General features: G+C 38.5%; 1 non-coding gene and 2 pseudogenes across 1 annotated transcript; 2 read left to right on the forward strand and 1 right to left on the reverse strand.

Annotated features, from left to right (window-relative positions):
- Positions 1-83,163: 83,163 nt before the first annotated feature.
- Positions 83,164-83,827, forward strand: LOC127135277 (NADH dehydrogenase [ubiquinone] iron-sulfur protein 3-like; annotated as a pseudogene).
- Positions 83,828-102,004: 18,177 nt separating this feature from the next.
- Positions 102,005-102,856, reverse strand: LOC127135278 (ATP synthase subunit a-like; annotated as a pseudogene).
- Positions 102,857-468,225: 365,369 nt separating this feature from the next.
- LOC127077527 (small nucleolar RNA R71) lies at positions 468,226-468,332 on the forward strand. Its single transcript, XR_007787325.1, has one exon. It is a non-coding gene; the product is annotated as a small nucleolar RNA R71 (small nucleolar RNA).
- The last annotated feature ends 108,384 nt before the right edge of the window (positions 468,333-576,716 follow it).

Below are 576,716 nucleotides of genomic sequence, written 5' to 3' on the forward strand. Positions count from 1 at the left end.
TTAAAAGTATCCCCGTTTGCTGGATTTTCGAGCTTAATTTCTCCATGCGGGAATACTTTGTGAATCACAAAAGGTCCAGACCATCTTGACCTCAGCTTTCCAAGGAACAACTTCAACCTGGAATTAAATAATAACACCAATTGTCCCTCCCAAAATTCTTTTTTTCTGAATTCTTTGGTCATGCCATTTTTTTGTTTTCTCTTTGTGTATTTTAAATTTTTCATAAGCCTGATTTCTAAACTCTTCTAGCTCATGTAGTTGAAGAATATGGGATTCCTCGGCTTTTGAAAGGTCACAATTCAGGAATTTGGAGGCCCAAAATGCCTTGTGCTCTAGTTCGAGCGGTAAATGACATGTTTTATCGTAAACCAATTGAAAAGGGGACATACCTATTGGGGTCTTAAACATTATTCTGTACATCCACAATGCATCATCCAACATTATTGACCAATTATTTCGAGAAATATTGACAACTTTTTCCAGAATCTGCTTTATCTGTCGGTTAGATACTTCAACCTGCCTACTCGTCTAAGGATGATACGGTATGGCAACCTTGTGCTTACATTGTATTTCCTCAACGGATTCTCCATCAACTTGTTTAGAAAAGTATTACCTTCTTCACTGATTAATGCTCTTGGCACCCCAAACCTAGAGAAAATGTAGTTTTTGAGGAAATTGACCACCACTTTAGCATCATTTGTGGGTAATGCTACAACTTCTACCAACTTTTACACATAATCAACAATGACCAAAATGTAATGCTTTCCAAATGAAGGTGGAAATGGTCCCATGAAGTCTATTCCCCATATATCGAACAACTCTACCTCCAACATGACATTTTGAGGCATCTGATTTATCTTCGAAATATTACCCGTCATCTGACATCTATCACATTCCTTCACTATACTTTGAGCATCCTTGAACAATGTAGGCCAGTACAACCCAGACTAGAGGATTTTTGCCAATGTTCTATTGCCACTAAAGTGTCCTCCATATTCTGAGTCATGACATGCTTTGAGGATCTCCCTTTGTTCTTCCTCTGGAACACACCTTCGAACCAACCCATCTATTCCTTTTTTTTACAAGAACGGATTGTCCCATAAATAAAACCTGCAATCATGCAAAAACCTTTTCTTTTTGTTAGAATCAAGATCGTCAAGTATTATTCCAACCACTAAATAATTCGCATAATCTGCGAACCATGGAACACCAGTAACAACTAGGATCCGTTCATCGACGAACTCATCTTTGATTCGGTGTTTCTCCTCTATTTATTATATTGGGGACATCCAGGATAAGTGACCGGCAATACTATTTTCACAACCCTTTTTGTCTCTAATTTCTAGATCAAGTTGTTGCAGAAGTAGAATCCATCTCAGCATCCTTGGTTTAGATTCCTGTTTGGAAAAAAGATATTTTAAAGCAACATGGTCAGTATAAACAATTACCTTCGATCCTAATAAGTAAGACCTGAATTTGTCAAAAGCATATACAACCGCGATCAACTCTTTATTTGTGGTTGCATAATTCATTTGGGCGGGATTCAACACGTGACTTGCATAATAACTCACATGCAAGAGATTTTCCTTTCTTTGTCCTAATACTGCCCCTACTGCAGTATCACTTACATCACACATGATCTCAAAAGGGAGAGACCAATCAGGGGCAATCACGATAAGAGCAGACACCAACTCCCTCTTCAAGATTTCAAAAGCTTAACTGCATTTTTTGTCAAAAAGAAAAGGTGTCTTTCACAAGCAAGCTTGTCAACGGTTTGGCGATCTTTGAAAAGCATCTGATGAACCTGCGGTAAAAAGCCGCATTCCCCCAAGAAGCTTCTTATACCTTTTTCATTCATCGGTGGTGGTAAATTAGTTATTACCTCCAAATTTGCTTTGTCTACTTCCATATATCTGTTGGAAATTTTGTGTCCAAGCATTATACCTTCCCGTATCATAAAATGGCACTTCTCCCAATTTAGGATCAAATTCGTTTGTTGACATCTTTCTAGCACAAGAGACAAGTTAGTCAAACAATTATCAAAAGACGAACCAAAAACAAAAAAGTCATCCATAAACACTTCCATATGTTTTTCAAGCATGTCAGTGAATATGGATGTCATACACCTCTGAAATGTGGTTGGTGCGTTACATAACCCAAATGGAATTCTCTTGTATGCGAAAATACCATAAGGACATGTGAAAGCAGTCTTCTCTTGATCTTCAGGGGCCACTACAATCTGATTTTACCATGAGTATCCATCAAGGAAACAATAGTAATCATGATCGGCCAACCTTTCCAACATTTGATCGATGAATGACAAAGGGAAGTGGTCCTTTCTTGTTGTAATATTCAACCTTCTATAATCAATTCACACTCTCCAACCTGTAACAGTTCTCGTTGGAATCAACTCATTTTTCTTATTTTTGATCACAGTAGTTCCCCCATTTTTCGATACCACATGTATTGGACTAACTCATGAGCTATCGGATATGGGGTAAATCAGCCCCGCATCCAATAACTTCACCACCTCTTTGTGCACCACTTCTTTCATAGCTGGATTTAGTCTTCGTTGTGGTTGCACCACCGACTTATGATCATCTCCCATTAGAATCTTGTGCATGCAAAATGTCGCGTTAATACCTTTCAATTCCTTAATTGCCCATCCAATAGAGCTCTTGTATTTCTTGAGTACTAGGATAAGTTCTTCTTCTTCTTGAAAACTTTTTAGACCGGAATTGATGATGGAAAGGTACTTCTTTTCAACATCAAGAAACACATACTTCAAATTCTTAGGAAGTTGTTTCAAATTTGTCCTATTTTTAGGCTCTTGGGTTTTTTCTGATGATTGGGGTGGTCTTAAATATTCATATCGGCGTGGTATAGGTATGATCCACTGAGGTTATGCTTCCATCATAGCTAGCACTTTTGACTCTTTCTCATCTTCATCACTTTCAAAAATGGACAAAATCAAAACACGTTCTAAAGGTAACTGAGGTGTTTTCATTTCAATTCCTTGAGCAATCACTTGATCTATTACCTCTATAGTGTGACTCGTACCAACATCATCTTTGTATTACATGGTGTTCCGAACATCGATTTTAAATTCTTTATCATAGACTTTGAGGGCCATTGTTCCTTCCTCTATGTCTATCATACAGTGTCCTGTTTCTAAAAAGGGTCTGCCCAATATGAGAGGGATCTCCTCATCTTCAGGCATCTCAAGAATGACAAAGTCAAATGGAAACATAAATTTATCTATCTTTACCAGAACATCTTCCACAATTCCATAAGGTCGCCTAACTGAGCGATCAGCAAACTGAGGAGTCATCCTAGTGTCTTGAACGGTGCAAGGCCCAATTTTTTATAAATGGACAGCGGCATCAAACTCACACTAGCTCCCAAATCAATTAAAGCCTTCTTGAATTTTCGATCACCAATAGTGCAAGGAATAGTAACTGAACCTCTATCTTTTTTTTTCACAGGAATTTTCATACTTAGAGAATAGCATTGCAGGTTTCAGTGAGGATGATTGGGTCTACATTTGTAGAGAAATTTTTGGAGATGATGCCTTTCATGAATTTGGAATATATTGGCATCTACTCCAAAGAATTCGGAAAATGGAATATTTATCTCAAGTTTCTTAAACATGTCCAAAAACTTCTCAAAAATATTTTCATGTTGGTCTTTATTCTTTTGTCTTGGAGGATAAGGAAGTTTGATGATTGGCTTGACAACTTTTTCTTTCTCCTTTATAGGCATTATCGCAACATCCTCCTCCATTTTCTTCGTTTCTTTGATTTCTAAATCGACTTCCAACAACCCATCTTCTTCTGCAATGTTTTCTTCCGGTTTCTCAGTAAACTTACCACTTCTGGTCACCACAGTGTTAACATTATTATGCTCATTGTCACTATACCACTAGGCAAGGTACTTGGGCTTGAGAATTTGAGGCTAACTGCTGTGCTATCTGACCCATCTGAACTTCAAGATTTTTTATAGAGGCAGTGGTGTTTTTCTGATTGTTTCTAGTCTCCTCTTGGAACTGAATATTGTGAGCGACCATTTTTTAAATGGCAATCTTCCAATCTTCTTTCTTTGGATCTTGTTGTGGTTGTTCTTGTTGATATTAAGTCTGATATTGACTTTGACCCTGTTGTGGAACATTCCCTCTCCGATCTTTCCAGGAGAAGTTTGGATGATTCTTCCACCCTGGATTGTAAGTGTTAGAGTAGGGATTATTCTGCTTCAAAAATTGTATCTCTTCAATTTGTTGATGGGTTGCAAAGAAGTACACCGTATGGTGAGGTCCATTACAAATTTCACAAGTGATGGTCTGAGCAGGTTGAACTTGAGCTACCTATTGAGTACCTATACTCATAAATTTCAACTTCTTTTCTACTTCAGTAGCTATTGTATCTTCCAAACGGATTTTATTAGTTTCCAGCTTCAGATCAATAACTCCCTCAGGTTTGCTTGTACACCTATCATACAATTCCAGATGCTCATTTGAAGTTATTGCTTCAATTGTCTTTTTAATATCGGTGGCTGTTGAGAAATTTGTTGAGCCACCGGCTACTGTATTTATCAAGTGTTTTGTCTTTATTTCGAGCTCATTGACAAACATATGCATTTGTTCAGTTTGATACATATTATGAGTTAGGCAAGCTACCAGGACCCTTTTGAATATTTTGTAGGCATCGCCCAAAGAGCCACCCTCCTTCTGTTTGAAGTTTAAGATTTCACACCTTTTTCTCAGAAATATCGATGCTGGAAAATACTCATTTAATAAAGTTGTTTCCATCTCTTCCCATGATGTAAAACTGCCAGCTGGGAGAGAGTAGAACCACTCTTCCGCCTCTTTAGATAAAGTGAACGGGAACATTCTTAACTTCTTTGCTTCATCAGTATGACCATCAATTTTTAAAGTAGTACTCATGGTCAAAAATCTCTGCAAGTGATTGTTTGTATCTTCATTTACCTTTCCGGTGAAAGGTTTTCTTTCAAGTTGATTGATTATGCTAGAATGCAATTAAAAATTAGTCACACTCACCAGTTGGTTGACAATTGTTAATCTACCACCCGATGCATTTGCACCTCCATAATCACCAAGGAGTCTCTCCGGAGATGGAGGTGGAATTGGAGGAACTTCTGCCATAGTTTCTGTTTCTGAATCTGAGTGAACCGAGCGAACTTCTTCTTTGGAATTCAATCTAGCATTTTTGAGTCACTGGTGAAGGGTTCTCTCGATTTCTGCATCAAAAAGAAATTCAATTGAGGGATCTCCTTGCATAAATAGATTAGACAGATTAGTGAATGAAATTATATAAATGACAGAAAAATAATTTATTGTAGAGCAACAAAATTTTAATTGAACTAAAATTAAACTCTATATTTTGGAAGTCCCTGACAATGACACCAAAAACATGATCGGAAAAATAGCAAGTGTACTATTTTGCCTTTTGTAGTAATAAAGGGGAAATTCCCTGAATGTCGATCTCAAGGACTACATGTTAATATCGAATTCAAATAATTATTCAATTAAACAAAAACTAGTGTTGGGGTTTTAGATTCAATCTTATAAAAATAAGGGAAACTAAAATAAATAATACTGTAAAAATAAGGGTTTCAAGGAAAAAGGAACATGCCAAGGAAGGTGTATAATTTGTCCCTGTAACAACTCTAAGTCACTATTGCATCAACAAATATCAATTAACTACTACCAACTTTCAAGGGTATTTTATCCCAAGGCCTTGGTGAGAAAACCTTTAATCATTCAACCCTAATCTCTATGTCCATAGAACATTACCGGTGAAATTAAGCCTTATTATATCAAGAATTATCTGGTTCATACATGGTATCCCTGGTCCTAGGTGATATCTACTGCAGAGTAATCTTATGAAAACCTTGTCAATGGCGATCAAGCCTAATCGATAATCATACATCAATCTCAATTGTTTCGAAAGCGAAAGCATTACACACATCAAAAGATTACCGTAATTATCAAAAATAATAGTGTCAATGCAATCGCAAACTCAAAGTCATTACAGATATAAATTAGGGTCACACCTAGCATTGGGGGGTTTAGCTACTCATGTTGTTCAAAATAGATTCAAGATAAAAATTATACATTACAATTAATTGGATGACTTGGATCTTCAATTGCTTCCGCTCATGAAAATCTTCCGCTCTCCGAACTCCTTGATCTCTCCAATTCTCGATCGTATGATAATTCTTCGTGCTCTGTTTTCTCCTCGCCAAAAAGTGTCCTTCTTATCTCGTAGAAACTCTTCTAAAATACTGAAAATCCCTTAGCATTAGTTGGAAATCCCTAGAACGCCCTTGCTGCTCAAGTCTGGATAAAAGCCCAAAAAATTAGATAATTAGCGCCTGGGCTGACACGGCCCGTGTCAGCTGACATGGGTGGCCCTGTCACGCCAATGCCTTGGCCTTTATCTTCTACTTCATCTCAGGTGGGCTGACACGACCTGCGTCAACTAAAACGGGTGGCTGTGTCAAGCCCCTGTCTTCCTTCCCTTGCAGCTTGGTTAGGTCCTCATCCTGACACGACACATGTCAGGTGGCATGGGTGGTTGTGTCAGGCTTCCTGAAACTTCATAATTTCTTTCCTCAAACGCCAGAATTCTCGACTTTCTTGCACTGAGTCAGTTGGGTCTTCTACTTGGACCTGGAGAGAATAAAAATAGACTACCAAAGCATAAAATCCAACAAACACGAAATAAAAAAAATGATAAAACGTTCAATTAAGGAAAAGAATTAAAAATTGCCTTGAAAGGTAACATAATACGAAAAAAGCATTTCAGAATCCTTGGCTTCTTATCGAATAAGTGATGAAAATATAGTAAAAATGGTGACCGATCACAAGTCATCTTTACAAGTAACCCCAGTATGATGAAGTATGTAACAAGTATTGGTTTGGAGGAAAATTCTAGTCATAAGTGTGTGGTAATGTTAAGGTTCATCTTAAGTGCATCTTGTTTGAGTTGCAAGAGTATGAATAAGTTGTTGGAAATCCGGTTGTTATTTATCTTCCCGAGTAGTGTTTGGTTAGTTGATCACGGAGTATGACATTCACACCTTGTTGGAACTGAGGGTATCCTAAATCCAATTCGTCTACCATTGTGGATGTGCGGGGATGAGAATAGTGTTGGAAGTTGTGGCAAGCCAAGTTGATAATTTTGGAATTGTAATTTTTGGAAAGTGTAATTATGTAGTCGATCATCTGTAGAGATATCATAGACATAAGATGTTTTAGAAATAAACCTAGTGAACCATACTCGGTGTGAGTAAGCCTTAGGTGTACCACTATTATGAATAATGAGAACCATAAGGAGTGAAGTTGGAAGATACTTACTAAGTGAGGATCTGTAAGAGATTAGTTTGGTATCTTGTATGTGTTAGTAAGGTCTAAAGTGGTTGGTCATAGTGTGGCATTGGTTAATTCTCTTGGATTCATGGCCTTAGATGTAGACTCCATGAGAGTGTTAATGGAGGTGTACAATGATACTCTACCATGTTGATAAGATTCGTGAGTTATAGTTCCGGGAAGGAACGTGAATTAGGTATTACTGAAGTTTAACATGTCACTCAGACTGTATATTAGTAAGAGCATGAGCTAAGATTATGGAAGATGGATCAGGACGATCGAGATGAAGGGTTTTAGATAGGAAGTTCAATATGGACTCCAGATGTGTGTGAAGTGTTGTATGACTCTGTGAGTAGTATGGAAACTCACAGTTACGTTTTAAATTGATTAAGTCTCCTTGGGAGTAGTGCCTTATTGACGACTTAAAGTTCCTTGGTGGTGTTATTTTCTTATTGGTCAAGATCTTGTGTCAGCAAAAACCTCAAATGAATCAGAACCCTATAAGAGGATTTGATATGAGATGTAGTAATAAGAATCAACTATTGTCAAACTAACTTAGATGAGTTGCTTCGAGCATAGAGAACAATCTGAATGTTGTACATTTTTTTTTGTAGTCGTGTGACTCCTGCATATATATATCTATTGGAAGGTGTTGGTCTTATCCTAAACTTTTGGGTATAAGCAAGAAAGTTATTCTATTAATGGATGTCAGTAAGGTTCTAGTATTGTTTTAGATGTTGGGAACTGAAGGGTAGGCGTGATCTTTTATGCAGACTGTTAGCTAACCACTAGTGCCTAGGAATCCCAGGTGTTCCACTATTGAAATCAGAGTAGCACAATGGAAGGATATGGATGGAAGAGCTCGATCAAGTTTATGGGGATCTGAGAGATAGTTACTCATAAGAATGGAAATAAGATAATACCGTGCTAAGGGTGTTATCTTATTGGAGTAGTACGAGATAAGTGAAGCAATAGATATAGAAGCTTGTAGTATATAGCATCATATCAAGTGGAGTTGATAAGGATACCAATAGAGGGATTATAATTTTTTCCTTAATTGCCAGAGGAATTGTGAGAGAAGAGTCCCTAGTGTTGTATGTGGTCACAAAATCATTAAATTATCTCATGAAGACTTGAGGAGGGTTAGTTATCCAAATCAAGATAAGATGACGTGATTATGCTTCGTGTAACTTAGTGCATGGAAGGGAAGTCGTGGTTTCTGGAAGGAAAGTGACCAAATGATTTAGAGCGTTATATCGGATGAATTAAGTGGAAGCAAAGTTAAACGTTAATCCAATATTGGAATGAAAAGATGGTTAAGACCATGAAGTATTGAGATTTAACACAAGAAAGAAGTTTGCCAAGGAAGATAAGTTGGAAGGATGAATATGTTAGAGGTTTAAAATTGAAGAGAAGTCAAGTGTTGGTCTAAGACATTGATGCAAGAAGTGTTTATTTGTTGAGTGGAGGAAATTCAAGGGCGAATTTCAATTTAAAGGGAAGAATAATGTAATATCTTAAATTCCCTTAAATTCTCAATTAGATGTCAGTTGAGACCAACTGAAATCCTATGTACTCTATCTCTTGTCAGTTGGAACAATTAGAACTCCTATATGCTCTAACTGTTGTCATTTGGGACCAATAGAGTAACCAGTGAACTATGAAGACATTAGTTATTAATAAAAAAGACATACCAATATTAATACTTACAAGAGAGAACATTTTGGTAACATTAATAATTTGTCAATTAGTACTAGAAGACAAAATATCAATTGAGATATTTTGTATTACTACCTTATATTATATATATAATATATATAATATATATATATATATATATATATATATATATATATAATATATATTATATATATTATATATATATATATATATATATATATATATATATATATATATATATAATCATTTGGTAGAAAGAAAAGGAAAAGAAAGTGTGGATAAGAAGAAAGAGAGAATAGAGATATCAGAAAGAAATAAATGAAAGAAAGAAGAGAAATGAAGGAAAAGAGAAAGGGAGACAAAGAAGAAGAGGAAGAAAGCTCAAGGAAGAGCAAGGTCAAGGAACTATCATCATCTTCATTAATATCACCATCTCATCATCTCCATCTTCATTCCAAGGAGATTCCCAAAGTGAGAATCAATTATGGATGAGTATTGGAAAGAATTGAAGAAGTTGTGCAAAATTCGGATTCTTGACATGTCTTCATTCAGAAGGTAATAAATTTCGCTCTATAACTCACAATTGAATGATTCTTGAATTTTCAGAAACTAGACAAACTTCCCTTCATTTTAGACAATAATTTTTATGCATGGGGTATATGATGAGGTACGAAATGTCTTTGAAGTTACAGGTCTGATGCAGAATTCTACAGGAAATTGCCTACGGGTTCGACGGATTTCGAGCGGCCCGAGAGCACGGGAAGTAGAACCGGAGCATAAATTCAGGTTCTTTGATCCAAGATGAGTTCCATAGATAGAATTAGCTTTGGGTGAGAGAATTTAATGAAGGGATAATATGGTTTTGTGATGTTGTTGTTGTTGAGTATAACATGGTGATATTACTTCCATGTTGCCCTTGAGGTCTTGTGATGAATTAGGGTTGTGTGTTATGTTAATATTGTTAATATTATGATAAAACCATGAGCTATGTTATTATGTTGAAATCATGTCATGTGTGTTTGGAATTATGTTGTTATTCTTTGAGGCATGATGTTCTTTTTGTCCTTTATGTACATTTGTGTGATCCATGTCTTATTAATGCTTGGGGTGTAAGAATGATGAAACTCATGGTATGAGATGATTGGCATGGTAGGAGGTATTTATACATGGCTTAAATTGGATAAAAGATGGAATAATAGAGTTTTATAAGTGTTAAAATTGGTTTTCTCGCTATGCCCAACCTGAGGGCGTTACATGTAACCTCAACCACTTCATTGGGAGGCTAGCGCACTACTAGCGTAGGGTCTCTGTTTTCCTAGAGGATAACCCTCTTTTTGGCGCAGAGCGCAACTGACAGATTCAGGTTTTTCCCTTTGCACTGTTTGTGGCGTAACTTGAGTTTCGTAACTTTGTTTGACATACGATCGGAAGCGTTGGAAAGCTATTTCAGTGATCTATTAGATGGTGAAATGAAGATTCAGATATGATTTTATATAAATTATTTATAGGATAGTGAAGATGAACTATTATGAATTGTTGATTGAATACCATGGTTCTTGTTTCCATCATAATTCAAGAATCGTGTATCTGATTGCTATGAGACTTGAAGCTTTGGAAATATAATCCAATGGGATATTTCATAGTGATGAGATACCATGAAATAACCAAGGATGTTTAAAAGAGGATAGTAATGATTATGTTTGACTTATTTGTGCATAACAACTTGAATAACCTAAGATAATGTTGATTGAGTTGTGAGATGGATTTACCTAGGGTTTATTGTGACATGATATGCTACTATGTGTGTTTCATGTATGAAATTTTGTTATGCTAATGTGTATTCTATGAATTGGTTGGATATTTGATTATGAATAAATATGATTAAAAACCTTATAAAGACGAGTGAGGAAACCTATGAGAATAACTTGATTAATAACTTAGAAAGATAATCTAGGTTATGGAAATGGGTATACGGTGATGCTTGGACGCAACGGTACCTAGGTGTGTATCACATACAAGTATTCTCCTGATAAACGAATCAATATGATTTGTATGGAACATGTGGATTAATATGTGAATGGGTGGATATGAACACCTAGTATTTAATGAATACCATGAGAATTCAGTTGATATTTGATGAGGAACCTTTGTTCCAAAAGTCCTATTTGGTGATGAGCTTTGCTCTGAAAGTCCTATTTTATTGTTGAGACTTAATCACGTATTCAAATGTGATGTTGCACATACCGCTTAAAAGGCTTAGGTAAAGTGGTAAGTGGGTATGAGGCACCAATGTTTCGTGCCTCAATTGGGTTTAAGTCCCAACCATGGCGGACATGGGGGAAAGGTGGACACCTAAGTGGGTCAGATTCCCATACGGTGAAAGATACCCTAAGTTGGTTAGAGTTCCATACGGGTGACGGTCGCTTGAACTGAGCTGAGTCTCATAGAGGACCCAATATCCACCGCGAAAGTATAATTATACGAGCATGCATGAACCGAGCATGGCTTAAACGTAAGTCCTTTCGGGGATTGATGTTTTGTGAATCCGAATAGTGATTGTTTGAGTTATGATAAATCATGTGACATTTTTCCATACATTGTGAATATCCCTTATGAAGGTAGAGAAAAATAAGAAAGAGGGGTGGGGGGGGGGGGTTGAATTGTTTTCCCAGGTAATAAAAACTTTTGCAAATAAAACACACACGAAATATAAAGCAATCAACATAGAAGTTTTTTCTGGTTCGCTTGAAATTCAAAGCTACTCCAATCCACTCGGCCAAGGCGATTTCTTCTTCAACAAGGACTTAATCAAATAATCTAGAAAGATTACAACAAAAGCGTCTAAGAGAGTAAAGATCTCTTAGCCCTCTAAAGGTTACAGACTTCACAAGTCACTTGAGGAAATATTCAACAACTATTTTGGAATTACAGTGAAGTGTTTAGTGCTTCTAGGTAAGCAAGATTAACACAATAAGAACTGTAGGATTTCACACTTAGAGCAACAACTCGTGTGAACAGATTTTGAACAAGAATGAATGAGAGTATGGAATTGAGTTTTTCAGTATTCTTGTGTGAGTGCTTCGTTCCTGGTAGGATGATGATACTTCATTTATATAGTGTTTTGAACATGAGATCATTAGTTGAGGCAATAATGATTATCTTGGCAATGATGGACTTTAATTGGCATTAAGTTCGTTGTCCTTTCCACAGCCATTTCGGAGAGTGTTTATTCTTTTTCAAATAAGGATTCATACCAATAGTGGAATACTTCGTAGCTAAGCCTTGTGGTTGATCTTGAGTTAGAGTGCATGGAATCCAGATCTTCTTGTTCAACATGTATTCTTCAGATAGTTACTGAGAGTAAATTTTCTTTAGAAGTTCTTGATATGTTTTTCTGTAGAGCCTTCTTCAAAGTACAAATCATCAGAGTAGCTGTGTAGAAATCTTCAGATTTAGAGTGTTTGGGTCTTCTACCATCAGACTCTATGAGCTTCCTTTTCTTCAGAGTCATAGCAATTTCTTTAATTGATTTTAAGTTATCTATTCTGGACTTGCATGATGTCAGATGTTGTCTATCTGATATATTTTCTGTTAGAGTCCTGCATACTTAGATAAATTTGTTAGGGTACCAACTTGTTTCATCCTTTGTTATCATCAAAACTTTAGAGGTGAACTATAGACACAAAATCTTGTTCTAACAATCTCCCCCTCTCCGATGATGATAAAACCTTCAGACTGATGATGAAACAATGATACTTCATAGAAATTTAAAGGAGTTATCTCAGAGTCAGATGTATGACAACTCCCCCTGAGATAAGCAATCTCCCCTTAGCTTATATGCTTAAGAAGTTTTAGATGTTCTTACTAGATCTCCCTACGTTGTAGCTTGTTTCTCATATGTTTAACTTAGATACTTCTTGTAGAGCTTAAGACTTCATAATAATAGTTTTAAATGTGTGCAGCATATTATGAGGCTTAGATAATATTTCATCAAAGGCTGTTAAGTTTATTCTCCCTTTTTTTGCAGACTCGAAAAGACTTAGCAAAGTAAATGAGGCAAAGCATAATTCATTGATGAGAGAGAAGTACTGGTACAAAAAGGCATAAAAGAACAGAGGGAAAAACACTTAGAGGAAAACATAGAAGATAAGCACTTAGAGAAAATAGTAAGAAAATCCTAAGTGTGTCTAAGGGTTCGGAGGAGGCGGCATCCTCTGAAGCAATTGAGTAAGTAGGTTCTGAATGTTGGAGTTGACGGAGTCCTGTTGATCCAATCTTGCTCTCACAATCTGTTTCTCTTTCTGTAGTTCTTCTAGAGTCTTCAACACTAGAGGAACGAAATCAGAGTGAGATTGCTCCCCCTGAGTCATAGCAACGTCCCTAGCCTTGGCATCTTCTTCCGCAGCAATGCGTGCTGCTTCTTCAGCGTCAGCAACAATAGCAGCCTCAACGGCGACCTTATCTGCAACTTCTCTTGATCTCTCTTCTTCTTCCAAACGAGCCTTTTCCCCAACTTCTCTATGAGCTTTTTCTTCTGCCTCTCTGGCCAGACGGTCCTATAACCTTTCTCCAACTTCTCTGATGAAGTTGTTTTGGACTTGTTCAGAGAGGCCTTTCAGCTTGAAAGCCTCATATGTCATCCATCTGATCACTCTATTCTAGTGAATCCTCACTGTAAAAGGATTATCACTGATTCTAGAGTTTTCAGATAGCGGTCTGATTATTTCCACTAAAGACTCGACAAATAAGGCTACTGCCTCTTCCAGTGTGGGAAAGGTGGGTTCAGGTTCATAGGTGGGAGGTGGGAGGTATAGGTGTTGGTGGTGTGGGGATGGTTTCAATGGGAGGTTCATATTGTTGGGTAATGGGTTTTTCAGAGGGAGTTTCTATGTGAGGTTTAGAGGGTGGTGTTGGTGGTTGTTCAAATGGTGAAGGAATGTTGGTTTCTGACTCAGATGGGTTTTGAACAGAGAGGGCGCGAGCATGGAGTTAAGAAAGAGTAGAGGATTAAGGGTCAGATTAGTCAGAGTCAGAAGAGATATTGTAGTAAGGTGGAGATGAGGGAGTGGAAGTGGGTGGTGATATGGGTCCATTGAATAGTTGGGCTTCAGATATTGGTAGGGTTGTGGTGGTTAGATTGAATTTTTGAAGGGGAGGTGATGGTGGGTTAGATATGGGAGTTTCAGAAGGATTTGTGGTGGAGGTTGTAGGTTTAGAGTGTGTGTAAATAGGGGAAGATTGAGGTAGGGAAGAAGAAAATTGCCTTAAATGTAAAGTAGGAGAGTCAGAGGGTTGAGACTTACTTGGAGAGGAGGAGGAGACCATAGGCACAAGTGGTCTGGATACAGAAGTTTCCCCCAGCTTCTGAGATTTCTTCTTTGACTTTCTTTCAGATGGCTCTCGCATCCTCTTCATGAAATTGGGTGGATGTTCATGTATCCAACCCGCCGAAAAATCAGAGATGTCCACCCCTTGATTTTCCAGGTCCTAAAGATAGTAGGCGATAACTTCTGGGGGGTTTATCTTAGAGAACAGGTAGAGACTGTTGGGTATCTTCCTCTGATCCTTTAGAGCTTCCCGGGAGGTGTCCAGAGAAGGCTTGACCAGAACTTTCTTAATGATTTCCATGCTCTTCAGATTCCTTGAGTTCAGAGGCCTATCGGTGTCTACCATCACATCCTCCATCAAATAGTGGCGAATCAGATGATCCACCAACCTGCTTTCTATTAGAACGTCTGGGACATATATTTTGCCATAGGGTTGATGTTGTAGACCCTTCTTCCCCCTGTCTTCTCCATATTCAGAAGTTTGGTTATGGACTTCTTAGTGATAATAATCTTCACCCCCAGGATGTGTGAAATGATGCAGTGATCATCTGAATCTGCAAATCTCCAGAATTCCTTCATCAGAAAACTGTAGATGGGACCATAGAGACGCTGTAAGTAGTTTTTTCAGCCTTGTTTTCTTAATTCCTCCGTGAGGTCCACACCATTTATTTTCATATTATCAAAATCTACCAAGGATTCGCAAAGAACTTCCAATTTGTCGAATGGAGTTGCAAGATGAATGTGAGGTGGACGATCCCAAATGTGAGGTTCCTTGTGGATAGGAGTAGATATGGCAACAGTACAATGGTGGTTTGCTGGGAGGATGCTGAATGTTGTTTCGTTGATTCCATTTGTTGGGAAAAGTTGTATACTTGCTGTTGTTGAGAATCCATGTAGAAGATGAAGAATGCTTGAAGAACACTTAAAAGACTGAGAGAAAGTTGAGAGCGAGGGTTTATGTTGGATATGAGTGAAAAGTGTGAAAGTGAGAGTTATGGCAAGTATATGTACATAAAGTTAGCATGCAAAATGACATCATTTCATGGTAATATTAAACAGCAGTTAATTAATAGCGCAGAAATTGAGTTGACACGCTAGAGGGAAAACTAATTATAGCTTATGATGGATGTCTAATCCCAAAAATCTGCACACTACTCGAGGAGATCTCAATAGTCTGTCTCTTGAGTTCTGTGCTAGACAGTTGTCTAGAAGATCCAAGGTCAAACGCAAGAGAGGTCACATGTTGATATATCTGATCTTCAGGAATACCAAGAGATTGGGTCCTGAGGATTTTTTATTCAGATAACTTCTAACTGGTAGAAATATGAGAGTCAGATTCAAATGCCAAAAGTTTTAAGTTAGAGCCTATTTTTCCATTTCAGAGAAGCATATATCTGACTAATTATGGGAAACTTTCCATGTTTAAATGTTTCAGAATGAGTGAGAATCTATCTTCAACAAGGGTTTTATGAAGATATCGTCCCATTGGTGGTTTGTATCTATGAATTTTAATGAAATTACCCCTTTCTGAACATATCTCTGATAAAATGATGTTTTATTTCAATGTGCTTTGCTCTGGAATGCAGAATAGGGTTCTTAATTAAGCATATGGAAACAGTATTCTCACAAAAGATAGGAACGTTACTCTCATATGTCTGAAGATCTTCTAGTTGATTCTTCATCCAGAGCATCTGAGTAATGCATAGTGAAGCTGAGATATATTGTGCTTCTACAGTAGAGAGTGCTATGGTTGACTGTCTTTTGCTAGCCCAAGACATACGATTGCTTCCCAAAAATTGACAGTTTCCAAATGAGCTTTTTCGTTCCAATCTGTCTCCGGCATAATCTGCATCATAATATCCAGAGAGCCTATACTCTAATGTTTTCTCATACATCAGGCCAAGGTCAGGTGTTCCTTTCAGATACCTTAGGATTCTTTTAACAGTTGTTAGATGAGATTCCCTTAGATCTGATTAAAATCTGGCACAAAGACAAACGCTGAAGAGAATAACTGGCCGTGTAGCCGTTAGATAGAGAAGAGGTCATATCATACCACGATAGAGCTTCTAACAAACCTTTTGACTTACTTCTTCTTTTTCCATAATGTTTATGTACACCCATTTTTTTCCAATAACGTGGGTACCTTTTGGCCTTGGTACAAGATCCCAGACATCGTTCTTTGCAAATTGATCAAGTTCTTCTTCCATGGCTAGAGTCCATTATTTGTCTTGAAGTGCCTCATCACAAGATGTCGGTTTTATCAGAGACATTAATCCCAGAGGGGTTTCCTCGGATACTTTGAATGTAAACCTTGTTCTGACAGGTTTATCCTTGTTTCCCATAATCAATTCTTCGGAGACATTTAGTTGATTTCTTGATCTTTTCTGTATAGTTGAGATTTCAGTTGTTTCTGGGTTTTTCCTTTCAGCTTCCTCAGATCCTTTAGTATTTTCGTCAGAACCTGCAAGTGTTATCTCTAGATCAATTGTTTTGGAGCCTCTGATTCTTCCTTTCTAATTTCCTCAGAAATCTACGAAGCCAACATCTTTAAGTTCCAGGCTTTGGAACATATGCTTTCTTCCTGTCATGTGTCGCGGGCATCCAGAGTCCAGGTACCATGATTGATGTCTTAACTCTACTGCATAGGATACCTGCAACATAGACTATTTTATCCTTTGGTACCCAGAATCTGTTGGGTCCTTTGTGATTAGTTCTCCCAGAGTTTCTGGAAACTTTTGGTTTTCTGGCATTAGTAAAGTTTTGTGTTTTTGCATGTGTGTAGTGATAAGAAAAAGGAGATTTAGGTTTATCATCTGCAGAAGGTATTTGCTCGTCTTCATCAGAGTCATATCATATTCCTCTTTTCTTATTCTGACTAACTACATAAACCATAGAAGCCATTATGCTTCTTTCTAGCCCATTTTTCAGAAATTTTTGAAATGCTTTTTCATATTTGTATATGATTGTGTTATAATTTTATGGGGCTTGAGATATAGCTTCTTCAAGTTTTAAACATTTTTTAGTTGAAAATTCCTTTTCACTTTCCAAAACAAAAATGTTACCTTTTAATTCAGAAACTTCCATCTAAAGCTTATCACATTCTTCAACAGTTCCTTCAAGGACTTTCTTTAAAGCCTTGAATTTTAGTTAAAGCTTCTTATATGACCTTAGAGATTCAGATAAGAAAGATCAGAAAATACCTCTTCAGGATCAAATTCTCTTTCTGATGTGGTAGCCATGAATGCCACATTTTCCTGTTCTTCTTCAGAGTCTGATCCTGAGGCATCAGATTTAGAGTCATCCCAGGTGGCCAAAAGTCAACATACAATTCGAGTCGCCACCGGACTTTTATTTGTCCAAAGGAAAGGCTAAAAAGCGAACAAAAGCCAAGTAAGAAGTTTTTCAAATCAAAAACTAATAAAAATGTCAGAGATCTGGGTAAGGGGGTTGGTTATGAAATGGGAAGGTTTTATGCACCCAAAACATCCTTAGTACTCTAAGGGTACCTTTTTTGAAAATATGTGTTGTAGGTTGGTATTTGTGAAAAGATTTATGCAAAAAGATTGGAGGGATGAGAAGAGAATAAATTATATTTACAAATTTTGTTGTTTGAATGGATGAACCCATTGCCTACGTACCATCACAAAGGAGGATCAAAACCTCATAGTTCGGGGTAAAAAATCTTAAAGATTGGTGAATTGATTTGATCAAAAGCCTTAAGGTCTTTTGTTATCAAAGGGAGAAAACTCAACCTAAACCAACAATCCACCATGTGAGGAAGGCTTCAACATGCTAGTGAGGGGTTAACCCTATAATAAGCATGGAAGACTTATAATCCAACCACTAAGGATGAGGTGAGATTTACATCAACCACTATGATAACTCAAACCTATGACTAACGTTTTTGAAAAGATTTTAACAAAGTGGCCATTGGAACCACAAAACAACTTGAAATGAGTTATATTTACAAGTTAGACTTATTTACAAAATGAAGTCAAAGTTGGATTAAAGTTTATTCACAATGAGTATTGATGAAAAGAGTTTTTGAAAAGTTAAAGGCTTAAGGCCTATGTTTCTAATTTGAAACAAAGTAAAAGTTTTGAAAATGATTTTTGGCTTGGGTAGAGTGGGGAGAAGAAGAGAAGGGCTAGTCCTAAAAGCATACAAAGATAATAGGGGAAAGATAAACCCTTGGAGTTCCTTTTTCTTGAAGTCATAGAGATGACTCAAGATGCTCCCTTCCTTTGGACTTAGCACACAAACAAGCAATCAAACAATTGAATTCAAGCTCCTAGGATCTCCATTTGGTTTGTCTCTTAACTTGGCCACTCATGACAATGGTCCTCTTTTCAAAATCTCATGGTGGGATCCCTATCACACAAGAGCAAACATCAAAAAGTTCACAACACAATAAAGGGAATGGACAAAGAATAAGTTTGATGGAGAAGTCCTTTTGAGATCAACTTTGAATTTTAGCATTCTAAAGGCATGAGGCCTAGTTGCTCTTCAACAAGTTTTTCATTCTAAAGGCATGAGGCCTAGTTGCTCTTGAACTCCTTTAAGCATATGTAAATCCTAATTCTAAGTCCTTTCTCCTTTTGCAATTGGTTCACACAAAACAAACACAAAGCAAACACAAGATATCAATATATTTATATACAATAATAGGCTCAAATGAGTAAAAGGAAAATAACATAAACATAAAATATGTGCTCAAGTGAGCAAAGTGAAAATCAATATGAATAATGAGCAAGAAATAAATGACATTAAAAGTAAATTGGAAGAAATTAAATGCTCAAATTAAAGTTAGTAGTTAGTAAAGTTATCTTAGTTTGTCATGAGACAATATGGCGATATGTTAAGCAATCGTAAGTGGACTAATGTAGTAGTCACACCTATCTGAGGCCGGTCAATAAAAATATAGGTAGAGAACACAAGTTAGAGATCATGACTAGTAAGCCAAGATCCATAAACTTGCCATGCCAAAACAAAAGGGGAATGGCCTTGTATTGACTATAGGTTATTTGCTTGACCAAGAAGCAACCTATCTTGGACACAAAACGACTCACTTGATCATGGATCAAGTTGAGGTTGGTTTGGATCAAAAAAGGTTAAACTTCTCATTTGTCAAAACCAACCATAAGACTTTAACTCATTGGCCATAGATGGAAAGAACCTCAAATTCAATTCAAGTCAACTTCAACAAGTCCAATTAAATTCTCATAGGTTCAACATGGTCAAACAAGCTTTGAATAATTTTCTCAAAAAAATTTGAAACCAGAAAGTAATTAAAAACAATTAAAAATAGCATAATATGAATTAAAATCTCAAATAATCTCAAATCAAATAAGAAATTGATGAGACCATTTTTCATTGATTTATCATGATCCATAAATACTATGAAAATATTTTTGGATTTTTCAAAAGTTAGAAAGTATTTAAAAATGAATTAAAACTATTAAAAATCAAATAATCCATGAAAAATATCAAATGAAGTCACAAAAATAATTAAAAAATCAAAATATGAAACTAAATTTTTCAAGAAATTTTTTGGAATTGGTCTCATATTTTTATGACTTCAAATTAATTTTTTATGAATTTTTGAAAATCAAATGAGTTAACTGAAAATAAAAGAAAATAGAATAAATGGAAAAAACCACAGCCACGTGATGGAGCTCATTAACTGACGTGGCAAGGATGAATGGTCCAGATCATAAGGAACACGGTATGTACAGGTCAAGCGCGCCACAACGTGTATTAAAATAAGTAAACACAATGAATGATTAGGATTAAAATGTGAAAACCAAATCCAAGGGCCAGGAAGATGCACACGTGGTGGTGGTGGTGGAAACCACCATCTTCTCCGGCTAAACAACCAATTCCGGCCACTAGTTGCAGGAAAATGAAACTTAATAAAAATTAAAAACAAGGCCATGGAAATGAAGCTCGTGTGATGGAGATCAACAATATACCAATGGATCTTCCTCACTCTTCCTATATTTAGAGAAATGTGAAGTGGAAGATCATGGTGTTCTAACTGTAAGTTTATGAAATGATGAATTGAAAGCACCAATGGCTTGCCTCAAGTGTGACGACTTCAGAAAACCACACAAACACAATAGTGCTACATTGAATTGAGAGTTCTAGATCCAAAAAGTTTGAATGTATACCTCTGAATTGAAGCACTTCAGGCCACGAATTCTTCAAGATCCTTTCTCCTCTTTGATCTATGGATGTAGGGGAAATGAAAGGCTAAGGAATTAGGCTTTGAAGATCAGCTAATGATGCTGAATTTCAAGCTCGAAAGTAAGAACAAAATTTGAACAATTCCTTTGGTATGTCTATGGTTTCAATGCTGTAACAATTCAGATCTCCAAAAGGTTCCCAAATGAGTGAGAGGGAACCTCTATTTATAGCTAAATGTGGCTGATCACACACTTCTCTCGTGTGCATGAAATTTGAGCTTTGATGTGCATGGGCCTGTACAAGCGTGTGGAAGGCCCAATGATGGATGCAAAAGCTTGCTGAGTTCACATGGAAAGGATTTGGACGTGCATTTTGGAGGGAACTAGCTTGCACATTTAAGTTTCATCATGAAATACCAAAATGCACATAAATGGAAAGGTCTTTGAAACTCACCAATGGTAAGTCTAAAAGAGTAATGTGAGTAATGGTTGGAAAGCCCTTGAAATAAGGAACAAAAGTTATGTTGGGAAAAATTCATTTTGCATTTGGAAATTGATGAAAACTGGATGTGAAAATCCAAGTACAAAACATGTTTAAGTGATTTTGAAAAATTTCCCCAAAAACAAGCTTAATCAAACCCCTCTGTTTTCATGATGCATGCTTCAAATGGAAAAGCCTCCGACATCAAAGTTGTATATCATTTCAAGATGATCAATTTAGACTCAAAGTTTGCATCATTTGGATTTTCTATGACAAAGTTATATGCATTTGAAGTTGGGTACTTTTTCAAATTCAATGAATTAGGTCCAATATGACCTATAATGCTTTGTATTATCACATGTATTTATTTTAGGATTATGAAATTTTTTCCAACATAACATTTGAGTTACATGTAACACCCTTCTAAAATACCCCAAATTTTAATTAAAACAACAAATATATATCAGAGTAGATATGCAATTAAGGGTGTCACACAATCACTTCACACCATTCGCCAAAATAACTGTCATGCTCTTTTATTAATTCAAAACATAAGCATTTGCATAATACGCAGCGGATAGAAATCTCATCAATCATTGTAAAACATGTAACACATTACATGTAAAATGGTTCAACAACCAACAATAAAACAATTAAAACATCCCATCCCGATGTTACATCTATCAGAGCATGACCCACTAAGGAACTACACTAGACTCCAAGCACTAGCTCCTACTCAATCATTGCTCGTTACCTGAAACATAGTTGTAAGGGTGAGTTCCTCAATCGATGTAATAAGCATTATAAAATATCATGTAATGCTAAGTAATTTAACACATATCATCACCCTAATCAGATCACACATATTCAGCAACGGCAATATCAACTCATAATCATCATCATCATCATACTCAAACTCAACACAACCATAAAACACACGTATAATATTGGAATACATCCATTCATATTATACGCCATACATACATACATTATGCAATGAGACTCCATGCATGCGGTACCGACTATTCGTGAACATATAGTTCAACCTCACCGACCAAATCCAGGTACGGCTACCAAGCTCACTAGTCCCACTCATTTGAGACCTAGTGACTCACTCACTAATTCCTCACCATGGGAATTAGCTACCACCCCAAGGGCTATGATATGCACGCTAATTCACCTAGCATGCAAATATCAACAACAGTCCATAATGACTAACTCACTAATTCCTCACCATGGGAATTAGCTACCACCATAAAGGCCACAATATGCAAGCTAAATCACTTAGTCATGCAAACATCAACAATCATCCACAATGGACATATGCTCACACTCTAAGCCATAAATAGTCCATTCATAATTTCATACACAATAGATACATTCACAACATTATGCATACCATCATAATCAATCACAGCATTAGCACACTCTACTAATACCTATACTACTCAAAACAACGGGAAATGATCCCTACTCTATCATACGTCAGCTAATTTACATTACTCAGCTGAACAACCAAAAACTGCACAACAACAGCACAGAAAAATCACAATCCTGCCCATACGCGTATTGCCTAGTCCCATACGCGTATGGCCCAATTCTCAGCCAATCCCATACGCGTACCACCTATCTTATACGCGTATGCTACGCGTACCACTTCCCCATACGCGTACCAACAGAGACCAAACCACGTTCAAAACATCATCTTCCTCATCCATACGCGTAATGCCTAGTGCCATACGCGTACCAGACCATCTCATACGCGTATTGCCTAGTGCCATACGCGTATGACCAGAAACCAGATTTCCAGATCTGCTATGGTTTTCTCTGCTACGAGATCTCCCAATTCCAACCTCCCACAATCCAATTTTTCACATTAATTGTTCATATCATCTAACACGAATCATACCTTATTCGATTTCACAATTACTAACATTATTACATCTAATTCCTACGAATTTCTCCAATTAAACCCATATTTCGTTCATCCAATATTTTCACAAATTTTCGGCATACATCATTCTAATCGGAGTCAAAATCAATGGTTTATCACTACCCACTACATGTTATCCCATAATACCCATTAAACGACGATAAACCCCCCTTACCTGAGTTAATCGGGCAAATCCTGCAGCTTCAAGCTCTTCCTCTCTCCAACCCTTGTTCTCTGGTTCTCTTTGCCCTTTTTCCACTTTTCTGCCCTTTTTTTCCTTTTCACGTGAAAAAATAAACCTTTTTACTAAATGGGACCTTTTCTAAATTCCAACTTTTATTCCAATAAAATAATAACCCAATAATAATAATTCCAATAATAATATTCCAATTATTTAATTAAATTAATAAATATATTATTAACTTAAATTAAATAATTATCTTATTTTATCGGGGTGTTACAACTCTCCCCCACTAAAAGAGTTTTCGTCCTCGAAAACATACCTCAAGCGAATAACTCAGGATAAGACTCCTTCATCTGACTCTCAAGTTCCCAAGTTACATTGCCACCTGCTGGTCCTCCCCAAGCTACCTTTACCAAAGCAATCTCTTTACCCCGCAACTGCTTCAACTCTCGATCCTCAATCCTCATAGGTGATGTTTCAACAGTCAGGTTATCTCTCACCTGGACATCATCTACTTGGACCACATGCGACGGATCATGAATGTATCTCCTCAACTGAGACACATGAAAAACTTCATGCAAATTCGCAAGTGACGGCGGTAAAGCGATACGATAGGCTACCTCCCCTATCCTCTCCAAAATCTGATAAGGACCAAAAAATCGAGGTGTCAACTTCTTCGACTTTAAAGCTCGACCAACCCCAGTTATCGGAGTAACACGAAGAAACACATGATCTCCCTCTTGAAACTCAAGTGACTTCCTCCTCTTGTCGTGATAACTCTTCTGACGACTCTGAGCAATCCTCATCTTCTCCTGAATCATCTTAATCTTTTCCGTAGTTTGTTGAACAATCTCCGGTCCAATCACAGCACTCTCACCGGACTCATACCAACATAAAGGTGTCCGACATCTCCTACCATACAAAGCTTCAAACGGTGCCATACCAATGCTCGAATGAAAACTATTATTGTAGGTAAACTCAATCAAAGGTAAATAACAATCCCAAGCACCTCCCTTTTCCAAAACACAAGCCCTCAAAAGATCCTCTAGTGACTGAATCGTCCTCTCAGTCTGACCATCAGTCTGCGGATGATATGCAGAACTCAATCTCAGCTTAGTTCCCAAAGCCCTCTGCAAACCTTCCCAGAACTTCGATGTAAATCTAGGATCTCTGTCCGAAACAATACTCGACGGAATACCATGCAAACTTACAATCTTCTCAATATACAACTCGGCTAATCTCTCTAACAGATAATCCATTCTGATCGGAATGAAATGAGCCGATTTCGTCAATCTGTCGACAATCACCCAAATAGCTTCAAAATTCTTAATTGTCCTCGGTAAACCAGAAACAAAATCCATACTGATACTATCCCACTTCCACTCTGGAATAGCCAACGGTTGCATTAGCCCTGACGGCTTCTGATGCTCAATCTTTGACTTCTGACAAGTCAAACAAGAATAAACAAAACTCGCAATTTCTCTTTTCATTCCCGGCCACTAAAATAACTTTTTCAAATCATGATACATCTTCGTAGCCCCAGGATGAATACTCAGGCCACTACGATGTCCTTCCTCGAGAATACTCTTCTTAAGTTCGGTAACATCCGGAATACACACCCGATTACCAAATTTCAAAACACCATTCTCATCAACTCTGAATTCACCACCTTGACCTTGGTTCACTAGAGTCAACTTATCAACCAAAAGCACATCGAATTTCTGACCCTCTCTAATATCATCCAGAATACCACTCGTTAACTTCAACATTCCCAATTTAACACTATTGTGAGTATTCTCACACACCAAACTCAAGTCTCTAAACTGCTCAATTAAATCCAATTCCTTAACCATTAACATAGACATATGCAATGATTTCCGACTCAATGCATCAACCACTACGTTTGCTTTACCCGGATGGTAATTCAAACCAAAGTCATAATCCTTCAGAAACTCTAACCATCTCCTCTGTCTCATATTCAGCTCTTTCTGATCAAACAAATACTTTAAACTTTTATGGTCACTGAAAACCTCAAATCTTGACCCGTACAAGTAATGCCTCCATAGCTTCAGAACAAATACCACAGCTGCCAACTCTAAATCGTGTGTCGGATAGTTCCTCTCATGAACCCTCAGTTGTCTCGAAGCATAAGCTACAACCTGCTTATTCTGCATCAAAACACCACCCAAACCCAACAATGAAGCATCACAGTAGACCTCAAATGGTCCCGACGAACTCGGTAATATCAGAATAGGAGCAATAGTCAACCTTCTCTTTAACTCTTGGAAACCTTCTTCACATTTTGAGTCCCAAACAAACGCTTGCCCCTTTCTAGTCAACATCGTCAACGGTAACGCCAACTTAGAAAATCCCTTAATGAATTTCCTATAATAACCTGCAAGTCCAAGAAAACTCCTTATCTCAGAAACTGACTTCGGAGCTTCCCACTTAGATACCGCTTCTATCTTAGAAGGATCAACAGCAACACCACCTCTTGAAATCACATGACCAAGAAGACTAACCTCTTCTAACCAAAATTCACACTTAGACAGTTTAGCAAATAACTTCTTTTCTCATAGAACTCTTAAAACCATTCTCAAATGCTCAGTATGCTCTTCTTCCGAGTTCGAATACACCAAAATATCGTCAATAAACACCACAACAAACTGGTCTAGATACGGATGGAAAATCCTATTCATATACTCCATAAATACTCCAGGCGCATTAGTCACACCAAAAGGCATTACAGAATACTCATAATGTCCATACCTTGTTCTGAAAGCAGTCTTCTGAATATCCTCAGTTTTCACACGTATCTGATGATACCCCGATCTCAAATCTATTTTGCTGAACACACTCGCACCAACCAACTGATCCATCAAATCATCAATCCTCGGCAAAGGATACCGATTCTTGATCGTCACTTTATTCAGTTGCCTGTAGTCCACACACAACCTCATAGTACCTTCTTTCTTCTTAACCAATAACACTGGTGCACCCCACGGTGACACACTCGGACGAATAAATTTCTTATCCAACAGATCTTCCAGCTGACTCTTCAATTCAGTTAACTCAACAGCAGACATACGGTACGGAGCCATCGATATCGGCCTAGTACCAGGTACCAAATCAATCGAGAACTCAACTTCACGTTCTGGCGGTAATTCATTCACTTCTTCAGGAAACACATCAGGAAAATCACACACCACGGCTAGATCGCAAATCACCAGTTTATCTTTAGCCTCCAAAGTCGCTAGCAGCATAAACAACTCTGCCCCACCTGCTACCGCCTCATTCACCTGCCTCGCCGATAGAAACAAACTCTTTCCTTCCTCAATCTCAGGAAAAATCACAGTCTTATCAAAACAATTGATATAGACTCGGTTAAACACCAACCAGTTCATACCCAGGATAACATCAACCTGCACTAGTGGAAGACACACTAGGTCCATCCCAAAGTCCCTACCAAAAATACTCAAAGGACAATTTAAACAAACTGAAGTAGTAGTCACTGAACCCTTCGCAGGAGTATCAATCACCATACTTCCATGCATCTCTGATATCTCTAAATTAAGTTTCACAGCACAATCCAAAGATATAAAGGAATGAGTCGCACCGGTGTCAATAATAGCTACAAGAGGAAAGCCATTAATATAACACGTACCTCGGATCAAACGATCATCTGCAGAAGTCTCAGAACCCGATAAAGCAAAGACCTTGCCTCCCGACTGATTCTCTCTCTTCGGCTTAGGACACTGTGGACTGATATGACCCACTTCTCCACAGTTGAAACAAGTCACAGTCTTCAACCGGCACTCTGCAGCCAAGTGACCACCTTTTCCACACTTGAAACACTTCTTCTCATTACTGGTACACTCATGGATACGATGTCCAGCCTGACCACATCTGAAACATTTAGCAGGGGCACTGGAGTCTCCCCCACTAGGCCTCTTCATCCCACTCTGTCGCTGGAAACCTTTGCCAGCTGCATACGGTTTCCCACGATCATTCTGATTCTTGCCTTTCCTATCAACCCTTTGCTGATAGCTCTCTGCTCTAGCCTTGGTATCCTGTTCAAAAATCCTGCAACAGTCAACCAAATCGGAAAACACTCTAATCCGCTGATACCCAATAGCCTGCTTGATCTCGGGACGTAACCCGTTCTCAAACTTCACACACTTTGAAAATTCCCCAGTAGCCTCGTTATAGGGAGTGTAATACTTCGACAGCTCTGTGAACTTAGCAGCATACTCAGTAACAGACCGGTTGCCCTGCTTCAATTCCAAGAACTCTATCTCTTTCTTTCCTCTGACATCCTCTGGAAAGTACTTCCTCAGGAATCTCTCTCTGAACTCCGCCCAAGTGATCTAAGTATTCCCAGCAGATTCCAACTCAGTGCGGGTAGCAACCCACCAATCATCTGCTTCCTCTGACAGCATATGCGTAAGGAATTAGGCTTTGAAGATCAGCTAATGATGTTGAATTTCAAGCTCGAAAGTAAGAACAAAATTTGAAGAATTTCTTTGGTATGTCTATGGTTTCAATGCTGTAACAATTCAGATCTCCAAAAGGTTCCCAAATGAGTGAGAGGGAACCTCTATTTATAGCTAAATGTGGCTGATCACACACTTCTCTCATGTGCATGAAATTTGAGCTTTGATGTGCATGGGCCTGTACAAGCGTGTGGAAGGCCCAATGATGGATGCAAAAGCTTGCTGAGTTCACATGGAAAGGATTTGGACGTGCATTTTGGAGGGAACTAGCTTGCACATTTAAGTTTCATCATGAAATACCAAAATGCACATAAATGGAAGGTCTTTGAAACTCACCAATGGTAAGTCTAAAAGAGTAATGTGAGTAATGGTTGGAAAGCCCTTGAAATAAGGAACAAAAGTTATGTTGGGAAAAAATTCATTTTGCATTTGGAAATTGATGAAAACTGGATGTGAAAATCCAAGTACAAAACATGTTTAAGTGATTTTGAAAAATTTCCCCAAAACAAGCTTAATCAAACCCCTCTGTTTTCATGATGCATGCTTCAAATGGAAAAGCCTCCGACATCAAAGTTGTATATCATTTCAAGATGATCAATTTAGACTCAAAGTTTGCATCATTTGGATTTTCTATGACAAAGTTATATGCATTTGAAGTTGGGTACTTTTTCAAATTCAATGAATTAGGTCCAATATGACCTATAATGCTTTGTATTATCACATGTATTTATTTTAGGATTATGAAATTTTTTCCAACATAACATTTGAGTTACATGTAACACCCTTCTAAAATACCCCAAATATTTAATTAAAACAACAAATATATATCAGAGTAGATATGCAATTAAGGGTGTCACACAATCACTTCACACCATTCGCCAAAATAACTGTCATGCTCTTTTATTAATTCAAAACATAAGCATTTGCATAATACGCAGCGGATAGAAATCTCATCAATCATTGTAAAACATGTAACACATTACATGTAAAATGGTTCAACAACCAACAATAAAACAATTAAAACATCCCATCCCGATGTTACATCTATCAGAGCATGACCCACTAAGGAACTACACTAGACTCCAAGCACTAGCTCCTACTCAATCATTGCTCGTTACCTGAAACATAGTTGTAAGGGTGAGTTCCTCAATCGATGTAATAAGCATTATAAAATATCATGTAATGCTAAGTAATTTAACACATATCATCACCCTAATCAGATCACACATATTCAGCAACGGCAATATCAACTCATAATCATCATCATCATCATACTCAAACTCAACACAACCATAAAACACACGTATAATATTGGAATACATCCATTCATATTATACGCCATACATACATACATTATGCAATGAGACTCCATGCATGCGGTACCGACTATTCGTGAACATATAGTTCAACCTCACCGACCAAATCCAGGTACGGCTACCAAGCTCACTAGTCCCACTCATTTGAGACCTAGTGACTCACTCACTAATTCCTCACCATGGGAATTAGCTACCACCCCAAGGGCTATGATATGCACGCTAATTCACCTAGCATGCAAATCAACAACAGTCCATAATGACTAACTCACTAATTCCTCACCATGGGAATTAGCTACCACCATAAAGGCCACAATATGCAAGCTAAATCACTTAGTCATGCAAACATCAACAATCATCCACAATGGACATATGCTCACACTCTAAGCCATAAACAGTCCATTCATAATTTCATACACAATAGATACATTCACAACATTATGCATACCATCATAATCAATCACAGCATTAGCACACTCTACTAATACCTATACTACTCAAAACAACAGGAAATGATCCCTACTCTATCATACGTCAGCTAATTTACATTACTCAGCTGAACAACCAAAAACTGCACAACAACAGCACAGAAAAATCACAATCCTGCCCATACGCGTATTGCCTAGTCCCATACGCGTATGGCCCAATTCTCAGCCAATCCCATACGCGTACCACCTATCTTATACGCGTATGCTACGCGTACCACTTCCCCATACGCGTACCAACAGAGACCAAACCACGTTCAAAACATCATCTTCCTCATCCATACGCGTAATGCCTAGTGCCATACGCGTACCAGACCATCTCATACGCGTATTGCCTAGTGCCATACGCGTATGACCAGAAACCAGATTTCCAGATCTGCTATGGTTTTCTCTGCTACGAGATCTCCCAATTCCAACCTCCCACAATCCAATTTTTCACATTAATTGTTCATATCATCTAACACGAATCATACCTTATTCGATTTCACAATTACTAACATTATTACATCTAATTCCTACGAATTTCTCCAATTAAACCCATATTTCGTTCATCCAATATTTTCACAAATTTTCGGCATACATCATTCTAATCGGAGTCAAAATCAATGGTTTATCACTACCCACTACATGTTATCCCATAATACCCATTAAACGACGATAAACCCCCCTTACCTGAGTTAATCGGGCAAATCCTGCAGCTTCAAGCTCTTCCTCTCTCCAACCCTTGTTCTCTGGTTCTCTTTGCCCTTTTTCACTTTTCTACCCTTTTTTTTCCTTTTCACGTGAAAAATAAACCTTTTTACTAAATGGGACCTTTTCTAAATTCCAACTTTTATTCCAATAAAATAATAACCCAATAATAATAATTCCAATAATAATATTCCAATTATTTAATTAAATTAATAAATATATTATTAACTTAAATTAAATAATTATCTTATTTTATCGGGGTGTTACAACTCTCCCCCACTAAAAGAGTTTTCGTCCTCGAAAACATACCTCAAGCGAATAACTCAGGATAAGACTCCTTCATCTGACTCTCAAGTTCCCAAGTTACATTGCCACCTGCTGGTCCTCCCCAAGCTACCTTTACCAAAGCAATCTCTTTACCCCGCAACTGCTTCAACTCTCGATCCTCAATCCTCATAGGTGATGTTTCAACAGTCAGGTTATCTCTCACCTGGACATCATCTACTTGGACCACATGCGACGGATCATGAATGTATCTCCTCAACTGAGACACATGAAAAACTTCATGCAAATTCGCAAGTGACGGCGGTAAAGCGATACGATAGGCTACCTCCCCTATCCTCTCCAAAATCTGATAAGGACCAAAAAATCGAGGTGTCAACTTCTTCGACTTTAAAGCTCGACCAACCCCAGTTATCGGAGTAACACGAAGAAACACATGATCTCCCTCTTGAAACTCAAGTGACTTCCTCCTCTTGTCGTGATAACTCTTCTGACGACTCTGAGCAATCCTCATCTTCTCCTGAATCATCTTAATCTTTTCCGTAGTTTGTTGAACAATCTCCGGTCCAATCACAGCACTCTCACCGGACTCATACCAACATAAAGGTGTCCGACATCTCCTACCATACAAAGCTTCAAACGGTGCCATACCAATGCTCGAATGAAAACTATTATTGTAGGTAAACTCAATCAAAGGTAAATAACAATCCCAAGCACCTCCCTTTTCCAAAACACAAGCCCTCAAAAGATCCTCTAGTGACTGAATCGTCCTCTCAGTCTGACCATCAGTCTGCGGATGATATGCAGAACTCAATCTCAGCTTAGTTCCCAAAGCCCTCTGCAAACCTTCCCAGAACTTCGATGTAAATCTAGGATCTCTGTCCGAAACAATACTCGACGGAATACCATGCAAACTTACAATCTTCTCAATATACAACTCGGCTAATCTCTCTAACAGATAATCCATTCTGATCGGAATGAAATGAGCCGATTTCGTCAATCTGTCGACAATCACCCAAATAGCTTCAAAATTCTTAATTGTCCTCGGTAAACCAGAAACAAAATCCATACTGATACTATCCCACTTCCACTCTGGAATAGCCAACGGTTGCATTAGCCCTGACGGCTTCTGATGCTCAATCTTTGACTTCTGACAAGTCAAACAAGAATAAACAAAACTCGCAATTTCTCTTTTCATTCCCGGCCACTAAAATAACTTTTTCAAATCATGATACATCTTCGTAGCCCCAGGATGAATACTCAGGCCACTACGATGTCCTTCCTCGAGAATACTCTTCTTAAGTTCGGTAACATCCGGAATACACACCCGATTACCAAATTTCAAAACACCATTCTCATCAACTCTGAATTCACCACCTTGACCTTGGTTCACTAGAGTCAACTTATCAACCAAAAGCACATCGAATTTCTGACCCTCTCTAATATCATCCAGAATACCACTCGTTAACTTCAACATTCCCAATTTAACACTATTGTGAGTATTCTCACACACCAAACTCAAGTCTCTAAACTGCTCAATTAAATCCAATTCCTTAACCATTAACATAGACATATGCAATGATTTCCGACTCAATGCATCAACCACTACGTTTGCTTTACCCGGATGGTAATTCAAACCAAAGTCATAATCCTTCAGAAACTCTAACCATCTCCTCTGTCTCATATTCAGCTCTTTCTGATCAAACAAATACTTTAAACTTTTATGGTCACTGAAAACCTCAAATCTTGACCCGTACAAGTAATGCCTCCATAAGCTTCAGAACAAATACCACAGCTGCCAACTCTAAATCGTGTGTCGGATAGTTCCTCTCATGAACCCTCAGTTGTCTCGAAGCATAAGCTACAACCTGCTTATTCTGCATCAAAACACCACCCAAACCCAACAATGAAGCATCACAGTAGACCTCAAATGGTCCCGACGAACTCGGTAATATCAGAATAGGAGCAATAGTCAACCTTCTCTTTAACTCTTGGAAACCTTCTTCACATTTTGAGTCCCAAACAAACGCTTGCCCCTTTCTAGTCAACATCGTCAACGGTAACGCCAACTTAGAAAATCCCTTAATGAATTTCCTATAATAACCTGCAAGTCCAAGAAAACTCCTTATCTCAGAAACTGACTTCGGAGCTTCCCACTTAGATACCGCTTCTATCTTAGAAGGATCAACAGCAACACCACCTCTTGAAATCACATGACCAAGAAAACTAACCTCTTCTAACCAAAATTCACACTTAGACAGTTTAGCAAATAACTTCTTTTCTCATAGAACTCTTAAAACCATTCTCAAATGCTCAGTATGCTCTTCTTCCGAGTTCGAATACACCAAAATATCGTCAATAAACACCACAACAAACTGGTCTAGATACGGATGGAAAATCCTATTCATATACTCCATAAATACTCCAGGCGCATTAGTCACACCAAAAGGCATTACAGAATACTCATAATGTCCATACCTTGTTCTGAAAGCAGTCTTCTGAATATCCTCAGTTTTCACACGTATCTGATGATACCCCGATCTCAAATCTATTTTGCTGAACACACTCGCACCAACCAACTGATCCATCAAATCATCAATCCTCGGCAAAGGATACCGATTCTTGATCGTCACTTTATTCAGTTGCCTGTAGTCCACACACAACCTCATAGTACCTTCTTTCTTCTTAACCAATAACACTGGTGCACCCCACGGTGACACACTCGGACGAATAAATTTCTTATCCAACAGATCTTCCAGCTGACTCTTCAATTCAGTTAACTCAACAGCAGACATACGGTACGGAGCCATCGATATCGGCCTAGTACCAGGTACCAAATCAATCGAGAACTCAACTTCACGTTCTGGCGGTAATTCATTCACTTCTTCAGGAAACACATCAGGAAAATCACACACCACGGCTAGATCGCAAATCACCAGTTTATCTTTAGCCTCCAAAGTCGCTAGCAGCATAAACAACTCTGCCCCACCTGCTACCGCCTGCCTCATTCACCTGCCTCGCCGATAGAAACAAACTCTTTCCTTCCTCAATCTCAGGAAAAATCACAGTCTTATCAAAACAATTGATATAGACTCGGTTAAACACCAACCAGTTCATACCCAGGATAACATCAACCTGCACTAGTGGAAGACACACTAGGTCCATCCCAAAGTCCCTACCAAAAATACTCAAAGGACAATTTAAACAAACTGAAGTAGTAGTCACTGAACCCTTCGCAGGAGTATCAATCACCATACTTCCATGCATCTCTGATATCTCTAAATTAAGTTTCACAGCACAATCCAAAGATATAAAGGAATGAGTCGCACCGGTGTCAATAATAGCTACAAGAGGAAAGCCATTAATATAACACGTACCTCGGATCAAACGATCATCTGCAGAAGTCTCAGAACCCGATAAAGCAAAGACCTTGCCTCCCGACTGATTCTCTCTCTTCGGCTTAGGACACTGTGGACTGATATGACCCACTTCTCCACAGTTGAAACAAGTCACAGTCTTCAACCGGCACTCTGCAGCCAAGTGACCACCTTTTCCACACTTGAAACACTTCTTCTCATTACTGGTACACTCATGGATACGATGTCCAGCCTGACCACATCTGAAACATTTAGCAGGGGCACTGGAGTCTCCCCCACTAGGCCTCTTCATCCCACTCTGTCGCTGGAAACCTTTGCCAGCTGCATACGGTTTCCCACGATCATTCTGATTCTTGCCTTTCCTATCAACCCTTTGCTGATAGCTCTCTGGCTCTAGCCTTGGTATCCTGTTCAAAAATCCTAACAGTCAACCAAATCGGAAAACACTCTAATCCGCTGATACCCAATAGCCTGCTTGATCTCGGGACGTAACCCGTTCTCAAACTTCACACACTTTGAAAATTCCCCAGTAGCCTCGTTATAGGGAGTGTAATACTTCGACAGCTCTGTGAACTTAGCAGCATACTCAGTAACAGACCGGTTGCCCTGCTTCAATTCCAAGAACTCTATCTCTTTCTTTCCTCTGACATCCTCTAGAAAGTACTTCCTCAGGAATCTCTCTCTGAACTCCGCCCAAGTGATCTAAGTATTCCCAGCAGATTCCAACTCAGTGCGGGTAGCAACCCACCAATCATCTGCTTCCTCTGACAGCATATGCGTAAGGAATTAGGCTTTGAAGATCAGCTAATGATGCTGAATTTCAAGCTCGAAAGTAAGAACAAAATTTGAAGAATTTCTTTGGTATGTCTATGGTTTCAATGCTGTAACAATTCAGATCTCCAAAAGGTTCCCAAATGAGTGAGAGGGAACCTCTATTTATAGCTAAATGTGGCTGATCACACACTTCTCTCGTGTGCATGAAATTTGAGCTTTGATGTGCATGGGCCTGTACAAGCGTGTGGAAGGCCCAATGATGGATGCAAAAGCTTGCTGAGTTCACATGGAAAGGATTTGGACGTGCATTTTGGAGGGAACTAGCTTGCACATTTAAGTTTCATCATGAAATACCAAAATGCACATAAATGGAAAGGTCTTTGAAACTCACCAATGGTAAGTCTAAAAGAGTAATGTGAGTAATGGTTGGAAAGCCCTTGAAATAAGGAACAAAAGTTATGTTGGGAAAAAATTCATTTTGCATTTGGAAATTGATGAAAACTGGATGTGAAAATCCAAGTACAAAACATGTTTAAGTGATTTTGAAAAATTTCCCCAAAAACAAGCTTAATCAAACCCCTCTGTTTTCATGATGCATGCTTCAAATGGAAAAGCCTCCGACATCAAAGTTGTATATCATTTCAAGATGATCAATTTAGACTCAAAGTTTGCATCATTTGGATTTTCTATGACAAAGTTATATGCATTTGAAGTTGGGTACTTTTTCAAATTCAATGAATTAGGTCCAATATGACCTATAATGCTTTGTATTATCACATGTATTTATTTTAGGATTATGAAATTTTTTCCAACATAACATTTGAGTTACATGTAACACCCTTCTAAAATACCCCAAATATTTAATTAAAACAACAAATATATATCAGAGTAGATATGCAATTAAGGGTGTCACACAATCACTTCACACCATTCGCCAAAATAACTGTCATGCTCTTTTATTAATTCAAAACATAAGCATTTGCATAATACGCAGCGGATAGAAATCTCATCAATCATTGTAAAACATGTAACACATTACATGTAAAATGGTTCAACAACCAACAATAAAACAATTAAAACATCCCATCCCGATGTTACATCTATCAGAGCATGACCCACTAAGGAACTACACTAGACTCCAAGCACTAGCTCCTACTCAATCATTGCTCGTTACCTGAAACATAGTTGTAAGGGTGAGTTCCTCAATCGATGTAATAAGCATTATAAAATATCATGTAATGCTAAGTAATTTAACACATATCATCACCCTAATCAGATCACACATATTCAGCAACGGCAATATCAACTCATAATCATCATCATCATCATCATACTCAAACTCAACACAACCATAAAACACACGTATAATATTGGAATACATCCATTCATATTATACGCCATACATACATACATTATGCAATGAGACTCCATGCATGCGGTACCGACTATTCGTGAACATATAGTTCAACCTCACCGACCCAATCCAGGTACGGCTACCAAGCTCACTAGTCCCACTCATTTGAGACCTAGTGACTCACTCACTAATTCCTCACCATGGGAATTAGCTACCACCCCAAGGGCTATGATATGCACGCTAATTCACCTAGCATGCAAACATCAACAACAGTCCATAATGACTAACTCACTAATTCCTCACCATGGGAATTAGCTACCACCATAAAGGCCACAATATGCAAGCTAAATCACTTAGTCATGCAAACATCAACAATCATCCACAATGGACATATGCTCACACTCTAAGCCATAAACAGTCCATTCATAATTTCATACACAATAGATACATTCACAACATTATGCATACCATCATAATCAATCACAGCATTAGCACACTCTACTAATACCTATACTACTCAAAACAACGGGAAATGATCCCTACTCTATCATACGTCAGCTAATTTACATTACTCAGCTGAACAACCAAAAACTGCACAACAACAGCACAGAAAAATCACAATCCTGCCCATACGCGTATTGCCTAGTCCCATACGCGTATGGCCCAATTCTCAGCCAATCCCATACGCGTACCACCTATCTTATACGCGTATGCTACGCGTACCACTTCCCCATACGCGTACCAACAGAGACCAAACCACGTTCAAAACATCATCTTCCTCATCCATACGCGTAATGCCTAGTGCCATACGCGTACCAGACCATCTCATACGCGTATTGCCTAGTGCCATACGCGTATGACCAGAAACCAGATTTCCAGATCTGCTATGGTTTTCTCTGCTACGAGATCTCCCAATTCCAACCTCCCACAATCCAATTTTTCACATTAATTGTTCATATCATCTAACACGAATCATACCTTATTCGATTTCACAATTACTAACATTATTACATCTAATTCCTACGAATTTCTCCAATTAAACCCATATTTCGTTCATCCAATATTTTCACAAATTTTCGGCATACATCATTCTAATCGGAGTCAAAATCAATGGTTTATCACTACCCACTACATGTTATCCCATAATACCCATTAAACGACGATAAACCCCCCTTACCTGAGTTAATCCGGCAAATCCTGCAGCTTCAAGCTCTTCCTCTCTCCAACCCTTGTTCTCTGGTTCTCTTTGCCCTTTTTCCACTTTTCTGCCCTTTTTTTCCTTTTCACGTGAAAAAATAAACCTTTTTACTAAATGGGACCTTTTCTAAATTCCAACTTTTATTCCAATAAAATAATAACCCAATAATAATAATTCCAATAATAATATTCCAATTATTTAATTAAATTAATAAATATATTATTAACTTAAATTAAATAATTATCTTATTTTATCGGGGTGTTACATTACACATCTCAATATTTCCAATGCATTTGGTCTCACCTAAAAATCGTAATAATTAAGGAAGTTATGTCCTTGGTAAGTTGTCCCAAAATTAGGGTTTCAGTCAAAATGACCTATAATGTTTTGAAATGAATGATGACCTTCCAAGTTTAAAATGTCTTTGTGATGAACATTAAAGTTGTTAATATGGTTGTTAAGAAAAATTTTGTTCTTGGGGTCATCTCCATTTTACAAACACATCAAAAGTTGTATCTTAATGGACCTCAGTTTAGTTAGATGACTTAACTGGTCAACTCTTCAAGGCCAAACTTCCAATCTTGATGAATAAATGATTGAGGGGCCTCAAATAGGCTCATATATGCATAAAATGATGAATGAAAGAACTTCCCTTGATTGAATTTCATCAGAGGTTGAGATTGCTTCATGGGCAAGGCACAATCAAAGCACAGTTGAATTAGGGTTTCCTTGGGAAACAATCCTCAAGCCCTTTGGGTTATCTTGATCAAATTGGAAAATTGAGATACTTGGGAAACATATATGATTATTAGGAACTTTGTGGACCATTTTCATGCTTTTTCTCATCTTCACCTAGCCATTGCATTGGGCTTAGGAGCCTCCTATTGGAGCACATGATCACTTGAGCTTCAAAACAAAAAGAGTTAGTGACATATTTTTGTGCTTTTGGTTAGTAATCAAATAAGAAAAGTAATAATATACATTACAAGCATGCTTGGTGGTCTCAAAACACTCAAACAAGTCCCAACCCTAGGGTTAAGGAGCCAAACATGCTCTGATCCTTGAGGCAATGCACTTGTGCAATAACATGATGCCATGAGGGATCTTAGGGTCAAAATTAGGGTCATACAGATGCCCCTATTTAAGATTATTCTAGCCAGAGATATGAAGGTTAAAATGTTCGTCTCGACGAGATAGAATGAGCTTAAATAAAAACAAAGAATCGAATTTTGGTCCCTAAGAGATCTCATGATGCAAATGTATGCATGCAAAATAAAATCTTCATGGTGAATAATTGCCACAAAGGAAAAGAAATCTGGATAAACTAAAAATCCATAGGAGTAACACACTCACTAGGGAGATAGAGACTCTGGGGGAAAATAAGGTAAAAATGCGTGAGCAGGTCACGACTTGAAAACTTGCTGGGAGACACAAAGGGATTCCACGAAAATAAATCGATAGAAAGACTCGAGTTGACGCAAAGATGCATGTATTAGGGAGTATGCCAATATAGCAAAACTATCCACAAAGAACACATCGCATAAAAAAATCCGAACTCAGGCAGGGATGTACGCAAAGGACCTAGCCGAGGAAGAAACAACGAGATATTACCGATTACTGGGTAATAAACTCAAAGTGAGACATGTTATCAAAACACCGGTTACTGGGTGAGAGAACAACACGCTCAGGGAGAAAGAATATCTAAGACCGGTATAAGGGTGAGAGATATCAATCATTCGAACATCTGAGGAGGACCCAAAAGGTACATCTCAACTCAGGAAAATCTGACTCCACAGGGGACAAAAAGTCATAATAGGGAGCAGAAGGAAGGAACACCAAGGATACCGGTTACTGGGCATATAATTGGTGGCCAACCAAGCGTGAATTAGGAACAAATCCAAGACACTCATCATCCGAAAAGAGGGATGAACAAGCAAACTCGACTTACAAGATGGACATTCAATTTCACAAGGAAATACGAATCTTACTCGACCGGGGAAGAAGAAAGACTTCGACTGAAGAGCGCATGAGATATATTATCAATTACCGTCATAACGTAGATAACATACTCGCATGGAAGATTATCCACAACCGGTTATTGGGTTAATGAAGGATAAATCGATCGAAAAGAAAGGAGATCGGAATACCGGTTACTGTGTATAAAATGATGACCAATCAGAAGGAGAAACAATCATTACCAAACAAGGGTAAATAAGATATGACTCGCAAGGGATAAATTGCCTGACAAAAGAAATTATCCAAGAGATATATCACCGGTTACTGGATGGTATACTAAAAAACAAAGGAATATCAAAACCGGTTACTGGGTAATGATAACCAACAAAGAGGGGATTACATCTACCGGTTACTGGGTAAAAAATCACAGAAATAGGACTTACAACTACCAGTTACTGGGTAGAAGTCCGCAAGGTCCGCTGGGGAAAGGATAAACAATTACTGGTTACTGAGCAATTGAGCAACTAAACCACAGGGAACTGCAGGGGATAACAAGAAAGGAAAGTCAATCCAGGAACAAACTAGAAATACACAATTAAATAAGACTCAATCCAATGAGGATATAACTCAGGGGAGTAATTCCGTCCCGATATGCAACTGGGGAGGAAACTGAAACAATAATCATCCACGAGGACATAACTCAGTGGGGAAGAAAGAAGAAACGATAGACACTTTCTTCCTATGGTGCTGACTCTATATGGAGAGATCAGACTCAAACATCTGCTTGGGGAAGAACATTTCACCAATAGCAGCGGATAACAAGCAAAGATATATGGAAAAGAATGCAATCATGAATATCTAAATGCTATTATTATGCATGTATATGCATGATTTGTGTATGATTAATGCTGACAAACAGACATATCTAACACAAACAAGTCCAAGAATCACAAACAGACACTCGGCAAACAATCGTGATATAAGGAAGATGCAAAAGAACCTGCCGGGGAGTTTCCATCAATTCTCTCGGGGACAGGTGGTTAATAACCATAAGATCTGCCGGAGAAGACACTCTACTGGGGAAGCTTAACAAGGAACGATGTGAAACTCTGTGGGGAACAACCATAAACCATATGCACATCAATCAAAACACTCCCTTCTATCTGCTGGAGAGAAAACTCTGCTAAGGGGAGAAATAGCATTTTGCTCCACTGGGGAAGGAAATAAACATCTTCAACACCAGCTCTCGATGCTAGAAGAAATCTTCATACCCGGAGAAAATACCAACATCAAACTTGGCTCAAGCAACCCTACTAGGGACAAGTTGCAAATGTTCTCGACGGAACTACCCTGGCTGAGGAAATCGGAAATAAATCCTTCGTCCATAAGCGACACGCTAGGGATGAAAAATGAAACAAGCCCTTCATCAATTGCTCTAGGCAATTTCCTGCTGAGGAGACAATTATCTGGAAAGATAGCTCTGCAGGGAACACATGCTTACTCCGCTGGGAACCTCTACTCGTGCTGGAGAAAGAAAAACTTCCTCGTGAGTAGATATCATATCAACTTTTATCAATCTATAAGGGATTTTAGGTCAGTCCACACAAGGGATGACAACCATATAATTGATAAAAAAAACATGCTAGTGCCTGATATAGAGGGATACACGTCTCTAAAAGATCAAGGTAAGAAATGGAATAGAAGGGATCATCTACAGATCAACCATCTAACCGATCACGGATTGCTACAACTCCGTGGGGGGAAACGATCAAGTATGCACAAACAAACTATCCGAGAATGCGTTGGATGAACATCCACAAATTCTGCTAGGGGAAAGCAATTCAATAAGATAGATCAATCCACTGTCATCAAAGAGAACTTCTCATACCAGACCCTTTGGGAAGCTGATGATGTACTATTCTTTCTGCGCTCGCTAGGGAGACAACTAAAAGGTGATGAAGAGGATATAAGAATGCCAAAATATGAACAAATGTCTTACCCTTTTGGTAATCATACTATCCTTGGGAAATCACCGAGGACATTCCACTTATCCTTTTATTCATTGTGAATGTTCATTTTGTTTAAAAAAATTTATAAAAACTTTATTTGTTTAAAACAATGATATTCATCAATTAAAAACATGCAAACATTTGTTAAACAGAAGCAAATAAGAGTGCAAAGAATTGGATAAAGGCTCAAATTTATTTAATAGAATGGTAGTCCGCAAATAGCGAGACTCCATAGATTTTTACAAATTTGAAATTGGTGATATACATAGAAAAAAGGGATACATTGAACATAATGATAATTTCTCCACCAACTCTGAATCCACTGTATTCGAAACTTCGGTTGATGATGACTGAGCGAGAATCTTTGACAGATGACAGTTGTAGAACAAAGTCTTGTTTGGATAGAGTTACTTGCCAAATCCCTAATTTTTTTTCCTAGATTTCCCCAGGGTGAGGTACTCAATCTAGTAGGATATATTCATTTCTTTGATGTCTCTAACTTTTTCTTGGACCGTCCTTTCGGGTTTTCAATCCACCGAGATGCTCATTTTTGCCTAAGTCGCCCTTTCGGGTTTCCAACTTAGCGAGCTATTCTGTTTTTATTTATTTTTTAGAAGAAGTATTTCTTGACTGCATCTGAATTCACAGGACGAGTGAAATCCTCCCCATCCATAGTTGTAAGCAACAAAGCACCGCCTGAAAAAGCTCTCTTAACAATGTCTGGACCTTCATAGTTTGGAGTCCACTTGCTCCTGGAATCGGGCGCGAAAGACAAGACTTTCTTTAGCACGAGGTCACCTTCTCTAAACACGCAAGGCTTGACCTTCTTATCAAAAGTTTTCTTCATCCTCTGCTGGTACAACTGACCATGGCACATGGCAGTTAATCTCTTCTCTTCAATCAAATTCAGTTGGTCAAAACAACTCTGAACATATTCAGCCTCAGTCAACTTGGCCTCCATCAAGACTCTCATTGATGGGATCTCGACTTCTACGGGGAGTACAACCTCCATGCCATATACAAGCGAGAAAGGGGTTGCCCCTGTTAAAGTGCGGACGGATGTACGATAGTCATGCAAAGAAAATGGTAGTATCTCATGCCAATCTTTGTATGTAACAACCATCTTCTGAATAATCTTCTTGATGTTCGTGTTAGCAGCTTCAACAACCCCATTCATCTTGGGTATATAGGGAGAAGAATTATGATGTGCAATCTTGAACTCGCTACACAATTCTTTCATCATCTTATTGTTCAAGTTAGATCGATTATTAATAATGATCTTCTTTGGCACACCATATCCGCATATGAGTTGGTTCTTGATAAACCTCACAACCACCTGCCTGGTCACATTTGCATACGATGCCGCTTCAACCCACTTAGTAAAGTAATCAATGGCTACGAGAATAAAGCGGTGGTCGTTCAACGCCTTAGGTTCAATCATGCCAATCATGTCAATTCCCCACATGGAGAAAGGCCATGGTGAGGAAATAACATTCAGAAGCGTCTGGGGAACATGAATCTTATCCACATAAATCTGACACTTATGGCATTTCTTCACGTATTTGCAACAGTCAGACTCAATTGTCAGCCAATAGTAGCATGCTCTCAACATCTTCTTAGCCATAACATATCCATTGGAATGAGTACCAAATCAACCCTCATGGGCTTCAGTCATCAACAGGTCTACTTTGTGTCTATCCATGCATCTGAGCAGAACCAAATCAAAATTCCTCTTGTAAAGCACATCACTATTAAGGTAGAAACTGCCAAATAATCTCCTCAAAGTCTTTTTATCTTTAACAGATGCCCCAGGCGGGTAAGTCTGGCTTTGAAGAAAACACTTGATATCATAATACCACGACTTATCATCTTTCACCTCCTCAACTGCAAACACGTGAGCTGGTCTATCCAAGCGCATCACAGTAATATTTGGGACTTCATTCCAATAATTGATAGCAATCATTGAAGCAAGCGTATAGAGAGCATCCGCCATCCGATTCTCATCTCGAGGAATATGATGAAATTCAACCTTAGTAAAGAAAGTTGAAATCCTCCTCACATAATCTCTATATGGGATGAGGCCAGGCTGATTCGTCTCCCATTCACCCTTAATCTGATTAACAACAAAGGCCGAATCGCCATAAACATTAAGATGTTTGATCCTAAGATCAATACATTCTTCCAAACCCATAATACATGCCTCATACTCCGCCATATCATTCGTGCAGTTAAAAGTTAGCCTTGCTGTAAAAGGAAAATGTGTGTCTTTAGGAGTAATAATCACTACCCCAATACCATTTCCATACTAATTGACAACGCCATCAAACACCATACCCCGTCGGGAACCAGGCTCTGGCCCTTCATCGAGCGTAGGCTCATCAAAATCTTTCATTTTCAAATACAGAATCTCTTCATCAGGGAAGTCATATTGCACAGACTGATAATCTTCAATTGGATGATGCGCCAAATGGTCAGCCAAGATACTACCTTTAATAGCTTTTTGAGCTCGATACTCAATATCATACTCGGACAACAACATCTGCCAACGGGCAATCCTCCCAGTTAAAGAAGGCTTCTCAAAGATATAATTGATTGGATCCATTTTGGATATCAACCAAGTTATATGATTCAACATATACTAGCGTAAGTGCTTAGCAGCCCAAGCCAAAGCACAATATATGTTGAATCATACAACTTGGTTGATATCCAAAATGGATCCAATCAAGTATATCTTTGAGAAGCCTGCTTTAACTGGGAGGATTTCCCGTTGGCAGATGTTGTTGTCCGAGTATGATATTGAGTATCGAGCTCAAAAAGCTATTAAAGGTAGTATCTTGGCCGACCATTTGGCGCATCAACCAATTGAAGGGCAACACTCGATAACAGAATGTTCCCCAAGGTGTGAGAAAATGGATGAGTTATTTAGGCCACAAGAGTGCTACATTGAATTGAGAGTTCTAGATCCAAAAAGTTTGAATGTATACCTCTGAATTGAAGCACTTCAGGCCACGAATTCTTCAAGATCCTTGCTCCTCTTTGATCTATGGATGTAGGGGAAATGAAAGGCTAAGGAATTAGGCTTTGAAGATCAGCTAATGATGCTGAATTTCAAGCTCGAAAGTAAGAATAAAATTTGAACAATTCCTTTGGTATGGCTATGGTTTCAATGCTGCGGCAATTCAGATCTCCAAAAGGTTACCAAATGAGTGAGAGGGAACCTCTATTTATAGCTAAATGTGGCTGATCACACACTTATCTCGTGTTCATGAAATATGAGCTTTGATGTGCATGGGCCTGTACAGGCGTGTGGAAGGCCCAATGATGGATGAAAAAGCTTGCTGAGTTCACATGGAAAGGATTTGGATGTGCATTTTGGAGGGAACTAGCTTGCACATTCAAGTTTCATCATGAAATACCAAAATGCACATAAATGGAAAGGTATTCGAAACTCACCAATGGTAAGTCCAAAAGAGTAATGTGAGTAATGGTTGGAAATCCCTTGAAATAAGGAACAAAAGTTATGTTGGGCAAAAATTCATTTGGCATTTGGAAATTGATGAAAACTGGCTGTGAAAATCCAAGTACAAAACATGTTTAAGTCATTTTGAAAAATTTCCCCAAAAGCAAGCTTAATCAAACCCCACTCTTTCCATGATGCATGCTTCAAATGGAAAGACCTCCAACATCAAAGTTGTATATATTTTCAAGATGTTTAATTTAGACTCAAAGTTTGCATCATTTGGATTTTCTATTGCAAAGTTATAGGAATTTGAAGTTGGGTACATTTTCAAATTCAATGAATTAGGTCCAGTATGACCTATAATGTTTTGTATTATCACATGTATTTATTTTAGGATTATGAAATTTTTTCCAACATAACATTTTAAGTAGACATCTCAAAATTTCCAATGAATTTGGTATCACATCAAAATCATAAAAATTAAGGAAGTTATGTCCTTGGTAATTTGTCCCAAAATTAGGGTTTCAATCAAAATGATCTATAATGTTTTGAAATGAATGATGACCTTACAAGTTTCAAATTGATTTTTTATTAACATGAAAGTTGTTCATTTGTTTATTAAGAACATTGTTGTTCTTGGGGTCATCTCCCTTTGACAAACACATCAAAAGTTGTATCTTAATGGACCTCAGTTTAGTCAGATGACTTGACTGGTCAACTCTTCAAGGCCAAACTTCAAATCTTGATGAATAAATGATTGAGGGGCCTCAAATAGGCTCATATATGCATAAAATGATGAATGAAAGAACATCCCTTGATTGGATTTGATCATAGGTTGAGATTGCTTCATGGACAAGGCACAGTCAAAGCATAGTTGAATTAGGGTTTCCTTGGGAAACAATCCTCAAGCCCTTTGGGTTATCTTGATCAAATTGGAAAATTGAGATACTTGGGAAACATATATGATGATTAGGAACTTTGTGGACCATTGTCATGCTTTTTCTCATCTTCACCTAGCCATTGCATTGGGCTTAGGAGCCTCCTAGGAGCATTAGAGCACATGATCACTTGAGCTTCAAAACAAAAAGAGTTAGTGACATATTTTTGTGCTTTTAGTTAGTAATAAAATAAGAAAAGAAATAATATACAATACAAGCATGCTTGGTGGTCTTAAAACACTCAAACAAGTCCCAACCCTAGGGTTAAGGAGCCAAACATGCTATGATCCTTGAGGCAATGCACTTGTGCAATAACATGATGCCATGAGGGATCTTAGGGTCAAAATTAGGGTCTTACAGCCATGCGTCCATTTTTAGTTTTAAAGGAATTTTTCTTGAATGCTTCTTTTCTGGAACTGTATTTCCTGAGCTTTGGGCATTCGTTTCTATAGTGTCCTGGTTCTTTACATTCATAGCATGTTACCTCTTTGTTTGGTTTGCTTCTGGAAGTTGATTCTGAGCGATCTCCCTTATGTCTTGGTCTTATGAAGTTATTATTTATTTTTCTCAAAAGTTATTTGACTCTTCTCGTTAAGAGGGATAACTTTTCTTCATCATCAAAATCATCCTTTTCAGAGTCATCATTGACTTTTTCTTCAGCTTGGAAAGCTTTGTTCCTTTCTGGTTTGCGTCTCTCAGATATAGACTTTAGAGCCCCAAATTTGCTTAACTTTGGGGGTTCGTCTTCCTCTACTTCTATCTCATGACTCCTGAGGGAGCTGGCGAGTTCTTCCAGGCTTATGTTGTTCAGATCTTTTGATAGTTTTAAGGCAGTGACCATAGGTCTCCACTTCTTTGGCAAGCTTCTGACAATCTTTTTGACATGATCTACAATTGTGTAGCCCTTGTCCAGAACCTTGAGTCTTACAATTAAAGTTTGAAATCTAGAAAACATTACCTCTACAACTTCATCGTCCTCCATCTTGAATGCTTCATATTTTTGATTTAGAGCCAGAGCCTTTGTCTCTTTGACTTGAGAGTTGCCTTCGTGGGTCATATTTAGGGAGTCAAGTATTTCTTTATTTGTTTCCCTATTGGTGATCTTTTCATATTCATTGTAGGATATGACATTCAACAGTATTGTTCTTTCTTTGTGGTGATTTTTGAAATCACGCTTCTGATCATCAGTCATTTTGTTTCTGGCAATAGCAATACCAACATCAGATACAGGTGATACATAGCCAATTGTAATTATGTCCCATAGGTCAGCATCATAACCTAGGAAGAAACTTTCGATTCTATCTTTCCAATAATCAAACTTTTCTCCATCAAACATTAGAAGTTTGGCATTATAGTTGTCCCTTTCATTGGTGTTAGCTATAGTGTTTTTCTCACACTAGATCTCTCTACACTATTAAGTGTTTGATTTTAAAATCAATAACAGATTCGAAGCTCTGATACCAATTGAAGGTAGAGAAAAACAATAAAGGGGGGTTTGAATTGTTTTCCCAGGTAATAAAAACTTTTACAAATAAAATACACACAAAAGATAAAGCAATCAACACAGAAGTTTATCCTGGTTCGCTTGAAATTCAAAGCTACTCCAGTCCACCCGGCCAAGGTGATTTCTCCTTCAACAGGGACTTAATTCAATAATCTAGAAAGATTACAACAAAATTGTCTAAGAGAGTAAATATCTGTTAGCCCTCTCAAGTTTACAGACTTCACAAGTCACTTGAGGAAATATTCAACAACTATTTTGAAATTACAATGAAGTGTTTAGTGCTTCTAGCTAAGCAAGATTAACACAATAAGAACTGTAGGATTTCACACTTAGAGAAACAACTCGTGTGAACGGATTTAGAACAAGAATGAATGAGAGTATGGAATTGAGTTTTTTAGTATTCTTGTGTGAGTGCTTCGTGCCTGGTATGATGATGATCCTGCCTTTATATAGTGTTTTGAACATGAGACCGTTAGCTGAGGCAATAATGAATATCTTGGAAATGATGGACTTTAATTGGCATTAAGCTCGTTGTCCATTCCATATCCATTTTGGAGAGTGTTTATTCTTTTCCAAATAAGGATTCATACCAAAAGTGGAATACTTTGTAGCTAAGCCTTGTGGTTGATCTATAGTCAGAGTGCGCGGAATCCAGATCTTCTTGTTCAACAGGTATTCTTCAGATAATTGTTGAGAGTAAATGTTCTTTAGAAGTTATTGATATGTTTTTCTGTATAGCTTTCTTCAGAGTACAAATCATCAGAGTAGTTGTGTAGAAATCTTCAGATTAAGAGAGTCTGAGTCTTTTACCATCAGACTTTGTGAGCTTCCTTTTCTTCAGAGTTAAAGCGTCTACTTCAATTGATTTTAAGTTATCTATTCTGGACTTGCGTGATGTCAGATGTTGTCTATCTGATCCATTTTCTGTTAGAATCTTGCATACTTAGAAAAATTTGTTAGGGTACTGTCGCATCCGCGAAAAACAACCGGCGGGGAAAACAAAACAAACAGAGCCGCCACCGTGTGTTATTTATCCCAAAGAGGGAAAGGAAATGCTCGAAGTAAACCTGGAAAAGACATGGTCTCGCGACCAAAGAGAGATGGGATCGGGAGCCGGTTATGCGAAGGGAAGGTATTAGCACCCCTACGCATTCGTCGTACTAGACGGGATCCACGCTCAAAAAGATAGAAGAAAGGTTGCTAAACACTACTCACAAACTACACACACACACTAGAAGGAAACTCAGATGGAATAAGAGGGGAAAGGGCTCGCTAGGATATCGCATCCTATGCCTACGTATCTCATATGGAATGAGAATCTGAGCTACCGTAGTTCGGCTAACGCACGCCAAACAAAACACAAATAGGAAACCGACTGCCAATCGCTGGACTGACGTCAGACTCCACACAAACAGGCAAACATGGAAACCGAATGCCAATCGCTGGACTTACATCAGACTCCGAACCAACAAACACACACATAGGAAACCGACTGCCAATCGTTGGACTTACGTCAGACTCCAACAAACAAACCCACACAGGAAACCGGCTGCCAATCGCTGGACTTACGTCAGACTCCAACAAACAAAGGGGCTGCAAAAGAAAAAGGGCGCCCGGAGAGATCTGCTCATCTCCTGCCTACGTACCTCATCTGGTATGAGGATCAGGGCGATGTAGTTCCCCTAAACAGGGAAAGAACTTCTAACCTAACCAGAGATTGGGAAATGACAAACTAGAAGGGAGCCTGACTCGAGCCTAATAGTTATCATGCAATCCACAATGGTCCTAGGTTGAGGTTTCTATCTAACTTGCACAGGGAGCAAGCTATCCTAAACAGCACAGGCAAACAAACACAAGCATAATAAACAAGCACACACACTATATGCAAACAGTTGGGCTCATACAAGGCTAGGCTGCATAAGCAAGCCAACTGGAATGGGGTGTGGTTAGCTCTTAACCCTAACATTGAGAGTTAGGGTGAAGAAAATGAAATGGGAAGTGAGGATAAGACCTCACAACTCTTATCCCTGGCCTGGGAGAGCTTGACTCAAAATAGAATGTGTGGGAGTTCAGAATGTAGGAACTCTTCTCCACAAGTGACTGACACAACATGATCTTGGGTTATTATCCACAATGCATCAACACAAGGTGTGTGAGCAAAGTGAATGACACACTGAGTAGCAGGAGATGGATTACACATCTCCCTTATCTACCAATTGCCTCATAAGAGGACTTTTCCTGCTTGGCACAAATTTAAACATTCACAAGCATTGCCTCTTAAGGAGGGCTTCAGACAGGTGCCTGCCCACATAACAGGACAGGTCTTCCAGACTACATGAAGTCAAAGTAGTTATACCTCAATGGTTAAGCAACCAAGCAAAGCAAAGTTCACAATGAACTTAAAGCAACTTAAGTACCTGTGGAAACATCAGACAAATCAGTACAAGATTCAGACAATCAAACAACCGTCAATAAGCAACCAACAATCCCAATGTACAAAATGTGTAAGCCAAAGGTCAAACTCAAATGAGTTGACATCAGCCTACAAAACACACAAAGATTAGCAATCAAAGGCAAACATCAATGCTCAAATGATGAAGCATCAACAACTATGGAACTTGGATGTTCAACCTGAAATCAAAGCTCAAATGTGAGAGGCAAACCACTAGGTCAAAGCCTAGGGTCAAAGATGAAGAAAAAATTCAAATCAGAAGCTGAAAATTAACATGAATCAACTTTAAACACATCTGGAAACAATCCAAAAGGTCTCACATCAATATCATATACCGAAAGCATTTCATGACCAAATGAAGTTCAAGGCAATTTTAAAGCTCAAATGTGATCAACCAGAATGAAAAATCTCAATTAAATCAGAAATGATTCAAATAATTCCAAGAAAATTCATGATCAATCTCAACATCCATAACATGCATCACACAAAATATCAGGACAATTGGAGATCATTTGGCATGGCAAACACATCATTCAAGTTGGACAAGCAAAGGTGTGACACAAATTGTCACATCAACTTAGCACAAGCATAAAACAGAGATGACAATTGATAAAAATACCAAATCAACACCAAAATGTCAAGCAAAGTGTCTAGTTTCATCATGCAAATTTTCAGAATCATTGGATCAACGACCGGCATTTCACAAATGTATAAGCATGGCAAGGTACAAAATGGACACATGATCAAATACCCTAGCACAAAACAAAATCCAGCCAAGCACAATTTTGGAAAAAATGATAAAAAAATAGTAGACAGAGCAAGGAGCAAGTAGGAAAAAATTGGGATCAAATTGATGCATTTTTCTATTTTTTATGATTTTATGAAGTTGGAGAAAAAATAAAAAAACATGTGAAGCAAGCATATGAAATAAGGAGGGAAAGTGGAAAATATGTGAAGCGTTTGAAAATAATGTTGCAACGGGGAATCAAAGCCAGGCGCAATTCAAATGTGGCACGCAGTGAAACGACATCGTTTCGTACTCAAACCCTAGCGCCAAAGCAAAGGCAACAGAAAAGCGTTGCCATAAGGATCCAAAAACGTAGCCTAAGCAAATCCGCAGCTAACCTAAAAAATCCGCAGCAAAAACTGCAGGCATTCTGGAAAAACTGAAGAACATTCATGCTGAAGATGAAGATCATGAAGATCTTCATCTGGATTTTCCAGAAAAATCCAAAGTGTCCATAAATTATCCACAAGCATACCAATCAATTCCTCATGCAATGCACATTCAAAATCCATAATCATTTCAACGTAAAACAACATAACAAGATCAAATCGAAAAGATTAAAAGTTCATCATCAAAACTTCAAACTATCGTATCTCACTCAAAACAGCACCAAAATTCATGATTCAAAGCTCAAATTCATCAGCATAACAAGATCTATAATATCATGGCAAGGAATATCAAAATTATGAGATGCGATTTGTAACCTCTTGAAGAGCAGATCTGGAATTCGCTTGATTCAGGCTTTGTAATGGCTTCAATACTCCTCTATGATGCTTGTACAAGTGATTGGAGAAGAAAATGAGACTTAATTGTGTACGAATCTACCAGAATTTCAGATCACCATTGTTGTTCAAAGCTTCGAGCATGCTTCCATACAACACTAATTCTCTTGATTTCACGTGCAAGCTTGCTCCACAATACCTCAGGATCAATGATCAAGCAATGGAAATGGTTCTTGTTTGAAGAATTTTCAAGAAAATTTTGAGAGAAAATTTTGAGAGTTTTTGATCTAGATCTGAAAAAATGAGAGCTAAACTGAAAAACAGTTAGGGTTATGGTTTATATATGCAATGCTAATCACTCTTTTAATCATGCTTAAGCCAATGTTAATGAGATTAGCAAAAATGAGGTGCAAGTGCAATTTGGCTTTTCACCTTATGCATGGGGTGCATGCATGAACAGTGCACGAAAATTGATTTAATTTCACTCAAAATTCTGTTTTGGAGCCAAAGAAAATGGTAAAAAGATCAAGCCATGCACCAATTATAAATTTCATGTTTTCCCTCCAAAAATCCAATGAATTAGCAAATGATCATGTGAATATAATTCATGTAATGTGATGCATGATTTGGAATTTAGAGGTAAAAAGAAGAACAATGCAAAAAGAGCCATCCAATTTGGGGCTTTGGTTGAGAAGTTATGGCCATTTGAATCTTCATACACACTTTGCCATGTTTTGATCATATCTTCTTAACCACACATGAGAAATTGATGATCTTGGACTTTTTGGAAATGGGAGATAAATATCTACAACTTTCATGTTCAACAAAATTTCATTTTAATCTTTCTTGATGATGTAATTTGAAGTTGAAGCTAGGTTAAAACCTTTCCATTTTTGGCAAATTCAAATTATAGGTCACTTTCTATTTTTGGAAAGTTTTGACCTGACTTTAAATTCTTCAATGTTGATGTTTGAAATGTCAAATGAGACTTGTTTGAACATGAGTGAAGTATTTCTAGACACTTCCCACCTCCAAATCCACAGTTGACTTGGCAGTTGACTTTTTATGGTTGACAGATGACTTGAACATTCACTGATGATCCTAAGCCTCAACCACTTGATGAAATGGCACCAAAATGAAACCCTAGCTTATACAAGCTCAATAAAATCACATGATGATCTCCATCTCATTAAAGACCTCATCTCCTTGCAAAACCCTGACTAGAAGAATGCAACTGATTAGAGTTGACCAGAGGTCAAAACCCTAATCCCCAGGAACATGATCAGGCACAATGAACCTCTTGGTGATGATAAAACCATGATGATGGTGATATACTCTGGCAAATAAGATAACACTCATCCTCCTTGAGGAACCAAAACCCTAATTGAAGCACAAACCTAAGATGATTAGTGATCCATTCATGAGGCCCTCAGGCTTGCATCTATTAACCTCTCCATCTTCTGAGAAAGACCTAGGAGGATGACTTTCTTATCTCACATGATATGCAAAGATGTAATGCCTAATGTCCTACAAAATGAAATGCAATATGCTAAGCTAGTCCCAAGAGAGGAGGGCAAATTTTGAGGTGTTACAGGTACCAATTTGTTTCATCCTTTGTTATCATCAAAACTTTAAAGGTGAATTGTAGACACAAAATCTTGTTCTAACACCTTAGACACTCGAGTCTTAGTTATCTTGTGTGAATGATACACAAGTAACGAAAGATGAAAACTTGAGTTAGGATTCGATTATAAAACCCTGTAGAGCAGAGTGAACCCATAGGATAAGGGAACTCAACGAGATTATTATCTCACCCGAATATTTTGTTATTTTTCAGGTTTTAGTTGCAGGTTTAGTATACAAGAAAGTTATGCATTGATGTTTCAAGGGATGTAGGTATTATGATTTTCCACTGTGAATATTCTACAATGATGAATATTGTACTTAAATCTTAGATTTTTATTTTTGGCACTTTCCATATCTTATATTACATGTTGTATTTTTTTGTATAATTGGTCAAGTATGTAAATGATGCCAATAGGCACTAAAGATTGTGTCAGTACCAAATAATAACACTTGCATGATATTATTCTAGATATATATTATATGGGTTATTACAAAAATAGAACCGGAACTCAGTCTCAATATGTAGGGTAGGGATCTCGAAATAAAGTAAGGTTCCATGAGCGCTTTAAGCTGGATTTTATTTGAATTCTTATTATTCTAATGTGCTACCACCTTTGTTCTTGCTTCTACTTCGGATCTTTGGCAATCTTGGATGATCTTATTAAGGGATATTGTAACGTCACTCTTAGGAACTAACACAAGTGTCGATACCTCATTTGGGGAAAGAATAAAACATATCGGCCATTTCTATTCATTTCCCACCATTGTATTTTTTTTTCTTTCACGAACGAATCCATCTTATCAAACATCATTTCCTGAGTCGGGCATGAGCTACTCCTATCTAGCCAATCTCTATTTGGGATCTTAGCATCTTACCTTATCTCTATTGGGTGTGAACACAAAGAATCTCCTTTTTTGACAACCCCATATCTTGTAAGGCCAACTTTTGTGGCTTTCCCTCATTGCAGAGAGGCTTTCTCTTAGCAACCTTTACCATAAGCGAAATCTTAATTAGTGATCTCAGTGAAATTAAGGGCATTTAAAAAATACTCTAGGATCTTATATTTTCTTGAATAGAGGATTTTATTCCTTCCCTCCCTCATCTCTCTAGTTCTCTTCCTTCGACTCTCTTTTTAGGTATTCTACTGGTGTCTATTCACCCATCTCTTAAAAAGTCTAACTCGAGGAAAGGAATAATTTATTTAAGAACAACGTTTATTTAACTCCAAAACAAGCCCTAGAAGAGGATCATATCTGCTCATGGAAGCTAGTCACGCAACTCTAAAAACTAGAACTCAAAAAAGAATGAATAACTACTCCAACTTATAAGACCCAAATTTGGACCCTAAGATCCCTCATGGCATCATAACATTGCACTTGCATTACCTCAAGGATCATAAGCATCTTGGCTCCTTACCTTTGGGGTGGGGTCTCTTGTGAGTGGTTTGAGATCACCAAGCCTGCTTGAATTGTATATTATTGCTTTTCTTATTTTATTTACTAACTAAAAGCATAAAAATATGTCACTAACATCTCTTGTTTGTAGCTTGAGCAGTCACAAGGTCTAAAGCTTCTAGGAGATCCTATGTGCATTGATATGGCCAAGAGAAGATGAAAGAAAGCATGGCAATGGTTCCCGAAGCTCTCATCCATCAAATGTGCCTCCCAAGTATCTCAATTCATCAGTTTGATCAAAGCAAAGCAAAGGTTTTGAGGTTTGTTTCCCAAGGAAACCCTAATTCATCATTTCATGCATATTTGAACTTATTTTAGTGTCCTCAATCATCAATTCATCAAGATATGAGGTTTGGACTTGAGAAGTTGATCAGTCAATTCATCTGACTATTTTGAAATACACTGAGACCTAACTTTTTATATGTTCGTCAAATGGAGATGACCCCAAGAGAAAAAATGTTCTTAAGAACCATATGAACAACTTTCATGTTCATCCAAAATTTATTTGAAGCTTGGAAGGTCATCATCCATTCCAAGACATTATAGGTCATTTTGACTGAAACCCTAATTTTGGGTCAACTTCCCAAGGACATAACTCCTTCATTTTTCATGATTTTGAGGTGAGATCAAATTCATTGGAACGCTTAAGATGCCTAATTCAAATGTTATGTTGAGAAAAATTCCAAAATATCAAAAGAAATATATGTGATAATGCAAAACATTATAGGTCACTTTGGACCAAATGCATTGAAATGTGAAAAAGTCCAACTTCAAGTGCCCATAACGTCTTCATTAAAAATCCAAATGATGCAAAATTTAGGTCCAAATTGAGTGCCTTGAAAATATATACAACTTTCATGTTGAAGCTTTTGTCATTTGGAGCTTGCATCATTGAGATAGAAGGGCTTGAACTTTGGCCAATTTTGAAAATCTCACATATGCATGTTTTGCACCCTACACTTCAATTCCAATTTTCATTAATTTCCAAGGCCCAAATGGAGTTTTGATCAACATAACAAATGATAATTATGCAGTAAGCTTTCCAACCATTACTCATGAGGTAGTGTTCCTATTTTTAGCATGGCATTTCCGAAGACTTGAACCTAATAGTGCATTTTTGGAAAATCATTTCAATTGCCTTGCATGAGCTAATATAGTCCAATCTGCACGTCCATTTTGCTTTCATCATGCATTAGCTTCCAATTCCAAGTGGAATTAGGCCCTCCATGCGCCTGTACAGGCCTATGCATGGAGGCCCTTTCCATCCATGCACATGATTTGTTCATGCAACTCAGCCTTGCTCGGCTATAAATACATTGCTCATGCTCTTCAATTCTTCAACCTTAAGGCACCCCAATTGCTGCTGAACTGAAATCCTAGCCATCACTAAAGGAACTAATCCATTTTTCTTCAAATTTTTCAGATCTGAATTTTGATTTCATTGATCAATTTTTCAGATCTCAAAGTTCGTAAACCTTCTCTCCTTGATCCATAGTGTCTACTATAAGCAAAAGCATCCAAAGATTGTGACTCAAAGCCTTGCAAATCAAAGGTTTTCTTCAACTGATAATTGCTTCGAATCAGCTTGTATAGTGCTCTATTTTCATTGTTGTTGTGTGATCTGAAGTCCTCTACATAGAGGCAACATTGCTATGCTTTCAATTTTTGAAAATCATGAAGTTCATGTGAACACCACAGAATTTCCACTTCTGATTTCTCTCAATATAGAGATCTAGAATGGAATTGAGTGGTACAGGGGTGATGTACATCACTCCAACTTTCGATTGATGCCATGATCGTGCCATTTGATTACCATTTTTATTTCTGCAACTTTGAGCATGGCCGGAAGTTGGTCGAAGAAGACGGTGGCGCTGGTCACCGTCTGGTCTCCATATTCAATCAGATCCGTCCATTGCCTTTTCCAGATTGAATCTCACGCGTCCAATGTTATGACTTTTTTAATGGCTGTGTGTATCTCATTGACCTTGGTGTTTGGTGGACGCGCACATGTGGACTGTCTGATGTGCTAGCTCAATTAATGAGCCTGGATCCAATGCTCCACGTTTTTTCCTTATTTCTATTTTCTGATTTTTATTTTTCTTTTATTATTTTAATTCCATTTCACTTCAAAAATTCATATCTCTCTCATTATTGGTCCAAAAATTATGGGACCAATTTCATTCTTCTCCTTTTAATTTCTACTTTCTAAAAATGATTTTTAATATTTTTTATTTTATCATTTGATATTTTTTAGTAATTTTCTCTTTTCTAATTATTTTTAATTCATTTAAAATAGTTTTTGATATTCAAAAAATACAAAAATATTTTTCCAACCTCTTTGAATAATGATAGATCTATGAAAAATATTCTTATCAATTTATTAATTGATTTGAGATTTATTTGAGATTTTAGTTCAATTAGGTTATTTTTATGCAATTTTAATTGATTTAAAATAGTTTCTGACTTCTAAAAATGCTGAATTTTTTTTGTCAAACTTTGTTTGTCCTTGTTGAACTTGGGATAATTCACTTGGACTTTTCAAAGTTTATTTGAAGTAAGTTTGAAGTTTGACCTTTCTTTATTATTTTAATTCAAGTTTTATTTTAATATTAAAAAATGCCAAAAATATTTTATTTGTTTCTTGACTTCTAATCTTCATTTTGCTTCTGTTTACTATTGTTTGACCTTGATCTTCTCTATCTTTGGTCAATGCTTGTTGATTAATACATACCATTTCCATTAATGCACCTTAATACTTCATCTTCTTCTTATTCTTATTCTTTTCTCTTTTTGATCAATGAGTTAAAGATTGGTGGTTAGCATTGATTCATGGAGGTTTAATATTCCTTGATTCAAATCTAATTCATCTTGATCAAGTGAATGGCTTTGCATTAAGGATAGGTTGCTTCCTAAATCATGCAAAGAACCTAAATCAATACAAGATCATTTCTCATCCTCTTTTTGGCATGGCAAGTTGTTGGAGTTTGATTCACTAAACAAGATCTCTAACTTTTGTTGTTGCCTACATTATTATTAACCGACCTCAGATGGTTGTGACTTCTACATAAGTCCAATTACGATTGCTTAACATAGCGCTAAATTTGCCTTATGACACACTAACTCTAACACTAACCATTAACCATTAACATTTAATTCTTGCTCTTTACATTTATGCAATTTACTATTCTTGTACATATTGATCATTTGCTTTTTCTCTTTGCTCACTTGAGCACATGTTTATGTTAATGCAATTTTCCCTTTGCTCACTTGAGCACATAATTGTGTATATATTTTTGTGCTTGTGTTTTATTTTGATTGTTGTGAACCAAAAGCAAAGAAATGGACAAATGGACATAGTTTCTAGGACATTCCCTATGAAAAATTGGAGTAAAAGGACCTTAATGTTGAAGATGGATTAGAAGGACCAAACCTCTAAACTTACTCTTGTGCATTCTTGATTTACTTCCTAGAACTTTTTTATGTGTGTGCTTTTGTGCTAGGGGATCCTATGTGAGCCAAATTGAAGAACCATTGCCATGTTCATCCAAAGTGAAAGATACAAGAGCCATTGAGGGATCTTCTAAGAGCTTGTTTGATAATGTTGATTGCTTGAGCTTACAATTATTTTGCTTGCCTATTCCAAAGGATGAGAGCTACTTGGATCATCAATATGATCTCAAGAGAGGAACTCCATTTGTGGTCTTGTTTCTTATCCCTCATCTCTTGTATGATTAGGACTTTAGCCATTCTTCTTCTTCCCTCCACTCTAACCCTAGCCAAAACTTTTGTGCAAACATTTAACACTTCTTTTCAAACATTAGAAACCTAAGCCTTATGCTTTTGATTTTCCAAATTCTTTTCATAACACTTATTTTGAATTGAATCTTTAAGTCAACTTTGACCATACTTTGTAAATACTTTTCATTGGTAAATACAACTCACTCAAATGCTTTTTTTGTGGTTTCAATGGCCACTCTCTTAATCAAAACTTTTTCATAACCTTTAGCTATTAGGTTTGAGTTATCCTTGAGGTAGATGTAATACTCACCTATATCCTTAGTGACAGACACTGAGTCTTCCATGCTTATTATATGGTTAACCCCTCACTAGCATGTTGAAGCTATCCTCACATGGTGGATTTGTGGTTTTAGGTTGAGTTTTTTTTCCCTTGGATAACAAACGACCTTAAGGCTTTTGGACCAATCAATTCACCAACTTGTTTTGAGATTTTTTACCCTAAACTACGAGGTTTTGATCATAATCTTTTTTTAAGATGGTACGTAGGCAATGGATTTATCCATCCAAACACAAATTGTAAATAACTTGTATATTCTCTTCTCATCTCTTCAATCATGTTTGCACAAATAAATTTTCACAAAATACCAACCTTACAACAAGTGTGAAAAGGGCTCCCTAGGAGTACCTAGAATATTTTGGATGCTTAAAACCTTCCCATGGCATAACCAACCCCCTTACCCCGATCTCTGACATTTTTACTAGTTTTTGATTCGATAAAACTTTTAGCTTTTTGTTCGCTTTCTAACCATTCCTTTGGATAAATAGAAGTGTGGTGGCGACTCGACTTGTATGGATTATTTTGGATTTAGTCAATATCTCTAATGGTAACGAATACCCCGCTACACAACTCCATAACTCACTAACCACAAAAACAGAGAGAAGCAACCCAGAATGACAAGTTTAAACTGAAAGAGTTGTTGAATTAAACAAAAAGAAGTTAAAGAGGAAGAGTAGTTTTTTAAGCATATAGACTTCTGAGCTACGTACACCTAAGTCTTCCACTAGTCTGTGCTTCCCCTAGTGAGTGGGGGTCGATAAAAATGATCATAATTCTATCGAATGAAATTAGTACGCCTAGTGAATGATGCCCGACCCATTAATATAAAAAGACAGATAATCCCCTCAATAAATTCTTTTACTTTAAAAGGAAACACACCTATGTTGGAGGCCTAAGACGAAGAAACGCAATTGCTCGATTGAAAGGTGAGGATGCATAACTTCCCTTTTGGCTTTCTTCCGCTAGGAAATTGGACTCTGACTGAGTATGAATGACCTACTTGGAATTCTCCACCGCCCTCCTTGCTACGTTGAAAGAATACAGGGAGTATAGCGGCCTGTTTGAGTACATGAGAGATTGTTTACCATAAGAGGTTGTTGAAGAAGTCCTCGAATAGGGAGATCTTGATAAACGAAAATGGTTCGTCCTCAGTTACTTGAGCAAGGAATGAAAGACTTGCTTGCTTAGCGTAGGATGGAACAATAAAGGGAAGAAAAATAGAAAGACCCATAATTCAACTAAGAGAAAAGCAAGTAGCACAATCCCCTCACCTAGGGATAAAACCCATTCTAATTCTTATACGTATACTAGATATGTCTGGATTGGATCTACTAGAAGAGTCATAACTCGAGTGATGCCTCTATTTATGCCCTTAGGCAGGAGGAACAACTAGGCTCTATCTATTCATAGCAACTGGGAGAGGGGATGGCGGAACTTTTACTAGTACTTGTCTGGCATGGCCAGTTTAAGTATTCCTTTTAGAGATAGAAGAGAGGTTAAGCTATCACGCTTATTGACATAAACAAATTAACACCCTAGGGAATAATCTTGGTCAAACCCGAAAGGAAAACTACTTTAAGATAAGAAGAAAACTGATGTGTTTCGTTTATTGAATGGTTACCAAGGAAAGCAAGATGATATGAAAGGAGGGAAACCCGATAACTATAATTTTATAGTTACCATAGCCTGGTAAACCTGACACCTATGAGGATATCTGGGGCATTCTCCTCACTTTCGGGATAAATGCATGACTTGATAGCTTATCTGCAACCCTTATCTTTCTTGGGCGATAGAAGAAAACTCCAAAGACATGCCCTCTTAGTTACATAAACAACAAAGCTCCATAGAGCAAGGAAAGTTCATCACCTCTTTCATCCTCAGAGGGGTTTCCTTCGATAGAGGATTAGGAATAGCATGACTACTATATTACTTGGCAGGTTTCATCATTCTTCCACCTTGAGGGATCGTTGTGGGAAGGGCGTTTTCCACTATATGAGCTAGGAAAACCCGTCTTTTGAATGAACTAACAAACCTTTTCCCCCCATGGAGTGAGATCATCACGGGAAGGTTTTATAAAATTGAGGATTTTCGCTTAAAGAGGGATTTATCTCCATAGACTCAAATAAAAATTGAATCGTTTTGACCTAGATTAAAAATACATTGAGGTCTCGTTCAATGAACAAAGAAGAAGCGAAGCGGGGAAGCCTTATTCAATAAATTGAAATAAGAAGAAGGACATGTTTTCACCTAGTGTAAGACCCCAATTTCGACCCTAAGACCCCTCATGCAATTTCATCATGAGCATTAGCATTGGGATCATACCTTGGCATCCTCCTTACCCCTCTTTCATTGGGTTTGTTGTGGGAGAGATCACCAAGCACTATGTGATTGTATCATAGTTGTATATTATCATTTTACTAACCAAAATACCAAAAACATGTCTTTGCATTTGCCTAACTCTTTTGTAGGTAAGGCATGATCCCATTGATTTATCAAGTTCATATCTAGGGTTTGAGACCCTCATGACAAAGAGCACAACCATGAATTGATCCAAGAATGGTTATGAGCATAATATATGAGTTCCATTGATTCCTACATGATATATTGATCCAGTGTTCTTCAAGAGTTTGGAAGTGATTTGCCTTGGAAACCCTAGTTTGACTGGGTATCTTAAGTAACTTCTCCAATAAGCTATCTCACCAATTGATCAAATTTCTCAAGGGACACTTAAAAATTCATCATATTATGCATATATGATCTACCATGAGCCTAAAAAGACAAGAGAATTGAAGGTTAGCAAGTCGGTTGATGGTGGTTGGTCAGATGATTTCATCTAATCAAAACTGGGTCTCCCTAGACCATATCTCCTACAATTTTAACCATATGAAAATTATTCCAAGATTAAAGTTAATCTAAATGACAATCCAAACAACTTTCATGTTGAGACCTAGAGCTATTTTTGCTTTGAAAAGCATTTTCTATGTTGAAACATTATAGGTCATTTTGTCTAAACCCTAATTTGAAAGTCAACTTCCCAAGGCCATAACTTGCTCAATATTTATGATATGAAATATTTCCAAGTTGCAAAATCAAATTCAAGATGTCTACTTCAACTTTGATGTTTGGAGTGAGAGATAATTCAACTTTTATGAGCATGTGATATGAGGATACATTATAGGTCATTTTTGACCTACACCATTGAACAAGTGATTTTTCCAAACTTAAAAAATGCATAACTCTATCACTAAAAATCAAAATGACATGAAATTGGTGACAATTTTGAAGGTCTTTGAAATATATACATTTGATGAAGACACTTTTCTCATTTGAAGCTCACGTAAAAAGTTAAGCAAGGTGGAATATTGAAGTATATGGCTTGACACTTAGAAAAAATTTCAACATGTTTAAATTTCCAAACTTCCACCTCAAAATTATCCATGTTCCAAGCTCCAAATGAAAAAGTGTTGAACATCAAACTTGTTCCCCTTGATCCAAGCTTTCCAAAAAACCTAAGTTCATGCATTTTGGATGAAGATTGCTAGGTCTGCGCATGGCTTTAACATGGCTGCATCATTGGAAAGAATCAAATGTACAAACTTCATTTCAACTTGCCTTGCCATTCAAGCATCATTCAGACTTCAGATTCAATCATTTTGGACCTTAATGCATTACATCATGGGCCGGTACATGCCCATGCACTCGTGCCATTCACATTGCCAATTTTGGACAGCTTTTGAAGTGTGCAAATATCATTCCCTTTGGCTATAAATAGAAGGCTTATGAGCTCATTTGAATCACACCTTGCGCGCCAGCTTTGCCCCCCAATTCAAACCCTCGCATTCTAAAGGAAAATTTGAGAAATTTCAATTTGAAATTTGAGTTTGAATCTCAACTGTTGGAGATTCAAGAACTCCATGATCCACAACCTTGCAACCTCTCCAATCACTTCCTGCTAGCTTCTCAAGTGTGATCAGATCGTGTTTGAAGCAAGCAATCTCAAGTTTTGCATAGCATTGAAGGTAATTTTCAGAAAACTTCATCTCTTCGATTCTCACTCAATTCTACTCAATTCTCTTGGATCTTTGGTTGTCTGAAGTCCTACCAATGTAGGCAAGAAGATTGAGTTTCTTAGAGGTCAAATCGAAGCAATTCAGTTGACACACCTCAAAATTCAACTCCTCATATCTTTTTATATATTTGGAATAAGTTGAAATTGAGGTCAGATTCGTGCTCTACGCCATTTTTTCTTTCAGATCATGTCCTCTTTTTTTATTTTGGTGATGGTTGAGGGTGGACCAGTCCGGTGAGGTCCACCGGAGAAGAAGACCAGAGTTACAGCTCCGGCGATGCGTTGGCACATCTCCCAGCCATAGGATCCATCCAATTTGTTTTAATCTTGAGCACTCATTGTGATTACCATCCCTGCAGCGGGCTGACTCATGTGTTTGGTGGAACACGCGTTTCAGGCCTTTTGATCTGCCACCTCAATTAATGAGGGATATCAAGTGGCTCACATTTTTTTGATATTTTCTGATTTTCTTTTATTCCTTTTATTTTCATTAATTCATATTAATTTTAATATTGATCCAAAAAATATGAGAGTTTCACCAAAAATTTTCAAATAATTTCCTCTTTCATATTTTGAATTAAAATTATTTTTTGGATCATTATTAATATTTTTCATGATTTAATTGATTGTGTTTGTTTTTAATTGTTTAAAAATACTTTTAAGTCTTTAAAAAATTCTGAAATTTTTTCTCCAAGGTCCTTTGACCTTGTTTGACCTATGATAAATCTCATGGTCATTTATTTGGTGTTTTGATGAGGTTTTAGGAATTTGACAAACCATATTTAATTTAAATGTATTATTTTAGTCTTTTTAATTTGAATAAATGCCAATTAATTGTGTTGACCTATTGTGATGACTAATTTGAGTTTGACTATTGTTGTTAGGCCTTGGTCAAGGTTGATTTGACTTTGTCAAGTTAATATCATTGGATTTAGGGGATTGATGGAATGTACATTCCATCTCCCAAAATGAATGGATGATATTAATTTGGTAAAAGTCCTCCTTTGACCAATTTGAGTTTTGATCCATTCCCCTCCCTCTTCATCTCATTCCCATTCTTTATGCATTCATCTCATTTGGCCTATGATATCTCAAAGTCCTAAGGCTAGTTGATTGAAAAATCAACATAAGTATGGATGAGATTAGGCCACCTCTTTTGCATATTCTTTTTGTGTGTGGTATGCTCATGAGCATAGTCCATTATAATATGTCTCTAACATGCATTAACACCAAAATTCTATTGCCCGACCTCAAATAGTTGTGACTTCTACATAAGTCCAATTACGATTGCTTAACATAGCGCTAAATTTGTGACACAAAAGGCATATCATTCTAGTTAGTGAGATTGTAAGTCTCCCCTCTTTCATGGTATTGTGTGGAAACTTGGCCTTGTTTCCTTCCTTTGGAAGATGTCTTGGTTCAAGGATCCATGCTTGTGATAAGTGGGTTGAGTGTTCTCCAAAGAATGACTTAAAAAATGAAAAGCAAAAGCAAAACAATACTAACTTCTAACTCATTAACAACTAACATTTAATTTCAAGCCACTTACTTTAATGCCATTTAATTTTAGTCTTTATTCATTTGCCATTACTCATACCATTCTAATTGTTTATGTTAATGCAATTTTCACTTTGTCCACTTGGACCATATTGTGTGATATGTTCCACTTTTGTGTATACTTTGTTTGTTTGTGTGGTCTTTGACCATTAATGTACATAATAACAACAAAAATCCTAAAAAACTTTTGTGTGGACTATTGACTTGATCTTGGAGAAATGGACTTAGAACTTAGGCAACATTCCTATGCTAAAGAACTTGGCCAATTCCAACTTTCTATAAAACCAAGTGCTTACAATTTGAAACTTCATCTGATACATATTTGAAGATCCCTTTGAGTTCGTCTGCAACATGATCATTGTGAAGTTGTTATTTTGAACCTGTGACTTGTGAATTCATCTGTTACATGGGCTATCTTGAAGAAGATCATGAAGTGGCTAAGCTTGGATGCGGCTATCTTTATTTGATGCCTTGCTCTTCAAGATTGATATAATTGTGCATTTGTGTGTTGCTTGATTCTAAATATCCAAGGGAATTTGGGGTTTCTATATGGAATTCTTGCCTATTGGATTGCTACTCATCGATCAGATCTTTTCAACTCTTAACTTTTAATTTTGTGCATAGGATTAGTCTCTTCATCTCCTCCCCATCTCTTTAATTTCAAGATCTCTCCCTCCTTTTAAAAAACTTCTTTGTTTGAACTTGTTATTTTCTAAATTTTGACCACTTTGCAAACTAGAAACTTTGACCTTATGCCATTGCATTTTCAAACTTCTTTTCTCAAATCAAACTTGTAAATGAACTTAACTATACTTAACCTAAAACTTTCAAAAGACAAAAAGAACTAACTCATCCAAACTATTTTTGGGCCTTTGTGTCTTTCAAACTTAATCTTTGTTAAAAGCAATGCATCCACTTTGAAATTTGTATCACGAACTACGAGGTTTTGATCCCTCATTTTTATGTTGGTACGTAGGCACAAGTCAGAAGGTCTTGTCAAACACAAAAATATAATTAATGAATTATTTTCTCATCCCCCCATTCTATTTGTTTGTAAACATTTTTGTACCAAATACATATGCACACAAAAAGGGCTCCCTAGGAGTACCTAGGATACTTTGGATGCTAACACCTTCCCTCTGTGTAACCAACCCACTTACCTGAAATCTCTGACACTTTATTAGTTTTGATTTGAAAACTTCTTACTTTTGGGTTTTGTTCGTACTTTTTTCCCTTTTCCTTTGGAAACAATAAAAGCGCGGTGGCGACTCTGGTTTTATTGATGTCTAGCTTATCCATAGCTTGATGATCATGAATTTACCGCTACACCTAGGAAAAAATCCAAAACGTCGAGGTGTCAATGAGCCTTTAATTTATATTACACAAATTGTTGTGGACATAATCAACCTCCTACTAAGAGAGGGAGACCAATCCCCGGGAAAGGGAAATCTAACTAACTCTATATTATTTTTGAATTTACTGTATAGGATAGGGCCAGGTCTCGTTCTATTGAAAGTTTTCGTAGCATTACTGGTTTAATTCCCCACTCAAATTATCGGGGGAGGGGTGTAGTGGTGTATTCGTTACCATTGGAGATATTGACTAAATCCAAGGTAAATCATACAAAGTCGAGTCGCCACTGCACTTCTATTTATCCAAAGGAAAGGTTAGAAAGCGAACAAAAACCTAAAAGTTTTACAAACAAAACTAGTAAAAGAAGGTCAGAGATCTGGGTAAGGGGGTTGGTTATGCAATGGGAAGGTGTTAGGCACCCAATGCATCCTAGGTACTCCTAGGGAGCCCTTTTCACGCTTGTTGCAAAGGTTATTGTTTATGAAAATTATTTGTGCAAACATGATTGAAGAGATGAGAAAAGAATATACAAGTTTATTTACATTTTGTGTTTGGATGGATGAACCCATTGCCTACGTACCCTCTTATGAAAAGATTAGGATCAAAACCTCGTAGTTCGGATAAAAGATTTCAAAACAAGTGAGTGGATTGATTGGTCCAAAAGCCTTAAGGTCTTTTGTTATCAAAGGGAGAAAACTTGACCTGAAAAACCACAAGTCCACCATGTGAGGATAGCTTCGACATGCTAGTGAGGGGTTAGCCCTATAATAAGCATGGAAGGCTTATAATCCAATCACTAAGGACAAAGGTGAGTATTACATCTACCACAAAGATAACTCAAACCTAATAGCAAAAGGTTATGAAAAATTTGATTAAGAAGTGATCATTGAAACCACAAAAGAAGCACATTTGAATGGGTTGCATTAACCAATTAGAAGTATGTACAAAATGGTCAAAGTTGACTTAGAGATTCAATTCACAATGAGTATTATGAAAAGAAAGTTTGAAAATCAAAAGCCTAGGGCTTAGGTTTCTAATGTTGAAAACAAGTCAAATGTTTGCACAAATGTTTTTTGGTTTGGGTTAGGATGGAGAGAAAGGTTAAGGGTGATGGTTAGGGATAAACCACACTAGGAGTTCCTTTCTCGAGATCATAGAGATGATCCAAGTAAGTTCCTTTAGAAAGAATAAGCACAAGGCAAAAGAAAATAAACGAGTCTCAAAAGAGACCACAAATGAATGGAAACAAGCTGCCAATATATGGACTTACACCCAACTCCTGAAAGAAGCAAAACGGAAACAGAATGCCAATATATGGACTTAGATCCGACTCCAAACAACAAAATGGAAACAGAATGCCAATATATGGACTTAGATCCGACTCCAAACAACAACATGGAAATAGAATGCCAATATATGGACTTAGATCCGACTCCAAACAACAAACAAATGTCAAAAGCAAACATGCAAAAGCAAGCAATGCAAACAATCATCATACACTATATACAAACAAGAGGCTTCAAACCAACGGTGGGCTTTAGTCAAGAGGGGTCATATCAACCTCGACAAACAAGCCAAACTATGCAAAGGTAGTTTGTAGCTCTTAACCACTAACATTGAGAGTTAGGGTGAAGCTGATCAAAGATGGAAATGAGGATGAGACTTCATGCTCTTAACCCTAGCCTGGGTGAGCTCATGATAAAGAAAGCGTGGGGATCCAGAAAGTGAGATCCTATTCTACTGGACAAAGATCTTGGGTTCTTGTTCAAGAGCATCAGCACGTAGTGCGAGCATAATGAACGACTCACTGAATAACGGGGGATTGATTGCTAATCCCTTCTATCCGTCAATTGCCTCTTCACTTAGGAGGACATATCAAGTAGCACATGCCTCATTTAGAGGTCTTTGGCACAAATGTAAACAATCACAAACAAAGCCTCTTAAGGAGGACTTCAGCCAAATGCCTGCCAAAAAGGTGACATGACTTCCAGACTACATGGAGTAAGAGAATAGCTACCTAAGTGGTGTATCAACCATAATCCAAAGCTCAAGCGAGAGCTAAAAGCTAGCCACTAATGTACCTGTACAAAAGCTAAACAGTTAATATCTCAATCAGAAAACAAACAGACAAACAGTCAAACTGTTACACAATTCAATGTACAATGGTCAAGCAAGCAAATGAAGCAATGAGCTCAACACATCAACTCAAATCCCTACAAAACACAAAGAAGTTAGAACACAATCCAATTTTCATCTCAAAAGGTGAGCAACTCAACCATTAATGCTAAGTGTCCAAACCTGAAACACAAGTCAAGGTTAGTTTATGTACAAAACACTAGTACAAAGACTAGGTTCAAAACCAAATCAAATGATCAAAACAGAAGTCAATTTTTCACATATTTCACATTCAAACAATTAAGAAAATGTCCTCAAAAGGACCAACATCAATTCATAAGGCAAAGGCATCATATGATCAATGTAAAGCAAAGGCAAGCAAAGGTGCACAAAGTGGACATCCAAATTAGAAAATCCAAATCAAAACAGAAAAGCATCCAAGGGCCGTGAAAGTTTTTATGTGAACTCATCATGTCATGAACAAACAATGCGCAAAATATCAAATCCAGAAGGGTCCAAATGATAGGTGAACAAAAATGCCCAAATGCAATACCAAAAATGTAACACAAATTGTCACATACATCTACATGTGTCAAAAGCAGTGATAGCATATGATAAAAAATTCAAACCAGTGCTCAAAAATTCATATCACATGTGATGATCAAGCATGCAAAAATTCAGATCAATTGGATCAATACATAGCATTTCACAAAGCATTGAATGTAACATGTCAATTTAGCACAATCTCCAATCAAAAGTTCCAAAATAAAAATCCAGAAACAAACAATTCATGAAATTAATCCTATAAAAAACTAGACATCAAAACAAGATTGTGAAAAAAAATTGGAGTCAATTTGGAGCATTTTACTATTTTTTATGATTTTTAGAAGATGAATGAAATAATATGAAATATTAAAATGAAATGGAGGGAAATAAAATTTGAATTAAACTCAGAAACAATCTCAGCCACATGATTAGGCGCGAGAAAACGATCAAACGGACCAGATTCAAACATTAAAGCACACCGTTTCATTAATCAGCGTGGCAAGCATAGTCAGCAGTCAATGACACACAAGGCACGGTCAAAGGATGGTATCCAATAGAATAAACACGCAAGCGAAACATTCAGCAATAACTCAGCATAAGTGAAACGCAGCGTTTCACTTAATGTGTTGGCACGCAACGTCAGCGAGTCAACAACACGCAAGCATAGTCAAACGCATCTAGGCCAATGAAACAGACACTAGGCGCAAACGTGGAAGCCACACCAGCAACAACTCAGCATAAACCCTAGACGAACCAGACGGCGGAGCCGGTCGTCTTCTCCGGCCGTCTCCGGCGGAGTTCATGATTTTTTTTTCCAGAATTGGACGTATCATACACCGTTTGAAAGATCTTTCCACTAGGATTCCAAATATCATACTCAAATCAACTAATTCATGCTAGGTTTTCCAGATCGAGCAAAAACGTTTTCAAGATCCAAACTGAATGTTCATCATACAAACTCATTTCTCAACCAAATTCAAAACTAATCATATCAGCATGTTCAGCAAAGCAAGATTCACACAATCATATCAAGAAATTGGCAAAAGGAGGTGATGAAATTTCAACTTACTTGAACTGCAGTGCTATGAACTCGTGTCCTCAGGCTCTCACAATCTCCAGATCTACTCCTCTATGCTTGACTAGAAGCTTTGTGCAAGAAACAACAGCTGAAACCACCTAAATTCACTTCAATTTCAGAAATCCATTGACATGTAAGTGCACTTGTTCTTCTCGAAACTGGACTGAATTCTTCAAAGTAAGGGATGGATCTTGCTCAGTGATGCTCCATGCTCCATGTAAGTGCACTTGTTATGCAAGAGTTTTGAGGAATTGTGTGAAGAATTTTGAGTTTCGAAGAGAGAGAATTTGGAAATTTTTGATCTGAATTCTGTTCTTCTCCTGCAAATGCAGTTAGGGTTTGGCTTATATACTCCCTGTTAATGACTTTGCTAATCACACTTTCCATGTATTAATCAAGATTAGGGAAATATGGATTAATTTGCAAAAATGCAAAAGTGAGGTAGCATGGCCATGTAGCACGTGAACAGTACCATGTTGAGCTTCAAATCCACTTAAAATCAACCAATAAACATGATGGAAGTGTCATTTTTCTTGCATCTTGAACCAAATTTGAATTATGCAATTTCCTTCCAAAATGCACACTTGAGGAATGATGATCATACACACTTTTTCCATGCATGGCAAGGCTTAATTTGAAATTTATTGGTAATGAAGAGCATTTTGCAAAAATAATGGACCAATTTGGAGTTTTGAATCAAAAGTTATGTCACTTTGAACTTCCATGTACACTTTGTGATCATTTGGCCATAACTTCTCAACCAATCATCAGATGGACATGATATAGGACTTTTTGGAAATGGGAGAGAAAGATCTACAACTTATATGTTCACCAAAAATCCATTTGAAGCTTCTTAGATGTTGATAAGTCAAGTTGAATGTGGACCAGAAACTTGCTATTTTTGGAAACTTGAAATTACAGGTCACTTTCGATTTTTGGAAACTTTTGCCATGACTTCAAAATCTTCAAGATAGATGATTGAGATGACAAATAGACTTTGTTTGAACATGAATGAGGTGTTTCAAATCGTTTCCCCAACCTCCAAGTCCTCAGTTAACTGCACAGTTGACCATTTGGTCTTCAGATGACTTGGAATGCCTTGATGGACGTGAGCCTCAAACCCTTGATGAACTGGCTCCAAAATGGAACCTTAGCTTATGTAAGCTCAATATGATGATCATGTGGTCCTTATACCAAGGAAAATATCTCAGCTCTTGCACCAAGGATGCTCTTGAAGTGCTTGACTTGTGCTTGCTTGATGCTACAAAACAAAAAGGTTAATGACATATTTTTGTGTTTTTGGTTAGTGAACAAAATGATAAAAGCAATGATATATAATGCAAGCAAGCTTGGTGATCTCAAACCACTCACAAGGAGGTTCCACCCAAAGGGAAAGGAAGCCAAGATGCTCAATGATCCTTGAGGTTATGCAATGCAATGCTTATGATGCCATGAGGGATCTTAGGGACAAAATTGGGGTCTTATAGATGCCCCTATTTAAGGTCATTCTAGCCGGAGAAGTGAAGGTTAAAATCTTCGTCTCGACGAGATAGAATGGGCTTAAATAATAACAAAGAGACAAATTTTGGTCCCTGAGAGACCTCATGATGCAAATGTATGTATGCAAAACAAACAAAACTCTGTGGGGATATGTGTCCACAAAGAAGAAAAGACATCGGAAAAAAGACAATCCATAGGAGTAATACACTCACTAGGAACAGAGACTCTAACGGGGACTCTCATGGGGATAAGAAAAGAAATGCGTGAGCAGGGCACGACTCAAAACTAGGGAAGTAAAGGACTGACACTACGTGAAAAGGTCACGACTCAAAACTGGGAAAAGAGTTTCCAAAGGGGATAAATCCAATGGAAAGACACAAACTGACTCAAAGATGCATGTATTGGGGAATACGCCAATACAACAAAACTATCCGTAATGGATACTTCAGATAAAAATCCGGACTCAGGCTAGGGAAAGATATGAACAAAACATCCCTGCCAGGGAAAAATGCATGTATTGGGGAAAACGCCAACACAGCAAAAGGATATCAACAACAGAAACTCCGCTAGGGAAATCTAAAAAAACTTTCTAGGGGAAGCAAAGGGATGAGGTGTTACTGGCTACTGGGTAACAAACTCGGGAAGAATGAATATCTAAGACCGGTATAAGGGTGAGAGATATCAATCAACCAAAACATCTGAGGAAGACCTAGAAACGGTATATTTCGACTCAGGAAAATCTGACTCCACAGGGGACCAAGGTCATAATAGGGAGAAGAAAGGAAGGAACACCAGGGATACCGGCTACTGGGTATATAATAGGTGACCGACCAAGGCGTGAATTGGTGTGTATGCCAAAACACTCATCATCCTGAAGAGAGCAGAAACGCAAACTTGTTTATAGGATGGACATTCGATTCCGCAAAAGGGAATACGAATCTTACTCGAATGGAGAAGGACAGAAGACTTCAACCAAAGAGCGCATGAGCTATATTATCTATTGTCGTCAAAACGTAGATAATATACTCGAAAGGAAGGAACACCAGGGATACCGACTACTGGGTATATAATAGGTGACCAACCAAAGCGTGAATTGGTGTGTGTTCCAAAACACTCATCATCCTGAAGAGAGCAGAAACGCAAACTTGTTTATAGGATGGACATTCGACTCCACAAAAGGGAATACGAATCTTACTCGAATGGAGAAGGACAGAAGGCTTCAACCGAAGAGTGCATGAGATATATTATCTATTGCCGTCAAACCGTAGATAACATACTTGAAAGGGAAGGAACACCAGGGATACCGGTTATTGGGTATATAATAGGTGACCGACTAAGGCGTGAATTGGTGTGTGTGCCAAAACACTCATCATCCTGAAGAAACCAGAAACGCAATCTTGTTTATAGGATGGACATTCGATTCCGCAAAGGAAAAACGAATCTTACTCAAATGGAGAAGGACAGAAGACTTCAACCAAAGAGCGCATGAGCTATATTATCTATTGCCGTCAAAACATAGATAATATACTCGAAAGGAAGGAACACCAGGGATACCGGCTACTGGGTATATAATAGGCGACCAACCAAAGCGTGAATTGGTGTGTGTTCTAAAACACTCATCATTCTGAAGAGAGCAGAAACGCAATCTTGTTTATAGGATGGATATTCGATTCCGCAAAAGGAATACGAATCTCACTCAAATGGGGAAAGACCACAAGGCTTCAACTGAAGAGTGCATGAGATATATTATCTATTGCCGTCAAAACGTAGATAATATACTCGAAAGGAAGGAACACCAGGGATACCGGCTACTGGGCATATAATAGGTGACCGACCAAGACATGAATTGGTGTGTGTGCCGAAACACTCATCATCCTGAAGAGAGCAGAAACGCAATCTTGTTTATAGGATGGACATTCGATTCCATAAGGAATATGAATCTTACTCGTCTGGAGAAGAACAAAAGACCTAGACCAAAAAGCGCATGAGATATATTATCTATTGCCGTCAAAACGTAGATAATATACTCGAAAGGAAGATTATCCACAACCGGGTAGTAGGTTAACAAAGGATAAATCGACTGAGGCGTGAATTGGTGTGTGTGCCAAAACACTCATCATCCTGAAGAGAACAGAAACGCAATCTTGTTTATAGGATGGACATTCGATTCCACAAGGAATACGAATCTTACTCAACTGGGGAAGAACAAAAGACTTCAACCAAAGAGTGCATGAGATATATCATCTATTGCCGTCAAAACATAGATAATATACTCGCATGGAAGATTATCCACAACCGGGTAGTAGGTTAACAAAGGATAAATCGACCAAAAAGAGAAAGGCATCGGGATACCAAACTAGGTATATAACGATGACCAATCAAGGGAGAAACATTCGTTACCAGTAACAACAGGGTAGACGAGAGATGACTCACTGGGGATAAATTGCGCAGACAAGGCAACTATCTCAGCAAATGGGGTAGAATGAATATTCGATTCCGCAAAGGAAAAACGAATCTTACTCAACTGGGGAAACACAAAAGGCTTCGACCGAAGAGTGCATGAGATATATCATCTATTGCCGTCAAAACGTAGATAATATACTCGAATGGAAGATTATCCACAACCGGGTAGTAGGTTAACAAAGGATAAATCGACCGAAAAGAGAAAGGCATCGGGATACCAAACTAGGTACATAATGATGACCAATCAACAAAGGGGAGCAACAATCGTTATCGGAAAACGGTAAATGAAAGAGGACCCGCTGGGGATAAATTTGCTTACTCAGAGCAATCATCAACAAAAAGGAAGGAATATCAATACCGAATACTGGATAATGATAACCAACAAAGAGGGGATTACATCTACCGAATACTGGGAAGAAAACCACAGAAGAGTAACCGTCATCGGTTAGGATGAACAACAAAGGTTAACTCTGCAAAGGGGAGAAATAGGATTTACAACTACCAGATACTGGGTAGAAGACCAAAGACTCAGCTGAGGATAAAGATAGGGTTTACAACTACTGGATACTGGGTAGAAAACCATAAATTCCACTGGGGATAAGATGAATGATTGTCGATTACTGAGCGGTTATTCATCTACCACAGGGAAAAAGCCAGAGACAGTCACGAAAAGGGCCGATTTAGGATCAAACCAAAAAGGCAAACTGAATCAAGACTCATTCTACTGAGGATATAACTCAATAGGGGAACCCATCCCAATGTATGTGTTGGGAGGAAACGGAAACAACCGTCGTCCACGAGGATATAACTCAGTGGGGAAATGGCATGAAAGATAACACTTTCTGCTTATGGGGCTGACTCTATATGGAGGGATCAGACACCAACCTCTGCTTGGGGAGATATACCACCAAGTAGCAGGAGATAACAAACAATAGATATATGGCAAATAATGCAACATGAATATCTGAATGTTATAAGTATGCATGTATATGCATGGTTTATGTATGATGAATGCTGACAAACAGACATATCTAACACAAACAGGTCCAGGAATCAACCACCCGGTACTACATCTCAGGAGAGAAAGCCATGATCACCGGGGAACATCCAATCTGCTGGAGATCCGAGATGCTAAGAAGAAAAAACCTTGCCAGGAAAACAGAGATATCAGGAAATCACAAAATCTCTGGGGGATGAATCATCAGTCAATCCGGCTAGGGAAGAGAGTTCACTGCACAGGAAGAAACTGCCACAAAGCAACTCTACTGGGGGAATCTAGAGATACTAGGAACGACAATATCTCTGCAGGGGATAACACCATCACAGATAAAATCCAACAACTCTACTAGGGATCTATCTGAGGAAGAAAAGATTGCTCTTCAGCTGAAGGGGAGAGTGGTGAACATCTGAACAAGCATACCACTCTTGGATAGACCACAAATCTCAGCTAGGGAGAAGAGCTTAATGCGCAAGTAGAATCTGGCACAAAAGCAATTCTAGTTGGGGAAACTGTCATCACAGATAAAATCCACCACACCAACAACCTGCTCGAGACTGAACCATCATAGATAAGATCCAACACACCAACCACTCCGTTGGGGATCTATCTGAGGAAGATAACATCATCAGGGATAAAATCCAACACACCAACAACTCCTGCTGGGGATGAACTATCCGAGGAAGTGAAGGAATAATGGGGACCAACCACCAAATACCGAACCTTCCAAAGAAAACACTTCTGCTGAGGAGGGAAGACCGCTGCTCTGCTGAAGTGAAAAGGGACAAATAAATCTTCCCAACACCCTGCTGAGGGGAAGAAGCCACAAAAGGCACTCTGCTCGGGAGAAAACCGCAAAAGGCTCCGGAGGAAGAGGATACAGTCAAATGTCAGGGATATGAACACATGTCTTACCTTGTTGGAAATCATACCACCCTTGGGAGAGCACTGAGAATTCCTTAAGTATCCTTTCATCATTGTGAATTTTCACTTTGTTCAAAAACAATTTGTGAAAAATTTGTTTGTTTAAAACAATTACATTTTATCAATTAAAACATGCAAAACATTTGTTGAATAGAAACAAATAAGAGTGCAAATAATTGGATAAAAGCTCAAATTTATTTGATGGAATGGTAGCCTGCAAATGGCAAGACTCCATAGATCTTTTACAAGTTTGAAATTGGTGATATATATTGGAAAAGGGCTACATTGAAAATAATGACCATTTCTCCACCAATTCCGAGTTCGATGTATTCGAAGCTTCAGTTGACGACGAATGAACAAGAATTTCTGACGGATGACAGAAGTAGAACACAGTCTTGTCAGGATGCAGTTACTTGCCAAATCCCTAGTTTTTGCCTAGATTGCCCCAGGATGAGGTACTCAATCTAGCGGGATGCAAATATTCGTTTTTTTCATGTCTCTAACTTTTGTCTGGATCGCCCTTTCGGGTTTTCAATCCACCGAGACGCTCATTTTTGCCTAAGCCGCCCTTTCGGGTTTTCAACTTAGCGAGCTATTCTGTTTTTATTTTAGGCGAAGTATTTCTTGACTGCATCTGAATTCACAGGACGAGTGAAATCCTCCCCATCCATAGTTGTAAGTATCAAAGCACCGCCTGAAAAGGCTCTCTTAACAACATATGGACCTTCATAGTTTGGAGTCCACTTGCCCCTGGAATCGGGCGCGAAAGACAAGACTTTCTTGAGCACAAGGTCACCTTCTTGGAACACACGAGGCTTGACCTTCTTATCAAAAGCTTTCTTCATTCTCTGTTGATATAACTGACCATGGCACATGGCAGTTAATCTCTTTTCTTCGATCAAATTCAGCTGGTCGTAACGACTCTGAACCCATTCTGCATCAGTCAACTTAGGGTCTGAGGGCGCCATTTTTTATTTTATTTTTCTCTACATTTCTTCTTCTTTTTTTGATTTTTGATTTTATTTTTCACCCCTTTTTTTAATTACATCTGTAAAACCCCCAATTTGACTGTTTCTAGGTTCTCAAGATGCGGTTGAATGATCTTCTTTTCATGCTCAAGTAGACGGGTATTCTCGTCAGGAATCTCGTCAACATCATCTTCCTCTGCCTCAAATACAGGGAACTCAAAATTGGGAGATGGCGTTGGATCATTATGTTCAATGGGTTTAGAAATCAACCTGCATAATGATTTTGGATATGAAAAGCTTTTAGAAATCAAACAAGGCAATCATTATGCAGATGAAAAGATTGCTTTTATTCTTGTTTAGGGTTTTTTGTGATCACCAATTTCACGCAAAAAGCGAAAAGGGAAAACAATTGGAAAAACAAACATTTAGCATGAATTTATTGAATGAAAATATCATTGTATTAATGTTGCCAACAATGTCATCACTTCTCCTTTTGGCATGGGAGAAGGGTTTTCAAACAAAGTGAACATTATGTTGACTTGAGGACGATTGTAGGAACATCCACAGCGACCCAATCGTTGCAGATTCCTCCAGGGATGACAAAATTGTCAGAATCCCCTGCATCCTCTTCCAAGATAGCAACAGCTTCTTCCTCCTGACCAGTGTGGATGAAACCTCCACTCTTGAACAACCCTTTCTCATTGAAGACCCCAGAAGAAAAGCCTATGCCAGCCCGGGACTTGTTGTCTTCTAGCTGAATCATTTTTCCTAGACCAGCAACTGCACCACATTCAATGGCCAATTTCGCATCTCTATAGGAAGCAAATGAAGGAGTTCTCTTTTCAACAGGCTCGGCTATAGATAAAGCTTGGAAAGGAGTTCCAACTTCATCCTCAGCATCTATGTATGAGAAGGAAGACAAGTGGCTATCAAAGCACTCAGTCTGGCGACTTCCTCCTTGAGTTCACGGTTCTCTTGCTCTAGATGATCCATCAATCTGGAAGAGTTGGCTCTGGTGTAGTAACGGTGAGTCAGCTTGTCTTCAAAATAAATGAAGAGCACAGAGTTAGACCACAGGACCAGAGGCTGAGAACAACACCTGCTTATGCAAATGATGCATGCAATGCTTGTGCATATGATTTGTTTTTATTTTAAAGGAACTCTAGGGTGTTATTTGCAAATTTTGGAAATATTAAGCATTTTATCGCATTTGGAAATATCTCATAAAATAATTCTTTGTCTTTCCATGTCTGAAAATTTTGCAGATAAACCCCTGAAGTTCCTTGAAATTTTTCTTTTTATCTGATGATATGGATGCAGATGAATGCATCAATGCATGAATGCACCAATCACACTCAAGGATCAAGCAAAGCACACCAGACAAAGGTCATGGGATGGATCATATTGTCCTTAATATCAATCATCCATTTTGGGGGATTATGGTTTTCACCTTATCGACACCCAAGTTCCATTGATATTAAGGCCATATGAACGGATCGACCATGAATCAAGGGTTTGTTGCGAGTCACGAGCATGGAGTCTCGGTTAAGAACCACCCAAAGGGAGTGTACTAGGGTTTAAACCTGCCGATCATGTTCTACCAGAGGTTCCCATAGTCATCATCCCATCTTTCGAATATTATTGGAGAAACGACTACTCGTATTCCAAAAATATTCTCAAGAGAGACTCTTATGAGTGTAGTATCACGTAACAATCATATCAAATCTTACATTTGAACGACCTCCGCACTACGTCCTAAAAATAGGCTAAGATGGGTTTGGTAAACTAAGGTCCTGGGCTTCTAAGGTCTATATTGGAAAGAGTAATGTCGAACCACAACTTACTTGTGTGACATTATTGATCCCAACATGACCTCCACCAAGTGAATGGACTCACAAGTCAACTTACTAAGGAATAACTCCACACAAGTCGACGAGACTACGCCATTCTCCTATCTTAAGTGCACTCGAGTTCGGGTATAGAACTCATCTCACAAAGATCACCAAGCACACAAGCAATTAATATATCAAGCAATTCAATCATTACAAACAATACAGTAATCCCAAATTGCACAAAAATATGTCATAAACAATATAATACAACAAGTGTGAAAAGTTGGCAAAACCCACCAGGAAATTAATATCCCCAGCAGAGTCGCCATGTTTCTGTAGCGGTGTATTCGTTACCATTGGAGATATTGACTAAATCCAAGGTAAATCATACAAAGTCGAGTCGCCACCGCACTTCTATTTATCCAAAGGAAAGGTTAGAAAGCGAACAAAAACCTAAAAGTTTTACAAACAAAACTAGTAAAAGAAGGTCAGAGATCTGGGTAAGGGGGTTGGTTATGCAATGGGAAGGTGTTAGGCACCCAATGCATCCTAGGTACTCCTAGGGAGCCCTTTTCACGCTTGTTGCAAAGGTTATTGTTTATGAAAATTATTTGTGCAAACATGATTGAAGAGATGAGAAAAGAATATACAAGTTTATTTACATTTTGTGTTTGGATGGATGAACCCATTGCCTACGTACCCTCTTATGAAAAGATTAGGATCAAAACCTCGTAGTTCGGGTAAAAGATTTCAAAACAAGTGAGTGGATTGATTGGTCCAAAAGCCTTAAGGTCTTTTGTTATCAAAGGGAGAAAACTCGACCTGAAAAACCACAAGTCCACCATGTGAGGATAACTTCGACATGCTAGTGAGAGGTTAGCCCTATAATAAGCATGGAAGGCTTACAATCCAATCACTAAGGACAAAGGTGAGTATTACATCTACCACGAAGATAACTCAAACCTAATAGCAAAAGGTTATGAAAAATTTGATTAAGAAGTGATCATTGAAACCACAAAAGAAACACATTTGAATGGGTTGCATTAACCAATTAGAAGTATGTACAAAATGGTCAAAGTTGACTTAGAGATTCAATTCACAATGAGTATTATGAAAAGAAAGTTTGAAAATCAAAAGCCTAAGGCTTAGGTTTCTAATGTTGAAAATAAGTCAAATGTTTGCACAAATGTTTTTTGGTTTGGGTTAGGATGGAGAGAAAGGTTAAGGGTGATGGTTAGGGATAAACCACACTAGGAGTTCCTTTCTCGAGATCATAGAGATGATCCAAGTAAGTTCCTTTGGAAAGAGCAAGCACAAGGCAAAAACAAATAAACAAGTCTCAAAAAAGACCACAAATGAAAGGAAACAAGCTGCCAATATATGGACTTACACCCAACTCCTGAAAAAAGCAAAACGGAAACAGAATGCCAATATATGGACTTAGATCCGACTTCAAACAACAAAACAGAAACAGAATGCCAATATATGGACTTAGATCCGACTCTAAACAACAACATGGAAACAGAATGCCAATATATGGACTTAGATCCGACTCCAAACAACAAACAAATGTCAAAAGCAAACATGCAAAAGCATGCAATGCAAACAATCATCACACACTATATACAAACAAGAGGCTTCAAACCAAGGGTGGGCTTTAGTCAAGAGGGGTCATATCAACCTCGACAAACAAGCCAAACTGTGCAAAGGTAGTTTGTAGCTCTTAACCACTAACATTGAGAGTTAGGGTGAAGGTGATCAAAGATGGAAATGAGGATGAGACCTCATGCTCTTAACCCTGGCCTGGGTGAGCTCATGATAAAAAAAGCGTGGGGATCCAGAAAGTGAGATCCTATTCCACTGGACAGACACTGGACAAAGATCTTGGGTTCTTGTTCAAGAGCATCAGCACGTAGTGCGAGCATAATGAACGACTCACTGAATAACGGGGGATTGATTGTTAATCCCTTCTATCCGTCAATTGCCTCTTCACTTAGGAGGACTTATAAAGTACCACATGCCTCATTTAGAGGTCTTTGGCACAAATGTAAACAATCACAAACAGAGCCTCTTAAGGAGGACTTCAGCCAAATGCCTGCCAAAAAGGTGACAGGACTTCCAGACTACATGGAGTAAGAGAATAGCTACCTAAGTTGTGTATCAACCATAATCCAAAGTTCAAGCGATAGCTAAAAGCTAGCCACTAATGTACCTGTACAAAAGCTAAACAGTTAATATCTCAATCAGAAAACAAACAGACAAACAGTCCAACTGTTACACAATTCAATGTACAATGGTCAAGCAAGCAAATGAAGCAATGAGCTCAACACATCAACTCAAATCCCTATAAAACACAAAGAAGTTAGAACACAATCCAATTTGCATCTCAAAAGGTGAGCAACTCAACCATTAATGCTAAGTGTCCAAACCTGAAACACAAGTCAAGGTTAGTTCATGTACAAAACACTAGTACAAAGACTAGGTTTAAAACCAAATCAAATGATCAAAACAGAAGTCAATTTTTCACATATTGCACATTCAAACAATTAAGAAAATGTCCTCAAAAGGACCAACATCAATTCATAAGGCAAAGGCATCATATGATCAATGTAAAGCAAAGGCAAGCAAAGGTGCACAAAGTGGACATCCAAATTAGAAAATCCAAATCAAAACAGAAAAGCATCCAAGGGCCATGAAATTTTTTATGTGAACTCATCATGTCATGAACAAACAATGCGGAAAATATCAAATCTAGAAGGTTCCAAATGATAGGTGAACAAAAATGCACAAATGCAATACCAAAAATGTGACACAAATTGTCACATACATCTACATGTGTCAAAAGCAGTGATAGCATGTGATAAAAAATTCAAACCAGTGCTCAAAAATTCATATCACATGTGATGATCAAGCATGCAAAAATTCAGTTCAATTGGATCAACACATAGCATTTCACAAAGCATTGAATGTAACATGTCAATTTAGCACAATGTCCAATCAAAAATTCCAAAATAAAAATCCAGAAAAAAACAATTCATGAAATTAATCCTATAAAAAACTAGACATCAAAACCAGATTGTGAAAAAAAATTGGAGTCAATTTGGAGCATTTTACTAATTTTTATGATTTTTAGAAGATGAATGAAATAATATGAAATATTAAAATGAAATGGAGGGAAATAAAATTTGAATTAAACTCAGAAACAATCTCAGCCACATGATTAGGCGCGAGAAAACGATCAAACGGACCAGATTCAAACATTAAAGCACACCGTTTCATTAATCAGCGTGGCAAGCATAGTCAGCAGTCAATTACACACAAGGCACGGTCAAAGCATGGTATCCAATAGAATAAACACGCAAGCGAAACATTCAGCAACAACTCAGCATAAGTGAAACGCAGCGTTTCACTTAATGTGTTGGCACGCAACGTCAGCGAGTCAACAACACGCAAGCATAGTCAAACGCATCTAGGCCAATGAAACAGACACTAGGCGCAAACGTGGAAGCCACACCAGCAACAACTCAGCATAAACCCTAGACGAACCAGACGGCGGAGCCGGTCGTCTTCTCCGGCCGTCTCCGGCAGAGTTCATGATTTTTTTTCCAGAATTGGACGTATCATACACCGTTCGAAAGATCTTTCCACCAGGATTCAAAATATCATACTCAAATCAACTAATTCATGCTAGGTTTTCCAGATCGAGCAAAAACGTTTTCAAGATCCAAACTGAATGTTCATCATACAAACTCATTTCTCAACCAAATTCAAAACTAATCATATCAGCATGTTCAGCAAAGCAAGATTCACACAATCATATCAAGAAATTTTCAAAAGGAGGTGATGAAATTTCAACTTACTTGAACTGCAGTGCTATGAACGCGTGTCCTCAGGCTCTCACAATCTCCAGATCTACTCCTCTATGCTTGACTAGAAGCTTTGTGCAAGAAACAACAGCTGAAACCACCTAAATTCACTTCAATTTCAGAAATTCATTGACATGTAAGTTCACTTGTTCTGCTCGAAACTGGACTGAATTCTTCAAAGTAAAGGATGGATCTTGCTCAATGATGCTCCATGATCAAGAATATGCAAGAGTTTTGAGGAATTGTGTGAAGAATTTTGAGTTTCGAAGAGAGAGAATTTGGAATTTTTTTATCTGAATTATGTTCTTCTCCTGTAAATGCAGTTAGGGTTTGGCTTATATACTCCCTGTTAATGACTTTGCTAATCACACTTTCCATGTATTAATCAAGATTAGGGAAATATGGATTAATTTGCATAAATGCAAAAGTGAGGTAGCATGGCCATGTAGCACGTGAACAGTACCATGCTGAGCTTCAAATCCACTTAAAATCAACCAATAAACATGATGGAAGTGTCATTTTTCTTGCATCTTGAACCAAATTTGAATTATGCAATTTCTTTCCAAAATTCACACTTGAGGAATGATGATCATACACACTTTTTCCATGCATGGCAAGGCTTCATTTGAAAAGTATTGGTCATGAAGAGCATTTTGCAAAAAGAATGGACCAATTTGGAGTTTTGAATCAATAGTTATGTCACTTTGAACTTCCATGTACACTTTGTGATCATTTGGCCATAACTTCTCAACCAATCATCAGATGGACATGATATAGGACTTTTTGGAAATGGGAGAGAAAGATATACAACTTTCATGTTCACGAAAAGTCCATTTGAAGCTTCTTAGATGTTGATAAGTCAAGTTGAATGTGAACTAGAAACTTGCTATTTTTGGAAACTTGAAATTACAGGTCACTTTCCATTTTTGGAAACTTTTGCCATGACTTCAAAATCTTCAAGATAGATGATTGAGATGACAAATAGACTTTGTTTGAACATGAATGAGGTGTTTCAAATCATTTCCCCAACCTCCAAGTCCTCAGTTAACTGCACAGTTGACCATTTGGTCTTCAGATGACTTGGAATGCCTTGATGGACGTGAGCCTCAAACCCTTGATGAACTGGCTCCAAAATGGAACCTTAGCTTATGTAAGCTCAATATGATGATCATGTGGTCCTTATACTAAGGAAAATATCTTAGCTCTTGCACCAAGGATGCTCTTGAAGTGCTTGACCTGTGCTTGCTTGATGCTACAAAACAAAAAGGTTAATGACACAGTTTTGTGCTTTTGGTTAGTGAAAAAAATGATAAAAGCAATGATATATAATGCAAGAAAGATTGGTGATCTCAAACCAATCAAAAGGAGGTCCCACCCAAAGGGAAAGGAAGCCAAGATGCTCAATGATCCTTGAGGCTATGCAATGCAATGCTTATGATGCCATGAGGGATCTTAGAGACAAAATTGGGGTCTTACAAGGGGAATTACACATTTGGTTTGAAACTCTCTATCTAAGAGTCTTAGGTTCTACAAAACCTTAAAGTAATATGCAAGCTTAGTTGAGTTCAGTTATGCAAAGTAATTGCATATAGAAAAGAGAAGTGGTCGTTGAAGCACTAGAAATATCATAAGAGAAAGAAGAAAGCTAGTTTTTGCCCACCGAATCCCATGTCTTTCTTAGTTAGTCAACCTAACCAGAAATTTACATTACAAGAAGTCTTTCCTAAAAGAAAGAAAAGTTGATAACTTTTACTGTGAATATATAATCATGCCAAGTTGGCGCAAGTTTTTTTTAGCAAGAAAATAATATGAACGAGGAGAAAGCATTCATTATCTTTATATGGATAGTCGATTCTTATTAAGATATTGTTTATATTCTTTACCCGAAAAATGGGTTTACTATTTTGAAAGATCGGAACATGGGAATAGATATGGTACCAAAACGGAGTACCTATTTCATTTTTTTGTGCTTTCTTAAATTGCATACCTATACAAAGGTTCAAGTTTAGATAGATATTTTTGGAGTTGATTATCCCTCTCGAAAATGAAGATTTGAAGTGGTCTATAATTTACTAAGTTCTCGGTATAACTAATGCATTCTTATACAAACCAGTGCAGACGAAGTAACACGAATATCTCTGATATTCAGCCTATTTCCATCAGCCAAATGGTGGGAGCGAGAAGTTTGGGATATGTTTGGTGTTTTCTCCATTAATCATCCAGATCTACGTTGTATATAAATAGATTATGGTTTCGAGGATCATCCATTACAGAAATACCTTCCTCTGAGTGGATATATAGAAGTATGATATGATGATCCAGAGAAACATGTGGTTTCTGAACCCATTGAGATGACCCAAGAATTTCTCTATTTCGATTTTTCTAGTCCTTGGGAACAACATATGTGATGAATAATTCAGAAAGAATCATAATAGGTCCATCTCTATAGGAAATGTTATTTGCTTTGTAAGAAGAAGAATAAACTGATATGAAATGAAAGAGTTCGCATGAAATGTCTTGATCGTCAGATATCATTTTCCAATAGTAGTGATAAGTCTTATTGAATGATTTCCTGCAATTCTTCCCAGTATGTCATGAGTAAAGAATCCATCTACAACTCTCGATCTATACAAAATGCACTAGGTATTTGTGTTTCTTTCGATTTCATTGATAGAAGAAGAGCCTCACTCTATAGGATTAAAGGAACTAGAGCTTTATTTTAAAAATTAAAATTAAAAAGTAAAGGGTCCTGAAAACATAATGTAATAGGTTGTTATTCTAGGCTCGATCTTCCCCTTAATGGAAAACTAAAGCAGTAACACGCCTTATATTATTTTTTAGTAAAGCAAAGCAACCTTTCGTGCCATGTGCTCACATTTTTTGTCGTATGGTTGGAAGCTAGCGGTAGAGCTTGCTTACGTATATACTGAATCGAGACTTTCCATGGATCTTTGAATAGCCTCACTTAAAACTAGTAGACACACTGAGCTACCACGTACCCCTCTCTCGTGTCGTATACTATGGATGGTCACATTAGCCCCTCGATGGCATGGCAGGATTTCCCATTGATTGTTCCTGAAGTGAGGTCAATCATTCTTTCTTTTGGGAGATCCTTAATTCTGGAAAGAAGGAAAGACATCAATCCATACCAGCAGCATCCGAAAATGAGTCTTAGCTTTAGGTAGTCTTTCCCCACTTAGCTTTGCTAGGCAGGCTTCCCCGGTTGTGCCATTCGTAAATTCCTTCTGTTCTCCACCAATTCTTTTTGAATTTTATTTTTCTTCCATTGTCTTGCTGAACTGCTTTTCATGTTGAAGCTTTTACGGGTGCTTTTGATCATGCTGGTTCAGAATGCTTTCTCATAAAAATATTAAATCTCTCTTTTATGTACATTCACCGAGACAAGTACAAAATATTGCTTGGAGATTAGATCTTATCTTCTTTTGCTTGGTTTCCCTAGGTGGTGCGGTTGGGGAGTAGAGACCTCGATGTCGGGTCGTTCCAAAGTGACTTGTTATTGTTGTTGCAGTGCTTCTTGTTCATAATCCATTAATTTATTTTGAATATTTGCCTTCCTTACAAGGAATTGGATTCGAACCAAGTATAAGATATTAAAAATGTCGGAGAATCTCGATATTTTATTTTTCAGCATTAACACGATTAAATCTTCTTTTTTACTAGTTGATTCTTCCTTTCCCTCTCTTCTCACTCCTCGGGTTTAGCTCCCGACGGAAGGGAAAGGAGAAATGCATTAGGGGTAGCTGCTTTTGTCTCCAGTAATGGATGGATAAGGTGGTAGTGCAAAATTTTGGAGTAGCAGTAATAGAAGAACTTCTAGCTTGGTTGTCCGGTCCTCTTCACCGATCTCCTAGCCCGATGAATCAAACATCTTTGGGCATCTGGTTTCAAAGTGATATTGGTTAGTCGCTTTCTGTTCATTCTTACCCCTGACTACCGGACCCCATTGGTTAAGTTAGGGCAAGAATAACTATCAGACTATGATCACAGGCCAAACCGACCCTCCTTTATTCTAGTCCAGTTAGAGAGGGAAAAGTCCCATCCGTTCCAGAAGTCACAGAGAAATGGAAGGCTTTAATACCAAAAAATACGGGGGCATAATCTACAAATGGGTAAGCCTGGTGGTTCAATTTGAGCCTAGACAACAACCAACATTGGCTGCTATTGACACTTGGAGCTTTTGCTTCTCCAACCATTCTAGTGAACCGATCAAGACCAACAACTATAAAAACCCTGTGCGGGTTTTGCAAAGGCAGCCTTAATAAAAATCAATAAAAATGCCCTCCTCGGGAAATAAATTCGATTAACCTCTACCTTGTTGGTTAATCCCAAAGGACGCTTCCCTGAGAGAGCGACTATAAGATAATCTTTTTTTCCAATTAGTTTAGATAGAGTAGTTTTCTTTCCGCAGTCTGATGTTCCTTTCTTCTAATGAGTCAATATAAAACCTACTTAAATGGCTCTTTAAAGAAGGGCTTGATTTACACGAAAAATTTGAGAGGGTCAACCAGTCCATTTATCATCCCAACTCTCACCCAAATAAGCTCAGGAGTTTAGGTGCTATAGATTGGTGAAGCTCAACCACAAGTAACTTCCAGAAAGGATATCTAGTTTTTGTCCTTCTCGGGTTCCAGTCCAATCTTTTGCTGCTTCCCTCGGCCTATACTTAATTTTAGACTTTTTGTTCTAGGCCTCAGGCTTACACAAGTCTAATTCTTCCGCTATCGATATTGGATCTGAGCCTTCCTTGAAAGAATCGCAAACAAAGAGTCAATTGCTTAGCTTATCAAGATCTCCCCCTCTTTCTTTCCTTTTGCACCAAAATTCCTTTCTCTTTTCTATTTAGCTTCTGTCAAACATTAGACACTGACACATGTGCTCCACCTGAGGATCACCCATACGCACGAGCACAGACTGGTGTACACTCTCTGCATATTACGGGACTTAGGCCTTTGCATTAAGCACATGTCTTCTACAGGTCTAGAGTATCACAACTAAAGCAAAACCTTCTTTTCGGTTGTACGCGCCCGGGAGAGAGAGAGACATCTCTTGTTTCTGCCTTCCTTACTACTTTGACATAGTCATCTATGTACAGGTCTGCACTCAGGGGAGATGCAGTCCCCCATGTATGACATCGTTCATCCTTCATTGATGAATGTTAAGATGAAATCACAAGAGACTACCACCCTTTCTAAACCTAAGAAGCTTGTATCTAAGATTTAGACTATCCCCCAATCTCAAACAAGTTTTGAGAATAAGAATAAACCCATGTCACAAAGTAACCCCTTTTATAAAAGAGATATAATCAAGAGTTCAACACTACAAGTCTATGACCTTCACTCATACAGGTCTATAGGTGAATTCGCAGTTTCAGCAACAATCAGTCCAACAGACTCAACTTCAACCGCAATAATTTCAAAGAGCCTTAGGTGTGAGAGCAGGTTCAACCAGTTCCGCTATAGCATTCTCAGGTGAGACCATAAAAATATCCCTTCCACTAGATCAGTCTCAACAATACCTACAACCTCCTCAACTTCAGAGGTCAGTCAATACTTGGAAAGCCCCTACTCAACCTTACCAAGATCCTCTTCTATCCAAATAATCCCGCTAGTAGCCCCTCATCCAAAGAAATTGTCTCCCCAAGACAAGAAAGCAACCTATCTTACTAATAATGATGGTTTTGGCTTGTTCTAATTCTAAACCAAATAAGAGTGCAAGAGACGTAGGTTAGAGAGTTTCTATGCGCTTTACTAATAAAAAAATAAGGGCTAAGGTGTAAGAACTTCCATCTATAGTAACCTTAACATCGACTATGTTTATGAATAGTGTGTATAGGTATCGATCATAGAATTTTAAGACCCCAATTTTGACCCTAAGATCCCTCATGCTATCTCATCATTTGCATTGACTTTGGGATCACACCTTGACATCTTCCTTACCCATCATTCATTGGGTTTGCATTGGGAGAGATCACCAAGCACATTTGATTGTATCATACTTCATTTTTATTTGTTTACTAACAAAAATACCAAAAATATGTATAAATATGTCTATGTATATGCTTTGTTTCTTTTATAGGTAATGTGTGCATCCACCAATGCCCTATCAAGCTCACAACTAGGGTTTGAGACCCTCAATTCAAGGAGATCAATAAAGAGATGGTTCACAGTGGTTCTAGACATCATATATGGATCCCCATGTTTTTCATTTATCATTTAGATCAAGAAATCATCAAGAGTTTGAAGCTTGTTTTCCTTGGAAACCCTAATTCATCTGGGTATCTTGTGTGACTTCCTCAACAAGTTTCTTCAACAAATGGTACAATATGTCAGGGGATACTTCATCATACATCATACTATGCATATATGATTCTCCATGAGCTCAAAAGATCAAGGTAACTTCAATTTTTTAAGTTGGTTCAAGGAGTTTGACCAGAGAAAGTCAATTGGTCAAAACTGGAGTTCCTTAGACCCTATCTCCTATAATTTTTGTCATATGAAAACTATTCCAAAAGAAACGTTACTCTCTTTATGACATTCAAAACAACTTTCATGTTGACATCAAGATCTAGTTTTGCTTGGAAAGTCATTTTTTATGTTGAAAGATTATAGGTCATTTTGTCTGTGCCCTAGTTAGAAGGTCAACTTCCAAGGACCATAACTTGCTCAATTTTTATGAGATGAATAACATCCAAGTTTCATGATTAATTTCAATATGTCCTCTCCAACTTTTTATCTTTAATAAATGTCAAATTTAACTTGCAAGGGCATGGTCTAAGAGGAAACATTATTGGTCATTTTGGGTCATCATCATTGAACAAACAATTTTCCTCAACTTCTAAAATGCATAATCCCTCATGCCAAATCCAAATGAGGTCAAATTTGTGACCAAATTGAATAGCATTTAAATAGATACAACTTTTATTAAGGAACCATTTTCATTTGAAACTCATAGCAAAAGTTATTCAAAGTGAAAGAAGTGGTCATTTGACTTGGTACTTAGAAAATTTTCAATTATGTTTGATTTCTCAAACTTCCACCTCAAAATTCATCATGATCCAAGATTCAAATGGAAACGTGTTCAACATAAAAGTTGTTCCCCTTGATGTCACCTTTCCAAAAAGTTCAAGATCACTTCAGTTGGACAAGATTTGAGGGACTTGCGTATGGGTCCTTTCATAAGTTTGTTTTGGCAAGATTTGAATTCAATTGTCCATTTCCTTTTGCATGCTTACATGTTAATGCTGCAGGATCCGTTGTGCACGAATTGGAGTGTGATCAATTCATGAATTGGGTCCAAATCATTGTCCATGCATCCATGCAGCAAAGTTGCTAAAATTGGCAAGATTTCAAAGTTTGTGAAAAGAAACTTGATAGGCTATATATACATGACCATTGTGATCAGAATGAGGATCCATGCTTGCCCAAGCTTTGAACCATTGCTTCCCTAACCTCCATTAAAGGATAAACTTGAAGCTTTCACTTGAAATCAAGTTTCAAATGTCCTTCTGTTTTGAGATTGAAACTCCAAGAATCCAAGCCTCTCTTTGATCCATTTCACTTCCTACAAGCTTTTAGAGTCAAGCCAAGGTAAATTAGAAGCAAGATCAAGCTGAATTGAAGCTACCCAGAGGCGATTTTTCTCAAACTTCTCTTCCTAGACTCTCCCTCATTTTTCAACTATTTTGACTGATTATTGGTTGGCTGAAGTCATTTTCCAAACCATCTAATCCTTTTAAAATGTTTTAATCTTGACCCTTGGTTCTAATTACCATGCTGTAAGACCCCAATTTTGACCCTAAGATCCCTTATGCAATTTCATCATATGCACTAGCATTGGGATCACACATTGGCATCCTCCTTACCCATCTTTCATTGGGTTTGTTTTGGGAGAGGTCACCAAGCACCATGTGATTGTATCATAATTGTATATTATCTTTTTTTTTCTAACCAAAATACCAAAAATATGTCTTTGCATTTGTCTACTCTTTTGTAGGAAGGGCATGATCCCCATTGATCTATCAAGTTCATATCCAGGGTTTAAGACCCTCATTGCTAAGAGCACAACCAAGGAATGATCCACAATGTCTCTAAGCATCATATATGAATCCCAACTATCTTTGCATGTTATTTTGATCAATATTTCTTCAAGATTTTAGAGTTGGTTTGCCTTGGAAACCCTAGTTTGTCTGAGTATCTTGAGTAACTTCTTCAACAAGCTTCTTCACCAATTGATCAAATTTCTCAATGAACGCATCAAAATTCATCATATTATGCATATATGATCTACCATGAGCCTAAAAAGTCAAGATAATTGCAAGTTAGCAAGTTGGTTGATGGTGGTTGGCCAGATGAATTCATCTGATCAAAATTGGGTCTCCCTAGACCCTATCTCCTACAATTTTCATCATATGAAAATGATTCCAAGAGAAACGTTACTTTAAATGACATTCCAAACAACTTTAATGTTGAAGTTTAGAGCTAATTTTGCTTGGAAAGCCATTTTCTATGTTGAAACATTATAGGTCATTTTGTTTAAACCCTAATTTGAAAGTCAACTTCCCAAGGACATAACTTGCTCAATTTTTATGATATGAAATATTTTCAAGTTGCACAATCAAATTCAAGATTTCCACTTCAACTTTGATGCTTGGAGTGAGAGATAAATCAACTTTTATGAGCATGTGATATGAGGATACATTATAGGTCATTTTGGACCAATACCATTGAACAAGTGATTTTCCTCAACTTCAAAAACGCATAACTCTTTCACTATAAATCCAAATTATGTCAAATTGGTGACCATTTCTAAGGTCTTTGAAATATCTACAACTTTGATGAAGGAATATTTCTTATTTGGAGCTCACATAAAAAGCTAAGTAAGGTGACACATTGAAGTATATGACTTGACACTTAGAAAAAATTTCAACATGTTGATATTTCCAAACTTCCACATCAAAATTAACCATGATCCAAGTTCCAAATGGAAAAGTGTTCAACATAATAGTTGTTCCTCTTGATCTAAGGTTTCCAAAGAGTCCTAATTCATTCATTTTGGATCAAGTTTGCTAGGGTTGCGCATGGTGTTAACAGGCCTGCATCAATTGGTAAAATCAAAACTTCAAATGATCATTTCATATTGCCTTGCCAGTCAAGCTTGATTTAGACCTCATTTCATTTGGTTTTGGACCTCAGTGCATTGCTTCATGGGCCAATACACGCCCATGCAAGCTTGAACATCACATTTCCAAATTTGGAATAAATTGCAAGTGTGTAAATAACACTTGAAGTTTCTATAAATAGAGACCCTCTGTGCTCATTTCAAAGGATCCTTGCGTGCCAGCTTTCCCCCCACTCTTTAAACCCTCATAATTTAAAGGAAAACCTCATAATTTTCACTTGAAAATTGAGTTTAAATCTCGCTGTTTAGAGATTCATAAACTCCAGTATCCAAAGCTTCTTACCATTCTTAATCTACTTCTGCAAGCTATTGGAGCAAGATCAAACAAGAATTGAAGCAAGGAGGATCAAGTTCTGTACAACATTGAAGGTATTTTTCAGATTTTTTCTTCTCTTCGATTCTCACTCAATTCTCATCAATTCTCTTGGATCTTTGGTTGTTTGAAGTCCTACCAATATAGGCAAGAAGATTGAGTTACTTTGAGGTCAAATTGAAGAAACTCAGTTGACACACCTCAAAATTCAACTCCTCATATCTTTCTATATATTTGGAGTTAGTTAAAACTGAGGCCAGATTCGTGCTCTACGCCATTTTTTCTTTCAGATCATGTCCTCCTTTTTCATTTTTGTCATGGTGATGATTGAACCAGTCTGGCGAGGTTCACCTGAGAAGGTGACCGGCCTTTGGCTTCGGCAGTGATGTGGTATGGTTCAGAGTCATTGATTTCATTTAAAATGTTTTAATCACAGGCGTTGGTTTGGATGACCAGTTGTGTGGCGCGCTGACTGAGTTCCATCATGGAACGCGCGTTTGTGTCCACTTGATCTGCCACCTCAATTAATGAGGGAGATCAAGTGGTCCACGTTTTTTTTGTATTTTTTGATTTTCATTAATTCATATTAATTTTAATATTGACCCAAAAAAGATGAGAGTTTCACCAAAAAAATTTAAATAAAATCCTCTTTCATATTCTGAATTAAATTTTTTTTTGGATCATTATTAATATTTTTCATGATTTAATTGATTTTGTGATTATTTTTAATTGTTTAAAAATACTTTTAAGTTTCCAAAAATTCTGAATTTTTTTCTCCAAGGTCCTTTGACCTTATTTGACTTATGATAAATCTCATGGCCATTTTTTTTGTGTTTTGATGAGGTTTTAGGAAATTGACCAACCATATTTAATTTAATGCATTATTTTTAGTATTTTTAAATTGAATAAATGCCAAATAATTGTGTTGAGCCATTTTGATTGGTTTTGCAAGTTTGACTTGTGTTGTTGGGCCTTGGTCAAGGTTGATTTGACTTTGTTAGATTAAGATCATTGGATTTAAGGGATTGATGGAATGTACATTCCATCTCCCAAAATGATTGAATGATCTTAATTTGGTAAAAGTCCTCCTTTGTCCAATTTGAGTTTTATTTATCTCCCCTCCCTCTTCATCTCATTACCCTTCTTTATGCATTCATGTCATGGACCTATTATATCTCTACATCCTAAGGCTAGTTGATTGCAAAATCAACATAAGTATGGATGAGATTAGACCACCACTTTGGCATATTCTTTTTTGTGTGTGGTATGTTTCATGAGTATAGTTCATCATACTATGTCTCTAATATGCATTAACACTAAAATTCTCTTACCCGGCCTCAAATAGTTGTGACTTCTATATAAGTCCAATTATGATTGCTTAACTTAGCGCTAAATTTTAACACAAAAGGCATAGCATTCTAGTTAGTGAGATTGTAAGTCTCCCCTCTTTCATGATATTGTGTGGAAACTTGGCCTTCTTTCCTTCCTTTGGAAAATGTCTTGGTTCAAGGATCTATGCTTGTGATAAGTGGGTTGAGTGTTCTCCAAAGAATGACTTAAACAAAATGCAAAAGCAATACTAACTTCTAACTCATTAACAACTAACATTTAATTTCAAGTCGTTTACTTTAATGCACTTTATTTTTTTAAACCTTATTCATTTGCTATTATTCATACCATTTTAATTCTTTATGTTAATGACATTTTTACTTTGTCCACTTGGACCATATATTGTGATATATTTTGTTTGTGTATATTGTATTTGATTGTGTGGTCTTTGACCATTAATGTACATAATAAGAAAAAAACCCTAAAAAAATATTATGTGGACTGTTGGTTTGATCTGAGACTATTGGACTTAGAATTTAGGCAACACTCCCTATTCAAAGGACTTGGCCAATGCCAAATTTCATGTAACCGAGTGCTTGCAATTTGAAACTTCGTATGATACATCATTGAAGATCCATTTGAGTTCATCTGCAACATGATCATTCTGAAGTTGTTATTTTGAACCTGTGACTTGTGGCATTGTGGAATTCATCTGCAACATGGGCAAATTTGAGAAAGATCATGAAGTTTCTAAGCTTGGATGTGGCTATCTTTATTTGATGCCTTGTTCTTCAAGTTGATATTTTGTGCATTGTTTGTTGCTTGATTCTAATGTCCAAGGGAATTTGGGTTTCTATACGACATTCTTGTCTATTGGATTACAACCCATTGGTCAGATCTTTTCAACTCTCGACTTTTAAATTTATGCTTAGGATTAGTCTCTTCATCTCCTCCCCACTTATTTAATTTCAAAATATCTTTCTCCTTTTAAAATCTTCTTTGCTTGTGTTTGTTTTCTAAACTTAGACCATTTTGCAAATTAGAAACTTTTGCCTTATGACATTGCATTTTTAAACTTCTTTTCTTAATTCAAACTTGTAAATAAACTTAACCATACTTGACTTAAAATTTCAAAAGACAAAAAGAACTAACTCATTCAAAACTTTTTTAGGCCTTTGTGCCTTTCAAACTTAAATTTTATTTAAAAGCAATACTTCTACTTTGAAATTTATACCACGAACTACGAGATTTTGATCCCTCATTTTTATGTTGGTACGTAGGCACAAGTCCGAAGGTCTTGTCAAACACAAAAATATAATTAATGAATTATTTTCTCATCCCCCCATTCTATTTGCTTGCAAACATCATTTGCACAAAATACATATGCGCACAAAAAAGGGATCCCTAGGAGTACCTATGACACTTTGGGTGCTAACACCTTCCCCCTGTGTAACCAACTCCCTTACATGTAGTCTCTGACATTTTATTACTTTTGATTTGAAAACTTCTTACTTTTGGGTTTTGTTCGTACTTTTCCCTTTTTCCTTGGAAACAATAAAAGCGCGGTGGTGACTCTTTTTATTTGATGGACAGCTTATCCATAGCTTGATGATCATGAATTTACTGCTACACACGCGTGTGATGCATTGACTCAGGTTCACCATGGAACGCGTGCGCTTGGCCATCAGATCTGCCACCTCAATTGATGAGGGAGATCTGATGGCCCATGTTTTTCTTATATTTTCTGAATTTCTATTTCATTTTTAATCCAAAAAATATGGGACTTTCACCAAAAATCTTTAAATATTTTCCTCTTCCATATTTTGAATTAAAATTATTTTTTGGATTAATTTTGATATTTTTCATGAATTAAATGTTTTTGTGTATATTTTTAATTGTTTTAAAATACTTCAGACTTTCTAAAAATTGTGAATTTTTTTGTCTAAGGTCCTTTGACCTTGTTTAACCTAGGATAAATCCCTTGACCATTTATTTGGTGTTTTAAAGGGATTTGAGGTTTTGATCAAATTAAAATGTATTTTAATTCATTTTTAATGTGATTTTTAATTGATTAAATGCTTGAAAATTATGTTGAGCCATTTTTATGGTCTTGTGATGTTTGACTTTCTGTTTGGGCCTTGACCATGGTTGATTTGACTTTTGTTTAATCAAAACCATTGGATTTAAGGGATTGATGAAATGTACATTTCATCTCCCAAAATGAATGGATGGTATTGATCAGATGAAATTCCTCTCATGATCAATTTGTGTTTCTATTTCCCCTACCCCTTCCCACTTCATCTTCATCCTTATTCTTCCCCATTCCCTTATTTGACCAATGAAATCTCTAATGTCTAAATGCTAATTGATTCATCAATGACCTTGTGTCAGATGAATCAATTCAAGTCTGACCGAGATAGCTCCCTCCCTTTTTTTCCTTTTAGTATGTGGTATATTTTAGGAGTTTGGTTCTTTGTACCAAATCTCTAACATGCATTAACACCTATATTTTTATTCCCCAGCCTCAGATAGTTGTGACTTCTACATAAGTCCAATTACGATTGCTTAACATAGAACTAAATTTTATCCTCAGAGCATAGAATTCTAGTAAGTGAGATTGTAAGTCTCCCATTCTTCATGGAATTGTGTGGAGACTTGACCTTTTTTCCTTTCATGAGAGCTAGTGGCATACTTGTTGAATTATCCAAGTTGGATCGCTTCTCATGAAAGATGTCTTAGTTTAAGGATTCATACATGTGAATGAATGGTTGAGTATTCTTCAAAGAATGACTTAATCAATTAAAATTCACCAGTAACATTTGACTAACCATTGATTAACTCTTATTCATTATGCTTTTACTTTCAAGTCATTTACTTTATGCAATTTAAACTTCAGTCATTTACCATTCATCTGCCATTTACATTTCATATAACTTGTTAATGTTTCAAGTCCTTTTCACTTTGCTCATTTGAGTCATATCTTGTGATTGTATATATTTGTTTGTGTCCTTTGATTTTCTTTGTGGTCTTAGGATCTTAAAACACATAATAACATTAAAAACCCTTAAAAAATCTTTGGTGGTCTATTGGACTTGAATTGGGCTTTTTGGACTTAGAATTAGGCAACATTTCCTGTGCTAAAGGACTTGGCCAATGCCAACATCTGAGACTGAGCTACCTCTGCTTGTGACTTTCATCAGATGCAAGACTTTGGATCTCTTTGATTCATCTGCTATTATGTCTCTATGCTTAATTGTTATTTTATTATGGTTTATGCCTGATGTTTTGTTCTGAGTTGATCAAGGAATATTTCATCTGATACATTGGAAGATACTGAAGACTACTAGCTATTGGAATGCTTGCTTGGATATGGCTATCTTTATTTGATGCCTTAATCTTCATTGATGTCTGGATATTTCTCATTGCTTATTGCTTGTTTCTTGATTAAAGTCCAAAGGAAAATAGGTTTCTATATGACATTCTTGTTTATTGGATTGCATCTCATTGGTCAAATCTTTCCAACTCCTAACTTTTACATTTTTGCTTAGGGTAGTCTCTTCAGCTCCTCCCACTTCTTAAATTTCAAATTTTCTCCCTCTTTTCAAAATTTTCTTTGCTTGTGATTTCAAACTTAGACATGTTTTAATGATTAGAAACTTTGGCCTTATGCCATTGAATTTTTAAACTTTTTTTTCTTAAATAAAATTTATAAATAAACTTAACCATATTGACTTAAATTTCAGAAAACAAAAAGAACTAACAACCCCATTCAAAACTTTGGCCTTTTGTGCCCTCTTCTTAAATTTTTGTTAAAATCAATTCACCAACTTTCTTTGAAATTTTTACCACGAATTACGAGGTTTTGATCCCTCATTTTTATGTTGGTACGAAGGCACAAGACCCAAGGTCTTGTCAAACACAAAAATATAATCAATGAATTATTTTTCCATCCCCACACTCTTTATTTTTATCAAACATCTTTTATACCAAAAACATATGCACACATAAAAAAGGGTTCCCTAGGAGTACCTAGGACACTTTGGGTGCTAACACCTTTCCTCTGTGTAACTAATCCCCTTACCGCTAATCTCTAGAATTTTATTATTTTTTATTTGAAATCATCTTACCTTTGAGTTTTGTTCGTACTTTTCCCTTTTCCTTTGGAAACAATAAAAGCGTGATGGCGACTCTGGTTTTACTACATCAAGTTTATCCATAGCTTAATGGTCATGAATTTACCGCTACAAGAATAGCTTCAAGTAGCCCCTATAGACAAAATCTTTGGGGTTCATCTGAACTATATAACAAACGTATCCTTCAATCAGTCGTCAAGTATGATCAATCAAGCCCATAATATAAAATTTATATTTTGTCCCCCTTTTTAGTTGGAGTTACAAAAGAGAGGTCAATTGGGGGCACTAGTTATTGGTTGGGTTACATTGGTCCATAGGCGTGCGAATAGGGTCCTACAAATCTATTATTTTGGTTTCCTTCATAAAGTATAAATTTGATTATGTCTAGTTCCAAGCAGTAAAGAATGGCAAAAGAAAGCATGTGGAAGTTTTTCTGGTCCCTCTGTCTGAGAAGATATGTTTGCACACACCGATCTACTACCCAATTTCTGAATGATGTATCTAGTGGAGGATGTCTATTGGCACAGTAAAGCACAATTATTACTTGGTAGTTCCACATATCTGAATTTGATATGGAATTACTTAATTTTGTCTGGGTGATGGATGAGGTAGGTTAAAGTTTTAATGTCGTCTAGTTTGTGTAGTTAGTGCACTTTAAAACAAGAAAAACCGATACATACTCCTCAAAGAGTAAGACCATCCAACAAGCATAACAATTGAAATCGTAGGGCGCAAAAAGCTCGTTTGGTTTAGTTTTTGCCCCAATCCAGCATTAATCGGGTATTTTAAACGTATTGTTGTAACAAGGCCAGGAATTCTTCATAGAGTTAATGTGCTCCTATTTTTTGTTTAAGGATAAGTGGGTATGTCTTATTAGGGTCGTTATAGTCTAAGTAAGTAATTTCCCACCTGGATGGGGGAATCCGAAAAGACAATGGCCGATTCATGTTAACAATTGAATTTGTAATAAGCCTGTAGTGACTCATGAGACTTTTTACTTTTCTAATGTCATTTTTAGATCTAGCGAACTCAACAACTTTCCATATCATGGGCACAATTTGTTCCTGATGAAGGACAAGCTCGCCTACAGCCCCTTGACCACACTCTCCCTTGTAGCCCTATTAAAGAATTATATTATCTATATAAGGAGGTGTATATGGGCTTTTTGACTCATACTCTAGCTTCCCAGTTGGTGGAGGCACTAAGTAGCCTTTGGGTATGACGAAAAGCTACAATTATGCATAGGAAGTCTCAGTTAATGGGATGTTGGGTTCGCTTTGAGTGTAGAAAAGTTCCTACTCGACTTGAATTGAGGCTTCCAATCTCCTAGCCTAGCCAAGACCTAGGCAAGAAAGTCGGTTGCTCAAGCGTATTTTCCAAGGAATTTACCCCATGGGAATGGTAAGAACTCCATTTCAAGTGAGACTAGTAGAAAGGTTCAGATAAAAGGATTTTGAAGCAGGTTGATGAATGAATGTGAAGAGCACCCTGACAAAAGGATTACGGTCTTTAATCGTTAGAGTTAGAATTCCATATAAAGATGAAGATATTAATCGATCTGCCTTTCTTTGTAAGTCAACAACTAACCCGAATTCCTGGAAGAAGAGAGTTTAGGATAGTTTTTTATCACGAAAAGCCCAGCGCTCACGCTTCTTTAGAGTAATAATAATTATAAAGGATATCTAAAATTTTATGGCATTACACTCTCTTCCTCTTTATTTTTAGGGGACATGGTTATGTTCTTTCAAAGTGGGAAAGTAGGGAGATTCTTATTCCTGTACAATTTCGTGTTCACATCCAGTCTTCTATTTCCACTAGTGCAACTTCTAGCTCTATGTTATGTATGGTAGTCGTTTGACTCAAGAATCCCTTCACCCAGCTAGCATGTTTGTGCCTGGATTAAGTATTTGGCATGGTACGCAATCCATTCCTCCTCTTTGGATACCTCTATTGAATCATGGTTTAAAGGCCCAATTGTCCTAACATCTTAAGAAAGCAAATGATTAAAATCAAGAGCTGATAAGGTTTGGGATATTATGGCCTTTGTTTGATCTCAATATGAAGTATTATAAAGGTGAGATCAAACCACCAAAAGCTCTGACTTCAATTTTTAGTTTAAGTGGGACCTGGGTCTCTAGAGGCTTTACTGGTCAAGACTTATTGGTCTTTGCATGTGGATTAAACCAACCACTGGCAAGGAGAGGTGTGATGGTACTAGGATTAATATTGGACACTACTCCTTACAACGCCATCTATCGAAGTGAATAGAAGTCCTCAATCAACATCCAGAGCAAAAGGATTAGATATTGATTCTTCACGAAAAAGAGTGAGTGTTATTGATAGTCGACCTACGATAATAGGTTTGAAGATATGGAAACAAGATGTTTATAGCATACAAAGCCTAATAGGATTCCTATTTCAATATCTTTACTCTCTCTTCATTATGGATGAAATTCCAAGTATTCACGGATGATGCGTTTGAATCCTCTCTAAAGGCCTTATAGGAAGGATAGTGATGCGGCCCTCATAGAATGCGATTCAGATGGAAAGCCAAATTCCTATGTTACTAATCCAGGGCTTTGGTTCGAATGCTGTAAAGCATGGCATTAAGTAAGAAGTTCATTCACTAATCAAGTATGTAGTACCTTGATGTTGAGACTCTTCCCAACCAACCGTAAGAACTCATACGATTTGTAGTCAAATGTTAATCAGTAAATAGTATGATGTTAGCAATTGAATGCGTACAAGTTATGATCTTTTCTTCTTTGATTGAATTAGTAAGCATTGCAAATGTGATTCAATATCAGAAACTATATGTAGGAAAGAAACCAAGTCCAGTAGCTTTTTAATTAAAAAGGATATGGGAACTTATTAGAGTGTGGCAAAGCCAAGAATCGAGTGGCAAAGTGGATGCAAAGACTATAAAGCTACTGAGTCCCCCTGGCTCCGGAGTAGGTAGACTAGTATGAAGGTACGGAAGAAGAAGATAAAGGGTAGCTGGTTCACAAAATGAAAATGAAAATATCAACTTCCTTACTTATGATATAATAAAGTAATACACCAGCTCCAGGCTTTAGAGAAGAAAGACCTAGCTTCAAGGGACTTAGCTTTGAGGAAAGAAAGATCCCAAGCTTATGCTAAATTTAGATGGATATGCCTTGGTCTTCTGGGTGTTCCAGAGATTTAGATCAAGGTAGTTCAGTTCTATGAGGCTAATTCCATTAAGTCTTATTGTGAAATAAGCTCTTGCCAACCTCTGCGGAATATAGTAAGTGTACCGCGAGTAAAGTAAGGCAGTTAAGGGCACTCAAAAAGACTACTTTTTAAAACATTTAAGATTTAGGTATAATAGAGAAAAGAACTCGCTCAAGTTCACAAAAATAAGGCTATGGGAAAGATCACATACTTGCTCGCTCCAGGAAGAAAAAATTCCTCCTCCCTCAGATTTGTCATAAGAGAATGGATGATAGTGCTTATGTTTCAAAGGAGAGTTATTTTTGGGGATCCTCTTCTCCGAGATTTTAGGTATGCTTTTGATTATAGATATGGCTTGTCTCCTAGGTCCGGGTAGGGATATGTGAGAGAAACTGCTGCTAGTGAGGGGCATCTATTCTACTATGATGCGAGGGAGGAATATGTATACGCTTTGAACAATATATGCCATTCATTGTAAGATGAATCAGAGAGTAGTATTCTATGCAAAAAGAGAAAGACATCATAAATACAACCACCCATTTCACTAAAAGATAGTCTCGTTTGTCCTAAGGTGAAAGACGCATATTGCATAGAGATTAACACGATATAACCTCCGATCCGGCCTCAACACAAAAATAGCCTTGATTTGCACAACATTATATCCCAGATTGTTAAGAATGCACAAAATATGCCTACATTCTACCAAGCCCCTTGATCCACCTACCTAGTACTAGTTCTATCACAACCGCAACCCATTGTTATTACCATTCCAAGCACATCATTTTTTGCACCAAAGGTTCTAAAAATTCTGACACTAAGACCCATCCAAAAACCGATGGTTATCACCTACCCACCCTCGAAGGGACCCATCATTATATGCCTCCTGGAACCTAATCTAACATAGGAAATCATGTTGTGCCTTGGAATTACGGCATCGAGGCTACTATCAAACAAGGGGAAAATAACCCGAGGTAGGTGGGAGAAATTGGAGGAATGACTCGTTCTGAAAGATGTTATACTCCATAAGAGTTAGAACTAAGAATGAAGGAAGGAAAGGATAAAATGGGAGATACTTAACCTGTGAAGCAACAGATGAAGCAATAAATAACAGAATTCTTGAGGATCATCAAGAACAGTGAATTTAGTGTGGTTGAACAACTCAATAAGATGCTAGGGTATCTTAGGTCTCCTGATAATATCAGAAGCTCACATGAATGCCTTACTCTACCTCAATGAACCCCCATGTCTCCTCTAATATTTCCATTATAAATCTGGTGGGACAACAAAAAGGTTATTACTTTTAGAGAAAATGAATCTTTCCTTATTAGACTTCAGTCTAAACGTCTAGAAACCTTGGTGCATCGTATATATAATAATATAGATAGGCCTCAGGGAACTACCTTTCTTCGAAGCATGGCAGGTCTACTTTTCATATTCCCATAGATAAAGAACGAGAGTTGGCTTCGTTAGATATGTGTTTCCTCAGTAAGAAGATGGGGAATATAGTAGAGCCCCAATTCTTCACTTTGAACCCATCCTTTGACTTTCCTAAGGCATATTAAGATAGGGGCATATTTCAATTTTTTTAATTAATCCCTACTATAGTCACTTAAATTGCTTATATATGTAGTTCCCATATTGCGAAGTCAAAGCGAAATTTCTTTCATTTAACTTGTGACAGTTATTCCCTTGTAGAAAAGAAGGAAAATATAATATTATTTTTGCTCGCAATAAAGTTAGCGTCCTGATGTCCCTTGTGTCTTGAAAGGAGTCTAAAGCCAGGTAAGATCATTTCGTAAGGGGCTAGTCCTTCTATCTTACTTCTTCTACATAATCAGTATGAAAAGGCATTGAAGGGTGCAATACTTCTATCTTTCTGCTACTTCGTCTTGTAACTTTCCTTTTGGGACAACCTCCCTCTTCACACCTTGAACCAAGACTAAAACCTATCCCTTCAGTTATGAATAAATCCTACTTAACCGCTAAAGGATCGTAATTGCATTTCTATAAGGAGATGGATTTAAGCTTGTTTGATAGAATAAGGGACATGTATGTTTAATTTCAGGTTCTTTAGAGCTTAGAGTTTAGAAGCATACTTGTTAGAGTCAGGAGCGGAGATACTCGATTGATAAGGAGGGGAACAAAGTAGCATGTTATTGATAGAATAAGGTATGAAGTAGCTCGACATTATAAAAGGAGAAGGGTTGGCTGGCTTCCCATCGATATGTGATACCCTAATTATAACATGTTTCCTTTCTCTGGGTATGCCTTAGGCTTCTTCCTCAAGGTCATCCCCTGAATTAAAATTATGGGACTACAAAAAGGCTAAATTCTAATTACCTATTTTTCAAGTAGCAAGGCTTGGTCTTCTGTGAGTGAAAGAACCCGAAGCTATTGGTTGAACTTAACCTAGCTCGAGAAACTTATAACCCCGCTTTTGTTCAATTATAAATAAATAACAAGCAAGTTTGATGGAGATTTGTAGCATCATTCAAGTAAATATAGATTTATATCATAGAAACATGAGCTTGTGATATAGATACACCTAATTCCGGACGTGTTAATACAAGAACTATAAATAAAGGACCAAGATATCCTATGAAATATAAAAGATCATTCATGCATAGAATAATCCAAGTGAACCCATTTAAAATCTCTACTAAACTATGTCTAACCATCATATTTGAAAATAAACATATTCCTAAGCTTAATGTGTGAAAACAATAAGAGATTAGCTCAAGGAGTACTAAAAAAAGCGCTAACGGTAATGGGACTCCTGCGGGTAATAAGAAACTTACAAAATAAAGTCCATTTATTTCAAATCCCAATATAGTAATGCCAATAAAAATAGAAAAATGAGAGACCCAAAGTAATAAGAATAAATAAGGTATCATACCTTGAAGATTACAAATGATGCCAATGATGCAAGGGAAAAACAGTTATTTCACATTTCCGGAAAGACCACCTATTTTCTTGTTTACTAGGTTCGGCACAAAATCATAAATAAGATCTACCAAGGATTCATAAGCATTGGGTATTGACCTTCCTCCTCCTCTTTTAGTAACAAAATGAATCAGCAGTAAGACCAAACTGAGAGTGAGAGTCATAAACAAAGAGGCATTTGTGAATGAGAAATACAAGTCACCTATCTTCATAGGAAGAAAAGGGATTGTCTCAAATTATTCAAGAGGGATGGATAATAGAACCACCATCCCTGACTCTAAGTATAAGTATAAGTATAAGTATAAGTTACCATTGTATAAGTATACGTATAACTGGAAGTACAAGTTCATGTTGAGTTTAGTTAAAAAAAAATCTTTACTTTAATCAATGAGAAAAAGACTTATGATGATCAATTAGATAAGAGAAGAAGCATAGCTATATGCTGAACACATGTTTGTTGTTGCTTCCCCTTTAATCCTTAAACTTCATATAACAACATAAAGAATCTCTTAGTTTAAAACAAAAGGGTTCGTAAGAGCTACTTCTCTTGCCTCAATCTCTATTAGTTAGTCGGGGACTGGTCCTTCCCTCGATATTACACTCTTTTTTTTTGCACGAGTTAATTTATCCGCCTACTAGCTATACAGGAAAATGAAGTTCTACTTATGAGAGTAACTGACTTGCTTCCAAGCCGAGTTCCTTCCTTTGGTAGAGGAAGCAAGGCTGCTAGAAGAAGATTTCACCACTATCTACGCAATTCTCTAGATTCATTCTTTTGATGATATTCCATTTATGAGTTATGCTCACACCATTACATTCACTCACTCATTCCATCAACTAGAGAAGAAAGAGGTTTAATCCATAGACGAGGTAGAGACTTCGGTATAGGGTCACTTATTCGACGCACTACTGCTTTTTGCCTCCTTTACTTTATATCATCATTTATTTGTAACTTTACTTATCAATCTGCTCTCTTTATCGATCGACCTTCAAGACTTGTTTACGATATAAGGGACTCGAAAGGCTGTCTAATTCGTGAAAGACGCAAAATGAATTCAAGTCCCAATAGATAAAGCCGAGGTAGTATATCAAATCATTTATTAATGTCCTCCACTTACTCCACTGGTTGGCTAGATCCTTGTTACAATAGTTCACACTACTGAGATCATCGTTGAATGGGAGAGAGAAATCTTTTATGGGATCCTGATCCATCAAAATTCTTGTTTTAAAAGACGTATAGGAAATTCTTTATTATGATCATATGGATTGTTTTACATTAATTTTATTTCCATAGGCATACATTGCAATCTAACCAGCTTTCTTTTTTTAGGGGACTGAGAATCCTTATTTTGATCCCCCTCAAGCCTACTATCGTCTTTAGAATTAAGCTTTCAATTTAGCTAGTTGGTGAAGAAGCTGAAGGATCAAATGACATTAGATGGGAAAGACTTTTAATTGAGAAGCTCTCAAACCTGTTCCGAAGTCAGTTTAGGATTTAGTTGGTGTTCCAACATCCCGAATCGAGCTGGCTCTAAACTCAAGTTTACCGACCTCTCTAGTTAAAGAGAGAAGATAGGGTTTCTAAATATCATTTCTTCTCGTAAGTGCTTGCTAGTTTTAGACTCCCTATCTTGGTTGGTTGTCATTTCAAGAGGAGTTGGATTGCTTTCCACTGATAGTATCTAACAAAGAGTGAAGAGAGGGAAAGTCATCTCTAACATATATTTATTTAAAGAATCCATATTTATTTTGACATCAATTAAATAGAGGCTTAGTTATGTGATGCATATCCACTAATGGATCAAGGGTGGGTTCTTAAAAGTCCTTTGAAAGGAAACTCCTACAAATCCTGGATGAAGAAAAGTGTACCCTTTAGTTAAAGCACGCCCTTGGTCCTATTGCAACTACTTATGATTCACTTTCTAACAACTCTAGTCACCTATTGACTTAGTAAACTACCACATTCGTAGTGTTAAGCCTAGCCTTCCTCTACTATTGGTTGACTAGACTAAGTCAACTTGCTCGTGGAAAGGTAAGAGTTTGGAAGCCATGAAGAACGAGCCCTTAAATTCTTCTATTCTGACTTCTTCTACCAAATGAGCATAAAAAGAAGGGTAAAATATCCTTTAGACATCAATCTATAATGAGACTTAGGTGATCTTATCTCCCTTATAGAGAGGGCAATAAAGACCTCCATTAAGCGCAAACTCCAACGTTCACACTAGAATTTACCTCTAACCTTTAACACTTTGTCGAGCAAGTCCAGAACTAGGCCCTTAATAGAACTAGGACTAACCCTTTAGAGAAAAGAGAGCAAGATCCCTTCATCGGAAGGAAAGAGGAAAGTGAGGGCAACTGACTACCACTCATGCCTTCTGGTACGAGTTTCAGTTGTCATAACTTTCATTAAATGGATTAGCCTACCATCTTCCCGAGGGTCTAAAGTTTAGATAGAAAAGACCTCTCTTTCTTTTCATAGAAAATTTATCCTCAAACTAGAGTTCAACTTCACTGTCCGATCTTAAGATGTTAGGTTCTTTTTAAATTCAAGAAAGCATAAAAAAGGAGGAAAGACAGTCATAAAACACAAGTAAGGTAGCATTTCACCAGCAAACATTGTCACTAGATATGGTATATCCTTAGCTAAGGGAGACTTCCTCTTTTCACGATGAATTGCACGACTAATCCCCTTGAGCACTTTAGCAAAGGACTTACTTTTAGAGAGGGTGTGTTATAGGGTGATGGAAGAGCTATCGATAGCTACGGTGTACTTGCTTTCTCTTATTTCTTTTTGAATGGCAGTTCATCAAAACAATTGCTAGATCGAGCATGCAACGCACATAGTCTTAAGTTCAAGAACAGGTTATCTCCTCTTCAAAATTTATACTACTTCATTGCCTCCCCTTTTTAGAGAATTCCTTGTTCTATTCCCAGATTTTCCTCTACACTTTCGTCGCCTTCTTCATCATGTTGTTCCATCCTTCAGGGATGTTCCATAGGTGTCTGGGTTTCCTAAAACATCCTTCCGGACATTGTAAGACATTGAGTTGTCTCGCTCTTGTGAACACAAATCATAAGTGGAAAAATCCACTAGAATCCTAATGGACTGTCAATAAGCTTTCCTCGCTACTGTAAAAATTGCAAATTTCTTTTTATACACTAGGGTAGATGGACCGACGCTTTTGTCTATCACCCGAATTTTTAGTAGTAGTTCCAGATCAAGCAGAGCGCGCTTTCAAGGAACCAAATCATTTGAGTACTATAGTAGGTAGAGGTAAATTTCATTCTAAAGAGGTATCTGACTCAACACAATCAGTCACTTAATAGGGCTTCTCACATTAGTCCACGACAAAGAAAGAGAAAACTAGGAAGAAACTAGATATGTTATTAAACATTGGGCGACCTCCCAGGATTTCTATTCATGTTCCATAATAAGCCTTACCTACTAATATAATTCTAGGATCAGGCTTCATGTTTATGTTCTAGAATGGGTAGCTAAATCCTTTCTTTGAATCCTACACTCATCTCTCAATCCATTTCAATTACGTTTTGATTTTTTGCTGAATTCAAAACTAAATAAAAAGACATCCTAATCGATAAATATAAACATAAATAAGCGCGAAAAAAGTATCTACAAATACTCACTAGTTAGATAGGATATGCCTAATCACTATTCAATCCTGGAAGCAAGCATTACAGCCAGTAAGACAACCAAACTATACTTCCCAAAAAGACTGTAACGTTCATATTAATTGACTCCTTCTCACTAGCATTATGACTAGCTTAAATGACTCCCAAACCATCATAGATAGAAAAAGTCATGGCACTCCCACTCGACGAATCAATCGCAAGTCCTAACCCAGAAAAAGAGGCAGAGTGAAAGGAAATGTCGGATAATGGGCTACATGTTGGAATTCCTTTAAGGAGAAAATACATTGGCATTTGATAATCGAAAAAGAAAACCAATTCAAATACAGAGATTTTGATAGAGCCCTTTATAGGAGGAGATGTTCAGGGCACGATAAAGCTCATCATGAGCCCTAGAAAGCTCATAAGTGGAAGAAATGTGTCAGGTAGTATTGATTTCTTAGTTAATAATTATGAATATCTCCCATAGATTGAGACTTATAGATTTCGAGAAAGGGAGGTTTCCCTTAAGATTGACAATTGACAGCAAGTCGGTCGCTATTAATACTAGTTCAACCTATGAGGGATTCATTTAGTAAGGGAGACGACTCTAATCCTCCTAGGGGAGAGAATAAAATTAATACCTTTGAGCACTTAAGATGCGAAGAATCCCTTATGTCATGTCTCATTCGCATTCTTTTTGAAGCACATGTCTGATCTCTTTTCAATGCAAAATGATGGCATTTATCTCAAGTTAGAGAGAGAAAACATACACATGTCTAATGTCAGTTTCGATGTACTAACATTTCACTCTTAATGATGGAACGAAAATATTTAGTTGACTGAATGACTGGTCTAGGGTGAGAATAACACGTGTTCTCTTCAAACTAGGTTTTCTTGGGATGGCTATTGAGAAGAATGAGATTCTCATATCGAATCCCAATTCAAAAAGAGGAAAAGGAACTGTTAACGAACATTATGTGGGAGTATTCTCCTTTTGGCAGGGGATTTCCTCTTATCTGATACTTATGTGGTAGGTGGGTTATTGAAGGTGGATAGGTTTTTGTAAGAATAAGCTTAAGGATCAAGATCGGTAGAAAGACCAATATCAGGAAGAGGTTCTCTTTGAAGGTGCCACTGAGGAGCTATGTTTAGGTACCCCCACCCCTTCGACTCGTAGTTGATAAGAGATTTAGTTTAGAAAAGGGATAAAAGGGTGCAATCCCTCTCAATGAGAGTCAAGGATCTCCAGAAGTAGAAGGCACATCCTGGGTATTTTAAGTCGACAAAGGTTCAACATTAAACTTCACGACCACAAAGGAGCCATCTCTCAATCGGAGTAGATAGAAAGGATCTTCTAATCAATCCAGAGAGGATTTCGATTCATTAGTAAGGAGGATTCAGAATATCACACATTGATCAATCAAAGAGAGATTCAACAACTAAAAAAGAGATTGATTCTTTGGGATCCTTCTGGGAACAAACAGAGACATAATCATACCGGTTTCTGAAATGCCTTAAAGGATATTCCTTTATGTCCCATATTTAGTAAGTATCATGTTGCTTCTTTTTTGCCCATGCTTAAGAGTGCTTGTAATGATTAACCTCTATCATCAAATTCCGACTCTATAGGCTTGTAAGCCTCCTATATCCCAACTTTATTCTTCTAACTAAGAAAGGATAGGAAAAATATCTTATTATAATAGAATTCCTTCAAAGATGCTTCTCTCATCTAGCCACATATATGCTTGACTACCACTACATTCACTATCAAGCTAAGAAGGGAAATTAGTAACACATGCTTGGTGGCAGAAGATAAGGCCAACTCAGTATTTTAGTAAATAAGCACCTATACTAATGATGACGGGGTTCCATAAGTGGACCTCGATCCAACCGAAAAACTATTGTGTGAAAAATAAACTCCTTTTGTAAAAGTTTTGTTAGGTTCTTAGTAGAAATAGGTGACCTTATACCTATCCTGATCCATTAGATTTGTTCGAAAAAGAAAAGATAGACAATAAAACATCTCAAAAATTTTGGGGTCAGTTTTGTGGATATTATTCGCGCAATGCGTGAAGTTCCCGAAAAAAGGGAGATTTTATCCCTTCTCTGTCCAACTGGGCAAGTCAGTTTGTAAGAGTCTTTGGCCGATATTCCCACTTTTTTTTTGTTAAAATGGAGTCTCCAATACCAGAAGTTTGGTTAGTTTTTCAGTCCAGAAATGGTCTGGGTGTAACAACCCAATTTTAGTAATTATTTCTTATATTATTATTACTATATTTTATTTTTTTTATTTGGAGTGTTAATTAATTAATTGGTTGTTAGGTAGTATAACAATTGATTATATTAATTAATTTGGTGTGTTAATTAATTATTTAATTGATATGAGATATAATTGAATAATTAATTATATTAATTAATTTGGTGTGTTAATTGTGTTGGTTTAATTTATTTAAATTAAATAGAGATATTATAATACTAGGTATTATTGGGCCTATTAACTAAATTAGAGGTATCATTCCTTAAGCCCAAATGTAATACTAGTATATAAGAGGTGACGAGAGTGAGAATTAGGATTCATTTGATCATTTGACAATAATAGAGAAAGAGAAGAGGAAAAGTAAGGAGAAAAGGGGAAGAACAAGAGAGAAGCTAGGGTTTCCAAAAAATTGAAGAGGTAAGGGGGAGAATCCTTATTATTATGGGTTAGTATGATCGGGTCAATAGGTAGAAGTATGTTTAGGTTAAAATCCCTAATTTTGTATGGTTGTTTGAAATTGTTAGGTTTTGATGATTATTCTTGATTTGTGGTGATTTGATTGTGTTAAAACTGCAAATTAACGTTATATACTTAGAGTATTGTATTTGTTATAATTTTCTGAACGTTTGGCTTTTTACGGAATCGAAATCGGAGGTCCGAAAGTCCTCCAACGATGAAAAACGCAGAAAATTCTGCATTCTGTTTTACGTTAACCGGTTACCCGCCGAGCGTTAACCGGTTACTTGCTTAAAAATCTGCACAAGAAGTTGATTCTGTTTTACGTTAACCGGTTACCCGCCGAGCGTTAACCGGTTACCACTGTTGAAAAAATGAAAAATTGAGATTTTAAAAAGTCGTATTCATTTGCAATGAGATTTAGTGTGCGTAGTTGATAATTAGCCTATATTTATGAATGATATATTGTTATGAATGTGTATATGTACCATTGGTGGATAATCCATAGAGTTGAATTATGGTGATATGTGGAATGTTAAGATGGTAGAGATGATCTTAATTGCATATGTGTTTGTATTTGTATATTCATTCATGGCATGGTCGGCTTCATGGTGGAAGCGGTGAAACTGTGGGTTCACATCGTATTAGACGTTGATCCTTAAATGGAAATAGGTGTAGCATAAGTTGATCCTTAATTGGAAATAGGCGTAGTAGACGTTGATCCTTGAATGGAAATAGGCGTAGCATACGTTGATCCTTAATTGGAAATAGGCGCAGTAGACGTTGATCCTTAATTGGAAATAGACGTAGTGGCTTTGATCTTGTCCGGATCGGGAGCGTGGCTTGGATTCTAGATATTGAATCGGAAAGCGGTGAAACGTTGGGTTCACTTGCAGTACCACATGCATAGAGTCACATGTCTTGCATTGAGTCACATTAGAGTTATGTGGTAATTGAATTTGATGATGTTTGGATACATAACTTGGCAAAGTATGTGATTATGTGATAATTGTAGTTATGTGTATTTTTGGGAATATAATATTGGATTTGAATATTATACTCCTTGAGTTTTTATGCGTGCTTGAAACATGTGAAATAAGTGTTGGTTAATATTATTTACATGGTTATATGAAGTGTGATGGATTCCTTTAATTGTTGATTTAATCATTGTGCTTTATTATACTTCTTCATAATGATTTGAATTCTCACCCTTCTGTTGGAATGATGCTTTACATGGCATCGTGTAGATACTCCGGAGTAGTATTGCTGAAGTAAGTGGACGGTAGCTCACTCGAGATTAGCCAGAGAGTTTCCGTATTTTAGTTGAAGGCTAGGTAATGAGTCAATGCTCTGGTCATGTAACATGGGGTAGATTAGTAGTATTGAACTCGTATCCTATTTGGATAGGTATTATATTATTTCTTGTGAACATGCTTAATTGCAATTGCTGTTTGGGAGGCCATAGTGCCAACGATTCTGAATATGGTTTTATTTTACCTTGAGGAGATTATTGAGAGATGATCATGGTATGAGACATGAATCATTTTATGAAATGCATGGATATTCATTATTTTCCGCTGCGAACGCATATTCTTGAATATTCATGATAATTGGAATGTGTTATTTTAAATGACCAGGTGTATTGTATATTAATGATGAATGATGTTTGGTTTTTGAAAGCTTTTAGTTTTTGAAAACGTCGATGTGACGCCCTTTTGTTTATATGCGTGCTTATTTACTCTGATTATATGTTAAGTATTTTGGGGTAGAAAAAGGGGTGTTACATTAGTGGTATCAGAGCAGGTCGGCCCGTTCGGCCAGGTTGTTTAATTATGTTTGTTCCCTAGTATGCGACATGTGTGTGAGAACACTGTTGATGCTTGTTTTATTTTCCATTGGTAGGTTGGGAATGAAATAAGTGGGGGAGGAGCGTCTGCTTCTCTTGGATGTTCAATTGTATCGAGCTTGGAAATTATGTGTTGCATGCAAGAGTGCAGTGTTGGCTAGTTAACCTGTTTTGAGAATGTTGTGCTTTTCCTGAAACCGAAGAGAGGTCGGATTCGAGGATGGTGTTGGTTAGAAGTCAATTGGGTGTATATCAACTGTTTTGGAGAAGACAGTTATTTTTCCTGAGGTTGGTGCTAAGGAAGATTGGTTTGTGTCTGCTAAGCAAGTTGATGAATCGGTGCAAGATGGTGCCGAGTTGTTTATGTTGTTGGCAACTTTGGATATTCGTGAGAAGAGGACGATTGAAGAATTGCCAATAGTTTGTGAGTTTGCGGAGGTATTTTCGGAAGATATAAGTGATTTACCGCCGAAACGTGAGGTTGAGATTTCGATTGATTTAGTTCCTGGAACTAGTCCTGTATCGATGGCTCCCTATCGAATGGCTGCTTCTGAGTTGAAAGAGTGGAAGAGTCAACTTGAAGACTTGCTTGAGAAGAGGTTTACCCATCCTAGTGTGTCGCCGTGGGGTGCACTTGTTCTGTTGGTCAAGAAGAAAGAAGGTTCTATGAGATTATGTGTTGATTATAGACAACTGAACAAAGTGACGATTAAGAACAAGTATCCAATTCCGAGGATTGACGATCTGATGGATCAGCTGGTTGGAGCTTGTGTGTTTAGCAAAATTGATTTGAGGTTTGGGTATCATCAAATTCGTGTAAAGGCTGGGGATATTCAAAAGACTGCCTTTCGGACAAGGTATGGTTACTACGAGTACTCCGTGATGTCTTTTGGTGTGACTAATGCACCTGGTATATTTATGGAGTATATGAATAGAATTTTTCATGATTATCTGGATAAGTTTGTTGTTATGTTCATCGACGATATATTGATTTATTCCAAGAGTAAATAGGATCATGTCGAGCATTTGAAGGTTGTGTTATCGGTGTCGAAAGGGAGGAAGTTGTTTGCTAAACTCTCTAAATGTGAATTTTGGTTGAGTGAAGTAAGTTTTCTTGGGCATGTGATTTCGAGTGGTGGTATTTCTGTGGATCCTACGAAGATTGAAGCTGTATCTCAGTGGGAAGCTCCTAAGTTTGTGGCTGAGATTAGAAGTTTTCTTGGTTTGGATGGTTATTATAGGAAGTTCATTGAAGGATTTTCTAAGTGGTCGTTACCATTAACGTAGTTGACTAGGAAAGGTCAAGCTTTAATTTGGACTTCGCAGTGTGAAGCGAATTTTCAAGAGCTTAAGAGAAGATTGACTACGGCTCCTATTTTGATTTTATCGGATCCGTTAGAAACTTTCGTTGTGTATTGTGATGCTTCCTTGTTGGGTTTAGGAGGTGTTCTAATGCAAAAAGGGCAAGTGGTAGCTTATGCTTCAAGGCAACTTAAAGTTCATGAGAGGAATTACCCGACGCATGATTTAGAGTTGGCCGCCGTTGTGGTTGTGTTGAAACTTTGGAGACATTATTTGTTTGGATCGAGATTTGATGTGTTTAGTGACCACAAGAGTTTGAAGTACTTGTTCGATCAGAAAGAATTGAATATGAGGCAAAGGAGATGGTTGAAAGATTATGATTTTGGTTTGAATTATCATCTGGGTAAGGCGAATGTTGTAGCCGATGCATTGAGTAGGAAGTCATTGCACATGTCTATGTTGATGATTCGAGAATTTGAATTGTTGGAGAAATTTAGAGATTTGAGTTTGGTTTGTGAAGCGACGTCTTCGTGTGTTAAGCTTGGTATGTTGAAGCTTATGTGTGGAATTCTTGATGAGATTAGAGAAGGTCAGAAGTCAGATTTGAAATTAGTCGATGTTATGACATTGATTAATCAAGGCAAAGGTGGTGACTTTCGGATTGATGAGAATGGTATCATGAGGTGTCGTGATCGAGTTTGTGTTCCGGATATTGCGGATTTGAGAAAGAGGATTCTTGAGGAAGGGAATAGAAGTGGTTTGAGTATTCACCCTGGTGCTACTAAAATGTATCAAGACTTGAGGAAGATGTTTTGATGGCAAGGTATGAAGAAGGATGTAGAGGAATTTGTGTACTCATTTTTGACTTGTCAAAAGTGAAAGATTGAACATCAGAAGCCGTCTGGTTTAATGCAACCGTTATCTATTCCCGAGTGGAAGTGGGATAGTATCTCTATGGATTTTGTTTCGGGTTTGTCGAGAACATCGAGTAATTGTGAGGCGATTTGGGTCGTTGTGGACAGGTTGACGAAATATGCTCATTTTATTCTGATGAGGATGGATTATTCGATGGAGAGACTTGCTAAGTTGTACATCGAGAAGATTGTGTGTTTGCATGGTATTTCGTCGAGCATTGTTTCGGATAGAGATCCGAGGTTCACTTCGAGATTTTGGGAAGGTTTGCAAAGTGCTTTGGGTACGAAGTTGCGTTTGAGTTCGGCATATCATCCGCAAACTGATGGTCAAACGGAGAGGACTATTCAGTCACTTGAAGATCTTTTAAGGTCTTGTGTTTTGGAACAAGGAGGAAATTGGGATAGTTTCTTGCCTTTGATTGAGTTTACCTATAACAACAGTTTCCATTTGAGTATTGGAATGGCACCTTTTGAGGCTCTTTATGGCAGAAGGTGTAGAACTCCTTTATATTGGTACGAATCGGGAGAGAGTGTTGTGGTTGGACCCGAGTTGATTCAAGAGACTACGGATAAGATTAAGATGATTCAAGACAAGATGAAGGCTTCTCAGAGTCGTCAAAAGAGTTATCATGATAAGAGGAGGAAAGCTCTTGAGTTTGAGAAAGATGAGCATGTGTTTCTTCGAGTTACGCCAATTACGGGTGTTGGTAGAGCTTTGAAGTCGCGTAAATTTATTCCCTGAGAAGGCTGCAAATTTATTTCTTCCCTGGGTTTGGCGATATTTTGATACCAGCCAGAGAGACACTCAAAAAAATAATAAGAAGGATTGTCATCCCCCGACCCCACTAGCATCCATCATCATCGATGTAGAAGGGAGGCTTGTAGGCATGACGCCTATAGAAATAGACAACCACTCCAACAAAAGATTTAAAGTCGTAACTTCCAATGCACAAAATAGGAACTCTATAAAGAGGAAACCAATTCCAAGGCCAACCAAATCCCAAAGGAAGACATTTGAGTATAGTGTTAATGAAAAAAGTGATAAAGCGGCTTTTGTCTCATTTTTCAGAAAGCCAATCATACTACTCCCCTTTAGTTAAGCCAATGATGAAACGGGATCTAGATTTGTCTGCAAATGATGATATCTGCACCTGGCTCGATGCGCTTAATGAAAGGGAACAAAGTCTCTAGATTAATTAATAAAGAATTTCCTTCGCCATTAAGTGGCATCTATTAAGTGAGTAGGGGTACGTCAGACCGTCGATGAATAATAGGTACCCCCACACCATAGGAAAAGTTAGTGAGTTGTGTAATAGGCGACCATTTTGCGCGGTTCGGGTGGCACTTGAGTAAACCATCTCCGCCCGACTGTGCATTGACCCTTATCTAATTTTTGGGCCAGTTCCCCCTTCGTACTGCCAAAAAATGAGATTATTTCCAAATTCGAGTTTGCTACATCAGCCATTACCAAACTTATACCTATTATGTTTAGTATATCAAGTGCTTCTGTTGTATATAATATAATTCTTGTAGCAGATCAATTCCAATGAGCCTTTCAAATAAGTACTTTTTGTAATTGACTATATAGTTTCTTCAATAAACATTGGTTCTTCAATCAAGATTTAAATGGCTTTCTTGTCATATTGTTCCCGAGTTTCAGAAGGATTGTCACCCCCGACCACACTAGCATCCATCATCATCGATGTAGAGGGGAGGTGTCTAGACCTAACATCTAAAAGACAACCACTCCAATAAAAGATTGAAGGTCGTAACTTCCAATAAACAAAATAGGAACCCTAGAGAGAGAAACACTGAAGCCAAGGCCAACCAAACCCCAAAGGAATACCCACTTGAGTATAGTGTTAATGAAAAAAGTGATAAAGCGACTTTTGTCTCATTTTCCGGAAAGCCATTCATACTACTCCACTTTAGCTAAGCTAATGATAAAACGAGATATGGATTTGTCTGCAGATGATGATGTCCAACCTTCTTCGATGCGCTTAATGAAAGGGAACAAAGTCTCTATATTAATTAATAAGAAAATCCTTTTCCATTAAGCACCATCCTTTAAGTGAGTAGGGGTGTGCCATAACGCCGATGAATAATAGGTACCCCAACACCCTAGGCAGAGTTAGTGAGTTGTGTAATAGGCGACTATTTCGTGCGATTCAGGTAGCACTTGAGTAAGTCGTCAGCGCCCGGATGTGTATTGACCCCTATCCAATTTTTGGGCCATATCCCTCTTCGTACTACCAAAAAATGAGATTCTTTCCAAATTCGAGTTTGTTGCTTCAACCATTACCAAACTTATACCCATTATGTTTAGTATATCATGTGCTTCTGTTGCGTATAATGTAAATCCTGCAGCAAATCAATTCCAACGAGCCTTTCAAATAAGTACTTTTTGTAATCGACTCTATATATTCTTCAATAAATGTTGGTTCTTCGATCAAGTTTTGAATGACTTTTTAGTCAGATCATTCCTGAGTTTTAGAAGGATTGCCACCCCTACGGCCCCACTAGCATCCATCATCATCGATGTATAGAGGAGGTAAGTAGGCCTGACACCATAAAAATAGATAACCATTCCAATAAAAGATTGAAGGTTGTAACTTCCAATGCATAAAATAGGAACCCCAGAGAGAGGAAACCCGAAGCCAAGGCTAGCCAAAGCCTAAGGGAAGACCCAATTGAGTATAGTGTTAATGAAAAAAGTGATAAAGCGGGTTTCCTCTCATTTTCTGGAAAGTCGGTCATCCTATTCCACTTTAGATTAGCTAATGATGAAACGAGATCTAGATTCATATGCAGATGATGATGTCCACTCCTGCCTCGATGCACTTAACGTAAAGGAACTAAGTATCTAGATTAATTAATAAAGAATTTTAATCGTTATTAAGCAACATCACTTAAGTGAGTAGGGGTGCACCAGACCGCCGATGAATAATAGATACCCCTACACCCCATGCAAAATTAGTGAGTCGTGTAATAGACAACCATTTCGCGTGGTTCGGGGGGAACTTGAGTAAGTTGACATCGTCTGATTGCGTCTTCACACCTATCCTACTTTTGGGCCAATTCCCCTTTCGTACTACCAAAAAATGACATTCTTGCTGAATCAGAGTCTGTTGCTTCAACCATTACCAAACTCATACCTATTTTGTTTGGTACTTCATGTGCTTTTGTTGCGTATGATATAAATCATGTAGAAGATCAATTCTAATGAGCCTTTCAAATATATATTTTTGTAATCGACTCTATAACTTCTTCAATAAACGCTATTTCTTCGAATAAGTTTAGAATGACTTTCTAATCAGATTGTTCCTGCATAACTGTAGTAGCCAGAAGGGGCCAGAGAGTAGTAAGTTTCCTTTTTTTCGCATATTTTAAAGGGCAGTTACACCTTCTCCTTGAGATTCATAAATATTGGCTAAGATCATTTCGCTGAGACATACGTTGCGTCCAGCATGAAGTTGGTTATCCAATGTGAGGAATTTCTTTGCTACTTGGAGAGCATTCGAACAAAAAACACAACGAGACAACCACAAAGTGAGAAAAGCAATATGCTTTGTGTTAGATACTTCGTCAATATCTTTATCATGGTAATAGGACATGTGTGTGGTAAAGGCAGACCTAGAGGTGTTGAAGCCAATAGTGTCTTTGGATAGAAAATCTGGATCATAGGTTTCACTAGTAGGCTTAAGCCCTGTGATGGTAGCTATGTCGAAGAGTGAAGCCGTCATCATTCCACAGGGGTGGTGAAAAGTATGGTGGGTACTATCCCAAAAATATAAAGAAGAAACTAGCATGGTCTAGTAATAACCAGGTCCTACTTTTGACAATTATATTAAGTCGAAAATGCCCATTTCATCCCAGACTTGGGATTTCTTCTCCTCTAATTTTTACAACCAACCTAAATAATCAAAAGGGTCTCGAAATAAAGGACCGGATCGAAAGACCCTGAAACCACTGTTCATATATGTTAAGTCAATGGGTTCATCGGTCAAAAGGTTTCCCTGATTATCTGGGTTAGAGTTTTCCTCGATATGGGTTTCCTTGTTAACCTTAGGTTTTTTTACACAAGCTATGGGTTTATACCTGTGGTAAGTTGGGAAAAATTCTTTGAGCTTATCATGATCAACATTTGGATTTGGTAAGGGTCCTAGCATTGCATGAGTTTTCCCAGAAATAGAAATAGGAATCAATACATGTGATTGAAAAATTATCCTCTGTTCTTCAGTGAAATATTCTGGAACATATTGTTGGTTACCCACGGTATTTTAGCCCAAAATCCTGTCAGCAAGAGGAAGACCCTGAGATTTTTTAGAATCCTTTGTGTTTTTGGTGGATTCCTTAGTAGCTTTTGTAGATGACGTCAGTGTTGCTGGAAGATGAAAGGAAGAAGTGAAATGGGATTTTTGGGTTTGAGGAAGATGAAGAGTAGGAGAAATAGTTGTTTGAGGAAGCTCAGAATATGAAAAGTTGGAAAAAAAGTGTTAAGGGTGTCTATTTATAAGTTGCGAAAGTGGAAACTGTTTTTGTTAAGCATTATGGGTGAAAAGAAAGTGGGGCACATGTCAGTTGAAATGGCCATGATAAGTGGTAGCAGTTAAATGCTAACCACGATTTTCTAGGAGCTAGGAAACATGATGATCACCTAAAGATCTTATATGAGTTTTGAGGAGACGTTTTTCTAAAGTTGTCATCATGACTGTGACGTCATAGCAGATGAATAATTTTTGAAGTCAAATTATATTTTCAAAACAAAAAATACCCTTTTTCGGTATGTCGAAAAAGACATTTTTTGGGGGCAATTTGTTAGGTAGGAATTTCGACATCAGGCTGAAGCTGATAAACTAAGAGAGAATACTTTTGAAGATATTTATGATTTCGACATAAAGAAAATATGGTATGAGAAAGTGTCGAATTTTTCCTTCTGTAAGAGAGGACTGATGTGAAACTTAGAAATATTCCCAAGTTCAGAATGTTATTTCGACAGAAGAGTTCGTTCGACATATATTTGAATTTGAATGAAAGCGGTTGTTAACCGTATTTCATTCTTATCCAATTTTGAAGAAAAGACGTGTGGAGTGTTGTCCTAAATTGCAGACATGCCGAGTGAAACGTGTCAGTGGCTAGGAGAAAAGCTGTGGGTAACGGTTATTTCGATTTAGTATTTGTAGGTGTTTTAGTGTTAGGATTAGGGGTGTTCAATCACTGAGAATGTAAGTTTGATAACACCACTTTCTTTATATCAATGAAATTTTATTTATACCTTTTGTCCATAATTTACCTTTTATTACAAGTCATTTATCAAGAACTTTTTATACACTTTCTTTACATTCTGTAATTTATCCCTTTGAAAACGCTTTAAACAAACATTCCTCATACATGAATACTGTCGAAGTGTTCATCCTTTTTCAATTACAATTTTAAACAATAACACATGTCCTAGGATCAATCTGGTCGACCCTATGAGTAACCAAAGTGTCCTTAATTTGGAAGACCAACGGTTGTTTACCAATTTTCACGGTAAACAGTTAGATAAGAAAAGAGTTTTATGGTTAGATCTTATGAATTTAAAAAAATACATTAGGATATGGTTTTTAGTGCATATGTGGGGATTTTAACACAATTAGGTTTACGAATGAAAGAAGGGGGAGGAATAAGCAAACTAAAGATAAAGACATGAATGAGTTCAATGATTTTATTGATTTCATGGAAGTAATAGATGTTCCATTAATAGGAAGCATGTTCATTTGGGAAAACAATGAAGGCAGTTCAATTAGTAGATTAAATAGGTTTCTGTTATCTGAATCTCTTGTAGATAACTGGAAAATTGTAGGGAAAATAGTAGAGGAGAAAGACATACTAGAACATGCACCCATTTGGACTAAAGCTAATAATGTTGAATGACGTCCAACATTTGTTGGTTTGAAAATAAGGACTTAAAAAAGTTTGTGGAGTAAGTTTGGCGATCTTTAAAAAAGTGTAGAATAAGGTGATTTTTGGATGGTTGGACCTAACAGTTGATGACGTAGTCAAGAAGATGAATGAACTTGATGAGATAATGATAGATAATGAGCCAAATTTTGATAGTCTAGTTGTCACAAGGAAGAAGGTATTAGATGACTTCTGGAGAAATCTTCAACTAAAGGAAAACTTACTAAGACATAAATCAAAGCAAAAAAAGTTAAGTGAAGGAGATCAAAACACAAGATACTTCCATTCAGTAAAAAGGAAAGAAGGATAAGAAATTATATTGTATTAGTTAAAATAAGTGGTGGTGTTAGAGTGGAGGATACTTAAATGGTTAAGAGAGAAATCCTCAAGGTTTTTGAAGAAAGATTCAAAGAACCCAACAAGACTAGGCCTACCACATAAGGAATAGGAATATTTTCAAAAATATCGGAAGACGAAAGATCAAGATTAAAAGTGGAATTCACTAGAGAGGAAGTCAGAGTGGTCGTGTGGGAATCAGATGGAGAGAAAAGTCTATGACCTAATGGACTTAACTTCAAGTTATTGCAAGAAGGCTGGAAATTTTTTGAAGAAGATTTGTTTAAGTTTGTGAAGGAGTTTCATAAGATTTTTATTTTACCAAAAGCAATAACAACCTCATTTATTGCCTTAATTCCAAAGTACACTAATCCATAAGGTTCTAATGAATATAGACCTATTTTTCTAGTAGGTTACTTTTATAAAATTATGTCAAAGATACTAGCATTAAGGATCAAAGGAACATTGAATGGGAGCATATCATCCAGTCAAACTGCATTTGTGCCTGTCAAACAAATTTTGGATGAGGTTTTGGTTCTAAATGAGATCATTGATTAAGATAAGAAAGGAAATAAGGAGTGCATGATGCTTAAAGTTTACTTTCAATAAGGTTATGATTGTGTCAGCTGGAGTTATTTGAGGTTTATGTTGAATAAATTAGGCTTTGGAGACAATTGGAATAGATGGATGTAGGCATGTATTTTTAATAGAACTATGTCAAATCTAGTGAACAGAAGACCAACAAAAGACTTTATAATTGAAAGGGGATTAAGACATTATGATCCATTGTGACCTTTTTTGTTTACATTTGTGGTGGAGGTTCTGGTAGACTTGCTAAATAAAGAAACTAATTTAGAAAAGTTTGAAGGGTACAAAGTAAACAGGGACATAAAGTACATACTTTTACAATTTGCTGATGAGACATTGATATTGGGTAGAGGTTGTTGGCATGATTTATGGAGTATAAAGTATGTGTTAAGGAGTTTTGAGTTGGTATCAGAACTCAGTCAATTTCTACAAAAGTAAGCTATATGGCATTCATGTAGGAGAAGAATTCTTGGAAGGAGCATCTCAATTCTTATTGTGTTGTATAAATGAGATTTCATTTAAATTCTTAGGTATACCAGTAGGATCATACCATAAGAGTGCACAACATGGAAGCCTGACATAGATAGCTTGAAGAAGAATTTATCATCATGAAAAGATAGATTGTTGTCAATAGGTGGAAGGGTGACTTTGTTACACTCAGTGTTGTCAAGTATCCTAATTTATGTCATGTCTTTTTTTTAGAGCACATGTAAAGATCATAAAGGAGATAATTCAAATTCAAAGTACATTTTTATGGTGTGGGAATGAACAGAAGCATCAGTTTGATGAAATGGAACATGTTTGTATACCAAAGGATGAGGGTGGGCTAGGTATAAGATGAAGGAGAATAGAGATCCAAAACGCAGTGGAATTTAAAATTTTCTCCTTTAGTGATCCTTACGAATGGGCATCATCAGTGATAGAAATCATTACCTCTTGTGGTGATTGAAACCTTTGATGCAGATCTAAGGAATGATCACGAACGTTGAATGGTGATAACGCCTCTACTTAGTCCACACAGACAGATTCCTTCAATCTCAGTGTTAGTTGCTACGAATGAAGACTTTGAGAGAGAGAGAGAGAGAGAGAGAGAGAGAGAGAGAGAGAGAGAGAGAGAGAAAATGAATTATTCATCTGAACAAATGCTTCTGCACAAGGGTTCTATTTATAGAACCACGTGTATGGGCTGTAAGCTAAAAAGCCCACTTTAGTGTATGTGGCCAATATCTTATGATATACCAAAATCACTTAAGCATGTGGTACCTTACCATATTTCATATACTACTTAAGTGCATCGTACCTTACGATGTTCTACAATTCACTTAAGTGCAGCGTACCTTACGGTGTTCCTTATTTACTCTATCTCTTATCAATTCGTCCTTTTGTGTGTGACCCTGTAGGTTTTCGCGGCATTAGCAATTATATTAATTCACATATTTAGCATAATGAACAATGAGCGGTATCTAGCAACACATCACTGCTACCCAAGACACGAAAATGTCATATGATCTGACAAATCCTTTTATGATAATACTTGTGTGTACAATTACCCTTTTGCCCTTATGTCTATATTGAACACAAGGCATAGACCGTGTCAACCTTGTCCAGTTTAATATTGGCCCTTAGGCATTTATCTTGTTACGCATGATGGGAAAATTCCATCTAGGTCACTCATGTCCCTCAGCATGCTTCATGGAGTACCCATCAACTGTCTTTATGGTCATCCAGTTACGGGTAATGTTTGATCAGCAATAAAGCACTCGACTCTACATCTAGGGTCCATAGTGGTTTCAGGTCGAATGGTGGTATACACCACTATCACCATGAGAATAACTTATGACACTTTGCATAATATTCTATATAGTATTCTCATAGCGGGTTAATCCAGTATAAATATTACTCCTAATATTCATACCTATGTTTAAGACTTGATAACTCCTTATCCATGATCCATGAGATGTGATCATCAGTCTATATACATAATAGTCTTAATGCTTTAATGTTATCCCACTTCGCAATAAAGCTCAACTATGAAAAATTTAAGAATAATGTCCTTATGTTTAATGAGATCTCATGATTAAGTCACACTTGATACATTAAACAGACCAGTTATTCTAGGAACTTTACTTTATTAAACAAACATAATAAAGAAAAATCCTTTTATTATTAATAAATAATTTGATACAAGTACCAAAAGTATTGACCTCTAGAGCTTACACCAATATAAGACATATAGGATCTTTCAATAATGTTTTACTTTGTAAATGGAATGGGAAAATGTTAAAAAAAGAAAGACCAATCTTGAAAGACAACCTGAAGGCTAGATATGGTGACCTGCAACAAAGTGTATTAATGGGAATATATTCAAGAAAACTTACGAAAGCCTCTACATGGTGGAAGAATTTTCACTTAGTTAGTGTGCTTAAAGCAAATAAATGTGACTGTTTTACAGACAAGGTTGCTTTCAAAGTGGGGTTAGGTGGAAATACATTATTTTGGAACAATCAATGGATAGGGAACACAACACTCAAGACTGGTTTTCCTGCCCTATATAGGGTGACCAATAATCCACTTAGGAAGATTGATGAGATGGGAAAGACGACTCATGAGACTTGGTGCTAGGACTTTTACATTGATAAAGAGGAAAGGTTAGAGGAATCAGAAGTTGCATAGCAGTTTGATGAACTGATAAAAATTATGATAAAAATTCAACTTGAGATTGGGAAATCTGATATCATCAAATGGAATCCAAATCATGAAATATTTTCAGTGTGAAAATCTGCTACAACTACTTAAGGGAGGAGGACTTAGAAGACAACAAGGAAGAAGATGGGAAAAAAGACCGGAAGAGAATTTGGAAGACCAACATCCCATCAAGGTTGAAGGTCTTTGGTTGGAGGTTAATGATAAATATAATTCTAATAAAAGATCAACTAGTTAAGAGGGGCATAATTCAAAATGCACATGACAAGGTTTGTGCTCTATGTTTTGAAGAGGAAAAAGATATTCCCATTTACTATTCAAATGCAGAATTAGTAGAAGATCATGGGAAATAATATACATTTGGATGTGAATGAGGGATTTAGGAGGATTAGAAAGCTTGAATCACTACAATCATTTCACACAAGCACTCCAAGGGAAGGTAAAGAAGAAGAAAATGAGCTTATGGTGGCTGGAAACTGTGTGGTTCATTTGGACTTTGAGAAACTATATCATGTTTAAAGGTGCTTTTAGTGTTTTAGATTATCTTGTATCGAATATCAAAGTTGTCTCTTGGTTGTGGCATGCAGTTGGTAATAAAAGTAGAATATGTGCCAATGTGTATTGGGAAAGAGTTTTGTAAAAACCAATGTGAGTGACTTCAATGCCCTTTAGATTTCTTGAACTTTGATTGATGTCTTTGTTGTATTGGAAAAGAGTGCCCATAGTACTCTAATCAATATATACTTTCTTATAAAAGAACATTTTATTTGTTTTTAAATATAAAAGTTATATACATTTCTTAGAATATTTATTATTTTTTAAAATGTAATGTTTAGTAGCGGTGTTCAAATCTAAATCGAGAATTTTTTACCCAAATAATCCAAATTTTCAAAAAAAAAATCCCAAAATAACCTATTTTTCATATTATTTCCTAAAATACCCCACTTTGAAGAGGTTGCGCCTACTCTTAAACATAGAGAGGTGGCGCCAATTGGATTGGCTAGTGCACTTAGTGCTGCCAATCCAATTGGCACCTGTGTGTTAATTCATAAAGGAGGCGCCAATTGGTTTGGCGCCTATGTGTGTTTCATAAAAAAAAATTAAAACATTTCACAATTTAGATAAAAGTAGAAATCAGACCAATTAATATTAATATTAATATGCACTTACATAAAAAGGTTAATGTCGTTGGTCGGGATTACCTAACCGACCTCCAATCCCACATCCACTAGCTACTCGATAGCGTGACCCTAACCCATGTTGATGAATCACCTCAGGTGTTTGAGTATCTGAGGGCCCAGGAACATCACCATCAACTACAGGAGATTGCCTAAGATAATCAGAAAAATATGCGTAGTATTGTGTATGCTTGAAACATTACCACCATAGTTGAGTTCATGACCCATGCCATAGTAGTTGGGCCGTGTTTGAGTTATCGGAGGGCGACCAAGATGATTGAAGGGAGACATTGGTGTGAATGAAGCATCTAGGAAAGGTTGAAATGATTGTTGTGGTGTTTGGTAGCCATATGGTTCTTGCAGGTTTTGGTTTTGTGATGTTTGAGCTTCTTGGCTATAGTAGGAGGAGGGACGGTTGGTGTTAAATGATTGTTGGATGTTTTGGCTAAGGCGGTTATGGTAGGGTGATGTGTTGGGTGCATAAAAATGTTGGGTTTCTTAATGAGGATCTACTTGTTGGTGGTGGTATGGGGTATGCTCTTGGTATTGTAGTTCGATGTTTGGCATGTTATGGTCGTAGGTTTGTATGTTTGTGGTTCATAAATTTTGATGGATAAGGGGTTATGAGTAACCGGTCTGAAAAAGTTGTTGGGGGTTAGATGTTGAACCTTCTTGTGTGTAAGTTTCCTGGCATGGTTCATATAGGTACATATCCTCAGCAATGAACTCAAATCCAACCGTTATGTACCAAGCCATATAATTGCGACTTAGTTTTTCTTTGGTTGGCATCACATCGTTAGTTAAGACATGGTCTTGGCGGTGCTTCCATTTTAGAGAACAGTCAATGTAATTTATTTTAAGACATGGTCTTGACTTGTGTCACAAATCACGTATCAAAATCCAATTTATTTCGAGAACAGTCAATGTAAATTTTACCCGCTAAAGGTACGGGACGATGAAGATGTTGAATGTATGTTTGTTAGTCACAAACATTCTGGTTGTAACTCTATTGAGTTATATATTACTCTTCAACCAAGTATACCATCTCAGCAATATCAGATAACTAATCAAGTTGAATCTAATGAATTTAATTCAGAAAACTCAGATGAAGTCGACCTAGAAGCAGAAGCAGAAGTCAATGTCATTGATGAAGAAGAAGAAGAGACCGAGACATATGTCGATTATATGTGGAACAACAACATTGAAGATGACGATCATCCAGTGCCATTACCTCCAAGTCATGTATATAATCCTCCTCAACATATGACAAACATGGATCTGCATGACATGAAACATCCAACAATGTTTTTTATAACCCGTATCCACGATCAGAGGGTGAGTTAAAAGTGAGAGACATGTTCCGCACTAAAGAAGAATATGTGTGAGCTATCAAAATATTTCACATGAATAACTCTGTTAATTTCACCGTGAAACGCGCTGATTCGAGAAGTTATGTCATTGAATGTTGTAACATCCTTTACAAGTTTCGGTTGCCTGCGTCTCATAAGAAGAGAAGCGATTCTTGGGAGATAGCTTCTATAGACCCACCTCACAGTTGCATTGCCACTAATGTTGTACAAGATCACCATAAATTAAGCGATGCATTGATATGTCAAGACATTTTTCCGCTTGTTAATAAAGACCCATAAGTGAAGGTGAGTATAATAATATCTCATATCGTCACAAAATATAATTATACTCCATCTTACAAGAAAGCATGGATTGCAAGGACAAAGGTTTTTGAACAGGTATTCGACAAATGGGAGGATTCATACAAAGAAATGTCACAGTTTTTATGGGGCCTTAAAACCTACGCACCAGGAATTGTTGTAATTATGGAGACATTGCCAGCATTTACGTCATACGGAACTTGTGTTACTAGAAATAGAATTGTTCACCGCCTCTTTTGGGCGTTGATCGAAAAAATAGCAAGTGTACTATTTTGCCTTTTGTAGTAATAATGGGGAAATTCCCCAAATGTCGATCTCAAGGACTGCATGTCAATATCGAGTTCAAATTATCATTCAATTAAACAAAAAGTATGAATTTGGTTTTTAGATGTAAAAATATAAAAATAAAGGCAAAGGCAAATAAGGATGAAAATAAGGGTTTGCAGGTAAGAGGAACAACGCCAGGGAAGGTGTATGATTTATCCCTGTAACAACTCTGAGTCACTATTGCATCAATAAATATCAATTACTACCAGTTATCAAGGGTATTTTCTCCCAAGTCCTTGGTGAGAAAACCTTTAATCAATCTACCCTAATTTCTATGTCCATAGGCAATTAGGGTGAAGTTAAGCTTTACTATATCAAGAATACTATGGTTTATACAGGGTACCCCTAGTCCTAGGTGATATCTATTGTGGAGTAACCTTATGAAAACTTTATCAATGGCGGTCTGGCCTAATTGATAACCACAAAACAATCTCGATTGGTCCGAAAGAGAAAGCATTAAACACATCAAAAGGGTACCGTAAACATAATATTATAAATGCAAATGTAAACTCAAATTCGTTACAATTCTAAATCAGGGACACCCCCTAGCATTAAAGGGTTTAGCTACTCATATTGTTCAAAACCAATGCAAGATAAAAATTACACATTATAAGTATTTGGATGAATTTGATCTTCAATCGCTTCCGCTCATGAAAACCTTCAGCTCTTCGAACTCTTTGCTCTCTATAATACTTAATTGCTTGACAATACTGTGTTTTGCCTCGTTCCAAGATGATCTTTTCTTTGGTAGAAGGTTCTCTTATATAGTGAAAATTCAAAGAAACAGGTGGACATGTCCAAAAATCTCTCTACAAGCCCGATGATCAAAATCCCGATGAAAAGGGAACATTTTGGGCTTGGGCTGACACGGGCATGCCCATGGGGCTTGACACGGTTGAGGATACGACCTGACACGGCCCGTGTCAGGCTACTATTTTTCCTTTCATGCTCCTTCTTCCTGACAAAGCCCGTGTCAAGTGACACGGGTGGCCGTGTCGGGCCTCCTGTACCGGGGTTTTTCGATTCCTTTGCTTGCTCGAATTCTGCCATGTCTTGCTCTGAGTTCCTCGGTTCTTCCACCTGGACCTGTTGGACAAAAACACAGACATCCCACGCGTAAAATTAAGAAAATATAAAGTAAAATGTGACAATGAATGGAAATGCTTAAATATTATACGAGAACTAAAATTGCCTTGAAAAGTACCAAAATGCTTGCACAGTGTCTCAAAATCCTTAGTTTCTTGTTGGATAAGCAACGAAAATATAGTGAAAATGGTGATTGATCAGGCATTTCAACCATGCATCAAAGGTTTTGTATTCTGCAAACCTATTATTCAAATTGATGGAACATGGTTATACGACAAATACAAGGGTACTTTACTTATGGTTGTTGCACAAGACGGCAACAATAATGTCTTTCTCATTGCCTTTTCTCTGGTTAAAGGTGAAACCGCTGGTGGTTGGGGTTTCTTCCTTCCACATCTTAGAACACATGTCGCTCCACAAGTCAATCTCTGTTTGATTTGAGATAGACATGCTGCCATTGAGAGTGCTTACAATAACCATGATAACGAATGGCATGATCCTTTTTCTACCCATGTTTATTACATTAGACATATCGCACAAAACTTTATGCGTGCAATCAAAGACAAGAACCTTCACAAAAAGTGGTGAATGCAGGGTATGCTCTAACTCAGTCGTCATTTCAACATTACCGTGACGAAATTAGATTGTCTAATGTAGATGCAGGAAGGTGGGTGGATAACATACCATTATAATATTGGACAAGGGCATTTGATAGAGGTTGTTGATGGGGCCACATGACAACAAACCTTGTGGAATGAATGAACGGCGTATTCAAAGGAATTAGAAATCTACCAATAACCGCATTGGTCAGAACAACCTATTTCAGGTTGGGATCTACCTTCGCAACCAGAGGTGAAAGATGGAGTGTAGTGTTAATTTCAGGTCAATTATTAGTGAATGTTGTATGAAAGTGATGAAAGAGGAAACTATTAAATCTAGCACACATGCGGTTACAATATTTGATCGTCATAGGCAAAATTTCAGTGTATAGGAAACAATGGACCACAATGAGGGGAGGCCAAATTTATCCTATGTTGTCAAACTAAACAAAAGTTGGTGTGACTGTGGAATGTTTCAGGTCTTCCATATTCCTTACTCCCATGTCATTGTGGCATGCACACATACTCGCCAAGACGCTTAGAGACATCTATCTGATGTTTACAAAGCCATTACCGTCATGAATGTCTATAACGAAATCTTCTTAGTGCTAGCAATGGAGGAACACTGGCCTCCATATGAAGGAGACATAGTTTGACACAACGATGAGATGCGAAGAAAGAAAAAAGGACGACCAAACATCACTCGTATTAGAATAGAAATTGATACTCCTAATAAAATGATAAGATTATGTAGTATATGTCGTCAACCCGGACACAATAAGAACAAATGTCCCAATCTAGGATCAACCTCTGCATCATAATTTAGTACTTCTTTCAATTTTTGTAACCTTAGATTTTTATATAACATTAACTTTTTGTTACAACAAGGTTAACAACAAACATCACTCCAACATAAGCACACTTAAAACAGAACAAGTCTAAATAAACAACACAAAAAACAAATATCGAATACAAATGAAAATACTTAACCACAATATTTAAAAATAACATTTCTAACTGAGTACAACAATCAAACTGATGTCATCTGGTGCAAACATCATTTTCCTAGCATCCTTATCAGTTTTTACTCGCACCCAACCAAATATACTATCGAGTTTCTCAATACTTCTATTTTTTCCCCTTCTGGTATTTTTCCATCTAACCAACGAACCAGCTCCCTCTTTAGTTGATCGAAACGACAAATGTTCCAGAAGAGCATCAACATCGGAGACTTGTCTCTCGAATAAATCACTTTTCCATAGCGGCGACGAACACCAAACATGTTTGCAATATGACGAAAAGAGATGTGGAAAAATGAATCACATAACACCTCTATTTATAAAAAAAATTGTATATTACACTGAGGCGCCAGACCAATTGGCGCCTCCTCTCACTTTATACACATGGGTGCCAATTGGATTGGCAACACCATGTGCTATTGCCAATTCAATTGGTGTCCCCTCTTAAAAGTCAAGGGTAGACGCCAATTGGCCTGACGCCTATGCCTTAAGATTTTTTTTTTAAACAGGGATAGATTACGAATTTATTTGAAAATTGGGTTATTTTGGGATTTTTTTTTTTTGAAAATTTGGGGTATTTGAGTAAAAAAAGCCTAAATCGATCTAAATAAAAATTACAAATAGATTTTAAAAAATTTAATATTATTATATGTATTTGGATGTAATTTTGTAAAAACCAATATAATCTAATCAAATTTTGAATTGATTTTTCAAAAATCTATCCAAATTGAACAGAACTGCATGTACATATTTTAATACTTATTTATTTTTTATGTATATGACATATTCAGTTAATTTATTGTTCATTGATATTTATTTTTAATTTGTTTTTTATTAATTAATTTATTTTTATTATTTTGTTTATTCATAATTGATAAATATGATTTTGTAATATTACTTTTAAATATGTTATATATTACATCAAACATATTACTTTTAATGTTTTTTAATATTGTTAGAAAAAATATAATTTGTAATTTGGATAATCAAAATTGAATTCAAATTAAACCGTATAAAATAAATCAGATCGGGTTTTTAATCAATTATTCAAAATTGAATTCAACTGCAAATAAATTTATCTTTAAATCATATAAACTTTTGCCTCAAAATCAATCCAAACCACGCCATGAACATTTTAACGTCTAGATTGAGGCTAAATTAAATCTCTCATAGGCGATACGTTAAATTTATACTATTCGATATAAGTTATGCTTCAAAGTTGATAAAAATGAGAGTATCTAGACATTTCCTCCCTCAATTTTACATCTTTGTATTTTCACACTAAAATTGATTCCCCCTTACCTTCATGATTTTCATCAAATCCTATTATATATGCAATCATGGCATCATGTATATTTTTATCAAATTCTACCATATTTGTAATCATGACACCATGTATAGTCAAAAACAAAATTTGTCAAAGAAATTCTGCTGAAAATGATTATATTTTCTATCAATAGCACATTATCTTTTCAATTTATTCAAACTCAATTTTCAGTTAGGAACTAGAAGTAAAATAAGAGGTGGTAGAGTTGTGTCTCATTGCGGTGGAGAAATTCTCTCAATCAACGTCCAAGTTAGTGAGAGAATTAAGAGTTGTGTCTCATTATGATGGAGCGGGTGGACCTGCAAGGTTATCAATCAACGTCCAAGTTAGTGAGAGAATTAAGAAGTAATATGCAGTGAGAATGAATTTCAATACTTGAAATGGAACACTTTTCCCTTATATATAAAGAGCGGTTGAAATTGTTCGTGCATGACGTGGTGTATTTTACGGACAAACATCTAATTGAATTAGGCGATGATTGATGTGTTGTAGACAGCCTATTTTTTCATATTTCTACTTGAATTTTCTTTTGTGAATTTCTTTATGGACCTTGCAGATGACCCATAATATATTCCACTCAAGCCCTTATTCATATTCTATAGAATGAGGACTCCTTCATGCACACCTTTAGGTTGGCTATTAACCAAAGTAAGTGAAATGATTTTGATGGGATGTCACTAACATTGAAAACTTATGCATTAAATATTTTTCTCTTGATGTGTGATGTTTCACGAGGAAGTCTTGACGTCTGTCCTTATGTCTGACAATAATGATATCCTCTATATCCTAGGATACTCAAGTACCCTGAATAGTTCACTATGAGATATCAATCGTTGGTGGTGTGGTTCATACTTTCTAATGTAATAGATCAGACGGTTAATCCCTATTGAGACATATATAAGGAGTTATAGAACTACTAGTTTCTCTTTCTTCGTAATTTGTGAATCTCTGAAGTCTTTTCAACTTTTACATACAACTTCCTCTTTTGTGACCATTATTTCTACATTGTTCTTTATATCTAACCTATTTGCATCTATCCTTTTGGTATGATCAACAACTCATGGGCCATCAACTTTGTTCATTTGAGGTAACACTCATGCCTCGTTCTTTTTTATTTTTGCTTTCTTCATTAGGGTTTTTACAGAAATGGGTTATGAGATATCTGGTCTTCTTTTTTAAGAACCACATTGTCATAGATGTTCTTTAATAGGGATGATTTATATATCATTAAATGTGCTTTGGGATGTTTCTTGTTTTTATTTCATTTTATACTTCAACGCACGATGCATCGTAAGCTTCTTATACTTTAATGCACCTCCTACCATAAAAGGAATCAAACGGTGTCATTCCAATACTAGAATGGAAACTGTTGTTGAAAGTGAACTCAACCAACATTAAGTAACTATCCAAGTCACCCCCTGCTCCAAAACACAAGCTCTCAGCAAATCCTCCAAAGACTAAATAGTCCTTTCTGTTTGACCATCTATTTGTTGATGATAAGCAGAACTCAACTTCAGCTTTGTACCTATCGCTTCCTGCAAACTTTGCCAAAACCTCGACGTAAACCTCAAATCTATATCTGAAACAATATTCAATGGAATAACATGCAAGCTAACAACTTTCTCAATATACAACTTGCCTAACTTCTGTAAAGGATAGGTGATCTTAATCAGAATTAAATGATTCGATTTAGTTAGCCTATCAATAATAACCCAGATGGAATCACATCCTTTAGTCTTCTTTGAAAAACTCATCACAAAATCCATAGAAATGCTATCTCACTTCCATTCAAAAATACTCAATGGTTGCATCTGATCTGACGACTTCTAATGTTCAATCTTCGACTTCTGGAAAGTCAAACATGCATAAATGAATTTAGTTACCTCATTTTTCTTTCCTCTAATTGTTATCATTAAATTTGCTTTAGGATGATGTTCGTATTTATTTCATCTTATACGTCAACACATGACGCGACGTAAGCTTCTTATACTTTAATGCACCTCTTACCATACAAGGACTCAAATGGTGTCATTCCAATACTAGAATGGAAATTGTTTTAGAAAGTAAACTCAACTAACGATAAGTAATTGTCCTAGATACCCCCTGCTCCAAAACACAAGCTCTCAAAAAATTGCTCCAAAGACTGAATAGACCTCTCTGTTTGACCATATGTTTGTGGATGATAAGCAAAACTCAACATCAACTTAGTACCTATAGCTTCTTGCAAACTCTACCAAAACCTCGATGTAAACCTCAGATCTTTATCTAAAACAATACTTGCTGGAATACCATGCAAGCTAACAACTCTCTCAATATACAACTCGGCTAACTTTTGCAAAGGATAACTAATCCTAATCAGAATTAAATGAGTTGATTTAGCCATCCTATCAACAATAACCCATATGGAATCACATCCTTTAGTCTTATTTGGAAAACTCATCACAAATTCCATGGAATGCTATCCCACTTCCATTCAAAAATACTCAACGGTTGCATCAGATATGACGGTTTCTGATGTTCAATCTTCGACTTCCGGCAAGTCAAACATGCATAAACAAAGTTAGCTACCTCCTTCTTCATTCTTGGCCGCCAAAACACTTTCTTTAAGTCTTGATACATTTTAGTGGGACCAGGATGAATACTCATACCACTCCTATGACATTCCTCAAGAATACTTTTCTTAAGCTCTAGCATATCAGGCACACTAACTCTATCTCAGAATATATCACACCATTCTCATTGATCCTGAAATCACCTCCTTTAGCTTGATTGATTAATACTAGTGTGTTAACCAATTCCAAGTTGACTTTCTGACCTTTTATGATCTCTTAAAGGATACCATTGCTCAATTTCAACATGTCCAACTTCACACTATTAGGAGTCTCTTCACACACCAAATTCAGATCTCTGAATTGCTCAATTAACTCCAATTCTTGAACCGTAAGCACCAGCATATGCAACGACTTTCTGCTCAAGGCATCAGCTACACACTAGCCTTACCAGGATGGTAACTCAAACCAAAATCATAATCCTTCATAAACTCGAGCCACCTCCTCTGCCTAATATTCAACTTATTCTGATCGAATAGATACTTCAAACCCTTGTGGTCATTGAACACTTCAAATCGGGAACCAAACAGATAATACCTCCACATTTTTAAAATTAACACTACGGGTTCCAAATCTAGATCATGTGTAGGGTAATTCCTCTCATGAACTTTCAATTGCCTAGAAGCATAATCCACAACCTGACCATTCTACATTAACACACCATCCAGTCTCATCTTTAAAGCATCACAGTACACAACAAATGACTCACTTGGACTTGGCAAAATCAACACTAAAGCAGACGCCAACTCTTCTTGATTTTTTGAAAACTCTTTACACACTGAACACTCCATACATAAGCTTGGCCTTTTTTATTCAACAAAGCAAAGGCAATTCCAACTTCGAAAAGCCTTTGATAAACCCTCTATAGTAACCAGCCAAACCAAGAAAAATTATGATCTCAGTAATATAAATTGGAGTTTCCCATTACAACATTGCATCTATCTTCAATGGATCCACTGTGATACCACCACTAAAAATCACATAACCAAGGAAACTCACTTCCTTCAACCAAACCTCACACTTGGATAAATTTGCATACAATTTCTTTTCTTTCAAGGTATGCAACACAACTTTCATATGCTTCACATGCTCTTCGTTATACTTAGAATATATCAAAATATCGCCGATGAACACAATTACAAACTAATCTAGATAAGGATGGAATATTCTATTTATGTACTCCAAAAAAACTCCATGTGCATTAGACATACCAAACGACACCACATACTACTCATAGTGACCATATCTCGTTCTGAACCCAGTCTTCAAAATATCGTTTGACTTCACTCGAATTTGATGATAACCAAAACACAAATCAATCTTGCTAAACACACAAACACCAACCAACCAATCCATCATATCATCCATTCTCGAAATATGATACTTGTTCTTGATAGTAACCTTGTTCAATTGTCAATAGAGAACACATAATCTCATGTTACCATCTTTCTTCTTAACCAACAGCACTGGCATCCCCCACTGAGAAACACTCGGTCGGACAAACTTCATCTTAAGTAGATCCTCTAACTATTTCTTCAACTCACTAATCTCTAAAGCAAAAATCTTATAAGGAGCCATCAACAGTATCATGTACTAAGTCTATGGCAAACTCAACTTCGTATTCCGGCGGCAAATCACTAATGTCATCTGGGAACACTTCAAGAAACTCATATATAACAGGTAAATTAGTAATCATTCTCTCGCTTCCCCTCTCTCTAGGACGCGAACACCATAAACACTTAAGCACTCTCTCTTAAGGACATGTTTACCTGGGTCGCGGTCATGCAACTTGACTTCGTATTCTCTTCGGATTCAAGAAACTTCATTTATTTATCAAAACAATTGATAAACACACGATTGAACTCCATCCAATTCATTCCCATAATAACATCAAGTTGACTTAGAGGCAAAGAAACCAAGTCAACTCCAAAATCTATACCTTAAATTGTCCAAGGATAATTCACACACACCAATAAAGTAGTCACTAAACTATTAGTTAGGGTATCAATGACCATGCTACCACATATAACAGACACATAATCAAGAGATATACACTTCAAATCTTCTTCTTCAACAAACTTAGAACAAAAGTGACTCATCCAACAACTTGTACTCTTGCAAACAGTGCCACGCTGAACCAATCCTCCAAACCTGAAATATCTCAAAGAAGCAGAAGCTTCTCCCTCACTTATTTGAATCCCGCTCCATCTGGTAAGTGGATTGAAAAACAAACAAGCACCAATAGTGTTTCACACACATGTCGCGTACTAGGGAACAATAACGTTACAAAAACCTAGTCGGACGGATCGACCTGCTATGATACCACTATGAAACACCCTACTTCCTGGCTCGAAAAATAATTAAATAAAACATGTATAATGCATAAATTCTTCAAGTAGGATGCTACTCAAACAACAACAAAAGATACATGAACCACATAATTGAAAATTAAATTGTTTGATAAGCAAAAAAAATTACAAAATACTTGGCATTAAAAGCCTCAACGACATTATTAGTTTTGAAAAGTGGTTCCTCATCAAAAATCAAAGGAAATATATGCAACATAAAATAAATAAATAAGCTAGCTTGTTCCCCTCATGTTATATATCATAGAGACTCCAACTATAAGACTTGATTGACAAACAACTAAAGAGGCACAACACTGTCCTCAACCTCAAGCTCCTACTCAGGTACCTGATTCTCTATACTCCATAGGAGCATATATGCAACAACACAAAAAGGGGGTGATAATATGTTTAAATAATAATTGGTGCACAAAACAATTAGGGTAGATTCACACATCATAAATCATACATATATTAAGCATTCACCCTGATAACACATATTTCTATTTCACCCACATCACGATCAATAATCAAACACAATGTTGTCCATTACATTCTATATTATGCAAATCCATATAAGAGTATTCAAAAACACTCAAACGTCTCATTTGTACAACCATTATATAATGCAATGCAATATCAACTCAACTCATGCTCATCACCGTCCCCACTCTGAACCAGACTCACAACTCAACTCTATATTCATATAATAATGACTCAACATTTGGTTCTTCATACGAACCGAGTCCCTTCTCTGAACCCCGAGTCCTTACTCTAAGCTCCAATCCCCCACTATGAGCTTGGGACAAGTCACTAGCCCACACTCTGAACTCGTGACTCGCCTATTTCACAACAACAATAACGTATGATGCATGGCATAAAATAATGCAATAATAATAATGCAGAATTGAATACAATCCCACTCTGACTATAAATAATCATACAACAATAACATAACAATGAATACAACCCCACTTTAACTATAATCAATCATGCAACACCAACCACATAACAATGAGTACAACCCCACTATGATTATAAAAGATCATGCATTCAATGTGTAACACCCTAAACCCCGACTCTTAATATAAAAGATAATTTTTCACAACTTAAGATGCTACTCAAAACAAAACATGCAACTTGAAGAGTATTTTTCAAAACCTTTGCAACGGAACTTAAAATATCTCAAAATATAAAATAATTATTTAAAGCAAATACTCAAAGAAATAACTCCAAACAATAACTCAAACAAAAAAATGCACCCCGTCCCCACTGTTACAAATCAGAGCATATAAACTACTAATAAGCAATAAATATAAATATAAATAAAGACAACCTCCAAGGCCATCTTCTAACTTGCCAGCAATTACTCCTGCTGAGTACCTGATTGTCTGTACTGCAGAGGAGCACAAGCGTCACAACAACAAAAAGGGGTGAGAATACACCTTACAAATGATAACGGTGAAAAATAGCAGCATCCAATAACGCAATCACAATTATATCATTCACACAAAACACAATCACAACTAAAATAGTAATGCAAATGAAAATGCTAATGCCACCAACTCCTGCTCAACATGCATGTGGTACCAAGTCATTGGGATCAGATGTATGTTACTGATTTTCCGATGTCTTCAGTTCTTCTCTGAATCGTGTCCCTCTCTAGACGTGATACCTCCATAGTTCCTCTCTAAACCAGATCATCACTGGACCAAAGTCCTAACTATCTTCAAAATAAATTAAAGCGTGGTTATGGACAATACAAACATGCAACAACATCAACATAACAGAATCACAAAAAACACAAATTACAAAAAATCCTCAAAAAGGTTCCACTATTGAACCTATAATTCGCCAATGACAGGCCATCACTATAATCCCTCTGGATTACTATACACAAATCGCCACTCTAGGTCTTCACTATAATCCCTCTCTGAATTACTATACTCAAATCGCCAATAAAGGCTTCAATGTAATCTCTTTCTGGATTACTATACTCAAAAATGTGTTTTTAAATAATTTTAATTATTTCTCCTCAAAAGAGTAAAGTTATGTTATTACCTCAAATTCTCAATTTCTGAAATTACTCAGGGAGCTCAAAATGTCTCAAAAATTTATAATTCTTAAAAACTTATAATTCTCAAAATGTCATCAATAGAGTAACACACTATTATTATTATTTATGTCAGACCATCAACATGGTAATAACCCTTAACACCAAGGCATAACAACACAAATCTAAAACATATCAAAGTTACTCAAATAGTAAATTTAGAAACACTAAGGTAACAATTCTCTCTCTTAAACTTATCAACATAACTCTAAAACTTATCTGAGTTACTCAATGGAAACCCTAAAACATATCAAACTACCAATTACACACTCACAACTCTAAATAGCTCAAGACTACTCAATAGCAACTTTAAATTCATCAAACAACCCCAAAATCATGCTTTCTACTAGTCACACTCATATTCGAAAAATTATTTAAAATATCAAACCGAGTCGAAGTCAAGCAAATGAATATGTTCCAAAAAATTTAGAGAGGCTATTTTTAGAATTTGATTTTAATTTCAGGACTTAATATACCAATCAATTTAGTTTAATCAAGCATAGAGAATGGGTACTCACAACAGGTAGAATGTTTCGCCTGACTTCAAAATGGAACCAAATTTGTATACTTATGAGAAAATTATGAAAGTTTTTGATTGAAAGTCTCATTAAACCCTATTTCTAATACAACTGACGACATCTCAAAAGTACTTATGAAACTCAAGTTATGCTTGAACCATGATGATCAATGCAAAACTTAAATTGATTATGCCTATGGTATAAAAACCAGCAAACTGTTATTGTTGTAGCACTCATAGACTCAATTTATCTACTTCAAAGGAAAGATTATCGCGTTAGCTTTCCAACTCTTTGAACCACGTCTCAATCCGAGTCAGGAAACTCAATACATGCTTGAAATAAGGCGGTCAATCCCCTTATAAGTCTACCTGCAATTTTTCTCCCTATTGAACATATTTAAAACTCTCCTATTTGAGTCCCCCCTCCCAATACTCAACAAATTCGATATCTCTAGAATGTTCAAATTTTTAAAAAGTTAGTTTTTTATGACATTTGGGAAAATTTGGAAAACATATAAAGGTTTTAGGAATTGGGAATACACATCGTAAGGTTTCTGTAAAAAATTGGTAAAATCTACCAAATAGAGTCATTCAAAATTACATAAAAAATCTTAAAACTCTAAAATATGATCAACAACAACATACACACAATTTCACAGTAATAGTATGACAATCAACAACAAGAATTGTTAAACCTACAAACAATAGCACTTTGGTGACCATAGGGATTTATCCCAAATCCCCTTTAGATTTTAGAGAAACTAGACAAAACCACAAAATTTATCTCAAATCCCAATTAGCCACCCACAACAACAAAACAAACCACACATGTTATTTATCGATCAAGGCCAATAAGGTTTTTCCCAAACCTTATTTGACCAAACACATTACATAAAGGAAAATAGCATAACCATTGACGTCGATGGGAGGGTAAGGACCCCTCACCACCCTGTGTTCCTATTATCACCCATCAATAAAGAAATCCCCCCTTATCTAAAATTGAAGCTTTCAAACTCTTGCCTATGGTTTCCTAGCTCTCCCTCCTTCAATTTCTTCGTTGCCTCTTTTCTCCCAATTCCTAATCACACATACTATAAACCTAGATTCCCCTTAAATTTTCATATTTATATTACCCTAAATTTTAAAATGTTTGTTATTTCACTTTTTGGCATAACTTAATCAATTTCTCACCACTTCACCTCTTATTCGCAATAATTTCTAATTTCTACCCAAATTTCTGAAATTCATATTTTTCTTTTGTTATTTTTATTAAATAAAAATTTAATAAAATTCTCTATATCTCCTCACATTATTATCAAATAACTAATTTATCTAATTATTTCTAATAATTCCAATAAGTCTCATTTTATTTTTCTGCTCTTAAATCTTATAACCCTGGAAATTCTTAAATTATGAAAATATCCCTAAGCACCAAATAACAAAAGTAATAAGAATAACACAAAAATAAACACACCAATAATTAAATAAAATATTTAATTAAAAATCAGGGTATTACACAATGCATCACCAGTAGTTCTCACCCGAAATACTCAATGCATCACCAGTAGTTCTCACCCGAAATACTTAATGCATCATCAATCGTCAACAAGTATGTACAATAAATCACCTAATTAAACTTGCATTTTACAACAGCAACACCACATCAAATATATATACACCCACAATACTCAATCATGTTAAATCATCTTAACATCTATTCATCATTAAGCATGTACACTAATTCACATAGTTGTGCATACAATTCACAATATTTATCCATATATTAAACATGCATCCACAAATAAACCAATCATGTAAATTCATCTCACAAGTAATACCATTAGGTTTCTCTACGCTTTAGCTTTCAAAGCTTCAAACAAACCTCATTTGGACTTACGGAACTAAAGTTACGATAAAAATAATTGGAAACGAAAAATCAACATTTCTGGAAAACACAACAGCTGTAACCGGTTAACCGAAACCCGTAACCAGTTACAGCCACAAAAATTTCACAAATGTTTATTAGCTTATGATGTAACAAGTTACACAAATGGGTTAACCGGTTACCACTGTATAGAAACGCAAGAAACGAGATTTTCACCATTGGAGCACTTCTAAAGTTTTGATTACAATCCCCCAAACACCCAATTGCACAGATTTCATCATACATACAGTATATCACACTGAACATGTTAATTTCACACATATTAATACCTTAATTTACCATTTAATCATAAACTCAAGGTTATGTTCATTGAGTCAAAATTCATCACTTGCAACACAAATTCATCATGCAATCAGTTAACTCATGAACATGATGCAACACAACATCAAATAGGAATTTCACATCAACTCATGGCATAAAATAGAATCACACTCATCATTTATCAGATTAATCAACAAGCAATAGAGAAATGGAAAACTTTATTGGAGGTTAAGAGAAACCTCTTTACCCTTTCATGATTAAGGCACCCTTAGATGAATAAGTTCATCTCTTACCTTGTAAATAAAGCAAAAGCAAGCTCCCAAGCAATCTTTTAGGTCCTCTCCTCCAAGCCATGGCTCTCCTCTTCTTCTCTTTTTCACGTTTTGACAAAAATCTCTCAAAAATATCTTATTTGTTCTAATTTTCTAAATATATAAGATAGCCTAATTAACTTTTCGTAATTCAACTTTTGGCCCAACTCAAACATGAGTTCTCTCCACTAACCATCCAATTTCCATTATTTGTGATTTTTAACCATCCTTTCAATGACTTTTAGGTTGAAATTCTCAATTATTTACTGATTTATCATTTGTAATTGTGTCTTTTGAGATAGGTTTATGTTAAAGTCTTTCAATATTGGTGCGAGTATAAGAAGGGAGTGTCGATTATGACTCTTTTCTTCCATTTCTTTAAAGCCCAACACAATATTTTTGATTCAGAGAGTGTGCAAAATTTCAAGTATCGGTTGTTCAGCCTAGAAAATTAGTTTGATTAGCCGGGGTATAAGATCGACGAAGCCTATTATGCACATGAGTTCTCCACAGCCGAGTTGGTGTGACAGCCGAAAACAATAAGGCTAACAAGTCAGATAGTCATATCTATAATAGGAGTTCGGTTAGGAATATTAAAATAATACGAGAACGACCTTGCTCATAAAAAGTGGGTCCAATGACAGGGCTAAAATGTCACTTGAATGGTCACAAGAGACGGTAACAAAATGATGTATTATGACATGAGAGTTACAATTAATGAAGAGGTGGATATTACATAGCGATTATAGACGACGAATGTTACTGGAAGATATATTTATGAAAAGTACAACAGAGAGAATGAGTAAAAGATAGGAACCTATAAATAGGAGACTACTTTGAGGGTAAAAGAAGGCAAGCAAACACGAGACAAGAAACACATAACAGACACTCCAACCAATCATTTTAAGCTCTCTTTGACTGAAAACAAGGAATTCAACCTTTTTGTGTTTTTTAGCAAGAACAGTTGGCGCCCATCATGGGGTCTCGGTAAAACTTGCCCAAGCCACACAAAACCATCATCAAAAGCATTAGTATTTCAGTTGGACGATGTGAGGATCATCTCCTAACCAAAGTGATATGCCTCCATGATCAGTGCATTTTTATGCACTTTCTTCTACTATTGTACTTAGGAAAATATATAGTTTATTATATTATTTTTAATATTTTAGTTTGTTTTAATATTTAAGTTTATTTTTGGCTTTATTTTATTTTCGTACTTTATTTTCAGCATAAATAGTTATTTGATACCTTATCACTATGCAGATCATAACTTGGGCTATAGGAGTCAAATTGACACGTTCTAATATGCGTTAGAAAGCTAAGAAGAAAAGCTAAAAGTTTAATTTGGAAGTCAAAAGCAGATTCGGAGTGAAGAATTATAAAATAATTCGTTGAAGTTCCAGACTTAATTAAAATAGTTAATTTATGCCGATTTTTGTAATTTTCGGATCGGATCCCATAAGGGCCCGAATTTACCTTTTATTATGTTAGGTATTTCACTGCTACATGAATCAAAATTTGAATTTTGATGAGATAATATTTCTTAGAAGATTTCATGGAGAGCTAATTCCCTAAGAGTTGATCTGTTGTATTCAAATTCCACTTTGAGGTTTTTATTAATTTCAGTTTAATTTCAATTTCTTTTCAATTCTTCCTATAAACTCGTTTGCTTAATTTGATTACTTTCGTTTGATTAATTCAATTGTTTCTTATAGGATAGAGTTGATTAAATTTGATTGTTTGTATGATCCTTAACTATAATCATGTTAGCGTAGCTTTTTGGTTATCGTGTTTGATTAAGTCGCGTTTGCTTAATTCACATTTGCTTAAATCCGTTTGCTTAATTCGGAAATTAGGAACATACATCATATAATACCAATTTGCGCTTTTCAGTGGGTATTATAATCGAATGAGATTGAATCCGCTAGGGAATTGAAATTATAAGAATCGATGATAAGTCGAAAATCGATACAATAGATTAGCTTATTTATCAATTTTGCTTTTACCTTTAATCATCTTTGATTTAAGTTTTGAACCTTGAAAAATCCCATTCTTTTCATTTGTTTGGTTATAACATTCAAGAGTCCTTGTGATACGATATTCGAGTGTCGCTTCCATTTTACTACACTTTTAAACTCGTTTTTGACCCGTGTGCGACAGCGTATCAAATTGGCGTCGTTGTCGGGGACTCCTGTAGATATTAATCATTATTATAGTCTAACCATTATTATAGATTTAGGTGTTGTGTTTTAGCATTTTTTTGCCCTAACTTTCTTGCGTTTTGGTGTTTTTGCGTTTTTGGATTAAAAAAAATCTGTTTTTTAAGAAAATTATCTCAAATTATTTCGATTCTTTTTCTATTAACTAGTGGAAGCCGTTCTAAAAATCCGAAATTCCTTATTTTTCTATTTTTTATGATTTATTTTCTGTTTTGATAGTTTCAGAAAATTCTGAAAAAATTCTCAAAATTTTTTAATTGACGTTATTAGATTAATTTTTGTTTCAATTGTTTTTACTTAATAGGGACATTGTCGGTGTTTTCCAATTTGTTGCTGCATTGCTGAATTAGTTGTGTTTTCTCATTATTTGTTGCTTTTTTTTCTTTTCTATTAAGTTTAACATGGCTGACCAAAGAACTCTGAGACAACTTGTTGATCCTGATGTTGATTATAATGCTTTGTGTATTGAATATCCTGTTGCTGCCAAATCCTTGATTGAGAACATGTCACTTAACTCCCAACAGTTCACAACAAGGGATAATTTTGCGGTCCAAGCAAAAGGCGTGAATGAGATTCAGGTTCTTTCTTCCAATAAAGTCCTAGAAACCAGAATTGATGAACTTACCTCTTTAGTGAAATAATTGCTACTACCCATTCCACCATCACCACCATCATATAACCCTCCACAAGTAACCACCTTTTCACCTTCTGAACATTCACTAGAGGAACTTGTCAAGCAAATGGTTGTAAACAATCTCCAATTTTAGCAGCGAACAAATTATAGTATTCAGACTTTGCAAACAAAAATTGGACAACTTGCCACTTCAATGAATGTCATGCAACAAGCTCGAGGATCGAACCAACTACCTGCCCAAACAATAGTTAATCCAAGAGGCTCTAATGTGAGTGTAATTTCTTTGAGATTCAAAAAAGTTACAAAACCAGCCCCAGAAAAAAATAAAAAAATTCTCAGTGTAACACCTAAAAATAAACCCGAACCTTCTATTGTTGTTGAGGTTGAAAATAAGAAGATTGACGAGGAAGAGCATTCTGTTTTTCAAATAGAGTTGTTTTCTGAAGTTGTTGATGAAGCTTATTCTAATTTGTTTTCAGCTGATTTTCCAACTTTATCTGGTTTTGATGATATTTACTCATGTGATGATTGTACTAACACTAACCTTTGTGTTGTTTGTGCTGAGATTGATGATGCCTTACAGGGTGACAGTGTAAATGAAGTTGTTTATGTAGCTGAAGCTCTTGACATGCTGGCTTCCCCAAACATATCATCCATTGAACAACCATATTCTGTAGAGCCTAATCCACTTCCTAAGGATTCATGTTATTCATCAAAGCTTCAACTTAAGCAAAAATATAAGAAGGGAATGGGATGGACCTGGGCTGACACTCGTGATCTTAGCACATCCATATGTGTGCATAGGATCTCACTTAAAGATGAAACAAAAGTAGTGAGACAACCCCATAATCATTTAATTCTTGATGTTGTGAAAAAGGAGATCACTTTCACGTGCCCATTCAACACTTTTACTTATCGAAGATACTTCTTTGATCCTGGAATACAAGGAAAATTGTAGCGGTGAATTCATGATCATCAATCTATGGATAAGCTAGACATCAAATAACAAGAATCGCCACCGCAATTTTATTGTTTCCAAGGGAAAAGGGAAAAAGTACGAACAAAACCCAAAAGTAAGAAGTTTTCAAATCAAAACTAATAAAATGTCAGAGATTACAGGTAAGAGGGTTGGTTATGTAACACCCCGGTAAAATATGATAATTATTTAATTTAAGTTTAATAGTATATTATGATGATAATATGAATGAGAGGGTATTATTTTTCAAAATAAAAGATAAATCATTCATATATATTATTATTAGTATATTTATTAATTTAATTAAATAATAGGAATATTATTGGATTATTATTATTGGAATAAAAAGTTGGAATCAGTAAAGAGTCCCATTTGGTAAAAAGGTTTTACACGTGAAAACAGAGAAGAAACTGAGAAAGGGAGAAGAAGAGGCTAGGGCTCAAGAGGAGAATTCACGATTGTTGAAGGTCAAAGAAGGACTTGCCGGATTAACTCAGGTAAGGGGGGTTTATCGTCGTTTAATGGGTATTATGGGTTAACATGTAATGGGTAGTAATAAGCCCTTGAATCGACTCTAATTAGGATGATGAATGTTGCAAATTGTGAACTTATGGATGAATGAGATCTGGATTTATAATTGCAGAAAACTCGTAGGAATTAGATGTAATAAGGTTAGAAGTTATGAAATTGAAAGGGTATGATCTGTGTTAGATAATATGAACGAATGCTGTGTAAAAATTGGACTGTGGGAGGTTGGATCTGAGAAATCTCGTAGCAGAGAAAACCCATAGCAGATCTGGAATTGGTTTCTGGTCATACGCGTATGACACTAGGCCATACGCGTATGAGATGGCCTGGTACGCGTATGGGGTGAGGCCATACGCGTATGAATGAAGAAGATGATGTTCTAAACGTAGTTTTGTCTCTGTTGGTACGCGTATGGGAGAAGAGGTACGCGTAGCATACGCGTATGAGACAGGCCATACGCGTATGGGCTTGGCTAGGAAATGTGTCATACGCGTATGCGCATGAGGCATACGCGTATGGGCAGAAGTTTGATTTTTCTGAGCTGTTGTTGTGCAGTTTTGGTCGTTTCAGCTGAATGATGTAATTTAGCTGATGTATGATATAGTAGGGATCATTTCCCGTTGTTTTGGGCAGTACAGGTATTAGTAGAGTGTGCTAATACTGTGACTTATGATTTGGCATGACATGATATGATTCTGTGATATATATACTGATGATGTATGATGGTATGCATAATGCTGTGAATATATCTATTATGTATGCGATTGTGGATGGACTGTTTATGGCTTAGAGTGTGAGCATATGTCCATTGTGGATTGTTGTTGATGTTTGCATGCTAGGTGATTTAGCGTGCATAGCATGGCCTTTATGGTGGTAGCTAATTCCCATGGTGAGGAATTAGTGAGTGAGTCACTAGGTCTCAAATGAGTGGGACTAGTGAGCTTGGTAGCTATATCTGGGTTTGATCAGTGAGGTTGAACTATGTGTTCACGAATAGTCGGTACCGCATGCATGGAGTCTCATTTCATAATGTATGTATGGCGTATAATATGAATGGATGTATTCCAATATTATACGTGTGTTTTGTGTTTGTGTTAAGTATGATTATGAGTTGATGTTGCCGTTGCTGAATGTGTGATATGATTAGGGTGATGAATGTGTTGATTTACTTAGCATTACATGATATTTTATAATGCTTATTATATCGATTGAGGAAGTCACCCTTATAACTATGTTTCAGGTAACGAGCAGTGATTGAGTAGAAGCTAGTGCTTGGAGTCTAGTGTAGTTCCTTAGTGGGTCATGCTCTGGTATATGTAACATCGGGACGGGATGTTTTACTTTGTTTTCATTTTGGTTGATTGAACAACTTTACATGTAATGTGTTACATGGTTTGCATGTTGTTAGATTTCTATCCGCTGCGAATTGTGCAATGTTTTATTTTGATTTAATAAATGAGCATGAAAAGTTATTTTGGTGAATGGTGTGAAGTGTCAAGTGTGACACCCTGAAATTGCATATCTACTCTGATTCATATTTTGTTGTTTTAATTAATTATTGGGGTATTTTAGAAGGGTGTTACATTAGTGGTATCAGAGCATAGTCGGTCGAGTCGAGTCGTAATTATTCTGTTTCCCTGTATGTGATAGGTGTTGTGTAACCCTATCAGTACTTATTGTTTTAGCTTGTTGGATTAACTCAGAATAGAGATGGCTGGAAGAGGTAGAGACGATGCTGCGATTGCTGAGGCTCTGGGTATGCTAGCTGGAGTACTTGGAGGGAATCCGAATGTTGTGGGATTAGGAGCTGCTCGTCAACTGAGTGAGTTCCAGAGGAACAATCCTCCAATGTTCAAGGGAGCATACGATCCAGATGGTGCCCAGAAGTGGTTGAAGGAGATCGAGAGGATCTTCTGAGTGACTGAGTGTGCCGATAACCAGAAGGTCAGGTTCGGTACGCATATGCTGTCAGAGGAAGCAGATGATTGGTGGGTTGCTGCCCGCACTGAGTTGGAAGCTGCTGGGAGTGCTGAGATCACTTGGGCGGTGTTCAGAGAGAGATTCCTGAGGAAGTACTTTCCAGAGGATGTCAGAGGAAAGAAAGAGATAGAGTTCTTAGAATTGAAGCAGGGCAACCGGTCTGTTACTGAGTATGCTGCTAAGTTCACAGAGCTGTCGAAGTATTACACTCCCTATGATGAGGCTACTGGGGAATTCTCAAAATGTGTGAAGTTTGAGAACGGGTTACGTCCCGAGATCAAGCAGGCTATTGGGTATCAGCGGATTAGAGTGTTTTCTGACTTGGTTGACTGTTGCAGGATTTTTGAACAGGATACCAAGGCCAGAGCGGAGAGCTATCAGCAGAGGGTTGATAGGAAAGGCAAGAATCAGAATGATCGTGGGAAACCGTATGCAGTTGGCAAAGGTTTCCAGAGACAGAGTGGGATGAAGAGACCTAGTGGGGGAGACTCCAGTGCCCCTGCTAAGTGTTACAGATGTGGTCAGGCTGGACATCGTATCCATGAGTGTACCAGTACTGAGAAGAAGTGTTTCAAGTGTGGCAAAGGTGGTCACTTGGCTGCAGAGTTCTGGTTGAAGACTATGACTTGTTTCAACTGTGGAGAGGTGGGTCATATCAGTCCACAGTGTCCTAAGACGAAGAAAGAGAACCAGTCGGGAGGCAAGGTCTTTGCTTTATCGGGTTCTGAGACTTCTGCAGATGATCGTTTGATCCGAGGTACGTGTTATATTAATGGCTTTCCTCTTGTAGCTATTATTGACACAGGTGCAACTCATTCCTTTATATCTTTGGATTGTGCTGTGAAACTTAAATTAGAGATATCTGAGATGCATGGGAGTATGGTGATTGATACTCCTGCGAAGGGTTCAGTGACTACTACTTCAGTTTGTTTAAATTGCCCTTTGAGTATTTTTGGTAGAGACTTTGGGATGGACCTCGTGTGTCTTCCACTAGTGCAGATTGATGTTATCCTGGGTATGAATTGGTTGGTGTTTAACCGAGTTTATATAAACTGTTTTGATAAGATTGTGATCTTTCCTGAGATTGAGGAAGGAAAGAGTTTGTTTCTATCAGCAAGGCAGGTGAATGAGGCAGTAGCAGATGGGGCGGAGTTGTTTATGCTGATAGCGACTTTGGAGGCTAAAGATAAACTGGTGATTTGTGATCTAGCCGTGGTGTGTGATTTTCCTGATGTGTTTCCTGAGGAAGTGAATGAATTACCGCCAGAGCGTGAAGTTGAGTTCTCGATTGATTTGGTACCTGGTACTAGGCCGATATCGATGGCTCCGTACCGTATGTCTGCTGTGGAGTTAACTGAATTGAAGAGTCAGCTGGAAGATCTGTTGGATAAGAAATTTATTCATCCGAGTGTGTCACCCTGGGGCGCACCAGTGTTGTTGGTTAAGAAGAAAGACGGTACTATGAGGTTGTGTGTGGACTACAGGCAACTGAATAAAGTGACGATCAAGAATCGGTATCCTTTACCGAGGATTGATGATTTGATGGATCAGTTGGTTGGTGCGAGTGTGTTCAGCAAAATAGATTTGAGATCGGGGTATCATCAGATACGTGTGAAAACTGAGGATATTCAGAAGACTGCTTTCAGAACAAGGTATGGTCATTATGAGTATTCTGTAATGCCTTTTGGTGTGACTAATGCGCCTGGAGTATTTATGGAGTATATGAATAGGATTTTCCATCCGTACCTAGACAAGTTTGTTGTGGTGTTTATTGACGATATTTTGGTGTATTCGAAATCTGAAGAAGAGCATGCTGAACATTTGAGAGTGGTTTTAGGAGTTCTACGAGAAAGGAAGTTATTTGCTAAACTGTCCAAGTGTGAATTTTGGTTAGAAGAGGTTAGCTTTCTTGGTCATGTGGTTTCAAGAGGTGGTATTGTTGTTGATCCTTCTAAGATAGAAGCGGTATCTAGGTGGGAAGCTCCGAAGTCAGTTCCTGAGATAAGGAGTTTTCTTGGACTTGCAGGTTATTATAGGAAATTCATTGAGGGATTTTCTAAGTTGGCGTTACCGTTGACGATGTTGACTAGAAAGGGGCAAGCGTTTGTTTGGGACTCAACATGTGAAGAAGGTTTCCAAGAGTTAAAGAGAAGGTTAACTACTGCTCCTATTCTGATATTACCAAGTCCGTCGGAACCATTTGAGGTTTACTGTGATGCTTCATTGTTGGGTTTGGGTGGTGTTTTGATGCAGAATAAGCAGGTTGTAGCTTATGCTTCGAGACAACTGAAGGTTCATGAGAGAAACTATCCGACACACGATTTAGAGTTGGCAGCTGTGGTATTTGTTCTGAAGTTATGGAGGCATTACTTGTACGGGTCAAGATTTGAGGTTTTCAGTGACCATAAAAATTTAAAGTATTTGTTTGATCAGAAAGAGCTGAATATGAGACAGAGGAGATGGTTAGAGTTTCTGAAGGATTATGACTTTGGTTTGAATTACCATCCGGGTAAAGCAAACGTAGTGGCTGATGCATTGAGTCGGAAATCATTGCATATGTCTATGTTAATGGTTAAGGAATTTGATTTAATTGAGCAGTTTAGAGACTTGAGTTTGGTGTGTGAGAGTACTCACAATAGTGTTAAATTGGGAATGTTGAAGTTAACGAGTGGTATTCTGGATGAGATTAGAGAGGGTCAGAAATCCGATGTGCTTTTGGTTGATAAGTTGACTCTAGTGAATCAAGGTCAAGGTGGTGAATTCAGAGTTGATGAGAATGGTGTTTTGAAATTTGGTAATCGGGTGTGTATTCCGGATGTTACTGAACTTAAGAAGAGTATCCTTGAGGAAGGACATCGTAGTGGCCTGAGTATTCATCCTGGGGCTACGAAGATGTATCATGATTTGAAAAAGTTATTTTGGTGGCCGGGAATGAAAAGGGAAATTGCGAGTTTTGTTTATTCTTGTTTGACTTGTCAGAAGTCAAAGATTGAGCATCAGAAGCCGTCTGGGCTAATGCAACCGTTGGCTATTCCAGAGTGGAAGTGGGATAGTATCAGTATGGATTTTGTTTCTGGTTTACCGAGGACAATTAAGAATTTTGAAGCTATTTGGGTGATTGTTGACAGATTGACAAAATCGGCTCATTTCATTCCGATCAGAATGGATTATCCGTTAGAGAGATTAGCTGAGTTGTATATTGAGAAAATTGTAAGTTTGCATGGTATTCCGTCGAGTATTGTTTCGGACAGAGATCCTAGATTTACATCGAAGTTCTGGGAAGGTTTGCAGAGGGCTTTGGGAACTAAGCTGAGATTGAGTTCTGCATATCATCCGTAGACTGATGGTCAGACTGAGAGGACGATTCAGTCACTAGAGGATCTTTTGAGGGCTTGTACTTTGGAAAAGGGAGGTGCTTGGGATTGTTATTTACCTTTGATTGAGTTTACCTACAACAATAGTTTTCATTCGAGCATTGGTATGGCACCGTTTGAAGCTTTGTATGGTAGGAGATGTCGGACACCTTTATGTTGGTATGAGTCCGGTGAGAGTGCTGTGGTTGGACCGGAGATTGTTCAACAAACTACGGAAAAGATTAAGATGATTCAGGAGAAGATGAGGATTGCTCAGAGTCGTCAGAAGAGTTATCACGACAGGAGGAGGAAGTCACTTGAGTTTCAAGAGGGAGATCATGTGTTTCTTCGTGTTACTCCGATAACTGGGGTTGGTCGAGCTTTGAAGTCGAAGAAGTTGACACCTCGATTTATTGGTCCTTATCAGATTTTGGAGAGGATAGGGGAGGTAGCCTATCGTATCGCTTTACCGCCGTCACTTGCGAATTTGCATGAGGTTTTTCATGTGTCTCAGTTGAGGAGGTACATTCCTGATCCGTCGCATGTGGTCCAAGTATATGATGTACAGGTGAGAGATAACCTGACTGTTGAAACATCACCTATGAGGATCGAGGATCGAGAGTTGAAGCAGTTGCGGGGTAAAGAGATTGCCTTGGTAAAGGTAGCTTGGGGAGGACCAGCGGGTGGCAATGTGACTTGGGAGCTTGAGAGTCAGATGAAGGAGTCTTATCCGGAGTTATTCGCTTGAGGTATGTTTTCGAGGACGAAAACTCTTTTAGTGAGGGAGAGTTGTAACACCCCGGTAAAATATGATAATTATTTAATTTAAGTTTAATAGTATATTATGATGATAATATGAATGAGAGGGTATTATTTTTCAAAATAAAAGATAAACCATTCATATATATTATTATTAGTATATTTATTAATTTAATTAAATAATAGGAATATTATTGGATTATTATTATTGGAATAAAAAGTTGGAATCAGTAAAGAGTCCCATTTGGTAAAAAGGTTTTACACGTGAAAACAGAGAAGAAACTGAGAAAGGGAGAAGAAGAGGCTAGGGCTCAAGAGGAGAATTCACGATTGTTGAAGGTCAAAGAAGGATTTTTCGGATTAACTCAGGTAAGGGGGGTTTATCGTCGTTTAATGGGTATTATGGGTTAACATGTAATGGGTAGTAATAAGCCCTTGAATCGACTCTAATTAGGATGATGAATGTTGCAAATTGTGAACTTATGGATGAATGAGATCTGGATTTATAATTGCAGAAAACCCGTAGGAATTAGATGTAATAAGGTTAGAAGTTGTGAAATTGAAAGGGTATGATCTGTGTTAGATAATATGAACGAATGCTGTGTAAAAATTGGACTGTGGGAGGTTGGATCTGAGAAATCTCGTAGCAGAGAAAACCCATAGCAGATCTGGGATTGGTTTCTGGTCATACGCGTATGACACTAGGCCATACGCGTATGAGATGGCCTGGTACGCGTATGGGGTGAGGCCATACGCGTATGAATGAAGAAGATGATGTTCTAAACGTAGTTTTGTCTCTGTTGGTACGCGTATGGGAGAAGAGGTACGCGTAACATACGCGTATGAGACAGGCCATACGCGTATGGGCTTGGCTAGGAAATGTGTCATACGCGTATGGGCATGAGGCATACGCGTATGGGCAGAAGTTTGATTTTTCTGAGCTGTTGTTGTGCAGTTTTGGTCGTTTCAGCTGAATGATGTAATTTAGCTGATGTATGATATAGTAGGGATCATTTCCCGTTGTTTTGGGGAGTACAGGTATTAGTAGAGTGTGCTAATACTGTGACTTATTATTTGGCATGACATGATATGATTCTGTGATATATATACTGATGATGTATGATGGTATGCATAATGCTGTGAATATATCTATTATGTATGCGATTGTGGATGGATTGTTTATGGCTTAGAGTGTGAGCATATGTCCATTGTGGATTGTTGTTGATGTTTGCATGCTAGGTGATTTAGCGTGCATAGCATGGCCTTTATGGTGGTAGCTAATTCCCATGGTGAGTAATTAGTGAGTGAGTCACTAGGTCTCAAATGAGTGGGACTAGTGAGCTTGGTAGCCGTATCTGGGTTTGATCGGTGAGGTTGAACTATGTGTTCACGAATAGTCGGTACCGCATGCATGGAGTCTCATTTCATAATGTATGTATGGCGTATAATATGAATGGATGTATTCCAATATTATACGTGTGTTTTGTGTTTGTGTTAAGTATGATTATGAGTTGATGTTGCCGTTGCTGAATGTGTGATATGATTAGGGTGATGAATGTGTTGATTTACTTAGCATTACATGATATTTTATAATGCTTATTATATCGATTGAGGAACTCACCCTTACAACTATGTTTCAGGTAACGAGCAGTGATTGAGTAGAAGCTAGTGCTTGGAGTCTAGTGTAGTTCCTTAGTGGGTCATGCTCTGGTATATGTAACATCGGGACGGGATGTTTTACTTTGTTTTCATTTTGGTTGATTGAACAACTTTACATGTAATGTGTTACATGGTTTGCATGTTGTTAGATTTCTATCCACTGCGAATTGTGCAATGTTTTATTTTGATTTAATAAATGAGCATGAAAAGTTATTTTGGTGAATGGTGTGAAGTGTCAAGTGTGACACCCTGAAATTGCATATCTACTCTGATTCATATTTTGTTGTTTTAATTAATTATTGGGTTATTTTAGAAGGGTGTTACAGGTTACACATAGGGAAGGTGTTAGCACCCAAAGTGTCCTAGGTACTCCTAGGGAGCCCTTTTTGTGTGCATATGTATTTGGTACAAAATGATGTTTACAAACAAATAGAATGGGGGGATGAGAAAAGAATTCATTAATTATATTTTTTATGTTTGACAAGACCTTCGGACTTGTGCCTACGTACCAACATAAAAATGAGGGATCAAAACCTCGTAGTTCGTGATACAAATTTCAAAGTGGATGCGTTGCTTTTAATAAAAATTAAGTTTGAAAGGCACAAAGGCCTAAAAATGGTTTGAATGAGTTAGTTCTTTTTGGCTTTTTGAAAGTTTAAGTCAAGTATAGTTAAATTTATTTACAAGTTTGATTTAAGAAAAAGAAGTTTAAAAATACAATGGCATAAGGCCAAAGTTTCTATCTTTTTGCAAAGTGGTCAAAGTTTTAGAACAACTTAAGTTCAATCAAAGAAGATTTTGAAAAGGAAGGGAGAGATTTTGAAATTAAAGAAATGGGGAGAAGATGAAGAGACTAATCCTATGTACAAAATTAAAAGTTAAGAGTTGAAAAGATCTGACCGATGGGTAGTGTAGCGGGGTTTTCGTTACCTTTAGGTTTATTGACTAAACCAAAAGTCAACATACAATTCGAGTCACCACCGCACTTTTATTTGTCCAAAGGAAAGGCTAAAAGCGAACAAAAGCCAAGTGAGAAGTTTTTCAAATCAAAAACTAATAGAAATGTCAGAGATCTAGGTAAGGGGGTTGGTTATGAAATGGGAAGGTTTTACGCACCCAAAACATCCTTAGTACTCTAAGGGGACCCTTTTTGAAAATATGTGTTGTAGGTTGGTATTTGTGAAAAGATTTGAACAAAAGATTGAAGGGATGAGAATAGAATAGATTATATTTACAAATTTTGTTGTTTGAATGGATGAACCCATTGTCTACGTACCATCACAAAGGAGGATCAAAATCTCGTAGTTCGGGGTAAAAATTTCAAAGATGGGTGAATTGGTTTTAATCAAAGCCTTGAGGTATTTTGTTATCAAAGGGAGAAGACTCAACCTAAAGCAACAATCCATCATGTGAGGAAGGCTTCAACATGCTAGTGAGGGGTTAACCCTATAATAAGTATGGAAGACTTATAATCCAACACTAAGGATGAGGTGAGATTTACATCAACCACTATGATAACGCAAACCTATGACTAATGTTTTTGAAAAGGTTTTAACAAGTGGCCATTGGAACCACAAAATAACTTGAAATCGGTTATATTTACAAGTTAGATTTATTTACAAAATGAGGTCAAAGTTGGATTAAAATTTATTTACAATGAGTATTGATGAAAATGGTTTTGAAAAGTCATAGGCCTAAGGCCTATGTTTCTAATTTGAAATAAAGTCAAGGTTTTGAAAATGATTTTTGGCTTGGTTAGAGTGGGGAGAAGAGAGAAAGGTTATTCCTAAAGCATACAAAGATAAGAGGGGAGAGAAAACCCTTCGAGTTCCTTTTCTTGGAGTCATAGAGATGACTCAAGATGCTCATTTCCTTTGGACTTAGCACATAAAAAAGAAATCAATAAATTGAATTCAAGCTCCTAGGATCTCCATTTGGCTTGGCTCTTAACTTGGCTACTCATGACAATGGTCCTCTTTTCATAATCTTAAGATGGGATCCCTATCACACAAAAGCACACATCAAAAAGCTCATAACACAATAAAGGGAATGGACAAAGAATAAGTTTGAGAAGAAGTCCTTTGAGGTCAACTTTGAGTTTTAGCATTCTAAAGGCATAAGGCCTAGTTGCTCTTCAACAAAATTTTCATTCTAAAGGCATGAGGCCTAGATGCTCTTGAACTCCTTTAAGCATGGGAAAATCCTAGTTCTAAGTCCTTTCTCCTTTTGCATTTGGTTCACAAACACAAACAACACAAAATGGAAATATGTTTATATACAATAATGGGATCAAATGAGCAAAAGAAAAATGACATAAACATAAAATATGTGCTCAAGTGAGCAAAGACAAAAATCAAGATGAATAATGAGCAATAAATAAATGACATTAAAAGTAAATGACAAGAATTTAAAAGCTCAAATTAAAGTTAGTAGTTAGTATAGTTATGTTAGCTTGTCATAAGACAATGTAGCACTATGTTAAGAAATCGTAAGTGGACTAATGTAGTAGTCACACCTATCTGAGGCCAATCAATAAGAATATAGGCAAAGAACATAATTTAGAGGTCATGACTAGTAAGCCAAGCTCCATAAACTTGCCATGCCAAACAAAAGGAGAAGGGCCTTATATTGACTTTTGGTTATTTGCTTGACCAAGAAGTAACCTATCTTTGACACAAAATAACTTACTTGATCATGGATCAAGTTAAGTTTGGTTTGGATCAAAGAAGATTAAACTTCTATTTGTCAAGACCAACCTCAAGACTTTAACTCATTGACCATTGAGGGGAAGAAAAGGATGAAGATGAAATGGAAGGGGTAAGAAGTCAACAAATAATCCCAATTGATCAAGGGATAACTCATCCTTGATCAAATTCATTCATCTTTCTAGGTGATGATCCTTAAGGACTTTCAAACCACAAGCTTCAATGAATTTGATCAAAGTTATATCAATTCAACCTCAATCAACACCAAATAAAAGAGAAATGAATATAACAAGTCAAGAAGTCCACAATATTTTTTTGGTATTTTTTGAGTTAAAATAAAATACAAATAAAAAATAAACAAATTAGGTTGAACCTCAAATTCAATTCAAAACAACTTCAATGAGCCCAATTAAATTCTCATAGGTTCAACATAGTCAAACAAACTTTGACTAATTTTCTCACAAAATTTTGACATCATAAAGTAATTAAAAAAAAATTAAAAAACAATCAAAAATAGCATAATATGAATTAAAATCTCAAATAATCTCAAAACAAATAAGAAATTGTTGAGACTATTTTTCATTGACTTATCATGATCCATAGATGCTATGAAAATATTTTTGGATTTTTTAAAAGTCAAAAAGTATTTTAAAATGAATTAAAACCATAAAAAAACAAGTAATTCATAAAAAATATCAAATGAAGTCACAAAAATAATTAAAAATCATAATATGAAACTAGGTTTTTCAAGAAAAATTTTGGAATTGGTCTCATATTTTTCTATCTTCAAATGAATTTTTAATGAATTAATGAAAATGAAATGAATTAATAAAAAATAAAAAGAAAAATGAAATCAGCGAAAAATGCACAACCATCTGATCCTCATTCATTAATTGACGTGGCACAAGGCACGGCTTTGATCTGATGGCACACGCTACACATAAGTCAAACGCGCCACATGATGCATTAAATCAAGCAATTAAAACGGATGATCAAGATTAGATCGTGGGAGCAAGATCCAAAGGCCACAAACGTGCACACGTGGTGGTGGTGGTGGAAACCACCATCTTCTTCGGCCAGACACACAAACTCTGGCCACATTTGTAGAGGAATGAAACTTAATGAAAATGAAAAACAAAGCCATGGAAATGAAGCTCGTGTGATGTAGATCATCACTGTACCATTGGATTTTCCTCACTCTTCATATATTGAGAGAAAGATGAAGGAGAAAATCATGATGTCCACACGGATTGCTCATGAAATGATAAATTGAATGCATCACAAGCTTGCCTCAAGTATGAGGACTTCAGAGAACCACAGAAACACAAGCAAACTACATTGAATTAGGAGTTTCATATCCAAAAATTTTGAATGGATACCTTCAAATTGATGAACTTCTGGCCACGAATTCTCCAAGATCTTTGCTCCTCTTTGATCCTTGAGTGTAGTGGAAGTGATTGGCTAAGGAATCTGGCTTTAAAACTCAGCTAATGATGCTGAATTTCAAGCTCGAATGTGTGAAAAATTATGAGTGATTCCTTTAGTGAGGGCTATGGTTTCAGTTCGGCAACACTTGAGATCTCCAAAAGGTTTTGAAATGAGACTCATGAAGTGTTTATTTATAGCTGAATGTGGTTGATCACACACTTTGTTCATGTGCATGGAATTTGAATTTTGGATTGCATGGGCCTTTATGGACGTGTGGAAGGCCCATGGATGGCTGAAGCAACATGCTGAATTCACATAGAAGGCATTTGGACGTGCACATGAAGTGGGAAATGCTTGCATACCAAGTTTCAACATAAAATAATCAAAATGCACTTAAATGAAAATAAATTCGAAACTCACAAATGGTAGACCCTAATGACTATTGTGAGTAATGGTTGGAGAGGTTTTGAAATAAATAACAAAAGTCATGTTGGGCAAAAAATCATTTGGCATGTGCAAATTGATCAAAACTAGCTGGGAAAAATCAGGTATAAAACATGTTCAAGTCATTTTGAAAAATTAACCCAAAAGCAAGCTTGATCAAACCCCTCTGTCTTCATGGTAAAAGTTTCAAATGAAAATATCTCCAACATAAAAGTTGTATATATTTTCAAGTTAGTCAATTTAGACTTAAAGTTTGCATAATTTGGATTTTCTATGACAAAGTTATGGGCATTTGAAGTTGGGTACCTTTTCAAATTCAATGAATTAGGTCCAAGATGACCTATAATGTTTTGCATTATCACATGTATTTATTTTAGGATTATGAAGGTTTGTCCAACATAACATTTTAAGTAGACATCTCAAGATTTCCAATGCCTTTTGTCTCACCTAAAAATCATAAAAATTAAGGAAGTTATGCCCTTGGTAAGTTGACCCAAAATTAGGGTTTCAGTCAAAATGACCAATAATGTTTTGAAATGAATGATGACCTTCCAAGCTTCAAATAGATTTTTGATGAACATTAAAATTGTTCATATGGTTCTTAGGAACATTTTTTATTTTAGGGTCATCTTCATTTGACAAACACATCAAATATTATATCTCATTGATCCTCAGCTTAGTCAGATGACTTGACTGGTCAACTTTTCAAGGCCAAACTTCCAATTTGATGAATAAATGACTAAGGGGCCTCAAATAGGATCATATATGCATAAAATGATATATTAAATAACTTCCCTTGATTAAATTTGATCAGGGGTTGAGATTGCTTCATGGGCAAGGCACAATCAAAGCATAGTGAAATTAGGGTTTCCTTGGGAAACAATCTTCAAGCCCTTTGGGTTATCTTGATAAAATTGGAAAATTTAGATACTTGGTAGATATATATGATGATTAGGAACTTTGTGGACCATTGTCATGCTTTTTCTCATCTTTATCTAGCCACTGCATTGGGCTTAGGAGCCTCCTAGGAGCATTGGGGAGCACATGATCACTTGAGCTTCAAAACAAAAAGAGTGAGTGACATATTTTTGTGATTTTGGTTAGTAATCAAATAAGAAAAGAAATAATATACAATACAATCATGTTTGGTGATCTCAAAACACTCAAACAAGTCCCAACCCTAGGTTTAAGGAGCCAAACATGCTAGGATCATTGAGGTAATGCACTTGTGCAATAACATGATGCCATGAGAGATCTTAGGGTAAAAATTAGGGTCTTATAGATGCCCCTATTTAAGTTCGTTCTATCTGGAGATATGAAGGTTAAAATCTTCGTCACGACGAGATAGAATGAGCTTAAATAATAACAAATAGATGAATTTTGGTCCTTAAGAGACCTCATGATGCAAATGTATATATGCAAAAATAAAATATTCATGGTGAATAATTACCACAAAGGAAAAGAAATCGGGAGAAACTGGAAATCCATAGGAGTAACACACTTACTAAGGAGACAGAGACTCTGGGGGAAATAAGGTAAAAATGCGTGAGCATGTCACGACTTGAAAACTGGCTGGAAGACACGAAGGGATTCCACGAAAATAAATCGATGGAAAGACTCGAGCTGACGCAAAGATGCATGTATTGGGGAATACGCTAATACAGCAAAACTATCCACAAAGGATACATCGGATAAAAATCCAGACTCATACAAGGATGTCCATAAAGAACTCAATTGAGGAAGAAACAACGAGATATTACCGGTTACTGGGTAATAAACTAAAAGCGGGACATGTTATTAAAACACCGGTTATCGGGTGAGAGAACAACACGCTCTGGGAGAAAGAATATCTAAGACAGGTATAAGGGTGAAAGATATCAATCGTCCGAAACATCTGAGGAGGACCTAAAAGGCACATCTCAACTCAGGAAAATCTGACTCCATAGGGGACAAAAAGTCATAATAGGGAGCAGAAGGAAGGAACACCAGGAATACCGGTTAATGGGTATATAATAGGTGACCAACCAGGCGTGAATTGGGAACATATCCAAGACACTCATCATCCGAAAGGAGGGCTAAAAAAGCAAACTCGACTTACAGGATGGACATTCGATTCCACAAATAAATATGAATCTTAGTCGACTGGAGAAGAAAAAACTTCGACTGAAGAGCGCATGAGATATATTATCTACTATCGTTATATGGGTAAAAAACGTAGATAACATACTCACATGAAAGATTATCCACAACCGGTTACTGGGTTAATAAAGGATAAATCGACCGAAAAGAAAGGACATCGAGATACCGGTTATTGGGTATAAAATAATGACCAATCAGAAGGAGAAACAATCATTACCAAACAAGGGTAAATGAAAGATGACTCGCTAGGGATAAATTGCATGACAAAAGCAATTATCCAAGAGATATATCATCGGTTACTAGGTGGTATACTCAAAAACGAAGGAATATGAATACTGATTACTGGGTAAAGATAACCAACAAGGAGGGGATTACATCTATCGGTTACTGGGTAGAAAACCACAGAAATAGGACTTACAACTACCGGTTACTGGGTAGAAGGCCATAAAATCTGCTGGGGAAAGGATGAACATTTACTGGTTACTGAGCAATTGAACAACTAAACCACGGGGAACTGCAGGGGATAACAAGAAATGAAAGTCAACCTAGGAACAAACTAGAAAGACACAATCAAACAAGACTCAATCCGACGAGTATATAACTCAGGGGAGTAATTCCATCCCGATACACAGTTGGGGAGGAAACTGAAAGACACAATCATCCATGAGGACATAACTCAGTGGGGATGAAAGAAGGAAAGATAAACACTTTCTGCCTATGGGGCTGACTCTATGAGGAGAGATCAAACACAAACATCTGCTTGGGGAGAAATATTTCACCAATAGCAGGAGATAACAAGCAAAGATATATGGAAAATAATGCATCATGAATATTTGATTGCTATGATTATGCATGGATATGCATGATTTGTGTATGATTAATGCTGATAAATAGACATATCTAACACAAACAAGTCCAAGAATCACGAACAGACACTCGACACAACATCTCGACAAACAGGGCGAAGCCTACTGGATAACTCAGCTTGGAAATAACCCGAGAAGGATGAAAATAAATCATCGGGGATATCAAACCCTATCCCAAAGCTACACTCGCTGAGGATACAAAGAAGATATATTTAGGAGCAGCGAAAGATGATAATCAAACAGAGAACTCAATTCTGACGGGGATCATCTCTGGAATAATAGAAAACTTTAACCATAGCTTGGAATAGGCAAAGTCAAGGCTTCCAACTGCAGGAGATAACACTCTGCACAGGAGAAGTCTTCCAGGAGCAAACAATCCTGACATAAGGAAGATGCAGGAAATCTATCGGGGAGTTTTCATCAACTCTCTTGGGGATAAATGGTAAATAGCAATAAGATCCACCGGGGAAGAAACTCTACTGGGGAAGCTTATCAAGGAAAGATATAAGACTCTGTGGGGAACAACCAACAATCAGATGTACATCAATCAAAACACTCCCTTCTATCTGCCGGAGAGGAAACTCTGCAAAAGGGGAATAATAGCATTTGCTCCGCTGGGGAAGGAGATAAACATCTTCACCACCAGCTCTCAGTGCTAGAAGAAATCTTTAGACTCGGAGGAGATACAAACATCATCTTCAACCTTAAGCATTCAAAATGCATGAGGCCTAGTTGCTCTTTGACATTTATAGCACTCTAAAGGCATGAGGCCTAGTTGCTCTTTGACTCCATTTTGCATAGGGAATGTCCTAAAGTCTAAGTCCTTTTGTCCATTTGCATTTGGTTCACAACAATTAAAACAAAACACAAGCACAATAGTATATACACAATAATGTGCTCAAGTGAGCAAAAGGCAAATTGCATTAACATAAACATGAGCTCAAGTGAGCAAAGGGTAAAAGCAAATTAAATAATGTACAAGAATATTAAATTACATTAATGTAAAGTGCAAGAATTAAAAAGTTAGTGGTCAATAGTTAGAGTTAGTGTGCCATAAGGCAATTTAGCGCTATGTTAAGCAATCGTAAGTGGACTAATGTAGTAGTCACACCTATCTGAGGCCGGTCAATAAAAATATAGGTAACAAACACAAGTTAGAGACCTTGACAAGCTCCTACAACTTGCTATGCCAAAAGAAAAGAAGAATGATCTTGTGTTGATTTAGGTTTTTGCTTGATCAAGAAGCAACCTATCCTTAATGCAAAGCCATTCACTTGATCTTTGATCAAGATGAGTTAGATTTGAATCAAGGAAGGTTAAACCTCCCATATATCAAGGCTAACCACCAATCTTTAACTCATTGATCAAAAAAGAAAAAGATGAAGAAGAAGAATATGAATAAGAATATACATGAATTGAACTTCAAATGAAATAAGCTAAGTACATTGACCAAAGATGAATGGAATCAAGGTCAAACACTAGTAAACAGAAGCAAAATGAAACTTAAAAGTCAAGAAACAAATAAAATATTTTTGGCATTTTTGAAAATTAAAATAATACTTGAATTAAAATAAACAATTAAAGGTCAAACTTCAAATCCATTTCAAATCAACTTTTAAAAGTCCAAATGGATCATCCTAAGTTCAACAAGGTCAAACAAAGTTTGACAAAAAAATTCAGCATTTTTAGAAACCATAAACTATTTTTAATATATTAAAAATGAATAAAAAATAACCTAATTGAACTAAAATCTCAAATAAATCTCAAATAAATTAGTAAATTGATGAGAATATTTTTCATAGATTCATCATCATTCAAAGAGGTTAAGAAAATATTTTTGTATTTTTTGAATATTAGAACCTAATTAAAATGAATTAAAAATAACCAAAAAATAGAAAATTCACAAAAAATAGAAAATGACAAAATAAAAAATATTAAAAATCATTTTCAGAAACTAGAATTAAAAAGGGAAATAATGCAATTGGTCCCATATTTTTTGGAATTAAAATGAAACAGATATGGTTTTTTGAAATAAAAGGGAATAAACAAAATAAAAGTGGAAAATCAGAAATAACAAAAATCCTGGCGCGTTGGATTTGTTTCATTAAATGACCTGGCAGATATGATGGCAATGGTATGCGCGCGCACGATGGTCTTCAGTCAACCAAGCAACACAAAGAATTAAATAGAGTCATAAGATCTAATGGCTAGGATTTAAATTGAAAACACAATCCAACGATCTGAAATCAAACTGGCAAAGGGACGGTGGTGTACACCACTGTCTTCTCCGGCGAGCCCAAGGATTCCGGTGACATTTGCAGATATGGAAAAGTTAACCAAATGAAGCGATCCTCATATCATTGGAAAGCTGGGGTGATGTACATCACCCTTGTACCATTGGTTTCTCCTCTAGACTCTCATAGAAAGAGAAATCAGAGAGAGAAAATCATGGTGTTCAATCTGAACTTCATGGATTTTCAAAATTAAGAACACAATTCAAATGCCTCTTGTGAAAGGACTTCAGCCAAGCCAATAAACACAAGAAACAAGCAAGAATCAGTGAGTTCGATTGAAAAAAGTTTGAGCATCAACCTTGGAAATGTAGATCTGTGAAGCACAATTCCTTTCAACTCTTGATTGCAGTGTGTTCTTGAAATGGAGATGGAGCAAGGCTAAGGAATTTAAGTCCAATAATCAACCAAGGAAGTTGAAAATTGGATCTGAAAAATGAAAGTGAAATTGCACATTCCTTTAGAGTGAAGTTTGGATTAATTTCTGCAGCATATGAGGCGCCTTAAGGTTGTTTTCTGATGAAAGTATGCAAATCTATTTATAACAAAAGGCAATGGAAGCATGGGAATTTCATGTGCATGAATGATGAGGGCCTCCATGCATGGGCCTGTATAGGCGCATGGAGGGCCCAAATCCAATTGGAAATGCAAGCTTAAGTCATATTAATCTGAAATGGACGTGCAGATATGATTGCAAATGAATGTGCATGGAGTTTTCAAATGGTTTCTAAAAATGCACATGAATCTTCTCCCCTTTGAAACTACCTCTTACCAAAATGAAACATGGCCTTGTGGATAATGGTTGGAAAGGTCTTGACATGAGGAATAATTGTTATGTTGAACAAAACTCCATTTGGAGTTGGGAAATTAGTGAAAATTGGTCATAAAGTTCAAGGTGCAAAACATGTGCATGTGAAATTTTCCAAAATGGACCAACTTCAAGCCTTTCTGTTTCAATGATGCAGGCCTAAAATTACAAAACCTTAAACATCAAAGTTGTATATCTTTTCAAGACAGCCAATTTGGACTTAAATTTTGCATCATTTTGATTTTTGATGAGAAAGTTATGGGCACTTGAAGTTGGACTTTTTCGCATTTCAATGACTTTGATCCAAAGTGACCTATACTGTTTTGTATTATCACATGTATTTCTTTTAGGATTATGAAAATTTGTTCAACATAAAAAATTAATTAGACATCTTAAAATTTCCAATGCATTTGATCCCACCTCAAAATCATGAAAAATGAGTGAGTTAGGTCCTTGGGAAGTTTACCCAAAATTAGGGTTTCAGTCAAAATGACCTATAATGTTTTAAAATGGATGATGACTTTCCAAGCTTCAAATAAATTTTTGATGAACATGAAATTTGTTAATATGGTTCTTAAGAACATTTTTTAACTTGGGGTCATCTGCATTTGACAAACACATCAAAAGTTAGGTCCAGTGGATTTCAAAATAGTTAGATGAATTGACTGATCAACTTCTCAAGTCCAAACTTCAAATCTTGATGAATGGATGATTGAGGACACTCAAATAAGCTCAAATATGAATGAAATGATGAATGAAAGAACTTCCCTTGATTACATTTCATCATGGGTTGAGGTTGCTTCATGAGCAAGGCACAGTTGATGCATAGATGAATTAGGGTTTCCTTGGGAAACACTCCTACAGCCCCTTGGTTTATCTTGATCAAATTGACAAATTGAGAACTTTGGGAGGCATATATGATGAATGAGAGCTTTGGGAACCATTGTCATGCTTGCTTTCACCTTCACCTGGCCATATCAATGAGCATAGGGTCTCATAGGAGCCTTGGATCTTATGATTGCTCAAGCTACAAAACAAAAGATGTTAATGACATATTTTTGTGCTTTTGGTTAGTAAACAAAATAAGAAAAGCAATAATGTACAATTCAAATATGCTTGGTGGTCTCAAACCAACTCACAAGTCCCAACCTAGGGTTAAGGAGCCAAGATGCTATGATCCTTGAGGCAAATGCAATGTGCAATGATATGATGCCATGAGGGATCTTAGGGTCAAAATTAGGGTCTTACAGATGCCCCTATTTAAGGTCATTCTAGCCGGAGATATGAAGGTTAAAATCTTCATCTCGACGAGGTAGAATGGGCTTAAATAATAACAAAGAGACGAATTTTGGTCCCTAAGAGACCTCATGATGCAAATGTATGTATGCCAAAGTTAATACTCTGTGGGGATAAATGTCCACAAAGGAAAAAGAAATCAGGAGAAACTGAAAATCCATACGAGTAATACACTCATAAATGGGACAACGACTCTGGGGACTTTACTGGGAAGTAAAGGGGATAAAATGCGTGAGCAGGTCACGACTTGAGACTTGCTGAGAGACACAAAGGATTCCATGAAAATAAATCAATGGAAGGACTCGAGCTGACACGAAATGCGTGTATTGGGGAATATGCCAATACAGCAAAACTATCCACAAAGGATACTTCGGATAAAAATCCGGACACGGATTGGGAAAACCCACCAAGGGACTCGGGCTGGGAAAATCCACAAAGGACTCAGCTGAGGAAGAGACAAATGAGGTATCACCGGTTACTGGGTAATAAGCTCAAAGAGACATGTGATCAAAACAACGGTATAAGGGTGAGAGAACAACATGCTCGGGGAGAATGAATATCTAAGACCGGTATAAGGGTGAGAGATATCAATCATCCAAAACATTTGAGGAAGACCTAAAAAAGGTATATTTCAACTCAGGAAAATCTGACTCCAGAGGAGACAAAAGTCATAATAGGGAGCAGAAAGGAAGGAACACTAGGGATACCGGTTACTGGGTATATAATAGGTGACCAACCAGGTGTGAATTGGGGAATATTTCCAAGACACTCATCATCTGAAAGGAGGGATAAAAAGAAAACTCGAGTTTAGGATGGACATTCGGTTTCATAAGGTGTAACACCCCAAAATTTGCCCTTCTCATTCATGCATTCATTTAGCATTTCATATTGCATTTCATCATGTCAATCAGAATTAGATCCAAAAAAAAAATAAAAAAAATAAAAAAAAAAAAGAAAAGAAAATATTTTTTTACAAAAAAAAAAATATAAAAAATATAAATTTTTTTAATTAATTAATTAAATAATTAAATAATTAAATAAATAAAATATAATAAAAAATTTTGGACTTGGGTCTCTCTCATTTGAGCCCACAAAACCATGAAATTCAGTCTATAAATACCAAGGCTTCACTTGAGAGAACACAGAACAAAGGGGGATTTTGAAGAGAAGCAAAATACTCTGAGGTTTCCTTGGAACAAAACCCTGAGGAAAAAGATAGTGAGAGAAGACCTAACGGAGTTCAGAGCAGCCTCCAAACCCCGAAGGAAACTCAACTACACAGAATCACATCTGCCTCACATAAACCCTGAAGATTGTTTTGTAAACCTCACGGGTGCAACTCAATTTCAATCAAGTTCTCCAATCAGGTTTGCCATTATTCCCATTACCTTTGCCCATGGGTTTAATATGTATATGAATGTATAAACAATGCCTTGAATGTTTAACCGTTTAATTTCTGAAATGTATGCCACAGGGTTTGAGTTTTTTTGAAACCATACTGTTGATCATGAAAAAAATGCTTATGGTGTTTCACTAACCCTTTTGTTGAATTTTTGTGAGGGCTCACATGACTTTTGCAGGGATAACTTGCGTGGTTTCCCACTTTATTTGTGGGATAACCCCTGGAGGTTCATTCCGATTACCTGTACTGACTCACTTTTCTTTGATGGCATTAGCTTGGAAGGATCTCAGGGTTTCTTACTCCTCTAATTGCTGTTACTTCAGATCTTTATCCGCGTGGTACTTTTACATTTTTCCCGCATTTTACTGCTTTCCTACCTGGAAGACCTCGATATGAGGCAACGTTTGAGCCCCTTCGTGGCATTTTACTTTGAGATACATGTTTTGTGTTTTGTATTCATATCCCTGCAGGTAGCGCGGTTCCTTCGTCAAGGACTGCCTTTTTCCCCTTGAGCATCCCAAACCCTAACCCTTCATTGATTTTTCTTCTCCATAACACACGTTTACTCCTTCTACTACAGGCGAGTAAGTCTCCAAAGGTCGAGCATCCGGTAGATTGCGTAGTGACGTCGTTCGTCCAAAACCCAATCCATAACCCCGTAGTTAGCCGAACTACGTTTTGCTCTGATTCTCAGGCCAGATGAGATACGTAGGCATAAGACGCGATGTCTTAGCGAGCACACATCCCCCCAACTGTTAGATGCCCAAAAGTGTTTATTTGAGCTATCATATGTGGGCATCTTTCACTCTTTTTCCTTGCTAAAATTGTCAAAACCACATTTGTTTTACATGGAATGCATTACATTGATAAACAAGCTTGGTGCCTTTGATTTGTGTGTTATTGTGCAGGAAAAAGGCATGAACTAATTGAAAATGAAGACACAAGAAAATTGGCAAAGGAACCAAAGAATACAAGCATTTCATCAGCCTGCTCGCTAGGCGAGGCTGTGGCGAAGCACTGCTTCGCTAGGCGAGCTCCAGGCCAAAAGCCCCAGTAAATTGACAAATTAATTCGCCAGGCGAGCTGAAGGCGAAGGTGGTAGCGAGTTCATTCTGTTTTGGTGAAAAACGCAGCCAGCACTCACTCGCTAGGCGAAGCTCTAGCGAGTCCCCAGCGAGCATTCCAGTAGCAAAACCTCTCAACCTCGCTGGGGCGAAGGTTGAAGCGTGTCCTTCGCTAGGCGAACATGACAGTTCAGCAGACCCTGTTTTCTCTGGGCGCAGGGGCCTTATGTGCCCATATTAGACCCTCGCTAGGCGAGCCATTCTGCTTGCCTAGCGAACATGACAGCCCAGCAGTGGTCTATAAGTAGCAGGTGCCACTTTTGAGCACCATACCTTAGTTTTACCTCATTTTTCCACTTTTGTACTTTCTTCTAGATATTTTTGCAGCATTGTTCTTGGGAGCTTTTATGCCCTAATTTTCATTTCTCTTCATCTTAGAACCATCTTCTACAAAAAGAAGGTGGATTCCCATCCAACTTCGATTATCCGACTTGGATGTTGATCAACCTTCTTTCCTTACTTGCCGACCAAGCTACCATGAAAATGAGTAGCTAAGTCATCCATTTGTCAAGGTTAGATGTAGGTGATTACTAGCTTTGTGTGTAAATGTAAGGATCCTCATATGTAAACTCTTTAATGGTGAATATATGATGAAAACTTTGTTTCTATTTAAAACTCTTTGTGTTGGTTTATGCTCGAGAGATGTTTACCGACTCTTGACCTAGGTTTTCATCCAAACTTGTTTGTTAGCTAGAGATAGTAATGAATGATTTTGTTCACCATAAGGTTGAACCAAAAAGTTGTCATTTTGATAGATTGTGTTCGAGAGAAACAATGGATCAAAATGGTAAAACTCACAATGTGTGTTTGAGAGAAACATATTGAGAGGACTTTGTGAAATTATTTATCATCTAAAGGAGTTTATAAGATTGTTGACCAAGCAAATACATGCAAAGTGATCATTGAAACCTAACTTTGACAATATTTCTCATTTCATCAAACCATAACTTTTACCGCAATTTATTACTTTTTATGCAAGATAACTTGATTAAAACCAAAACCCTATTGTTACATTGAGCTAAGATTAATACAACCATCGAACGGCGGTGATATCTTACAATCCCTGTGGATATGATCACTTTGCATGTATTTGCTCGGTCAACAATCTTATAAACTCCTTTAGATGATAAATAATTTCACAAAGTCCTCTCAATATGTTTCTCTCGAACACACATTGTGAGTTTTGCCATTTTGATCCATTGTTTCTCTCGAACACAATCTATCAAAATGACAACTTTTTGGTTCAACCTTATGGTGAACAAAATCATTCATTACTATCTCTAGCTAACAAACAAGTTTGGATGAAAACCTAGGTCAAGAGTCGGTAAACATCTCTCGATCATAAACCAACACAAAGAGTTTTAAATAGAATCAAAGTTTTCATCATATATTCACCATTAAAGAGTTTACATATGAGGATCCTTACATTTACACACAAAGCTAGTAAACACCTACATCTAACCTTGACAAATGGATGACTTAGCTACTCATTTTCATGGTAGCTTGGTCGGCAAGTAAGGAAAGAAGGTTGATCAACATCCAAGTCGGATAATCGAAGTTGGATGGGAATCCACCTTCTTTTTGTAGAAGATGGTTCTAAGATGAAGAGAAATGAAAATTAGGGCATAAAAGCTCCCTAGAACAATGCTGCAAAAATATCTAGAAGAAGGTACAAAAGTGGAAAAATGAGGTATCATATGTGGGCATCTTTCACTCTTTTTCCTTGCTAAAATTGTCAAAACCACATTTGTTTTACATGGAATGCATTACATTGATAAACAAGCTTGGTGCCTTTGATTTGTGTGTTATTGTGCAGGAAAAAGGCATGAACTAATTGAAAATGAAGACACAAGAAAATTGGCAAAGGAACCAAAGAATACAAGCATTTCATCAGCCTACTCGCTAGGCGAGGCTGTGGCGAAGCACTGCTTCGCTAGGCGAGCTCCAGGCGAAAAGCCCCAGTAAATTTACAAATTAATTCGCCAGGCGAGCTGAAGGCGAAGGTGGTAGCGAGTTCATTCTGTTTTGGTGAAAAACGCAGCCAGCACTCACTCGCTAGGCGAAGCTCTAGCGAGTCCCCAGCGAGCATTCCAGTAGCAAAACCTCTCAACCTCGCTGGGGCGAAGGTTGAAGCGTGTCCTTCGCTAGGCGAAGGTATGTTCGCTAGGCGAACATGACAGTTCAGCAGACCCTGTTTTCTCTGGGCGCAGGGGCCTTATGTGCCCATATTAGACCCTCGCTAGGCGAGCCATTCTGCTCGCCTAGCGAACATGACAGCCCAGCAGTGGTCTATAAGTAGCAGGTGCCACTTTTGAGCACCATACCTTAGTTTTACCTCATTTTTCCACTTTTGTACTTTCTTCTAGATATTTTTGCAGCATTGTTCTTGGGAGCTTTTATGCCCTAATTTTCATTTCTCTTCATCTTAGAACCATCTTCTACAAAAAGAAGGTGGATTCCCATCCAACTTCGATTATCCGACTTGGATGTTGATCAACCTTCTTTCCTTACTTGCCGACCAAGCTACCATGAAAATGAGTAGCTAAGTCATCCATTTGTCAAGGTTAGATGTAGGTGATTACTAGCTTTGTGTGTAAATGTAAGGATCCTCATATGTAAACTCTTTAATGGTGAATATATGATGAAAACTTTGTTTCTATTTAAAACTCTTTGTGTTGGTTTATGATCGAGAGATGTTTACCGACTCTTGACCTAGGTTTTCATCCAAACTTGTTTGTTAGCTAGAGATAGTAATGAATGATTTTGTTCACCATAAGGTTGAACCAAAAAGTTGTCATTTTGATAGATTGTGTTCGAGAGAAACAATGGATCAAAATGGCAAAACTCACAATGTGTGTTCGAGAGAAACATATTGAGAGGACTTTGTGAAATTATTTATCATCTAAAGGAGTTTATAAGATTGTTGACCAAGCAAATACATGCAAAGTGATCATTGAAACCTAACTTTGACAATATTTCTCATTTCATAAAACCATAACTTTTACCGCAATTTATTACTTTTTATGCAAGATAACTTGATTAAAACCAAAACCCTATTGTTACATTGAGCTAAGATTAATACAACCATCGAACGGCGGTGATATCTTACAATCCCTGTGGATACGATAACAAAAACCCGACACAAAATATACTTTCAACAAAATGGCGCCGTTGCCGGGGATTGTAAATTGATATTGCGAGCATCGCAATGGTTGTTTAAGTTTTAGCTTGTGAATTTTTGACTTGTGCTTGTAATTTGTTTGGTTTAGTGTGCAGCTTACGTTTTATGCGAGGGCAAATCCCTGTGGACGAACTTCTTTTTGATCCTGAGATCGAGAGAACCGCAAGGAGGCTCAATAGCAAAACGAGACGTAGGAGGCAACAGGCTAGACAACGCCAAGAGCAAGGAGAAAGTTCTTCAACCACAAATCCACCACCATTCATACCAAACATGGAGCCACAACCACCACCACCTATTTCTACTCCATGCATCAATAGTCCAAGGAACACCGCTCAGTTTGCCAACCACACCGGAAGGCAAGCTGAGATGAAAACGGGAACTCTGAATTTATTATATGGGAGTCCATTCACCGGAATGGACCATGAAGACCCATTTGCTTTTCTCACAAAATTTTATGAGATAACATTGGCTGCCGGAGTGGATCAGGCTCAGGAGCTTCCGTTGTTCAGACGATTTTTTCCCCACGCTTTGCTCGGTAAAGCAAAGGATTGGTACCTAGATCAAACACCAGCCGTAATGACAGACTGGAACGTGTTAGAAGAGAAATTCATTGAAATATTTTTCTCCCATAACCGATTCATGGAATCAAAGACGGCCATCTCGGTGTTTTCTCAAGGAACCAGTGAATCTTTGAATGAAGCGTGGGAAAGATTCAAGTCCATGCTTCGGAAATGTAAAGGGCATGGATTTGATGAAATGACTCAAATCCATATCTTCAGAAATGGACTTCAACCAAACTGCAAAACGTTGTTGGATGCTACCTCGGGTGGCTCTTTATTGTTAAAAAGTGCCGAAGAAGCCACGAACATTATAAATCGAATGGCTTTGAATGATCTTCAGAGTCAAAGTCGAGGAAATTCTTTGAAGAAGGCGGGAGTACTTGAGCTAGGGACGAATGATGCCATCCTTGCCCAAAACAAGCTCATCTCACAACAAGTGGAACTCTTAACGCAACAAATCAAAGAGTTAAGAGAACCGTCAAAAGCTAAACAAATAGCTTGTTGTGAACTTTGTAAAGGTGAACATGACACCGGATTTTGTCCACCTCCCGGTTTTGACGAAGTAAACTACATGGCCAATCAACGGGACTATCAACCGAGACAACAACAACAACAATAACAACAACAACCTTATCAACCGCACCCTCAAAATCAACAACAACAATTCCAAGGGAACCAAGGGTTCCAACCTAGAAGCAACTATTATCATAACCAAGGTTATGGAGGTGGTTCTTCTAGCCGTCAAAACCCTCCCCAAAATCCTTATCAACCTCAACCTCAACAACCGCCGGTCGTAACTTCTAAATTGGAAGAGACATTGACGCAATTCATGCAAATGTCAATGGCTAACCAAAAGAGCAATGACGCGGCCATAAAAAATCTCGAGACTCAAGTTGGGCAACTTGCTAAGCAACTCGCGGAACAACAAACGGTCCTTCCTTTTCGGCAAACACGCAAACAAATCCTAATGCACATTGTAAGGCGATTATGACGAGAAGTGGGAGGGAGTTGGGTAGTGAGAATGAAAAAAGAGTTGAGAGTGAACAAAGAGAGAAAGAAATTGAGGAGGAAATAGTGGAGGAAAATGTTGATGGTGAAGTAGGAGTGTGGAGTGATGGTGAAGAAGTTGAAAAGAATCAAAATAATGGTGAAGTTGAAAAAGAAAAAGGTGTGGAGATGGGGAAAAACACAAGTGATGAGGTAATAAGGGAGGTAGTGAAAAAGCCTAGATGGAAGAGTTCTAGAATTGCAAAGGGAAAGGAGGTAGTGAGCGCTACTCCTATCCAAAACCTTCCTTATCCTCATGCTCCTTCCAAAAGGGAGAATGAACGGCATTACGCCCGGTTCATGGATATTTTTAAACAGTTGCAAATCAACATTCCGTTTGCTGAAGCCTTGGAACAAATGCCAAAGTATGCCAAATTCATGAAGGACATACTAACCAAAAAGCAGAGGTATACGGAACCGGAGACCATCGTCCTTGATGCGAGCTGTAGTGCCATTATTCAAAGGACGCTTCCTAAGAAAGAGGTTGATCCGGGAAGAGTTACATTGCCGGTTAAAATTGGTGACGTGTATGTCGGGAAGGGACTTATTGACTTGGGGTCGAGCATTAATCTTATACCTTTGTCAATTATTAAGAGGCTTGGCAACATTGAGATTAAGTCCATCCGAATGACGTTGCAATTGGCGGATAAATCAACAACCCATCCTCATGGCGTAGCCCAAGATGTTTTGGTGAAGGTCGACAAATTCTTTTTCCGGTCGATTTTATTGTTATTGATATGGAGGAAGATGATGATGCTCCGCTCATCTTGGGCCGACCATTCATGAAGACCGCGAGAATGATGATAGATGTTGATGACGGTTTAATGAAGGTGCGAGTTCAAAATGAGGAAGTCACATTTGATCTATTCGAGGCGATGAAGCATTCAAAAGATAGAAATGATAGCTTTCGCATCGATGTGATTGAAGACGCTATTATGGAGGTTTCAAAGCATATTCATGAGATATCTCCTATGGAGTTAGCTCTTGACGACTCATTGGAGGTTTTCACTGTTGAAGAAGAGCTGGCTCTTGAGGAATGCTTAAAGGAACTCGATAGTTTAGATGACCTACAACCATGGGAAGTAGAGGAGGAAAACTTGAAAAAGGAGGTTATTGACGAAAAAAGCGCCAATTGAATTGAAAGTGTTACCCTCTACTTTGAAATATGTGTTCCTAGATGAGACCGAGGCAAAGCCGGTCATCATAAGCAACCTTTTGACAAAAGAAGAAGAAGTCCGCCTAATCATTGTGCTAAAAACCAATCAAGAAGCTATGGGTTGGACTCTTTCCGATCTAAAAGGAATAAGTCCATCCTATTGTATGCACAAGATTTTGATGGAGGAGGATTTCAAGCCGGTAGCTCAACCACAACGCCGCTTAAATCCTACCATGAAAGAGGTTGTTCGAAAGGAAGTTGTGAAGCTATTGGATGCGGGAATGATTTACCCGATCTCGGATAGTCCGTGGGTTAGTCCCGTGCACGTGGTTCCGAAGAAGGGTGGAATGACCGTAATCCGAAATGACAAAGACGAATTGATCCCGACTAAAGTTGCAACGGGGTGGAGAATGTGTATAGATTATAGACGGTTGAATACCGCGACTCGTAAGGACCATTTCCCACTCCCATTTATGGATCAAATGCTTGAAAGACTATCGGGCCAACAATACTATTTTTTTTTGGACGGCTACTCCGGGTACAACCAAATTGCGGTTGACCCGGTTGATCATGAGAAGACGGCTTTCACGTGTCCGTTTGGAGTGTTCGCATACAGAAAAATGCCCTTTGGGCTGTGCAATGCACCGGCGACCTTCCAACGATGTGTCCAAGCCATTTTTGCCGATCTGATAGAGAAAACAATGGAAGTCTTCATGGATGACTTCTCGGTATTTGGTGGGACGTTTAGTCTATGCTTGGCAAATTTGAAGACGGTGTTGGAAAGATGTGTGAAGACCAATTTGGTGCTTAATTGGGAGAAGTGTCACTTCATGGTGACCGAGGGGATCGTGCTAGGCCACAAAGTCTCTAGAAGGGGGCTTGAAGTGGATAGAGCTAAGGTTGAAGTAATTGAAAAATTACCCCCCCGGTGAATGTGAAGGGCATCCGTAGCTTTTTGGGGCACGCGGGGTTCTACCGGCGCTTTATCAAGGACTTCTCAAAGGTGGCTAAGCCTTTGAGCAATTTGCTCGCCAAGGACCAGGTATTTCTCTTCACCGAAGATTGTTTGCAAGCTTTTGAGGTTTTAAAAGAAAAATTGGTTACCGCTCCAATAATAGTCGCTCCCGATTGGAATGAAAATTTTGAACTAATGTGTGACGCGAGTGACTATGCTGTTGGAGCGGTACTTGGCCAAAGAAAAGACAAAACTTTTCATGCGATACATTATGCGAGTAAGGTTCTTAACGAGGCTCAAATAAATTATGCCACAACGGAAAAAGAACTACTTGCAATAGTGTATGCGCTAGAAAAGTTTAGGTCTTATCTTATAGGGTCTAAAGTCGTTGTGTACAGCGACCACGCGGCGATTAAATATCTGCTAACCAAGCCGGATTCGAAGCAAAGGCTCATCCGTTGGATCCTCTTGTTACAAGAATTCGATGTAGAAATCAAAGACAAGAAGGGGTCGAAAAACTTGGTAGCGGATCATTTATCCCGATTAGTGAACGTGGAGGTTACCGCGTCGGAAAAAGAAATCCGGGAAGAATTTCCTGATGAAAAATTGTTTAAGGTTCAAGTTAGGCCGTGGTTTGCAGACTTTGCAAACCACAAGGCTAGTGGTTTTGTGCCAGCCGACCTAACTTCGAACCAAAAAAGGAAGTTCCTTTCGGATGCGAAGTATTATGTTTGGGATGACCCATACTTGTTTAAGTTGGGTAGCGATAACCTGTTAAGGAGATGCGTAACTGGTGATGAAGCCCAGAGCATCCTTTGGCATTGTCACAACTCACCTTATGGCGGACATTATAATGGGGTTAGAACGGCCACTAAAATTCTTCAATCGGGATTTTATTGGCCAACTATTTTCAAAGACGCACATACCCATGCGCAAAGTTGTGACAGTTGCCAAAGAAGCGGTGGGATAGGTAAGAGAGATGAGATGCCTCTCCAAAATATCCAAGAAGTGGAAGTATTTGATTGTTGGGGCATAGATTTCGTAGGACCTTTCCCACCCTCTTATGGGAATGAGTACATGCTTGTCGCTGTCGATTATGTCTCTAAGTGGGTTGAGGCGATTGCCTCACCTCGGGCGGATGCCAAACGGTGATAAATTTTTTGAAGAAAAACATATTCTCCCGTTTCGGAACCCCCCGAGTGTTGATAAGTGACGGAGGGTCACACTTTTGTAATGCACCTTTGGAAACTATTTTAAAACATTACGGTGTATCGCATAGGGTGACAACTCCGTATCACCCTCAGGCTAACGGGCAAGCTGAGGTCTCTAATCGAGAGATTAAGAGAATCCTCGAAAAAACCGTGTCTAATTCAAAAAAGGAGTGGTCCCAAAAATTGGACGAAGCATTATGGGCCTACCGTACGGCCTTTAAAGCTCCAATTGGCCTAACTCCCTTTCAATTGGTATTTGGTAAAACTTGCCATTTGCCGGTTGAATTGGAGCACAAGGCCTTGTGGGCCCTAAAGTTTTTAAATTTTGAACATGAGTTGGCCGGTAACAAAAGGAAAGTGCAACTACTTGAGTTGGAGGAGATGCGCAATGCCGCATACCACTCAAGTTGGTTGTACAAGGAAAAGGCAAAAAAGTATCACGACAAGAAGCTCCGTAACAAAGAATTTGTGCCCGGACAATTGGTCCTATTGTTCAACTCCCGGTTGAAATTGTTTCCGGGAAGTTAAAATCAAAATGGTCCGGGCCATTTCGGGTGAAAGAGGTGAAGGAGTACGGGGCCATTGTCATTGAAGACATGGACAAGAAAGATAGTTGGACCGTGAATGGCCAACGATTGAAAGTGTATCTCGGCGGTCATGTGGATCGCGAGAGTTGTGCTCAGCCGCTCGATGCTCCTCTGTGAGCATCGCACCGTCGAGCTTAGCCGACGTTAAACAAGCGCTAGTTGGGAGGCACCCCAACATTGTAAGTATTTACTGTATTTATGTTGTGTTGTGTTTGGTTACATTGTGCTAATACCATTCAGGATGAGCTTGCAAGTGCTGCATTTGAAAAAGAATTTGCTGTCATGCTCGCTAGCAGCTCGCTAGGCGAGGCAGGAGCGAGCATGCTCGCTAGCTGCACGCTAGGCGAGGCAGCAGCGAGCGCTGCAGGACAGTTTTCTATTTAAAACTCAGCAGGGTCATTTTGCCCTAAACTTACAAAACTTTTCTGAACGGCTCTGCTGAGAAATTTGTGCTAAGCTTCTCAAACTCTCTCATTTGCATCTCTATCACCAACACTTGCTCTTTTCGGTCGATTGCAAACTCTTCTCACTTCACATTTCCGAATCCGTGTAACTAAGATGGAGTCAAGGTCTGGAGCGGGTAAGAAAAGAAAGGGAGCGACTACTTCTCGGATAGTGCCTATTCAATTCGATCAAGACAAGTTTGTCGGCCCGAAGCAGGCCGCCAGATACATCGCTCTGGAGAAGCGGAAAATACTTCCTGAGAAGCGTTTTCTGATCAACCCACAGGGCACTTACAGAAATTTTGCCGGGTTGATTGATGCGAAGAAATGGGATAGGTTGATTAGTCCCTTAGAGCATTACGACATAGCGACAGTGCGTGAATTTTATGCTAACCCACTGCCCGACGACGACGAGCCCTTTACTTGGGTATCTAAAGTGGCCGGGCGTCCAATTCCATTTGACCGGGATGCTATCAACCGAATCCTTGGGGAACCGCTCCAGCTGGGAGCTGACCAGAGAGACCAATACCACACCGACCTAAGGCTTCACCGAGATGTTCCTGCCATTACTGCCGCCCTGCTTTTACCTGGGAAATCTGTTGAGCCGAACCCATCTGGGGTTCCAGTGAGGTATCACCGGGAGGACATGACTCCCATGGCTCAACTGTTACTGCTCTTGGTATTGACCAACATCCAGCCTAAATCACACACCTCTACTGTGCCGATCCCAGTGGCACATTTGGTCCATTCCATCCTCACCAATGTCGAGATCGATATGGCGAGGATCATCGCAAATGAGCTGAAGACCGTGGTCGAGAGCGGGCTTAAGTCGGGGGCTCGTGTTAATTGTCCCCTAGCTTTCCCGTGTTTGATCATGAGTTTATGCGTTCAGGCAAGGGTGAGACTTCCGTCTCGTGGGCAGGTTAGGATCCCGGCACCTATCGATATCGATATGTGGCTAAATATTGTAGACCAAAGACTACCGGTGGCAGTGCAGCCTCAGGAAGTACTCGGGCTTCTGATGGTCCTGGTACTTCTACTCCTAGGCTTGATCCGTACCTGCGGGCTGTGTGTGACTACAGTTTTGAGTGGATGGCGGCATCCCAGAGAGCTATGATTGATATGCACAACAGTATGCAGAGGTTGGAACTGCAAGGTAATGACCCCTCCGGTGCTCGAGCATTGTTGGCGCGTGAGCAGTTTCTGCTTAACGCCAACTGGCCTGTGGACAGGCCTGTCTATGGTGAGGGGGTGGGTGCTGATGTTGCTGATGCTGATGATGATGATGTTGATGATGAGGCTACCGGTTCTGAGGCCGGTAGTGAGGAGGAGTCGTGAGCCCTTAGTGGGTTAAGTTTTTTTTGTATTTTTTTTTCTTCAGTTTTTATGTCATTTCTATTTGTATTTTCGGATTTTGTATCTTGATTTTGGGTTGTACTATTGGGGTGTTTTGTCCCCCATGAACAAATTTATATTTTCAGTTAATGTTATTTAGTTATGTTTTTAATTTTGTGTGTTTAATAAATTTTTGGTTGATTGAGTGGCAAACCCTTCTAGATTGGTTGCTCCTCAAGAAGTACCCAATGAAGGTGCATCCGAGCTTGGATGGCAATGATAAGAATAAACAAGTGAATGAAGCTAAGGTACATGGTTACCTTCGGCTAGAATTTTAGAATGCATTAGGAACTTTACTCTTTTTGGTAAATTGAATATTGTCTTTTTGCAACATAATTGAATGAATGTTTCATCTAGAACTTAAAACCACAAATTGTGAGGAAACCTCCATTGTACACTTAAATGCTGGATTCTAATAAGTTTTGTTGATTCATGTGATTCATGCTTTGTCTTTTATTATTGTGAAATTGTGGAAGCAATTAGAAATGATCAAGGCACTTGTTTTCTTTTGAGCACAACTACATCCAAAAACAACTTACCTGTGAGCAGAGAGAGTATTTGTTAACCCCTTTGAGCTAAAACAGTTGAATCTCGGCTTAAAATTAAGCGAGATCTCAAAAATCTTTTTTTTACAACCCGGAAAATCTTGATTATTGTTCTTTTGCCGTAAAAAGTTAAGAGCATTCACTTAGGGTGTGGAAGAAATAAGTTGGGGAGAACGAAAAAGAATTGGTAAGTACCACAACTCTTGTAAAAGAAAAGAAAAACCGAGCAAGCATTAAAAAAAAATGTATGTATAGAAAATATAGAAAAGAAACATCTGTTTTGTATATTTGATGTGAAAGAAAAGAACAAAAATAGAAAGAATGAAAATGAATGCTTGCGTGGAAGAAAAATAGTGAAAAATAAAAATTGAGTTGTGGAATATGTGTTGTGAAGGTTACAAATAAGAAACAAATGAAACAAAGTCGAGTAGTGTGAATAATATTGTGAATGTCTCTTTTGCATCGGCACTTTCGTTTCAATGGCCTTAGAAATGTCTCTTCTTTGTTAACCTAGCCAAGTTGCACCCTAAAAGCCCTTAGTGATCTTTATGCTTCCATAGTACCATTTATAATTGTTAGACATTGTATGAATCTATTTGTTTTCTTCATTGTTTGTTAGAGAGTGAGATTATTCCCGCGGTTGCAAACGCGTAAAATCTTCATTCCTTATTCGAAGAGGAGAGATAGGATGATTCATTCAGAATAGTATTGTTGTAGATAGATAAATATTTTGCATTGCTATTTAAGTTTTAGTTCTTATGTATTATTTTATACGAACCGTTGGAAACTTGTATTTGCTGATTTCGCTTGTGTTTGAGCCGTTTATCCAACTTCGGAGAAACCAGTTTCTTAAAGCAAATCCTCTTGTCCTGCAAGAGGCATACTTTACTTGAGGACAAGCAAGAATCTAGTTGGGGAGAGTTGTTAGATGCCCAAAAGTGCTTATTTGAGCTATCATATGTGGGCATCTTTCACTCTTTTTCCTTGCTAAAATTGTCAAAACCACATTTGTTTTACATGGAATGCATTACATTGATAAACAAGCTTGGTGCCTTTGATTTGTGTGTTATTGTGCAGGAAAAAGGCATGAACTAATTGAAAATGAAGACACAAGAAAATTGGCAAAGGAACCAAAGAATACAAGCATTTCATCAGCCTGCTCGCTAGGCGAGGCTGTGGCGAAGCACTGCTTCGCTAGGCGAGCTCTAGGCGAAAAGCCCCAGTAAATTGACAAATTAATTCGCCAGGCGAGCTGAAGGCGAAGGTGGTAGCGAGTTCATTCTGTTTTGGTGAAAAACGCAGCCAGCACTCACTCGCTAGGCGAAGCTCTAGCGAGTCCCCAGCGAGCATTCCAGTAGCAAAACCTCTCAACCTCGCTGGGGCGAAGGTTGAAGCGTGTCCTTCGCTAGGCGAAGGTATGTTCGCCAGGCGAACATGACAGTTCAGCAGACCCTGTTTTCTCTGGGCGCAGGGGCCTTATGTGCCCATATTAGACCCTCGCTAGGCGAGCCATTCTGCTCGCCTAGCGAACATGACAGCCCAGCAGTGGTCTATAAGTAGCAGGTGCCACTTTTGAGCACCAAACCTTAGTTTTACCTCATTTTTCCACTTTTTGTACTTTCTTCTAGATATTTTTGCAGCATTGTTCTTGGGAGCTTTTATGCCCTAATTTTCATTTCTCTTCATCTTAGAACCATCTTCTACAAAAAGAAGGTGGATTCCCATCCAACTTCGATTATCCGACTTGGATGTTGATCAACCTTCTTTCCTTACTTGCCGACCAAGCTACCATGAAAATGAGTAGCTAAGTCATCCATTTGTCAAGGTTAGATGTAGGTGATTACTAGCTTTGTGTGTAAATGTAAGGATCCTCATATGTAAACTCTTTAATGGTGAATATATGATGAAAACTTTGTTTCTATTTAAAACTCTTTGTGTTGGTTTATGATCGAGAGATGTTTACCGACTCTTGACCTAGGTTTTCATCCAAACTTGTTTGTTAGCTAGAGATAGTAATGAATGATTTTGTTCACCATAAGGTTGAACCAAAAAGTTGTCATTTTGATAGATTGTGTTCGAGAGAAACAATGGATCAAAATGGCAAAACTCACAATGTGTGTTCGAGAGAAACATATTGAGAGGACTTTGTGAAATTATTTATCATCTAAAGGAGTTTATAAGATTGTTGACCAAGCAAATACATGCAAAGTGATCATTGAAACCTAACTTTGACAATATTTCTCATTTCATCAAACCATAACTTTTACCGCAATTTATTACTTTTTATGCAAGATAACTTGATTAAAACCAAAACCCTATTGTTACATTGAGCTAAGATTAATACAACCATCGAACGGCGGTGATATCTTACAATCCCTGTGGATACGATAACAAAAACCCGACACGAAATATACTTTCAACACCAACCCATAGGTCAGTCGAGCTACGAAGACTCTGATTCTCATATTCAGATGAGATACGTATGCAGTGGATGCGACATCCGCGCGAGTCATTTTCATTTAACCCTTTTTTTTTGGTAAACAGCACAAGATAAACCCACACCCTTTAGACAAGAACTACAAAAGTGGATCCCGTAGAGTACTACGGATGCGTAGGGGTGCTAATACCTTCCCTTCGCATAACCGACTCCCGAACCCAAGATTTGGTTGCGAGACCCCGTCTTGTCCTTTTCTTTTTTCAGGTTTACTTCGAGCGTTTCCTTTCCCTCCTTTGGGATGAATAACGCACGGTGGCGACTCTTCTGTCTTTTTCTTTCGCCGGTTGTTTTTTTTCGCACTGTATTTTTCAGGTTGCGACAGCTGGCGACTCTGCTGGGGACTGAAAGAAGTTGACCTCTTGCTGGTCCATCTGCCCTAAGCGAGTCCCTCCTAGCTTTTGTAGTTTGTTTGTTTATTGGGTGTTCATGCTTTTGTACAGTTATTTATTTACCTGCTTTACCTTATTGCATTGTGTACATATCATTGCTGTATCTGTTGGCTGGCTATGGCTGCTTGGTGATCTTTGTGAGATGAGTTCTATACCCGAGCTCGAGTGCACTTAGGATAGGAGAATGGCATAGTCCTGTCGACTTGTGTGGAGTTATTCCTTAGCGAGTCGACTTGCAAGCCCATTCACTTGGTGGAGGTCATGTTGAGATCAATAATATCACATAAGTAAGTTGTGGTTAGACATTACTTGTTCCAATATAGACCTAAGAAGCCGAGGACCTTAGTTTACCAAACCCATCTTGGCCTATTCGTAGGACGTAGTGCGAAAGTCGTTCAAATGTAAGATTTGATACGATTGTTACGCGATACTACACTCATAAGAGTCTCTCTTGAGAATATTGTTGGAATACGAGTAGTCGTTCCTCTGATAATATCCGAAAGATGGGATTATGACTACGGGAACCTTTTGTAGAACATGTTTGGCAGGTTTAAACCTTAGTACACTCCTTTTGGGTGGTTCTTAACCTAAACTCCATGCTCGTGACTTGCAACAAACCCTTGATTCATGGTTGATCCGTTCAGGTATCCTTAATATCAATGAAACTTGGGTGTTGATAAGGTATAAACCATAATCCGCCAAAAATGGATGGTTGATATTAAGGATAACATGATCCATCCCATGACCTTTGTTTGGCGTGCTCTTAATTTCTCTCCAGACAGTGCAACCCGACAGATGTTCAAGCAGATACATCAATTCTGATTGATAGGCCTTTGCATTGCATAACATCATCTGCATATTTGCATCCAACATCTCATGCTTATTCATTTGCAGGGTATTCCCTTTCAAAACGGGGGTGCCTTAAAACTGAACAAGCAGTGCATCGCATACCATGCATATTAACCCTTGTCTGTTTTGCAGGTGTCACCGCAGTGTCTAATGTTTGTTCCCTGTATCAGGCAGTTATTGGTCCCAAGCAAGTTCACAGATACCCGACAAAGGAAAACCGTCCACGACTAGCGATGGACCAAGTACAGAAAGAGCTGGCTGATATGCGTGAAAGGATGGATCAGTTCATGACATTGATGACTGGTATGGCAGCAGGCCAAGAAAAGCTGAGGGAATTGGTTGAGCAACCAAGGCCCGATCCGGAGGTGGAGATACCAAATGCTGAGGGAAACCCTGGTAACCCTGGGAACGCTGATAACCCTGTGAACACTGGTAACGCGGGTAACGCAAGTGCTGATGGAAACCCGGGTAATGTTGGCAACACAGGGAATGTTGGAAATGGTATTGGCGGAAGGTACAATGTGAATCAAGGAATTCGGATTAACGGGCGCCCCGTTACTGAAGATTATCAGTGTGATCAATTTTCTTTGCACGACGAGGCCCTCGAGACCACTCGCCGTATGGATGAGCTTGCTGAGAAGCTCAAATCTTTGGACTCTCAAAATTCCTTAGGCTTTGATGTCACAAATCTTGGTCTAGTTCAGGTAGTAAGGATTCCTCACAAGTTCAAACCCCCTACTTTTGAGAAATACAACGGGGCTTCTTGCCCACGCACTCATCTCCAATCTTATTTGGGAAGGTTGGGAGCTCACACGGAAGATGAAAAGCTGTGGATGTACTATTTTGAAGACAGTCTAACTGGAGCTTCTCGTGAATGGTATTCTCATTTGTCTCGTACTACCATCAAGAGCTGGAAAGACTTGGCAGAGGCTTTTATCAAGTAATATCAATACAACTTGGACATGGCTCCAAATCGGACCTTGTTGCAAGGTATGTCTCAGACTGCCAAGGAAACCTTTAGAGAGTATGCTCAGCGTTGGAGACAGATTGCTGCGTCCGTCCAACCCCCTATGTCTGAAAGGGAGATGGCAGACATGTTCATGAACACTCTTCAAGGCAATTATATTGAGAGATTGGCTGCTTGCCCGTCAATCAGCTTTGCAGAGATAGTAATTGCTGGAGAAAAAATAGAGAGTTTGTTGAAGATGGGCCGAATTCAAGACAATAGTGCTTCCAACTCATCAGGTCCCAAGAGACCGTTTGCTGGTAACGGTCAACGAAGAAAAGAAGGCGAGACAAGCATTGTGTATGCCGGCAAAGGCAGGGGTAGAGGACGCCCTAATTACTATCAAGATCAAGTGGCCGTAGTCACTATTCCAACACCTGTTCCTCAACCGCAATATCATCCGCAACAACAACCCAGGTACAACAATCAACAACAAGGAGGTAATCCGGGTCAGCAGAGACACTATCAACAACGTCCAAGGCAGACGGACCGGGTCATCGAGCCAATCCCAATGCCTTATTCAGTATTACTTCCCAAGCTGATTGACATGAATCTGGTTACGCTGAGAACTCTGGCCCCACCAATCGATCCCAATAATTTGCCTAGAGGTTATGATGTCAACGTCAGATGTGCTTTTCACTCCAACGCACCTGGCCATACTACAGATAATTGCAAGGCTCTCCAGTTAAAGGTACAAGATCTGAGAGATGCCCAGGCTATCAATTTTGCTCCGGTGCCTAATGTTATCCAGAACCCGATGCCGGCTCACGGCGGGCAGAGGATTAATGCTGTTGATAGTGGGGAAACTTTGAATTTGGTTTCTGATGTGACTAAGGTGAAGACTTCGCTATCGGTGGTTAAAGACCGACTTCTGAAAGGACAGATTTTCCCGGGCTGTGGGGAAGAGTGCAGAAATTGTCAAGCTGCCGAGAACGGATGTGACAGTTTGAGAAGGGGTATTCAGCAGCTGATAGATGAAGGTTGTCTTCAGTTCGATCAGGCCCGTCCGGTGAAGAATGATGTATCGACGGTGACGTTTTATTTCACTCCTGAAGAAATATATGTTCCCGAGAGACTCGCTCCGACAATAATATATTTCCCAGAAAGTACAGAACCAGCAGCGGTGAACAACGAAAGTTCAGCACCAGTCGCAATTTACTCTGACAGCCCTCAACCGACTTTGGTTGGTCCAATCACCATCACGGTACCAGGACCTGTTCCGTATGAGAAAGACAGTGCTATCCCGTGGCACTATGGGGCTGATATCTACTGCCAGGGGCAGAAAGTTAACGAAGAAGACATTGACATCGGTAGCTCCGCTGTAGACAATGTCGGAGGAGTTGGTGGCTTCACTCGCAGTGGACGCCTATTTGCACCATCAACATTACGCGCGAATACTGAAGCCGAGGCAGCTGCCAAGGCTAAAGGGAAACAGGTATCCACCGAAGAGGTTACTACTAAGGAAGATCCTCCTAAGACCGCATTCGAGAAGGAAGTGGATGAGTTTATGAGGATTATCAAGAAAAGTGACTACAAGGTAGTCGACCAGCTAAATCAGACACCCTCAAAGATCTCCATTCTCTCACTATTGCTGTGCTCTGAGGCGCACAGAGCAGCCTTGTTGAAAGTACTGAATATGGCCTATGTTCCACCGGAGATAACTGTTAACCAGCTGGAGTCGGTAGTTTCCAATGTAAACGCTAGCCGGGGGCTAGGTTTCACCGATAATGACCTGACACCTGAGGGCAGGAATCACAACAAAGCCTTGCATATCACAATGGAGTGCAAAGGGGTGGTGCTTTCCCATGTTTTGGTTGATACAGGCTCTTCTCTGAATGTTCTTCCAAAGAAAGCCTTAATGAAGTTGGATTTCGATGGCATCATCCTGAGGCCAAGTAACTTAGTTGTGAGGGCTTTTAATGACTCTAAGAGAGCTGTCTTTGGCGAAGTTGAGTTGCCAGTTAAGATTGGACCGCAGGTGTTCAAGAGTACCTTTTATGTGATGGATATCCAGCCTGCCTACAGTTGTCTGCTAGGTCGGCCTTGGATTCATGCTACCGGTGCTGTTACTTCTACCCTCCACCAGAAGCTCAAATATGAACTAGAAGGTCAGATCGTCACTGTATATGGTGAAGAGGATATTTTTGTTAGCCACCTGTCTACATTTAAGTATGTAGAGATGGATGGCGAGATGCATGAGATGCTGTGTCAGGGCTTCGAAACTACAAACATTAATGAGGTCGCGCTCGAAGCTGTCTTTTCACCTGAGTTTGAGAAGGTCGGGACTTCTATCTCTTCATACAAGCAAGCTGTCGAAGTGGTTAAAGCTGGTAATGCCCAAGGCTGGGGCAAATTTGTGGAGCCAGTCATCAAAGAAGACAAGTTTGGATTGGGGTATGCTCCGGGATCTCAGAAGAATGAAACCGGTGCTCTCTCCAGCGGGGGTTTGGTTTCTCCCCACGTCGTCAATGCTGCAGATGAAGACAAGGCTGACATCGACTGTGACTTAGATAGCTGGATTCGCCCGTGTGTCTCGGGAGAAAAGCTCGACAATTGGTCGTCTGAAAAAACCGTTCGGGTTACTCTACTGAAAGAGTGATTTTTATAGTTTTCCTTTATTACATGCATAATAAAGTCTTACACTTTGCCCAAGGTGTAACGGCTCATTTGTAGGGCCATCCATTTAGTTACGTTTCGCAATTATTTTTATCATCAATAAAGGACGGCTTTTGCAAACAATTTTGTGTTCTCTTTCTTTCAGTTTTTTTTACTTTTTACCAAAAAAATGGCAATGTTTCTTTTTTCGTTTTTCCTTTCTTTCAAAAAAAAAATCTCTCATTCTAAGGTAAAGCATGATCCTCCATCATGCAGAGCCGACCACCCGGATCTCACTGCTAACGACACTGCTATGGCCAAGTATGACTTCGACAATCCTATCTATCAAGCCGAAGAAGGGGCTGAGGAAGATTGTGAATTGCCTGAAGGGTTAGCCAGATTGTTGAAACAGGAGGACCGAGCTATTACACCTTATCAGGAGGTGGTTGAGACCATCAACGTTGGTACCGAAGACGACAAGAAAGAGATCAAGATCGGGGCCAGGCTACAGGGCGAGAGGAAAGACCGTTGATCATGTACTTGACTGTGTTAGAAAGGTCGATGGGTTGTGTGCTCGGTCAGCATGACGAGTCAGGTCGAAAAGAGCATGCAATATACTACCTTAGCAAAAGTTTACCGACTGTGAACAAAGATACTCATTGCTCGAGAAAACTTGTCGCGCTTTGGCATGGGCTGCTCGCCGACTAAGACAATATATGTTGACTCACACGACTCTATTGATATCAAAAATGGATTCAGTCAAGTATATTTTTGAAAAGCCAGCACTTACCGGAAAAGTTACTAGGTGACAAATGATACTGACAAAGTATGATATCCAATACACTTCACAAAAAGCCATCAAGGGAAGTGTCTTGTCAGACTATCTTGCAGAGCAATCGATTGATGATTACCAACCTATGAGGTTTGACTTTCCTGATGAGGACATCATGTTTCTCAAATCGAAAGATTGAGAGGAACCACTCCCGGAGGAGGGGCCTGACCCTGAATCCAAATGGGTTATGATGTTTGATGGGGCGGTCCACATCAATGATCGCGGAGTTGGTATAGTGTTGATCACACCAGAAGGGGGTTCATATGCCATTTGGTGCCAGAATTACTTTTCCCTGCACCAGCAATGAAGCCGAATACGAAGCTTGTATCCTAAGACTTGAGGAAGCCGTCAAAATACAGATTAAATCCCTGGATGTATACGGGGACTCAGCTTTGGTCATCAATCAAACCAATAGGGAAATGGTGCTATGCTGGAACTACGTACCCTGAATTGACGTATCTCGGTCATAGACGAATGAAGAAAGCATTTGGTCAGAAAGTGCGCTCTCGGGGGTATCAAGTCGGTGAATTGGTACTCAAAAGATTTCTTCCTCCCAACACAGATCACAGGGGCAAATGGACACCGAACTAGGAGGGTCTGCACGTGGTTAAAAGGATTTTCTATGGCGGAGCTTTGACGCTAACAACCATGGAGGGCGAAGGATTCCCGTCCCCTATTAACTCAGACGCGGTTAAAAAATACTTCGCATAAAATAGACCCGCTGGACAGTAAAAAGAATAGTCCAGGCAAAAAAGGGGCATCCCGACGAACCAAAAAAAAGAATAAAGAGGTTCGGGCAAAAATTAGGGATATATAAAAAAAAGGAGTACACCCGGTGAGTCGAAAACCCAAAAGGGAGGCTCAGGCAAAAATGGGTATCCCGGTGGATTGAAAACCCGAAAAGGGGGCGATCCAGGCAAAAGTTAGGGAATAAGCGAATGACTATGATCTGAGTTCATCAGTGTTATATCACCGTTTCATTCAATCCGGCAATCTTCGAAGGTTAAAGATCGACTAATCATCCACTTCAGAAAGCAAGATGAGCAGAGCGTCTTGAGGACATACGAACCATAGCAGAGTCGAAACTCAGCGGGACCCCGTTTCCACATTTGCCATTAGGATAGTTCTCTTTTTATAACGATCACCTCTTTTCAGGGATCAGCTTCCTGATACCCTCGCCTATTCCTGGCACAAATTTTCTCCCCAGTAAGAGTCGAATAATTTAGTTAAAGAGCCTCTTTATTTTTCATTTATCAGTTTGTTTGCAAAAATGTCCGAATTTTTGATAAAACATATTGCATATGAACATAATGGTGGCTTTTGCAGATGATTTGCACAGGAAAACATTTAAAATTGCTTTGAATGTGCTTAATCCCGGACGGTGAATTCAAACCGAGTAATTCCCCCGAGGCATACGTGTATTTTTGGTTGCAGGTCACAGGAACCGGATGCTAAGTCATGAATCCTCATCCCCAAGCGGTTGACAAAGTCTCTCCTCAGCAGAGCATGTTCCCCAACAGAGTTGACAGTATCCAGACTGTCTATCCCCAGTAGAGTTGACAGTATCCAGACTGTCTATCCCCAGCGGAGTTGACGGTGTCAGACTGTATCTTCCTAGCAACAGCGGAGTGGTTGCATACCCAATGGACAAGAGGGTGGTGTTCCCAGTGTTCATCTCATCCCCAGCATTATTTCTAACAGATTTGTTCTAATCCCCAGCTTGAGGACGATTAGCAAGTTCATATCCCCAGCAAAGGTCGTTTCCTACGACATTTCCCCAGGAAGTGTTTTCCCCACATACTCTCCTCACAGAGCCTCGCCGAACCAAGTTTCCATAGTTGATACTCCCCCCGCAAGGTCGACTTTTCAAGCAGCCAATTTATTTTTGGTGGCTCATTGGTCCTGGCAGACGGATCATTCCCCACAGAGCATTCAAGGATTGATACAGCGATCTGTTCCCTACCGGAGTTTGCTTCCCCTAGCAGATTTCTTTTTTTCTTTTACACCATGCATAGCATTTGCATTCACATGCATATCATATCAAGCATACACATAAGCTGATAAACAGGTTCTTCCAAGCAGACTGAAGAATTACTTTACAACCATGGTCATGAGATCCAGCCAGAGGATCAAGCGTGAGTGATCCAGCCTGAGGGTCATTTTGAAGATTCAGCCTGAGAATCGTTTTCCCGTGATCCAGCATGAGGGTCACTTTTTGAAGATTCAGCCTGAGAATCGTTTTCCCGTGATCCAGCATGAGGGTCATTTTTGAAGATTCAGCCTGAGAATCGTTTTCCCAAGAGTCAGCCTGAGGCTCAATTTGAAGATTCCCCAGTGAAGTCGCCTACAAGCTTTATTTCCCCAGCAAGTCTAATTGAGGAGTCGTTACAACATGTTCTAGCCCGAAGAATATGTACGAAGCCCAAAAGTGGAATATTCTCGAAGCTGTATATCTAATATGAAGGTTGGGTGTAGATTTCAAAAGAGGGTCAACCAGCGCATGCCTCAGATGCGGGATCCTAATGATGGGAATTTATCATCAAAACAATCCAGATCTAGCCAGAAGATCGAAATAGATTCGGCCAGAGAATCGAAACAAAGGAGATCTAGCCAGAAGATCGAAGAAGATCTAGCCAGAAGACCGAAGTCAGGTCTAGCCCGAAGACGGGAAATAGATTCAGCCAGAGAATCGAAGCAATTCAGATCTAGCCAGAAGATCGAAGTAGATTCAGCCAGAGAATCAAAGGAAATAGATTCAGCCAGAGAATCGAAACAAAGAAGATCTAGCCAGAAGATTGAAAATCGCAACAATTCAGATCTAGCCAGAAGATCGAAATAGATTCAGCCAGAGAATCGAAACGAAGGAGATCTAGCCAGAAGATCGAAGAAGATCTAGCCAGAAGATCAAAATCGTATCCAGCCCGAGGATCAAAATTAATATCCGACCAGAGGACTAAATTGAGTATAGGTTCAGCCAGAGGATCGAAACTCCAGATTAAGCCAGAGGATCGGAAGAAAAATAAACAGCACGGTGTATTTCCGCGTTTTTGTGGTGTTCTCGGAGCGCAAATTTTCGGTCTATCTTTGGTATTCAATCACAGCTCACCCCGTTTGTCTGATAAGCTGTTCGCTGATGTTTGAATAGGGGCAGCTGTAACACCCCAAAATTTGCCCTCCTCATTCATGCATTCATTTAGCATTTCATATTGCATTTCATCATGTCAATCAGAATTAGATCAAAAAAAAAAACGAAAAAAAAATAAATATTTTTTTACAAAAAAAAAAAAAAAAAAAAAAATTATTAATTAATTAATTAATTAATTAATTAAATAAATAATTAAATAAATGAAATATAATAAAAATTTTTGGACTTGGGTCTCTCTCATTTGAGCCCACAAAACCATGAAATTCAGTCTATAAATACCAAGGCTTCACTTGAGAGAACACAAAACAAAGGGGGATTTTGAAGAGAAGCAAAATACTCTGAGGTTTCCTTGGAACAAAACCCTGAGGAAAAAGATAGTGAGAGAAGACCTAACGGAGTTCAGAGCAGCCTCCAAACCCCGAAGGAAACTCAACTACACAGAATCACCTCTGCCTCACATAAACCCTGAAGATTGTTTTGTAAACCTCACGGGTGCAACTCAATTTCAATCAAGTTCTCCAATCAGGTTTGCCATTATTCCCATTACCTTTGCCCATGGGTTTAATATGTATATGAATGTATAAACAATGCCTTGAATGTTTAACCGTTTAATTTCTGAAATGTATGCCACAGGGTTTGAGTTTTTTTGAAACCATACTGTTGATCATGAAAAAAATGCTTATGGTGTTTCACTAACCCTTTTGTTGAATTTTTGTGAGGGCTCACATGACTTTTGCAGGGATAACTTGCGTGGTTTCCCACTTTATTTGTGGGATAACCCCTGGAGGTTCATTCCGATTACCTGTACTGACTCGCTTTTCTTTGATGGCATTAACTTGGAAGGATCTCAGGGTTTCTTACTCCTCTAATTGTTGTTACTTCGGATCTTTATCCGCGTGGTACTTTTACATTTTTCCCGCATTTTACTGCTTTCCTAGCTGGAAGACCTCGATATGAGGCAACGTTTGAGCCCCTTGGTGGCATTTTACTTTGAGATACATGTTTTGTGTTTTGTATTCATATCCCTGCAGGTAGCGCGGTTCCTTCGTCAAGGACTGCCTTTTTGCCCTTGAGCATCCCAAACCCTAACCCTTCATTGATTTTTCTTCTCCATAACACACGTTTACTCCTTCTACTACAGGCGAGTAAGTCTCCAAAGGTCGAGCATCCGGTAGATTGCGTAGTGACGTCGTTCGTCCAAAACCCAATCCATAACCCCGTAGTTAGCCGAACTACGTTTTGTTCTGATTCTCAGGCCAGATGAGATACGTAGGCATAAGACGCGATGTCTTAGCGAGCACACATCCCCCCAACCCATAGGTCAGCCGAGCTACGAAGACTCTGATTCTCATATTCAGATGAGATACGTATGCAGTGGATGCGACATCCGCGCGAGTCATTTTCATTTAACCCTTTTTTTTTGGTAAACAACACAAGATAAACCCACGCCCTTTAGACAAGAACTACAAAAGTGGATCCCGTAGAGTACTACGGATGCGTAGGGGTGCTAATACCTTCCCTTCGCATAACCGACTCCCGAACCCAAGATTTGGTTGCGAGACCCCGTCTTGTCCTTTCCTTTTTTCAGGTTTACTTCGAGCGTTTCCTTTACCTCCTTTGGGATGAATAACGCACGGTGGCGACTCTTCTGTCATTTTCTTTCGCCGGTTGTTTTTTTTCGCACTGTATTTTTCAGGTTGCGACATAAGAAAATACGAATCTTACTCGACTGGGGAAGAAAAAGATTTCAACTGAAGAGCGCATGAGATATATTATCTATTACCGTCAGAATGTAGATAATATACTCGCACGGAAGATTATCCACAGCCGGTTACTTGGCTAATAAAGGATAAATCGTCCGAAAAAGAAAGGACATCGGGATACCGAATACTGGGTATAAAATGATGACCAATCAAAGAGGAGAAACGATCATTACCAATAAAGGGTAAATGAAAGATGACTCGCTGGGGATACATTGACCAGAAGCAATGATCCAGAAGATATATCACCGGTTACTGGGAGATATACTCAAACAAGTCAAGGAATATCAATACCGAATATTGGATAAAGATAACCAATAAAGAGGGGATTACATCTACCGGTTACTGGGTAGAAAACCACAGAAGAGAGTAACCGTCATCGGTTAGGATGAACAAAACTAGGTTAACTCTGCAAAGGGGACAAAAATGGGGTTTACAACTACCGGTATGAGGGTAGAAAACCACAAAGATAGGGCTTATAACTACCAGTTACTGGGTAGAAAGCCACAGACTCCGCCGGGGAAAAGATGGACAATTACTGGTTACTGAGCAATCATTCATCCAAACTATGTGGAAGTGCAGGGGAAATAACAAGAGCAATCAATCTAGGAACAAACTAGAGAGACACAATGAAACAATACTCAACCCTATGAGGATATAAATCAGGGGGGGAAATTCCATCCCAATACATGTTTTAGGAGGAAACTGAAATAACAATCATCCACGAGAATATAAGTCGTGGGGAATATGGAAAAAAGGGTAGACACTTTCTTCCTATGGGGCTAACTCTAAAATGAGAGATCAGACACAAACATCTGCTTGGGGAAGTATATACCACCAAATAGCAGGAGACAACAAACAAAGATATATGGCAAAGAAAACAACATGAATATCTGAATGTTATAATTATGCATGTATATATGCGTGATTTATGTATGATTGATGCTGAAAAACAAACATATCTAACACAAACAGGTCCAAGAACCAAATGGACAAACATCTGGTACTACATCTCAAAAGAGAAAGCTAGACCCACTGGAGAAACATCCAATCTGACGGGGGTAACAGATACCAGGAAACATCAATCTCTGTAGGGGAACAAGGCCAATGTTGAGGATCAGACAGAGCTGCTGCCGGGAGAAAGGACTACTGCTAGGGGAACAAGCAGGATCACCGGGGATCAGAGACCGTTGTTGGGAATGAGCAAGGGATCACAATCACCAAAGTTGGGGATCTTCCAATAGCAAGCAGAGGCAAGGATAAGATCAGTCAGAGAAGAAATCTACTAGGGATCTTATCAGGAAGTGATGGAGAATTCTGTGGGGAAACAACCACCAAACAGAAGCACATCTAACAATATTCACTTCTGAACACGAAAGGAAATATCTTTGCTAAGGAGAAGGAGAACTAGTCACTCCGCTAGGGAAGGAATCAACACATCTTCCTCAGAAGTTCCAACGCCAAACTGAAATCAGGCAAGGTCTTGGTTAGGGTAGCTAAGCACGGATAAGATTCGTCGTAGAAACAACTCTACAGGGGAAATTATCAAGGAGAGAAATGAAACTCTGTGGGAAATAACCACCAATCAAAAGTTCCAAAACCAACACAATTCCTCGTACTGCTGGACAAATCATCTCTGCCGAGGAGAAGAGAAACACCACTCCACTAGGGATAGAAAATAAACATTTTCATCACCCGCTCTGCTCAGGAGGAATCAACAAAAGGCTCTGATCAGACAACTCCACTGGGGAAACACTGCTGATGATTGAACCGGGAATAACCTGTCGGTGACCGTACTGGCGAGTTAAAAATGGGATCAACCCTGATGAGGATGATCAAAAGGAAAATCTGCTGGAGGTTAATGTAGAAGAGTACACAGGGGATAAGCTACAAACCAAATTGTTGGGAACTCCACTCATGCTAGGGATTTCCTGCTTACTCTGCGGGAGAATTCCAATCTGAATGAGGGAATACTAACTTCCTCGAAAAGATAGCATGTCGATTTATCAATTCATAAGGGATTTTAGGTCAACCCATACAAGGGATGACAACCATATAACTGATAACACAAATGCTAGATCCAACCTCAACTGGAGAGCTAGAGGACTGAGACCCAACTCCAGACTCTCTGGGGATTTGGTGATGCATAGTCTTCTTCTGTGCTTGCGGAGGAGGCAACCTGAAAGATACTGAAGAGGATACAAGTATTCTAGGAATATGAACAAATATCTTACCCTTTTGGAGATCATACTATCCTTGGGAGAGCACTGAAGATGTCCCAATTATCCTTTTTGTCATTATGAATGTTCACTTTGTTTAAAAACAGTTTATAAAACTTTATTTATTTAAAACAATGATATTTATCAATTAAAAACATGCAAATATTTTCTGAATAGAAACAAGTAAGAGTGCAAAGAATTGGATAAAGGCTCAAATTTATTTGATGGAATGGTAGTCTGCAAATGGCAAGACTCCATGGATCTTTACAAATTTGAACTTGGTGATAGATATTGGAAAAGGGATGCATTGAACATAATGACAATTTCTCCACCACTCTGAATCCAATGTATTTGAAGCTTCAGTTGACGATGACTGAGCAAAATTCTCTGACAGAAGACAGCTTGTAGAACAAAGTCTTGTTAGGATGCAGTTACTTGCCAAATCCCTACTTTTTGCCTAGATTGCCCCAGGGTGAGGTACTCAATCTAGCGGGATATATATTCATTTTTTATGTCTCTAACTTTTGCCTAGATCGCCCTTTCGGGTTTTCAATCCACCCAGACGCTCATTTTTGCCTAAGCCGCCCTTTCGGGTTTTCAACTTAGCGAGCTATTCTGTTTTTATTTTAGGCGAAGTATTTCTTGACCGCATCTGAATTCATAGGACGAGTGAAATCCTCCCCATCCATAGTTGTAAGTATCAAAGCACCGCCTGAAAAGGCTCTCTTGACAACATATGGACCTTCATAGTTTGGAGTCCACTTACCCCTGGAATCGGGCGCGAAAGACATGACTTTCTTGAGCACAAGGTCACCTTCTTGGAACACACGAGGCTTGACCTTCTTACCAAAGGATTTCTTCATCCTTTGCTTATATAACTAACCATGGCACATGGTAGTCAATCTCTTCTCTTCAATCAAATTCAGCTGGTCATAACGACTCTGAACCCATTCAGCCTCAGTCAACTTGGCTTCCATAAAGAGTCTCATTGATGGGATCTCAACCTCCACTGGGAGCACAACCTCCATGCCATATACAAGAGAGAAAGGGGTTGCCCCTGTTGAAGTACGGACAAATGTACGATAACCATGCAAAGCAAATGGTAGCATCTCATGCCAATCTTTGTACGTAACAACCATCTTCTAGATAATCTTCTTAATATTCTTATTAGCAGCTTCAACAACCCCATCCATCTTGGGTCTATAAGGAGACGAATTATGATGTGCAATCTTGAACTCTCTACACAACTCTTTCATCATTTTGTTGTTTAAGTTAGATCTATTATCAGTAATGATCTTATCTGGCACATCATAACGACATATGAGTTGATTCTTGATGAACTTCACGACCACCTGCCTGGTCACGTTTGCATATGATGCCGCTTCAACCCACTTGGTGAAGTAATCAATTTCTACGAGAATAAATCTGTGACCGTTGGACGCTTTTCGCTCTATCATGCCAATCAGGTCAATTCCCCACATAGAGAAAGGCCATGGTGATGAAATCACATTAAGAAGTGTCAGGGGAATATGAATCTCATCCGCATAAATCTGACACTTATGGCATTTCTTCACATATTTGCAGTAGTCAGACTCCATTGTCAGCCAATAGTAGCCTTCTCTCAACATCTTCTTTTCCATGGCATGCCCATTGGAATGAGTACCAAATGATCCCTCATGGACTTCAGTCATTAATAGGTCTGCTTCGTGTCTATCCACGCATCTGAGCAGAACCATGTTAAAATTCTTCTAGTAAGACACATCACCATTGAGGTAGAAACTGCCTGACTTTGAAGAAAACACTTGATATCATAATACCATGGCTTATCATCTTTCACTTCTTCTACTGCAAATACATGAGCTGGTCTATCCAAGCGCATTACAGGGATATTGGGGACTTCATTCCAGAATTTCACCACAATCATCGAAGCAAGTGTAGCAAGAGCATCTGCCATCCGATTCTCATCTCGAGGAATATGATGGAAGTCAACCTCAATAAAGAAAGTTGAAATCCTCCTCACATAATCTCTGTATCGGATGAGGCCAGGTTGATTCGTCTCCTATTCACCCTTAATTTGATTAACAACAAGGGCCGAATCACCATAAACATCAAGATGTTTGATCCTAAGATCAATACATTCTTCCAAACCCATGATACATGCCTCATACTCCGCCATATTATTCTTGCATTTGAATGTTAGCCCTGCTGTAAAAGGGAAATGTGTGCCCCGAGGAGTAATAATCACTGCCCCAATAGCATTTCCATATTGATTTACAGCGCCATCAAACACCATGCTCCATTGGGAACCAGGCTCCGGCCCTTCATTAAGCGTATGCTCATCACAATCTTTCATTTTCAAATACAGAATCTCCTCATCTGGGAAGTCGTACTGAACTGACTGATAATCCCCAATTGGTTGATGTGCCAAGTGGTCAACCAAGATACTACCCTTAATAACTTTCTAAGCTCGATACTGAATATCATACTCAGACAACAGCATCTGCCAACTTGCAATCCTCCCAGTTAAAGCAGGCTTCTCAAAGATATACTTGATTCGATCCATTTTGGATATCAACCAAGTCGTATGATTTAAGATATACTGACGTAAGCGCTTAGCAGCCCAAGCTAAAGCACAACATGTTTTCTCAAGCATTGAGTATCGAGACTCACAATCAGTGAATTTCTTACTCAGGTAGTAGATAGCATACTCTTTCTTCCTTGACTCATCTTGCTGACCAAGGACACAACCCATAGAGTCTTCAAGAACAGTCAGATACATAATCCAGGGTCTCCCTTCCACAGGTGGAGACCGAATCGGAGGCTCGGACAAATACTCCTTAATACTGTCAAAGGCCTTCTGGCAATCCTCGGTCCAATCATGACGCTGATCTTTCCGGAGGAGCTTGAATATTGGCGCACATGTGGCAGTCATGTGGGAAATAAATCTGGAAATATAATTCAAGCGGCCAAGAAAACCTCGGACTTGCTTCTCAGTTTTGGGCGCATGCATCTCTTGTATTGCTTTGACCTTGGCAGGATCAACTTCAATACCTCTTTCACTGACAATAAAGCCCAATAACTTTCCAGAACAGACTCCAAATGTACACTTGTTAGGATTCAGACGAAGCTCATACTGCCTAAAAAGCTGAAAAAGCTTCAACAAGTGCTCTACATGTTCAACTTCCATTCTTGACTTTGCAATCATATCTTCGACATATACCTCGATCTCCTTGTGCATCATATCATGAAACAAGGTAGTCATAACACGTTGATACGTGGCTCAGGCGTTCTTCAAACCGAAGGGCATCACTCGATAATAGAATGTTCCCCAAGGTGTGATGAATGTTGTCTTCTCCATATCCTCGGGTGCCATTTTGATCTGATTATAACCGGAAAATCCTCCATAAATGAGAATACATTGAACTTAGCTGTGTTATCTACCAATATATCAATATGTGGTAGAGGAAAATCATTTATTCAAGTCTCTAGGCACACATTCAGAATTTTCCATCTTTCTTAGGCACGGGCACAATATTGGCCACCCATTGAGGATATGTAGAAGTCACCAGAAACCCCGCATCAATTTTCTTATGAACTTCCTCTTTAATCTTCACTGCCATGTCAGGATGAGTTCTTCTGAGCTTCTACTTCACAGGCACACATTCAGGCTTCAAAGGCAGGAAATGTTGCACAATATCAGTATCCAGACCAGGCAAGTCTTCATATGACCAGGCAAAGACGTCGACGTATTCTCGTAGCAACTCAATCAACCCCTTCTTCACAGATTCTTCCAGGAGTGCCCCAATCTTCACTTCACGAACACAATATTCAGACCCCAAGTTGATTGTTTCCAGATTCTCAAGATGTGGCTGAATGATCTTGTTTTCGTGCTCAAGTAGACAGGTAATCTCGTCAGGAATCTCTTCAACATCATCTTCTTCGGCCTCAAATCCAGGGAACTCGAAGTTGGGAGATGGTGTTGGATCATTATGTTCAATGGGTTTGATCAACCTACATAATGATTTTAGATATAAAGATATTTTAGAATTCAAACAAGGCAAATCATTATGCAGATGAAAAGATTGATTTTATTCTATTTTTAGGGTTTTATGTGATCACCAATTTCATGCAAAAAGCAAAAAGTGAAAATAATTTGGAAAAAACAAACACTTAACGTGAATTTATTGAATGAAATATCATTGTATTTATGGGCCAACACTGTCATCACTTCTCCTTTTGGCATGGGAGAAGGGTTTTTAAACAAAAAGTGAACATTACGTTGACTTATGGATAAGTGTTGGAACATCAACAACGACCCAGTTATTGTAGACCCCTCCAGGGATGACAAAGTTGCCAGGATCTTTCTCTGCATCATCTTTCACTACAGTAGCAGCTTCCTCGTCTTCGACGGTGTGGATGAAACCACCACTCTGAAATAGCCCATGCTTGTTGAAAGTGCCTGAAGAATACCCTATGCCAGCCCGGGATTTATTGTCTTCCAGCTTAATCATTTGTCCTAAACCAGTCGTTGCGCCATGCTCAATGGCCAACTTCGCATCATTGTAGGACGCAAATGAAGAAGTTCCTTTCTTAGAAGGCTCATCAATAGACAAAGCTTGGGACAGAGTCCCAACTTCATCCTCAGCATCAATGTAGGAAACAGAAGACAAATGGCTAACAAAGAGAGCCTTCTCTCCCCCTACCACCACCAACTTTTTGTTCTTAACGAACTTCAACTTTTGGTGTAGGGTGGATGTCACGGCGCCTGCCTCGTGAATCCATGGTCTGCCCAACAAACATTTATATGATGGGTGGATATCCATGACCTGGAAAGTGATTTGGAAATCACTAGGTCCTATTTTAACTGGGAGTTCAACCTCACCAATCACTGTCTTGTGGGATCCATCAAAAGCTTTGATGACCACTCCACTCTACCTCATGAGGGGGCCCTGGTACGACAATCTAGCCAGAGTAGATTTCGGAAACACATTCAGTGCTGATCTAGTGTCTACCAGCACATTAGACATGGCATCATCCTTACAGTTCATGGAGATATGAAGTGCCAAATTGTGGTCTCTTCCCTCCTCAGGGAGATCAGCATCACAGAAACTAAAATTGTTACAAGCGGTAATGTTTGCAACAATACTATCAAATTATTCTATTGTGACGTCATGATCTACATACGCCACTTCCAACACCTTCTACAGAGCTTCACGGTGTGGTTCAGAGTTCATTAACAAAGATAACACAGAGATCTTTGAAGGCGTTTGTAGAAGCTGATCTACAACGTTGTACTCACTCCTCTTGATGAGCCTCAGAATCTCATCACAGTCCTCTTTCATCATGCCATTCTGGCCAGCAGGGACATGAGTTCTAACAGCGGCGACAGGTCTATTAACAACAAGTGCCAGATTTAGAGAAACAGAAGAATTCCCCAAAGGACGGACGACACTATCAGAAGTATCAACCCTTCTGGTGTCAGCTTAGGGTTTCGGAAGCGCCGAGAAAACACGACCACTACGGGTCAAACCGCTGGCATCAGCAATATTAACAACAGAAGTGGAGGGTAGGGGCGCCTCCTTCCCATATTCCAATGCCACAACATTATAACGATAGGGAACAACCTTGTCAGAAGAATATGGCACAGGGCCAACTGGCTTGATTATGAGAGTAGGAGAAGCCTTCTGCTTGCTGCCATCGTATCGGACGACGACAGGCTCAGGGATCCTGAATACTGGTGATATCACATTAACTTCATCATCCTCGTCGCGATTCTGAAGTATCTCAATTACACCTTCATCCAGCATTTCTTGGATGTCTTTTCTGACCTGACGACATCCCCTTTCGTTGACAGTGAAAACACGACATCTGTCATGGCCATGCTCATAGTGATTGTATTCGCACAATAGTCTGTGCATCTCGACCAAAGATTGTCGGATATGGCTGACATATCGGACCTTATATTTACCAGGGAAACCTTGGACCATGTTGACAACAGATTTCCCATGCTCGGGCAATGGGTTTTTCTTCACGTTAGGACCTACGTCCTTGAAAAACAAGATATCGCTTCTCACAAGGTCTTGAACCTTAGTCTTCAACGGGTAACAGTTCTCCACGTCATGTCCGGGAGCACCGGAATGATAAACACAGTGAAGCTCAGGCTTATACCACCACTGAGGGTTGGTAGGTATAACGGGTGGGTCACGTGGAGTGATCAGTTTCCTTTCTATTAAAGAAGGATATAGCTCTGCATAGGTCATGGGAATAGGATCAAAACTGACCCTCTTCCTATCATAGCTTGTACTGGTCTGATTGTTGTTTCGAGGCTGGTAGGCCTGCTGTTGAGGACGATGTTGTTGTTGTTGATAATGTTGATGTTGTTGTTGCTGGTTCTGATTGTGATGCTGATATTGCTGATTTTCTCTGAAAACAGGTGCTATATGAGCCACCTGGTGCTGGTTTCCGGCGGGACGCACGGTCTTCCTCTTCACAGAGGGTCTTCTGGATTTAATATGGGAGGTCACAACATGTGCCTCACCATATTTCTTCTTCGCAAACGCCCCATAACGTTTGGCAGAAGAGCCTTCTTCTCTAGTCAGGCGCCCTTCCCTGACTCCCTCTTCCAGACACATCCCCATATTCACCATCTCGGTGAAGTGAGAAGGAGTGCTAGCAATCATCCGCTCATAATAGAATGAACTCAAGGTCTTTAGAAAGATCTTGGTCATCTCTTTCTCTTCCAGCGGAGGCACAATCTGTGCAGCCAACTCTCGCCACCTCTGGGCGTACTCCTTAAAAGTTTCCTTGTCCTTCTGGGACATGGCCCTCAATTGATCCCTATTGGGGGCCATATCCACGTTATATTTGTACTGCTTGACAAAGGCTTCGCCAAGGTCGTTGAAGGAGCGGATGTTCGCGCTGTCCAAACCCATGTACCATCTCAGGGCGGCACCAGACAGGTTGTCCTGGAAATAATGGATCAGGAGCTGATCATTGTCGGACTGAGTCGACATTTTTCGTGCATACATAACCAAGTGTCTGAGCGGGCAAGTGTTTCCTTTGTAATTTTCAAAGTCAGGCACTTTTAACTTGACAGGAATCTTGACATTTGGAACCAGGCAAAGCTCAGCAGCAGACTTGCCAAAGAGGTCCTTCCCTCTGAGAATTTTGAGTTACTTGCGAAGCTCAAGGAATTGATCATTCATAGCATCCATCTTTTCATACACGTCTGAGCCCTCAGATGTCTCAGAGTGATAAGTGGTGTCATCTACTCTTGGCATAGTATGCACGACCGGAGGTGGCACAACAAGGACCGGGCTAAATGCTGGCAGAGAAGCAAACATTAGGGCGAGACCCTCTAGAACGAAGTTCGCGGGCATCCCCCAAGGAAACCCGACTGGCATAGCAGTAGGCGCAAAATGGGCACTGGAAGCAGGCACTGTTGAAGAGGCAATCTCAAAAATGACTGTCCTCTGGGGAGGAGTTGAAGGTGTTGGAGACGACTGGCTTTGGGCGGCCAAGAAAGACTCCATCAGGGCAGTCAATCTGGCCACTTCCTCCTTCAGCTCTCTGTTCTCTTGTTCTAGGTGATCCATCAGTCTTGAAGAGTTGGCTCTGGTGTAGTACCGCTGAGTCAGCTTGTCTTCAAAATAAATGAAGAACACAGAGTTAGACCATTGAACAAGAAGCCCTGGAACAAAACCTACTTATGCACATGATGCATGCAATGCTTGTGCATATGATTTATTTTTTAATCAAAGGAACTTTAGAGTCCTATTTGCAAATATTTGAAATATTAATCATTTATACATATATGGAAATATCATATCAATGATATCTGGAAAAAAATTTACATCAAAGAAGTACAGTCTTGGTAACCAAATAATACAATACAAGAGAGAAGGAAAATGAATATCCTATGGAACCCTAGAAACAATCGTCCGAAGCTCTCGAGACCGGAAGGTAAGCTGCACGAAGCCTCTTCACCTCTCTCTCATAGGCTGCCTCCATATCTGCCTTCTCCTTGGCGAGTCGATCGTACTTCCTCTTCCAAAACCTGGAAGACTGAGGAAGAAGAGAAGTGACCACATCATCAGGCTCGTCGATAACCTGATGCTTAAGAAACTCTATCAATGCATCCTTATCTCTAAGCTGCTGAAGTAGCTCCTCTCGCTCACGGATCCAAGCACGTGAACGGTCTTCGTCTCTCAACTCCTCTACTCCTTGGTCAGGGAGGGTTGAAGGCCCAGCCACAACCATAGGTGTAGGTCTTGGATACTCATAAGGCATAAGGTACTCAGAAGCTCTCCTCCTAACCCACGAGATATAGGGTTCAAAAGCAATACAATTCTTCGGACCGAGCTCTTCCCTTCCCTTCCTATGAATCTTGCGCCAAGCGCGGACCATCCTGCCCTTCAAGCCTTGGAGATCTTTACCCTCTTGAAAGAACACTCCTTCTAACAAAATGTTATTAGGTTTATCCTTTAAGGGGAACCCAAGCTGACGATGTGCTAAAACAGGGTTGTAGTTAATCCCACCACATGTACCAAGAAGAGGCACATTGGAGAATTCACCACAAGAGTCAATAATCTGCACACCATCACATACACGGTTGTACCAAAAGATATCATCATTAGTGAGAGACATAAGTCTCGTGGACCACCGTAGACATCCTTTGTTCTCCTTGAAGGCGACCGTCTGTGGCAAGTGCGAAATAAACCACTTGTACAACAAAGGCAAACAACACACAATGGTACCACCACCATTTGCATTTCTCATATGCAAAGAGAAATAAGTGTCACCCAACAGAGTAGGAACGAGATTAAGAGTAGAGAAAATCCTAATGGCGTTCACATCTACAAACTTGTCCATGTTGAGGAATAACACTAGCCCATAGATGAGAAGTACAAATATGGCCTCAAAGGCGTCCTCACTCATGGCCTTCCCATACAAAGTAGCTTGAGCAATGAGGAAATCAGATGGGAGACCTTGAATTCCACCTTTAGTAGTTATATGAGCACCAACCAGAGATTCGTCTATATGCAACATATCAGCAACCTCTTGAGAAGTAGGAACTCTCTCCAAGCCATTGAACGGCAACTGATCTAGGATAGTATACCCACAAGATAGGCATACTCCTCAAGCATGGGCAAAAGCTGGAAATCCAGAAATGTGAAGCAACGGTACAAGGGATCATAGAACTGTACCAACACACTCATCAGACCTTCATCCACCTGAGTAGCAAGAATAGACAGAAGCTTCCCATGATGATCCTTGAACTCCAGGGGATCTAATACATAGGATGTCAAACTCCTTAACTCTTTCAAGTCGGGTTGTCGGAAATTGTACTTCTTTGTATTCCTTCTTTGTCTATCCATGTCTGAAAATTTGCAAATAGACCTCTAAAGTTCCTTGAAAATTTTCTCATTGTTGATGATATGGATGCAATAATCACACTCAAGGATCAAGCAAAGCACACCACACAAAGGTCATGGGATGGATCAAGTCATCCTTAATATCAATCATCCATTTTGGTGGATTATGGTTTACACCTTATCAACACCCAAGTTCCATTGATATTAAGGATACACGAGAACGGATCAACCATGAATCAATGGTTTGTTGCAAGTCACGAGCATGGAGTCTTGGTTAAGAACCACCCAAAGGGAGTGTACTAGGGTTAAACATGACAATCATGTTCTACAAGAGGTTCCCATAGTCATCATCCCATCTTTAGGATATTATCGGATAAACGACTACTCATTTTCCAAAAATATTCTTAAGAGAGACTCTTATGAGTGTATTATCGCATAACAATCGTATGAAATCTTACACTTGAACGACCTTCGCACTACATCCTAAAAATAGGCCAAGATGGGCTAGGTAATCTAAGGTCCTTGGCTTCTAAGGTCTATATTGGAAAGAGTAATGCCTAACCACGACTACTCGTGTGACATTATTGATCCCAAGATAACCTCCACCAAGTGAATGGGCTTGCAAGTCAACTTGATAAGGAATAACTCCACACAAGTCAAGAAGACTATGATATTCTCCTACCATAAGTGCACTCGAGTTCGGGTATAGAACTCATCTCACAAGAGACCACCAAGCACACAAGCAATTGATATATCAAGCAATTCATACATTACAAGCAATACAGTAATCCCAAACTTGCACAAAAATATGTCACAAAATAATATACAATACAATACAACAAAAGTGAAAAGTAGGCAAAACCCACTAGGCAAATGCTTCCCCAGCAGAGTCGCCACTTTTCTGTAGCGGGGTATTCGTTACCTTTAGATTTATTGACTAAATCAAAAGTAAATCATACAATTTGAGTCGCCACCGCACTTCTATTTATCCAAAGGAAAGGTTAGAAAGCAAACAAAAATCGAGAAGTTTTATCAAATAAAAAACTAATAAAAATGTCAAAGATCTGGGTAAGGGGGTTGGTTATGAAATGGGAAGGTTTTAAGCACCCAAAACATCCTAGGTACTCTTAGGGAGCCCTTTTCAAAATTGTTGTAAGGTAGATTGGTATTTGTGAAAAATTATTTGTGCAAACATGATTGGGGAGCAGAGAGAAGAATGTACAAATTATTTTCAATTTTGTGTTTGAATGGATAAACCCATTTCCTATTTACCATCTTAAAAAAATATTAGGATCAAAACCTCGTACTTCGGGGTAAAAATCTCAAAACAAGTTGATGAATTAATTGGTTTAAAAGCCTTAAGGTCTTTTTTTTCAAAGGGAGAAAACTCAACCTAAAACCACAAATCCACCATGTGAGGAGAGCTTCAACATGCTAGTGAGGGGTTAACCCTATAATAAGCATGGAAGACTTATAGTCCATCACTAAGGATATAGGTGAGTATTATATCAACCTCAAGGATAACTCAAACCTAATAGCTAATGTTTATGAAAAGCTTTGGCAAGAAGTGGTCATTGGAACCACAAAAACAATTGAGTGAGTTGTATTTACAAATGAAAATTATTTACAAAAATAAGGTCAAAGTTGACTTAGGATTCAATTCAAAATAAGTGTTATGAAAAGAGTTTTGGAAAAAAATCAAAAGCATAGTTCTTAGGTTTCTCATTTTGAAAAGAAATGTTAATGTTTGCACAAAAGTTTGGCGTGGGTTAGAGTGGGGAGAAGAAGAAGAATGACTAAGTCCTAAACAAACAAAGATGAAGGAAGAGAAAAAAAACCACAATGGAGTTCCCTTCTTGAGATCATAGTGATGATCCAAGTAGCTCCCATCCTTTGCAATAAGCAAGCAAATAAGTAAATACTCAAGCAATCAAGCACAGAATCAAACAAGCTCCTAGGAATCTTCCAATGGCTTTTGTATCCCTCACTTTGGATGCTCATGACAATGGTTCTTCAATTTGGCTCAAGTTTGGGATCCCTAGCACAAGAACACACACATAAAAAAGTTCTATAATGTAAACAAAGAATGGACAAGAGTGAGTTTAGAGATTAGGTCCTTTCAATTCATCTCCAACATTAAGCATTCTAAAGACATGAGACCTAGTTGTTCTTTGACATTTATAGCATTCTAAAGGCATGAGACCTAGTTGCTCTTTGACTCCATTTTGCATAGGGAATGTCCTAAAGTCTAAGTCATTTTGTCCATTTGCATTTGGTCCACATCAATCAAAACAAAACACAAGCACAATAGTATATACACACTAATGTGCTCAAGTGAGCAAAAGGCAAATTGCATTAACATAAACATGAGCTCAAGTGAGCAAAGGGAAAAAGCAAATGAAATAATGTACAAGAATATTAAATTTCATTAATGTAAAGTGCAAGAATTAAAAAGTTAGTGGTCAATAGTTAGAGTTAGTGTGCCATAAGGCAATTTAGCGCTATGTTAAGCAATTATAAGTGGACTAATGTAGTAGTCACACCTATCCGAGGTCGGACAATAAAAATATAGGCAACAAACACAAGTTAGAGACCTTGACTAGTAAGCCAAGCTCCTACAACTTGCCATGCCAAAAAGAAAAGAAGAATGATCTTGTATTGATTTAGGTTTTTTGCTTGATCAAGAAGCAACCTATCCTTAATGCAAAACTATTCACTTGATCTTTGATCAAGATGAATTAGATTTGAATCAAGGAAGGTTAAACCTCCCATATATCAAGGCTAACCACCAATCTTTAACTCATTGATCAAAAAAGAAAAAGATGAAGAAGAAGATGAATAAGAATATACATGAATTGAACTTCAAATGAAATAAGCAAAGTACATTGACCAAAGTTGAATGGAATCAAGGTCAAACACTAGTAAACAGAAGCAAAATGAAACTTAGAAGTCAAGAAACAAATAAAATATTTTTGGCATTTTTGAAAATTAAAATAATACTTGAATTAAAATAAACAATTAAAGGTCAAACTTTAAATCCATTTCTAAACAACTTTGAAAAGTCCAAATGGATCATCCTAAGTTCAACAAGGTCAAACAAAGTTTGACAAAAAAATTCAGCATTTTTATATCAAAAGGCAATGGAAGCATGGGAATTTCATGTGCATGAATGATGAGGGCCTCCATGCATGGACCTGTACAGGCGTATGGAGGGCCCAAATCCAATTGGAAATGCAAGCTTAAGTCATATTAATCTGAAATGGACGTGCAAATATGATTTCAAATGAGTGTGCATGGAGTTTTCAAATGGTTTATAAAAATGCACATGAATCTTCTCTTCGAAACTACCTCTTACCAAAATGAAACATGGCCTTGTGGGTAATGGTTGGAAAGGTCTTGACATGAGGAATTATTGTTATGTTGAACAAAACTCCATTTGGAATTGGGAAATTAGTGAAAATTGGTCATAAAGTTCAAGGTGCAAAACATGTGCATGTGAAATTTTCCAAAATAGACCAACTTCAAGCCCTTCTGTTTCAATGATGCAAGCCTCAAATTAAAAAACCTTCAACATCGAAATTGTATATCTTTTCAAGACAGCCAATTTGGACTTAAATTTTTGCATCATTTGGATTTTTAATGAGAAAGTTATGGGCACTTGAAGTTGGACTTTTTCACATTTCAATGACTTTGATCCAAAGTGACCTATAATGCTTTGTATTATCACATGTATTTATTTTAGGATTATGAAAATATGTTCAACATAACAAATGAAGTATACATATTAAAATTTCCAATGCATTTGATCCCACCTCAAAATCATGAAAAATGAGTGAGTTAGATCCTTGGGAAGTTGACCCAAAATTAGGGTTTCAGTCAAAATGACCTATAATGTTTTGAAATGGATTATGACTTTCCAAGCTTCAAATAAATTATCGACGAACATGAAAGTTGTCCATATGGCTCTTAAGAACATTTTTTTGCTTGGGGTCATCTCCATTTGACAAACACATCAAAAGTTAGGTCTCAGTGGATTTCAAAATAGTCAGATGAATTGACTGATCAACTTCTCAAGTCCAAACATCAAATCTTGATGAATGGATGATTGAGGACACTCAAATAAGCTCAAATATGAATGAAATGATGAATGAAAGAACTTCCCTTGATTATATCTGATCATGGGTTGAGGTTGCTTCATGAGCAAGGCACAGTTGATGCATAGATGAATTAGGGTTTCCTTGGGAAACACTCCTCAAGCCCCTTGGCTTATCTTGATCAAATTAACAAATTGAGAAATTTGGGAGGCATATATGATGAATGAGATCTTTGGGAACCATTGTCATGCTTGATTTCACCTTCACCTGGCCATATCAATGAGCATAGGGTCTCCTAGGAGCCTTGGATCTTATGATTGCTCAAGCTACAAAACAAAAGATGTTAATGACATATTTTTGTGCTTTTGGTTAGTAAACAAAATAATAAAAGCAATAATATACAATTCAAACATGCTTGGTGGTCTCAAACCAACTCATAAGTCCCAACCTAGGGTTAAGGAGCCAAGATGCTATGATCCTTGAGGCAAATGCAATGTGCAATGATATGATGCCATGAGGGATCTTAGGGTCAAAATTAGGGTCTTACACAACCCTACTGGGGACAAGCTGCAAATTCTCTCGAGGGAACTACCCTGACTGGCGAAATTGGAAATGATTCCTTCGTCCACAAGCGACATACTGGGGATACCTCTTCTCAAAATAAATGAAACGGGAAATAAGCCCTTCAACTGCACTAGACAACTTCTTGCTGAGGAGACAAATATCTGGAAAGGCAGCTCCACAAGGAACACATGTCTACTCCGCTGGAGAAACTTACTCAGGTTGGGGAAAGACAATCTTCCTCTTGAGTAGATAGTCAGGACAAGCATATCAACTTTTATCAATCTATAAGGGATTTTAGGTCAGTCCACACAAGGGATGACAACCATACAAATGATAAAACACAAATGCTAGTTCTTGGTATAGAGGGATACATATTTCTAAAATATCGAGGCAAAAACTGGAACAGAAGGGATCATTCACAGATCAACCACACCAAATCATGAATTGCTAAAACTTCGCGGGAGAAACAAGTATGCATGCACAACAAACTACCGGGAATGCATTGGATGAACATCCAAAAATCCCTCTAGGGGCAAGCAATCCAATAAGACAGATCAATCCACTACCATCAAGGAGCAGACTTCTCATACCAAACTCTCTGGGAAGCTAATGATGTACTAGTCTTTATGTGCTCGCTGGGGAGACAACTTGAGAGCTGATGAAGAGGATAGTATGAACAAATGTCTTACCCTTTGATGATCATACGATCCTTGGGAAAGCACTGAGGACATCCCACTTATCCTTTCAGTCATTGTGAATGTTCACTTGGTTTAAAACAGTTTATTTATGAAAACTTTATTTGTTTAAAACAATGATATTCATCAATTAAAACATGCAAACGTTTTTAAACAGAAACAAATAAGAGTGCAAAGAATTGGATAAAGGCTCAAATTTATTTAAGAGAATGGTGGTCCGCAAAATTGCAAGACTCCATGGATCTTTACAAATTTGAAATTGGTGATATACATGGAAAAAGGTCTACATTGAACATAATGACCGTTTCTCCACCAACTTTGAATCCACTGTATTTGAAACTTCAGTTGATGATGACTGAACGATAATCTTTGACAAATGACAGTTGTAGAACAAAGTCTTGTCAGGATGCAGTTACTTGCCAAATCCCTATTTTTTTCCTAGATTGCCCCAGGGTGAGGTACTTAATCTAGCGGGATATATATTCATTTTTTTTATGTCTCTAAATTTTGCCTGGATCGCCCTTTCGGGTTTTCAATCCACCGAGACGCTCATTTTTGCCTAAGCCACCCTTTCGGGTTTTCAACTTAGCGAGCTATTTTGTTTTTATTTTTTTTAGGTGAAGTATTTCTTGACTGCATCTGAACTCACAGGACGAGTGAAATCCTCCCCCATCCATATTCGTGAGCAACAAAGCACCGCCTGAAAAGGCTCTCTTAATAACGTATGGACCTTCATAGTTTGGAGTCCACTTGCCCCTGGAATCGGGGGCGAAAGACAAGACTTTCTTGAGCACGAGGTCACCTTCTCGTAGTACGCGAGGCTTGACCTTCTTATCAAAGGCTTTCTTCATCCTTTGCTGATATAAATGACCATGGCACATGGCAGTTAATCTCTTCTCTTCAATCAAATTCAGTTGGTCATAATGACTCCGAACCGATTCAGCTTCAGTCAACTTGGCCTCCATTAAGACTCTCATTGATGGGATCTCGACCTCTACGGGGAGCACAACCTCCATGCCATATACAAGGGAGAAAGGGGTTGCCCATGTTGAAGTGCGGACGGATGTACGATAGCCATGCAAAGCAAATGGCAGCATCTCATGCTAATATTTGTATGTAACAACCATCTTCTGAATAATCTTCTTGATGTTCTTGTTAGCAGCTTCAACAACCCCATTCATCTTGGATCTATAGGGAGAAGAATTATGATGTGCAATCTTGAACTCGCCTCATAACTCTTTCATCATCTTATTGTTCAAGTTAGATCCATTGTCAGTAATGATCTTGTCTGGTACACCATATCGGCATAAGAGTTGGTTCTTGATAAACCTCACAACCACCTGCCTGGTCACATTTGAATACGATGCCGCTTCAACCCACTTGGTGAAGTAATCAATGGCTACGAGGATAAAATGGTGATTGTTCGACGCCTTAGGCTCAACCATGCCAATCATGTCAATTCCCCACATGGAGAAAGGCCATGGTGGGGAAATAACATTCAGAAGTGTCGGGGGAATATGAATCTTGTCTGCATAAATCTGAGACTTGTGGCATCTCTTCACAAACTTGCAGCAGTCAGACTCCATTGTCAGCCAATAGTAGCCTGCTCTCAACATCTTTCTTGCCATGGCATGTCCATTGGAATGAGTACCAAATGAACCCTCATGGACTTCAGTCATCAACAGGTCTGCTTCGTGTCTACCCATGCATCTGAGCAAAACCATGTCAAAATTCCTCTTGTAAAGCACATAACCATTAAGGTAGAAACTTCCAGATAACCTCCTCAAAGTCTTCTTATATTTAACAGATGCCCTAGGCGGGTAAGTCTGACTTTGGAGAAAGCAGTTTATATCATAATACCATGGCTTATCATCTTTCACCTCCTAAACTGCAAACACTTGAGTTGGTCTATCCAAGCGCATCACGGTAATATTTGGGACTTCATTCCAATAATTGACAGCAATCATTGAAGCAAGTTTAGCGAGAGCATCCGCCATCTGATTCTCATCTCAAGGAATATGATGGAAGTCAACTTTAGTAAAGAAAGTTGAAATCCTCCTCGCATAATCTCTATATGGGATGAGGCCAGGCTGATTCGTCTCCCGTTCACCCTTAATCTGGTTAACAACAAGGGCCGAATCACCATAAACATCAAGATGTTTAATCCTAAGATCTATACATTCTTCCAAACCCATACTACAAGCCTCATACTGCTATATTATTCGTGCATTTGAAAGTTAGACTTGCTGTAAAAGGAAAATGTGTTCCTTGAGGAGTAATAATCACTGCCCCAATACCATTTCCATACTGATTGGCAGCGCCATCGAACACCATACCCTAACGGGAACCAGACTCTGGCCCTTCATCGAGTGTAGGCTCATCACAATCTTTCATTTTCAAATACAGAATCTCCTCATCAGGGAAGTCGTATTGCACAGACTGATAATCTTCAATTGGTTGATGCGCCAAATGGTCAGCCAAGATGCTACCTTTAATAGCTTTTTGAGCTCGATACTCAATATCATACTCAGATAACAACATCTGCCAACGGGAAATTCTCCTAGTTAAAGCAAGCTTCTCAAAGATATAATTGATCGGATCCATCTTGGATATCAACCAAGTTGTATGATTCAACATATACTGGCGTAAACGCTTAGCAGCCCAAGCCAAAGCATAACACGTCTTCTCAAGAATTGAGTACCGAGACTCATACTCGATGAACTTCTTACTCAAGTAGTATATTGAATATTCTTTCTTTCTTGATTCATCTTGCTGACCAAGGACACAACCCATGGAATCATCAAGCACAGTCAAGTACATAATCAACGGTCTCCCTTCAACAGGCGGGGACAGAATCAGAGGCTCGGATAAATACTCTTTGATATTGTCAAAGGCCCTTTGGCAATCCTCGGTCCAATCATGACGTTGATCTTTCCGGAGGAGCTTGAATATAGGCGCACATGTGGCAGTCATGTGGGATATAAATCTTGAAATGTAATTCAAGCGACCAAGAAAACCTCGGACTTGCTTCTCAGTTTTGGGCGCAAACATCTCTTGTATTGCTTTGACCTTGGCAGGATCAACTTCAATACCTCTCTCGCTGACAATAAAGCCCAATAACTTGCCGGAACGGACTCCAAATGTACACTTGTTCGGATTCAAGCGGAGTTTGTACTTCCTCAAATGCTGGAAAAGCTTCAACAAGTGTTCTACATGTACAACTTCCGTGTTCGACTTTGCAATCATATCATCGACGTACACCTCGATCTCCTTGTTCATCATGTCATGAAACAAGGTAGTCATAGCACGTTGGTACGTGGCTCCGATGTTCTTCAAACCGAAGGGCATCACTCGATAACAGAATGTTTCCCAAGGTGTGATGAATGTTGTCTTCTCCATATCCTCAGGTGCCATTTTAATCTGATTATAACTGGAAAATCCGTCCATAAATGAAAAGACATTGAATTTAGCCGTATTGTCTACCAACATATCAATGTGTGGTAGAGGAAAATCATATTTTGGACTGACTTTATTCAAGTCATGGTAATCCACACACATTCAAACTTTTTCGTCTTTCTTAAGTACAGGCACAATATTGGCCACCCATTGAGGATATGTAGAAGTCACCAGAAACCCCGCATTAATTTGCTTCTGAACTTCTTCGTTAATACACACTCAGGCTTCAACGGCAAGAAATGTTGCACGATATCAGTATCTAGACCAGGCATGTCTTCATACGACCAGGCAAAGACGTCGACATATCCTCGTAGCAACTCAATCAACCCCTTCTTAACAGACTCTTCAAGGAGTGCCCCAATCTTCACTTCACGAATGCAGTCTTTAGACCCCAAGTTGATTGTTTCCAGATTCTCAAGATGTGGCTGAATGATCTTCTCCTCGTACTCAAGCAGATGGGTAATCTCATCAGGAATCTCTTCAACATCATCTTCTTCTGTCTCAAATATAGGGAACTCAACGTTGGGAGATGGTGTTGGATCATTATGTTCAATGGGTTTGATTAACCTGCATAATAATTTTGAGTATAAAAGAGATTTCAGAATTCAAACAAGGCAAATTATTATGTAGATGAAAAATTGATTTTATTCTCTTTTTTAGGGTTTTATGGTGATCACCAATTTCATGCGAAAAGAAAAAACGAAAAATAATTTGGAAAACAAACATTTAACATGTGATTATTGAATGAATATCATTGTATTAATCAATGATGCCAACAATGTCTTCACTTCTCCTTTTGGAATGGGAGAAGGGTTTTTAAACAAAATGAACATATTACGTTGACTTATGGATAACTGTTGGAACATCAACAGCAACCCAATTATTGCAGATCCCGCCAGGTATGACAAAGTTGTCGAGGTCTTCCTCTTCATCTTCTTCAATGATGGCAACAACTTCTTGATCTTCAATGGTGTGGATGAAACCTCCACTCTGAAACAGCCCAAGATCATTAGCAACACCGGAAGAATACCCTATACCATCCCGGGACTTATTATCTTCCAACTTTATCATTTTCCCCAAACCATTAGTTGCACCATGCTCGATGGCCAACTTCGCATCATTGTAGGAGACAAATGAAGAAAGTCCTTTCCTCGAAGGCTCATCAATAGATAAGGCTTGGAACAGAGTTCCAACCTCATCCTCATCATCAATGTAGGAAAAGAAAGATAAATGGTTGACAAAGAGATCCTTCTCCCCCCCCCCTATCACCACCAACTTATTGCTCTTGACGAACTTCAACTTTTGGTGTAGGGTGAATGTCACGGCACCTGCCTCGTGAATCCATGGTCTACCAAGTAAACAACTGTATGACGGATGTATGTCCATAACTTGGAAAGTGATCTGGAAATCACTAGGTCCAATCTTGATCGGGAGGTCTAATTCACCGATCACGGTCTTGCGCGATCCATCAAAAGCTTTTACTACCACTCCACTCTGCCTCATGGGAGACCCCTGGTACGTAAGTTTGGCGAGAGTGGACTTTGGCAATACATTAAGTGATGACCCTGTATCCACTAACACATTGGAAAGGGCATCAACTTTACAGTTCATAGAGATATGTAAGGCCAAATTGTGGTTTTTTCTCTCCTCGGGAAGATCGTCATCATAGAAGCTCAAATTGTTGCAGGCAGTTATATTTGCAACAATACTATCAAACTATTCAATTGTGAAATCGTGATCCACGTATGCCACGTCCAACACCCTTTGCAATGCTTCACGGTGCAGCTCTGAATTTATCAACAAAGATATGACAAATATCTTTGATGGAGTTTGAAGCCACTGCTCCACAATGTTGTACTCGCTCCTCTTGATGAGCCTCATCATCTCATCACCATCCTCTCTTAACACGCCAGACTGACCAACCAGGATAGGAGCTTTATCAAATTTGACAACAACGGGGTCAACACCCTTCACAGCAGGAATAGAATGATTTGAAAAAGAAGTCCCCACGGGACCGACAGAACTAACAACATCCTTCTTCACGACGTTTTCCTGGGATTTTGGCTGAGCCGAGAAAACACGACCACTACGGGTCACTCTACTAACGTCGGATATGCTTACAACAGAGGTTGAGGGCAACGACACCTCCTTCCCATCTCCCAGCATAACAACATTGTAACGGTACGAGACCGCCTTGTCTGACACATACGGGACAGGGCCCGCTGGCTTAATCACAAGAGTTGGCACCACATTCTTTTTGTTTCCATCATACTTGATGACAACAGGATCAGGAATATTGAATACGGCAGTGATAACATCAACTTCATCCTCATCACGATTTTGAAGTATCTCAATCACCCCTTGGTCTAGCATCTCTTGGATGTCCTTTCTTATCTTGCGTCATCCTCTTTCATTGACAGTGCACTCATGGAACTTATCATGATCGTGCTCATAGTGATTGTGCTCACACAACAGCCTATGCATTTCTACCAAGGACTGCCTTATGTCATTCACATAAAGGACTTTATATTTGCCAGGGCAACCCTAAACCATGTTGACAGCTGCCTTCCCATGCTCGGGAAATGGGTTCTTTTTAACATTCGGGACTACATCCTCAAAGAGTAGTATCCCGCTCCTCACAAGGTCTTTCACCTTGGTCTTCAACAGAAAACAGTTCTCCACATCATGTTCGGGCGCACCGGAATGATACACATAATGAAGTTCGGGCTTGTACCACCATTGAGGATTGGCTGGCACAGCAGGAGGATCTCGTGGAGTTATCAACTTCCTGTTAATTAAGGAAGGATATAATTCAACATAGGTCATAGGGATCGGGTCAAAAGTCACCCTCTTCCTCTCATAGTTGTTGGTGTTGTTGTTATTATTGTTGCGAGGCTGGTAAGCCTGTTGTTGTTGACAAGATTGTTGTTGTGGTTGTTGAGCTTCTCTGAAAGCAGGTGCTATATGAGCCACGTAGTGTTGGTTGACGACTGTTTGCACTTCCTTTCTCCTCACAGAGGGTCTTCTCTTACTATGGGAAGAGACAACATGAGTCTCCCCTTCCTTCTTCCGGGCAAATCCTCCATACTTCTTTGCCGAAGAATCATCACGGGACAACCATCCCCATATTTACCATTTCGGTAAAGTCCGAGGGAGCACTAGCAATCATGCGCTCATAGTAGAAAGAGCTCAAAGTCTTCAGCAAGATCTTTGTCATCTCCTTCTCCTCCAAGGGCGGCACTATCTGAGCTACCAATTCTCTCCACCTCTGGGCATATTCCTTGAAGGTTTCTTTATCTTTTTGGGACATTTCCCTTAATTGATCTTTGTCCGGAGCCATATCCACGTTGTATTTATATTGCTTCATAAAATCCTCTCCTAGATCATTGAAAGTGCGGGTGCTTGCACTCTCCAGCCCCGTAGCCCCATGTACCAACGGAGCACAGCACCTGTCAGACTATCCTGGAAATAGTGAATTAGTAGTTGATCATTATCTGTCTGGGTCGACATCTTGCGGGCATACATCACAAGATGACTGAGTAGACACGTGTTTCCCTTATACTTCTCAAAGTCAGGCAATTTGAATTTGACTGGGATTTTCACGTTGGGCACTAAGCACAGTTCAGCAGCACTCTTCCTAAATAGATCTTTGCCTCTCAGTGTTTTCAGTTCCTTGCGCAGCTCAAGGAATTGGTCCTTCATCTCATTCATCTTCTCATAAACGTCTAGGCCCTTAGATGGCTCGGAATGATAGATGATGTCTTCTGCTCACGGCAAAGTGTGCACAACAGGAGGTGGCACAGACATGACTGGGCTAGATGCCGGCATAGAAGCAAAAGTGGGAGCGAAACCCTTTGGCACAAAGTTGGGTGGCATTCCCCAAGGGAATCCAGCAGGCATATTAGGAGCGAAGTGGGCGATGGAAGCAGGCACTATTGAGGTAACCACTTCGGAAATGACTGTCCTCGCGGGAGGAATTGCAGGAGTTAGAGAAGCTTGACTCTAAGCAGCAAGAACTAACTCCATCATGGCAGTCAGTCGGGCAATCTCCTCTTTCAAATCACGGTTCTCTTGCTCAAGGTATTCCATGATCTTCGAGTGATTTGCTCGAGAGTTGTACCGGTGCGTCTGCTTGTCTTTAAAATAAATGAAGAGCAAAGAGTTAGACCACTGTATCAAGAGCTCGAAACCAAAACCTGCTTATGCATATGATGCATGCAATGCTCGTGCACATGATTTGTGTTTGTTTTTTTGTTTTTTATCAGAGGAACTTTATAAGGATTTATTTGCAAATATTTTGAAAATGTCGAACTTTTTAAGACATATATGAAATACTCATAACAATATAATATTTGGAAACTTTTTACACCAAAGAAGTAGTACAGTCTCGGTAACCAAATACAATACAAGAGAAAAGGAGAATAAACATCCTATGGATCCCTAGAAACAGTCGTCCAAAGCCTTCGAGATCGGAAGATACGTCGCACGAAGCCTCTTCACCTCTCTCATAAGTTGCTTCCATGTCGGCCTTCTCCTTGGCGAGCTGATCATATCTCTTCTTCGAAAACCTAGATGAGTTAGGTAGGAGAGAAGTAACCACATCATCGGACTCATAAATAACCTGATGCTCTAGAAACTCAATCATTGCATCCTTATCCTTGAGCTGCTGAAGAAGCTCCTCACGCTCACGAACCTAAGCACGCGAACAGTCTTCATCTCTCAACTCCTCTATGCCTTGATTAGGGAGGGTTGAAGGCCCAACTGTCATACCCCAAAATTTTCCCGTTGATATTACAAGGCATCTTTCAAGGCGTTCCGACTTATTCTGCAAGGCACTGATCTTAAAGAAACAAAAGCCCAGCTCACAACAGACCCAATCCAGAAGAGGCCCAAACTAGCTTGCTCGCTAGGCGAGCAACTCCTTCGCCTAGCGAAGCTCGCGATTACCAGAATGGTTGGGCTTCACTCTGAGCCCATTAGGTCATAAACTGCATGCTCGCTAGGCGAGCAAATCCTTCGCCTAGCGAACCTTCGCTACAGACTCGCCTAGCGAAGCTTGCGAATATTATAATTTTCGGGCTTCAGTCTGAGCCCATTAGGTCACCACTACCACTATAAATACCAGCTCTTCAGCCACAAAAAGGAGAGGCAAACGGAGAGACCAAAACGGACAGAGAAGGACAGAAACCCTGCTAACCCGGAGAATTCAGAGTAAGGAAACCCTGAAGGCAGCTCGTCCGCACCGAAGCTACCGCCGCCCTACTCAAGCCGACATCCAGAGTGATCAGTCCCTTTCAACATTGCAATCCAACATCGCAATTGCACACAGGTTTGCGTATCACCACTGTTTTGCGTTTCCAATCGATATTCTTTACATACATGATGCATTACGATTAAAGTTTTGATATGTAATTTGATTTCATATGTGAATCTAAATATGTCTGAATATCCTGTATAATTGTCTATGCTATGCCTGTAATCCAATGCCATGAAAGTTCAGGTTTCCAGCGATCATGCTGCCATCAAATCCAAAACCCGTGGCCACTCGCTAGCACATCGCTAAGCGAGCCTGCAACGAGCATTCGCTGAGCCTTCGCTAGGCGAGGCAGGAGCGAACGAAGCAGTGGCTGTTTTGTTTCTTTGCTGCGGTGCCTTATGTTTGTCCGATCAATATTCAAGATAATTCTGCATTATTTGGTCTGATTTAGGGACTGTTATGTTGTGGTGCAATTTCAATTGTATTTTACCTCGATACTCTAACCCGTGTGTTGAATTGTACAAAGGCTACATATTCTCGAAGAAACGGCTGGCCAGGTGTTCCACCTTATGTGTGGGATACCCTTATGGAAATTCACTCTGGATTACTCAATTAATTTTAATATAGTACTTTTAATGTATCATTGTTAATGTATTGATTTTAATGTGGAGATTTACCTAATTAACTTTAAAATATGGACTTTAAATAAATGATATCGGACCTCTCTTTTGTGACCCCACGATTACGGTATTACGGTCATGTCCCGCGAATATGGGGATACCCTTAGCAAAGACCCTTCGGTTAAATCATCATAAAATAAATCATGGTCCCTCGGACGTTGCCTTCGAAAATACGATTTTGTCCCTCGATGACCCTTCGGTGTAGCCTGCGGTTAAATGATGATAGTCCCTTCGAATGCTAAGGTATCCTCACGACTGTTGCTTTCAATGACCAATTGATGACCCCTCGATGACCCTGTAACATCCAAAGGATAAAACTACTTACTTCTCAATAGTAAGGACAGTTTTACCCTCATGAGGATGGGAAATTCCCGGAAAGACCTCGGACAGGTATAACCCTTAATTGCTCATTCATAACCTAAAAAATACTTTTCACACCTCACACATTTCAAACATCCTTTTTGGAAAATCACCACTTAGCATACATCCGTACTAGGATCATTGCCGAGTTATATTTTTCTAAACAACTTTCAAAATTAAACGAGATAACCACTTTGTATACATTCATACCAGAATCATTACAAAGTTAAATTCTCCTTTTCAAGCGTTTCCTACACCTTTCTCAGGCACTATTTTCTTTTGCAAACTAAAAAAAAAAAAACATAAATGATTGCGCAATTAAGAGCCCCTGGATAACCATGGATACAAAGGGTGCTAACACCTTCCCTTTGTATAATGTACCTCCCGAACCCAAAATCTATTGAGGTCTTTCCTGTTCTTTTCCACCTTTCCTTATTGGATAAAAGAAAAGTCGGTGGCGACTCTTGCTAACCGCGACATTGCGATTAAAAAACACAAAAAAGTCAGTTCACCGTATGACACCAACCATAACCATATGGGTAGGTCTCGGATACTCATACGGCATGCGGTACTCGAGGGCTCTCTTCCTTACCCAAGAGGTGTAAGGCTCCAAAGCAACACAATTCTTTGGACTAAGCATATTCCTCCCTTTCCTATGAACCTTGCGCCAGGCGCGGACCATCCTATCCTTTAAGTTTAGGGATCTTTACCCACTTGAAAGAATAATCCTTCAAATAAAATGTTGTTAGGTTTATCCTTTAAGGGGAACCCAAGCTGACTGTGAGCCTGTAAGACCCTAATTTTGACCCTAAGATCCCTCATGGCATCATACCATTGCTCATTGCATTGCCTCAAGGATTATAGCATCTTGGCTCCTTAACCTTTGGGTTGGGACTTGTGTGAATGGTTAGAGACCACCAAGCAAGCTTGAATTGTATATTATTTCTTTTCTTATTTTTTTTACTAACCAAAAGCACAAAAATATGTCACTAACCTTGTTTGTTTTGTAGCTTGAGCAATCATGTGATCCAAGGCTCCTAGGAGGCCCCTATGCTCATTGATGTGGCCAGATGAAGTTGAAAGCAAGCATGACAATGGTTCCCAAAGCTCTCAATCATCATATATTCCTCCCAAGTATCTCAATTTGTCAATTTGATCAAGATAAACCAAAGGCCTTGAGGATTGTTTCCCAAGGAAACCCTAATTCAACTGTGCATTGACTGTGCCTTGCTCATGAAGCAACCTCAACCCATGATCAAATAAAATCAAGGGAAATTCTTTCGTTCATCATTTTATGCATATATGAGCTTATGTGGGTGTCCTCAATCATCAATTCATTAAGATTTGAAGTTTGGACTTGAGAAGTTGATCAGTCAATTCATCTGACTATTTTGAAATCCACTGAGACCTAACTTTTGATGTGTTTGTCAAATGAATATGACCCTAAGAGAAACAATGTTCTTAAGAACCATATGAACAAATTTCATGTTCATCCAAAATCCATTTGAAACATGTAAGGTCATCATCCATTTTAAAATATTATAGGTCATTTTGACTGAAACCCTAATTTTGGGTCAACTTCCCAAGGACCTAACTCACTCTTTTTTCATGATTTTGATGTTGGATCAAATGATTTAGAAATTTTAAGATGTATAATTAAATTTTTATGTTGTACAAAATTTCATAATCCTTAAAGAAACACACGTGATAATACAAAATATTATAGGTCACTTTGGACCAAAGTCATTGAAATGTGAAAAAGTCCAACTTAAAATGCCCATAACTTTCTCATCAAAATTCCAAATGATGCGAAATTTAAGTCTAAATTGATTTTCTTGAAAAGATGTACAACTTTTATGTTGAAGGTTTTTTTATTTGAAGCTTGCATCATTGAAACAGTAGGGCTTGAAGTTGGTCCATTTTGGCAAAATTTCCATACACATGTTTTGCACCTTGAACTTCATGATCAGTTTTCATGAATTTCCCAACACTAAATGGATTTTTGTTCAACATAACATTTGTTCCTCATGTCAAGACCTTTCCAACCAATACCCACATGCCCATGTTTCAATATGGTAAATGGTATTTTCGAAGAGGTGAAGATTTGTGTTCATTTATGGAAACTATGTGAAATCTTTGTGCACAAGCTAATGCAATCAAATCTGCACGTCCAAACCATTGCACACTCATCTCAGCTTGCATTTGCAATGGATTTTGGGCCTCACATGCGCCTGTACAGGCCCATGCATGGAGGGCCCAACTTCACATGCACACGAGTTCCTTCATTGCTTGCATCATCTCTTACTATAAATACACATGCCTGACTTCATTCAAGACCAACCTCAAGGCGCCTGAACTGCTGCAGAATTGAAAACCAACTCTCCATTAAAAGGAATTTTTCTTTTCTCTTTCAATTTTTCAGTTCAATTTTCAACTTCATTGGTTGATCATTGAGCTTCAATTCCTAGACCTTGCTCCCTTGTCATCTCAAGAACACACTGCATCAAAGAATTGGAGGAGATCGTGTCTTGTAAAGCTGCACTTCAAAGGTTATTGTTCAAACTTTTTTGATTCGAAACTGCTTGGATACTGATCATTTCTTATGTTTGTTGGTACCTCTGAAGTCCTCATGTGGGAGGGAATTGATCTGTGCATTTAATTTCATGAATTGAGCAAGTTCAGTTTGAACATCATAAATTTCCATCTCAGATTTCTCTTCCTATAGTGATCTTGAGTGGAAACCAATAGCATAGGGGTGATGTACATCACCCCAGCTTTCCAATGATATAAGGATCGTGCATTTTAATGAGGTTTTGAAAACATGCAAATCTTGGCCGGAGCGGTGAGTCTCATCAGAGAAGACAGTGGTTTCCACCACCGTCCCCACGTGGATGAGCTCTGTACCATTGGATTTCATTTCCAGATTTAATCTCAGCCTTTGGATGTTATGACTTTATTAAATGCTTTGTGTTTCGCTTTGACTGGATCCACACCATGCGCGCATATCTCCCAGCCTTGCGATCAGCCACGTCAATTAATGAGTGTTGATCCAAGCGTTGAGGATTTTTGTGATTTATAATTTATGATTTTATTTTCTTTTATTTCAATTATTTTCAAAAATTCATAGCTTCTCCATTTTTAATCCAAAAAATATGGGACCTTGCATTATTTCTCTTTTTAATTCTAATTTCTGAAAATGATTTTTAATATTTTTTATGATTCCATTTAATATTTTTTATGAATTGTTTCTTTTCTGGTTATTTTTAATTCATTTAAAATAGTTTCCAATATTCAAAAATGCCAAAAATATTTTCTTAACATCTTTGAATGATGATGAATCTATGAAAAATATTCTCATCAATTTCTTAATTGATTTGAGATTTATTTGAGATTTTAGTTCAATTATGTTATATTTTCTTCATTTTTAATTGTTTAAAATTAGTTTCTGGTTTCTAAAAATGATGAAAATTTTTGTCAAACATTGTTTGACCATGTTGAACTTAGGATGATCCAATTGGACTTTTCCAAGTTGATTTGAATTGGAATTGAAGTTTGACCTTTATTTGTTTATTTTAATTCAAGTATTATTTTAATTCCAAAAAAATACCAAAAATATTTTTATTGTTTCTTGACTTTTAAGCTTCATCTCACTTCTGTTTACCATTGATTGATGTTGATTCATTTCATATTTGGTCAATGTATTTTGCTTATGTCATTTAAATTTCAATTATGTACATTTCCATTTCTTCTTCTTCATTTTTTTCTTTTTTCTTTTTGATCAATGAGTTAATGATTGGTGGTTAGCCTTGACATATGAGGGGCTTAACCTTCTTTGATTCAAATCAAATTCATCTTGATCAAAGATCAAGTGAATTGCTTTGCATTAGAGATAGGTTGCTTCTTGGTCAAGCAAAAAACGTAAATCCATACAAGATCATTCTTCTTTTCTTTTGGCATGGCAAGATGTAGGAGCTTGGCTTACTAGTCATGGTCTCTAACTTGTGTTTGTTGCCTATAGTTTTATTGACCGACCTCAGATAGGTGTGACTACTACTTTAGTCCACTTACGATTGCTTAACATAGCGCTAAATTGCCTTATGGCACACTAACACTAACTACTAATGACTAACTTTTAATTCAAGCATTTAATTCTTGCAATTTACTTTAATGCAATTTAATTTCTTGCACATTAATTCATTTGTCTTTGCCCTTTTCTCACTTGAGCTCATGTTTATGTTAAAGCAATTTGCCTTTTACTCATTTGAGCACATTATTGTGTATATACTATTGTGTTTGTTATATCTTGTTTGTGTGAACCCAATGCAAATGGAGAAAGGACTTAGATTTTAGGACCTTACCTATGCTAAATGGAGTTTGAAGAGAAACTAGGCCTCATGCCTTTAGAATGCTAAACAAAGAAGAAAATTGTCAAAGAGCAACTAGGCCTCATGCCTTTAGAATGCTTAATCTTGAAGAAGACATTGAAAGGACCCCTAATACTAAACTCAGTCTTGTCCATTCTTCCTATTGCATTGTGGAACTTTTTGATTTCTATGTTCTTGTACTAGGGATCCCAAACTTGAGCCAACTAGAAGAACCATTGTCATGAGCATCCAAAGTGAGAGATACAAAAGCCAATTGGAAGATTCCTAGGAGCTTGATTGATTATTTGCTTGATTGCTTGAGTAATTTGCTTATTGATTGCCAAATCCAAAGGAAGGAGCAACTTGGATCATCTTTATGATCTCAAGAAGGGAACTCCAATGTGGTTTTATTTCTTTTCCCTCATCTTTGCATATTTAGGACCTAGCCCTTCTCTTCTTCTCTCCACTCTAACCCAAGCCAAACTTTTGTGAAAACATTAACATTGTTTTAAAAACTTAGAAACCTATGCATTATGCCTTTGATTTTTCAAAATTCTTTTCATAACACTTATTTTGAATTGAATGCTAAGTCAACTTTGACCTTACTTTGTGAATACTTTTCATTTGTAAACACAACTCACTCAATTGTTTTTGTGGTTCCAATGGCCACTTTTGCCAAAGCTTTTCACAAACATTAGCTATTAGGTTTGAGTTATCCTAGAGGTTGATATAATACTCACCTATATCCTTAGTGATGGATTATAAGTCTTCCATGCTTATTATAGGGTTAACCCCTCACTAGCATGTTGAAGCTTTCCTCACATGGTGGACTTGTGGTTTTAGGTTGAGTTTTCTCCCTTTGATAACAAAAGACCTTAAGGCTTTTGACCAATCAATTCACCAACTTATTTTGAGATTTTTACCCCGAACTACGAGGTTTTGATCCTACCTTTTTAAGGTGTTACGTAGGCAATGGGTTTATCCATTCAAACACAAAATTGTATATAACTTGTATATTCTCTTCTCATCTCCCCAATCATGTTTGCACAAATATTTTCACAAATACCAACCTACCATACAACATTTGTAAAAAGGGCTCCCTTAGAGTACTAAGGATGTTTTGGGTGCTTAAAACCTTCCCATTGCATAACCAACCCCCTTACCCAGATCTCTGACATTTTTATTAGTTTTTGATTTGATAAAACTTCTCGGTTTTTATTCGTTTTCTAACCTTTCCTTTGGATAAATAGAAGTGCGGTGGCGACTCGAATTGTATGATTTACTTTTGATTTAGTCAATAAATCTAAAGGTAACGAATACCCCGCTACAGAAAATTGGCGACTCTGCTGGGGATTATATTTGCCTAGTGGGTTTTGGCTACTTTTTACCTTTGTTGTATTGTATGTTTATATTTGTTTGTGACATATTTTGATGCAAATTTGGGATGACTGTATTGTTTGTAATGTATAAATTGCTTGGTATATCAATTGTTTGTGTGCTTGGTGGTCTCTTGTGAGATGAGTTCTATACCCAAACTCGAGTGTACTTATGATAGGAGAATGGCATAGTCTTGTTGACTTGTGTGGAGTTATTCCTTAGCAAGTTGACTTGCAAGCCCATTCACTTGGTGGAGGTTATGTTGGAATCAATAATGTCACATAAGTAGTCATGGTTAGGCATTACTCTTTCCAATATATGCCTTAGTGTAGCACCTCAAATTTGCACCTCCCATTTGTATATGCATTTTCATTTTAGGTCATTAACATTTGCATTGTTCATTGCATTAGTCCACCAAGTCATCAGGCAAGACTGGTCAGGAAGTTCAGTTGTGCAAGCAAGCAAGAGCATTTTTCCATGAAATCAAAGCCCTAGGGTTAGTTCAATGAGTTCATGTGACCTAGGGATCATTTTGAAGAGATTTGGTCAAGCATTGGATGCTCAAGGCTCATCAGTCAATGATCAATTCATCTGAAACCCTATAAAGTCAACCAAAGTCAACTGTCAGTTCAACCATGGATTTGGAGGTGGGAGATGGTTAGAGATGCCTCATTCATGTCCATACAAGTCTCATTTGACACTTCAAACATCAACATTGAAGAATTTGAGGTCAGATCAAAACTTTCCAAAAATAGTAAGTGACCTGTAATTTGAAATTGCCAAAAATGGAAAGGTTTTCTCCTCAAGATTACATCATCAAGAAAGCTTCAAATGAAATTTTGTCCAACATGAAAGTTGAAGATCTTGTTCTCCCATTTCCAAAAAGTCCAAGATCATGAATTTCTCATGTGTGGTTGAAAAGATATGGATGAAACATGGCCAAGTGAATTTGAACTTCAAACATGCATAACTTTCAAACCAAAAGGCCAAATTGAGTGGTTCTTTTTTGTACATTCATATCTTGACATATACTATCCAAATCATGCATCACAAGCCATGCATTCTCATCACATAATTATTTGTTTTTTCACTTGATTTTTGGATGGAATTTTCAAATTTAAAAATAATGCATTGTTTACACATGGCAACACTTGCATTGGCTTCGAAACAGATTTTCAAGTGAATTCAAGCCCAAAAACGTGCACTGTTCCATTCATCTCATGCATAGGGGTGCATTATCCAATTTGCACTTACACTCTCATATTTTGCTAATCCATTTGCCATTTGCCTAAACCTGATTAAGGACATGATTAGGAGGGAGTATAAAGTACAAACGCTAAATGTTTCAGCAGGGGGGGACGACTCATTTTTCAGATCTAAAAGTTTTTCATCAAATTTTTCTTTCACTTTTTCTTGCAATTTCTTCAAACAACATCTATTTCCATTGCTTGATCTTTGTATTTGAAGTGTTCTTGAGTGAATTGGTACGTGGAATTGAATGAAACAGTGTAAGGTTGAAGCATATCAAAGCTTGAATGCATCCATGGCAAATTCAAATTCTGGAAAAATCGTGTGCAATTGAGCTGAGTTTTCTTCTTCAAACACGTGTACAAGCATCATAGAAGAGATTGGAAGCATCACAAGGCCTGTAGCTTTAAGAACAACAGTTCTGCTCATCAAGAGGTTCCAATTCGACCTCTTATTTTCTTAAAATCTTTATGCTATTATGATAGATCTTTGAATGCTGGTTAGTTTAGGCTTTGAATCACTGAATTTCGTGCAAAATTGATGAAGATATGGTTGATTAAAGTTTCATGTGTGAATATTTCTTGCTTCGATCCATGCATGTGTGAGGAGTTTTTGATGAATTATTGATGTATTATGGATGTATGATGATAGATGTACATGATGATATGTTTAATTTGAAGTTCTGGAAATATGTGTTCTTGAGTTCTTGATGATGCTCACTGTTCGTTCATGGCCGCGTGAGGGAGATGAAGTTCATAACCTTTGGGAACGGTTTTTGATTTGCATTGGCCACACAAAAGCGCTGCATTAGTGTTTGTCCTAGGGCTCGTACGCGATTGGATCATGCCATTTCCCATGCAGCTTCCTGATTGGCCCGTGCCTCCGTGTTGACTATGGTTGACCAGCCAGCACATTAATGAAACGCAGCATTTCATGTGCTGGCGCCAAATTCATTTAATTAAATAAAAATTCAATTGTAAATTCATTTCATTTTTCACCTTTATTTCATTTCATTTTCCAATTTTCCAAAAATCATATTAAATCAAATAATGGTCCAAATAATATGGGGATTTTTGCTATGGTTTTCTTTTTTCCTCTAGTTTTTTATCAGCATGATAATCAAAGTTGTGCCTGGCCTGGATTTAATTTTGCCTAGGGTTCTTATTCATGTGTCCATTTTTGTACCTTGCTAGCCATATGCTTTGTGAAATGATGAGTTTTAATCCAATGATTATGAAATTTGACATGCTTAAACTAGACGTCTTGCTGGACATTTTGGTGTTGAGTTTGCAATTTTATCATTTATGGTTGCTGAGATATGCTCATGTTAATGTAGGTGTGACAATGTGTGTTACACCTTTGCTTGCTCAATTTGATTAATTGATTTGCCATGCCAAATAAATTCCAAATGCTTTGATTTTTTGTATGATGCTTGATATGGATGTTGTGATTGATCATGATTTTTGCTGGAATTTTTGGATTCATGATTTGTTTAAGATTTTTCTTTCTGAATGGTCATTTGTGCACTTTTGAATGGTCTTGAATTTCAATCATTTGTGAAATGCTTGTGCTTTATCATATGAATGTGAAACTTTGCACTTTGTTTCTAGACATGTTAAAGGTTGTTTTGGCTTTGATTGGAGGTTTTTACCATGTTTCAATTCTGTTTTAGGTTTGTGCTAAGTTGATGTATCAAATTGTGTCCCATTTGAGCTTGTTTTGGTTGCCTTGACTTGATGAATTTGATTGCCATGCCTAATGTTGCTCAATTGCTCTAATTTTTTGTGTGAGGACCATGTTGGGTGTTCTGTTTAGCCATGATTTTTCTTGAGATTTATTGAATCATTTTTGAATTGATGTGCATTTGTTCATTCTGTTGCCTCAATGTGCTTTCAATTTGCATGCCTTGCCATGATTGGTTTGTGAAATGAATTTGGTTGATGTTATTGATGTGGAACCTTTTGGATTATGTTCTTGATTGATTGAAGTTGATTCATGTCAATTTTCATGTTCTGTTTTGAATTATTTCCCCATCTTTGACCCTAGGCCTTGTCCTAGTGGTTTGTGCTTATGTTTGAGCTTTGTTTTCAGGTTAAGAAGCACATGGCCATAAGAGGATTGATTCATTTGCTTGAGTTGGATTATTTGGTTGATGTTGACTAATCTTGACTTGTTTTATAGGTGGCTCTTAGCTCATTTGAGTTGAGCTTGTGCCTTGCACATTGTTGCTTGCTTGTTTGGCTGTGTACTGTTGACTATTGACTATTAGTTGTCTGTTTGACTTTTTGAGTTGTATACTGATTGAGTTGGATTGTTTTCAGGTACATTAGTTGCTTAAGTTCATTGTGAACTTGATTTTGCTTCGCTTGGTTGCATAAGCATTGAGGTATAACTTCTCTGACTTCATGTAGTCTGGAAGACCTGTCCTGTTACTTGGGCAGGCACCTGTCTGAAGTCCTCCTTAAGAGGCAATGCTTGTGTTTGTTTATCTTTGTGCCAAGCAGGAAAAGACCTTCGATAAGGCAATTGGCAGATAAAAGAGATGTGTAATCCATCTCCTGCTAGTCAGTGTGTCATCCACGTTGCTCACATTACATGTTGATGCATTATGGATATTAACCCAAGATCTTTGTTGAGTCAGTCACATGTGGATAGAAGAGTTCCTACTTTCTGAACTCCCACACTTTCATTTGTATGAAGCTCTCGCAGGCCAGGGATAAGAGCTGTGAAGTCTTATCTTCACTTCCCATTTCATCTGCTTCACCCTAACTCTCAATGTTAGGGTTAAGAGCTAACATCACCCGTTTCCAGTTGGCTTGTGTTTCACAGCCTAACCTTGTGTGAGCCCACTTTGTTTGTATATAGTGTGTGCTAATTGTGTGTATGCTTTGCTCGTGCTGTTTAGGATAGCTTGCTCCCTGTGCAAGTTAGATAGCAACCTTAACATAGGGATGGTATGCATGATAACTTCTAGGCTCGAGTCGTAGTCTCCCTAGTAGTTTGTGTCTCCCTTTGTATCTGGTTAGGCTAGTCCTTTGTCCCTGCGTAGGGGAACTACGTCGCCCTGATCCTCATACCAGATGAGGTACGTAGGCAGGAGATGAGCTGATCTCTCCGGGCGCCCTTTTGTTTTGTTTGTGTGAGTTGTTTCTCCTTTTCTGGTTGGAGTCCGATGTAAGTCCAGCGATTGGCATTCGGTTTCCAGTTTCCTTGTTCGAGTCTGATGTAAGTCCAGCGATTGGCAGTTGGTTTCCTGTGTGTGTTTGTTGGTTTGGAGTCTGACGTAAGTCCAGTGATTGGCAGTCGGTTTCCTGTGTGGTTTTGTTTGGCGTGCGTTAGCCGAGCTACGAGTGCTCTGATTCTTCTTTAGCCCGAGAAGATACGTATGCATAGGATGCGACATCATAGCGAGCACGTTTCCCCCTATCCCGAACTACGTTGACTCTGATGTCTGTGCCTGACAGACTACGTAGGCCTAGGATGCGTTATCCTGCCGAGTTAGTTTCTCTTGTTTTCCTGTGTCTCTTTTCAGCCAGTGTTTGATGTTTGAGCAGTTTTCAGCAACCTTTATCCTTCCTTTTGTGCGTGGATCCCGTCGAGTATGACGGATGCGTAGGGGTGCTAATACCTTTCCCTTCGCATAACCGACTCCCGATCCCATCTCTCTTTGGTCGCGAGACCATGTCTTTTCCAGGTTTACTTCGAGCGTTTCCTTTCCCTCTCTTGGGATAAATAACGCACGGTGGCGGCTCTATTGTCTTGTTCTCCCGCCGGTTTTTTGCATAATGCGACACTTAGAAGCCAAGGACCTTAGATTACCTAGCCCATCTTGGCTTATTTTTAGGACGTAGTGCGAAGGTCGTTCAAGTGTAAGATTTGATACGATTGTTACGCGATACTACACTCATAAGAGTCTCTCTTGAGAATATTTTTGGAATACGAGTAGTCGTTTATCCGATAATATCCGAAAGATGGGATGATGACTATGGGAACCTCTTATAGAACATGATCTTCAGGTTTAACCATAGTACACTCCCTTTGGGTGGTTCTTAACCAAAACTCCATGCGCGTGACTTGCAACAAACCCTTGATTCATGGTTGATCTATTCTAGTATATCCTTAATATCAATGGAACTTGGGTGTTGATAAGGTGTAAACCATAATCCACCAAAATGAATGATTGATATTAAGGATGACTTGATCCATCCCATGACCTTTGTTTGGTGTGTTTTGCTTGATCCTTGAGTGTGATTGTTGCATCCATGCATTCATGCATTCATGCACATCCATATCATCAACAATGAGAAAATTTTCAAGGAACTTAAGAGGTCTATTTGCAAATTTTCAGACATGGATAAGCAAATAAGGAATACGAAGAAGTACAATTTCAGACAACCCGACTTGAAAGAGTTAAGGAGTTTGACATCCTATGTATTAGATCCATTGGAGTTCAAGGCTCGTCATGGGAAGCTTCTGTCTATTCTTGCTACTCAGGTGGATGAAGGTCTGATGAGTGTGTTGGTGCAGTTCTATGATCCCTTGTACCGTTGCTTCACATTTCCGGATTTCCAACTTTTGCCTACGCTTGAGGAGTATGCCTATCTTGTGGGTATACCTATCCTAGATCAGTTGTCGTTCAGTGGCTTAGAGAGAGTTCCTTCTTCTCAAGAGATTGTTGATCTGTTGCATATAGATGAATCTATTGTTGGTGCTCATATGACTACCAAAGTTGGAATTCAAGGTCTCCCATCTGATTTCCTCATTGCTCAAGCTACTATGTATGGGAAGGCCATGAGTGAGGAAGCCTTTGAGGCCATATTTGTACTTCTCATCTATGGGCTAGTGTTATTCCCGAACATCGACAAGTTTGTGGATGTGAACGCCATTAGGATTTTCTCTACTCTTAATCACGTTCTTATTTTGTTGGGTGACACTTATTTCTCTTTGCATATGAGGAATGCAAAGGGTGGTGGTACCATTGTGTGTTGTTTGCCTCTGTTGTACAAGTGGTTTATTTCGCACTTGCCACAGACGCTCGCCTTCAAGGAGAACAAAGGATGTCTACGGTGGTCCACGAGACTTATGTCTCTCACTAAAGAAGATATCTTTTGGTATAACCGTGTATATGATGGTGTGCAGATTATTGACTCTTGTGGTGAATTCTACAATGTGCCTCTTCTTGGTACATGTGGTGGGATTAACTACAACCCTGTTTTGGCACGTCGTCAGCTTGGGTTCCCCTTAAAGGATAAACCTAATAACATTTTGTTAGAAGGTGTGTTCTTTCAAGAGGGTAAAGATCCCCAAAACTTGAAGGGCAGGATGGTCTGCGCTTGGCGCAAGATTCATAGGAAGGGAAGGAAAGAGCTTGGTCCGAAGAATTGTATTGCTTTGGAACCCTATACCTCATGGGTTAGGAGGAGAGCTTCTGAGTACCGCATGCCCTATGATTACCCAATACCTACACCTATGGTTATGGTTGGGCCTTCAACCCTCCCTAACCAAGGAGTAGAGGAGTTGAGAGATGAAGACCGTTCGCGTGCTTGGGTCCGTGAGCGAGAGGAGATACTTCAACAACTTAGAGATAAGGATGCATTGATAGAGTTTTTGGAGCATCAGGTTATCGATGAGCCTGATGATATGGTGACTTCTCTTCTTCCTCAGTCTTCCAGTTTTTGGAAGAGGAAGTACGATCGACTCGCCAAAGAGAACGCAGATATGGAGGCAGCCTATGAGAGAGTGGTGAAGAGGCTTCGTGCAACTTATCTTCCGGTCTCGAGAGCTTTGGATGTTTGTTTCTAGGGTTCCATAGGATGTCCATTTTCCTTCTCTCTTGTATTGTATTTGGTTACCAAGACTGTACTTCTTTGGTGTAAAACTTTTCCCAAATATTATTGATATGATATTTCCATATATGTTTAAATGATTAATATTTCCAAATATTTGCAAATAGAACTCTAAAAGTTCCTCTAATTAAAGATAAATCATATGCACAAGCATTGCATGCATCATGTGCATAAGCAGGTTTTGTTCCAGGGCTTCTTGTTCAGTGGTCTAACTCTGTTTTCTTCATTTACTTTGAAGACAAGCTCACACACCAGTACTACACCAGAGTCAACTCATCAAAGTTAATGGATCACCTCGAGCAAGAGAACAGAGAACTCAAGGAGGAAGTGGCAAGATTGACTGCCCTGATGGAGTCATTCTTGGCCGCCCAAAGTTAGTCTTCTCCAACGCCTTCAACTCCTCCCTAGAGGACGGTCATCTCAGAGGTTGCTTCTTCTACCGTGTCTGCTGTCAGTGCTCACTTTGCACCGTCTGCTATGCCAGTCGGGTTTCCTTAGGGGATGCCCGCTAATTTTGCTCCAGAGGGTCTCGCCCCTACTTTTGCTTCTCTGTCGGCATCTCGACCGGTCCTTGCTGTGCCACCTCCAGTCGTGCATACTTTGCCGAGAGTAGATGACACCATTTACCACTCTGAGCCATCTGAAGGCCCAAATGTCTATGAGAAAATGGACGCCATGAATGATCAATTCCTTGAGCTGCGCAAGGAACTTAAAACTCTCAGAGGGAAGGACCTCTTTGGCAAATTTGCTGTTGAGATATGCCTCGTACCTAATGTCAAGATTCCTGTCAAATTCAAAGTTCCTGACTTTGAAAAGTACAAAGTAAACACTTGACCGCTCAGCCATCTTGTGATGTATGCACGCAAGATGTCGACTCAGACCGACGATGATCAACTCTTGATCCACTATTTCCAGGACAACCTGTCCGGTGCCGCTTTGAGATGGTACATGGGCCTGGATAGTGCGAACATCCGCTCCTTCAACAACCTTGGCGAAGCCTTCGTCAAGCAATACAAGTATAACGTTGATATGGCTCCCGATAGGGACCAACTGAGGGTCATGTCCCAGAAGGAGAAAGAAACATTCAAGGAGTACGCCCAGAGGTGGCGTGAATTGGCTACACAGATTGTGCCCCCGCTCGAAGAGAAAGAAATGACGAATATCTTTCTCAAGACTTTAAGCTCTTTCTACTACGAGCGGATGATTGCTAGCACTCCTTCTGACTTCACCGAGATGGTGAACATGGGGATGCGTCTAGAAGAAGGAGTCAGGGAAGGGCTCCTGACCAGAGAAGAAGGCTCTTCTGCCAAACGTTATGGGGCGTTTGCTAAGAAGAAAGATGGAGAGGCACATGTTGTGACCTCCCATATTAAATCAAGAAGACTGTCTATGAAGAGGAAGACTGTGCGTTCGGCCAGTAACCAGCACCAGGTGGCTCATATAGCACATGTTTTCAGAGAGAATCAGCAACATCAACAGTATCAGCAACAACAGCACCGTCCTCAACAGCAGGCCTACCAGCCTCGAAACAACAATCAAACCAGCACTAGCTATGATAGGAAGAGGGTCACTTTTGATCCTATTCTCATGACTTATGCCGAGCTTTATCCTTCATTGATTGAAAGGAAGCTGATTACTCCACGTGACCCACCTGCTATACCTACCAACCCTTAGTGGTGGTATAAGCCCGAGCTTCACTGTGTTTATCATTCCGGTTCTCCTGGACATGATATGGAGAATTATTACCCTCTCAAGACCAAGGTTCAAGACCTTGTTAGAAGCGGTATTTTGTTTTTCGAGGACGTAGGTCCTAACGTCAAGAAGAACCCATTGCCCGAGCATGGGAAATCTGCTGTTAATATAGTTCAGGGTTGCCCTGGCAAATATAAGGTCAGATATGTCAGCCATATCGGACAATCACTGGTCGAGATGCATAGACTGTTATGTGGATACAGTCACTATGAGCATGACCACGACAGCTGCCGTGTATGCACTGTCAATGAGAGGGGATGTCGTCAAGTCAAAAAAGACATCCAAGAAATGTTGCATCAGGGTGTGATAGAGATACTTTAGAATCGTGAAGAGGATGAAGTCAATGTGATATCCCCTGTATTTAGGATACCTGAGCCTGTTGTTGTCAGATATGATGGCAATAAGTAGAAGGCTTCTCTTGCTCTCATTATTAAGCCAGCTGGCCCTGTTCCATACTCTTCCGACAAGGCTGTTCCTTATCGATATAATGCATTTGCATTAGAAGATGGGAAGGAGGTGTCGTTACCCTCCACTTCTGTTGTGAATATTGCTGATGTCAGTGGTTTGACCCGCATTGGTCGTGTATGTTCGACGTCGCCGAAACCCCAGGCTGACACCAGAAGAGATGATAATGTTGATAGTACCGCCCGTCCGGTTGGGAATTCATCTTCTTGTCCGAATCCGACACTTCCTGTTGGTAGACCTGCCGCCATTGTTAGAACTCATGTCCCTGCTGGCCAGAATGGCATGATTAGAGAGGACTGTGATGAGATGCTGAGGCTCATCAAGAGGAGTGAATACAATGTTGTAGATCAGCTGCTACAAACGCCTTCAAAGATATCAGTATTGTCTTTGTTGATGAATTCTGAGCCACACCGAGAAGCTTTGCAGGAGGTGTTGGATGTGGCGTACGTAGATCACGACGTCACCATAGAACAATTTGATAATATTGTTGCAAACATTGCTGCTTGTAATAACCTGAGTTTATGTGATGTTGATCTCCCCGAGGAGGGAAGAGACCATAATTTGGCACTTCACATCTCTATGAACTGCAAGGATGATGCCTTGTCTAATGTGGTGGCAGACACAGGATCATCGCTGAATGTGTTGCCAAAATCCACTTTGGCCAAACTATCATACCAGGGGCCTCCCATGAGGCAGAGTGGAGTGTTCGTTAAAGCTTTTGATGGATCCCAAAAGACAGTGATTGGCGAGGTTGAACTCCCAGTCAAAATAGGACCTAGTGATTTCCATATCACTTTTTAGGTCATGGATATCCACCCATCATATAGCTGTTTGTTGGGAAGACCATGGATTCACGAGGCAGGCGCCGTGACATTCACCCTACACCAGAAGTTGAAGTTCGTGAAGAACAAAAAGTTGGTGGTGGTAGGAGGAAAAAAGGCTCTCTTGGTAAGCCATATGTCTTCCTTTTCTTATATCGATGTTGAGGACGAGGTTGGGACGCCGTTCCAAGCCTTGTCTATTGTTGAGACTTCTAAGAAAGGAACTTCTTCATTTGCATCCTACAATGATGTGAAGTTGGCCATTGAGCATGGCACAACTACTGGTTTAGGACAAATGATTAAGCTGGAAGACAATAAATCTCGGGTTGGCATAGGGTATTCTTCAGGAACTTTCAACAAGCATGGTCTATTTCAGAGTGGTGGTTTCATCCACACGGTTGAAGACCAAGAGGCAGCCGCTGTAAAGGAAGATGATACAAAGGAAGATTCTGGAAACTTTGTCATCCTTGGAGGAGTCTGCAATAATTGGGTCGCTGTTGATGTTCCAACAGTTGTTCATAAGTCCACGTAATGTTCATTTTTGTTTAAAAACCCTTCTCTCATGCCAAAGGGAGAAGTGATGACATTGTTGGCACATAAATACAATGATATTCATTCAATAAATTCATGTTAAATGTTTATTTTTCCAAATTATTTTCACTTTTTGCTTTTTGCATGAAATTGGTGATCACTAAAAAACTCTAAAAATAAAATAAAATCAATCTTTTCATCTGCATAATGATTTGCCTTGTTTGAATTCTAAAATCTCTTTTATATCCAAAATCATTATGCAGGTTGATCAAACCCATTGAACATAATGATCCAACACCATCTCCCAACTTTGAGTTCCCTGTAGTTGAGGCCAAAGAAGGTGATGTTGAAGAGATTCCTGATGAGATTACCCGTCTGCTTGAGCACGAAAAGAAGATCATTCAGCCACATCTTGAGAATCTGGAAACAGACAACTTGGGGTCTGAAGATTGTGTTCGTGAGGTAAAGATTGGGGCACTCCTTGAAGAGTCTGTGAAGAAGGGGTTGATTGAGTTTCTACGAGAATATGTCTACGTCTTTTCCTGGTCATATGAAGACATTCCTGGTGTGGATACTGATATCGTGCAACATTTCCTGCCTTTGAAGCCTGAGTGTGTGCCTGTAAAGAAGAAGCTCAGAAGAACTCATCCTGATATGGCAGTGAAGATTAAAGAAGAAGTTCAGAAGCAAATTGATACGGGGTTTCTGGTGACTTCTACATATCCTCAATGGGATGCTAATATTGTGCTCGTGCCTAAGAAAGATGGAAAAGTCCGAATGTGTGTGGACTATAGAGACTTGAATAAAGCTAGTCTGAAAGATGATTTTCCTATACCATATATTGATATGTTGGTAGATAATACAGCTAAATTCAATGTCTTCTCATTTATGGACAAATTTTCCGGTTATAATCAGATCAAAATTGCACCCGTGGATATGGAAAAGACAACATTCATCACGCCTTGGGGAACATTCTATTATCGAGTGATGCCCTTCGGTTTGAAGAACGCCGGAGCCACGTATCAACGAGCTATGACTACCTTGTTTCATGATATGATGCATAAGCAGATCGAGGTATATGTTGATAATATGATTGCAAAGTCAAGAACGGAAGTTGAACATGTAGAGCACTTGTTGAAGCTTTTTCGGCGTTTGAGGAAGTACAAACTCCGTCTGAATCCGAACAAGTGTACATTCGGAGTCCGTTCCGGCAAGTTATTGGGCTTTATTGTCAGTGAAAGAGGTATTGAAGTTGATCCCGCCAAGGTCAAAGCAATACAACAGATGCTTGCGCCCAAAACTGAGAAGCAAGTCCGAGGTTTTCTTGGCCGCTTGAATTATATTTCCAGATTTATATCCCACATGACTGCCACATGTGTGCCAATATTCAAGCTCCTATGGAAAGATCAGCGTTATGATTGGACCGAGGATTGCTAGAAGGCCTTTGACAGTATCAAAGAGTATCTGTCCGAGCCTCTGATTCTGTCTCCGCCTGTTGAAGGGAGACCCTTGATTATGTATTTGACTGTTCTTGAAGACTCTATGGGTTATGTACTGGGTCAGCAAGATGAATCAGGGAAGAAAGAGTATGCCATCTACTATCTGAGTAAGAAGTTCACTGATTGTGAGTCTCGATACTCAATGCTTGAGAAAACATGTTGTGTTTTGGATTGGGCTGCTAAGCGTTTACGCCAGTATATGTTGAATCATACGACTTGGTTGATATCCAAAATGGATCCAATCAAGTATATATTTGAGAAGCCTGCTTTAACTGGGAGGATTGCCCGTTGGCAGATGCTGTTGTTTGAGTATGATATTGAGTATCGAGCTCAGAAAGCTATTAAAGGTAGTATCTTGGCTGACCACTTGGCACATCAACCAATTGAGGATTATCAGTCTGTTCAGTACGACCTCCCTGATGAGGAGATTCTGTATTTGAAGATGAAAGATTGCGATGAGCCTACGCTCGATGAAGGGCCAAAGCCTGGTTCCCGATGGAGCATGGTGTTTGATGGCGTTGTAAATCAATATGGAAATGGTATTGGGGCAGTGATTATTACTCCTCGGGGCACACATTTCCCTTTTACAGCAAGGCTAACATTCAAATGCACAAATAATATGGCGGAGAATGAGGCATGTATCATGGGTTTGGAAGAATGTATTGATCTTAGGATCAAACATCTTGATGTTTATGGTGATTTGGCCCTTGTTGTTAATCAGATTAAGGGTGAATAGGAGACGAATCAGCCTGGCCTCATCCGATACAGAGATTATGCGAGGAGGATTTCAACTTTCTTTATTGAGGTTGACTTCCATCATATTCCTCGATATGAGAATGAGATGGCAGATGCTCTTGCTACGCTTGATTCAATGATTGTGGTGAAATTCTGGAATGAAGTCCCCAATATCACTGTGATGCACTTGGATAGACCTGCTCATGTATTTTCAGTAGAAGAAGTGAAAGATGATAAGCCATGGTATTATGACATCGAGTGTTTTCTTCAGAGTCAGATTTACCCGCCTGGGGCATCTGTTAAAAATAAGAAAACTTTGAGGAGATTATCTGGCAGTTTCTACCTCAATGACGATGTGCTTTATAAGAGGAATTTTGACATGGTTCTGCTCAGATGCGTGGATAGACACGAAGCAGACCTGTTGATGACTGAAGTCCATGAGGGTTCATTTGGTACTCATTCCAATGGACATGCCATGGTAATGAAGATGTTGAGAGTAGGCTACTATTGGCTGACAATGGAGTCTGACTGCTGCAAATATGTGAAGAAATGCCACAAGTGTCAGATTTATGCGGATAAGATTCATACTCCCCCGACACTTCTGAATGTTATTTCCTCACCATGGCCTTTCTCCATGTGGGGAATCGACATGATTGGCATGATTGAACCAAAAGCGTGAAACGATCGCCGTTCTATTCTCGTAGCCATTGATTACTTCACCAAGTTGGTTGAAGCGACATCATATGCAAATGTGACCAGGCAGGTGGTTGTGAGGTTTATCAAGAATCAACTCATATGCCGTTATGGTGTGCCAGACAAGATCATTACTGATAATGGATCTAACTTGAACAACAAGATGATGAAAGAGCTTTGTAATGAGTTCAAGATTGCACATCATAATTCTTCTCCTTATAGACCCAAGATGAATGGGCCTGTTGAAGCTGCTAATAAGAACATTAAGAAGGTTATCCAGAAGATGGTTGTTACGTACAAAGATTGGCACGAGATATTGCCATTTGCTTTGCATGGGTGTCGTACATTCGTCTGCACTTCAACGGGGGAAACCCCTTTCTCTCTTGTTTATGGCATGGAGGTTGTGCTCCCCGTGGAGGTTGAGATCCCATCAATGAGAGTCTTGATGGAAGCCAAGTTGACTGAGGCTGAATGGGTTCAGAGTCGTTATGATCAACTGAACTTGATTGAAGAGAAGATTTTGACTGCCATGTGTCATGGTCAGTTATATCAGCAAAGGATGAAGAAAGCCTTTGATAAGAATGTCAAGCCTCGTGTGTTCCGATAAGGTGACCTCGTGCTCAAGAAAGTCTTGTCTTTCACGCCCGATTTCAGGGGTAAGTGGACTCCAAACTATGAAGGTCCATATGTTGTTAAGAGAGCCTTTTCAGGCGGTGCTTTGATACTTACAACTATGGATGGGGAGGATTTCACTCGTCTTGTGAATTCAGATGCAATCAAGAAATACTTTGCCTAAAATAAAAACAGAATAGCTCGCTAAGTTGAAAACCCGAAAGGGCGGCTTAGGCAAAAATGAGCGTCTCGGTGGATCGAAAACCCGAAAGGGAGGTCCAGGCAAAAGTTAGAGACATGAAAAAAATGAATATATGTATCCTGCTAGATTGAGTACCTCACCTTGGAGAAATCTAGGCAAAAATTAGGGATTTGGCAAGACTTTGTTTTTCAACCGTCTTCTGTCAAAGATTCTCGCTCAGTCATATTCAACTGAAGCTTCAAATACATCGGATTCAGAGTTGGTGGAGAAATGATAATTATGTTCAATGTAGCCTTTTTCCAATATATATCACCAATTTCAAATTTGTAAAGATCCATGGAGTCTTGCCATTTGCAGACTACCATTCCATCAAATAAATTTGAGCCTTTATCCAATTCTTTGCACTCCTATTTGTTTCTGTTCAACAAATGTTTGCATGTTTTAATTTATAGATATCATTGTTTTAAATAAATAAAGTCTTTAAAAAATTGTTTTTAATTAATAAAGTGAACATTCACAATGACTCAAAGGGATAATTGAGACATCTTCAGTGCTCTCCCAAAGATAGTATGATCTCCAAAAGGGTAAGACATTTGTTCATATTCCTAGCATATATGTTATCCTCTTCATCATCTTTCAGGTTGTCTCCTCAGTGAGCGCGCAGAAAGTGATACACCACCCAGATCCCTTGAGAGTCTGGAGTTTGCTCCTAATCTTCTAGCTCCCTAGTGAGGCCGGATCTAGCATCTGTGTTATCAATTATATGGTTGTCATCCCTTGTGTGGATTGACCTAAAATCCCTTATAGATTGATAAATTGGTATGCTATCTTTTTGAGGAAGTTGGTATTCCCTCATTCAAATTGGAAATCCCCCGCAGAGTGAGCAGGAATTCCCTTCATGAGCAGTTGGTTTGTAGCTTATCCCTTGTGGATTCGCCTACATTAATCTCCAACAGGTTTGCCTCTTGTTCATCCTCAGCAGGATTGTTCCCTTTATACTTCCCCAGTTTGGTCACCAACAGGTTATTTCCAGTTGATCGCCTACAGGTTGTTCCTAGTTCAGTCCTCAACAATTGTTCCCTAGTGGAGTTGCCTGATCGGTGTCTGATTGTTGTTGTTTCCTCTTTCTTGGATAATTTTCCTCCTAGTAGAGCGGGTGATGAAAATGTTTATTTTCCTATCCACAGTGGAGCAGTGTTTCCCTTTTCCTCGACAGAAATTTGTTTCTCCTGCAGTTTGAGGAAATGTGATGATTTTAGAACTTTTATTCGGTGGTTATTCCCCGAAGAGTTTCTTATCTTTCCTTAGCTTTTCCCCAGTAGAGTTACTTCTACAGTGGATCTTATCCTGGAGCAGTTTCCCAAGCTAAGGCATTACCTAATTTCAGTTTGGCGTTGGAACTTCTGAGGAGGATGCGTTGTTTTCTTCCCCAGCGGAGTGACTGTTTCTCCTTCTCCATAGCAGAGATATTTTCCTTCCGTGATTAGAAGTGAATGTTGTTTGATGTGCTTCTGTGTGGTGATTGTTCCCCATAGAATTTCACATCATCTCCTGATAAGATCCCAAGTAGATTTCTTCTCTGACTGATCTTATCCGTGTCTCTGCGTATTGTTGGAAGATCCCCAGCTTTGGTGGTTGTGATCCTGCTTGTTCCCCTAGCATTGGTCCTTATCCCCTGCAGAGATCGGTGTTTCCTGGTATCTGTTGCCCCCACCAGATTGGATGTTCTCCAATGGGCCCGGCTTTCTCTCTTGAGATGTAGTACCGGATGTTTGTCCATTGATTCTTGAACCTGGTTGTGTTAGATATGTCTATTTGTCAACATTCATCACACATAAATCACGCATATACATGCATAACTATAACATTCAGATATTCATGTTGCACTCTTTTCCATATATCTTTGTTTGTTATCTCCTGCTAATTGGTGATATATATTTTCCCAAGCAGATGTTTGTGTCTGATCTCTCCATATAGAGTCAGCCTCATAGGCAGAAAGTGTCTATCCTTTCTTCGACATCCCCACTGAGTTATGTCCTTGTGGATGGTTATTATTTCAGTTTCCTCCCAAAAATATGTATTGGGACGGAATGACCCCCTTGAGTTATATCCTCATTGGGTTCAGTCTTGTATCATTGTGCCTCTCTAGTTTGTTCCTAGATTGACTACTCTTGTTATTTCCCTTGCACTTCCCCGTAGTTTAGATGAATGATTACTCAGTAACCAGTAATTGTCCATCTTTTCCCGGGGGACTTTCTGTGGCCTTATACCCAGTAGCCGGTAGTTGTAAGTCCTATTTCTATGGTTTTCTACCCAGTAACCGGTAGTTGTAAACCCCATTTTATCCCTTTGCAGAGTTAACCCTTGATTTTTGTTCATCCTAACCGATGACGGTTACTCTCTTTCGTGGTTTTCTACCTAGTAGCCGGTAGATGTAATCCCCTCCTTGACGGTTATTTTTATCCAATATTCGGTATTGATATTCCTTCCTTTTGAGTATACCACCCAGTAACCGGTGATATATCTCTCGGATCATTGCTTTTGTCAATGTATCCCCAGCGAGTCATATTTCATTTACCCTTGTTTGATAATGATTGCTTCTCCCCTTTTTGATTGGTCATCATTTTATACCTAGTAGCCGGTATCCCGATGTCCTTTCTTTTCGGTCGATTTATCCTTTATTAACCCAGTAACCGGTTGTGGATAATCTTCCATGCGAGTATGTTATCTACGTTCTGATGGTAATAGATAATATATCTCATGCACCCTTATGTCGAAGTCTTTTTCTTCCCCAGTTGAGTAAGATTCGTATTTCCTTGTGGAATCGAATGTCCATCCCGTAATCGAGTTTGCTTTTTTCAGCCCTCCTTTTGGATGATGAGTGTCTTGGAAATATTCCCCAATTCACGCTTGGTTGGTCACCTATTATATGCCCAATAACCGGTATCCCTGGTGTTCCTTCCTTCTGCTCCTTATTATGACTTTTTGTCCCCTGTGGAGTCAAATTTTCCTGAGTCAAAATATACCTTTTTAGGTCTTCCTCATATGTTTTTGGATGATTGATATCTCTCACCCTCATACCGGTCTTAGATATTCATTCTCCCCGAGCGTGCTGTTCTCTCACCCTTATATCGGTGTCTTGATCGCATGTCTCTTTGAGCTTATTACCCAGTAACCGGTAATACCTTATTTGTTTCTTCCTCAGCTAAGTCCTTTATGGATATCCCCGGTTGAGTCTCTTGGCGGATTTTTCCCCATCCGAGTCCGGATTTTTATACGAAGTATCCTTTGTGGATAGTTCGCTGTATTGGCATATTCCCCAATACATGCATCTTTGCGTCATCTCTAGTCTTTCCATTGATTTATTTTCATGGAATTCCTTCGTGTCTCTCAACAAGTTTCAAGTCGTGACCTGCTCACGCATTCTTCCCCTTTACTCCCCGGTAAAATCCCCAGAGTCTCTGTCCCATTTATGAGTGTATTACTCATATGGATTTTCAGTTTCTCCTGGTTTCTTTTTCCTTTGGTGGACGTATATCCCAATAGAGCATTAACATTTGCATACATACATTTGCATCATGAGGTCTCTTAGGGACCAAAATTCGTCTCTTTGTTATTATTTAAGCCCATTCTACCTCGTCGAGACGAAGATTTTAACCTTCATATCTCCGGCTAGAATGACCTTAAATAGGGGCATCTGTAAGACCCTAATTTTGACCCTAAGATCCCTAATGGCATCATACCATTGCTCATTGCATTGCCTCAAGGATCATAGCATCTTGGCTCCTTAACCTTTGGGTTAGGACTTGTGTGAGTGGTTAGAGACCACCAAGCATGATTGAATTGTATACTATTGATTTTCTTATTTTGTTTACTAACCAAAAGCACAAAAATATGTCACTAACCTTGTTTGTTTTGTAGCTTGAGCAATCATGTGATCCAAGGCTCCTAGGAGGACCCTATGCTCATTGATGTGGCCAAATGAAGTTGAAAGCAAGCATGACAATGGTTCCCAAAGCTCTCAATCATCAATATGCCTCCCAAGTATCTCAATTTGTCAATTTGATCAAGATAAACCAAAGGGCTTGAGGATTGTTTCCCAAGGAAACCCTAATTCAACTATGCATTGATTGTGCCTTGCTCATGAAGCAACCTCAACCCATGATCAAATACAATCAAGGGAAGTTATTTCATTAATAATTTTATGCATATATGAGCTTATGTGAGTGTCCTCAATCATCAATTCATTAAGATTTGAAGTTTGGACTTGAGAAGTTGATCAGTCAATTCATCTGACTATTTTGAAATCCACTGAGACCTAACTTTTGATGTGTTTGTCAAATGAAGATGCCCCAAGATAAAAAATGTTCTTAAGAACCATATGAACAACTTTCATGTTCATCCAAAATCCATTTGAAACATGTAAGGTCATCATCCATTTCAAAATATTATAGGTCATTTTGACTGAAACCCAAATTTTGGGTCAACTTCCCAAGGACCTAACTCACTCATTTTTCATGATTTTGAGGTGGGATCAAATGCATTGGAAATTTTAAGATGTCTAATTCAATTGTTATGTTGGACAAAATTTCATAATCCTAAAATAAACACATGTGATAGTACAAAACATTATAGGTCACCTTGGACCAAAGTCATTGAAATGTGAAAAAGTACAACTTCAAATGCCCATAACTTTCTCATCAAAACTCCAAATGATGAAACATTTAAGTCCAAATTGATTATCGTAAAAAGATATACAACTTGGATGTTTAAGGTTTTGTCATTTGAGGCTTGCATCATTGAGACATAAGGGCTTGAAGTTGGTCCATTTTGGCAAAATTTCCATACACATGTTTTGCACCTTGAACTTCATGATCAGTTTTCATAAATTTCCCAACACCAAATGGATTTTTGTTCAACATAACATTTGTTCCTCATGTCAATACATTTCTAACCATTACATACATGCATATGTTTCAATTTGGTAAATGGTATTTTCGAAGAGGTGAAGATTTGTGTTCATTTATGGAAACTATGTGAAATCTTTGTGCACAAGCTAATGCAATCAAATCTGCACGTCTAAACCATTGCACACTCTTCTCAACTTGCATTTGCAGTGGATTTTGGGCCTCACATGCACCTGTATAGGCCCATGCATGGAGGCCCTAACTTCATATGCACACGAGTTCCTTCATTGTTTGCATCATCTCTTGCTATAAATACACATGCCTGGCTTCATTCAAGACCAACCTCAAGGCACCTGAACTGCTGCAGAAGTGAAAACCCAACCTCCATTAAAAGGAATTTTGCTTTTCTCTTTCAATTTTTCAGTTCAATTTTCAACTTCATTGGTTGATCATTGAGCTTCAATTCCTAGACCTTGCTCCCTTGCCATCTCAAGAACACACTGCATCAAAGAATTGGAGGAGATCGTGTCTTGTAAAGTTGCACTTCAAAGATTGTTGTTCAAACTTTTTGGATTCAAAACTGCTTGGATACTGATCATTTCTTGTGTTTGTTGGTACCTCTGAAGTCCTCATGTGGGAGGCAATTGATCTGTGCATTTAATTTCATGAATTGAGCAAGTTTAGTTTGAACATCATAAATTTCCATCTCAGATTTCTCTTCCTAGAGTGATCTTGTGTGAAAACCAATGGCACAGGGGTGATGTACATCACCCCAGCTTTCCAATGATATAAGGATCGTGCATTTTAATGAGGTTTTGAAAACCTACAAATCTTGGCCGGAGCGGTGAGTCCCACCGGAGAAGACGGTGGTTTCCACCACCGTCCCCACGTGGATGAGCTCTGGACCATTGGATTTCATTTCCAGATTTAATCTCAGCCTTTGGATGTGATGACTTTGTCGCAACCTGAAAAATACAAGGGTGCGAAAAAAACAACCGGCGAAAGAAAAAGATGACAGAAGAGTCGCCACCGTGCGTTATTTATCCCAAAGGAGGGAAAGGAAACGCTCGAAGTAAACCTGAAGAGAGGAAAGGAAAAGACAAGGTCTCGCAACCAAATCTTGGGTTCGGGAGTCGATTATGCGAAGGGAAGGTATTAGCACCCCTACGCATCCGTAGTACTCTACGGGATCCACTCTTGTTGTTCTTGTCTAAAGGGTGTGTGTTTATCTAATGTACTATTTACTAAAAGGGTCAAGAGAAAAATGACTCGCACAGATATCGCATCCATTGCATACATATCTCATCTGAATATGAGAATCAGAGTCTTCGTAGCTCGGCTACCTATGGGTGAAAGAGATGTGTGCTTGCCAAGACATCGCGTCTTATGCCTACATATCTCATCTGGAATGAGAATCAGAGCATAATGTAGTTCGGCTAACTAACGGGAACAAAAGTCTCGATTGCAACTAGGGCAAGAGAAAGGGAAGGTCTCGATCGCAACGAGGGCGAAAACAAACAAAGATTAGTTGTTAGTTGTCAGTCCAACTCGGCAAGACATCACATCTTGTGCCTACGTATCTCATCTGAACATGAGAATCAGAGTTTCCGTAGTTCGGCTACATAGGGATTGCCATCTGAACATGGACTTACAAAGGAGGACACTAGTTGTGTCAAAGGAGAGTGGACAATGTGTTCACGTCCTTGCAGTAGGTGTCGTAGCTCGCTGAATCGAGTCTTAGGCAGTTACCTCTTTGCAATAGGATGGATTGACATGCCACAAGATCGGAGACGCACGGAAGGTCTAAAAGAAATGGGGAAGTTCTGCCCTAGAGTTGTCATGCAATATGTACTTAGGTGTTAGGATTTACAAATCTACATTCGGAAAAGCGTCATTTATCTCTACTCAACAATCGTGGCCGAAACATTGTTTTGTATCTCTTAAGACAATATATCTTTCATTTTAAAAGGTTTTTGATTGGTCGCACGGCGGCGAGACAAAGAGTTTGATTGGTTGGATATGCTTTGAGTGATGGCGAGAACTAGGATTGGCGAGATATACATCTCGAATCCTAGCCTCAGGAGTGCATGGTATACACCATGTTCCATTTCCATCTTTATTTGCAAAAGTGTTTAATAAAGATTAAGTATTTTTAGGTTTGATTGAGAAAGGGTTTGAAGAAACCGCATTGACAATTTTAGACGATGGCGAGAGCTAAGATTGGCGAGATATACATCTCGAATCCTAGTCTCAGGAGTGCATGGTATACACCATGTTCCATTTCCACCTTTATTGAAAAAGTGTTAAATAAGAATTAGGTATTTTGAGTTTTGTTGTGAAAATGACTTGACCTAGATCAAGTATTGATGGACGTTTGAGAAAGATTTGAATGAGTGTTTGATAGAGCAAAGTGGATAAATTGGATGATGGCGAGAGCTAGGATTGGCGAGATATACATCTCGAATCCTAGTCTCAGGAGTGCGTGGTATACACCACGTTCCACTTCCATCTTTATTGAAAAAGTCTTGACTATGAATTAATATTTTTTGAGTTTTTATTAGAGAAAATGGCTTGACGTTGAATCAAGCATTTGATGAAAGTTTGAAAGAAAAGGAATAGAATAGGAGGGTGAAATGAATTGATTTGTTTATTGAGAAAATACTCGACGTTGGATCGAGTCATATTTTTGTATTTTTTCAGAAATGGTGGATTTTACTCTTTGGTTAGTGTCTAAAACAAATAGAGAAATAAAACAATACAACATTATATACACATTGGGGAAGTAGGGTACATTTTGTCAAATGGGGATTCAAAATTATGAAATAATTAGATCAGGCCCAAACACACAAATGATGCGAAATATGAGTGTAAGTGCAAGAGAACTGGCTCATTGTAAGAAAGCCCAAGAGTAAACTATGTGAGGTTGATGGCGATGCTTAAAAAGCAATCGACTTACAAAGGTGTGGAAAATGGGCTCGATATTAAATCGAGAAAAATATGATTTTTATAGTTTAAAAATGGTTTTGAATGAATGATGAAATTAAAAGAAAGGAGATCAACCATGAGTATAATAAAAACATAAACATAAAATAAAATGCTAAAAGAAAATAAAATGCAAATGCTGAAAGAAATAAAACGCTCAATACGGGTATCGAACCCACTACACTAAAGACCATAGAAACCACCCCTCTCCACCAGACCACTCATGACTAGTTGTTATTTACAATGCTAATTTAGATATATAAACCAAGATAAATTAAAAAAAATAATTAAAATAAAAAACTAATAAAAAAGAAATCTGTTGGACTACCAGTAATTAAACCCAGCCGCTTGGCTGTTGGGTTTACAATGGGGTATAAGTTAAAAATATAAAAAAACAATTATTAACTAATAACCTAGGAATTTTAAGCAAAAATCTTTAATGTTTTCAAAAACTTATTCTGTTTAAAATAAAATTTAAAAAAAAAAAAAAGGAAACCAAAACAGAAGACACTTCCGTCTCCGTCTCTCACAATCTCACGAATTCTCTATCAAACTCAAAGAATCTCTCTCTCTCAACTCTCATCGTCCTCAACCTTCGCTTATCAACCTCAACGAAATCTCTCTCACACCACGTAACCGCTTCCGTCTCAATCTCCCTTCCGCTCTCAGCAAACTCGCTCTCTCCACTCAACGAGTTCCTCTTTTCGGAAACCCCATCTCCATTAATCTCTCCCTTGCCGTACTCGCGCTCGATCTCTCTTCTCTCAACGCTCTCACGATATCTCCATCAACAAGCACATGAAAAGGATAAAAGGAAGAAAGATAAGTTCTCACAAAGTGTCACGGCGGTGGTGAAAGGCGTGAAGAAGCTGGCCTCCCAATCCAGGTATTCGATTTTGGGATTTTAGGGTTTCGTTTGAGATTTTCGCCTCCAAGTTTTTTTTTCCTCCTTACTGATTCGTTCCCTATTTATGCTTCACAAATTAGGGTTTCAATTGGTGTCTTTGGTGTTCCAGAAGAGTAACTCTGCAAACCACTTTGGATGTTCTCGGAATCAAATTGCCCTGTTTGATGCTAGATTTGGAACAGGTAATCTGAGCTCAAACTTTCTTCTTCATTTTTTGTCTTAATGCCTAATTGGGATATTCTGGATTTTTAACGCTTGGGAATTTTCTCTACTTTTTTACTGCAGTGAAATTGGTGAGAGTTGTTTTGATTTTGCCTTGATTTCAATGTTTTTGCCAAATCCATATTGCAATTGACCGTCTGCACGATCTCTGGTGGCTGAAATGTTGAATGTGAAAGAAGGTTTCCACCATGACTTGAATGCAACAACCAATGTTGAGCTTTTAGGTCCAACTTTTTCCTTCAGCAAGAAGTTCTTATTGGCTTGCCAGGACGCACCTATTTGAAAAGTGGAGTCTGAGATACTGTTTGCTGCTATCGCATCATCAACACTTGTTTGTAACTCAAGCCCAAAGTCAATGTAGTTTGTAATTCCCACAACAGAATTCTCTTCGAGGGGGTTCTTCACCCGTCTTTGAACAACCATATGCTGATAAAATGAGGCAACAAACTAAGAGCTTTTGACAAGCTCAAGACTGAAATTGAAAGACGGGCTCAAAGGGTTGTCGGACGGACTTGAAGCCAAAGTAACAAAAATCACGTCTTGTAGTTCACATCATGCCGACATTCATTTACGGTAGGCTTCTTCTTTGCCCATGCCATCCAATGCATCGAAACTTGGTACATTTATGCAGAAACTCGTTGTGTTTGATGTTGCAGGAGGACATACTGAGTTTGGTTTGTGAGCATAAAGGTTGGAAGCACCTGCTGGCATGTCCTTTTGCAAATTGAGTTCCACGGCCAACTTTTGATGAGAGAAGCGCAGGTTCTGTCTTTGTGGAGAATGATGATTGCATCATAATAGCTCAGAAAAGTCCGTAAATGGCACTCACATCTATTTGGACCCATCTTCTCCTGAAATGTAAGTTTCTTTTCCGACAAAACTGCACTGTATTTTGCCCATTCTCTCTGTGACCCTCTCTTTGTATCTAACAGTTTTCATTTACTTCTTTTACATCATCTTGGCTCGAATCATCGTTTATGTCATCAACAAGGGCGAAAAGGAGAAAAAGAAAACCAGTCATGGTGTGCGAGCAAAACTGCAGGAGTCTTAAAACATCAAATGGCAAAGGGTTGAGGAAGAGATACGCAGCCGATAGTTCAAAAGCCTCCTCTTACCGAGCAAGCAGAAAATAGATGCGAATCAGCCCAACATCGTAAGTCCTTGTTTGGTTCTTCATGAGAAAACTTTTAGGCTGCTTTCTAGCTATTCATGTAGCAACCGGCCAAGATGAACGATTCTGAACTCATTAAACTAAAGGTGGTTATCTTGCCTTTCTAGGTCCATTGCTCAAATATGGCAAGATAGGAGCCTCAATTTATGTCTGAAGGAATCTTGGTATAACCATACTTCTATTTTCACAGGTCTATTGCTGAAATCTAGCTCTTTCTTATTTGCCATTTTAATTATGATGCTAACACCACAAAATATCTCATCACCGTATTTTTACAGTTTCAGATGTTGATCAGTCAAGCCCATCTCCATAGTGCGAATCAGACATGATTTTCCTCCTTGGTCACTCATGGTTGTCCTTCATATTCAAGGTGAGAGCAGAGAAGGGGGAGCAGAGGTAGAGAAATACGTGAGTGCTGCAGAATTTGACGGACTTCCAACTTTTATCAACCTCTTGCTGAATCCAGAGCAATTTTACCCCTCGCCGTCCATGACAACGGTTCCCCGGCTGTACCGCGAAGATGTCGAATCAAAGTTCCTATTTTTATCTTTTTATTCCCGCTTTCTGTTGTAATAAGCTAACTGCATAATAGGCTTCAGTGAATCCTTCTTGAGCATTTTTGTTAGCCAAAATGAAGTTGACCGGTAGCATTAGCTAGTTCTTTATACCAAAACTTCTCTGATTTTTTACTTTAATGCCAATGATATTAGCAAGACTCGTAGATATATGTCGCATTACCGGAGACTTCAATGACCGCTGTTTTTTTCAGAGAGAAATTCTTGATTCTCTTGGTTCGTTTTTTTTTAGCAACATGTAGCATAGAATGCCAAAATTTTAATGGCATTCGTCCCACAACTGCTCCAAGGGACGTTCCAATGATAGTTCCACGTGATAAGCCTCTAGTGCTTATGAAGATGCACATAATTACTAGCATTCACGTCCTTCTCAGGAGTATAAACTGAACCAGTCCCTTAGCTAAAATTCACACCAGAATTACCTCTGTAATAACTTAATCATCAATTTTAGTCTTATTCAAATTCCAAAGAAATCTCAATTCTAAATTCCAAAGAAATCTCAATTCTAAAAGGATAAGTAATAATCAAACCATAATCCTTGAGAACATCACTAGTCCCACAAAACAATTAACATCAACATTAAGAGTTCCTCCAAATTAGCTTGTTGTACATCAACATGAACAGAACCATCCTCAAGAGGGACTCCTTTGAGAAAACCAACAGGTGGCTTAAATGCAACCGAATTCTTAACTTTCTGATACATAACAGTCCAACTATGTTGGTGCTCTTCTGTTGACAACTTCCTCGGTAGCAAATCTGCCCAGGCTGAATCCTCGGTTGGCGTTACATGATAGTGAGACATCACTCCTTTCTCCCATGTCTCATTCTTTGATGTCCCTAATTCGTATTTGCAATGTATGTGATTGAGTAGGACTGTTTGTGCATTCTCTTGCAGCAGCATAACCACACAACATGAAGGCGATACAAACATATAAAAGAGCCTCCATGTTTCAGAGAACCAATCAAAGTGGAGGTAAAATAAATGGAACTGAAAGGCAACCCAGAAATTTTCAACTGAATTGAACCAAATCAAAAGGGATAAACTTTGACAAAAGGATAGCATGGTGAGAAAGTTACAAACATGGTTATGTGAAGAACGACACTTTGTGAACCAGAAAACGAAAATATGATGGGAAAAATTCAGGACCAAAATCGGGGTATGACAGTTGCCCCTATTTAAGTATCTTCTACTAGAGAATATGAAGCAGGACACTCTTCATATGATCATAATGGGAGATGGTTAAATACTAAGAAGACCCGGATTTTGATCCTGAATCCCTATGACATGATGTGATATGATATGACATGATACGATATGATATGATATGATATGATATGATATGCATGGATGCGTGATTCTTTTTTTTTTTTTTTTGAAATAAAAGGAGGGCAAATTTTGAGATGTTACAGCCTCCTATTCAATCCACTGTGAACCTGTCGATATGAATAGCCTCGGCTTTCTAACGATTAGGGTGAAGAGTGATTAAATACCATGAACAGACGTACAATTTGCACTCCGCTGGGAAAATAATTAACAATGCCTGTCAGAATCGGCAAAGAAGCAATCTCAAAAGAAGAATCCGTCTGGTACGGTGAAAATCGGCCTGAGTACCGAAACAGAAAGTTGACCTGGATACCAAAATAAATGGTAACACAGGAATACCCATGGCCTGAACGCCGCACATTAGTCTGAACACTAAGCATCGAAATATGAGAGTATCAATGTTGGTCTGATCACCGGAAATCTGGTCTGAACACCACTTCGATCTGGAAATGGAAAACTGGCCTGAATGCCACAAGTACTTCGACTTGATCGTCGGAAACTTCTTCGATCTGAAAATCGGAAACTGGCCTGAATGCCACAAGTACTTCGACCTGATCATCGGAAACTTCTTCGATCTGAAAATCGGAAACTGGCCTGAATGCCACTTCGGTCTGGATACCGAAAACTGGCCTGAATGCCACAAGTTGCATCGACCTGAATGTCGGAAACTTCTTCGATCTGAAAATCAGAAAAAACTGACCTGAATGCCACAAGTACTTCGACCTGATTGTCGGAAACTTCTTCGATCTGAATATCGGAAAAACTGGCCTGAATGCCACAAGTACTTCAACCTGATTGTCGGAAACTTCTTCGATCTGAATATCGGAAAACTGGCCTGAATGCCACTTCGGTCTGGATACCGAAAAATTTTCATGCCTGTCAGCATCGGCAGAAAAAAGGAAAATGATAATTGAGGCGGCACGTGGGCCAACGATCCCTGCTGGGGATAATAAGTCATGAACAACCTTCAGTCTGAGCACTGGAAACAAACTTCTGGCTTGTCACTTGGGATACCGAGAATGTTTTATGCTTACATGCGTATGTTTGAATTTTTCAATGGTGTAATTCTCCATGAAAATGGAAATGCTACGCGATTTGGAAGGATGCAATGCAATATGATTCTACATGCAGGGATGCGAAATGCTAGGGAGAATGCTAAGCCGAAGCAGGGAATTCTATTGGGGAAATGATCATAATCTTCTGGACCCTGGCAAGGCTGTTGGAGATGCACAACGCAAGGGACTATATGGGGAAATGACCCGCCACACGGTGTTCTAGCAATGACGAAATACCGAGACTCTGACTGGGGAGAGAACGGCGCTGAAAACCTGTTGTTGGGGAAAGCGATAGTAGTTCTGGAAACCATAATCTACGAGAGGTGACTCAGCAGGGGGAGCAAACACCGATACGGTACCGAGGTTATGCTTCCAGGAAAGAGATCATCGATCTGGGAACGAAATCATCGATCTGGCATCGAGCTTTGAGGAGCAACTACTTCTGCTGGGAAGATACGGTCTGGTACTGTCAACTCCGCTGGGGAGCGTATAGTCTGACACACATGCTTAGGAAATGCCCCGAGGGTATCTGTTCTGAATAGATGATCCAAAGCACTTAAAATTCACAGCAACTTTAAATGTTTATTAAGCATATACCTGTAAAGCCCCTATATGTCATGATGCAATGTTTTATCAAAAATTCGGACGTCATTTTTGCAAACAAAACAGTAAAATAAAAATGAAAACAGAGATATACTGAATAACATGATTTTATTGATTGAATGGCCTCTGAATAGGCATTTACATCAGGAAGCAATCCCTGGAAAGAGGTAATCGCAAAACAAGAATTAATCTAATGGCAATGTGAAATGGATTTCTATTGGGTTCCAATTCTGCTATGACTTGCCCGTCTTCAAGATCTTCCAGATGATCAGCCTTCTGAAAAGGTGATTAGATTGTTTTCTTCCTTTTGAAAGTTTCCAGTCATCGACATGAGATGAGATTCAAAACTAACTCAGAACGCAGTCATTTGCTTAATCCCTAACTTTTGCCTGGATTGCCCTTTTCGGGTTTTCAATCCACCGGGATACCCATTTTTGCCTAAGTTGCCTTTTCAGGTTTTCAACTTATCGGGTGTATGATCTTTTCATTTTTAATCCCTAATTTTTGCCCGAACCTTTTCATTTTCTTGGTTCGTCGGGATGCCCATTTTTGCCTGGACTATTCTTTTTACTGTCCAGCGGGTCTATCTTATGCGAAGTATTTTTTAACTGCGTCTGAGTTCACATGGGAAGTGAAGTCTTCTCCATCCATCGTTGTGAGCATTAAGGCCCCTCCATCAAAAACCTTGGTGACAATATAAGTTCCCTCATAGTTAGGAGTCCACTTGCTCCTGTGATCCGTCTGAGGAGGAAGGATCCTTTTCAACACTAAATCTCCGACTTGGAAACAACGAGGACGCACTTTCTGATCAAAGGTTCTCTTCATCCGACTCTGATACAACTGCCCATGACAAATGGCTGCCATTCGCTTCTCTTCAATAAGACTCAACTCGTTGAACCTTGTTCGAATCCATTCAGCTTCGTCTAGCTTGACATCCAACAGGACTCTTAGAGATGGAATCTCCACTTCGACAGGAAGGACCGCTTCCATTCCATACACAAGGGAGTAAGGGGTTGCCCCGGTCGATGTACGTACTGAAGTGCGGTACCCATGTAAGGCGAAGGGTAGCATATCATGCCAATCTCTGTACGTAACGACCATCTTCTGCACAATCTTCTTTATGTTCTTATTTGCTGCCTCAACAGCACCGTTCATCTTAGGACGATAGGGGGAAGAATTGTGATGCTGAATGTTGAAGTCCTGGCACAACTCCTTCATCATTTTGTTATTGAGATTGGAACCATTATCAGTTATGATTCTCTCGAGAATCCCATAGCGACAAATGATTTCCTTCTTAATGAAACGGGAAACCACATGTCTGGTGACATTCGCGAACGATGCTGCTTCGACCCACTTGGTGAAATAGTCGATGGCAACAAGGATGAAGTGATGCCCATTGGAAGCAGTCGGCTCAATCTTTCCAATCATATCAATGCCCCATATTGCAAACAGCCACGACGAAGACATCACATTCAGAGGATTCGGCGGTACATGCACCTTATCAGCATAAATCTGGCATTTATGGCACTTCCGAGCATACTTGAAACAATCTGATTCCATGGTCATCCAGTAATAACCCGCCCTTAACAATTTCTTAGCCATTGCATGTCCGCCGGCATGAGTACCGAAGGAACCTTCATGAACTTCCTGCATTAACATGTCCGCCTCGTGTTTGTCCAAGCATCTGAGCAAAACCATGTCGAAGTTCCTCTTATACAGCACATCGTCTTTGTTCAAGAAGAAACTGCCTGCCAATCTTCTCAAAGTCTTTCTGTCATTGTTGGATGCCCCTGCAGGGTACTCTTGATTCTTCAGAAAGCACTTGATATCGTGATACCAGGGCTTGTCATCAACCATTAGTTCAGCGGCAAACACATACGCGGCCCTATCAAGGCGCATAACATCGATCCTAGGAGCATGGTTCCACCGAACCACCTTGATCATGGAGGATAGAGTAGCAAGAGCATCTGCCATCTGGTTCTCATCACGAGGTATATGATACAGATTTACTGTTGTGAAGAAAGTCAACAGTCTTCTCGTGTAATCTCTATAGGGGACCAGAGTGGGCTGGAGAGTATTCCAATCACCATTCACTTGATTGATCACTAGAGCTGAATCTCCGAAGATGTCCAGAGTCTTGATTCTCAAATCAATGGCTTGCTCAATACCCAAGATACAGGCCTCGTACTCAGCTTCATTATTGGTGCACTCGAAGGTCAGACGAGCGGTGAAAGGCATGTGGGCACCTTTCGGAGTGGTAATGACAGCACCAATTCCACTTCCTCTGGAATTGACGGCCCCATCAAACAACAAAGTCCACTTTTCGTCTGGATCAGGTCCCTCCTCAACAACTGGCTCTTCGCAGTCTTTCATCTTGAGGAACATGATGTCTTCATCTGGAAAATCAAACTTCATTGGCTCATAATCATCAATCGGTTGCCGAGCAAGATAGTCTGACAGAATACTCCCTTTGATGGCTTTCTGGGATGTATACTGGATGTCGTACTCTGTCAGTACCATTTGCCAACGAGCCACCCTTCCGGTGAGAGCTGGCTTCTCGAACATGTATTTGACTGGATCCATCTTGGAGATTAGTAAGGTTGTGTGAGACAGCATGTATTGTCTCAATCGCTTAGCAGCCCATGCAAGTGCACAACATGTCTTCTCAAGCATTGAGTATCTTGACTCGCAATCTGTGAACTTCTTACTCAAGTAGTAGATGGCATGTTCTTTCCTACCTGTCTCGTCGTGTTGACCGAGACCACAACCCATAGAATTGTCAAGTACTGTCAAGTACATAATCAGCGGTTTCCCTGGAACTGGAGGCATGAGGATAGGGGGATTCTGCAAATACTCTTTTATCTTTTCAAAAGCCCTTTGACAATCGTCATTCCACCTGATAGCCTGATCTTTCCTCACCAATTTGAAAATTGGCTCACACGTGGGTGTTAGGTGAGAGATGAACCTTGCAATGTAGTTCAACCTCCCTAAGAAACCACGGACTTGCTTCTCCGTTCTTGGCTCAGGCATTTCCTGTATTGCTTTCACTTTGTCAGGATCCACCTCAATCCCTTTTCCGCTAACAATAAAACCCAGCACTTTTCCAGATCTCACCCCAAAAGTGCACTTGTTCGGATTAAGCCTCAACTTGAATTTCCTTAACCGTTCAAACAATTTTTGCAGATTCACCAAATGTTTTTCTTCTGTCTGAGATTTGGCAATCATATCGTCCACATAAACCTCGATTTCATGATGAATCATATCATGGAACAGAGTCACCATAGCTCGTTGATATGTTGCCCCAACGTTTTTCAGACCAAACGGCATTACCTTATAGCAGAAGGTGCCCCATGGGGTTATGAAAGTTGTCTTCTCCATGTCTTCTGGTGCCATCTTGATTTGGTTATAGCCAGAAAAACCATCCATGAAGGAGAATACCGAGAACTGAGCTGTGTTATCCACCAAAACGTCGGTGTGAGGTAATGGGAAATCATCTTTAGGACTGGCTCTGTTCAGATCCCGGTAGTCGACACACATCCGTACCTTTCCATCCTTCTTAGGTACTGGAACGACATTTGTGACCCATGGAGGATAATTGGTAACCGCTAGAAACCCTGCATCCAACTGTTTTTGCACTTCTTCTTTTATCTTGACAGCCATCTCTGGTCTTGTTCTTCTGAGCTTCTGCTTGACCGGAGGACAACCCTCTTTGAGAGGTAAACGGTGTACCACAATGTCTGTGTCAAGCCCTGGCATATCCTGATAAGACCAAGCGAACACGTCAACATACTCTTGCAACAGTTCAATCAACCCCTTCTTTACATCGTCTTCCAAAGCAACCCCTATCTTGATTTCTCTCTTGGCGTCCTCGGTGTCGAGATTAATCACTTCAGTAGCCTCTTGATGTGGTTGAATGACCCTTTCCTCTTGCTTTAACAGCCTGGCAAGTTCTTCAGGGAGTTCACAGTCTTCATCACCCTCTTCTTCAGCTTGGAAGATTGGGTTTTCGAAGTCGAAGCGAGCCATAGCAGAATCGTTATCAATAGGATCCGGTGATGTGCATCTGCATGAGTGATGGTATGTGCTTATGAGTGTGAACAGTGAGTGAAAACTAAACAAAACATTGCCAAATATTTTTATTCTTTTGAAATTTTGAAAACTGCAAAAAATAGAAAGACAGTGAACAAAATATTTGAATGCAAAAGACGTCCTTCATTTATGATAAACAATGCAGGTATTCACATAGATGAGCCCTACAATGAGTCATTACGCCCTGGGCGGAACGTAAGACTTGGACATGCATGAATAAACAAAGAAAAATTACTCCTCTAGAAGAGTGACTTGGACAATTTCCTCGGAAGACCAATTGTTGATGACTTCACCAGGGATCCTCGGAAGCACCCAATTGTCGATGTCGCAATCACTATCTCCATTTTCATCGTTGATCGCAGAGATCTGGCCATATTGGATGACGCCAGCACTAGAGAAAGTAATCGGCCCCTGACGAGTCTGAAGTGCTGAAGTTGTAGAAGTCAGCGCTGGTTGATACCCAATCCCGAACTTGTCGTCTTTCATTGGTAACTCCAACAGTCGTCCCCAACCGGGAGCAATACCTGAATCCACCAAGGCTTGCGCCTGCTTGAAAGATGAGATAGGGGCTCCTGCTTTAACCCCTTCCACCGGAGCTGCATCCTTGATCTGAACTGACTCAAAGGCCTGACAGAGAGTCTCATGAATTTCACCTTCTACCTCTACGTACTTGAAGGTAGACAGGTTACTTACCAGTATGTCCTCCTCACCACAGACGGTGACAATTCTTCCATTGATTGGGAACTTGATCTTCTGATGCAGTGTTGAGGAGACTGCCCCAGCATTGTGGATCCAAGGACGACCAAGAAGGCAACTGTACGAGGGACTGATATCCATCACATAGAATACGGTGTTGAAGGTTTGTGATCCAATCTGAATTGGCAATTCTACCTCTCCAAACACCGACCTCTTAGAACCATCGAAGGCTCTCACCATGAGATCGGAAGGTTTCAAGATCAAACCTTCTACTTCTAACCTTGATAGGGCTCTCTTGGGTAGCACATTGAGAGAGGAACCTGTATCCACCAGAACATGAGATAACACGGTGTCTTTGCATTCCATTGAGATATGCAAAGCTTTGTTATGGTTGCGTCCAGTTGGTGTTAAGTCAGCATCAGTAAAACCCAACCCGTTGCTTGCATGAACATTTGCAATGATCCCTTCTAGTTGGTTTACTGAGATCTCCTGAGGCACATATGCAACATTAAGGACCTTCAGAAGTGCCTCCCTGTGTGACTCTGAACACAACAAGAGTGAGAGAATGGATATCTTAGACGGCGTCTGAATCAACTGATCGACTACTTTGTAGTCACTTTTCTTTATAATTCTTAAGAGCTCGTCCACATCATTCGAGAAAGTAGGCTCTGAGCCAGTCTGGGGTGCAGAAGTGCCCTCATTTACAACTTGTTTGCCTTTGGCCTTAACCGCGACATCAGTGCTCTCAGTTTGGGTAACTGGTGGCGAGAATAGTCTGCCACTCCTGGTGAATCGCCCGATTCCACCAACATTGTCCACTGCGGGACTTTCAACTTCGAGTTCAGACTTTTGACCCTCTTCTACCTTCAAAGGTCGTTCCACCCCATGATCGTGTGTGTATACATTCCCCCCATAATGCCAAGGAATGGCCCTATCGCTTGTGAAAGGTAAAGGACCAGGGGTTGTGATTGTCATAGCGGCCGGTCGCACTGGTGGCACTGTTTGTGCTTCTGGCACACTGATCTGATTAGTCGGGTAAAAGATGGTGATAGTAGCGACATCATAGTCATACTCAGGAATCTCATTTATTGAAACAAAAACATCTGGAACATCGGAATCAAGTTCAGTTACATCAAAATCAGACACATTGTTTGGTATATCAGCAACAACATTTGAAAAATTAAATACATCAATGGGAAATACACAGTCAGCAGGAACAACATCTGTGAATTCTTCAACAGCATCTTCAAACACCTCTTCAACTACCCCTTCAGCAAACTCTTTGACAGACAAGTCTTCAACTTGGAGGGTACCATTGTCAAGCAAGACCTGGATACCCTGCTGCAGCTTCAAGCAATCCTTACCCTGTGTAGCGCAATCCAAACAACCTTTCCCACAACCGGGGAAAACATCGGCCTTCAGCAAGCATTCCTTAATTTCCAACAACGGAGTCTTCAACTTCAACACATCCTTAACGGACTTGGCTTCTTCTTCCAGCATATTCGCGTTTGCACCACCATGCTGTGGCATGGGATTGTTGACGACATTAGGAGCCGGTGCAAGGTTGATAGCCTTTGAATCTATGAGGTCCTGAACTACGTGCTTAAAAGCTTTGCAGTTCTCAATATTGTGGTCAGGTGCCCCAGAGTGGAAACTACACCTAGCATTGGCATCGTAACCCACCGGAAGTCTACCAACCAGAGGAGCCAGAGTGCGTAGTTGTACAAGTTGTAGTTGTTGAAGACTTGTAAGCAGCTGAGCGTACGACATTGGAAGAGTGTCGAAACGCCGGTCCATCATCCTCTGCCTCTGCTGATAGGCGGGTCTGTTACCTGGCTGTTGTTGTTGTTGATACTGAGTTTGCTGATGTTGTGGTTGTTGTTGTTGTAGTGGTGCTGCAGCCGGAATAGTCACAGCTGCAACATACGGTTGCTGATGATAGTTTTGAAAATTATTCCTCCTGTTTTGATATGAAGACATAGAATTCACACCCCCTCCCTCTGCTTCTGTCCTCCCATAAATGGCTTCTTTACTCCTGATGAAGATCCACCTCCATTGTGGCTCTTATAGGTCTTCAGGTAATTCTCTACCCTCTCTCCGGTAGAGACCACATCAGCAAAGTTGGAGGCATTGCACCCCACCAGACGCTCCAGGTAAGGGCCAGGCAACGTATTCATGAACATGTTGGCCATTTCCTTTTCCAACATGGTAGGGTGAACACGGGAAGCTGTCTCCCTCCAGCGTTGAGCGTATTCCCTGAAGCACTCATTGCTTTTAAGAGACAGGTTCTGGAGTTGAGTTCTGTCCGGGGCCATGTCTGCATTATACTGGTATTGCTTCACAAAAGCTTCCACCAAATCCCTCCAGCAACGGATGTGGGCTCTATCCAACCTCATGTACCATTCCAGGGATGCCCCAGCTAGGCTGTCCTGGAAGAAGTACATAAGTAGCTTCTCGTCATCAGAGTATGCAACCATCTTTCGGAAGTAGGCTTGCACATGGGTCTTCGGGCAAGAGCTACCATTGTACTTGTCAAAGATTGGGACTTTGAACTTCGGTAGGACCCTCACTCCTGGGACCAATCCCAAGTCAGAAACATCTACCCCCAGGGGGTTTTGTCCTTCTACCGCCTTCAACCTCTCCTCTAATCTCCTGAACATGGGATCCATGCCATGGCCCAAACTAAAGTCTTCTGGCAGCAAGAACTGATCATCTTGATCATCGTGAATGGGTTGTTGATCGTGGTTGTTATGTGGGATCGGGACAGGCCCCGGTCCATTAACCTCTGCAATTGGAGGATCAGTCACGACCTCTGGTTGAGTAGTTGCAGGATTCCTTTGTATCATTTGTCCAATCTCTTGTTGTCCTTGCGCTACTCCCTGAACCACATCCATGAATTGGTTCATGCGGACCCTCATCTCAGCAAGTTCTGCTTGTAGACTTTCCATTGCTTTCTGCTGGTTTCTGCGGGTTCCGTACCGGTGAATTCCTGAATCAGCTATCCTGCTAGTGGAACACCAAATAATATGAGAACACCGCAGCGGTACCTGTTATGCAAGACATGAAAATGAATATGTAAATGCAATGACATGTTTATCAAATCCAACAGGTATTCTACCCCCTTGATTCCAGTCTCACATCAGGTGAATAGTGCAAGAAGACCGAGTCATGGATAAACTTCTGAGATCAATATGCAATAAAGGGAAACCATCATACAAACAAGTTCAAGGAAAGGGGCCTTAGCCGAAAGTACATCAAAAGAGGATCTCCATAACAAGCCTGTGGATCATCACCACACAACAACAAAGCAATAAGTAAAAGGAGGAGCAATAATCAGGACTCAGCCTCCTGTGTACAAACCATGAGGACTGTTCCTCACTTCAGCCAGCAATGCTATCGTGTCAGGATGATCTGGGAATTCTATCAAACGCCGGATAAGCAGATTCCTTTGGTGAATAACTCCATCCAACTCGTTGATGTGCTCTGTGTAGTAATTCCCATCATCTTCTCCGAATACCTCTTCAAGTCTGGATTTCTTCAAACCTGCCAACACCTTAAGTTCTTCAATCTGTCCTCGAGCCTCATTGAGTTGATCGGTGATGTAACCATTGGTAGAACGGGCGCACAGAAGCTCATTGTTCTTCTCCTTCAGCAAAGTCTTCAATTTCTCCATCTGGCCAGTCAGTTCGGTCACCATCTCCTCCTCCTTTTCCTTCCGAGAAGTTGAAAATGCATCCCATCGCTCTTGCCACCCTGCCAATTTACCATGAGCATCCATTAATTGTTTCTTGACTCGCTTCAACTCAGAACTGGATGATCCCAAGGCCTTGTCTGTCTTCCTGAAGAAGTCCACCTCCACAGCTAATTTCCTTTCTGCTTCCCCTTGCAATCTGACGGCTTCCCCCTTCTGATATTCTGCCTCATGGAATTGATGCATATAGTCTTGCAACTTCACACTTAACTCCGAGTTTTCAATTTGAAGCTCCTCCATGGCTTTCTTCAATTTGTCATACTCCTCTGGGCTCACCATTGTTGACTGCGCAGGAGTAGGTGGATACAAAGGTTCTTCTATAGGAAACGGCATACCCAACTCTTCGACTCTTCCTTGAAGCCACTCTCCATACTGAGGGTAAGTTCTACAATCTCCTTTTCTAAGCACAGTTCTTCCTCTCTTGATCACCTTGAGCTAGGCCTCAGCTGCCTTACGGGATACAGTCAAATCAGGCGAAGAATGGAAAAACAGAGATTCTTCCACATCCTTTTCCAAAGGTGGAGTTCTTAAAGCATATCCAAACTGTCTGACTGCTAGAGAAGGATTATAGTTGATTCCTCCTCTTCTTCCTACCAACGGTACATTTGGGAAGTTCCCACAACTGTGAATAATATCCGCCCGAAGCAAGCTCCGGTCAGACCACCAAGAAATATCTTCAGCTCTCAACCCCATCAATCTCTTCGACCAACTCAACGAGTCCTCGACATCAACGAACGCTCCTGATTTGGGTAGGTGAGAACTGAACCACTTATAAAACAAAGGCGCACAACAATTCAACAATCCTCCTTTTCTATTCTCATTCTTGTGGTGCACCGAATGAAAGAAATCTCCTAGCAAGGTCGGCACTGGATTTCCCAACACGAAGAGGCGTATTGCGTCCATGTCCACAAATTTGGCAACATTAGGGAACAGGACAATCCCATACACACAAAGAGCCAACACAGCATTGAAACCCCTCTGGTCACCATCTTCAAGTTTCTTCTTTGCTTCTCCCAGCAAGAAACTCAAATGAAAACCACTGACTCCTTCCTTCTGACACATATTAGCCTTCAAGACTGATTTCCCCGAATATGTGGCCGAAGCAACCATGCTGAGATCGGGAAGAAACTCAGAACTATAGAACAACAACTGTGACTTGATAGGAACTCTGAGAAAACTGGCAATCTCCTCCAAAGTAGGGACCAAAATATAATCCGGGAATGTGAAACACCTCAATGGAGGGTCATAGAACTGCAGCAGTGTGAATAGAGCATCATGTTGATCCTTGGAAAGAACCGTGACGAAACTTAGAATCAAACCGTAATCCTTTCAGAATCCTTCTAGAGAATCAGGATCCATTAACTTCATCAACTGTTGAATAGGCTCCAGACAGACCACCGGAAACTTGTAGGCGACATGTCTCTTTCTGCCAATATCCATCCCTAGAGAACCAGAAAAACCCGACCGGAATCAAGAAGAAGATGTAAACCCCCTAGAAATGGATAAACATGTGTTAAATGATATGAATGCGGAATGATGTGATGCAATGCAGTGACATGGAAATCAGGACTGCTGTATCTGCTTGAACATTTGTCGGGTTGCACTGTCTGAAAAGAAACCCACTGAGGAATGTAATACAAGATCAAAACTCTGCTCCAGAAAACCGGGTTGGTTGGAGGTTAAGGTTCCCTGAATTTAGCCTGCCCCTTACTGGTAGGTTCTAAGAACAGAAGTTTGTCAGCTTTAGCCCTTCAGTCGAGAATAATACGTTTACCACTAAAGGTTTGGCATTATTACGGGATAAAAGACCTCTGCTGACTCCCCTCAACAGGATATCCTAAAGCAAGTTCCCAGTCTCGGGCTCCTCGGATTGAGCAGCGAGAATGCGCCCACCAGAGCTAACATAAACGCGTCTCGGAGGAGAGGCCTCGACTGAGTTCTCGGGAAATGGTCATCAGAGTCGACGATTTCTAAAGGAACGTTTGTCGTTATGGAACACCCATAGTACAAAACATATCCAAAGAAACCTCATCTGGATGTGGGTCTTCATGAACGACTTAACGCAGCAACATGCCACGCAAGCCTCATGACTATCCACTCTAAAACCTATATGTACGCTCAAGCCTGGGTAGTGGGCTTATCTCTCATAAAAAATCCCACCCCAATAAACAAACAACCCACGGAACCCACAGATACAACAAACATATGTACATGAATGCAATAAGACAAAGCAAGTAAATGCGGAAAGTAAACGACTGTACAAAAGCATAAACACCCAACAAACAAGAAATCTATAAAAGCTAGGAGGGACTCGCTTAGGGAAACCGGTTCCCCAGCAGAGTCGCCAGCTGTCGCAACCTGAAAAATACAAGGGTGCGAAAAAAACAACCGGCGAAAGAAAAAGATGACAGAAGAGTCGCCACCGTGCGTTATTTATCCCAAAGGAGGGAAAGAAAATGCTCGAAGTAAACCTGAAGACAGGAAAGGAAAAGACAAGGTCTCGCAACCAAATCTTGGGTTCGGGAGTCGATTATGCGAAGGGAAGGTATTAGCACCCCTACGCATCCGTAGTACTCTACGGGATCCACTCTTGTTGTTCTTGTCTAAAGGGTGTGTGTTTATCTAATGTACTATTTACTAAAAGGGTCAAGAGAAAAATGACTCGCACAGATATCGCATCCATTGCATACGTATCTCATCTGAATATGAGAATCAGAGTCTTCGTAGCTCGGCTACCTATGGGTGAAAGAGATGTGTGCTCGCCAAGACATCGCGTCTTATGCCTACATATCTCATCTGGAATGAGAATCAGAGCATAATGTAGTTCGGCTAACTAACGGGAACAAAAGTCTCAATTGCAACTAGGGAAAGAGAAAGGGAAGGTCTCGATCGCAACGAGGGCGAAAACAAACAAAGATTCGTTGTTAGTTGTCAGTCTAACTCGGCAAGACATCGCATCTTGTGCCTACGTATATCATCTGAACATGAGAATCAGAGTTGCCGTAGTTCGGCTACATAGGGATTGCCATCTGAACATGGACTTACAAAGGAGGACACTGGTTGTGTCAAAGGAGAGTGGGCAATGTGTTCACGTCCTAGCAGTAGGTGTCGCAGCTCGCTGAATCGAGTCTTAGGCAGTTACCTCTTTGCAATAGGATGGATTGACATGCCACAAGATCGGAGACGCACGGAAGGTCTAAAAGAAATGGGGAAGTTCTGCCCTAGAGTTGTCATGCAATATGTACTTAGGTGTTAGGATTTACAAATCTACATTCGGAAAAGCGTCATTTATCTCTACTCAACAATCGTGGCCGAAACATTGTTTTGTATCTCTTAAGATAATATATCTTTCATTTTAAAAGGTTTTTGATTGGTCGCACAGCGGCGAGAAAAAGAGTTTGATTGGTTGGATGTGCTTTGAGTGATGGCGAGAACTAGGATTGGCGAGATATACATCTCGAATCCTAGCCTCAGGAGTGCATGGTATACACCATGTTCCATTTCCATCTTTATTTGCAAAAGTGTTTAATAGAGATTAAGTATTTTTAGGTTTGATTGAGAAAGGGTTTGAAGAAACCGCATTGACAATTTTAGACGATGGCGAGAGCTAAGATTGGCGAGATATACATCTCGAATCCTAGTCTCAGGAGTGCATGGTATACACCATGTTCCATTTCCACCTTTATTGAAAAAGTGTTAAATAAGAATTAGGTATTTTGAGTTTTGTTGTGAAAATGACTTGACCTAGATCAAGTATTGATGGACGTTTGAGAAAGATTTGAATGAGTGTTTGATAGAGCAAAGTGGATAAATTGGATGATGGCGAGAGCTAGGATTGGCGAGATATACATCTCGAATCCTAGTCTCAGGAGTGCGTGGTATACACCACGTTCCACTTTCATCTTTATTGAAAAAGTCTTGACTATGAATTAATATTTTTTGAGTTTTTATTAGAGAAAATGGCTTGACGTTGAATCAAGCATTTGATGAAAGTTTGAAAGAAAAGGAATAGAATAGGAGGGCGAAATGAATTGATTTGTTTATTGAGAAAATACTCGACGTTGGATCAAGTCATATTTTTGTATTTTTTCAGAAATGGTGGATTTTACTCTTTGGTTAGTGTCTAAAACAAATAGAGAAATAAAACAATACAACATTATATACACATTGGGGAAGTGGGGTACATTTTGTCAAATGGGAATTCAAAATCATGAAATAATTAGATCAGGCCCAAACAACAAATGAAGCGAAATATGAGCGTAAGTGCAAGAGAACCGGCTCATTGTAAGAAAGCCCAAGAGTAAGCTATGTGAGGTTGATGGCGATGCTTAAAAAGCAATCGACTTACAAAGGTGTGGAAAATGGGCTCGATATTAAATCGAGAAAAATATGATTTTTATAGTTTAAAAATGGTTTTGAATGAATGATGAAATTAAAAGAAAGCAGATCAACCATGAGTATAATAAAAACATATACATAAAATAAAATAAAATGCAAATGCTGAAAGAAATAAAACGCTCAATACAGGTATCGAACCCACTACACTAAAGACCATAGAAACCACCCCTCTCCACCAGACCACTCATGACTAGTTGTTATTTACAATGCTAATTTAGATATATAAACCAATATAAAATAAAAAAAAGAATTAAAATAAAAAACTAATAAAAAAGCTATCTGTTGGACTACCAGTAATTAAACCCAGTCGCTTGGCTGTTGGGTTTACAATGGGGTATAAGTTAAAAATATTAAAAAAACAATTATTAACTAATAACCTAGGAATTTTAAGCAAAAATCTTTAATGTTTTCAAAAACTTATTCTGTTTAAAATAAAAAAAAATAAAAAAAGGAAACCAAAACAGAAGACACTTCCGTCTCCGTCTCTCACAATCTCACGAATTCTCTATCAAACTCAAAGAATCTCTCTCTCTCAACTCTCATCGTCCTCAACCTTCGCTTATCAACCTCAAAGAAATCTCTCTCACACCACATAACCGCTTCCGTCTCAATCTCCCTTCCGCTCTCAGCAAACTCGCTCTCTCCACTCAACGAGTTCCTCTTTTCGGAAACCCCATCTCCACTAGTCTCTCCCTTGCCGTACTCGCGCTCGATCTCTCTTCTCTCAATGCTCTCACGATATCTCCATCAACAAGCACATGAAAAGGATAAAAGGAAGAAAGAGAAGTTCTCACAAAGTGTCACGGCGGTGGTGAAAGGCGTGAAGAAGCTGGCCTCCCAATCCAGGTATTCGATTTTGGGATTTTAGGGTTTCGTTTGAGATTTTCGCCTCCAAGTTTTTTTTTCCTCCTTACTGATTCGTTCCCTATTTATGCTTCACAAATTAGGGTTTCAATTGGTGTCTTTGGTGTTCCAGAAGAGTAACTCTGCAAACCACTTTGGATGTTCTCGGAATCAAATTGCCCTGTTTGATGCTAGATTTGGAACAGGTAATCTGAGCTCAAACTTTCTTCTTCATTTTTTGTCTTAATGCCTAATTGGGATATTCTGGATTTTTAACGCTTGGGAATTTTCTCTACTTTTTTACTGTAGTGAAATTGGTGAGAGTTGTTTTGATTTTGCCTTGATTTCAATGTTTTTGCCAAATCCATATTGCAATTGACCGTCTGCACGATCTCTGGTGGCTGAAATGTTGAATGTGAAAGAAGGTTTCCACCACGACTTGAATGCAACAGCCAATGTTGAGCTTTTAGGTCCAACTTTTGCCTTCAGCAAGAAGTTCTTATTGGCTTGCCAGGACGCACCTATTTGAAAAGTGGAGTCTGAGATACTGTTTGCTGCTATCGCATCATCAACACTTGTTTGTAACTCAAACCCAAAGTCAATGTAGTTTGTAATTCCCACAACAGAATTCTCTTCGAGGGGGTTCTTCACCCGTCTTTGAACAACCATATGCTGATAAAATGAGGCAACAAACTGAGAGCTTTTGACAAGCTCAAGACTGAAATTGAAAGTCGGGCTCAAAGGGCTGTCGGACGGACTTGAAGCCAACGTAACAAAAATCACGTCTTGTAGTTCACATCATGCCGACATTCATTTACGGTAGGCTTCTTCTTTGCCCATGCCATCCAATGCATCGAAACTTGGTACATTTATGCAGAAACTCGTTGTGTTTGATGTTGCAGGAGGACATACTGAGTTTGGTTTGTGAGCATAAAGGTTGGAAGCACCTGCTGGCATGTCCTTTTGCAAATTGAGTTCCACGGCCAACTTTTGATGAGAGAAGCGCAGGTTCTGTCTTTGTGGAGAATGATGATTGCATCATAATAGCTCAAAAAAGTCCGTAAATGGCACTCACATCTATTTGGACCCATCTTCTCCTGAAATGTAAGTTTCTTTTCCGACAAAACTGCACTGTATTTTGCCCATTCTCTCTGTGACCCTCTCTTTGTATCTAACAGTTTTCATTTACTTCTTTTACATCATCTTGGCTTGAATCATCGTTTATGTCATCAACAAGGGAGAAAAGGAGAAAAAGAAAACCAGTCATGGTGTGCGAGCAAAACTGCAGGAGTCTTAAAACATCAAATGGCAAAGGGTTGAGGAAGAGATACGCAGCCGATAGTTCAAAAGCCTCCTCTTACCGAGCAAGCAGAAAATAGATGCGAATCAGCCCAACATCGTAAGTCCTTGTTTGGTTCTTCATGAGAAAACTTTTAGGTTGCTTTCTAGCTATTCATGTAGCAACCGGCCAGGATGAACGATTCTGAACTCATTAAACTAAAGGTGGTTATCTTGCCTTTCTAGGTCCATTGCTCAAATATGGCAAGATAGGAGCCTCAATTTATGTCTGAAGGAATCTTGGTATAACCATACTTCTATTTTCACAGGTCTATTGCTGAAATCTAGCTCTTTCTTATTTGCCATTTTCATTATGATGCTAACACCACAAAATATCTCATCACCGTATTTTTACAGTTTCAGATGTTGATCAGTCAAGCCCATCTCCATAGTGCGAATCAGACATGATTTTCCTCCTTGGTCACTCATGGTTGTCCTTCATATTCAAGGTGAGAGCAGAGAAGGGGGAGCAGAGGTAGAGAAATACGTGAGTGCTGCAGAATTTGACGGACTTCCAACTTTTATCAACCTCTTGCTGAATCCAGAGCAATTTTACCCCTCGCCGTCCATGACAACGGTTCCCCGGCTGTACCGCGAAGATGTCGAATCAAAGTTCCTATTTTTATCTTTTTATTCCCGCTTTCTGTTGTAATAAGCTAACTGCATAATAGGCTTCAGTGAAACCTTCTTGAGCATTTTTGTTAGCCAAAATGAAGTTGACCGGTAGCATTAGCTAGTTCTTTATACCAAAACTTCTCTGATTTTTTACTTTAATGCCAATGATATTAGCAAGACTCGTAGATATATGTCGCATTACCGGAGACTTCAATGACCGCTGTTTTTTTCAGAGAGAAATTCTTGATTCTCTTGGTTCGTTTTTTTTTTTTAGCAACATGTAGCATAGAATGCCAAAATTTTAATGGCATTCGTCCCACAACTGCTCCAAGGGACGTTCCAATGATAGTTCCACGTGATAAGCCTCTAGTGCTTATGAAGATGCACGTAATTACTAGCATTCACATCCTTCTCAGGAGTATAAACCGAACCAGTCCCTTAGCTAAAATTCACACCAGAATTACCTCTGTAATAACTTAATCATCAATTTTAGTCTTATTCAAATTCCAAAGAAATCTCAATTCTAAAAGGATAAGTAATAATCAAACCATAATCCTTGAGAACATCACTAGTCCCACAAAACAATTAACATCAACATTAAGAGTTCCTCCAAATTAGCTTGCTGTACATCAACATGAACAGAACCATCCTCAAGAGGGACTCCTTTGAGAAAACCAACAGGTGGCTTAAATGCAACCGAACTCTTAACTTTCTGATACATAACAGTCCAACTATGTTGGTGCTCTTCTGTTGACAACTTCCTCGGTAGCAAATTTGCCCAGGCTGAATCCTCGGTTGGCGTTACATGATAGTGAGACATCACTCCTTTCTCCCATGTCTCATTCTTTGATGTCCCTAATTCGTAATTGCAATGTATGTGATTGAGTAGGACTGTTTGTGCATTCTCTTGCAGCAGCATAACCACACAACATGAAGGCGATACAAACATATAAAAGAGCCTCCATGTTTCAGAGAACCAATCAAAGTGGAGGTAAAATAAATGGAACTGAAAGGCAGCCCAGAAATTTGCAACTGAATTGAACCAAATTAAAAGGGATGAACTTTGACAAAAGGATAGCATGGTGAGAAAGTTACAAACATGGTTATGTGAAGAACGACTCTTTGTGAACCAGAAAACGAAAATATGATGGGAAAAATTCAGGACCAAAATCGGGGTATGACAGACTTTATTAAAGGCTTTGTGTTTCGCTTTGATTGGATCCACACCATGTGTGTGCATCTTCCAGCCTTGTGATCAGCCACGTCAATTAATGAGTGCTGAAACAAGCGCTGAGGATTTTTGTCATTTATAATTTTTGATTTTATTTTCTTTTATTTCAATTATTTTCAAAAATTCATAGCTTCTTCATTTTTAATCCAAAAAATATGGGATCAATTGCATTATTTCCCTTTTTAATTCTAGTTTCTGAAAATGATTTTTAATATTTTTTATGATTCTATTTAATATTTTTTACGAATTTTCTCTTTTCTGGTTATTTTTAATTCATTTAAAATAGTTTCCAATATTCAAAAATGCCAAAAATATTTTCTTAACATCTTTGAATGATGATGAATCTATGAAAAATATTCTCATCAATTTCTTAATTAATTTGAGATTTATTTGAGATTTTAGTTCAATTATGTTATATTTTTTCATTTTTAATTCTTTAGAATTAGTTTCTGGTTACTAAAAATGATGAAATTTTTTGTCAAACCTTGTTGACCATATTGAACTTAGGATGATCCAATTGGACTTTTCCAAGTTGATTTGAATTGGATTTGAAGTTTGACCTTTATTTGTTTATTTTAATTCAAGTATTATTTTAATTCCAAAAAAATACCAAAAATATTTCTATTGTTTCTTGACTTCTAAGCTTCATCTCACTTCTGTTTACCATTGATTGATTTTGATTCATTTCATATTTGGTCAATTTATTTTGCTTATGTCATTTAAATTTCAATTATGTACATTTACATTTCTTCTTCTTCTTCTTCTTCTTTTTTCTTTTTGATCAATGAGTTAATGATTGGTGGTTAGCCTTGACATATGAGGGACTTAACCTTCTTTGATTCAAATCAAATTCATCTTGATCAAAGATCAAGTTAATTGCTTTGCATTAGAGATATGTTGCTTCTTGGTCAAGCAAAAAACGTAAATTCATACAAGATCATTCTTCTTTTCTTTTGGCATGGCAAGATGTAGGAGCTTGGCTTACTAGTCATGGTCTCTAACTTGTGTGTGTTGTCTATAGTTTTATTGACCGGCCTCAGATAGGTGTGACTACTATATTAGTCCACTTACGATTGCTTAACATAGCGCTAAATTGCCTTATGACACACTAACACTAACTACTAATGACTAAGTTTTAATTCAAGCATTTAGTTCTTGCAATTTACTTTAATGCAATTTAATTTCTTGCATATTGATTCATTTGTCTTTTCCCTTTGCTAACATGAGCTTATGTTTATGTTAATGCAATTTGCCTTTTGCTCACTTGAGCACATTATTGTGTATATACTATTGTGTTTGTTTTGTCTTGTTTGTGTGAATCCAATGCAAATGGAGAAAGGACTTAGATTTTAGGACCTTACCTATGCTAAATGGAGTTTGAAGATCAACTAGGCCTCATGCCTTTAGAATGCTAAACAAAGAAGAAAATTTTCAAAGAGCAACTAGGCCTCATGCCTATATAATGCTTAATCTTGAAGAAGACATTGAAAGGACCCCTAATTCTAAACTCAGTCTTGTCCATTCTTCCTATTGCATTGTGGAACTTTTTGATTTCTATGTTCTTGTACTAGGGATCCCAAACTTGAGCCAACTAGAAGAACCATTGTCATGAGCATCCAAAGTGAGAGATACAAAAGCCAATTGGACTAGGAGCTTGATTGATTATTTGCTTTATTGCTTGAGTTATTTGCTTATTGATTGTCAAATCCAAAGGAAGGAGCAACTTGGATCATCTTTATGATATCAAGAAGGGAACTCCAATGTGGTTTTATTTCTTTTCCCTCATCTTTGCATGTTTAGGACCTATCCCTTCTCTTCTTCTCTCCACTCTAACCCAAGCCAAACGTTTGTGCAAACATTAACATTGTTTTCAAAAATTGGAAACCTAGGCATTATGCCTTTGATTTTTCAAAATTCTTTTCATAACACTTATTTTGAATTGAATCCTAAGTCAACTTTGACCTTACTTTGTGAATACTTTTCATTTGTAAATACAACTCACTCAATTGTTTTTGTGGTTCCAATGGCCACTTTTGCCAAAGCTTTTCACAAACATTAGCTATTAGGTTTGAGTTATCCTAGAGGTTGATATAATACTCACCTATATCCTTAGTGATGGACTATAAGTCTTCCATGCTTATTATAGGGTTAACCCCTCACTAGCATGTTGAAGCTCTCCTCACATGGTGGATTTGTGGTTTTAGGTTGAGTTTTCTCCCTTTGATAACAAAAGACCTTAAGGCTTTTGACCAATCAATTCACCAACTTCTTTTGATATTTTTATCCCGAACTATGAGGTTTTGATCCTACCTTTTTAAGGTGGTACGTAGGCAATGGGTTTATCCATTCAAAGACAAAATTGTATATAACTTGTATATTCTCTTCTCATCTCCCCAATCATGTTTGCACAAATATTTTCACAAATACCAACCTACCATACAACATTTGTAAAAAGGGCTCCCTTAGAGTACTAAGGATGTTTTAGGTGCTTAAAACCTTCCCATTGCATAACCAACCCCCTTACCCAGATCTCTGACATTTTTATTAGTTTTTGATTTAATAAAACTTCTTGGTTTTTGTTCACTTTCTAACCTTTCCTTTGGATAAATAGAAGTGCGGTGGCGACTCGAATTGTATGATTTACTTTTGATTTAGTCAATAAATCTAAAGGTAACGAATACCCCACTACAGAGCCAAAGCAGGGTTGTAGTTAATTCCACCACATGTACCAAGAAGAGGTACATTGGAGAACTCGCCAAAAGAATCGATAATCTTAATGCCATCATAAACACGATTATACCAAGATATCATCATTAGTGAGAGACATAAGTCTCGTGGACCACTGTAGACATCCATTGTTCTCCTTGAAGGCAAGCGTCTGAGGCAAGTGAGAAATAAACCACTTGTACAACAGAGGCAAACAACATACAATGGAACCACCACCCTTTGCATTCCTCATATGCAAAGAGAAATAAGTGTCACCCAACAGAGTCGGAACATGATTAAGAGAAGAGAAAATCCTAATAGCGTTCATATCCACGAAGTTGTCGATGTTGGGAAATAACACTAGCCCATAGATGAGGAGTACAAAAATGGCTTCAAAAGCTTCCTTACTCATGGCCTTCCCAAATAAGGTAGCTTTGGCAATCAGAAAATCAGACGGGAGACCTTGAATTCCACCCTTGGTAGTCATATTGGCAACAATGTCGGATACCTCCACATGAAGCATATCAACAATCTCTTGAGAAGACGGAATCCTCTCCAAACCACTGAACGACAATCGATCAAGAATATGTATACCCACATGATAAACATACTCCTCCAGTGTAGGCAAAAGCTATAAATCCGTAAAAGTGAAGCACCGATACAGAGGATCGTAGAACTGCACCAACACACTCATCAGACCTTCATCCACCTTATAGAGAGAATAGCTAGAAGCTTTCCATGGCGAGCTTTGAACTCCAAGGGCTCTAATACATAAGATGTCAGACGCCTTAACTCTCTCAAGTCGGGTTGTCTGAAACTATACTTCTTCATATTCCTTCTTTGCTTATCCATGTCTGAAAATTTTAAAATAGACCCTTTAAGTTCCTTGTAAAATCTTATTGTTGATGACATGAATGCGAATGAATGTATGGATGCATGGATGCAACAAACACACTCAAGGATCAAGCAAGTCACACCACACAAAGGTCACGGGATGGCTCAAGTCATCGTCAATATCAATCATCCATTTTGGTGGATTATGGTTTACACCTTATCAACACCCAAGTTCCATTGATTTTGAGGATATACGAGAACGGATCAACCGCGAATCACGGGTTTATTGTGAGTCAAGAGCATGGAGTCTCGGTTAAGAACCACCCAACAGGAGTGTACTATGGTTAAACCTGACAATCATGTTCTAAAAGGTTCCCATAGTCATCATCCCATATTTTGGATATTATCGGATAAAATGACTACTTGTCCTCCAAAAATATTCTCAAGGGGGACTCTTATGAGTGTAGTATCTCGTAACAGTCGTCTCAAGTCTTACACTTGAACGACCTTTGCACTACGCCTTAAAATAGGCCAAGATGGTCTAGGTATCTAAGGTCCTTGGTTTCTAAGGTTCTTATTGGAAAGAGTAATGCCTAACCATGACTACTCGTGTGATATTAGTGATCCCAATAAAAACCTCCACCAAGTGAATGGACTTGTAAGTTAACTTGTTAAGGAATAACTCCACACAAGTCAACAAGACTATGCCATTCTCCTATCATAAGTGCACTCAAGTTCAGGTATAGAACTCTTCTCACAAGAGACCACCAAGCATACAAGCAATATGTCAAGCAATTCATACATTACAAACAATACATTCATCCCAAATTTGCACAAAAATATGCCACAAATAAATATAAACATACAACACATACAAGCAAAAAGTAGGCTAAACCCACGGGGCATACTTGTCTCCCCAACAGAGTCGCCACTTTTCTGTAGCGGGGTTTTCGTTACCTTTAGGTTTATTGACTAAACCAAAAGTAAACATACAATTCGAGTCGCCACCGTACTTTTATTTGTCCAAAGGAAAGGCTAAAAAGCGAACAAAAGCCAAGTGAGAAGTTTTTCAAATAAAAAACTCATAAAAATGTCAGAGATCTAGGTAAGGGGGTTGGTTATGAAATGGGAAGGTTTTACGCACCCAAAACATCCTTAGTACTCTAAGGGAACCCTTTTTGCAAATATGTGTTGTAGGTTGGTATTTGTGAAAAGATTTGAACAAAAGATTGAAGGGATGAGAAGAGAATAGATTATATTTACAAATTTTGTTGTTTGAATGGATGAACCCATTGCCTACGTACCATCACAAAGGAGGATTAAACCTCGTAGTTCGGGGTAAAAATTTCAAAGATGGGTGAATTGGTTTTAATCAAAAGCCTTGAGGTCTTTTGTTATCAAAGGGAGAAGACTCAACCTAAACCAACAATCCACCATGTGAGGAAGGCTTCAACATGCTAGTGAGGGGTTAACCATATAATGAGCATGGAAGGCTTATAATCCAACACTAAGGATGAGGTGAGATTTACATCAACCACTATGATAACTCAAACATATGACTAATGTTTTTGAAAAGGTTTTAACAAGTGGCCATTGGAACAACAAAACAACTTGAAATGGGTTATATTTACAAGTTAGATTTATTTACAAAATGAGGTCAAAGTTGGATTAAAATTTATTTACAATGAGTATTGATGAAAATGGTTTTGAAAAGTCAAAGGCCTAAGGCCTAGGTTTCTAATTTGAAATAAAGTCAAAGTTTTGAAAATGATTTTTGGCTTGGTTAGAGTGGGGAGAAGAGAGAAAGGCTATTCCTAAAGCATACAAAGATAAGAGGGGAGAGAAAACCCTTGGAGTTCATTTTCTTGGAGTCATAGAGATGACTCAAGATGCTCCTTTCCTTTGGACTTAGCAAACAAACAAGTAATCAATAAATTGAATTCAAGCTCCTAGGATCTCCATTTGGCTTGGCTCTTAACTTGGCTACTCATGACAATGGTCCTCTTTTCATAATCTTAAGATGGGATCCTTATCACACAAAAGAACACATCAAAAAGCTCATAACACAATAAAGGGAATGGACAAAGAATAAGTTTGAGGAGAAGTCCTTTGAGGTCAACTTTGAGTTTTAGCATTCTAAAGGCATGAGGCCTAGTTGCTCTTCAACAAATTTTGCATTCTAAAGGCATGAGGCCTATTTTCTCTTGAACTCCTTTAAGCATGGGCAAATCCTAATTCTAAGTCCTTTCTCCTTTTGCATTTGGTTCACAAACACAAACAACACAAAATGGCAATATGTTTATATACAATAAAAGGCTCAAATGAGCAAAAGAAAAATGACATAAACATAAAATATGTGCTCAAGTAAACAAAGATGAAAATCAAGATGAATAATGAGCAAGAATTAAATGACATTAAAAGTAAATGACAAGAATTTAAAAGCTCAAATTAAAGTTAGTAGTTAGTATAGTTATGTTAGCTTGTCATAAGACAATGTAGCGCTATGTTAACCAATCGTAAGTGGACTAATATAGTAGTCACACCTATCTGAGTCTGGTCAATAAGAATATAGGCAAAGAACACAAGTTATAGGTCATGACTAGTAAGCCAAGCTCCATAAACTTGACATGCCAAACAAAAGGGGAAGGGCTTTGTATTGACTTTTGGTTATTTGCTTGACCAAGAAGTAACCTATCTTTGACACAAAATAACTTCCTTGATCATGGATCAAGTTAAGTTTGGTTTCGATCAAAGAAGATTAAACTTCTATTTGTCAAGACCAACCTCAAGACTTTAACTCATTGGCCATTGAGGGGAAGAAAGGGATGAAGATGAAAGGGAAGGGGTAAGAAGTCAACAACTAATCCCAATTGATCAAGGGATAACTCATCCTTGATCAAATTCATTCATCTTTCTAGGTGATGATCCTTAAGGACTTTCAAACCACAAGCTTCAATGAATTTGATCAAAGTTGAATCAATTCAACCTCAATCAACACCAAACAGAAGAGAAATGAATATAACAAGTCAAGAAGTCCACAATATTTTTTTGGTATTTTTTGAATTAAAATAAAATACAAATAAAAAATAAACAAATAAGGTTGAACCTCAAATTCAATTCAAAGCAACTCCAATGAGTCCAATTAAATTCTCATAGGTTCGACATAGTCAGACAAACTTACTAATTTTCTCACAAAATTTTGAAATCGGAAAGTAATTAAAAACAATCAAAAAACAATCAAAAATAGCATAATATGAATTAAAATCTCAAATAATCTCAAAACAAATAAGAAATTGTTGAGACTATTTTTCATTGACTTATCATGATCCATAGATGCTATGAAAATATTTTTGGATTTTTTAAAAGTTAGAAAGTATTTTAAAATGAATTAAAACCATAAAAAACCAAGTAATTCATAAAAAATATCAAATGCAGTCACAAAAATAATTAAAAATCATAATATGAAACTAGATTTTTCAAGAAATTTTTTGGAATTAGTCTCATATTTTTCTGACTTCAAATGAATTAATGAAAATGAAATGAATTAACAGAAAATAAAAAGAAAAATGAAATAAGAGAAAAATGCACAACCATCTGATCCTCATTCATTAATTGACGTGGCACAAGGTACGACTTAGATCTGATGGCACACCTACACATAAGTCAAACGCGCCACATGATGCATTAAATCAAGTAATTAAAATGGATGATCAAGATTAGATCGTGGGAGCAAGATCCAAAGGCCACAAACGGGCACACGTGGTGGTGCTGGTGGTGGAAACCACCATCTTCTCCGGCCAGACACACAAACTCCGAGCATATTTGCAGAGGAATGAAACTTAATGAAAATGAAAAACAAAGTCATGGAAATGAAGCTCGTGTGATGCAGATCATCACTGTACCATTGGATTTTCCTCACTCTTCCTATATTGAGAGAAAGATGAAGGAGAAAATCACGATGTCCACATGGATTACTCATGAAATGATAAATTGAATGCATCACAAGCTTGCCTTAAATATGAGGACTTCAGAGAACCACAGAAACACAAGCAAACTACATTGAATTAGGAGTTTCAGATCCAAAAAGTTTTAATGGATACCTTCAAATTGATGAACTTCTGGCCACGAATTCTCCAAGACCTTTGCTCCTCTTTGATCCTTGAGTGTAGTGGAAGTGATTGGCTAAGGAATCTGGCTTTAAAACTCAGCTAATGATGCTGAATTTCAAGCTCGAAAGTGTGAAAAATTATGAGTGATTCCTTTAGTGAGGGCTATGGTTTCAGTTTTGCAGCACTTGGGATCTCCAAAAGGTTTTGAAATGAGGCTCATGAAGTGTTTATTTATAGTTGAATGTGGCTGATCACACACTTTGTTCATGTGCATGGAATTTGAATTTTGGATTGCATGGGCCTTTGTGGACGTGTGGAAGGCCCATGGATGGTTGAAGCAACATGCTGAATTCACATAGAAGGCATTTGGACGTGCACATAAAGTGGGAAATGCTTGTATACCAAGTTTCAACATAAAATATCTAAAATGCACTTAAATGAAAATAAATTCGAAACTTACAAATGTTAGACCCCAAGGACTATTGTGAGTAATGGTTGGAAAGCTCTTGAAATAAGGAACAAAAGTCATGTTGGGAAAAAAATAATTTGGCATTTGAAAATTGATCAAAACTGGCTGGGAAAAATCAGGTATAAAACATGTTCAAGTCATTTTGAAAAATTAACCCAAAAGCAAGCTTGATCAAACCCCTTTGTCTTCATGATAGAAGCTTCAAATGAAAACATCTCCAACATAAACGTTGTAGATATTTTCAAGGTAGTCGATTTAGACTCATAGTTTGAATCATTTAGGTTTTCTATGACAAAGTTATGGGAATTTGAAGTTGGGTACTTTTTCAAAATTCAATAAATTAGGTCAAAGATGACCTATAATGTTTTTGCATTATCAAATGTATTTATTTTAGGATTATGAATTTTTATCCACATAAAATTTGAAGTAGACATCTCAAGATTTCCAGTTCCTTTGGTGTCACCTAAAAATCATAAATATTAAGGAAGTTATGCCCTTGGTAAGTTGACCCAAAATTAAGGTTTTAGTCAAAATGACCTATAATGTTTTGAAATGAATGACAACCTTACACGATTCAAATGGATTTTTAATGAACATGAAAATTGTTCATATGGTTCTTAGGAACATTTTTTATTTTGAGGTTATCTTTATTTGACAAACACATCAAATATTATATCTCATTGATCCTGAGCTTAGTTAGATGACTTGACTGGTCAAATTTTCAAGGCCAAACTTCCAATTTTGATGAATAAATGATTGAGGGGCCTCAAATAGTATCATATATGCATAAAATTATAAATGAAAGAACTTCCCTTGATTAAATTTGATCAGGGGTTGAGATTGCTTCATGGGCCAGGCACAGTCAAAGTATAGTGAAATTAAGGTTTCCTTGGGAAACAATCGTCAAGCCCTTTGGGTTATCTTGATCAAATTGGAAAATTGAGATACTTGGGAGACATATATGATGATTAGGAACTTTGTGGACCATTGTCATGCTTTTTCTCATCTTCATCTAGCCACTGCATTGGGCTTAGGAGCCTCCTAGGAGCATTGTGGAGCACATGATCACTTAAGCTTCAAAACAAAAAGAGTTAGTGACATATTTTTGTGCTTTTGGTTAGTAATCAAATAAGAAAAGAAATAATATACAATACAAGCATGCTTGGTGATCTCAAAACACTCAAATTAGTCCTAACCCTAGGGTTAAGGAGCCAAACATGCTAGGATCCTTGAGGCAATGCACTTGTGCAATAACATGATGCCATGAGGGATCTTAGGGTCAAAATTAGGGTCTTACAGGTAGCAATCTAATAAACAAGAATGTCAATAGAAACCCAGAATTCCCTTGGACTTTTAAAAATCAAGAAACACACAAATGCACAATTCTATTATCTTGAAGAGCAAAGGCATCAAATAAAAATAGCCATATCCAAGCTTTAGCCATTCCATGATCTTCCTCAGATTAACCTCTGTAACAGATGGATTCTACAAGGCACACGTTCAAAATAACAGCTTCACAATGATCATGTTGCAGATGAACTCAAAGGGATCTTGAATGATGTATCAGATGAAGTTTCAAATTGCAAGCACTTGGTTTCACAAAAGTTGGCATTGGCCAAGTCCTTTAGCATAGGAAATGTTACCTAAATTCTAAGTCCATTTGTCCAAGATCAAGCCAACAGCCCACACAAATTTTTTTTAGGGTTTTTGTTATTATTATGTACATTAATGGTCAAAGACTACACAAACAAGATATATCACATAATATCGTCCAAGTGGACAAAGTGAAAATTGCATTAACATAAACAATTAGAATGGTCTGAATAATGGCAAGTGAATAAAAGGCTAAAATTAAATGACATTAAAGTAAATGGCTTGAAGTTAAACGTTATTTGTTAATGAATTAGAAGTTAGTATTGTTTTGCTTCTGCTTTTCATTTTTAGACATTCTTTGGAGAACACTCAACACACTTATCACAAGCATGGAACCTTGAGCCAAGACATCTTCCAAAGTAAGGAAAAAAGGCCAAGTTTCCACACAATACCATGAAAGAGGGGAGACTTACAATCTCACTAACTAGAATGCTATGCCTTTTTGTGTCACAAATTTAGCGCTATGTTAAGTAATCGTAATCGGACTTATGTAGAAGTCACAACTATTTGAGGTCGGGCAATAGAATTTTGGAGTTAATGCATGTTAGAGACATAGTATAATGGACTATGCTCATGAAACATACCACACACAAAAGAAATGTGCAAAAGAGGTGGCCTAATCTCATCCATACTCATGTTAATTTTTCAATCAATTAACTTTAGGACTTTGAGATATCATAAGCCAAATGAGATGAATGCATAAAGAAGGGGAATGAGATGAAGAGGGAGGGAAATGGATCGAAACTCAAATTGGTCAAAGGAGGACTTTTACCAAATTAATATCATCCATTCATTTTGGGAGATGGAATGTACATTCCATCAATCCCCTAAATCCAATGATATTAACTTGACAAACTCAAATCAACTTTGATCAAGGCCCAACAACAAGAGTCAAACTCAAACAAGTCATCACAATTGGTCAACAAAATTATTTGGCATTTATTCAAATTAAAAATACAAAAATAAGGCATTTAAATTAAATATGGTTTGTCAAATTCCTAAAACCTCGTCAAAACACCAAAGAAATAGCCATGAGATTTATCATAGGTCAAACAAGGTCAAAGGACCTTGGAGAAAAAATTTCAGAATTTTTAAAGACTTAAAAGTATTTTTAAATAATTAAAAATAATCACAAAATCAATTAAATCATTTAAAGTATTAATATTGATCCAAAAAATAATTTTAATTCAGAATATCAAAGAGGAAATTATTTGAAATTTTTTGGTGAAACTCTCATATTTTTTGGATCAATATTAAAATTAATATGAATTAATGAAAATAAAAGGATTAAAATGAAAATCAGAAAATAGCAAAAACCGTGAGCCACTTGATCTCCCTCATTAATTGAGGTGGCAGATCAAGTGGACTACAATGCGCGTTCCATGATGGAACCTAGTCAGCGTGGCACACGCGTGGTAATCAAAACCAATGCCTCAGATTAAAACAAAATGGCAAGATCATGTGGCTGGGAGACATGCCAGCGCACGATCGGAGCTGTAGCTCCGGTCTTCTTCCTCGGTGGACCTCACCGGACTGGTCCACCCTCAACCATCACTAAAATATAAAAGGAGGACATGATTTGAAAGAAAAAATGGTGTAGAGCACGAATCTAACCTCAATTTTAACTAACTCCACATATATAAAAAGATATGAGGAGTTGAATTTTGAGGTGTGTCAACTGACTTGCTTCGATTTAACCTCTAAGCAACTCAATCTTCTTGCCTACATTGGTAGGACTTCAGACAACCAAAGATCCAAGAGAATTGAGTAAAATTGAGAGAGAATCGAAGAGATGAAGTTTTCTGAAAATTACCTTCAATGCTATGCAGTTCTTGATGTTGCTTGCTCCAAACACGATCTGATCACACTTGAGAAGCTAGCAGGAACTGATTAGAGAGGTTACAAGGCTTTGGATCCTGGAGTTCTTGAATCTCCAATAGTTGAGATTCAAACTCAAATTTCAAACTCAAATTTATCAAGTTTTCCTTTGGAATGAGAGGGTTTCAATGGGGGGCAAAGCTGACGCTCAAGGTGTGATTCAAATGAGCACAGAGGTCATGTATTTATAGCATGAATGAATGATATTTGCACACTTCAAATTTTGTCCAATTTTAGCAATGTTGATGGCACGAGTGCATGGGCATGTGCAGGCCTATGATGCAATGCAAAAAGGTCCAAAATCATTCCAAACGAAGTCTGAATGGAAGCTTGATTGCCAAGGCAAAGTGAACTGAAGTTTTGAAGTTTGATTCTTTCAAATTATGCAACCCTGTTAAAGCCATGTGCAAACCTAGCAAACCTCATCCAAAATGCATGAAATTGGGTTCTTTGGAAAGCTTGGATCAAGGGGAACAAGTTTGATGTTCAATACTTTTTCATTTGGAGCTTAGAACCTAGAGAAATTTAAGGTGGAAGTTTTGAAATTTCAACATGTTGAAATTTTTTTGTAAGTGTCAAGCCATATATCTCAATATTCCACCTTGCTTAACTTTTTATGTGAGCTTCAAATGAGAAAGGTGTCTTCATAAAAGTTTTAGATATTTCAAAGACCTTCAAAATAGTCACCAATTTCATGTAATTTGGATTTGGAATGATAGAGTTATGCATTTTTGAAGTTTGGAAAAATTACTTGTTGAATGGTAAAGGTCAAAAATGACCTATAATGTAACCTCATATCAGATGCTCATAAACGTTGAATTATCTCCCACTCCAAACATAAACGTTGAATTATACATCTTGAATTTGATTTTGCAACTTCGAAATCTTTCATCTCATAAAAAATGAGCAAGTTATGGCCTTGGGAAATTGACTTTCAAATTAGGGTTTAGACAAAATGACCTATAATTTTTTCATATAGAAAATGATTTTCCAAGAAAAAATAGATCTAGGTATCAACATGAAAGTTATTTGGAATGTCATTTAGAATAACGTTTCTTTTGGAATCATTTTCATATGGTGAAAATTGTAGGAGATAGGGTCTAGGGAGACCCAGTTTTGGTCAAATGGATTCATCTAGCCAACCACCATCAACCAACTTGCTAACCCTCAATTATTTGGACTTTCTTGGCTCATGCTAGATCATATATGCATAAGATGATGAATTTTGAAGTGTCCCTTGAGATATTTGATCAAATGGTAAGATAGCTTGTTGGAGAAGTTACTCAAGATACCCAGTCAAACTAGGGTTTCCAAGGCAAATCACCCTTAAACTCTTGAAGAAAACTTGATCAATATAACATATAGGAATCAATGGAACTCATATATGATGCTCATAACCATTCTTGGATCAATTAATGGTTGTGCTCTTTGTCATGAGGGTCTCAAACCCTAGATATGAACTTGATAGATCAATGGAGATCATGCCCTACCTACAAAAAAGAGTTAGGCAAATGCAAAGATATATTTTTGTATTTTGGTTAGAAAAATGATGATATACAAGTATGATACAATCACTTGATACTTGGTGATCTCTCCCAAAATAAACCCAATGAAGGAGGGGTAAGGAGGATGCCAAGGTATGATCCCAATGCTAATGCTTATGATGAAATTGCATGAGGGATCTTATGGTCAAAATTGGGGTCTTACAACTTCCCCTATTTAAGGACATTCTAATTGAGGAGGCGAAGGTTTAAATCTTCATGTCGACCCAGTAGAATGGGCTTAAATAACAACATATAGAAACAAATTTTGGTCCCTAAGAGGCCTCATGATGCATATGATATGAATGCAAAAGTAAATTCTTTGTGGGGAAATATTGCTACAAAGGAAAAGAAATCAGAGAGACCGAAAGTCCGCATGAGTATAATGTATTCCATAAGGAAAACTCACCGGGGAAACAGAGACTCAAGGGGATAAAGGAGTTGTGCGTAGGCCAGGCTACGACTTAAAACTACTGGGGGACTCGAGGAATTCCATTCAAACATGGAAAGGACTCAGCCGGGGGAATAACAACATCTGCAGGGGATAAGAGTAAGTCAGGATAAAACTGAAGTACTTGAATCATGCCGGGAAAAGCAATTTCTCTAAGGAAAAACGCACTCAACTCAACTGGGGAAGAAATAAACTTCAACACAAGAGGAGTAGAAATCTATTATCTACCACCTGTTACTGGGTGAGGAGATAATAAATATCTGATAGAGAGGACATCCGTCATCGGTTAGGATGAACATATCAAGGATGACTCGTTGGGAAAAGCCAGGAGGGAGTATTCATTACCGATCACTGGGTAAGAATAGCCTTGTTGGGGAAAACTGCAGAAAACAAGATTTACAACTACCAGTTACTGGGCAGAAGACCAAAGGATGAGAGTATCCGTCATCAGTTAGGATGAACATACCAAGGATAAACTCAACAGGGAAGAGAATCCGTCATCAATTAAGATGAACATATTAAGGATAAACTTGCCTGGGATTGTCAAGGAGGATACCCGTCATTGGTTAAGATGAACATATCAAGGATAAACCAACTAAACAAAAAGTAGGAATTACATCTATCAAACGCTGGATAGAAGACCATCAAAGAGAAAATCTGTCACCGGTTAAGGTGAACATATCAAGGATAAACTCTGAGAGGGGAGAAAATAGGAATTACATCTATCAGTTACTGGATAGAATACCATGAGAGAGAATCTATCACTGGTTAAAGTGAACATATCAAGGATAAACTCTACGGGAGAAAAAAAGGGTTTACAACTAACGGTTACTGGGTAGAAGGCCAACAAAGAGAAAATATGTCACCGGTTAGGGTGAACATATCAAGGATTAACTCTGCGAAGGGGACAAAAACAGGATTTACAACTACCCGTTACTGGGTAGAAGACCGCAAAGAGAAGGAAACCCGTCATCAGTTAGGATGAACATATCAAGGATTAACTCTCTGGGGAACACAAGAATAGGGATTACAACTACCTTTTTACTGGGTAGAACACCAAGGACGAGAATATCTGTCATCGGTTAGGATGAACATACCAAGGATAAACTCGGGCAGGGAGAGAAAGATATTTGTCATCGCTTAGGATGAGCATATCAAGGATAGACTTTCCGGGGAATCACGAACAAATGAATTCACTGGGAACTCCACTGCTGGGAAAACAGGGGTATTTATGTTGGGTATTGAGCAAGAAGTAACAAACTGCAAACTAAGAAGAATATTACCAGTTACTTGGTAATAAGCTCTTAGAAGACTCAAAGCATCTATCTAGGCATGATCTAGAAAGAAACAGTCAATCAAGACTCAACCCAATGAGGACATAACTCAAGGGGAGTGGTTCCATCCAGATAAACAACTGGGGAGGAAACTGAAGTAATAATCATCCACGAGGAAACAACTCAATGGGGAAGAGGAGAAAGGTTAAAATCTTTTTGCCTAAGGGGATGACATTCTACAATTGAGGGAGGACAGACACCAAGGTTCGTATGGGGATAAAGTACCGCCATACAAAGAATGAGAATTTCAAATCGACAGATCAAACAAATATGATGGTGCCAATATGAAAATTATGAAATTATATGATTGTATTATGTATATATATGTATATGATGATTATGCTGACAAAATGATCATGAAGGAAACAAAGGTGTCGCAAAATTTTTGAATCATCAGTACAATCCTCGGTCAATCCACAAAAAGAGGGAGACAACTGCTGGAGAACAGAGAAATCACAAACCAAAGACTCAAATCCAGCCGAGGGAGGAGATATGCTGATGAGAGGCAAAATTATCGAGTCTGCAGGGAATTTTAGGTCAACACCATATCAAATGGGAGACAACCATGCAAAAGATAAACACAAAACAGCTTCTAAGAAACCATGAGGGAACTCTAACTAGGAGCGAGTCGGATGGCGGCTGGTGGAGAAACCGATGCGATCTAATGGGGAAAACATCTTACTCTGCTGAAGAAACGTGAACCCTGTTGGGGAATATAGAAACACTGTCGGGGAAATAACACGCCGCAAGGTACTGAATCAACCAACTTAGCTTGGGGAAAAGAACCGGAACTCTGCTAGAGAACAAACACTTCGCAGGGGAACCGGATCAACACAAAAAACTAGGGATACTCGAAGGGTTAACTGCTTGGGGAACCTCTGATGCTTGGCACTTAAGGACTTGCTGCTTTTTGAAGTGCTGTTGATACTTCCTTTTAATTTTCTTTGAAAATTCTTGCTTTCATATATTTTAAGAAAAAGGATTTTGATTAAAAAATTTAAATTTCCAAAATGATCATAATAAAATTTAAGCTATTGGCTGAAGTAAATAAGAGTAGAAACAATTGGACAAAAGCTCAACTTTATTTAATGGGATGGTAGTCTGTAAATGACAAGACTCCATAGGTTTTTACAAAGTTGAAATGGTAATTTACATGGAAAAGGGCTACATTGAATACAAATGATCCTTAATCCTCCTACCAACTTTTGATATCCACTGTGCTCTTGACCGCTGCTAGGATGATGAATCGAAGTTAACCCTTGTGCTCAACAAAGTCTTTCCAAAATTGGATGATCAGTAGACTGCAGTTACTTGCCATAATCCCTAATTTTTGCATAAGTTTCCCCAAGATGGGGTACTCAACTTATCGGGAAAATTCCTCTGTTTTTATGTCTCTAACTTTTACCAGGATCACCCTTTTGGGTATTCAATCCACCGAGACGCTCTTTTTTACCTAAGTCGCCCTTTCGGGTTTTCAACTTAGCGAGTTGTTCTTTTTCTTTTTAGGAGAAGTATTTCTTGACTGCATTTGCGTTCACAGGACGAGTGAACTCTTCACCATCCATGGTTGTAAGAATCAAGGCACCGCCTGAAAAGGCTCTCTTAACAACATATGGGCCTTCATAACTAGGAGTCCATTTTCCCCTAGAATATGGTTTGAAAGATAAAATCTTCTTGAGCACAAGGTCACCTTCCCTGAACACATGAGGTATGACCTTCTTATCAAAAGCTTTCTTCATCCTCTGCTGATATAACTGACCATGACGCGTGGCCGTCAATCTCTTCTGTTCAATTAAATTCAGCTGATCAAACTTGGTCTGACACCATCCAGCCTCAGTCAACTTGGCTTCCATGAGCACACGCAATGATGGAATCTCAACCTCTACGGGGAGCACTGTTTCCATACCATATACAAGATAAAAAGGGGTTGCCCATGTTGAAGTACGGACGGATGTACGATACCCATGCAAAGCAAATGGGAGCATCTCATGCCAATCCCTGTACGTGACAACCATCTTCTGAATAATCTTCTTAATGTTCTTGTTTGCATCTTCAACAACCCCATTCTTCTTAGGTCTGTAGGGAGAAGAATTATGGTGTGCAATCTTGAAGTCTTTGCAAAGAGCTTCCACCATATTTTTATTCAAGTTCAATCCATTATCAGGAATGATCTTACTTCGCACACAATAATGACATATGATTTGATTCTTAATAAACCTCACAACAACTTGCTTGGTTACATTTGCATACGATGTCGCTTCAACCCGTTTGGTGTAGTAATCAATTGCCACCAAAATGAAACGATGTCCATTCGAAGCTTTGGGCTCAATCATCCCAATCATATCAATTCCCCATATGGAGAAAGGCCATGGGGAAGAAATAAAATTCAATAGTGTCGGAGGAACATGAATTTTATCAGCATATATTTGACACTTGTGGCATTTCTTTACAAACTTGCAACAGTCAGATTACATTGTCAGCCAATAGTAACCTGCTCGCAACATCTTCTTTGCCATTGCATGTCCATTAGAATGAGTACCAAAGGAACCTTCATGCACTTCAGTCATCAACAAGTCTGCTTCGTGTCTATCCACGCATCTGAGCAAAACCATGTCGAAGTCTCTCTTGTACAGTATATCACCATTCAAGTAGAAATTATCGGCTAATCTCCTCAAAGTCTTCTTATCTTTCAAAGATGCCCCAGACGGGTAAATCTGACTTTGGAGGAAACATTTGATGTCATAATACCACGGCTTCTCGTCCTTGATCTCTTCAACAGCAAACACATGAGCTCGCCTATCAAGACGCATCACAGACAAATTAGGAACTTCATTCTAATACTTCACTACAATCATTGATGCTAATGTTGCAAGGGCATCTGCCATCCGGATCTCATCTCAAGGGATATGATGAAACTCAACCTTTGTAAAGAAAGTTGAAATCCTCCTCGCGTAATCTCTATATGGTATTAAACCAGGTTGATTCGTCTCCCATTCTCCTTTGATTTGATTCACAACCAAAGCTGAGTCTCCAAAGACATCTAAATACTTGATTCTGAGATTCATGGCCTCTTCGAGCCCCATAATGCAAGCTTCATATTCTTCCATGTTGTTTGTACACTTGAAAGTCAATCTAGCTGTAAATGTTAGATGCGTGCCTTGAGGAGTAATAATCACTGCCCTATTGCCATTTCCATATTGATTAACAGCTCCATCAAATACCATGCCTCAACGGGAACCAGGTTCTGGCCCTTCTTCAAGCAATGGTTCATCACAATCTTTCATTTTCAAGTACAAAATCTCTTCATCAGGAAAATCATATTGCACTGACTGATAATCTTCAATCGGTTGGTGAGCCAAATGGTCAGCCAAGATACTACCTTTAGTCACTTTTTGAGATCGGATTCGATACATACTCTGATAACAACATCTGCCAAAGGGCAATCCTTCCAGTTAAAGAAGGCTTCTCAAATATATACTTGATTGGATCCATTTTGGATATCAACCAAGTGGTATGATTTAATATATACTGACACAGACGCTTAGCAGCATAAGCCAATACGCAACAAGTCTTTTCAAGCATAGAATACCGAGTCTCACAGTCGGTAAACTTCTTACTGAGGTAGTAAATTGCAAATTATTTCTTTCCAGTCTCATCTTGCTGACCAAGAACAGAACCCATACTATCTTCAAGCACATTCAAATACATGATCAAGGGTCTTTCTTCAATAGGTGGAGACAGAATCGGAGGCTCGAGCAGATACTCTTTGATACTGTCAAAAGCTTTCTGGCAGTCTTCGGTCTAATCACATGACTGATCTCTCCGAAGAAGCTTGAATATAGGCGCACATGTGGCAGTCATGTGGGAAATGAATCTGGAGATATAATTCAAGCGGCCGAGAAAACCTTTGACTTGCTTCTCAGTTTTGGGCGTAGGCATCTCTTGTATTTCTTTGACCTTGGCAGGATCAACTTCAATACCCTTCTCACTGACAATAAAGCCCAACAACTTACCAGAACGAACACCAAAAGTACACTTATTGGGATTCAAGCGCAATTTATACTTCCTCCAACACTGGAATAACTTCAACAAATGCTCAACATGTTCCTCTTTATCAATCAATTTAGCAATCATGTCATCGACATAAACTTCAATCTCTTTATTCATCATATCATGAAAAAAAGTAGTCATTTCTCTTTGGTAAGTTGCACCCGCATTCTTTAGACCAAAAGGCATCACTCTATAACAGAATGTTCCCAAAGGTGTAATGAATGTGGTCTTCTCCATATCTTCGGGTGCCATCTTGATCTGATTATATCCGGAAAATCCATCCATAAACGAAAAGACTTTGAATTTAGCAGTATTGTCTACCAACATATCAATGTGTGGCAGAGGGAAATCATCTTTCGGACTGGCTTTATTCAAATCTCTATAGTCAACACACATGCAGACTTTTCCATCTTTCTTTGGCACAGACACAATATTGTCCACCCATTGCCGATACTCAGCGATTACAAGGAAACCGACATCAATTTGCTTTTGCACTTCCTCTTTGATCTTCACAGCCATATCAGGATGCGTTCTTCTCAACTTCTGCTTGACTGGAGGGCATTCTGGCTTCAACGGCAATCTATGCTCCACAATCTCAGAATCCAAACCAGGCATGTCTTGATAGGACCAAGCAAACACATTTGAATACTCTCGAAGAAGATCAATCAACCCCTTCTTGACATCTGGACACATGCGAGACCCAATCTTGACTTCCTTCACATCATCCTCGAAACCCAAGTTGACTAACTCAATCTGCTCTTCGAACGACTGAATGGTCTTTTTATCTTGCTCAAGAAGACGAGATAATTCATCACTTACTTCTACATCACTTTCCTCCTCGGCCTCAAACACAAGGAATTCAAAATTTGGAGTAGGAGAAGGATCATTGTATTGAATGGGGTTAGGAACCAACCTGCATAATGATTTGATATTTTAATTTTAGAGAACTGGATTTGTGACCAAATATTATGCAGATGGACAATTATATTGTTTACTTATGTTTTTTGTGATTACCATTTTCAAAATAAAGCAAAAAGTAAAAACAAAACATCATAGATGTGGATGAATAGAATTAATTATATTAATGATCAATTTGGAAATGCCCAAACAATGTTCATTTCTCCCATAGGCACGGGAGAAGGATTTTGAAAACATATAAAAGCAATTACTTAGATTGATGCAAAATAATAGGAACATCAACAGCAGTCCAATTGTTGCAAGCCTTTTCATACGTCACAAAATTGGTGCAGTCTTCCTCTTCGTCATCTTCTAGCACAGCAGCTAAGTGTTGTTCATTGCCATGAATGAACCCTCCGCTATGGAAGCTAAGTTGCATATCTTCAGTCCTTGTAGTTGTTGAACCTCTCTGGAACCTCAAACCGGTTTTGCCTTTGTTGTCGGAGACCTCTACCACGCGCCCCCACTGAACAACATCTCCTTCTTCCACAATCTTCCTTGCATATTTCAATGAGGACATAGGTGCCCCAACTCTCTTTTCAGCAGTAATAGACAAGGATTGGAACGGAGTTCCAACATCATCATCAGCTTCAACATAAGAGAAAGATGACAGGTGGCTAACCAACAACGCCTTCTCCCTACCAATGATCACAAGCTTCCCATTCTTCACAAATTTGAGCTTCTGGTGCAAAGTTGAAGTAACAACTCCTGCCTCATGGTTCCACGGCCTTCCCAACATGCAACTGTAGGCCAGGTGGATATCCATTACTTGAAAAGTAATTTGAAAATCACTCGGACCTATCTTAATTGGAATGTCCACTTCACCAATAACTGTTTTGTGCGAACTGTCAAAAGCTTTGACAATTACACCTTTATACCTCATAGGAGCTCCTTGGTATGATAGCTTTGACAGAGTTGACTTCGGCAGAACATTCAGTGACGACCCGGTGTCAACAAGCACATTTGACAAAGCATCCTCTTTGCAATTCATAAAAATGTGCAAAGCCAAATTATGATTTCTTCCCTCCTCAGGAAGTTCTTCATCACAGAAATTGAGATTATTTTAAGAAGTGATGTTAGTCACGATATGATCGAATTGGTCCACTGTAACATCATGTTCTACAAAGGCTTATTCCAGAACTCTCTGCAGTGCTTCTCTGTGCGCTTCAGAATTCATGAGCAGAGACAATACTGAGATTTTTGAGGGGGTTTGGAGCAGCTGCTCCACCATATTGAACTCACTTCTCTTGATTAACCGAAGTACCTCATCATCATTGTTAGCTTTCCAATCGCTGGATTCACCAGACTTACCTTTTGAAACACCAACTGGATCTACAACAGGAACTTCCACCTTCTTACTCACAACTGATTCTTCCTTATCCTTTGGGAACACCGGTCCGAATGCACGACCACTACGGGTCACCTTGGTAACAACAACAATGCTCACCACAGAGCTAGTCGTAGGCAATGGGACCTCTTGACCACCTTCTATCATTGTAGCATTATACTGATACGGCACAACGTTATCAGATGAATACGGGACTGGGCCCGCTTGTAGGGGAAATTCATGATCATCAAGCTATTGACAAGCTAGAGATCGATTAACAAGAGTCGCCACCGCGCTTTTATTATTTCCAAGGGAAAAGGGAGAAAGTACGAACAAAACCCAAATAGTAAGAAGTTTTAAAATAAAAACTAATAAAAGTCAGAGATCACAGGTAAGGGGGTTGGTTACACAGAGGGAAGGTGTTAGCACCCAAAGTGTCCTAGGTACTCCTAGGGAGCCCTTTTTGTGTGCATACGTATTTTGTACAAAGTGATGTTTACAAACAAATAGAATGGGGGGATGAGAAAAGAATTCATTAATTATATTTTTGTGTTTGACAAGACCTTCGGTCTTGTGCCTACGTACCAACATAAAAATGAGGGATCAAAACCTCGTAGTTCGTGCTAGAAATTTCAAAATGAGTGTGTTGGTTTTAACAAAATTTAAGTTTGAAAGGTACAAAGGCCTAAACTGATTTGAATGAGTTAGTTCTTTTTGTCTTTTTGAAAGTTTAAGTCAAGTATAGTTAAGTTTATTCACAAGTTTGATTTAAGAAACTAAGTTTGAAAATGCAATGGCATAAGGCCAAAGTTTCTATCTTTTGCAGAAGTGGTCAAATTTTAGAACAAAAGTAGTTCACACAAAGAAAGTTTTGAAAATGGAGGGAGAGATTTTGAAATTAAAGAAATGGGGAGAAGATGAAGAGACTACCCTATGCACAAAAATTTAAAAAGTTTAAAGTTGAAAAGATTTGACCAAATGGGAGCAATCCAATAAACAAGTATGTCAATAGAAACCCAGAATTCCCTTGGACTTCTTAGAATCAAGCAACACACAAAAGCACAATTATATCAATATTGAAGAGTAAAGGCATCAAATAAAGATGACCTCATCCAAGCTTATCCACTTCAATGATCTTCTTCAAAATAGCCTATGTAGATGATCAATGTTGTAGATGAATCTGGAGAGATCTAGAATGACGTATCAGATGAATTTCAAATTTGCAAGCACTTGGTTCTTCAACAAATTGGCATTGGCCAAGTACATTAGCAAAGGAATGTTGCCTAAGTTCAAAGTCCAATAGGGCAAGATCAAACCAACAGTCCACTCAAAAGTCTTTTACGGTTTTTGTTATTATTATGTACATTAATGGTCAAAGACCACACAAACAAGCAAACAAAATAATATCACACAATATGGTCCAAGTGGACAAAGTGAAAATTACATTAACATAAACAATTAGAATGATATGTATAATGGAAAATGATAATAGAATACTAAAAGTAAATTGCATTAAAGTATAAGCTTGAAAGTAAAAGTTAATTATTAGTAAGTTAGTAGTTAGTTTTTTTTTGCTTTTGATTTCAAGACATTCTTTGGAGAACACTCAACCCAATTGCCACAAGCATGGACCCTTGAACCAAAACATCTTCCAAAGGAAGGAAAGAAGGCCAAGTTTCCATACAATACCATGGAAGAGGGGAGACTTACAATCTCACTAACTAGAATGCTTATGCCTTTTGTGTCACAAATTTAACGCTATGTTAAGCAATCGTAATTGGACTTATATATAATTCATAACTATTTGAGGTCAGGCAATAGACTTTTGGTGTTAATGCATGTTGGAGACATAGTATTAAAAACTATGCTCATTAAACATACCACACATAAAAAAAATATGCAAAAGGTGTGGCCTAATCTCATCCATACTCGTGTTAATCTTTCAATCAACTAGCATTAAGACTTTGAGATGTCATTGGCCAATTGGAAATGAATGGATGAAGAAGGAGAATTAGATGAAGAGGGAAGGGGATGAATGAGATCACAAATTGGTGAAAGGAGGACTTTTACCAAATTAATATTATTCATTCATTTTGGGAGATGGAATGTACATTCCATCAATCCCCTAAATCCAATAATATTAACTTGACAAAGTCAAATCAACCTTGACCAAGGCCCAACAACAAATAAGAAACTCAATTAAGTCAATACAAATGGTCAACACAATTAAAATGGCATTTATTCAATTAAAAATAGTAAAATAATGCATTAAATTCAAATATGTTTTGTCCAAATCCTAAAACCTTATCAAAACAAGAAATAAATGGCCATGAGATTTATCATAGGTCAAACAAGGTCAAAGGACCTTGGATAAAAAAAATCATAATTTTTGGACACTTAAAAATATTTTTAAACAATTAAAAACAAATGAAAAATCAATTAATTCATGAAAAATATTAATAATGATCCAAAAAATAATTTTAATTCAAAATATGAAAGAGAAAAATATTTGAATTTTTTTGGTGAAAGTCCCATATTTTTTGGATCAATATTAAATTTATTATGAATTATTGAAGAAAATGGAATTAAAGTAAAAATCAGAAAATTCAAAAATACGTGGACCATCAGATCTCCCTCATAAATTGAGGTGGCAGATATGATGATCCAAAACACGTGTTTCATGTGTGTCCAAGTCAACAACGCTGTAACATGAGTAATCACAAGGCACGACTAAGATTAAAGTGTGGAACATGGATCACACGGTTTAGACTCAAGACAAATCATCACCGGAGCCAGAGCTCCGGTTGTCGTCTCCGGTGAGCTTCACCGGACTGGTCAACATGAACCATCACCAAAATTCCAAACAGGGACATAATTTTAAAGAGAAAACATCATTGAGCACGAATATCACCTCCAATTCATCCAATTCCAACTGTTGGTTCTATGTGTTGGCAGCAATTTTGGTAAAACCTAGAGTGTTCATAAGTTGTCACAAGTGTTGTCTTGACATAAGATAACATGTACCTGCAGGGTGTTTAAAATGTGAATGTGCAGGATTTTACTGAGATGTCAGACCCGATGTCATGACATCTATATACTGAACATTCGGTCTGAATGTTAGGTATTGTATGATTACGTTTTTTATGCTAATCTCTGTGTGATTGATGAGATGATTGAACGCGCCATTCAATCAGTAATTACAACCAGATTGACTTATTTTCCAATGAGATATTATCAGCTCATGAGAAGATATGAATGGAAAATAGTTTTAGGGTTTTGTGATGTCCAAGCCCAGCCAAACATTTCTATATAAAGGACATGGAAAACCTGGTTTTACACACAAGAAATAACGAACAAAATATTGAGAGAGAATAAGGGTTTGAGTCTTGTGTGGACGTGTGTATTGTGAGCCATTCATTCATCCATAGATGATTGAATTGGACTGATTTTTGAGTTGTAATTTGTCCACTCTAAGCTTTGAAGCATGAGTGTGTGTTTACTTGATTAAAGCTTTTAAGCAAGATCAAGTATGTGTTCTTGAAGAGTGTCTTCTTTTCATTATAATTCTTGTTTTATATCATTGTTGTGATTGAGGGGGGGTGAGTAGGATCTCATATCTAAGAGTTCTTAGGTAGAAGTCACACGGGTAGAGATTAGGTGAAAAGACTGTAACTTGAAGTTGTTTACTGATAGTCTTTCAACTAATTTTGTTTAATGGATTTTCTTCCTGGCTTGGTAGCCCCCAGACGTAGGTGAGTTTGCACCGAACTGGTTTAACAATTGCCTGTGTCACTTGCATTACTGTTTTTTATCTTTTATCCTGTTTATATTGTTCAGATATTAGTGTCGTGACATTACCTTCGACATCTCATATCTGATACCAGAATTTCAATTGGTATCAGAGCTGAATTTTGATTATGGTAGATTCATGTTTGAACAAATTGTCAAACATGCTTCTACAAATGCAGTGAAGCTGCCCATAGCTTTTCCCTCAATGATTTGTGGGATAATCCTAAGCCAGCAACCTGGAATTCTGAGCAAAAATGATCTTCCTAGTAGAAGAAAACATCCCTTGTCAGTTAATTACAAATTATTTGAAGGCAGACATATCAATGACATTGTCATGACATCTACTGTGAAGAAGCCAGCCTCTCAAGGTGGTCTGATTGCTGAATTAAAAGAAACTTGTAAGGAATTAGAGACTGGGATAAGGGTAGCTAAAGCCAAGAAAGAAGCTTTAGAGGTTCTAATTGATAGCTTGGAGCTAGCTGATAGAGATAATGTTGGACAAGCTAAGGAAACAGAAGCCCTAACCTCTAGTGAGAGGTCTGAATCTCAAGATGAATCAAGTGGAAGTTCTGACTCTGAAGCTGATGAAGATGCAAGCTCCTCTGACTGAGTTTTGTTGAAGATTGTTCCCCACTTTTCTGATGATGTGTTGTTCTGGATGTTTTGATGCCTTGATGTATTTTTTGGGTTCTTTTTTATTTCTATGGATTTTTATCTCAGCTTGTATAGCTGTGTTTGTTTGTGGTTCTATAACACCTAACAATATGTTTTGACATTCTATGTGACATTCTGTTTGACTAATAGACATTTATTTTGTCTCATTGGTCTCTTTGGTCTCTTTTGGCTAAAAAGAGGGGGAAGTAGCTAAAGGAGCTGTAGCTAAAGTAGTTATGCTATAAACATATGACAGATGCTATGTAGATATGGTATAAATAGATGATATTGAAGATGATGCATGTTGGAGATAATCTGTTTAGTCCAGGTGTTGTTGAAGGTAATGTCAGATGGGGAGGTGTATGTTGAAGGAGATGTCTGTGTTGAGCAGACTGAGGGGGAGAAGAAGCACATGTGTGTTTAATATGTGTTTACTAGTTGCTATTTTAGCTAGTAAATATGTGTTTTATTACTTCTGCTGCTAAACTACTGATGTGTTTTTTTACTCTTGTGAACAAATGGTCTGATGTATGTTTTAGCCAAAATTTGCCAAAGGGGGAGTTAGTTGGTTCTATGTCATATTGGAAAACAGACAAAGATGTCACATCAGAAGCTTAGACATGACACCACTTCCAGAGTGCTGGAACTTCTCCATATGGACTTGATGGGACCCATGCAAGTGGAAAGTCTTGGTGGGAAAAAGTATGCTTATGTGGTGGTGGATGACTTCTCCAGATACACCTGGGTCAATTTTATAAGAGAAAAATCTGATGTATTTGAAGTCTTCAAAGATCTATGTCTAAGACTTCAAAGAGACAAAGAAAGTCAGGTTATGAGAATCAGAAGTGATCATGGGAAAGAATTTGAGAACAACAAATTTGCTGGATTCTGTGCATCAGAAGGAATTAGTCATAAGTTCTCATCTCCCATTACTCCTCAGCAAAATGGTGTGGTAGAAAGGAAAAATAGAACTCTCCGAGAATCAGCCAGAGCTATGATTCATGCTAAGAAATTGCCCTACTACTTCTGGGCTGAAGCTAAGAACACAGCCTACTATGTTTACAACAGAGTAACCTTGAAGAAAGGGACTCCTACTACTTTATATGAGGTCTGGAAAGGGAGAAGACCTACAGTTAAATACTTCCATGTGTTTGGTAGTAAATGTTATATCTTGACTGATCGTGAACAAAGAAGGAAGATGGATGCCAAGAGTGATGAAGGAATATTTCTGGGCTACTCAACAAACAGCAGAGCATTTAGAGTCTTTAATTCCAGAACAAAATTAATGATGGAATCTATCAATGTTGTGGTTGATGATCAACAGACTGATGTCATAGACGATGTTGAGACATCCCTAAATGATCTCCCAACTAATTTCCCAGACAAAAGTAATGAGAGTGAACTCACTCAAGTTGAACCTGAAGCTGACAAAATTAATAAGGGACCCTCTATCAGAATTTAGAAGGATTATCCTAAAGATCTCATTATAGGAGACCCAAATAAAGGGGTCACAACTAGATCAAGGGAAGTGGTCTCACATGGTTGTTTTGTGTCCAAGATTGAGCCTAGGAATGTCAAGGAAGCCTTGGCTGATGAATTTTGGATCAATGCCATGTAGGAAGAGTTAGGCCAATTCAAGAGAAATGAAGTATGGGAACTAGTTCCAAGACCTGAAGGAATAAATGTCATTGGAACAAAGTGGGTTTACAAGAATAAATCTGATGAACAAGGGGTGGTTACTAAAAATGAAGAAAGATTAGTAGCACAAGGATATACTCAAGTTGAAGGAGTTGACTTTGATGAATCATTTTCCCCTGTAGCTCGCCTTGAGTCCATTAGACTATTGCTTGGAGTGGCATATATTCTGAAGTTTAAACTGTTCCAAATGGATGTAAAAAGTGCCTTCTTGAATGGTTACTTAAATGAGGAAGTGTATGTTGAACAACCTAAAGGATTTACAGATCCAAATCTTCCAAAACATGTGTATAAGCTGAGGAAAGCCCTCTATGGTTTGAAACAAGCTCCTAGGGCTTGGTATGATAGACTCACAGTGTTTCTCATTAACAATGGATACATGAAGGGAGGCATTGACAAGGCCCTATTAGTTAAGAATGAAGGAGGAAAGCTCATGGTGGCTCAAATATATGTGGATGATATTGTGTTTGGTGGGATGTCAGACCAGATGGTCGAACATTTTGTTAAACAAATGTAGTCTGAATTTGAAATAAGCCTTGTTGGAGAGCTGACCTATTTTCTTGGGCTACAAGTCAAGCAGATGGAAGATTCTATCTTTCTATCTCAAAGAAAATATGCCAAAAACATTATTAAGAACTTTGGCACGGAGAATGCAAGTCATTAAAGGACACCTGCTCCTACACATTTGAAAGTCTCTAAAGATGAAAATGGTGTTAGTGTGGATCAAAGTCTCTACAGAAGCATGATAGGAAGTCTACTATATCTCACAGCAAGTAGACCTGACATTGATTTTGTTGTAGGTGTTTATGCTAGATATCAAGCTGAACCAAAAGTCAGTCACATAAACCAAGTGAAAAGGATACTGAAATATGTCAATGGCACTAGTGACTATGGGATGTTGTATACTCATGGATCTGGATCTATGCTGACTGGATACTGTGATGCTGACTGGGCTGGAAGTGCTGATGATAGGAAAAACACATCAAGAGGATGTTTCTTCTTGGGGAACAACTTAATATCATGGGTTAGTAAGAAACAAAATTGTGTGTCTCTGTCCACTGCTGAAGCTGAATACATAGCAGCTGGAAGTAGTTGTTCTCAACTGGTTTGGATGAAACAGATGCTGATTGAATACAATGTCACGCAAGATGTTATGACATTGTACTGTGACAACCTGAGTGCTATAAATATTTCTAAGAATCCTATTCAGCACAACAGGACAAAACATATTGATATTCGTCATCATTTTATTAGAGAACTAGTGGAAGAGAAAATCATAGCCTTTGAGCATGTTACTACTGAAATGCAATTAGCCGATATATTTACAAAGGCTTTGGATGCTAATCAATTTAAATGTCTAACAGGGAAATTATGGATTTGTATCTATGATAATTTATAGCAATTAATTTAGAGTGGAAAAGGTAATAAAAATATTGTCTGCCCACTTAAAAGAAAGTGCCCCATTTATGGTAAATCATCACCTAGTATTAGAACTTCCATCTATAGTATTTTCACACGCAACCTCTACTCAAACATTTCCACCTTCCTTCAACTTCATCAACCTTCTCTGCTAGGACAACAGAAACCTTTCCACAAGAACAACAAGATGTCACAACATCCTTCACCATCTGGTTCTAAAAACACCAAACCTGCGCACAAAGCTAAAACGCCCTCTATGGACTTTCTTAATGAAGACATTTTGGAAGTGATTCCCTTGTCTGTCATTCCAGGCTACGCTCTTGGTTCATCCTCCACTGCATGCCATACTCAAGGTAACAATTCTAATACCCCTAGCTCTAAGGACGACATGCATCATACTGATTGTGTCATTAGAAATCTTGTCACGAGGATCCTTAATGAAGGACACTCTGTAAAGGGAGTTTCTACTCCTCTATCAAGAAGGGACCCCTCTCCTGAGGTTGGACCTCACAATGAGAAAGATGATGATTCATCTAGGCCTGAAAAAGATATAGCTGGTAAAACCTAGAGTGCTCACAAGTTGTCACAAGTGTTGTCTTGACATAAGATAACATGTACCTGAAGGGTGTTTAAAATTTGAATGTGCAGGATTTTACTGAGATGTCAGACCCGATGTCATGATATCTGTATACAGAACATTCAGTGTGAATGTCATGTATTGTATGATTGCGTTTTTTATGCTAATCTCTGTGTAATTGATGAGATGATTGAATGCGCCATTCAATCGGTAATTACAACCAGATTGACTTATTTTCCAACGAGATATTATCAACTGTCATGAGAAGATATGAATGGAAAATACTTTTAGGGTTTTGTGATGTCCAAGCCCAGCCAAATACTTCTATATAAAGGACATGGAAAACCTGGTTTTACACACAAGAAATAACGAACGAAGTATTGAGAGAGAATAAGGGTTTTAGTCTTGTGTGGACGTGTGTATTGTGAGCCATTCATTCATCCATAGATGATTGAATTGGACTGATTTTTGAGTTATAATTTATTCTATCTAAGCTTTGAAGCATGAGTGTCTATTTACTTGATTGAAGCTTTTAAGCAAGATCAAGTATGTGTTCTTGAAGAGTGTCTTCTTTTCATTGTAATTCTTGTTTTATATCACTGTTGTGATTGAGGGGGAGTGAGTAGGATATCATATCTAAGAGTTCTTAGGTAAAAGTCACACGGGTAGAGATTAGATGAAAAGACTGTAACTTGAAGTTGTTTACTGAGAGTCTTTGAACTAATTATGTTGAGTGGATTTCCTTCATGGCTTGGTAGCCCCCAGATCTAGGTGAGTTTTCACCGAACTGGGTTAACAATTGCTTGTGTCACTTGCATTACTGTTTTTTATCTTTTATCCTGTTTATATTATTCAGATATTAGTGTCGTGACATTACCTTCGACATCTCATATCTGATACCAGAATTTCAACAACTATATTGAGAGATATGTGGAATTGAAAAATGAGGTTCATGATCTGAGTTGCTTCGAGTTGGCCTCAAAGCAACTCAATCTTCTTGCCTACATTGGTAGGACTTCAGACAACTCAAGAATCAATGGAATTGACCAAGAATCAAGGAGAATCGAAGAGTTTAAAATTTCTGCAAATTACCTTCAATGGAGGTCTGAGCTTGCTAGATCTTGATCTGAATCGTGCTTGGCTTCACTTCACTTGCTTGCAGGAGAGGAATGGAAAGGTTTAGAAGCAATGGAATCCTGGAGAATTGAATTCCAAAACAGTGGAGATTCAAGCTCAAATTCAAATGAATTTATCAGGGTTATCCTCTTAGAATGAATGGTTTTCAATGGAGATTCAGAGCTGGCGCAATGTGTGTCTGAATTCTGAGCATAAGGGCCTCAATTTATAGGGAAATCAAATGATATTTGCACACTCTTTCCACTTTCCTAATTTGGTAAAATGATGATGCCATGCTGCATGGGTGCGCATAGGCCCATGGAATGATAGTTTGAAAGTCCAAATGAATGATCAGATGCCTTGGAGATGGATTGGATTGCAAGGTATATGTGCATTGTCACTTGAAGATTGATCCATGCCAAATGATATCAGCCTGTTTCAGCCATGCGCAGCCTATGCATTTCTCATTCAAAATGCATGAATTTGAGCTCTTTGGAAAGGTGAGATCAAGATGAACAAGTTTGATGTTGGACACTTTTTCATTTGGAGCTTGGAACTTTAATATATTTGAGGTGGAAGTTTGGAAAAATTTGACATATCAAAATTTTTCTAAGTGTCAAGCCATATGTTTCAATATTCCACCTTGCTTAACTTTTTATGGGAGCTTCAAATGAGAAACGTTTATTCATTAAAGTTGTAACTCTCTCAAGGATATTCAAATTTGTCACCAATTTAATGTCATTTGGGTTTGAAATGATAGAGTTATGCATTTTTGAAGTTTGGAAAAATCACTTGATCAATGGTATAGGTCAAAAGTGACCAATAATGTAGCCTTATATCACATGTTCAAAGAAGTTTAATTAGCTCCCACTCAAAACATAAAAGTTGAAGTAGACACGTTGAATTTGATTTTGCAACTTGGAAATCTTTCATCTGATACAAATTGAGCAAGTTATGGCCTTGGGAAGTTGACTTTCAAATTAGGGTTTAGACAAAATGACCTATAATGTTTCAACATAAAAAATGATTTTCCAAGAAAAAATAGTTCTAGGTATCAACATGAAAGTTGTTTATAATTTCATTTAGAGAAAGTTTTCGCTTGGAATAATTTTCATATGGTGAAAATTGTAGGAGATAGGGTCTGGGGAGACCCAGTTTTGATCAGATGAATTCATCTGGCCAACCACCATCAACCAACTTGCTAATTTCCAATTCTCTTGACTTTCTTGGCTCATGGTAGACCATATATGCATAAGATGATGAATTTTGAAGTGCCCCTTGAGAAATTTGATCAATTGGTGAGATAGCTTACTAGAGAAGTTACTCAAGATGCCTAGTTAAACTAGGGTTTCCAAGGCAAATCACCTTCGAACTCTTGAAGAGAACTTGATCAATATAACATGTAGAGATCATTGGGACTCATATATGATGTTCATGACCATTCTTTAATGATTTCTTGGTTGTGCTCTTTGTTCATGATGGTCTCAAACCCTAGATGTGATCAATGAATCAATGAGATCATGCCCTACCTACAAAAGAGTTAGATAGATACAAAGACATATTTTTGGTATTTTGGTTAGTGAAAGGATAATATACAAGTATGATATAATCTCAAAGTGCTTGGTGATATCTCCTAAAACAAACCCAATGAAAAGGGGTAAGGAGGATATCAAGGTATGATCCCAATGCTAATGATTATGATAGAATGCATGAGGGATCTTAGGGTCAAAATTAGGGTCTTACAGCTGCCCCTATTTATGGACATTCTAACTGAGGAGGTGAAGGTTAAAATCTTCGGCTCGACTCAGTAGAATGGGCTTAAATAACAACATATAGAAACAAATTTTGGTCCCTAAGAGACCTCATAATGCATATGATATGAATGTAAAAGCTAATGCTCTGTGGGGAAATATTGCCATAAAGGAAAAGAAATCAGAGAGACCGAAAGTCCGTAGGAGCACAATGCATTCCATAAGGAAAACTCACTAGGGAGACAGAGACTCTGGGGGATAAAAGAGGAGTTATGCGTAGGTCAGGCTATGACTTAAAACTGCTGGGGGACTTAAGGGATTCCATATAAAATGGAAAGACTCAGCGTGGAAAACAACATCTGCAAGGGATACGAATAAGTCCGGATAACACTGAAATATTCGACTCGTGCAGGGGAGAAACACGATTTCACTAAGGAAAATGCACTCAACTCAACTGGGAGAAAATAAAATTTCAACACGGGAGGAGCAAATATCTATTATCTACTACCTATTACTGGGTAAGGAGATAATAAAGATTTGACAGGGAGAACATCTGTCATCGGTTAGGATGAACATATCTAGGATGACTCGCTGGGAACCGCCAGGAGGAAGTATTCATTACCGGTTACTGGGTAAGAATAACCTTGTTGGGGAAAACTGCAGAAAAGAATAGAATTTACAACTACCAGTTACTGGATGGAAAACCAAGGGTGAGAGTATCCGTCATCGGTTAGGATGAACATATCAAGGATAAACTCGATAGGGAAGAAAATCCGTCACCGGTTAGAGTGAACATATCAAGGATAGACTTTCCTGGGGATGTTAAGGAGGAATTACATCTATCAAAAACTGGATAGAAAACAGCCGGAGAGAGAATCCATCACCAGTTAGGATGAACATATCAAGGATTAACTCTGTGAGGGGACAAAGAAGGATTTACAACTACCAGTTACTGGGTAGAAGACCAATCAAAGAGAAAATTCGTCACCGATTAAGATGAACATATCAAGGATAGACTCTAAAATGGGGAATAAAAGTAGGGGTTACATCTATCAGTTACTGGATAGAATACCAAAGAAGAGAAGATCCGTCATTGGTTAAAATGAACATATCAAGGATAGACTCCGCTAAAGGGGAACAATAGGATTTACAACTACCGGTTACTGAGTAGAAGACCACAAGGAGAAGAAAACTCGTCATCGGTTAAGATGAACATATCAAGGATTAACTCTCTGAGGAACCACAATAGGAATTACAATTACCTTTTTATTGGGTAGAATACCAAGGAAGAGAATATCTGTCACTAGTTAAAGTGAACATATCAAGGATAGACTCCTGCGGGGGAAGAAAAGATATCTGTCACCGGTTAGGATGAACATATCCAGGATATACTTTTCGAGGAATAGATCCACTAGGGATATCTGTTGAGAAAAAAAGGGTACTTTGTCCGGGTATTGAGAAAGAAGTAGCAAACTCCAAACTAAGAAGAATATTACCAATTACTGGGTAATAGACTCTTAGGGGACCAGAGCATCTATCTAGGTAAGAGCTAGAAAGAAAAAGGTCAATCAAGACTCAACCCATCGAGCACATAACTCAAGGGGAGTGATTCCATCCAGAAAATTTGTTGGAGAGGAAACTGAAATAACAATCATCCACGAGGAAACAAACTCAGTGGGGAAATAGAGAAAGGTTAAAGTCTTTTCTACTTAGGGGATGACACTCTACAATTGAAGAAGGACAAACACTAAATTTGGTATGGGGATAATGTACCGCCATAACAGAGAATGAAAATCTCAAATCAAATCAAATATGAAGATGCGGGATATGCAAAACATGAATTTGTATATGTATATGTATACATATATGGTGATTATGCTGACAAAATGATCACAAAGGATACAAAGGTGTCGCAAAGAAATTGAACCACCGGTACAATCCTTGGCCAATCCACAAATCATGGAGACAAACTGCTGGAGAACAAGGAGAGATCAACATCCCAAAGGCTCAAACCTGGTTGGGGAAAGAGATCTGCTGGAGAACAAGGAGAGATTTGGTATGGGGATAATGTACCGCCATAACAGAGAATGAAGATCTCAAATCAAATCAAATATGAAGATGCGGGATATGCAAAACATGAATTTGTATATGTATATGTATACGTATATATGGTGATTATGCTGACAAAATGATCACAAAGGATACAAAGGTGTCGCAAAGAAATTGAACCACCGGTACAATCCTTGGCCAATCCACAAATCATGGAGACAAACTGCTGGAGAACAAGGAGAGATCAACATCCCAAAGGCTCAAACCTGGTTGGGGAAAGAGATCTGCTGAGGATAAAACATCCAAACTGTAGGGAATTTTAGATCAACGCCATAAAATGGGAGACAACCCTACTGGGGAAGAAGTCAAAAGCTACTCAAGAACCAGGAGGAAACTCTGACTGAGAGCAAAGATACGACGATTGGGGGGGACGCCAAAGCGATCTATTGGGGAAAGATCAAACATCTCTGATGATGATCTATCTGCCGAGGAAAAACGAACTCCGCTGGGAAGGCCGAAACTCTGATTGGGACAAGGATACGCCGCAACCAACTCAGCTGGGGATAAAGAAAGAAACTCCACTGGGGACCAAACACTCCGCCAAGGAACTGAATCAACACAATTGTCTAGGGATACCCGAAGAGGTAACTGCTTGGGGAACCTCAGATGCTTCGCACTTAAGAACTTGCTTCTTACTGAAATGTTGTTGATATTATTGTTACTGGCTTTGGAAAAGTTCTTGTTTATATATTTTAAAGAAAACTTGATTTTGATTTAAAAAATTTAATTTCAAAATGATCATAGTAAAAGTTAAAACTATTGGCCGAAATAAATAAGAGTAGAAACAATTGGATAAAAGCTCAACTTTATTTATTAGGATGGTAGTCTGTAAATAACAAGACTCCATAGATTTTACAAAGTTGAAAATGGTAATTTACATGGAAAAGGGTTACATTGAATACAAATGATCCTTAATCCTTCTACCAATTATTGATATTCACTATGCTTTTGACCGCTGCTGGATATGAATCGATGTCCACCCTTGTGCTTAAACAAGTCTTCAAAAATCACTGAAGATCAGCAGAATGCAGTTACTTGCCATAATCCCTAATTTTTGCATAAGTTGCCCCAAGGTAGGGTACTCAACTTATCGGGAAATTATTTTCTATTTTATGTCTCTAATTTTTTCTTGGATTGCCCTTTCGGGTTTTCAATTCACCGAGACGCTCATTTTTGCCTAAGCCGCCCTTTCGGGTTTTCCACTTAGCGAGTTGTTCCTTTTTTTTTCTACGCGAAGTATTTCTTAACTGCATCTGCGTTCACAGGACGAGTGAACTCTTCACCATCCATAGTTGTAAGAATCAATGCACCGCCTGAAAAGGCTCTCTTAACAACATATAGGCCTTCATAATTGGGAGTCCATTTTCCTCTGGAATATGGCTTGAACGACAATATCTTCTTGAGCACAAGGTCACCTTCTCTGAACATACGAGGTTTGACCTTCTTATCAAAAGCTTTCTTCATTCTCTGCTGATATAACTGACCATGGCACATGGAAGTTAATCTCTTCTCTTCAATCATACTCAACTGGTCAAACCTAGTCTGACACCATTCAACTTCAGTCAACTTGGCTTCTATGAGCACACACAACGAAGGAATCTCAACCTCTACGAGGAGCACTGCTTCCATGCCATAAACAAGAGAGAAAGGGGTTGCCCCTGTTGAAGTGCGGGCGGATGTACGATACCCATGTAAAGCGAATGGGAGCATCTCATGCCAATCCTTATATGTGACAACCATCTTCTGGATAATCTTCTTGATGTTCTTATTTGCAGCTTCAACATGTTGGTGTAAGCCCTAGAGGCCAATACTTTTGGTACTTGTATAGAATTATTTATTCATAATAAAAGGCTTTTTCTTTATTACGTTTGTTTAATAAAGTCCCTAGAATATCTAGTCTGTTTAATGTATCAAGTGTGACTTGATCATGAGATCACATTAAACATAAGGACACTATTCTTAAAGTATCCGTAGTCGAGCTTTATTGTGAAGTGAGATAACATTAAAGCATTAAGACTATTATGTATATAGACTGATGATCACATCTCATGGATCATGGATAAGGAGTTATCAGGTCTTAAACATAGGTATGGATGTTAAGAGTAATATTTCTACCGGATTGACCCGCTATGAGAATACTATATAGAATGTTATGCAAAGTGTCATAAGTTATTCTCATGGTGATAATGGTGTATTCCACCCTTCGACCTGAAACCACTATGGACCCTAGATGTAGAGTCGAGTGCTTTATTGCTGATCAAACGTTGTCCGTAACTGGATTACCATAAAGACAGTTAATGGGTACTCCACGAAGCATGCTGAGGGACATGAGTGACCTTGATGGAATTTTCCCATCCTGCGTAATAGGATAAATATCTATGGGCCCAATATTGAACTGGACAAGGATGACACGGTCTATACCTTGTGTTCAATATAGACATAAGGGCAAAAGGGTAATTATACGCATAAGTATTATCATAGAAGGATTTGTCAGATGACATGACATTTTCGTGTCTTGGGTAGTAGTGATGTGTTGCTAGATACCGCTCACTGTTTATTATGTTAAATACGCGATTTAATATAATTGTCAATGCCGCAAAAACCTACAGGGTCACACACAAAGGACAGAATGATGAGAGATAGAGTAACTAAGGAACGCCGTAAGGTACGGTGCACTCAAGTGAAATGTAGAACATCGTAAGGTACGGTGTACTTAAGTAGAATACGAAATATGGTAAGGTACCACACGCTTAAGTGAATTTGGCATATTATAAGATATGGGCCAAATACACTTAAGTGGGCTTTTTAGCTTGAAGCCCACACAAATGGTTCTATAAATAGAACCCTTATGCAGAAGCACTCATTGTGGTTGCATTTTCGTTTTTCTCTCTCTCTCACACACACTCAAAACCTTCATTCATAGGAGCTAGCACTGAGATTGAAGGAATTCGTTTGTGTGGACTGAGTAGAGACGTTGTCATCGTTCAATGTTCGTGATCGCTCCGTAGATCTGCATCAAAGGTTTCTATCGTCACAAGAGATCTGCATCAAAGGTTTCAACCGTCACAAGAGGTAACATTTCTATCACTGATCATGCTCATTCCTAAGGATCTCTAAAGGAGAAAATTTTAATTTCTGCTGCATTTTGGATCGCCAATCTCCTTCAGTGGTATCAGAGCCACTTACAAAACCATGCATCAGATAGCTGTTTATTTTCTGTATTAATATGATGAAAAGACAGAATGAATCAATTAATTAAATGAGTAATTAAATTTGGCATCATGAGTGTACGAGTTGGATGATTGATGTTGACTATGCTTCGGAACCGACATTAGTATGGTGAAGTAGCGATACATCGATCGTCCATAGGTTACGCAATTGAGACCGATCAACTTATATATGATATAAGTAATCCTAATGCAAAGTATGGTATATATGATATATTATTTCTGGTTGTTTTCCTTTGAGCGATCAATGGTCATTTGCTTCGGAATGAGACATTAGTATGGTGAAGCAATGACCTCTTGATCAATCATACTGAATCAGAAATCGAGGTGTGTTTGACGGTCTGAAATTGGTGCATTAGGGTTAGTGACTGCACAAGGGTTGTGCCGTCAAGGAGTTGTGAATTGAGGGCTTTTTCGATCAGTCTGTTGATTGTTTCAAAAGCGCTGATTTTGGCCGCGTGACGATTGTCATGGGCTTGTGACGGTCGTAACAAGCTGGACGTGACGGTCGTAACATGCTTTGTGACGGTCGTCACATTCACAGATCCAGAATTCTAGGTGTTTCTGCTATTTTGGCCGCGTGACGCTCGTCATGGGTCTGTGACGATCGTAACAAGCTGGTTGTGATGGTCGTAACAAGCTTGTGACGGTTGTCACATTCACAGAGTTAGAATTCTCGGGGTTTCTATTTTGTGACTGCGCAAGAGTTGTGTTGATGCAAAACAACGTCGATTTCAAATGAATTATTCATTAAAAATTTTGGACAGGGGCGCTTCCCCCTTGACCCCCGTCCGCTGATCGGTCAACGGAACCACCGCCCGCTGACCGGGCAGCGGAAACCCCATTCCCGCTGACCGGGCAGCGGAAACCCCATTCCCGCTGACCGGGCAGCGGACCCCCAGCTAACTCTGCATAGTTTGATCGATCGCCGAAATTTAATTTGGTTTTAGTTAATTAAAAGAATTAAAAATAATAATAATAATAATGTGTTTATTATTATTGTCTTGTGGTGATTAGTTATGGCCTTAGTTTTCCTTTATTTTGTTTTGGTTTTAAATATGACTTGCGTGTCGTGCCTCTCCTTTTAATCTCTTAATGTAACTTATTTTCTCATCTCAATCCCTCGTATGTAAAACGAGTTTCTTTTATGTAATGTAATGTTATGAAGAAAGAGAAGAATTCAATATCAAAGGATGACAACCTTGAAGATCAAATGAGGACAACCTTGAAGATCTTGCTTGGAGAAGTTTAGATCGTTATTAGGTTAACTTAGGTTCTCTCATTGGCTTGGGAGAAAAATTACGCTATGGGCCTGTAAGACCCTAATTTTGGCCCTAAGATCCCTCATAGCATCATAACGTGGCATTTGCATAGCCTCAAGGATCATAAGCATCTTGGCTCCTTCCCTTTAGGTGGGACCTCTTGTGAGTGGTTTGAGATCACCAAACATGCTTGAATTGTATATTATTTCTTTTCTCATTTTTATTTACTAACCAAAAGCACAAAAATATGTCACTAACATCTCTTGTTTGTAGCTTGAGCAATCACAAGGTCTAAGGCTTCTAGGAGATCTTTTGTGCAAAGATATGGTCAAGAGAAGATGAAGGCAAGCATGGTAATGGTTCCCAAAGCTCTCATCCATCAAATATGCCTCCCAAGTATCTCAATTCATCATTTTGATCAAAGCAAGTCAAGGGGTTTGAGGCTTGTTTCCCAAGGAAACCCTAATTCAGCTGCTCATCAACTGTGCCTTGTTCATGAAGCAACCTCAACCCATGATCAAATACAATCAAGGGAAGTTCTTTAATTCATCATTCCATGCATATTTGAACTTGTTTGAGTGTCCTCAATCATCAATTCATCAAGATATGAGTTGTGGACTTGAGAAGTTGATCAGTCAATTCATCTAACTATTTTGAAATATACTAAGACCTAACTTCTTATGTTTTTTTCAAATGGAGATAACCCTAAGAGAAAAAATGTTCTTAAGGACAATATGAACAACCTTCATGTTCATCAAAAATTGATTTGAAGCTTGTAAGGTCATCATCCATTCCAAGACATTATAGGTCATTTTGACTGAAAGCCTAATTTTGGGTCAACTTCCCAAGAACATAACTCATTCATTTCTCATGATTTTGGGTTGAGACTTAATGAATTGGAAATATTATTGTGTCTACTTCAAATGTTATGTTGAGAAAAATTGCAAAATCTCAAAATAAATACATGTGATAATGCAAAACATTATAGGTCACTTTGGACCAAATGCATTGAAATGTGAAAAATTCCAACTTCAAGTGTCCATAACTTCTTCATCAAAAATCCAAATGATGCAAAATTTAAGTCCAAATTGATTTTCTTGAAAATATCTACAACTTTCATGTTAAATCTTTTATCATTTAGAGCTTGCATCATTGGGACAGAGGGGCTTGAACATTGGCCAAATTTGGAAACTTCACATATGCATGTTTTGCACCCTACACTTCAAGCTCAAATTTCATTAATTTCCAAGGCCCAATTGGAGTTTTGATCAACATAGCATTTGTTCCTTATGCAACAAGCTTTCTAACCATTACTCATAAGGTTGCATTTGGAGTTTGGAAGCATCATTTTCGAAGACATGAAGAATTAGGTGCATTTTTGGAAATTCATTTCAAACACATTGCATGAACCATTAACATTCAATTTGCACGTCCATTTCTCATTTGGTGATGTATAGAAATCAATTCCAATCAGAATTGGGCCCTCCATGCGCCTGTACTGGCCCATGCATGGAGGCCCTCTTCTCCCATGCACACGAGTTAGCTCATGCATTCAGCCATCTCCATCTATAAATACCATGCCATAGCTTCACAATTCTTCAACCTAATGGCGCCTAAATCCTTGCTGAATTGAATCCCCACCCATACCAAAGGAACAAATATCATTTTTCTCTAAAAATTTCAGATCTAGAATTCAGTTTCCTTGACTATTTTCTTGAGATCTAAAGTTCCTAGACCTCTTCACCTTGATCCATTGAAGCTTCTGTTTGCAAAAGGAACCAAAGATCGTGACTCAATTCTTCACAATCCAAAGGTTTTGCTCAACTGCATTTTGCTTCGAAACACCTCATATATTGCTCCATTTGCCTCGATCTTGTGTTGTCTGAAGTCCTCTGTATAGAGGCATCATTATTGTGTTCTTAATTTTTGAAATCGAGCAAGTTCAGTTGAACACCACCAAAGTTCCATCTCTGATTTCTCTCTCAATAGAGATCAAGAATGGAATTGAGTGGTATAGGAGTGATGTACATCACTTCACCTTTCGAACGGTACCTAGATCGTGCGTTTTGATGCACATTTGAATCCCTGCAATTTTTTGCCTTCATCAGAGAAGACGGTGGCACTGGCCACCGTCTGGTCTCCAGATTGGATCTGAGTCGTCCATCTCAGTTTCCAGATCTAATCTCCTCCACACATTGTTATTACTTTTCTTTAATATCCATGTGGTTGCATTGACTTTGGGACACGTTGGGCGAGGGCTTATGGATGCTTGGATCTGCCAGCTCAATTAATGAGCTCAGATCCAAGGGCTCACGCTTTTCCATTTTTTTAATTCTGATTTTAATTTCTATTTTATTTTTTAATTCCATTTCATTTTCTAAAATCCATATCTCTTTCATTATTGGTCCAAAAATTATGGGACCAATTGCATTATTTCTCTTTTAATTTCTAGTTTCTAAAATTGATTTTTAATATTTTTTATTTTTTCATTTTCTATTTTTTAGTAATTTTATCTTTTCTGGTTATTTTTAATTCATTTTAAATAGTTTTTGATATTAAAAAAATACAAAAATATTTTCTCATCCTCTTTGAATGATGATAGATCTATGAAAAATATTCTCATTAATTTATTAATTGATTTTAGATTTATTTGAGATTTTAGTTCAATTACGTTATTTTTATGCATTTTTAATTGATTAAAAATAGTTTCTGACTTCTAAAAATGCTGAAATTTTTTCTCAAACTTTGTTTGACCTTGTTGAACTTGGGATAATTCACTTGGACTTTTCAAAGTTTATTTGAAGTGAGTTTGAAGTTTGACCTTTCTTTAATATTTTAATTCAAGTTTTATTTTAAATATTAAAAATGCCAAAAATATTTTGTTTATTTCTTGATTTCTAATATTCATTTTGCTTCTGCTTTCTATTATTTGACCTTGATCTTCTCTATCTATGGTCAACACTTGTTAATTGATGCATACCATTTCATTTAATGCACTTTATTTCTTCATTTCTTTCTTCTTCTTCTCCTTCTTCTTTTCTTTCTTTTTTGATCAATGAGTTACATATTGGTGGTTAGCATTGATTAGGGAGGTTTAATCTTCCTTGATTCAAATCTAATTCATCTTGATAATGGATCAAATGAATGGCTTTGCATTAATGATAGATTGCTTTCTAAATCATGCAAAGGACCTAAATCAATACAAGATCATTTCTCATCTTCTTTTTGGCATGGCAAGTTGTTGGAGTTTGATTCACTAATCAAGACCTCTAACTTGTGTTGTTTGCCTACATTATTATTGACCGGCCTCAGATAGTTGTGACTTCTACATAAGTCCAATTACGATTGCTTAACATAGCACTAAATTTGTCTTATGGCACACTAACTACTAACACTAACCATTAACTATTAACATTTACTTCTTCCTCTTTACATTTATGCAATTTACTATTCTTGTACATATTATTCATTTGCTTTTCCCCCTTTGCTCACTTGAGCACATGTTTATGTTAATGCAATATGCCTTTTGCTCACTTGAGCACATAATTGTGAATATATTATGGTGCTTGTATTTTGTTTTGATTGTTGTGGACCAAATCCAAAGAAATGGACAAATGGACTTAGTTTCTAGGACATTCCCTATGCAAAATTGGAGTAAAAGGACCCTAATGGTGAAGATGGATTAGAAAGACCAAACCTCTAAACTCACTCTTGTCCATTCTTGATTTGCTTCATAAAACTTTTTTATGTGTGCGCTCTTGTGCTAGGGAATCCTATGAGAGCTCAAATTGAAGAACCATTGCCATGTTCATCCAAAGTGAAAGACACAAGATACATTGAAGATCTTCTAAGAAGTTTGTTTGATTGTGTTGATTGCTTGAGCTTACTATTGTTATGCGTGCATATTCCAAAGGACGGGAGCTACATGGATCATCAATATGATCTCAAGAGAGGAACTCCATTTGTGGTCTTGTTTCTTATCCTTTATCTTTTGTATGATTAGGACCTTAGTCATTCTTCTTCTTCCCTTCACTCTAACCCAAGCCAAAACTTTTGTGCAAACATTTAACACTTCTTTTCAAACATTAGAAACCTAAGCCTTATGCTTTTGATTTTCAAACTTTCTTTTCATAACACTTATTTTGAATTGAACTTTTAAATCAACTTTGACCATATTTTGTACATACCTTTCATTGGTAAATATAACCCATTCAAATTTTTTTTTTGTGGTTTCAATGACCACTTTCTTAATCAAAAACTTTTTCATAACCTTTAGCTATTAGGTTTGAGTTATCCTTGAGGTAGATGTAATACTCACATATATCCTTAGTGATGGACAATGAGTCTTCCATGCTTATTATAGGGTTAACCCCTCACTAGCATGTTGAAGCTATCCTCACATGGTGGATTTGTGGTTTTAGGTTGAGTTTTCTCCCTTGGATAACAAAAGACCTTAAGGCTTTTGGACCAATCAATTCACAAACTCATTTTGAGATTTTTACCCCGAACTACGAGGTTTTGATCCTAATCTTTTTTAAGATGGTACGTAGGCAATGGGTTTATCCATCCAAACACAAAAATGTAAATAACTTGTATATTCTATTCTCATCTCTTCAATCATGTTTCCACAAACAAATTTTCACAAAATACCAACCTTACAAAAAATGTGAAAAGGGCTCCCTAGGAGTACTTAGGATGTTTTGGATGCTTAAAACCTTCTCATTGCATAACCAACCCCCTTACCCCGATCTCTGACATTTTTACTAGTTTTTGATTCGATAAAACTTTTAGGTTTTTGTTCGCTTTCTAACCATTCCTTTGGATAAATAGAAGTGAGGTGGCGACTCGACTTGTATGGTTTACCTTAGATTTAGTCAATATCTCTAATGGTAACGAATACCCCGCTACAGGGCCATAACTGTTTCATTATGTATGTTGATGCATGTGAATGTATGTTGATGCATGTGAATATATGTTAATGCATGTGAAAGACGATTCATATGATAAATAAGCTGGTGAGATCAGAATAATTGCAATTCCCTCAAATTAAATATTAAGTTCTATGCTTTCCAAGTTTTAGCACTCATCAAGACTAGTATCGGATAATGTAGGTTTCGCCTACGCGAGGTGCATGTTCTATATTAGTAAGGTGCAATGGGATAATTGTAATATCCAATTGCTAAAACAATGGGTCAAAGTTAACTAAACAAATTATAATAAGATTATATATGTTTAGAAGCAAGAGTTGGAAATGATCCATATGATGGATTAGAATAAGGAGTTATTCACCCAACTGAAATTTTCGAGAGTTGTATGAGATACAATTGGAAGGAGTTCCTACCTAAATAACCTAGTTTTGTGTAATCTGCCTATGCGGACTTAGAACAAAGTGAAATATGGATCTCGACCCACTAGAAAATCTTTTAACGGAATTTTCCGAATCAAATGATGAGGGTCATTTGTTTTGAGTAAAATAGTGGGAGCATATTTAATTAAAGGCCTAATTAAATATGTTATTGATACTTATATTTTCATTAAATCTTATGTAGATTACCATGACAACAAACACCTCTAACAACATTTTGCAATCAATCCTTGACAAGGAAAAATTGTCTGGGACAAATTTTCTAGATTGGCACCGAAATCTGAGGATTGTCCTGAAACATGATAAAAAGTTGTATGTCTTGGAGAAACTTGTTCCTGAAGAGGAACCTCCTAGTTCTGCACCTAAGGCAAAAAGAGATGCTTATAAGAAGCATGTCGATGATGCCAATGAAACTGCTTGTCTCATGCTGGCTACCATGAACTCAGAGTTACAAAAGCAACATGAGAACATGGCAGCGTTCGATATGATCGAACACCTGAAGATGCTCTATAAAGAGCAAGCAAGACATGAAAGGTTTGAAGTTTCAAAAGCCCCTTTTCAAGGCAAGTTAGCTGAGGGAGCCCCTGTAGATCCCAATATGCTCAAGATGATTGGGTACGTGGAAAACCTTGAAAGGTTGGGTTTTCCCCTCGGAAAGGAACTTGTGACTGATTTGATCTTGCAATCGTTGCCAGATAGGTTCAGTCAATTTGTCCTAAATTTCAATATGAATGATATGGACAAATCTCTTCCTGAACTGCTAGCCACGTTAAAGACTGCTGAGCAGAACCTGAAGTCAAAAGGGAAGTCCATTCTAATGATCGGAAATGGAAAGAGACAGAACAAAAGGCCCACCAAGCAGGGTGATAAAGGGAAAGGCAAGGAAGTTGCCAAACCCAGACCCACGGTTGCTGCTTTGAAGCCTAGTGGAGGCATAGCAAAGGCAGGCACCTGCTTCCATTGCGGTAAGACCGGACACTGGAAGAGAAACTGCCCAAAGTACCTGGAAGATATGAAGAATGAAATAGAGACTTCATAAAGATCCTGTTTAATTGGAATGATGACAAAGTCTCCATTCAGAGGAAAAGGTGAAAGAGTTGATGATCTTTTGGCCCTCATATGTACTGATGTATGTGGACCACTGAACATACCAGCCAGAGGAGGTTTTCAGTACTTCATCACATTTACTGATGATTTTAGTAGATATGGTTATGTGTATTTAATGAAACACAAATCAGAGTCCTTTGAAAGGTTCAAGGAATTCAAGAATGAAGTACAAAACCAACTAGGTAAGAATATTAAAACTCTTCGATCAGATCGAGGTGGTGAGTATTTAAGCCTAGAGTTTGATGACCATCTGAAAGAGTGTGGGATCCCATCCCAACTTACTCCTCCTGGAACACCCCAATGGAATGGTGTATCTGAGAGAAGAAATCGAACCCTGTTAGACATGGTCCGATCCATGATGAGTCACGCCGATCTTCCAAACTCCTTTTGGGGACATGCACTATTGACAGCAGTTTACACACTTAACCGTGTCCCATCCAAAAAGGTTGAGAAGACACCATATGAGATATAGAGTGGTAAGAAACCACATATGTCTTACATGAAGATTTGGGGTTGCGAAGTTTATGTGAAATGACAAGTTTCAACTAAGCTTTAGCCCAAATCTGACAAATGCTTATTTGTGAGGTATCCTAAAGAAACAAGAGGGTATTACTTCTACAATCCTTCTGAGGGCAAAGTGTTTGTCGCTCAAACTGGAGTTTTCCTAGAAAAGGATTTTATTTCCAAAGGAATCAGTGGGAGGAAAGTAGAGCTTGAATAAATTCAAGAATCACAAAGCATTGATACACATATGGAGGAATTAGAGCAGGAAACACAAGTAGTTGTGGAAGAGCAACCTACTCAAGTAGAACAAGACCAGCGTAGGTCAGGCAGGATACGTCACCTACCTGAGAGATATGGATATCTCATAACTGATCAAGGTGATGTATTACGCATGGATCAAGAACGAAGATGAGCCTTGTGTCTACAAGAAGGTTAGTGGGAGCATGATCGTTTTCCTGGTATTATATGTAGATGACATATTACTCATTGGAAACGATGTCCCTACCCTGCAACAAGTAAAGTCTTGGTTGGGGAAATGCTTTTCTATGAAGGACCTAGGTGAAGCAGCCTATATTTTAGGAATCAGAATCTATAGAGATAGATCATAAAAACTGCTTGGCCTAAGTCAGAGTACATACATAGACAAAGTGTTGAGACGCTTTAATATGCATGATTCCAATGGTTATGTGTTTTTCTTAAATGGTGGCGTTGTGAGATGGAAAGGTTCAAAGAAAGATACAGTTGCTAATTCTACAACCGAGGCTGAGTATATTGTTGCCTCAAGTGCAGCAAAGGAAGTTGTTTGGATCAAAAAGTTCATTAGTGAACTTGGCATAGTTCCTAGCATTGTGGATCCCATTGGTCTCTATTATGATAACAATGGTGTTATCGCACAAGCTAAGGAGCCCAGATCTCACCAACGATACAAACACATACTTAGGCGTTATCACCTCATTCGAGAGATAATAGATAGAGGAGATGTGAAAATATGCAGAGTACCTACACTTGACAATATTGCAGACCTACTGACAAAGCCTCTTGCGCAGCAGAAGCATGATGGCCATACTAGATCTTTGGGCATTAGGGGTATGCTTGAAGGGCTCTAGTGCTAGTGGGAGATTGTTGGTGTAAGCCCTAGAGGCTAATACTTTTGGTACTTGTATCGAATTATTTATTAATAATAAAAGGCTTTTTCTTTATTACGTTTGTTTAATAAAGTCCGTAGAATAGCTAGTCTGTTTAATGTATCAAGTGTGACTTGATCATAAGATCACATTAAACATAAGGACACTATTCTTAAAGTATCCGTAGTCGAGCTTTATTGTGAAGTGGGATAACATTAATGCATTAAGACTATTATGTATATAGACTGATGATCATATCTCATGGATCATGGATAAGGAGTTATCAAGTCTTAAACATAGGTATGAATGTTAAGAGTAATATTTCTATTGGATTGACCCGCTATGAGAATACTATATAGAATGTTATGCAAAATGGCATAAGTTATTCTCATCGTGATAATGGTGTATACCACCCTTCGGCCTGAAACCACTATGGACCCTAGATGTAGCGTCGAGTGCTTTCTTGCTGATCAAACGTTGTCCGTAACTGGATAACCATAAAGATAGTTGATGGGTCCTCCACGAAGCATATTGAGGGACATGAGTGACCTAGATTAAATTTGTCCATCCTACGTAACAAGATAAATGTCTATGGGCCCAATATTGAACTGGACAAGGATGACACGGTCTATACCTTGTGTTTAATATAGACATAAGGGCAAAAGGGTAATTATACGCATAAGTATTATCATAGAAGGATTTGTCAGATCACATGACATTTTCGTGTCTTGGGTAGCAGTGATGTGTTGCTAGATACCGCTCACTGTTTATTATGTTAAATATGTGATTTAATATGATTGCCAATGCCGCGAAAACCTACAGGGTCACACACAAAGGACGAATTGATGAGAGATAGAGTAACTAAGGAACACTGTAAGGTACAATGCACTTAAGGGAATTGTAGAACATCGTAAGGTACGGTGTACTTAAGTAGAATACGAAGTATGGTAAGGTACCACACGCTTAAGTGAATTTGGCATATTATAAGATATGGGGCAAATATACTTAAGTGCGCTTTTTAGCTTGAAGCCCACACAAATGTTTCTATAAATAGAACCCTTGTGCAGAAGCATTCATTGCGGTTGCATTTTCATTTCTCTCTCTCTCTCTCTCTCTCTCTCACTCACTCACTCAAAGCCTTCATTCATAGCAGTTAGCACTGAGATTGAAGGAATCTGTTCGTGTGGACTGAGTAGAGACGTTGTCATCGTTCAACATTCGTGATCGCTCCATAGATCTGCATCAAAGGTTTCAATCGTCACAAGAGATCTGCATCAAAGGTTTCAACCTTCACAAGAGGTAACCTTTCTATCACTGATCATGCCCATTCGTAAGGATCTCTAAAGGAGAAAATTTTAATTTCTGCTTCATTTTGGATTGCCAATCTCCTTCACAACAGCCCCATTCATCTTAGGTCTGTAGGGAGAAGAATTATGATGTGCAATCTTGAAGTCTTTGCAAAGAGCTTCCACCATATTGTTATTCTAGTTCGATCCATTATCAGTAATGATCTTACTTGGCACACCATAATGGCATATAATCTGATTCTTGATAAACCTTACAACACTTTGCTTGGTTACATTTGTATGCGATGTTGCTTCAACCCATTTTGTGAAGTAGTCAATTGCCACTAAAATGAAACGATGTCCATTCGAAGCTTTGAGCTCAATCATCCCAATCATATCAATTCCCCACATGGAGAAGGGCCATGGGGAAGAGATAACATTCAAAATTGTCGGAGGAACATGAATCTTATCAGTATAAATTTGACACTTGTGGCATTTCTTCACAAATCTGCAACAGTCAGATTCCATTGTCAGCCAATAGTAACCTGCTCGCAACATCTTCTTCATCATTGCATGTCCATTGGAGTGAGTACCAAAGGAACCTTCATGCACTTCGGTCATCAACAAGTCTGCTTCGTTTCTATCCACGCATCTGAGCAAAACCATGTTGAAGTTTCTCTTGTATAGTATATCACCATTCAAGTAGAAATTACCGGCTAATCTTCTCAAAGTCTTCTTATCTTTCAAAGATGCCCCAGGAGAGTAAATCTGACTTTGGAGGAAACACTTGATGTCGTAATACCACGGCTTCTCGTTGTTGATCTCTTCAACAGCAAAAACATGAGTTGGCCTATCAAGATGCATCACAGATAAATTGGGAGCTTCATTCCAATACTTTACCATAATCATTGATGCCAATGTTGCAAGAGCATCTGCCATCCAGTTCTCATCTTGAGGGATATGATGAAATTCAACCTTGGTAAAGAAAGTTGAAATCCTCCTTGCATAATCTCTATATGGTATCAAACCGGGTTGATTCGTCTCCTATTCTCCTTTGATCTGATTTACAACCAAAGTCGAATCACCGAAGACATCCAAAGACTTGATTCTGAGATTCATGGCCTCTTCAAGCCCCATAACGCAAGCTTCATATTATGCCATGTTATTTGTACACTTGAAAGTCAATCTAGCTATAAATGGTAGATGCGTGCCCTGAGGAGTAATAATCACTTCTCCAATGCCATTTCCATATTGATTAACAGCTCAATCAAATACCATGCCCCAACGGGAACCATGTTCTGGCCCTTCTTCTAGCAACGGTTCATCACAATCTTTCATTTTCAAGTACAAAATATCTTCATCAGGAAAGTCATAATGTACTGGCTGATAATCTTCAATTGGTTGGTGAGCCAAATGGTCAACCAAGATACTACCTTTGATCGTTTTTTGAGATCGGTATTCGATATCATACTCTGATAACAACATCTGCCAACAGGCAATTCTCACAGTTAAAGCAGGCTTCTTAAATATATACTTAATTGGATCCATTTCGGATATCAACCAAGTAGTATGATTCAACATATAGTACCGCAGACGCTTAGCAACCCAAGCCAATGCGCAACAAGTCTTCTCAAGCATAGAATACCGAGTCTCACAGTCGGTGAACTTCTTACTGAGGTAGTAAATTGAAAATTCTTTCTTTCCAGCCTCATCTTGCTGACGAAGAACACAACCCATACTTTCTTCTAGCACAGTCAAATACATGATCAATGGTCTTCCTTCAACAGGTGGAGACAAAATCGGAGGTTCAAGTAGATATTCCTTGATACTATCAAATGCTTTCTGGCAGTCTTCGGTCCAATCACAAGACTGATCTTTCCGAAGAAGCTTGAATATAGGTGTACATGTGGCAGTCATGTGGGAAATGAATCTGGAAATATAATTCAAGCGGCCGAGAAAACCTCTGACTTGCTTCTTAGTTTTTGGCGCAGGCATCTCTTGTATTGCTTTGACCTTGGCAGGATCAACTTCAATACCCTTCTCGCTGACAATAAAGCCCAACAACTTACCAGAACGAACACCAAAAGTACACTTATTGGGATTCAAGCGGAGTTTATACTTCCTCAAACGCTGGAATGGCTTCAACAAATGCTCAACATGTTCCTCTTCATCAATTGATTTAGTAATCATGTCATCAAAATAAACTTCAATCTCTTTATGCATAATATCATGAAAAAGAGTAGTCATTGCTCTCTAGTAAGTTGCACCAGCATTCTTTAGACTGAAAGGCATCACTCTATAACAGAATGTTCCCCAAGGTGTAATGAATGTGGTCTTCTCCATATCCTCGGGTGCCATCTTAATCTGATTATATCTGAAAAATCCATCCATAAACGAAAAGACTTTGAATTTAGCAGTATTGTCTACCAACATATCAATGTGTGACAGGGGGAAATCATCTTTCGGACTGGCTTTATGCAAATCTCTATAGTCAACACACATGCGGACTTTTCCATCCTTCTTCGGCACAAGCACAATATTGGCCACCCATTACGGATACTTAACAGTCACAAGGAAACCGGCATCAATTTGCTTTTGAAATTCCTCTTTGATCTTCACAGCCATGTCAGGATGCGTTCTTCTCAACTTCTGCTTGACTGGTGGGCATTCTTGCTTTAACAGTAATTTATGCTCCATAATCTCAGAATCCAAACCAGGCATGTCTTGATAGGACCAAGCAAACACATCTAAGTACTCTCGCATAAGATCAATCAACCCCTTCTTAGCATTTGGACACAGGCGAGACCCAATCTTGACTTCCTTCACATCATCTTCGGAACCCAAGTTGACAAGCTCAATCTGTTCTTCAAACTGCTGAATAATCTTTTCATCTTGCTCAAGAAGACGAGATAATTCATCACTCACTTCTACATCACTTTCCTCCTCTACTTCAAACACAGGGAATTCAAAATTTGGAGAAGGATAAGGATCATTGTAATCAATGGGGTTAGGAACCAACCTGCATAATGATTTGATATTTTGATTTTATAGAAGTGAATTTGTGACCAGATATGATGCAGATGGACAATTATATTGTTTATTCATGTTTTTTGTGATTACCATTTTCAGAAATAAGCAAAAAGCAAAAATAAACATCAAAGATGTGGATGAATAGAATTAATTTTATTGATGATCAATTTCAAAATGCCTAACAATGTTCACTTCTCCCTTAGGCATATGAGAAGGATTTTAAAATATAAAAGCAATTACTTAAATCGATGCAAAATAATAGGAATATCAACAGCAGTCCAATTGTTGCATGTTTGTCCATGCGTCACAAAGTTGGTGCAATCTTCCTCTTCATTGTCCTCTAGCATAGTAGCTAAGTGTTGTTCATTGCCATGAATGAACCCTCCGTTACGGAATCTGAGTTGCATCTCTGCAGATCTAACGGTTGACGAGCCCTTCTGGAACCACAAACCAGTTATTCCTTTGTTGTCGGCGACCTCTACCACACGCCCCCACTGATCAACAGGACCTTCTTCAACAATATTTTGTGCATCCCTCAGAGAGGACACAGGTGCCCCTTCTCTCTTCTCAGCAACAATAGATAAGGCTTGGAGCGGAGTTCCAACCTCATCCTCAGCTTCCACATATGAGAAAGATGACAGATGACTTACCAACAACGCTTTCTCTCCTCCAACAATTACCAGCTTGCCATTCTTGACAAATTTGAGCTTTTGATGCAGAATGGAAGTAACAGCCCCTGCCTCATGAATCCACGACCTTCCCAACAAACAGCTGTAGGCCGGGTGAATATCCATTACCTGGAAAGTAATCTAAAAGTCACTCGGACCTATCTTGACTAGAAGGTCCACTTCTCCACTGTACCTCATGGGAGCTCCTTGGCACGACAACTTTGACAATGTTGACTTCGGAAGCACATTGAGTGACAAACCGGTGTCAACTAGCACATTTGACAAAGCATCTTCTTTACAATTCATCGAAATATGCAAAGTCAGATTGTGATTTCTTCCCTCCTCAGGGAGTTCTTCATCGCAAAAGCTCAAATTATTGCATGAAGTGATCTTAGCCACAATGTGATCAAATTGATGTTGGTGATGATTGTTGTTGGAATTGTTGTTCTTGTAGGTGTTTGTTCTTTGTTGTGTTTGTTGTTGTTGACGTTGATTTTGGTACTGATGTTGTTGTTGTTGTTGAGTTGGTGTTGTTTGCTGATTTGAAAATACTGGAATAACGGAAGACACTTGATGATGATGATGATGTTGATGGGGTGGTGGATTTCTTCTTGCTTGAGGCCTCCTTTGCCTCCCACTAGAAATTGCGTTTGTCTCATTATCCTTCCTTTTACTGAAACTACTCCCATACTTCTTGCTTGTTGACGCCTCCCCTTTTGACAATCGTCCTTCGCGGACCCCTTCTTCAAGTCTCATCCCCATATTTACCATGTCGGTAAAATCGCTGGGGGCACTGGCAATCATGCGTTCATAATAAAATGAACTCAGGGTTTTCAGAAATATTTTCATCATCTCTTTCTCCTCCAAAGGAAGAGTGATCTGGGCAGCCAACTCCTTCCACCGTTGGGCGTACTCCTGGAATGTCTCCTTATCTTTCTGAGACATGAACCTCAGTTGGTCCCTATCCGGTGCCATATCCATGTTGTACTTGTACTATTTCATGAAAGCCTCACCTAGATCATTGAAAGTGTTGATGCTTGCACTATCTAACCCCATATACCAACGGAGTGCAACACCTGTCAGGCTATCCTGGAAGTAGTGAATCAGCAACTGATCATTATCTGTCTGGGGTTGACATCTTGCGGGCATACATCACAAGATGACTGAGTGGACAAGAATTCCCCTTATACTTCTCAAAGTCAGGCACTTTGAGTTTCACTAGGATCTTGACATTGGGCACTAAGCACAGTTCAGCAGCACTCTTCCCAAAAAGATCTTTGCCTTTAGGCGTTTTCAGTTCCTTGCGTAGCTCAAGGAATTGGTCCTTCATTTTGTCCATCTTTCCATAGACTTCTGGGCCCTTAGTCGGCTCAGAATGATAGATGGTGTCTTCTACACACGGTAAAGTGTGCACAACTGGAGGTGGCACAGACATGATCAGGCTAGATGCCGACATGGAAGCAAAAGTGGGAGCGAAACCTTCTGGCACAAAATTAGGTGGCATTCCCCAAGGGAGTCCAGCAGGCAGATTTGGCGTGAAGTGGGCGGTGGCAGCAGGCACAATAGAGGTAACCACTTCAGAAATGACAGTCCTCGCGGGAGGAGTTGCAGGTGTTGGAGTTGCTTGGCTCTGGGCAGCACGAACTGACTCCATCATGGCAATTAGTCGGGCATTCTCCTTTTTCAAGTTTCGGTTCTCTTGCTCAAGGTCTTCCATGATCTTTGGATGATTATCTCGAGTGTTGTACCGGTGAGTCAGCTTCGCTAAAGCACAGAAGAACACAAATCAGACACCTGGCAAAAACATGTTTATGCAAATGATGCATGAAATGCAATGCTTGATTATTTTTATTTCCAAGGAACTTACTATATTATTTGCGAATATATAATTATTAAATGACAATTGCAACAATTTGATATGACAAAAAAATCTCTTTTTATTTATATAATTGGAAGGATTACACTGAGTACAATTTCAGAAACTAAAATAAAAAGATACAAGGGAAAAAGAGACTAGTCATCCTAAGAATCCCTAACAATAATGTCGGAAGATCTGGCTGAAGGCGCGTACTTCCTTCGAATGCAACGAATCTCGGTCTCAAAAGAAGCCTTCATCCGAGTCTTCTCGAGGACAAGCTAGTCAACAATCTTTTTCCAAGCAACGGAAGGCTGAGGCATGCTAGAAGATGAAACCTCTGGCTCTCTCTGTCTCTTTGTCACTCGGTCTTCAAGTAGCTCAATCAATGAATCTTTGTCCTTAGACTCCAAATCCAACTCTTCATGCTTCTTGCTTAAAACACGGAAACGCTCTTCTCACATATCCTTCTCTTGCTTCATCTTGATGAGCGCGTCTTCCAACTCCTCTACATCTTGGTTAGGGGGAGTTAATGGCTCAACCACAAGCATAGACATAGGTCTCTCACAAGGATAAGGCATCTTCAACTCCAAAGCTCTCTTCTTCACCCAAAGAGTGTAAGCTTCAAAAGCTACACAATTGCACGGACCAAGCTCGGATCTTCCTTTCCTATGCATATTATGCCAAGCATGCATAATCTTATGCTTCAAATGTTGGGGATCTTTACCCTCTTGATAGAAAAAACCTTCTAACAACATGTTATTAGGCTTGTCTCTCTAGGGGAACCCAAGTTGACGACGAGCCAAAGCAGTGTTGTAGTTAATTCTTCCTTGTGTACCAATGAGAGGCACATTAGAGAATTCACCACAACTATCAATAATCTCCAAACTGCTCAAGGACGGATCATACCAAACTATATCATCATTAGTGAGAGACATAAGTCTCTGAGACCACCTTAGACATTGTTTGTTCTCCACAAAAGCAGACGTCTGAGACAAGTGCGAAATAAACCACTTGTATAGAAGAGGAATGCAACAGACAGTCGTTCCACCACCCTTAGAATTCCTTAGATGCAAGAGAAATACATATCACCCAACAAAGTAGGCACAGGATTCCCAATCAAGAAAAGTCTAATGGCGTTAACATCAACAAAACCGTCAATGTTAGGGAACAAAGCTAATCCATAGATGAGCAACACAAAGATAACTTCAAAACCGTCCATACTACCAGCTTGAGCAAAAGTGGTAGCTTCCTTGATGAGGAAAACAAATGGCAACCCAAATAACCCTCCTTTCTTCACCCAATGAGCCTCTATCTCATACTTCTTCAAGTGAAGAGCTTCAACAATAATACTAGATCGGGGAATCTCTTCCAATCCACTAAAAGGTACTCTACTAGAAATAGGTATCCCCAAAAGATGAGAATACTCCTCCAAGGTAGGCCCAAGCTGAAAATCTGGGAAAGTGAAACAATGGTAGAGAGGATCATAGAACTGCACCAATACACTCAAGAGTCCTTTAACTACATCAGCAGACAAAATGGACAGAAGATTCCCATGACATTGTTTGAATTCTAAGGGATCTAATACAAAAGATGCTAGCTTCCTTAACTCTTTCAAGTCGGGACATCTGGAATTGTACTTCTTAGTGTTCCTTCGCCAATAATCCATGGTCTGAAAATATTTGCAAATGACACCTTAGTTCCTTGAAATTTTGTGTGATGAATGTTATGGTGCACATGAAATACATGAATGCAACAATCACAAGTAAGGGATCACACACAAGGAAAACAAAGGTCAAGGGATGAATCAAGTCATTATCAAGATCAATCATCCATTTTAGTGGATTATGGTTTACACCTTATCAACACCCAAGTTCCATTGATATTGACAATACTTGATTGGATCAACCAAGAATCAAGGATTTGTTGCAAGTCACGAGCATGGATTCTGGCTAAGAACCATCCCAAAGGAGTGAACTAAGGATAAAAACCTGTAGATTATGTTCCAAAAAGTTCCTAGAGTCTTAATTCCAGCTATCGGATATTACAGGTTAAGATGACTGACTCATCGACCCATAATATTCTCAAGAGAAACTCGTCTGAGTGTAGTATCGCGTAACAAATGTTATCAAGTCTACACCTGAACAGTTTCCGCACTATGTCCTAAATAGGCCAAGATGGGTTAGGTGTTCTAAGGTCCTCAGCTTCTCAGACCCAATTAGAAATAGTAATGCCAAACCACAAATACTGGCGTGACATTCCCAAATCCAAAGGGGTCTCCACTAAGCAGATGGATCTCAAGCCAACTTCTTAAGAACTACTCCACACAAGTCGAACATGACTATACCATCCTCCTATCTTAATTGCACTCAAGTTCGAGTTAGGCCTTATCTTGCCACTCAGAGATCACCAAGCACAACAAACATATTATATCACACATACATATATACAAACATCATATATATACAAATATATTCACACAAAATGTAGGCTAAACCTACTGGAGACTACTCCCCAACAGGGTCGCCACTTAATTTTTGTAGCGGGAAATTCATGATCACCAAGCTATGTACAAGCTAGAGGTCGATTAACAAGAGTCGTCACCGTGCTTTTATTATTTCTAAGGGAAAAGGGAAAAAGTACGAACAAAACCCAAATAGTAAGAAGTTTTCAAATAAAAACTAATAAAAGTCAGAGATCACAGGTAAGGGGGTTGGTTACACAGAGGGAAGGTGTTAGCACCCAAAGTGTCCTAGGTACTCCTAGGGAGCCATTTTTGTGTGCATATGTATTTTGTACAAAGTGATGTTTACAAACAAATAGAATGGGGGGATGAGAAAAGAATTCATTAATTATATTTTTGTGTTTGACAAGACCTTCGGTCTTGTGCCTACGTACCAACATAAAAATGAGGGATCAAAACCTCGTAGTTCGTGCTAGAAATTTCAAAATGAGTGTGTTGGTTTTGACAAAATTTAAGTTTGAAAGGCACAAAGGCCTAAAATGATTTGAATGAGTTAGTTATTTTTGTCTTTTTGAAAGTTTAAGTCAAGTATAGTTAAGTTTATTCACAAGTTTGATTTAAGAAAATAAGTTTGAAAATGCAATGGCATAAGGCCAAAGTTTCTATCTTTCGCAAAAGTGGTCAAAGTTTAGAACAAAAGTAGTTCACACAAAGAAGGTTTTGAAAATGGAGGGAGAGATTTTGAAATTAGATAAATGGGGAGAAGATGAAGAGACTACCCTATGCACAAAAATTTAAAAAGTTTAAAGTTGAAAAGATCTGACCAAATGGGAGCAATCCAGTAGACAAGTATGTCAATAGAAACCCAGAATTCCCTTGGACTTCTTAGAATCAAGCAACACAAAAATGCACAATTATATCAATCTTGAAGAGTAAAGGCATCAAATAAAGATTGCCTCATCCAAGCTTATCCACTTCAATGATCTTCTTTAAAATAGCCTATGTAGCAGATGAATTCCACAAGTCACAAGTTCAACATAACAGCTTAACAATGATCAATATTGTAGATGAATATGGAGAGATCTAGAATGATGTATCATATGAACTTCAAATTTTCAAGCACTTGGTTCTTCAACAAATTGGCATTGGCCAAGTCCATTAGCAAAGGAATGTTGCCTAAGTTCTAAGTCCAATTGGGCAAGATCAAACCAGCAGTCCACTCAAAAGTCTTTTAGGGTTTTTGTTATTATTATGTACATTAATGGTCAAAGACCACACAAACAAGCAAACAAAATAATATCACAAAATATGCTCCAAGTGGACAAAGTGAAAATTACATTAACATAAACAATTAGAATGATATGTATAATGGAAAATGATAATAGAATACTAAAAGTAAATTGCATTAAAGTAAAGGCTTGAAAGTAAAAGTTAATGGTTAGTAAGTTAGTAGTTAGTTTTGTTTTTCTTTTGATTTCAAGACATTCTTTGGAGAACACTCAACCCAATTGCCACAAGCATGGATCCTTGAACCAAAACATCTTCCAAAGGAAGGAAAGAAGGCTAATTTTCCACACAATACAATGGAAGAGGGGAGACTTACAATCTCACTAACTAGAATGCTTATGTCTTTTGTGTCACAAATTTAGCTCTATGTTAAGCAATCGTAATTGGACTTATATAGAAGTCACAACTATTTGAGGTCGGGCAATAGACTTTTGGTGTTAATGCATGTTGGAGACATAGTATTAAAAACTATGCTCATTAAACATACCACACATAAAAAAAATATATGCAAAAGGTGTGGCCTAATCTCATCCATACTCGTGTTAATCTTTCAATCAACTAGCATTAGGACTTTGAGATGTCATTTGCCAATTGGAAATGAATGGATGAAAAAGGGGAATTAGATGAAGAGGGAAGGGGATGAATGAGATCACAAATTGGTCAAAGGAGGACTTTTACCAAATTAATATTATTCATTCATTTTGGGAGATGGAATGTACATTCCATCAATCCCCTAAATCCAATAATATTAACTTGACAAAATCAAATCAACCTTGACCAAGGTCCAACAACAAATAAAAAACTCAATTAAGTCAATACAAATGGTCAACACAATTAAAATGACATTTATTCAATTAAAAATAGTAAAATAATGCATTAAATTCAAATATGTTTTGTCCAAATCCTAAAACCTCATCAAAACACCAAATAAATGGCCATGAGATTTATCATAGGTCAAACAAGGTCAAAGGACCTTGGATAAAAAATTTCATAATTTTTGGACACTTAAAAATATTTTTAAATAATTAAAAACAAATACAAAATCAATTAATTCATGAAAATATTAATAGTGATCCAAAAAAATAATTTTAATTCAGAATATGAAAGGGAAAAATATTTGAAATTTTTTGGTGAAAGTCCCATATTTTTTGGATCAATATTAAATTCATTATGAATTATTGAAAAAAATGGAATTACACTAAAAATCAAAAAATTCAAAAATACGTGGACCATCAGATCTCCCTCATTAATTGAGGTGGCAGATCTGATGATCCAAAATGCGTGTTCCATGTGTCTCCAAGTCAACAGCGCTGTAACATGAGTAATCACAAGGCACGACTAAGATTAAAACGTGGAACATGGATCACATAGTTCAAACTCAAGTCACATCATCACCGGAGCCAGAGCTCCGGTTGTCTTCTCCGGTGAGCTTCACCGGACTGGTCAACATGAATAATCACCAAAATTCCAAACAGGGACATAATTTCAAAGAGAAAACATCACTGAGCACGAATATCACCTCAAATTCATCAAATTCCAATTATATTGAGAGATATGTGGAATTGAAAAATGAGGTTCATGATCTGAGTTGCTTCGATTTGGCCTCAAAGCAACTCAATCTTCTTGCCTACATTGGTAGGACTTAAGACAACTCAAGAATCAACGAAATTGAGCAAGAATCAAGGAGAATCGAAGAGTTTAAAATTTCTACAAATTACCTTTAATGGAGGTATGAGCTTGCTAGATCTTGATCTGAATCGTGCTTGGCTTCACTTCACTTGCTTGTAGTAGAGGAATGGAAAGGTTTAGAAGCAATGGACTCCTGGAGAATTGAATTCCAAAATAGTGGAGATTCAAGCTCAAATTCAGATGAATTTATCAGGGTTATCCTCTTAGAATGAAGGGTTTTCAATGGAGATTCAAAGCTGGCGCAATGTGTGTCTGAATTCTGAGCATAAGGGCCTTAATTTATAGGGAAATCAAATGATATTTGCACACTCTTTCCACTTTCCAAATTAGGTAAAATGATTATGCCATGCTGCATGGGCGTGCATAGGCCCATGGAATGATAGTTTGAAAGTCCAAATGAATGATCATATGCCTTGGAGATGGATTGGATTGCAAGGTACATGTGCATTGTCACTTGAAGATTGATCCATGCCAAATGATATCAGCCTGTTTAAGCGATGCGCAGCCTAAGCATTTCTCATTCAAAATGCATGAATTTGAGCTCTTTGGAAAGGTGAGATTAAGAGGAACAAGTTTGATGTTTGACACCTTTTCATTTGGGTCTTGGAACTTGGAGATATTTGAGGTGGAAGTTTGGAAAAATTTGACATATCAAAAATTTTCTAAGTGTCAAGCCATATGTTTCAATATTCCACCTTGCTTAACTTTTTATGGGAACTTCAAATGAGAAACGTGTCTTCATCAAAGTTGTATATCTATCAAAGACCTTCAAAATGGTCACCAATTTCATGTCATTTGGATTTGAAATGATAGAGTTATGCATTTTTGAATTTGGAAAAATCACTTGATCAATGGTATAGGTCAAAAGTGACCTATAATGTAGCCTCATATCACATGTTCAAATAAGTTGAATTAGCTCCCACTCCAAACATCAAAGTTGAAGTAGACACATTGAATTTGATTTTGCAACTTGGAAATATTTCATTTGATACAAATTGAGCAAGTTATGGCCTTGGGAAGTTGACCTTCAAATTAGGGTTTAGACAAAATGACCTATAATGTTTCAACATAAAAAATGTAACTAGGTCTAGGTATAAACATGAAAGTTGTTTATAATGTCATTTAGAGAAAGTTTTATCTTAGAATCATTTTCATATGGTGAAAATTGTACGAGATAGGGTCTAGGGAGACCCAATTTTGATTAGATGAATTCATCTGGCCAACCACCATCAACCAACTTGCTAATTTCCAATTCTCTTTACTTTCTTGGCTCATGGTAGACCATATATGCATAAGATGATGAATTTTGAAGTGCCCCTTGAGAAATTTGATCAATTGGTGAGATAGCTTGCTGGAGAAATTACTCAAGATACCCAGTCAAACTAGGGTTTCCAAGGCAAATCACCTTCAAACTCTTGAAGAGAACTTGATCAATATAACATGTAGAGATCATTGGGACTCATATATGATGTTCATAACCATTCTTGAATCAATTCTTGGTTGTGCTCTTTGTTCATGAGGGTCTCAAACCCTAGATGTGATCAATGAATCAATGAGATCATGCCCTAGCTACAAAAGAGTTAGATAGATACAAAGACATATTTTTGGTATTTTGGTTAGGGAAATGATAATATACAGGTATGATATAATCTCAAAGTGCTTGGTGATCTCTCCTAAAACAAACCCAATGAAAAGGGGTAAGGAGGATATCAAGGTATGATCCCAATGCTAATGATTATGATAGAATGCATGAGGGATCTTAGGATCAAAATTGGGGTCTTACACCGCTAACCGTATAACCAACGGCGATACTGATTTATTGTTAACATTGTTACTGTTACTGTTGTCGTACTGGATTACCAATCTCTCTGGATTCTTTGAAAATGGGCACTATGACATTTACATCTTCATCTACATGACGAGTTTGAACAATTTAAATCATGCCTTCATCCATCACTCGTTGGATGTCCCTTTTCACAACTTCACAACCCCTCGGGTTAACACTGCAAACAACACAACCATCATGGTCATGCTCACAATCGTTCACCAAACACACATCCTTATGCATCTGCATCAAGGATCTTCAGATAAAACGCACATCAAAAACCTTAAACTCGCCAGGAAAACCATCCACGATATTCACAGAAGAGTTCCCATGGGCAGGTAGCGGATTTGCTTTCACATTCGGTGCCCGGTCCTCAAAGGACACCATTCCACTCTTCATCAACTTCTGAACCTCATACTTGAGAGGGTAACAATTCTCGATATCATGTTCGGGTGCTCCCTGATGAAAAGCACAACGGAGCTCAGGCTTGTACCACCATGGAAGTGGTTCTGGAATCTGTGGCGGGTTTCTTAGTTGGATTAGGTTCTTGAGAACCAAAGATGGGTATAGTTCTGCATAAGACATAGGAATCGGGTCGAAAGAGACCTTCTTCCTCTCAAAGTTTTGTTGATGATGATTGTAGGTAGTATTGTTGTTGTTGTAGGTGTTTGTTCGTTGTTGCGGTTGTTGTTGTTGACGTTGTGGTTGTTGAACTGGTGTTGATTGTTGATTAGAAAATACCGAGATAACGGAAGATACTTGATGATGATGTTGACGGGATGATTGATTCCTTCTGATCTGAGGCCTCCTCTGCCTCCCACTACTTATTGCATTCACTTCATTGTCCTTTTTCTTGTTGAAGCTGCTGCCATACCTCTTGCTCGTAGATGCCTCATCTTTCGACAAACGTCCCTCTCGGACTCTTTCCTCAAGCCTCATCTCCATGTTTACCATCTCGGTAAAGTCACTGGGTGCACTAGAAATCATTCGTTCATAATAAAATGAACTCAGGGTCTTCAGAAAGATCTTTGTCATCTCTTTTTCCTCCAAAGGAGGAGTGATCTGGGCAACCAATTCCCTCTATCTCTGCACATACTCTTTAAATGTCTCCTTATCTCTCTGAGACATAGACCTCAACTGGTCTTTATCAGGCGTCATGTCCATGTTGTACTTATACTGCTTGACAAAATCCTCTCCCAGGTCATTGAAAGTACGAATGTTGGCACTATCCAATCCCATATACCAACGGAGCGCAGCACCGGTCAAACTCTTTTGGAAATAATGAATCAACAGTTGATCATTATCGGTCTGAGTAGACATCTTGCGAGCATACATCACTAGATAACTGAGAGGACAAGTATTCCCCTTATACTTTACAAAGTCAGGCACTTTGAACTTCATCGGGATCTTGACGTTGGGCATTAAACACAACTCAACATCACTCTTTCCAAACAAATCCTTACCTCTTAGCGTCCTCAATTCCTTGCGCAGCACAAGAAACTGATCCTTCATTTCATCCATTTTCTCGTAGACATCCGGACCCTCAGAAGGCTCGGAGTGATAAATGGTGTCCTCTACACGAGGTAAGGTGTGCACAACGGGAGGTGGCACGGACATGACCGGGCTAGATGCCGGCATGGAAGCAAAAGTAGGTGCAAAGCCTTCAGGCATAAAGTTGGATGGCATTCCCCAGGGGAATCCGGCAGGCATAATGTGTGCAAAATGAGCGGTAGCAACAGGCATTGTAGAGGTAGCCACCTCTGAAATAACCGTCCTTGCAGGAGGAGTTGCAGGCGTTGGAGAAGATTGACTCTGAGCAGCAAGAACTGAATCCATCATGGAAGTCAGGCGGGCGATCATGTCCTTCAGCTCTCTGTTCTCTTGCTCTAGATGCTCCATAATTTTGAAGTGATTGGCGCGGGTGTTGTACCGATGAGTCAGCTTGGCTAAAGCACAGAAGAAACACGAATGAGACATCTGGAAAAAGAGAAACCTGCTTATGCAAATGATGCATGGAATGCAATGCTTGATTATTGATTTTTTTTTTCAAGGAACTTACTTATATCATTTGCAAATATATATCAGCAATTGCAATAATTTTCATATGACCAAAAATATCTTTTCATTTATATAATTAGAAGGATTACACTGAGTACAATTTCAAAAACTAAAATAAAAAATACAAGAGAAAAGGAGACTAGTTATCCTAAGGATCCCTAACAACAATGTCATAAGCCCTAGCTGAAGGCGCATACTTCCTTCGAATGCGATGGATCTCGGTCTCAAAAGAAGCCTTCATCTGCGTCTTCTCGAGGACAAGCTAATCAACAATCTTCTTCCAAGCAACGGAAGGTTGAGGCGTGTTAGAAGATGAAACCTCTGGCTATCTCTGTCTCTTTGTCACTCGGTCTTCAAGTAGCTCAATAAGTGCATTTTTGTCCTTAGAATCCAACTGCAACTCTTCATGCTTCTTGCTCAAAGGACGGAAACACTCTTCCCACATATCCTTCTCTTTGCTTCATCTTGACGAGTGCGTCTTCCAACTCCTCTACATCTTGGTTAGTGAGAGTTAATGGCTCAACCACAACCATAGACATAGGTCTTTCACAAGGATAAGGCATCTTCAACTCCAAAGCTCTCTTCTTCACCCAAAGAGTGTAAGCTTCCAAAGCTACACAGTTGCACGGTCCAAGCTCGGATCTTCCCTTCCTATGCACATTATGCCAAGCATGCACAATCTTCTGCTTCAAATTTTGGGGATCTTTACCCTCTTAATATAAAAGACCTTCTAACAAAGTGTCATTAGGTTTGTCTCTCAAGGGGAACCCAAGTTGACGACGAGCAAAAGTAGGGTTATAGTTAATTCCTCCTTGTGTACCAATGAGAGGCACATTAGAGAATTCACCACAACTATCAATAATCTCCAAACTGCTCTAAGACGAATCATACCAAACTATATCATCATTAGTGAGAGACATAAGTCTCTGAGACCACCTTAGACATTGTTTGTTCTCCACAAAAGAAGGTGTCTGAGGCAAGTGCGAAATAAACCACTTGTACAGAAGAGGAATGCAACAGACGATCGTTCCACCACCCTTAGAATTCCTTAGATGCAAAGAGAAATACATATCACCCAACAAAGTAGGCACAAGATTCCTGATGAAGAAAAGTCTAATGGCCTTAACATCAACAAAACCGTCAATGTTAGGGAACAAAGCTAATCCATAGATGAGCAACATAAAGATAACTTCAAAAGCATCCACACTACCGGGTTGAGCAAAGGCAATAGCTTCCTTGATGAGGAAATTAGATGGCAACCCAAACAATCCTCCTTTCTTAACCCAATGAGCCTCTATCTCAGACTTCTTCAAGTGAAGAGCTTCAGCAATAATACTAGATCGGGGAATCTCCTCCAATCCACTAAAAGGCACTCTACTAGAAATAGGTATCCCCAAAAGATGAGAATACTCCTCCAAGGTAGACACAAGCTGAAAATCTGGGAAAGTGAAACAACGGTAGAGTGGATCATAGAACTGCACTAGCATACTCAAAAGTCCTACAACCACATCAGCAGACAGGATAGACAATAGCTTCCCATGACGTTGTTTGAAGTCCAAGGGATCTAATACGAAAGATGTTAGCTTCCTTAACTCTTTCAAGTCGGGACATCTGAAATTGTACTTCTTAGTGTTCCTTCGTCCATAATCCATGGTCTGAAAATATTTGCAAATAATACATCAGTTCCTTGAAATTTTCGTGTAATGAATATTATGATGCACATGAATGCATGAATGCAACAATCACAAATAAGGGATCACACACATGGCAAACAAAGGTCAAGGGATGAATCAAGTCATTTTCAAGATCAATCATCCATTTTGGTGGATTATGGTTTGCACCTTATCAACACCCAAGTTCCATTGGTATTGACAAGACTTGATTGGATCAACCAAGAATCAAGGGTTTGTTGTAAGTCACAAGCATGGGGTTTGGGTAAGAACCATCCCAAAGGAGTGAACTTAGGATAAAACCTGTAGATCATGTTCTAAAAAGTTCCCAGAGTCTTAATTCCATCTATCAGATATTACAGATTAAGATGACTGACTCATCGACCCATAATATTCTCAAGAGAAACTCGTCTGAGTGTAGTATCGCGTAACAACTGTTATCAAGCCTACACTTGAACAGTCTCTGCACTACGTCCTAAATAGGCCAAGAGGGGGTAAATGTTCTACGGTCCTCAGCTTTTCGGACCCAAATTAGAGATAGTAATGCCTAACCACAAATACTTGTGTGACATTTCCAAATCCAAAAGACTCTCCACTGAGCAGATGGATCTCAAGCCAACTTGTTAAGGACTACTCCACACAAGTCGAACATGACTATACCATCCTCCTATCTTAATTGAACTCAAGTTCGGGTAAGAACTTATCTCACCACTCAGAGATCACCAAGCACAACAAACAGATTATATCACACATACATATATACAAACATCACATATATACAAATATATACACACAAAAAGTAGGCTAAACCCACTGGAGACTACTCCCCAACAGAGTCGCCACTTAATTTCTGTAGCGGTAAATTCATGATCCTTAAGCTATAGATAAGTTAGACATCAAATAACAAGAGTCGCCACCGCGCTTTTATTGTTTCCAAGGGAAAAGGGAAAAAGTACGAACAAAACCCAAAAGTAAGAAGTTTTCAAATCAAAACTAATAAAATGTCAGAGATTACAGGTAAGGGGGTTGGTTACACAGAGGGAAGGTGTTAGCACCCAAAGCGTCCTAGGTACTCCTAGGGAACCCTTTTTGTGGGCATATGTATTTGGTACAAAATGATGTTTACAAACAAATAAAATTGGGGGATGAGAAAAGAATTCATTAATTATATTTTTGTGTTTGACAAGACCTTCGTACTTGTGCCTACGTACCAACATAAAAATGAGGGATCAAAACCTCGTAGTTCGTGATACAAATTTCAAAGTTGATGCGTTGGTTTTAATAAAAATTAAGTTTGAAAGGCACAAAGGCCTAAAAATGGTTTGAATGAGTTAGTTCTTTTTGGCTTTTTGAAAGTTTAAGTCAAGTATAGTTAAGTTTATTTACAAGTTTGATTTAAGAAAAAGAAGTTTAAAAATACAATGGCATAAGGCCAAAGTTTCTATCTTTTTGCAAAGTGGTCAAAGTTTTAGAACAAAATAAGTTCAATCAAAGAAGATTTTGAAAAGGGAGGGAGAGATTTTGAAATTAAAGAAATGGGGAGAAGATGAAGAGACTAATCCTATGTACAAAATTAAAAGTTAAGAGTTGAAAAGATCTGACCGATGGGTAGCAATCCAATAGACAAGAATGTCAATAGAAACCCAGAATTCCCTTGGACTTTTAAAAATCAAGCAACACACAAATGCACAATTCTATTATCTTGAAGAGCAAAGGCATCAAATAAAGATAGTCACATCCAAGCTTTAGCCATTCAATGATCTTCCTCAGATTAACCCATGTAACAGATGGATTCTACAAGTCACAGGTTCAAAATAACAGCCTCACAATGATCATGTTGCAGATGAACTCTATAGCAGCGTTTTCGTTACCTTTAGGTTTATTGACTAAACCAAAAGTAAACATACAATTTGAGTCGCCACCACACTTTTATTTGTCCAAAGGAAAGGCTAAAAAGCGAACGAAAGCCAAGTAAGAAGTTTTATCAAATCAAAAACTAATAAAAATGTCAGAGATCTGGGTAAGGGGGTTGGTTATGAAATGGGAAGGTTTTACGCACCCAAAACATCCTTAGTACTCTAAGGGAATCCTTTTTGCAAACTTGTGTTGTAGGTTGGTAATTGTGAAAATATGTGCAAAAGATTGGAGGGATGAGAAGAGAATAGGTTATATTTATAAGTTTTGTTGTTTGAATGGATGAACCCATTGCCTACGTACCATCACAAAGGTAGGATCAAAACCTCGTAGTTCGGGGTAAAAATCACAAAGATTGGTAAATTGATTTGATCAAAAGCCTTAAGGTCTTTTGTTATCAAAGGGAGAAAACTCAACCTAAACCAACAATCCACCATGTGAGGAGGGCTTCAACATACTAGTGAGGGGTTAACCCTATAATAAGTATGGAAGACTTATAATCCAATCACTAAGGATGAGGTGAGATTTACATCAACCACTATGATAACTCAAACCTATGACTAATATTTATGAAAAGGTTTTAACAAAGGGTGGCCATTGGAACCACAAAAAAAAACTTGAAGTGAGTTGTATTTACAAGTTAGAAGTATTTACAAAATGAAGTCAAAGTTGGATTAATGTTTATTCACAATGAGTATTAATGAAAAGATTTTGAAAAGTCAAAGGCATAAGGCCTAGGTTTCTAATTTAAAACAAAGTCAAAGTTTGCACAAAAAGAGTTTGGCTTGGGTTAGAGTGAGGAGAAGAAGAGAAGGTTTAGTCCTAAAGCATACAAAGATAAGAGAAGAGATAAAACCCTTGCATTTCCTTTTCTTGAAACCATAGAAATGATCCAAGATGCTCCTTTCCTTTGGACTTAGCAAACAACAAGCAATCACACAATATTTGGATTCAAGCTCCTAGGATCTCTATTTGGCTTGTCTCTCTTAACTTGGCTACTCATGACAATGGTCCTCTTACTATCTAAAGATGGAATCCCTATCACACAAGAGCAAACATCAAAAAGTTCACAACACAATAAGAGGAATGGACAAATAATGAGTTTTGGAAAGGAAGTCCTTTGAAGTCAACTTTGAAATTTAGCATTCTAAAGGCATGAGGCCTAGTTACTCTTTGACAAATTTAGCATTCTAAAGGCATGAGGCCTAGTTGCTCTTGAACTCCTTTAAGCATGGGTAAGTCCTAATTCTAAGTCCTTTCTCCTTTTTGGATTGGGTTCACACAAACAAACACAAAACCAAACACAAGACAACAATATATTTATATACAATAATGAGCTCAAATGAGCAAAAGGAAAATGACATAAACATAAAATATGAGCTCAAGTGAGTAAAATGAAAAGCAATATGAATAAATGAGCAAGACATAAAGTGCATTAAAGTAAATTGCAAGAAAATTAAATGCTCAAATTAAAGTTAGTAATTAGTGTAGTTATGTTAGTTTGTCATAAGACAATTTAGCGCTATGTTAAGCAATCGTAAGTGGACTAATGTAGTAGTCACACCTATCTTAGGCCGGTCAATAAAACTATAGGAAAATAAACACAAGTTAGATATCATGACTAGTAAGCCAAGCTCCTACAACTTGCCATGCCAAAAGAAAAGAGAAAGGCATTGTATGGACTTTAGGTTTTTTGCTTGATCAAGAAGCAACCTATCTTGGACACAAAGCAACTCACTTGATCTTGAATCAAGTTGAGTTTGATTTGGATCAAAGAAGGTTAAACCTCTCATATGTCAAGACCAACCATAAGACATTAACTCATTGCCAAAAATAAAAAGAAATGAGATGAAGATGAAATGAATGGAAAGAGAATTCAAATGTCAAACACAATTGGTCAAAAGTGAATCAAATCATCATCAACCAATGCTAAACAGAAGAGAAATGAAGGTTACAAGTCAACAAGTCAAACATATTTTTTGGTATTTTTGGAATTAAAATAAATGCAAAAATAAAATGAACAAAATATGGTCAAACCTCAAATTTAATTCAAATCAACTTCAACAAGTCCAATTAAATTCTCATAGGTCTAACATGGTCAAACAAGGTTTGACAAATTTTCTCAACAATTTTTGAAATCAGAAACTATTTTAAAATAATTAAAAATAATAAAAATAACATAAATGAATTAAAATCTCAAATAAGTCTCAAATCAATTAAGAAATTGATGAGATTATTTTTCATTGACTTATCCTGATCCATATGTGTTAAGAAAATATTTTTGGATTTTTCAGATATCAAAAAGTATTTAAAATGAATTAAAAACTATTAAAAACCAAATAATTCACAAAAAATATTAAATAAAGTCACAAAAATAATTAAAAATCAAAATATGAAACTAGATTTTTCAAGAATTTTTTTGGCATTGGTCTCATATTTTTGTGACTTCAAATAAAATATTTATGAATTTTTTAAAATAAAATGAATTAAATGAAATTAAAACAGAAATAAGGAAAATAGAAAAAACCAACGCCATTAGATGATTCATTAAATGACGTGGCCATGATCCGAGGGTTCAGAGGCGCGGTCACATGGTGATCCTTGGTCAAGCGCGCAACACATGGAATTAAAATAAGTCAGCCAAATGAAAGGACACGATTAAAACGTTTTAGCAAGATCTGATGGATCTAAGGTTTCCACGTGGGGATGGTGGTGGAAACCACCATCTTCTCCGGCCAGACAACTAATTTCGGCCACCATGCGCAGGGATTCAAACTTTAATGAAAATGAAAAAGCAAGGTATAAAAATGAAAATGAGGTGATGTATATCACCCCTGTAACCATGGATCCTTCTCAATGTTCCTATTAAGAGAGAAACATGAGCTTGAAGATCATGGTGCTTGATCTGCAATGGCACGATTTGCAAAACTGAGACCACCACTGGCCTGCCTCATGCTTGAGGACTTCAGAAAACAACAAAAACCAAAGGAATTCACATCATATAGCAAGATCTAGATCAAGAAAAATTGAGGTTCTACCTCTAAAATGCAGCTTCAAACAATACGAATTCTCCAAGCTTTTGATCCAATCTTGCTCTGGAAGTGTGATGGTGATGCAAGGTTAAGGAATTAAGACTTAAAGATCAACTAATGATGTTGAAATTCAAGCTTGAGGGTTTGATTTTCAATCCAACAGCGTTTCAGATCTCCTTCAGGTTGATTTTTGATTGAGCATGAGCTTCTATTTATAGCTGGAATGGATGCAAGGTGGTGTTTGGCTCGTGTGCATGAAACTTGGATCTTTCATGCATGGGCCTGTACAGGCGCGTGCAAAGCCCAAGAATGAATAGAAATGCATGCTAAGATCAAATGTAGTTGAATTGGACGTGCACAAGAGACTTCACAAGCTTGCATTCCAAGTTATTATGTGAATGGCAAAAATGAGCATAAATATTAAGCTCTTCGAAACTCCCACATGGAAAATCCAAAAATGGTCATGTATGTAACGGTTGGAAATTTATTGGAATAAGGAACAAAAGTAATGTTGGGCAAAAATTTATTTGGAGTTTGGAAATTTATGAAAACTGGCTGTGAAGTTTAGAGTACAAAACATGTCTAGGTTCCCTTTGAAACTTTTCAACAAAAGCAACCACTCTCAAGCCCTTCTATTTCAATTATGAAAGCCTCAAATGGAAACACCTCCAACATATAAGTTGTAGATATTTTCAATATGATCAATTTAAACTTAAATTTTGCATCATTTGGATTTTTAATGAGAAAGTTACAGGCACTTGAAGTTGGACATTTTTCAAATTCAATGACTTAGGTCCAAAGTGACCTATAATGTTTTGTATTATCACATTTATTTATTTTAGGATTATGAAATTTTATCCAACATAAAATTTGAATTAGACATCTTAAGATTTCTAATGCATTTGGTCTCACCTCAAAATCATAAAAATTAATGAAGTTGGGTCCTTGGGAAGTTGACCAAAAATTAGGGTTTCAGTCAAAATGACCTATAATTTTTTGAAATGAATGATGACCTTCCAAGTTTAAAATGGATTTTTTATGAACATTAAAGTTGTTCATATGGTTCTTAAGAACATTATTTCTCTTATGGTCATCTTCATTTGACAAACATATCAAGAGTTGTGTCTCAGTGATTCTCTGTTTAGTCAGATGACTTGGCTGGTTAACTTCTCAAGGCCAAACTTCAAATATTGATGAATGAATGATTGAGGAACCTCATATAAGCTCATATATGCATAAATTAATGAATGAAAGAACTTCCCTGGATTGAATTTGATCATAAGTTGAGGTTGCTTCATAAGCAAGGCACAGTCAATGCATAGTTGAATTAGGGTTTCCTTGGGAAACAAACCTCAAGCCCTTTGGGTTATCTTGATAAAATTGGAAAATTGAGATACTTGGGAGACATATATGATGATTAGGAACTTGGTGGACCATTGTAATGCTTGCTTTCATATTCATCTAGCCACTTCATTGAGCTTAGGAGCCTCCTAGGAGCATTGTGAGCACATGATCACTTGAGCTTCAAAACAAAAAGAGTTAGTGACATTTTTTTGTGCTTTTGGTGAGTAAACAAATAAGAAAAGCAATAATATATAATACAAGCATGCTTGGTGGTCTCAAACCAACTCACACAAGTCCCACCCCTAGGGTTAAAGAGCCACACATGCTATGATCCTTGAGGCAATGCATTGAGCAATGATATGATGCCATGAGGGATCTTAGGATCAAAATTAGGGTCTTACAAACTCATAGGGATCTTGAATGATGTATCAGATGAAGTTTCAAATTGCAAGCACTTGGTTTCACAAAAGTTGGCATTGGCCAAGTCCTTTAGCATAGGAAATGTTACCTAAATTCTAAGTCCATTGTCCAAGATCAAGCCAACAGTCCACACAAAAGTTTTTAGGGTTTTTGTTGTTATTATGTACATTAATAGTCAAAGACCACACAAACAAGCAAAGTATACACAAACAAGATATATCACATAATATGGTCCAAGTGGACAAAGTGAAAATTACATTAACATAAATAATTAGAATGGTGTGAATAATGGAAAGTGAATAAAAGGCTAAAATTAAATGACATTAAAGTAAATGGCTTGAAGTTAAAAGTTAGTTGTTAATGAATTAGAAGTTAGTATTGTTTTGCTTCTGCTTTTCATTTTTATACATTCTTTGGAGAACACTTAACCCACTTATCACATGCATGGATCCTTGAGCCAAGATATCTTCCAAAGGAAGGAAAAAAGGCCAAGTTTCCACACAAGACCATGAAAGAGGGGAGACTTACAATCTCACTAACTAGAACACTATGCCTTTTTGTGTCACAAATTTAGCATTATGTTAAGCAATCGTAATCGGGCTTTTGTAGAAGTCACAACTATTTGAGGTCGGGCAATAGAATTTTGGTGTTAATGCATGTTAGAGACATAGTATAATGGACTATGCTCATGAAACATACCACACACAAAAAGAAATATGCAAAAGAGGTGGCCTAATCTCATCCATACTCATGTTAATTTTTCAATCAACTAGCTTTAGGACTTTGAGGTATCATAGACCAAATGAGATGAATGCATAAAGAAGGGGAATGGGATGAAAAGGGGGGGGGGGGGTGGATCAAAACTCAAATTGGTCAAAGGAGGACTTTTACCAAATTAATGTCATCCATTCATTTTGGGAGATGGAATGTACATTCCATCAATCCCCTAAATCCGATGATATTAACTTGACAAGGTCAAATCAACTTTGACCAAGGCCCAACAACAAGAGTCAAACTCAAACAAGTCATCACAATTGGTCAACAAAATTATTTGGCATTTATTCAAATTAAAAATAATAAAATAAGGCATTTAAATTAAATATGGTTTGTCAAATTCCTAAAACCTCATCAAAACACCAAAGAAATGGCCATGAGATTTATCATAGGTCAAACAAGGTCAAAGGACCTTGGAGAAAAAATTTCAGAATTTTTAAAGACTTAAAAGTATTTTTAAACAATTAAAAATAATCACAAAATAAATTAAATCATGAAAAATATTAATAATGATCCAAAAAATAATTTTAATTCAGAATATGAAAAAGAGGAAATTATTTGAAATTTTTTGGTGAAACTCTCATATTTTTTGGATCAATATTAAAATTAATATGAATTAATGAAAATAAAATGATTAAAATGAAAATCAGAAAATAGCAAAAAAAAACGTGAGTCACTTGATCTCCCTCATTAATTGAGGTGGCAGATCAAGTGGACTACAATGCGCGTTCCATGATGGAACCTAGTCAGCACGTCACACGCGTGGTAATCAAAACCAACTCCTAGATTAAAACAAAATGGCAAGATCATGTGGTTAGGAGACATGCCAGTGCACGGCCGGAGCTGTAGCTCTGGTGGACCTCACCGGACTGGTCCACCCTCAACCATCACTAAAATAAAAAAGCAGGACATAATCTGAAAGAAAAAATGGCGTAGAGCACGAATATGACCTCAATTTTAACTAACTCCACATATATAAAAAGATATGAGGAGTTGAATTTTGAGGTGTGTCAACTGAGTTGCTTCGATTTAACCTCTAAGCAACTCAATCTTCTTGCCTACATTGGTAGGACTTCAGACAACCAAAGATCCAAGAGAATTGAGTAGAATTGAGAGAGAATCGAAGAGATGAAGTTTTTTTAAAATTACCTTCAATGTTATGCAGTTCTTGATGTTTCTTGCTACAAACACGATATGATCACACTTGAGAAGCTAGCAGGAAGTGATTAGAGAGGTTGCAAGGCTTTGGATCCTAGAGTCTTGAATCTCGAATAGTTGAGATTCAAACTCAAATTTCAAATAGGGGTTCCTTTGGAATGAGAGGGTTTCAATGGGGGCAAAGTTGGCGCGCAAGGTGTGATTCAAATGAGCACAGAGGTCATGTATTTATAGCATGAATGAATGATATTTGCACACTTCAAATTTTGTCCAAATTTAGCAATGTTGATGGCACGAGTGCATGGGCATGCGCATGCCCATGATGCAATACAAAAAGGTCCAAAATCATTCCAAATGAAGTCTGAATGGAAGCTTGATTGGCGAGGCAAAGTGAACTGAAGTTTTGAAGTTTGATTCTTTCCAATTATACATCCCTGTTAAAGCCATGCGCAGACCTAGCAAACCTCATCCAAAATGCATGAACTTGGGTTCTTTGGAAAGCTTGGATCAAGGGGAACAAGTTTGATGTTCAACACTTTTTCATTTGGAGCTTGGAACCTGGAGAACTTTGAGCTGAAAGTTTGGAAATTTCAACATGTTGAATTTTTTTCTAAGTGTCAAGACATATATCTCAATATTCCACCTTGCTTAACTTTTTATGTGAGCTTCAAATGAGAAAAGTGTCTTCATCAAAGTTGTATCTATTTCAAAGACCTTCAAAATAGTCACCAATTTCATGTCATTTGTATTTAGAATGATAGAATTATGCATTTTTGAAGTTTGGAAAAATCACTTGTTCAATGGTATAGGTTAAAAATGACCTATAATGTAACCTCATATCACATGCTCATAAAAGTTGAATTATCTCCACTTCCAAACATGAAAGTTAAATTAGACATCTTGAATTTGATTGAGCAACTTGTAAATCTTTCATCTCATAAAAAATTAGCAAGTTATGGCCTTGGGAAATTGACTTTTAAATTAGGGTTTAGACAAAATGACCTATAATGTTTCCACATGGAAAATCATTTTCCAAGCAAAACTAGCTCTAGGTCTCAACATGAAAGTTGTTTGGAATGTCATTTAGAATAGCTTTTCTCTTAGAATAAGTTTCATATGGTGAAAATTGTAGGAGATAGGGTCTAGGGAGACCCAGTTTTGATCAGATGGATTCATTTGGCCAACCACCATCAACCAACTTGCTAACCTTCAATTATTTGGACTTTCTTGGCTCATGGTAGATCATATATGCATAAGATGATGAACTTTGAAGTTTCCCTTGAGATATTTAATTAAATGGTAAGATAGCTTGTTGGAGAAGTTACTCAAGTTACCTAGTCAAACTAGGGTTTCCAAGGCAAATCACCCTCAAACTCTTGAAGAAAACTTGATCAACATAACATGTAGGAATAAATGGAAATCATATATGATGCTCATAACCATTCTTGGATCAATTCATGGTTGTGCTCTTTGTCATGAGGGTCTCAAACCCTAGATATGAACTTGATAGATCAATGGAGATCATGCCCTACCTACAAAAAAGAGTTAGGCAAATGCAAAGACATATTTTTGTATTTTGGTTAGAAAAATTATGATATACAAGTATGATACAATCACATGGTACTTGGTGATCTCTCCCAAAACAAATTCAATGAAGGAGGGGTAAGGAGGATGCCAAGGTATGATCTCAATGCTAATGCTTATGATGAAATTGCATGAGGGATCTTATGGTCAAAATTGGTGTCTTACAAAAATGCAATAATCAAAATTTCAAAATCAATGGACACTACCCAAAGCTACTCCATGATAACCCGACTTTGGAAGAAGAGATTGTAGAAGAGCTCTCTTTGGGAAAGACTGCTTATGCAATCATTTATCTGCACTGACTTCTCGGGTGTGCTCCTTCCTTTCTCTCACTCTTATTTTATATTTATGCTCTTTGAGGATAATGTATGTTTTAAGTGTGGGGGAGGGAACCATTTATTTGTTTTGTTTTAATTATTTTTTCTCTGTTTTGGTTTTGGTTTGCTTTCTTTAAAAAAATTGCATGTTTTTTCCTTTAGTTTTTGAGTTACAATTATGAGTATTCTTTTTAGTTCTCTTGACTAAAGTCTTGTGTTGTGATGTGAAAATTTTGTTGTGCATTTTTAGTATGATAGGAATGACTAAACTCTAAATTGTACATCATTTGTGGTAGATCAATTAACCTTGTGAGATTTTGAGCCTTATATGGATAACATACAAAAATCCATCTCTTTCACCATGAAGATCATAACTTGGGCTATAGGATTCGGATTGACGTGTTCTAATATGCGTTGGAAAGTTAAGAAGAAAAGCTAAAAGTTTCATGTTGAAGTAAAAAGCATATTCCGAGTGAAGAATTGTCAAATAATTCGTTAAAGTTCCAGACTTAATTAAAATAGTTAGTTTGGGCCGATTTTTGTAATTTTCGGGTCGGATCCCATAAGGGCCCGAATTTAACTTTTATTATATTAGGTCTTTCACTGCTACATGAATCAAATTCTGAATTTTGACAAGATAATATTGCTTAGAATATTTCATGGAGAGCTAATTCCCAAAGAGCTTATCTATTGTATTCGAATTCCACTTTGAGGTTTTTATTAATTTCAATTTAATTTCAATTTCTTTTCAATTCTTCCTATAAACTTGTTTGCTTAATTCGATTACTTTAGTTTGATTAATTTGATTGTTTCTTATAGGATAGAGTTGATTAAATTTGATTGTTTGTATGATCCTTAACTATAATCATGTTAGCGTAGCTTTTTTGTTATCGTGTTTGATTAAGTCGCGTTTGCTTAATTCGCGTCTGCTTAAATCCCTTTGCTTAATTCGAAAATTAGGAACATACATCATGTTGGTTCTATGTGTTGACAACAATTTTGGTAAAACCTAGAGTGTTCACAAGTTGTCACAAGTGTTGTCTTGACATAAGATAACATGTACCTGTAGGGTGTTTAAAATGTGAATATGCAGGATTTTACTGAGATGTCAGACCCGATGTCATGACATAAGTTTACAGAACATTCAGTATGAATGTTATGTATTATGTGATTGCGTTTTTTTATGCTAATCTATGTGTGATTGATGAGATGATTGATGAGATGGTTGAATGCGCCTTAATCAGTAATTACAACCAGATTGACTTATTTTCCAATGAGATATAATCATCTATCATGAGAAGATATGAATGGAAAATAGTTTTAGGGTTTTATGATGTCCAAGCCCAGCCAAACACTTCTATATAAAGGACATGGAAAACCTGGTTTTACACACAAGAAATAATGAACAAAATATTGAGAGAGAATAAGGGTTTGAGTCTTGTGTGGTCGTGTGGATTGTAAGCCATTCATTCATCCATAGATGATTGAATTGGACTGATCTTTGAGTTATAATTTGTCCACTCTAAGCTTTGAAGCATGAGTGTGTGTTTACTTGATTGAAGCTTTTAAGCAAGATCAAGTATGTGTCTTTGAAGAGTGTCTTCTTTTCATTGTAATTCTTGTTTTATATCACTGTTGTGATTGTTGGGGAGTGAGTAGGATCTCATATCTAAGAGTTCTTAGGTAGAAGTCACACGGGTAGAGATTAGGTGAAAAGACTGTAACTTGAAGTTGTTTACTGAGAGTCTTTGAACTGATTCTGTTTAGTGGATTTCCTTCCTGGCTTGATAGCCCCCAGACGTAGGTGAGTTTGCACCAAACTGGGTTAACAATTTCTTGTGTCTCTTGCATTACTGTTATTTATCTTTTATCCTGTTTGTATTGTTCAGATATTAGTGTCGTGACATTACCTTCGACATCTCATATCTGATACCAGAATTTCACATCATATAATACCAATTTGCGCTTGTCAATGAATATTGTAATCGAATGGGATTGAATCTGCTAGGGAATTGAAATTATAAGAACCGATGATAAGTCGAAAATCGATACAATAGATTAGCTTATTTATCAATTTTGCTTTTACCTTTAATCATCTTCGATTTAAGTTTTGAACCTTGAAAAACCCCATTCTTTTCATTTGTTTGGTTATAACATTCAAGAGTCCTTGTGATACGATATTCGAGTGTCGCTTCCGTTTTACTACACTTTTAAACTCGTTTTTGACTCGTGTGCGATAGCGGATCACTCCACCACCAGATATTGCTAGATTTTTCACAGTGGTGGAAGCACCTAGTCAGCAAAATGAAACCTTGTAAGACAATGTCCAGGTTTCGCAAACACAAAGTCTATAGGAAGGGGATGTATAGGAAGAGCCTTTAGATTCCTAAACTTTGTATGAAGCTATCTGGGAGGATCAAGTCCCATAAAACTTGAAATCATCGATGCTGGTATCTTTTAATGGTAAAACTTACTCACAGAAGCATATCATTACGATTAATAATCATATGGAAATACTAGGGGCTTCTGACTCCCTTAAGTGTAAACTCATGGCTGGAACCTTTAAAGAGGGTGATTTGTGGTGGTATATGAGTCTACGTAGGTTTTCGATCATTAGCTATCAGGACTTAACCAAGAAGACCGTACAACACTTTTCGGAAAGTAAGCATAGAAAAATGTCGACTACAAGTTTATTTAACGACCATAAGGGCACTCAGAAACTCTCAAGGAATATATGTCAAGATTCAATGAAGAAACAATTAAGGTATCTCATCCAAATCAGGAGATGTTCGTTGGAGCATTTCAGTATGGCCTAAAAGTCGGGCAGTTCAATGAATCCTTAGCATAAAATCCAGCATCCAACATGGATGAGGTCATTACCCGAGCGTAATGCTACATCAAAGGAGAGGAAAGTAACATGTAAAAAATATCTCAAGATGAAAAAGAAAAAATACGGGCTAAGGAAGAAGGATTTGGGCATAAGAATGAATATTATAAGCCTAGACCCAGAGATCGGCCAATGACGAGACCATCTCAGCGCCCGTTTGAAAAAAAGCAGGAGTACACGCCACTAAACACAAGACATGAAGATATGTTAAGAGAAGACTATCACCTCAAATTTCTCTCCATACCGGGACGTCCAAAACGAGTGCATATTGTGATGGGAAAAGACGAGAGTGCATGGTGTGTGTACCATAGACTTCGAGGACACCACATAGAAAATTGTCATCAGTTAAAGAAATAAATCGAGATATTAATTCAGGGAGGTCGACTATTATCTTATGTGAAAGATGTTGGATGTCATCCCGGAAAGAGAAGTCCTCCCTGAGAGGACCCAAATTCGGAAAACCCTTCATAGAAGAAAGGAAAGAATACATAAGAAGTTTGTGAATCCAGGGTGACCTGTCATACACTAAATACCATAGAATGGGGATTCGCGGGAAGGGGAGAAACCAATTAGGCTAGAAAAATATATGCTCGGCCAGTGATTCACATTGAACAGAAGTCGCCTTTAGAGGGGAACGAGGACCCGACCATGGTCAGTTTCTCCAAAAGAGACTCAGAAGGAATGTTGGCTCACAAAAACGACTTTGTCGAACCCAAATTTTGTCCACCCTTCATATGTTTTCTAGTGACATTTTAGTTTGAATAAATGAAATGGCATATTGTATAAGAGAACATGTGTAAGGAGCACGATCATACGGCCACGGTTTGAGTCCCAACTTTCGTTTTAGCACATTTTCACTTTTACCTTTTTGGGTTTTACAAAGAAAAATAATAAATAAGTTGCATATTAAAAGTTATTTTAAATTTTTAGATAAATAATATTTTTATGCGTTTATAAAGAAAAAAGAGAAAACAAAAAAATATGGTATCATTTGTAAAAGGGTCAAAAATGGAAATCAAGTTCTCATTTGCATATTACTCTTTGAATTCTATTTTATTTTGAATGAACATAACAACCTATTTGATAGTATAGTGAGTATAAAGAGACACAAGTGTGAGAGTTCTTGAGTTCAAGTCTTACCTATCCCATTTTCAGTATATTTTCCTTGTATTGGTTTCTAACTTTATTTCTATTTGCAAAATAAATCAATCAAAAATTGTTTTTTTATTTCTTTATTAAATTTCATTTTTCATATAAAATGCATTAGCTATCAGGACTTAACCAAGAAGACCGTACAACACTTTTCGGAAAGTAAGCATAGAAAAATGTCGACTACAAGTTTATTTAACGACCATAAGGGCACTCAGAAACTCTCAAGGAATATATGTCAAGATTCAATGAAGAAACAATTAAGGTATCTCATCCAAATCAGGAGATGTTCGTTGGAGCATTTCAGTATGGCCTAAAAGTCGGGCAGTTCAATGAATCCTTAGCATAAAATCCAGCATCCAACATGGATGAGGTCATTACCCGAGCGTAATGCTACATCAAAGGAGAGGAAAGTAACATGTAAAAAATATCTCAAGATGAAAAAGAAAAAATACGGGCTAAGGAAGAAGGATTTGGGCATAAGAATGAATATTATAAGCCTAGACCCAGAGATCGGCCAATGACGAGACCATCTCAGCGCCCGTTTGAAAAAAAGCAGGAGTACACGCCACTAAACACAAGACATGAAGATATGTTAAGAGAAGACTATCACCTCAAATTTCTCTCCATACCGGGACGTCCAAAACGAGTGCATATTGTGATGGGAAAAGACGAGAGTGCATGGTGTGTGTACCATAGACTTCGAGGACACCACATAGAAAATTGTCATCAGTTAAAGAAATAAATCGAGATATTAATTCAGGGAGGTCGACTATTATCTTATGTGAAAGATGTTGGATGTCATCCCGGAAAGAGAAGTCCTCCCTGAGAGGACCCAAATTCGGAAAACCCTTCATAGAAGAAAGGAAAGAATACATAAGAAGTTTGTGAATCCAGGGTGACCTGTCATACACTAAATACCATAGAATGGGGATTCGCGGGAAGGGAGAAACCAATTAGGCTAGAAAAATATATGCTCGGCCAGTGATTCACATTGAACAGAAGTCGCCTTTAGAGGGGAACGAGGACCCGACCATGGTCAGTTTCTCCAAAAGAGACTCAGAAGGAATGTTGGCTCACAAAAACGACTTTGTCGAACCCAAATTTTGTCCACCCTTCATATGTTTTCTAGTGACATTTTAGTTTGAATAAATGAAATGGCATATTGTATAAGAGAACATGTGTAAGGAGCACGATCATACGGCCACGGTTTGAGTCCCAACTTTCGTTTTAGCACATTTTCACTTTTACCTTTTTGGGTTTTACAAAGAAAAATAATAAATAAGTTGCATATTAAAAGTTATTTAAATTTTTAGATAAATAATATTTTTATGCGTTTATAAAAAAAAAGAGAAAACAAAAAAATATGGTATCATTTGTAAAAGGGTCAAAAATGGAAATCAAGTTCTCATTTGCATATTACTCTTTGAATTCTATTTTATTTTGAATGAACATAACAACCTATTTGATAGTATAGTGAGTATAAAGAGACACAAGTGTGAGAGTTCTTGAGTTCAAGTCTTACCTATCCCATTTTCAGTATATTTTCCTTGTATTGGTTTCTAACTTTATTTCTATTTGCAAAATAAATCAATCAAAAATTGTTTTTTTATTTCTTTATTAAATTTCATTTTTCATATAAAATGCATTATTAAAAATAAACATTTTTCACTTTTTATCTAGAAAAATATCCAAAAATAATTTTTAAAAAATTATATTTTTATTAAATTGTTTACTATTCCTATTAAAAAATAAATCACTTAAATTTATTTAAAATAAAAAAAAATCATTTGTAATTATAGTATTAATCTAAGAATAAATAATTTTAATTGTTATTAATCTAAAAATAGCAAAATTTTCTCAACTCTTAATTCATCTTTAAGCTTCAAATTTTCAAAATTGCATAATACCAAAATCTTTCCAATTCCTACACAAGATCAAATCTCCATTAATATAATTTTGTTTTTTATTAATATATATTTTAAATAATAATATTTTTTTATTTTTATCCAAAAATAGTAAAAAAATGATTAAAAAAAATATAAATAAATAAAATCAGAAAAATGTTTTATTCTTAAAATCATTGACATTAAGTTTTTAGTTTTTGAACTATTTCACCTTTGATTCCAAATAAAAAAATCGAAAGTTATTAAAAAGGAAAATTCCAAAATTATTTTATCCTTAAAATAAAAATCATTCTAAAAGTATTTTATTCTTAAAATAAAAATCATTAACATTTTTTTATTTTGTATTTAATATGATTCTTAATGACCTTTATTTTTAATCAATTTTCTAAAATTTCTTTTAGTATAAATTAATTCAATTTCTACACACCAAAGACCTTCACTTTGTACATATTACACGTGTACAGTGAAAAACAAATTCACTCACACCTACTCTAACAACACTACAACTCCTTTCTTCATCAACTTACACAATATCATCAATATCATCAACTTACACAATATCATCAACTTACAACCACCTCATATCACCTATAACTCCACTCCTTTCTTCATTCAAACAAGTCACAACATAAATCCCAACAACACTACACAAAACAAACAAAAAATTCATGCCAAAATCCATTCACAATAACAATAAAAAACATAACAGCGTATCAAAGAATAAAGAAGAAGAAGATCCAGAAATTAAGATCATGATGCTTTGGTTCGATAATCCATCTTCAAACACTACAACACCGTATCGGAACTCAAATCCTTCAGGATACATCACCACTTATAGATCCGACAACGAATCTATCGTGTCCCTGCTGCGTCACTGGAGAGAGTGACCACCGTCATCGACAAGTCAAACAAGCGCGTAACTTACTCTCCACCATCACTTCCATGCAAAATCCAGCCACCGCCACAGCCATAACATCGGTCTTCTATCGGTTAGTTTTTCTCTATGTGTGGTCGTGTTCTGCTATCTCCATGCGTTTTCTTTTATATCTTTTGAAGAAAGTTTTCCACCCTTGGAGTTCCAAAATCTCAGAGAAATCAAAACCATTAGCCTTAATTTTTTTGAATTCGATTATGGTTTTGGAGAGAACCATCAAATCATCAATAGGAGTGTTGAGAGTTATTTCAGGAAGACCTTCCATAACGTGGTTGTTTTCTTCGATAACAGAGTGAGAATATTGTTATTGTTGTTGAAGATCAACCATTGATGAATGTTGAAGATGAAGAATGATGAACAGTTACAGAGAGTTTGAAAGTTTGAAAGAGATGAAAATATGGGAATATAGAGAGCATAATGTGAAATGTGAGTGAAGTGGATTTATATAAAGGTTTTAGTAATGATGAAAACTGAAATTCTGGTATCAGATATGAGATGTCAAAGGTAATGTCACGACACTAATATCTAAACAATATAAACAGGATAAAAGATAAAGAACAGTAATGCAAGAGACACAAGAAATTGTTAACCAAGTTTGGTGCAAACTCACCTACGTTTGGGGGCTACCAAGCCAGGAAGGAAATCCACTAAACAGAACTAGTTCAAAGACTCTCAGTAAACAACTTCAAGTTACAGTCTTTTCACCTAATCTCTACCCGTGTGACTTCTACCTAAGAACTCTTAGATATGAGATCCTACTCACTCCCCCTCAATCACAGCAGTGATATAAAACAAGAATTACAATAAAAAGAAGACACTCTTCAAAGACACATACTTGATCTTGCTTAAAAGCTCCAATCAAGTAAACACACACTCATGCTTCAAAGCTTTGAGTGGACAAATTATAACTCAAAAATCAGTTCAATTCAATCATTTATGGATGAATGAATGCCTTACAATACACACGACCACACAAGACTCAAACACTTATTCTCTCTCAATATTTCGTTCATTATTTCTTGTGTATAAAACCAGGTTTTCCATGTCCTTTATATAGAAGTGTTTGGCTGGGCTTGGACATCATAAAACCCTAAAACTATTTTCCATTCATATCTTCTCATGATAGTTGATTATATCTCGTTGGAAAATAAGTCAATCTGGTTGTAATTACTGATTGAGGACGCGTTCAATCATTACATCAATCACACATATATTAGCATGAAAAATGCAATCACATAATACATAACATTCAGATTGAATGTTTTGTATACAAATGTCATGACATCGGGTCTGACATCTCAGTAAAATCCTGCACATTCACATTTTAAACACCCTGCAAGTACATGTTATCTTATGTCAAGACAACAGTTGTGACAACTTGTGAACACTCTAGGTTTTACCAAAATTGCTGCCAACACATAGAACCAACAAACTCCCCCTTTGGCAAATTTTGGCTAAAACATACATCAGACCATTTGTTCACAAGAGTAAAAAAACACATCAGCAGTTGAGCAACAGAAGTAATAAAACACACATTTACTAGCTAAAATAACAACTAGTAAACACATATTAAACACACATGTGCTTCTTCTCCCCCTCAGTCTGCTCAACACACACATCTCCTTCAACAACACCTGTAACATCCACCAACCCATCTGACATCTCCTTTAACAGACATCTCCTTCAACAACACCTGTAACATCCACCAACCCATCTGACATCTCCTTTAACATCACCTGTATTACACAAAACATCCTGTTCAACATCAGTTGTCATCTGTTTATAGCATAGCTACTTCTGTCATCTGTTTATAGCATAGCTACTTTAGCTATAGCTCCTTTAGCTACTTCTCCCCCTTTTTAGCCAAAATAGACCAAAGAGACCAATGAGACAAAATAAATGTCTATTAGTCCAACAGAATGTCACATAGTTTGTCATAACATATTGTTAGGTGTTATAGAACCACAAACAAACACAACTATATAAGCTGAGATAAAATCCAGAGAAATAAAAAAGAATCCAAAAATTACATCAAGGCCTCAAAACAAGACTGCCAAAAAAAACCATCAGAACATCCAGAACAGCACATCATCAGAACAGTAGGGAACAATCTTCAATAAAACTCAGTCAGAGGAGCTAGCATCTTCATCAGCTTCAGAACCAGAACTGCCACTTGATTTATCTTGAGATTCAGACCTCTCACTAGAGGTTTGGGCTTCTATTTCCTTGGCATGTACAACATTATCTCTAACACCTTGCTCCAAGCTATTAATCAGAACCTCCAAAGCTTCTTTCCTAGCTTTAGCTACCCTTATTCCAGTCTCCAATTCCTTACAAGTCTCTTTCAGTTCAGCAATCAGACTACCTTGAGAGGTTGGCTTCTTCACAGCAGATGTCATGACAATGTCATTGACATGACTGCCTTCAAATAATTTGTAATGAACTGACAGGGGAGGTTTTCTTCTACTAGGAATATCACTTGTGCTCAGAATTCTAGGTTGCTGGCTCAGGATTATCCCACAAATCATTGAGGGAAAAGCTATGGGCAGCTTCACTGCATTTGTAGAAGCATGTTTGACAGTTTGTTCAAACATGAATCTACCATAATCAAAATTAAGCTTGGATCCAATAGCAAATATGAACCTTCCAAGAGCATTTGAGATTGTAGAGATGTGATTGGTTGGTATCCAGTTTGTTGACCCTGTCTTGTGCAAGATAGCATATTTCACAGTTAGCTTTCCAACAGGGAGATGCTTCTTGCTAGGCCACTCCTTGACCTATGTAACAGTTATTTCCCTACATACCTCATTGTCCGTGGCTTCTAGTTCACAAGCACCTTATATTCCTCTTCCTATGAACTTATTAATCACAGTTGGAGAAAACTTAATATGTAACACCCCTTTTTCTACCCCAAAATAATTAACATATAATCAGAGTAAATAAGCACGCATATAAACAAAAGGGCGTCACATCGACGTTTTCAAAAACTAAAAGCTTTCAAAACTAACATCATTCATCATCACTACACAATACACCTGGTCATTTAAAACAACACATACCAATTATCATGAATATTCACGAATATGCGTTCGCAGCGGAAAATAATGAATACTCATGCATTTCATAAAATGATCCATGTCCTATACCATGATCATCTCTCAATAATCTCTTCAAGATAAAATAAAACAAGTAATAACATAATGCATATCCAAATAAGATATGAGTTCAATACTACTAATCTACCCAGTGTTACATGACCAGAGCATTGACTCACTACCTAGTCTCCAAACTAGAATACGGGAGCTCTCCGGCTAAACCTCGAATGAGCTACCTTCCACTTTCTTCAGCGATACTACTCCTGAGTATCTGCACGATACCCATGTAAAGGTAACATTCAAACAGAAAGGGTGAGAATTCAAATCATTATGAAGAAGTATAATCAAGCACAATGATTAAATCAACAATTAAAGGAATTCATCACACTTCGCATAACCATGTAAATAATATTAATCAACATTTATTTCACATGTTTCAAACATTCATCAAAACGTAAAGAGTATAATATTAAATCCAATTCTATATTCCCATAACTACAATTATCACACAATCACATAATTTGTCAAGTTATGTACTCAACCATCACCAAATTCAATTACCATGTCTCATACACACATCACAATCACAACAATGCACACATTCAATTATCACATGACTCTAATGTGACTCAATACAAGACATGTGACTCTATGCATGCGGTACCTCAATGTGAATCCAACGTTTCACTACTTTCCGATTCAATATCTAGAATCCAAGCCACCACGTCTATTTCCAATTAAGGATCAACGTCTGCTACGCCTATTTCCAAATAAGGATCAACGTCTATATGGATCCAACGTTCCACCGCTTTCCGATTCAACATCTAGAATCCAAGCCACCACGTCTATTTCCAATTAAGGATCAACGTCTGCTACGCCTATTTCCGATTAAGGATCAACGTCTATATGGACCTAACGTTCCACCGCTTTCCGATTCAACATCTAGAATCCAAGTCACCACGTCTATTTCCAATTAAGGATATTCGTCTGTTACGCCTATTTCCAATTAAGGATCAACGTATATCTACCACGCCTATTTCCAATTAAGGATCAACGTGTGCTACCATGTGAACCCACAGTTTCACCGCTTCCACTATGAAGCCGACCATGCATGCCATGAATGAATATACAAATACCAATACATATGCAATTAAGATCATCTCTACCATATTAACATTCCACATATCACCATAATTCAACTCTATGAATTATCCACCAATGGTACATATACACATTCATAACAATATATCATTTACAATCCACCAATGGTACATATACACATTCATAACAATATATCATGCACAATCCACCAATGGTACATAAACACATTCATAACAATATATCATTCACAATCCACCAATGGTACATATACACATTCATAACAATATATCATTCACAATCCACCAATGGTACATAAACACATTCATAACAATATATCATTCACAATCCACCAATGGTACATATACACATTCATAACAATATATCATTCACAATCCACCAATGGTACATATACACATTCATAACAAATACATCATTCACATAATATCTCTTAGAGTCACCTTTCTAATGCTTTAAACCCCAACCCAAAATGATTCACGAGTTGAAAGTTATGAACAAAACCGTGCACGAAGGTGTTACTAAAAAGTTGTTGTTTTCTAAATTTTCCAATATACTTTTCATCTTCTTTAACCCCAAAAACGTCTATGAAATAATATCCAAAATTATTTTATTCCTGAAACAAAGTTATAGCCTTCTGTTCCAGCTATCCAACGCTTCAAACGACACTCAATTTGGACTTACAGATCAAACGTTATGACCAAAACGATTTCGACAATAAAACATAAAAAAGGGCCGCGATTGTGACGGGCAGCATGCAGAATTTTCTGCGGTTTTCATCGTTGGAGGACTTCCGGACCTCCGATTTCGATTCCGTAAAAAGCCACACGTTCAGAAAATTATAGCTCACACAATACTCTAAATATATAACGTTAATTTTCAGTTTTAACACAATCGAGCATACTCATCAAAACCTAACAATTCCAAACAACCATACAAAATTAGGGATTTTAACCTAAACATACATCTACCCATTGACCCAATCATACTAACCCATAATAATAAGGATTCCCCCCTTACGTCTTCAATTTTCTGGAAACCCTAACTCTTCTCTTTACTTTTCCTCTCCTCTTTCTCTATTGCCTTCAAATGATCAAATGAATCATAATTCTCACTCTCCCCCCCTCTTATATACTAGTATTCTATTTGGGCTTAAAGCATAATAACTCTAATTTAATTAATAGGCCCAATAAGACATAATATTTAAATATCTCTAATTAGTTCAATTAAATTAAACTAACCCCACATACACACTAAGTTAATTAATACAATTATTTAATTATATCTCATATCAACTAAATAATTAATTAACACAACAAATTAATTAATATAATCGATTATTATACTACCTAACCACCAATTAATTACTTACACTCCAAATAAATAAAATAAAATATAATAATAATAATATAAGAATTAAATACTAAAATTGGGTTTTTACAACTCTCCCCCACTTAAAAGATTTTCGGCCTCAAAAATACCTCACACGAACAACTCCGGATACGATTCCTTCATATTATCCTCGAGTCTCTTGAATCAACTCGGGTCCAACCACAACACTCCCTCCCGATTCGTACCAACACAAAGGAGTTCTACACCTTCTGCCATAAAGAGCCTCAAAAGGTGTCATTCCAATACTCGAATGGAAACTGTTGTTATACGTAAACTCGATCAAAGGCAAGAAACTATCCCAATTTCCTCCTTGTTCCAAAACACAAGACCTCAAAAGATCTTCAAGTGACTGAATAGTCCTCTCCGTTTGACCATCAGTTTGCGGATGATATGTCGAACTCAAACGCAACTTCGTACCCAAAGCACTTTTCAAACCTTCCCAAAATCTCGAAGTGAACCTCGGATCTTTATCCGAAACAATGCTCGACGTAATACCATGTAAACACACAATCCTCTCGATGTACAACTTAACAAGTCTCTCCATCGAATAGTCCATCCTCATCGAAATAAAATGAGCATATTTCGTCAACCTGTCCACAACGACCCAAATCGCCTCACAATTACTCGATGTTCTCGGCAAACCCGAAACAAAATCCATTGAGATACTATCCCACTTCCACTCGGGAATAGATAAAGGTTGCATCAAACCAGACGACTTTTGATGTTCAATCTTTGACTTTTGACAAGTCAGACATGCATACACAAATTCCGCTACATCCTTCTTCATACCTTGCCACCAAAACATATTTCTCAAGTCTTGATACATTTTAGTAGCACCAGGATGAATACTCAAACCACTTATATGCCCTTCCTCAAGAATCCTCTTTCTCAAATCCACAACATCCGGAACACAAACTTGATCACGACACCTCATGATACCATTCTCATCAATCTGAAAGTCACCACCTTTGCCTTGATTAATCAATGTCATAACATCGACTAATTTCAAATCTGACTTCTGGCCTTCTCTAATCTCGTCAAGAATGCCACACGTAAGCTTCAACATACCAAGTTTAACACACGAAGATGTCGCTTCACAAACCAAACTCAAATCTCTAAATTGCTCTAACAATTCAAACTCTCGAATCATCAACATAGACACGTGCAACGACTTCCTACTCAATGCATCGGCTATAACATTCGCCTTTCCCGGATGATAATTAAAACCAAAATCATAATCTTTTAAGAATTCCAACCATCTCCTTTGCCTCATATTCAATTCCTTCTGATCGAACAAGTACTTCAAACTCTCGTGATCACTAAACACATCAAATCGCGATCCAAACAAATAATGTCTCCAAAGCTTCAACACAAACACAACGGCGGCCAAGTCCAAATCATGCGTCGGATAATTCCTCTCATGAACTTTAAGTTTCCTTGAAGCATAAGCTACCACTTGCCCTTTTTGCATCAGAACACCTCCCAAACCTAACCAAGAAGCATCACAATACACAACGAAAGTTTCTAACGGATCCGGTAAAATCAAAATAGGAGCTGTAGTCAATCTTCTCTTAAGCTCTTGAAAATTCGCTTCACACTGCGAAGTCCAAATGAAAGCTTGACCTTTCCTAGTCAATTGCGTCAACGGTAACGACAACTTAGAAAATCCTTCAATGAACTTCCTATAATAACCAACCAAACCAAGGAAACTTCGAATCTCAGCAACAGACTTAGGAGCTTCCCACTGAGATACATCTTCAATCTTCGTAGGATCCACAGAAATACCACCACTCGAAATCACATGTCCAAGAAAACTTACTTCACTCAACCAAAACTCACATTTAGAGAGTTTAGCAAACAACTTCCTCTCTTTCAACACCGATAACACAACCTTCAAATGCTCGGCATGATCCTCTTCGTTCTTGGAATAAATCAATATATCATCGATGAACATAACAACAAACTTATCGGTAAATCACTTATATCTTCCGGAAATACCTCCGCAAACTCACAAACTATTGGCAATTCTTCAATCGTCCTCTTCTCACGAGTATCCAAAGTTGCCAACAACATAAACAACTCGGCACCACCTTGCACCGATTCATCCACTTGCTTAGCAGACACAAACCAATCTTCCTTCGCACCAACCTCAGGAAAATAACCGTCCTCTCGAAATAGTCGATATACACCCGATTAACTTCTAACCCACACCATCCTCGAATTCGAACTCTCTTCGGGTTCAGGAAAAGCACAACATTCTTAAAACAGGTTAACTAGCCAACACTGCACTCTTGCATGCAACCACATAATGTCCAGGCTCGATACAATTGGAACATCCAAGATAAGCAGACGCTCCTCCCCCACTTATTTCATTCCCAACCTGCCAATGGAAAATAAAACAAGCATCGACAGTGTTCTCCCACACATGTCACATACTAGGGAACAAACATAATTAAACAACCTGGCCGGACGAACCGACCTGCTCTGATACCATTTATGGTATCAGATAAACCAGACAAACAGTATCGATCGTGTCAGATACACAAATCAAATACAACGGGATTGAAAATCCTAACGACTATTGACCAACTGGTCAACCAGGCTCTGATACCACTTATGTAACACCCCTTTTCTACCCCAAAATAATTAACATATAATTAGAGTAAATAAGCACGCATATAAACAAAAGGGCGTCACATCAACGTTTTCAAAAACTAAAAGCTTTCAAAACCAACATCATTCATCATTACTACACAATACACCTGGTCATTTAAAATAACACATTCCAATTATCATGAATATTCACGAATATGCGTTCGCAGCGGAAAATAATGAATACTCATGCATTTCATAAAATGATCCATGTCCCATACCATGATCATCTCTCAATAATCTCTTCACGATAAAATAAAACAAGTAATAACATAATGCATATCCAAATAAGATATGAGTTCAATACTACTAATCTATCCAGTGTTACATGACCAGAGCATTGACTCACTACCTAGTCTCCAAACTAGAATACGGGAGCTCTCCGGCTAAACCTCAAATGAGCTACCTTCCACTTACTTCAGCGATACTACTCCTGAGTATCTGCACGATACCCAAGTAAAGGTAACATTCAAACAGAAAGGGTGAGAATTCAAATCATTATGAATAAGTATAATCAAGCACAATGATTAAATAAGCAATTAAAGGAATTCATCAAACTTCGCATAACCATGTAAATAACATTAATCAACATTTATTTCACAAGTTTCAAACATTCATTAAAACGCAAAGAGTATAATATTAAATCCAATTCTATATTCCCATAACTACAATTATCACACAATCACATAATTTGTCAAGTTATGTACTCAACCATCACCAAATTCAATTACCATGTCTCATACACACATCACAATCACAATAATGCACACATTCAATTATCACACGACTCTAATGTGACTCAATGCAAGACATGTGACTCTATGCATGCGGTACCTCAATGTGAACCCAACGTTTCACTACTTTCCGATTCAATATCTAGAATCAAAGCCACCATGTCTATTTCCAGTTAAGGATCAACGTCTGCTACGCCTATTTCCAATTAAGGATCAACGTCTATATGGATCCAACGTTCCACCGCTTTCCAATTCAACATCTAGAATCCAAGCCACCACGTCTATTTCTAATTAATGATCAACGTCTGCTACGCCTATTTCCAATTAAGGATCAACGTCTATATGGACCTAACGTTCCACCACTTTCCGATTCAACATCTAGAATCCAAGCCACCACGTCTATTTCCAATTAAGGATCAACGTCTGCTACGCCTATTTCCAATTAAGGATAAACGTCTATCTTCCATGCCTATTTCCAATTAAGGATCAACGTGTGCTACCATGTGAACCCACAGTTTCACCGCTTCCACTATGAAGCCGACCATGCATGCCATGAATGAATATACAAATACCAATACATATGCAATTAAGATCATCTCTACCATCTTAACATTCCACATATCACCATAATTCAACTCTATGAATTATCCACCAATGGTACATATACACATTTATAACAATATATCATTCACAATCCACCAATGGTACATATACACATTCATAACAATATATCATTCACAATCCATCAATGGTACATAAACACATTCATAACAATATATCATTCACAATCCACCAATGGTACATATACACATTCATAACAATATATCATTCACAATCCCCCAATGGTACATAAACACATTCATAACAATATATCATTCACAATCCACCAATGGTACATATACACATTCATAACAATATATCATTCACAATCCACCAATGGTACATATACACATTCATAACAAATACACCATTCACATAATATCTCTTATAGTCACCTTTCTAATGCTTTAAACCCCAACCCAAAATGATTCACGAGTTGAAAGTTATGAATAAAACCGTGCACGAAGGCGTTACTAAAAAGTTGTTGTTTTCTAAATTTTCCAACATAATTTTCATCTTCTTCAACCCCAAAAACGTCCATGAAATAATCTCCAATTTTTTTCCTGAAACAAAGTTATAGCCTTCTGTTTCAGTTATCCAACGCTTCAAACGGCACTCAATTTGGACTTACGGATCAAAAGTTATGACTAAAACGATTTCGACAATAAAACATAAAAAAGGGCCGCGATTGTGACGGGCAACATGCAAAATTTTCTGCGGTTTTCATCGTTGGAGGACTTCCGGAATTCCGATTTCGATTCCGTAAAAAGCCACACGTTCAAAAAATTATAACTCACACAATACTCTAAATATATAACGTTAATTTTGTAAGACCCCAATTTTGACCCTAAGATCCCTCATGGCATCATAACATTGCATTTACATTGCCTCAAGGATCTTTAGCATCTTGGTTCCCTATGCCTTTGGGTGGGATTCCTTGTGACTGGTTTGAGATCACCAAGCATGCTTGAATTATACATCATTGTTCCTCTTACTTTTGTTTACTAACCAAAAGCACAAAAATGTGTCACTAACATCTTTTGTTTGAAGCTTGAGTATCATCCAAGACACTTTGTGGGTTCTATTTAGATGATCAGTCAACACAAGGGAATGGCTTGAGATACTTCCAACAGGTTCAAATGGGGTCTATTCCTCAGTCAAAACGTTAATCTTGAAGGAGCAAAAGTTTGTTCATGAGCTGTCATGCTCGCTAGGCGAAGCCCACGTGTTTAAAAAAAACGAAAAAATAAATAAATAAATAAATAAAATACAACAGAAAATTTTTGGACTTGAGTCTCTCTCATTTGAGCCCACAGGTCCACAAAAATCAGGTTATAAATTCAGAGTTTCAGTGAAACAAAAGGCCAATTCTATTCCTATTACCCTGGCAGGGAAAAAGATAGTGAGAGAAGAACTAACAGAGTTCAGAGCAACCTCCAGAGACTGAAGGGAACTCATCGGCAAAGAACCAATTCCCTCTCATATAAACCCTCAGATTGCTTTGCAAACCCAACTGTGCCATTCAATTTCATCGGTCTCTCCAATCAGCTTGAGAGATCTCTGGGTTTCTTATCTCTTTAATTGCTATTACTTCGAATCTTTATCCGTATGGTAGATCTCTCGATCCCTTTACTTTTCCTGTATGTTACCGATTTCTTAGGTTTCGTATAGCCTCTCGTGGCATGTCATTTAAGGTAGCGCGGTTCCTTCATCTAGGACTGCCTTTTTGCATGAGCATCCCTAAACACCCCAAACTCATTGATTTTTCTTCTCCTAAGAACATGTTATCTCCTTCTACTACAGGCGAGTAAGTCTCCAAAGGTCGAGCATCTGGTAGATTGCGTAGTAACGTCGTTCACCCCAAAACACAACCCTTACCCCATAGGTGGTCGAACTACGTTTTGCTCTGATTTTCATCCCAGATGAGATACGTAGGCATAAGACGCGATGTCTTAGCGAACACACTCCTCTTTAACCCATAGGTAGCATAGCTACGAAGACTCTGATTCTCGGATTTAGATGAGATACGTATGCAGTGGATGCGACGTCCGTGCGAGTCATTTTCTTTTGACCCTTCTTTTAGTAAGTAGTACATTAGATAAACATACACGCTTTTCTCATCCCTTCAATCATGTTTGCACAAATAAATTTTCACAAAAACAACAACCTTTGCAACAAATGTGAAAAGGGCTCCCTAGGAGTACCTAGGATGCTTTGGGTGCCTAACACCTTCCCATTGCATAACCAACCCCCTTACCCAGATCTCTGACATTTTTACTAGTTTTTGATTTGATAAAACTTTTAGGTTTTTGATCGCTTTCTAACCATTCCTTTGGATAAATAGAAGTGCGGTGGCGACTCGACTTGTATGATTTACCTTGGATTTGGTCAATATCTCTAATGGTAACGAATACCCCGCTACAGAAAAGTGGCGACTCTGTTGGGGACAATAATTTGCCTAGTGGGTTTTGCCTAGTGTATTGTATATTTTTCTTTGTGTGCCATATTTTTGTGCAATTTGGGATTACTATATTATATGTAATGATTGATTTGCTTGATATTAATTCCTTGTATGCTTGGTGATCTTTGTGAGATGAGTTCTATACCCGAACTCGAGTGCACTTAGGATAGGAGAATGGCATAGTCTTGTTGACTTGTGTGGAGTTATTCCTTAGCAAGTTGACTTGCAAGTCCATTCACTTGGTGGAGGTTATGTTGGGATCAATAATGTCACACAAGTAAGTTGTGGTTAGACATTACTCTTTCCAATATAGACCTTAGAAGCCAAGGACCTTAGTTTACCAAGCCCATCTTGGCCTATTCTTAGGATGTAGTGCGAAAGTCATTCAAGTGTAGGATTTGATACGATTGTTACGCGATACTACACTCATAAGAGTCTCTCTTGAGAATATTTTCGGAATACAAGTAGTCGTTTCTCCAATAATATCCGAAAGATGGGATGATGACTATGGGAACCTCTTGTAGAACATGTTTGGCAGGTTTAAACCCTAGTACACTCCCCTTTGGGTGGTTCTTAACCTAAACTCCATGCTCGTGACTTGCAACAAACCCTTGATTCATGGTTGATCCGTTCAGGTATTCTTAATATCAATGGAACTTGGGTGTTGATAAGGTGTAAACCATAATCCACCAAAATGGATGGTTGATATTAAGGATAACATGATCCATCCCATGATCTTTGTTTGGTTTGCTTTGCTTGGTCCTTGAGTGTGATTTTTGCATTCATGCATTCATGCACCCATTTGCATCCATATCATCAAAATAATAAGAAAAGTTTCAAGGAACTTAAGAGGTCTATTTGCAAAATTTTCAGACATGGAAAGACAAAGAAGGAATACAAAGAAGTACAACTTCAGGCAACCAGATTTGAAAGAGTTAAGGAATCTGACATCCTATGTATTAGATCCTTTGGGTTTCAAGGCTCGTTTTAGGAAGCTTCTTCCTCTTCTGACTACTCAGGTGGATGAAGGATTGGTGAGTGTATTGGTGTAGTTTTATGATCCCTTGTACCGTTGCTTCACGTTTCCGGATTTCCAGCTTTTGCCTACCCTTGAGGGGTATGCTTACCTTGTGGGTATACCTATTCTAGACCAGTTGCCGTTCAGTGGCTAAGAGAGTATTCCTACTTCTCGAGAGATAGCAGACATGTTGCACATAGATGAATCTCTGGTTAGTGCTCATATGACTACCAAAGGTGGAATTCAAGGTCTCCCTTCTGAGTTCCTCATTGCTCAAGCTACTATATATGGGAAGGCCATGAGTGAGGATGCCTTTGAAGCCATATTTGTACTTCTCATCTATGGATTGGTATTGTTCCCCAACATCGACAAGTTTGTGGATGTGAACGTTATTAGGATCTTCTATACTCTTAATCCCGTTCCGACTCTGTTGAGAGATACCTACTTCTCTTTGCATATGAGGAATGCAAATGGTGGTGGCGCCATTGTGTGTTGTTTGCCTCTGTTGTATAAGTGGTTTATTTCTCACTTACCTCAGACGGTCGCTTTCAAGGAGAACAAGGAATGTCTACGGTGGTCCACGAAACTTATGTCTCTCACTAATGATGTTATCTCTTGGTATAACCATGTGTATGATGGTGTGCGGATTATTGACTCTTGTGGCGAATTCTCCAATGTACCTCTTCTTGGTACATGTGGTGGGATTAACTACAATCCTGTTTTGGCACGTCGGCAGCTTGGGTTCCCCTTAAAGGATAAACCCAATAACATTCTATTAGAGGGTGTATTCTTTCAGGATGGTAAAGATCCCCAAGGCTTGAAAGCTAGGATAGTCCGCGCTTGGCGCAAGATTCATAGGAAAGGAAGGAAAGATTTGGGTCCTAAGAATTGCATCGCTTTGGAGCCTTACACTGTTTGGGTTAGGAAGAGGGCGTCTGAGTATCTCATGCCTTACGAGTATCCGAGACCTACACCTATGATTATGGTTGGGCCTTCAACCCTCCCTAATCAAGGAGTAGAGGAGTTGAGAGATGAAGACCGTTCACGTGCCTGGATCCGTGAACGTGAAGAGTTGCTTCAACAGATTAAGGAGAAGGATGTGTTGATTGAGTTTCTTGAGCATCAGGTTATTGATGACCCTGATGATGTATGGACTTCTCTACTTCCTCAGTCTTCTAAGTTCTGGAAGAGGATGTATGATCGACTCGCCAAAGAGAAGGCCGATATGGAGGCAGCTTACGAGAGGGAGGTGAAGAGGCTTCGCGCATCTTATCTTCCTGTGTCCCGAGCTTTAGATGATCGTTTCTAGGGATCCATAGGATGATTATTTTCCTTTTCTCTTGTACATGATTGACGATGCTGCACTTCTTTTCCCTGATATTATTTGATGAGATATTTCCGTATGTGATAAAATGCTTAATATTTCCAAAATTTGCAAATAAAACTCTAAAGTTCCTTTGAAATAAAAAACAAATCATATGCACAAGCATTGCATGCATCATATGCATAAACAGGTTCTGTTTCCGGTCCCTTGCCCTGTGGTCTAACTCTGTGTCCTTCATTTATTTTGAAGACAAGCTGACTCATCGGTACTACACTAGAGCCAACATTTCAAGACTGATGGATCACTTAGAGCAAGAGAACCGCAAGCTGAAAGAGGAAGTGGCCAGATTGAATGCCCTAATGGAGTCACTCATGGCTGCCCAGAGCCAGTCTTCTCCGACACCTTCAACTCCTCCCCAGAGGATAGTTATCTCCGAGATTGTATCCTCTATTATGCCCGCTGCCAGTGCACACTTTGTTCCAACAGCCATGCCAACCGGGTTCCCGTGGGGGATGCCTCCCAATTTCATGCCTGAGGGTCCTGTTCCTACCTTTGCTTCTCTGCCGGCATCTAGCCCGGTCCTTGTCGTTCCTCCTCCTGTCGTGCATACTTTGCCCAGGGTAGACGACACCATCTATCATTCTGAGCCGTCTGAGGGTCCAAATGTTTATGAGAAGATGGATGCTATGAACGATCAATTTCTTGAGCTTCGCAAGGAATTGAAAACTCTCAGAGGGAAGGATCTTTTCGGCAAGTCTGTTGCCGAACTCTGCTTGGTTCCAAATGTGAATATCCCTGTGAAATTCAAGGTCCCTGATTTTGAAAAGTACAAAGGAAATACTTGTCCTCTCAGCCACCTGGTCATGTATGCCAGGAAGATGTCGACTCAAACCGATAATGACCAACTACTCATCCACTATTTTTAGGACAATCTGTCTGGTGCCTCTTTGCATTGGTACATGGGTTTAGACAGCGCGAACATCCGATCCTTCAATGATCTCGGCGAAGCCTTCGTCAAGAAATATAAGTACAACGTGGATATGGCTCCCGATAGAGATCAATTGAGAGCCATGTCCCAGAAGGATAAAGAAACATTTAAGGAGTACGCCCAGAGGTGACAGCGCAGATCGTGCCTCCGCTAGAAGAGAAAGAGATGACTAAGATCTTTTTGAAGACTTTAAGTTCCTTTTATTATGAGCGGATGATTGCTAGCGCTCCTTCTGATTTCACCGAGATGGTAAATATGGGGATGCATCTAGAAGAAAGGGTCCGTGAAGGACGGTTAACCAGAGAAGAAGGCTCTTCTGCCAAATGTTATGGGGCGTTTGAAAAGAAGAAAGATGGAGAGGCACATGCTGTGATCTCCCATGAGAGACCAAGAAGACCTTCTGTGAGGAGGAAGACTATGCATCCCGCCAGTAACCAGCACCAGGTGGCTCATATAGCACCTGTTTTTAGAGACAATTAACAATATCAGCAACATAGTAACAATCAGCAACCACCTCAGCAATATCAGCCATAACAGCTCCGACCGCAGCAGCAGGCCTACCAGCCTCGAAACAGTAATCAAACCAGCACGAGTTACGAGAGGAAAAGGGTCACCTTCGATCCTATTCCTATGACGTACGCAGAGTTATATCCCTCTTTGATAGAAAGGAAGCTGATTACTCCGAGAGACCCACCGACTATACCTGCTAACCCCCAGTGGTGGTATAAGCCTGAGTTACATTGTGTTTACCATTCTGGTGCTCCCGGCCACGACGTGGAGAATTGTTACCCTTTGAAGACCAAGGTTCAAGACCTTGTGAGGTGTGGTATTCTATGTTTTGAGGACGTAGGCCCTAATGTGAAGAAGAACCCGTTGCCCAAACATGGGAAATCTGTCAACATGGTCCAGGGTTGCCCTGGAAAATACAAGGTCAAATATGTCAGTCATATTCAACAGTCTCTGGTCCAGATGCATCGTTTGTTGTGTGACTACAGTCATTATGAGCATGACCATGATAGATGCCGAGTCTGCTCTGTTAACCGATTGGGTTGTTGCCAGGTGCGCAAGGATGTTCAGGAAATGCTGGACGAAGGAGTCATTGAGATCCTTCAAAACAGGAATGTTGATGAAAATGAGCCTGAGGTCAATGTGATCTCCCCAGTGTTCTGGATACCCGAGCATGTTATCATCAAGTACAATGGTAGCAAGCAGAAGGCATCTCCCGCTCTGATCATTAAGCCTGCTGGTCCTGTGCCTTACACTTCTGAAAAGGCAGTTCCCTATCGCTACAACACCGTAGCAGTAGAGAATGAGAAAGAGGTGTCCTTGCCCTCTTCTTCTGTTGTGAATATTTCCGATGTTAGCGGTTTGACCCGTAGTGGCCGTGTATTTTCAGCACCGCCGAAGCCTCAAATTAATGCTGATTTTGTTGAACGCCCGATTGGGAACGCTGTGAATTCTCCGAATCCGGCACTTGCTGTTAAGCCCTCCTCCGTACTGAAAACTCCTACTTCTGTTGGCCCGAGTGGCAATGTGAAAGAAGACTGTGATGAGACACTGAGACTCATCAAAAGGAGCGAGTACAATGTTGTAGACCAACTTCTACAAACGCCATCCAAAATATCTGTGTTATCCTTACTCTTAAATTCAGAACCACACCGAGAGGCTCTGCAGAAGGTGTTGGATGTGGCATATGTAGATCACGAGGTCACTTTGGAGCAATTCGATAACATTGTTGCAAACATTACTGCTTGTAACAACTTGAGTTTTTGTGACTCTGATCTCCCTGAGAAGGGAAGAGACCACAACTTGGCTTTACACATATCTATGAATTGCAAAGACGACGCCAGGTCCAATATGCTGGTGGACATCGGGTCATCATTGAACGTATTGCCAAAGTCCACTCTCTCAAAGCTATCATATCAAGGGCCTCCCATGAGGCAGAGTGGAGTAGTTGTGAAGGCTTTCGATGGGTCTCGCAAAACTGTGATTGGGGAAGTTGATCTCCCAATCAAGATCGGACCAAGTGATTTCCAGATTACCTTCCAGGTTATGGACATTCACCCATCGTATAGTTGTCTCTTAGGCAGACCATGGATTTACGAGGCAGGCGCCGTGACGTCCACCCTACACCAGAAATTGAAATTCGTGAAAAACAAGAAGTTGGTGGTGGTAGGGGGAGAAAGGGCTCTCCTGGTTAGCCATTTGTCTTCCTTCTCTTATATAGATGCTGAGGTTGAAGTTGGAACTCCTTTCCAAGCGTTATCTATAGCTGATCCTATTGAGAAGAGAACTCCTTCATTTGCTTCCTACAAAGATGCAAAGCTGGCCATTGAGCGTGGTGCAACCACTGGTTTAGGAAAAATGATTGAGTTAGAAGACAACGAGTCCCGGGCTGGCATAGGTTTTTCTTCTGGTACTTTCAACAAGCAAGGGTTATTCAAGAGTGGAGGTTTCGTCCACACTGGTCTAGATGAGGAGGCTGCTGCCATTTTAGAAGAAGATACAAAGGATTCTGGTAATTTCATCATCCCTGGAGGGGTCTGCAACAATTGGGTCGCTGTGGATATTCCAACAGTTGTCCGCAAGTCAACGTAATAATCACTTTGTTTAAAAACCCTTCTCCCATGCCAAAAGAAGGAGTGATAACATTGTTGGCAACATAAATACAATGATATTTTCATTCAATAAATTCATGTTAAATGTTTGTTTTTCCCATTTATTTTCCCTTTTTGTTTTTGCATGAAATTGGTGATCACATAAAACCCTAAAAAATAAAATAAAATCAACCTTCTCATCTGCATAATGATTTGCCTTGTTTGAATTCTAAAGCTTTTCATATCCAAAATCATTATGCAGGTTGATTTCTAAACCCATTGAACATAATGACCAAACACCATCTCCCAATTTTGAATTCCCTGTATTTGAGGCGGAAGAAGATGATGTTGAAGAGATTCCTGATGAGATCACCCGGCTACTTGAGCATGAAGAGAAGATCGTTCAGCCACATCTTGGGAATCTGGAAACAGTCAATTTGGGGTCTGAAGATTGTGTGCGAGAGGTAAAGATTGGAGCACTTCTGGAAGAATCTGTTAAGAGGGGGTTGATTAAGTTGCTACGAGAATATGTCGACGTCTTTGCTTGGTCGTATGAAGACATGCCTGGTCTAGATACTGATATTGTGCAACATTTCTTACCTTTGAAGCCTGAGTGCGTGCCTGTGAAGCAGAAACTCAGAAGAACTCATCCTGATATGGCAGTAAAGATCAAAGAGGAAGTTCAGAAGCAAGTTGATGCAGGGTTTCTGGTGACTTCTACATATCCTCAATGGGTGGCCAATATTGTGCCCGTGCCTAAGAAAGATGGAAAAGTCCGGATGTGTGTGGACTATAGAGACTTGAATAAATCTAGTCCGAAAGATGATTTCCCTCTACCACATATTGATATGTTGGTGGATAATACAGCTAAATTCAAACTCTTCTCGTTTATGGATGGATTTTCCGGATATAATCAGATTAAAATGGCACCCGGGGATATGGAGAAGATAACATTCATCACACCTTAGGGAACATTCTGTTATCGAGTGATGCCCTTCGGTTTGAAGAACGCCGGAGCCACGTATCAACGAACTATGACTACCTTGTTCCATGATATGATGCATAAGGAGATTGAGGTGTACGTTGACGATATGATCTCTAAGTCAAGATCGGAGGATGTACTCCCTGTAGAGTTGGAGATCCCATCAATGAGAGTCTTGACGGAAGCCAAGTTGACTGATGTTGAATGGGTTCAGAGTCGTTATGACCAGCTAAACTTGATTGAAGAAAAAAGATTGACTGCCATGTGCCATGGTCAGTTATATCAGCAAAGGATGAAGAAAGATTTTGATAAGAAGGTCAAGCCTCGTGTGTTCCGAGAAGGTGACCTTGTGCTCAAGAAAGTCTTGTTTTTCGTGCCCGATTCCAGGGGCAAGTGGACTCCAAACTATAAAGGTCCATATGTTGTTAAGAGAGCCTTTTCAGGCGGTGCTTTGATACTTACAACTATGGATGGGGAGGATTTCACTCGTCCTGTGAATTCAGATGCAGTCAAGAAATACTTCGCCTAAAAATAAAAACAGAATAGCTCTCTAAGTTGAAAACCCAAAAGGGCGGCTTAGGAAAAAATGAGCGTCTCGGTGGATTGAAAACCCGAAAAGGGCGGTCCAGGCAAAAGTTAGAGACATGAAAAATGAATATAGGTATCCCGCTAGATTGAGTACCTCATCCTGGGGCAATCTAGGCAAAAATTAGGGATTTGGCAAGTAACTGCATCCTGACAAGACTTTGTTCTACAACTGTCGTCCGTCAGAGATCCTTGCTCACTATCAGCCAAAGTTTCAAATACATCGGATTCAGAATTGGTAGAGAAATGGTCATTATGTTCAATGTAGCCCTTTTCCAATATATATCACCAATTTCAAATTTGTAAAGATCTATGGAGTCTTGCCATTCGCAGACTACCATTCTATCAAATAAATTTGAGCCTTTTATCCAATTATTGGCACTCTTATCTGTTTCTATTCAACAAATGTTTTGCATGTTTTGATTAAGAAAATATCATTGTTTTAAACGATCAAATTTTTTATAATTTGTTTTTAAACAAAGTGAACATTCACAATGACGAAAGGATACTTAGGAGATCCTCAGTGCTCTCCCAAGGGTGGTACGATCCCCAACAGGGTAAGATTTTGTCCATATTCCTGGCATGACTGTATCTCCTCCCTTCGGAACCCCTTGTGGTTTATCCTACCAAGTGGATTGCTTGTTGAGAGTCACCTCTCTTCCCTTCAGTAGAGTAGCAATCTTTCTTCCTCAGCAGCTTGGATCTCTTTTGGCAAGAGCGGTATTTGGTGGTTGATCCCGATAAATCCTTTATCTCCTCGGATAGATTCCCTAGTAGAGTTGTTGGTATGGTGGACCTTGTCTGTGATAACTCTCGTCCCCAGCTGGAATGATTGATGATTCATCCCTTGCAGAGTTCTTTGCTTCCTGGTATCTCTGATCCCCAACAGATCGGATACTCCCCGGTGAACTTGGCTTTCTCTCTTGAGATGTAGTATCGGGTGGTTGATTCCTGGACTTGGTTGTGTTAGATATGTCTGTCTGTCAGCATACATCATACATAAACCACGCATATTCATGCATAATTATAATATTCAGATATTCATGTTGCATTCTTCGCCATATATCGTTGTTTGATGTCTCCTGCTATTTGGTGATATACTTCCCCAAGCAGACGTGTGTGTCTGATCTCTCCATATAGAGTCAGCTCCATAAGCAGAAAGCGTCTATCCTTTCTTCCATATTCCCCACCGGGTTATATCCTCGTGGATGTTGATTGTTTTTGTTCCTTCCCAACATATATACTGGGATGGGTTTCCCCATTGAGTTATATCCTCACCGATACAAGTCTTGAATTGGTGTGCCTATCTAGTTTGATCCTAGATCAGTCTCTTGAGACTCTTTTCCTGTTTCCCCGTGGTAAATGAATAATTGCTCAATAATTAGTAATTATTATCCCCGACGGAGTCTGTGTTTCTCTACCCTCATACCGGTAGTTGTAAACCCTATTTCTTCCCTTTTTGCAGAGTAACTATTTTTGCTCATCTTTAATTGGTGACAATTATCTTCATCCAGTATCCGGTGATGATATCCCCTCATTTGCTTGGATAATTGCCCTGATTACGAAATTTATCCCCAGTGGGTCATCTCTCGTCTACCTTGTTGTTGTTGGTAACGATTGTTCCTCCCCTGAATTGGTCATCATTATATACCTAGTTTCGGTATCCCGATGCCTTTTCTTTTCGTTCGATTTATCCTTTATTAACCCAGTAACCGGTTGTGGATAATCGTCCATGCGAGTATATTATCTACGTTCTGACGGTAATATATAGTATATCTCATGCACTCTCGGGTCTGAAGCCTTTTGTTCTTCCTCAGTTGAGTAAGATTCGTATCCCCTTTGTGGAGTCGAATATCCATCCTGTAATCGAGTTTGCTTTTAGCCCTCTTTTGGATGATGAGTGTCTTGGGAATATTCCCCAATTCACGCCTTGGTTGGTCATCTATTATATGCCCAGTAACTGGTATCCCTGGTGTTCCTTCCTCTCTGCTCCCTATTTTGACTTTTTGTCCCCTGTGGAGTCAGAATCCCTGAGTTGAAGTATACCTTTTAGGTTTTCCTCAGACGTTTTGATGTTTTGATATCTCTCACCCTTATGCCGGTCTTGGATATTCATCTCTTCCTGAGCATGTTGTATCTCTCACCCTCATACCTGGCGTTCAGATCACATGTCTCCTTGAGCTTATTACCCAGTAACCGGTAATACCTCGTCCCGCTGCTTCCCCAGGAGTGTCCTTGTGGACATCCCCAGCGAAGTCCCTTAGTGGATTGTTTTCATCCGGATTTTATCCGAAGTATCCGCTGTGGATAGTGTTTTGCTGTATTGGCATATTCCCCAATACATGCATCTTCGAGTCAGCTTGAGTCTTTCCATTGGATCTTTTCCCTTTGGAATTTTGTTCCCCACGCTTTGAGTCGTGACCTACTCACGCATTTTTATCCCTTTTCTATCCCTAAGAGAGTCCCTAGGGTCTTGGTCCCATGGAGTGAATTGCTCATATGGATTATCAGTGGCTTCTGATTTCTTTGCTTTTGTGGACACATATCTCCACAAAGTGTTACCACTTTTCATACCTACATTTGCATCATGAGGTCTCTTAGGGACCAAAATTCATCTCTTTGTTATTATTTAAGCCCATTCTACCCCGTCGAGACGAAGATTTTAACCTTCACTTCTCCGACTAGAATGACCTTAAATAGGGGCATCTGTAAGACCCCAATTTTGACCCTAAGATCCCTCATGGCATCATAACATTGCATTTGCATTGCCTCAAGGATCTTTAGCATATTGGTTCCCTTTGCCTTTGGGTGGGACTCCTTGTGACTGGTTTGAGATCACCAAGCATGCTTGAATTATACATCATTGTTTCTCTTACTTTTGTTTACTAACCAAAAGCACAAAAATGTGTCACTAACATCTTTTGTTTGAAGCTTGAGTATCATCCAAGACACTTTGTGGGTTCTATTTAGATGATCAGTCAACACAAGGAAATGGCTTGAGATACTTCCAACAGGTTCAAATGGGGTCCATTCGTCAGTCAAAACGTTAATCTTGAAGGAGCAAAAGTTTGTTCATGAGCTGTCATGCTCGCTAGGCGAAGCCCACGTGTTTAAAAAAAACGAAAAACGAAAATAAATAAATAAATAAATAAAATATAACAGAAAAAATTTGGACTTGGGCCTCTCTCATTTGAGCCCACAGGTCCACAAAAATCAGGTTATAAATTCAGAGTTTCAATGAAACAAAAGGCCAATTTTATTCCTATTACCCTGGCAGGGAAAAAGATAGTGAGAGAAGAGCTAACAGAGTTCAGAGCAACCTCCAGAGACTGAAGGGAACTCATCGGCAAAGAACCAATTCCCTCTCATATAAACCCTCAGATTGCTTTGCAAACCCAACTGTGCCATTCAATTTCATCGGTCTCTCCAATCAGCTTGAGAGATCTCTGGGTTTCTTATCTCTTTAATTGTTGTTACTTCGGATCTTTATCCGTACGGTAGATCTCTCGATCCCTTTACTTTTCCCGTATGTTACCGATTTCTTAGGTTTCGTATATCCTCTCGTGGCATGTCATTTAAGGTAGCGCGGTTCCTTCATCTAGGACTGCCTTTTTGCATGAGCATCCCTAAACACCCCAAACTCATTAATTTTTCTTCTCCTAAGAACACGTTATCTCCTTCTACTACAGGCGAGTAAGTCTCCAAGGTCGAGCATCCGGTAGATTGCGTAGTAACGTCGTTCACCCCAAAACACAACCCTTACCCCATAGGTGGTCGAACTACGTTTTGCTCTGATTTTCATCCCAGATGAGATACGTAGGCATAAGACGCGATGTCTTAGCGAGCACACTCCTCTTTAACCCATAGGTAGCCGAGCTACGAAGACTCTGATTCTCAGATTTAGATGAGATACGTATGCAGTGGATGCGACGTCCGTGCGAGTCATTTTCTTTTGAACCTTCTTTTAGTAAGTAGTACATTAGATAAACATACACGCTTTTCTCATCCCTTCAATCATGTTTGCACAAATAAATTTTCACAAAAATAACAACCTTTGCAACAAATGTGAAAAGGGCTCCCTAGGAGTACCTAGGATGCTTTGGGTGCCTAACACCTTCCCATTGCATAACCAACCCCCTTACCCAGATCTTTGACATTTTTACTAGTTTTTGATTCGATAAAACTTTTAGGTTTTTGTTCGCTTTCTAACCATTCCTTTGGATAAATAGAAGTGCGGTGGCGACTCGACTTGTATGATTTACCTTGGATTTAGTCAATATCTCTAATGGTAACGAATACCCCGCTACAAATTTGCAGTTTTAACACAATCAATCACCACAATCGAGCATACTCATCAAAACCTAACAATTCCAAACAACCATACAAAATTAGGGATTTCAACCTAAACATACATCTACCCATTAACCCAATCATACTAATCCATAATAATAAGGATTCCCCCCTTACCTCTTCAATTTTTTGGAAACCCTAGCTCTTCTCTTTACTTTTCCTCTTCTCTTTTTCTATTGCCTTCAAATGATCAAATGAATCCTAATTCTCACTCTCCTCCCCTCTTATATACTAGTATTCTATTTGGGTTTAAAGCATAATAACTCTAATTTAATTAAAAGGCCCAATAAGACCTAATATTTAAATATCTCTAATTAGTTCAATTAAATTAAACTAACCCCACATACACACTAAGTTAATTAATACAATTATTTAATTATATCTCATATCAACTAAATAATTAATTAACACTCCAAATTAATTAATATAATCGATTACTATACTACCTAACCACCAATTAATTACTTACACTCCAAATAAATAAAATAAAATATAATAATAATAATAATATAAGAATTAAATACTAAAATTGGGTTGTTACATAATACACTTCCCTCTAACAAACACCTTACAAAACTCTTTGTTGGTTTTATCAGCAATGTCCTCAAGGATGTTCACCACAAATTATTTAACAAGACCTTCAACACACTGAGACAACCCAGTAACAGTTTTCATTAATCCAGCAGATTTAATCAGGTCCATGACCTCCTTAACCTCCACAGCATCCTTGCTCAGTTCTCTCTCCACAGTCACTCTCCTTTGGATTACAAACTTCCACTTTGCTGCTCCATCTTCAAGATGGAAGGAAATATTATCCAAGTGAACAACAGTAACTTTTGCAGGGGATTTCCTAACAGTTGACCTCTTGACAGGAGAGATGTCAGGGACATCTTCTTCAACATCTCCATCTGAGTCAGAACTTTCTCTTACTTTTCTCTTCTTCACCTCCACTTTACTGCAAGACTTTGAGGGCCCTACAACAATAGCCTTCTTAGCAGTTTTGGTTATCATCATCTCAGCCACAGACCTACCCTTTCTAGTCTTCATCCTCTTAGCTACACTTGGCTTCAAGTGATGAAGCAAGCTATCATCTTCATCATCCGAGCTCTCATCTTCCAGGTCAATCACCTTCTTAGCAGAGTCATGCTTCTTAGACTGAGAAGCATTTGCAGTAGGTGATGTTACAGACTTATTACTAGGCAAAGTTTGCCCTAAAGAACACAATCCTTCTACAATAATATTTTTCTCAGACCTAGATGAATCATCATCTTTCTCATTGGGAGGTCCAACCTCAGGAGAAGGGTCCTTTCTAGATAGAGGAGTAGAAACTCCCTTTACAGAGTGTCCTTCATTTAGGATCCTCGTGACAAGATTTCTAATGACACGATCAGTATGATGCATGTCATCCTTAGTGCTAGGGGTATTAGAACTATTACCTTGAGTATGGCTTACAGTGGAGGATGAACCAGGAGCGTCGCCTGGGATGACTGACAGGGGAATCACTTCCAAAATGTCTTCATTAAGAAAGTCCATAGAGGGTGTTCTAGCTTTGTGTGCAAGTTTGGTGTTTTTAGAACCAGATGGTGAAGGATGTTGTGACATCTTGTTGTTCTTGTGGAAGGATTTTTGTTGCCCTAGTAGAGAAGGTTGATGAAATTGAAAGAAGGTGGAAATGTTTGAGTAGAGGTTGCGTGTGAAAATGCTATAGATGGAAGTTCCAATACTAGGTAATGATTTACCATAAATGGGGCACTTTCTTTTAAGTGGGCAGACAACATTGTTATTACCTTTTCCACTCCAAATTAATTGCTATAAATTCTCATAGATACAAATACCTAATTTCCCTCTTAGACATTCAAATTGATTAGTATCCAAAGCCTTTGTAAATATATCAGCTAATTGCATTTCAGTAGTAACATGCTCCAGGACTATGATTTTCTCTTCCACTAGTTCTCTAATAAAATGATGACGAATATCAATATGTTTTGTCCTGTTGTGTTGAATAGGATTTTTAGAAATATTTATAGCACTCAGGTTGTCACAGTATAATGTCATGACATCTTGCGTGACATTGTATTCAGTCAGCATCTGTTTCATCCAAACCAGTTGAGAACAACTACTTCCAACTGCTATGTATTCAGCTTCAGTAGTGGACAGAGACACACAATTTTGTTTCTTACTAAACCACGATATTAAGTTGTTCCCCAAGAAGAAACATCCTCCTGATGTGCTTTTCCTATCATCAACACTTCCAGCCCAGTCAGCATCACAGTATCCAGTCAACATAGATCCAGATCCATGAGTATACAACATCCCATAGTCACTTGTGCCATTGACATATTTCAGTATCCTTTTCACTTGGTTTATGTGACTGACTTTTGGTTCAGCTTGATATCTAGCACACACACCTACAGCAAAAGCAATGTCAGGTCTTCTTGCTGTGAGATATAGCAGACTTCCCATCATGCTTCTGTAGAGACTTTGATCTACACTAACACCATTTTCATCTTTGGAGACTTTCAGATATGTAGGAGAAGGTGTCCTTTTATGACTTGATGCCAAACTTCTTAACAATGTTTTTGGCATATTTGCTTTGAGATAGAAAGATAGAATCTTCCATCTGTTTGACTTGTAGCCCAAGAAAATAGGCCATCTCTCCAACAAGGCTCATTTCAAATTCAGACTGCATTTGTTTAACAAAATGTTCTACCATCTGATCTGACATCCCACCAAACACAATATCATCCACATATATTTGAGCCACCATGAGTTTTCCTCCTTCATTCTTAACAAATAGGGTCTTGTCAATGCCTCCCTTCCTGTATCTATTGTTAATGAGAAACACTGTGAGTCTATCATACCAAGCCCTAGGATCTTGTTTCAAACCATAAAGAGCTTTCCTCAACTTATACACATGCTTTGGAAGATTTGGATCTGCAAACCCATTAGGTTGTTCAACATACACTTCCTCATTTAAGTAGCCATTCACGAAGGCACTTTTTACATCCATTTGGAACGGTTTAAACTTCAGAATACATGCCACTCCAAGCAATAGTCTAATGGACTCAAGGCGAGCTACAGGGGAAAATGTTTCATCAAAGTCAACTCCTTCAACTTTAGTGTATCCTTGTGCTACTAATCTTGCTTTATTTTTAGTAACCACCCTTTGTTCATCAGATTTATTCTTGTACACCCACTTTGTACCAATGATATTTATTCCTTCAGGTCTTGGAACCAGTTCCCATACTTCATTTCTCTTGAATTGGCCTAACTCTTCCTGCATGGCATTGATCCAGAATTCATCAATCAAGGCTTCCTTGACATTCCTAGGCTCAATCTTGGACACAAAACATCCATGTGAGATCAATTCCCTTTGATCTAGTTGTGACCCCTTTATTTGGGTCTCCTATAATGAGTTGGGGGATCATTATAGGAAATAAGTTGGGGGATCCATGTGAGATAATTTTGTCAACTTCAGGTTCAGCTTGAGTGAGTTCATTCTCATTACTTTTATCTGGGAAATAAGTTGGGGGATCATCTAGGGATGTCTCAACATCGTCTGTGACATTAGTCTGTTGATCATCAACCACAACATTGATAGATTCCATCATTACTTTTGTTCTAGAATTAAAGACTCTAAATGCTCTGTTGTTTGTTGAGTAGCCCAAAAATATTCCTTCATCACTCTTGGGGTCCATCTTCCTTCTTTGTTCACGATCAGTCAAGATATAACATTTACTACCAAACACATGGAAGTATTTAACTGTAGGTCTTCTCCCTTTCTAGACTTCATATAAGGTAGTAAGAGTCCCTTTCTTCAAGGTTACTTTGTGTCATACCCCAATTTTGTCTGGGCATTTTAATTTCTTTTATAAATTCGATTTTTAATTCCAGTTTGCATCATATGTATAACATGACATGCATTTCATTATTAATAACATCTAAAATATTAGTCGGAATAAATTCTTGAAAAGACAGACAATTTGGTTAAATCATTCCTCAAGTACGTGCAAAATCAGCGGATAAAAAGTTTTGAAATTAAACTTACAGACGCCAGTATTATTAATCTACGGTCCGCGTAGTTCAGCCTGGTGTGCTCGTTATATTTTTCGACGACTTTTTCAGCTGCATTTTAATCCGTTTGAGCCTTTTAACCGATGAAAATTTATTTCAAAATTTAAAGAAACGCTGTATTTTTTCAATAAGTATATTTCACACTGATCATTTTCATGCATCCGATTTAATTTTTCGAGGAAATTTTCGCCCGACTTTTATTCATTTTTAGTCGTTTTAATTGTGTTCTTTCGTCAAAATAGTCAGATTAAATAAATAGAATTTTCCATGTGATTATTTTAATTTTATCATGATTATTTAAAAAGTTGTGAATTTTATTTGATTCAATTGATTAAAATTGTTTTAAATCGATTACGTCATCTAAAAGAAGGCATTATATGCATTTTGATTTATTTAAATAGTGTGTGTTTCTTGGTGTGTTTCTTTAATTCAATCCACGCCATCAGTTCAAATTAATCAGTGGCTATTATTAGCAATCCACATTTATCCCATTTATCCAATCAAAAAGTAGGATTTAATTAATACTATTATTTATGAAAATCTGAAACTAAATAAAATTAAAAAAAAAACTCTCTCTCTCTCTCCAGTACATCGCTTTCAACGGTAAGATGAAAAAAATATAATAAAAGGACAACACCTCTCTCCTCTTGACAACTCATACACGGACACCCCTCACTCAACTGCCAACACTCCCTTCTCTCTCTCAAAACACGGAGGAAAATAAAAAACGGATTTTTTTTGGACTCTTCTTCTTTCCAACACCAAACCTCTCACCTTCTCATATCCACCTTTTCCTAAACACCACCGTAACCTTCTTCTTCCTTTAACCCACCGGCGGCCACAACCACCATCACCAGACCATCTTTTGTACCTTCGCGAACTCCCTTCGACTGACCTTCGCACCACCGGAAAAACCCACTTCAGATCTGGCCATGAGATTGCCGACGTCACCACCAACATCCATCCAACACCGTGTTCAAATCACCATTAAAACGAGCAATCTCTCTCACTGTTCTTCCATCGATTCACTTCCAACTCACCCGAAACAACCTTCATGTCCACCATCATCTACTTGTCAAACACACATGACCAGCCACCGCATCTAACATAAAATTTCGTCGATGTATTCCACTTCCTTCACCATAACACGACATCGCCGCATGAATAAACTCAGTAACCATGCTTCACGACGTCAACCTTCAAGCAACCACACTGACGAGGTTGAGTCACTTCGCCAAGTTTGTTCTCGCAAGTTTAGGGGAAGATTTATGTTCGGTTCTGTCATGTTTACTACGACGGTAACAACTGCATGACTCTGCTCAAGTTTCCTTATAGCAACTCTGAAATAATAACAGGCTTACTCTCTCCAAGTTCTTCCGCCGACAGTAGTAATTTTCACATTCTTTATATTGTGCCTTTTTATTCATGATATTTTGTTTTGAAAAGATTTACTTGGAACATAAATCTTGCCTTAGTTTTTTTCGTTTTTAAAGAAAGTATGCCATCACTTAGTTATTCAAATGACATGATTTACGTTTTGGTGCATGTTGATTAGCTTATTTGGTTGCAAAGGCATGTTAATGTGTTGCTTATCTTGGAAGATAAATTGTCTCCTTGGAGTTGTGTGGCAAAAGAAAAATGTTTATAGTTGTTTTTTTTTTGTAATTTATGTTGAAGATCTGTTTTGTAATTATGTTGTTTTTGCTGCTTGATTTGTATCCGTATGAATGCAATTTATGGTTATAATGTGTCTATACTTCATGATATGCTAGCATGAATTGTGCTAATACTTTTTAATCAATTAATTTGCCTCTTAAAAAAAAGCATAGTTATATTTTTGTTTTACTACTTGTCACTTGATGGTTCAGTATGAGATTTTTTTTTCTAATAACTTGCATTTGGTTCAGTATGAGAATTTGTTTCTAATAACTTTCATTTTCTTTTATTAACTATTCAGTTTTCTTTCATTTTTTATCTCTTGTAATCTTTATGCTAAATTCAAGTTTAAGTAACTTTCGTTCGGTATGTGTAGTTTGTTTTTTCCTAGTTCTTTTTTTACTCAATTCTACTTTTTTTAGTATGAATGTATGTTTGACTTCGGTTTCGATTGCGTTGCATTTTTATTGATTTTATTTTGTATTTGAGCATTATAATATTTTTCTATGTAAATAATTTGTGTTGCTGCTGTTTACTTTATTATGTTGTATAAATTGAAATGTCATACTGTGGATTCAACAATATTATACCGTTATACCACCGAAATTACAATACATCAATAGAACATTTTCACTGTGTTATGATTTTACGTATGACATTATTCGTGTTGTCATCATGTACAAACCGGTTAATGAGCACATGGTGGCCAATTCAATTCGATTATATTTTATTCAAAATCGTTACTTATTAAATTAATTATTAAAGTTTTGATTAAATTAGATAATTTTGTTAACTAACTTTAATTAACTTAATTATTTGATTATATTGATTTTTAGTCCAATAATTTTGATAATTAATTTTATTTACCTTAAATTAGACAACTTAATCGAATTTTAAATCAATTAATTTTGTTAATTAAAAATTGACTGACTTATTTCACCATCATTTTCCACTATCATTTCATAATACAAACTCAATTCCAAGTCATTTCATCATCGATTCAAAATCATGTTTAAACCATTAAAATCACACATTTCTCGATTCAATATCGAGCCAATTTTCCATACCTTTGTAAGTCGATTGCTTTTAAGCATCGCCATCAACCTCACATAGCTTACTCTTGGGCTTTCTTACGATGAGACCTAGTCGATTATTAATTAATCGATTAGATGATTGATTCACTAATTATAACCTAATTTATCCACCAACACATATATTCAAACCTCGATCCAATATCGAGTATTTTTATTCAAAATTAATTAAAACATCTAATTACGATTAAATATTATTTAATTTAGAAATGAAAAGAGGGATGGTTTTGAGCCTTCAACTCCTCTCCTCGATTATTTGAATACGAGTTCTCTTACTCGGTTAGTCAAATAATTGTCATTTCTATCCACCTAAACATAATTAAATTGAATCATTTTTGCAATAAGAAATGAAAAGGGAGATGACTTTGAGTTTTCAACTTCTCTCCTCAATTGTTTGAATACGAGTTCTCTTACCCGGTCAGTCGAACAATTGTCATTTTTCCGCAAATTAATAAGTTAATAAAATCATTTCATAATAAACTATACAAAAAGGGAGATGGTCTTGAGTCTTCAATTCCTCTTCTCAAATGCTTGGATATGAGTTGTCTTACTCAGCCATTCGAGCACTTGTCATTTATTCTAAAATACATCAACCATACATAAACCTATTTTCATAATCACTCAGATGAAAAAGAAAGCGGTCTAGAGTCTTCTATTCCCTTTTTTGATTATTAGGATACGAGTTATCTTACTCGACTGTCCGAGTAATCGTCATCCATTTAAAATACCTCAACTATTATCAAACTTCTTTTATAATTAAGGATAAAAAGGGAGATGGTCTAGAGCCTTCGATTCCTCTCCTCGACTATTAGGATACGAGTTGTCTTACTCGACTATCCGAGTAATCGTCATCCAACAAAAAGTATCTTAACATATAAAATCTATCTGTCCTCGCCCTCGTGCGATCAAAACCAATCAATCAAAACATCCAACATATTAATTCAACTTGTCACCTCCCGTGTCACCGAAACTCTTTTCAGAAAGAACACCATTTAATCCTTTCTAATATGCATAACAAACTAATGCTCAAGCCTCCGCCGAGAGTAGATAAGACGATGTTTAGCCTTTAGAACGCGATCTAAACAGTTGTTCGGTAAAAGACACCAACCAATCGTAGTTCCCTGAACTACGAATGCTCTGATTTCCTTATTACACCATAAGGATACGTAGGCAGGAGATTGTTGTATCTTCGTGAGCACACTAATAAAAAAACTCCACTTTCCCTTTTTGAGATTATCATCCATTTCTATTTTCAATATTTTATAACCCAAAGATAACAAACAAACATAAATTAACACTCAAAACGCAAATTAGAACTAAAAGGTTCCCGTTGAGTACAACGGATGTGAGGGGTGCTAATACCTTCCTCTCGCGTAATCCACTCCCGAACCCAAATATGGTTGCGACGACCATTATTCCATTTCCTAAAGGTTTTATCGATATTTTCCTATTCCTTCATTGGGATAAATAAAGTTCGGTGGCGACTCTGTTCGAACATAATTTTTTCCGCGACCATCGCGAGGAATCGTATTTTTCGAGATGCGACAGATGGCGACTCTGCTAGAGAATAACTCCAGGCAAAAGAGAGTGAAGCCTAATTTAGTTTTGTTTCTGTATTGTGTGTTAATCTTGTTTGTTTGTTTGTTTGTCATTTTTATTTTGTTATTATTAGTTTTTCATAATTATTGTATCGTGATTTATTGACTATTTCTTATTTGGGGCTCTCTGTTAGGGGTGCTATGTGAGATAGGCTCTCTACCCGAGTATGAGAAAAGCCATAAGATTAAGTTGGTAGTTGCATAGTGGACGCCCATAAGGAGTCTTCCTTGTTGGGAAGATACGAAGACCCCGCCTAGAGGAGATTCTCTTGAGATATTGTTGCCCGACGAGTTTTCGTCACGATGATAGTATTCTCAAGTTGGATCAATGACTCTAGGGACCTTTTAACCCACTATATCCGGCGGTTATGTAGTATTTACCTAAAAAGTTCCAGACTTGTTGGGTTAATACGAAAACCCCAATCAGATGAGATACCTTGGACGTATTATTACCTTACAGTAATATTTCCAACCTCGATTTATGACTCTGAGAACCTTGTTAGAACCCTGGACTCGAGAGTTGTGTAGTAGAATCCTCATGGAGTTTTACTTGTTGGGATAATACAAAGATCTCGCATAGACGAAATTTTCTTAAGGATATTATTGTCCGATGAGTCTTTGTCACGGAAGTGACGTCCTCAAGAAATATCCATGACTCTAGTAACCTACCAACTGTAGAGCCTACCCATGGGGTTCCATTAATCAGAGATACCCGTCATTTACCCGTTATTCTGATCCATCTGAGAACACCTTGAACCTGTGATCCTGAACATGTCACTACATTCATACACATATCATTGCATCTGCAATCATCATGCATTACATATCATTTTCCAGCACAAAAAATATACACAAAAAACTCATCCATCCTTCGTCCATAACCTGCAGTTAATTTCCCAACACTCGTATCGGACTTGAAGTAGCTATTGGGAGACCATGGATCCGTTGGAGCAAAGTCATATTGCATTAAGAGAAGATGTTGACTCAATGAAAAATCAGCTAGACAAACTTGTGGAAGCTATGACAACTTTAGCAAAAAAGGAAGACAACATTCAGCAGACTGCAGTTGTTGAGAATGTTATGCTAGCTACAGTAAATGGTCTTACCCAACCTCAGCTTGTGCAAACCCCAGTTGATAACTCTACTGTACAAGAACGTCATGCTGTTCAAGATTCCTCTCACCAGGATGCTGCTGAGTATCATAGCTTTGCATTCTCCATGCCGGATTCCCACAGAACAAGCCTAGTGGTTAATGCTGAACAACCACAAGATGAGGAGATTGCTAAAAGATGTCGCGTGCTAGAGAAAAGACTCAAGGCCATAAAAGGACAAGATATTGTTGAACTTAATGCCTTAGACATGTGTTTGGTACTTGGCTTGGTCGTACCCGTAAAATTCAAAGTACTAGAATTTGAGATGTACAAAGGGGATAGCTGTCCAAAGCACCATTTGGTGATGTTTTACCGAAAAATGACCTCTTATGCCCATGATGATAAGCTAATGATTCACTGTTTTCAGGATAGCTTGACTGGGGCATCATTGAGTTAGTACATGAAGTTAGAAAGGAGTCGTATTCAATCATGGTTGGACCTAACTAACAACTTCTTAAAGCAATACAAATATAATTTGGACATAGCTCCCGATCGCATGCAACTGAGGGCCTTATCTAAGGAAAGCAACGAATCCTTTAGAAGGTATGCCCAAAGATGGAGAGAGTTAGCGGCTTACGTTGAACCACCACTCTTAGACAAAGAATTGATGGAATTATTCAGGGATACCTTGCAAAGTCCATACTTTGAAAGGATGATTAGCAGTGTAGCATCAGACTTCGCTCACTTGGTGTCAATTGGAGAACGCATCGAGCATGGCCTCAAAAGTGGAAGAATCCAATGCGCCTCAAATAGCCAGAGCATTGATAGTGAATCTATTCCCTGTTCCCAAAAGGAAGAAGAGGATGAAATTAATGTCGTCTGGGAAGCTTCACACCAGACATCATTCTCTCCACATGGTCAGTATCCCACAAATCAAGGATGTCCCCAATATCAACGACAAATTCCACCTTAGCAGCCATACAAATGACAACATTTTCCATATCGATAGCGTCAACATGCTCAACCAAGGCCAAGAAAGCCAGAGAGACACATTGATTCGCTTCCAATGCCATACAGTCAAGTACTTCCGTATTTAATTGAGAGAGGACTGATAGTGCCAAAGGAGCTAAAACCAATAAGTCATCCATATCCACCAGGCTTTGACGCCAATTCTAGATGTGACTTCCATGCCGGGGCACAAGGGCATTCAACTGAAGACTGCAAAGTGTTCAAGAGTAAGGTACAAACCCTGCTTGATTGCAAGATTTTTTCCTTTGCACCTCAAAGCTTGCAAGTCAACAATACTTCTTCGCCTAGCTATGTGGGTCCATCAGTCCAAACGGTGGAAGAGATTTCCGAGAATAAATTTGAAGATGATTATCATGCTAGTCTCGATCAGCATAGCTACCACTACTCTGAAGAAGGCTAGCCCAACAGTGAAACAGATACGAGAGAGCTTCCTCTGCACTGGAAATCATTTGGCTATTTCTAGCATTTCATTTGTTTTGTTCTTTGCATGTTAAAATATTTATCTGCTTTCAAAATTTTGTTGATTTCCTTTAATGGTAATATTAATGAAATCATCATGCATGTTTTGAACGAATCCTTTCATATTCACTCATCTTTTCCATCTACAAAAAATATATATTTCTCCCATTCACTCATCAAAATTGTCGTTTTAGCAAAAATCAAAGGGAGGATGATGAAAATGAAATACCCATAATTGTTGATTGTATGCTTTCGAATAAAATACTATTGATGATGTACATGCATTATTTCAAATCCCCAAACACTGGAGAAATAAGGAGTTAATCCCTAGTCAACCACTTCGAGCCTAGAAGTAGGAGTTTCTTTCGGATCAACAAACTCTTACGCTTAACCTGGGGCAGGGTAGTGTTCAGTTAATTTGACTATGCATTCAAATTACAAGATGAAACATCCCGTATGAGGATCAACCACATACCATTCTTCGCACACATCCTAAAGTGTAGGAGGAACCTTGAAAAATCCTAAAGTTATGTCGGTTGTTTTTCAATGACCAATGACTTGGCAGACATAATTTTCCAAAAATCAAAGAAAGAGCCCGCTAAGTCGAATACCTCAAAAGGGTGACTCAGGCAAAAAACAGGGGCAATCCCGGTGGACTAAAAGTTTTAAAAAGCGGTCCAGGCAAAAGTTAGGGATCAAAACAAAAATCAAAAGAGGTCACGAAAACCCTATACGAAACAAAACAAGATTCAATGACCACCATATCAAGAATCAAAGGATCACCGACATCCAAAAAACGAAATTTGGTGGCTGCCATTTCAAGAGACCTTGAATTACCATCTTTATCCTTGCACCTTCAAAAGGATGAATGTGTATGTTGAATTAACTGAACGTAGGGTTGGAGATCATCATGAAGAAGGGGTGGGTTTAAAAAAAATTGAGCCTTACATCCTTTGTTTCAATGACCATGAACCAAGCCACATTACAACCCTTAAAAGACCTAATCGAGGTAGGGTTTATTCTGAAAGCATACTACAGCAAGGTTGCGTGAACTGACTCCTAAATGTTTGCTAGTCACCTATATTGGCATCTTATTCTTGGTATATCTTTTATACACTAGCTAAATTAGCACTGCATTTGGACTAATGGTTCATTTGTCACACACTATCACATCACCTCAATAAATGATTTTTCAAACCTGTATGAATGTCGCGTTAAAATTACCATTGATTAAATAAAAAAAATTAACTGCAAGTAAGCACTTGACATCAAGCAACTTCAAATAAGCAATCAGAGAAGAACTTGATCGTTCGTCAATGCTGACCCAAATCAAGACTACTTCCTAACCCTATGGATTAGGAGCATGGTATCCAATGATTATGAATTGGTCAGTCAAAAAATCCCCAAGCATCAGTGGATCAAGGAGGCAAATAAATTCAAAATATTCAGTCCATTTGGGGCAATCCTTTCAAAATCTCAATCAGGGGCAAACTACAGAAAGATTCATACACTGGGGCCAAATTGGTTCAAGCCTTGGTATATTCATTCTCAAGGTTTCCTTTCAAGGGATAATCCCTTCAAATACCATAAAGGCTGGGATAATCCCTTCAAATACCATAAAGGCTGGGATAATCCCTTCAAATACCATAAAGGCTGGGATAATCCCTTCAAATACCATATAGCAGTTGTCCTTAGACCTGACTCCTTTCATGATCAATTCATTTTCTTTATTAGTAATCAGACATTCAATTTTTGTGAAGTTTACAGTTTGACCTTGGTCACATAGTTGACTGATGCTTATTAGGTTTGCAGTCAGTCCTTTAACAAGTAGGACATTGTCAAGGTTAGGGACTCCAGGGAAGTTTAGCTTTCCAATTCCCTTGATTTCCCCCTTTTCTCCATCACCAAAGGTTACATAGCTGGTGGCATGAGGATGAAGGTCAGTTAGCAGGTTTTTGTTTCCAGTCATGTGTCTGGAGCATCCACTATCAAAATACCAGTCTTCTTTGGCTGAAACTCTAAAGGAGGTGTTAGCTATTAGGTTAGTAACACCAGTCCTAGGAACCCATTGTTTTCTATTGACAATGATGTGATGTTTGGGTCTAGGTTGATGATGAGAAGGACTAGGATAGCCATACAGTTTAAAGCAGAATGGTTTTATGTGACCAAATTTTCCACAGTAATGCCATCTCCATCTTTGGTGTTTTCCTTTCTGTTGTCTTCCTTTATGATGTTGTGATATCTGATGTGACATCTTTGGTTTGCTACCAGTGTGACTACACTCAGGTTTGGATACATTGAACCCAAGGCCAGACTTGTCTCCTGCCATTTGTCCAGTCTGTAGAATTTTGTCTAAGGTATCAGATCCATTGTTTAGCATTCTGACATACTTTGTCATCTCATCCAGTTTGGAATTCAAGAACACTGCTTCAGTCTTCAACTTAGAGATGGTTTCCAAGTGTTCTGCCTTCTCATTCTCCAGTTATGTTATCACTTTCTTCTGACTTTCAACTTGTTGACACACTTCTTCACTTCTGTGACACAACTTTCTGTAGGTAATGGCTAACTTATCAAAGGTTACTTCATCATCACTTAAGTCTTCATCTGAACCCCATCTTCCAGTCAATGCAGTCACAAGATTTGCAGACTCTTCTGTTTCACTTTCATCAGACCAAGTAGTAGCAAGACTCCTCTTCTGTTTCTTGAGGTAGGTCCCACATTCAGCTCTAATGTGTCCATACCCATCACATTCATGGCACTGAACTCCTTTTCCTTCTTTGGACTTTTCATCAGATCTTGTTCTTCTTCCAGCATTATTGGACCTACTGACGTCAGATGAGATGTTCTTGACATTAGACTTAGACCTTACATCCATCTTTTTCAGAAGTTTGTTAAACTGTATTCCCAGTAATGCTACATCATTTACCAGATCTTCATCAGTATCTTGACCACTTTCTTCCTCTTTCTCTTCAGTGTTTGACATGAAGGCTATGCTTTTGACTTTCTTTTCACATCCATCACACATTCCCAACTCAAATGTTTGGAGGGATCCAATTAGCTCATCCACTCTCATATTGGAAATGTCTTGAGACTCTTCTATGGCTGTCACTTTCATGGCAAATCTCTTAGGAAGTGACCTGAGTATTTTCCTCACTAGTTTTTCATCTGACATCTTCTCACCCAAGGCTCCCGAGGCATTAGCAATTTCAAGGATATTCATATGAAATTCATGAATATTTTCATCTTCTTTCATCCTCAAATTTTCAAACTTGGTAGTGAGCAGCTGCAACCTAGACATCTTCACTCTAGAGGTGCCTTCATGAGTGGTTTTGAGAATATTCCAAGCATCTTTAGCCACCTCACAGTTGTTCACAAATCTGAAGATGTTCTTGTCAACCCCATTAAATATAGCATTCAATGCTTTAGAGTTCCCAAGGGCTGGATCATCCTCTTCCTTGGTCCATTGTTCCTCAACCTTCTTATTAGTTGCAGCTTCTCCTTCCTTAGTAATAACTGGATGTTCCCAGCCTGTTAAAACAACCTTCCAAGCCTTATTATCCAAAGATTTTAGGAAGGCTACCATTCGAGGTTTCCAGTAGTCATAGTTGTATCCATCCAGAATAGGTGGTCTGTGAACAGATCCTCCGTCTCTATCCATAGTACCAGAAAGTAACGTCCCTAGATCTCACCCAGAACCATAGCAGGATGCCTGCTCTGATACCAATTCAAATTCTGGTATCAGATATGAGATGTCGAAGGTAATGTCACGACACTAATATTTGAACAATATAAATGGGATAAAAGATAAAGAACAGTAATGCAAGAGACACAAGCAATTGTTAACCCAGTTCGGTACAAACTCACCTACGTCTGGGGGCTACCAAGCCAAGAAGTAAATCCACTAAATAGAACTAGTTCAAAGACTCTCAGTAAACAACTTCAAGTTACAGTCTTTTCACCTAATCTCTACCCGTGTGACTTCTACCTAAGAACTCTTAGATATGAGATCCTACTCACTCCCCCTCAATCACAGTAGTGATATAAAACAAGAATTACAATGAAAAGAAGACACTCTTCAAAGACATATACTTGATCTTGCCTAAAAGCTTCAATCAAGTAAACACACACTCATGCTTCAAAGCTTTGAGTGGACAAATTACAACTCAAAAATCAGTCTAATTCAATCATCTATGGATGAATGAATGGCTTACAATACACACGACCACACAAGACTCAAACCCTTATTCTCTCTCAATATTTCGTTCGTTATTTCTTGTGTATAAAACCAGGTTTTCCATGTCCTTTATATAGAAGTGTTTGGTTGGGCTTGGACATCATAAAACCCTAAAACTATTTTCCATTCATATCTTCTCATGACAATTGATTATATCTCGTTGGAAAATAAGTCAATCTGGTTGTAATTACTAATTGAGGGTGCGTTCAATCATTACATCAATCACACATAGATTAGCATGAAAAACACAATAACATAATACATAACATTCAGACTGAATGTTCTGTATACAAATGTCATGACATCGGGTCTGACATCTCAGTAAAATCCTGCACATTCACATTTTAAACACCCTGCAGGTACATGTTATCTTAATGCAAGACAACAGTTGTGACAACTTGTGAACACTCTAGGTTTTACCAAAATTGCTGCCAACACATAGAACCAACAAAAACAAAAGGAATACTCCGTCATAGGGAAACGTAAATGATTCAACCTAGTTCTAAGAAATAGAAACCCGATGTGTCACGCCATTATCACACATGCACAAAAAGCACCACTAAGAACCACAGGATATCAAACGAAATAACAACCATTTAATGCAATTACTGTTCAAAATTATAGCGTGAAATTCATGATCATCAAGCTACTGACAAGCTAGAGATCAGTTAACAAGAGTCGCCACAACACTTTTATTGTTTCCAAGGGAAAAGGGAAAAAGTACGAACAAAACCCAAAAGAGTGAGAAGTTTTCAAATAAAAACTCATAAAAGTCAGAGATCACAGGTAAGGGGGTTGGTTACACAGATGGAAGGTGTTAGCACCCAAAGTGTCCTAGGTACTCCTAGGGAGACCTTTTTGTGTGCATATGTATTTTGTACAGAGTGATGTTTACAAAAAAATAGAATGGGGGGATGAGAAAATAATTCATTGATTATACTTTTGTGTTTGACAAGACCTTCGGTCTTGTGCCTACGTACCAACATAAAAATGAGGGATCAAAACCTCGTAGTTCATGATACAAATTTCAAAGTGGATGCATTGATTTTAACAAAATTTGAGTTTGAAAGGCACAAAGGCCTAAAAATGGTTTGAATGTGTTAGTTCTTTTTGGCTTTTTGAAAATTTTAAGTCAAGTATAGTTAAGTTTATTTACAAGTTTGATTTAAGAAGAGAAGTTTGAAAATGCAATGGCATAAGGCCAAAGTTTCTATCTTTTTGCAAAAGTGGTCAAGGTTTAGGTCAAACGTAGTTCACACAAAGAAGAATTTTAAAAGTGGAGGGAGAGATTTTGAAATTAAAGAAATGGGGAGAAGATGAAGAGACTATCCTATGTACAAAAATTAAAAGTTTAGAGTTGAAAAGATCTGACCAAATGGTTAGCAATCCAATAGACAAGTATGTCAATAGAAACCCAGAATTCCCTTGAAATTTTAGAATCAAACAACACACAAATGCACAATTATATTATCTTGAAGAGCAAGGCATCAAATAAAGATGGCCTCATCCAAGCTTATCCATTCCATGATCTTCTTCAAGATAGCCCATGTAACAGATGAATTCCACAAGTCACAGGTTCAAAATAAAAGCTACACCATGATATGTTGAAGATGAATCTTAGAAGATCTTCAAAGATGTATCAGATGAATTTTCAAATTGCAAGCACTTGGTTCTTCAACAAATTGGCATTGGCCAAGTCCATTAGCATAGGAATGTTGCCTAGATTCTAAGTCCAACAGTCCACTCAAAAGTTTTTTAGGGGTTTTTGTTATTATTATGTGTATTAATGGTCTAAGACCACACAAACAAACAAAGTATACACAAACAAAATATATCACACAATATGGTCCGAATGGACAAAGTGAAAATTGCATTAACATAAACAATTAGAATGATATGAATAATGGCAAATGAAATAGAGTGCTAAAAGTAAATTGCATTAAAGTAAAAGCTTGAAGTTAAAAGTTAATAGTTAGTAAGTTAGAAGTTTGTTTTGTTTTTCTTTTCATTTCAAGACATTCTTTGGAGAACACTCAACCCACTTATCACAAGCATGGATCCTTGAACCAAAACATCTTCCAAAGGAAGGAAAGAAGGCCAAGTTTCCACACAATACCATGAAAGAGGGGAAACTTACAATCTCACTAACTAGAAGGCTTATGCCTTTTATATCACAAATTTAGCGCTATGTTAAGCAATCGTAATTGGACTTATGTAGAAGTCACAACTATTTGAGGTCAGGCAATAGACTTTTGGTTTTAATGCATGTTGGAGACATAATATTATGAACTATGCTCATGAAACATACCACACACAAAAAATATACAAAAGGTGTGGTCTAATCTCATCCATACTCATGTCAATTTTTCAATCAACTAGCATTAGGACTTTGAGATGTCATAGGCCAAATGGAAATGAATGAATGAAGAAGAGGAGTGATATGAAGTTGGAAAGGGATGAATGAGATCACAAATTGGTCAAAGGAGGACTTTTACCAAATTAATATCATTCATTCATTTTGGGAGATGGAATGTACATTCCATCAATCCCCTAAATCCAATGATATTAACTTGACAAAGTCAAATCAACTTTGACCAAGACCCAACAACAAACAAGCAAACTCAAACAAGTCAATACAAGTGGTCAACAAAATTTAATGGCATTTATTCAATTAAAAATAATAAAATAGTGCATTTAAATCAAATATGTTTTGTCCAATTCCTAAAATCTCATCAAAACACCAAAGAAATAGCCATGAGATTTATCATATGTCAAACAAGGTCAAAGGACCTTGGAGAAAAAATATCGTAATTTTTGGACACTTAAAAATATTTTTAAACAATTAAAAATAAATGCAAAATCAATTAATTCATGAAAAATATTAATAATGATCCAAAAAATAATTTTAATTCAGAATATAAAAGAGAAAAATATTTGAATTTTTTTGGTGAAAGTCCCATATTTTTTGGATCAATATTGAATTTAATATGAATTATTGAAGAAAATCCAATTAAAATGAAAATTCAAAAATTCTAAATTACGTGGACCATCAGATCTCCCCCATTAATTGAGGTGGCAGATCAGATGGTCCAAAGCGAGTTGTCCACCATGTTCCTTAGTCAGCGCGTGGCAAATGTGGTAATTAACACCAACACTCAGGATTAGAACGTGAAAGAAGGATCATGTGGTTCAGATGCTAGCCAAGTCATTGCCGGAGCCAGAGCTCCGGTCATCTTCTCCGATGGACCTCACCGGGCTGGTCCACGATGAACCATCACCATAATGAAAAACAAGGACATGATCTTGAAGAAAAAATGGCACTGAGCTCAAATCTGACCTCCATTCACTCCAATTCCAAATATATTTAGAGATATGTGGAATTGAAATTTGAGGTAGATGAACTGAGTTGCTTCGATTTGGTCTCAAAGAAACTCAATCTTCTTGCCTACATTTGTAGGACTTCAGACAACCAAAGAATCAATAGAATTGAGCAAGATTTTGAGAGAATTGAAGAGTTTAAAATTTCTAAAAAATACCTTCAATGGAGGTCTGAACTCGATGGATCTTGATCTTGCTTGTGCTTGGACTCACTCCACTTGCTTGCAAGAGAAGGATTGAGTGGTTTAGAAGCAATGGATTCCTGGAGAATTAAATTCCAAAATAGTGGAGATTCAAGCTCAAATTTAAAAGAGTTTATAAGGCTTATCCTTTGATAAGTGAGGGTTTGCAATGGGGGATCAAAGTTGGCGCCAATGTCTCTTCATTTCTGAGTAATTGAAGCTCTATTTATAGCTGAATTGGTTGATAATTGAACACTCACTTTCACTTTCCAAATTTGGAAAATGATGATGCAATGGTACATGGGCGCGCATAGGCCCATGAAATGATAGCTTGAAGTAAGCTTGGATTGCAAGGCAAATGCACATTGATGCTTGAAGATTGATCCATACCAAATGATATCAGCATGTTTAAGCCATGCGCAGCCTATGCATTTCGAGTCCAAAATTAATGAATTTGAGCTTTTTGGAAAGGTGAGACCAAGAGGAACAAGTTTGATGTTGAACACTTTTTCGTTTGGAACTTGGAACTTGGAGAAATTTGAGGTGGAAGTTTGGAAATTTTTGACATATCAAAATTTTTCTAAGTGTCAAGCCATATGTCTCAATATTCCACCTTGCTTAACTTTTTATGGTGGCTTCAAATGAGAAAAGTGTCTTTATCAAAGTTGTAGCGCTCTCAAAGACCTTTAAAATTGTCACAAATTTCATGTCATTTGGATTTGAAATGATAGAGTTATGCATTTTTGAAGTTTGGAAAAATCACTTGATCAATGGTATAAGTCAAAAGTGACCTATAATGTAGCCTCATATCACATGCTCAAAAAAGTTGAATTATCTCCCACTCCAAACAAAAAGGTTGAAGTAGACACATTGAATTTGATGGTGCAACTTGGAAATCTTCCATCTCATAAAAAATGAGCAAGTTATGGCCTTGGGAAGTTGACTTTCAAATTAGGGTTTAGACAAAATGACCTATAATGTTTCAATATAGAAAATGATTTTCCAAGCAAAACTAGCTCTAGGTCTAAACATGGAAGTTGTTTAGAATGTCACTCATAGTAAGTTTTATCTTGGAATCATTTTCATATGGTGAAAATTGTAGGATATAGGGTCTAGGGAGACCTAGTTTTTATCAGATGAATCCATCTGGCCAACCACCATCAACCAACTTGCTAATCTTCAATTCTCTTGACTTTCTAGGCTCATGGTAAATCATATATGCATAAGATGATGAATTTTTAAGTGTCTCTTGAGAAATTTGATCAATTGGTTAGATAGCTTGTTGGAGAAGTTACTCAAGATACCCAGTCAAACTAGGGTTTCCAAGGCAAATCACCCTCAAACTCTTGAAGAAAACTTTATCAGTATAACATGTAGAGAACATTGGGACTCATATATGATATTGATAACCATTCTTGAATCAATTCTTGGTTGTACTCTTTGTTATTGAGGGTCTTAAACTCTAGATGTGATCTTGATTAATCAATGAGATCATGTCCTACCTACAAAAGAGTTAAGCAAATGCAAAGACATATTTTTGGTATTTTGGTTAGTGAAATGATAAAATACAAGTATGATATAATCACAAAGTTCTTGGTGATCTCTCCCAAAAAAACCCAATGAAAAGGGGTAAGGAGGATGCAAAGGTATGATCCCAATGCTAATGCTTATGATGGAATTACATGAGGGATCTTAGGGTCAAAATTGGGGTCTTACAGTTGCCCCTATTTAAGGACATTCTAACTGAAGAGGTGAAGGTTAAAATCTTCTGCTCGACTCAGTAGAATGGGCTTAAATAACAACATAGAGAAATAAATTTTTGGTCCCTAAGAGACCTCATGATGCATATGATATGAAGGAAAAAGTTAATGCTCTATGGGGAAATATTTCCACAAAGGAAAAGAAATCAGAGAGATCGAAAGTCCGCAGGAGTATAATGTATTCCATAAGGAAAACTCACTAGGGAGACAGAGACTTTGAGGGGATGAAAGGAGTTATGCGTAGGCCAGTCTACGACTTAAAACTAACGGGGAACTCGAGGAAATCCATATAAAATGGAAAGACTCAGTCGGGGAAACAAGCATCTGCAGGGGATACGAATAAGTCAGGATAACACTGAAATACTCGACTCATGCAGGGGAACAACGATTTCACTAAGGAAATGCGCACTCAACTCAATTGGGGAGAACATAAAATTTCCACATAGGAGGAGCAGAAATCTATTATCTACTACCTGTTACTGGGTAAGGAGATAATAAAAATCTGACGGAGAGAACATCCATCATCAGTTAAGATGAACATATCAAGGATGACTCGCTGAGGAAAAGCTAGGAAGGAGTATTCATTACCGGTTATTGGGTAAGAATAGCCTTGTTGGGGAAAACTGCATAAAAAATAGGATTTACAATTACCAGTTACTGGGAAAAACACCAAGGGTGAGAGTATCCGTCATCGGTTAGGATGAACATATCAAGGATAAACTCGACGGGGAAGAAAAATCTGTCATCGGTTAGGATGAACATATCAAGGATAGACTTGCCTGGAAATGTCAAGGAGGATACCCGTCATCGGTTAGGATGGACATATCAAGGATATACCAACTGAACAAAAAGGGGAGGAATTACATCTACCGAAAACTGGATAGAAAACCGGCAGAGAGAAAATCCGTCACCGGTTAAGATGAACATATCAAGGATTATCTCTGCGAGGGGACAAAGTAGGATTTGCAACTACCAGTTACTGGGCAGAAGACCAAACAAAGAGAAAATCTGTCACCAGTTAAGATGAACATATCAATGATAGACTCTGAAAAGGGGAGCAAAATAGGGATTACATTTATCAGTTACTGGATAGAATACCAAAGGAGAGAAAATTCGTCACTGGTTAAAGTGAACATATCAAGGATAGACTATGCACAGGAAAAAGTAGGATTTACGTCTACCGGTTACTGGGTAGAAAACCAACAAGGAGAAGAAAACCTGTCATCGGCTAAGATGAACATATCAAGGATTAACTCTCTGAGGAACAAAATAGGGATTACAACTACCTTTTTACTGGGTAGAATACCAAAAGCGAGAATATTTGTAACTGGTTAAAGTGAACATATCAAGGATAGACTCCTGCGGGGGAAGAAAAGATATTTCTCACCTGTTAAGATGAACATATCAAGGATATACTTTCTGGGGAACATATCCACTTGGGATTCTACCGAGGGGGAAAAAGGGTACTTTTGCCGGGTATTGGGCAAGAAGTAACAAACTGCAAACTAAGAAGAAAATTACCAGTTACTGGGTAATAGGCTCTTAGGGGACCAAAATATCTATCTAGGTAAGAGCTAGAAAGAAAACGATCAATCAAGACTCAACCCAATGAGGACATAACTCAATGGGAGCAATTCCATCCAAAAAAATTACTGGAGAGGAAACTGAAATAACAATCATCCACGAGGAAACAAACTCAGTGGGGAAACAGAGAAAGGTTAAAGTCTTTCTTCCTAAGGGGCTGGCACTCTACAATTGAAAGAGGACAGACACCAGATTTGGTATGGGGATAAAGTACCGCCATAACAGAGAATGGGAATCTCAAACAAATCAAATATGCAGATGCAGGATATGTAAACCATGAAATTATATGAATGTATATGTATATGTATATGAATATATGATGATTATACTGACAGAACGATCACAAAGGATATAGAGGTGTCGCAAAGAAATTGAACCACCGACACAATCCTCGGTCAATCCACAAAATATGGAGACAAAATCCGGAGAACAGAGAGATCAACATCCCAAGGGCTCAACCTTAGTTGAGGACAGAGGAGATCTGCTGAGGATAGAATCATCCAATCTGTGGGGAATTTTAGGTCAACACCATAAAAATGGGAGACAACCCTACAGAGAAACAAATTCACAAAAAGCTGCTCAGAAACCAGGAGGAAACTCTGACTGGGGAGCAAAGATACATGGCGATTGGTGGGAACACCAAAACGATCTACTGGGGAAAGATTAAACATTCCTGATGACAATCCACTTGCTGAGGAAATACGAACTCCGCTGGGGAAGGATGAAACTTTGTTGGAGACAAGGACACACCGCAGGGTATCTGAATCAACCAACTCGGCTGGGACAAAGAAAGAAGCTCCACTGGGGATCAAACAATCCGCCGAGGAACTGAATCAACACAAAAGTCTAGGGATACCCGAAGAGTTAACTGCTTGGGGGACCACAAATGCTTCACACTTAAGGACTTGTTTTTTACTGAAATGCTGTTGATATTCCTTTTACTTGCTTTAGAAAAATTCTTGCTTTTATATATTAAAGAAAACTTGATTTTGATTTAAAAATTTAATTTTAAAATGATCATAATAAAATTTAAAACTATTGGCTGAAGTAAGTAAGAGTAGAAACAATTGGATAAAAGCTCAACTTTATTTAATAGAATGATAGTTTGTAAATGACAAGACTCCATAGATTTTACAAAGTTGAAAATGGTAATTTACATGGAAAAAGGTTACATTGAATACAAATGATCCTTAATCCCTCTACCAACTCTTGATATCCAATGTGCTCTCGACCACTGTTGGAGATGAATCAATGTCAACCTTTGTGCTCAAACAAGTCTTCAAAACATTGAAGATCAGCAGAATGCAATTACTTGCCATAATCCCTAATTTTTGCATAAGTTGCCCCAAGGTGGGGTACTCAACTTATCGGGAAATTTCTTCTGTTTTATGTCTCTAATTTTTGCCTCGATCGCCCTTTCGGGTTTTCAATCCACCGAGACGCTCATTTTTTGCCTAAGCCGCCCTTTCGGGTTTTCAACTTAGCGAGCTGTTCTTTTATTTTTTTAGGCGAAGTATTTCTTGACTACATCTGCGTTCACAGGACGAGTGAACTCTTCACCATTCATAGTTGTAAGAATCAATGCACCGCCTGAAAAGGCTCTCTTAACAATGTGTATGCCTTCATAATTAGGGGTCCATTTTCCTCTGGAATCTGGCTTGAATGTTAAAATCTTCTTGAGCACAAGGTCACCTTCCCTGAAAACATGAGGTATGACCTTCTGATGATATAACTGACCATGACACATGGTAGTTAACCTCTTCTCTTCAATTAAATTCAATTGATCAAACCTGGTCTGGCACCATTCAACTTTGGTCAACTTGGCTTCCATGAGCACACGCAACGAAGGAATCTCAACCTCTACGGGGAGCACTACTTCCATACCATACACAAGAGAGAAAGGGGCTGCCCCTGTTGAAGTGCAGACGGATGTACGATACCCATGGAAAAAAAACGGAAGCATCTCATGCCAATCCTTATATGTGACAACCATCTTCTGGATAATCTTCTTGATGTTCTTATTCACAGCTTCAGCAACCCCATTCATCTTAGGTCTGTAGGGAGAAGAATTATGATGTGCAATCTTGAAGTCTTTGCAAAGAGCTTCCACCATATTGTTATTCGAGTTCGATCCATTATCAGTAATGATCTTACTTGGCACACCATAACGACATATGATCTGAGTCTTGATAAACCTTACAACGACTTGCTTAGTTACATTTGCAGATGATGCCGCTTCGACCCATTTTGTGAAGTAATCAATTGCCACCAGAATGAAACGATGTCCATTCGAAGGACCAACATGGAGAAGGGCCATGGGGAAGAGATAACATTCAATAGTGTCGGAGGAACATGAATCTTATCAACATAAATTTGACACTTGTGGCACTTCTTCACAAATTTGCAACAGTCAGATTCCATTGTCAGCCAATAGTAACCTGCTCGCAACATCTTCTTTGCCATTGCATATCCATTGGAATGAGTACCAAAGGAACCTTCGTGCACTTCATTCATCAACAAGTCTGCTTCGTGTCTATCCACGCATCTGAGCAAAACCATGTCGAAGTTTCTCTTGTACAATATTTCACCATTTAAGTAGAAATTACCGGCTAATCTTCTCAATGTCTTCTTATCTTTCAAAGATGCCCCATGCGGGTAAATCTGACTTTGGAGGAAACATTTGATGTCGTAATACCACGGCTTCTCGTCTCTGATCTCTTCAACGGCAAACACATGAGTTGGCCTATCAAGACGCATCACAGATAAAATTGGGAACTTCATTCCAAAACTTCACTATAATCATTGATGCCAACGTTGCAAGAGCATCTGCCATCCGGTTCTCGCCTCGAGGAATATGATGAAATTCAACCTTTGTGAAGAAAGTTGAAATCCTCCTCGCATAATCTCTATACGGTACTATACCGGATTGATTCGTCCCCCTTTTTCCTTTGATCTGATTCACAACCAAAGCGAATCACCGAAGACATCCAAATACTTGATTTTGAGATTCATGGCCTCTTCAAGCCCCATAATGCAAGCTTCGTATTCCTCCATGTTGTTTGTACACTTGAAAGTCAATCTAGCTGTAAATGGTAAATGCGTGCCTTGAGGAGTAATAATCATTGCCCCAATGCCATTTCCATTTGATTAACAGCTCCATCAAGTACCATTCCCCAACGGGAACCAGTTTATGGCCCTTCTTCAAGCAATGGTTCATCACAATCTTTCATTTTCAAGTACAAAATCTCTTCATCTGGAAAGTCACATTGTACTGACTGATAATCTTCAATTGGTTGGTGAGCCAAATGGTCAGCCAAGATACTACCTTTGATCGCTTTCTGAGATCGGTATTCGATATCATACTCTGATAACAACATCTGCCAACAGGCAATTCTCCCAGTTAAAGTAGGCTTCTTAAATATATACTTGATTGGATCCATTTTGGATATCAACCAAGTGGTATAATTCAACATATACTGACGCAGACGCTTAGCAGCCCAAGCCAATGCACAACAAGTTTTCTCAAGCATTGAATACCGAGTCTCACAGGCGGTGAACTTCTTACTGAGGTAGTAAATTGCAAATTCTTTCTTCCCAACCTCATCTTGCTGACCAAGAACACGACTCATACTATCTTCGAGCACAATCAAATACATGTTCAACGGTCTTCCTTCAACAGGCGGAGACAAAATCGGAGGCTCAAGCAAATATTCCTTGATACTATCAAATGCTTTCTGGAAGTCTTCGGTCCAATCATAAGACTGATCTTTCCGAAGAAGCTTGAATATAGGTGCACATGTGGCAGTCATGTGCGAAATGAATCTGGAAATATAATTCAAGTGGCCGAGAAAACCTCTGTCTTGCTTCTCAGTTTTGGGCGCAGGCATCTCTTGTATTGCTTTGACCTTGGCAGGATCAACTTCAATACCCTTCTCGCTGACAATAAAGCCCAACAATTTACCAGAACGAACACCAAAAGTACACTTATTGGGATTCAAGCGGAGTTTATACTTCCTCAAACGCTGAATAGCTTCAACAAAGGCTTAACATGTTCCTCTTCATCAATTGACTTAGAAATCATGTCGTCGACATATACTTCAATCTCTTTATGCATCATATCATGAAAAAGAGTAGCCATTGCTCTCTAGTAAGTTACACCAGTATTCTTTAGACCAAAAGGCATCACTCTATAACAGAATGTTCCCCAGGGCGTGATGAATGTGGTCTTCTCCATATCTTTGAGTGCCATCTTGATCTGGTTATATCCAGAAAATCCATCCATAAATGAAAAGACTTTGAATTTAGTGATATTGTCTACCAACATATCAATGTGTGGCAGAGGGAAATCATCTTTTGGACTAGCTTTATTCAAATCTCTATAGTCAACACACATGCGGACTTTTCCATCTTTCTTCAGCACAGGCACAATATTGGCCACCCATTGCGGATACTCAACTGTCACAAGGAAACCGACATCAATCTGCTTCTGAACTTCCTCTTTGATTTTCACAGCCATATTAGAATGTGTTCTTCTTAACTTCTGCTTGACTGGCGAGCATTCTAGCTTCAACGGCAATCTATGCTCCACAATCTCAGAATCCAACCCAGGTATGTCTTGATAGAACCAAGCAAACACATCTGAATATTCTCGAAGAAGATCAATCAACCCCTTCTTAGCATCTGGACTCAATCGAGACCCAATCTTGACTTCCTTCACATCATCTTCGGAACCCAAGTTAACTAGCTCAATCTGCTCTTCAAATGGCTGAATAATCTTTTCATCTTGCTCGAGAAGATGAGACTATTCCTCAATTACTTCTACATCACTTTCCTCCCCGGCCTCAAACACAGGGAATTCAAAATTTGGAGAAGGAGAAGGATCATTGTATTCAATGGGGTTAGGAACCAACCTGCATAATGATTTGATATTTTGATTTTAGAGAAGTGAATTTGTGACCAAATATTATGCAGATGGAAAATTATATTGTTTATTTATGTTTCTTTTATGACCATTTTCAGAATAAAGCAAAAAGTAAAAATAAACATCAAAGATATGGATGAATAGAATTAATTTTATTGATGATCAATTAAAAATTCCCAAACAATGTTCATTTCTCCCTTAGGCATAGGAGAAGGATTTTAAAATATAAAAGCAATTACTTGGATCGATGCAAAGTAACATGAATATCAACAGCAGTCCAATTGTTGCATGTCTTTCCATGTGTTACAAAGTTGGTGCAGTCTTCCTCTTCGCTATCCTCTAGCACAGCAGCTAAGTGTTGTTCATTGCCATGAATGAACCCTCCGCTACGGAAGATGAGTTGCATATCTTCAGATCTTGCAATTGACAAGCCCTTCTGGAACCCCAAACCAGTTCTGCCTTTGTTGTCGGAGACCTCTACCATGCGCCCCCATTGATCAAGAACACCCTCTTCAACAATCTTCTGAGCATCTTTCAGCGAGGACATAGGTGCCCCAACTCTCTTCTCAGCAGCAATAGATAAGGCTTGGAACGGAGTTCCAACCTCATCCTCAACTTCTACATAGGAGAAATATGACAGATGGCTAACCAATAATGCCTTCTCTCCTCCCACAATCACTAGCTTGCCATTCTTGACAAATTTGAGCTTCTTGTGCAGAGTGGAAGTAACAGCCCCTGCCTCATGAATCCATGGCCTTCCCAATAAAAAGTTGTAGGCCGGGTGGATATCCATTACTTGAAAAGTAATCTGAAAATCACTCGGACCTATCTTAACTGGAAGGTCCATTTCACCAATTACCATTTTGCGCGAGCCATCAAAGACTTTGACAATCATGCCACTATACCTCATAGGCGCTCCTTGGTAAGATAGCTTTGACAAAGTTGACTTCGGAAGCACATTGAGTGACGAACTGGTGTCAACAAGCACATTTGACAAAGCATCTTCCTTACAGTTCATAGAAATATGCAAAGCCAGATTATGGTTTCTTCCCTCCTCAGGGAGTTCTTCATCACAAAAGCTCAGATTATTTCATGAAGTGATGTTAGCCACGATGTGATCAAATTGATCCACAGTAACATCCTGCTCCACATATGCATGTTCAAGAACTCTCTGCAGTGCTTCTCTGTGCGCTTCAGAATTCAAAAACAGAGACAACACAGAAATCTTTGAGGGAGTCTAGAGCAGCTGCTCAACCACATTAAATTCACTCCTTTTAATCAATCGGAGTACCTCATCATCATCGTTGGATTTCAAGTTGTTGGATTCACCAGACTTATCTTTTAAACAACCAGCCGGATTTACATTAGGCACCTCCGCCTTCTTACCAACACTTGTTTCTTCTTTATTCTCCGGGAACACCGGTCCAAACACTCGACCACTGTGGGTCACCTTCGTAACATCGACAATGCTCACCACTGAACTGGTCGTAGGCAACGGGACCTCTTGAACATTTTCTATCATTGTAGCATTGTATTGGTAAGGTATAGCCTTATTAGATGAATATGGAACTGAGCCCGCTAACCGTATTACCAACGGCGATATTAATCTTTGACTGACATTCTTCTTGTTGCTGCTATCATACTGAATTATCAACCGCTCTTGCTGTTTGAAAACAGGCACTATGAAGGGATTGAACAATCTGGATCATGCCTTCATCCATCAGACGTTGGATGTCTTTTTTCACTACATCACACCCTCTTGGGTTCACGCTACAAACAACACAACCATCATGGTCATGTTCACACTCACTCACCAAACAGATATCTTTGTGCATCTGCACCAAAGATCTTCAGATAAACCGGACATCAAAAACCTTAAATTCTCCAAGACAACCGTCCACCATATTTACTGAGGAGTTCCCATGAGCGGGCAAAGGGTTAGCTTTCACATTTGGTGTGCGGTCCTCAAAGGACACCATACCACTCTTCATAAGCTTTTGCACCTCATATTTCAACGGATAACAGTTTTCAATATCATGCTCAGGTGCACCCTGATGAAAACCACATCAGAGCTCAGGTTTATACCACCAAGGAAGTGGTTCTGGGATCTGCGGTGGGTTCCTCGGTTGAATCAAATTTTTGAGGACTAGAGATGGATACAACTCTACATACGACATAGGAATCGGGTCAAAAGAGACCTTTTTCCTCTCAAAATCCTGTTGATGCTGATTGTTGTTAGTATTGTTGTTGTTGTAGGTGTTTGTTCTTTGTTGCGGTTGTTGTTGTTGACGTTGATGTTGTTGTTGTTGAATTGGTGTTATTTGCTGAATAGAAAATACCGGAATTACTGATGACACTTGATGATGATGATGTTGACGGGGTGGTGGATTTCTTCTGATCTGAGGCCTCCTCTGCCTCCCACTGGAAATTGCATTTGTCTCACTGTCCTTCTTCTTGCTGAAACTACTCCTATACCTCTTACTCGTTGGCGCCTCATCTTTCGACAAACGTCCTTCATGGACCCCTTCTTCAAGTCTCATCCCCATATTTACCATTTCGGTAAAATCACTGGGGGCACTGGCGATCATGCGTTCATAATAAAATGAACTCAGGGTTTTTAAGAAGATTTTTTGTCATCTCTTTCTCCTCCAAAGGAGGAGTGATCTGGGCAGCCAACTCCCTCCATCTATGCGCGTACTCATTGAATGTCTCTTTATCTTTCTGAGACATAGACCTTAACTGGTCTCTATCCGGCGCCATATCCACATTATACTTGTATTGCTTCACAAAAGCCTCTCCCAAGTCGTTGAAAGTACGGATGCTTGCGATATCCAATCCCATATACCAACGGAGTGCAGAGCCAGTCAAGCTATCCTGGAAGTAGTGAATAACTAGTTGGTCATTATCTGTCTGAGTTGACATTTTGCGGACATACATCACAAGATGACTGAGCGGACAAGAGTTCCCCTTATATTTTTCAAAGTCATGCACTTTGAATTTCACTGGAATTTTGACATCGGGTACCAAGCACAATTCAGCAGCACTCTTCTTAAACAAATCTTTACCTCTCAGCGTCTTCAATTCCTTGCGCAACTCAAGAAATTGGTCTTTCATTTCGTCCATCTTCTCATAAACATCCGGACCCTCATACAGCTCAGAATGATAGATGGTATCCTCTACGCGAGGCAAAGTGTGCACAACTGGAAGTGGCACGGACATGACCGGGATAGATGCCGGCATAGAAACACAGGTAGGCGCAAAGCCTTCTGGCACAAAGTTAGGCGGCATTCCCCATGGGAATCCGGCAGGAAGGTTCGGTGTGAAGTGGGCGGCAACAGCAGGCACGGTAGAGGTAACCACTTATGAGATAACAGTCCTTGCGGGAGGAGTTGCAGGTATTGGAGAGGCTTGACTTTAAGCAACAAGAACTGACTCCATCATGGCAGTCAGTCGGGTGATCTCGTCCTTCAGCTCTCTGTTCTCTTGCTCTATATGTTCCATGATTCTCAGATGATTGGCCCTGGTGTTGTACCGATGAGTCAGCTTGGCTAAAGCATAGAAGAAACACCAATCAGACACCTGGAAAAAATCTGTTTATGCAAATGATGCATGAAATGCAATGCTTGATTATTTTTATTTCCAAGGAACTTACTATATCATTTGCAAATATATAATATTTAAATGGTAACTGCAACAATTTGATATGACCAAAAATCTCTTTTTATTTATATAAATTGGAAGGATTGCACTGAGTACAATTTCAGAAACCAAAATAAAAAGATACAAGAGAAAAGGAGACTAGTTATCCTAAGGATCCCTAACAACAATGCCAGAAGATCTAACTTTAGGCGCGTACTTCCTTCAAATGCGACTGATCTCGGTCTCAAAAGAAGCCTTCATCTGAGTCTTCTCGAGGACAAGCTGGTCAACAATCTTCTTCCAAGCAACGGAAGGCTGAGGCATACTAGAGGAAGATGAAACGTCTGGCTTTCTCTGTCTTTTCGTCACCCGGTCTTCAAGTAGCTCAATCAGTGCATCTTTGTCCTTAGACTCTAGTTGCAACTCTTCATGCTTCTTGCTCAAAGCATGGAAATGCTCTTCCCACATATCCTTCTCTTGCTTCATCTTGATGAGCGCGTCTTCTAACTCCTCTACATCTTGGTTAGGGAGAGTTAATGGCTCAACCACAACCATAGACATAGGTATTTCACAAGGATAAGGCATCTTTAACTCCATAGCTCTCTTCTTCACCCAAAGAGTGTAAGCTTCCAAAGCTACACAATTGCACGGACCAAGCTCGGATCTTCCTTTCCTATGCACATTATGCCAAGCATGCACAATCTTTTGCTTCAAATGTTGGGAATCTTTACCCTCTTAATAGAAAATACCTTCTTGTAGCGGTGTATTCGTCGCTATATGATCTATCGATTAAATCATAAGCTATGAGATACATTGAAAATTTCGAGTCGCCACCGCACTTTTATTTATCCAAAGGACTGGCTAAAAAGCGAACAAAAGCCTAAGAAGTTTTACACGTAGAAAACTAATTGGTGAAAATGATTTGATCATATCTTGACAACCACACATGGGATTTGAGAGTTCTTGGACTTTTTGAAAATGGGAGAACAAGATCTTCAACTTTCATGTTGGGCAAAAATTCATTTGAAGCTTGTATCATGATGTAAGTTTAAGATCAAGAAGTTTCCATTTTTGGCAGTTGAAATTACAGGTCCACTTTCTATTTCTGGAAAATTTCTGATTTGACTTGATTTTCTTCCATGATGAGGTTTGACATGATAGATGAGGCTTGTACAAGCATGAATGAGCTCCTTCAAATCAATTCTATCCATCAAATCACTGATTAAATCAACTGTTGACCAAGTTTGACTTTTCTAGGGTTTTGAGTGACTGGACCACTTCTGATGAATTCCAAACCCTAATTCCTTGAGAACTTGACTTCCAATGATGTCCCAAGTTATATGAACTCTTGATTGTTGATCATGATGCCCAAATTCTGCAAGAATGGCCACCATCCATTGCTTTGACTGACTGTTGACTGACTTTGACCTAATTGCTTCATCTGCAATCAACAAGGTTAAACTGACAGTATTTTTGTACTTTTGGTTAGTAAACATATGAAAAGCAAAAATATACAAATGCAAAGTATGCTTGGTGATCAAGAAACAACCCACTAGGAGGGGACTAAGGCATGCAATGATCCTTGAGGCCATGATATGATATGATATGGGCCATGAGGGATCTTAGGGCCAAAATTGGGGTCTTACAGATGCCCCTATTTAAGGTCATTCTAGCCGGAGAAGTGAAGTTTAGAAATCTTCATCTCGACGCGGTAGAATGGGCTTAAATAACAGTAATGAGACAAATTTTGGTCCCTAAGAGACCTCATGATGCAAATGTATGCATGCAAAAGACACAAACTCTGTGGGGAATATGATTCACACAGAAGAAAAGACGATCCGTCGGAGTAATGCACTCACCAGGAACAGAGACTCTGACAAGACTCTATGGGGATAAAACAAAACTGACACAACGTGAACAAGACACGACTCTGACTAGGGTAACAGAAAACAGACAGGAGAACTCACTGGGGAGTGAAGGACTCACACTGGGGAAAAGAACTCCAAAGGAAAATAAATCCATTGGGAAGACACAAACTGACTCCTGGGGGAGAAGCAACAGAAAACTCCACTGGGGAAGTAACAAGCAAAATGAGGTGTTAACGGGATAAGAGTAACAAAAAACAGGAAGGAACACCAAGGATACCGGGTTGTAGGTATGTAACAGGTGACCGACCAAAGACGTGAATTAGTGTGTGTTCCAAAACACTCATCATCCTGAAGAGAGCGAAAGCAAACTTGTTTATAGGATGGACATTTGATTCTGTAAAGAATGCAAATCTTACTCAGTTGGGGAAACAAACAAAGTGTTCGACAAAAGAGTGCATGAGATATATTATTCATAGCCGTCAAAACGTGAATAATGTACTCGCATGGAAAGTTATCCTGAACGGGTTGTAGGTTGTTTATAGGATAAAATCCGAAATCGTGAATTGGTTTGTGTTCCAAAACACTCATCACCCGAAAGAAAGCTAGAACAGCAGACTTGTTTAAAGGATGGACAAAAAAGACGTGAATTGGTGTGTGTTCCAAAACACTCATCACCCGAAAGAAAGCTAGAACAGTAGACTTGTTTAAAGGATGGTCAAAAAAACGTGAATTGGTGTGTGTTCCAAAACACTCATCATCCGAAAGAAAGCTAGAACAGCAGACTTGTTTAAAGGATGGTCAAAAAAGCGTGAATTGGTGTGTGTTCCAAAACACTCATCATCCTGAAGAGAGCGAAAGCAAACTTGTTTATAGGATGGACATTTGATTCTGTAAAGAATGCAAATCTTACTCAGTTGGGGAAACAAACAAAGTGTTCGACAAAAGAGTGCATGAGATATATTATTCATAGCCGTCAAAACGTGAATAATGTACTCGCATGGAAAGTTATCCTGAACCGGGTTGTAGGTTGTTTATAGGATAAAATCCGAAATCGTGAATTGGTTTGTGTTCCAAAACACTCATCACCCGAAAGAAAGCTAGAACAGCAGACTTGTTTAAAGGATGGACAAAAAAGACGTGAATTGGTGTGTGTTCCAAAACACTCATCATCCGAAAGAAAGCTAGAACAGCAGACTTGTTTAAAGGATGGGCAAAAAAGCGTGAATTGGTGTGTGTTCCAAAACACTCATCATCCGAAAGAAAGCTAGAACAGCAGACTTGTTTAAAGGATGGGCAAAAAAGCGTGAATTGGTGTGTGTTCCAAGACACTCATCATCCGAAAGAAAGCTAGAACAGCAGACTTGTTTAAAGGATGGCTGAAAAAACGTGAATTGGTGTGTGTTCCAAAACACTCATCATCCAAAACGCAAACTGGTTAAAGGATGGCTGAAAAAACGTGAATTGGTGTGTGTTCCAAAACACTCATCATCCGAAAGAAAGCTAGAACAGCAGACTTGTTTAAAGGATGGTCAAAAAAGCGTGAATTGGTGTGTGTTCCAAAACACTCATCATCCGAAAGAAAGCTAGAACAGCAGACTTGTTTAAAGGATGGTCAAAAAAACGTGAATTGGTGTGTGTTCCAAAACACTCATCATCCGAAAGAAAGCTAGAACAGCAGACTTGTTTAAAGGATGGTCAAAAAACGTGAATTGGTGTGTGTTCCAAAACACTCATCATCCGAAAGAAAGCTAGAACAGCAGACTTGTTTAAAGGATGGACAAAAGCGTGAATTGGTGTGTGTTCCAAGACACTCATCATCCAAAACGCAAACTGGTTAAAGGATGGACATTCGATTCTACAAAGAATGCGAATCTTGCTCAGCTGGGGAAAATCAACAAAGGATTCCAACTAAAGAGCGCATGAGACATATTATTCATTACCGGCAGACCGTGAATAATATACTCGCATGGAATATTATCCTGAACCGGTTACTGGGTTGTTTAAGGATAAAAATCCGAAAAGAAAGGCATCGGGATACCAGGAGAGGTATATAATGATGACCAAACAAAAGGAGCAACAGACATTACCGACACAAGGGTAAATGAAAGGCGATCTGCTGAGGATAATTTGCGAGCATTCGGCAATTATCCACAGAAGACTAGCTGGGGATGCATTGGTATACAACCAATGATCCGGGGAACAAATCACTAGCATACGGTGAAAAGACCCACTGGGGATAAAATTGCTAGCATACGGCAATTATCCACAAAAGACTTGCTGGGGGTATAAGTGCTGATCTGAGCAACTTATCCAAGCAAAGGAAAATCAACATCAAGAATATTGAATGAAGATAACCACAAAATTAGGGTTTACATCTACCGAATACGGGGTAGAAGACCGAAAACTCCGCGTGGGGATAGAACAAATCACAAATCCGCACGGGAAACCAAAATAGGGTTTATAACAAACCACCAACTGTTGATGAGCAGAAAAAAAATAGGATTTACAACTACCGGGTAGGAGGTAGAAAACCAAAACTCTGGCTGGAGAATAAAAGGGGTATAACCACAAATTCTGTTAAGAAAGCCAGGAAAAGTAGGACTTACAACTGCTGGTTTGTAGGCAGAGGCCCAAAATATTCCGCTGGGGAACAACCCACTGGGAAGCACAAGATATCTGACAAATAGTCAATTCGGGAACGATCCGAAAAGACAGACTGAATAAAGACACGTCCTAATGAGGATGTAACTCAAATAGGAAAATCCATCCCAATATATGTGTTGGGAGGAAACGGAAGAAACCGTCATCCACGAGGATAAATCTCAGTGGGGAACTGCAGAAGGAAAGACAACATTTTCTGCTTATGGGGTTGACTCTATATGGAGAGATTTTAAACACCCACATCTGCTTGGGGAGATCTGTAAAGAGATCTATATCACCATAGCAGGAGACACTACAAACAAAAGATATATGGCAAGAAAATGCAACATGAATATCTGAATGTTTAATGAATATGCATGAATATGCTTGATTTATGTTTGATGAATGCTGACAAAACAGACAATTTCTAACACAAACAGGTTCAGGAACAAACGTCCGGTATTATACTTCCAGGGGAAAAACCAACTGGAAAGCCAATCTGCGGAGATCTTCATGCTGTAAAGCAAAGATCTACAGGTACTGCTGAAGAAGCAGAGGATCGGAGATATCAGGAAATGACCCAATCAGGGTACAGAAAGTCACAACGGGCAAAACAGCCACCAAGACGAATCTGTAGGGGGAACAAGAGAAATCCCAAAGTATCTGCAGGGGATCCCAGTGTTAACTGAGAACAAAAAAGTGCGTAAGCACGAACTGCTGTAGAAGCAAATCCAAACAACTCCGCTGGGAAACAATCCACTGAGGGAGAATGAATATCATCCAAATAGAATCTAACTGCATAAGCAACTCTATTGGGGAAAAAAAAACTGTCAGCTACTCTCTTGGGACTACACCACTGAGGGAGGACAGATCAAACAAACAGATTCTGCAATGAACCACTCCACTCGGGGAGAATACACATAGCAAACTGATCGCAACAAGTAGATTCCGCAATATAAGCCACTCTACTGGGGATCACGAACAGTCAGGAAATTAATCCGTTCACTGGAGGCTAGAGCCATCATCCGACCATACTGGGATTGAAGGAGTATTCAACAGGCAAAAACCGCCACAACAAACAGTCTGCAGACTAAGCTGAGGAAAAGATGGTTGCAATACGGGGGATATCAACCCAAACAAACATCGAGTAGGAAAATAAATCCTGCTTTGCTGGAGAGAATAACTCTGATGGAGAGATAGCAACAATTCCGCAGACGACTTCGCCGGGGAAAGGGTAAAGTACCGGGTATCAAACCACTGACTTACCGAATCTTCAAAGAGAAAGCAATCATGCTGAGGAAACAGACAGTTCCGCTGGCACACTGCATGGGGAAAAGCGGTAACAACTCCACTGGCAACTCTGAGGGGAGTATCAACAACGGTTATACTCGCGACTCCGATGGGGATATCAATAACAGCTCTACTCATGGCCTTGGAGGGGAGTATCAATAACAGCTCTACTCATGGCTGTGCTGAGGATACAAATAAAGTCTGGGGCAGACGACCCACTGGAGAAAGTGACGGGGCACCAAGATGACAGACAATCAACCGCCGAAACTTCTACAAGAAAACCCCCCATGCTGGGGGAAAACTGTTGCTGGAGAAACGAAGTCTTCAACAACACTCTGCTAGCGACTATACTGGGGAACAACCCCAACAACAACTTTGTTTGAGGAACAACCCCAACAAAGGTCTGAAGAAAGAAAATACAACCAAATCAGGAATATGAACAAATGTCTTACCTGTTGGAAATCATGCCACCCTCGGGAGAGCACTGAGATATTCTTGAGTATCCTTTCAATCTTGTGAATGTTCACTTTGTTTAAAACAAAGATTTGAAAAATTTGATTTGTTTAAAACAATGACATTTTATCAATTTAAAACATGCAAAACATTTGTTGAATTGAAACAAATAAGAGTGCAAATAATTGGATAAAAAGCTCAAATTGATTTGATGGAATGGTAGTCTGCAAATGGCAAGACTCCATAGATCTGTACAAATTTGAAATCAGTGATATATATTGGAAGAGGGCTACATTGAACATAATGATCCTTTCTCTACCAATTTGAATCTCGATGTATCCGAAGCTTCAGTTGACGACGAATCGAGAATCTTCTGACGAAATGACGACTGATGAACCAGAAAGTCTTGTCAGGATGCAGTTACTTGCCAAATCCCTAATTTTTGCCTAGATTGCCCCAGAGTGAGGTACTCAATCTAGCGGGATGCAAATATATTCTTTTTTTTCAAGTCTCTAATTTTTGCCTGGATTACCCTTGCGGGTTCTCCACCGAGACGCTCATTTTTGCCTAAGCCGCCCTTTCGGGTTTTCAACTTAGCGAGCTATTCTGTTTTTTCTTATTGTTTTTTCATTTGCATATTTTTTTTTTAGGCAAAGTATCTCTTAACTGCATCTGAATTCACAGGACGAGTGAAATCCTCCCCATCCATTGTTGTAAGCATCAAAGCTCCGCCTGAAAAGGCTCTCTTAACAACATATGGACCCTCGTAGTTTGGAGTCCACTTGCCCCTGGAATCGGGCGCGAAAGACAAAACTTTCTTGAGCACAAGGTCACCTTCTCGGAACACACGAGGCTTGACCTTCTTGTCGAATGCTTTCTTCATTCTCTGCTGATATAACTGACCATGGCACATGGCAGTTAATCGCTTCTCTTCGATCAAATTCAACTGGTCATAACGACTCTGAATCCATTCAGCATCAGTCAACTTGGCTTCCATCAAGACTCGCATTGATGGGATCTCCACCTCTACTGGGAGAACGGCTTCCATGCCATAAACAAGAGAGAAAGGGGTTGCCCCTGTTGAAGTGCGTACAGACGTACGATATCCATGCAAAGCAAATGGCAGCATCTCATGCCAATCTTTGTACGTGACAGTCATCTTCTGGATAATCCTCTTGATATTCTTGTTAGCAGCTTCAACAGCCCCATTCATCTTAGGTCTGTAAGGAGAGGAATTATGGTGTGCAATCTTGAATTCAGCGCACAACTCATCCATCATCTTGTTATTCAGATTGGATCCATTATCAGTAATGATCCTCTCTGGCACACCATAACGGCAAATCAGCTGGTTCTTGATAAACTTCACAACCACCTGTCTGGTTACATTCGCGTACGAAGCGGCTTCAACCCATTTGGTGAAGTAATCAATTGCTACGAGAATAAACGATGTCCATTGGACGCTTTCGGCTCAATCATGCCGATCATGTCGATTCCCCACATAGAGAAAGGCCATGGTGATGAAATCACATTCAGAAGTGTCGGAGGAATATGAATCTTATCCGCATAAATTTGACACTTGTGACATTTCTTCACATACTTGCAACAGTCAGACTCCATTGTCAGCCAATAGTAGCCTGCTCTCAACATCTTCTTAGCCATGGCATGTCCATTGGAATGAGTACCAAATGAACCCTCATGGACCTCAGTCATCAATAGGTTTGCTTCGTGTCTATCCACGCATCTGAGCAAAACCATATCAAAATTTCTCTTGTACAGCACTTCACCACTGAGGTAGAAACTGCCTGACAACCTTCTCAAAGTTTTCCTATCTTTCACAGATGCCCCAGGCGGGTAGACCTGGTTCTGGAGGAAATTCTTGATATCAAAATACCAAGGCTTGTCATCTTTCACTTCTTCGATTGCAAATATGTGAGCGGGCCCTGTCCAAGCGCATCACAGTAATATTGGGAACATCATTCCACCATCTGACTACTATCATGGAAGCAAGCGTTGCAAGGGCATCTGCCATCCGATTATCCTCTCGAGGAATATGATAAAATTCAACTTCTGTAAAGAAAGTTGAAATTCTCCTTGCATAATCTCTGTATGGGATGAGACCTGGCTGATTCGTTTCCCATTCACCTTTGATCTGATTGACAACCAAAGCCGAATCACCATAGACATCAAGATATTTAATCCCTCAAGTCAATGCATTCTTCAAGTCCCATAATACAGGCTTCATACTCCGCCATATTATTCGTGCATTTGAAAGTTAGTCTTGCTGTAAATGGAATGTGCGATCCCTGGGGATTAATGATTACTGCCCCAATTCCATTTCCATATTGATTAACAGCGCCATCAAACACCATCGTCCATCTGGAACCAGGTTCTGGACCTTCATCAAGTGTAGGCTCATCGCAATCTTTCATCTTCAAATACAGAATTTCCTCGTCAGGGAAGTCATACTGAACAGACTGATGATCTTCAATTGGCTGGTGCGCTAGATGGTCAGCCAAGATACTACCTTTGATAGCTTTCTGAGCTCGATACTCAATATCATACTCAGACAACAACATCTGCCAACGGGCAATCCTCCCAGTTAAAGCAGGCTTCTCGAAGATATACTTAATTGGATCCATTCTGGATATCAACCAAGTTGTATGATTTATCATGTACTGGCGCAAACGCTTAGCTGCCCAAGCTAAAGCACAGCACGTCTTCTCAAGCATAGAGTACCGAGACTCACAATCAGTAAACTTCTTACTGAGGTAGTAGATAGCAAACTCCTTCTTCCCTGATTCATCTTGTTGACCGAGTACACAACCCATCGAGTCTTCAAGAACTGTCAAGTACATAATCAGAGGTCTTCCTTCCACAGGCGGAGACAAAATCGGAGGTTCGGACAGATAATCTTTGATACTGTCGAAAGCTTTCTGGCAATCCTCGGTCCAATCATGAGACTGATCTTTCCGGAGGAGCTTGAATATCGGCGCACATGTGGCAGTCATGTGGGATATAAATCTGGAAATGTAGTTCAAGCGGCCAAGAAAACCTCGGACTTGCTTCTCAGTTTTGGGTGCGGGCATCTCTTGTATTGCTTTGACCTTTGCAGGATCAACCTCAATACCTCTTTCACTTACCACAAAACCCAACAACTTGCCGGAACGGACTCCAAAAGTACATTTGTTCGGATTCAGGCGAAGTTTGAACTTCCTCAACGCTGAAAAAGCTTCAACAAATGCTCAATATGCTCAACTTCCGTTCGGGACTTAGCAATCATATCATCAACATAGACTTCTATCTCCTTGTGCATCATATCATGAAACAAGGTAGTCATAGCTCGTTGATACGTGGCTCCGGCGTTCTTCAAACCGAAGGGCATCACTCGATAACAGAATGTTCCCCAAGGTGTGATGAATGTTGTCTTCTCCATATCCTCTGGTGCCATCTTGATTTGATTATATCCGGAAAATCCGTCCATAAAGGAAAAGACTTTGAATTTAGCTGTATTGTCTACCAACATGTCAATGTGTGGTAGAGGAAAATCATCTTTTGGACTAGCTTTATTCAAATCTCTGTAATCAACGCACATACGGACTTTTCCGTCCTTCTTAGGAACAGGCACAATATTGGCCACCCATTGAGGATATGTCGAAGTCACCAGAAACCCCGCATCAATTTGCTTCTGAACTTCCTCTTTGATCTTCACTGCCATATCTGGATGAGTTCTTCTGAGCTTCTGCTTCACAGGCACGCACTCAGGCTTCAAAGGCAGGAAATGTTGCACAATATCTGTATCTAAACCCGGCATGTCTTCATAGGACCAAGCAAAGATATCTGAATATTCTCGTAGCAAGCTGATCAAATCTTCTTTAACAGACCCTTCAAGAAGTGCCCCAATCTTCACCAGGCGCTCACAATCTTCAGACCCCAAGTTGACTGTTTCCAAGTCTTCGAGATGCGGCTGAATGATCTTCTCTTCGTGCTCAAGGAGACGGGTGATCTCATCAGGAATCTCTTCAACGTCATCTTCTTCTGCCTCAAATACAGGGAATTCAAAATTGGGAGATGGCGTTGGATCATTATGTTCAATGGGTTTTAGGATCAACCTGCATAATGATTTTGGTTAAGAAAAATTCAGCATTTAAACAAGCAAATCATTATGCAGATGAAAAATGTTGCTTTTATAGCTTTTATTTTTGTTTTTATGGTTTTTTGTGATCACTGATTTCATAAAGAAAAGCAAAAAGTGAAAACAAAGGAAAAACAAATGTTTTGACAATGCAAAATTGAATGAAAACATCATTGTATATATGCTTTGCCAACAATGTCATCACTTCTCCTTTTGGCATGGGAGAAGGGTTTTAAACAAAATGAACAATTACTCTGATCTATGGATAACTGTAGGAACATCCACAGCGACCCAATTGTGGCAGACACCACCAGGAATAACAAAATTGTTCAAGTCTTCTGCATCTTCTTCTTCAATGATAGCAGCAGCTTCCTCTTCTGCAGGTTGATCAGCATGGATGAATCCTCCACTGGTGAACAGACCTTGCTCGTTGCATGCCCCAGAACCATAGCCAATGCCAGCCCGGGATCGGTTATCTTCAAGTTCAAGCACTTTCCCTAATCCAGCAACTGCACCACATTCAATGGCCAGCTTAGCATCTCGGTAGGAAGTGAATGAAGGAGACTTCTTCTCGATTGGTTCATCAATAGATAAAGCTTGAAACTGAGTTCCAACTTCATCCTCTGCATCAATGTACAAGAAAGAAGACAAGTTACTGACCAGGAGAGCCTTTTCTCCCCCTACTACAACCAATTTCTTGTTTTTGACAAACTTCAGCTTTTGGTGTAGGGTGGATGTCACGGCGCCAGCCTCGTGAATCCATGGTCTGCCCAAGAGACAGCTGTATGATGGGTGAATATCCATTACTTGAAAAGTGATCTGGAAATCACTTGGTCCAATCTTGATTGGGAGATCGACTTCCCCAATCACGGTCTTACGCGACCCATCAAAAGCTTTAACAACAACCCCACTCTGCCTCATAGGAGGACCTTGATATGACAGACGAGAGAGTGTGGATTTTGGCAATACATTTAGGGACGATCCAGTGTCCACCAACACATTGGACATTGCATCAGATTTGCAATTCATTGAAATGTGTAAAGCCATGTTGTGGTCTCTTCCCTCCTCAGGGAGATCAGCGTCACAAAAGCTCAGAGTGTTGCAAGCGGTAATGTTTGCAACAATGCTATCAAATTGTTCCAGGGTGACGTCGTGATCAACATACGCCAGGTCCAAAACTTTCTGCAGAGATTCCCGATGGGGCTCTGAATTCAGCAATAGAGAAAGAATGGAAATCTTGGCGGGCGTGTGTAGAAGCTGGTCTACAATGTTGTACTCACTCTTTCTGATGAGCCTCAGCATCTCATCAGATTCTTCATCAACAGTGCCACTCGGGCCACCTGAAGAAACAGGAGTCTTTTGTACAGAGGAGGAAGGCTGGGCAACAGCAAGTGCCGGATTCTGAACATTCACAGCATTCCCTACGGGGTGCACAACAGTGTCAGAAGCGGTAGCCTTAGCAGGCGCAGAAAATACACGACCACTGCGGGTCAACCCACTAACATCAGCAATAGTGGTTACAGAAGTAGACGGCAGAGGTACTTCGACCCCATCCTGGACAGCAACAGGATTGTACCGGAACGGTACGGCTTTATCAGATGAATACGGCACAGGGCCAGCTGGTTTGATGATCAAAGCAGGGGAAGCCTTCGGCTTGTTGCTATTGTAGCGAATAACAACAGGCTCAGGCAACTTGAACACCGGTGAGATGACATTCACTTCGGGTTCAACCACATCCACATTGCGATTCTGGAGAATCTCAATGGTACCTTCATTCAACATCATCTGAAGCTCTCTGCGGACTTGATCACAACCCAAGCGATTAACAGAGCAGACGCGGCACTGGTCATGGTTATGCTTCAAATAGCTGTGCTGACACAGCATCTTATGCAAATCAACCAACGACCGTCGGATATGGCTGACGTATTTAACCTTGTACTTCCCAAGGTCCTCCTGGATCATATTCACAGATTTCCCATGCGAAGGCAATGGGTTCCTGGTGACATTTGGGTTGGAGTCTTCAAAACTCAGAATTCCGCTTCTCATAAGGTCTTGAACCTTAGTCTTCAGCTGGAGGCAATTTTCAATGTCATGGCCCGGAGCGCCAGAGTGATAGACGCAATGCTGGTCAGGCTTATACCACCACTGAGGGTTGGCCGGTATAGCCGGAGGATCTCTCGGAGAAACCAACTTCCGCTCTATTAGAGAGGGATATAACTCCGTATACGTCATAGGAATCGGATCAAAGCTGATCTTCTTCCTTTCATAGCCCATGTTTGCTTGATTACTCGTACTCCCACGAGGCTGATAAGCCTGTTGCTGTGGACGAGATTGTTGTTGATACTGTGGTTGTGGATATTGTTGCTGATGCTGATACTGTTGAGGTTGATATTGCTGACGTTGAGGAGTGTTATCCTTGAAAGCAGGTGCTACGTGAGCCACCTGGTGCTGATGACCAGAATGTCGTGCAGGCTTCCTCTGAACAGAGGGTCTTCGATGCTTTGGCTGAGACTGCACGGCATGGGCTTCTCCTTCTTTCCTCTTAAACGCTCCATATCGCTTAGAGGAAGAACCATCATCTTTAGCTAATCGTCCTTCGCGGACGCCTTCTTCAAGACGCATCCCCATATTCACCATCTCGGTGAAATCAGAGGGAGCGCTGGCCACCATTCTCTCATAGTAAAATGACCCAAGAGTCTTCAGAAAGATCTTGGTCATCTCCTTCTCTTCTAATGGTGGAGTGATTTGAGCTGCCAGCTCACGCCATCTCTGGGCGTACTCCTTGAACGACTCCTTGTCCTTCTGAGACATGGACCTGAGTTGATCTCTGTCAGGCGCCATATCAACATTGTATTTGTATTGCTTGACGAAAGCTTCGCCAAGATCATTGAAAGAGCGGATGTTGACGCTGTCCAGGCTCATGTACCATCTGAGCGCGGCACCAGACAAACTGTCTTGAAAATAATGGATCAGGAGTTGATCATTATCAGTTTGTGTTGACATCTTCCTGGCGTACATGACCAGGTGAGCCAATGGACAGGTGTTCCCCTTATACTTTTCAAAGTCTGGGACCTTGAACTTGATTGGGATCTTCACACCGGGAACTAAACAAAGTTCGGCTGCTGACTTGCCGAAGAGATCTTTGCCACGGAGAGTCCTCAATTCCTTTCTCAGCTCAAGGAATTGATCGTTCATTGCATCCATTTTCTCGTGAACATCTGAGCCCTCAGAAGCTTCAGAGTGATAGATGGTGTCGTCTACCCTAGGCATGGTATGCACGACAGGAGGAACGGGAACAGGGACCGGGCTAGATGCCGGCATTTGAGCAAAGGTAGGAGCTGGCAGATCAGGCATGAAGCCTGGAGGCATCCCCCAAGGAAAACCGGGAGGCATGGCATTAGGCTGATGGGCACTAACAGGCACCGTTGATGTAGCCACTTCGGATATAACAGTCCGCTGAACCGGAGTTGCTGGCTGTTGAGCCGGCTGGTTCTGGGCAGCAAGAAGTTGCTCCATCAGAGCGCCAAGTCTGGCGACTTCATCTCTCAGACTCTGATTCTCTTGTTCCAACTGCTCCATAATTCTGGCGGAGTTGACTCTTGTATAATACCGGTGAGTCAGCTTGTCTTCAAAATAAATGAAGAACAGAGATTAGAACCGGAAGACCAGAAACAAAAGGGCACCTGCTTATGCAAGAATGATGCATGAAATGCTTGTGCAAATGCTTTGATTTTCAAGGAACCCTTAGGGTATTATTTGCAATATTTTGAATATTAAACATTTTGATTGCTCATGGAAAATATTTCTTTTAATATATCAAAACGAAGAAATACAGCATTCTTGATTCAATTATTACAAAGAGAAAAGGTAAATGACATCCTATGGATCCCTATTAGCTCGGGATGCTGGAAGACGAGAAATGCACAACTTCTTGATCTCTCTCTCATAGGCAGCCTCCATATCAGCTTTCTCTTTTGCAAGTCGATCATACTTCCTCTTCCAGAATTTGGAAGACTGAGGAAGCAGAGAAGTCCAAGCATCATTTGGATCATCGATCACTCGGTGCTCGAGAAATTCAATCATAGCATCCTTCTCCTTTAGCTGCTGCAGCAATTCCTCTCTTTCGCGGATCCAGGCACGCGAAAGGTCTTCCTCTCTCAACTCCTCTACACGTTGGGTAGGGAGGGTTGAAGGCCCAGCCACATCCAACAGTGTAGGTCTCGGATGATCATACGGCATCAGGTAGGTGGCAGCTCTCTGTCTGACCCAAGAGGTATAGGGCTCCAAAGCAATGCAGTTCTTTGGACCCAATTCATTCCTACTCTTTATGCGGATATTGCGCCAAGCGCGGACAAATCTGGCTTTCAGGCCTTGGGGATCTTTACCCTCCTGAAAGAACACACCTTCTAACAGAATGTTATGGGGTTTATCCTTTAGGGGGAACCCAAGCTGACGACGTGCAAGCGTAGGATTGTAGGTAATCCCACCACATGTACCAAGAAGAGGCACATTGGGAATTCACCACAAGAATTGATGATCTGAACGGTATCATACACGCGATCATACCAGGTGATATCATCATTGGTGAGAGACATGAGTCTCTGAGACCACCGTAGACATCCCTTGTTCTCCTTGAAAGCAACTGTCTGCGGCAAGTGCGAAATAAACCACTTGTACAGCAGGGGTAAACAGCAGACAATAACTCCTTCATTCTTCATATTCCTCAGATGCAAGGAGACATATGCATCACCCAACAAGGTCGGAACCGGATTAAGGACTGAAAAGATCCTAATGGCGTTCATGTCCACGAACTTGTCGAAGTTGGGAAACAACACCAATCCATAGATGAGCAGCACAAATAGAGCCTCAAAGGCATCCTCACTCATGGCCTTCCCATAAAAGGTAGCTTGGGCAATGAGGAACTCGGAAGGAAAACCCTGAATTCCGCCTTTGGTAGTCAGATTAGCTCTAATCAGATCTTCATCTATGTGCAACAAGCTGGAAATCTCTCGAGCAGATGGAATACCCTCTAAGCCACTGAACGGCACTTGATCCAGAATAGGAATCCCAATAAGATGAGAGTATTCTTCCAAAGTCGGCAACAACTGGAAGTCCGGAAATAAGAAGCAATGACAGAGCGGATCATAGAACTGAGCAAGAGTGCTCATCAATCCCTCATCCACTTGAGTAGTCAGCAACGGCAGAAGCTTCCCATAGCGAGCCTTGAAACCCAAGGGATCTAATACATATGATGTCAGATTCCTTAACTCTTTTACATCGGGCTGCTTAAAGCTGTACTTCTTTGTATGCCTCTTCGGTCTTTCCATGTCTGAAAATTTTGCAAATAAACCCTTTAAGTTCCTTGAAAATTTTCTCTTTTTTGATGACATGAATGCGGATGAATGCGTGAATGCATGAATGCAACAAACACACTCAAGGATCAAACAAAGCACACCAAACAAAGGTCGTGGGAAAGCTCTAGGTATCCCTAATATCAATCATCCATTTTGGTGGATTTAGGTTTTCACCTTATCGACACCCAAGTTCCATTGATATTAACGGTACATGAACCGGTTCATACATTCTTAATATCAACCAGCCGCTTTGATGGATTTAGGTTTTACACCTGATCCGGGATCCATTGATATTAACAATGTTTGAACGACTCAACCACGAATCACGGGTTTGCTGAGAGTCACGAGCATGGAGTCTCGGTTAAGAACCACCCAAAGGGAGTGTACTAGGGTTTAAACCTGCCAGACATGTTCTATCAGAGGTTCCCATAATCATCGTTCCATCTTTCGAATATTATCGGAGGAACGAATACTCGTATTCCAAGAATATTCTCAAGAGAAACTCTTATGAGTGTAGTATCGCGTAACAATCGTATCAGAACTGACATCTGAACGACCTCCGCACTACGGTCCTAATAATAGGCCAAGATGGGTTTGGTAAACTAAGGTCCTTGGCTTCTGCGGCACATGATTGAAAGAATAATGCCTAACCACAAATAACTTGTGTGACATTATTAGTTCAACATGACCTCCACCAAGTGAATGGACTCGCAAGTCAACTGGCTAAGGACTACTCCACACCAGTCGACAAGACTATGCCATTCTCCTATCCTAGAGAGCACTCGAGTTCGGGTATAGAACTCATCTCACAGATCACCAAAGCAAATAGCAAATGTATATCAAGCAATTCACACATTACAATCAATACAGTGATCCCAAATCGTACAAAAATATGTCAAATGACAAATAATAATATAGCACAACAAGGGTGAAAAGTAGGCAATACAACCAGAGATTCTGGGTTCGTTATTTCCCCAGCAGAGTCGCCACTTTTCTGTAGCGGTGTATTCGTCGCTATATGATCTATCGATTAAATCATAAGCTATGAGATACATTGAAAATTTCGAGTCGCCACCGCACTTTTATTTATCCAAAGGACTGGCTAAAAAGCGAACAAAAGCCTAAGAAGTTTTACACGTAGAAAACTAATAAAAAGATCAGAGATTCTGGGTAAGGGGTAAATTACGCAATGGGAAGGTGTTAGGCACCCACTACGTCCTAGGTACTCCTAGGGAGCCCTTTTCACACTTGTTGTACTAAATTTGTTATTTGTTATGACATAAAGATTGTGCAAACATGATTGGGATGATGAGAAAAGAATGTACAATTTTTTATTGGGTTATTGGGTTTGAACGGATGAACCCGCTGCCTACGTACCTTCCATCAAAGGTAAGGATCAAAACGCCGTAGTTCGGCTAAAAGATTTCCAAAAGTTGGTGGATTCAGTTTTAAACACAAGCACTGAGGCTTTTCATTATCAATGGGAGAACACTCGACCAAAAACAACATCCACCATGCGAGGATAGCTTCGACGTACTAGAGGGGTTAGCCCTGTTTTCAGTACGGAAGTCTTACTGTCGACTCACTAAGGATAGGCAAGATTTACATCAACCACAATGATAATTGAAGCCTATGGCTAATGCATGAAAAGATTAACAATGGACAGAGCCAAAACAAGTGAATGGGTGAAGTTAATTGATTGTGATTATGAAAGTGGAGTCAAAGTATGATTAAGATTGATTCAAAAGAAGTGTTATGAAATGGATTTTGAAAAAGTCAAGGACTTGGGGGTCCAGGTTTTTAAGATTTGAAAACATGAAGAAGTTTGCACAACACTTATGTCAAGTTTAAAAGGTATAGTGTGAAAAGTCTAGGACATAATGAATGATGAATGGATGAAGATGGGTTGTAAAACTTCTTAGAAGGTTCACTTCTTGAAATCATATGGCGGATGATTCAAGTGTGTCCTTTGGAATAGCAATGGATAATAACAAACAAAGCAAAGCAAAAGAAAAGCGGATATCGGATGCCAATCACTGGTCTTATACCAATCTCCTAAAATAAAACGGGATATCAGAGGCCACTCAATGGTCTTACACTAATCTCCACAGGCAAAGAAATAAAAGCGGATACCGGATACCAATAGATGGATTTACACCAGTCTCCTAAAACAGAAATGGATATCAGATGCCACTCAATGGACTTACACCAATCTCCACAGAAGAAAACAAGAAATGAGATATGAAAGTCAACTGCCAATCTGTCTGGACTTAGGTTAACTCCACAAATATGCTCGTAGGAAATCCAATGCCACGTTGCAGGGACTTACAGTGGATCCTCACATACAAGAACAAAAGCAACAATATGATCACAGGAATGCAAATGCCAACTTACAGGGACTTATAATTGCAACCTCTCATACAAACAGATAAAGCAAACTATGATCACAGGAAAACAGATGCCAACTTACAGGGACTTATAACTGCAACCTCACATACAACATCAAACAGATCACATTATGATCACAGGATAACAAATGCCAACTTACAGGGACTTATAACTGTATCCTCACATACAAACAGATAAGACAGGAGACATGAGTAGCCAATGAGGTCTTACACTCTATCCTTCCATATCATAGGAGCAAATGCCAAAGCAATGGACTTACAATTGTCCTCAATGGGCAAACAACAATGACAGAAGTCACACAGACAAATGGTATGATCATGCACTAATGGCAATTGATGATGATGATAAATGCATAACATACAGGCAAACATGTGCATATGAAGCAATCAATCAATCAATGAATATCAGACAGCACACTCTATAGCCAAAACAATGGGGCTCACACAAGAGGGTTTGACTTTGAGGGTCCACTGTAATAGGTAAAGGTCGCTCTTAACCTTGCCATTGAGAGGCTAAGGTGAAGCAGATGAATAGGAAATGAGGGGTGTGCCTCATTGCTTCTATCTCAGATCAGAGAGAGCATCAAATAGAAAGTGGGGGAGTTCAGAAAGTAGGAACTCTCTCCACATTATTGACTCGATTAGATCTTGGGTATTTATCTCAATGCTTCAACCATGTAATGGGAGCAAAGAGAGGACACACTGAATAGTGGGGGATAGATTGCGTATCCCTACCTTCCACCGATTGCCTTACTTGAAGGACTTTTCCTGCTTAGGACAAATTTAAACAAACACAGGCATTGCCTCTTAAGGAGGACTTCAGACAGTTTGCCCGGTCAAATAACAGACCGGGTCTCCAGACTACATGAAGAAGAAAGGTTTATACCTCAAAGCAAATGCTAAAAAGCAAAGCAAGCAAGCAAGTTCAAAGAACTTAAGCAACTAAAGTACCTGAAAAAGTCAAACTTATTAGCAAACAGCTCAACAGTCAAAATCAAAAGGAAATGAACCAATAGTCAACCACAGAGGGACCAATTGTGCAAGGCACAAAGACTCAATCATATGAGTCACCTACAAAACAAAGGTTAGCACACTAAACAATCAAACTAAAACACATTTGAATGATCCTCAAGGCATTGGTGCTTAACCTGAAATAGATGAACTCAACATAAGCTTAGAAGACCACTAGGACTAGCCTAGGGTCAAAGATGAAAGAAAAAGTCAAGGCAGCAAGGAAAAGTCAACCCAAACCAAGTCTAAACATTCAAGAAGCATTCTCAATTGGATTCATAATTATATCTTGCATCATTGTCATTTCATATGCAAAAGGATGCAAAGCATGGCAAGAGAAGCATACAAAAGTCAACAGCAAAGACTTCATTCAAAAGTCAACTCTAACAATCTCAAAAATTATGAAATAAATCACACTCAATCCTAACATCTAACATGGTAAGCATGTAAAATTTCATTGCATTTGGATGAGAGGAAGGCAGTCAAGTAAAATCATGAAGTCAAACCAAATTCAAGTAAGCATGGTGAAAGTCAACAAGCATGGGTCAACTTCAAAAAATCATATCAATTTGAAAACAGAAGAGAAATGAATGAGATTAACACCAATACAAAGCTTGAGATGTCTAGTTATCACATATGAAATTTCATGGTCATACAATAAGATTTGAGAATTTCACAAAAGATTTGGCAATGTGTATCACATAAAGTCAACAAATGACTAAGCATGGAAGAAAATTCTCAATCAAATGGAAAACAGCAAGATTAATTCCAAGAAAATTCATACACAAACTAGACATGTGATAGATGATTCATGCAAAATTTGGGGTCATTTGGATGTAAGGAAGCATGTGAACAAAAATTGGGAAAATTCATATCATTCATATAGCACCAAATGTAACACATAACTTCAGAAAATCATAACTCTCAATCCTCAAATGATAAATGCACAAACTTTATATGGAAATGAAGGTCAATGTGTCTAGTTTCACCACAAAAAAATTTCAGGCTCATTGGATGCAACATGAGTATTTCACAAAAGGAATGGCACAATGTATCATTTATGCATACATGTCAAGAAAATAATTATCAATTAAAATCCAGCCAATGGAAAATTAATTAAAAATCACAATCAAATACTAGACACATTCATGAGTATGAGGAAAAAATTTCATAATTTTTGGATGAAATGTGAAAGAGAAATTAATTGTGGAAGTTGGATGAATAAATGAAGCAACATGAGCAAACAACATGGTGAGCAAGTCAACTAATGGTCAACGCAGTGGCATTAGTGTAATTCTGGGCTCACTAAACCAAACTGTGCGTTTTGGGCAGAGGAAAGGAAATGTTCCTATTGGCTCTCAGCCAATGGAACAGTAGCACGGCCAAATGAACTCAAATTCTGAGTTCTTAAAACCCTAGGGTTTCTAACAGCATGGCCAACATACATCTTCAACATCAATCATGAACAAAAACGCATCCAGCAATCAACAATCATACAACAGCCATGCAACACTATCCTTATGCAACATTAACTAACAACAATCCAAACAAGATCATGAGAAAATTCTGGACAGGGTTATGTTTAAGCAGCAACAGCATTCATCATCATCATCATTCGACCAAACAAAACAAGCAACAGCATGGTATTAGTGTTTCAACAACATCATTCAGCAACATACAACAAATAACAAACCAAACAAAACAAGTGGAATTTCTGGGCAGAGTTTATGGTTTGGCATGGACAGCAGGGCATTCATGTAATCCACAACATAAACAGAATTCGACCAAGCATCATAGCAATGAAATACATCATGCATCATGAGCAACAACACCAAACACTATGAAAAAAATCTGGAAGGCAGCTAGGGTTTAAAAAAACAACAGGGTTTTTTAAACAAAACAGCAGCAGGGTTTTAGCATGGCATCATGTGGTCATCATTAAACAAAATTTGAGCAAAAACAACACAACGACATAGCATCAGTACTTATGTAGCATCATAACACCAGCAAACAAAACACATTTCATGAGGATTTCTTGGCAGGGTTTAGGGTTAGAACAGCAGTAAGCAACATCATCATGTAAAATCATCAAGAATCAACATGCCCAAAAAATGAAACTATACCAACATGTCAAACAAACATCATTCATGCATATTCTAGCAGCCATCATCACTAAATCGAGCTAAAACAAAAGAAACATACCAAGACAACTTTGGACATATTACTTTAAAATCAGATTTCTCATGCATAACTCTACTATTTTACATGCCACAAATTGCAATGGACTCAGTGATGTGTATTCTACCAGAAGCACACCATGGATTGGAGAAAAAGGAAAATCGAAAAAGCTTACTTGATTTGATGAAAATCGAAATGCAGTGCTGTCTGAATGCTACAGCTCGAAACAGGTGGCTCTTGTGCTTTATGTTGATGGATGATGAAGCTATTTCCACTCCAGGATGCACAAGCTAGCTTGAAATGATTTCTGCCATTGAAGGGTGCCTTGAAGATGCAGAGCTAAAGGGGAGGTTCCAGTTGATAAATGATGCGCAAAAACACTCCCAAATGATGTTTAGATGATGGAGGAATCAAGGGTTTCTTGTGTGCTTTGAATGGTTTCTGCAGAAATCTTGTTTTGCAAAAATGCACAATGAGGGAGTGAGAGGATTTTTGGTCGTGTGGCTCTGAAAACTAGGGTTGTTTGTGCAGAAACAAGGCTTTTATACTTCTGTTTAAGCTCTACTAATGAAATGCTAAACCAATTATGTCTTAATGAAGCATTTTGCATTTTGCTAATTTTCACATACATGGAATGGAGGGTGTATGCTTGTGGTCGAATGGGCTTTGGCCAGGCTGTAAGCAGACCTTCACAGCTGCTGTTTTGGTTGTACATGTGAAATGTTGTACTGGTTTTACTTATGTGAAGCTTCTTGCAAAATTTTCAAGTTTTGCATTTTGGTCAAAATGATGGTGTAATGGTGGTATGGTTATGATTTTAATCTTAAGGCAAGTCACAAATAGGATATGAAACATTGCCCAATTGGCAAAATGATGAAAAAGTCCATAAATCAAAAGGTCAAAGTTTGGTCAAACTTTGAATTTAAATGAAAAGGTCCAAAAATGCCATTTTGAATGGTAGGGTTTTAGGTTATGAAATTTATATTTTTGGAAAGAGGATGAAAAATGTGGTGTGTAGGAAAAAACCCCACCAAATTTGGCCTTATGGTTTGAGAGATATGGCTCTGTGAAGTTCAAAAATTGGTGAAAATGATTTGATCATATCTTGACAACCACACATGGGATTTGAGAGTTCTTGGACTTTTTGAAAATGGGAGAACAAGATCTTCAACTTTCATGTTGGGCAAAAATTCATTTGAAGCTTGTATCATGATGTAAGTTTAAGATCAAGAAGTTTCCATTTTTGGCAGTTGAAATTACAGGTCCACTTTCTATTTCTGGAAAATTTCTGATTTGACTTGATTTTCTTCCATGATGAGGTTTGACATGATAGATGAGGCTTGTACAAGCATGAATGAGCTCCTTCAAATCAATTCTATCAATCAAATCACTGATTAAATCAACTGTTGACCAAGTTTGACTTTTCTAGGGTTTTGAGTGACTGGACCACTTCTGATGAATTCCAAACCCTAATTCCTTGAGAACTTGACTTCCAATGATGTCCCAAGTTATATGAACTCTTGATTGTTGATCATGGTGCCCAAATTCTGCAAGAATGGCCACCATCCATTGCTTTGACTGACTGTTGACTGACTTTGACCTAATTGCTTCATCTGCAATCAACAAGGTTAAACTGACAGTATTTTTGTACTTTTGGTTAGTAAACATATGAAAAGCAAAAATATACAAATGCAAAGTATGCTTGGTGATCAAGAAACAACCCACTAGGAGGGGACTAAGGCATGCAATGATCCTTGAGGCCATGATATGATATGATATGGGCCATGAGGGATCTTAGGGCCAAAATTGGGGTCTTACACTTCTAACGACATGTTATTAGGTTTGTCTCTCAAGGGGAACCCAAGTTGACGACGAGCCAAAGTAGGGTTGTAGTTAATTCCTCCTTGTGTACCAATGAGAGGCACATTATAGAATTCACCATAACTATTAATAATCTCCAAACTGCTTAAAGACAGATCATACCAAACTATATCATCATTAGTGAGAGACATAAGTCTCTGAGACCACCGTAGACATTGTTTGTTCTCCATAAAAGCAGGCGTCTGAGGCAAGTGCGAAATAAACCACTTGTACAGAAGAGGAGTGCAATAGATAATAGTTCCACCATCTTTAGAATTCCTTAGATGCAAAGAGAAATACATATCACCCAACAAAGTAGGCACAGGATTCCCAATCAAGAAAAGTCTAATGGCGTTAACATCAATAAAACCGCCAATGTTAGGGAACAAAGCTAATCCATAGATGAGCAACACAAAGATAGCTTTAAAAGCATCCACACTACCAGCTTGAGCAAAAGTGGTAGCTTCCTTGATGAGGAAAACAGATGGAAATCCAAATAACCCTCCTTTCTTCACCCAATGAGCCTCTATCTCAGACTTCTTCAAGTGAAGAGCTTTAGCAATAATACTAGATCGGGGAATCTCCTCCAATCCACTAAAAGGCACGCTACTAGAAATAGGTATTCCCAAATGATGAGAATACTCCTCCAAGGTAGGCACAAGTTGAAAATCTGGGAAAGTGAAACAACGGTAGAGAGGATCATAGAACTGCACCAACACACTCAATAGTCCTTTAACCACATCAGCAAACAAGATGGATAGAAGCTTCCCATGACGTTGTTTGAAGTCCAAGGGATCTAATACAAAAGATGTTAGCTTCCTTAACTCTTTCAAGTCGGGACTTCTGAAACTGTACTTCTTAGTGTTCCTTCATCCATAATCCATGGTCTGAAAATATTTGCAAATGATACCTTAGTTCCTTGAAATTTTCATGTGATGAATGTTATGATGCGCATGAATTCATGAATGCAACAATCACAAATAGGGATCACACACAAGGCAAACCAAGGTCAAGGGATGAATCAAGTCATTGTCAACATCAATCATCCATTTTGGTGGATTATGGTTTACACCTTATCAACATCCAAGTTCCATTGATATTGACAAGACTTGATTGGATCAACCAAGAATCAAGGGTTTGTTGCAAGTCACGAGCATGGAGTATGGGTAAGAACCATCCCAAAGGAGTAAACTAAGGATAAAAACCTGTAGATCATATTCTAAAAAGTTCCCAGAGTGTTAATTCCATCTATCGGATATTACATGTTAAGATGACTGACTCATCGACCCATAATATTCTCAAGAGAAACTCGTCTGAGTGTAGTATCGCGTAACAACTGTTATCAAGTCTACACCTGAACAGTTTCCGCACTACGTCCTAAATAAGCCAAGATGGGTTAAGTGTTCTAAGGTCCTCAACTTCTCAGACCCAATTAGAAATAGTAATGGCTAACCACAAATACTTGTGTGGCATTTCCAAATCCAAAGGAGTCTCCAATGAGCAGATGGATCTCAAGCCAACTTGTTAAGGACTACTCCACACAAGTTGAACATGACTATACCATCCTCCTATCTTAATTGCACTCAAGTTCGGGTTAGAACTTATCTCATCACTCAGAGATCACCAAGCACAACAAGCAGATTATATCACACATACATATATATCCAAACATCACATATACACAAATATATTCATACAAAAAGTAGGCTAATCTCACTGGAGACTACTCCCCATCAGAGTCGCCACTTAATTTCTGTAGCGGGAAATTCATGATCATCAAGCTATTGACAAGCTAGAGATCAGTTATTAAGAGTCGCCACAGCGCTTTTATTGTTTCCAAGGGAAAAGAGAAAAAGTACGAACAAAACCCAAAAGAGTGAGAAGTTTTCAAATAAAAACTCATAAAAGTCAGAGATCACAAGTAAGGGGGTTGGTTACACAGATGGAAGGTGTTAGCACCCAAAGTGTCCTAGGTACTCCGAGGAAGCCCTTTTTGTGTGCATATGTATTTTATACAGAGTGATGTTTACAAAAAAATAGAATTGGGAGATGAGAAAAGAATTCATTGATTATACTTTTGTGTTTGACAAGACCTTCGGTCTTGTGCCTACGTACCAACATAAAAATGAGGGATCAAAACCTCGTAGTTTGTGATACAAATTTCAAAGTGGATGCATTGATTTTAACAAAATTTGAGTTTGAAAGGCACAAAGGCCTAAAAATGGTTTGAATGTGTTAGATATTTTTGGCTTTTTGAAAATTTTAAGTCAAGTATAGTTAAGTTTATTTACAAGTTTGATTTAAGAAAAGAAGTTTGAAAATGCAATGGCATAAGGCCAAAGTTTCTATCTTTTTGCAAAAGTGGTCAAGGTTTAGGACATAAGTAGTTCACACAAAAAAGATTTTTAAAAGTGGAGGGAGAGATTTTGAAATTAAAAAAATGGGGAGAAGATGAAGAGACTATCCTATGTACAAAAATTAAAAGTTTAGAGTTGAAAAGATCTGACCAAATGGGTAGTAATCCAATAGACAAGTATGTCAATAGAAACCCAGAATTCCCTTAGAATTTTAGAATCAAACAACACACAAATGCATAATTATATTATCTTGAATAACAAGGCATCAAATAAAGATGGCCTCATCCAAGCTTATCCATTCCATGATCTTCTTCAAGATAGCCCATGTAACAGACGAATTCCACAAGTCACAGGTTCAAAATAACAGCTACACCATGATCATGTTGCAGATGAATCTTAGAGAGATCTTCAAAGATGTATCAGATGAATTTACAAATTGCAAGCACTTGGTTCTTCAACAAATTGGCATTGGCCAAGTCCATTAGCATAGGAATGTTGCCTAGATTCTAAGTCCATTTGTCCAAGATCAAACTAACAGTCCACTCAAAAGTTTTTTAGAGGTTTTTGTTATTATGTGCATTAATGGTCCAAGACCACACAAACAAACAAAGTATACACAAACAAAATATATCACATAATATGGTCCAAATGGACAAAGTGAAAATTGCATTAACAAAAACAATTAGAATGATATGAATAATGGCAAATGAAATAGAGTGCTAAAAGTAAATTGCATTAAAGTAAAAGCTTGAAGTTAAAAGTTAATAGTTAGTAAGTTAGAAGTTAATTTTCTTTTTCTTTTTATTTCAATACATTCTTTGGAGAATATTCAACCCACTTATCACAAGCATGGATCCTTGAACCAAAACATCTTCCAAAGGAAGGAAAGAAGGCAAGTTTCCACACAATACCATGAAAGAGGGGAGACTTACAATCTCACTAACTAGAATGCTTATGCCTTTTATATCACAAATTTAGCTTTATGTTAAGCAATCGTAATTGGACTTATGTAGAAGTGACAACTATTTGAGGTCGGGCAATAGACTTTTGGTGTTAATTCATGTTGGAGACATAGTATTATGAACTATGCTCATGAAACATACCACACACAAAAAATATGTAAAAGATGTGGCCTAATCTCATCCATACTCATGTCAATTTTTCAATAAACTAGCATTAGGACTTTGAGATGTCATAGGCCAAATGGAAATGAATGAATGAAGAAGAGGAGTAAGATGAAGTGGGAAGGGATGAATGAGATCACAAATTGGTCAAAGGAGGACTTTTACCAAATTAATATCATTCATTCATTTTGGGAGATGGAATGTACATTCCATCAATCCCCTAAATCCAATGATACTAACTTGACAAAGTCAAATCAATTTTGACCAAGGCCCAACAACAAACAAGCAAACTCAAACAAGTCAATACAAGTGGTCAACAAAATTTAATGGCATTTATTCAATTAAAAATAATAAAATAGTGCATTTAAATCAAATATGTTTTGTCCAATTCCTAAAATCTCATTAAAACACCAAAGAAATGACCATGAGATTTATCATAGGTCAAACAAGGTCAAAGGACCTTGGAGAAAAACAATTCATAATTTTTGGACACTTAAAAATATTTTTAAACAATTAAAAACAAATGCAAAATCAATTAATTCATGAAAAATATTAATAATGATCTTAAAAATAATTTTAATTCAGAATATGAAAGAGAAAAATATTTGATTTTTTTTGGTGAAAGTCCCATATTTTTTGGATCAATATTGAATTTAATATGAATTATTGAAGAAAATGCGATTAAAATGAAAATTCAGAAATTCTAAATTACGTGGACCATCAGATCTCCCTCATTAATTGAGGTGGCAAATCAGATGGTCTAAAGCACGTTGTCCACCATGTTCCTTAGTCAGCGGGTGGCAAATATGGTAATCAACATCAACGTTCAGGATTAGAACTTGAAAGAAGGATCATGTGGTTCAAATGCTAGCTAAGTCATCGCCGGAGCCAGAGCTCCGGTCATCTTCTCCGGTGGACCTCACCGGACTGGTCCACCATGAACCATCACCATAATGAAAAACAAGGACATGATCTTGAAGAAAAAATGGCATTGAGCTCGAATCTGACATCCATTCACTCCAATTCCAAATATATTGAGAGATATGTGGAATTGAAATTTGAGGTACATGAACTGAGTTGCTTCGATTTGGCCTCCAAGAAACTCAATCTTCTTGCCTACATTGGTAGGAGTTCAGACAACCAAAGAATCAATAGAATTGAGCAAGAATTTGAGAGAATCGAAGAGTTTAAAATTTCTGAAAAATACCTTCAATGGAGGTCTGAACTCAATGGATCTTGATCTTGCTTGTGCTTGGACTCACTTCACTTGCTTGCAGGAGAAGGATTGAGTGGTTTAGAAGCAATGGATTCCTGGAGAATTGAGTTCCAAAACAGTGGAGATTCAAGCTCAAATTCAAAATAATTTATCAGGCTTATCCTTTGAGAAGTGAGGGATTGCAATGGGGGATCAAAGCAGGCGCCAATGTCTCTTCATTTATGAGCAATTGAAGCTCTATTTATAGTTGAATTGATTGATAATTGCACACTCACTTTCACTTCCCAAATTTGGCAAATGATGATGCAATGGTGCATGGGCACGCATAGGCCCATGAAATGATAGCTTGAAGTTCATAATTGAATATCGGATGGTTTGAAGTAAGCTTGGATTTCAAGGCAAATGCACATTGATGCTTGAAGATTGATCCGTGCCAAATGATATCAGCTTGGTTAAGCTATGTGCAGCCTATGCATTTCAAGTCCAAAATTAATGAATTTGAGCTCTTTGGAAAGGTGAGATCAAGAGGCACATGTTTGATGTTGAACACTTTTTCATTTGGAGCTTGGAACTTGGAGAAATTTGAGGTGGAAGTTTGGAAATATTTGACATATCAAAAATTTTCTAAGTGTCAAGCGATATGTCTCAATATTCCACCTTGCTTAACTTTTTATGGGAGCTTCAAATGTGAAACGTGTCTTCATAAAAGTTGTATATATCTCAAAGACCTTTAAAATGGTCACATATTTGATGTCATTTGGGTTTGAAATGATAGAGTTATGCATTTTTGAAGTTTGGAAAAATCACTTGATCCATGGTATAGGTCAAAAGTGACCAATAATGTAGCCTCATATCACATCCACAAAAAAGTTAAATTAGCTCCCACTCCCAACATAAAAGTTAAATTAGACACATTGAATCTGATTTTTAAACTTGGAAATCTTCCATCTCATAAAATTTGATCAAGTTATGGCCTTGGGAATTTGACTTTCAAATTAGGGTTGAGGCAAAATGACCTATAATGTTTCAATATAGAAAATGATTTTCCAAGCAAAACTAGCTCTAGGTCTCAACATGAAAGTTATTTATAATTTTAGTTAGAGTAAGTTTTCTCTTATAATCATTTTCATATGGTAAAACGTGTAGGAGATAGGGTCTAGGGAGACCCAGTTTTGATTAGATGAATCCATCTGGCCAACCACCATCAACCAACTTGATAATCTTCAATTCTCTTGACTTTATAGGCTCATGGTAGATCATATATGCATAAGATGATGAATTTTGAAGTGTCCCTTGATAAATTTGATCAATTGGTGAGATAGCTTGTTGGAGAAGTTACTCAAGATACCTGGTCAAACTAGGGTTTCCAAGGCAAATCACCCTCAAACTCTTGAAGAAAACTTGATCAATATATCATGTAGAGAACATTGGGAATCATATATGATGTTTATAACCATTCTTGAATCAATTCTTGGTTGTACTCTTTGTTATTGAGGGTCTTAAACCCTAGATGTGATCTTGATGAATCAATGAGATCATGCCCTACCTACAAAAGAGTTAAGCAAATGCAAAGACATATTTTTGGTATTTTGGTTAGTGAAATGATAAAATACAAGTATGATATAATCACAAAGTTATTGGTGATCTCTCCCAAAATAAACCCAATGAAAAGGGGTAAGGAGGATGCCAAGGTATGATCCCAATGCTAATGCTTATGATGGAATTACATGAGGGATCTTAGGGTCAAAATTAGGGTCTTATAAAAATCAAGAAGACAAATCGATAAGATTGCTTTTGATCAGAACCTTTCTGATTCATGAAACTACCTTACTTCAGAAAGCTCATGTCTCAATTTCAAACAAACCAAGGTTAGTAGTACTTTTCAGATACCTAAAGATTCTCTTAACAATAGTTAAGTAAGTCTCCCTAGGGTTTAATTAGAAGCGAGCACCCAAACAGACACTGAATAAAATATCAAGTCTAGAAACGGTTAGATAAAGGAGAGAGCCTATCATACCTCTGAAAAGCTTATGACTTATCTTACTACTTACCTCTTCCTTCTCCAGAATGCATGTAGGATGCATTGGAGTTTTTGTTGGCTTGCATTCTAACAAGTTAAACTTCTTCATAAGTTCTCTTGTATACTTGCTCTAGTGAATGTATGTTCCTTCTGAATGTTGGTCAATTTGAATCCCCATAAAGAACCTAAGTTCTCCCATCAGACTCATTTCAAATTCTGTCTGCATTAACTTAGCAAACTCTTTGCACAACGAAGCATTAGCAGAACTAAAAATAATATCATCAACATAAATTTGTACTACCAGAATATCATTCTTAAAAGTTTTGTAAAATAGTGTTGTGTCCACTTTCCCTCTAGTAAAGTTATTTTCCAAAAGGAAGTTACTTAGTCTTTCATACCAAGCTCTGGGAACTTGTTTAAACCATATAACAACTTTTATAGTTTGAAAAAAATATGGGTTTTCAGAACTTTCAAAACCAGGGGGTTGGTGCACATGCACTTCTTCATAAATGTATCCATTTAAGAATGCACTCTTAACATCCATCTGATACAAAATGATGTTATGGTTTACTGCAAGTGAAACTAAAAGACGAATAGACTCTAACCTGGAAACTGGTGCAAAGGTTTTTGTATAATCTATACCTTCTTGCTGACTATAACCTTATGCTACCAGTCGATCCTTGTTTCTGGCAATTTCTCCTTTCTCATTGAGATGGTTTCTGAATACCCATCTGGTTCCAATAACATGGAAATTTGGTTTCTGAACAAGATACCAAACGTTATTTCTGGTGAATTGATGTAGTTCCTCTTGCATAGCCATAATCCATTCATTATCCAGAAGAGCTTCATCAATAGATGTGGGCTCTATCAAAGATGTCAAACCCAAAAGAGTTTCTTCAAAAGGTTTGAAGGAAGATCGAGTTCTGATTGGTGCGACTTTATCTCCCGAAATCAATTCTTCAAAATGAGAAGTTCTTGATCTACTCTTCTTCTGATGATTTGGATCAACGACATTTTCTTGTTGAGTCGTCTGGGTCTTTTTCTTCAGATTCTTTAGCTTTGCCTTCTGAGTCTTTATCTCCATAATCGTTATCCTTGGATTCTGAAAGATTGATCTTCATATCTGCAAATTTTTCAACTAGCTTTAACTTTTCAGGGTCAAGCTTATCAATGAATCTAACATGAATTGATTCCTCGACAATTCGTGTCTTAGTGTTAAAGACTTCGTAGCCCTTTGAGCATTCAAAATACCCTAACAATAAGCACTTATGTGCCTTAGAATCAAACTTGCCAAGATTCTATTTAGTGTTCAACATAAAACAATCACAGCCAAAAGGATGGAATAAGAAATGTTAGGCTTTATGTTCTTCCATAATTCATAAGGAGTCTTACCCAGAATAGGTCTAATAGAAATCATATTCTAAATATAACATGTTGTGTTAACTATTTCTGCCCAGAAATGCTTAGCTATACTAGTTTCTTGGATCATGGTGTGAGCCATTTCTTGCAAAGTCCTATTCTTCCTTTCTACAACCCCATTTTGATGTGGAGTTCTTGGACAGGAGAAATCATGGGAAATTGCATTTGTATCAAAAAGATTAAAATTTTTATTTTCAAATTCACCATCATGATCACTTCTAACTCTGACTACTTTGCAATCCTTCTCAGTTTGCAATTGTGAGCATAAAGTAGAGAACACATAATGTGACTCATCCTTGTGTTTCAAGAACTTTACCCATGTCCAACGACTATAGTCATCAACTATGACTAATCCATACTTCTTACCACTAATAGAGGCGGTTTTCACTGGCCCAAATAAATCAATGTGTAGAAGCTCTAACAGTCTAGAGGTAGAAACAACAGTTTTTGCTTTGAAATAAGTTTTAGAAAACTTGTCTTTTTGACATGCTTCACAAAGAGCATCTGAAGCAAACTTTAAGTTAGGTAAGCCTCTGATTAATTCAAGCTTATTTAGATGAGAAATTCTTCACATGCTAACACGGTTCAAACGTCTATGCCATACTCACTTCTCCTCATTAACAGACATTAAGCATTTTACATTTTGATCCTCAAGATCAGAAAGTATGGTTTTATAAATGTTGTTCTTTCTCTTCCCTTAAAAAAGATTGTGCCACTTTTCTGACTAACAACCTTACAAAACTTTTGATTAAAAATGATATCATAACCATGTCACTAAGTTGACTAATAGATAATAACTTATGCATCGAACCATCAAATAAAAGGACATTATTAATAGAAGGAAATTTACTATTACCAGCAGTTCCAGAGCCAATGATCTTCCCTTTTTGGTTTTCTCTGAAATCAAAGAAGCCTCAAGGCTTAAGTTCCATATCTTGGAACATATGCGTTCTACCTGTCATGTGTCATGAGCATCCATTGTCCAGGTACCATGACTGGTGTCTCAACTGAGCTGCTAAGGATGCCTGCAACATAAATGATCTTATCCTTAGGTACCCATTTTATGGGTCCTATTTTGTTAGTTCTCCCAGAGTTTCTTACAACCTAGGGTCTTTGCGCAGAAGGATAATCAAGTGAAATTTGTGCATGATACTTAGGTTTCAGAACTAAGTTCTTCTTCTGTATCTGTGCAGAATAGTCAAGCTTTGTGCCAGCAGGCGCAAAATGCTCATAAAGAGGTTTTGGTTTTACCTTCTGACTTTCTTAAGGTTTTCCAGTTCTTGTACAACCTAAACCTTTCTTTCCATTTATGCTAACTCCATAGATCATGGAATTCATTTTGCTTCTACCTATACTTTTAGCCAGAAAGTACTAGAATGGTTTATCATATTTGATGATGCAATCAGTACCAGAAGCTTCTGAGATTATTTATTCCTCTAGTTTTGAAATTTTACTTTTCAAAGTAGAGTTATTACTTTCTAAAGAAGTTATTTTTTTGTTTAGGGAAGAAATATCCTTCTCAAGCTTACCATGAGTTTTAGAAGCAACTACTTGGACTTGTTTATGATCCTTGTACCTACTCTGAAGACTTTGGTCCTTTTCAAGTATTTCAGAAAGACATGACTCTAAATCAGAATGAGATAGATTAGAGAATACCTCTTCAGAATCGAAGTTTGATTATGATTCATACAACACCTTGTCTTCTAGTTCTTCAGAACCTTATAGATCAGTTATAGTTGCCACCAATGCAACATTGGCATGTGCCTCATCAGAACCTTCTTCTTCTGATTCTGAGTTGTCTCATGTAGCCATTAGCCCCTTCTCGCCCTTAGAGAACTTTTTCTTGGGCCTCTTGTCCTTCTTCAGCTTAGGACACTCATTCTTGTAGTGACTTGGCTCCTTGCACTCGTAGCAGATAAACTCTTTACCAGGACCTTTCTTCTTTGGTCCAGATGAAGAATCAAAATGCCCAGAAGTCCTTCTAGATCCTCTGAACTTCCCTTGTCCATTATGCCAATGCCTCCAGTTTGTTGACCTTCTTGGAGATCAAAGATTGCTCATTATTGTAACACCCCAAAATTTGCCCTCCTCATTCATGCATTCATTTAGCATTTCATATTGCATTTCATCATGTCAATCAGAATTAGATCCAAAAAATAAATATAAAAAAAAAACGAAAAAATAAATAAATAAAAAATAAATAAAAATAAAAAATAAAAAATAAAAAAAATAAATAAAATTAATTAATTAATTAATTAATTAATTAATTAATTAATTAATTAATTAATTAAATAAATAAATAAATAATAAAAAAATCTTGGACTTGGACCTTTCTTAAAAGCCCACTAAGCTACCAATATTAGCCTATAAATACTAGAGTTTCATTGAAACAAAGGCCACACAGAAGAGGAGAAGAAGGAAGAGAAGCAAAATACTCTGAGGTTTCCTTGGAACAAAACCCTGGAGGAAAAAGAAAGTGAGAGAAGAGTCAACAGAGTTCAGAGCAACCTCCGGACACTGAAGGGAACTCATTGGCAAAGAACCAGTTCTACCTCATATAAACCCTGAGATTGTTCTACAAACCCCGGTGCAATCCAATTCCAATCAAGCTCTCCAATCAGGTTTGCCCTATATCCATCATCTCTATGCTTTCAATTTGAATTTTCTGAATGTATGAGGTATTATGGGTGAATTTGATACCCTTTTGATGCATATGTTTAACAAGAGGTTTAGGCCTCCTACCCTTGGTTTTTTTTTGTGAATTGAAAGGGCATGATTCATGTGGTTACATTTTGATTTGGGGGCAACTCTTGGTTACCCTATCTTGTTTCACTAACCCTTTTGTTGAGTTTTTGTGAAGGCACATGACTTTTGCAGGGATAACTTGCGTGGTTTCCCACTTTATTTGTGGGATAACCCCTGGAGGTTCATTCCGATTACCTGTACTGACTCACTTTTCTTTGATGGCATTAGCTTGGAAGGATCTCAGGGTTTCCCATTCCTCTATTTGCTGTTACTTCGGATCTTTATCCGCGTGGTACTTTTACATTTTTCCCGCATTTTACTGCTTTCCTAGCTGGAAGACCTCGATAGGAGGCAACGTTTGAGCCCCTTGGTGGCATTTTACTTTGAGATACATGTTTTGTGTTTTGTATTCATATCCCTGCAGGTAGCGCGATTCCTTCGTCAAGGACTGCCTTTTTTCCCTCGAGCATCCCAAACCCTAAAACCCAAAGCAACACGCTAACTCCTTCTACTACAGGCGAGTAAGTCTCCAAAGGTCGAGCATCCGGTAGATTGCGTAGTAACGTCGTTCGTCCAAAACCCAATCCATAACCCCGTAGTTAGCCGAACTACGTTTTGCTCTGATTCTCAGGCCAGATGAGATACGTAGGCATAAGACGCGATGTCTTAGCGAGCACACATCCCCCTAACCCATAGGTCAGCCGAGCTACGAAGACTCTGATTCTCATATTCAGATGAGATACGTATGCAGTGGATGCGACATCCGCGTGAGTCATTTTCATTTAACCCTTTTTTTTTGGTAAACAGCACAAGATAAACCCACACCCTTTAGACAAGAACTACAAAAGTGGATCCCGTAGAGTACTACGGATGCGTAGGGGTGCTAATACCTTCCCTTCGCATAACCGACTCCCGAACTCAAGATTTGGTTGCGAGACCCCGTCTTGTCCTTTCCTTTTTCAGGTTTACTTCGAGCGTTTCCTTTCCCTTCTTTGGGATGAATAACGCACGGTGGCGACTCTTCTATCTTTTCCTTTCGCCGGTTGTTTTTTTTTCGCACTGTATTTTTCAGGTTGCGACAGCTGGCGACTCTGCTGGGGACACTAAGAAGTTGACCTCTTGCTGGTCCATCTTCCCTAAGCGAGTCCCTCCTAGCTTTTGTAGTTTGTTTGTTTGTTGGGTGTTCATGCTTTTGTCCAGTTATTTATTTACCTGCTTTACCTTATTGCATTGTGTATATATCATTGTTGTTTCTGTTGGCTGGCTGCTTGGTGATCTTTGTGAGATGAGTTCTATACCCGAACTCGAGTGCACTTAGGATAGGAGAATGGCATAGTCCTGTCGACTTGTGTGGAGTTATTCCTTAGCGAGTTGACTTGCAAGCCCATCACTTGGTGGAGGTCATGTTGAGATCAATAATGTCACATAAGTAAGTTGTGGTTAGACATTACTTGTTCCAATATAGACCTTAGAAGTCGAGGACCTTAGTTTACCAAACCCATCTTGGCCTATTCGTAGGACGTAGTGCGAAAGTCGTTCAAGTGTAAGATTTGATACGATTGTTACGTGATACTACACTCATAAGAGTCTCTCTTGAGAATATTGTTGGAATACGAGTAGTCGTTCCTCTGATAATATCCGAAAGATGGGATTATGACTATGGAAACCTTTTGTAGAACATGTTTGGCAGGTTTAAACCTTAGTACACTCCTTTTGGGTGGTTCTTAACCTAAACTCCATGCTCGTGACTTGCAACAAACCCTTGATTCATGGTTAATCCGATCAGGTATCCTTAATATCAATGGAACTCGGGTGTTGATAAGGTGTAAACCATAATCCACCAAAATGGGTGGTTGATATTAAGGATAACATGATCCATCCCATGACCTTTGTTTGGTGTGCTCTTAATTTCTCTCCAGACAGTGCAACCTGACAGATGTTCAAGCAGATACATCAATTCTGATTGACATGCCTTTGCATTGCATAACATCATCTGCATATTTGCATCCAACATCTCATGCTTATTCATTTGCAGGGTATTCCCTTTCAAAACGGGGGTGCCTTAAAACTGAACAAGCAGTGCATCGCATACCATGCATATTAACCCTTGTCTGTTTTGCAGGTGTCACCGCAGTGTCTAATGTTTGTTCCCTGTATCAGGCAGTTATTGGTCCCAAGCGAGTCCACAGGTACCCGAAAAAGGAAAATCGTCCACAACTAGCGATGGACCAAGTACAGAAAGAGCTGGCTGATATGCGTGAAAGGATGGATCAGTTCATGACATTGATGACTGGTATGGCAGAAGGCCAAGCGAAGCTAAGGGAATTGGTTGAGCAACCGAGGCCCAATCCAGATTTGGAGATACCAAATGCTGAGGGAAACCCTGGTAACCCTGGGAACGCTGATAACCCTGTGAACACTGGTAACGCGGGTAACGCAAATGCTGATGGAAACCCGGGTAATGTTGGCAACACAGGGAATGTTGGAAATGGTATTGGTGAAAGGTACAATGTGAATCAAGGAATTCGGATTAACGGGCACCCCGTTACTGAAGATTATCAGTGTGATCAATTTTCTTTGCACAACGAGGCCCTCGAGACCACTCGCCGTATGGATGAGCTTGCTGAGAAGCTCAAATCTTTTGAGTCTCAAAATTCCTTAGGCTTTGATGTCACAAATCTTGGTCTGGTTCAGGGAGTAAGGATTCCTCACAAGTTCAAACCCCCTACTTTTGAGAAATACAACGGGGCTTCTTGCCCACGCACTCATCTCCAATCTTATCTGGGAAGGTTGGGAGCTCACACGGAAGATGAAAAGTTGTGGATGTACTATTTTGAAGACAGTCTAACCGGAGCTTCTCGTGAATGGTATTCTCATTTGTCTCGTACTACCATCAAGAGCTGGAAAGACTTGGCAGAGGCTTTTGTCAAGCAATATCAATACAACTTGGACATGGCTCCAAATCGGACCTTGTTGCAAGGTATGTCTCAGACTGCCAAGGAAACCTTTAGAGAGTATGCTCAGCGTTGGAGACAGATTGCTGCGTCCGTCCAACCCCCTATGTCTGAAAGGGAGATGGCGGACATGTTCATGAACACTCTTCAAGGCAATTATATTGAGAGATTGGCTGCTTGCCCGTCAATCAGCTTTGCAGAGATAGTAATTGCTGGAGAGAGAATCGAGAGTCTGTTGAAGATGGGTCGAATTCAAGACAATAGTGCTTCCAAGAAACCGTTTGCTGGTAACGGTCAGCGAAGAAAAGAAGGCGAGACAAGCGTTGTGTATGCCAGCAAAGGCAGGGGCAGAGGACGCCCTAATTATTATCAAGATCAAGTGGCCGCAGTCACTATTCCAACACCTGTTCCTCAACCGCAATATCATCCGCAACAACAACCCAGGTACAACAATCAAGGAGGTAATCCGGGTCAGCAGAGACACTATCAACAACGTCCAAGGCAAACGGACTGGGTCATCGAGCCAATCCCAATGCCTTATTCAGTATTACTTCCCAAGCTGATTGACATGAATCTGGTTACACTGAGAACTCTGGCCCCACCAATCGATCCCAATAATTTGCCTAGAGGTTATGATGTCAACGTCAGATGTGCTTTTCACTCCAACGCACCTGGCCATACTACAGATAATTGCAAGGCTCTCCAGTTAAAGGTACAAGATTTGAGAGATGCCCAGGCTATCAATTTTGCTCCGGTGCCTAATGTTACCCAGAACCCGATGCCGGCTCACGGCGGGCAGGGGATTAATGTTGTCGAAGTGGTTGAAGCTGGTAATGCCCAAGGCTGGGGCAAATTTGTGGAGCCAGTCATCAAAGAAGACAAGTTTGGATTAGGGTATGCTCCGGGATCTCAGAAGAATGAAACCGGTACTTTCTCCAGCGGGGGTTTGGTTTCTCCCCACATCGTTAATGCTGCAGATGAAGACAAGGCTGACAGCGACTGTGACTTAGATAGCTGGATTCGCCCGTGTGTCCCGGGAGAAAAGCTCGACAATTAGTCGTCTGAAAAAACCGTTCGGGTTACTCTACTGAAAGAGTGATTTTTATTGTTTTCCTTTATTACATGCATAATAAAGTCTTACACTTTGCCCAAGGTGTAACGGCTCATTTGTAGGGCCATCCATTTAGTTACGTTTCGCAATTATTTTTATCATCAATAAAGGACGGCTTTTGCAAACAATTTTGTGTTCTCTTTCTTTCAGTTTTTTTTACTTTTACAAAAAAAATGGCAATGTTTCTTTTTTCGTTTTTCCTTTCTTTCAAAAAAAAAATCTCTCATTCTAAGGTAAAGCATGATCCTCCATCATGCAGAGTCGACCACTCGGATCTCACTGCTAACGACACTGCTATGGCCAAGTATGACTTCGACAATCCTATCTATCAAGCCGAAGAAGGGGCTGAGGAAGATTGTGAATTGCCTGAAGGATTAGCCAGATTGTTGAAACAGGAGGACCGAGCTATTACACCTTATCAGGAGGTGGTTGAGACCATCAACGTTGGTACCGAAGACGACAAGAAAGAGATCAAGATCGGGGCCAGTCTATAGGCCGAGAGGAAAGACCGTTGATCATGTACTTGACTGTGTTAGAAAGGTCAATGGGTTGTGTGCTCGGTCAGCATGACGAGTCAGGTCGAAAAGAGCATGCAATATACTACCTTAGCAAAAGTTTACCGACTGTGAACAAAGATACTCATTGCTCGAGAAAACTTGCCGCGCTTTGGCATGGGCTGCTCGCCGACTAAGACAATATATATTGACTCATACGACTCTATTGATATCAAAAATGGATCCAGTCAAGTATATTTTTGAAAAGCCATCACTTACCGGAAAGGTTACTAGGTGACAAATGATACTGACAGAGTATGACATCCAATACACTTCACAAAAAGCCATTAAGGGAAGTGTCTTGTCAGACTATCTTGCAGAGCAACCGATTTGACTTTCCTGATGAGGACATCATGCTTCTCAAATCGAAAGATTGAGAGAAACCACTCCCGAAGGAGGGGCCTGACCCTGAATCCAATTGGGTTATGATGTTTGATGGGGCGGTCCACGTCAATGGTCGCGGAGTTGGTATAGTGTTGATCACACCGGAAGGGGGTTCATATGCCATTTGGTGCCAGAATAACTTTTCCCTGCACCAACAATGAAGCCGAATACGAAGCTTGTATCCTAAGACTTGAGGAAGCCGTCAAAATACAGATTAAATCCCTGGATGTATACGGGGACTCAGCTTTGGTCATCAATCAAACCAACGGGAAATGGTGCCATGCTGGAACTACGTACCCAAAATTGACGTATCTCGGTCAGAGACGAATGAAGAAAGCATTTGGTCAGAAAGTGCGCCCTCGGGAGTATCGAGTCGGTGAATTGGTACTCAAAAGAATTCTTCCTCCCAACACAGATCACAGGGGCAAATGGACACCGAACTATGAGGGTCCGTACGTGGTTAAAAGGATTTTCTCTGGCGGAGCTCTGATGCTAACAACCATGGATGGCGAAGACTTCCCGTCCCCTGTCAACTCAGACGCAATTAAAAAATACTTCGCATAAAATAGACCCGCTGGACGATAAAAAGAATAGTCCAGGCAAAAAAAGGGCATCCCGACGAACCAAAAAAAAAGAATAAAGAGGTTTGGGCAAAAGTTAGGGATATAAAAAAAAGAGTACACCCGGTGAGTCGAAAACCCAAAAGGGCGGCTCAGGCAAAAATGGGTATCCCGGTGGATTGAAAACCCGAAAAGGGGGCGATCCAGGCAAAAGTTAGGGAATAAGCGAATGACTATGATCTGAGTTCATCAGTGTTATATCACTGTTTCATTCAATCCGGCAATCTTCGAAGGTTAAAGATCGACTAATCATCCACTTCAGAAAGCAAGATGAGCAGAGCGTCTTGAGGACATACGAGTCATAGCAGAGTCGAAACTCAGTGGGACCCCGTTTCCACATTGCCATTAGGATAGTTCTTTTTTTTATAGCGATCACCTCTTTTCAGGGATCAGCTTCCTGATACCCTCGCCTATTCCTGGCACAAATTTTCTCCCCATTAAGAGTCGAATAATTCAGTTAAAGAGCCTCTTTATTTTTCATTTATCAGTTTGTTTGCAAAAATGTCCGAATTTTTGATAAAACATATTGCATATGAACATAATGGTGGCTTTTGCAGATGATTTGCACAGGGAAACATTTAAAATTGCTTTGAATGTGCTTAATCCCGGACGGTGAATTCAAACCGAGTAATTCCCCCGAGGCATACGTGTATTTTTGGTTGCAGGTCACAGGAACCGGATGCCAAGTCATGAATCCTCATCCCCAAGCGGTTGACAAAGTCTCTCCTCAGCAGAGCATGTTCCCCAACAGAGTTGACAGTATCCAGACTGTCTATCCCCAGTAGAGTTGACAGTATCCAGACTATATATCCCTAGCGGAGTTGACAGTGTCAGACTGTATCTTCCTAGCAACAGCAGAGTGGTTGCATACCCAACGGACAAGAGGATGGTGTTCCTAGTGTTCATCTCATCCCCAGCAGATTATTTCTAGCAGATTTGTTCTAATCCCCAGCTTGAGGACGATTAGCAAGTTCATATCCCCAACAAAGGTCGTTTCCTACGACATTTCCCCAGGAAGTGTTTTCCCCACAGACTCTCCTCACAGAGCCTCGCCGAACCAAGTTTCCATAGTTGATACTCCCCCCGCAAGGTCGACTTTTCAAGCAGCCAATTTATTTTTGGTGGCTCATTGGTCCCGGCAGACGGATCATTCCCCACAGAGCATTCAAGGATTGATACAGCGATCTGTTCCCTACCGGAGTTTGCTTCCCCTAGCAGATTTCTTTTTTTCTTTTACACCATGCATAGCATTTGCATTCGCATGCATATGATATCAAGCATACACATAAGCTGATAAACAGGTTCTTCCAAGCAGACTGAAGAATTACTTTACAACCAAGGTCTTGAGATCCAGCCAGAGGATCAAGCGTGAGTGATCCAGCATGAGGGTCACTTTTTGAAGATTCAGCCTGAGAATCGTTTTCCCGTGATCCAGCATAAGGGTCATTTTTGAAGATTCCGCCTGAGAATCGTTTTCCCAAGAGTCAGCCTGAGGCTCAATTTGAAGATTCCCCAGTGAAGTCGCCTACAAGCTTTATTTCCCCAGCAAGTCTAATTGAGGAGTCGTTACAACATGTTCTAGCCCGAAGAATATGTACGAAGCCCAAAAGTGGAATATGCTCGAAGCTGCATATCTAATATGAAGGTTAGGTGTAGATTTCAAAAGAGGGTCAACCAGCGCATGCCTCAGATGCGGGATCCTAATGATGGGAATTTATCATCAAAACAATCCAGATCTAGCCCGAAGACCGGGAATAGATTCAGCCAGAGAATCGAAACAATTCAGATCTAGCCAGAAGATCGAAGTAGATTCAGCCAGAGAATCAAAGGAAATAGATTCAGCCAGAGAATCGAAACGAAGAAGATCTAGCCAGAAGATCAAAATCGTATCCAGCCCAAGGATCAAAATTAATATCCAGCCCGAGGATCAAAATTAATATCCAACCAGAGGACTAAATTGAGTATAGGTTCAACCATAGAATCGAAACGAAGGAGATCTAGCCAGAAGATCGAAGAAGATCTAGCCAGAAGATCAAAATCGTATCCAGCCCGAGGATCAAAATTAATATCCAACCAGAGGACTAAATTGAGTATAGGTTCAGCCAGAGGATCGAAACTCCAGATTAAGCCAGAGGATCGGAAGAAAGATAAACAGCGCGGTGTATTTCCGCGTTTTTGTGGTATTCTCGGAGCACAAATTTTCGGTCTGTCTTTGGTATTCAATCACAGCTCACCCCGTTTGTCTGATAAGTTGTTCGCTTTCATCCTACTCGGGTTAGCTGATGATTGAATAGGGGCAGCTGTAACACCCCAAAATTTGCCCTCCTCATTCATGCATTCATTTAGCATTTCATATTGCATTTCATCATGTCAATCAGAATTAGATCCAAAAAAAAAAAAAAAAAAAAAAAAACGAAAAAAAAAACGAAAAATAATAAATAAATAAATAAATAAATTAATTAATTAATTAATTAATTAATTAATTAATTAATTAATTAAATAATTAAATAAATAAATAAATAATAAAAAAATCTTGGACTTGGACCTTTCTCAAAAGCCCACTAAGCTACCAATATTAGCCTATAAATACTAGAGTTTCATTGAAACAAAGGCCACACAGAAGAGGAGAAGAAGGAAGAGAAGCAAAATACTCTGAGGTTTCCTTGGAACAAAACCCTGGAGGAAAAAGAAAGTGAGAGAAGAGTCAACAGAGTTCAAAGCAACCTCCGGACACTGAAGGGAACTCATTGGCAAAGAACCAGTTCTACCTCATATAAACCCTGAGATTGTTCTGCAAACCCCGGTGCAATCCAATTCCAATCAAGCTCTCCAATCAGGTTTGCCCTATATCCATCATCTCTATGCTTTCAATTTGAATTTTCTGAATGTATGAGGTATTATGGGTGAATTTGATACCCTTTTGATGCATATGTTTAACAAGAGGTTTAGGCCTCCTACCCTTGGTTTTTTTTTTTTGTGAATTGAAAGGGCATGATTCATGTGGTTACATTTTGATTTGGGGGCAACTCTTGGTTACCCTATCTTGTTTCACTAACCCTTTTGTTGAGTTTTTGTGAAGGCACATGACTTTTGCAGGGATAACTTGCGTGGTTTCCCACTTTATTTATGGGATAACCCCTGGAGGTTCATTCCGATTACCTGTACTAACTCACTTTTCCTTGATGGCATTAGCTTGGAAGGATCTCAGGGTTTCCCATTCCTCTAATTGTTGTTACTTCGGATCTTTATCCGCGTGGTACTTTTACATTTTTCCCGCATTTTACTGCTTTCCTAGCTGGAAGACCTCGATAGGAGGCAACGTTTGAGCCCCTTGGTGGCATTTTACTTTGAGATACATGTTTTGTGTTTTGTATTCATATCCCTGCAGGTAGCGCGATTCCTTCGTCAAGGACTGCCTTTTTTCCCTCGAGCATCCCAAACCCTAAAACCCAAAGCAACACGCTAACTCCTTCTACTACAGGCGAGTAAGTCTCCAAAGGTCGAGCATCCGGTAGATTGCGTAGTAACGTCGTTCGTCCAAAACCCAATCCATAACCCCGTAGTTAGCCGAACTACGTTTTGCTCTGATTCTCAGGCCAGATGAGATACGTAGGCATAAGACGTGATGTCTTAGCGAGCACACATCCCCCCAACCCATAGGTCAGCCGAGCGACGAAGACTCTGATTCTCATATTCAGATGAGATACGTATGCAGTGGATGCGACATCCGCGTGAGTCATTTTCATTTAACCCTTTTTTTTGGTAAACAGCACAAGATAAACCCACACCCTTTAGACAAGAACTACAAAAGTGGATCCCGTAGAGTACTACAGATGCGTAGGGGTGCTAATACCTTCCCTTCGCATAACCGACTCCCGAACCCAAGATTTGGTTGCGAGACCCCGTCTTGTCCTTTCCTTTTTCAGGTTTACTTCGAGCGTTTCCTTTCCCTCCTTTGGGATGAATAACGCACGGTGGCGACTCTTCTGTCTTTTCCTTTCGCCGGTTGTTTTTTTTTCGCACTGTATTTTTCAGGTTACGACAATTATCATCTTCTGAGTCTTCATCAGAATCTTCTGATTCTTCCTCAGCTTGATAATCCTTTGTCTTCTCAGGCTTGGAATTCAAAGAAACAGATTTACCTCGCGTATGAGGTTCATCTTCTTCGAGTTCTATCTCATGGCTTCTCAAAGAACTAACAAGTTCTTCAAGACTGGTATTGTTCAAGTCCTTTTGCAAACTTTAAGGCAGTTACCATAGGTCTCCATTTTTTGGGGAGACTTCTGATGATTTTCTTGACATGATCAGTTATAGAATATCCTTTGTCCAGAACCTTGATTCCTACGACAAGCATCTAAAATATTGAGAACATAGTCTCAATGATTTCATCATCTTCAATTTTAAATGCTTCATATTTCTGGATTAGGGCCAAAACCTTTGTCTCCTTGACTTGAGCATTTCCTTCATGAGTCATTCTCAAGGAATCAAAAATAGACTTAGCAAAATCTCTGTTAGTTATCTTCTCATACTCAGTATACGAGATAGCATTAAGCAATATCGTTCTAGCCTTATGATGATTTTTGAAATCCTTCTTTAGTTGATCTGTCATATCACTTTTTGCTATATTGTTTCCTTCAACATTAACTGGGTAAACGTAGCCATTGGCTACAAGATCCCATAGATCAACATCATATCTAAAGAAGAAACTGTATATTCTATATTTCCAGTAATCAAACTTCTCACCATCAAATACTGGTGGTTTAGAACTATAGTGATCTCTCTCATTGTTGTTAACAATGTTAGCAGCGACCATTATTTCTCACACACAAAATGGATCGGTACTGAACACAATGAAGTGTTTATAAAAACTTTATCACAATCAGAATCGGAGCTCTAATTACAATTGAATGTGTGAAAAACAAAAAAAGGGGGGGGGGGGGGGGTTGAGTTGGGTTTTAAAAACCAAAAGCTTTTTACCAACTCAAAAACACTACAGAGTACTAAGCACAAAGAGATAACGACACAGGTATTTTTATCCTGGTTCGCTTGAAATCAAAGTTGCTTCAGTCCACCCGCCAAGGTTATTTTGCCTTATACCCAAGAACTTAATCCACAATAACCAAACAGATTACAAAACAAACACAAAGAATAACTTTCTTTGTTTTCTCAAGGATCCGACTAAAACCTAGTCTCCTTAAGGAAAATACAAACAAACAATTTGAATAAGAATTTTTGTGTTACAAGTTGCTTCTACATAAGCATATTTTACACAAATGAAATACAAAACACTTAAAGAAAAATTATGCACAAAGTTGATAACTTTTCTCGTAGAAACTGACTTTTCAAAAATGTTGTCGCTCAGTTTTTTTCTTCAAGTCTCCAAGTCCTACTTATATAGCATAAGAAAGAGACTGTTAGAGGGCAACATCGGGATACCAAAAGAGTGATTGTTCACTATTGGATTGGTCACAGGAGTGATACATCGTACAGCTCTTCGCCCAAAATTCTAGTGACAGGTGTGATGTATAGTATTGTCCTCACCCATGATTTCAGGAGTGGAACAGATATTTGATTTGTACCATGTACTGTTTGATCATGTATTCACTTGATCTTATCTTCAAATTCATTGGTGTATGATAAACAGTTGATGAAGCATGAAAAGAAGAAACACAAAGTTGATATCTGAATCTTCAGAGTCTTCAGTCAGAACCTTGACCACGTCAACGTCTGGCTTGAGATCTTCAGAATCTTCAGCTAAGTAACGAAACTTCATAAGCTTCTCATTCTTCAGAAGCTTGACAATCAGAGTCACATACAGAAGTAGAAGCGGAGAGAATATTGCAATAGCAACATAGCGTCTTTCTAAGTCTTTTCAGGAGTGAATTAGTACAAAAGTAGAAAGAACATTACAGCACCAACTTGGCATCTTTCAGAACTTCTTATGATTAGCGCAAAAGCGAAATTCATAACAAAATGTTCAGAAACTAATGATGTTGCACGTCATAAACTCATAATCAAAACTGCTTATTAAAGCTACACAATAACAAACCATTAAGGTACCAAAATTATTCTCACACAAGTAAAAAATTGTTATCATCAAACCTCAAAGTATAGATGCAAAAGGTTAAAAAAAATAGAATCAATTGAGGAAACAATACACATTCTTGGTTTGACCTTCTCTTCTACAACTATTATACCATATATATGCTTTACATCCACCCTTCGATTTATTCCTACAAGGACATTCATTTTGATGAACTGCCTGCAACTGTTACCCCATAGATACACTTCACATCTACCCATTGATCTAGAGATGCAAGGACCTTCATTATAATGAAATATGTAAAGACTGTCATTATACATTCTTATACAAAAATTATTATCATCCAATCATGTACCATCTCATTGTTATACAAATTGATTATATCAATCCCTAGAACATCTTCAAAGCTATTTTCAAAGTTACATGATTGAATACAAGTGTAGAAATTTCATAGTATTTAAACTTTAAGTTTAATCGTTCATCAAACAATGCAACTTGAACACAGTAGAAAGTTTTAACAAATTAAACATAACAAATTCATCCATTGATCATTATATAAAAATCTAACTACATATAAAGAAGATAACTTACTCTTTAATAGCAAATATCCACACACAAAAAAGAGAGCTAAGTCAATAAAAACATGATTTCTATTTTATGCAATACACATATCTTGATATATATACAAATAAATAAGTTTAAAATTAAAAGCATGAAACCCTTTGAAACAATAACACAAAAAGGTAAAATGTAACACCACACCCATCTTCAAAATATATCTAACATCAAATGTGAAACACAATTAGTTCCAAATGTAAAAAACTTAAATTATTAAAGTTGAAATTCATATTTCTACATTTTTTGGTAGCAACCACTTAAAAAAATGTTATTCGTTAATGCAATCTCTCCATTCTTACATTTTAAAGTGGCAATTGTTGAATTGTAATTCCTTGTGTCGAAGCAGGTTGCTTGACGGAAGCAAGAAAGTATTGAACCACCTAGTGTGTTGAGTTATGTTAGTGTGTCGAAGTGTCGAAGCATATTGCTTCACACAGGATTTCGACTTAGGCCTATTTTAGTAGTGTTAGCTATTTTGGGCTTTTATAATTTTGGGTTTTGGCTTGGGGTCCTAGTTAACCTTAATCTATAAATAGAGGGAGTAACCCCTATTCTTGTAATTAAGTGAATAGAGCATTCATAACATTGCAATCACATTACTTTGCAGTTGCAAAGTGAATAAGAAGTTTTCAACAGTTTATGGGCAGAGAGAAACTCTGCAGAATTGAATTCTTATTCTCCTTCATCATTCTTTACTTTCTTTATTTCTTCTTTGTTCTTTTCTTTTATTGTCATTGTATGGGTGATAACAGTCTTGTTCACTAAGATTGATTGAAATTCTCCATAGGTTGTGGTGGATTTCCAATATCTGGTATCAAAAGAGCTCCGATTTAATCGATTAGTGGGAAGAAAATCACCATCGCAAAGAATCATCCAAATAGGCATTTTCTAGCAAATCTTCTGATTCTGAAGAACAACAATTATGAGAGTTGGTGCAAGCAGATAAAGGTTGTGTTTTGTTATCAAGATCTTTGGGATCTTGTGAAGGAAGGAATATAAACACTTGTAGAAGACGCGATATATCAAGAAAAGGTTGCACATGAAGAATTGAAGAAGAAATATTATAAAGCTCTATTTATAATCCATCAATGTGTTGATGCATATAACTTTGAAAATTTTAATGATGTAGAGTCAGTGAAATAAGCATGGGAAATTCTGGAGAAAACGTTTGGAGGCACGGAGAAGGTGAAAGAGGTGTGGTTACAAACTCACAAAAGGACGTATGAATTGCTTTAGATGGAAGACAATGAAAGTATAACTGATTTCTTTACCAAGGTTACGAAGCTAGCGAACCAAATGAAGGTATGTGGAGAAGTGTTGACATCAAGATATGTTGTCGGAAATATCTTAAGGTCATTGGCTCCAAAGTTCGACCACGTGGTGGTAGCCGTAGAGGAGTCGAAAGATTTTTCAAAACTGGCAAAGGAAAAGCTTCAAGGGACGCTTGAATCTCATGAACAAAGAATGGATGAATGAGCTGCAGGAAAGTCGAAGAGTGATATGACTTTGTAGGTGCAATCAGCAAAAGAAAGAAAAGGCAAAGGAAGCTAGAATGGAAACAAAGGCAAATGAGGCTACAACAATTCGACTGGTCGAAATCAGCAAGAAGGAAACTGGTCGAATCAGAGAAAACCCTGGAACCAAGGCAACCAAAGAGGTGGTGTTGCAGGTAGAGGAATAGGTTGTGGTTAAAATCCATACAAAAGTCGCATTCAGTGTTACAATTGTCAGAAGTATGGTCATTATTCTAGTGATTGTCCAGAAAAGTAGAAGAATCAAGAAACTTATGCAAAACTGGCAAAACATGAAGAAAAAGAGACGTTGCTGATGGTTACACCAAGAGATGAAGAGAGCTTCAAGGACCAGTGGTACTTGGACTCAGGATGCTCATCACACATGTCTTGAAGGAAAGATTGGTTTGTCAACATAAAGCCCTCAATGAAGAATATGGTGAAATTTGCAAATGACAACACTCTAGCATCTGAAGGTGTTGGTGATGTTCTGATTATGAGGAAAGATGGCAAAAGGTCAATAATTTCAAATGTGTTGTACATACCAGGCATGAAGAGTAATTTGCTCAGCATAGGGCAGTTAGTCGAAAAGAACTACAGAGTGTCAATCGAAGACAAGATGATGATAATTCTCGACTCAAATGGAAGGTTGATCTTGAAGGCTCCAATGTCTCAGAATAGAACCTTCAATATTGAACTAAATGTGATGGAGCATAAGTGGCTTGCAACAACATCCAACAAAGATGAATGGATATGGAATTATAGACTTCGTCATCTCAATTTCAAAGACATCAGAGATTTAAAGAGAAGAAATATGGTTTCAGGATTACTAGAAATCGACATTCCAAACGTAGTGTGTGAAGAACGCGTGGAGGTGAAGCAGCATAAGAACAACTTCAGTAAGGATGCAGGAAGCAGGTCGAAGGCAACTCTTGAAGTCATATACTCTAATGTATGTGGCCCTCTTGTTAGGGACCAATTATCACTACTTTTCATAGATTTTCATTGGTCCCTTTTACCATTTTCTTATTGAATTACACACTTTTGTTCTCACAATTTAGTAAATATGCAATTAAGTTTATTTTAATTATGTTTTGAGTAGATATTTCACTTATTTGTTAGTTTTGTAGAAATTATGAACAAGAGAGCATTGGATTGCATAAGCATAATTTGAAAGGAGTTTGATGACATGTTGGAAGCATTTGAAGAACAAAGCTTGGAAGAAATGGTTTAAAGGAAGCTTGCAAGGCAAGGAAGCTGAACATCCCTCAGTTCGCACCGCGACCCTTGTTGGCGCCGCGAACCTTGCGAAGACAGCAAGTTTGTTATTTGGTTTGGGCCACTTGTTATGTTTTGAACCCAACTTAAGTGTGATAGTTTTAGATCATTTTTAGAGCACTTTTCTGTTTTAGACCAAAATGAGACACTTAGGGAAAGGATGAACTCTTTAAACACAATGGGAGAAAAAGAAAGATTATTCACAAGTTGGAGAAGAAAAGCAGAAGCTTTCTTGTGTATTCCATTTGCTGTTAAACATGGTGATGAGGAGCTAAGCCCCATTTTGTAAAAATTGGAGGTAGTAGTTATCCCTCATTGATTATGTATTCCTATTGACTCTTGTATGTGAAAAAAGATTATTGATGTAATGATTGATATTTTTGCCCTATTTTGAATATTTAGATTTGAGTTATGGTATAGAAAGATTATTTAAGTCTTAACTTAAAATATGCTTTCAAGTAGTGAATAAATTGTAGAAATAGATTTATACACTACTCTTCTTTTGTATCAAACATTAAAGATTGTTATATTAATATTTAGGTGGAGAAATCGTCTAATGATTAATATAGTGATTATCACAATCTCATTTAGAAATAAATGTTATTGAGAGGATACTTGAATATCATCAATAATTTTAAGTCCATATAGTTGTCATTAAGGAAACATAAGAAATTTGGATAGTGAACTCCAATCTTGCCAAGCCTTTTATATTTGATTTTAAAACTAATTTCATTGTCTTAGTGTCATTTTACTCAAGAGATAACTATTCAATCAAAACAACTTGGTTACTTTTTAAACTTATAACAATTGGAATTATAGAATGGAGGTAATATCAACCAATCTCTGTGGATACGATATAAAAATATTTGCCAAAAATATACTTTTCAACAAATTGGTGTCGTTGTCGGGGATTGGTGTTCGATATTGCAAGCATTGCAATAATTCATTGTTCTAAGTTTTTTTTATTTTTACTACTATCACTCTTGTGTTTCACTTGGTTTGTTAGTTTTGTAGATTCTAGTGCATGCGAGAAAAGGCTACCGAGGAGCAATTCCAATTCGATCCCGAAATTGAAAGAACACTTCGAAAGCTCAATAGCAAAACACGAAGAAGAAGGGAACTAGCCGAAGAGAGGAACCGGAGAGAAGAAGCATCTACTTCTTCACTTGTTCAAATCGAAGAAGTGGGTGTAGAAACTTGTGAAGGAAGCATGACGGATGAAACTCCTACCGAAATGTCCGCTAATAGTCCAAGGCGGAATGCCCAATTTCCTCGTGGTGGAAGGAACACGGAAATGAAAATCGGAATCCTCCAACTCCTTTATGCAAATCCATTCACCGAAATGGACCATGAAGATCCGTATATCCATCTCATCAAATTCTATGAGATTGCGGGTTCTACGGGAATAGAGGAAGCGGGTGAAGAAGCATTATTCAAGAGAATGTTCCCACATTCCTTAGTGGGGAAAGCAAAAGAGTGGTATCTTGATCAAGCACCAAGAGTGATGACGGATTGGAATTTATTAGAAGAAAAGTTTCTAGAAAGATATTTTCCTCAATCCCGATTCATGGAAGCTAAAACGGATATTGCGGTATTCATTCAAGGAAGCAACGAGTCTCTAAACGAGGCTTGGGAAAGATTCAAGTCAATGTTGAGAAAATGCAAAGGCCATGGTTTTGATGAACTCACTCAAATCCACATTTTTCTAAATGGGCTCCAATCGACTCACAAGACACTTTTAGATGCTACCGTAGGTGGATCTCTTATGTCAAAGAATGCGGAAGAGGTGAAAGTCATTATTGACCGGATGGCACTCAATGATCGTAAAAGTCAACATGATCATAGTCCTTCACAAAGGAAACCGGGAGTTCTTGAATTAAATACCAATGATGCTATTCTTGCCCAAAACAAGTTACTTTCTCAACAAGTGGAGTTGCTCACTCAACAAATGTCCAAACTTCCACAACAAATGAAGGAAATTCAAGGATCTCAAGCTAGACATCAAGTAGCATGTTGTGAACTATGTCAAGAAGATCATCCAACCGGTTATTGTCCTCCATTGGAAGAAGTGAGTTATGTGAACAACCAAAATCAAGGTTATCAAAGGCAACCTCCACCCCACAACAACTCATATCAAAGGAACAACCAAGGCTATCAACCATCAAGATTCAACAACCAAAATTTTCAGCAACAAAATCCATATCAAAATCCAAATTCTCAAGTTCACCGATCACAAGGCAAAAGTTCAAAGCTAGAAGATACCCTCACATAATTCATGCAAGCCTCCATGGCAAACCAGAAGAGTAATGAGGCAGCTATCAAAAATTTGGAGAATCAAGTAGGCCAACTTGCGAAGCAATTGTCGGAACAACAAGCGGGTTCTTCTTTCTCCGCCAATACTCAAACCAATCCGAAGGAGCGTTGTAAAGCAATTGTTACTAGAAGCGGTAAAGAGGTGAAAAGTGGAAGAAGTGAAGATGTTGCAGTAGAGAATATTATGAATGTCGTAACTGAAAAGGAAGAGAACGAAGTGGTGGTGGAATATGAAAAAGAAAAAGAGGAAGAAACTGTTCAGTTCGCGCCGCGATCTCCTTTGGCGCCGCGAAAAGAGCAGGGTCAGAATAGTTCAGCAGGACATGAGGGTGAAGCATGTGAGAAGAAAGAAGCAGAGCCAAGAAAGAAGAAAAAAGGAGATAAAGGAGTGATTACTATTCCAGCTCAACATCTACCTTACCCACACGCACCATCAAAGAAGGAGAATGCTACACATTATACACAGTTTATGGATATATTTAAGCAACCTCAAATAAATATTCCATTTGCCGAAGCATTAGAGCAAATGCCAAGATATGCAAAGTTCATGAAGGATATTCTCACAAAGAAGAAGAGATACGTGGAAGACGAGACAATCTTGCTTGATGCACGTTGTAGCGCCGTAATCCAAAAAACTCTACCAAGGAAGGAATCTGATCCGGGCCGAGTCGTTTTACCGGTAACCATTTGAGGCACTTACATTTGCAATGGTTTGGTCGATCTTGGATCTAGCATCAATTTAATTCCCTTATCCATTGTTAAAATATTGGGGAATGTTGAGATTAAATCTACAAGGATGGCTTTACAACTAGCCGATAAGTCTACCACTTCACCATATGGAGTTGCTCAAGATATGCTAGTGAAGGTGGACAAATTCTTGTTTCCGGTATATTTTGTGATATTGGACATGGATGAGGATCGTGATGTTCCTCTAATTCTTTGAAGACCATTTATGAAAATGATGCTTCGTCAGGCTATATATAAAATATAGTCTATCGGGTACTTGACTGCAAGTGCACATGCCAATCGCTTTAGTTTTAAAAGATATTGATCCCACAGGGACCAATGGTCAAACTAGTGTTACTAACGTCACTATGTTTAGCTAAGGGAATTGATTAGTAGAAGTTCGGGGGTAAAATAGAAAATCCAAGGGAATTTTAGTTTTAAGAAAGAATTTATGGAAGGAATCAGTATGCAGCGCATTAATTGTCAGGGATTCGATAAGTCACCGGTGAATAGTTTAAATGCCAAACATCTCTCAGTAGAAAATATTTATTTAAAAGGCTTTATCTCACACTCTCGTGGTTGTTGATTCGGCCTATAGCTTTAAGTCAGAATGTACGCTCTCGCTGTCCCATTTGAAGTTAAAATTACTTTTTGAAAATAAATAAGTTCTAATTGCTTTTAAAGTGCTCTCGCAATTTTTAAACTCAATGCCTAATTTTTACTATCCAACTCGAGCCTCACGCTCTTGCGGTTGTTGGTTCTCACCTTAGTTAATTTCCCACTCTCGTGGCAAAATCGTATTAAATAGCTTTTCACGCTTCTGTGATAAAGTTAATTAAATTTAAATTAAAAACTTCAGCCTAAAAGATTGTTTGAGAAAAAGGTTTTTCACCGATTATTATTAAATCTCATCTAATTAAATTACTACATACCGATACCGGTAATTTAGCCGGACATGTTAAATAAGGCAAACACAGCGCATAAACAGATCAACAATACGGCAAACATAATTATAGTAATAATTGGGCAATAATAATAATAATTCAATAAAAACATGGTAATCGAAGTAATAGAGTATAGCGATTCTTGGAGTACTTGAGCAGTCCTCCACAAGTCGGTAGACTTTGCTTCTTTAATACAAATTACTTACTAAAATTTAAATAAAGTGCAGTAGTTCCCCAGTGTAGGAAACTACTACTATGGCTAATTGGAAAACGGGAAGGAAAAAGGGAAAAAAGGAATTACTAAAAAGAATGGCGAATAAAATAAGGCAACGGAAACAAGGTTGCAGAAAAGAAAATACTAAAAAGCTAGAAGGTTGTAAAACTAAATTGCAGAGCGTAAGTGTAAAATGTAGGCGTCCCCAATTTTTCCCATTTGATCCTTTATATAGTGCTCCTTTAGATCTTGGTGGTTGAGATATTCAAGGAAGACTTGGTTTGAATGAGGAATCCATGGGAGTAACTTTATTGGAGGGAATTTAGGCACGTTTGGGTGCCTGTGATTGACTGTTTCAAAGCGCATATTATGGCCACGTGACGCTCGTCATGGGCCGGTGACGGTCGTCACAGTCTGGGTCGTGACGAGCGTCATGAATCTGTGACGGTCGTCACATCAACAAATTCTGCATTTCCTGTTTTATGCTTTTTGTTGTGCTTTCTCATCTATTTCCTCTTCTTTTTCTTCCTTTTCTTAAATTTGCTTATTAATGCTTGGAGATTTAAATACCTGCAAAACAACTCAAATACTTGCGGAATAATCGGGTTATTAACTGAAATGGTATGATCTTTGAGTGTAAATCAAGGCAATTATCTGATGTGTTTTCGCGTTATCAAACTCCCCTAAACTTGAATCCTTGCTTGTCCTCAAGCAAATATAATTTGAAAACAAAGTTAAACGCGAATACATTACCCATTCGTACGTGGTTGTCAAGAGGATGGTTAAGGTGGTCGATATTCGAGTAAAACACCAAAGATACTGTGACGACACGAGCTTTCAGCTTTAGCGTAGATCTCTCCTTTGCACAAGCCGGTTCGAATCATGCTATTATAGCTCAACCTAGTGTCTCTGTTTCTATTTCACCCAGTTTCATTATAGCGCAATCACATTAAGCCATTTGCCTCCGCACGCACTTAGTGAAGTAGCTGATTAGTGACTTTGATCCTTTTCTTAGCACGGGGTCCTGGTACACTAGTGTGGTACTCCTTTTTATATCCCCTCTTTGAAGGTTGTGGGGGATCGAACCGTAGTTCGCCCTACCGAGTCCAGTACCAGGTACCTCTGGACCAACCAATTGGGGTTTACGTTCCTTCTTTTTGCATATCTTTGCAACTTTTTGTATGGTTCGTTTATCAATTTCTTGATATCAATAGTATGAAAGAGTTTCTTAATTTGTAGGAATCAAACACTTATATTCATCAGCTCTCCATGTGGTTTGCGCTTGAGACGGTGCTGACTGCTAGTATAAACTACTAGGGGTTAGTCTAGAATGGAGACTTAAGGTGTCCGTATAATGGTTATTTAAACTGATCTCGTAGAAGTGAGGGATCTAGGGTGTCACGACGGTATCAATTTTTTTAGATCTTTCTCAGTTTTCCTAAGAAAACCTCCGCAAGACAGCCTATGTACTCGTAGGGTATGCATTTAGTCTAAAGGAAAAAATTTCTTATGCCAAAATATGTAAAAATGATTGAAAGGGACAAGCAAAAAAATTTGTATTGGCTGAAAATATTATAAATAAAAACAAGTAGAGGAGTGATAAGGATTTCCTCCGACATTTAAACAATGCATTGTCCTCAATGCGACAGTGTACAGAATAAAAATAAAGAAACAAATATCACTGCTCGTCGTTATGCGGCTGGCTTCTGCGTGCTTTGGCTTTTGCTCTTGCGCGCTCACCTCTTCCTCACTGGGTAGGATACAATCCCACGTGCTGAGTGTAATCCTGGATGGCATCTACGTGATAAGTCAGGGAAATCATCTGATCTGAAAGTTCCTCCATCCCCTGATCATGCCAGTTAGCATAATCTTGCTGATCCCGTTGTATTTGCTGGATCGCTTGCATCATTCCCGTTTGGCGGTCTTCCATTATTTGGTTGTTTCGCAACATCTCAGCGTAGATGTTTTCCATGGAGGCGGGTCTTCGTTCGCTTCTCTTCTGTCCTCGGGAAGAAGTCTCTACAGCGTGCTCTTGAGGTGGTTAAGGCATGCCTCGGTCAAGCTCCTCCTCGACTTCATCTGCACCATTACCAGGATTTCCATCATTTGGCTCGGGGGCATCCAGATCAAAAATCCAATTTGCCATTTCTGTTGGATCTGTGCGGTTCCTGTTGGGCATGATGATGCTCTGAACTACCTTGTTTCTGACAATAGGGTGATACTTCTCGTCATCTCTCACTTTGATCAGGTGTGAAGCACGACAGTAGTCGATGTCGAGGAATTCTGCTTCCAGGGCTGGTAAGTTGGCTAGCATATCTCCCAGGTTCAAGCCTAATGCTATGGAGGTGATGATTCCCCCGCAACAAAACGCCTGGTTGCCTCTCATGTAAGTATCCTGAATGTTGGCTAGTAGAAAAGGAGTAACATTGAACGCAATTTGGGCAAACACACAGTGAAGAAGGAAAAGTTCCTTGGAGTTTACCTTGTGGTTCTTGACTCTTCCAAAAACTGTGTGCCCCAGGACTCGGTGAAAGTATCTAATGGTTGGGTTGTGAATATATGTATCGTTAAGCGTATCCCAGCTCGTTGCGTTCATGTTGGTGAGGTTGTGCCAAACTGGGAATGCTATCTCTGACCATCCTTCTGGGATGCAGCAGTGGATTCCTTCTCCATGTTGGAAACCAAGCATTCTCGCTATCTGGGTTTGATTTAGGGAATACTCGGTGCCGATCATTCTAAATGTGGCGACTCCGGTGAGATATTGAGTAGCGCCAGGGGGTGTGATATAAGAGTAGGAACTCAGAAATTCCAGGGTCAGCGCTTCGTAGGTTGGCTGCGGTGTGGTACAGAGTTGCGTCAAGCTGGAGTTAGCTAGCATCCGCTCCACGCCCTCCAAAAGTCCTAACTCCCTCAGGCATTCATGATCAACATACCTCGTAGTTTGAACAGAGCGTTGGTAGAACTTGAGGTAGTTGCTTCTTTGGCGTTCGCCGGCTTCTCCATTTCAGAATACGACGGTTGATAGGTCGAGAGTAGCTCTTTCTTGACGGACCATTGATGTGTTGTATGAAACTTTTGGTATTGGTGGGTGAGATGGAATATTTGTGAGTTACACACTTGAAGAAAATGTAAAGAATTTAAATAGATGAAGAGCATAATGGTAATGAGAGTGGTAATTGATGAGGAGGAAGAGAGAAAGAGCGCCTGCATTTATAGGCGAGCTATCTGGAATTCGTGACGGTCGTCACAGGGGTGTGACAGTCGTCACGCGCAACGGGTGCGTAACGGTCGTCTGCAACAGTCAGATGCTCGTAACGGTCATTTGCATGCCGTGTGACAAGCGTGACAGATCCGTGACGGTTGTCACGTCTGTGAGACGGGCGTCACCCTATATGTGACGGTCGTCACACGCTGATTTTTCAATTTTTAAGACAGGTTGCAGCAGCATATGATAACAGCATAATAATGGTAACTAAGCAATTGAATTTTAACAACATAAATGCAAAAATAAATAAATAGATAAATAGGCATAAATAAATGAATAGCAATTGAATAAATTGAAATTAAATGTAACATAGGAAAAAATTGTAGCGACAACATAGCAAACAAAAGCAATAAAGAAAAAGTAATGAAATAAATGTGCTCCCTCCCCACACAAAACAAAGCAGTGTCCTCATTGCTTAGTGCGAGTTGGAGAAATCAGTGGTTAGTAGTATTAGCCACGATTTTGTCCCAATGCAGGGACAACTTTGTTCAGATGATGAAACTGCTCAACGGCTATATCCATCAGGCCTAGGACGTCAAAGCGTATGAGATTAACTCTTCTTTCACAATTGTGATGTCAGCTTGAAAACCATTCAGACGGGTGATGAGCATGGCATGATTATCAGCATATGATGGAGGAACCGGTTCATCAATGTTATAATAGTTGGGAGGTGTTTCAGGGTCAGATTCTTCCATATGGATAGGGTCATTGATACACTCATATTTGGGCGGTGTCGCGGGAGGTGAAGGTGGATCAATAGGGTGTTCATCTAAGTCATAAAGCCAATTATTGTGGTTGTGAACACTCGTTTTCTCATGGTTAGGCAAGGTGAATAGTCGAACCACTTCGTTACTGATTAGATAATCAAAGGTATTTGTCCCAATGTTTCCTATGATTCTGCGGTTAAAGCAAAATTCGATATCCATGGGTCGGATGTTTCCAAAAGGTCCAAGCTCATAAAGTGGGCGTACAAGTCCGATGGCGTCTGCTATCATGGTTATTAGGCCGCCTATGATTATTGGGGTACAGTTATTCTTAGCAAGGTGAAAAAATCTTTCCATCATGAATGTCACGATATTGACGTGTCGACCTTGATCGACACATAGCAAGATGAAGAGTTCATTGCGGGACACTAAGGTGTTATTCTCTTCCTTACCAAATAAGGTGTGGGCTAGTATTTTATTAAAGTATCGGATAGCAGGGTTATGGATCTTTTGTGAGTGCATCTCATTCGGGTTAGGGTTGGACTCTCCAGTTATGCTACCCCAAAAGTCATCTAGGTCGATGTCATCGATCAGGTCCTCCTGGCGGGTAGTAAAAACGAAAGGGTCACTAGGGAATCTTAAGAGGTCAGCAAGGTCTCGACGTGTATAGGTGAAGTCCATGCTAAATAACCTAAAGGATATCAACCCTTTGTTAAGTTCTTAACCATGTTCGGGGTTGTATACAAGGGAGCTCAGGAATTCTAAGGTTAGTTCACGGTACGTGACAAACCGTCTCTTAATGGTTGCGTTCTCCCACCCAAGCTGGTGAAACATAAATAGGTTTTTATCTCGGATGCCTAATTTATCCATGGTAGGTCCATCATAATATATGTTCAATGCCATATCCTTCCGGGCTAGATAATCATACCGCCTTCGTTGAACTTTGCCTCTGAAAACTGTCTCTATTTGTTGCATGATGAAAGTAATTAACTAACTAGTTAGTAATTTTCCTGTTTATCAGTATCCAATATGTCTAAGTTAGTTACTAGTAGCAACAAGAATGACTGCAAAGAATCAAGAAGAGGGGAGAAAACAAAATAAAGAAGAAAATCAAAGAAGGAAAAATAGAGTGTAACAAAGATAACAAAAAAAAGGTGGGTTGTCTCCCACTAAGCACTTTGTTTAATGTCGTAAGTTCGACAGTGGCGTCGTGTTGTACTAGGTTTAGGGTTGAGCGGGCAGCTCTATGAGTCTGAGACTGTTCGAATAGTCTCTATTTTCAATATTGTGATAATGCTTTAGTCGCTTCCTGTTTACTATAAAAGGGTCACTATTCCTACCTTTTATTTCTATCGCACCACTATTGAGGACTTTGGTGATCTCGAAAGGGCCGGACCACCGAGATTTGAGTTTTCCTGGAAAAAGTTTAAGTCTTGAATTGAATAGTAGCACTACGTCGCTGACTTTAAACTCCTTCCTAGAAATGTGTTTGTCATGCCATCTTTTGGTTCGCTCTTTGTAGATCCTGGCATTCTCGTAAGCGTCCAATCTCAGCTCTTCTAATTCATGGATGTCCAGAATCCGTTTCTCGCCTGCGGAAGTATAGTTTATATTTAGGGTTTTAATTGCCCAATATGCTTTGTGCTCCAATTCTACAGGGAGGTGGCATGATTTACCATAAACTAGTTTGGAGGGTGTGGTTCCTATCGGGGTTTTATAAGCCGTCCTCTAGGCCCACAAAGCTTCGTTTAGTTTGGATGACCAATTTTTTCTGGATATTCCTACGGTCTTCTCAAGAATTTGTTTTATTTCTCGATTCGAGACTTCGACTTGCCCGCTAGTTTATGGATGATACGGTGTTGCTACGCGGTGTCGGACTCCATACTTCAGAAGAAGTTTTCCAAATACATTCGATATGAAGTGGGAGCCACCGTCACTAACTACTAGTTTTGGCACACCGAATCTGGGAAAGATAATGTTTTTGAATAACTTGATCACTACTCGTGTGTCATTTGTTAGAGAGGCTACAACCTCTATCCATTTTGAAACATAGTCGACAGCAATGAGTATGTATTTATTACCAAAAAATCTAGGAATGGTCCCATGAAGTCAATCCCCCATACGTCAAAGACTACCACTTCTAAGATTCCTGTTTGTGGCATTTCGTCGCGTCTTGAGATGTTGCCAGTGCGTTGGCACCGGTCGTATTTTATAACCGCGTTATGGACGTCTTTCCATAGAGTAGGCCAAAAGAGGCCTGATTGCAGGATCTTAGTGCATGTCTTTGAGGTACTTGCATGCCCTCCATAGGGAGCGGAATGGCAATTAGAGATTATATCATCTATTTCGTCCTCCGGAACACATCGACGGAAAATACCGTCGGTACCTCTTTTGAAAAGAAGAGGTTCATCCCAGTAATACTGTTTTAGGTCGTGAAAGAACTTTTTCTTTTGTTGATAGGATAGGTCCGGTGGAAGTACTCCGACAGCTAGGTAGTTGACAAAATCAGCATACCATGGCAGAGTTGCATTCGCATGTACTTCTTCCACAGATTCTTCTATTTCTGTATCGTTTAATGTTAGTTCAGACATATCACTTTCCATTTGGGCTATGAGTCGTTCGTAAGGGAAATCATCGTTAATTGGCATGTTTGTTCCCTTCGATACGTGATAAGTGGTCCGCTACTACGTTTCAGTACCTTTCTTATCTTTTATCTCTAAATCAAATTCTTGTAAGAGCAGGATCCATCTTAAAAGTCTTGGTTTGGCATCCTTCTTACTTAACAGATATCTAATAGCGGCGTGGTCGGTCTAGATGATAATTTTTGCCCCTACCAGGTAGGAATGAAATTTGTCCAAAGCGAACATGACTGCTAGAAGTTCTTTTTTAGTGGTGGTGTAGTTCATTTGGGCTGGATCTAGTGTTCTACTTGCATAGTAAATAGCATGAAGCTTCATATCCGTCCTTTGTCCTAGTACTGCGCCTACTGCATAATCACTCGCATCGCACATGATTTCAAAAGGTAATCTCCAGTCAGGAGGTTGCATTATGGGTGCGGTGATTAAAGATGTTTTCAGTTGATTGAACGTTGTTAAGCATTTTTCATCAAATATGAAATCAGCGTCTTTCATTAATAATCCTGTAAGTGGCTTGGTTATTTTCGAGAAATCTTTAATAAAACGTCGGTAGAAACCGGCGTGTCCTAGAAAGCTTCTTATTTCTCGTATGGTTTTCGGAGGTTGAAGGTTCTCTATAATTTCGATTTTAGCTTTGTCTACTTCAATTCCTCTGTCAGATACCACATGACCTAATATAATTCCTTGTTGAACCATGAAATGGCATTTCTCCCAGTTTAAAACGAGGTTTACTTTCACGCATCTTTCGAGTACCATTTCAAGGTTAGATAGACATCCTTCAAAACTCTGCCCGCAAATAGAAAAATCGTCCATGAAGACTTCCATGATGTCGTCTATAAAATCGGCGAAGATTGCCATCATGCATCTTTGAAATGTTGCGGGAGAGTTACATAAGCCAAATGGCATTCGTAGGTAGGCGAATGTACCATAAGGGCATGTAAAGATAGTACTTTCTTGGTCGTCAGGATGGATTGGGATTTGAAAGAATCCTGAATAACCGTCTAGATAGCAGAAGTGAGAATGCTTAGCCAATCGTTCAAGCATTTGGTCAATGAAGGGTAGAGGGAAATGATCTTTACGAGTGGCTTTATTCAGTTTTCTATAGTCAATGCACATTCTAATTTCGGTCACAACTCTGTGTGCTATGGACTCGCCCTTCTCGTTCTTAACAACTGTAACACCCCCTTTCTTGGGTACTACATGAACGGGGCTAACCCATTGACTATCAGAGATCGGGTATATGATTCCAGCATCTAGAAGTTTCTTTACTTCATCCTTGACTACGGTACTTAGGATTGGGTTGATCCTTCTCTGGTGTTCTCTAGAGGTTTTACAATCTTCCTCCAGCATAATGTGACGCATACATATAGAAGGACTTATTCCTTTTAGATCGGCGACGTTATATCCTAATACTGTCGAATATTTTCTTAGGACATCTAATAATTTCTCAGTTTCCATCTGTCCTAAGTCAGCGTTGACTATTACTGGTCTTTTTAGTTCAGCTTCTAGGAATTCGTATCTTAGGTTCTTTGGTAGTGCTTTTAGTTCCAAGTCAGGTTTCTTTGGGCATGGCATGTGGTCGGGTGTAAGTGCTAAGCATTCACTTAGACTTTCGTTTTTGTATGGTTCATGCCAATTATTGTCTTCAAAGATTGGAGGGATTTGGATTTTCATTATATCTGGCGCTTGTAAGAATTGGGTCAAGATGAATTCAACCTTTTCCTCTCTAACTTCGAATGTCAACTTACCTCTCTTTACGTCTATTATAGCTCCGGTGGTAGCCAAGAATGGGCTTCCTAGTATGATAGGTGTACTGGCATCTTCTTTGATGTCCATGATTATGAAGTCTGTAAGAATGTAAAACTGTCCTACACGTACTGGGACATTCTCTAGTATACCGACAGGATATTTGATTGAGCGGTCAGCTAATTGAACAGACATCTTGGTCAGTCTTAATTCTCCCATACTGAGCCTTTTACAAATGGTTAAGGGAATTACACTAATGTTGGCTCCTAGATCGCATAGATCTTTGTCTATGACGAATTTTCCAATGACACAGGGTATGGAGAAACTACCCGGGTCCTTTAGTTTGGGAGGCATGTTATTCTGGATTATGGCGCTACACTCGGCAGTAAGTGTAACTGTTTCGTCATCCTCAATCTTTTTCTTATTGGATAGGATTTCCTTAAGAAATTTGGCATAGGAGGGCATTTGTGTGATGGCTTCTGTAAAGGGTATCGTAATGTTTAGTTGCTTCAGAAGTTCAAAATATTTCCTAAATTGATTCGCAGTTTTAGAACTCTTAAGTCTTTGAGGATACATAATGGGTGGTTTATAAGGAGGTGAAGGCACATAAGGTTTTTCTTTCTCTTCGGCCTCTTGGGTATTATCTTCTGTTTCCTCTGGTTCTTTCACCTGCTCAGTTGAGGTTTTATCTGGTTTTTGGTACATGGCAGGGTTTTGGAGTCTTGGATCTATGGGTCCGTCTACTTCTTTTCCACTCCTCAGTATAACGACATTTGCATGTCCTTTTGGATTGGGTTGCGGCTGTCCAGGAAATGTTCCAACTGGAGCGGCTGTAGATGCTTGATGTTGAGCCACTTGTGAAATCTGTGTTTCAAGCATTTTATTATGGGTGGCTAAGGCGTCTACTTTGTTCGTTAGTTGTTTAAGTTGCTCGCTAGTATGTATGTTTTGGTTCAAGAAGCCTTTGTTTGTCTGTGCTTGGGTAGCTATGAAGCTTTCCATCATTAACTCGATATTTGACTTCCTAGGCATGGTAGGAGCATTATTAGATGGCTTTTGATATCCAGGCGGAATAGCTGGTGCTTGCCCAGGTGCATAAAGGGCATTGTTATTCTTATACGAGAAATTAGGATGGTTTTTCCAACCTGGGTTTTAGGTATTCGAATAGGGATTTCCTTATGTGTAATTCACTTGATCGGTTGGGACTCCTGCTAATATTTGACATTCTTGTGCAGCGTGTCCAGGGTTTCCACATAACTCGCAGTTTGGAGTTACAACAGCCATGGTGGCTGCGGGTGGTATGGTCAAGTTATCTAATTATTGAACAAGGGCATCTACCTTTGCATGAACATGGTCAAGGCTACTGATTTCGTACATTCCACCCTTTGTCTGGGACTTTTCTACTGGAGTTCTTTCACCTCCTCATTAGCAATGGTTCGGGGCCATGTTTTCAATGAGTTGATAGGCTTCGGTGTATGGCTTATCCATAAGTGCACCGCCCGCGGCAGCGTCTACTGTAAGTCTTGTGTTATATAGAAGCCCATTATAAAATGTGTGAATGATCACCCAGTCTTCGAGACCGTGATATGGACATATCCTCATCATGTCCTTGTATCTCTCACACGCTTCGTAGAGAGATTTCATATCTTTTTGTCTGAATCCGTTGATTTGAGCTCTCAGCATAGCAATTTTGCTCGGCAGAAAGTATCGGGATAAGAAAACGTTATTCAGTTCTTCCCCTGTTGTAACGGAGTTGGATGGCAAGGATTGCAACCAAGCCCAAGCTATGTCTCTTAGTGAGAAAGGAAAGAGACGCAGTCTTATCGTATCTTGAGATACACCATTCGCCTTTACAGTATCGGCGTACTGCACAAACTTGGTCAGGTGTTCATTAGGATCGTCCGTAGGATTTCCATCAAATTGATGTTGTTGGACGGCTGATAATAGTGAGGGTTTCAGCTCGAAATTATTTCGATTTATAGCGGGGGCAGCAATGCTATTGTGAGGTTCTTATTGAGACGAGGTAGCATAGAATTTAAGAGGACGATTATGTGGTCCTTCTTCAGCCATGTTTGGTTTTTCTTCTGGTTTAGGAGGAGAGAAGATATCGGGAATATCGTACTTTTGTTGATATTTGTGTATTCGGCGTCTCATGTATAAGAAATGCTCTAATTCAGGGATTGGTGGTGCTAAGTTATCGCCTTGTGAGCGAGTACTTGGCATACAATCAGGGAAAGAAGGGAGAGAAGATTAGTTTTTGTTTTTACCTTAGTCTATACTGTGCAACGAAAGAATCGCACTATTCGACTAAAACAGGTCCCCGGCAACAGCGCCAAAAACTTGATGCTTCGTCAGGCTATATATAAAATATAGTCTATCGGGTACTTGACTGCAAGTGCACAATCCAGTCGCTTTAGTTTTAAAAGATATCGATCCCACAGGGACCTATGGTCAAACTAGTGTTACTAACGTCACAATGTTTAGCTAAGGGAATTGATTAGTAGAAGTTCGGGGGTAAAATAACAAATCCAAGGGAATTTTAGTTTTAAGAAAGAATTTATGGAAGGAATCAGTATACAACGCATTAATTGTCAGGGATTCGATAAGTCACCGGTGAATAGTTTAAATGCCAAACATCTCTCAGTAGAAAATATTTATTTAAAAGGCTTTATCTCACACTCTCGTGGTTGTTGATTCGGCCTATAGCTTTAAGTCAGAATGTACGCTCTCGCTGTCCCATTTGAAGTTAAAATTACCTTTTGAAAATAAATAAGTTCTAATTGCTTTTAAAGTGCTCTCGCTGTTTTTAAACTCAATGCCTAATTTTTACTATCCAGCTCGAGCCTCACGCTCTCGCGGTTGTTGGTTCTCACCTTAGTTAATTTCCCACTCTTGTGGAAAAATCGTATTAAATAGCTTTTCACGCTTTTATGATAAAGTTAATTAAATTTAAATTAAAAACTTCAGCCTAAAAGATTGTTTGAGAAAAAGGGTTTTCACCGATTATTATTAAATTCCATCTAATTAAATTGCTACATACCGATACCGGTAATTTAGTCGGACATGTTAAATAAGGCAAACACAACGCATAAACAGATCAACAATGCGGCAAACATAATTATAGTAATAATTGGACAATAATAATAATACTTCAATAAAAACCTGATAATCGAAGTAACAGAGTATAACGATTCTTGGAGTACTTGGGCAATCCTCCACAAGTCGGTAGGCTTTGCTTCTTCAATACAAATTACTTACTAAAATTTAAATAAAGTGTAGTAGTTTCCCAGTGTAGGAAACTACTACTATGGCTATCTGGAAAACGGGAAGGAAAAAGGGAAAAACAGAATTACTAAAAAGAATGGCGAATAAAATAAGGCAACGGAAACAAGGTTGCTGAAAAGAAAATACTAAAAAGCTAGAAAGTTGTAAAACTAAATTGCAGAGCGTCCCCAATTTTTCCCATTTTGGTGCTTTATATAGTGCTCCTTTAGGTCTTGGTGGTTGAGATATTCAAGGAAGACTTGGTTTGAATGAGGAATCTATGGGAGTAAGTTTGTTGGAGGGAATTTAGGCACGTTTGGATGCCTGTGATTGACTGTTTCAAAGCGCATATTGTGGCCGCGTGACGCTCGTCATGGCTCTGTGACGCTCGTCACAGTCTGGGTCGTGACGAGCGTCATGAATCTGTGACGGTCGTCACATCAACAAATTCTGCATTTCCTGTTTTCTGCTTTTTGCTGTGCTTTCTCATCTATTTCCTCTTGTTTTTCTTCCCTTTCTTCCTTTTGCTTATTAATGCTTGGAGATTTAAATACATACAAAACAACTCAAATACTTGCGGAATAATCGAGTTATTAACTGAAATGGTATGATCTTTGAGTGTAAATCAAGGCAATTATCTGATGTGTTTTTGTGCTATCAGAAAACAGCCCGAATGATGATTGACATTGATGATGGACTCATGAAAGTAAGAGTGCAAGATGAAGAGGTAACTTTCAATCTTTTTGAGGCCATGAAGCACCCTAATGACAAGCATGACTCTTTCTGAATCGATGCCACCGAGGAGGAAACCATGGAGGTTGCAAATCATGTTCATTTTTCTAATCCGTTAGAGAGAGATCTTATAGGAGCTTACGATGTTTTAACCGAAAATGAAGAAAAACAAATTGAAGCAATTTTGCATGAATTGGAGTTTTGCGGAGAGATTGCTTATCATGAGGAGAAAAATAAGGACTTGGATGTGAAAAAGAAAGTGGAAGAGCCAAAACTAGAGTTGAAGATGCTACCTCTACACTTGAAATATGGGTTCCTTGGTGATGATTGTACTAAATCGATGATCATTAGCAATGCCTTGTCCACAAAAGAGGAGCATAAATTGATACAAGTGCTGAAAAAGAATGAAGGTGCAATAGGGTGGGTATTATCCGATTTAAAGGGTATTAGTCCGGCTTATTGTATGCATAAGATCATGATGGAAGAAAATTTCAAACCCGTTGCACAACCTCAAAGGCACTTAAATCCATCAATGAAAGAAGTGGTGAGAAAAGAAGTTGTCAAACTATTGGAGGTCGGGATGATTTATCCTATCTCCGATAGTGAATGGGTGAGTCCGGTGCAAGTAGTTCCAAAGAAGGATGGTATGACGGTTGTCAAAAATGATAAAAATGAGTTGATTCCAACCAGAACGGTAACCGGATGGAGGATGTGCATTGACTATAGGAGGCTAAATCAAGCTACAAGGAAAGATCACTTCCCGCTACCTTTCATGGATCAAATGTTGGAAAGGTTGGCCGGCAAGAATTTCTATTGTTTCTTAGATGGTTATTCGGGTTACAATCAAATTTTGGTCAATCCGGCGGATCATGAGAAAACGAATTTTACATGTCCTTTCGGAATTTTTGCTTACCGAAGAATGCCTTTTGGATTATGTAATGCACCGGCAACATTTCAACGGTGTATGCAAGCAATATTCTCGGATTTGATCGAAGAATGCATTGAGGTGTTTATGGATGACTTTTCCGTTTATGGGTTGTCCTTTGACTTATGCTTGAAAAATCTTGATATGGTGTTGGAAAGATGTGTGGAAACAAATCTAGTGCTCAATTGGGAGAAATGCAATTTTATGGTCACCGAAGGTGTTGTTCTTGGTCACAAAATCTCTTCCAAAGGGCTAGAAGTTGATAGAGCAAAGGTGGAAGTCATTGAAAAACTACCACCTCCAACAAACATCAAAGGAATAAGAAGCTTTCTTGGACATGCCAGATTTTATCGAAGATTCATCAAGGACTTCTCAAAGATAGCAAAGCCCTTGAGTAATTTGCTCAAAAAAGATTTAAATGAGGCGCAAGTCAATTATGTCATTTCGCTCGCCGGACCGTGAAGTATCACTGAACCGTTGAGCTCAAACGACGTTAAACTAAGCACTTCTTAGGAGGAAATCCAACTTCGTAAGCACGCATTTCAATTTTTGTTATTTCAGTTGTGTAATATATTCTGTTTTGGTTTTCTAGAGAAAAATGGAGGTCTGTCCAATTTCCAGAAATTTTTTGAAAATTCCTTCAATTCGCCCTGCGAACTGAATGGAAAATTTAAGTTTGCGCCGCGAACTGAGCGTGGCAGACCCATTTAATTTCTATTTTGTGTTACTTTTGTTTCATTATCATATTTTGTAACTTCATATCTCTCTTCACCATTTTCACTATCTCACTTCCAAATTCAAACTTAACCCTCTCCATCTCAATAATCCCAAATTTTTTAGCAAGAATCAATTCAATCCCCTTCTCTCAACAAAGGTATGTGTAATTTTTTTCCCTTTTCCTTCTTTGTCTCTCATCAAGGTGAACTAGGGTGTTTGTTAGAGGATGATTTATTTGCTGAAATTCACCTTGCATGTGTAGAGATGCTTCAAATTAGGATAGGTTAAGAGTTTATGATATCGATTGTGAAAAAATTTAAGCAGTAGGAAAACCCTATGGCTGCTGAGTTTTCTGGTTCGCAGGGATCACGCCGCAATCGGGCCTTTGCGCCGCGAACTGGGAAAATCTCAGTTTCATTTTTGTTGATTATGTATGTTGACTTCAATCTTGGCTATTGTATGGTTGCTTGTGGTTTTATTGCAAATGTCGAAACGCACAAAAACAGTGAGCTCCGGTCCTTCAAGATCTGTGCGAAGATTCATTAGTGATGAGCACGAGGAAAGGTTTGAAAAACTGATTAAGAGGACCATTCAATCAGAAAGATTCATTCGTTTGTCACCGGGTGGCAATTATAGGAAGCTGGTGCCAAACTTTGAAAGGAGAAAGTGGAGCAAAATCTGTGAGCCAGAACCGGAGATCAACTACGACATTGTGTGTGAATTTTATGCCAATGCTCTTCAATTGGAGGAAGTAGTAGCATATCATTACCAAACCAGGTTGAGGGGGAAGATCATCACCTTCAATAGGGATGCAATTAACGCTTATTTGGGTCATCCTCTCACTTTGGCGGATGACGGGCGGTGCGAATACGGTGCCAAAGAAATGGCCAATGATTGGGACCTTTCTACTATTAGTGCTCATTTGTGCCTTGAGGGAAGGATATTTTATTTGAATGATCAAGGATTTCCAAAGTCTTGGAAGAGGGAGAATCTGAATTTGGAAGCAAGGGCTTACTTGGTGCTTTTATTGAACAACATTCGGCCACGGAGCCATAGCACCACCATTCCACTAGATGTCGGATGCCTCTTATACTGCATCATGATTGGGAAATCAGTGGATGTGGCGTCCATCATCGCGAGGAAGATGCGAAAAGTGGCGACCAGCGGAACCAAGTTTGGAGGGAAAGCCGGTGTGCTTACGTATCCGGGGCTGATTATGGGACTTTGCTGAAAGGCAAATGTGCCCATTCCAGATGAGGTGCACCTTTCCATTACTAGTGTAATTAATGATGTATTTTTGAACAGGTTCTGCCAGAACCAAATGGATAGAGCTGAAGGAGCAGGCACTTCTTCCTCTAGACCCCGCACCCGTAGTAAACCAACTTTTGATCAGATGGCGTTCGCCACCTACTACTGTGAGAATTTTGAGGCTTCCAGGAGATCTCAATCATTCCTTTTTGATGTTATGCAGCAGCAGTTTCAGAATACCTTCCTAGCGCCCGAAGCCCGCACTTTTCCGACCCAGGCGGAGTATGCTTCTTATTCTAATTGGCCTGAGGGCAGGCCAACATTTATGGGGGGTGCAGGAGGTATTGGTCAAGCTAGTGGTGCGGGCCATGATGAAGACATGGAAGATGTCCTTGGATCCGTATGCGGTGGACATGATGAGGAGGATTGAAGACTATGTTTTGAGTAGTAGTAGATTTTTATTTTTAGTTATTTTTATTATTGTTGTTTTTATGTTTGAATTATGGTTGTACTTTTGGTGGCTCTCGTTTCACCGTAAACTTTGGTTTTGTTAATTGCATGGATCTTTTTGTGAGATTTAATTGTGTGTTTTCATGAACTTTGGTATGCCTCATTCGTTTGTTTAATTTTTATTATTCTTAAGTTAAGCTTGAAGGAACCAAGTGATGCTTGCAAGGAAGGAAGTGTAGGACACTTCGAGTGGTGATGATAAGAATTGGTTGTCGGCATTTCAAGGTACACTTTATCGCTTTCTAGACTTAACATGAATAGTTTGATGGTGTGTTGCAAATTTCATATCATAAATTCCTTGAGATATATGTCAATTTTGAATCAAAGTAGAACTTAACTGTAAGACCCCAATTTTGACCCTAAGATCCCTCATGGCATCATAACATTGCATTTGCAAAGCCTCAAGGATCATAAGCATCTAGGTTCCCCTTACCTTTGGGCGGGACTTCTTGTGAGTGGTTTGAGATCACTAAGCATGCTTGAATTGTAAATTTTCTCTTCTCATTTTTTTTATTTGTCAACCAAAAGCACAAAAATATGTCACTAACCTTTCTTGTTTGTAGCTTGAGCAATCACAAGGTCCAAAGCTTCTAGGAGATCATGGTTGCAAAGATATGGCCAAGAGAAGATGAAGGTAAGCATGGAAATGGTTCCCAAAGCTCTCATCCACCAAATATGCCTCCCTAGTATCTCAATTCACCATTTTGATCAAAGCAAGTCAAAGGGTTTGAGGTTTGTGTCCCAAGGAAACCCTAATTCATCTATGTACCAAACGTGCCTTGCTCATGAAGCTACCTCAGCCCATGGTCAAATGCAATCAAGGGAAGTTCTTTAATTCATAATTTCATGCATATTTGAACTTATTTGAGTGTCCTCAATCATCAATTCATTAAGATGTGAGTTGTGGACTTGGAAAGTTGATAAGTCAATTCATCTAACTATTTTGAAATACACTGAAACCTAACTTTTTATGTGTTGGTCAAATGGAGATGACCCCAAGATAAACACTGTTCTTAAGGACAATATGAACAACTTTCATGTTCATCAAAATTGATTTGAAGCTTGGAAGGTCATCTCCCATTCCAAGACATTATAGGTCATTTTGACTGAAACCCTAATTTTGGGTCAACTTCCCAATAACATAACTCATTCATTTTTCATTATTTTTAGGTGGGATCAAATGAATTGGAAAGCTTTAGATTCCTACTTCAAATTTTATGTTGAACAAAATTTCAAAATCTCAAAAGAAATACATGTGATAATGCAAAACATTATAGGTCACTTTGGACCAAATGCATTGAAAGGCAAAAAAGTCAAACTTCAAGTGCCCATAACGTCTTCATAAAAAATCCAAATGATGCAAACTGTAGGTCCAAATTGATTGTCTTGAAAAGATCTACAACTTTTATGTTGGAGGTTTTTCCATTTGAAGCCTTCATCATCAAAACAGAAGGGCTTGAAGTTGTTTCATTTTGACAAAATTCTCAAAGGCATATTTTGTGCATTGAACTTCATGGTCTGTTTTCATAAATTTCCAAATTCCAAATGAGTTTTTGTTCAACATAACACTTGTTCCTTATGTCAAGACCTTTCCAACCATTATCCACATGCTTATGTTTGGATTTTCTAATTGGCATTTTCGAAGAGATGAAGTTTTAGGCACAATTATGCAATTCATGATGAAGCTCCATCCACAAACCATTGCCTTGCAAATCACACGTCCAAACCTCCTCCAAACAAGCTCAGCATCCATTTGCACCAGGTTTTGGGTCTCACATGCGCCTGTACAGGCCCATGCATGGAGGACCCAATTCTCATGCACACGAATTCTTCATGACTTTACATCCGCTTCAGCTATAAATACATGCCATGCTTCACTCATTTCTGATCCTTGAATCAACCTGAAACTCTACAGAAATCATTCCAAACCATACTCTAAAGGAATTTTGCTTTTTCACTTAAAATTTTCAGATCCAATTCTCAACTTCCTTGGTTGATTATTGGACTCTAATTCCTTAGCCTTGCCTCATTTCCATCTCCAGAACAAGCTGCAAGCAAGTGTGTTGAAGGATCGTGCTCCATAAATCTGTATTTAGAAGGTTGATGTTCAAACTTATTTGCTTCGAACCTCTTCATTTATAGCTTGTTTCTTGTGTCCTTTTGCTTGGCTGAAGTCCTCTCAACTGAGGCAACTTGTTGGTGCTTTTAATTTTACAAATCCATGAAGTTTCAGTTGAACACCATATTTTTCAACTTCTGATTTCTCTTACCATGGAGATCTAGAGTGAAAATAGATGGTACAGGGGTGATGTACATCACCCCAGCTTTCCAATGATATGAGGATCGCTCGTTTTCATCAAGTTTTTAGAACCTGCAACTCTGGCCGGAATCTCCATGTTCGCCGGAGAAGACGGTGGTGTACACCATCGTCCGTTTGCCAGTTTGAATCCCAACCGTTGATGATGATTTCCAAATTGAATCATGGCTCTTGGATCTTATGAGTTTTTTTAATTCAACATGTTACTCAGTTGACTTGGGACCATCGTGCGCGTGCATCTCTCCACCTCTGGATGTGCCAGCTCAATTAATGAGCTTAGATCTAACGCCTCTCATTTTTTTCTTATTTTTCTAATTTCCATTTTATTTCTTTTATTTCATTTAACTTCAAAAAATCACAACTCTCTCATTTTAATTCCAAAAAATATGGGACCAATTGCATTATTTCTCTTTTTAATTCTAGTTTCTAAAAATGATTTTTAATATTTTTTATTTTATCATTTGATATTTTTTGCGAATTTTCTCTTTTCTGGTTATTTTTAATTCATTTTAAATAGTTTTTGATATTCAAAAAATACAAAAATATTTTTTCAACCTATTTGAATGATGATGGATCTATGAAAAATATTCTCATCAATTTTTTAATTGATTTGAGATTTATTTGAGATTTTAGTTCAATTAGGTTATTTTTATTCCTTTTTAATTGATTAAAAATAGTTCCTGGCTTTTAAAAATGCTGAAATTTTTTGTCAAACTTTGTTTGACCTTGTTGAACTTGGGATAAATCACTTGGACTTTTCAAAGTTGATTTGAGGTAATTTTTAAGTTTGACCTTTCTTTATTATTTGAATTCAAGTTTATTTTTTAATATTAAAAATGCCAAAAATATTTTGTTCATTTCTTGACTTCCAATCTTCATCTCACTTCTGTTTTTGATTGTTTGACCATGATGCTCAATGTCATTGGTCAACACTTGTTGATTGGTACATTCCATTTCATTTAATGCACTTTGTTCTTTTATTCTTCATATCCATATTTCTTCTTCTTCTTCTTTTTCTTCTTCTTCTTTTTTCCTTTTGATCAATGAGTTAAAGGTTGATAAATTAGCATTGATTAGGGAGGTTTAATCTTCCTTGATTCAAATCTAATTCATCTTGATCAATTGATCAAATGAATGGATTTGCATTAAGGATAGGTTGCTTCCTAAATCATGCAAAGGACTTAAACCAATACAAGATCATTTCCCATTTTCTTTTTGGCATGGCAAGTTGTTGGAACTTGGTTCACTAATCAAGACTTCTAACTTGTGTTGTTGCCTACATTTTTATTGACCGGCCTCAGATAGTTGTGACTTCTACATAAGTCCAATTACGATTGCTTAACATAGCGCTAAATTTACCTTATGGTACACTAACTACTAACATTAACCATTAACCATTAACCTTTATCTTTTGCACTTTACATTTATGCAATTTACTATTCTTGTACATACTATTCATTTGCTTTTCCCTTTGCTCATTTGAGCACATGTTTATGTTAATGCAATTTGCCTTTTGCTCACTTGAGCACATAATTGTGTATATACTATTGTGCTTGTGTTTTGTTTTGTTTGTTGTTGACCAAATGCAAAGAAATGGACAAATGGACTTAGACTTTAGGACTTTCCCTATGCAAATTTGGAGTCAAAGAGCAACTAGGCATTGGGCCTTTAGAGTGCTATAAAAGTCAAAGAGCAACTAGGCATTGAGCCTTTAGAGTGCTATAAATGTTGAAAAGGACTTTGAAAGGACCAACTTCTAAACTCTTCTTGTCAATTCTTTGTTTGTTTGCTAGAACCTTTTAATGTGTGTGTTCTTGTGCTAGGAACTCCAACTTGATCCAAATTGAAGAACCATTGCCATGAGCTTCTAAGAGAGAGAGATCCAAGATACATTGAGGAGTTTTCCAAGAGTTAATTTGATTGTTGATTGCTTGAGTTTATGCTTATGTGATTGCTTATTCCAAAGGATGGGAGCTACTTGGATCATCAATATGATCTCAAGAGAGGAACTCTATTTGTGGTCTTGCTTCTTATCTCTTACCTTTTGTATGATTAGGACTTAGCTTTTCTTCTTCTTCCCTCCACTCTAACCCTAGCCAAAACTTCTGTGCAAACATTTAACACTTGTTTTCAACATTAGAAACCTAAGCCTTATGCTTTTAATTTTCAAACTTTCTTTTCATAACACTTATTCTGAATTGAATCTTTAATCAACTTTGACCATATTTTGTAAATACTTCTCATTGGTAAATATAACCCATTCAAATGTTTTTGTGGTTTCAATGGCCACTTTCTTAATCAAAACTTTTCATAACCTTTAGCTATTAGGTTTGAGTTATCCTTGAGGTAGATGTAATACTCACATATATCCTTAGTGATGGACAATGAGTCTTCCATGCTTATTATAGGGTTAACCCCTCACTAGCATATTGAAGCTATCCTCACATGGTGGATTTGTGGTTTTTTTTGGTTGAGTTTTCTCCCTTGGATAACAAAACACCTTAAGGCTTTTGGACCAATCAATTCACCAACTCATTTTTGAGATTTTTACCCCGAACTACGAGGTTTTTATCCTAATCTTTTTTTAAGATGGTACGTAGGCAATGGGTTTATCCATCCAAACACAAAATGTAAATAAACTTGTACATTCTTTTCTTATCTCTTCAATCATGTTTGCACAAACAAAATTTTCACAAAAATACCAACCTTACAACAAATGTGAAAAGGGCTCCCTAGGAGTACCTAAGATGTTTTGGGTGCTTAAAACCTTCCCATTGCATAACCAACCCCCTTACCCAGATCTCTGACTTTTTTACTAGTTTTTGATTTGATAAAACTTTTAGGTTTTTGTTCGCTTTCTAACCATTCCTTTGGATAAATAAAAGTGCGGTGGCTACTCGACTTGTATGGTTTACCTTAGATTTAGTCAATATCTCTAATGGTAACGAATATCCCGCTACAGAAAAGTGGCGACTCTGCTGGGGATGTGACATTTGCCTAGTGGGTTTTGCCTACTTTTCATATTGTGTTGTATTATATTGTATATTGTTTGGTGACATATTTTTTGTGCAATTTGGGATTACTATATTGTATGTAATGATTGAATTGCTTGAATATTAATTCCTTGTATGCTTGGTGATCTTTGAGAGATGAGTTCTATACCCGAACTCGAGTGCATTTAGGATAGGAGAATGGCATAGTCTTGTTGACTTGTGTGGAGTTATTCCTAAGCAAGTTGACTTGCAAGTCCATTCACTTGGTGGAGGTCATGTTGGGATCAATAATCTCACACAAGTAGTTGTGGTTAGACATTACTCTTTCCCATATAGACCTTAGAAGCCAAGGATCGTAGTTTACCAAGCCCGTCTTGGCCTATTCTTAGGATGTAGTGCGAAAGTTGTTCAAGTGTAAGATTTGATACGATTGTTACGCGATACTACACTCATAAGAGTCTCTCTTGAGAAAAAATTTGGAGTAGGAGTAGTCGTTTATCCGATAATATCCGAAAGATGGGATGATGACTATGGGAACCTCTTGTAGAACATGTTTGGCAGGTTTAAACCCTAGTACACTCCCTTTGGGGTGGTTCTAAACCGAGACTCCATGCTCGTGACTTGCAACAAACCCTTGACTCATGGTTGATCTGTTCATGTATCCTTAATATCAATGGAACTTGGGTGTTGATAAGGTGTAAACCATAATCCACCAAAATGGATGATTGATATTAAGGATAATATGATCCATCCCATGACCTTTGTTTGGTGTGTTTTGCTTGATCCTTGAGTGTGATTGTTGCATTCATACATTCATGCACCCATTTGCATCCATATCATCAAAATAATAAGAAAAATTTCAAGGAACTTAAGAGGTCTATTTGCAAATATTCAGACATGGAAAGACAAAGAAGGAATACAAAGAAGTACAGTTTCAGACAACCAGACTTGAAAGACCTAAGGAATTTGACATCCTATGTATTAGATCCTTTGGGTTTCAAGGCTCGTTTTGGGAAGCTTCTTTCTCTTCTGACTACTCAAGTGGACGAAGGATTGATGAGTGTATTGGTACAGTTTTATGATCCTTTGTACCGCTACTTCACGTTTCCGGATTTTCAGCTCTTGCCCACGCTTGAGGAGTATGCCTACCTTGTGGGTATACCTATTCTAGACCAGTTGTCGTTCAGTGGCTTGGAGAGTGTTCCTACTTCTCAAGAGATAGCTGACATGTTGCATATAGATGAATCTCTGGTTGGTACTCATATGACTATCAAAGGTGGAATTCAAGGTCTCCCTTCTGAGTTCCTCATTTCTCAAGCTACTGTATATGGGAAGGCCATGAGTGAGGACGCCTTTGAGGCCATATTTGTATTTCTCATCTATGGGTTAGTTTTGTTCCCCAACATCGACAAATTTGTGGATGTGAACGCTATTAGGATCTTCTCCACTCTTAATCCCGTTCCAACTCTGTTGGGTGACACTAATTTTTCTTTGCATATGAGGAATGCAAAGGGTGGGGGTGCCATTGTGTGTTGTTTGCCTCTGTTGTACAAGTGGTTTATTTCTCACTTACCGCAGACGGTCACCTTCAAGGAGAACAAGGGATGCCTACGGTGGTCCACGAGACTTATGTATCTCACTAATTGTAGCGGGGTATTCGTTATCATTGGAGATATTTACTAAATCCAAGGTAAACCATACAAGTCGAGTCGCCACCGCACTTCTATTTATCCAAAGGAATGGTTAGAAAGCGAACAAAAACCTAATAGTTTCAACAAAAACTAATAAAAGAAACAGAGATCTGGGTAAGGGGGTTGGTTATGCAATGGGAAGGTGTTAGGCACCCAAAACATCCTAGGTACTCCTAGGGAGCCCTTTTCATACTTGTTGCAAAGGTTAATGTTTTGTGAAAATTTTATTTGTGCAAACATGATTGAAGAGATGAGAAGAGAATGTACAAGTTATTTACATTTTGTGTTTGGATGGATAAACCCATTGCCTACGTACCATCTTATAAAAAGATTAGGATCAAAACCTCGTAGTTCGGGGTAACAATCTCAAAAACAAATTGGTGAATTGATTGGTCCAAAAGCCTTAAGGTCTTTTGTTATCAAAGGGATAAAACTCAACCAAACCACAAATCCACCATGTGAGGATAGCTTCAACATGCTAGTGAGGGGTTAACCCTATAATAAGCATGGAAGACTCATTGTCCATCACTAAGGATATAGGTGAGTATTACATTTACCACAAGGATAACTCAAACCTAATAGCTAAAGGTTATGAAAAAATTTGATTAAGAAGTGGCCATTGAAACCACAGAAGAAATTTGAATGGGTTACATTTACCAATTAGAAGTATATACAAAAATGGTCAAAGTTGACTTAAAGATTCAATTCAAAATGAGTGTTATGACAAGAAAGTTTGAAAATCAAAAGCATAAGGATTAGGTTTCTAATGTTGAAAACAAAGGTTAAATGTTTGCACAAAAAGGGTTTTGTCTTGGGTTAGAGTGGAGAGATGAAGAAGAAGGGCTAAGTCCTAAGGAAAACAAAAAGATGAGGGATAAGAAATGAAACCACACTAGGAGTTCCTCTCTTGAGATCATATTGATGATCCAAGTAGCTCCCATCCTTTGGAATAAGCAAGCACAAAGTATAAGCAATCAAACAAGTCTCATAAGAGATCCTCAATGTATCTTGTATCTTCCACTTGGATGAACATGGTAGTGATCCTCCAATTAAGCTCAAATGGAAACTCCTAGTTCAAGAGCACACACATCAAAAGTTCCATGGGGTAAAACACTCTCCTAACTAGAGACCAGGGAAACAACAAACTAATAGGGAGATTAGGACTCGAGCCTAATAGTTGTCATGCAATCAACATCCCTAAGTTGAGGTTTCTAACAAGAAATTAACTCACAAGTAAACAAACATCACACATTATATCCATACAGGAGGCTCAAACAATGGGTGGGCTTTAGTCAAGAGGGGTCATGTCAACCTCGACAAACAAGCCAAACTGTAAAGGGTAATTTGTAGCTCTTAACCACTAACATTGAACGTTAGGGTGAAGCTGATCAAATCGGTAATGAGGATGAGACCTCATGCTCTTAACCCTGGCCAGGGTGAGCTCATGACAAAGAAAGTGTGGGGATCCAGAAAGTGGGATCCTTTTCCACTTGACAGACTCTGGACAAAGATCTGGGGCACATGTTCAGAAGCATCAGCACGTAGTGCGAGCATAAAGAACGACACACTAAATAACTGGGGATTGGCTACTAATCCCTTTTATCCGTCAATTGCATCTTCTCTTGGAGGTCTTATCAAATATAACACATGCCTCTTCTTGGAGGTCTTTGAGCACAATTTTAAACAAACACAAACAGAGCCTCTGAAGGAGGACTTGCCAGCAAAATGCATGCCAAAAAGGTGACAGGACTTCAGACTACATGAAGTAAGAAGCTAACTACCTGAGTGGTGTGTCAACCATAATCCAAAGCTTAAGCAAGATCTAAAGCAAGCAAGCAACTAAGGTACTTGTACAAAGACTAAACAGTCAGTACTTCAGTCATAAAACCAGAAAACAAGCAGTGAAACCCTCTAACAGTTACACAATTCAGTGCATAAGTGCCCTTGCACTCAAATGAGCTCATGAGCTCACCACATCGATGAAAACCCTACAAAACAACAATTGGTTAGTACTCAATGCATTTGCATCTCACAAAGTGAGAACAAACCCAATTACCAATGCTAAGTATCCAATCCTGAAACAAAACAACAAAGTTAGCTTATGTACATCCAATCAACACAACAAAGCATAGACAACCAATGGCATAAGATGAATCAAATCACAAGCCCCAAACAGAACCATATGAACCCCTAAACACCAATAACCACGGCCAAAGATCCACCATACTCCAAATATCATTCAAATGCTTCAAAAAGCCTCAAAAATATGCACAAAATGAGCTTCCAACTTAGAAAATTCATACCAAATCAGAAATGCATGCAATGACTTTGAGATTTTTTGTATAAGTTTCTCATGCCATGAATGTTCAACATGCAAAAAATCAAGTCCAGAATGATGCAAATGCTATGTGAACAAAAATGCACCAATTCAATGTCAAAAATGTGACACAAATTGTCACACTTTTCTCTATGTGTCAAAAATGATGATAACATGTGAGAAAAAATCCAAACTAGTGACCAATAATTCATGTCATGTATGAATGTCAAGCTTGCAAAAAATTGGATCAAAAAGCTCAAAAATGAGGATTTTATAATGCATTGAATGCAATAGGTCAATTTGGCACAACATCAATTCAAAAATTCCCATCTAAAAATTTAGACATCAACAATTCATGAATTCAGCACCATAAAACAGTAGACATCAATACAAAACTATGAAAAAAAATTGGGACTCATTTGGATCATTTTTGCATTTTTTATGAATTTTACAAAATGACTAAAATAATTGAAATCAAATGAAAAATGGAGGGAAAATAAAATGTTTGAATTAATCCAGAAAAATCCACAACCGCCAGATCTGGCGCGCGCTCAGATCAATGCTCCAGGTTTAAATGAATGAAACGCTACGTTTCATTAAACACAGTCACACGCACAATCATCAGTCCACGCTTGCATGGGCTTGGTCAAAACAATCTCGTCCAATCACTCTCCCACGCAATGACACACATGGAATACACGCATGCAAAACCCTAGCACACGCAGACGCCGGAGCTACAGCTCCGGTCGTCTTCCCCGGCGAGACGCGCGGTGGCTCCGCCCTTCACTTTTCCAGAAATTCACAAAACCTACATCATTCTACTCGTCTTCTCACGTAGGTTCCAAATATCACATTGATTCATCCTAATTCCTCCTAGATTTTGCAGATCGAAGACAAAAAGTTTTGAGATCCAAACTTTCATTCACCATTACATCCTCAATTCTCAGTCAATTTCAATTCTAAACATATGTACATGACCTACTCAACGAGATCTACAAGTCTACATCCTGAAAACAGTAAAAGGAGAGATCGAAAATAGCATCACCTGGAAATGGAGCTTTCAGAAATCGTGTCCTCACGTGCTTAGCTGCTCCAGATCACTTCCTCTACACTTCCTTTGAAGCTTTATGCAAAAAGAAACGGTTGAAACCTCTTGAACATGCCTCAATTTCCAAATCCGATCCACTTGATAATGCTCTTGAACTGCTTGATTTCGTGGAGAATTGCACCAAATGATGGATGATTCTTGCTCAGTGAAGCATGAGGATCAAGAATATGCAAGAATCTTTGAGAGTTATGTGGAGAAAAATGCAAATCGAAGAGAGAGTGTCGCAACCCGAAAAATACGGTATGCGAAAAAACAACCGGCGAGAAAGAAAATGACAGAAGAGTCGCCACCGTGCGTTATTTATCCCAAAGGAGGGAAAGGAAACGCTCGAAGTAAACCTGGAGAAAGGAAAGGAAAAGACAAGGTCTCGCAACCAAATCTTGGGTTCGGGAGTCGATTATGCGAAGGGAAGGTATTAGCACCCCTACGCATCCGTAGTACTCTACGGGATCCACTCTTGTTTGTTCTTGTCTAAAGGGTGTGTGTTATATCTAATGTACTATTTACTAAAAGCAATGGGTCAAAGAAAATGACTCGCACGGATGTCGCATCCACTGCATACGTATCTCATCTGAATATGAGAATCAGAGTCTTCGTAGCTCGGGTACCTATGGGTTAAGGATAAGTGTGCTCGCTAAGACGTCGCGTCTTATGCCTACGTATCTCATCGGGAATGAGAATCAGAGCAAAACGTAGTTCAGCTAACTACGGGAACAAAGGTCTCGATCGCAACTAGGGCAAGAGAAAGGGAAGGTCTCAATCGCAACGAGGGCGAGAGAAAGGATCGCAACGAGGGCGAAGGCAAACAAGGATTAGTTGTTAGTCGTTAGTCAAACTCGGCAAGACATCGTATCTTGTACCTACGTATCTCATCTGAACATGAGAATCAGAGTTGCCGTAGTTCGGCCCACGCACGCCAAACAAAACAAGACACCTACACACAAAAAGGTGGCAAACATGGAGCCCGACTGCCAATCACTGGACTTACATCAGCATCCGAACCAAAACACACACAAAAGGGCAAACGTGGAGCCCGACTGCCAATCACTGGACTTACATCAGCATCCGAACCCAACAAAACCACACTGGAACCCGAATGCCACTTGATGGACTTATATCAGCTTCCAAGCACACAACAACCAAACAAGTTAATAGGGAGTCGGGAACTCGAGCCTATAACTGTCAAGCACACACAAAAAGAAAAAAGAAAGGTGCCCGGAGTGGTCTCGCACGACCACCTGCCTACATACCTCGTCTGGAACAAGGATCAGGGCGATGTAGTTCCCCTACATAGGGGTTGCCATCTAAGCATGGACTTACAAAGGAGGACACCAGTTGTGTCAAAGGAGAGTGGGCGGTGTATTCACGTCCTAGCAGTAGGTGTCGCAGCTCGCTGAATCGAGTCTTAGGCAGTTACCTCTTTGCAATAGAACGGACTACATGCCACAAGATCGGAGACGCTCGGAAAGGTCTAAAAGAAATGGGGAAGCTCTGCCCTAAAGTTGTCATGCAATGTGTACTTAAGTGTTAGGATTTACAAATGGGAACATCTACCTAATGTTAGCATGCAAAGAATATGGGAGTTCTACCTATGTTATCATACAAAAGGATATGGGAATCCTACTTATGTTATCATACAAAGGGTTCTATCTAATGGGTGCTACCTAATCGGAACAAGAATCGACGAATGGAGCAAGGAGAGGTGTTAGGGATAAGGGTAGATGGCGATGCATGAAGCAATCGACTTACAAGGTTGATGGCGATGCATAAAGCAATCGGCTTACAAGGTTGATGGCGATGCATAAAGCAATCGACTTACAAAAGGGTGGATGAATACGTGATGGTTCTGTTAGGTTTTGAAAAATGATTACTCGACGTTGGATCGAGGTTTTGATCTTGTTTTGAAATGGTTATCGAATGTTCATTTTAATTCTTGTATTAACAGATGAATAAAGAATGAAAGAATAAATATTATACACTTCATGGGAGAGGGATACATTTGTTATGAATGGGGATTGTTCATGGCAAACAGACAATAATAATACATGCCTCATACACCATACAAGTAGGCCACAGTTAATCAAACAAGTAAGATATAAACAAGTATATAATCGAATCAAATAATCAAAGAATGAAATGAATGAGCATTAAACAACGTATGAGTGTAAGTGTAAGAGAACCGGCTCATTGTAAGAAAGCCCAAGAGTAAGCTATGTGAGGTCGATGGCGATGCTTAAAAAGCAATCGACTTACAAGGGTGTAAAAATGGGCTCGATATTAAATCGAGAAAAGTGTGATTTTTATAGTTTGAAAAAAGATTTTGAACTAAACTAAAATACAACAACTATACATCATCAACAAAATGAACATATGAGTGTAATAAACATAAAAAGATATTAATCAACATACTAAAAGAATAAAAAATGCTAAAGGAAAATAAAATCAAATAAAAAGCAAAAAATTCCACACATGAGTATTGAACCCTCTCCATTCAAGAATATGAACACTACCCTTCTCCACCAGACCACTCATCATTATCTGCTACTGAGATACTACATTAAATACATGAACTGGGCTGACAAATTTATAACAAAACAAAATAAACATTTTTATGGTTTTTTATTATCTCTGTTAAAAACAAATTAAGCTAAATAAATAAAAAGTAAATAATAATAATAAAAGAAAATAAAAACATATATTTTTCTGATTTTGTGTTAAAAATGAAATAAACTAAATAATAAAAGAAATAATTAAAAATTAAAAAAAGAAAAAAAGAAAAGAAAAAAAAAAAAAAAAAAAAAAAAAAAAAAGGAAATGGAAACAGCAAGCTCGTCTCCATCGTCTTCCTCCCTCGCTCTCTCTCAAACTCTCTCAGGCGAACCTCTCCTTTCTCAGCTTATTCCCCCCAAACCCTACTCATAGTAACCGAACCTAAGTACTACGAAGAAGACAAAGTGCAAACGACAAAAACACAACCCTAAACCCAGTCCAAACTAGAATCATCAATGTGAAAGAAACACCAATCGCGCAGAGATACATCAGGCTTGGAAAGTAGTAAACATGCATCTGAGTACGGAACAACAAAAAAAAGGTAAGAGTTCAACCAGATTGGGATGTCTCGGAAGTGAACGAACAGGTACGTGATCCTCCTTCCGCTTTCTCCTTCGTTGCGCCTTTCCTAGGGTTCGTCCTCTCTTTGATTTTCGTTTCCTTGTTTCTCTGTGAACAGTGGCCGCCTCCAACCTTTAGAAATTAGGGTTTTTTCTCTTTTGATTTTTTTTTTCTCAGTTTCTGTTGTGCTCCCCCTTCTCTTACTGATTTGCTCTCTATTTATCCTCTGTAAATTAGGGTTTGGGATTTGGTCTGTGCTGTTCAAAAGGAGTAAATCTGCAAAGCAATTTGGATGCTCAGAAATTGGAGTAGTCCCTCTGATGTATGGATTCGAGACAGGTAATCTGAGCATGTGCTTTCCCCTTTGTTTTTGTCTCTATGCCAAATTGGGATATTTCTGAAATCTAAAGCTTTACTGGCTATTATGTGTTACTGCAGTGAATTTCTTGTAACTTCCAGCTAATTCAATTGTGTTACTGCAGTGAATTTCTATTGCTCCAGGTTGATGTTGGCTTGAAATCTTTGATTGTGTTGTCCTTGAGATATCAATCTCTGTCAGTTCATTCCCTCTCGTTGTAACAAACTCAACAACAACTTGAATGGCTCCTTCAGCAGACTGCTTGATCTTATCACATATAGCTACTGAGCAACCTTAAAGCATAGCAACCAGCTCATCCTTTGTCAACAGAATGCAGAGGGAAGAAATGATCCTGTTGAAACTTCTGATGGATCAATAGAGGTATCATTTCTCAGCATAGCTATCACATCTTCAAGAGAAGACAAAGTACGGTATGACAATTCTATGTTTTCAGCAGATATAGACAAACCAGGAGGCTTTGGAAGAGAAAGAGAAATACTGAAGAGTTGATCAAGAATTTGTGCTGGTATTTTCTAGCCTGTATTTTTACTAGCATCATGGTGTCACTTTCTCCATTTTGGGCTCATGTGCAATTGAGTGTTTTGATGTTAGCTTGGAAATGTTAAATGTGGAACTTCACAAGTGAGCATTGGCTTTGAAAACTTGGTTAACAAATTAGCTTAGGTTATGTTATGTCATCGGTGATGGTTATTATGCATTGATTAATGACAGGTTTTGGTGTTTTAAATTGGTACATGTCAAGAAGGAACATTGCAGTAGGCTGGTTTTGGCTTTGGTCAAAGGACAACTGCAGTAGGCTTATGGCTAGATACTTGGTTGATTGTGTAAAGCTCATGTTGGTTTGTTGGCTTGTGATGTTGTTGTCTTGACTGTTGCAGGATGCAGGACCAGTGTGTTGCCAATTGCATCTTTCTACACCAGTTTGCAGGGTAACCTTCATAAATCACTTCCAAACTCCTGCATCATGGTCTTGTGACCCTGTTATGGTTTTGACTTGGTTGTCTGCAGGTTTATGGCTAATGCAATGGATGCTCAACATGGTAGCAAGTCATGCAAATTCACTGCTTTGATGTGGTCTTATTTTGGATCATTACAGCATGATGTGGTGATGCATAGTGTACAAGATACCAATGTTTTGATGGACTGTAAGGCCATGATGTAGGTTTGTTGTCGTCTTGCATTTCGGCCATGGCTTGCATAGGTGCATAGGATGCTCTGACCTGTCCTTGTTCTGCAGGTATAGCTTATCTTAGCATAACCTCGTGTAACATGGTTGTTGGTTGTACACATTTTGGGAGATTGGGTATGCTGGAAGTTTGGTATGCGTTGTTGTGTAGAGGATGCAGTGAGTATTATCCGGTATGCTCATGTTAGTTTCCTAACTTGGTTTGAAAAGTATGTTGCAGGTTGTTATGTGCTGCTATGCTGCAAGTGCACATTCATTGGCGTGGTTGTCTTGGTGATGCAACATGAGAAGAATGACCACTATATGCCTGCAAGGAAAAGCTTGGATCTGCAGCATCCCAAAGTCGCACCGTTGTATCAAACGAAGATGTTGCCAGCTGAGTTGAATTTGGTCTGAAGCGAACATCAGTAATAATAACAGTGTGTTCCTCTGGTGTGCTCTGTGTTTGCAGTGTCTCCATGTTCCATAAAACAACCTTCTTGTCATGTCCAGCACTGGCTAATAATTTCCCATCTGAGGAGAAGTGACAACAAACAACTTTTCCATTGCTCTTGCGTACAGAACCAACTTCATTGAAGGAAAAGCCTTTTGAAGCGTCTGTAGCCTGCTCGGAAGGATTCCGTTTCAATGTCTCGAATAAGTCCTTTCCATCACCATCATCTTGTGAGAGAAATGATTCCACATTATCATCTAAGGAGCCAACATCTCCAAAAGGTTCCAGGTCATCCAGCTGGTTTGTAGAAGATGCAAGACCGCCTGCTCCTTCAGTACCAAACATCATCATACCTTTGAATACACCAGTAACATTTTGCAAGTTACCTGCCATAGCAACTCCGTCACCAGGAGTATGAGTAGATGGAGTTGATGGTTGAGAAATAGAAAGGCCAAGTGTATTTCCTGTGCCAGTACTATTGGTAGCTCCCGATGATGTAGCCCCTTTCCTTTTTTTCGGTTATTCTGACCCAGTTGCTGCGGGTGTAAAGGATCCTGCTGTTGCTGGGAGATGGATTGTTGTATCTGTGGCATTTGGTTGGCTTTTGTAGTTGGACAACCAAGATTACATGCCAGCAAACTTGGATCATGAAGCATCATGTATGATTTTCCAATCCAATATCAAAATGGGATATGGAATATTATGGATTGTGCTGGCATTTCCTGTTGTTCATCGTGCAGGCCATGGTTGGGATGGACAAGCAAACGTGAGCAATGTTACCAACAGGCCAAAATACTTGAAAATGAAGAAACCACTCAAAAGCATATCAAATCAAAACCTTTGGATGATGTGTCAAGGCCAAATGGATTAGATCAGGGTTTTATGGGTCAAAAATGGGGAGGTTGACTTTGGTCAAAGTTGACCAAAAAGTCAACCGTTGACCAAAGTCAACAATTGGTCAAAAATGCATTTTTTTTGTATTTCTTTGTAAATGGAAAATGAATTATTGGTTAGGGTGAAATTTAGGGTTTAAAGAATTTGGGTTGACTTTGGTCAAAGTTGACCAAAAAGTCAACTGTTGACCAAAGTCAACAGTTGGTCAAAAATGCCAAAATTCGTATTTTCTTATATGGAATCAAATGTAATGGTTTAAAATGACATGAAATAAATTGAAATGGATTAACAAATGGTTTGAAGTAGGTTTCACAATTGGTTTAATCATAACTTGAATGTTTGACTCTTGAAAAGAAAATAACTTGACTGATAATGTGTATGAACAAGACCATGAAATAAGACCGTAAGGTTATAGTATCCATGAACCAATAACGTGACTGGCAAGTGGTTAGAAACATAAGAAACTTGGTTGTTCAGATGACCCAGACCATAGATATATCCACAATCACAACACCATGACTTTTGATCAAAAACAATCCTCACCAAAGTAAGGTTAGGCCATGCATGCCAAACAAACATAAAAAATTCAGGAGCAAAATCGGGGTATGACAGTTGCCCCTATTTAAGCGTCTTCAACTAGAGAATATGAAGCAGGATGTTCTTCACATGATCGTAGTGGGAGATGGTTAAATACTAAGAAGACCCGGATTTTGATCATGAATCCCTATCAAACAATGCCTGTCAGCATCGTCAAAGAAGCAATCTCGAAAGAAGAATCTGTCTGGTACGGTGAAAATCGGCCTGAGTACCGAAACAGAAAGTTGACCTGGATACCAAAATAAATGGTAACACAGGAATACCCATGGCCTGAACGCCACACATTAGTCTGAACACTAAGCATTGGAATATGAGAGTATCAATGTTGGTCCGATCACCGGAAATCTGGTCTGAACTCCACTTCGATCTGGAGATCGGAAACTGGATTGAATGCCACTTCGGTCTGGATACCGGGAACTGGCCTGGACGCCACTTCGGTCTGGATACCGGGAAAACTGGCCTGGAATGCCACTTCGGTCTGGATACCGGGAACACTGGCCTGAATGCCACAAGTTCTTCGTCCTAACTGTTGAGAACTTCTTCGATCTGGAAATCGGAAACTGGCCTGAATGCCACTTCGGTCTGGATACCGGGAACTGGCCTAAATGCCACTTCGGTCTGGATACCGGGAACTGGCCTGGAATGCCACTTCGGTCTGGATACCGGGAAAACTGGCCTGAATGCCACTTCGGTCTGGATACCGGGAAAACTGGTCTGAATACCATAAGTTCTTCGTCCTGATTGTTGAGAACTTCTTCGATCTGGAAATCGGAAACTGGCTTGAATGCCACTTCGGTCTGGATATCGGGAAAACTGGTCTGAATACCATAAGTTCTTCGTCCTGATTGTTGAGAACTTCTTCGATCTGGGAATCGGAAACTGGCCTGAATGCCACTTCGGTCTGGATACCGGGAAAACTCTTCATGTCTATCAGCATCGACGAAGATAACAAAACAGTGATACGTGAGCCGGCACGCATGCCAAAGACCTATGCTGGGGATAACAATCGAAAGATTGACCAAAGAGTGCATGAGATATATTATCTATAGCCGTCAAAACGTAGATAATACACTCGCATGGAAGATTATCCATAACCGGGTTGTAGGTTGTTAAATGGATAAACGGCCGAAAAGAAAGGCAACGGGGTACCAGACTAGGTATGCAAAAGATGACCAATCAAAAGAGGATAAAGTTGCTTACTCAGAGCAAATACCCAAAAGAAAGGGGAAGACCCACTGGGGACAATACTGCTTGATCAGGGCAAGTATCCAAAGGGGACAAGACTATCAATACCACAAAGAGGGAATTACATCTACCGGTTAGTAGGCAGAAAACCACGGAAAAGTAACCAGTCATCGATAGGATGAGCACACAGGGTTAACTCCACCAAGGGGATGAAAGTGGGATTTTACAGCTACCAGTTAATAGGTAGAAAACCACAAAGATAGGACTTACAACTACCGGTTTGTAGGTAGAAGCCGACAAACATCATGAACCACAAAGGTTACCTCTGCTAGGGGGTGAAAGTGGGATTTTACAACTACCAGCTTGTAGGTAGAAAACCACAAAGATAGGACTTACAACTACCGGTTCGTTGGTAGAAGCCAACAAACATCATGAACCACAAAGGTTACCTCTGCTAGGGGGTGAAAGTGGGATTTTACAACTACCAGCTTGTAGGTAGAAAACCACAAAGATAGGACTTACAACTACCGGTTCGTTGGTAGAAGCCAAAAATTCCGCTGAGGATGAGATGAACGAGTGCCGGTTAGTGAGCAACCATTCATTTATGCCCCAGAGAAGTACAAGAGACAGCGAACAAGAAACCAATTTAGAATCGATCCAAGAAGGCAGACTGAAACAGGACTCATCCTAATGAGGAAAGAACTCAATAGGGAAAACCCATCCCGTTAGGGAGGGAACAGAAACAACCGTCATCCACGAGGATGTAACTCAGTGGGGAGCGCGGAAGGAAATGGTAGACACTTTCTGCTTAAGGGGTAGACTCTACATGGAGAGATCAGACACACCCACTGCTGCTAAGGGAATGGACCCAAGCTTGCAAGATGCTGCCAACTTCAGGGAGTAACACTGCTGGGGATACCTGCTCAACTAAGGAGTCACTTGTTGGGAAAACACCAACTTCTCAACCATGCTGATGAACCCAATTCTGAAGCCGATCCAATGGCGCGATGCTAAACTCTTTCCAACAACCCAATCTCGGCTGGTCAACACGGCCTAGGGCTAATGGACATGTTTGCAATGTTGATGCATGAGTTTTTTTTGTTTTACACAATGCCCCATGATCATGGAAATGCTATGCACTAATGATGCAATATGTTATGCTTATCTAAATGATGAATGCATAAACACACGTCTCCTCCAGAGACAACACCGGGGAACTCCAGGAACTGTGCTGAGGATCTTATAACCACGTCAACTTCCACCCTGCTGGGGAGATGGTCCGCCACACAGTCTTCTAGCAATGACGAAATACCGAGATTCTGACTGGGGAGAGAACGACACTGAAAACCTGTTGTTGGGGAAAGTGATAGTGGTTCTGGCAACCATAATCTATGAGAGATGACTCAGCAGGGGGGACCAAACACCGATACGGTACCGAGGTTATGCTTCCAGGAAAGAGACCATCGATCTGGGATTGAAATCCTCGATCTGGCATCGAAACTCTGGGGAGCAGCTGCTTCTGCTGGGAAGATACAATCTGGTACTGTCAACTCTGCTGGGAGTGTATGTCCTGAAACAAACGCTTGGGGAGTACAGTAGTGAGAACCTGCTGGGAATCTTAAGGAAATGCCCCGAGTGTACCTGTTCTGAATAGATGGTTCAGAGTACTTAAAATTTACAGCAATTTAAAATGTTCATTGTGCATGTACCTGTAAAGCCCTTATGTTTCATGATGCAATGTTTATCAAAAATTCGGACGTCATTTTTGCAAACAAAACAGTAAAACGAAAATGAACACAGAGATGTACTGAATAACATGATTTTATTGATTGAATGGCCTTTGAATAGGCATTTACATCAAGAAGCAATCCCTGGAAAGAGGTAATCGCACAGAAGATAAAAACAGAAATTAATCTAATGGCAATGTGAAATGGCTTTCTATTGGGTTCCAATTCTGCTATGACCCGCTCGTCTTCAAGATCTTCCAGATGATCGGCCTTCTGAAAAGGTGATTAGATTGTTTTCTTCCTTTTGAAAGTTTCCAGTCATCGACACAAGATGAGATTCAGAACTAACTCAGAACGCAGTCATTCGCTTAATCCCTAACTTTTGCCTGGATCGCCCTTTCGGGTTTTCAATCCACCGGGATACCCATTTTTGCCTAAGTTGCCTTTTCAGGTTTTCAACTTACCGGGTGTACGATATTTTCATTTTTAATCCCTAATTTTTGCCCGAACCTTTTCATTTTCTTGGTTCGTCGGGATGCCCATTTTTTGCCTGGACTATTCTTTTTACTGTCCAGCGGGTCTATTTTATGCGAAGTATTTTTTAACTGCGTCTGAGTTCACCGGGGAAGTAAAGTCTTCACCATCCATCGTTGCAAGCATTAAGGCCCCTCCATCAAAAACCTTGGTGACAACATAAGGTCCCTCATAGTTAGGAGTCCACTTGCCCCTGTGATCTGTCTGAGGAGGAAGGATCCTTTTCAACACTAAATCTCCGACTTGGAAACAACGAGGACGCACTTTCTGATCAAAGGCTCTCTTCATCCGACTCTGATACAACTGCCCATGACAAATGGCTGCCATTCGCTTCCCTTCGATAAGACTCAACTCGTTGAACCTTGTTCGAATCCATTCAGCTTCATCTAACTTGACATCCAACAGGACTCTTAGAGAAGGAATCTCCACTTCAACAGGTAGAACTGCTTCCATACCATACACAAGGGAGTAAGGGGTCGCCCCGGTCGACGTACGTACTGAAGTGCGGTACCCATGCAAGGCGAAGGGTAGCATCTCGTGCCAATCTCTGTACGTAACGACCATCTTCTGCACAATCTTCTTTATGTTCTTATTTGCCGCCTCAACAGCACCATTCATCTTAGGACGATAGGGGGAAGAGTTGTGATGCTGAATGTTGAAGTTCTGGCACAACTCCTTCATCATTTTGTTATTGAGATTGGAACCATTATCAGTAATGATTCTCTCGGGAATCCCATAGCGACAAATGATTTCCTTCTTGATGAAACGGGCAACCACATGTCTGGTGACATTCGCGAATGATGCTGCTTCGACCCACTTGGTGAAATAGTCGATGGCGACAAGGATGAAGTGATGCCCATTGGAAGCAGTCGGCTCAATCTTTCCAATCATGTCAATGCCCCACATAGCAAACGGCCACGGCGAAGACATCACATTCAGAGGATTCGGCGGTACATGCACCTTATCAGCATAAATCTGGCATTTATGGCACTTCCGAGCATACTTGAAACAATCTGATTCCATGGTCATCCAATAATAACCCGCCCTCAACAATTTCTTAGCCATTGCATGTCCACCGACATGAGTACCGAAGGAACCTTCATGAACTTCCTGCATTAACATGTCCGCCTCGTGTCTGTCCACGCATCTGAGCAAAACCATGTCGAAGTTCCTCTTATACAGCACATCGTCTTTGTTCAAGAAGAAACTGCCTGCCAATCTTCTCAAAGTCTTTCTGTCATTGTTGGATGCCCCTACAGGGTACTCTTGATTCTTCAGAAAGCATTTGATGTCGTGATACCAGGGCTTGTCATCGACTACCAGTTCGGCAGCAAACACATACGCGGCCCTATCAAGGCGCATAACATCGATCCTAGGAGCATGATTCCACCGAACCACCTTGATCATGGAGGATAGAGTAGCAAGAGCATCTGCCATCTGGTTCTCGTCACGAGGTATATGATACAGCTTTACTGTTGTGAAGAAAGTCAACAGTCTTCTCGTGTAATCTCTGTAGGGGACCAGAGTAGGCTGGAGAGTATTCCAATCACCATTCACTTGATTGATCACTAGAGCTGAATCTCCAAAGATGTCCAGAGTCTTGATTCTCATATCAATGGCTTGCTCAATTCCCAAGATACAAGCCTCGTACTCAGCTTCATTATTGGTGCACTCGAAAGTCAGACGAGCGGTGAAAGGCATGTGGGCACCTTTCGGAGTTGTAATGACAGCACCAATTCCACTTCCTCTGGCATTGACGGCCCCATCAAACGTTAAAGTCCACTTTTCATCTAGATCAGGTCCCTCCCCAACAACTGGCTCTTCACAGTCTTTCATCTTGAGGAACATGATGTCTTCATCTGGAAAATCAAACTTCATTGGCTCGTAGTCTTCAATCGGTTGTTGAGCAAGATAGTCTGACAGAATACTCCCCTTGATGGCTTTTTGGGATGTATACTGGATATCATACTCTGTCAGTACCATTTGCCAACGAGCAACTCTTCCGGTGAGAGCTGGCTTCTCGAATATATACTTGACTGGATCCATCTTGGAGATCAGTAAGGTTGTGTGAGTCAGCATGTATTGTCTCAATCGCTTAGCAGCCCATGCAAGTGCACAACATGTCTTCTCAAGCATTGAGTATCTCGACTCGCAATCTGTGAATTTCTTACTCAAGTAGTAGATGGCATGTTCTTTCCTACCTGTCTCGTCGTGTTGACCGAGAACACAACCCATAGAATTGTCGAGTACCGTCAAGTACATAATCAGCGGTCTCCCTGGGACTGGAGGCATAAGGATAGGAGGATTCTGCAAATACTCTTTTATCTTTTCAAAAGCCCTTTGACAATCGTCATTCCACCTGATAGCCTGATCTTTCCTTAGCAATTTGAAAATTGGCTCACACGTGGCTGTTAGGTGAGAGATGAACCTTGCAATGTAGTTCAACCTTCCTAAGAAACCACGGACTTGCTTCTCTGTTCTTGGCTCAGGCATTTCTTGTATCGCTTTTACCTTGTCAGGATCCACCTCAATCCCTTTTCTGCTAACAATAAAACCTAGCAATTTTCCAGACCTCACCCCGAAAGTGCACTTGTTCGGATTAAGCCTCAACTTGAATTTCCTTAAACGCTCAAACAGCTTCTGCAGATTCACCAGATGTTCTTCTTCTGTCTGAGATTTGGCAATCATATCGTCCACATAAACCTCGATTTCATGATGAATCATATCATGGAATAGAGTCACCATAGCTCGTTGATATGTTGCCCCATCGTTTTTTAGACCAAACGGCATCACCTTGTAGCAGAAGGTGCCCCATGGGGTTATGAAAGTTGTCTTCTCCATGTCTTCTGGTGCCATCTTGATTTGGTTATAGCCAGAAAAGCCATCCATGAAGGAGAATACCGAGAACTGAGCCGTGTTATCCACCAAAACATCGATGTGAGGTAATGGGAAATCATCTTTAGGGCTAGCTCTGTTCAGATCCCGGTAGTCGACACACATCCGTACCTTTCCATCCTTCTTAGGTACTGGAACAATATTTGCAACCCATGGCGGATAATTGGTAACCGCTAGGAACCCTACATCCAACTGTTTCTGCACTTCTTCCTTTATCTTTACAGCCATCTCTGGTCTTGTTCTTCTGAGCTTCTGCTTGACCGGAGGACAACCCTCTTTGAGAGGCAAACGGTGTACCACAATGTCTGTGTCAAGCCCTGGTGTAACACCCCGATTATCGTTAGAATAATTTAAATATTATTTAATATGATTATTTGAAGGTAAAAAGGAATTATTAAATAATATTGGGAATTATTATTATTATTATTATTATTAGTGTTATTTATTTTAATAATAATTAAATAATAAAATAAGTGGAATATGAAGAGTGGAAGGGAAAAAGTGGAAATTGGATAGAAAAAGTCAAAAGGAGAACTCAGAGTTGTTTTTTTTCACGTATTGTGTCTCAGAGTCGGAGGAAAAGGGAAACGCGGAAGAGAAAGAGAAGGAAGAGGAAAAGGCCAAAGATTTCTCGGAGCTTCCTTCAATCCAAAGAGGTAAGGGGTCTGAACCTTATTAAACAATAATATGCTGAAATTGGTAAATTATTGGATGAACGAAATTAGGATTTTAATCGAAGTAATTCGTAGAAATTATATGCAATGATGTTAGGATTTGTGAAATCGAATAGGGGACTATTGTATTAGATGATATGAGTGATTCTGTGTGAAATTTGGACTGTGGAGGGATGAATTTGGATAGATCTCGTAGCAGATGGAGCCATTGCAGATCTGGAAATCTGGTTTCTGGTCATACGCGTATGGCACTAGGCAATACGCGTATGAGATGGCCTGGTACGCGTATGGCACTAGGCAATACGCGTATGAGATGGCTGGTACGCGTATGGCGCTAGGCAATACGCGTATGGAGGAGGAAGATGGAATTTTGAACGTGAAATGGTCTCTGGTGATACGCGTATGGGGAAGTGATACGCGTAGCATACGCGTATGAGAATGGCCAATACTCGTATGGATTTGGCCAGGCGTGGGCAATACGCGTATGAGCATGGGCAATACGCGTATGGGCAGAGTTGGGATTTTCCCGAACTGTTGTCGTGCAGTTTGTGGTTGTTTAGGCTGAGTGATGTACTTAGCTGAGATATGACGTTGTAGGGATCAATTCCCGTTGCCTTGAGTGGTATAGATATTAGTAGAGTGCGATAATACCGTGTTTGATTATGTGGCATGAGGTGATATGCTCTCATGATAGAATGTGTTAATGATGATGATAACATGACTATGTGATGCTGTTGTTGCTATGTTGATTATGATGAATGCTTGGTGTGCATGCATTCATGAAAGGCCGATGCCTAGTGATGAACGGACTGAGTTCCAATGATGTTGTTGACTCCGGGCTTGTTGAGAGGCTTGGTTCCTTACGGGGAACTCGGATTCTATGGTGATGAATCTGGGAGTAGTGATCCTGTAGTTGGCCACAAAATGGGTATACCGAGTCGTGTTGAGTCATGCATGGGTGTGTGCATTGCATTTGATGTGTTGTGTTGTTGATGTTCATGAGTTTATGGATTATGATGATTATGATGAATTGTGTTGGCATATGTGAAATATATTTATGTTATATTTCGGTCGTTATATTATTATTTAATAATGTAATTCTCACCCCTTCTGCATGTGTTTATGTTCATCTATGATGAGCAATGTGCAGATAAAGTGGAGTAGCTATTGTTGAGGTTCGAAGAATAAGTGTAGAGTTATTCTACAGAGTCGAGTCAAATGCTCTGGTCATGTGACACCGGGGATTATGGGATTCGATGGCTAAATTATTATTATTATTTATGTTGTTTATGATGACTAATTTGTTGAGATAATGTTGAAACATTTTTATAATATTTGTGTGGTTGTCCGCTGCGAAGTTTTAATAAAATAAGATATGTTTGTTTTTGTTTATTGTGATGCGATAGTGTTATGTCGTAAGAAATGTAAACTCTTCTACATGTTGTACTCTGATAATTATTTAAATATGTCGTTTGGGTAGAAGGGTGTTACATTAGTGGTATCAGAGCATGGTCAGTCCAGTCGAGTCATAATGGGAGGTTTCCCTGTTGGTCGATTAGTGTAAATGACACTGTCGATATTTAACGGTTGTGGTTGTGTTGTGCAGAGTATGGCTGGAGAAAGCGACCGTGTGATTGCTGAGGCTTTAACTGCTATGGCACAGGCTATGCAGGCGCAGCAGAATCCGCCGGTCGACGAGTTTAAGAATTTGGGAAGGTTTCTGAAGAATAACCCTCCTACATTCAAAGGGCGCTATGATCCAGATGGTGCTCAGATTTGGCTGAAGGAGATTGAGAAGATTTTCCGGGTGATGACGTGTACTGAAGCACAGAAGGTGCAGTTTGGTACGCATATGTTATCTGAAGAGGCTGAAAACTGGTGGGATAACACTCGCCAGAGAATTGAAGTACCAGGTGCTGAGATGACTTGGGAAAGGTTCAAGACGGCCTTTCTGGAGAAATATTTTCCTGCTGATGTGCGATGTAAGAAGGAGATGGAATTTCTAGAACTGAAGCAGGGTAACCTGTCTGTTGCTGACTACGCTTCGAAGTTTGAGGAGCTGGTGCAGTATTGTCCTCACTATAATAATGCTGATGCTGAGGGATCCAAGTGTGTCAAGTTTGAGAACGGGTTGCGTCCCGAGATCAAACAAGGCATTGGTTACCAGGAGATTCGTAGGTTTCCTACATTGGTTAATAAGTGCAGGATATTTGAGGAAGATAGCAAGGCTAGGACTGCTCATTACAAAAGTCTTAGTGAGAAGAAGAATAAGGATCGTGGTAGTCCTTATGCATCTCCGAATGGTAAAGGTAAGCAGAAAATGGTAGATGAGAAGAAGCCAAGTGGGGGAGGATCTTCCATAACTGGTAAATGTTTCAAGTGTGGCGAGCCAGGCCACCGTGCTGATAGCTGTACCAAGAAAGTGCTGAGATGTTTCCGATGCGGTCAGGCTGGTCATAGAGTCACTGAATGTAAGGATGCTGGTCCGACATGTTTTAATTGTGGCGAGAAAGGCCATATCAGTTCGCAGTGCTCGAAACCGAAGAAGGCGGCTACTGCAGCTCATACTACTGGTAGGGTGTTTGCTCTGAGTGGGGCTGAAGCTCCTAAGGAAGATAATCTGATTAAAGGTACTTGCCTGATTAATAATGTTGAATTGCTTGCTATTGTTGACACTGGTGCAACTCATTCGTTTATTTCGTATGAGTGTGCGACTAGGATTGGTGTGATTATGTCGTCCTTAGGCGGTAGTATGGTGATAGATACTCCTACTAATGGTTCTGTGAAGACTTCTGTTGTCTGTCGAGGTTGTCATTTGACGATCTTTGAGAGAGAGTTCGTGGTTGATTTGGTGTGCTTACCCTTGCACCAAATTGATATTATTCTGGGAATGAATTGGCTAGAATTCTATGGCGTGTTTATCAACTGCTATAGTAAGACGGTGCGATTTTCTGAAGTTGGTGAGAATGATGAGGCAAGATTTCTATCTGCTAGGCAGGTGGGGGATTTTGTGAAAGATGAAGCTCAGATATTCACTTTATTTGCGTCTCTGCAAGCGGATAAGAAAGTGGTGAGTGTAGAATTGCCTGTTGTTTGTGAATTTCAGGATGTGTTTCCGGAGGATGTAAGTGATTTACCTCCAGAACGGGAAGTCGAATTTGCCATTGACTTAGTACCAGGTACGAGTCCAGTGTCGATGTCTCCTTATAGAATGTCGGCAACTGAATTAGTTGAATTGAAGAAGCAGCTTGAAGAATTGCTTGAGAAGAAGTTTGTGCGTCCAAGTGTTTCTCCTTGGGGTGCACCAGTATTGTTAGTGAAGAAGAAAGAAGGTACGATGAGGTTGTGTGTCGATTATCGGCAGTTGAATAAGGTGACTATCAAGAATCGGTATCCATTGCCGAGGATTGATGATTTGATGGACCAGTTGGTTGGAGCTCATGTTTTCAGTAAGATTGATTTGCGGTCGGGTTATCATCAGATCCGAGTGAAGTCAGATGATATTGCGAAGACTGCTTTCCGTACGAGGTATGGTCATTATGAATACACTGTGATATAATGCCGTTCGGTGTGTCTAATGCTCCAGGTGTGTTTATGGAATATATGAATCGTATATTTCATCCGTACCTTGATAATTTTGTTGTGGTGTTCATAGATGATATATTGATATATTCTAAGACGGAAGAAGAGCATGCAGGACATCTGAGAATTGTTTTGCAGGTGTTAAGAGAAAAGAAATTATATGCAAAGTTATCTAAATGTGAGTTCTGGTTGAAGGAAGTGAGTTTCCTTGGCCATGTGATTTCGAGTGGTGGAATTTCTGTTGATCCTGCTAAAGTGGATGCTGTATTACAGTGGGAGACTCCGAAGTCTGCTACTGAGATACGCAGTTTTCTGGGGTTAGCTGGTTATTATCGCAGATTTATTGAGGGCTTCTCTAAGTTGGCATTGCCGTTGACGCAGTTGACTAAGAAGGGTCAAGTGTATGTGTGGGATGCAGCTTGTGAAGCGAGTTTTGTTGAGTTGAAGAGGCGGTTGACCAGTGCTCCAGTGTTGATCTTGCCTAATCCTGGTGAGTCCTTCGTTGTTTATTGTGATGCTTCTTTGATGGGTCTTGGTGGTGTTTTGATGCAGAATGGTAAAGTTGTAGCTTACGCTTCTAGACAGTTGAGAGTTCATGAGAGAAATTATCCTACGCATGATCTAGAACTTGCAGCTGTTGTATTTGTGTTGAAAATGTGGAGGCATTATCTGTATGGTTCCAGATTCGAAGTGTTCAGTGATCACAAGAGTCTGAAGTATCTGTTTGATCAAAAAGAGTTAAATATGAGGCAGAGAAGGTGGTTAGAATTACTGAAGGATTTTGACTTCGAATTGAGTTATCATCCCGGTAAGGCTAATGTAGTTGCGGATGCGTTGAGTAGGAAGTCTCTACATATGTCTATGATGATGGTTCGGGAACTTGAGTTAATTGAACAGTTCCGTGATATGAGTTTGGGTTGTGAAGTTTCCGCTGATAGTGTAAAGTTGGGTATGCTGAAGTTGACTAGTGGAATTCTGGAAGATATTCGGAATGGTCAGCAAGTTGATGTCGCTCTAGTTGATCATATTACTATGGTTAACCAGGGTAATGGTGGTAATTTTGAGATTGATGAGAATGGCATCCTGCGATTTAAAGGGAGAGTTTGTGTTCCTGAGGTGTCTGAATTGAAAAAGAGTATTCTCGAAGAGGGCCATAGGAGTGGGTTGAGTATTCATCCAGGTGCAACTAAAATGTATCAAGATTTGAAGAAGTTGTTTTGGTGGGCTGGTATGAAAAGAGATGTTGCTAAGTTTGTGTATGCCTGTTTGACTTGTCAGAAGTCAAAGATTGAACATCAGAAACCGGCCGGTATGATGCAACCTTTGAAGATTCCTGAATGGAAGTGGGATAGCATTTCCATGGATTTTGTGACGGGATTGCCGAGGACGGTGAAAGGTAATGATTCTATTTGGGTGATTGTGGATCGATTGACTAAGTCGGCGCATTTCTTGCCGATGAAGATTAATCACTCTTTAGAGAAGTTGGCAGAGTTGTATATTGAGGAGATAGTGAGGCTGCATGGTATTCCATCCAGTATTGTGTCTGATAGAGATCCCAGATTTACTTCTAGATTTTGGGAAAGTTTGCAGAAAGCGTTGGGAACTAAGTTGAGGTTGAGTTCAGCTTATCATCCTCAGACTGATGGTCAGACTGAAAGAACTATCCAATCCTTGGAGGATTTGTTGAGGGCTTGTGTGTTGGAGCAGAATGGTTCTTGGGATAGTTATTTGCCGTTGGTGGAGTTTACTTATAATAATAGTTTTCATGCTAGTATCGGTATGGCTCCATATGAAGCATTGTATGGTAGGAGGTGTAGAACTCCATTGTGTTGGTATGAATCAGGTGAGAGCGTTGTACTCGGACCTGAGATTGTGCAGCAGACGACTGAAAGGGTTAAGATGATTCAAGAGAAAATGAAGATTTCTCAGAGCCGTCAGAAGAGTTATCATGATAATAGGAGAAGGGCACTTGAGTTCCAAGAGGGAGATCATGTGTTCTTGAGAGTTACTCCGACGACAGGTGTGGGTAGAGCTTTAAAGTCTAAAAAGCTTACTCCGAGGTTTGTGGGTCCGTATCAGGTTTTGAAGAGGGTTGGGGAAGTGGCGTATCGGATAGCTTTACCGCCGTCGCTTTCTAATCTGCATGATGTGTTTCATGTATCTCAGTTGAGAAAATATATTGCGGATCCTTCGCATGTTGTTCAGTTGGATGATATCCAGGTGAGGGATAATTTGACTGTTGAGGTGTTGCCAATTCGGATAGATGACCGAGAAGAGAAGACCCTGAGAGGTAAGAAGATTGCTCTAGTGAAAGTTGTTTGGGGAGGTCCAGCTGGTGAGAGCTTGACTTGGGAGCGTGAAGATCAGATGAAGGAGTCGTATCCGGCTCTATTTGCTTGAGGTATGTTTTCGAGGACGAAAACTCTTTTAGTGGGGGAGAGTTGTAACACCCCGATTATCGTTAGAATAATTTAAATATTATTTAATATGATTATTTGAAGGTAAAAAGGAATTATTAAATAATATTGGGAATTATTATTATTATTATTATTATTAGTGTTATTTATTTTAATAATAATTAAATAATAAAATAAGTGGAATATGAAGAGTGGAAGGGAAAAAGTGGAAATTGGATAGAAAAAGTCAAAAGGAGAACTCAGAGTTGTTTTTTTTCACGTATTGTGTCTCAGAGTCGGAGGAAAAGGGAAACGCGGAAGAGAAAGAGAAGGAAGAGGAAAAGGCCAAAGATTTCTCGGAGCTTCCTTCAATCCAAAGAGGTAAGGGGTCTGAACCTTATTAAACAATAATATGCTGAAATTGGTAAATTATTGGATGAACGAAATTAGGATTTTAATCGAAGTAATTCGTAGAAATTATATGCAATGATGTTAGGATTTGTGAAATCGAATAGGGGACTATTGTATTAGATGATATGAGTGATTCTGTGTGAAATTTGGACTGTGGAGGGATGAATTTGGATAGATCTCGTAGCAGATGGAGCCATTGCAGATCTGGAAATCTGGTTTCTGGTCATACGCGTATGGCACTAGGCAATACGCGTATGAGATGGCCTGGTACGCGTATGGCACTAGGCAATACGCGTATGAGATGGCTGGTACGCGTATGGCGCTAGGCAATACGCGTATGGAGGAGGAAGATGGAATTTTGAACGTGAAATGGTCTCTGGTGATACGCGTATGGGGAAGTGATACGCGTAGCATACGCGTATGAGAATGGCCAATACGCGTATGGATTTGGCCAGGCGTGGGCAATACGCGTATGAGCATGGGCAATACGCGTATGGGCAGAGTTGGGATTTTCCCGAACTGTTGTCGTGCAGTTTGTGGTTGTTTAGGCTGAGTGATGTACTTAGCTGAGATATGACGTTGTAGGGATCAATTCCCGTTGCCTTGAGTGGTATAGATATTAGTAGAGTGCGATAATACCGTGTTTGATTATGTGGCATGAGGTGATATGCTCTCATGATAGAATGTGTTAATGATGATGATAACATGACTATGTGATGCTGTTGTTGCTATGTTGATTATGATGAATGCTTGGTGTGCATGCATTCATGAAAGGCCGATGCCTAGTGATGAACGGACTGAGTTCCAATGATGTTGTTGACTCCGGGCTTGTTGAGAGGCTTGGTTCCTTACGGGGAACTCGGATTCTATGGTGATGAATCTGGGAGTAGTGATCCTGTAGTTGGCCACAAAATGGGTATACCGAGTCGTGTTGAGTCATGCATGGGTGTGTGCATTGCATTTGATGTGTTGTGTTGTTGATGTTCATGAGTTTATGGATTATGATGATTATGATGAATTGTGTTGGCATATGTGAAATATATTTATGTTATATTTCGATCGTTATATTATTATTTAATAATGTAATTCTCACCCCTTCTGCATGTGTTTATGTTCATCTATGATGAGCAATGTGCAGATAAAGTGGAGTAGCTATTGTTGAGGTTCGAAGAATAAGTGTAGAGTTATTCTACAGAGTCGAGTCAAATGCTCTGGTCATGTGACACCGGGGATTATGGGATTCGATGGCTAAATTATTATTATTATTTACGTTGTTTATGATGACTAATTTGTTGAGATAATGTTGAAACATTTTTATAATATTTGTGTGGTTGTCCGCTGCGAAGTTTTAATAAAATAAGATATGTTTGTTTTTGTTTATTGTGATGCGATAGTGTTATGTCGTAAGAAATGTAAACTCTTCTACATGTTGTACTCTGATAATTATTTAAATATGTCGTTTGGGTAGAAGGGTGTTACACCTGGCATATCCTGATAAGACCAAGCGAAGACGTCAACATACTCTTGCAACAGTTCAATCAATCCCTTCTTCACATCATCTTCCAAAGCAGCCCCTATCTTGATTTCTCTCTTGAAGTCCTCGGTGCCAAGATTAATCACTTCAGTAGCCTCTTGATGCGGTTGAATGACCCTTTCCTCCTGTTTTAGCAGCCTGGCAAGTTCTTCAGGGAGTTCGCAGTCTTCATCACCCTCTTCTTCAGCTTGGAAGATTGGATTTTCGAAGTCGAAGCGAGCCATAGCAGAATTGTTATCAATAGGATCCGGTGATGTGCATCTGCATGAGTGATGGTATGTGCTAGTGAGTGAAAACTAAACAAAACATTGCCATTTTTTTTGAAATTTTGAAAACTGTAAAAATAGAAAGACAATGAACAAAATATTTGAATGCAAAAGACGTCCTTCATTTATGATAAACAATGCAGGTATCCACATAGATGAGCCCTACAATGAGTCATTACGCCCTGGGCGGAACGTAAGACTTGGACATGCATGAATAAACAAGAAAAATTACTCCTCTAGCAGAGTGACTTGGACAATTTCCTCCGCAGACCAATTGTTGATGACTTCACCCGGGATCCTCGGACGCACCCAGTTGTCGATGTCGCAATCACTATCCCCATCTTCATCGTTGATTGCAGAGATCTGGCCATATTGGATGACGCCAGCACTGGAGAAAGTGATCGGCCCCTGACGAGTCTGAAGTGCTGAAGTTGTAGAAGTCAGCGCTGGTTGATACCCAATCCCAAACTTGTCATCTTTCATTGGTAACTCCAACAAACGTCCCCAACCGGGAGCAACACCTGAATCCACCAAAGCCTGTGCCTGCTTGAAAGATGAGATAGGGGCACCTGCTTTAAATTCTTCCACCGGAGCTGCATCCCTGATCTGAACCGACTCAAAGGCTTGACAGAGAGTCTCATGAATTTCACCTTCTACTTCTACGTACTTGAATGTAGCCAGGTTACTGACCAGGATGTCTTCCTCACCACAGACAGTGATAATTCGTCCGTTGACCGGGAATTTAATTTTCTGATGCAGTGTTGAAGAGACTGCCCCAGCATTGTGAATCCAAGGACGACCCAGCAGGCAACTATACGAGGGACTGATATCCATCACATAGAAAACGGTGTTGAAGGTTTGTGATCCAATCTGAATTGGCAATTCTACCTCTCCAAACACCGACCTCTTAGAACCATCGAAGGCTCTCACCATGAGATCGGAAGGTTTCAAGATCAAACCTTCTACTTCTAACCTTGACAGGGCTCTCTTGGGTAGCACATTGAGAGAGGAACCTGTATCCACCAGAACATGAGATAACACGGTGTCTTTGCATTCCATTGAGATATGCAAAGCCTTGTTATGGTTGCGTCCAGCTGGTGTTAAGTCAGAATCAGTAAAGCCCAACCCATTACTCGCATGAACATTTGCAATGATCCCTTCTAGCTGGTTTACTGAGATCTCCTGAGGCACGTATGCAGCATTAAGGACCTTCAGAAGTGCCTCCCTGTGTGCCTCTGAACACAACAGGAGTGAGAGAATGGATATCTTAGACGGCGTCTGAATCAACTGATCGACTACCTTGTAATCGCTTTTCTTTATGATTCTCAGAAGCTCGTCCACATCCTTCGCAAAAGTGGGCTCAGAGCCGGCTTGGGGTGCAGAGGTACCCTCATTTACAACTTGCTTGCCTTTGGCCTTAGCCGCGGCATCAGCACTATCATCTTGGGTAACCGGTGGTGAGAACAGTCTGCCACTCCTGGTGAATCGCCCGATTCCACCAACATTATCCACTGCGGGACCTTCAACTTCGAGTTCAGACTTTCGACCCTCTTCTACCTTCAAAGGTCGTTCCACCCCATGATCGTGTGTGTATACACTCCCCCCATAATGCCACGGAATGGCCCTTTCACTTGTGAAAGGTAAAGGACCAGGGGTTGTGATTGTCATGGCGGCAGGTCGCACTGGTGGCACTGTTTGTGCTTCTGGCACACTGATCTGATTAGTCGGGTAAAAGATGGTGATGGTAGCGACATCATAGTCATACTCGGGAACCTCATTCATTGAAACAAAAACATCCGGAACACCGGAATCAAGTTCAGTTACATCAAAATCAGGCGCATTGTTTGGTATATCATCAACAACATTTGGAAAATTAAATACATCAATGGGAAATACACAATCAGCAGGAACAACATCTGTGAATTCTTCAACAACGTCTTCAGATACCTCTTCAACTACCCCTTCAGCAAACTCTTCGACAGTCAAGTCTTCAACTTGGAGGGTACCATTGTCAAGCAAGACCTGGATACCCTGCTGCAGCTTCAAGCAATCCTTACCCTGTGTAGCGCATTCCGAACAACCTTTCCCACAACCGGGGAAGACATCGGCCTTCAACAAGCATTCCTTAATTTCCCACAACGGGGTCTTCAACTTCAACACATCCTTAACAGACTTGGCTTCTCCCTCCAGCATATTAACGTTTGCACCACCATGCTGTGGCATGGGATTGTTGACAACATTAGGAGCCGGTGCAAGGCTGATAGCCTTTGAATCAATAAGGTCCTGAACTACGTGCTTAAAAGCTTTGCAGTTCTCAATATTGTGACCAGGTGCCCCAGAGTGGAAGCTACACCTAGCGTTGGCATCGTATCCCACCGGAAGTCTACCCACAGGAGGAGCCAGAGTGCGTAGCTGCACCAGTTGTAGCTGTTGAAGATTGGCAAGCAGTTGAGCGCACGACATTGGAAGAGTGTTGAAACGCCGGTCCATCATCCTCTGCCTCTGTTGATAGGTGGGTCTGTTACCTGGTTGTTGTTGTTGTTGTTGATACTGAGCTTGCTGACGTTGTGGTTGCTGTTGTTGGTATTGATTCTGTTGACGCTGTGGTTGTTGTTGTTGTTGTAGTGGTGCTGCAGCCGGAATAGTCACAGCCGCAACATACGGTTGCTGATGATAGTTTTGAAAATTATTCCTCCTGTTTTGATATGAAGACGCTGAATTCACACCCCCTTCCCTCTGCTTCTGTCCTCCCATAAATGGCTTCTTTACTCCTGATGAAGATCCACCTCCATTGTAGCTCTTGTAGGTCTTCAGGTAATTCTCTACCCTCTCTCCGGTAGCGACCACATCAGCGAAGTTGGAGGCATTGCAACCCACCAGACGCTCCAGATAAGGTCCAGGCAACGTATTCATGAACATGTTGGCCATCTCCTTTTCCAACATGGGAGGTTGAACACGGGAAGCTGTCTCCCTCCAGCGTTGAGCGTATTCCCTAAAGCACTCATTGCTTTTAAGAGACAGGTTCTGGAGTTGAGTTCTGTCTGGGGCCATGTCTGCATTATACTGGTATTGCTTCACAAAAGCCTCCGCCAAATCCCTCCAGCAACGGATATGGGCCCTATCTAATCTCATGTACCATTCCAGGGATGCCCCAGCTAGGCTGTCCTGGAAGAAATACATGAGTAGCTTCTCGTCATCAGAGTACGCAACCATCTTCCGGAAGTAGGCTTGCACGTGGGTCTTCGGGCAAGAGCTGCCATTGTACTTGTCAAAGATTGGGACTTTGAACTTTGGTGGGACCCTCACGCCTGGGACCAATCCCAAGTCAGAAACATCCACCCCTAGAGGGTTTTGTCCTTCTACCGCCTTCAGCCTCTCCTCTAATCTCCTGAACATGGGATCCATGCCATGGCCCATGCCAAAGTCTTCCGGCAGCAAGAACTGATCATCTTGATCATCGTGAATGGGTTGATGATCAGGATTGTTATGTGGAATTGGGATAGCCCCCGGTCCATTAACCTCTGCATTTGGAGGATCAGTCACGACCTCTGGTTGAGTAGTTGCGGGATTTCTTTGTATCATTTGTCTAATCTCCTGTTGTCCCTGCGCTACTCCCTGGACCACGTCCATGAACTGGTTCATGCGGACCCTCATCTCTGCGAGCTCTGCTTGTAGATTCTCCATTGCTCTTTGCTGGTTTCTGCGGGTACCGTACCGGTGAATTCCTGAATCGGCTATCCTGCTGATGGAACACCAAATAATATGAGAACACCGCGGCGACACCTGTTATGCAAGAATATGCAAAAATGAAATGTTAATGCAATGACATGTTTATCACTTCAAAAAGGTATTCTACCCCCTTGATTCCAGTCTCACGAGAAAATCGAGCCATAGATAAACTTCGGAGATCAAGATGCAATAGAGAGAAGGTCTTCATATAGATAAAATCAAAGAGAATGGCCTTAGCCGATAGTACATCAAAAGAGGATTTCCACAACAAGCCTGTGGATCATCACTACACAGCAATAAAGCAAAAGTAAAGGGAGGAACAAAAATCAGGACTCAGCCTCCTGTGTACAAACCATAAGGACTGCTCCTCACTTCAGCCAGTAATGCTATCGTGTCGGGATGATCTGGAGATTCTGTCAAACGCCGGATAAGCAGATTCCTCTGGTGAATAACTCCATCCATCTCGTTGATGTGCTCTCTGTAGTAATTCCCATCATCCTCTCCGAATACCTCTACAAGTCTGGATTTCTTCAAACCTGCCAACACCTTAAGTTCTTCAATCTGTCCTCGAGCCTCATTGAGTTGATCGGTGATGTAACCATTGGTAGAACGGGCACACAGAAGCTCATTGTTCTTCTCCTTCAGCAAAGTCTTCAATTTCTCCATCTGACCAGTCAGTTCGGTCACCATCTCCTCCTCCTTTGCCTTCCGAGAATTTGAAAATGCATCCCATTGCTCTTGCCAACCTGCCAATTTACCATGAGCATCCATTAATTGTTGCTTGACTCGCTTCAACTCAGAACTGGATGATCCCAAGGCCTTGTCTGTCTTCCTGAAGAATTCCACCTCCACAGCTAATTTCCTCTCTGCTTCCTCTTGCAATCTGACGGCTTCCCCCTTCTGATATTCTGCCTCATGGAATTGGTGCATATAGTCTTGCAACTTCACACTTAACTCCGAGTTTTCAATTTGAAGCTCCTCCATAGCTTTCTTCAATTTGTCATACTCCTCTCGGCTCACCATTGTTGACCGCGCAGGAGTCGGTGGATACAAAGGTTCTTCTATAGGAAACGGCAGACCCAACTCTTCGACTCTTCCTTGAAGCCACTCTCCATACTGAGGGTAAGTTCTACAATCTCCTTTTCCAAGTACAGTACTTCCTCTCTTGATCACCCTGAGCCAGGCCTCAGCTGCCTTACGGGATACAGTCAAATCAGGCGAAGAATGGAAAAACAAAGATTCTTCCACATCCTTTTCCAAAGGCGGAGTCCTTAAAGCATATCCAAACTGTCTGACTGCTAGAGAAGGATTATAGTTGATTCCTCCTCTTCTTCCTACCAACGGTACATTTGGGAAGTTCCCACAACTGTGAATAATATCCGCCCGAAGCAAGCTCCGGTCAGACCACCAAGAAATATCTTCGACTCTCAATCCCATCAATCTCTTCGACCAACTCGACGAGTCCTCGACATCAACGAACGCTCCTGATTTGGGTAGGTGGGAACTGAACCACTTATAAAACAAAGGCGCACAACAATTCACCAATCCTCCTTTTCTATTCTCATTCCTGTGATGCACCGAATGAAAGAAATCTCCCAACAAGGTCGGCACTGGATTACCCAATACAAAGAGGCGTACGGCGTCTATGTCCACAAATTTTGCAACATTAGGGAACAGGACAATCCCATACACACAAAGAGCCAGCACAGCATTGAAACCCCTCTGGTCACCATCTTCCAGTTTCTTCTTTGCTTCTCCCAGTAAGAAACTCAGATGAAAACCATTAACTTCTCCTTTCTGACACATATTAGCCTTCAAGACTGATTCCCTCAAATATGTGGTTGAAGCAACCATGCTGAGATCGGGCAGACACTCCGAGCTGTAGAATAGCAACTGTGACTTGATGGGAACTCTGAGAAAACTGGCAATCTCCTCCAAAGTAGGGACCAAAACATAATCCGGGAATGTGAAGCACCTCAATGGAGGGTCATAGAACTGCAGCAGTGTGAAGAGAGCATCATGTTGATCCTTGGAAAGAATCGTGACGAAACTTAGAATTAAACCGTAATCCTCTCGGAATCCTTCTAGAGAACCAGGATCCATTAACTTCATTAACTGTTGAATGGGCTCCAGACAGACCACCGGAAACTTGTAGGCGACGAGTCTCTTTCTGCCAACATCCATCTTAAGAGAACCAGAAAAACCCCGACCGGAATCAAGAAGAAGATGTAAACCCCCTAGAAATGGATAAACATGTGTTAAATGATATGAATGCAAAATGATGTGATGCAATGTAATGACATGGAAACCAGGACTGCTGTATCCACTTGAACATCTGTCGGGTTGCACTGTCTGAAGAAAAAACCCACTGAGGAATATAATACAAAACCAAAACTTTGCTCCAGAAAACCGGGTTGGTTGGAGGTTAAGGTTTCCTGAATTTAGCCCGCCCCTCACTGGTAGGTTCTAAGAACAGAAGTTTGTCAACTTCAGCCCTTCAGTCGAGAATAATACGTTTACCACTGAAGGTTTGGCATTATTACGGGATAAAAAACCTCTGCTGACTCCCCTCAACAGGACATCCTAAAGCAAGTTCCCAGTCTCGGGGTCCTCGGATTGATCAGCGAGAATGCGCCCACCAGAGCTAACATAATCACGTCTCGGAGGAGAGGCCTCGACTGAGTTCTCGGAAAATGGTCACCAGAGTCGACAATTTCTAGAGGAACATCATGTCGTTACGGAACATCCGTAGGACATAATATATCCAAGAGAAACCTCGTCTGGGTGTGGTTCTTCACGAACGACTTAACGTAGCAACATGCCACGCAAGCCTCATGAACATCCACTCTAAAATCTGTGTGTACACTCAAGCCTGGGTAATGGGCTTACCTCTCATAGAACACCCCACCCCAACAAACAGATAAACGGCAGCAGATACAGCAAACATATGTACATGAATGCAATAAGGTAAAGCAGGTAAATGCTGAAAATAAATAACTGTACAAAAGAATAAACACCCAACAAACAAGAAACCTACAAAAGCTAGGAGGGACTCGCTTAGGGAAACTGTTAATCCCCAGCAGAGTCGCCAGCTGTCGCAACCCGAAAAATACGGTATGCGAAAAAACAACCGGCGAGAAAGAAAATGACAGAAGAGTCGCCACCGTGCGTTATTTATCCCAAAGGAGGGAAAGGAAACGCTCGAAGTAAACCTGGAGAAAGGAAAGGAAAAGACAAGGTCTCGCAACCAAATCTTGGGTTCGGGAGTCGATTATGCGAAGGGAAGGTATTAGCACCCCTACGCATCCGTAGTACTCTACGGGATCCACTCTTGTTTGTTCTTGTCTAAAGGGTGTGTGTTATATCTAATGTACTATTTACTAAAAGAAATGGGTCAAAGAAAATGACTCGCACGGATGTCGCATCCACTGCATACGTATCTCATCTGAATATGAGAATCAGAGTCTTCGTAGCTCGGGTACCTATAGGTTAAGGATAAGTGTGCTCGCTAAGACGTCGCGTCTTATGCCTACGTATCTCATCGGGAATGAGAATCAGAGCAAAACGTAGTTCAGCTAACTACGGGAACAAAGGTCTCGATCGCAACTAGGGCAAGAGAAAGGGAAGGTCTCAATCGCAACGAGGGCGAGAGAAAGGATCGCAACGAGGGCGAAGGCAAACAAGGATTAGTTGTTAGTCGTTAGTCAAACTCGGCAAGACATCGTATCTTGTGCCTACGTATCTCATCTGAACATGAGAATCAGAGTTGCCGTAGTTCGGCCCACGCACGCCAAACAAAACAAGACACCTACACACAAAAAGGTGGCAAACATGGAGCCCGACTGCCAATCACTGGACTTACATCAGCATCCGAACCAAAACACACACAAAAGGGCAAACGTGGAGCCCGACTGCCAATCACTGGACTTACATCAGCATCCGAACCCAACAAAACCACACTGGAACCCGAATGCCACTTGATGGACTTATATCAGCTTCCAAGCACACAACAACCAAACAAGTTAATAGGGAGTCGGGAACTCGAGCCTATAACTGTCAAGCACACACAAAAAGAAAAAAGAAAGGTGCCCGGAGTGGTCTCGCACGACCACCTGCCTACATACCTCGTCTGGAACAAGGATCAGGGCGATGTAGTTCCCCTACATAGGGGTTGCCATCTAAGCATGGACTTACAAAGGAGGACACCAGTTGTGTCAAAGGAGAGTGGGCGGTGTATTCACGTCCTAGCAGTAGGTGTCGCAGCTCGCTGAATCGAGTCTTAGGCAGTTACCTCTTTGCAATAGAACGGACTACATGCCACAAGATCGGAGACGCTCGGAAAGGTCTAAAAGAAATGGGGAAGCTCTGCCCTAAAGTTGTCATGCAATGTGTACTTAAGTGTTAGGATTTACAAATGGGAACATCTACCTAATGTTAGCATGCAAAGAATATGGGAGTTCTACCTATGTTATCATACAAAAGGATATGGGAATCCTACTTATGTTATCATACAAAGGGTTCTATCTAATGGGTGCTACCTAATCGGAACAAGAATCGACGAATGGAGCAAGGAGAGGTGTTAGGGATAAGGGTAGATGGCGATGCATGAAGCAATCGACTTACAAGGTTGATGGCGATGCATAAAGCAATCGGCTTACAAGGTTGATGGCGATGCATAAAGCAATCGACTTACAAAAGGGTGGATGAATACGTGCTGGTTCTGTTAGGTTTTGAAAAATGATTACTCGACGTTGGATCGAGGTTTTGATCTTGTTTTGAAATGGTTATCGAATGTTCATTTTAATTCTTGTATTAACAGATGAATAAAGAATGAAAGAATAAATATTATACACTTCATGGGAGAGGGATACATTTGTTATGAATGGGGATTGTTCATGGCAAACAGACAATAATAATACATGCCTCATACACCATACAAGTAGGCCACAGTTAATCAAACAAGTAAGATATAAACAAGTATATAATCGAATCAAATAATCAAAGAATGAAATGAATGAGCATTAAACAACGTATGAGTGTAAGTGTAAGAGAACCGGCTCATTGTAAGAAAGCCCAAGAGTAAGCTATGTGAGGTCGATGGCGATGCTTAAAAAGCAATCGACTTACAAGGGTGTAAAAATGGGCTCGATATTAAATCGAGAAAAGTGTGATTTTTATAGTTTGAAAAAAGATTTTGAACTAAACTAAAATACAACAACTATACATCATCAACAAAATGAACATATGAGTGTAATAAACATAAAAAGATATTAATCAACATACTAAAAGAATAAAAAATGCTAAAGGAAAATAAAATCAAATAAAAAGCAAAAAATTCCACACATGAGTATTGAACACTCTCCATTCAAGAATATGAACACTACCCTTCTCCACCAGACCACTCATCATTATCTGCTACTGAGATACTACATTAAATACATGAACTGGGCTGACAAATTTATAACAAAACAAAATAAACATTTTTATGGTTTTTTATTATCTCTGTTAAAAACAAATTAAGCTAAATAAATAAAAAGTAAATAATAATAATAAAAGAAAATAAAAACATATATTTTTCTGATTTTGTGTTAAAAATGAAATAAACTAAATAATAAAAGAAATAATTAAAAATTAAAAAAAGAAGAAAAGAAAGAAAAAAAAAAAAAAAAAAAAAAAAAAAAAAGGAAATGGAAACAGCAAGCTCGTCTCCATCGTCTTCCTCCCTCGCTCTCTCTCAAACTCTCTCAGGCGAACCTCTCCTTTCTCAGCTTATTCCCCCCAAACCCTACTCACAGTAACCGAACCTAAGTACTACGAAGAAGACAAAGTGCAAACGACAAAAACACAACCCTAAACCCAGTCCAAACTAGAATCATCAATGTGAAAGAAACACCAATCGCGCAGAGATACATCAGGCTTGGAAAGTAGTAAACATGCATCTGAGTACGGAACAACAAAAAAATGGTAAGAGTTCTACCAGATTGGGATGTCTCGGAAGTGAACGAACAGGTACGTGATCCTCCTTCCGCTTTCTCCTTCGTTGCGCCTTTCCTAGGGTTCGTCCTCTCTTTGATTTTCGTTTCCTTGTTTCTCTGTGAACAGTGGCCGCCTCCAACCTTTAGAAATTAGGGTTTTTTCTCTTTTGATTTTTTTTTTCTCAGTTTCTGTTGTGCTCCCCCTTCTCTTACTGATTTGCTCTCTATTTATCCTCTGTAAATTAGGGTTTGGGATTTGGTCTGTGCTGTTCAAAAGGAGTAAATCTGCAAAGCAATTTGGATGCTCAGAAATTGGAGTAGTCCCTCTGATGTATGGATTCGAGACAGGTAATCTGAGCATGTGCTTTCCCCTTTGTTTTTGTCTCTATGCCAAATTGGGATATTTCTGAAATCTAAAGCTTTACTGGCTATTATGTGTTACTGCAGTGAATTTCTTGTAACTTCCAGCTAATTCAATTGTGTTACTGCAGTGAATTTCTATTGCTCCAGGTTGATGTTGGCTTGAAATCTTTGATTGTGTTGTCCTTGAGATATCAATCTCTGTCAGTTCATTCCCTCTCGTTGTAACAAACTCAACAACAGCTTGAATGGCTCCTTCAGCAGACTGCTTGATCTTATCACATATAGCTACTGAGCAACCTTAAAGCATAGCAACCAGCTCATCCTTTGTCAACAGAATGCAGAGGGAAGAAATGATCCTGTTGAAACTTCTGATGGATCAATAGAGGTATCATTTCTCAGCATAGCTATCACATCTTCAAGAGAAGACAAAGTACGGTATGACAATTCTATGTTTTCAGCAGATATAGACAAACCAGGAGGCTTTGGAAGAGAAAGAGAAATACTGAAGAGTTGATCAAGAATTTGTGCTGGTATTTTCTAGCCTGTATTTTTACTAGCATCATGGTGTCACTTTCTCCATTTGGGCTCATGTGCAATTGAGTGTTTTGATGTTAGCTTGGAAATGTTAAATGTGGAACTTCACAAGTGAGCATTGGCTTTGAAAACTTGGTTAACAAATTAGCTTAGGTTATGTTATGTCATCGGTGATGGTTATTATGCATTGATTAATGACAGGTTTTGGTGTTTTAAATTGGTACATGTCAAGAAGGAACATTGCAGTAGGCTGGTTTTGGCTTTGGTCAAAGGACAACTGCAGTAGGCTTATGGCTAGATACTTGGTTGATTGTGTAAAGCTCATGTTGGTTTGTTGGCTTGTGATGTTGTTGTCTTGACTGTTGCAGGATGCAGGACCAGTGTGTTGCCAATTGCATCTTTCTACACCAGTTTGCAGGGTAACCTTCATAAATCACTTCCAAACTCCTGCATCATGGTCTTGTGACCCTGTTATGGTTTTGACTTGGTTGTCTGCAGGTTTATGGCTAATGCAATGGATGCTCAACATGGTAGCAAGTCATGCAAATTCACTGCTTTGATGTGGTCTTATTTTGGATCATTACAGCATGATGTGGTGATGCATAGTGTACAAGATACCAATGTTTTGATGGACTGCAAGGCCATGATGTAGGTTTGTTGTCGTCTTGCATTTCGGCCATGGCTTGCATAGGTGCATAGGATGCTCTGACCTGTCCTTGTTCTGCAGGTATAGCTTATCTTAGCATAACCTCGTGTAACATGGTTGTTGGTTGTACACATTTTGGGAGATTGGGTATGCTGGAAGTTTGGTATGCATTGTTGTGTAGAGGATGCAGTGAGTATTATCCGGTATGCTCATGTTAGTTTCCTAACTTGGTTTGAAAAGTATGTTGCAGGTTGTTATGTGCTGCTATGCTGCAAGTGCACATTCATTGGCGTGGTTGTCTTGGTGATGCAACATGAGAAGAATGACCACTATATGCCTGCAAGGAAAAGCTTGGATCTGCAGCATCCCAAAGTCGCACCGTTGTATCAAACGAAGATGTTGCCAGCTGAGTTGAATTTGGTCTGAAGCGAACATCAGTAATAATAACAGTGTGTTCCTCTGGTGTGCTCTGTGTTTGCAGTGTCTCCATGTTCCATAAAACAACCTTCTTGTCATGTCCAGCACTGGCTAATAATTTCCCATCTGAGGAGAAATGACAACAAACAACTTTTCCATTGCTCTTGCGTACAGAACCAACTTCATTGAAGGAAAAGCCTTTTGAAGCGTCTGTAGCCTGCTCGGAAGGATTCCGTTTCAATGTCTCGAATAAGTCCTTTCCATCACCATCATCTTGTGAGAGAAATGATTCCACATTATCATCTAAGGAGCCAACATCTCCAAAAGGTTCCAGGTCATCCAGCTGGTTTGTAGAAGATGCAAGACCGCCTGCTCCTTCAGTACCAAACATCATCATACCTTTGAATACACCAGTAACATTTTGCAAGTTACCTGCCATAGCAACTCCGTCACCAGGAGTATGAGTAGATGGAGTTGATGGTTGAGAAATAGAAAGGCCAAGTGTATTTCCTGTGCCAGTACTATTGGTAGCTCCCGATGATGTAGCCCCTTTCCTTTTTTCGGTTATTCTGACCCAGTTGCTGCGGGTGTAAAGGATCCTGCTGTTGCTGGGAGATGGATTGTTGTATCTGTGGCATTTGGTTGGCTTTTGTAGTTGGACAACCAAGATTACATGCCAGCAAACTTGGATCATGAAGCATCATGTATGATTTTCCAATCCAATATCAAAATGGGATATGGAATATTATGGATTGTGCTGGCATTTCCTGTTGTTCATCGTGCAGGCCATGGTTGGGATGGACAAGCAAACGTGAGCAATGTTACCAACAGGCCAAAATACTTGAAAATGAAGAAACCACTCAAAAGCATATCAAATCAAAACCTTTGGATGATGTGTCAAGGCCAAATGGATTAGATCAGGGTTTTAAGGGTCAAAAATGGGGAGGTTGACTTTGGTCAAAGTTGACCAAAAAGTCAACCGTTGACCAAAGTCAACAATTGGTCAAAAATGCATTTTTTTTTGTATTTCTTTGTAAATGGAAAATGAATTATTGGTTAGGGTGAAATTTAGGGTTTAAAGAATTTGGGTTGACTTTGGTCAAAGTTGACCAAAAAGTCAACTGTTGACCAAAGTCAACAGTTGGTCAAAAATGCCAAAATTCGTATTTTCTTATATGGAATCAAATGTAATGGTTTAAAATGACATGAAATAAATTGAAATGGATTAACAAATGGTTTGAAGTAGGTTTCACAATTGGTTTAATCATAACTTGAATGTTTGACTCTTGAAAAGAAAATAACTTGACTGATAATGTGTATGAACAAGACCATGAAATAAGACCGTAAGGTTATAGTATCCATGAACCAATAACGTGACTGGCAAGTGGTTAGAAACATAAGAAACTTGGTTGTTCAGATGACCCAGACCATAGATATATCCACAATCACAACACCATGACTTTTGATCAAAAACAATCCTCACCAAAGTAAGGTTAGGCCATGCATGCCAAACAAACATAAAAAATTCAGGAGCAAAATCGGGGTATGACAGAGAGAAAATTGAGAGAGTTTCTTGAATTTTTGATCTGAAAAGTTGTTCTTGCAGTTAGGATTAGGGTTTTCCTATTTATATTCCATGCTAATGATAATGCTAATCATCTTTTCCATTGTTTAATCATGATTAGTGAGATATGAAGCAATTTGCAAAAATGCAAAATGAGCTCGCATGCCCATAATACACGTGTTCAGCTCCATGTTATGATCTCAATCCACTCAACAACATCCAAGGGTCATGCTTTGAAGATCAATTTGCTTGCATCTTAAGCCAAAAATGAATGGTGAAGATTTCCTCCAATTTGCACATGTGTGAAATAATGAACATTTGACCATGATTCCTCTTGCACAATTGAGTCAAATAATGTAAATTTGAGATGCCTTGATCATGAGAAGCATTTTGCAAAAAGAATGACCCAATTTGAAGCATTACATCAAAAGTTATGCCATTTTGAATTTCCATGCACACTTTGTGACCAAATGACCATAACTTCTCAACCATTCATCATATGGACATGAATTAGGACTTTTTGGAAAGGGGAGACAAAAATCTACAACTTTCATGTTCACCAAAAATCCATTTGAAACGTATTTGACATTGAAAAGTCAAGTTGAAAGTGGACCAAAACTTGCCAAATTTGGAAACTTTGAATTATAGGTCATTTTCCATTTTTAGTAACTTTTGCCATGATCCTTTGAATCTTCAAGATGGATGTTTAGAATGATGAATGGACCCCATTTGAACATGATTGAGGTGTCTCAACTCATTTCCCCACCTCATAGCCCTCAGTTGACTGCACAGTTGACTTTTGGTCCTCAGATGACCTTGAAATGTCTTGATTAACTTGAGCCTCTACCACTTGGTGAAATTGCTTCAAAATGAAACCCTAGTTCATGTAAGCTCCTTATAATAATCATGTGATCCTCATCCCAAGAAAACACCTCATCTCTTACACAAAGGATCTTCTTGAAGCTCTTGATCTGGTGATTGCTTAAGCTACAAACAAAAGATGTTAGTGACATATTTTTGTGCTTTTGGTTAGTAACTAAAACAAGAAAAGCAATGATATACAATTCAAGCACGCTTGGTGATCTCAAACCACTCAAAAAGAGTCCCACCCAAAGGGAAAGGGAGCCAATATGCTCAATGATCCTTGAGGCTATGTAATGCAATGTTATGATGCCATGAGGGATCTTAGGGACAAAATTGGGGTCTTACACTAATGATGATATCTCTTGGTACAACCGTGTGTATGATGGTGTGCAGATTATTGACTCTTGTGGCGAATTCTCCAATGTGCCTCTTCTTGGTACATGTGGTGGGATTAACTACAACCTTGTTTTGGCATGTCGTCAGCTTGGGTTCCCCCTAAAGGATAAACCCAATAACATTCTGTTGGAGGGTGTGTTCTGTCAGGAGGGTAAAGATCCCCAAGGCTTGAAAGGCAGGATGGTCCGCGCTTGGCGCAAGATTCATAGGAAAGGAAGAAAGGAGTTAGGTCCTAAGAATTGTGTTGCTTTTAAGCCTTATATTGCTTGGGTTAGGAGGAGAGCTTCCGAGTACCTCATGCCTTACGAGTATCCGAGACCTACGCCTTTGGTTATGGATGGGCCATCAACCCTCCCTGACCAAGGAGTAGAGGAGTTGAGAGACGAAGACCGTTCACGTGCTTGGATCCGTGAACGAGAAGAGTTGCTTCAGCAGATTAAGGGGAAGGATGCTTTGATTGAGTTTCTCGAGCATCAGGTCATTGATGATCCTAATGATGCATGGACTTCTCTACTTCCTCAGTCTTCTAGGTTCTGGAAAAGGAAGTACGATCGACTCGCCAAGGAGAAGGCAGATATGGAGGCAACCTATGAGGAGGAGGTGAAGAGGCTTTGTGCATCTTATCTTCCTGTGTCCCGAGCTTTAGATGATTGTTTCTAGGATCCATAAGATGGTCATTTTCCTTTTCCCTTTGTATTTGGTTACCAATGTTGTACTTCTTTGGTGTAAAAATATATTTCCCAGATATTATTAATGAGATGTTTCCATATGTGATACAAGTATAATATTTCCCAAATTTGCAAATAGAACTCTAAAGTTCCTCTGAAATAAAAACAAATCATATGCACAAGCATTGCATGCATCACGTGCATAAGCAGGTTTTGCTCCAAGCTTCTTGTCCTATGGTCTAACTCTGTGTTCTTCATTTATTTTGAAGACAAGCTGACTCACCGGTACTACACCAGAGTCAATTCTTCGAGACTGATGGATCATTTGGAACAAGAGAACCGCGAGCTGAAGGAGGAAGTAGCCAGATTGACTGCCCTGATGGAGTCATTCTTAGCTGCCCAGAGCCAGTCTTCTCCAACACCCTCAACTCCTCCCTAGAGGACAGTCATTTCTGAGATCGTGACTTCTACTGTGCCTGCTGCAACAGCTCACTTTGCGCCATCTATGCCAGCCGGGTTCCCGTGGGGGATGCCTGCCAATTTTATGCCAGAGGGCTTTGCTCCTAATCTTGCTTCCTTGCCGGCATCTAGCCCGGTCCTTTTAGTGCCATCTCCCGTTGTGCACACGCTACCAAGGGTCGAAGATACCATCTACCATTCTGAGCCATCTGAGGGCTCAGACGTTTATGAGAAGATGGATGACATGAAAGACCAATTCCTTGAGCTTCGCAAGGAACTGAAGACTTTGAGGGGGAAGGACCTCTTTGGTAAAAGTGCTGCTGAGTTGTGCCTTGTGCCCAACGTGAAGATCCCTATTAAATTCAAAGTACCTGACTTTGAGAAGTATAAGGGAAACACATGCCCTCTCAGCCATCTTGTGATGTATGCTCGCAAGATGTCAACACAAACTGATAATGATCAACTGCTCATCCATTATTTCTAGGATAGTCTGTCCGGTGCCGCTCTCCGGTGGTACATGGGTCTGGAAAGTTCGAACATCCACTCTTTCAACGATCTTGGCGAGGCCTTCGTCAAGCAATATAAATATAATGTGGATATGGCTCCTGATAGGGACCAGTTGAGGGCGATGTCCTAGAAAGAGAAAGAGACCTTCAAAGAATACGCCTAGAGGTGGCGCGAGTTGGCAGCTCAGATAGTGCCACCCCTAGAGGAGAAAGAGATGACCAAGATCTTTTTAAAGACCTTGAGTTCATTCTATTACGAGAGAATGATAATCAGTGCTCCCTCAGACTTCACCGAGATGGTGAATATGGGGATGAGATTGGAGGAAGGGGTTCGTGAAGGACGATTAACTCGAGATGAAGGCTCTTCAACAAAGAGATATGGAAGCTTTGCGAAGAAGAAGGAGGGAGAGGCACATGCGGTGTCTTCCCATATCAAGAGAAGACCCTCTGTGAAGAGGAAGATTGCTCGCCCAGTCAACAACCAGCATCAGGTGGCTCATATAGCACCTGTTTTCAGGGAAGCTCAACATTATCAGCAACCACAAACTCAGCAATATCAGCAACAACAACAATGTCCACAACAGCAGGCCTACCAGTCTCGAAATAACAACAACAATGCCAACACCAGCTATGAGAGGAAGAGTGTCACCTTTGATCCAATTCCGATGACTTATGCTGAACTCTATCCATCTTTGATCGATAGAAAGTAAATCACTCCGCGAGACCCTCCCGCTGTACCTGCTAACCCCCAGTGGTGGTACAAGCCAGAACTTCATTGTGTATATCATTCCGGCGCTCCCGGATATGACGTGGAGAATTGTTATCCCTTGAAGACCAAGGTGCAAGACCTTGTGAGAAGCGGGATTCTGTTTTTCGAGGATGTAGGTCCGAATGTGAAGAAGAACCCATTGTCCGAGCATGGGAAATCTGTTAATATGGTCCAGGGCTGCCCTGGCAAGTACAAAGTTAAATATGTCAGTCATATCCGACAATCGCTGGTTGAGATGCATCGCTTGCTGTGTGATTACAGCCATTATGAGCATGACCATGATAGATGCCGAGTATGTTCTATTAATCAGAGAGGGTGTCGTCAGGTGCGCAGAGATGTTCAAGAGATGTTGGACGAAGGAGTCATTGAGATCCTTCAAAACAGAAATGTTGACGAAGATGCTCTCGAAGTCAACATAATTCCTCCGGTATTCCGGATACCTGAGCCTGTTGTCATCAAGTATGATGGCAGCAAAAAGAAGGCTTCTCTTACTCTCGTTATCAAGCCAGCCGGCCCTGTACCGTACTCCTCCGAAAAAGCAGTCCCTTATCGCTACAATGTTGTAGCAGTAGAAAATGGGAAAGAGGTGTCCCTGCCCTCTCCTTCTGTCGTTAATATCGCTGACGTCAGTGGTTTGACCCGTAACGATCGTGTATTTTTGGCTCCGTTTAAACCTCAAGCTGATGCTCGAGAAAGTGTTGATGCTGACTTTGCTAAACGCCCGATTGGGAATGCTGTGAGCACTCCGAATCTGGCACTTGTTGATAAACCCTCCTCTACGTTGAAAACTCATGCTTCTGCTGGCCCAAGTGGCAATACGAAAGAAGATTGTGATGAGATGCTGAGGCTCATCAAAAGGAGCGAGTACAATGTTTTAGACCAACTTCTACAAACGCCATCCAAAATATATGTGTTATCATTGCTTTTGAATTCAGAACCACACCGAGAAGCTCTGCAGAAGGTGTTGGATGTGGCGTGCGTGGATCATGATGTCACGATAGAACAGTTTGATAGCATTGTTGCAAACATCACCGCCTGTAACAATTTGAGTTTTTGTGACGCTGATCTCCCCGAGGAGGGAAGAGACCACAACCTGGAATTACATATATCTATGAGCTGCAAAGATGACGCCATGTCCAATGTGCTGGTGGACACTGGGTCATCATTAAATGTATTGCTGAAGACCACTCTTGCGAAGTTATCATATCTGGGGCCTCCCATGAGGCAGAGTGGAGTAGTTGTGAAGGCTTTCGACGGGTCTCGCAAAACTGTGATTGGAGAGGTTGATCTCCCGGTCAAAATCGGACCAAGTGATTTCCAGATTACCTTCCAGGTTATGGACATTCACCCATCGTATAGATGTCTCCTAGGCAGACCATGGATTCACGAGGTTGGTGTCGTGACATCCACCCTACACCAGAAATTGAAATTTGTAAAGAATAAGAAACTGGTGGTGGTAGGGGGAGAAAAGGCTCTCCTGGTAAGCCATTTGTCTTCCTTCTCTTACATAGATGCTGAGGATAAAGTTGGAACTCTGTTCCAGGCTTTATCTATTGCTGAACCTATTGAGAAGAAAACTTCGTCTTTTGCTTCCTACAAAGATGCAAAGTTGGCCATTGAGCATGGTGCAACTGCTGGATTGGGGCAAATGATCAAGCTAGAAGACAACAGGTCCCGGGCTAGCATAGGCTATTCTTCTGAGGTCTTCAACAAGCAGGGTTTGTTCAAGAGTGGAGGTTTCATCCACACCAGTCAAGACAAAGAGGGTGCTGCCATTTTAGAAGAGGACAAAGAGGATTCTGGCAATTTCATCATCCCTAGAGGGATCTGCAATAATTGGGTCGCTGTGGATATTCCAACAGTTATCCATAAGTCAAAGTAATGTTCATTGTGTTTAAAAAACCCTTCTCCCATGCCAAAAGGAGAAGTGACGACATTGTTGGCGCATAAATACAATGATGTTTTCATTCGATAAATTCATGTTAAATGTTTGTTTTTCCAACTATTTTCCCTTTTTCGCTTTTTGCATGAAATTGGTGATCACATAAAACCTAAAAAGATAAGAATAAAATCAATCTTTTCATCTGCATAATGATTTGCCTTGGTTGAATTCTAAAGTTTCTTTTATATCCAAAATCATTATGCAGGTTAATCAAACCCATTGAACATAATGATCCGACACCATCTCCCAACTTTGAATTCCCTGTATTTGAGACAGAAGAAGATGATGTTGAAAAGATTCCTGACGAGATTGCCTGTCTTCTTGAGCATGAAGAGAAGATCATTCAGCCGCATCTTGAGAATTTGGAAACAGTCAATTTGGGGTCTGAAGATTTTGTGCAAGAAGTGAAGATTGAGGCACTCCTGGAAGAATCTGTTAAGCAGGGGTTGATTGAATTGCTACGAGAATATGTCGACATCTTTGCCTGGTCATATGAAGACATGCCTGGTCTAGATACATATATTGTGCAACATTTCCTACCTTTGAAGCCTGAGTGCGTGCCTGTGAAGCAGAAGCTCAGAAGAACTCGTCCTGATATGGAAGTGAAGATCAAGGAGGAAGTTCAAAAGCAAATTGATGCGGGGTTTCTGGTGACTTCTACATATCCTCAATGGGTGGCCAATATTGTGCTCGTGCCTAAGAAAGATGGAAAAGTCCGGATGTGTGTGGACTATAGAGACTTGAATAAAGCTAGTCCGAAAGATGATTTCCCTCTACCACATATTGATATGTTGGTAGATAATACAGCTAAATTCAAAGTCTTCTCATTTATGGATGAATTTTCCTGATATAACCAAATCAATGGCACCTGAGGATATGGAGAAGACAACATTCATCACACCTTGGGGAACATTTTGTTATCGAGTGATGCCCTTCGGTTTGAAGAACGTCGGAGCCACGTATCAACGAGCTATGACTACCTTATTTCATGATATGATGCATAAGGAGATCGAGGTATATGTCGATGATATGATTGCTAAGTCAAGAACGGAAGTTGAGCATGTAGAGCACCTGTTGAAGCTTTTTGAGCGTTTGAGGAAGTATAAGCTTCATCTGAATCCCAACAAGTGTACATTTGGAGTCCATTCCGGCAAGTTATTGGTCTTCATTATTAGTGAAAAAGGTATTGAGGTTGATCCTGCAAAGGTCAAAGCAATACAAGAGATGCCTGCGCCCAAAACCGAGAAGCAAGTCCGAGGTTTTCTTGGCCGCTTGAATTATATTTCCAGATTTATATCCCACATGACTGCCACATATGCGCCGATATTCAAGCTCCTCCGGAAAGATCAGTCTTATGATTGGACCGAGGATTGCCAAAAAGCTTTTGACCGTATTAAAGAGTATTTGTCTGAACCTCCGATCCTGTCTCCGCCTTTAGAAGGAAGACCATTGTTTATGTATCTGACTGTTCTCGAAGACTCGATGGGTTGTGTCCTTGGTCAGCAGGACGAATCAGGAAAGAAAGAGTATGTCATCTACTACTTAAGTAAGAAGTTTACTGACTGTGAGTCTCGATACTCAATGCTTGAGAAGACATGTTGTGCTTTAGCTTGGGCTGCTAAGCGCTTACGCCAGTATATGTTGAATCATACGACTTGGCTAATATCCAAAATGGATCAAATCAAGTATATCTTTGAGAAGCCTGCTTTAACTGGGAGAATTGCCCGTTGGCAGATGTTGTTATCCGAGTATGATATCGAGTATCGAGCTCAGAAGGCTATTAAAGGAAGTATCTTGGCTGACCACTTGGCACATCAACCAATAGAGGATTATCAGTCCGTGCAATATGACTTCCCAGACAAGAAGATTCTATATTTGAAAATGAAAGATTGTGATGAGCCTACACTCGATGAAGGGCCAAAACCTGGTTCCAGATGGAGTATGGTGTTTGATGGCGCTATAAATCAGTACGGAAATGGTATTGGGGCAGTGATTATTACTCCTAAGGGCACACATTTTCCTTTTACAGCAAGGCTAAATTTCAAATGTACGAATAATATGGCTGAGTATGAGGCATGTATTATGGGATTGGAAGAGTGCATTGATCTTAGGATCAAGCATCTTGATGTTTATGGTGATTCGGCCCTCGTTGTTAATCAGATTAAGGGTGAATGGGAAACGAATCAGCCTGGCCTCATTCCATATAGGGATTATGCAAGGAGGATTTCAATGTTCTTTACTGAGGTTGAATTCCATCATATTCCTCGAGATGAGAATCGGATGGCAGATGCCCTCGCTACACTTGCTTCGATGATTATGGTCAAACTTTGGAATGAAGTCCTCAATATCACTGTGATGCGCTTGGACATACCAGCTCATGTATTTGCAATAGAGGAGGTGCAAGATGATAAGCCAGGGTATTATGATATCAAGTGTTTCCTTCAGAACCAGATTTACCCGCCTGGGGCATCTGTGAAGGATAGGAAGACTTTGAGGAGATTGTCAGGCAGTTTCTACCTCAATGGTGATGTGCTTTATAAGAGAAATTTTGACATGGTGCTGCTCAGATGCGTGGATAGACACGAAGCAGACCTGTTAATGACTGAGGTCCATGAGGGTTCATTTGGTACACATTCCAATGGACATGCCATGGCTAGAAAGATATTGAGAGCAGGCTACTATTGGCTGACAATGGAGTCTGACTGCTGCAAATATGTGAAGAAATTCCATAAGTGTCAGATTTATGCGCATAAGATTCATATTCCTCCGACACTTCTGAATGTGATTTCATCACCGTGGCCCTTCTCCATGTGGGGAATCGACATGATTGGCATGATAGAGCCGAAAACGTCCAATGGTCATAGATTTATTCTCGTAGCAATTGATTACTTCACCAAATGGGTTGAAGCGGCATCATATGCAAACGTGACCAGGCAGGTGGTCGTGAAATTTATCAAGAATCAACTCATATGCCGGTATGGTGTGCCAGATAAAATCATTACTGATAATGGATCTAACTTGAACAACAAGATGATGAAAGAGCTGTGTAGCCAGTTCAAGATAGCACATCATAATTCTTCTTCTGACAGACACAAGATGAATAGGGATGTTGAAGCCGCTAATAAGAATATCAAGAAGATTATCCAGAAGATGGTTGTCACCTATAAAGATTGGCATGAGATGCTGCCATTCGCTTTGCATGGATATCGTACATCTGTCCGCACTTCAACAGGGCAACCCCTTTTTCTCTTGTTTATGGCATGGAGGCTATACTCCCAATATAGGTGGAGATCCCATCAATGAGAGTCTTGATGGAGGCCAAGTTGGCTGATACTGAATGGGTTCAGAGTCGTTATGACCAGCTGAACTTGATAGAAGAGAAGAGATTGACTGCCATGTGCCATGGTCAGTTATATCAACAAAGAATGAAGAAAGCTTTTGATAAGAAGGTCAAGCCTCGTGTGTTCCGAGAAGGTGACCTTGTGCTCAAGAAAGTCTTGTCTTTCGCGCCCGATTCCAGGGGCAAGTGGACTCCAAACTATGAAGGTCCATATGTTGTTAAGAGAGCCTTTTCAGGAGGTGCATTGATACTTACAACTATGAATGGGGAGGATTTCACTCGTCCTGTGAATTGAGATGCAGTCAAGAAATACTTCGCCTAAAAAATAAAAACAGAATAGCTCGCTAAGTTGAAAACCCGAAAGGGCGGCTTAGGCAAAAATGAGCGTCTCGGTGGATTGAAAACCTGAAAGGGCGATCCAGGAAAAAGTTAGAGACATAAAAAATGAATATATATGTAACCCGCTAGATTGAGTACCTCACCCTGGGGCAATCTAGGCAAAAAATTAGGGATTTGGCAAGTAACTGCATCCTGACAAGACGTTGTTCTACAACTGTTATCCGCCAGAGATTCCTGCTCATTCATCATCAACCAAAGCTTCAAATATATCGGATTCAGAATTGGTGGAGAAATGGTCATTATGTTCAATGTAGCCCTTTTCCAATATATATCATCCAATTTCAAATTTGTAAAGATCTATGGAGTCTTGCCATTTGTAAACTACCATTCCATCAAATAAATTTGAGCCTTTACCCAATTATTTGCACTCTTATTTGTTTCTATTCAACAAACGTTTTGCATGTTTTAATTGAAAAATATCATTGTTTTAATCAAATCTTTCATAATTTGTTTTTAAACAAAGTGACCATTCACAATGACGAAGGGATACTGGGGGATGTCTTCAGTGCTCTCCCAAGGATGGTAAGATTCTTGACAGGGTAAGACATTTGTTCCTATTCCTGGCATGTTTGTGTCCTCTTCCTCCGGAGCCTGTTGTGGTTCTTTCTCTCGAGCAGAGTGTTTGGTAAGAATATTCATCCCTCCTTCCTTCAACAGAGTATTGATCCTTCCTTCTCAGCAGATAGGACTCTTGGTAGGACAATATTTGATGACCCTTGGAAGCTTCTGGTTGATGGTTGTTCCCCCCAGAGATCCGTCCTCCTTTTTGATAACTTCCCCAGTAGAGTTACTTCTACGTCAGGGTTCATCTGTGCAACGACTTTGCCCCTAGTTGGAATGAATGATGCTCATTCCCCTACAGAGATCTTTGTTTCTTGGTATCTCTTTCCCCTCATCAGATTGGATATTTTCCACTGGGCCTGGCTTTCTCCCTTGAGATGTAGTGTCGGATGTTTGTTCCTCATTCGTTAGACCTGTTTGTGTTAAGAAATGTCTGTTTGTCAGCATTCATCATACATAAACCACGCATGTGTGCATATAATTTTTTAACATTCAGATATTCATGTTGCATTCTTTGCCATATATCTTTATTTGTTATCTCTTGCTAGTGGATAATATGCTTCCCCAAGCAGATGTTTGTGTTTGATCTCTCCATGTAGAGTCAACCCCACAAGCAGAAAGTGTTTATCCTTTCTTCCATAGTCCCCACCGAGTTATATCCTCGTGGATGATGGTTGTTTCTGTTTCCTCCCAACACATATATTGGGATGAAATTCCCCATTGAGTTATACCCTCATAGGGATAAATCTTGATTCAGCGTGCCTCTCTAGTTTGATCCTAGATTGGCTTCTTGCGTCTTTTCCTGCGCTTCCCCGTAGTTTAGATGAATAGTTGCTCAATAACCAATAATTACCCATCTTTTCCCTGACGGAGTTTGTGGTCTTCTACCCTTATACTGGTAGGTGTAAATCCTTTTTTTATCCTCTTGCAGAGTTAACCGTGTTGCTCATCCTAATTGATGATGGTTACTTTTCTGTGGTTTTCTGCCCAGTATTCGGTAGATGTAATCCCCTCCTTGACGGTTATCTTTATCCAATATTCGGTATCGATATTCCCTCACCCCTTGCTTTTTGAGCATATCTCCCAATAATCGGTGATATATCTCTTGGATAATTGCTCTGATAAAGCAATTTATCCCCAGCGAGTCATCTCTCATTTACCCTTTGTTGGTAATGATTGTCTCTCCCTTTGTTTGGTCATCATTTTATACCTAGTATTCGGTATCCCGATGTCCTTTCTTTTCGGTCGATTTATCCTCTATTAACCCAGTAACTGGTTATGGATAATCTTCCACACGAGTATGTTATCTACGTTTTGACGGTAATAGATAATATATCTCATACACTCTTTGGTCGAAGCCTCTTGTTCTTCCCCAGTCGAGTAAGATTCGTATCCCTTTTTATTGGAGTCGAATGTCCATCCTATAATCGAGTTTGTTTTTAGCCCTCTTTTGGATGATGAGTGTCTTAGAAATATTCCCCAATTCACGCTTTGGTTGGTCACCTATTATATGCCCAGTAACCGGTATCCCTGGTGTTCCTTCCTCCCTGCTCCCTATTATGACTTTTTGTCCCTTGCGGAGTCAGATTTTCCTGAGTTGAAGCATACCTTTTTTAGGTCTTCCTCAGTTGAGTTTTGGATGTTTGATATCTCTCACCTTTATACCGGTCTTAGATTCTCATTCTTCCTGAGCATGTTGTTCTCTCACCCTTATACCGGTGTCTTGATCACATGTCTCTTTGAGCATATTACCCGGTAACCAGTAATACCTCATTTCGTTGCTTCCCCAGAGGATTTTTGTTAGAATGTTCCCCAGCGAAGTCCCTTAGTGGATTCTCCCAGCCTGAGTCCGGATTTTTATCCGAAGTATCCATTACGGATAAGTTTTTGTTGTATTGGCATATTCCCCAATACATGCATCTTTGAGTCAGCTCGAGTCTTTCCATTGATTTATTTCATGGATTTCCTTCGTGTCTCTCAGCAAGTTCCAAGTCGTAACCTGCTCACGCATTATTATCCCTTTACTCCTTAGTAAAGTCCCTAGAGTCCTTGTCTCATTTATGAGTGTGTTACTCCAGTGGATTTTCAGTTATTCCTGATTTCTTTCTTTGTGGACGCATATCCCCACAGAGTGTTACTATTTGCATACATACATCTGCATCATGAGGTCTCTTAGGGACCAAAATTCGTCTCTTTGTTATTATTTAAGCCCATTCTACATCGTCGAGACGAAGATTTTAACCTTCACTTCTCTGGCTAGAATGACCTTAAATAGGGGCATCTGTAAGACCCCAATTTTGACCCTAAGATCCCTCATGGCATCATAACATTGCATTTGCAAAGCCTCAAGGATCATAAGCATCTAGGTTCCCCTTACCTTTGGGTGGGACTTCTTGTGAGTGGTTTGAGATCACTAAGCATGCTTGAATTGTAAATTTTCTCTTCTCATTTTTTTCATTTGTCAACCAAAAGCACAAAAATATGTCACTAACCTTTCTTGTTTGTAGCTTGAGAAATCACAAGGTCCAAAGCTTCTAGGAGATCATGGGTGCAAAGATATGGCCAAGAGAAGATGAAGGTAAGCATGGCAATGGTTCCCAAAGCTCTCATCCACCAAATATGCCTCCCTAGTATCTCAATTCACCATTTTGATCAAAGCAAGTCAAAGGGTTTGAGGTTTGTGTCCCAAGGAAACCCTAATTCATCTATGTACCAAATGTGCCTTGCTCATGAAGCAACCTCAGCCCATGGTCAAATGCAATCAAGGGAAGTTCTTTAATTCATAATTTCATGCATATTTGAACTTATTTGAGTGTCCTCAATCATCAATTCATTAAGATATGAGTTGTGGACTTGGAAAGTTGATAAGTCAATTCATCTAACTATTTTGAAATACACTGAAACCTAACTTTTTATGTGTTAGTCAAATGGAGATGACCCCAAGATAAACACTGTTATTAAGGACAATATGAACAACTTTCATGTTCATCAAAAATTGATTTGAAGCTTGGAAGGTCATCTCCCATTCCAAGACATTATAGGTCATTTTGACTGAAACCCTAATTTTGGGTCAACTTCCCAATAACATAACTCATTAATTTTTTATTATTTTTAGGTGGGATTAAATGAATTAGAAAGCTTTATATTCCTACTTCAAATGTTATGTTGAACAAAATTTCAAAATCTCAAAAGAAATACATGTGATAATGCAAAACATTATAGGTCACTTTGGACCAAATGCATTGAAAGGCAAAAAAGTCAAACTTCAAGTGCCCATAACGTCTTCATAAAAAATCCAAATGATGCAAACTTTAAGTCCAAATTGATTGTCTTGAAAATATCTACAACTTTTATGTTGGAGGTTTTTCCATTTGAAGCATTCATCATTAAAACAGAAGGGCTTGAAGTTGTTTCATTTTGACAAAATTCTCAAAGGCATATTTTGTGCATTGAACTTCATGGCCTGTTTTCATAAATTTCCAAATTCCAAATGAGTTTTTGTTCAACATAACACCTGTTCCTTATGTCAAGACCTTTCCAACCATTACCCATATGCTTATGTTTGGATTTTCTAATTGGCATTTTCGAAGAGATGAAGTTTTAGGCACAATTATGCAATTCATGATGAAGCTCCATGCACAAACCATTGCCTTGCAAATCACACGTCCAAACCTCCTCCAAACAAGCTCAGCATCCATTTGCACCAGGTTTTGGGTCTCACATGCGCCTGTACAGGCCCATGCATGGAGGACCCAATTCTCATGCACACGAATTCTTCATGACTTTACATCTTCAGCTATAAATACATGCCATGCTTCATTCATTTCTGATCCTTGAATCAACCTGAAACTCTACAGAAATCATTCCAAACCATACTCTAAAGGAATTTTTCTTTTTCACTTGAAATTTTCAGATCCAATTCTCAACTTCCTTGGTTGATTATTGGACTCTAATTCCTTACCCTTGCCTCATTTCCATCTCCAGAACAAGCTGCAAGCAAGTGTGTTGAAGGATCGAGCTCCAAAGACATGTATTTAGAAGGTTGGTGTTCAAACTTATTTGCTTCGAAACTCTTCATTTATAGCTTGTTTCTTGTGTCCTTTTGCTTGGCTGAAGTCCTCTCAACTGAGGCAACTTGTTGGTGCTTTTAATTTTACAAATCCATGAAGTTTCAGTTGAACACCATATTTTTCAACTTCTGATTTCTCTTACCATGGAGATCTAGAGTGAAAATAGATGGTACAGGGGTGATGTACATCACCCCAACTTTCCAATGATATGAGGATCGCTCGTTTTCATCAAGTTTTTAGAACCTGAAACTCTGGCCGGAATCTCCATGTTCGCCGGAGAAGACGGTGGTGTACACCATCGTCCGTTTGCCAGTTTGAATCCCAACCGTTGATGATGATTTCCAAATTGAATCATGGCTCTTGGATCTTATGACTTTTTTTAATTCCACATGTTACTCAGTTGACTTGGGACCATCGTGCACGCGCATCTCTCCACCTCTGGATGTGCCAGCTCAATTAATGAGCTTAGATCTAACGCCTCTCATTTTTTTTGATTTTTCTAATTTCCATTTTATTTCTTTTATTTCATTTAACTTCAAAAAATCATAACTCTCTCATTTTAATTCCAAAAAATATGGGACCAATTGCATTATTTCTCTTTTTAATTCTAGTTTCTAAAAATAATTTTTAATATTTTTTATTTTATCATTTGATATTTTTTGTGAATTTTCTCTTTTCTGGTTATTCTTAATTCATTTTAAATAGTTTTTGATATTCAAAAAATACAAAAATATTTTTTCAACCTATTTGAATGATGATGGATCTATGAAAAATATTCTCATCAATTTTTTAATTGATTTGAGATTTATTTGAGATTTTAGTTCAATTAGGTTATTTTTATTCATTTTTAATTGATTAAAAATAGTTCCTGGCTTTTAAAAATGCTGAAATTTTTTGTCAAACTTTGTTTGACCTTGTTGAACTTGGGATAAATCACTTGGACTTTTCAAAGTTGATTTGAGGTAATTTTTAAGTTTGACCTTTCTTTATTATTTGAATTCAAGTTTATTTTTTAATATTAAAAATGCCAAAATATTTTGTTCATTTCTTGACTTCCAATCTTCATCTCACTTCTGTTTTTGATTGTTTGACCATGATGCTCAATGTCATTGGTCAACACTTGTTGATTGGTACATTCCATTTCATTTAATGCACTTTGTTCTTTTATTCTTCATATCCATATTTCTTCTTCTTCTCTTTCTTCTTCTTCTTCTTTTTCCTTTTGATCAATGAGTTAAAGGTTGATAAATTAGCATTGATTAGGGAGGTTTAATCTTCCTTGATTCAAATCTAATTCATCTTGATCAATTGATCAAATGAATGGCTTTGCATTAAGGATAGGTTGCTTCCTAAATCATGCAAAGGACTTAAACCAATACAAGATCATTTCCCATTTTCTTTTTGGCATGGCAAGTTGTTGGAACTTGGTTCACTAATCAAGACTTCTAACTTGTGTTGTTGCCTACATTTTTATTGACCGGCCTCAGATAGTTGTGACTTCTACATAAGTCCAATTACGATTGCTTACCATAGCGCTAAATTTACCTTATGGTACACTAACTACTAACATTAACCATTAACCATTAACCTTTACCTTTTGCACTTTACATTTATGCAATTTACTATTCTTGTACATACTATTCATTTGCTTTTCCCTTTGCTCATTTGAGCACATGTTTATGTTAATGCAATTTGCCTTTTTCTCACTTGAGCACATAATTGTGTATATACTATTGTGCTTGTGTTTTGTTTTGTTTGTTGTTGACCAAATGCAAAGAAATGGACAAATGGACTTAGACTTTAGGACTTTCCCTATGCAAATTTGGAGTCAAAGAGCAACTAGGCATTGGGCCTTTAGAGTGCTATAAAAGTCAAAGAGCAACTAGGCATTGAGCCTTTAGAGTGCTATAAATGTTGAAAAGGACTTTGAAAGGACCAACTTCTAAACTCTTCTTGTCCATTCTTTGTTTATGGGTATACCTATTCTAGACCAGTTGTCGTTCAGTGGCTTGGAGAGTGTTCCTACTTCTCAAGAGATAGCTGACATGTTGCATATAGATGAATCTCTGGTTTGTTAATAGCTGACATGTATGCCTACCTGACTTGTTGCATATAGCTGACATGTTGCATATAGCTGACATGTATGCCTACCTTGAGTTTTCTCCCTTGGATAACAAAAGACCTTAAGGCTTTTGGACCAATCAATTCACCAACTCATTTTTGAGATTTTTACCCCGAACTACGAGGTTTTGATCCTAATCTTTTTTTAAGATGGTACGTAGGCAATGGGTTTATCCATTCAAACACAAAATGTAAATAAACTTGTACATTCTTTTCTTATCTCTTCAATCATGTTTGCACAAACAAAATTTTCACAAAAATACCAACCTTACAACAAATGTGAAAAGGGCTCCCTAGGAGTACCTAGGATGTTTTGGGTGCTTAAAACCTTCCCATTGCATAACCAACCCCCTTACCCAGATCTCTGACTTTTTTACTAGTTTTTGATTTGATAAAACTTTTAGGTTTTTGTTCGCTTTCTAACCATTCCTTTGGATAAATAGAAGTGCGGTGGCGACTCGACTTGTATGGTTTACCTTAGATTTAGTCAATATCTCTAATGGTAACGAATATCCCGCTACATTAACCAATTGTGAGGTAACTTTCCATTGTGCACTAAATGCGGGAGACCGAAAATTATTTCAATTCATTCATATCATGCTAAATCATGCATTAGTCTATTTTTGTGAAAATTGTGAAAATGATAGAGGCATTGTTTGTTTTTGAGAAAAACCACTTGGCCAAAAAGTTTTGAATCAACTAACCTTGTGAGGAGTGATCCTTAGTTTAACCCCTTTTGAGCTTGTTTTAGGATTCATTTGATTGATAAGTGTAAATTCCATTAAAAAAATTGCGAATAAATGAATCCTAATTTCTTTCGTTTCAATTGAACCTTCAACCGAGTTTGTTTGCAAATTTTGTCTTTTTCCTATGTCTAAGTAGGGAGCACTATTGAATAAATTTGGTCTTGAAATCTAAAGTCGGGGAGAGTAAATTAGAAGAGTTGATAAAAAAACTTGGAAAAGTGATGTTTTAGAAAATGTGAAAGTGTGAAAAGAAACAAGAAAAATAAGTCACCTTTGAAATTATGGAGCAAAGAAAAAGAAAAGAAAGAAAAAAAACAAAAAGAGAGCTCATGGTTGTGTGGATGTTGAAAAATAAGAAAATAAGAAAAATTGGGATCAAAATCAGAATTTGTTGTTGAGTTTGAATTTATGGGAATACTCCCTTGGGAAGACATTTTTGTTTGAATTCTCTTAATCATATCCTTTCTTTGTAACCCAAACCACATTACAACCTTTGAAAGACCTCTTGATTCTCATTTTTCACATGATTTAGTGTTTCCTTTGATGACCGTATGATTTGAGTTGATGTTGATTTAATTGTTTGGATGAGTGAAAGAAAACCCTCATGTTTATTCATCATTACTATGATGTGTTTATAAGTTTGATTCAATTTTGACATGTATTGCCTTGAATTCCTTGGAATGTCATTTGCACCCAACCATTGTTCTTATTCATGTTTTGTCTAGCATTGAGATAGGTGAATTGAGAAAGGGCCATACACTTTTGAACCATTTGAATGTCTTTGGTTAATCCTTGTTTCAACCTATTGTTTCATTACTTTGATTGCTTTGGTGAAAACTTTTGTTTAGGGACAAACAAAATGATAAGTTGGGGAGAGTTGTTAGGGACCAATTATCACTACTTTTCATATATTTTTATTGGTCCCTTTTACCATTTTATTATTGAATTACACACTTTTATTCTCACAATTTAGTAAATATGCAATTAAGTTTATTTTAATTATGTTTTGAGTAGATATTTCAATTATTTGTTAGTTTTGTAGAAATTATGAACAAGAGAGCATTGGATTGCATGAGCATAATTTGAAAGGAATTTGATGGCATGTTGGAAGCATTTTAAGAAAAAATCTTGGAAGAAATGGTTTAAAGGAAGCTTGCAAGGCAAGGAAGCTGAACTTCCCTCAGTTCGCGCCGCGACCCTTGTTGGCGCCGCGAACCTTGCGAAGACAGCAAGCTTGTTATTTGGTTTGGGCCACTTATTATGTTTTGAACCCAACTTAAGTGTGATAGTTTTAGATCATTTTTAGAGAACTTTTCTGTTTTAGACCAAAATGGGACATTTAGGGAAAGGATGAACTCTTTAAACACATTGGGAGAAAAAGAAAGATTATTCACAAGTTGGAGAAGAAAAACAGAAGCTTTCTTGTGTATTCCATTTGCTATCAAACATGGTGATGAGGAGCTAAACCCCATTTTGTCAAGATTGGAGGTAGTAGCTATCCCTTATTGATTATTTATTCCTATTGACTCTTGTATGTGACAAAAGATTATTGATGTAATGATTGATATTTTTGCCCTATTTTGAATATTCAGATTCGAGTTATTGTTGAGAAAGATTATTCAAGTCTTGCCTTAAAATATGCTTTCAAGTAGTGAATAAATTGTAGAAATAGATTTATACACTACTCTTCTTTTGTATCAAACATTAAAGATTGTTATATTAATAGTTAGGTGGAGAAATCGTCTAACGATTAATATAGTGATGATCACAATCTCATTTAGAAATAAATGTTATTGAGAGGATACTTGAATATCATCAATAAATTTAAGTCCATATAGTTGTCATTAAGGAAACATAAGAAATTTGGATAGTGAACTCCAATCTTGCCAAGCCTTTTATATTTGAGTTTAAAACTAATTTCATTGTCTTAGTGTCATTTTACTCAAGAGATAACTATTCAATCAAAACAACTTGGTTACTTTTTAAACTTATAACAATTGGAATTATAGAACGGCGGTAATATCAACCAATCTCTGTGGATACGATATAAAAATATTTGTCGAAAATATACTTTTCAACACCTCTCCATTTGGATTCGATTGGAGGTAACAAATACTTTGTTACATTAATAGATGATTTCAGTCGAAAACTGTGGTCTTCCCTGATCAAGAAGAAAAGTGAAGTGATTGAGGTATTTTCCAAGTTTAAATCTATGGTCGAAAGACAGAGCGGTTGAAAGATCAAGATTTTTATAACTGATTGTGGTGGAGAATATGGGTCGAAAGACCTTGATGCATTATGTGTGAAAGAAAGGATTGTGCATGAGGTGGTGCCACCCTACACTCCACAGTAGAATGGAGTTGCAGAAAGGAAGAATAAAACCATTATGAATATGGTTAGAAGTATGTTGAAAGGCAATCATCTACCCAAAGAACTATGGGGAGAAGTTGTGTCGACTGCGACATATATCCTGAACAGATGTCTAACGAAGAAGCTGGAAGGAATCACGCTAGAAGAATGTTGGTCTGGTGTCAAGCCTAGCTTGAGTCATCTGAGAGTGTTTGGATCTATAGCACATAGACATGTGCCAGATCAGTTGAGAAGAAAACTTGATGACAAGTCGAGTCAAATGATCCTGATAGGATATCATTCAACTAGAGGATACAAGTTATTCGACCCAGTGAATACGCAAGTGGTGATCAGTTGGGACGTGATCATAGATGAGCTTAAGGAGTGGGATTGGACTGAGAATGTCAAGAAAGATTTAGTGAGAATCTTTTATGATGAACCAACTAGTGAAGTCGAAAGAGAAGTTCGACAGGAAGAAGTCAGAGATGAAGCAGGCCCAAGCAGACCTCAAAGAACAAGACACATGCCTGCAAGGTTGCAAGAATGTGTGATTAGATCAGATGATGTGGTAAATGAAGAAGGTGAGATGGTACATTATGCTTTCTACATAGATGTCTAACTTGTCAATGCAGCTAAGGCATTGAAAGATTCGAAGTGGATGAAAGCAATGGACGAAAAGCTGAAGTCAATCGAAGTCAACAACACTTGGTCACTTGTCGAATTTCCCTAAGACAAAAAGGAAATCGATGTGAAGTGGGTATACAAGGTGAAGTTGAATCCCATAGGAGAAAGGATTTCTTCAAAAAGAAGGAATCGACTTTGACGAGGTTTTTGCACCTGTTGCTAGGATCGAAACAATCAGGTTGGTTGTTGGTCTGGCAAACATGAACAACTGGAAGATGTGTCAGATGGATGTGAAATGTGCATTTATTAATGCCCCCTTATAAAAAGAAGTTTATGTTTCACAACCAGCTGGTTTTGTGAAACATGGCGAAGAAAGAAAGGTGTACATGCTACATAAAGCCCTGTATGGACTTAAACAAGCCCCAAGAGCTTGGAACAAAAAGATAGATGGTTTTCTAAGGGAGAAGGAACTTGTGAAGTGAAAATATGAACATGGAGTATATGTAAGAAGAATCGAGACTGGATTGCTTCTATTATGTCTCTATGTCAATAACCTGTTGATAACAGGTAGCTGCAAGAAAGAGATTGAAGACTTCAAAGGTGATCTCAACAATAAATTCGAAATGTCAGATCTGCGTGACATTTCATATTTCCCTGGCATCAAATTCTACAAGAGATGTAGAGGATTGATGATGTATCAAAGAAGGTATACAGGCGGAATACTCAAGAGAATTGAGATGAAAGATTGCAACCCAACTTCGACTCCAGCTGAGCCTAGATTACAACTGTCGAAAGATTCAGATGAAGATGTGTTTGCCATGAAAATTGGTAAACAACCACTGATCTTCTAAAGTGAACTATTTTGGTAACTTATAGGATCGATCAGACATGTGCTAATTGTTTTTAGGGTAAAGTATGATGGATGATGAACACTTCGACAACGTTCATACTTAAAATAATTCGTTAAAGATTATGAAGGAAAAATAGCGCAAAGAAATCAAGGAAAGTGTTGGAAAGTAAATGCTGCTGAAGATAAATTTCTGAAAAGAAAAGATTGATTAAAATTGCTTTAAGTAAAAATATGGTGCAACATCAAGCGTACATTTTCTCAAGTTACACTTTCTCTACACATGGATACTTTGGGTAAGAAGATAAATTTATACACACTTGAACACACAGACACACACACGCCGATCCTAACATTAAGACCTCCTATTTATACCAATCAAAATAACTGCTTCCAACGGTCTATTCACCATATTGAGACAAGTGGCACTATGCATGTATGCAACTGCCCACCATGTCCCACGTATACCCAACTGTTAGATAAGAACAAAGAATTTCATCCCTTATTTGAATTCAAATATTTTATCGATCTGCCATTGGTGATGCTTCTGTCGAAAACATTTTCAAACTGCTGGAAACATTTCTAAGTCCACATAATATATGTACTCTTGCATCAAGGTATCTTCGACTGGAATTTCAAACCGTATAATTTGTCAAAACATTCAATTTCTTTACATGAAACTTTATTTCCTTATTTAATTCCCTTAATCCATATCAGGCGTCGAAATTGGAGCTAACAAATTGCCCCCCAAAAATGTTATTTTCGACACATCAAAGAAAATGGCATTTTTTGAGACTATGGTTCGACGCCTTTAAACAATTCTTGCATAGCTTCGATGCCACTAATGCTCCAATGTTGCAAAAACTATTCATCTTTTCCCAGCTGGCCTGTGACGTCAGAACCATCATTACCTTTTTACAACCTGTCTTTTCAACCCATGCACAAATCTTTTTAATCATCATGTTTCCTAGACCCTATGAGATCGTGGGATTAAGCCTTAATTACCACCGTCCCACTATGTAATCCTGGGGAGACACGTGCCCCACTCGTTTGTCAACCATTAATGCTGATTTGAACTGTTTTTTCTTCCAAAAAAACCTATAAAAAGCGCATCTCTCACTAATTCCACTTTTTTACGCTTTCTGAAACTCTTAAGTCCTTCAACTCTTCATCTTCTTCAAAACACCCTCAAAAACTCGGATTTTCTTTCTCCAAACCTTTAACAAAAATGGCTACCTCAAGCAAAATCCCCAAAGAAACAAATAAGACTGTCAAGGTTTCTACTAAACAAACGAAGGCCCCCCAAAAGATCTCAGACCTCCCTCCTTTTGCCACGCTTCCTGGCCCAATGATGATGGGTAACCAACAATATATTCCTGAACCAAGAGCTGAAGAAGAACGAAGAATTTATGAGTCTCAGGCACTCATTCCAATAACTGTCTCTGGAAAAAATTATGTTTTATTTGGACCTTTACCTAATCTTAATATCGATTCTAGCATACATAGGGACTTTTTCCCCACTTACCATAAATGTAAACTAATAGTCCAAGCAAAAAAGCTTAGGGCTAAAAAGGCTACTACTGCTGAGGAATCCCAATCTTTAACAGATGAAACTATAGACTTAAGGTTTATGAACAATAACTTTAGAGTCTTCCGAGCGACCCCCTCATTCAAAGATCCAACTGATTATCTAAACTGGATAAGCAAGATAGAAAAAACCAAATCTCAAACCTGGAAGGACATGGGAATTTATGACTTAATCATGTTGTCGAAGGTAGAACTGGATTACAGTTCGACTTTGCTAGTTTCCTCATTGTAATTCTGGAACAATACTCACTATACCTTCCACCTCCCTTGTGGAATGGTAACACCTACTCTCTTCGACATAGCCGTTATCACATGGCTAAAACCAACTGGGAATACTTATGACCCAGATGTAAAATCGGATGACTCCATAGCCTTCTCCACCTCTAGGGCTCCCTACTCAACCCACACAGCACAATATCATGAGAAACATATTGACACCGTCTCTGGCATAGAATATATTTCCTTCTTGGCTTTATGGTTATCCCACTGTGTCTTTTGCTCGAAGTCACTCCAGGTTGCCAAGAAATATCTCACTCTGGCGAACCAACTTCATTTTGGTCACGACGTTTGTCTGAGCGAAATGATCATGTCCAGCCTCTACGAATCTTTGAGTGATAGCGTTGATCAACTTAAAAACCTGGGAGAAAAAGGAAATCTCCTCCTTTATGGTCCTTTTTGGTTGTTGCAACTCTGGCTAAATGCCACATTCGAGGCAAGCCTTCCTAACAAGAGCCTCGTCGACGAAGAAGCTGAGGAGTAAAAAATAGGAGGGTCGAAAGAATCCGTTTGGCTCAATTAACCCCAAGTGATGAAGGAAAGACTCTTCGACCGACATTCATGAGCTATGTCATGATGTTGGCAAAACGTCATGAATTCACGTCGAACATGGATAGATTCTCGAGGTATTTTAGGATTGTCACAAATGAGCCATATTTTAGGATTGTCACAATTACTACAATTTTTTACAATTAAAACAATAAAGATAAATATATTTAAAATAAAATATGAATTCAAACATAGGAAAAATATATTTATTATGTTACTAATATTTATTTATACAATTAAAACAATAATTTCAAATATGTTATTATTTGATATTTTTATAAAACTAAATGACTGTAGTAAAAAAATTTTATAAAAAATGGAAAAACAAAATTAATATTTACATGTGGAAAAATATATGATTCATCAAAATATTATAAAACTATATTTATGCTCTAAATATAAATAAAAAAAATTAAATAATAAACTTTTTTGTCTTTTTATTTATTTATTACATTTTAGAAACAAATGTGCATACCATGCTAATACCCGTGCGAACACACGAGTATCCACACCCGAATTCGTGTGAATTCATGGATTATTATATTTTTTTATAATTAAAGAAAAAATATATATTTAAAATAATAGGTGAATCCAAACACAGGAAAAATATATGGTTTTTTAATTATTTATGTAATTAATATTTTTATTTTAAAATTATTTTTAATTTAAGATATAATATTTTTTAAGAAAATATATGTAAAAGTGAACTATATATTATTGAAGTAATCATTTTACTAATATATGTTATTAATGACAAATGTTATTTTTAAATTAATGAATGAATCTTAATATTTTTTTTAAATGGAAATAAGTGTTTTCATCCAAATATATTTATAAATAATATCAAAACAAAAGTAATATTACATACAGGAAAATATATCATTCATCTAAATATTTTTATATATAAAAAAATTACATTTATAATCTATATATAAATCAATATATATATATATATATATATATATATATATATATATATATTTAAATAATTAACTTTTTTGATAATAAAATTATTTTTCTTTTTATATCTTTATTACATTTTAAAAATAAATATGCGTAACAAATCAATACCCATGCGTCCCATTAATTTTATTGAAAAGTGAATTATAAGTGTTAATATTCATAAAAAAGTACATGTAAGTGAGTGAAAGCTAACAATTAATTAAATCAAGTGTGTTTAATCAAAGTTAACTCTGATTAATAAATAGTGGAAACAAATTTTAAATTGGCGCTTAAGAAAAATCAATAATATATTATTTTCATAGATAGATATTAGATGGGAAAATTCTATCAGAATTTCTCACAAGCAGAGTTTGTTAAAAATAGAAAAATTCTAGATGTGTTAAAATGTAATGGTGAATAATAAAGTAGTTGGATTGAGAAGTTTTGAAGGATATAAATAAAATTAAAGGGTGTGAGTTGTGACATGATTATACTTCGGATTGTGGTTGTGTCTCTATTGTTGAAGCAATCGGTGTTAGTTGTTGCAATATTTTATCTTTAAATATGTTTGAAAAGTTACTAAATTAGTCAAAATCAAACTACTTAAAACAAAAGTAATCATATATCTCTTAATTATTGATAACACTTAAAAGTAGACAAATTAAATTATTTGAAATAAAGTTATATATAATTAATCAAAATTATGATAATAAAGTTATATATAAATTAATCAAAATTATGATAAGTCAGATCTCACTTTTCAACTTTTTCTTGTGCAATATTTATCACCATTCCACAATTATACTACTTTTTCTTTTTCCTAAAAAAAGTAAACAATATATTATTATATATATTTTATAAATAAAAAATTTAAAAATCATTACGGTAAAAACAAGAGTTTTTTTTTAATATCCAGGTTTTTTAAAAAAATTTCAAAAATAAACATTTTTTCAAAAAAATTATAAAATTGGGCAATTTTTGCCCTAATTTTGTACATGGGCGCCACCCTAGTTGGCGCCTACCCTTAAAGGGTAGGGCAAGTCGCCACTAGGAGTGGCGCCTACACTCTATTTTTTTTTTTCTTTTTTTTTTTTAATATGTTTTTTTTTTTTAATTTTTTTTAATTTATGAATTTAGATTTATTATAAATTATATAAATTTATATTAATACATATATAAATAAAATTATTTACAAGATTAATATATATATATATATATATATATATATATATATATATATATATATATATTAATTTATATATATTAATTAAATTTATAAGTAATTAATATTATTTATAATTTTTTGGGAAAATTAGGGTTAATCATGTTAAGGTTAATTTATCAAGTGCGACACTAATTAGGGTTAAGTAGATTGGTGTACAACCCAGATCTTTTCCTATAAATAAAGTGTTATTTCCTTGCATTTTCTTCACCACTGTTTCCTATCACTTTCTCTATCAAGTTGAGTTCATGGCATCCCCAAGACCGTCGTCATGGCAGCGAACATCATCAAGGCGCCCGGATCCTGAACAAGTAATCTTAAAAAGGGATGGGCATGTTATTTTCTCGTATTTGAAACCCCCAATGGAGATGAAATTTTGGAACATCCGTTCGTTGGACCAACTAAAAAGGTCCTTGATGTCTTGGTTAGAGGGAGATTACCAACCTGGTGAAGTCATCAGAAGGATTCAGAGGCTTAGAACAAGGTTCTCATTTGAAATTGGAGAAACGATACGTTGGTGGGTTGAAGTTGAAAGCGACATTGATTGCATCCAAATGATGCATGGATCAGACGACATAGTGTTAACTGTTGTAATTTCTTAGATTTTAATGCTTGTTTGTCATGTTGTTGTTGTATTTGTTATTGTTCTAGTACTTGTTCTTGTTTTAGTACTTGTTTTTGTTCCAGTATTTGTTTTTGTTTTAGTAATTGGTGTTGTAATGTTAGATGTTTGTGTTTGTTGTTCAAGTGTCATCTTCTATTTGGAATAAAAAGTAAACTTTAATGATAAATAGCATTGGTACACAGATTTATGAATAGGAAAACTAAGTTGTGGAACTAGATCCACGATATGGACATTTGTTCTTATTATGCCCTAGTTGTCTACATATGCTACACTTCCTCTGCATTTTCTCTGCGACGTCCATTTCAGTTCTAATGTGTCTGCTATTTGGGCGACCACTTTTATTCCGCCGCATTGATTCGTTGTGCCAAACAATTTCCCCGTCATACTCTGGCCAATACGCCTCCAATGCTACCACCGGAAAGGGATTGTCGTATACATTGAGCAATGTTGCAACTTTGTAGATGGGAGACACTAGCGATAATGCATCGAAGTGGCTGTGTGAACACGCTGCAATGACATGGGAACAAGGCATACGATAGGCCTGAAATTGACCACAGTCGCACCAACGGTCTGGTATTAGGACCCTATACTCTTGTCTGGGCAGCCCTTGATTGTGGTCAATTGTTTCCTTGACACTAAAAGTGTGGCCATGGCGGTCGAATTCCGTAACCCGATGGCTGATGGCTTTGGCAGATTCCTGCCTCATAAACTTCATGCAGGCATCACTATATACCTGACTCGTCTGCAACACTTCATGCCAGCGCCTGCCTCTTGTTACGAACAACGTTGCCATCCGAAAATAGGTCGCACTCACCAATGCGGTTACCGGGAGGTTACGTATGCCCTTAAAGACGCCATTCATTGATTCCACAAGATTTGTTGTCATGTGGCCCCACCTCACCCCATCGTCGTATGATCTAGTCCACTTCGCTCTGTCGATATTATCGATCCACCTCCCTGCATCAGAATTTGCCAACACTATTTCCCGGCGGTAGTATTGGAATCCAGGTTGGTTTAATGCATACCCCGCGTTTATTAAATGTTGCTTCAAGAAGTTATCCTTGAACTCCCGCATAAAATTTTGAGCAATATGCCTGATGCAGTAGACATGGGTAGACGGGGGGTCATGCCAACCATTTGCTGGATTATTGTATGCACTGTCTATAGAAGCGTGCCTGTCAGAAATCACACAGATGCCAGCTTGTGGAGTCACGTGCGTTCGGAGATTCTTAAGGAAGAAACTCCAAGCAGCAGCCGTTTCTCCTTCTACCAATGCAAAGGCTATTGGGAAAATATTAGAATTTCCATCTTGTGCGATCTCCATCAGTAACGATCCTTTGTATTTCCCATACAGCCAAGTTCCATCGACTTGAACAAGTGGTTTGCAGAATGTAAAACCGATGATGCAGGGACGGAATGCCCAAAAAAGTCTATGGAATATTCCATTACCTTCTAGACGAGTTCCGTCAGGGGATTGTGCCGGCAAGGTCTCCATTATAGAAACCGTCCCAGGTGAATACAATCGTAGTGCAGCCAGGTAGCGTGGTAGTTGTTTGTATGACTCCTCCCAGTTACCGTATACCAGTTCAATTGCCTTGGTTTTCGCTAACCAAGCCTTTCTGTATGACGGTGTATATTTGAAAACAGCCACGCAATGGGAGATAATTGTTTTGACCTTCAGTGACGGGTCAGCCTCAACTAGAGGTAATATGGAATGGCAGATCATATCATGGCTAAGCTTGCGATGATCCTGTGCCATGTTGGTGTTGACGCAAATGTGAGCTTGAGAAATGGACCCTATCACCCACGCATTATGTTTCTTCTTGTACGATGCCATCAACCTATACCCACACTCCGGATTTTTGCATACAATAACGTATCTTTCCGGATTTGATTTGATAACATCGTAGTCAACACAGTTTTTCAAGTGCCAGTTCTTTATTGCTAACAGACACTCTTCCTTGGTCCGAAATTGGTCACCCTTCTTTAAGTCCTCATCAGACCTCATATATGGGTTGTAGAACATATCTGATGAGGGCTCATCCTCGCCCAAGTTAAGTGTTGTGAAGTGCGCAGGCGGTGAGTAGCGTTGCGCTATAGGTATTTGAACTTGGTCTTCGTCTTCAGAATCACGGTTCACCAAGTCATCAACCACGTCTTCAGCATCATCAACCACATCGTCTTCAACGTGGTGCTCAACATCTTGTTCGTCATCAATCACAGGATCAATAACCTGTGACTGAATATTCTGAGTTGGTTGAAATTGTTCCAACACAATGTACAACACTATGTATTCGTAACCAGAATACTCATGGTTACGAAACATGTATTTTGTCTCCATGTCATTTTGAATCAATGACTTATAAAACTTGACAGAGTTGTTTTCTGAAAAAAAAAAGGTTGTTGATAAAAAATTTGGGACACGGGTTGTCTTAGTTTGGACTCAATCTTTTTCTTCAGATAAGAGAAGTCAGCTCCAGAATTTAGACAAAAACGAGTGCATTCGGTGTTTCTAAATAGGAAGCCAGACATATCACATTCATAAGTCTCACCATTGACGTGAGCTTTGATTTTGTATTGTGATGAAGATGCCATGTTTTGTGAAGGTTTTGTGAAGATATTGTGATGGTTTTGTGAAGATATTGTGAAGGTTTTGTGAAGGTTTTGTGATGATATTGTGAAGGTTTTGTGATGATATTGTGAAGGTTTTGTGAAGATTGCTGTGAAGATATTGTGAATACCTTTGTGAAAATGTGTGTGAATATTTATACTGCAAGATTCCGACACATTTTTGCATGCATGTCTTCAACCAAGCCTTCCCCAAGAGCAACGCATGCAAAACTTGGACACGTGTAAAGCATGCAAGAACTTGCAGGCAACGTGGAGCTGCATGCATGTAATAATTTTGCCACGTCTACTGCCTATCCATCAAATGTATTCTCCACATAGTCTGAACTTAGTCTCAGCTTTAGCTTTGCTTCCACCAAAAACTTAAACTTCTTGAACTTCCAATACTGAATATCACACTTCCAATACTAAACTATCTCTTTTTTCCATTATGTGTTTAAACAACCTGATTAATTATTTTAAATAATATTCCCACGCATGCCTGATTATTTTAAACAACCTCTTTTATTCAATTTTAGTTAAGCTTAATTATTTATTTTAAACAACCTGATTATTTTAAATAATATTCTCACGCATGCCTTCCACGTGTCACACCTTTGCATCATCAGATTCCACCAAGTCTTCCCCAAGACAAGACAACTCCCACCTAGTCTGCACCAAAGCATGCCAACACTACCACCTAGCCTGCACCTATTCTGCAAGATTCTCACGCATGCCTTCCACGTGTCACACCTTTGCATCATCAGATTCCACCAAGTCTTCCCCAAGACAAGACAACTCCCACTTAGTCTGCACCAATGCATGCCAACACTACCACCTAGCCTGCACCTATTCTGCAAGATTCTCACGCATGCCTTCCACGTGTCACACCTTTGCATCATCAGATTCCACCAAGTCTTCCCCATGACAAGACAACTCCCACCTAGTCTGCACCAATGCATGCCAACACTACCACCTAGCCTGCACCTATTCTGCAAGATTCTCACGCATGCCTTCCACGTGTCACACCTTTGCATCATCAGATTCCACCAAGTCTTCCCCATGACAAGACAACTCCCACCTAGTCTGCACCAATGCATGTCAACACTACCACCTAGCCTGCACCTATTCTGCAAGATTCCCACGCATGCCTTACACTTGTCACATTTTTGCATCATCAGATTCCACCAAGTCTTCCCCAAGACAAGACAACTCCCACCTAGTCTGCACCAATGCATGCCAACACTACCACCTAGCCTGCACCTATTCTGCAAGATTCCCACGCATGCCTTCCACTTGTCACACCTTTGCATATTCAGTCTACTTGAAAACGAGTATAAATAGAGGGTCATTCTTGCAAGTTTTCATCAACCACTAACTTTTATTCAGAGAACTCCGGCGAAACTTCTCATCCACCAAGCTTCGTTCTACATTGCAGTCATGTCTCTTCTTACCATGGGCCAAGAACACAGAGGCACTAGGGCAAACATTGTCTCATTCGTAAGTTTTTCTTGAACATTGCCTCTTTGTATGTTTGTAATTTGTTTTTAAAAGTCCAATCTAATGATTGTTTATATTGTTTGTTTTTAAAGGATCCCAAGAAATTTCGTCAACGTTCACACCCTATGCCTTATCCAGACCCATGGTGCGTACCTTACATAGAGCGTGCGGGTTTCGGTCATGTTATGCATGTCGTAAATGCCACAATTGATGTCAAATTCATTTTGGCTCTGTGTGAACGTTGGAGACCTGAGACACACACTTTTCACCTACCAACTGGTGAATGTACCGTCACATTAGAGGACGTGTACATGATTTTGGGTCTTAGAATAGATGGTAAGCCTGTGACCGGAAATGTTCAACAGCCTAACCAAATATGTGTTCAAATGTTGGGGGTAGATCTGGTCGAGGGTGAGGGGTCTGCCAAAGCAAGGGGTCAGGGTATTAAATTATCTAGCCTACAATTGTACCACGACTCCATAACTTTGACTGAGGAATCCTCCGAACAAGAAAAAGTCATAAAAACCCGGGTTTACATTATGCTATTGTTTGGGAACTTGCTATTTCCCGAAGGGACGGGAAATAGCATAAACTTTATGTACTTGAGTTTGCTCGGGGACATTGATAGAATAAGCACATATAGTTGGGGTTCTGCAGTATTAGCATTCCTATATAGCTCTTTGTGTAAAAATGCACAAAATGAGCACTGTACATTTTCTGGATGTGCTTTTTTGCTCCAAACATGGGGGTGGTGGAGATTGCCGAGGCTAGCCCCAGAAAATCCTAATGTCTACTCCTTCCCCTACGCAACTAGGTAAATTTATGATGTTAATTCATTTTGTATATTTATTCTATAAATATTTGTAAATAATATTATTTATCTTTTTTGTTTAGGTTCATTACAACCGGACTGGATTACAGTCTTACCCCCCAAAAATAAAATTATATTTTATCGTCAACTCTTGGATCGTCTCCGAGCACAAGATGTATTACCACTAAATCACTCAGCTTCTAACTGATTTATTAATATCATGCATTCTCGATAAATAACATATTTGCTGTTTTCTTTGCAGTTTATTTGGAGGCCATATTTGGGATTGGAACATCAACCCAACCCCAGAAGATGCAGCTGTTTGGACAGCAAAAACGGCCATAATGCGGTTCACCACTGTGGAGATGCACCAAAGTGACCGTGTCAAGCTGCAATTCGGAATGCATCAAGAAATCCCAGGCCCCCCAATGTCTATGGAACCTTGGCATCTAAAAAAAGTCAGCCACCAGTGGTATGCCCAAAATTGGAAGGAATTTGCTAAGGAGTTTCGTAAAATGTGGAAAGACCGTGCCCACTATGTTCTACAATTTCCGGTGGCGCCCAACGAAATGAAGCCGACAAGGGAATATGTGGATTGGTATAGAGCAAATACAAATCCAGAAATGATTGTGTCTGACCCGTTCTATTTGGACGATCCCCGGATGCAACAGCCATATTTCCAACAACAACAACCACCACAGTATTCCCAACAACAACAACCACCACCTTATTACCAACAACAACAACCACCACCATTTTACCAACAACAACCACCACCACCTTATTACCAACAACAACCACCACCACCATATTACCAACAACAACCACCACAACACATGTCCACCCCCAACCAAATCAACAATACATACCACAAACTCAACCCCAATACCATGAAGACTACCAACACCAAACTCAACATTCCCACCACCATCAATAGTCCCAACACCTACCACAATATCAATCCCCCACTTCCACCAATCCCAACACTTCCATCACGACAATGTCCCGAGCTCTTCCAGTCCTCCACCTAGCCCCGACACGGGTATACAAGAGGACTACCAACAGGACTACTACACACCACAACAAACATTGTACTTTGGCCAACCCGATTCAACCCTAAACTACCAAAGACCACAATTCGAGGGCGCACCCAGCAGTAGTCAGTTTGTCCCACCGAGACAAAGCTTTGAGGGCGCAGAGGGGACCCGTCTTTCCTACAGCACTGAAGGGACTTCGACCCAACCACAACGGCAAACGGCAAGGGGACGCGTTAGGGCAAGGGGTGGTAATAGGGAAGCACCACCACCACGTGAACCGTCTAGGCGAGTAATTAGACCTCCCCCGTGCGGATCGTACCAGGGACCGCATCATATGTGATTAATCATATCTTTGTAATATTTGTCTTGTCTATTATTTAAATAAAATATTTTCTGTTTATTATCTTTATATCTTTATCTTTATCTTTAAAGATATTGTCTATCATATCTTTATATATATATATATAGATATATATATATATATATATATATATATATATATATATATATATATATATATATATATATATATATATATATATATATATATATATATATATATATTAATTTACATGTGTATAAATATTTATTTACACGTATATAAATTAATTTTTTTTTCAAAATTTACAAATAATATTAATTACTTATAAATTAAATTAATATATATATATAAATTAATATATATATAAATTAATATATATATATATATATACAATATATATATATATCTTGTAAATAATTTTATTTATATATATGTGTTAATATAAATTAATATAATTAATAAAAAATATAAATTTATAAATTAAAAAAAATTATAAAAAAAAAATATAACACATAAAAAAAAAAAAAAAAAAAAAAAAAAAAAAAAAAAAAAGGGGGAATGGGTGTAGGCGCCACTCCTAGTGGCGACTTGCCCTACCCATTAAGGGTAGGCGCCAACTAGGGTGGCGCCTAGGTGTAATTTATGGCCAAAAATGGCCATTTGTGTAATTTTTTTGAAAAATGGTGTATTTTTGAAAAAAAATTTAAAATTCTGGATATTTAAAAAAAATTCTAAAAACAAATTATTATAAAAGAGATAAGTCAAAAACCGTTTACAGTGATTTTGTTATTTTGAATAGTAAAACATTAAAAAAAGAATTATTATCAATAGAATTTGAACTCTTAACCACTATACTAATATTCCTTTTGTTTATAATATTTAATATTAAATATATATGACATACAAATCTAATTAATATCTTTTATATTTGTTGTGATTTCACAACTAATAATATCTTTTGCATGCAACATGAATTTATACACGAGTTTACTTTGAAAAGTAATGGTAATGAAAGAATATTTACAATTACCCTACACACCAGCATTTCATTTGGCAGTAGCCAACCCTGTGTGGTTGCAATGTGTCTCACAATATATTATATATAATATATATATATATTATAATATATATATATATATATATATATATAATATATATATATATATATAAAAGATTTTTCTACATTATTTTCAACAATAATGAAATGGATTAATACAAGGTTGATACTGATAGAGATTGAACAATTCTATTCTATATCAAGAGATACAAATGCCTCTCATATAATATGACATACAGCAAAACAGACAAATGATGAGCAAGGAAGATCAATTGTTATATATCATTGCATGAATGAGCAGGTTGAGACACCAACGAAAGCTGGACATGTAGAAAAAGTCAGTGATGTTGAACAATCATGAATTTCATGAATTCAGTATGAGTTCTCCTACAGAGTCATGATTCAAGTTTTTTCCGCATTCGATACGGACCTTCACTCTCAGCATGCATAATCCATCCACACTTATCCTGCCTAACAACTCTCAACTCATTTTTGCATCATGAAATATACATGCTATCAATAAAGAGAATAATCTTGAAAAGTTGAAACTTGAGACTTTTCAACTACACTATTCACTCCTCTGTTAAAACAAAACAAGAGCACAACTAGCAAAAACGTAAATAATTGAATCACTTGCTTTGAAACTGAAAATGATAATTAAGTAGTAGAAAAGAATTAAGAACTTGAGGGCTTAAAGTGGGAATGCATTAATTAGTTTTATTACTACAACTACTAAAAATGGTTGTGCACAAAAATAGTATTGGTTATGTATATGGTATAGTAGCTAGCTACTACTACAGTTTCAAATTTCAATATTAATTCAAACCCTTAATTCATTTTTAGACATTAAAAGTAAAACAACTTGATAATGTATTACTAATAGATAGTTTTATCAAAATATTATTAGTTGTCAAATTACAACAAATACAAAAGATATTAATTAAATTTGTATGTAAATTATATTTAATATATACAAAAGGAATATTAGTCTAGTGGTTAAAAATCTTGCCTACTAAGGTAAGATATTGAGTTCAAATACCATCAATAACAAAAATTAAAACTTTTTTAATATTTTACTATTTAAAACAACAAAAATATATTTTACATGTAATGTGAGTAACTTTTACAGAGGTGTAAATCAAGTATCGCTTATAATGCAGGTGTGTCGTATGTTTAATCCTATATTTTATAATAAAGTGTTCACCTTAAACACAACCGAGATATAAATCATATCGTCATATAAAAAACTATTACCTATTTTTTGGTTATGCTGCCAACCAAAAGGAAAATTTTATCAACTATATTTAAGCAATTTTTTATTTATTTATGATATATTCTTGTCGTTCATCTAACAACTTAGAATAAAATTTTGATCAACCTCATTTTAAATCACACAAACATAATCTTAGTACATTTTATTTTATTTTTAAAATTTTTTATTTATGACTTATTCTTTTGATTCATATGAAAATCGAGAGAAAAAATGTGTGTTTGTTTATTTAATCAACAAATATTTGTCGTTTATTTATAAAGTAATAACGGTCAAGACATTGTAAATTCATTAATCCACATGAAACATTAGCGATCTGTGTGAAACTCCCACCAACCAATAATATTATAACGTAAATACCACAATTATTTATCTTGAAAGTAGAATGCAAAGTGTTGAAATGCAAGCACTGAAAATGAAAACACATTGAAAATGAAAGCATTGCATGAGGTACGTAGAACCCATTCTTTTGGGTGGATTGCAGAGTAGAAAAATGTCTCAAGATTGGTTCATTAATGTAGCTCTCTAGTAATTTTAAAAATTATTTTCACTATGGCAAAAATGACTTTTAACAGCGCATCTTAGACAGCGCTTTTAAAAGAAAGCGCTGTCTAAGGTTAAAATTAAAATAAAGCGCTGAAAATGTTCCAAGAAAATAATGAAAGCGCTGTCTAAGGGGGGGTCTTAGACAGCGCTTTTAAAAAGCGCTGTCTAAGACCCCCCCTTAGACAGCGCTTTTAAATATAGACCTTAGACAGCGCTTTTGATAAAGCGCTGTCTAAAGTCTTTAAATTTTAAAAAAAAATTAAAACCAAAAGCGCTGTCTAAGGGGGGGTTTAGAAAGCGCTTTTGGAAAGCGCTGTCTAAGGCATACCTTAGAAAGCGCTTTCCACAAAAGCGCTGTCTAAGGTCTAATTAAAATAAAATTTCAGGATTGTATTTTCGTTCTCAGTACGTATTTTTGTTTTCCCTCTTCTTCACTCACCTCTCAGACACCCAAAACACATTTTTTCAGCGCAACGTTCGAAAACCCTATTCACCTCCGCCGTCACCCAAACAAGCGACCGCCGCCGTTTCCGCCACCGCACTCCTCATCTCAACAATCTCAACAATCTCAACCCTATTTTGTGTGTACTGTATTCCATTGTTTTACACTGTTCCTGTTTTACCTGCAATGTTCCATTGTTTACTGTATGTTTTAATATCATTATATATTGTTCAGGCCAACGCCAAGGCAAAGTTTGACGAAACTGTTGAAGCACATATAAAACCGGGCATCGATTCCAAGCGAACAGAACTGGTATGTTTCAAGATACTTCTTTTTATTTTTTATTGTTTTTCTTGTGTTTGTGTGTTTTTCTGAGCATATAAAATGCATGTACTCAGGTGGCATATAAGATGTTTTTCTTTGTCTGTACTATATATTTATATACTCACCAATGCCTACTACAACACGTATGATTACTCTTTACAGGAAAAAATGACTCAAAAACACATGAATTTGTAAGAATATGTTACTGTTTGCTCAGAATTGTTGCATCATACTAGTAACTCTTGCACCCGTTCAAAACTTAGGGGATTTGTACCTATGTTCATGCATTATTAGAAGAGTTTGAGAGAGTAATAATAGCACCAAAAAATTCAACTAAAACAGACAAATTAATAGTTATAGTCTTAGGTTTTTGCTTGTAAATCATGATTTGTCGGTAATACACTCCAAAATATAATGGTTGTTTGTTGTTGCTCATGTGGGGGCAGGGACTAACTAGGGATTGTTCTGGGTAGAAGTAGTACTCCATGTGTCAAATATTAAATGATTTATTTATAAAGATTGAAAATATATGGAAATTTAGTTAAGAGTAAAGAAGATCAGTTAGTATTTTATTTTACAATAAAATATTTTTATAAGTAAGTTGCTTATTATTGAATGGACCTTGATTGACTGCAGTTAACAAAACAAAATATAACAGTCAAAAATAATAATTATTCAATTTAGATATAATGTTTTAAATAAAATCTCTACTTTTGAATTATGTATTAAGTATTAAAGTTGGTATATTGGCGTATCGGATACGTTATTGAAGTTTATATTAACATTGGTTATGTATAGGTTTTTGAAGTTTAAAATGAATTAAAGCTTATAATTGTTAGGATATTCAAAGATACTACCTTAGCTTATAATTGTATGGATTAATTGTTTACTTTAATAAGTAGGAAAACCATGGATAAAACATGGATCTGTGCCGATCGAATGACCAAAGAGTACGAGAGTGGGGTTTTGGAATTCGTTAAGTATGCTGTTCAACACGCTGAAAACCCCAGACGAATGCATTGTCCTTGCTTGCGTTGTTGTTATATTGGTAAGGTTGACGCACATGGATTGAAATCGCATTTGCTGAGGCATGGAATTGATCAAAGTTATCGGTGCTGGATATTTCATGGTGAGAAAATTAACGAGAATGTTGAATCGAGTGGAAAAAGTAATACGACCTATGCTTCATACGACAAAGACACGGAAACATACGATTGTGATCGAGTTGAAGAGATTGTAGAAGCACTGGAAGAAGATCTTCATGATTGTCCTGAAATGTTTGAGAGGATGGTAAGCGATGCAGAGAAACCGTTGTACAACGGTTGCACTAAATTCTCAAGACTTTCTGCGGTATTAAAGTTGTACAACTTAAAGGCGGGCAATGGATGGTCGGATAAAAGTTTCACAGAGTTGTTGGCCCTTATGAGAGAAATGCTACCGGATGATAATGTTCTTCCTAATCGAACCTATGAGGCAAAAAAATGTTGTGCTCTATTGGCATGAGCTATGATAAGATACATGCTTGTCCTAACGATTGCATTTTGTTTCGTAACGAATATGCAATGTTAACTGAGTGCCCTAAATGCGGTTTGTCTCGATATAAGAAAAGATTATCTCCCGCAAAAGTCTTATGGTATTTTCCGATAATTCCGAGATTTAGGCGCATGTTTCGTAGTGAAACCGATGCAAGACATCTTACTTGGCATGCAGATGAAAGAATTATTGATGGAAAGTATCGGCATCCGGCTGATTCACCACAGTGGTCGAAGATTGATAATGATTATCCTGAGTTTGGATCAGAAGCAAGAAACCTTCGATTGGCATTATCTACTGATGGAATGAACCCACATGGTCTTCAAAGTATCTCACATACCACATGGCCTGTGATTCTTATGATTTATAACCTACCTCCGTGGCTATGTATGAAGCGTAAGTACATGATGTTATCTCTGTTAATCTCTGGTCCTAAACAACCAGGGAATGACATAGACGTATACTTGACACCTCTGATCGAAGATTTAAAGATTTTGTGGGAGAACGGTGTGGAGGTTTATGATGGATATAGGAAAGAAAGTTTCAATTTGAGGGCGATGTTATTTGGCACAATTAATGATTTTCCAGCATACGGGAATCTATCTGGGTATAGCATTAAAGGTCAACGTGCGTGTCCTGTTTGTGAAGACGGAACCGATACGATTCGATTAGAACTTTGCCAGAAGAATGTGTTTCTCGGTCATCGTAGATTCTTACATTCTAAACATCACTACCGTGGGTGGAGAAAAGCATTCAATGGAGACACCGAACATCGTAGAGCTCCACCCGCATTGTCAGGTGAACAAGTTTTTGAAAAGGTGAAAGATGTGCGTACTGAGTTTGGCAAGCCTTTTGCACATAAGATTGTGAAAGGTGGGTGGAAGAAAAGGTCGATATTTTTTGAATTGCCATATTGGAAGTCTTTGTACGTGAGACATTTTCTCGATGTTATGCATATTGAAAAAAACGTATTTGAAAGTGTTATCGGTACATTACTCAATATAAAAGGCAAGTCTAAGGATGGCCTTAAAGCAAGGGAGGACATGTTAAAAATGGGAATGAGAACTGAATTAGCACCAGTGAAGAAAGGAAGACGAACATATCTACCACCTGCTGCTTTTACTTTATCTAGAAAGGAGAAAAAAAATTTGTGTAAGTCTCTGAGTGAAGTTAAGGTTCCAGAAGGATACTCATCTGATATCAGAAGACTTGTTTCTATGAAAGACCTCAAGTTGAAGAATTTGAAGACACATGATTGCCATGTTATAATGGAACATTTTCTACCGATAGGTATACGTTCTAGTTTGCCAGAAAAAGTAAGAAGTGCCATAACTAAATTGTGTTTTTTCTTTAGGTCAATTTGTAGTAAGGTGATCGATCCCGAGATCTTACCAACACTACAAAAAGAGATTGTAATTACCTTGTGTGAGCTTGAAATGTATTTTCCTCCGTCTTTTTTTGACATAATGGTTCATTTAGTTGTTCAACTTGTGAAAGAGACACAGTTGTGTGGACCAGCTTATATGAGATGGATGTACCCTGCTGAACGGTATATGAAAATATTAAAAGGGTACGTGAAATTCCGAAGTCGACCAGAGGGTTGTATTGTTGAACGATACATTGTTGAAGAAGCTGTTGAGTTTTGTACTGAATATTTGTCTAACGTTCAATCGATTGGACTCCCCAGAGCTCAGATTTTCGACAAAATGGAAGGTAAAAAATTAATTGGGAATAAAATTGTGACAATATCAAGGGATGAACGGGATCAAGTTCATTTGTATGTTCTGCACAATAATAATGAGGTTGAGCCATATGTTGAAATGCACAAGGATGTACTCCGAAGGTTAAATCCGAACAGAAATGAAAATTGGATAGTTATAGAGCACAATCAAAGTTTCATACAATGGTTGAAGGATCATATTTATTTGAAGCGCTCTTCAGATCCTTCTTCGGTAACAGAAAGGTTGAGATGTTTGGCATATGGTCCAAGTTTGCATGTGTTTTCTCATAGCGCATATTCAATTAATGGATACACATTTTATACCAAAGAACAAGATGATAAGAGTACTATGCAAAATAGTGGTGTCACCGTGCTAGCTGAAGCAATGCATATATCAAGTATGAAGGACTTAAACCCCAAATATGCAAATTTGTCATATTTTGGAGTTATTGAGCACATTTCGGTGTTTGATTACGAGAAGTTTCAGATTCCCATCTTTGGTTGCAAGTGGGTGAATAGTAGTGGCATACGAATGGATAAGTCTGGATTTTTGCAAGTTGATCTTACTAGGGTGGGGTACAAAGATGAACCTTTTATTCTAGCATCTCAAGCTAAACAAGTGTTCTATGTGAATGACCCGAAGAGTACAAAATGGTCTATAGTGCTTTTCTCTAACAAAGTGACTGATGATAGCGGTGTCGATCAATGTGATATTGATGTTGAGAATGAGTCATGCATTAGACGGAATGAGTTGAATAGAAATGATGAAGTTGAGGATCTTATACCGGATGAGTCATATATAAGAAACGATCATAATGAGGGAATTTGGATCAATTCATCCGTACGCATTGCTAAGAAACAAGTGATTAATATTCCAACAAAGAAAAGAAAGAGATGTTAGTGACTTAGGTAAATTATCCATGGTTTCTTTATTTTTTTTTCATTTGTTTTGATTATAAGTTATATGTGGTAATGCATGATTTCATTATATTTTTGTATTCAATTGCTTTGATTATAAGTTATATCTGATAATGCATGATTTCTTTATTTTTTTGTTTTCAATTGTTTTGATTATAAGTTATATTTGATATTTGATGGTTTCCTTGGTTTATTACAGGTTAGACATGGCTGATGACCAACATGAGGAAGTTAGTAAAGTATCCGCGGAAGAAGAAATTCGAAGAGGCATCACAGTAATGCGAAGGGTGGTCCAAGGAAGATCTCGAGGCATCATACTAGATGTCTCTTGGAACAACCAGGGACAACTTATAGAACCTAATGGGCATACCTTAACTAGTTTCATCGGTGCACTAGTAAGGAATGAAATTCCCATTACATGTGATGATTGGAGAAATAAAGAGTTGAAAGAGTCCAAAGAAAAAATTTGGAGTGAGATAAAGGTACAATCATTTGGCCCTTAATTATACGGTATCAATTATGTTTTTTTCAATTACCGAAACTAACTATCAATCTGTATGTTTTTCTTAGCGATGTTTTAACATCGAAGAAGAAAGAAGAGGGTTTTGTATGAAATTGGCCGGAAAGCTTCTTAGAGGGTTTCAGACATTTTTATCATCCAAGTTCCTTAAGGATGCGGATGGTAATTTTGTGGATGCGGAGCTTCCTAGAAAATATGAAAGTTTGATATCAGCTGAAGAATGGGAAGCTTTCAAATCCAAAAGACAAGACCCGACTTTTCAAAGAATAAGTGCTACGAATCGGGAAAGAGCATCAAGTCCCGCATATCCGTACCGAAAAGGACGTGTCGGATATGGACGCTTAGAACAATCCATGGTAAGTATTTATAAATTGCGAAAACAAATTTGTTCATCATATATTAGTTTTATCTGATCAAATTGTATGACTTAATGTGTAGCTGCAGAAGGAGGAAAGTTCAGAAACATCTCTTCCTGCACATGTTTTGTGGAAGGAAGCCCGTGTGGGCAAATCTGGAGTTCCACAAGAAGAAGTTTTAAACGTATACCAGAAATGTGTAAGTATAACATTTTTTCATTAATTGAATAACATTTTTATACACATATTTGACAAGTATACGGTATTCATCTGATTTTTCAGGAGGAGCTATCTCAGTCTCTATCTCCCAATGATACTAAGAGCATACTTAGTCGGGCATTAGATGTCCCTGAGTATTCTGGTCGGGTGAGGGGTAAGGGATTTGGAGTCACTCCGACCTCCCTCAGTGTTAGAAAAGGAAAGGCTCCTAGTAATCGGGAGCTTCATGCAAGATTGGAAGCCATGCAAGCTGAGCTTGATGCATTGAGGAGAGAAAGAGAGGCTAGCGCCTCAACGGTATACAGAGATGCTTCGGAGGTTTAGACAGCGCTTTAAAGCGCTGTCTAAGGCTAAAAAAAGCGCTGTCTAAGGTCTTGTTTGGCGTAGTGTTTTCTTAATGGATGTTTATCAAAATTGTTTGATGTTAGTAGGAAAACTTAGATGTAACTTAGCAATATTTGTGGTTACGTTGTTGTTGTTAGAAATATTAAAACTCAATAACGACTACGTTTCATGCTTTCCTACCAATATTTAAAAAAAAAAATCCAAGCATCTATTAAAGAAAAGAATTTTAGCAATTAATATTATAAAAGAAGAGAAATCAATGTTCAACAAAATATTGATCTCCTCTTGCGATTTATATTCTTCAAGAATGATTTTTGTAATCTTGATTTCATTTTGGTGGAAAACTAACCGAAAAAAAAAGTTGTTGATTTTATTTCAGTGGAATAATCAACCGGAAAAAAAAGAATATTTTTATTACACACTTTATCATCTCACCTACCAACTCGAGGTAAAAATCATATTTTATATTATTTTATAGTAGTGAATTAGAAAGTAATTAATATACATTTAATCATCATCAATATCTTCCTCCACAAATTTGAATCGACCCAATGTATTTGAGTAACCTAAAAAAACAAATAGCAAAATTAAATTAAAAAAAAAACAATTATGGTCGGAAAAAATAGGAGTGGTATAGTGCGATAGAATGCAAAGAGAAAGTATATATAGCTCTGTGAAGAAGAGATGTGGAACTGGTTCGGCGCAAAAGATAAGAGAAAGCAGTTGGACTTGGAAAGATTTCTAGTGTTCAATCGATTAAATGTTATCACCCTCTTAGTAACATACATGATTGATCAACATTCTTACTTGGTTTCTCTAATATATTTGACGAATCATATTAGTGTTTTGTTTTCTTATTCATCATGATTAAAGTTGTTTTGTTATTTGTAATTGGATTTGGACATCGATTGTCTTTGATTCGCGATTAAGTAGTGTGAAAAGTTTGTTCTGTGTGGCGAACATGGATAAAAATCTATATATCTGCAAACTCTGTTGCAAAATAAGATTAGCATGAATTCTTAAATTTTTACCGTGGATTTTGTTGGAAATCCACCAAAATCTATGGAGAATTCCAATCAATCTTGATGAACAAGATTGTTATCATCTACACAATAACAATAAAAAGAGAAGAACAATGGAGAAAGAAAGAAAGTAAAGAATGATGAAGGAGAAGAAGAATTAAAATTCTGCAGAGTTTCTCTCTACCCACAAACTGTGGAAAACTTCTTATTCACTTTGCAGCTGCAAAATACTGTGAATAAAATGTTATGAATATTTTATTCACTTCATTAAAAGAATAAGGGTTACTCCCTTCTATATATATTTTAGGTTAACTTGGACCCCAAGTTAAAGCCCAAAACTATAATAGACCAAAACTATAAAAGCCCAAAATAGCTAACACTACTAAAATAGGCCTAAGTCGAAATCATGTGTGAAGCAACATGCTTTGACACTTCGACACACTAACATAACTCAACACCCTAGGTGGTTCGACATTTCCTTGCTTCTATCGAGCAACCTGCTTCGACACAAGAAATTACAATTCAACACACCACCTAATTCATTGTGTCTAAGCTATCTACATTCACCATAGCTCTTAGTCTTATGAACACTTTGACCTGCACTCCCTTCGTCATGATGTTTGCAATCTGATTCTCAGTTCTACAGTGTTCCGCATTCATCTTCCTATCTGCTACCTGCTCTCGAAGATAATGAAACCTCATCTCGATGTACTTATTTCGACCATATGCTATCGGATTCTTCTCCAGATTAATAGCTGACATGTTGTCAATCTTCATGGTAATTGCTCCATGACTCTTCGTTGTTATCTCTTCGACTAGATTCACCATCCATGTTGCTTGATATGCACAAAGGAAAGCAACTATGTATTCTGCTTCGCATGACGATAATGCCATTATTGGCTCCTTTCTCAAACTCCAAGCAATTGGTGCACCTCCTAGCATAAACACATAGCCAGATATGGATTTTCGATCCTCAACATCACTATACCAACTTGAATCGGTGTATCCCACTAGTTTGCATTCTTTTTCTTTCATCAATTGCAGGAAACAAAATGTCTTATTCGAGAGTTCCTTTCAGATACCTTAGTATCCTTTTGCGCTGCTAGATGTGATACCTTTGGCTTCTGCATGAATCTACTCATCATACCTATATTGTATGCTAAGTAAGGCCTTGTGTGACAAAGGTATCGAAGTGACCCAATAATTCTTCTATATTGGGTTGGGTCAACATCATCTGAATCTGAATCTTTTGACAGTTGTAATCTGGGCTCAGCTGGAGTCGAAGTTAGGTTGCAATCTTGCATCTCAAATCTCTTGAGTATTTCGCCTGCATACCTTCTTTGATGCATCATCAAACCTCTATCACTCTTGTATAATTCGATGCCAAGGATGTATGAAATGTCACCCAGATCTGACATTTCAAATTCCTTGTTGAGATCACCTTTGAAGTCTTCAATCTCCTTCTTGTAGCTACATGTTATCAACAAGTCATCGACATAAAGACATAGTATAAGCAATTCACTCTTGCTTCTTCTTACATATACTCCATGTTCATATTTGTACTTCACAAATTCCTTCTCCTTTAAAAACCCATTTATCTTCTTGTTCCAATCTTTTAGAGCTTGTTTAAGTCCGTACAGGGCTTTATGCAGCCTGTACACCTTTCTTTCTTCCCCTTGTTTCACAAACCCAGCTAGTTGTGCAACATAAACTTCTTCTTCTAAGGGGCCATTAAGGAATGCACATTTCACATCCATCTGAAACATCTGCCAGTTGTTCATGTTTGCTAGACCAACAACCAACCTGGTTGTTTCGATCCTAGCAACAGGTGCAAAAACTTCATCGAAGTCGATTCCTTCTTTCTGAAGAAATCTTTTCACCATAAGTCTCGCCTTGTGTCGAGTCACTTCTCCTCTATGATTCAACTTCACCTTGTATACCCATTTCATATCGATTGCCTTCTTATTTTGGGGCAATTCGATAAGTGACCAAGTGTTATTGACTTTGATTGACTTTAGCTCTTCATTCATTACTTTCATCCACTTCAAACCTTTCAATGCCTCAGTTGCATTGACTGGTTCGACATCTGCGTATAAAGCATAATGTACCAGCTCACCTTCTTTATTGACCGCATCATCTGATGTAATCACACATTCTTGCAACCTTGCAGGCATGTATCTTGTTCTTTGAGGTCTGCTTGGGCCTGTTTCACCTCTGATTTCTTCCTGTTGGAATTCTCTTTCGACTTCACTAGCTGATTCATCACAAAAGATTCTCACTGAATCTTTCTTAACATTATCAGTCCAATCTCACTCCTTAATCTCATCTATGATCACGTCCCTACTGATCACCACTTACTTATTCACTAGGTTGAATAACTTGTATCCTCCAATCGAATGATATCCTATCGGGATCATCTAACTCGACTTGTCATCAAGTTTTCTTCTCAACTGATTTGGCACATGTCTATGTGCTATAGATCCAAACACCTTCAGATGACTCAAGCTAGACTTGACACCAGATCAACATTCTTCTGGTTTGATTCCTTCTAGCTTTTTCTTCGGGCATCTGTTCAAGATATATATTGCAGTCGACACAACTTCTCCCCATAATTCTTTGGGTAGATGCTTGCCTTTTAACACACTTCTAACCATATTCATAATGGTTCTATTCTTCCTTTCTGCGACTTCATTCTGTTGTGGAGTGTAGGATGGCACCACCTCGTGCACAATCCCTTCTTTTACACATAATGCATCGAAGTCTTTCGACACATATTCTTCACCACTATCAGTCCTCAAAATCTTGATCTTTCGACCATTCTGTCTTTCGACCATAGATTTAAATTTGGCAAATACCTCGATCGCTTCACTTTTTTTCTTGATCAGGTAAGACCACAGTTTTTGAATAAAATCATCTATGAATATAACAAAATATTTGTTACGTCCAATCAAATCCACCTGGATAGGACCACATACATCAGAGTATATGACTTCAAGAATTGTCTTCGACCTGTTTCCTGCATCCTTACTGAAGATGTTCTTATGCTGCTTCGCCTGCACATTCACACACTTCGTTTGGAATGTCGATTTCTTGTAATCCTAAAACCATATTTCTTCTCTTCAAATCTATGATGTCTTTGAAATTTATATGGCCAAGTCTATAATGTCATATCCATTCATCTCTGTTGGCTGCTGTTGCGAGGCACTTATGCTCCATCACATTTAGCTCAATCTTGAAGGTTCTATTCTGAGACATTAGAGCCTTCAAGATCAACCTTCCATTTGAGCTTAGAACCCTCGCCATCTTGTCTTTAATCGACACCTTGTAGTTCTTTTCAAATAATTGCACTATACTGACCAAATTGCTTTTCATGCCTGGTATGTACAACATATTTGAAATTACTGACCTTTTGACATGTGTGATGAGCATCCTGAGTCCAAGCACCTCTGGTCCTGGAATCTCTCTTCATCTCTTGTTGTAACCATCAGCAATGTCTCTTCTTCTTCATGTTTCACCAACTTTGCTTAAGTTTCTTGATTCTTCTGCTTTTCTGCATAATTACTAGAATAGTGACCATACTTCTGACAATTTTAACACCGAATGTGACTCTTGTATGGCTTTTGACCACCACCTCTTCCTCTACCTGCAACACCACCTCGTTGGTTTCCTTGGTTCCAGGGTTTTCTCTTATTCAACTAGTTTCCTTCTTGCTGATTTTGACCAGTCGAATTATTGTAGCCTTCTCTGCCTTTGTTGTCATTCCAGCTTCCTTTGTCTTTCCTTTCTTTTGTTGATTGCGTCTGCAAAGCCATATCACTCTTCGACTTTCCTGTAGATCTTTTATCCATTCTTTGTTCATGAGATTCAAGCGTCCCTTGAAGCTCTTCCTTTGTCAGTTTTGACAAATCTTTCGACTCTTCTATGGATACTACCACGTGGTCGAACTTTGGAGTCAACGACCTCAAGATCTTTCCAACAACAGATCTTGATGTCAACACTTATCCACATACCTTCATTTGATTCACCAAATTCGTCACCTTGGTAAAGAAATCAGTTATCCTTTCATTGCCTTCCATCTGAAGCAATTCATACGTTCTTTTGTGAGTTTGTAACCTCACCTCTTTCACCTTCTCCGCGCTTCCAAATGATCTCTCCAGAATTTCCCATGCTTCTTTCGCTGACTCTACATCACTAACCTTTTCAAAGTGATCTGCATCAACACATTGATGGATTATAAATAGATCTTTATAATCTTTCTTCTTCAATTCTTTATGTGCCGCCTTTTCTTGATCTATCGCGTCTTCTGTAAGTGTTAATACTCCTTCCTTCACAAGATCCCAAAGATATTGATAACAGAACATAATCTTTATCTTCTTGCACCAATTTTCATAATTATTGTTCTTGAGAATTGGAAGATTTGCTGGAAAATGCCCGTTTGGATGATTCGTTGCCATGGTGATTTTCTTCCCACGAATCGATGAAACCGGAGTTCTTGATACCAACTGTTGGAAATCCACCAAAACCTATGGAGATTTTCAATCAATCTTATGAACAAGATTGTTATCAACCACACAATAACAATGAAAAGAGAAGAACAATGGTGAAAGAATGAAAGTAAAGAACGATGAAGGAGAAGAAGAATTAAAATTCTGCAGAGTTTCTCTCTGCCCACAAACTGTGGAAAACTTCTTATTCACTTTATAACTGCAAAATACTGTGAATACAATGTTATGAATATTTTATTCACTTCATTACAAGAATAAGGGTTACTCCCTCTATTTATAGATTTAGGTTAACTTGGACCCCTAACCAAAGCCTAAAACTCTAAAAGCCCAAAATAACTAACACTATTAAAATAGGCCTAAGTCGAAATCCTGTGTGAAGTAACATACTTCGACACTTTGACATACTAACACAACTCAACACCCTAGGTGGTTCGACACTTCCTTGCTTCTGTCGAGCAACCTGCTTCGACACAAGGAATTACAATTCAACATATTTCTTCATTAAAAAAGTTTCTTGTGTACCAAATTCCTACCAAATGTCACTAAATTGTTTCTTTCTCTTTCTTACTTTTACTTAGTTTAAGAGTTGGGTTCATATAGGTCATTCAAAGAAAAATGAGATCAGACAGTAGGATAATATGGAATGATGTCTCTTTTTCTATTTTAATAATAATAAATAAAATTAATAAATATGAATAATCAAGATTATACGGAAAACAGTCAACAAGATGCACCACTATCCTTTTTTAGATGACAAAACCAATCCTCTTAAATACTATATTCATTATTCTAGGTGACACAACATTGTTATGCATAATCCTTTGCACTCTCTGTAAAAGATCAACTGCTTATGATGTTAGAAAATCAAAGGTGTTAAAGACAAATGGAAACACTAAACATTTTCCATGAAGCAAAAGTTTAGTGTTTAAGTGTCACACATTAGATCATTATTCTATTCAAGTTTGAAAATGTGTGGTTAAGTGAACTTGGATTCATGTTGATGTGTTCTATGATAACCTTGTTGTATTGATTAATGGTTTTCTGACCCAAGAGGTCAGCATTCAACGAGGGTTGAAGCAAGGGGACCATTTTTCTCCTTTCTTCTTTCTCTTGGTGGTCGAAGGGCTCAGTGGCTTATTTTCTAGAGCTATGGAGTTGCAACTTTTCTCGGGTATTCGTGTGGGTTCCTCTGACTTGGTAGTATCTTATCTTCAGTATGCAGATGACATAATTATTTTGGGTGAGACTTCCATCAATAACCTCTAGGCTATCAAGGTTATTCTCCGTGGATTCAAGTTATCCTTGAGTCTTCAAGGGAATTTTTTCAAAATCTCTCTCATCGGGTTGAATATTGATCCTTCCTTTTTAGACCTTGCTTGTGAGTTTCTTCATTGCAAGAAGGAATATTTTCCTTTCAACTACCTTGGGCTCCCGGTCGAGGCTAATCCTCTCTTGGAATCTACATGGGAACCTCTATTTAACACCATATCTATAATGTTCCTCTCATGGAAGCATAGGTACATGTATCTGGGAGGGAGAGTGATCCTCCTTAATTATGTTCTTAATATCATCCATATCTTCTAGCTTTCTTTTCTGAATATTCTTGTCAAGGTTTGGAAGAAGATTGTGAAAATCCAACGGAGGTTCATTTGGGGAGGGATTAAAGGGTATTCCAAGATAGTCTGGGTTAGGTGGACGGATGTGTGTAAGATACAAAGTGACATCCTTAGTGCTAGATATAGAGTGACTCCTTCGTCTTCTATCATGGGAGGGAAGATTGGGTGCCTCTGCTCGGTCTCATCTTGGTGTAAAGGAGTTTCCCTCTTTTGAGCCAAAATTAATGACCCTTATGATTGGTTTATGGATGCGCTCATATTGAAAGTTGGATATGGCCTCCTCACTTCTTTCTAGAAAGACATCTAGATTGGAAATACTCCTCTTAGATCTAGATTTCTGAGGCTTTTTTCCATTTATGACCAAGCTCATCGATTTGTAGGAGAGGTAGGTAGGTGGGAGGGGAGGTTTAGGTTTGAGAGCTTAAGTAGAATAAGAACTTCATCTCTGATCACGAGTGAGTTTTTATTTTCGATCTTTTGTCATTGATAAGGGATTTTGTTCTCTTTTCTGAGAGAGATGGGTGAATGTGGTGTCATTCTAATGGTAATTCTTCCATTAGATCACTCATATGGAGGTAGTTCTTCCTTCTATTTGGAGTAATTGTGCTCTTTTTAAAGTTATTATCTTCTCCTAGCAGCTCATGCAGGACTGGATTCCCGCTAGAGAAAACTTGCTTAAGATGGGGGGTCCTTATGGGCTCTAGGACAATCTCTTGCCCTTTTTATTTATCTTTCACCGAGTCCTCTTCACATCTCTTTGTGACTTGTGAGTTTATGGCTATTTTTTGGTATATAATTTTCATTTGGTTGGGGTTATGTGTAGTGTTATCTAGGGATATTTTGACTCTCTTCCATATGTTTTCCCTGCTTAGTGGACCGTAAGAAGGATTTTATTCATGATCTAGCATATCGTGGTTTGGTTGGTTTGGAAATATCATAATGATATTGTGTTCTCTGGCTCTTTAGTGATAGTGAAAGACGTGGAAGATACGAGCATTATCCTGGCTTGGAAATAGTATCTTGGTAGGTCTATAGTAAACTTTTGTGCTTTCTCGGTTAGGCTTGAGAACCCTATTATGGCATTGAGTCAATAGCGGTATGAGTGTCTTCGACCTCCCTTGAATAAGTTCATGTTGTGCTTTATCAGATTTGGGTGTTATTGTTGTTGGTTCTGGCTTAGAGAGCTCTAGCTTTTTCCTAATTTTTGCGACTTTTGGTTGATTTCTCAGGTTGAGTTTTTATTTGTTTTTGTTGCTTGATGCTCTTGGTTGTATTGTAGATTTTGTTTATCAATCTAGTTAGGTACATGTTATGTCTTGTCTTTATCGTACTTATCGTATCTTGGCCTTTTTGTGCCCTTATATATATATATATATATATATATATATAATATATATATATATATATATATATATATATATATTATATATATATAATATATATATATATATATAATATATATATATATATATATATATATATATATATATATTATATATATATATATATATATATCCTATTTTCTGTTAAAAGGAATGGTTTAAAGTCTTTGTAATTGAACAATGACACCAGTATGAGGATAATAATATATTGGGTAATCTTGTAAATAATATTGGAGAGGATATGATAGAGTGAAGTAAATACAAGTGTCACAAACTAAGAAAAGAAATTGAAAAACTTAGAAAGAAGAGAAATTAAAAAAAAAACTAAGAGTGAAGTTGCATTTCTACATTAGGGGGACCATGCATGTCCTTGCAATATGGTTTTGTTGCTTGTCCTTTTACGCTTTATTTTAGTTTTAGTTTTGTATCATTGAGTCTCCTCTTCAATTGCGTATTTTTGGATTAAGTTTTAGATTTGTATTTTAGCATGCATAATTCAAATAGTTTGTGTTTGAGTATGAGGATTATGCTTTAAGTCAATTAGTCAAGTTTTTGGATCAAGAACCATATTTGATACGAAGATTTTAATCTTCACATCCTCAGCTAGAATGTCCTTAAATAGGGGCAGCTGTAAGACCCTAATTTTGACTCTAAAATCCCTCATGACATCTCATCATATGCATTGGCTTTAGGGATCACACCTTGGCATCCTCCTTACCCCTCATTCATTGGGTTTGCATTGGGAGAGATCACCAAGCACACTTTATTTTATTATACTTCGTTTTTCATTTTTTACTAACCAAAATGCCAAAAATATGTTTATGTATAGTTTAACTCTTTTGTAGGTAGTATGTATGCTCACCTATGCTCCATCAAGCTCATATCTACAATTTGAGACTCTCAATGCAAGGAGACCAGTCAAGAAATGGTTCATAATGGATTTATACATCATATATGGATCCCCATGATCTTCACATATCATTTTGATCAAGAATTCATCAAGAGTTTGAAGCTTGTTTGCCTTGGAAACCCTAATTCATCTGGGTATCTTGTGTAACTTCCTTAGCAAGTTTCTTCAACATGTGATCAAATATTTAAAGGTATACTTAATATTAAATCATCTTATACCTATATGATCCTCCATGATGTCTAAAAATCAAGATAATGTCAAGCTAGCAAGATGGTTCATGGTGGTTGACCAGAGAAAGTCAACTAGTCAAAATTGGGGTTCCCTAGACCCTATCTCCTACAACTTTTGTCATATGAAAATTATTCCAAGAGAAAAGTTACTCAAAATTATATTCCAAACAACTTTCATGTTGAAGTAAATATCTAATTTTGCTTTGAAAGTCATTTTTTATGATGAAAGGTTATAGGTCATTTTGTCTGAACCCTAGTTAGGAGGTCAATTTCCCAAGATCATAACTTGCTCAATTTTTATGATACGAAAGCAATTAAAATTCCATGATTAAATTCAAGATATATAATTCAACTTTGATGTTTGTAGGAAGTTCAAATTCAACTTGCAAATGCATGTGCCAAGAGGAAACATTATAGGTCATTTTGGGCCATTACCATTGAACAAGTGATTTTTCTCAACTTCTAAAATGCATAACTCCTTCATTCCAAATCCAAATGGGGTCAAAATTGTAACCAAATTTAAGAGGTTTGAAAGATATACAACTTTGATGAAGGAAGTTTTTCCATTTGAAGCCCATAACAAAAGTTATTCAAGGTGGAATAAGTGAGCATATGTCTTGGTACTTAGAAAATTTTCAAATATGTTTGATTTACCAAAATTCCACCACAAAATTCATCATGATCCAAGCTTAAAATGGAAAAGTGTTCAACATTAAATTTGTTCCCCTTGATCTGACCATTCCAAAAGGTCAACAATCATCTCATTTGGATCAAATATGAAGGACTTGCACATGGGTGCAATGTGTGGTACCATTTGGAAGAATCTCATGATCCAATTCAATTCAGCATTGCATGGATTAACGCAACACTTTCAGCATGACCTATGGACAATTTTGGACCTTTGCAAATGATTATTTTGGCTTTGTGCACGCCCATGCTAACTCATAAAGAAACTTTCTAGTTTTGAACATTTGAATGGATGTGTGTAAACAGCACATGCATTGGCTATAAATAGTAGTACATTGTGATCAGAACTCCATCAATACATTGCCAAAGCTTTGCCAAAGCAATCCAAACCCTCCATTCCATAGAATTTCTGAAGATTTCTCTTGAAATCGAGCTTGAACTTCATCTTTTGTTTGGAAGTTCAAACTCCAGAAATTCACTTCCCTTTTCATCTCAATTGGCTTCTGCAAGCAAGAGGAAGAGAAAGCAAGCAAATCCAGATCAAGATCAAGTGAACTTGAAGCAACTCGAAGGTGATTTTTCAAAAATTTCATCTCTTCGATTCTCTCTCAATTCTTCATCATTCTTTGTGATTTTTGGTTGTCTGAAGTCCTACCGATAAAGGTAACAAGATTGAGTTGCTTTGAGGTCAAATCGAAGCAACTCAGTTCATGATCCTCTAAATTCAAATCCCTGTATCTTTCTATATACTTGGAATTGGAGAAAATTGAGGCCAAATTCGAGCTCCTGAGTATTTTTCTTTGAATCCATGTCCTTGTTTTTTATTTTAGTGATGGTTGATGATGGACCAGTCCGATGAGGTCCACCGGAGAAGAAGACCGGAGTCCTAGCTCCGGTGGTGTGTTGTCACGCCTCTCAACCATCAGATCTGTTTAAATTTCTTTAATCTTGGCCTTTGGTTTTGATTACCAATGTTGCAACGCGCTGACTTTGGAACACATTGGACATGATGCACGTGGCCATCAGATATGCCACCTCAATTAATGAGGGAGATTCGATGGCCCTTGTTTTTCTGAATTTCTTTTTATTTTCTGATTTTTCATTTAATCCATTTATTTTGATTAATTCATATTAATTTCATTTTTAATCCAAAAAATATGGGACTTTCACCAGAAATCTTTAAATATTTTCATGTTTCTTTTTCTGAATTAAAATTATTTTTTGGAATAATTTTGGTATTTTTCATGAATTAATTGTTTTTATGCATATTTTTAATTGTTTAAAAATACTTTTGACTTTTCAAAAATCATGAAATTCCTTGTCTAAGGTCCTTTGACCTTCAATGACCTAGGATAAATCTCTTGGCCATTTATTTGGTGTTTTGAAGAAGTTTTAGGTTTTGGCCAATTTAAATTGAAATTTAATTCATTTTTAATTAGATTTTAAATTGTTTAATTGTGTAAAAATCATGTTGAGCTATTGCCTTGGTCTTGTGATGTTTGACTATTTGTTTGGGCCTTGGTCAAGGTTGATTTGACTTTTGTTGGATTAAAATCATTGGATTTAGGGGATTGATAAAATGTACATTTCATCTTCCAAAATGAATGGATGATTTTAATTTGATAAAATTCCTCCCATGACCAATTTGTGTTTCTCTTTTCTCCCCTCCCCTTTCATCTTCATCCCCTTTCTTTCTCATTCCTTTCATTGACCAATGAAGTCTCAACATCCTAAGGCTAATTGGTTCATCAATGACTTTGTGTCAGATGAACCAATACAAGTATGGATGAGATAAGTCCATCCATTCTGATCTTTTTTTAGTGTGTGGTATGTTTTAGGAGTTTGGTTCATTATACCAAAGCTCTAACATGCATTAACACCCTAATTCTTTTTGCCCGACCTCAGATAGTTGTAACTTCTACATAAGTCCAATTACGATTGCTTAACATAGAGCTAAATTTTGACCCTAAAGGCATAACATTCTATTAAGTGGGATTGTAAGTCTCCCCCCTTTCATGGTATTGTGTGGAAACTTGGCCTTTTTTCCTTCCTATGGAAGATGTCTTGGTTCAAGGATCCATGCTTGTGAATAGAGGGTTGAGTGTTCTTCAAAGAATGACTTAATCAATTAAAAAGCAAAACCAACAAACATCTAATTAACTTTGACTAATACTAACTATTATTAACTTTGCTTTACTTTCAAGTCATTTACTTTATCCAATTGAATTTCAAGTCATTTACCATTCATTGTCATTTTCATTTCATTAACTTGTTTATGTTTATACCATTTTCACTTTGCTCATTTGAGCCATTTATTGTGATTGTATATATATATATATATATATATATATATATATATATATATATATTATATATATATATATATATATATATATATATATATATATATATGTGTGTGTGTGTGTGTGTGTGTGTGTGTGTGTGTTGTGTGTGTGTGTGTGTGTATTTGTTTGTGTATTTTGTTTGTGTTTGTGATCTTAGGATCTTAAAATACTTAATAAACAACAAAAACGTTAAAAAATGTTTGTGCGAACTGTTGAGCTTGATCTGAACTTTTGGACTTAGGATTAGGCAACATTCCATATGCAAAAGGACTTGGCCAATGCCAACATATCCAAAATGGATTCAATCAAGTATATCTTTGAGAAGCCTGCTTTAACTGGGAGGATTTCCCGTTGGCAGATGTTGTTATCCGAGTATGATATCGAATACCGATCTCAAAAAGCGATCAAAGGTAGTGTCTTGGCTGACCATCTGGCTCACCAACCAATTAAAGATTACCAGTCAGTGCAGTATGATTTTCCTGATGAAGAGATCTTTGACTTGAAAATGAAAGATTGTGATGAACCATTGCTTGAAGAAGGGCCAGAACCTGGTTCCCGCCAGGGCATGGTATTTGATGGAATTGTTAATCAGTATGGTAATGGCATTGGGGAAGTGATTATTACTCCTCGGGACACTCATTTTCCATTTATAGCTAGATTGACTATCAAGTGTACAAACAACATGGCTGCGTATGAAGCTTGCATTATGGGGCCATTAATCTCAGAATCAAATATCTTGACGTCTACGGAGATTTAGCTTTGGTTATGAATCAGATCAAAGGTGAATGGGAGACAAATCAATCCGGTTTGATACCATATAGAGACTATGCAAGGAGAATTTCAACTTTTTTTACAAAGGTTGAGTTTCATCATATCCCTCGAGATGAAAGTCGAATGGCGGATACTCTTGCAACGTTGGCTTCAATGATTGTAGTGAACTTTTGGAATGAGGTTCCCAATTTGACTATAATGCATCTTGATAGGCTAGCTCATGTGTTTGTTGTTGAAGAGGCCAAAGATGAGAAGTCGTGGTATTTTGATATCAAGAGTTTCCTCCAAAGTCATATTTACCCGCCTGGGGCGTCTTTGAAATATAAGAAGACGTTGAGGAGATTAGATGGCAACTTCTACATGAACGGTGATGTGCTTTACAAAAGAAACTTCGATATGGTTTTGCTCAGATGTGTGGATAGATACGAAGCAGACTTATTGATGACTGAAGTCCACGAAGGTTCCTTTGGTACTCATTCCAATCGGCATGTTATGGCTAAGAAGATGTTGAGAGTAGGTTATTATTGGCTAACAATGGAATCCGACGGTTGCAAGTTTGTGAAGAAATGCCACAAGTGTCAAATTTATGCAGATAAAATTCATGTTCCTCTGACACTATTGAATTTCATTTCCTCTCCCCGGACCTTCTCCATGTGGGGAATTGATATGATTGGCACGATTGAGCCTAAAGCTTCGAACATACATCGCTTTATTCTGGTGGCTATTGACTACTTCACAAAGTGGGTTGAAGTGGCATCGTATGTGAATGTAACCGAGCAAGTTGTTGTGAGGTTTATCAAGAATCAGATTATATGTAGGTATGGTGTGCCAAGTAAGATCATTATTGATAATGAATCGAACTTGAACAATAATATGGTGGAAGCTCTTCGCAAAGACTTCAAGGTTGCACACCATAATTCTTCTTCCTACAGACCTAAGATGAATGGGGTTGTTGAAGCTGCAAATAAGAACATCAAGAAGATCATTCAGAAGATGGTTGTAACCTACAAAGATTGGCATGAGATGCTCTCATTTGCTTTGCATGGGTACCGTACATTCGTCTGTACTTCAACATGGGCAACCCCTTTCTCACTTATTTATGGTATGGAAGTTGTGCTCCCCGTGGAGTTTGAGATCCCATCTTTACGTGTCTTGATGGAAGCCAAGTTAACAGAAGCAGAATGGTGCCTGACCAAATATGATCAACTGAACTTGATTGAAGAAAAAAGATTGATTGTCATGTGTCATGGTCAGCTATATCAGCAGAGAATGAAGAAGGCATTTAATAAGAAGGTCAGGCCTCGTGTGTTCAGAGAAGGCGACCTCGTGCTCAAGAAGATTCTATATTTCAAACCTGATGCCAGGGGAAAATGGACTCATAATTATGAAGGCACATATGTTGTTAAGAGAGCCTTTTCAGGGGATGTTTTAGTTCTTATAACTATGGATGGTGAGGAGTTCACTCGTCCTGTGAATGCCGATGCAGTCAATAAATACTTCGCCTAAAAAGAAAAAGAACAGCTCGCTAAGTCAAAAACCTGAAAGGGCGGCTTAGGCAAAAATGAGCGTCTCGGTGGATTGAAAACCCGAAAGGACGATCCAGGCAAAAGTTAGAGACATAAAATAGAAAATTCATCCCGATATGTTAAGTACCCTACCTTGGGGCAATCTATGAAAAAATAGGGATTATGGCAAGTAACTGCAGTCGTTTGGTCCCCCAGGCATGGGAGCAGTTTTGAGCAAGTCGTTCATTTCTGATTCATCATTCTCAACCAAAGCCAAGAGCGCAGCGGATATTGAATTTGGTAGGAGGAGAGTAGTGATCATTGTATTCAATGTAGCCCTTTTCCATGTAAATTACCATTTTCAACTATTTGTAAAGATCTATGGAGTCTTGTCATTTCCAGACTACCATTCTATTAAATAAAGTAAAGCTTTTATCCAATTGATTCTACTCATATTTATTTTTCAGCTAAATGGAATTGAATTTTATGATGATAATTTCAAAATAAATTGAATAATAAAAATCATTTTTCTTAAAGATATGAAAGCAATCACTTTAAAAAGCAATCAATTTCAGTAAGGAATATCAACAGCAATCTGAGAGCAGGTAAGTCCTAAAGTGCGAAGCATGGTTGGTCTTCCCCAAGTAACTGAGTTGACAACCTCTCCCCAACAACAAGTCAATTTCCTTAGCTGAGTTCGTAATCACCTCCCCAACTGAATTATGAGCTCACACCCTCAACAGTTTACCTGGGGCCCGTACAGAGTCTTATCTCTTGTTCTCCCCGGCAGAGTTCATCTTCAGATACAGCGGTATTTGTTTCGGAACAATGTTTGAAGTGGTCCCCTGCGA

This window comes from Lathyrus oleraceus, chromosome 4 (assembly GCF_024323335.1).
Source record: "Lathyrus oleraceus cultivar Zhongwan6 chromosome 4, CAAS_Psat_ZW6_1.0, whole genome shotgun sequence".
In the NCBI taxonomy this organism is placed as follows: Eukaryota; Viridiplantae; Streptophyta; class Magnoliopsida; order Fabales; family Fabaceae; genus Lathyrus; species Lathyrus oleraceus.